Source organism: Gouania willdenowi, chromosome 3 (assembly GCF_900634775.1).
Source record: "Gouania willdenowi chromosome 3, fGouWil2.1, whole genome shotgun sequence".
Lineage (NCBI taxonomy): Eukaryota > Metazoa > Chordata > Actinopteri > Blenniiformes > Gobiesocidae > Gouania > Gouania willdenowi.
Window position 1 is genome coordinate 28,470,505 of NC_041046.1, and position 542,392 is coordinate 29,012,896.

At 37.4% G+C, this 542,392-nt stretch overlaps 18 protein-coding genes, 2 long non-coding RNA genes and 3 other non-coding genes across 43 annotated transcripts; 14 read left to right on the forward strand and 9 right to left on the reverse strand.

The window, feature by feature from the left end:
- The first annotated feature begins 63,869 nt into the window (after window positions 1–63,869).
- Window positions 63,870–64,478, forward strand: LOC114458519 (uncharacterized). Its single transcript, XR_003673046.1, has 3 exons — window positions 63,870–63,930; window positions 64,010–64,110; window positions 64,342–64,478. It is a non-coding gene; the product is annotated as an uncharacterized LOC114458519 (long non-coding RNA).
- Window positions 64,479–66,998: 2,520 nt separating this feature from the next.
- btbd10b (BTB (POZ) domain containing 10b) lies at window positions 66,999–76,813 on the forward strand. 4 transcript variants are annotated; one of them, XM_028440898.1, is made up of 9 exons: window positions 66,999–67,127; window positions 67,518–67,665; window positions 70,499–70,692; window positions 72,722–73,037; window positions 73,129–73,231; window positions 73,624–73,744; window positions 74,261–74,458; window positions 74,542–74,652; window positions 75,819–76,813. In XM_028440898.1, exons 2-9 carry the CDS (start codon window positions 67,565–67,567, stop codon window positions 76,148–76,150), a joined length of 1,476 nt encoding a protein of 491 aa, XP_028296699.1. In that variant the 5' UTR covers window positions 66,999–67,127; window positions 67,518–67,564; the 3' UTR covers window positions 76,151–76,813. The 4 variants fall into 4 exon arrangements, with proteins under 4 accessions (XP_028296699.1, XP_028296718.1, XP_028296690.1 ...); XM_028440889.1 differs by having other exon boundaries at window positions 67,022–67,127; window positions 67,443–67,665; XM_028440908.1 differs by having other exon boundaries at window positions 67,036–67,127; window positions 67,446–67,665.
- A 14,372-nt stretch (window positions 76,814–91,185) lies between these two features.
- On the reverse strand, window positions 91,186–92,453 carry rassf10b (Ras association domain family member 10b). The gene has a single exon (XM_028442231.1). The coding sequence runs from the start codon at window positions 92,389–92,391 to the stop codon at window positions 91,222–91,224; it is 1,170 nt and encodes a 389-aa protein (XP_028298032.1). The 5' UTR covers window positions 92,392–92,453; the 3' UTR covers window positions 91,186–91,221.
- A 3,560-nt stretch (window positions 92,454–96,013) lies between these two features.
- On the reverse strand, window positions 96,014–157,386 carry tead1b (TEA domain family member 1b). Of its 7 annotated transcripts, none has more exons than XR_003676302.1 (14): window positions 156,416–156,521; window positions 136,907–137,159; window positions 117,114–117,178; window positions 110,111–110,326; window positions 107,001–107,012; window positions 105,438–105,569; window positions 105,117–105,163; window positions 104,969–105,027; window positions 103,790–103,914; window positions 101,603–101,776; window positions 98,973–99,113; window positions 98,734–98,886; window positions 96,826–97,033; window positions 96,014–96,157 (listed from the first exon to the last, which is right to left on the reverse strand). XR_003676302.1 is itself a non-coding variant. In XM_028477190.1 (14 exons), the coding sequence occupies exons 3-14, from the start codon at window positions 137,106–137,108 to the stop codon at window positions 96,920–96,922; spliced, it is 1,440 nt and encodes a 479-aa protein (XP_028332991.1). In that variant the 5' UTR covers window positions 137,109–137,159; window positions 156,416–156,515; window positions 156,938–157,386; the 3' UTR covers window positions 96,014–96,919. The 7 variants fall into 7 exon arrangements, 6 of the variants coding, with proteins under 6 accessions (XP_028332991.1, XP_028333000.1, XP_028333008.1 ...); XM_028477190.1 differs by adding an exon at window positions 156,938–157,386 and having other exon boundaries at window positions 96,014–97,033; window positions 156,416–156,515; XM_028477199.1 differs by having other exon boundaries at window positions 96,014–97,033; window positions 110,111–110,173; window positions 110,264–110,326.
- A 20,039-nt stretch (window positions 157,387–177,425) lies between these two features.
- Window positions 177,426–215,156, reverse strand: mical2a (microtubule associated monooxygenase, calponin and LIM domain containing 2a). The gene is given in 24 exon segments (XM_028477178.1): window positions 177,426–178,025; window positions 178,925–178,985; window positions 180,397–180,487; window positions 181,418–181,494; window positions 182,149–182,329; window positions 184,244–184,351; window positions 185,399–185,665; window positions 187,181–187,291; window positions 187,536–187,670; window positions 187,757–187,825; window positions 187,936–188,039; window positions 188,894–189,093; window positions 191,058–191,205; window positions 191,807–191,897; window positions 191,973–192,099; window positions 192,200–192,315; window positions 193,208–193,465; window positions 193,795–193,895; window positions 194,316–194,471; window positions 195,430–195,531; window positions 197,081–197,197; window positions 197,429–197,639; window positions 203,231–203,603; window positions 214,919–215,156. Coding segments are annotated over 22 exon segments (3,090 nt in total). The 5' UTR covers window positions 203,492–203,603; window positions 214,919–215,156; the 3' UTR covers window positions 177,426–178,025; window positions 178,925–178,926.
- Window positions 207,087–225,487, forward strand: dkk3a (dickkopf WNT signaling pathway inhibitor 3a). The gene is made up of 9 exons (XM_028477246.1): window positions 207,087–207,279; window positions 207,521–207,701; window positions 219,543–219,797; window positions 219,945–220,046; window positions 220,128–220,184; window positions 221,546–221,638; window positions 223,418–223,562; window positions 223,642–223,798; window positions 224,419–225,487. Exons 2-9 carry the CDS (start codon window positions 207,687–207,689, stop codon window positions 224,504–224,506), a joined length of 912 nt encoding a protein of 303 aa, XP_028333047.1. The 5' UTR covers window positions 207,087–207,279; window positions 207,521–207,686; the 3' UTR covers window positions 224,507–225,487.
- On the reverse strand, window positions 225,413–255,860 carry usp47 (ubiquitin specific peptidase 47). 3 transcript variants are annotated; one of them, XM_028477156.1, is made up of 29 exons: window positions 255,557–255,860; window positions 247,540–247,584; window positions 242,783–242,977; window positions 241,842–241,958; window positions 241,612–241,765; window positions 240,598–240,694; window positions 240,366–240,511; window positions 240,155–240,234; window positions 239,157–239,306; window positions 238,903–238,998; window positions 238,667–238,819; window positions 236,107–236,262; window positions 234,646–234,777; window positions 234,447–234,523; window positions 234,307–234,362; window positions 233,835–233,947; window positions 233,634–233,735; window positions 233,254–233,461; window positions 232,992–233,107; window positions 232,763–232,882; window positions 231,900–232,683; window positions 230,899–231,074; window positions 230,716–230,796; window positions 230,486–230,601; window positions 230,289–230,407; window positions 229,846–229,976; window positions 229,247–229,294; window positions 229,040–229,170; window positions 225,413–227,229 (listed from the first exon to the last, which is right to left on the reverse strand). In XM_028477156.1, exons 1-29 carry the CDS (start codon window positions 255,599–255,601, stop codon window positions 227,055–227,057), a joined length of 4,119 nt encoding a protein of 1,372 aa, XP_028332957.1. In that variant the 5' UTR covers window positions 255,602–255,860; the 3' UTR covers window positions 225,413–227,054. The 3 variants fall into 3 exon arrangements, with proteins under 3 accessions (XP_028332957.1, XP_028332948.1, XP_028332967.1); XM_028477147.1 differs by having other exon boundaries at window positions 236,107–236,265; XM_028477166.1 differs by lacking the exon at window positions 247,540–247,584 and having other exon boundaries at window positions 227,055–227,229; window positions 236,107–236,265.
- Window positions 255,861–258,767: 2,907 nt separating this feature from the next.
- Window positions 258,768–261,389, reverse strand: clec3a (C-type lectin domain family 3, member A). The gene is made up of 3 exons (XM_028477256.1): window positions 261,226–261,389; window positions 261,062–261,148; window positions 258,768–259,295 (listed from the first exon to the last, which is right to left on the reverse strand). The coding sequence occupies exons 1-3, from the start codon at window positions 261,335–261,337 to the stop codon at window positions 258,898–258,900; spliced, it is 597 nt and encodes a 198-aa protein (XP_028333057.1). The 5' UTR covers window positions 261,338–261,389; the 3' UTR covers window positions 258,768–258,897.
- A 4,100-nt stretch (window positions 261,390–265,489) lies between these two features.
- On the reverse strand, window positions 265,490–280,515 carry vat1l (vesicle amine transport 1-like). The gene is given in 10 exon segments (XM_028439710.1): window positions 265,490–266,388; window positions 268,810–268,893; window positions 273,362–273,534; window positions 273,537–273,555; window positions 273,678–273,736; window positions 274,965–275,068; window positions 277,839–277,981; window positions 278,790–279,005; window positions 279,440–279,569; window positions 280,042–280,515. Coding segments are annotated over 10 exon segments (1,389 nt in total). The 5' UTR covers window positions 280,404–280,515; the 3' UTR covers window positions 265,490–266,289.
- A 2,906-nt stretch (window positions 280,516–283,421) lies between these two features.
- On the reverse strand, window positions 283,422–288,337 carry bola3 (bolA family member 3). The gene is made up of 4 exons (XM_028476610.1): window positions 288,208–288,337; window positions 287,982–288,126; window positions 284,243–284,331; window positions 283,422–284,104 (listed from the first exon to the last, which is right to left on the reverse strand). Exons 1-4 carry the CDS (start codon window positions 288,274–288,276, stop codon window positions 284,039–284,041), a joined length of 369 nt encoding a protein of 122 aa, XP_028332411.1. The 5' UTR covers window positions 288,277–288,337; the 3' UTR covers window positions 283,422–284,038.
- A 1,953-nt stretch (window positions 288,338–290,290) lies between these two features.
- On the forward strand, window positions 290,291–310,332 carry LOC114480101 (polycystic kidney disease protein 1-like 2). The gene is made up of 41 exons (XM_028473936.1): window positions 290,291–290,612; window positions 291,940–292,098; window positions 292,194–292,382; window positions 294,431–294,541; window positions 294,885–295,032; window positions 295,121–295,350; window positions 295,424–295,834; window positions 295,917–296,033; window positions 296,801–296,944; window positions 297,177–297,378; window positions 297,845–297,956; window positions 298,028–298,169; window positions 298,246–298,449; window positions 298,658–298,800; window positions 298,875–299,054; window positions 299,167–299,304; window positions 300,284–300,445; window positions 300,533–300,657; window positions 300,740–300,854; window positions 301,190–301,318; window positions 301,395–301,620; window positions 302,052–302,242; window positions 302,323–302,553; window positions 302,780–302,881; window positions 303,271–303,449; window positions 303,539–303,685; window positions 303,930–304,129; window positions 304,686–304,912; window positions 304,991–305,207; window positions 305,294–305,766; window positions 306,516–306,612; window positions 306,700–306,840; window positions 306,923–307,108; window positions 307,834–308,164; window positions 308,357–308,490; window positions 308,585–308,712; window positions 308,795–308,955; window positions 309,162–309,372; window positions 309,445–309,546; window positions 309,631–309,762; window positions 309,917–310,332. The coding sequence occupies exons 1-41, from the start codon at window positions 290,291–290,293 to the stop codon at window positions 310,073–310,075; spliced, it is 7,458 nt and encodes a 2,485-aa protein (XP_028329737.1). The 3' UTR covers window positions 310,076–310,332.
- Window positions 310,333–311,563: 1,231 nt separating this feature from the next.
- Window positions 311,564–352,489, forward strand: nfat5b (nuclear factor of activated T cells 5b). Of its 3 annotated transcripts, none has more exons than XM_028476582.1 (13): window positions 311,564–311,831; window positions 333,688–333,813; window positions 337,751–338,378; window positions 339,176–339,362; window positions 340,113–340,303; window positions 340,522–340,694; window positions 342,179–342,313; window positions 342,391–342,443; window positions 343,848–343,980; window positions 344,890–344,964; window positions 345,054–345,157; window positions 346,643–348,461; window positions 350,269–352,489. In XM_028476582.1, exons 1-13 carry the CDS (start codon window positions 311,759–311,761, stop codon window positions 350,505–350,507), a joined length of 3,936 nt encoding a protein of 1,311 aa, XP_028332383.1. In that variant the 5' UTR covers window positions 311,564–311,758; the 3' UTR covers window positions 350,508–352,489. The 3 variants fall into 3 exon arrangements, with proteins under 3 accessions (XP_028332383.1, XP_028332391.1, XP_028332399.1); XM_028476590.1 differs by lacking the exon at window positions 311,564–311,831 and adding an exon at window positions 337,287–337,349 and having other exon boundaries at window positions 333,697–333,813; XM_028476598.1 differs by lacking the exons at window positions 311,564–311,831; window positions 333,688–333,813 and having other exon boundaries at window positions 338,199–338,378; window positions 339,181–339,362.
- A 6,382-nt stretch (window positions 352,490–358,871) lies between these two features.
- kars1 (lysyl-tRNA synthetase 1) lies at window positions 358,872–366,822 on the forward strand. Of its 3 annotated transcripts, XM_028436250.1 has the most exons (15): window positions 358,872–359,025; window positions 360,597–360,763; window positions 360,996–361,137; window positions 361,256–361,421; window positions 361,515–361,608; window positions 361,707–361,893; window positions 362,251–362,376; window positions 362,557–362,676; window positions 362,826–362,988; window positions 363,336–363,509; window positions 363,707–363,792; window positions 363,879–363,964; window positions 364,052–364,178; window positions 366,021–366,164; window positions 366,273–366,347. In XM_028436250.1, the coding sequence occupies exons 2-15, from the start codon at window positions 360,624–360,626 to the stop codon at window positions 366,345–366,347; spliced, it is 1,830 nt and encodes a 609-aa protein (XP_028292051.1). In that variant the 5' UTR covers window positions 358,872–359,025; window positions 360,597–360,623. The 3 variants fall into 3 exon arrangements, with proteins under 3 accessions (XP_028292051.1, XP_028292060.1, XP_028292043.1); XM_028436259.1 differs by lacking the exon at window positions 360,597–360,763 and having other exon boundaries at window positions 358,875–359,025; XM_028436242.1 differs by lacking the exon at window positions 358,872–359,025 and having other exon boundaries at window positions 360,624–360,763; window positions 366,273–366,822.
- A 1,164-nt stretch (window positions 366,823–367,986) lies between these two features.
- gcshb (glycine cleavage system protein H (aminomethyl carrier), b) lies at window positions 367,987–377,344 on the forward strand. The gene is made up of 5 exons (XM_028436270.1): window positions 367,987–368,218; window positions 369,794–369,873; window positions 374,425–374,488; window positions 376,669–376,800; window positions 376,931–377,344. The coding sequence occupies exons 1-5, from the start codon at window positions 368,068–368,070 to the stop codon at window positions 377,023–377,025; spliced, it is 522 nt and encodes a 173-aa protein (XP_028292071.1). The 5' UTR covers window positions 367,987–368,067; the 3' UTR covers window positions 377,026–377,344.
- Window positions 377,345–381,013: 3,669 nt separating this feature from the next.
- Window positions 381,014–385,662, forward strand: rpl13 (ribosomal protein L13). The gene is made up of 6 exons (XM_028437505.1): window positions 381,014–381,106; window positions 381,529–381,646; window positions 384,138–384,279; window positions 384,667–384,840; window positions 385,113–385,169; window positions 385,458–385,662. Exons 2-6 carry the CDS (start codon window positions 381,543–381,545, stop codon window positions 385,614–385,616), a joined length of 636 nt encoding a protein of 211 aa, XP_028293306.1. The 5' UTR covers window positions 381,014–381,106; window positions 381,529–381,542; the 3' UTR covers window positions 385,617–385,662.
- Window positions 384,517–384,598, forward strand: LOC114461350 (small nucleolar RNA MBII-202). The gene has a single exon (XR_003673831.1). It is a non-coding gene; the product is annotated as a small nucleolar RNA MBII-202 (small nucleolar RNA).
- Window positions 385,281–385,359, forward strand: LOC114461349 (small nucleolar RNA MBII-202). Its single transcript, XR_003673830.1, has one exon. It is a non-coding gene; the product is annotated as a small nucleolar RNA MBII-202 (small nucleolar RNA).
- Window positions 385,663–394,037: 8,375 nt separating the features above from the next.
- On the forward strand, window positions 394,038–433,245 carry cpne7 (copine VII). The gene is made up of 17 exons (XM_028438883.1): window positions 394,038–394,149; window positions 395,808–395,873; window positions 395,964–396,240; window positions 403,665–403,847; window positions 404,070–404,144; window positions 407,827–407,901; window positions 412,552–412,635; window positions 412,720–412,809; window positions 412,970–413,068; window positions 413,209–413,295; window positions 413,530–413,589; window positions 414,156–414,289; window positions 420,437–420,491; window positions 423,966–424,017; window positions 425,408–425,541; window positions 426,950–427,186; window positions 430,365–433,245. Exons 3-17 carry the CDS (start codon window positions 396,067–396,069, stop codon window positions 430,512–430,514), a joined length of 1,689 nt encoding a protein of 562 aa, XP_028294684.1. The 5' UTR covers window positions 394,038–394,149; window positions 395,808–395,873; window positions 395,964–396,066; the 3' UTR covers window positions 430,515–433,245.
- LOC114456862 (uncharacterized) lies at window positions 404,631–427,465 on the reverse strand. Its single transcript, XR_003672894.1, has 3 exons — window positions 427,452–427,465; window positions 407,530–407,535; window positions 404,631–404,738 (listed from the first exon to the last, which is right to left on the reverse strand). It is a non-coding gene; the product is annotated as an uncharacterized LOC114456862 (long non-coding RNA).
- Window positions 433,246–480,838: 47,593 nt separating the features above from the next.
- Window positions 480,839–484,702, forward strand: LOC114461094 (probable G-protein coupled receptor 21). The gene is made up of 2 exons (XM_028442934.1): window positions 480,839–481,672; window positions 483,640–484,702. Exons 1-2 carry the CDS (start codon window positions 480,871–480,873, stop codon window positions 483,933–483,935), a joined length of 1,098 nt encoding a protein of 365 aa, XP_028298735.1. The 5' UTR covers window positions 480,839–480,870; the 3' UTR covers window positions 483,936–484,702.
- Window positions 484,703–488,609: 3,907 nt separating this feature from the next.
- Window positions 488,610–488,681, reverse strand: trnaa-ugc (transfer RNA alanine (anticodon UGC)). Its single transcript has one exon. It is a non-coding gene; the product is annotated as a tRNA-Ala (tRNA).
- Window positions 488,682–489,093: 412 nt separating this feature from the next.
- cyb5b (cytochrome b5 type B) lies at window positions 489,094–493,010 on the forward strand. 3 transcript variants are annotated; one of them, XM_028437997.1, is made up of 5 exons: window positions 489,094–489,554; window positions 490,281–490,409; window positions 491,341–491,367; window positions 491,468–491,499; window positions 491,689–493,010. In XM_028437997.1, the coding sequence occupies exons 1-5, from the start codon at window positions 489,354–489,356 to the stop codon at window positions 491,780–491,782; spliced, it is 483 nt and encodes a 160-aa protein (XP_028293798.1). In that variant the 5' UTR covers window positions 489,094–489,353; the 3' UTR covers window positions 491,783–493,010. The 3 variants fall into 3 exon arrangements, with proteins under 3 accessions (XP_028293798.1, XP_028293809.1, XP_028293792.1); XM_028438008.1 differs by having other exon boundaries at window positions 491,692–493,010; XM_028437991.1 differs by lacking the exons at window positions 491,341–491,367; window positions 491,468–491,499.
- A 1,037-nt stretch (window positions 493,011–494,047) lies between these two features.
- dhx38 (DEAH (Asp-Glu-Ala-His) box polypeptide 38) lies at window positions 494,048–520,669 on the forward strand. Of its 4 annotated transcripts, none has more exons than XM_028435124.1 (27): window positions 494,048–494,153; window positions 496,781–497,112; window positions 497,686–497,873; window positions 498,072–498,191; window positions 498,370–498,532; window positions 499,383–499,501; window positions 499,588–499,661; window positions 499,757–499,912; window positions 500,013–500,174; window positions 500,270–500,377; window positions 501,264–501,388; window positions 501,489–501,626; window positions 501,705–501,891; window positions 503,591–503,776; window positions 504,047–504,187; window positions 507,078–507,188; window positions 507,393–507,509; window positions 507,622–507,729; window positions 507,846–507,958; window positions 510,683–510,891; window positions 513,470–513,624; window positions 514,084–514,239; window positions 514,665–514,799; window positions 515,170–515,295; window positions 515,387–515,482; window positions 516,242–516,363; window positions 519,096–519,177. In XM_028435124.1, exons 2-27 carry the CDS (start codon window positions 496,784–496,786, stop codon window positions 519,175–519,177), a joined length of 3,726 nt encoding a protein of 1,241 aa, XP_028290925.1. In that variant the 5' UTR covers window positions 494,048–494,153; window positions 496,781–496,783. The 4 variants fall into 4 exon arrangements, with proteins under 4 accessions (XP_028290925.1, XP_028290902.1, XP_028290917.1 ...); XM_028435101.1 differs by lacking the exon at window positions 494,048–494,153 and adding an exon at window positions 495,531–495,858; XM_028435116.1 differs by lacking the exon at window positions 494,048–494,153 and adding an exon at window positions 495,575–495,695.
- Window positions 520,670–542,392: the final 21,723 nt, after the last annotated feature.

The following is a 542,392-nucleotide window of genomic DNA, read 5'->3' on the forward strand; positions in this document are numbered from 1 at the left end:
AGTAGGTCACAGGGTGGCTAATTTTTTCTCCTACCGTCTTTTTATTCTTTAAAGGGCAGCTTATTTTATCATGCAATTGCATGCTAAGCTAGCACATTGGTAAGCACCGGGTTGGGCAAATTTAAGATTAAATGTTACAGGTAAGAATGTTTACCGTTGCCTGTGTGAATGTCACACCACAAAGACCAGTCTGTGAACACATGCAGAAATGTTTAAAGTCAGCCGATAAAAGAAATGCTTTGAGGTTTGTCTCAAGGACTTGATCTTTCCAGTAAATAATGCAGGCAGTGAAGCAATTGTCACATTTAGATGGAGCAAAGGAGCTGCTCTTGTCTAAATAATTACTGTGAGCAAAAGGTTATCTAGTAATCCTCCCTGGGAAGTCTCAGAAACAGACACACTTAACAGTGCAAAGACATCAGCTATAGATCAACAAAGCAAGAATGCAAAAGACAAGACGTGACAATTAGGAATTAACAGCACCAAATAGAAAAAGATCCTGTTCAAGTTTAAACCAGGATTTGTTGATTAGAAGACATGTTTCAAATAAATTCAAACTGAATTATAATAGAATGAGCCATAAAGTGACATCCTCAATTTAATTACCATGCTTTTATTATTATTTAACTTTTCATGTTATTGCACGCCAATAAAGTTAGATTTGATCACATGCATCTAAATATCTGTTTGGATTTTCATTTTTGCAGAAACAAAAACATGAAAAAAAACCAACTCAAAATGGCATCTTTTCTAAGAAACTGTCTGATCTCAGAAAAAGGAACCTATCCCAGTTTACTTTTAGAAGGCAATCAAAGACAAATACCTCGACTTTTCATGTTCACATTTTCAATAGTTTTATACTGTGATGAAATTTTTCAGACTTAAGCAGGTGAAAGTTGCTGGAGCATGTCCCATATTACAGTGAGCACAAGTTGGGGTACACCCTGGAGAAATCATCAGTTCATTAGAAGGCTACAGGTGGTAGCAAGGATGGAAAAAATTACCGGTACGTCAACAGTGTCTGGGAAAACAGTGAATACTTTGTGCAGACGAGCTTTGGGCAGGAATCAGAAATTAAAAACAGATTGCAGATTAACCACCATCAGTCCACAGCAGGGCCAGCCCTAGACATCTTGGGGCCCTAAGCAGTATACCTTTTGGGGGCCCCACACTGCCAATTATGGACAGTCAAGGAACACAAAAGCAGATACTGTATTATATTATGAACCAAATCAATTATATTTTTCCATCTATGATGATGTTCCTGAGTGTCAAACTTTTTAAATGTCCTTAACGCTGATGAAACACTTTAACCTTGAGGGTAAAATCAATTGTATGTAAAGCAGCTCTAATGGAAAATAAATAAAACAAAAGGCTAAAGCCTGGTTAAAAAAAAAAAAGAGATAATTTTCAAAGGGCAAATAATAATGTATTTGCATAAGGGATTCCTTCAAATACACTCTGAACTATTCTTCTTAGCAGAAACACAATGCACAAGGTAATAACAAATATGAATAGTATTTCTAAAGTGGTAAATGTAATTGTTTAAAAAAAAGAGCCTCAAAAGAAATGTTGAAAAAGTCCAAACATCCAAATGAAAAATTTAATCCCAATATTGTTTAGAACTTAAATGAAAAAACGTTACAGCTTATCTCCAATCACTTTTTTTTTTTTAATTTTCTTTCTTCTTGCTAATGACTATATGTTTGTTTTTCTGTTTTTTTGTGAAGCAAAGTCTTTTATAACATCATCATTGGAAATCTGCCTTCCAGCCTCATGCTTGATACTGATAGTGACGTTGACAGTGTTTTTTGAAGGATGGGGGGGGGGGGGGGGGGGGGTGTTAAAAATTAGGTATCAGTTCGCTGTAAATAACAGCTTAAAGAGGTGTGACAGACAGCCATCGTGTGGGGAGCCCCTGGTGGCCCCCAGCACCAAGCAGCCAATGGCCCCTAAGCAGCCGCTTAATCCGCCTAGTGTTGGGGCCGGCTCTGGTCCACAGCACCAAGCAGCCAATGATGCAGTGCCGGCCTTAGCTTATTTGGCGTCCTAGGCGAGATTTTCTTTTGGCGCCCAAATATATGCCATTTTTATACCAAGTAATTGATACTGACCACTGAGAATTCCAGGTGCCACAGTGGGGGACAGGGTTTCATATGTATAAAATAACACAAACAAGTAAATAAAAGCCAATTTAAATATACATCTTAGTAACAGGTTCAAAATACAAAATGATTAATATTAGAGTAAGGCATTGCACAAAAAAAAAAAAACGTAGCGGTACAAACCAAATAATTGAACTTAAATAGAATATCTGAAGCTTGAAGATGGGAGTAAAACTTTTTTTATTGTCATTGAAGGAAATTATTAATAATAATATCAAGTCTAGGATGCCAATGCTATCAGCGCTTTGGTTGTTACATCTTTTTTTTTTACTTAGCCAATTTAGCTTCCCCTGGCTTAATGGTGCCTTTAGCTTTTGCCTATTTTGCCTTTAATAACAGCCCAGCTCTGCAATGATTGCACATACTAAAAAAATAGATTGTAGATATGGCACATTACATGTTATTTAAGCTTTTTTTTAATTTTATTTTTTACCTCAGAATGTCCCCCTGAACATGTGTATTTTTAAACAGGCTTACAAATGGTTCTGATTTTACTTATGAAATGTGGGAAACAAAGTTTGGCTTGAGAGTCACATTAAGTTTAAGCTCATTTAATTATAGAGGTCCTCATAATAAAGTGTATCTCAGAAGACTCGAAAGAGGAAAAAGCACCAACCAATCCTGATTCGCCTCATTAAAGTCTTGCAAGGCTCACAATTAAGTGCTGTAATACATGATGAAACAAGTGAAATTTAAGGCCAAAAAAACCATCATGCTAAGAATGGATTCCAACATATTGTATAAGTAATGCACAAGAGGAATATGGAATATTACAAATACCTATGTAGTGAATGCAGATGAATCAAAACCAGAATAAGTGGAAAAATATACTTTAGATTCTCATTTGATCTGCTTTGGTAAGCAGTTTAGATATTGTAAATAGATGATGTTTTTGTTTTACAGCATTTTGAATTTCGATCTCATGCAAACAATTGGAGTCAATACCAAAAGCTTAGTTTTTTTCCTTATGGGTATTTTTTTTGTATCCATAAAGAAAAAACAAAAAAATAACAAAAATAAAAAATTATTGTTAAAACAAATAACCAACATTTCCATGCTTTCAAGATGCTATGTGGATTTTCAGATTTCTGTCTTAACTGTAATTTTTGAATCTTGAAATCTGCTTTTACATGCTAACAGCTGCTGTCTCGTTTTGCCTTTATATCCTTGACCCCGCCATTGCTGCACATCAACTTTAATTTACATTGGATTTTTTTTATGTGTCAAGTATAAGTGTAGGTAGGAGAGCCACGTTATCATTTTGATGCAGCAAGTCTATAGAGCACTCTGAGAGCACAGACCTCCACCAAGTAGCTCATTTCCACCCATATTGTGACACATGTTGTATACAGCGTACATTTCCCTGCCACTACTACATTACCCATAAGCCACCGTGCGTAAAGGAGCAGGCACATCCACCCATGGTGATTTCCACCAGTGGTATTTTCTCATTTTTGGTTATCCAGAACATCACCAAAATTTTGTCACCTGGTCCTTGTTCCATTATCAACATTTCCTGAAGATTTCATCCAAATCCATTCATAACTTTTCAAGTTATCTTGCAGTGTAAAACATAACTTTTCACTCTGCGCTTTGCGCTTGGCGGAGAATAAGTAATAAATGATATATGTAATTGGAGTCTTGTTTACCTGACACCATTAGTCATTAGAGACAACCAGATTGCTTGGATTATTTTTCCTACACTGTAGTAGTCTTAAAGAGCTGTACAATATCAGCTCATTCACCAAAGGGACTGAGCTGTCATGCAAGGCGCTCGTCGACCACTGGGAGCAACTTAGGGGTCAGTGTCTTGCCCAAAGACATTTCGACACATACACTGGTATAGACTGGGATCGCACCCCCAACCTCTTGATCAGAAGACAACCCCTCTACCACCTGAGCCTCGGTCGCCCAGTATGAGAATGATTGGTTTTAGCTGTTAAAAAACACAGAAATATGCCCTAAGTACGTAATTAAGTAACATTTATTTCTATAGCACCTTTCACAAACCTTTTGAAGGGGTCAATAGAGAGTCAATAGAGAGGGGAAGCTCGTTCCAAAGCCTAGGAGCAACAGCCTGGAAGGATCGGTCTCCTCTGGTCCGAAAACGAGTGCGAGGAACCATCAGCGGATTCTGATCCACAGACCTCAGAGCCCAAGCAGGGGTGTAAGGCTGGATCTAATCACTAATGTACGGTAAGAAGGAGCCTGACCCTGCAAGGCTCTGAAGGCTACAACAAGAATTTTAAAATGTATCCTAAAAGACACTGGCAGCCAATTAAGTTCTTTTAGAATAGGGGATATATAAGTCCTCCGGGTCAGAATTCTCACTGCAGAGTTTTGCACTAATTGCAGTCGAGACAGCTCCTTCTTGGTCAACATGAAAACAAACTATTACAACGTGAAGACACAAAAGCATGAATGATGACTTCCAAATCATTCTGTGAAACCATTTTTCTGAGTTTAGGTATTTAGTTGGAAGAAGCTGTTCCTCATCAGCTGCTTACAGTGGTGCACTAATGACATGTCTTTGTCAAAGATAACTCCCAAGTTTCTCTGGCTTGATTTAGCTGACTGGCCTAGGTCACCCAAGTACTATTTAATCCCTGTAATTGAGTCAATAGGGACAATAATAAGTATAATTCTTCCCTAAACAGTCTCCTTCTCTAAATCCGCCCCTTGGTTCACCCCAGAATTCCATCTCGAAAGGAAAGGCAAACAACTTGAAAGACTACAAAACAAAACTGTTCTCACTGTCCACACCAAAGCCTACAAACACCACCTCCACCTCCACCAACACTGCTCTCAACATTGTCCGTACCAATTACTACTCCCAAGTCATATATTCCAATTCTACAAACCCCCGCAACCTGTTCTCTCTTGCTTGGCTCACAAACCCATGAACAATATCTCTTCCACATTTCAACAGACAAGTGCAATAACTACTTGTCATTTTTCCATTCCAAAATCCAAACCATACACACTACACTTAACCCCTCTCACTCCTCCCCCAATCCCCACCTTCTCCACCCCTGAAAATCTGCATCTCTACATCCCCACTCATCAATAACATCATGAACACCTCCCTCAGCTCTGGAACTTCCCCTTTCACTCTCAAACTAGCCATAATTACACTCCTTTTGAAAAAAAACTGTCCTAGGCCCTGATAACCTGGACATCTTCTGTTACCCCCTCCTCTTCTGTGCGCAACCTTGGTTTCATTATGGACTCCACCCTCTCATTCAAAACTCACATAAGCCACACCTCCAAAATATCAATCCATCTCAGTAACATCGCCCGTGTCCGTCCCTCTCCCCCAATCACTTGCTGAAGATCTCATACATGCATTCATGACCTCCAGACTCAACTACTGCACCTGTTTCACCTGTTCCAGAGAACACATCACCCCTGTCCTTAAACAACTCCACTGGATCCAAGGACAATACCGCATACAATACAAGGTCCTCCTCATCACCTACAAGTCCTTCCATAATTACCTGGCCCCACCTTACCTCACAGATCTCTTTCAGCACTGCCTCACGCAGCGCTTTATATCAGGCCACACCAACCTCCTCATTCCCTACCAGGACAAAGCACCAAACCTTGGGGGACCGAGCCTTTGCTGCAGCCGCCCCCACACTCTGGAACTCAATTTCACAAAACATCAGGAACTCAGACTTAATACAGAACTTGAAATCACTACTTAAAACACAACTGTTGAAACTAGCATTTTCCTGAGCCTCTTTTGTTCTTTTGGGTGTCCAAAAAAGCACTATGTATGTATCTATGTATTGTTATTTTCAATATTTCTGATTCATTATCCTTATATAATCTCAGTGTGGTGTCTTTCCTCACAACAATGCCTGCATGTCCTCCCTCACTTCATCCATCACTGACCTTCCTCTTCACCTTTTGCCTGGCTACCCCATCATTAGCATATTTTTCCTACGTAGTTTTTTACATACAGACTAAACCATCTCAGTCTTGTCTCTCTGATGTACTCCTTCCAAATGCTCTCCATTTTGTAATTTCCTGTGAAAACATGTCTTCAGTTCGGCCTCCTCAATCAGTCTCCTGTCCTCTGGTCAGTGCCATCATCTCTTAATCACACAGCTTGGCTGCTCTGGATTTGAAACGTAAGACCCAAAAATCTAACATGATAACATGCTGCAACACAAACCAAGAAAATCTTTTAAATTCTCAATTTATGTTGTAACAAAAATGAATGATTTGAACCGTATTTGTGTGTGCAACAAAAAACAAAAACTGCAAGAAAAATGTCATGCAGATAATGATGCTACAGCAGGGAAATGCCTTTAACTGCTGTTAATTATTAAATATAAACTGCCTTTAGGTACACAATGTAGGCAGCAGTTTGAGAATAATTAATAATTAAAAATGACTATCAATAGGTTTGTAATTTGTAAAGTTATGAAAGCTCTTCTTTGAAAGCATTATTTCGGTTAACTATTTTTCAGTTCTGTATATCATCAGGTTGCTAGGAACCACCTTAATAATAAAAGCACAATATCATTTTGCTGTTAGGGGGCCAGGAGGAAATCTTGCTACCCAGGGAAAAGGAGTCTGCAACCAATTTTAGGGTCCCTACCCAGTAGTAACCTTTGCTGTAGACCTTCGCCTTAGTTTGACATTGTCGCGTTCAATCCTATTCGTTTCCTTCTTGTTAAAACTTGTTTGTCCTCTCCATCTTCATGTTACCTTGGGGGGCTTACAAATATAATCCTTAATTCATGATCTTTTCTATCTATCACAAATCCCTTTGTTTAATCCATACCAGGAGAGATTTGCATGTCTTAATTTGACCAGACATTTTAAGCATCATCTTGGTTTCTTGTTTAATCGTGTCATTTTCAAAACCCATTTTTTTTTTAATTTCTGTGTATGGGAGGCAGCATGTTCTTGGGAGGTTAGAGATAAGTGAAGTTAGGTTAAGAGTAAGCTAAAAGTTAACCCAAGGCATTTTGTGTAGTGCATCTGGCTATAGTTATTTAATTAATAGTCGTCATGTTAAAGCAGAACTTTACTTTTTTTTTTACTTTTTCACCTTAATAAATCCTTCTCATAGTCCCTGTGAGGGTAATATAAGTGTTTATGGGGTGATTGGGGGGTCTTTCATTTCTCCCTGCTGTCTCTGGCCAGAAAACAGCACTTGTAACTTTCCTGCCTCTGACCCGGTGGCAAGACGTACTGCTTTACACAGCCCAATACAAACTAATGCTATATTATGACCAGCCCCGTGGCTGCACACGGTTGTCTGCAAATTAACTTTTCTCAAACTTATATCATGGTGGAGCCAGCAAAAAAAAGGCAGAGAAGACCTTTGTTTGAGGAACGGAGCAACTCCATGCAGTACAGCTCAGTAGCAATCACACAGACTATTGTCGCACGCACACACAGTGCTCCATTAGGCAGCACACACACAAATATCTATCCATCCATCCATCCATCCATCCATTTTCAGAGCTGCTTTGTCAGCACACAAACAAACACATCACACACATTTCCACACTCCCTTCCATATTACTCCCACATCATTCATTTATTTTACTTGTCTCTCTTCCTCATACTGTTCACATAGTCACATGGGACTATATGTGTGAAAGCACCCTTAGAGTCACTGTTGTATTAGGATTTTTCAGTGATCGGTTGCTACCATCTTGGGACAGTGAAGTATGTAGCTGTGGGGTGGGGCAGTTTTTACGACAGTGACATAACCAAAAGGGACCTTTAGGGGGAGCGCTAAACTCAAGTTACTTAAGTCTGCTTTGAATTCTGCTTAAAGGTCCTGTGTCATGCTATTTTTCACCCATCTCCATTTGTTCTAAGAACCCCCAAAACATAGTATTTGAGGTTAATTTTCCCAAACTCGCCTGTTTTCCAGAGTTTTAGCCTCTGAAAAGTCACTTTCTGAGCAACTCTACACAAACGGGCTGATTTGAGTAAGTAGGCGCGTCTATAGACGGGACACTGACTTCCTCCTCCCCGCACAATGACGTAGGGCCAGAGGATGGCCCGCCCAGCTCCCACCCACTCCGTTGCCGAGCTCATGCTGCTTTATAAACACGAGACAGAGCGTGGGGGCGGAACATACATAGACTATATAAAATACATACATAGCACTGCTCAAAGGACGCTGACATGCTCACCTTTGTGGGCGTGTCTGTTTACATGTCAACCATGGCAGAGAGCTTCCTGGAGGCGCGGCTTCTCCAGCTCAGTGCCACGTCAAATTTGTCATCAAAGTGGGAATGCGTCATCAAATTGGAGCGAGGTGTTTGAGCTCTCACTGCAGTAAGAAAGGAGCAAATCACCCTCTAACTAATGATTGAGGGAATCAATGAAAAAAACACTTTGGGCATGTGTATGAAGCCCAAATAGCACTTTTATCATGTTTAAAGCACAGAAAAGTCAATTTAGCTTAACATGGGCCCTTTAAGACATGTGTGAGTTGGAGATTACTGCTCAGTGGTAATAGCACACCACTCATATTACAAACTGGGCTGAAATAATGCAAAATACTAGTAGTATATTTAACAGACAGGGTTAAACCAGAAATATCTGTGGTGGCCTTTGTTTGTGACATAAACGTGAGATGTGTGTCTGCCGTCCTAGTGGAAAATATGTTATTGTCCTATATATGACCATTTCTGTGATTAGTTACTGTATATGCTGAAAATTGTGTTCCTTTCTATGCGTGTGCAGAGATCCAGGGAGAAATGTTGCACATTAGCACAAGCTACAAACACTATTTTACCTGCATGGGACTGTAGTCTACAATCTATGTATTAGTATCTGCCCCTATAAAAAATAAGCAGTAGAGTTAATAACTGGCATACATTGAATGCCTTTTGACAGCTGGTTAAGTAAATCCAGAGGTCAATCTGATAGATAAAAGTATAGATACATTGTTGTGCCACAGGTGATTTTGATCCCAATTTGCATGAACATCTCAGAGTGGGTGATATTGACAAAATAATGTACAGTATGTAGGAGAAGAATGAGGTATAATGTCATTTTGAGTCTCTGGTTTCTGCATGTTCAAATTCTTTCTTGTCCTTTAGGTATCATCTGTCTGTATGCTTCAAAGACAATATTGATTCATCATTATTGACTAACCATTGATACCACTGTGTGAAATATTGCAATGGTGTTTCTGTTGTAATGGGAAGAGTTCCATATATATTTAGTCAATTTACTGTGAAGCTGATTTATTACCTTGACTCCTTGAAAATTGATCCACTGGATAAGGCCTCAATGACCTACAAATGTAGTGTAAAAGATACTTACAGCTGGTTACACCCTGTGTGCCCTCAGTGCTGCAAAACGGTCTCTGGTGTACTGTCTGCACGCTATGTTCAAGGATCAGTGAAATCTGATTTACACTTCAATGTAACTCAACAAGGGCTTGGGAGAGAAATAGCGAGAGAGGGAGGAAAAGGAAGAGAAATAGGTGATGATTGAGTGGCCCATGGCTCAGTTTTCATTTGATTTTCATTAAGGAAAAGAACATAAAAGTAAAATCAATTAAAGTTTGAAACTTTGTTCCCTGTGGCTTCTGCAAGTTATAGTGTCTCCACGATCATGATATAGGACTGGCTGTTCACATGATTCAGCCTGGTGGGAAGTTACAGATCCAAGCAAAGCTTTGATTACAGCCTTTTTCTCCAGCGTCTCAATCATGCTGCTCCTTATGTTTCCTGTGGTGCTCGGCCAGAGCACAAGCAAGGAGCCTTCTCGTTATGTGAAAAAGCTCTGAAGTCTGAACTGGCAGTAGCGACATTAACAATACATACTAACATTGCAATGAGAAGTAGCTGCCTTAGAGCACAGTAGGTGTGACCTATTTCTTACAGGAGGCTGCCATGATCAAACACGCTTGTCTCTGTGAATTATTTTTCTTAGCATGAATTGTATAATGAATTATTTTTTTTCATTTACACTGATAAAAAGACTAAATATAGGTAGGCTATAATAAGGATAAAATGAAAATAGATTTGAAATAATTATTTTTTTTATTATTCTTAAAAAAAGTTCAGCGCTTTTATAAGTATAGACACACAAAACATAGCAAGCAAATGAATACACTTTATTTTGTGTCCTTACAAAGACTTTTGCAAAATGTCTTTTTTTTTTTTTTTTTTTTAATAACCAAAACATCACTGAGACAACAACAAGCAATTAGTATCCAAGAACAGTTGATACTCTGTAATTAACTCCTGTAATTACAGTCTTTGCTCAGTTTTGAATGAATTAGTGTTACAATACACTAGAAAGACCACTAAAAAAAAAAAAAAAAACAGATTTCGCTCATCATTTGTCCCAATTATTTGGTGAGTTGAGACAGAAAGAAAATATAACAATCTTGCAGAGACATTTAATTTGGTGACCTTTTGGATACAATGTGCACTAATAGGAGTGGGCTTACAGTTCAAGGCTTTACAAATAATCATTGTAGCTTGCCACCACAGTTTTTAAAATCCTTTCTCCAGAACAAAATACTTTTTGTGTTTTTTTTTTTCATACACATATTAGAGCTATATAAAAAGAGAACCTAAGAAGAATATGTCTGGTACTGTTGTATGGCTGTACATGTGTTTTCTGTGTTCTGTCTTCCGAAGGATGTGGCCTCTGGCCTATTTCATTCATCTTCTGACTCACTTATTCCTCTTCAGGGTCACAGGGTCTGCTCGTACCGATATCTCCTGCTCCCATCAGTTGCTAGATGTGGATACACCAGAGACGGGCTCCCAGTTTAACAAAGGGCAAATACAAACAGACAAACAACCACTCAATTCAGTCCTACAGTCAATCTAGAGCAGGGCTTTCAAACGCACCACTTTGTACTCAATAGTGACAAAAACAACAAATTTCGGCATAAATGTGTCCTAGTTTGCGCTTTCACTGACACATATAATACGTAAGTAATGTGAGATCTTTTATTTCTGTATTTTTCAATGTTAGTCTCTTGTAGGCTCTGACACTCTGAACTATGTTGCTTTGGCTACATGCTGGTTTTGAACAGACACACATTGTTCACTTTTCACATAACCCCAAAGTCATGATGCAGTAGGCTGGACTGGATCATGGTGACGAATCAGCCAAAACACTTTTGCGCCAGCCTTCCCAATGTACGGGGCCCACCCAGCTCAAGAAGATAAATGTTAAAATCCCAATTCTCGCAACACACACTTGCTTCTGGTTCACACCTGCGACTGTGTGTGAGCTGTTTGCAGGAGCAGCAGGCCTGCTTGATTTTACTTGTGACAGTGTGACTAATTAGAATATACATAACTGAGAAATATTACTCTTGTCATCTGTTCTCAGAGCTGTTCAATTAAAATATCCGGAAGAAGGTAGGGAAAAACTTACAGCACCGTAAATATCCAAGCAATAGGTGACAGATATCAGTCCCAGGAGGATCTTCACTTAAATTCCCATGAATATTTAATTTGGGAAAATGTTGTGGAATGATTTAAGGAAAATGGCAGGATTTTGGGGACATTGGGAGTTCTTTCAACACTTTGAGATTTTAATATAACAAAACGTAAACCGAATAACACCAAACTTGTATGTTTTCTCACTCCTCATTGGTATTGCCACAAGATAGAAGAATATCTATATATGTACTTTACCAGATGAATATATGACTGATTGACACCTTTTCATAAAACAAGGCCCTATTGTGTAATACTTATTTATAATTTCATACTCAATGAACCCTGGTAAAAAAAAAAAAAAACGATTTAATTGGATTCCCATGTGTTCATACTCTGATCGCTCCATATGGAATGGCTGTTTTGTCTCCATTCCAGAGTGGGTTTTATTTTTCAACAGCTCTTTGTTTCTATACTACATTAGGTAGCGTGGTTATTGCATGATTGGTGATACTATCAAGGTCCCTTTCAACAATTGAAATGTATCGCATGAATCCAAACACCATCAAGCATGCGATTCTAACAGTGTTTGGGAACTTAGACTCAATACTACTTTCAGACTCTCAGGGCTCAGAATATAAAGCATGTCTAATCTGTTGTACTTAAATAAAGACTTGATAAACCGCAATGCAGACAAACTCTGATTTGTCATTCGGTTTGCTAACTTTGTTGGAGCCAAGATCTTCCTCAATCTAGCCACCCACAAACACCATGTTTTCTCAACAGACAGTTTGGCGTGTCACTAGAAACACAGATGAAGCATTAAGGAGAGCTGAGATTGAAATTGACAAGACAAACTGACAATAAGATCACTTTAGTAAACTGGATAAAAGTAAAGAGTTAATTGTATGCCACTTTATGCAAACAATTTTGTCCTGACACGTTATGTATTAAAAAAAATCATCTGAGTGTGCCTTAGAATTTTGTCCAAAAAGAGGTATGCAACATTCAATGGAGGCAATTCTACTTTTTACTCTGTGTTTTGTGCCCACAATTCTGGTGTGAATCAAGCAGGTGTTGGTGATAGAAGAATGTTAAAGGTCACATGTCATGCTATTTTTCACCCATCTCCATTTGTTCTAAGAACCCCAAAAACATAGTATTTGAGGTTTATTTTCCCAAACTCGGCTGTTTTCCAGAGTTTTAGCCTCTGAAAAGTTACTTCATGAGCAACTCTACACAAACGGGCGGATTTGTGGCCTACTTATGCATATTCATGAGTGTCTATAGACGGGACAATGACTTCCTCCTCCCCGCACGGTGACGTAGGGCCAGAGGACGGCCCACCCTCCTCCCACCCACTCCGTAGCCGAGCTCATGCTTCTTTATAAACACGAGACAGAGCGTGGGGGGGGCAGTCACCGGTGCATACATAGACTGTAGAAAATACATAACACTGCGTGAAGGACGCTGAAATGTTCACCTTCGTGGGCGTGTCTGTTTACATGTCAATCACAATAGAGAGCTTCCTGGAGACGCGGCTTCTCCAGCTCAGTGCCGCATCAAATTTATCATCAAAGTGGGAACGCGTCATCAAATTGGAGCGAGGTGTTTGGGCTCACCCTGTAGTAAGAAAGGAGAAAATCACCCTCTAATGATTGAGGGAATCAATAAAAAAAACACTTTGGGCATGTGTATGAAGCCCTAATAACACTTTTATCATGTTTATGATGAAAAGTCGATTTCATTTTAATTTTCAAAGTCCTTTACGATTTCATGCAGAATTATTTTGCTACCATTGGGTCTTACATTTAGTATTAAACAGTCCGTCCAGAACAGCTAAAATAGCTACTTGTGTCACCAAAATGTGAAGTCTCCTTTTATTCCTCCTATTGTGTGAAAAAGACACATAAACAAACAAGGATGCTGCAAACTTCAAACATGTTTCCAGGGAAATGTGAAACTGGTGCCTACACCTGCAAGATTCTCAGCTCTGAGATGTGAAGAAGAAACATCAGAAGTACTAAAAAAAAAAAAAAAGAACACCATAAATGCCAGTAGAACACATGACTGCAAACACATTTAATCAGATGCACACTAATCGCATGCACGGCTGATGATGCACAGAGAACTTTAAAATACAGTTTGTTTCTGAAAATCCCTTCTTTCATATGATTTTTTTTCTCCTTTAGATTAGAGTAAGTGGACAACATTTCTTTGTTTGTTGAGCTAACATAGAAAATACGGTATGAAAACACATGACAATATAAAACGAGAGGTGGGGAGCATCACAAAGGCATTCATAGACTGATGGTGTCCTTGAGGAATGATACGCAATAAAAATAAATTGTCTCCCTTTCCACTGCTTCAAATCCAATGCTAGTGTAAGCAAATGGAACGTAAAGTATGACTGCATGATGTAGATGCTGAGCTGGCTAAATAGCTTCCCCCCTCTGAGCTTCCTGCTGGGTCACCACGGGTGTTTCACACTGTGTGAGCACCATCAGTGCAGCCACGACGCCATAGGCCAGCTCGGTTTAACAGCCTCGTCCACGCTAAAGTCTGCTCATCCTGACTTCCCTGTGATCTTAGAGTTAATAGCCTCTGCGGGGAAAAATCTGAGGTCCTTTGCTGAGCAAAGTGGAAGTTTTAGAGTTTCTTTTGACCAATAAATAAAAGTTGAACTACCCCTTGCTTTTCTGTTTAGACAAGGGAACTGTTTGGTGACAGTAGAAGCCAATTCCTTCGAGGCCAAATCAAACCTTTTTTTCTGGTTACAAAGAAGGAGGTGTAGTGGGAATTGTAGCAATATGTGGCAACACTGCTTTAGAAGAGTATCCTGTCTTTGTGTTTTTCAACAGAAGCCTAAAGCAATACTCAACGAAACACATGGATGTACTGTACTATACATGATTGGCCTAATGGTGAATAATAAAACAGTTACTAATTTGACGCACGCACGGTTGCTTAGTGGTTCGCACTTCTGCCTCACAGCAAGAAGGTCCATGGGTCGAGCCCTGGTGTGGACACTTTCTGTGTGGAGTTTGCATGTTCTCCCGTGCTGCGCTGGTATCCTCCGGGTATTCCGGCTTCCTCCCGCAATCCAAAAACATGACTCTCAGGTTGATTGGAGTCTCTCAATTGCCAGTACGAGTGAGTGTGAGTGGTTGTTTGTCTGTCTGTGTGTCGCCCTACAATGAACTGGCGCCCTGTCCAGGGTGTACCCCCACCTAGCGCCCGGTGTGAGTCAGAGATGGGCATGTTCAGAACCCCATGACACTGAAATATCACAATGGATGGATGGATTACTAATTTGTGTTAGTCATGGAGTCATGCATATTAAATGTTTGCCTTCACACACCATTTATATTTAGGAATGACCATTTTGCAGTCCTCAGCCAATCAAGGTTCACATATCATGTTTACGTCACGTCAGGATTACTCCGACCCATTGAAAGTCGAAGTTTTAACGCTTGATTATGTGTCATTTAGTTCTTTGGACGTTATGACGTTATTACCAAGAAGACCAGGAAGATCATGGTTGACGTGCAGCGTTTGGATGCCACTATCAACCATCTCACTACAGATGCACACATGCAAGGAAGACTCCTTAAAACAGGTATGTCTAACCTAACCTAAATAATATTTTGGAGCTACATGAATGGAGCACTTCCTTGAGTAATCCATATGTCACATCAACCATGTTGTGTTTTATGCAGCTTCTAAATCACCTCTTATTCTTACTAGTAATGTTTATATAGCGCAAAGACATAATAGCCACTGATCTCCCACTGTTCTAGGTATAGCACAACATCTATTTAGCATGTTTGACTTTCATGAATAAGTAATCTGGATGTCTCTGCTATAATAACATATAAAACAATGGGAGGAAGAGCTGCAAATAGATTCATTTAGGACACGCAATGTGATTTACCAAACCTAACTGTCACAACTTTAATCTACAGATGTCTGCAGTTATTGGTGAAGGAGGAGACATAGACAGAATGAAGGGCAACAGAGAGAAAAGTCTTTGCTGCACGAGCCAAAATTTCTGGAAAGAATTCAACAAAAATATCTGAAACATTTCTTAGAAGTTAGTTTTTTCTTTGATATTTGTCTTGTGATATTACATATTGATATAATATTGATATTAGTCATACAATAGAGGTAAGTGGAGCTCACCTACAGTGAGCACTGCAGATCAATGCTATTTCTAGAACGTCACCTTGTTGAGAGCATCTTTTCAAATGTATTATTTAATTTATGTTCCACAAATCAGCTTGTCACTGTCATTAAGGTCGACAGATGCAGAGGGTAGCAAAAAGTCAATTATTTACATGTGTAACTGCTGATACAAAACTCTCTTATGTTGTTGGGGGTGGTAGGACATGGAGCCCTGAATAAAAAAAAAAAAAGTAGCTACTTAATCATAAATTGATACCACCACCTTAAATCCAACACTAAGCAAATCAAATGATAAAAAGTAAGTGAAGTAGTTAATGCTCTTTCATATTACACGTCCTTATTGTACTGTATATGATTGGTTAAATTGCATTGAGCTGCACTTAAAGTTCTGCAGTCATTTTATTATCTCCAATATATTACAGAAAATGTGCATTGCATTCAATAGTATCACTACTTAACATTAATGTCAATAAAGAAAAGGAATGATATGCGATAAAGGGCTTATTTCAGCAGAGGGTTTACTGGTTAATGCATCATTGATGAGACCAAAGCAATACATTAATAAATTTCATTATGTAAAAACACTATGTTAAAATAGATGAATGTAATAAGCTTTATAATCAGCTTTAGAAATGAGTTGCTGAGTATTTATTCCTTTTTAACAGCAGGAAAATAGTAGTCTCAAGTTTGCTGAAATATTGGCCGTCGTCTTTGAACCGAACGCTCCAAATCAGCGATTATGCCACACCCCATTACCATTAGAAGGAAAACAGACACAGCACAAACACAGGCCTCACAGGACCGTCACAATATCAGTAATTGGTGAAAACAATTATGAGGACAATAAAACAGAGAAAGAGCATGTGTAATTCTTTAGGTTTACTATTAAAGCATTATATGTTCAGCTAACTTCAATATTAGACAGGATATAGACTCATGCTATGACTAAGGCAGACTGCACTAATGCTCTTTCAAGCTGATAGTGCAGGATTTTACTGCTCAAAGTCTTACCCCACACACACACACACACACACGCACACACGCACACGCACACGCACACGCACACACACACACACACACACACACGCTTAGTTTGGGAGCCCAGAATGTGATTCCTGAGATGAAATGTTGTAAAACATTTTGTTGATGCCATCCACATGAATATAACAAATGGCTGTTTACACATTAGGTGTTATCACGTATCGGACTGAGGTTAAGTGATAACCTCTGGCTGCAGAAATGTGTAGCGTGTTGCTATTATATCTAATTGCAATGGAATGAATCTTGAATGCTACAGATTATTTCTTTGATCTCCTGCACCATCTCATTACTTTGTCGTTTCTGATGAACCTACATTTGTCCCCTGGATAAGCGCACATAAACATCCAAGAAAATATTTGTATAGAATCAAATCTTTGTGTAGAAAGATACGATTGGAGACGTCATTTTGTGCTTTGACCTTCTGTTTTTAACACGTGTTATCAAAGTGTATTCAATACTTACTTAAAAAAGAAAGCTTTCATTATACCACAAATGGAAAAATGTTCATGTTATGACATTTGCGAGTGAATCTCATTTCAAAACAACTGCAGCTATTGACATTACTGATCCTTAGCAACGATTACTTCTGCTGCAACACCATAAATAGCAACAATACAATGTTTTTCTAGAGAATCAGGATAAATCTAGCTACACCTTGACTAATGATAATAAAAAATTCACTTGTACCTTGAAATGTGAGTTTAATGGCAGAACGAGCCTCAAATTGCTAATCAACAAGCCGATGTGGTGTTTTTTGGTAAGTTTCAACAGACAAACTTGTAAATCTTTTAGCTTCATAAGTATTGTTGTCATGTTTATCAAAGCTAAATCTATGGGTGAATAGCAATAAATTACAAAACATTTATTCCTTTATTACCTATTCCATACATTCTCCTTCTGCACACTGCTGTTTCTTAAACTGGGAGTTCTTGTCCAAAGTGTCTTTTGTGGACTAATTTTCTTTGGGTCAGTTTTTTTTTATAATTAAAAATGTTCCAATTTCTAAAATGTGTGCTTTATGATAATATAGCATTATTTAAAATATGGCAAAAACATTTCACTCATAAGGAGTAAGAAATGAATCTTAAACAAGGGCATTCAGAGAGCGCAAACCTCTGCTCGCCAAACCTTAGCCAAATATTCACAGTTATCTGGATCAGTGGAACCATGATCATTCACGCTATCCCCATTAATAACAATACAGTATGGTTCAAATGTATGGGCACCCCCCCATTTTTTGAAAAATCTGATTGATCCAGATGAACCGTGGTGGGGTAAATCAGTAGCCAACCAGAGATAAATGAGTAAAATTTCAGTAAGATGGGTCAATTAATAACAGAGATACGCATTTTTTAAATTACAACGATAATGAGAGATAGGGATTTTTCAGTTTAATGATCTGGATCCGCAACATATTTAATGGAATATTCCATGGTGTAAGCTTAGGTTAATATTTTGTTAGAATTTGTTGAGTACTTTTGTACTGATCCTGCTAAACAGACAAACATATGTCGGGGCAAAAATTGTTAGTTATGTTTATTAACATATTTACTCATAGACCTTATTCTTTTTAAGGCTTTAAGTTGAGACCTCATGTTTTCTGCTCTCTTCTCGAGGTCAGCTTCCCAAAACACATCTTATCACTCAGACACGGAGGCATCACACACTCATATGCCTACACACACTCACATAGTCACACATACACACCCAATACACATCCATTCATACACACAAACACCATATACGCACACACCTCTAACACTCACGACAATCAGGAGATACCAGAGAACTGGTTGTTTTGACCCAAAGAAGAAACTGTCTCTTTTCACCCTCCTCTATCACCTCCACCCTGTCCTCTTTGTCTCCTGGGGGGAGGAGGGAGGGGGACTGAGGGGGAATATACGTGATGAGTTAGAACTGTGGGCCACTGGATCATCGGACGTCCGCCCGGGCGGTCACTAATTTTGTCCATCTTTGTACTCTTTTTTACTTAGTTTTATAATAAACCTTTTTTATAAAATCATCAATGCCTCGCCTGGACTCCATCACTCAACCAGAGCAATAAATCATGTCTCCAAACGAGGTCAACCGCAAATTTGCCATGACACATACAAATAAATAAACGTTAAATTATTACCTCCTTGGTGGAGGTAAAAAGCCTGGGTTGTGTTCCTTATCAGTAGTTTATAATAATAGTGACGTAATGTTTGGTTAATATGGTTCCTGTTCTGCTTGAGCTGACATTGGCTACAAAGTCAAGGACCAATCAACTGCAGAGCTTCATCTGTGTTCACTCGTGAGACGTCTAATCCCACTTTGACCATTAAAGGGTCCATTCAACCATATTCAAGGCAGTGCACACCCCAGACACACTGTTCATTACAGATCCAATACATAACAGGCGCTTAAAGGTTCATCCACTAGGACTCAAATGAAATCATTTAATGCATTCTCTGCACCAACAAACACACATCCCCCATGATAGATATCTGCGTTAATGCTCAGTCTGGATCTGTCAAATATCACAGAGCATTTCATACAGCAGCAAATAAATAATGCAGCAACATTTATTGCAGCCACAAAACAAGGTCAGCAAAGTTTATTTGGTCATGGACTGCAATAACATCTCACACATGCATCTCTATGCTAACTTACATTAATCTGTTGCAAAGCAATAAACGTAGAAGTGGATGATGCAGCGTGTATTGTATTAAACGTGAAAATGCAGCAGACACATCGAGGGAAAGCATCTTGGTATCTGTACAGATTATTTTTTGTTTGTTGTCATTTTTTTTTCTATAATACGACACCAAAACATACAAACGTTGGCATTAAGAAGTAATGTTACTGTACTTTGTAGAGGTAACAACTTAGAAGGGATAAAACTATTAGAGTCATAAAATAGTCAACTCACGATACGATTTGAAATACAATATAAGGCTCACGATAACACATACCCACAATACGATATAAAAATTGACAAAAATTCCCAATGAAGAGTATGTGTAACAAATATTTGTTGAAATTTGACAGTGTGGGAGTGTTTTGCTTCACAAATAAAGAATGAGAACAAATTTACCAATCTAACTTTTATATATTATTATTTCTCTTTTATGTAACATAAGAGTTTTAAAAGCTTTTATCTCAGGGCCTTTAAACTTTGGACTTTCTGTTCATTAGCTGCCTCTTTCAGTACTTGTTTTCACCGTGGTCCATCTCAATCAAGGGTGGACTGGCGTACAGGGACACCGGGGATTTCTCCGGTGGGCCGGCCGCCGGTGGGCCGCTGGGACGATCCATGAGACAGAGAAAAAGAAAGTGGGAATAAACTTTCCTGTCGAGTATCCCCTTTTGGGCGGGAAACTCCTGTATTTTACCGCTCTTTCCCGCCATCTTAGTATTTTCCTGTAAATATCCCATATTTTAATGTGATAATAATTAAAATATAAATTAAAAAAAAAGAAAAAAGAACACATTCCTCTGCCTCTCTAAACTGAATGCTGTCACTAATCTCGCGAGAACTGCCACTTGAAATGGCCTGAGTGGCAGTTCTCGCGAGAGTAGTGCTGACAGCGGCAACAAACCCGGGAAGAGATGGATGGATGTTAGAAGACGTTCCGGCCAAAAAAAAGAAAACAAAGAACTCATGTAAATACCTTGTAAAATGTGACAGAGAGTTTAGGTTCCTAAAGGATGGGGGATAGTTACACGTTATGTAAGATTAATAACTGAGATTTTAACGTCTCCCACGGGGGAAGGAACCACGTAAGTCACCATGAAAAATCAGCCACCAGCACCACAAATATATACTGCTTTCAAAAAATGTAACAAATGTGTTTAATAAGTCATTAGTGAAGCAACAGTGACAACAGTGAGCCTGAGAAATTAAAAGAAAATATGTAATAAAATAAAATGTACATGTATAACTTAAAGATAAGCAATGTGAAATTAACAGTAAATAAGCAATGTGTTGAACTGTAAGTATATTAAATAAACACATGTGCTTCATATACCCATTTATGTTTTCATTTAGGCTGTTTTATAATTTAGGAATTAGGGCTGGGCAATATATTGAGATTCAAGATGTATCAAGTTTCCTATAATGGCGATATAGAAAACTATAATATCGCATATATCGATATACAGTATATTGTATTTTGTATAAAAATACTTGTTTTTAGGAGTCGCTGCTTTTATTTCTCAGAACAACGTGTAAAGCTCAGTTTAATGGATTCCTGAGTGCAACCTAACACAGACCTTCCCCATAACAAGCCACACTACAGAACTCACTCACACATGCTGTCCCTTGCAGGAGAAAAAGCCAAAAGTGGCGCATATTGTGCAGCTGCTTGTTAATAAATGTGTCTGTGTGGCATTTTATCAGCAAATTTAACCCAGAATTGTCTTTCTGGTCAGACATCAGTTGAAATATCACCATTTTGAAAAAATATATTGAGATATGACTTTTGGTCCATATTGCCCAGCTCTAGTAGGAATGTTGACAGTATTTCATTATCAACAAAGGTAGGCCTACCAGATTCTAATCACCTTATTGTATTTAGTAAGTGGTTGACAAGTGTCAATTTTAGATTTCCTGTACACTTGCCTTCAAATATAAAGAATACTGGAGCTTGGTTGGTGGGTCAGCCACATTTTATTGTATCAATGATCTGTTTGCATTAAAATCACTACATGCTGTAAAATCACTATACTGCTGGTTCAAGTTAATGATTGTCATATGATTATGGTCCAAAGCAACATCAAATGCAGTTTTTTTCATCAAGGGACATGAAACTTGTGTTGTTGGCTGTCTGGCTCCCCACACCGCGCATGAAGTGGCAATTTGATCTCAAGTGGGCCACAGATTTTATGCAGGAAAATGAGTAATTTCAACATTATTGTACCATAAAAATTTACGTAGAGTATCATAAATAATAACACTGCTTAATTTGAGCAACTTTACGCTTCCCTTCTTTAAGTTACAGTTTTTTTTTTTGTTTTTTTTTTGGCGCAACGCTGCACACAACCGACTTATGAGTTGACGGAGCATCCGCCGAGGGTCTAATGTCATAGCGCTGCTATGTTCTTTTGAAACTTTTTTACTTGATTTTATTTTGTGAACCTTTGAGTTTCATATCGCCTTGGTTTTATTTCGCAAAATTTCGTGCCGCGAAATGTCATTATATATATTCATCTTATTCTTAAAAACGATACAAACAACCTTGTTAAAAGTTCACGCAGGGTTTGGAAACATTGTAGAGTCAAATGATGATCCAATTCCATCCAGCATCTGTCGTTCTCCGACTGACTAATTTTGTGAAAATGTGAGATCTAATGTTTGGCATGCTTCTGTTGTACAACTGACATTAATCAGTTTGTACATCTGCTTCTCTGCTTGAAATGTGCTGTCTGCCAGATACAGCGGAAAGAGAGGGAATTAATGACGGTGACAGCAAAGAATGAAAATCCGTCAAACATAACAAGTTATTTCAAAGTTATGCAGCAAGTTTTTTCTTCTGTGTATTTAATCATTTATATTACCAAAAAAAAAAAAAAAAAAATGTGCCTTTGGCTAATGAAAAGAGTCAATCAAGGTTTTAACACTTCATAACTTACAGGTGTTGTTTTCAGTCTTGCAGCATTCAGCAGGTTGACAAATGGGCGTTATTAATGACCAGTAACTTTGAAAATGTTTCTTCTAAGTAGAGAGATAGTTACCATCATTGACTCACTGGTAAAAGATTGGCTTGTTTACGGGGATCAGAGCTTGTTGTATTGCTATACTTGCATTTTGCATTTGAGCTAGAGCTCCATGCAAAGGATAATAGATGACCTGTTATTAGTAATTAAGAAGGGTGATGGCCTGCTGGCTTCTAGAACACTATACATTTTAGTTTTTGTTGACTATACTTCTTTTCAGTGACAATGATTATACTGTAATGAATTTTAAACATACATCTGAACAAAAACGAAATCAAAATATATTGATATTTTAGCACTTTTGGAACGTGGAAGACAGTAATAGTCATAAGTTATTACTATTCCATATTAGATTGATAAATCATAATTGAAGCTTTAGAAGAAAAAAAAAACTCTAGCGCTTTATATTTTAGTTGACATAAAATCTTAAAATCATTTAGTTGACAAAAACTAGACTATAACTGAAATATTCCCGATGGCTAGAATTTGAATAAAACTATGTTGCATTTTAGTCTAAAACTAAATTGATATGTTCAGTCAAAATCAACAAAATTTAATTCTAGACCAATATCTATCAATAACAAAATAATAGAATAGAATATACTTGTCACTGATGTTGTCACATATGTACAGGTACATACTCATCATTAAGAAGCCAAAAATAAATCAGGTTGCACACATACTCTACTCTATGATTTCTGGAAAAATACTCTTTAATATTTGCTAAGAGCATGTTTGAAAGTTGTATGTTTTTTTCTGCACACTTAAAGCAGTCTGTACGATTACATTGAACTGATATTCTCATTGAGAAGCCACACTCACCTGTGACTCTGCATATTCCTCATTTTTACAGGTCATATCTTCTTAGATTAGTTCAATATATGTATGGAAATGGTTTGCACTTCAATATGAAAATCAATAGTTCACGAGCAGATTTATCAGAGACGTGAATGGCACAGAGGTCGAGATATGCTTGCATTCATGTGGAACACATTGTAAAATCAATTTCTTTCAAAGAGCCCCTGCTGCCGTGAGAGAAAAATATAGTTCCATTGAATGACGAAGGTGTTCCTATGCACATTGAATTCATGGAATGCTATATTCTGAAGCTCTCCTTCATGCTCGGACACCAGGAGCTCCCAGCACAAGGGAATGAAAGGCTTTACTTTATCTGCACAGCAAAATTCTTTCTCCTGGCATGAATGAGAGAATCTACTGAGGCAGGACTTTTTTTTTGGGGGGGGACAAAAGACGCTCTAATTCTCCTTTTTAATTGCATTTAATAGTTCTATTCAATTTTAATCATGCCAGTCCTTTATTCCTAAACCATTTCCTGCCTCCCTGTGGCTCTTGAGCAGCCACCATGCAGTGCTTTAGGGTGAGCAACTCACCTCATTAAGGAGAATATTCTTGATTAAACAAAGAGAAAAGAAAAGGAGCAACAATAGCAGTGAACTGGACAATACCATCTTTTTAACTTTGATAACTAAACTCTAAAGTTTTGAGTGATCCAGCCAGGAAGGCCTAAATAACATACTGTAAATAACATGCAGCTTGGGCAGTTAAACAAAACATTCAGAACTAATACATTCGTAGATTGTCTGTGAAATGAAAAAAATTGGATAATTAAAGATTAATGGGGGTGATTAAGATTCAATGCAGTGATTTCTTGGTGTTTGTCCCCATGTAGATTCATTCTAATAAAGAGAACAATCTTATGCTACACAGGAATTTAAACGATTATAATTTGAAATGTCCAACCCATGTGAGTTTTCAGGCGCTGACAGCGAGCACAGTTGCGTTTCAGTTGCGTGGATGGTACATTTCTGGTGGGATATGTAAATCCACACATAACAGATTGACGCTCCAGTGCATGACTGATAAGATGCGAGCCCCCATGACAAGTTCAAGACTCCCACACATGAGATTAATAACAACTGTGACAATCTCATCACTGTAGCACCTTCAAAAGAGCCATGGTTGATATCTAACCCGATCTCACTAAATTCTATGACATTGTGAGATCGGGTTTTGATATCACAGTGACAGCTTTGTCATCTCAGACAGCAAAATCCATATTGGGACTTTGGGAGAGATTAAAAATGAAGAGTGTTTGCAGTTGATGTTTGGGTACATTGACACAGCTAAAGAAAGTCTCGCTTGCAGTGATGTAAAAAAAAAAAAATGGTCCCAAGCCTTTTTTTTGTAATGCGGTGCAATGAAGCTTTATTTTTGTTCATTAAAATTTAATAACTCAGTTAATTTGTGCAGTTGATGAGAGAGCGTGCCTAAATTGTTATTGAAAACTTCTGGTGTACTGGTGGAAATGGTGCCTTTTTTATCTGCAGCAGAAATTCAAATTGTTTGTTTGTAGAACAGCAGGTGTTTTTATGAATTTATTCCTTACATTGAAGTATTTTCCTTTTTTTTAATGAACTATCTTTAATTAGAATCAGTGAATAAATGTAAAATCCTGCACGCATATATGTAGAATCCTGCACGCATGCATATGAAAAGCTCTCACAAACACTACTGAAATTTTAGTGTAAACGGAAGGTATTTCAGTGTAACAGGAAGGTATTTTATTGTGACAAGATGGTATGTAAGCCCATGCTTTGACGTCTTTGTTGACATAGTATGAAATGAATACTATCCTATCCTACGTGAAGATTCAGCTGAACAACTCTACCCGTCTTCATCGGAGTCACAGGTTTGGAACACAGGTAATTATCAAAGACGTTTTGTTTCTTAACAATGACCGTGTTAGTGTTAGCCTTTGCTAAGCTACTTAGCTTCGACGAAGCCTGCATAAGTACAGCAAATAAAGGCAACAAGTTGATTTTGATGTGTTTGTTTATCATTATAGATGCTCTTAAGGCTGACTGTCTCTGCACGTCATGCTGCTGGTTGGACTCAATACGACCAGAATATCAGGGCAAGTTTTTGTCAATGTTACGTGTGTCCTGATGTCATTCCATTCATCTACATTTGGACCGAGGACCTGTTGAATCTAAATAAACATGTTTGTGTGTCCTCTTCATCATGCTGTTCAACTTGTGTTGGTGTCGTTATTAATGATCAAGGACACATTACACCTCATTGACTCCAACATTTGTTTTATACCCACTGCTGTTTGATTGGTTTTAATGAAGTGTTTTTGAATGAATGTGTTTAACCTGTGTGTCTGTGTGCGGTGGGCAGGGTTTGTATGGGGAAGATGTTTACTTTATTTTTACGTTTAACTTTGTAAAAGTGCTTTGAGCTGCATTTTATTGTATAAATAGCACTTTTTATAAATAAATAAATGATTGAAGGAAATCTCAATTGCATTATACTATTTAAATGTTCTACTCCTTAATTTTTTAATTACTTTGTTAATCCCTGAAGGGAAATTATGTTACACTCTGTTATTTTTAGGGACATGTTTCTCACACACAGGCCCGAATCACACACATGCACAAACAGGACCTGTGAGCATGCATCAATGGAGAGATGTCAGAGTGGGGCTGCTTCCACAATGAAGGGAGCGCACCAGAGCAGTGTTGGGGTTTGATGCCTTGATCAAGGGCACCTGGACAGCTACCAGAACAACTTCTGTATTTTGGTCCACATTGGGACTTGAACCTGCCACCCTCCGGTTTCCAACCCATGTCTCTGCGGACTCAGCTACTGCCGCCCAAGTATTAAGGAAGTATTGCATGGATTTTACGTTCCCATAAATATCAAAATAAAAAATACAAACCCAATAGTAACAAACACAATATCTCTAATGGACTGCAATGGGTGACGTCCAGTCAGACAAGGTTGTGCTTCTGAACCTCATTGTATACCCATCACACTGCTCACACTGCTTACACACCATTTACACTGATGTCCGCCCCATACTCATTCTCATTCCACTCGCACATAGTTTAGCACCAGCTGTTTCCATGCAGGTAGACCTTTTAATACTCTATCATGTTTTTTCTGTAGTCTGTACCTTCTCCTCACCCTTCTCTCTCTTTTATGTTTCAAGTGTCTTGAAGCTGGAGTTGACAGTTCCTGATGGCAGCGAGGGAGTAAGTAGATGATAAAAAGCAGGTGCCCCAGGACAGAGCCCTGGGGAACATCTGTAGTGACTGGCAGTGGGTGGGATGTAAATTATTTTAGTTGAATGCAATGAGTGCGGCCTGAACGGTAAGATTTAAACCAGTTTAGGGTGGTGTGTGTGACGAGAGAAGTCTGTCGAGGTGGATGGTGTGTGAAATGGTATCAAAGGCCGCACTGAGATCAAGCAGGATGAGGATGGAGAGGAGAACAGAATCTGCAGCCAGGAGGAGATTGCAGGAGAGGTGAGTATGAAGCTGAGGCAACATTTTTTTACAGAGGAATGGCAGGTTGGATATAGGTCGTAGGTTATTAAGATTATTTAGGGCCCTATAAAAACCGCGTTAATGGAATCACAGAAGCGACCAATAAAAACATTTAAACGCGGAAATGGACAAAACCGGCATGAAACGCCGTCACCGTGGTGCACAGAACGTTTTTTTTATGAGGGAATGTTTCCTTGGACCGCTTTTTAGGTGCACCGCGCTCGCCCCTCATGTCCTGGCTGCATTAAACTCATCTTAAATCACCACAAACACCCTCTAAAACAACACAAATCATCACCTCTAGAGCCCGTTAACTTTGCTGTGCCTGTGAAGTTCTGTCCGTGTTTTGTGTAGCACAGCGATGCTCTGTGAGAACGTGATCAGCTTTAATCATCTTCACCTGCTCAATGTTCGAACTGTGATGCCTGGCTAACTAAGAATAACTCAGTCCGTGCTGTCCTTTAATTCTTTTAATTCCAGCCTTTTGTCTGTGCCTCGTAAGTACACATTCACAGTCAGCAAGCAGCAAGCTACCTCAAGTGCAACCATTTCAGTGGGAACTTCTGGTTTACAAAATAAAAGTCCATTCTAACATCTCATCAGAGCCACAGTAAAATGCATGTTGAAATAATGCATTGATAAAAAAAAAAAAAAGTAATAAAACACAATAATGAAAACAATCAAAGTTTATACGTAATTGATTTTTTTTCATTTTTATTAAGCAATGAAAAATGTAATATTTATATTCATATATATATATATATATATATATATATATATATATATATATATATATTTAGAGAGTGCATGGCTTATTAGCCAGAACATTGTTTTGTTTTGTTGTTTTCCTAAAAAAGATGTTTTGTTTTCTTTTGTTTTTTAACTTCAGTGTATTGCATGGTGTTCCTTTCGTCCTGACTATGGGGACAAAAGTAACAAAGTGCAACATCTAGTCAACATCAAATTCCACTTTACACAAGATAGGATCATTTAAATGAGGTTAATTTAAACTAAGTTGATCAGAACCTAATCAATAAACCTACTCAGATTCAGTAAACCATTGATCCCTGAGAGGAAATCAGGTGACATTAATGCTGTTCTAATACATCTTTATATGACATATAAATAATTAAAAAGGAGGAGTCAGAATAATACATGACACTACAACTTATATCTACCTTTTAATTGTGTGTACTTTATTTTTGACACATTTTTGTTTAATTATGAGTTTTTTTTTTAATTATTTATTTTGTTTCCTCACAAACTAATGTTTTCTTTAAAAAGTAATAAATGTTTCTAAAAAAAAAACGGAATTTGGAAAAAAAAAATAAAACAGATTTTCTAGGGCCCTAATTATTGGGATCTGAACTGGGTTTTTTGAGAATCGGTGTGACAGCAGCTGTTTTTAGTGAGGAGAGGACAGTTCCAGTGGTGAGTGAGGAATGTATAATGTGTGTAATGAGGGGAGCCAGAGTGGACACAGAGGCTTTAACGAGAATAGTTGGAAGGGGGTCTAACTGGCAGGTTGAGATTTTTGGATTTAGCAATGAGTTCAGTTATGTCGCAGACAGAAAGTAAAGTGAAAACAGGGAGTGGTTGGGGGGGGGGGGGGGGGGGTGTTGGTTGAGGACAAGGTTTCGTGAGCTGGGTTTGGAAAGAGCTGTTGATTGATATTATTGATTTTGGTGGTAAAAAATGATATGAGGGTATTGCAGAACGTGGTGGAGTACATGTGCGAGGGAAAAGTATGAGGGCCCGGGGGGCTGAATGACGTGTCTGAGTACAGAGAACAGGGCTTTTGAATTGCCTGTATGGGAATGAATTAAACAAGAGTAGTGGGAGGATTTAGCCTGCTGGATACAGTCCTTGTAGTGAGAGATATGGTTGAGATACAGTTCCTTGTGAACAGTGAGCCCAGTGTGTTTATACAAGCGTTCCAGTTGATGACCTTTTGCTTTGAGTTGCCTGAGAGTGGAAGTGAACCAGGAGCAAGGTTATTAAGAAGATTATGAAGGCTGTCATTGTAATGATTGAGCAGGTCGTCAGGGGTGGAGTGGCTGATGGGATGAGGAAAACCATGACTACAAGATGTGGAAGTATCCAGATTGATATTCCGAAAAGAAATGGTACGTGGGAGGATGGTTTTGTATGGTGGCAGGTTAACATTAAATGAGAAAAGCTTGTGGTGAGAGATCAGGAGATCATCAGCCCTGCAACTGACAGGAGAGACACCAAAGTAGCAGAGCATGGATGTCCTTTAGTGTGAGTTGGAAAGTTAATATATTGCTGAAAACCAAGACTTTCCAGGCAAGAAGTAAAATCCAGAGTCAGAGAATGATTTGGATTGTCCATGTGGATATTAAAATCACCCATAATAATTATGTTATATGACGGTGGGTTAAAAAGGCAGCAAAGTTATTGATAAAATCTTTATTTGGCTTGGGTGGATGATAAACAGTAGCAACACTGTTTGTGTAGGACTGATGACAGCTCTCTATAATACATTGGAACATTGGAATATTAGAACATTAGAAGATTGGAACATAGTGATGACATCATCACTGTGGAGGTCGGACTGGTGGCATCACTGTAGAGGTAGGGACCAATGTTCCATTGTTCTTATGTTATAACTGATGACTTCATCACTGTAGAGCTAGGACTGATGACATCATCACTGAAGATTGGAACATAGGGATGACATTACCACTGTTGAGTACGAGGATTGATGAAATTATCGCTGAGTCCGTCCACTCAGGGGGTGGGGCATCCAAAAAAAATTCGATGTTGCACACCCTTGAAACAAGCAACAGCCATGTTGAAAGTCTCAGCTTTGTCTGTCCCTGAACCGCAGAGATATTTGAGCCACAGTCACACACACAGACAGATTCCTTGCTTTTACAGAGATTATCATTATTATTAGTAGTATATAGCATTTTAAGTTTCTTCCTTGATCCGCTTCCCACTTCTTAACCCACCTACATTCAAGCATTCAGCAGACTGTGTGTGTTTATATTAAAGTTTAGATTGATTCAAGTATCTTCACTGTTGAATCATCTCCATCTTGCATGATACTGTTGGTCTAATAATGTTTTAAAAAAAATCTCTTTTTTTCCTGTGTTACTTGTGGTGAGAGCGCAGCCTTTTCTTGTCAAGCTGAGGGGAATCCGCGGTGCCAATCTCATTTAAATATGATTTGTATATGTAAATGGGGGCATGAACATATGTGCGGTCACATTCACATTGATTTAGATGTTCAAAGGATAGGTTCGTAGATCCAGTCCTACGCACAGATTCAAACCTACGCCATTTTTCACGCTAGTCTTTGTTCATGAGGCCCCAGGTCTTTGAGTGTGGTTGACTCCATCTTATTTTTTGTTTGTTATGGTTTTTTTTATTGGGTTATTGGGGTATTTTTGGTATTTTGGTTTTCTTTTGTGCTTTTGAGTGTTTACTGCATCCACCTTCATCATGCTCTGCAGCCACATTTATTTTTGCAATATTTGTTGAGCATTTTTTGTGCATTTATGAAAGAATGGCAAAACCGGTGCAAGATATACTGTATCTACATTTATCTTGATTGTCTTTATTTGTTTCATATTTATAGCCCAAACTCATATTTCCTAAATGTTTTTTGTTTCATAGCTAAAGTTAACTGCCTCCTCTGAAATTATTTTACAGTAAACTCTGAATTATAATCTGCCTCGTCTTTTTTAAAACTTTCAAAAGTTATTTCTTATTGTGTATTGCAGAGCAACTTTCCCTTAATGTCTAAAATGCACATTATTGCTTTGCCATGGGAACTGGAGAAATAGCAAAAACACGTTTTAAATATATTACACAAAAACATATTTACAATTAAAACCACTGCTTGTGTTCTTGATTCTGGTAAATATAATTATCTTGCATAACATTTTCTTTTTCATGGACAATAATACCTTAAAACAATTGAAAGTATTGATTTTTTTTTTTTTATTCAAGAGCTTTATTGTGAGACTGCCTTACAGCAGAAACCCAGAGGTATCCACAGCCTAGCTTTGTTTTGCACTGTAAGCATAAAATAATCTTTTACACACATTACGAGGCTTAAAGGGGTGAGCTGCGGTGAGAAAAATACTTGTCCTGGAATGGATTTGAAATAAACTCTCTGTAGATATATGAATGTTTTTTGCTTCAAACAGTTATTTATTCATGAGAGAGAAGAACAGTTTATTATTAATAATCTGTTTAATCACCACCTGTTGTATGACTCTTCTGTCCTCCTGTGATGAGACAAAGCTTTTTGTAATTTGGAATTTTTACGAGACTCGAAAAATCTGTGAGCGTTCAAACATGATGATAGCACGGGACATTAATACCCACAAATTATGTAACACATTTTTAAAAACCAAAAGGGATAGAATGGGATTCACAGCTGAGGTGTTAATATTTTGTGACCATCACTTTTGTTTCTAATAGTGGGATTTTCTTTACCATTAGTCATTGCACAATGTGTAATGTTAACCTTAGTACTTTTGTATTAAATTATCTTTTCACAAGACAATTAATCACCTTTCTTATAGCCAATGAGCTGGACATTACCAGTGTTATATCTACAGATATTCAAAATCAGCTTTTTGCAGATATTTGATATGCCGATATTGACCAACACATTTTTGGTATTAAAGACCCCATCTTACGCTAAATCAACTTTTCTGTGCTTTAAACATCATTAAAGTGTTATTAGGGCTTCATACACATGCCCAAAGTGTTTTTTTTTCATTGAATCCCTCAATCATTAGTAAGAGGGTGATTTGCTCCTTTCTTACTGCAGGGTGAGCCCAAACACCTCACTCCAATTTGATGACGCGTTCCCACTTTGATGACGAATTTGACGTGGCACTGAGCTGGAGAAGCCGCGCCTCCAGGAAGCTCTCTGCCGTGATTGACATGTAAACAGACGCCCACGAAGGTGAGCATTTCAGCGTCCTTCGCGCAGTGTTATGTATGTATTTTCTACAGTCTCTGTATAAACCGGTGAACGCCCCGCCCCCACGCTCTGTCTCGTGTTTATAAAACAGCATGAGCTCGGCTAAGGAGTGGGTGGGAGGGGGGCGGGCCGTCTTCTGGCCCTACGTCACCGTGCGGGGAGGAGGAAGTCAGTGTCCCGTCTATAGACACGCCCACTCATGAATATGCATAAGTGGGACGCAAATCAGTACGTTTGTGTAAAGTTGCTCAGAAAGTGACTTTTCTGAGGCAAAAACTCTGGAAAAAAGGTGAGTTTGGGAAAATTAACCTCAAATACTATGTTTTTGGGGATCTTAGAACAAATGGAGATAGCTGAAAAATAGCATGATATGGGACCTTTTACTACAACCGATATATACATAGACCACTTTCTCCCAAACTTAATTTTAAGTCACATTATATACTGTATATCACCATGGATGGGCATATTAGCGCTACTTTTAATATGATGTCCCATTGGCATATGATATAGTCCACCTGAAACTCCATCTGTGCAACATAAGAAAACTAATTACACTTAAGTAATGGAAAAACTGCCATTTTTTTTTTTTTTTTAAATATTTCAAATAACACTCATCTGTTTGTCAATATCAGTGGAAAATCAAATCTGATGTCATCCGGTATCACATCTAATGGCAAATATCGACCCAGTTAACATCGTCCATCATCAAATGTAATGATTTTCACTCTGAATCTAATATTATCAACCCTTTCATGTAAGTGAGTTCCAGTTATTACTGATTCCTGAATTGCAAAACTTAACGTGCAATCATGGTGTGCAAATGCTGCACAATAAACTGGATTCCTGTGACACCTGCAAGATAATGGAGAAGGTGAACTATAACTTTCCTGTACACTGCTTTAGAAAATGCAGTGACATCATAGGGATTCAGAGACAAAATTCTTCTACCGGGCATCTGTCTCATAAGCTTGGCCATCATGGAACTGTCAAAGCTGTCAGGACTGTCCATGCTCATTATTGCCACAATGCCATGCATCGATATGTTATGACAAACTTAAGCTTCAGTTACACAATTAGAAGAAGGCCTGCACAGTCAGTTATCGGGTAGAGGGAGAGCAGATTGACAGCTGAGAAAAGACAAGGCCGCATTTAAAGATCAGCTCTGTCATGGAGACAGGGACACCGCTCTGTCTCCATCCAAAGCATTTATTCCTTGCCTCTCATTTCCAGGTCAGCATAGGATTGAGACGGGTAACCAAAGTCGCTAAAGAGCCCCAACTTAAGAAAACAAGTTCTGTCCTGTCTTATCCTGGGCTCGGGGTGGGGATAAGAGCATCTGGGATTTGAGCACAAGCTCTCACTGATGCACCAGAGGGAGGGGAAACTAGCAAATCCCACAAGTATGATATAAAAGAGGAAGTATTGTCTTGAAGAGTTAGTAGGGAAACATCTACAGCATTTTCTCAGAAATTATGAAGACTTTACTTTTATAATGCCTTCATCAATGTGAGAGGAACACAACAAACAATGCTCATGCTTAAAATAGGTTTTTATATGAAACAGTTAACTCCAGCACATTATGTAGTAAGGTTGTATCATGTAATTACATTATGCGTGTGTTGAGAGAAGCTTTCAAGATCATCTGTTTTATTTTAAAATGACATCATAATGAGATGTGTGTTTGTTTGTTTTAGAGAATGTAATATTCTACAAGGAACTTGGAGCTTCTCTCAGACAAGACAAGCATGTGAAAACACGCTAAAGACAACAAAATCAAAGAAAATCACAAACATTTTTAAATCTGTTCAACTATGATTGTTTCTTCTTCAAGTCCAACCTCAATAAAATGCTGAATGAAAGATAAGCCAGATAATGACGCAATGATGATTTAGTCCTTTCTGATATTGAAATTTGCGCATGCCCAAGTTTTTGCTGACGAACACTGTTAAACAACCCTCAGCCCTATTTCCCATTGAGCTAGACATGCTTTTTAGTGTTTAAAGAAGCATAGGGCAGCATCATGATATGACTCCATAATGACAAGATGGCCGACTGGGGTAACTCCAGCCATCAACCAAGCTGGTGGCGGGAGCTCTCGTGAACTCTTTACAACAGCACAGCTGATGCTGTGACAGTTATTTATCTTATTTACTAGCCGTTCATGTGACTGTTTACTGCAAGACCCTTCGCAAGCCTCCGTAGAACCAAAAAGTAGTTTGGTCCACCACTCTTGACTTCCTCCAGTCTCCAAGCTGTCGAGAACACTCATTCAGCATCATTTGATGTCACGTCCGTATGACACACACAGCCTGTTCAAGGCAATAGGGAGATATGTGTGTGGGCTCATTCTTTTTGGTTATGAAAGCTTCATTACCTATTAGCTGTAAAAGACTTGACCCTGTGGTACGCATGCAAACTACCACAGCTCAGCTTAGAGCTGTGCAAACTACAGCCATGTTACCCGGTCAGCAGTCTGGTTAGAGAATTGTGTTGCATTCTCTACAGTTAAATCCTCTTTGGTGTTAATATACCAGTAAATACTGTACACTGGAGACAAATGCAGCTCTGATCCTTTTAGGCTGTTTAAAACCATCAAGTTTTATTTTTAGCAGCTTTCAGTGGCATCTGTTTTGATTTGAAAGAACATTCGGCCACTTTTGGTCTACGGCTGTACATCAAAGTTCTACGGTTCATCATTTCCCTTGCCAATAAATGTCAACCCTGATTCTTTGCAATATTCTGTCAACTGCAGTCCTCTAATGATTAAAATAATCAATAGTCCAAATATTCCTGGTCTCTGCCACTGTAAAATGCTCGAGGAGGGTTGTTGTGAATCTCACAATCCAGCGCTCAGCTGAGATGTTGGAAAGGTCTATTGGCAGGGCAAATTAGCCCCTTTTGATCAGTGTTAAAATGAACCACTTTTAAATGTCTTGTACAGTTTGCTTTGTTAAAGCAGTTGTAAATAAACAAAAAGGACATAATTACATTTCTTTGAAAATGGGGTAGTAATTTGTTTACAATTCAGGTGTGGGGGAATAAATTAGGCTGGAAATAACATTTTAATCCATGTTAGACCAGTTTTCTTTTTCTCAAATTCTATGCTTAAGATTCTCTTTTAGTTAAATCTTCCTTGGATTTTGGCAACACTTAAAATTCTGTCTTGTAAGACTTACGGAACAGCAAAAGCTAACGTTAAATGCAGGAAGTGAGAAGTCAGTCACTTAGACCTTGGCTTTTTCCAAAATAAACTCATCTGAAGAAGTTGTGATGAAGAGATTCCTTCAAAAATGGATTCAAATATTTTATAACTATTCTGTGTTGAATAAGGATGCCCAAGATACGAAAATAAGACAAATCCGATCACCTTTGTGCAGAACAGGTGCATATCATGTGTCGAAGGCATTTCGGTATGTTAATGAGGGCAGAGCTTTGTGGAAACTGATAAAGAAACAGAGAAGACTTTGTGTAGAAAAAGTTGTGTCTCAGGTCAGTGGGTTAGTACCTTGGAGAGCCATTGTTTATTGTGACCGCTTCAGCTGCTTTTTCCGTATCAGAGGGAAGGAAAAACACATGAGATCCAGATTTAACTAAAATATAAAGATGTGATAATAGTTTGGAATGGTAAAACTGCACATATGCAGAGTAGGATTAATAGATAACTGATATTTAGGTTTTGGAATAGTCATTACTTTCATTTGTCTGAGCAAATGTCTATACTTTCTGCTTTTGCATCAAACTTCCGCTATACAAAAACTGACTAGCTTCATCTGTTTAGAAAGACTATAGCATGTGTTGCTGAAGGTAAGTGAAAAATACTTTTTCAGCCTTTAGGAAACATAACAAATTTTACAGAAGAACAAATGTAAAAACTGGTGCTTGAATATGGATGTGAACTCTAATGGTACGTTCACACCAAACACATTTTGGGCATCAAAATTGTGCTTCACTCGCATAGTTGGATGCTTGTGCTCATTGAATGCAGACCCTTGTCACCAACGTCAAAGATGCTCTTGATGCGCGTCGAGGGGAGGGGCTTCTCTGTTGCCGGTGGTGTTCATACAATGGATGATATGGTGATCAGTTACGTTCATAATTCGCCCAGTGACTGTTAAGTGGTGGGGAACATTGTGTTGAGAAGGCTGTGTTTCCGGTCGGATGTATTTTGGTGTGACTCAGTGTGTGCACTGTGATGTTAAAGGGCTATAGAGAAGTTTGGTTGAATGGAGAATAAAGTTTGGAGTTCCTTGCTGAACACGCCGCCTCTCATTCATCGGCTCTACATTATCGAGGGAGTGGCTTGGCTTTATTAGCGCCTCGGCGTTGTTTCTGGATTCACCAGAGCTGCGCTCGAACGAGAGTCTCATTCAGTGCTACTTCCGTCTTTCCCGTGCCAAGTTTGATGACCTGCTGACCGGCATCGGCGCTCGCATCTCCTACCAGGACACCAACTACAGGCGCTCTATTCCAGAAGAGAGTCTGTCCATCTGTTTCCGCCTCCGGTTTGTGTTTTTTTCTTCTTCTCATTATTCTGAATATGTCACGGTTGGGGAACGCTATCGATTGGTCGATGCGCCACGATATGCCCCAAAAGTTCAACAATCCCAACTCCAGCGTCAGCTGCGTTGGACGCACGTCAAAAGCGTTTGTCGAGTGAAATGCATCAAAACGCGCCGCACAGGAGCCGCGGGACTTTCAGCGGGACATCCGACGGTCAATAGAAGCGCGTCCACCATATATTGTGAATGTACACCTGCCGCTTTTGGCGCCATAAGGACACACGTTGGACCTACAGCCAATTAAGAGACAAATGGAGTAATGCATTTGTACCTTTATATTTATCCATACTTTGAATCAGTGTTAGTTAAAATGCAGAATTGGTCCATGTGAAACGATAGAGAAATCATTGTTTTTCACCTTCAATAACACCCTTGACTAATTATTGAAACAAGTCTAATTACCTTTCTCCTCTAATTGTGCGTTTGCTCTATTCCCCTGGGCTTAACCATCAGAAGAGAGAACCATCAACCATTACCTCACTTCCTCCATCAGTTAACAGGGTTGTTCACTTCCAGCATATTCCGTGCCTTTTACATCCCCAGTGAGATGCACTTATTTGCAGCCAGCCTCTCCACCCCGAGGCATTACTTGTTTGTTTCCACTATGAGATCCCTACTGTGAATCTGCACGTCACTTTACTGTTCATCCAGAGTTATGCTTATGAAATACTTCCCTGTCCTCGTCACAGTGCTTTCATTCTGCACTGCAGTCTTGTTGCAGTGCCCTCCTCCTCAGGTAGCAATGCCAATTATAAGAGGCCTGTGAGGCACACTTTTATCTCTGTGTATTTTACTTTAATAAAATTGGGATTTGTTTACTGTAGTGCTGGATTTGATAATGCAACAAATGCAATGTAGAAAAAAAAGCACTGTGACCTGGGTAAGTTTAAAGCATCCATGACAAATCTAGTTATCATCAGTGCCTCAGCTCTGACAACACAAAGTCATCACTAGCTGGGTTTCCATTACAGATTTTTGTGAAATAAAAATGATATTTCTAAATGTCGACAAAGTATAGTTGCGCTTTGAATGTATGTTCATTGACATTGACAGGTTGTTTTGGGCAGGAGCCCCGTAACTTAGACTTTGCTGCAAGAAGATGAACGTTCAGAACCTCCTTATAACACTCTGTATTCCTTTGTTGTTTGCTGTCTAATGTGGCACTAATAAAGCTAAGAAATGTCTGGGTCTCCTCCTCTGTCCACACGTACCATGCCATGTTTACTCAGAGAGAAGTGATCAGGTCACGTCATGTGACCATGTACGTCACTTTCTGTGGCGTGTATTTGCGGAAGTGTTTCCTAAGCACTTTTGCGCCACATTTCAGTATTGAAATTACTTTTTTGCGATATTTGTGCATTTCCAAGGGTAATGGAAACACAGCTACTGGTGTGGACTGGAGTGCCTTGGCCAGTATGGTTTAGGCAATGGGTGAACTAGAAAATATATTGTTCTTAAGTTTGTTAATTCACTTGTTCTTCAGGGCATGACCGAGCACTCCTCTTCACAACACAAACTCTGTTCCAAGAACATTGTCAGAAGCTATTTGGTGGTGTTTGTGTGTGAGTCTTAGTTTAATTCTGCAGGTCTTATTTTAAGTTTAGTCAACTCTTGTCTTTTTGAGCTTCCTAGGTCTTTGTCTTTGTGGCTCCACCTCCCAGTGACGTCAGTGTGTATTGGTTGTGAGTGATTAGCGCCCTCATGTTTTCTGTTCACTATTTATCTGAGTGTTTGGACACAGAATTATTGCTGGTTTATTTTCAATTTTACCCTCTTCAAGTGCTGCAGCGCTTTTGTCCCCTGCTCCCAGTTTTCTTTGTGTCTCCTTGGGCTTCCTTAGGATTTAGTTTTTTTGTTAGTATTGCAATTAAACATGAACTGGTCTTAAGAACGCAACGCCTGCCTGCTGCCAGCATCTCTTTCTGCACTTCGGTCCTCCATAAGACAGGTAAAAACTCATTTGTTTATCGAGAAACTACTCTTGATAACCGAACACAGACGAGTTAATTAAAGCTCACAGATGTTAATAAAGAAAGGGTAGCAATTCATGATACTTTTCTTCTTTTAGTCCCAATGGGTATAAATGTTCTCTACAATAGTTAAATGAGAAATACTTTAGTGCAACAAATTTAAGTGTAACTTTAATTTACCTTGTGATCAGTAATCAGTGATTATCAGCTGGTACTGCCTTTCACTGACTGGTAGTAAGGGATCAGCCCAAAAAACCCAATTATGCCCTATTTGCACGAGATTAGTTTTACCTAGGGACCACATCATTTTGGAGACTGTCTGTGATGTTAATCCCGTGCAAATCGGCCAGGTCAGTAATTTGTAAAATGAAAATTCCCCTGTGATAATACTAATCCAATGCGAATAGGCATCTCTGTGATTTGGACAGAAATGGGTGGGATCTGATGTGTGATTACGCATTGTTTTGTTTCCGGTGTCACATTCTGTGTTTAACTTGTACTGAGATTGATTATGAGCATATATGTGCGCATGCAACCATAACCTTAAAGGGCCCATGTTTTGCTAAATCAACTTTTCTGTGCTTTAAACATGATAAAAGTGCAATCTGGGCTTCATACACATGCCAAAGTGTTTTTTTCATTGATTCCCTCAATCATTAGTTAGAGGGTGATTTGCTCCTTTCTTACTACAGGGTGAGCCCAAACACCTCGCTCCAATTTGATGACGCGCTTCCACTTTGATGAGGAATTTGACACGGCACTGAGCTGGAGAAGCCGCGCCTCCAGGAAGCTCGCCGTGATTGACATGTAAACAGACACGCCTACGAAGGTGAGCATTCCAGCGTCCTTTGAGCAGTGCTATGTATGTATTTTCTACAGTCTATGTATGTACCGGCGAACGCCCCGCCCCCACGCTCTGTCTTGTGTTTATGAAGCAGCATGAGCTCGGCTACAAAGTGGGTGGGAGGAGGGCGGGCCGTCCTCTGACCCTATGTCACCATGCAGGGAGGAGAAGGTCAGTGTCCCATCTATAGACACGCCCAATCATGAATATGCATAAGTAGGCTGCAAATCAGCCTGTTTGTGTAGAGTTGCTCAGAAAGTGACTTTTAAGAGGGCTAAAACTTTGGAAAACAGGCGAGTTTGGGAAAATTAACCTTAAATACTATGTTTTTGGGTTTCTTAGAACAAATGGAGATGGGTAAAAAATAGCATGACATGGGACTTTTAATTTAAAAACAAAAATAAAGAAAACTGAATTATTTTTTTTAGCAAATTCATTTTCCGTTAGTGCGCAAATATGCTCATAATCAATCTCAGTATGAGGTAAACACAGACCGTGACACCGGGACGCACGTTTATTTACTTTTGGCAAAGAATGGAGGCTGCATTGGAGTGTTTAGGACATTTTTTGGATCCCGGGCCAGCAAAACCTTATCGGCCCACAACGTATGGCAACAAAGAGAAGGCTGAAGAGATGGAGCAATATGAGAAGCAAATTGTAGATCACGTACTGCTTTGCACTGTGCGGTAAGAATTGTATTTGTTTTTCTGTTTGTACCCTTCTATTTAATACAGCTGGCTAGCAGTCACACAGCACCGAGCTGTGGTCAAAAGCCTGCGAAGTAGTTTTAACATCAATTCACTCACTGTTTCACGTTTTCAGATGTCCGTAAATTTCAGCAAAATCTCAGGCTTCGGTTATCCCGTGCGAATGCGCCACATAAAAAAGCAGGCGTTGGGGGGGTCATTTATCTATTACATGTTTCTTAAGTAAAACTAATATCGTGCGAATAGGGCTTAGAGTGATCTTAACACCTATCTCAATTTTTTTATTTGTCTTGTGGTCATCAGGGCTTCAGAGCCATGTAAGAGAATTAACCAGTTTTTTGCTAGCAATGCTTCGGACTTAAACTTTTTATTTTATTTTATTTATTTATTTTAGTTTTTTCAATGCAAGGTGGCTTTTACAATTTGTGCTGGCTCATCTTTACAACAATTGACTACATTCACAATAAAATGTTAAAGAATGAAATGTGATTTAGATCAAGAAGCAGTACAACATCTTACATTTAGACAGCTCAACAAAGAAGGTTAAAACGGTTAGGGTCTACCATGTCCCAGAGCTCTCTACAGTGATATACAAGACTTTTTTTTTCTTCCGTACATACTCCAGCAGCCACACATTATAGACAAGCAGCAAATAAGGAAAGATTCAGGAAAAGGATATAATGGAATTTGCATTTATTAAATTTAGATTACAGTGCTGTATGAATGTGCTGATTGCTCAGTGTTACAGCCTGCTGCTGATTAGGTAATGTCACACACCTGGGCCCAGTGTACTGAGGTTACTTAAGCTCCCAGAATCCTTCACTCACTTTCTCCTCTGGCTCCCACACAGGTACACACCACACCTTGGTTAGATTTTAGCTTTGTGTACACCATACAACACTCACATTACCTTCACTCATGCACATTTCACACTACTAACTCTACTGGTATACACACTCCATGATGTAAATATCTAATTTGGTTGAATGTTATCATGACCGGCTCAAAGAGGTGACAGGAGACGAGGCATTTGAAGGCATCAAGGTGATCAGACGCTGTTTATTTACAAAACTGTGCAGCAATAATGAGTCCAACGAGGTGGCTTCTCAGGAGATGGAATGACGCAGAGCAGGCGGCACACACGTGTCTCCACTCTCCTTAAATGCCAGCCTGATGAGGAGCCAATCAGAGGCAGAGCAACTGGCACCCAATGGAGAACCTGCACAGAGGAAAAGGGAGGAGCAACTGTGGAGACAGACTGAGCCCCACCCACAGGCTTCTAGGCTACATAGCTGAGGCTGTGACAATGTGAATTACTTTGATTTACTATGATTGAATATAATTTGATTTGATTTATTCAGCTTGAATGTTTGATTTATGTTTAAACAATAAAGGTTATTTTAAATGTTTGCCATGGTCTAGTCTCCCTTCCTTGTTGTTGTGAGATTTTCAAGCCATGTATTGTATTAAAGCAGTGACGTGCAGTCAAGGTAGGCAGTGCCTACCCAAGGGTGAATTGATATTTTGATTATTTGTTTTAATTATAAATGATTAATTTTTCAATTTCTAATAGCCTGCAGTATCTATAAGTTTGAAAGTGTCAGAATTTTGAGTTTCATAAACCAAATTACGTAACTGCTATTTCCTGGTACAGCTGCACAGTCTCACTCCGCTGTAAAGCAGGAGGAGGCCACACCCTTTTCCAAAAGCACATTACTGCTCTGCCTCTGGCCCCATAGTCTGTGTTTTTACGTGTTTGAGCATGCGCAGTCAGTTCCCCAAGATGAAAACCATTTACGTAAAAAGGCAGCTCTCTATGCTGAAAATGACCGCTTTTAAAAGATAGGAGACCAACACCTGAGCCGCCAGACCTTCAGCAAAGGAAAGGCCAGAAAATGTTTCATACTTTTCACAGTGAATGGTACAAAAGGAAGGATTGGCTTTGAGAATGTTCCTCACTGAGGCTGTTCTGAGTTGTCATTTTCTCCGTGTTTCTGTGTTTCCAACACAAACAACGGATGTGCTGCCGTGTTATGAGATATATCTTGTTGGGAGAGTATGGAGGCTATATTAAATAATTGTTTCTTTAATGGTGTTTTACGATGTTTTTGTTTGATTAACACTTGCCAGCAGAAACTTATGGAATTGTCATTGGTGGTCTTGATTTGCAACGTGCCTACCCAACCTTAGTGGTCACAGCACATCACTGTATTAAAGTCATGTAGTTTGTCTAAATGTTTATTTCTTTTTAACCAATAAAAGTAGGTTAAAGAATAAGTTAAACCGTTTCATTATATGCACAAATAACATTTAAAAACATTAGCCTGCATGGCTTCCTACCTGTATGAGCCTAGTTATCTCCAAAGACGAGGTGCATGCCATTAATTAACCAAATGGTTTGAACCTGCAGCCCAGAACTGTTGTCTTCCTTTAGTGATGATTATATAACCATACCTGTCAAGTATCCCGTTTTGGCCGGGAAACTCACATTTTACCCCTCTTTCCTGCCATCTTCCCGTATTAATATTTTCACGTAAATATGCCTTATTTTAATGTAATAATAATTCAAAGATGCCATACTAAACTGAACCCCGTCACTAGCCTCGCGAGAACTGAAACCTGAAATGGCCTGAGTGGCACTTCTCACGAGATTAGTGCAGACCGGCAACAAACCTGGAAACAACTCAGAAGAGAGATGAAGACGTTCTGGTGAAAAAAAACAAAGAACTCGTGTAAATATGTTGTAAAATGTGACAGAGTTTACCTTCCTAAAGAGCAGCAGGATGGGACACAGTTGCACGTTCTGTAAGATTAATAACTGAGATTTTAGCGTCTACCACAGTGGAAGGTAGACGCTTCCGCTGTGGTAAAATCAGCCAATCACAAGCACCACAAATATACACTGCTTTCAAAAAGTGTTAAAGAATGCAAAGTCTGCAATAAATGTCTAATAAGTCATTAGTGAATACCAGAGAACCACATGACTGAGCATGAGAAATTAAAAGAAAATATATTATGAAAATAAAATGTTAATGTCTAACTTAAAGACAAGCAATGTGAAATTAACAGTAAATATTCAACGTATTGACTCGTATATGAACTGTAAGTTCATTAAATAAACAAATGTGCTTCATATACACATTTCTGTTTTAATTTAGGCTGTTTCATAATTTAGGAATTAGGGCTGGGTGATATTGAGATTCAAGATGGATCGAGTTTTCAATTTTTGAGATAAAGAAAACTATATTTAATATATATATATATATATATATTAGCTTGTTTTGAATCAAAATATTAGTTTTAGGAGTCGCTGCTTTTACTTCTCAGAACAACATGTAAAGCTCAGTTAGATGGATTTCTGAGTGCACATATTGATCAGCTGTTTTGTAATAAATGAGCCTGTGTGGCATTTTGCATCAGCAAATTTAACCCAGAATTGTCTTTCTGGTCAGACTTTATTTGATAAAATTATCTAGATTTATATCTTATATCACCATTTGAGAAAATATATTGAGCTATGAGTTTTAATCCATATCACCCAGCCCAAGTAGGAATGATCACAGCATTTCAATGTTAATAAAGGTCAGCCTACCAGATTATAATCACATATTTGAATTTAGTAAGTGGTTGATAAGTGGGTATTTTAGATTTCTTGTACACTTATCTTAAAATATAAGGGATACTGGAGCTTGGTTGGGACGGGTAGTAGTGGGCGCCAGAAAATTTTCACTTATTTTCAAATCCAAAACTTGACAGGTATGATATAAACCCATTTGACATGCTAATGCCAAGGGGTTTGCCAGAGGTTGTGGTGATGTTTCTGCTGACAAAACTGTTGAGTCTATTTTTTTTTTTTTTTTTTAGCAATACGATGGATCACTTTTCTCAACAACAAAAAATTCAATTCAACTTTATTTATATAGTGCTAATCTCAAAGTGCTATCAAAATATGAAATTCATAACAAAAAGAAAAAAAAAAAACAAATCCACATAAACAATCATAAGCGACAGTGGGAATACAGGAGCTTGATCATGTAGAGCATTGTATGTTAAGAGTAGGATTTTAAACTCTATTATAGATTTTACAGTAATCCAATGAAGGGAAGCCAATACTGGAGATATATGCTCACTCCTGTTAGTATTCTGGCTGTAGCATTCTGAATTACCTGGAGACTTTTTTGTGAGTTATTGGGACATCCTGACAGTAGAGAGTTACAATAGTCTAGCCTTGATGTAACAAATGCATGGATTAGTTTTTCAGCATCACTCTTGACCAAGCTATTCCTGATTTTAAACAATCAAATTTTATTTTTAGAGCACTTTTCATATATACAATATCATTCAAAGTGCTTTACCTCATTAAAACCTTATATACAATAAAAAGTACCCAACGCAAACCGTCAACAGGAAACCCCACAATAACATGCAGCTCAAAGTGCTCTCACAGAGACAACAACAAACAGAACATCCACCCTGTACAAACCCTGTCCACCGCACACAGACACACAAGTTAAAATAAGGACAATGGCACATGGCAGGGTACAGAGGATCTAGGTAAGGACGCATCACAAGGAGCCGTCCGCCCCTGGTGCAGGACACAGACCGTGGCCACAGGGTGACAAGACAGAGCCCAAAGCACAGCAAAATAGCAAAAGCTATTCACCACCATGAGGGCCACAAGCCAGATGCACCACTGCAGCCGCGGCCCATCACAGCCCCCAGTGCAGAGGGCCCCCTCCGAGGAAACACTGGGACAGTAATCCTAAAAGATAAACCTAAAACTATAAGAACAACATAAAAGACCAATCCAAAAAACAAAAACAAAAAAAACATGAAATGCGTCTATTTTTGGGATCGGGCCAAGTCTCTGCTAAATCATGTTGTGCATCTTGTAGTATACATGGGGTCATGAGAAGCGATTAACCGCATGACAAGCTCCCAATCAGCAATCATATGGTCGTAAGGAAATTAAACATGTTTGAAATCCAGTCGCTCCTTGTGAGGGCATTGTACTGTTGAAGCAGTGCCAAGGACGAGAGGTTAGATTGGGCCCAAAAAAATCCAGCCCGACCTGACCCGTGACCGTGGGCATAAAGCTCGACCCAACCCGATTTTGATTCATTAACATAAATTGTAGGCCCGAGCCGGAGCTTTGTCAGACAGTGATCTACTATAGTGTACTCTTCTCTCAGAGTTTGAGCAAGCTGATATTCTGAATTCAAAGGATAACAAAAAATTATCTGAAAGAATAGGATTTTGAGGATATATTGTCAGGTGATCAATATCTAAGCCACATGTTAGAAGAAGGTCCAGGGCATGAAGATAATGAGTTGGTTTGTTTCCATTTTGTGTAAAGCCGATTGAATCTAGTAGTGAGGTAAATAATTTATTTAGACTGTTGTTTTCATCATCAACAGGAATCTTAAAGTCACCCATTATAATAGCTTTATCAGTGCTCAGCACCAGATCAGTGAGAAAGTCAGAGAATTCGGAGAGAAACTCTGAATATGGATCAGGAGGACGGTAAACTATAACCAGTAAGATGGGTTTTTCTATTTTATTTTTTGGATTACAAATTCCAAGAGAGAGGCTTTCAAATTAATTGTGGTTGAGTTTGGTTTTTGGGGTGACTGATAAGGTAGAGTGAAAAACTGCTGCCACTCTCCCTTACCGACCACTCTCACGGAGAATATTGTGATTATCTTAACTGAGGGCTGGCTTCATTAAGAGCAACAAAATCAGAGAATGAGAAACAAAAAATGAGAATTATAAAGATGTCATTGGCCTATTCCTACTATTTTTATTGGTGTTGAAAGCAAACATGGTCAGCAACAGTTTCCATGTAGCCTAATGGGTGTCAAGTTCTGAATCAGTGATCTGGATATTTGCTTCCTTTTTCGCTACATTCCCTGCCTCATCCTGCGCTCACAGCTTTAATGCTGTTTTTCCGTAGTTCTCCATCAGTAGTTGCAAATGATAGAAAAAAAAGTCAATTAGCAGTGAATGTCTTTTCCTTAGACTGTGACACTTCAATTCACTACAAACTCAGTGGTGCAAGTCAGAGACTAAGACTCAGACTCTCTGAGCAAGACTCCACACATAATCATCAATAACAACACTGCCCCTAGGATAAAATAGCATTGGCATTCATAATATTAGAGTGGATAAAATGAGCATTATTTAATTGCTTTATAAGCTATCTATATCAAGTCTAATCTTGTTAATTTGAAGCTGGTTGCAGCAGCTACACTGTATTAAAAAGTTATTTCCAATCACAGGCAGTTAACATTTGTGGTTTCTGATTACTCAGCTGAAATCTTAGCTGTAGTAATAGTTTTGTAGTAACAGGGGCTCTTGAAATTATATTTTAGGTTTGAATTAATGTTATCATTTCTGGATTTCCATGGCTAAGGGGTAAAAGGGAAGCAGATTTACTATGAATCATTTATTGTTCAATTCAGTTAAATAGTCTACAAGTATAGATCAGTTCATTCAATTAGTGTAACGCAGTGGTTCCAAACTTTTTTCTGCTGTGCCCATCTTTGATTAATGAATAAATTATGTTGTATAATCTAACGTCAACATAGGTATTGGTTTTTCCCACCGTAATTGAAAAAATTATATGTGATGTTTTTTGAGACAAACTAATTCATAGCGAATATGGCACTTTTTCATTATAAGTTGAATAACTATTTTTATTTTGCACGGATGACGTATATTTGTGAAATACATGCAACCCTTGGGGAATCACATTAACTTATTCGCTGCCATTGACGTAAATATGTCATTTCAAATCCAAACGCTTGATGCCAATGATGTCAATTGTGTTTTTTAACGGGGGTTGCTAGGAGACAGTGTGACAGAGCTCTTCCAAAAAAGTGACATATAAATCTAAGCCATTATTATTATAGCTGATAGAAATCCAACTGTTTGAACTGTGTATTTGTTTATCCTCTTTTGTGCTTACTTTTTACACACTCAAGCATTCTGCTCATAGTTGTGTTTAGAGACTGCTGGCAAGAATTAAAGGTTTATTGTGTCTCATGCTCGCGCATGCAAAAACAGCCTTTAAGACAATCTTCCTGCCACTAACCTGCATGGCACAGCAGGGAAGTGTGCTCAACCACTCAACTTGTCGTTTTACAATACATCACAACAACATACAATAAGCAAGACACCGAAAGAGGAAATATGGCACGTTCGACAAAAGTATGTGCTTTGGTGCAATGGGGACAGAATATAAAGTGCCGGCATTCAGGGTTTATGCCTACATTACAACTCTGAGTGTCTCCTAGTGTGTTTATCTCCTTTCTCTCCATCTGCTGACTAAATATCACCTGCTGTAGGGGAGATTTAGTCATTAGTTTCCCTGTGATCTCACTCAACTGCAGCCACTCTGTCTTAAAAACGCTGTTTATGTGGTGATAAAGAGATAATAAAGTTCAAGGTTGGGGTCTCCTTCCCAGCATTATTCCAGTTGGATAACAGGCAACTGTAAGAGTTTATTCTGACTCAATTTAAGACTGACTAAGGCAAAAACAGGATGAATCAGTAGGATAACATTCCATCTGGTGCTGTCAGACAGAACATTAAATTAACCCTCCCCCGGGAACCCTTCGACATAAAAATGAAACAACAGAGGTATAAGATGCAAAACAATGTCATATGGCACTGCCTCATTTATCAAGGCTTGTTTTGGAAAGCAGTCTTATTTAAAGAAATTGACAGGTATGAAACTGCTGACAAATGCACTTCCATGTGAATACAACGCACTAATGTGTTCATGTAATTGTACTCACACCGGCTGAAAAGAGCTGTTGGAGGGATTTTGTCATTAGAAATGTAATAATGTTACAGACATTTGTCTCAATTATTTATGTCCATAACGATAAGAAAGGGTCTGATTTCAAATGTCATTGAAATTAAAAACCTGGTGACTAAATATTTTTATATCAATAGAGACAAGAACTTAATTAATTTGTTTCATGGTTTTGCTTTTGTTACGATAAAGACAAAAACCTCATCAACGGTAATTATTTGGAATAAACAATCTTTAGGTATACGACCAGCAACATATTATTTACTCACAAACAATATTTGGTCAACCATCTACACTTGTCATCAGCAATAATCCATGCACAACACACTGCGATGATAAAAACTAATCTATAGAAATATGATGCTACATTCTCGAGGCTACATTCCAGATAAATTCAAACAAAACAGAAACTCTGATCATTGCTCCTGATAAAAACATCCCTCCAATTAAAAACTCTCTTGGTGATCTGGGCTCATCTGTTAAAACCAGCCTCAGAAACCTTGGGGTGGTTTTTGATCAGTCCATGTCTTTGGAGGGACATTGTCGTCAATTGACTAAAAACTGTTTTTACGACCTGAGAAATATCTCTTTTATCAAAATCAGATCTGGAACTGGTCATACACGCATATATATCATCTCGTATTGAATACTGTAAATCTGTTTTTACTTGTTTTAATAAGTCGACCCTAAACAGACTCCAGATCGTTCAGAACGCTGCTGCCAGACTTTTAACTGGTGCTTCTAGAACATCCCACATCACCCCCATTCTTGCTACTCTGCACTGGCTTCCAGTTAAGTTTCGCATAGAATATAAAATATTAGTTCTCACATTCCGAGCATTACATGGTCAGGCCCCTAAATATATCTCGGACTTGTTGTGCCCCTACTCATCAGGGCGATGCCTTCGGTCTTCAGGTCAGGGTCTCATAAAGACCCCAAAAACTAAATTTAAAACCAGAGGAGACCTGGCGTTCCAGGCTGTAGCTCCCAGACTCTGGAATAACCTGCACCAGTCTCTCAGGGAGCTCAACTGTGTGGACACTTTTAAAAAACTGCTGAAGACTACACTTTATAGTAAAGCTTTTAGTTAACTGGATTTTAATTTTATTTATCCTTTAATGTTGCTGTTCTTATGATATTTATGCACTCTTGTTTTATTATTCTATTGTGTTGCACTTGTACTTTTACCACAACTCTGTACAGCACTTTGTGATTTTATCTGCAAAAAGCGCTTTATAAATAAACTACTTACTTACTTACTTACTATATTATTACATTCAGACAAGACTGGAAAAATTCACGAGATTTGCCAATTGTTTGTTGCTTTTTGGAAATAAAGTTACTAGGGGTATCTGAAAAGTCATCAGGTTGGTAACACTGGATAGGAAACCAGAGTTTGTGTTGTTTCCTGGGATCCTGCCCTGCCCACAACTTTTTATCTTCTTTGTAAAAATAGGAGCACGACTCCGCTGCCCACGCCGCTCCACTAAGTTAACATGGAGTTGACATGGAGTATATGCTAGTCCTAAACGCATTCCTCATTTAAGAGGCTACTCAAAACATTGTTAAACGACAATCCGACCTGTAGCCACTACTGGTCTACAGCCATTCATTTATATTAATGCACTTTACATTAGCTGCTAATGTATTATTTTGTTGTAGGTATTTTACATTACTTGCCGCTGCTTCCATAAGCACTTTACATTATGCTGCTAATTCATTTACATTAATGCTGCTATGTTGTCAGCACTTTGCGCTATATGCCTCATCTAATGCTGCTATATGCAGCTTTCTGTGTATTTAATTTCATTGATTGTTTTTATTGTACTCTATTGTAACCCTATACATGGGGTGTGTATTGCCTGGCATCTGGCGATATGATTTGTATCCCGATACATAGGTCACGATACGATACAATACGATATATCTCGATATTAAAGTATAAGGCGATTAGAGATTTTATTTCTTTTATACATGACTTAAGAAACAACAGTAAACTTGTACACCTTCATGAGAAGATTATGTATGAAATATATTTTATTGGCATATTTTACACAATCTGCCTGTGGCTTTTAAACCAACTTTGACTTTAGTGCAACATGACTTTAGTGCAACTTAAAGGACATATCATGCTAAATCCACTTTTTTAGCCCTGCATTTTGTTGTATATTTAGAGTGTTTAGAAGTACAGAAAAGTTCAAATTAGTCTCTTCAGGTGCTCCGTTGATATCTTTATATAATGTTTTGGTCATATTTTTCAATTTGTTTCCATTTTTCGATTCTCTATTACGTTTTTTGAACAATGACGTCACAGTATTTGCAGCGGAACTGCCAAATTAGGACATCGACTCCAGGCCCAACACTTCGAGCAATCCGCCATTTTTATTTCTCGCTGCGATTTTGTAGTCCAAGCTCAAGGATGCCGAAGTTACGAGAGGATAAGTCAAAATGTTGGGTTGTTGGATGTAGTAAACCACACGCTTCATTACACCGTCTCCCAGCATCAGAACCTTTTCGAAGTGCCTGGTTGAGTTTTATTTTTTATGGAAATGTACCCAAATCTGTGGGTAAGGTCATTTTTGTGTGCGCGAAGCACTTCAATGATGAATGCTAAAGAAGGATTTGCCGAAAGACTTCGTCTGATTGAGGGTTCAATCAGACTTCGGTAAGCTGTAAATAACGCTAAAAAGTGTGATGATAAGACGTCTCTGTCATTGTTTTGTTAGCATTAGCAGCTGCACCGTCTTCATATGTTAGCGCTGTGTGCTCGTTTTAGATCCTTGATGATATGGCCTACGTGATTTAATTTAAGTCTAAAGTTTTCATTAGTCATTTCATTTTGCTGTTTTTGTCTCCGAAAAGACTATTAAAATGCATTTCGCGACGTTAGCTTGGCGCTAGCGTTAGCTTGGTGCTTGTGTTAGCTCACTTGTTAGGGTTCTGCAGGTTCATCATCTTCATTTTCATCTCGCTCCGCCGGGTCCGACTCTGGCTCGAACATGTAAGGCTGGATGGACAAGTCTTCTGTTGTTGACATTTTGTAAATAACCTCTGAATAAACATTTTCTGCACCGCTACATAGCCTTATCTCTTCTATCAAACTACAAAAATGGCCGAGCAGGATGGAGTTGAACCGAGTGTCACCTCTGTAACCTGAAGAGGGGGCGGGGTATGGAGTGTCTCATTTGCATTTAAAGAGACCGCACCAAAATGAGTTGCTCTCAGAAGCACATCAGAGAAGGGGTAGAAAAGGGGCCTGTGGAGCTATAATAATGAGGAATTCAGACCCAAGCATTGCAGTTCCGCTTTATATCGACCACAACTGTATGATTTATATGTAAAAAGGAAGGATTTAAAACCATGATATGTCCCCTTTAAGGTAAAGCAAGGCTAGGTAAGAGTAAAATATTGTCATCCTACAAGAACTTGAACAGAAAATGCATACTGCGGAGGATGGCTGACCCAACCTGCGGGAGCAACTACCACAAAGATTTGATCAATAAAAAATATTTTACTTCCCATGAGGACCTGCTTTAAACATTTGTACATGTGTGTGCGTATTTATGCTGAGCTCTGTGAGTATCTTTCAAATTTACTTCAACACCAATATAAGCCTGATAGATGACTGGGCACAGACGCACTTCTTAGCATTTTTTTGTAGGAGTGTTCCTCTGCCATAGATCAATATCTGTCATTGCTGTGCATTATTACCTACTCTGAGGGAAAAGGTAATGATTTTTATGATGAAAGACTGGACCTAAAGTACCTGAGATGCTGTAATTCAGTAAACTGTAGTTAAGATATAAAAAGTGTGGTTATTGTGTTCTTGCATACACCAAACAGAAATAATGACTAATCTCACACCCATTCTGCATAATTTGTGATTACTGTTTACAACACACTCTTCTTCCTTTGTTGAGTGTGGGCGAGGACAAATGTTGTTTGCTTTAGAGCCAATACCTGTGAGAACAAAGGTTCTCACTAATAGTACTGTGTGTGTCAGTGTGCAGCTAATAGGTGTACACAGGCTTTAAATATTTTTTTCTTGCAGCGCAGTGGAAAGCCAAAAATTAAACACCAGACTCTGCTCCAAAGAAAATTATTCACCTAAACTGTTAAAATATTCAAGAAGTGTAAAGACATGCATAATAAATAGCATTTTATAGTCCAAGGATGTGTTTCAGGGTCAGTGACAAAGGGACTCTTAGCGGGGAGCTCAGTGGGCCAAGCCGTGGCTTCATTAACGGAGGTTCATATGTTATTTGTCCTGCATTAGCACTTAGTCCAGATCTCTGTGTAAAGGCTGTTTGGGCCGTCTCACTTTGTGGTTTAAAGATTCCTGTAACAAAACAACAGAAATCCGATGTTTACTTTAAACACTGGTAATGTATTTTAGCAAACTAAAAACATGGCACATGTAGAAGTGGGTCTACATGAGAATCAGTCTGACTTTGTCAACTTACAGAAATCCTGGAGATGTCGAGGGTTTACGTTCTCAAACAGCAGTACCGTTAAGTTTCATTTTTGCATCATTACGACCAGTTATTAAACATTCTGTGCTTGTGTACCACTGGAATGGTTAAAGAATTTACCATCCTTTAAAGATTGTGAATACCTCAGACTGTGATTCTCATTCTGCTCCCAGGTCTGCTCTCAAATGTTTGGCCTTTGTGCATCACATGTAAAATGTGATTTTATTTTGCACAATGAGGAACTTAAGATACGAACAAAAATTTAAACGCACGAACCAAAAATGCTGAGTTAAATTGATCTATAGTGATATAAGCTCAATATATATATATATATTAATCATTTTTAGCTTTTATTATCAATAATAAAATTTAGATAATTTTTAAATCCTCATTTACCCATAGAGTGTTCATTTTCACCAAAGGACAATACATGCGCACACAAACGCATCCTATCACAGAGTTGGTCAAGCAGCGTGACCAACTCTCAGACACTTATTAGAGCTCAATTAATAAAAGTTCACCCTGAAATGTGCACTTTTGTCACAAGTCATGAGGGAGTGTGCCATTGGCATGATGGAAGCTGGGATATCTGAGATCTGAGCGAGTTTAAAAGGGCCGCCTCCTAACCAAACCCTACTGGTGCACTAACACTGTTGTTCTTTGCTGTCATCGTGGTTTTGAATACATTATATTTGTTCAAGATCATAAGCTGTTCCTCCATTGTAAAAAAAAAAAAAAAAAAAGAAAAAAGGTCGCTCTGCCAGGTTTCTCAATTGTAGTGATTGGTCAGACGCTGCAATCTCCACCCCTTCTATAGAAGCACGCACGTAGCCAGACTGAATTCACTTGGCTTTAATTTGCATGTTATTATCGAACTTCATAGGACGGCTTCTCTCTGACAGGGAATGTTTGGTTAGGTGAAGCCCGCTAACGGAAAGATATCTCGGATCGTCACCCTGTTAAAATAATCACCTAACTCAATTTTTCAAGTTTTTCAGGAAACACAAAAAACTGCACCAAAAGTGTAACACACTTAACATAGGCCATTATCTTAAAGCGGTAAAATCACATGATCTGATCAACTGAGGACGTAGGCAATTTTACCATAGGTTGACGGCGTCATGAGATGATTTAGGCAAAAAAACAATTTTGACATAAAATAACTTAGGCGAATATTTTAACTTTGTGACGATATACTAATCTAGCTTTGTCATATAGGCCCTTTATGCACAACACACATATAAAGACAAAAATATGAACTTATTTAATTAAGTTTGGAAGATTTTAGTTCCCATCCAACATGTAATTGGAATATTTAAACTGCCCATAGTAGTGAGTGTGAGTGGTCGTCTATGTTTGACAGCGTGAGATAAGCTAAAAATTAAAAAAATAAACTAAAAGTGATTTTTGTGTAGGATGTTCTAACAAACCAATACCAGGTAAATAATGAAAACAAAGTAAAGTAACTAATTTAGCCAACTACATCTTCTACATATTATATATTATTTTTAATTTAGTTAACTAATAATTCAACAAAACAAAAAAAATATTTTAAAGACTAAAAGGAAATAAACAGAAAAAACGTCAAAAGACTAACACAAAAACAAAATTGTAATTTTTGGTTAAAACGGACATTGGTTTGCATGTGGCAATCCTGTTTGTGTAACTTCATTTTCAGAAACAATGATTACATTATGAAGGCGACATAATTTTTCTGATACAATATCAACATCATTTAGCAAAAGGTAGCTACAGCACTGCTGCATTAAGAGGGAAAGGTCATACAAAATCATTCTCAATGCAGAGAGAAAATAAGAGTGGCACATATGTGTGACCTTTAATCTAAATGAAGAGGTCCTGCTTTGCACATGTTAAGTGATGAGTACCGTACTTAACGCTCAAATGATACACGCACAGAAATATATCAACAACTCAGTACTCAGAATGTTCATTTAAAAAAGAAAAGTTGTTCTCATCCTGACTGTTGTGGATGAGAGTGACTGAATACTGAACCTATGAGAGGGTATTACAATTTTCACCTGAGCAGTATATGCAAAACTGTTGGTTTCCATCTTGCAATTTATTAAATCAGACAAAGCACATTTATAATGTGCAGATGAAAATGATAACTCTGGAGCTTACTGCTTAGATGGATGCTTCCATAACTCTTTAACCTCATCCTCCATTGACGCCCTCAGGCAGTGCTTGTCTCTCTCCATCAACCAAAGTAGTCACTGCTTTGCCTTGAAACGCACACTGGAATGAATAAGTCCTCCCTTTTTCTCTGGCTACATATTGATAGTTGAGTTGGAATGAGTGCCCTTTTGAACCCTCCCATTTTTATCACAATAAATTCCATTGTTGTGTTTAATTTTAGATTATTGTATTAAATTCATCCATCCATCCATCCATTTTCTGCGCCGCTTGTTCCTGTTTTTCAGTGTCACAGGGCATTACATTCAGTATTTATTTATTTTATTTTTATACCAACGCTAACTTTAAAGTTAAAGCACTTAATTAACTTTTCAAAGGACCACTAACCTCCGCACAGCTTTTAAATGATCATCCACAACTGTTTAAATTTTAATATATCTTTGGTAAGCTGTCTGGAGGTGAAAGTCATCAGTGTCACGCCATTAAATGTCTTACATTTAATGGCGTACCGTAGTCACTCATGTTTTACCATTAACCTTGAACTTGTCTCATTAGCCTGAGAGTGTCATTGGTGCTACAAAATGAATGGATGTATAAGGATTGAAGTGCTCAGTGCTGTAGCATGAGCTAATGTTACATGCGAAAGTAAAAAGCTAAAAACATTTTTCACATTGATTGAGAGACACTTTTGATGAGAGCACAATTTTTACAAAATGTCAAAGTTACTGCTGCAAAACTAAAAAAATGTTTTTTTCTCTAATCTTAAGGTTGAAACCATATAAATCTTTGTGATTCAGAGGTTTAGTCACACTGCAGGTGATAAAAGATTTATTATGAGTAAACACTAGGATTACAAGCATTTTAAGTAGTTAAATTTCTGTCTGCATTGAAATACAGTAGGTGTTAATTCACACAAACATTTTATAGTCTGTTGGCTCGGCACCAATAGTACTAATTATTCAATGTGTGACATACTGTAAATGTTTGCAAACTAAATAGCCCAAAAGCTATTTTGTTGCGGTCCCTTAAGGTTAACAGCACATATGCATGTGTAAATATCATAAGATGGTTTAGTTATGAGTGTATATATATATATATATATATATATATATATATATATATATAAATATGAGTGTATGCTGTTAGTGCTAACTGTTTTCTCACTCGTTTCTGTCTGTGTAACGCAGGCATCAGCAACCTTCCAGCTGACAGCAGCAGAAAAGTTGCTGGAATTTAGAGCAACTGCACGTTTACAGAGCATTATAAATATGTCCACTAAAATGAAATGTAACCCATGATTGGGCAACGAGTGTATTTCTCTATTTTAAGCAGTAAACACGTCAGTTCAGTACGTCAGCAAAAGAGAGCAGCAGCATCAGTGAAAAGAATAGTTTCATGTTTTCCCCCTTTCTTCAATCCTATGCAAAAGTAAAGTATTTTGCCATCAAATAACAGTTTTATATGATGTAACTAATCCAACAAGTAAAAAAACAAATATATTTTAGTCTAATATTTACTGTGTGTTGTCGGGAGTACTCGAAAATCTTGGACTCAATTGGATTTCCGAGATACCTTGTCACAGGCCTCTTTATGGTCTATTATCTTAAATACCTGAGAGTTTCTCTCTGCAACTGTCCTGAGTTTTTATGTGTGCAGTTCTCGATGTGACAATCCTCCAAACTACAGATGATATTAGCGGTGGGATAATATCTAAAGTTCACTGGACTAGACCAGTGGTTTTCAACCTTTTTAGCCCGCGACCCCCAAAATAAAGGTGCTAGAGACCGGGGACCCCCACTGTACCTGTAGATATAGATATTAGATTTTGACAACTTTATTCATCCCAAAGGGCAATTCAGTTTATGCAGTCCACCAGGCCATATATACATTCAAAACAGCAGACAAGACAACAATAAAAGTCAGTACATTGGCAGAGATGCTCATTTCACATCAGTTTCTATCCATCATGTTGTTCAGCATCTATAGGTTAAAATAAATAATACAAATCTATCAGTCCATGAGATGCCTATTCAGGATTGAGGGGAATCAGGAGTGCACCGTCACTGCGCTTCCCAATGCGTCCTCAATCCATTTAGCGCGTTTCGCCCTAATGAATATGCATCGTAGGCAGATCTCCCAGGGGGAAGAAAAATATGGGAGAAGGAAATGCAAATACATTTGTCCAGGGGGAGCAATGCGATTCATTAAATCTGAAACTGTTTGCGGTGATAATTTTAGTACTAGAAAGTAGTACGACAGACAAGCAGGTGCAAACACACACGCAGAGATCATCGCTGCAGTAAATGTGGACAGAAAACACATCCGTCACTCACAGTCACATTCACGCACATTTCTCCACTGCAAGATGAATAAAGAATATCTATCTATCTGTAATTCATCCATCTTTTTTAAATTTGTTTCCTCTACTAACACCTCCTATTCTGCTGCTTCACATTTTTATTTTTACTTCCGAGCACTCATGTTCACCCTCCATGTTCAACACAACATGTACAAAACACTCATTTAAATAAGGGGGGTCTGCACCAGTTCTACACATGCACTAATCATTGCTGCAATCTTAGTGAATTCCGCGCAGCAGGTGAGGAAACTGTGTCACTAAAGGATTAAGGGAAGCAACTAGTTTACCACCCTTTATTTGAGATCTTAGTGAGTCCGCCCCTCAATGTATTGTACAAAGTAGGAATTAGTTTAAACTGGCAAATAATGAGCATGACAAATCATGAATGTGGTTAAATTAGCAAAAAATAAGCATGAATCATGATGAAAATAGGATAAAAGTAACAATAATGGGTCAACATATGGGACATTAGGTGCATGTGGAAAGTGGTGGAAAGGGTTTTAAAAGTGCCAAAAATGTCTTGAAAATGCAAAAAATGTACTGAAAAGACATTGAAATTTGATAGAAAAGTGGCAGAAATGGAAGTAATGTATAGCAAAATGCATTAAAAGGAGCAAATATGGCAAGAAAAATTGGTTAAAATATGATAAATTTGGTTAAGTTGCAGAAAAAGGGTAAAAATAAGCAAGAATTGGCTCAAAATGTTCAAAAAAATATTTCAAATTTATTTATTGGAGGATATGCCCCTTGAGATGGAACATCTCATTTTCGAGGGGGTCCTCAACTTACATAAAATGACAGATACAGCAGAGCAGACAATATAAAAATTCAATATTTCAAACATAATAAATACAACAAAATATAAATAGACACACACATACACACCCACACACACACAGTATACATTTAACAGTTGCTCAAAACAGTAAATATTTTATACAAAAATAAATAAGTAATAATAGTGATATCATTAATAGTAGCTATCTAATGATAGTAAAAACTTTCATTAGATTAAATGAATAAAAAAGGTTTAGGTTACATAGCCTATAATCAAAAACACTGACAGATATTCTGGAGATGGAGGATAAGAGCATTTTTAAACAGAGTTTGAAGGCATCTGGTGACCCCCTTCCAGTATCGCACGACCCAAATGGGGTCCTGAGCGCAAGGTTTAGAACTCCTGGACTACACAATATAGGATACTGGGCTCACGATAACGATACAGGACGATAATTTGGGAAAGTAAAAATAAGACCTCACAAAAAAATTGCAGTTTGAAAAATGTTACTTGACCAATTCTGGACATACCTATGTATATTATGGGTATGACCCTTTTTTTTTTTTTTTTTAACTCAATAGGAATATAAAAATAGAATAAACAATAACATAAATAACAGCATTTTTTGCTATTTTAAGTGCAGAAAATGCCACTTTGTAAATAGAAAACCAAAACGGAGACTGACAATTTATGGCAATCTCAAAATTAAAACCAAAATGATGTCATTACCATGACATTCTTCGAAGAAAAAAGCAACCTTCAAAATATCTCAATACCACTTGTACAAACGACGATATGTGTTTTATGTGTGGGGACGTAATGGTTAAGGAAGCGGGCTTGTAATCAGAAGGTCAGCGGTGCGAATCCAACCTCGTCCATCACTGTGGGATGAAGTCACACAGTGATAAGTGATCAACTGCACATGTTGTACGTCGCTTTTGGAAAAAAGCATCTGCTAAATATCGCAATATCTTGTCGCACAATATGCTGTATTCGTCCGATGGATTGATGTGAAGGTATCGATCTTTATAAATTCAACTAAATAATGTGAAGTAGATTGTATTTAAATTGTGACTGAACGGCAATAAATAATGGACACGTTTTATATTATATAGTACGAACAGCTTAGGACTACTTATAAAAACGGGTTAAGAACTGAAAAAAACGTGAGAAACGTCTCAGTAAAAATTTTTGAGTAAAGTTCAGTGTATTATGAAATTCACAATTCATCTGTAATGGTAAAACATGTAAGTTGCAATGATGCTTAAGAATTGGTAGTGTATACAGGAAAATAGATAAATTAATTCATTTGTTTGTTTAATTAACAGTTTTAAGATTTGTCCGCAGGAAAATGGCCTCAGAATCTATGTTTAAATGTACTATTGTGGCTGAATTTGCAATCCTGCTTTTAAAGCTGTGTGTTGAACATTTCATACGTGACTGAAGGGTTGGGTTATGGGGACCTCGTGTGGATAGCATTAGTTATTGCAACATCAATCATCTTTAGTAACCACTTAAACTGTATGGTCCCAGGGGATCTGCTGTCATTGAGTCTAAATACACCCTGGAGAGTCAAATATTAAACATTATGATGGTCAATATTTTTTTTTTTTTTTTTTAGTTATTAACAGGTTTGAAATGCTCAGACTGTAAGCGACGGGGTAAAACTTATAGATGGTAGTATATTTCTGGTCCAGTGTTATTTAGGTGTTTGTGGTGCCTGAACTTTGACCACACCTTCTATTCACTGTCTCTTTTCTGCACTTTACTTAGTTGATAAGTTCCTTTTATTTATTACTACTTTGCTACTTTAGTCTATTACTTCCTCTCTCTTTATATGTGGATTAATTTTACTGATAAGGTGTACACTTTCCTATGGAAGCTTAATTGTTTTTTTTATTGCATTCACTGAAGAAAAAAACTTTCGGTTTTTCTGAATTGGGATGAGATAAAAGTAAGTAAATAAACAAAAATTGGCCCCCTTTTTTCTGTTTTTATAGGAAATATCTTTCAATTTTTCTGAGTTGATGTGATAAAAATAAGTAGAAAGTGTCTCTTTGTACGGTTGTCGTACGGACAACCCCCGCTACTATTGGTACGATTACCGAAGTACAAGACATAGCATTTTAAGGGTTAGGTTTAGAGTCAGGGTCAGGGTTAGGGTTAGGGTTAGGATTAGGATTAGGATTAGGATTAGGGTTAGGGTTACGGTAAGGGTTAGGTTATGATCCAATATCGCAACAAATTTTAGGGTTAGGTGTTTGGTTTAGGTATAGGGTTAGGATTTGGTTTCAAATTTATTTATTGGAGGATATGCCCCTTGAGATGGAACATCTCGTTCTCGAGGGGGTCCTCAACTTACATAAAATGACAGATACAGCAGAGCAGACAATACAAGAATTCAATATTTCAAAAATAATAAATACAACAAAATATAGATAGACACACACATACACACCCACACACACACAGTATACATTTAACAGTTGATCAAAACAGTAAATATTTTATACAAAAATAAATAAGTAATAATAGTGATATCATTAATAGTAGCTATCTAATGACAGTAAAAACTTTCATTAGATTAAATGAATAAAAAAAGGTTTAGGTTACATAGCCTATAGTCAAAAACACTGACAGATATTCTGGAGATGGAGGACAAGAGCATTTTTAAACAGAGACAGAGAGGTTAGAGAGCGGATCGATAATAGAAGAATGTTCCAGTCAAATGGAGCTTTATATTTGAATGAAAATTTACCGACTACTTTTTTGACTCTGAGGACTACAAGATATGGTTGGTATGGTTTAGGGTTAGGGTTAGGGTTAGGTTAGGTTATGACCCAATATCGCAACAATTTTTAGGTTTAGGGTAAGGTTTAGTCTTAGTCACTTAACCTAAACTGGCCAAATAGGGCGCTGCGTACAGATAGAATGTCGGTATATTGATACAGCAACCATACGGATAGCCACTGCCAAAAAAGTTAATAAAAAATTAGCTCTGTTTTTATAACAAATATCTTTCGGTTTTTCTGAGTTGATGAGATTTTAACAGGAAATTCAGAAAAACCAAAAAACATTTCCAATAAAAACAAAAAACTGGGGCAATTTTTTTTTCAATTTGTTTAATTTTTATTTCAACTTCGAAAAACCCCAACTTTTTTTTCTTCAGTGAATGCAATAATCTTCTGTATTTTCCCGCATTTTTAGACATTAGAATTACCCCAAAATACAAAGCCCTGTTATTGGGAGAATCAAAATAGATACATGGAAAACGGTTACACCCTGTTTATGTCTGGGCTCTTTCATTTGACTAATGCTGACTTAAAGCTTTAGGGGAGATGATTCTGCCCAACAAACATGACACCAGCACCTGTGCCTCAGAATCAGATGGACATTAAAAACATGGCAATAGTTATTATCTGTGACATGGCTGCCAAGACTGACTGTCAGACCCCTGTAAACTTATCTCATGGAGGGATTTGTTTAGTCAAATAAACTGTGGACTATCTCCAAAACTACTTGGTTCAACCCATATCTAAGGCAGTTATCAATGGACTCCAACAGTTTTAAAGGCAATGATTCTTCGCCTTACCACTATATGGTTTAGATATGTATCCTCTGTATTTGTGTAGTTTCACATGCTAAGGTGGGATGATGCCACCCTGCTAAATATAACCTGTTTCGTTACATGATACTGTCAAGTGAGGTGACCTCATTTCATGAAAAAAAAAAATTAGCTCCATTTATAGATTTCTGGGAAAGCATGATGTGGCCCGCTTGCCCTTCCATACCTTAATAACCTACAGCGCCTAACGGACAGGTCATTTTTATTCTCTTGGACTCAATGATTAAACACAACAAATTGAAAACTATCCATTAATGATATTTTCATTGCCACTTTCCACAATTACTGCACATTGCTATTAAAAAATGTATTAAATAATAAATAAATGTATAACAAAAACAAATATTTGGAATACATATTTGTTATTATTATTTTCTAAATCATATTTAGGGTGTTTGTAGCTCTAAAAGTTGCACAAGTTGCCTATTTACAGTCTGTGAGCTTAAATATAGTTCAAAGAGATGAGTCATTTTATGTGAGGGGACATAAGGGTGACACAAGTTAATGATTTATGTGCAGCTCTTCCCATCAATCCCAGACAAGCCGCCTTGCACACCAGCAGCATACCATAGCATAGATGGTTCACATCATGCCCCCATGAGGTAATGAGAGCTACCCAGTTGAGTACACTACACGTGTGCAAAAAAATCCAGCTATTGAAACCACAGGTGGTGATGAGTCCTGTTTGTATGGATGGCTGAGAAAAACTATTCAACTCCACGAGAATTGTCATTTAGTTTCTCTGTGAGGAGCATCCCATGTCATAAACCTAGATATAGCAGAATGAGCTCTTTAGCAGATTTGTGATGTCACAATCTTTTACACTTGTGAACAAACTTTGTCCCAAACGCCGTAAAAGTATGGGGCACAGATTGTAAAGTTGCACGTGCTAAAATAAACAGGAACTTTTTGCGACATTTAGCAACAAACCACATTTAAAAAACGTTTGTGAAATTTTCTGTTACTTTTGACAAGATTTAGTGCAGTATTTGTGAAACTTGTGATAGTTACTTTTCTCTTAAAATATAATGTCAATGTTAAATATAAATGTTAAATATTAAATCTAAACCTAAATATTAAATCTATATGTCACAGGTGAAGCTAAATATTTTGCTATTTTGTAAATTTACCGGAAGTATCAAAGTAAAAGCTCACTCATGACATTTAACATTTAGATTTAGATGTAACATTTAGATGTAATATTTAGATTTAGATTTAGATTTAACATTTAAGATTTACATATAACATTTAGATATAAAATGTAGCTATTAGATTTAGATTAAATATTTAACATTAAATTTAGATTTTTCACTGACATTATTTTTACAAGAAAAATAAATATCACAAATTTCACAAACATTGCTGTAAATCTGGTCAAAAGTAACATTACAAAAATTCAAGTTTGTTGCTAAATGTTGCAAAAAGTTGCTTTTTTATTTTAGCATGTGCAAGATGCACATGTCGGCACTGCATAGAAAAGGAATTACGTCAAGGATTAGTGGAGTATCACCTAATTAATTCCCTTATTATTAATGACTTTTTGCCTTGTGACAAAAGGATCAGATTAGTTGAATAATGAGTAATAATGTAAAAAGCACTGTACACCACAGCTCTGTACACCACATAAGATGAAGGTGAAGGTATGGATTATGACACGTAAATGACAAAAAAAATATAGATCTTCCTATGGCACTCATTCCCTCAGTCATAACACGGTCATTTCTGTTCCACATTTAGAAAATGTCGTTCACGGTTACCTAATGCTCCATTTGACACTGTGACAAAGTGATGTACTGCTTTTACAGTAAGAAATTGAGATGTTACAGATTATTTAAGAAATCTAACTGCGTTACCTTCAGGTACCTAGAATAATCAAGATCTCTAATGAACTAAAATATGAGATCACTGTGGCACTCCTGTTGCAGCTTCTTACAGCTGTTATGTTTTAAATGACAGATTGCATGGTTTTTTAAAGCTTTTAAGATTATTTTGCCAAAATAACAACAGATGATCAAAAATGACAGAAATGTAATGAATTGGGTTGTTCTGTGATCAAATCTATATTACATAGTCTCATGGAGGATTCTGAATATATAACTTGCACTGAATTTGGCACGAAACAACAAAAAAATTCTATTTTATTTGACTGTTTTGGTTTCAGTTCAATAATTGACATCATTTTACTGGTTTCTCTGGTTAAGGTCATGGCCTTGACCAGAGGCCAACAAGCAAAACGTTGACTGTCCATTGGGCCCATCCTCCTGCATCTCTTTGTGACCTTTGCGTGCTTACACATGATGAACCAATAACTATAAAATACGATATGTTATATGATAATACGATAAATAAATTGCGTTGCTAGTAATACAGCCATGACAGCAGTCACCATTTTAAAGAGTATATTTGTTTTCACTGGAGTCAGTGTGAACCATTTCCAATTAAACGATCATGAATCATATAATGATTTTTCATTTTTCAAACCCAAAGTGCATCACATTCTCAACTGTCGTATCATGACAAAAGCCTAAATATTCAGCTCAAAAGGTGAAAAATGGACCAAGATCCAAAACAGTGTGTGACCGTAGGGGTCTTTTGCAGAGGTGTTGAAAGATGAGTTAGTGGTGAATTGTGGTGAAGGTGGTGTCATGCAGATGCCTGCTCCCATTGATGCATTGGGAAAGTGACAGCAACATCAACAGTGAAAATTGTTCATTGATGACCATGGGGAGGGCCACCCTGTATATAAAGGAGAGAGCGATCCTCACACGAAAGACTGTTCAACACATTTGACTTCTATCTGACTCATACATTCACCTGGAAATAAGGACACAAACCGGTAGGAATGCCCGAACTGTGATGACTTCTTTTATATTAAAGTATCCTTAACCAATAACGTATTTTTTTTTGTGTTTTAGTTTTAGCGATACAACATGATTTTATTGAGACACTTGGAAATGCTGGCACTCCTGATCCTGCTTGTCAGTTTTCAAACAGAAGCCAGACCACTAAGGAAAAGGTAAATTCAAGAACGATTTGAATTGAGTTCGTCAATTTTCATTCAACTCAACTTGAGAAAAAATTGTTTTTAAATTAACGACAACTCCTGTTAGTTTGATGAATTTGATCAGTATAGAATATGTCGTCGTACATCTTCAAAAATGATCTTATGCTGTTCAAAAATATGTATTTGTGATTCAAATAAGGAATTTGAATAATTGGACTGAATATTTTTTTGTTGTGATTGCAGGAAGCGAACCATCAGCGAGGTTCAGCTTATGCACAACGTGCGCGAGCATAAACAAGTAGGAGAAAGACAGGAATGGCTCCAAAAAAAGTTAAAGGATATCATTGTGACCAACTCTAAATCACAAAATGGACAATCGGAAAATGACAAGTATTTATTCCCAAATGAAGTGTTTGGAGCAAACACACCCAAAGGATAAATACAACGTTGCTATTAGTATTAATGTAAAACAAGAATCCCTAAATTATTTTTTTTTAACTGCTGTTATTTTATAAGTGCTTATTTATTTTCACCTTAAGAAATTATTTTCAGTTGTATTTATTTATTTCCAAAGATGTTTTATTTTTTATTTCTGTAAATTAACATTTTTTTTTTATAATGAGTTCCTAAACTAAAAGTGAATGCGTGTGGAGGATAAAGCCTGTGTGTGTGTTAAGCTTTGAGAGTCCACGAAGCGTTTCACCTCGTGACCTTGAGTAAGCTGATATTGGCTGTGGGATCGTAAACGGTCAAGGCGTAGATGGAAGATGGATGGATTGATGGGAATGTAGCTTATACCAGCAGTGGTTTTACAGTTGTTGGGAATGTGAGTAAACTTTTATTTGCTACATTTATTTTGATCATGCAAAAAGGGACCAAAATAGTAGCAAGTCTTATGTCATATTTGTACTGTTTTACTTGCACATTGTCTTTGTATGCCATTATTTGTTTTATTATTGTATTGTTGAGTGGTGCATGTAATAATTCTGTTTTGTCCAAGCATTGCCACATTGTAAATTCACCCCTTGCTCTGTTTTCACACAGAACACCGTCTAGGATTAATTATTGAATAAGATATAAATAAAACTGCTGTTTTTTTTGTTTTTTTTAAAACCATATATATTAGTCATTTGTTTTAACCACACAAACACCCATTTAAGGGGAGTAAAACATATTTTATTTCCCAAGGTAGTCCCCAGAGAAAGAATGAGAATATTACTTGTCAGCATTTTATTTTCCTTAACCCATAAATAAGAGTTAATAGAGCAGTAAGGAGCCACGATCCAGCATCCGGAGAGGATTCCTGAGGCAACAGCAACAGCCGTGGGGAATAATTAGTATGTGATGCCATGCACTACAAGCTATAAAACTATATATTGCATTGAATTGAGGTTATGTTTACATTGACTCAGACAGGGTTGAAGTAGTGGTGGTTTGGGGACACGAAACCACCACAAATTACAGTAAGGAGCGAGGTGGGGGTGGGGGTGATATCATATGGTTAAAACCCCCTAAAATGCTGTGCCGAGTGCAAGATAATCACCTATTTACCTGATGGATCTTAAACTAATTATGTTGTCTGTATTACCAAACATAATTTAACGGTCAAGTTGTTACATATTTTTCATTAATTTAAAAAGAAAAACAATGGGGGAAAAAATGGTTTCCTGCATAACACTACCTGTGGCTTCTGCTAAAGACTATAATATTATTTATTAATCTTTTGAGGTAGCCAGCACATCAGTGGGTGTTGTGCTACTGCGTGTGTATAAAACAAATAGGCCGACATGAGTTTGTTACTAGATATTATCATTTGTATTACAAAAACATATTAAAAGATTAAACTTAAGTAATCAAATTCAAATCAAAGTCAAATCAGCCCAAAAAACAACAAACAAACATTTTGAAATACAAAATGCCCATTCAACCTAATTTACACATTGTTTTCTAACCTGCTCAACTGCTTTTGAACAGGTTACCATCGTCACATGTAATAACGTCTTAATTTTATATACAGTTTTTATTATTATAAGTGTATTATTAAGCTTCTTAAATAAAATACTTTTTATTTAAGAATGAGCTACATCAGTTTAACTTCAAATAATCAGAATCAGAATAAACTTTATTGGCCATGTAATGTATGTTATACACACGAGGAATTTGACTTATAGTAATAATAATAACAATAAGATAACAGTGCAGTATTGCAGTGATGAGTAGTGCAGGTGAACATTTAAATTAAATCCTATATGTAATTCAAACATCTGTATTTTCTAACAGGATCCAAATGTTAAACAGATTTTAAATGAGTAAATAAATAAAATACTGATGTGCTCTGAGCATTGTTTTATTGTTTCACATTTTGTTCAAGCTAACAAATGTTTTCAGATCAGGTGGTTGTGGTGGAAAGTGGAAAACACATTGTGTGCATGATTTTACATCAATGAAGAAACGTTTAGAAAGACAGTGTATTATATGTTTCACAACAAGCGCACTGATAAATGCAGATATGAAAAATGTTTATGAATTGATGTTACATTTGTCCTCTCTTGATGCTATTTTCCCAATATTATTATTGATGTTAATGTATTTAAAGAGGGACAATACACAAGTGCAAAAAGTTAAGTGTGTTTAACAAGGGCCTAGTTCAGGATTGCTCAGCGTGTTTGGTATGGGATATCGACTTTGTCTCAAACTATCGCGAGATTTGCGACATTCTCTCAACGTTTTCTTTTTTTGAAATAAAAATTTGTTTAAAAAAAATGAAAATAAATAATAATAATAATAATAATAATAATAAATAATTATTTAAAATGTAGACTAACAATGTGTATGAATTCGAAATCATCTCTACATTTTAATCACAATAATAAAATAAATCTATCCTGCCTGACGGGTTTGTTTGCGTCAACACGTAGAAAAATGTTACGTTCGTCACGTCGTGCGTCACCTGGCCGAGTGTTTTGAACGGGTATGGCTGGTTAGCTGAGCTGCTGGATTACATTACTACGGAAAACCAAACCAGCCAGGTACGTACACCCATATTTTGTGTTAATATTTTTGAATACCAACATACGGTTCATAATACCACTCATGTCACTTCATGAAGCACTCCAATATCTTGGATTATATGTTAATATTGTTGTAAAAAGTAGGCAGGCACTTTTCGTTAGCTAGCCGATATGCTCACAGTTTAATACAGTGATTCATATTAACAGAATGAAAGAGACGGGTTTAAGAAACACACGTATTGTTTGTTTAGGCCAGACTCACAAACCTTGAGCTGTGTTTTCATCCCTGTGGGACTCGTAGATGAATCCACTGTCTCTTCGTTACATTGTTAGCAGCAGCAGCAGCAGCTAGCCCGAGTGGGGGATCAGGCTGACTTGTTGATTTCGCCATTGATCGTTGTTGGGCAGATTATGAACGGTGAAGGATCCATACCGGACTCTCCCGTGTACGGGTGATGGCAGGACGTCTGCAGTCATATGACAGTAACTCCAGTGACACCGAAAACTGGGAACGGAAAGCAACGAGCAGACATCGCAAACTCTGCAAGCTCTCGAGGTGAGCGAGCGTCAATCGTTGAGTCACTGAAGGCCCGAATAGATGCTGCTGTTCCTCAGTGCTTATTGATCTGATATCTTTACTAGTTTTTTGGCTTGGCTTTTCTAAAAGACTACTCCGAGGTATTTTAAATCTAACGTCTCAGTCATACAACATTTACCCTTTTTCTTTTGTGCACCTTGCTTATCCTTGTTATTACATATTAGATCAATCTTTATCATATTCGCCTACGTTTTGGTTTTAAGGGAGATACTAAAACCCGGAAACATAGGCTACCGGAAATTCTACCCCGTACTGCATGCACAGGCTGTAATATCACCAAGCTAATCATTGTACCGTTTGTTAGAGCTACTATCTTTACCAGGGAGCAACCATTTAGGACCATATCCATAGACTTCCACTCTATGCATACGCAGCGCCCCTCATTGGCCAGTTTATGTCACGCGATAGGTGCACCACGTGACTTAAAGTTCCGTCAGTTTTATTTTAGCTCATATTTATTTTTTAGTTACCCCTCTAACCCTTATTTCAGCCCTAACCCAGAAAATATCCAAAAAATGTTTATTTTTTCCTATATGTATTTTTAAAGATGGAATTTGTTGTGTTAAATATGTTCAAATTCTCTCTCTCTCTCTCTCTCTATATATATATATATATATATATATATATCAAAAGTGGGATTTGAACCGACGGCAGCGGAAGGAAGAATCCTTGAGTCAGGTGCCTTAAACCACTCGGCCATCCTGGCACAGTGAAAACACAGGCACATTACGCTTACGTTGAAAAGGTCCGGCAACGTACCTATAGTCCCGGGGGCTATGGCTATGTTTAACTTATTTCTAGACACTTTCAATATTTATGGCAGTGGCTATTCGTACGGTTGTCGTATCAATATTCCAATATTCTATCTAAGACTAAACCTAACCATAAAAATTGTTGCGATATAGTGTTAAAACCTAACCCTAAGACGTTACGTACGTGTACTTTGGTTGTTTTCCGGTGTTTGATTGGGCTTTATTTACAGGTGAGTAATTCCTACTGCATATTTACAAGTTAAAAAGTATTTTTTTATTATTGTGCATATGTTCCTCATATGAACATATACGTAGGCTACATCTGAATGAGGTAACCTTTTAAATGATAATAATAAAAAATATAACTGGTTTCCATGTGTTTTCGAGCAGTAGGAAGTAATCACTAGTAAATAAAGCCCAATAAAGCTTTGGACAACAATAACCAGGAATACATATTTGCTCCCTGGTAAAGATAATAGCTCTAACAACTGGTGCAATGATAAACTTTGTGATATTACAGCCAGTACGGGGCAGAATTCTGTCTCCAAAATGTTTGCGGGCGTTTGTATCACCCTGGTTTTAAGCTTCCCTTTGCTCCCCTTCTTTATGTGTATGGATTAATACTATTTTTTTTTTTTATTACACTCTGTTTAATGCCCAGTAATCTGTTTTGTCCCATGGTACCAAAATATGTCTAAGATGGTAATTGGAGTTACTAAATTGCCTATGCATGAATGGGTGTGTGAATCTGATTGTTGGTCCTGAAATAAACGGTCACTGTGAAAGAGTGTTGCGTTAAAAAACATTCATTTCAATCTATTTTCCCTTGAATGCCCCGATTTTGACTGATAAAATCCAAAAGTCGATCATTGAATATGTTTTTTCTAATGTGTAATGGAGTGTTTTAGAATCAATTCTTTAATGTAAACTGAATATTTTAATACTGCACAAAGTTAGTTACTTTCTACTATTTACAGTATTAGATCTCTGAGAATCTCTTTTATATTCAAGTAAAATTAGTACTGTGCCTGAAATGTTCTTTAACCAAATAGATAATTTAATTGTATTGTGAAACAAATAGAATTGATTTGGGAACTTTGAATCGTACTTTACCATCTGCAGCCCAATGTGAGCATAGGTTTCACCACACTGTACAAAAGAAATTGGACACAGAAGATGAATTATTGATTAAACATATGTATTTTAGTTGTAGTCCACACTTGCGTTGTTTATTTATTGTTTGTTAAGGACCTTTACACCCCCTTTCACCACCTCTTGTATATGTACATATTTATCCTTTATCCTCTATCTCTCCTTTATTTATTCCTTATGCTTGATACTTAACATTATTGTTCTTATTAATATTGTTTCTGTTTTGTTTTTTTCTTCTTTGCACCAACTACCAAGTCAAGCTGTACTTGGCAAATAAAACCGCTCTGATTTTGATTAATTTTTAATCAACCCTCTTTTCTCCTTCATCTGCGTGGCAATTCCCAATGCCTCGAACATAGTTTTAAAATCGAAGTCAGTGAATCAGTTTCTGCTGATGTCACTGTTTTACCACCATCAGTCATGTTTGATTATCTGTTGTCATTATTTCTTTGTCATACACAAGTTTGAAAGACATCTCAACATCTGCTCATTTGTACATCGAACGTCATTGACAAACCAATGATTTGTTGTCATAAGTTGATGTGTTCATTGAGATATAAAAGCTTTGTAAACTGACAGATCTGTCACTGTGTGTCAAGTTGTTGGAAGAATGTGGTCAGTCTCGTTAGTTAAAGCACTGAAGTTTGTGGAAATTACACAATGGATGCATTGTTTAATAATGAAAAAGAATAGATCAGTATGAACCAAATAAAGAAAAAAAGAAAGATCTATAATCTTTGTGAAGGGAAAATTAACGAGTTTCTAAGTCTCTAGTAAGTTTGCTAGTAAAATCAAGATATTTATAGGAGTGAATACATTTCACTGTATTGTCTAGACTTGGGGAGGCAAGAGGAGTATCACATTTCCCTTTTTGTCTTGGAAAGCAGCAGTCAGGTCCGAGCGTGTCGAGTGAAGGCAGAACAGAGGAAGATGAGTATGCATGGTGCCAGTGGTGGCTGTGACCGCTCACGAGATCGGCGCCGCTCCAGTGATCGCTCCAGGGACTCGTCACACGAGAGAGAAGGCCAGCTCACGCCATGCATTCGCAACGTAACTTCACCCACGCGCCAGCATAACGGTGGTAAGTGTGAGATCTACAGGTTGTGGTGGTGGGTTTGGTTTATGTTACATTTGATTGTTTGGATATGAAGGTAATGCTTATGTCAGGGTTGCTGTCAATTACAATTGTAATCGCATAATTGATAATTACAATTATGATATAATTTTAATTGAAAAATTGTAAATGAGTTTTGATAATTTACTTTTTAATTGTAATTGGAAATAAAAAATTCTATAAAAACTGTCAATTACAAATGAATTAAACACAAAACCATGTTACAGTTCAATGGCTTATACATACATAGTTAACTTTCCAAAAAATATGTTTCATATTAGAGCTGGGGAAAAAAAAAATTCGATTTAATCAATTTATAGAATTTGTAGATAAAAACAATGTTTTTTGGAAATTCGAGTTTTAAAAAAAAATAATTAATATATATATATATATATATATATATATATATATATAGTTACTCTTGCACTTTTGCTTAAACCTGGGTTTAATTGTTGAATGACAGAGCCTCATTTACTTTGAACTCTTGAGGACAATCACAGCAATAAAGTTGCACTTTTGACAATATATCTGATGTCTGCAGTCATTTTTATGTGCATTGAAAAAACAAAAGAAATCTAATCGAAATGCAAATTTTTCTTTAAAAAATCTGAAATATATTTTTTAGGCAAAATTGCCCAGGCCTATTTCATGTTAAGTCTACCTGTCAGTTCTCTTGAGGATCATTTTACCATTTAAAAAATAAATAAAAATGAAATCGATGGGTGTACAGATAGAAAAAAGGCCCACACAGAACATATTAATATTTTCATTGATTAGGAAGCCTAACAATGTAACCAAGATACGAGAAACAAATTAGATAGATTACATTTTTAAGTGTATTTTACAGCTGATTTAAAACATAGGTTAAAACCGACCCGTTATCATAAGAGATGCTAACAGAAGAGAAATGATATGTTTAATGGGATTATTTATTAAAGGCTCAGTAAAAGTGATTAATTGAATTAGAACTTTAGTAATTGAAAACATAATTGTTATTGACTTTCAGTGATAAAATAGCAAATTTTATGGGAATTGGAAAAAATGTTGGTCACCGTAATCGTAATTGAACATGGATAATTGAAGACGTAATTAGAGCTGCAGGATTATGGCCAAAATAATAATCACGATTATTTTTTATCAATATTGTAATCACAATTATTTATCATGTTAGGGGAAAAATCTGTTTATATTACACTACTTTTAAACAAGAATATATGCACAGTTTACAATGCAAAATGAAGCTTTAAATAAGAATTATACAAAAAAAATTTTTTATAGAGATTAATCCAAGAATTTAAGATGTACCAAAGGCTAATGAAATAAATACGTTATTGCAGAGCCCATACTTTAAATGTAAATATTGCAGACAATCACAATTTTCATTGCAACAATTAACTAGATCTGATTAAGATTAATTGTGTAGCCCTAGACGTAATTGTAATTGACCCCAACCCTGGCTTAAGTTTAGGGATGTCCCGATACAACTTTTTCACTTCTGATACGATGCCGATATTGCAGCCTTGCGTATTGGCCCATACCGATACGATATATCGGCACCAAACATTCATACTTTTAGTACTTATTTAGTGATATTACCCAAACAGTGAACAGTAGTCAGCTACATTAGGTATGAGGAAAAAGTGACCCATTTATTATTAACCAATTTGTTACATGAAGGTAACTTTCAATATAATATCTACAGTATTCTACAATTGAATAAATATAATATGATATATTCTAGATTTTAGGTGCAGTCCGATAAAAAATGATATTCGTTTTCTGGCTGATATCGGACCGATATCTGATATCAATATCGGATTGGCACACCCCTACTTTAGTTCCTATTTGTTTCTCAGAGTAAGACTATGTACATAGAGTAGTTCAACACTAATCAGTAAACAGTAAAAATCTGATGGAGTATTTGTGCTGCAGAGTGCCCTAATTATAATGGAAACTGTTTTTTTGTAATGAATTATTTTTACTGTCCTGCAAATAGACCGTGATCGAGATGGTGGCTCATCATCCCGGCCCAGCAGTCCACGTCCTCAAAGAGTGTCGCCCAGTGGGTCCAGCAGCAGTGGGGTGGTGAGCAGTCGGAACAGCAGCTTGTCAAGTACTGAAGGCACCTTCAAAAGCTTAGGAGTTGGAGAGATGGTGTTTGTCTACGAAAACTCAAAGGAAAGCGGGGCAAGTGCAACTGTTGGAAGCCGCAACACGAGGACGTCAGAGAGAGTCACTCTGATTGTTGACAACACACGCTTTGTAGTCGACCCTTCCATCTTCACTGCACAGCCTAATACAATGTTGGGCAGGTATTGGTCACTGTAATTTGCGAGTCATTTGCATTCATATGTAATTGTTGGTTTGATGAATTTAAGAAAACTCACTTGATGTTTTTTACAGAATGTTTGGCTCTGGAAGAGAACATAATTTCACCCGTCCCAACGAGAAGGGGGAGTTTGAGGTGGCGGAGGGTATTAGCTCAACAGTTTTCCGAGCCATTCTGGTCAGTTCCTTTCCAGTCTATTTCCATGTGTATATGACGCATGTCGAAACATTTATCAAAAAGCATACTTAATGATTAGATGAGCAGCACTAATTCCTACATGTAGTTGGTGTCCCATCATCTGCAAAACTAGTTTTATTGCCTGACATTAAAATACACCATCATGTAATGTTATTTTGTTAGACTACATACTGTATTACATTTGCACTACCTGCTAGTGAATTAGGTTTCTCTTTTAATGTTGTAGTAAATATAAAGTCATTCTTAAATAGGTTGTACTAGCCTAGAAGTATTATTTTGTTCACATGGTTGTAGATGTAGGGCTCTGTGTTTAAATGTGTGTATTACCAAACATTAACCAAATGCACCATTTTTGATTTTCTAATTGGCAGGATTACTACAAATCTGGGATGATCCGCTGCCCTGATGGAATCTCTATCCCAGAGTTGAGGGAGGCCTGTGACTATCTATGCATCTCCTTTGACTACAGCACCATCAAATGCAGAGACCTTAGTGAGTATTTTAAGCAAAGCTCCACCTTTACGCTGGAGGTTGCTTCCATTTCTTATTTTTGTTACTATATCTATAATATAATTTGTCTTATTTGTTTATGTCTGCTATGGACCTTGTATATGTCTGAAATAAAGTTTTGATGACGATGAATAATGAATAACAACTGTGATGCCAGGTGGTTTTTGTATAAGAATAATGGGTAACACTTTACTTTAAGTTTCTTACATAAGGCCGACATTACGCTGTTATTGTTTGTCAATAGCATGGATAAGATGTCATGAAGGCTGTCAATTAAGTGTTGTTCGCTAAATTATGACACCTTTGGAGCTATGTTGGCATTTTTTGGGTTGGGTGGATTGATCTAGTAGGGTTAGGGTAATGATTTATGTATAAATTAAAACTTCAAGTATAGTGTGACCGAATAATGTGGATTGAATCTGTTCTTATATCTCTGTTTCTCTTCATCTATAAACATCTGTATGCATTTCAATGTGCTGTTATTTTTTTTAATCACAGGTGCACTGATGCATGAGCTGTCCAATGATGGAGCTCGGCGCCAATTTGAATTTTACCTTGAGGAAATGGTCCTGCCTTTAATGGTGACCAGTGCTCAGAGTGGAGAGAGGGAGTGTCACATCGTCGTCCTCACTGATGATGATGTGGTGGACTGGGATGAAGAATATCCTCCACAAATGGGAGAAGAGTACTCGCAGAGTATGTAATGCCTTAAAGAAACACAGGACTTACGTAAAAAAAGCACGAGCATGTGATGATTATGTTTTGGTTTTTTTTTGCAGTTATTTACAGCACAAAATTGTATAGGTTTTTCAAGTACATCGAGAACCGCGATGTTGCCAAATCAGTTTTAAAGGAGCGAGGATTAAAGAAGATACGCCTGGGCATCGAAGGTCTGTCTTCTAATATTGTTGTTTTGTTTTTTTTCTTTCCTGTGCAGTGAGCTATTGGTTCTATGTGTTTCAGGACATGCTCTTAAAGGCAACTGTAAAAATTATCAAAACAAAGCCAAGATTGAGCAGTAGTAGATGAACAGTAAATGATCACAATGATTATTAGAGGAAGGCCTTAGTGACGGGTTTGTGGGAAACATCCAGAGGTGCTTGAGAAAATAAGTTTAAAATTGTGATTCAGTGTTTGTAGATTTTAATTTGAGTATTCAAAAACATTAAAAAAAAAAATGGATTTCACTGGATGCCAAAAAACCTTTTAACTCACGTTACTGTAATTGAGTTGCTTTTATAGGTACTTCATAGGTATTACTTGTACTTAAGTATGTTTTAAAATAAGTAAAGTAATTCATTACATTTCTACACTCAACATTATTAAGTAAATTATAATTTTTGGTTTTAAAATGATCAACAGACATTGTGAAACTACAAAAAATGAAATGGCCAGACAACAATCAAATGTATTACATCATAGCCGAACAACCAGATTAAATACAGTATCATGCACAGCACCAAAGCAGCATTGTATGGAGGTCATTTTATCAGTTTTAGAGTACACACATTTAGCTATACTTGGAGCTTGAGATTTTTTTTTTTAATTTTCAATTCAATTTATTGGTGTTACTTTATTTTTAAAAAGAATTGTACATTTTGACAAACCTTTTATTTTATACAGATGCCTTTGTAGAAAACAAGTTAAGTTCCAATTGTGCAAGAGTTGTTTTTTTCCTTTTTGAATTTATACATGAGATGTTTACTGTATGCAAGGGAAATGTTTATTAGCAAAAATAAATGTGGGGGTGAAAGTAAGTAGTAACTTTTATTTTGAGTACTATTTAATTGAGCTACTTTTTCCTTGTACTTTAGTATTTTTTGTATGACTTACTGGTACTCGAGTACAATTTCAATCAAGTAACAGTACTTCTACTAGACGATAATATATCAGTACTCTTTACACCTCTGGTATTTAAACACATGGTTTGAACTTTTCTTCTGAAGTAACTGTGTTTTAACTGGTTGTATTCAGTCATAATCGTAGTTCAACTGTGCTTTTTGAAAGTGGAGATTATTATGTATTGTGCAACTCATGTTATTTTCTCTGCTGACAGGTTACCCAACATATAAGGAGAAGGTGAAGAAACGCCCAGGGGGGCGGCCGGAGGTCATTTATAACTACGTTCAGAGGCCCTTCATCAGAATGTCGTGGGAGAAGGAAGAGGGCAAAAGCAGGCACGTTGACTTCCAATGTGTTAAGTCCAAGTCCATCACCAACCTGGCAGCAGCAGCTGCAGACATCCCACAAGACCAGCTGGTGGTGATGCACCCAGGCCCCCAAGTGGATGAACTTGACATCCTGCCTAATCACCCACCGAGTGGGAATCACTACAGCAACAACTACAGCAACGAGCCTGATCCTGATGCACCTTCACCTGCAGTTTAAGGACCTCCAGTCTCTCAATGCCTCCGCCCTCTCCTCCTCTTTCGTCCTTCTCCCAGCATGCTGCAGCATGGAGCGCCAGGGGCATCATTACCATATTGCCTTGACACCTCCTTTGCAGCCTTAGAGCCTCAAGAACCTGAATGACTAGAAAAAGAGACAAGGAACACAAGACTGGTGAAGGAAAGTTCACTATTCTTTTTTTTATTATTATTTTTGTACTTGACCAAAGGAATTAATTTTTATTTGGGGAAACGGTAAAATATAAAGTGTTACCATTATTACGTACATTGAATGGATGGGTTTATACTCTTCACAAGTTTTATTTCATTCAGTTTGGTTTTTGATTGTCTTTCGTGGCCTAACTCTTAAATATGCGTTGGTGGAAAGATTAGACTTGTGGAGTAAAAACAAAGCTTTCTGGTCATTGAGTAAAACCAGTCACATCAGTGTCATGATCTTGAGTTGAGCTCCTCTCAGATGTCTTTGAAACTTGTTGTAATGGGACACGTAGTTATTGGCTGCATCTGATATGTGATGTTATGCTCCTTCCGCAGCCAAGATCTGAAGCAGCACACAGGCTGTTGTGGTCAAAAATCTTTTTGTGCAAAGCTTGAAATTGTTGTTTAAAAATAAACAAAACATCAAATAAAGATTGAATAAGTGCTTGGTCTGTGTTTGATTCAATATTTTTAACTGAATAAAGGGAGATAGGATGACACACCTCCATTATATCTGGTCATATTGTTATGGCTTGTATTCGTATCTGCCAGTCACACATGACATGGATAGAGCTCTTCTCAGCAGAGACGGTTTATAACCACAGGCTGGCAGCAGAGATCAGACAAACATTAGTGACCTCATCCATCAATTAGCTCCCTGTTTATTATGCTTAGGTGCACTGAATACAATAGATGACATATCTAGCCTATAAACCTTATTTTAAAATGTCTTTATTGTCATTGACAAACTTTAGACATGAATAATGATATCAAAAATAATTTCTGCTTTCCAAACCAATAGCCTACACACAGTAGAAATATTTGAGCTACAAAACTACAAAAACCCAGATTAGTAAAAAAAAATCCTTTGTCAGTATTTGTAAAAGCTTTATATCTGTTTTTCTGTCTAACATCTGTTGACATGCTTGAGGGTCTTCTAATCTAATAAAAATTCAACAGAAAGATGCTAACTTAATTTAGCTACAGCCATCTGCTCTTGAGTAGAAACTTGAAACGTTCCATTCACCCAACCATCTTTTACAGTCACTTCTTATCCAATTTTAAAAGAGGGGGTCATGAACCATACCCTGACCAGGATGCAAGGAAATGATTCATCCTAGAGAAGCTAAACCATCCAGTATGTACTGTATGTGTCTGAACAGATAAAGTATCAACCAGTATGTCTGAGAAGAGCCTATTGGAGAAGACCAATAAAGGCATGGTCAACTTAGCTTCCTGTTTGTAATCAAAACATGGTAATTGTGCTTCTGTGAGGAAGACGAAGGAAAGAACCCCCCCTTCCCCCCCCATGTGAAACCAGAGGAGAAAAGAAAGCACAAAAGGTGTTTAAGTCAAACAAAAGTAACTGGAGCTATAATGTGTTAATGGCAGCTTTGTGTCTGTTGACTCCCATAAACATAAAGGCTGCACCGTGAATGAAACAGTAAAAATGTCCTGCTTAACACAACAGTTTTAGTTACATAAAGCTGAAAAAGGAACCAGAAGGTCACATGTGAAAATGAAACCGACACATTATAGATTCATGATTCAACTTTCCCAGCAACGCACTGGATCTTAATGTTTGGATAATAGTAAACGTTTTGGAAATTTTTGACAATTGATGTCTGAAGGGTTACCATAACAACAGCAAGGTGTTTTACTCTTATCACCAAAAAAAGAGTTTTGTTTAGAGAACAAATAGACCCTTTCGGAGCAAATGTCACGCCTCATATCCCATCTGACAAGCACTAAACATAGTACGTAAGCAGAAGTTGTGTTAAATTCTTTAATTAATGACATTTTGTGGCTTTACATTTGTACGTTTAGAGTTGATGATAAATCTGAGTATGCTACACTACTGTGGAGAGGACCCACATGTGAAAGTTGCAGTCTGCAATGTTGAAAACTAGCTTGATTTGAGCTAGCAAAACCTCTTCTGCTATGCCCCACCCCCTCCTCTTCCTCTAGTGTGCTTCTGTCCAAATCCTATCATATTACATATGTAAGAACATCTTTCCTGGAAGTCGTATGGATGTCATTATTTTACATCCAAAAAATGTTTGGGGGGGGGGGGGGTCCAAATGAAGAATGGACAATTTAGATTGTTTATTGTTTATGACTTATAGCTTAACCTCCATTTTGAGGCGTTTGAAAAAATATTTGCCCGTTTTTATGCCTTAATTTACTTCCTTTTTAAGGCGTTTTAATTTTTTTTCCCTCCTTTTTTTGTCTTACTAGCCTTACCTCCGTTTTGAGGCATTTGAAATATTTTCGCCCGTTTTTATGCCTTACTATAGCTTTACCTCCGTTTTAAAGTGTTTGAAATATTTTTGCCCGTTTTTTTGCCTAACTATAGACTTACCTCCGTTTTGAGGCGTTTGAAATATTTTTGTTTGTTTTTTGCCTTACTACAGCCTTACCTCCGTTTTGAGGCATTTTAAATATTTTCACCCGTTTTTATGCCTTACTATAGCGTTAACTCCATTTTCGGATGTTTGAAATATTTTTACAGGTCTTTATGCTTTACTAAAGCCTTTCCTTCGTTTTGAGGCATTTGAAATATTTGTGTTCGTTTTTTTGCCTTACTTTAGCCTTACCTTTGTTTTTAAATCTTCCAAATCTTTTCTCCCGTTTTTATGTCTTACAATAGACTTACCTCCGTTTTAAAGTGTTTTAAATATTTTTACAGGTTTTTATGCCTTACTATAGCCTTACCTTGGTTTGAGATGTTTGAAATATGTTTGTGCGTTTTGATGCCTTGCTATAGCTTTACCTCCGTTTTGAGGCATTTGAAATATTTTCGCCCGTTTTTATGCCTTACTATAGCTTTACCTCCGTTTTAAAGTGTTTGAAATATTTTTACAGGTTTTTAATCCTTACTATAGCCTTAACTCCATTTTCAGATGTTTGAAATGTTTTTACAGGTCTTTATGCTTTACTATAGCCTTATCTTCGTTTTGAGATTTTTGAAATATTTTCGCCCCTTTTTGTGCCTTACTATAGCCTTAAAGTGTTTGAAATATTTTTACAGGTTTTTATGCCTTAGAATTTTTTTTTAACCTGTTTTCATTTAAGGATTTAACTAACTTTATGGCAAATAAAAATATGCGACTCTCTATGCCTTACAATTGCTTATTGGCATATGTTAATAACATCTTTCTTTTTAGACTTGGAGACGCCAGGAATTGAACCTGGATCTTCATACATGCTAAGCAAGCGGCCTTCCACTGAGCTACATTCCCTTGAATGACTGAATTATTTTCGGCCATTTTTTGCCATAATATAGCCTTACCTCCGTTTTGAGTTTTTTTGAAATATTTGTGTTCGTTTTTTGCCTTACTTTAGCCTTACCTTTGTTTTGAGATGTTTGAAATATTTTCGCCCCTTTTTATGCCTTACTATAGCTTTACCTTGGTTTGAGATGTTTGAAAAAGTTTTGTGCGTTTTGATGCCTTGCTATAGCCTTACCTCCGTTTTATAATGTTTGAAATATTTTTACAGGTTTTTATGCCTTAGAAAAATTTTTTTCGCCTGTTTTCATTTGAGGATTTAACTAACCTTTTGGCAAATAAAAAGTTCTGACTTCATCTATGCCTTACAATTGCTTATTGGCATATGTCAATAACATTTTTCTTTTTAGACTTGGAGATGCCAGGAATTGAACCTGAAGCCTCATACATGCTAAGCAAGCACCCTTCCACTGAGCTACATTCCCTTGAATGGCTGAATTATTTTCGGCCATTTTTTGCCTTGATATAGCTGAAATATTTGTGTTCGTTTTTTTGCCTTACTTTTGAGATGTTCGAAATGTTTTTGCCCCTTTTTATGCCTTACTATAGCCTTACCTCCGTTTTAAAGTGTTTGAAATATTCTTACAGGTTTTTATGCCTTACTATAGCCTTAACACCGTTTTAAAGTGTTTGAAATATTTTTACAGGTTTCTATGCCTTACTATAGCCTTACCAAAAATTTGGCCAAAATCCAAATTAAGGCTATAGCAAGGCATATTTTTTCAAAAATTTCAAAAGAAAAAAAATTCAGTTAGGACCATCATTAGACCCTAAAACCTACTGTAAATATAATGCACATACTTAAACAGGGCTAAGAAAGCAGTAAGGCACAAAAAATGACAAAAAACTAAAATCACCCAAAATCCAAATAAAGGCTATATAGCAAGGCATATTTTTTCAAAAATTTCAAAAAAAAAAAAAAATTGAGTTAGGACCATCATTAGACCCTAAAAACTACTGCAAATATAATGCATATACTTAAACAGGGCTAAGAAAGCAGTAAGGCACAAAAAATGACAAAAAACTGAATTCACCCAAAATCAAAAGTAAGGCTATAGCAAGGCATATTTTTTCAAAAATTAAAAAAAAAAAAAAAATGAGTTGGGATCATCATAAGACCCTAAAAACTACTGCAAGTATAATGCATATACTTAAACAGGGCTAAGAAAGCAGTAAGGCAAAAAAATGAGAAAAAAATGAATTCACCCAAAATCAAAATTAAGGCTATAGCAAGGCATATTTTTTCAAAAATCTCAAAAGAAAAAAAATTGAGTTAGGACCATCATTAGACCCTAAAAACTACTGCAAATAAAATGCACATACTTAAACTGGGCTAAGAAAGCAGTAAGGCACAAAAAAAGACAAAAAACTAAAATCACCCAAAATCCAAAGTAAGGCTATAGCAAGGCATATTTTTTCAAAAATTTCAAAAAAAAAAAAATTGAATTAGGATCATCATTAGACCCTAAAAACTACTGCAAATATAATGCACATACTTAAACTGGGCTAAGAAAGCAGTAAGGCACAAAAAATGACAAAAAAATGAATTCACCCAAAATCAAAATTAAGGCTATAGCAAGGCATATTTTTTCAAAAATCTCAAAAGAAAAAAAATTGAGTTAGGACCATCATTAGACCCTAAAAATTACTGCAAATAAAATGCACATACTTAAACTGGGCTAAGAAAGCAGTAAGGCACAAAAAATGACAAAAAAAATGAATTCACCCAAAATCAAAATTAAGGCTATAGCAAGGCATATTTTTTCAAAAATCTCAAAAGAAAAAAAATTGAGTTAGGACCATCATTAGACCCTAAAAACTACTGCAAATAAAATGCACATACTTAAACTGGGCTAAGAAAGCAGTAAGGCACAAAAAATGACAAAAAAATGAATTCACCCAAAATCAAAAGTGAGGCTTTAGCGAGGCATATTTTTTCAAAAATTTCAAAAAAAAAAAATTGAGTTAGGATTATCATTAGACCCTAAAAACTACTGCAAATATAATGCACATACTTAAACTGGGCTAAGAAAGCAGTAAGGCACAAAAAAAGACAAAAAACTAAAATCACCCAAAATCCAAAGTAAGGCTATAGCAAGGCATATTTTTTCAAAAATTTCAAAAAAAAAAAAAATTGAGTTAGGATTATCATTAGACCCTAAAAACTACTGCAAATATAATGCATATACTTAACCAGGGCTAAGAAAGCAGTAAGGCACAAAAAATGACAAAAAAAATGATTTCACCCAAAATCAAAAGTAAGGCATATTTTTTCAAAAATTTCAAAAAAAAAAAATTGAGTTAGGATCATCATTAGACCCTAAAAACTACTGCAAATATAATGCACATACTTAAACAGGGCTAAGAAAGCAGTAAGGCAAAAAAATGACAAAAAAATGAATTCACCCAAAATCAAAATTAAGGCTATAGCAAGGCATATTTTTTCAAAAATCTCAAAAGAAAAAAAATTGAGTTAGGATCATCATTAGACCCTAAAAACAACTGCAAATAAAATGCACATACTTAAACTGGGCTAAGAAAGTAGTAAGGCACAAAAAATGACAAAAAAATGAATTCACCCAAAATCAAAAGTAAGGCTATTAGCAAGGCATATTTTTTCAAAAATCTCAAAAGAAAAAAAATTGAGTTAGGACCATCATTAGACCCTAAAAACTACTGCAAATAAAATGCACATACTTAAACTGGGCTAAGAAAGCAGTAAGGCACAAAAAATGACAAAAAAATGAATTCACCCAAAATCAAAAGTAAGGCTTTAGCGAGGCATATTTTTTCAAAAATTTCAAAAAAAAAAAATTGAGTTAGGATTATCATTAGACCCTAAAAACTACTGCAAATATAATGCACATACTTAAACTGGGCTAAGAAAGCAGTAAGGCACAAAAAAAGACAAAAAACTAAAATCACCCAAAATCCAAAGTAAGGCTATAGCAAGGCATATTTTTTCAAAAATTTCAAAAAAAAAAAAAATGAGTTTGGATCATCATTAGACCCTAAAAACTACTGCAAGTATAATGCATATACTTAAACAGGGCAAAGAAAGCAGTAAGGCACAAAAAATGACAAAAAAATGAATTCACCCAAAATCAAAATTAAGGCTATAGCAAGGCATATTTTTTCAAAAATCTCAAAAGAAAAAAAATTGAGTTAGGACCATCATTAGACCCTAAAAATTACTGCAAATAAAATGCACATACTTAAACTGGGCTAAGAAAGCAGTAAGGCACAAAAAATGACAAAAAAAATGAATTCACCCAAAATCAAAATTAAGGCTATAGCAAGGCATATTTTTTCAAAAATCTCAAAAGAAAAAAAATTGAGTTAGGACCATCATTAGACCCTAAAAACTACTGCAAATAAAATGCACATACTTAAACTGGGCTAAGAAAGCAGTAAGGCACAAAAAATGACAAAAAAATGAATTCACCCAAAATCAAAAGTAAGGCTTTAGCGAGGCATATTTTTTCAAAAATTTCAAAAAAAAAAATTGAGTTAGGATTATCATTAGACCCTAAAAACTACTGCAAATATAATGCACATACTTAAACTGGGCTAAGAAAGCAGTAAGGCACAAAAAAAGACAAAAAACTAAAATCACCCAAAATCCAAAGTAAGGCTATAGCCTTAACTCTGTTTTAAAGTGTTTGAAATGTTTTTACAGGTTTTTATGCCTTACTATAGCTTTACCTTGGTTTGAAATGTTTGAAATATTTTTACAGGTTTTTATGCTTTACTATAGCATTAACTCCATTTTCAGATGTTTGAAATATTTTTACAGGTTTTTATGCTTTACTATAGCCTTACCTTCATTTTGAGGCATTTGAAATTTTTGTGTTCGTTTTTTTGCCTTACTTTAGCCTTGCCTTTGTTTTGAAATCTTCCAAATCTTTTCTCCCGTTTTTATGCCTTACTATAGACTTACCTCCGTTTTAAAGTGTTTTGATTTTTTTTCCAGGTTTTTATGCCTTACCATAGCCTTACCTTGGTTTGAGATGTTTGAAATATGTTTGTGCGCTTTGATGCCTTGCTATAGCCTTACCTCCGTTTTAAAGTGTTTGAAATATTTTTACAGGTTTTTATGCCTTAGAAATTTTTTTTAACCTGTAACCTTTTGGCAAATAAAAGCATACGACTATCTATGCCTTACAATTGCTTATTGGCATATGTCAATAACATTTTGCTTTTTAGACTTGGAGATGCCAGGAATTGAACCTTAAGCCTCATACATGCTAAACAAGCACCCTGCCACTGAGCTACAATCCCTTGAATGACTCAGTCATATTCGGCCATTTTTTCCCTTAATATAGCCTTACCTCCATTTTGAGTTTTTTGAAATATTTGTGTCCATTTTTTTGTGTTTTTTTTGGCTTACTTTTGTGTTCGATTCTTTACCCTACTATAGCCTTACCTTTGTTATGAGATGTTTGAAATATTTTTGTCCATTTTTTTGCCTTACTATAGCCTTACCTTTTTTCGCCTATTTTCATTTAAGGATTAAATCCTTAAATGAAAATAGGTGAAAATTTTTTTTGGCAAATAATGACTTCATCTGTGCTTTACAACTGCTTTTTGGCATTTGCTATTAACATTTTTCTTATAACACTTGGAAATGCCAGGGATTGAACCTGGTGCCTCATACATGCTCAGCATGCACCTGGTCACTGAACTAGATTCCCTTGAATCAGTTCAATGTTTTCACCCATTTTTCACCTTACTATAGCCTTACATTTGTTTTGAGATTTTCGAAATATTTTTGCCCGTTTTTATGCCTTACTATAGCCTTACCTCCATTTTAAGGTGTTTGAAATATTTTTGCCTGGTTTTATACCATACTTCAGCCTTTCCTTTGTTTTGAGATGTTTGAAATATTTTCGGCCGTTTCTTTGCTTTACTATAGCTGTACCTTCGTTTTGAGTCGTTTAAAATATTTTCGCTCGTTTTTATGCCGTACTTTAGCCTGACTTCCGTTTTGAGTCGTTTGAATTTTTTTTGCCCGTTTTGATGCCTTAATGTTTTTTCGTTCATTTTTATGCCTCACTATATAGCCTCACCTCCGTTGCGAGGCATTTGAATTATTTTCGCTCGTTTTGATACCTTACTTCCTTTTTCAGGTGTTACACATTTTTGTCTTACTATAGCCTTACCTCCGTTTTGAATTGTTTAAAATATTTTTGTCCGTTTTTATGCATTACTATTGCCTTACCTCCATTCTGAGTTGTTTGAAAAATTTTTCGCCCGTTTTGAGGAATTATTGTCTTTTTCCCTTTTTATGCCTGACTATAGCCTTACCTCCTTTCTGAGTTGTTCCAATTTTTTTTCCCCCTTTTTTATGCCTTACTGATTTTTCGCTTGTTTTTATGCCTTATTATCTGGTCTTTCCTCCATTGTGTTTGAAATATTTTACTTTTTATACTTTACTAAAGCCTAAAATTTTTTTGTCAGTTTTCATGCCTTACTCTAACCTGACCTCCGTTCCGAGTTGTTTGAATTTTTTTCGTCCGATTTGATGCCTTACTGTTTTTTTCGCACGTTTTTATGTTTTACTATACTCCGTTTTGAGGCGTTTGAAATGTTTTTGTCAATTTTTTTGACTTACTATAGCCTTACCTCTCTTTTGAGTTGTCTGAAATATTTTCACTCGTTTTAATGCCTTATTGTTTTTTTGCCCGTTTTTATGTTTTACTATAGCCTTACCTCTCTTTTAAAGTGTTTGAAATATTTTTACACTTTTTTATGCCTCACTATATAGCCTTACCTCTACTGTGAGGCGTTTGAATTTTTTTTGCCCATTTTCATGCCTTACTGTTTTTTAGCTCGTTTTTGTGCATTGCTATAGCCTTACCTCCATTTTGAGTCGTTTGAAATATTTCGCCCGATTTGATCCCTCACTGTTTTTTATGCTTTACTATACTCCATTTTGAGGCGTTTGAAATTTTCTACCCATGTTTTTATTGCCTTATAGCCTCACCTCCATTTTGAGGTGTTTGAAATATCTTTGCCTCTTTTTATGCCTTACATCTGTTTATTAGCATTTGAAATCTATATTGTTATTATAACACTTTGCGATGCCGAGGATTGAACCTGGAGCCTCATACATTCGCTACATCCCTTTATCGTTAAATGTTTTAATGCCTTACTGTCTTTTTTTCCCGTTTTTATGCCTTACTATAGCGTTACCTCCGTTTTGAGTTTTTTGAAATATTTTCGCCCATTTTTAAGCCATTTTTTGAGTTGTACGAAATATTTTTGTTCGTTTTTATGCTATACTATAGCTTTACCTCTGTTTTGAGATGAATTAAATATTTTTGTCCGTTTTTATGCCTTACCTCCATTTTGAGGTATTTGAAATAAATTACATCAGGGGATTAAACTTGGGGTCTCATACGTACAAACTTGGTCATCAAGTTGTCTCGATTCCATTAATATTACTTATTTAATGGAGTTATAAAACGTATTCATGTTCCCTGTTTCCCTTTGTCATCTTTGCTTATGGACTGTTTATGGTCCCTTCTGAGAATGTTATTATCAAGACACCATTATTGATTATATTACCTATTTCATAAAACTAATAAACACAACTCTGATGTTTCTCTGTATTGTTTGAATTCTTCTCCCTGAATTTGACCCTGATTTAAAAAAAAAATACTACACCTTCGTGAGCATTGCATTGTGAGATTTTTGTCTCCCTATACTGTCTTTGAGAAGAAATGGTGTGTAGCACAACAGAAGTGCAACACAATCCATTTGTGTTGTAACTTTCCCAGTGAGCGATGAAAGACACATTGTAGTAATTGTTCTGATGGAAAGATCTCGTGATTTTTTGCCTGGAGCTGAAGCCATTCATTTTTTATTAAAAAAAAAAAAAAAAGAAGATAATTGTGTTTGGGCGGGAAAAAAATATACAAAACTCCACACTGATATGAAATGTACACCAAGGGAAGCCTTTGGTGTGATGATAAAAGCTAGAGTAAGGAATCATTAGGAGGAGAGCTCATTGGTTAGTCTGGGCTTTGTCGGTAATGTAGGAGGCTGGAAACTCTCTTGAGGATCTTAGAAGTGGTTGTACAGTATCTCAGGGCTGAAGTTTTGGGGTCACCAACCAACCTAACAGGATTAAAACACCTGGCAGCAGGACAATGAGTGCACACGGGTGGCCCCACTGGCCCCGGTCTGGGGCCAAAGACTCACACTCCAGTGCAGTTATTGAAGTCTTCCCACTCCAGTCAATACCTTCATTAGTGACTTTGTGGCAGATCTCTTGGTGAGAAAAGGACAAAGGCTGCCAGGAACACAAAGTGACACATTCCTGGGATTAGGGAGCATCGGCATGAGTTTTTTCTGTGTCATTCCTCAACAGGAATGTCAGGAATGTGCATTGACTCAGAAAATCATTGCACATTTCAACATAATTAATCTCCCTCCATTTACACAGCAGTAAAAATTAGGTCAGATCTGAGATATTTTACAATGTTGGTTAATGAAATATACAGTGTACGTGCACAAATATTGTTCTGTTTATGCAAAACCGCATGGAAGATATGCAGAGTTTTCTTTGTTTTTACAGGATATAGAGGTGTTATGCTTAATGCTTGCTGTTCAAATGTGGGAAAACTATCTGTTAAAAAATGGTCTATGCAACAGCTTTAAAACCAGATATGATACAGTAGCATGTTAATGTGTGGCTCTGACGTGAGGGCACGAACATCACTGATGAGAACATCTGTTTACTCAGCAGCCAAGACATTTTGCTCTATGATGTAAGATAATTATCATGAGAATAATTCATATTATTTGAGAAATAGCTTTGTGATCTCACTCCTATGTTATTAAGTCATGTGCAGCCCTGCATATAAATACATAAATATATACAATCAATTGTTTTATTGTCAAAGACGCAACAATTTAAGAGAGAATAAAAGCTTTTCAGCAACAGGTCATCAATTCAGCTCTGAGAGGAATGTGCATCTTTGTTGATCAATATAAGACACAGACGTGCATTCATTTGGAATAATAATAATCACTCGTGGACAACTATAAAAGATTGGACCGCTGAATTCATTTAATTCATTCATTCGTTCATTCATTTGTTGTTTTCGAACAGGGACAACAACGAAAAACAAAAAGGAACAAAAAATAAACCTTTCATGTACAAGGAAACTCCAAAAGAGAAATACATACAAAATAATACATACAATCCATGTACATTTATAATTGCAATAATATGTTTGCTCGAATAGGGGTGGAAAAACGAAATACTTATTCAATTCAACCCACATTTCCCAATTTTAGAAATACCAGCAAGTGCTAAACATATTAGGAAAAAAACTGACTAACTAATAATCAGTGAATAGAATTCTAGAATACAATGCAAAAATGTGTGCTTTATATTTCATTTGGAGAGGATTTTGTTCAGTGTGTAGCTTTAAAAGAAGTACCTGTCATATATTGTGTAGTTGAAGGTTTATTTATTTTTTATTTTAACCTGTAAATATTTAGGGATTATGCTGTGCATATAGATCTATAGCAATCTTTATGAAGATGTGGGGTGGAGGAGGCTGAACATGATCATCTTTGCTTCCTTAAACCCCTTTTCAAACTTGCACTGTGTCTTATCTTTTACCTTTTGCTTTTGTTTTTGGTGTTTGTGCTTGTTTGAGATCATTTGATTAAAAGAAAATTAATAGATTTTGTGTTTTCTAAATCATAATTTTGTGTGATACTTGGAGCAGCTGCGTAATAAAGTGTTTTTCTAAGAGACATTCCTCCTGACCTTTTCTAAACAGTTCCACCAAAAGCTCAAGAGCCACACTTAAAATTCCTGAACTTCTTCCCAAACAACTCAAACCAATTCTAAAGACACTCCACATAATCCAAACTTGACATTTTAGCTCCATTCAGCGATGTGGGAAATACTCTACTCCAAACAAAGACAGCAAATGTGCTCCTGTTTTTCTTTGATATTGCCGAAGGTCTTATTTTTACACCCTCTTTTGTGAGATACAGTGTCAGAATATTTTATGCTCTCATCATAGTACCTTGGATAACAATGTGAGAGCCACGTGAGAGTTTTTGGCTCAAAGAAGACGGTTGATGTGTGTGTGAAGAGGCTGGATCACCTCTGTCATTCACTGAGCTTGTAATACAGTATACTTCTATTTGTTTGACAACGATGTTGGCCTAGATTGTAAGGGAATGGACACGTAAGACTGCAGTGTGTGTGTGTGTGTGTGTGCGTGTGTTTTCCCCCAAAATTATCTCCCAGTTTCCCACAACCTCAGTGTTTGTTTTATCTTTGTTCTCGCTACAATCAGCCTATAAAGTGAGAAACACCAGGGTTGATCTTTCACTTCATGTTTGGGAGTGTAGGTGCATGCCTGTGTTAAATCAACATATATTTCGGGGCGGTGTTTAGCTCAGTGGGTTGAGCGCCCGCCCCATGTACAGAGGCTATAGTTCCTCACCTGCAGCGGGTCCAGGTTTGATTCCCGGCCTGGGACCCTTTCCTGCGTGTCATTCCCTGCTCTCTCTGACCCCTTTCCTGTCAAGCAACTGTCATATAAAGGCCACTAGAGCCAAAAAAAAAAAAAAATCAACATATATTTTGGACACAGAGAATAAAAATCTGAATGAGAACAAACCGACATTATGTGCTATAGCTGATGTTGGAAATTGGCGGCCCTCAGTCTGTGGCCCCCAAGGCAGACGCACAAAAAGACTTAAAAACACACAGAAGGACAACAAAAATGAATCCAAAAACACACAAAATGACAGCAAAAATACACATAATGACTCCAAAATCACACAATATGACAACAAATTACACATAGTGACATAAAACTACAACAAACACACACAAATGGGAAAAACAAATACAAAACAACAATAAAAATATGCAAAATGAAGGAAAGAAAACACAAAAAATGTAACAAAAAAATCATGAAATGAATCGAAAATAGTGAACAACTGTTTCACTGTCATATTGGGTCAGTTTGTAGGTTTGGGGTCACTACTATACCGGTACTTTTATGAACTTTACAGAACCTGAAGAGATCTGGTTACCACTTAATCAAAATGCTGTTGTCAAAAAAAGACCTAACATGTTTTTATCTGGCCTCGGAGTGACTCAGAATCAACAAGAATGAACTGCACAAGTTGTCAGGTGTCGTGGACTCAGATGATTGTGGATTTTTTTGGAACAGATAAACTCTTAAAAACTCCAGTCTTTACACTGCACAGGCAGAAATGGTTCCATTGTCCCTTTACAATCCTTAAAGATAAGCCATAAAACAATAGTTTTCATTCACTCGTCATTTTTTATGTTAATATTGTAATGTTGCATGATAACTGGAAGATGTCCTCTGTGAAAGTTTGGGAGATTTTATTTACATTTTTTGAAATGAATAGTTAAACTTGATTTATTTCCGTATATAGCAATAGTCAAATGTTGTCATACTTTAACTCTAGTCCCAGTGTTTAAAGGTGGTAACTGGACTGTGTATAAGGTTTAGTGGGTGTGATGTCACTTGTTGTTGAGGCTTTTATCATGAGTAAAAGGAAAAGTCAGTGAGTCCTCAGGATGCAGACAACCTTGAGCTTTAACTTTGACACATTAACTCACACAATACTATGAATATATATTGTTTTCTTTTATTATATGTGTCACAGTGACTACTCAAGGTACGCTGTGCACAATCGACAGAAACAAACCCAAACATCACTGTGTTTTGGCCTCGTGTGCAGTGATGAGTCACGTTTTATCTGATAATGACGCCTCGTAGCGTCCCAACATCTGGACTGTCTGCAGTCAAAGGAAGGATTTTTTTCCTCATTGTAAATCTGCAACTCTTTGTGAGTTTACTGAAAAAATCTGTCGCTATTTCTTGGGGATTTTGCTGAGTAGAAGAATTCCTTCAGAAATATGTGGACGAAGGCTATGTTTTTGTGGACAAATATTGATTATAGTGTTATTATTCTATTAATTTACTGATTTTGTTAAACTACACACTTTATCAAAGTTATATATATAGTAATAGCTGCACTCGCACTAAAGTTTTGCACAAATAATTATTCAAATGTTTGCATCTTAAGGCAGAGGTTCCCAATCTTTTAGGGGTCGTGATCACATCACAAAATTCTGGAGACCCGAGATTTTTTTTTCTTCTTCTTCTTCTGGAATTAGTTTTGGATCATGTTTGTTATAGCGTTATAAACAAAGAGTAGCCAGGATTAGTGCACAAAGTGACAACATATCAATATAAGGCAATATTGTCATTTTCTATATCGCCAAATAGAAAAGACGATATATTTGGAATCTGGATATATCGTCCAGCCCTAGTCTTAAGGTGAAAGTAACACACGCACTCTGAACAAATGATGCTGTATTTATTGTGTTCATTTGCAGAAAAAAAAGAAAAGAAAAGAAAAACCAACAAATTCTGGTTTTGAACTGGATTTTAACACCCCTGAGATTGTAGAGGATTATATTTCTGATTAAAAAATGGTGATCAGTGTCAAAGCTGCAGTGGTTTTGGTGTAGCCCTAAACCCTAAACCCTGGATTCCCACACAGGGAGGAGGCTGTCTGAGTCCTGGCTGTGCAGAGAGCTCAGGCCAGTGTCTGAGTCGTCATCATTCACCAAAGTGTCCATCTCTCCTCTGCTGATACCACACACCACCATGCTGTTCACTTTCTCCACCAAATCCCTCATCTCCTTCTCCCTGGCCCCGTAAAGCTGCTGGCTCAGCTCTAAATCGCTCCTAATAGCCTCTAAATCCGCGTTGAGACGCAGACCGATGTACAAACTGGCCTCAAGCTGCGTTTTCATCCTCTCGGTGTCCAGGAGGAGCAGCTGGTTCTCGGGGGCCGCTGAGCCCTCCGTGGCCCTGCGCTCCATCCAGCGGTGATTTAGCTCCTCCTGGATCTGCACTGAGATGCTTTCAATCAGGTCCTCCTGCTCCAGCAGTTCCTCCTGCAGACGCACCAGTTCCTCACACTGACGGACCAACACCTCCAAGCTGTGCGCGGAGCTCTGCGCCCGCGCGTCTCCTTCATCGTCCACCAAATAGGTGTTCTGCACATAATCCACCCCGTGTCTTTTAATCCTGTCGCTGTGCATCTTTGACTCGATCCCCTCGATCTCTGCGTCCAGCTCGGTGACCCTGTGCACCTGCTGTCTGATGGTGTGGTCCTGGGAGACCACCAGGTGGATCAGCGTCTCCATCCTCTCTGCGCGCGGTGCGTCCTGGTGCGCAGCGCGCGCTTTCCTCCCATTGATCCTCTCCAACTTTCTGAAAGCTCTCCGCACGACCCTGCGATGTTTCTCAGGTGAGACGACCCCCATGGGGGACCATGAGGGGCACTGTTTGGTGACACCGGGGTTGTGTTTGCTGAGCACCACCCGGGCCTCTGCGCTCCGGGCTCCGTGGCTCTCCAAAGACGCATCGCTTTTCACCAGGACGAACTTCACGTTCTTCTGCTGCTCGGCCCACGCCAGCCACAGGCGGAAGATCTTCGTTTGATTCGGCAAAATCCTCTCAAAGCCTCTCCACTTCTCCACGATGCAGTAGGACTGAGACACGGAGAGGCCGTGCTCAGAGTTCTGGTCCTCCAGGAGAACTTGGACCACATCAGCGCAGGTCGTGCGTTTGGACAAGCCGAGGACCAGCTTCTCCTCCCGGCAGACCCACACGGATATTTTCCTCTCCTCGGACTCCATCCAGACTTGTTTTAGTTCTTAGTGCTGCTGTACCTGCAGGTTCCTCTGAGGCTTTACATCAGTCCCACACAAAGACTGCCTCTGCATGTGGGTCACATGACCTCTCCAACATGTCACTGTGTCTGGAGTGAAATATTCTAGTGATGACTTTTCCCCCTCCTTCACCTTTACCACTGACTTATTTTAAAAGCTTTTACTGATGATTTTAATGTTCTTAGTGATTTTTAAACTGTTAAATGTTTGATCATGTAAAGCACATTTAATTGCCTTGTGTATGAAATGTGTTGTACAAATACATTTGCCTCGATAACTTTGAAACTATAGATTTTGGGCTCTTTGTCGTGTAAAAATCAAGACACAACAACAGCAAAACTCTGTATATTTATCCATTGAATACATAGAATCACTGAGACAATGTTTTTTTTCCTTCTCAATGATGGTGACACTCAAACTGAGGTACATGAACCTTATATATATATATATATATAAGTGTTTATATCTCCTCCATTGGTTTTAATCCTAACATGTAATTAAAAAATAATACTAATAATTGTCTATGTCATTGTTCTGCATGCACACTGACACTGAGTGTTTCTACTGAAGGGTTTGGATGATTAAGGACGTTTTGAAGTTGCAGATTTAGTTTACACAACTCTAAGAATGGAGATCAGTGTCAAACTTAAGGCTCAGGGGCCAAATCTGGCCATTTTGAGCATCTGATTTGTCCCAGGAGAAAATGCAAATTACCAACTAATTCAGTTGTGGATATCTCAGTCTCTCCAAATACACAAATTCAGTGAAACTCCACAATATTTACAGGGTCACAGTTTTCTGCTTATATCACATGATGTCTGTCATTGTTTTTTTTTTTTTCTCAAATTGCTGAAAGAAATCTTGACTTTTTTTTTTTTTTTTTTTCAAACTCCTGCAATTTTCTTCAAATTATTCCACAAAATACGTAAAAATTGGTCACAAAATCATGCACTTTTAAAGTGGATATCCTACATGGACTGATATGTGCCACTTATTGCTTGCACCTATACTTTATATATCATTTATATGTGAAAAGTCTAAAATCTGTGGCCTACGTGAGGTCAAACTGCTCCGTATTTGGCCTCTGAACTGAAATGAGTTTGACAACCCTGATGAAATATAAGGTAAGTAATACATTAGTGAGTTTGTCAATCTTTACATAGACTTACAGTCACTCTCTATGCCACACATGTGGGATTAAGTCCTGTATTAAGTAACAGCCTTTAGGTCATTAGTTGTACAGAAGCTGTAAAATAATATATTCTTTTTAATTCTCTCATGTACAGTTTAAGTGCTTAGTTCTTGCTGAATATATCTTTAGCTTCTCTAAGATTTATTTTCCCATCCTAACTTCTTGTTTTGAGAAATGTCTCCTCCTAGTGATGAGTCCTGCTACTACACAAGTTTACATTCTTCTCATATTTAGTTCCTTGTGAGGTAAAGATTCCTGTCACAGCGCCCCCCACTGTTTATTAAAGTACTCTGCACTAAAGAATTGTTGAGCAGATGCAGCCACACTAGAAATAAAAAAAGTGGACCCATTATTTATAATTTATTTACTTATTTATTACTGCAATATTGCATACATACAAAGTATCAAGAAAGCTACAAAATATCTACTATTGTCGAGAAGGCATCATAATGTTACAGAGCAAAGACAATGACCACAAAATAAACATAGCAGAGCTTCTTTTCTCTCCGTGAGCTCCCCCAGAAAATGAAATATGTCACGTTTTGTACCAGGAAAAGTCAATATATCATTTTCTTTTTAAACAAAGCACCCTTTTCTTTTACAAATAAAAGTAAAAATATTCACACAAAACCCAAAATGAGTGTATGACAGCTATGGGAGGTACTGTACATGTACCAACTCTTTTAAAAAAATACAAGCAAGAGTCTGCTTTTAGTAGGTGCTGATCACGCGTACGAAATATGGTTTCCCAATTCAACGATCAACTGAAAAGTCGTGCCATCAAAGGCGACGGTCTAATCTTTTTTAAAAAATTGTGTTAAAACATCCAATAGTTCCAGTAGTGCAGCATTAACACGGTCGCCATCTTTCCTGGGCTGAACACATACAAACATCTCCATCACAAAAACAAGTACGACTGTTATACAAGAACAGTAAGAAACATGAACAGTTCACTACGTATTGAAGAAAAGTCAACATACACACAGAGAAAACATGAGGAAATGACTGTGGAGGAAATACTGAATGATTTCACATCGATCTGTCTCTACCAAAGATCATTGTCTGCAAATATTTAGAGCTTTTTCTGATAAAAACGAGGAAATTATGTAAGAAATAGTGTTTTACTAGAATTAGCTTCAAAATCTTAAAAAAACAGCAATCTTTTTTTTTTTTAGCATCTTTAATTATTTAATACATGTTTCCTCTTCAGACTGAAGTTATTGAGACATTTGCTTCTGTACAGATTCCTTCTTACTGTGTGTGAGGACCAGGCAATATTCCTGTTTCCATCACTTTTTATTGAACAAACACTTGAACCTGCAAGTGTGCGAGAAGCCGTGTTTTTAGTGAAACATTCGGTCAGCAGATGTGAGAGGCCACAAAATGTCTTTCAGACACTTTTTGACGCGTGTCGTGACCTCAATAGAAAATAAATGAATCTATCTCAGTAACCATCCTCTATTACTGTCATAAATGTCCTTTCAAAGGCAATGTGGTGAACGGTCTCACGCTGTGATTTAGCCAGTGTTCATTTTGACCACACATTTTGATTAGGTCAAAATTTAGTCATCAGGACTATTTTAGTTCTAGTTTTAGTCAACTAAATGACATTCATATTTTCCTATCCATCCGTTTTCCGACCCGCTTGCTTATTTTATTATAATCGACTAAAATATAAAGCATGAGAGTTTTTACTTTCAAAAACGATGACATTATCATTCATTAATCCGATATTGGACGATATGAATGTTTGTAAATGTGCACAGACAGAACTGATGTGATCAATGTGTAAGAACACATTTATATGAGTTCTGATCGGATTTTATCCCATGTGACAAAATTATGGTTTTGTGTTCATTAGTAGACAAAAATATATTTAATTAGTCAGTCTATTAATTTAAACTTAAAAAATGTCGTCAACGAAAAATATGACAACATTTTTTTAGTCCACACAATAACACTGGATTTAACAATATCAAATCTTTAAAATCCAGCCTGAACGTTTGAAAACTGGATTGACTAAACCCAAGGCACTTCCTTGCTACCATGCAGGAATAAAAAGGATTGAATCTCTGTGTTTTTGGTCTTAATGAACAAGGCAAGCAGTCTGTGTTAAGTGTACACGTGCAGTAAAAGGCAGATGTTTCCGAAAACACAACAGCGATAAAAAAACAAAAAAAAAAAACGTAATTTTATCCAAACAAGGGTTTTAAGGAGTGGACCAATTATAGTGAAGTTACGGCATTTGTCAATTTTGACTGGTTCTTAGACAAAACTGGTTTGAACTGGTAAAAAAAAAAAAAAAAGGTAATGTTAGCGTTTATCATAAGGCACTGAACACATGCTTTGGCAGGTTGTCTCGTGCTTTTTTCGTACACAATGCAACAACATGACGAGTTTTCCCATGTGGAGATCACAGTTTTAGTGGCATGCTTTGGAGCGCACACAGCTTGTGAGTTTTAAGGCTGGGGATCAGTGTAGGCCATGGTAAACTTGTGAATTCATCTCAGGACGAGCCCTCAGAGAAAAGACATTCCCAGTCTGTGTAAGGGGGAGAAAAGCATGCTGTCGAGTCACCATTGATTTCTGGTTTTTTTTTTTTCTCTCAATCCACAGAGGAAAAAAAAAAGAATCTATGAGTCAAGCACACGATGAAAAACAAAGTGCTGTGTCAGTCCATTTAGAGTCACGATGGTGGACAGACTCTTTACACTTCCTATTGTATTCCACGATGGAAAAACTGCTGTGGGTGTCTCAAACATGGAGTGTCAACACTAAATGTTGAGGTTTTTTTGAAAGAAAGTATTGTTGCGCAATCCACATCTACCTCCATGCTGTGTGTATGGTGTAAGTTAGTGTTGCTTCTTTGGAAAATCTATTGGCTGGGAGTCTGTATATTAACAAATGATGATGAAGTACATACAAAGTAACACACTCACATTACACACGGAATAGATCAGACCAGGCCCCTGATAGCAGGAACCTGCATATCGCTTTTTTTTTTTTAGCCTACGCCACTGAATAAGACAACAGATAGTTCCATTTTAAAGGGACTCATAAAACCTAAGAACAGCCACATTATTTTTTTTTTTTAACTTAAACAATTTAAAGTAATAATTATCATAATTCCACTTTAAACCACTGCAATTTACAGCTGCAGTCCATGAAACAAACACATATCAAAACTAATACATAGCAGATGACTTCACCTGAAAAGACTTAAACGTAGAGGCACTGCCACTTTGATTTTGTTTGTTGTCTCTGAGAAAGGAGGAGTGTGAGTTTGAGGGACCACGGAGCCCATCATTCCTTTACTAGTCTGTAGATGTGATGCTGGGCGCCGTGCTCACTGTTAGACACTTCAAACACACACGCCATACATAGCAACGTCTCCTGGGTGTCCCTGTTCGTCACCACCTGCAGGAGAGAACAGGCACTTTGTCATTAGAAAGCACGTTACCGAGAATAGTTTGAGTGAATTAAAAAAATAAATAAAAAAAATCCTTTATTTTGTAGTTCTATAATAATACCACTAGAGAGCAGTATGATGTGGCCTTTACAGACATCAGAAGAGACGATTACTTGCACTGTTGAGAAAAATCTTTGTCACAACTGATTCCAAGTAGATCAATCGATCAACAGCAGAGTTTAACACACTGTTATATATATATATACAGATATTAAGATGCCTAATCATCTTAATATATTTATGCATACATGCTCACATACAGCTATGTATGCATATTTTGTGCAATATTACAGTTTTTAAAAAAATATGTTTTTTGTCTCTCTCTCTCTCCCGGTGCAATAATAATATGCATAAACATCTATTAATGCTAAACATGTGCATTAGCGCTATGTGCAATAACATTAGCACCCAGGCTAGGGGCAAGGTGCAATTTATTATTTAAAACAAAATATTAGCACATTTGCACTTCAGCACTAAATTGTCTGCCTTATACACTTTATGGCCTTATGGTCACTTTATTTCTGATCTGTCTTGAGCAAAATGTTGTTATATTTGAGTCTTTGCATTTTATTGTACTGTCCATGATGTCTGATTTTGGTGTCGTCTGTTTATATATTTATTTATTATTTTAATGTCATTTTTGGTGCACACAACATTAACCTGCCGGGTGCTACAGAAAAAATGAAAACAAATAAATGATGAAGCCATGATGAGGCGTGCTGGGACAAGCACCGACTTGGTTCTTTGTGCAACTCATCTGGTTGTCACACTTTTCGTTACAAAACACGTTGAAATCTGGAAAGCCTTTTGATACGTGCTTTCTTTTTCTTTTTAAAAACAAATACATGTGTAATAACTATATTACGATCAGCATGTGGTGACAACACTTTGTAGGTGAAATAAATACGTACTCATATTTTTCCTTTTTTTCCCCCCAAGTATTTCGAATATTTGAAAACTCCTGAGAAAAGAAAACGAGTATGACTCCTTTTCTTATTCTCATGGTCACGCCTTTAGTACATGTGTCCCTTTTTTCTGTTCATATCACTTCCATTGGTCCATGTGTGAGTATGTTTTCATCACTGATAAGAGAAATCAGAAGTTTTAGTGTTGTTTTTTCTTTACTCCTCATATAAGTGGTGAAATAAAGGTGTATCTTTAGGAAACGTACATTTAAAAACCTGCTAAAGTGGTCAAACATAGTGTGGTGCCTAAAGTCTTCATCTCTGATTGTACTAAGAGTACATTTATTCATTTAAAAAGACACTCAAACCGGTTTATAGTTCATTTAATTTAGAACTAATCTTAGTAGCAGAAGCTTGTTTGCGGTTTTGTAGAGCAAATCTCCACCTGTGTCTGTATTCATTGTGTTGCTTTTCTCAGTCATGATGAATGAGACTTTACGACCCCATGTGATGACTAATAACAGGAGTTCCTGCCCTCTCTTATCCTCCCTTTCCCAGCAGATAATGAGGCCGCTCTGCACTGCCTTTCATCCGCTGTGGTATGACAGGAATGTGAGATCAGGGAGAGGAACCCATCTCAAAGCTGGAAACCAGCAACAACACACACCCCGACAGCCATGAGGAGAAGAATGAGCGGCCTGCAGAGGGAGGTTGTCCTCTCAGGTCAGAGAGGTGATCATTACCAATAAGATTGTGAAGTTCTCCAGCACGCTGTTCATCATATATTTCTCCGGCAGATGTTTTAGCTTGTGGATGAAGTTGATCATGTATTCACACATGGGCGACCGACTTATCCTGTAGACAAAACGTCCGTTCTCGAACCGTGCGTATTCCGTCTGAGGAGAGAGACGTTCCACATCAGACACATCAGGGGAGGAATCTAAAGTCAATCTTCTGTTGTCATTACAGTTTCAGTTCATACCTCCACTTTCTCCACCACCTGTTTGCCGAAGGAACAAACTTTTGTCGAACACGTGATTGTCATGTTTTCTGAGCTCTCGTACTGACTTGTGACTCCATAAAAAGATCCTGTCTCATCCTGAATGTTGCAGTTCAAGTCGGCCTGAGGGAGAGGACCAACACAGCATGATTAAAAAAACTGAGATACCTTAAAGCAGAACTAAGTCACTTTTTCACCTTAATAAATCCTCCTCGTAGTCCCTGACACGTGTTTATGGGGTGATTGGGGGGTCTTTCATCCCCCCTGCTGTCTCTGGTCAGAAAACTTTCCCTGCCTCCGACCCGGTACCAGTCTCGCAGCTCTGTTCTCGTTCTCATGACAACACGTACTGCTTTACGACAGCCCAATACACACTAAAGGTGTGTTCACACCGAATGTGACTGTAGCAACTGCAGTCGCTTGAACACAGTGGTGCTTTTTGGTCACTCCAGTGACGTCATTACCAGGGAATAATTGTGTGTGTGTGTGTGTGTGTGTGTGTGTGTGTACGCAGCAGGGTGACTGGGAGACATCTGGCTGATCACTTCCCGTATCATAAACAGCGCCGCTTCTACGGTATAAATGGTCAACTTATAAAATGCATAAATGGCTTATCTTTGACTCCTTGTAAATACATATGTAGAAGCAGGTGTGTTGCTGCAGTAAACCGCTACGCAGCGTGTAGCATCACATGAAGCTGCTTGTCATGTTTATAGTTGAATGCAGATCGAGTGGCTAGTAAATAAAGTTGAGTTATTAAAGGAACTTGCCTAAGATCATTCTACATGTGCACTAATGAATTCATTAGTGTCGGCAGCAATAGGTTCAGGATTAAAGAGAGATCCGCTTTATTTAGGCTCAGGCCATATGCTAACGGCTACGGGTCGGGTCTAACTTCGTCCAACTTTAAAGGTCTGATTAATACTACTTGTGTTCAGAGGAAGTGTCTCATTTTGGGTGATTGCAAAACTACAGCGCCATCTATTGGCCTGGCATGTATACTGCATTGTTTTTTTTAGCTTCCGCGGATTGTTTTGAAAACGTTGCCGTTTGAATGCGGAACTTTGTGGAAACAAAAACAGAAACAGAAGCAAAACGTTGTCCTGTAAACAGGGCCTTAGTGTGCAGTAAACGGTCTTTAATCAACTCTGTCAGATTATGTGTCTGACAGAGTTAAAAACTCACCAATAACCTCTTAATGTGCTAATATATTATTTGTGATACAGAGGAGGATAAAAAGACAACACTGCTAATGTCACAAACAATGATTCATTAACACAATCATTTCAGACATTGTTTTTTGAGAGAAGCAGACGTTTAAAATGTTCCTTTGAATTTTCTGCTGCACATTGACAACGTTTTAACTAAAACAGCTTCATGTGGGCCTACTCAGTACAACGTTAACGTTTTCAGGATACAGTGAAATTGCAAATTAAGATTAAATATTGTATTTGAATAAATGTTACAAAATACTATTACTGCTGAAACTTTAGGTGTGTTTGACAGAAATGAGACAAATCAGTTTTAAGAACAAAAATGTTTTATTGACGTTTGTATTAGGCCCGGGCAATATATCGAGAGTCAAGATATATCAAGTTTTCTGTTTTGGCGATATAGAAAATTACAATCGCCTATATCAATACATTTATTTTTTTATAGCTCCTTTTGTCTTAAAATACTTGTTTTAGGAAAAGCCAAAAGCGGCACGTATTGTGCAGCTTTTTGTTAATAAATCAGTCTGTGTGGCATTTTGCATCAGCACAGTTTACCCAGAATGGCTTTTCTGGTCTGACTTTATGTGAATTAAAAAATATCGAGATTTATATCGTATATCGTCATTTTGAGAAAAAATATTGAGACATTCGTTTTGGTCCATATCGCATAGTCCTACATTCGCTTTTATTCAGCACCTGTTCTTTATTAATGTAATGGAACAGGTATGTTAATGAACATGTGTTAAACATAAATCTCAAAAGTATCTAATAAACATTAAATAAATAAATACATACATATATTATGTTATGGTAAAAACAAAGAATGGGTTTCTGAGGTTGAATCAGTCTGTTCGGGGAGGGTAGCCTCTCCATGCCCCCAACATCCTGTTCATTATGGTCACAATAAGAGACAGTGGTCTCCGACAACATTCTCCTCCTTCATTAAGTAAAGCAGTTATTCGGTCATTATTGTGCAGATTCTTTCATTTGAAATTTAGATTCGTCGGTGACTTCAAAAGGAATTTGAGAGGATTTGGTCCCTGTGCATATGTTTGTACTTTGTTGACTGCCTCTAGTTAGCATTTTGCAATGGGGGGGAAATGCACACAATTGTGAACAGCCATTATGAGCGCTACCAGGTCACGCCATTGTTTGGAGATAATAAAGCAAATTAGAATGTGCTTTGATCAAACGCTCTCCAGCAATGCATATCTAAACATATCAGAGTGCATTTAGGAGACACGATTACATCCAGTCTCTCAATACAAACCTGAACGACATCCAGCCACAAAACTGTACAATATACACAACCCAACATGGGTACGACACAAGGCTGAATTATCTTTCAAATTTCATTTGGTGCATACATTTCAACAAAAGCAGATTATATAAACTCACCCAGAATTTGATGAGAAAAAATGAATTTTGCTGTCCTTTTCCATAAAGCTCCTTCAGTCCTCCTTTCTTTTCAGGAAATTTATCATAAATCTGACGAATGTCCACAGATTCCAGCAAAGCATCGTTGTAAGAGTAATTTGTCTGCCCGATGTGAACAAACAGGTGCTTATTGTACTGAAAGTAAAGGTGAAAACAGATAATCACATTCTCAATGCATTGCTTGAAAAGTCGAAAAAAAGGCAATTACATACAATTTATGCAGAATGGTAGTTAATAAGGGAGGGAAGTGATTACAGCAAAATATACTGAAGAAAAGACCACGTTACACACATTACATAGTTTGTGAGATTGAGTTAAAATAATAATAAAAAAGAGGCTCTGGTTGCTAAGTAAAAATGTACATAAAGTTACTGTCAACGATTTTGGATATTTTCTGGAGATACTTATTATTGTAAGAATTCTGATCCCATATTGATATCAGTCCGATATCAGCAACAACAACAAAAAAGTATCGGATCATATTGGCCTGGATGTAAAATCTCTGATCCAATATATATTGTTTTTAGTGTATTTATTGTTCTGGGTCCTCAAATTTATTTTTTTAAATTGTCTTTATTCATTTTTGGAATATTCTAATATTTAGGGTTAATTAATGGGTCAGTTTTTCTCGTACCTACTGTTGCTGACTCTAGTTCGGAGTAATTTCACTTGATCAATCATGTATTATCCATGCTGATATTGTATCGGATCAATATCGGTATCGATAAACACTCAAAGATGCAATATCAGTATCATATTGGGAGTGAAGACGTTGTATCAGGACACCCCTAGCTACTACTATTATACTATCTCTAATCCAGTGGTCCCCAACCACTGGTCCGTAGATCAGTGTTTCCCAAATAAGGGTACGTGTACCCCTAGGGGTAGGAAAGGGCACTACAGTGGGTACTTGAGAGAGAGAGAGTGGAAAATTAACAAATAAAGGGTCAGTCTTGGTCCCACCCCAGGCGTGAGATGACCAGAAATTATAGAAACTATTGGAATAAATCTATTCAGAACTCACTAAATCAGTGTTTTTCAACCTTGGAGTTGGAACCCCATGTGGGGTCGCCTGAAATTTCCGAAAAATTAAAATAGATTTTAAAAATAAATTTTGTAATAATTATTCTTTTTTGTTTTTTTAATGAACAACACACAATGTTAAACAACTGCATTCCTATGCTTTCACTTTGTGAAAGATACACCTAGTTATATATATATATATATATATATATATATATGTAATGTCTTGGGGGTCGCCCGAAACATTTCTTGATATTGGGGTCACGATCCAAAAAAAGGTTGGTAAATACTGACTGCACTAAATACTGTTTCTTTCCACTTATTTACAAAGTGAGATTCTTTAAAATGTGTGTTATCACGAGTTCATTCCATCTTTATGCTCTATTTTTGTAATCTTTATTGTTTTTAAATAGTTTTCTAAGCAAAATGTTGTAGTCAGACAAAGGGGTACTATTCAGAAATAATTGAAAGGGGGACTTGAGGCAAAAAAGTTTGAAAACCACTGCCGTAGACCATTTGGTACCAGGCTGCAAAGGAATAATGAAGTTTTGTAAAATGTAAACAGAAAACAGTATTGTATTTTGATTAGTATTTTATTTTTTTAAATTGAGAAAGCTGTATGAATTCTTTAAAAAAAAAAAATTAAAAAAAAACCTTTAATCCATTAAACAGGAGCACCCTGAAAGAGTAGAGCCAGAATAGAGCCATCCATCCAAAAGGGTAGAGTGACTTACTCTGAAACCTTGAAACTAAACTGGCCTTTAGATGACCTTACTTTCTTTCATTCTAAAACCAATATTATGAGTCGGGAGAACATACAAAAATAAAAACTGAGTCATCATGCCTGTGATTTATGACTATTTTCTTTTAATACTATTGTTTGTCTACATAAAAAGGTAGACAAACAATGCCATTAAAAGCATGGCTTCCAAGCAGCTGATTAATCATTCTTTCTGAAGAGTTTTGAGCTCTTTGTTGTAGTTTTAAGCTGGACCTCGCCTCTCTAAGCTTGTTTTGGCCTCCTGTCTGCTGCCTGGGAATGTGTCCCAGTGAATTCATGGAGAAAACACTGATAAGAAGTGGGAACGAACACCCTGGGATAGTAAAATTTCATGCTTTGCTCACCGAGTCTGGATCTCTCTGCTGCTCCAGGAAGGCGGAGAACTCCACCAGTCGGAGTTTGGATGTGCCAATAGAGCGGCCATGCCATGCTGGTGCGGTGGGGGTTGGAACTGATGTCGGCTCATAACCTGTCATAAAAAGAAGCACAAATGTATCCTTCTGCTGTAGTCATTACAGTGTCAGAAATTAGCGAGGGCCACGGGCCATTTTGCCCTCAATTTAGCCAAGAATTCCCCCCAAAACCTTGTTTCACTGGCCAAAATTGCCTCCAAATTTTTTGTCAACAACTTAGTATTCATGAGACATAATGTATATATAAATTTCTTTAGAAAGTGTAGGTCTCTTAAACTTACATTATACTTCTATTGGTTTTTAAGGTTATCTTTTGTGTAATATTTACAGGCTGTTAAGAGCTAAATAAACCCATCCTTTCCCTACATCTGTCTTCTTCTTTCTGTAATAGCTACCGTACTACGGTACGTACAAACCTATCTGAATAAGAAAGGGTGAGATTTTCTATTATTTGCATTGTGCAGTTTAATCTATAATAATATCATAGCGTAAAGTATGTTTTTTCCATGGCCCCCGATCATTTTCAAAACGGGAGCATTTTTTAGACCACGGGGGCCAAATTACCCCCATAATATTTTCTATTTTTCATAACCTGAGTCTTTATACGTGAATTACATTGATCTTACAGTGGAGGGGGTGGGGGTTCTCATCGGGACTGTCCTACAACAATATTTTAGGGGAAACACTGATTTCCATTAGACTATGATGTCATCTCTCCTGTCTAAATGGAACATGTAATTCCTCAAAATCTATCTGTTTCTTAAGCCTTCCTCACTTTGGATTCTTTATTTATTTTAGGACAGTTGACAGCTACACTTCCAAACAAACCTTAGGACCACACGGCTTTGTTTCAAACGTACAGCCCCTCAACCCCACTCAAAAACGAAACAAAATGACATGAAAAGCAATATAATTTCACTTAAACAACCTACATAACAATGTTTTACTGCTGTGCTAATGCGTATCTGTTTTTCAAAGCACAATGTGTGCCGTGGCATTAAAAAGCCTAAATAAGTCTGTACAACACTGTGCCAGCTTCTTCAGTCTAAGAACCACTTGTACAGCTTGTGATTTTCTTTACGAGCTATAGAAGAGTTTGTAAATTCTCACTTGAAATGGTTGTGACTGCTGGTTGGATGGGATAGGGTTGCTGGGAGAAAGGCTTGATGCTGCAGGAAGAAAATAGTAATTAACGCACAACAAAAATACTGTATTTTTATAATGGAATTGTTGTTTTGTATAATTTGCCTAAACTTACTCATGTGAAGATCCTGGCTGACCAGTAGATATCATCCCCTGCCATAGCTAGAGAAATAGAATGGAAACGATCGACACAAATCAGCCAATTTTGAGCAGCTGTGAGCAACAAGATCAGAATTGCTTCCAGCTCAATGTTCAGTGGATGTTGTTATCTGGACTATGGATCCTTTTGATCATGTGCTTATCTGATAGCAGCAATTGTGCAAAGCCATGGTGTGTAATGTGATTTGTCCAGAGCGATAGTGTGTTTGGCCCGATTGTGTCTCTTATTGTAGCTGGACGGGGTGGATCAATAGCTGGGTGGCAGGACAGCTCTTACCCCTGCTCCAGGAAAGGCTGGTCGAGGGATGCCTGGCAGGCCCAGCTTGTTGTGAATAGCCGTGGCAGAAACAATCTGAGCTGAGGACATGGAGGCCATGCTCTGGAGGGCTTTGTCCTTTACGGCTTGGTCCTTCAACAACAGTCACAAAAAAGGCTTAGCATTCACAGAGGGAGAGGAGGGGGGCATGTAGCCCAGGTCTCAACAACAACAGGCTGAAAACATCACCAAGATCAGCAACAACAGCAAACAAACAAGCGGGTTAAAAGAAGCAGCGTCAGCGATGCTATGCTAAGGCTCTTTTCAAAAGGTATGTGCTCAACAACGCCAGCCAAGTTCCAATGTATGGTAGCAGTGGTATGCAGTAAGAGGAGTCATTGTTGACTAATCCCACAATGCATCACTTTTTTAGAAACGTGTTCAGGAGCATTTTTTTTTTTTATCAAGGACGATATGGTCTTTACATCAAACGTGAAAAAAATGCATTTTCCACAGTCAAAGCATTTTTGTTGCTTTATGTTTGATGTAAAGACTACGAAGGACAGAAACTTATTAAGTGTTGAAACACTGCTTAGTTCATTTTCCTTATTATTATATATTCCTTATACAAATCTATACACAGAATTATGATTTCAGTGGTTCATTATAAAACGTCTGCTCTATATTTTGCTGTGTGGAATTCTCTCTCTTGAAAACATTTGTTATTTCTACTCAATTCCTAAAATATTTTTGCAGCCGACACAAATCAGAGATGAAAGTAACAGGTTACAAGTACTCACGCTACTGTAACTGAGTTGCTTTTATGGGTACTAGTACTTTTTTTTGAGTATATTTCTAAATCAGTCATTTTACTTGTACTTAAGTATGTTTTAAAAGAAGTAAAGTACTTCATTACATTTCTACACTCGACAGTTACTGAGTAAATAAATGTAATGCACGGCGCCAAAACAGCATTGAATGTTATTTTTTTTCCTCCGTTTTAGTTTATAAATGTATCTGTACTTAGAGCCTATGATTTATTTTTTTTTTAATATATATTCTGAATTAAATTCATTGGTGTTATTTCATTTAAAAAAAGAATTGTAAAAACATTTTATTTTATACAGATGCTTTTTTAAATTAAGTTCCAATTGTGCAAGATTTGGTCTCTTCCTTTTTAAATTTATACATGAGATGTTTACTGTATGCAAGGAAACCGTGGCAAGATTTATTACCAAAAATAAAAAGTAAGGAATGAAAGTAACTAGTAACTTTTACTTTGAGTACTATTTCATTCAGCTACTTTTTACTTGTACTTGAGTATTTTATGTGGGACTTACTTGTACTTGAGTACAATTTCATGAATGAAGCGACAGTATTTCTACTTGAGTAGAATACATCAGTACTCTTCACACCTCTGATAGTAAAAAAAAAACAAACTCATGCAGGTTCACTGGAGACAGAAGCTACAGCTAAGCATGCTGGCAGTGGCAGTGGTGATGTCTGTGAAGCTACAGCATGCTAACACACACAACATCAATATATAAAGCAGAAAGCACATCATAAAGGGAAGTTTGAACTTACCATACTTGTAACCTGAAAGCATAAAAACAGAGATTTACCGTGTTACATATAAGCTATGCATGAGAACATTAGCTTTGCACTTTCAGCCACCAGATAAATACATAGATGTGTCAACCAGGAAATATTAAAACCTATATTTTCATTGATTAGGAAGCCTAACAAGGAAACCAATAGATAGGAAAGAAATTAGATGATAGATATTTGTTTTTAGTGTATTTTAATCCAATGATTTATGAGTCAAATAGTGCAGCTACAACCTTCAATGCATTAGCATTTCTGCTAATGCATTTAAATTTTTCAAATTTTCCCTTGAAAATTAAAACTGAAATGTAATTTCTTTTGTCATTTCAATTAAATTGCACAATGAGCAACCTTGAAGAAAATAAAAATGCAGTTTGGTTTATTCATTATTCATTTTATTTACGAGTTAAAAAATGCAGCTATATTCTGAAAATAAAAAAGCATTTCTGTTGATCCATTTCAAATTGAATGATGGTAAAGATATGCATCCATAGGTGTCAACACAAAAAAACTAAATTATCTCTGCGGCAAAAGTCATGTTTATTAAAAGTTTTCACTGACTGATCAGTAGTCAACCCTAGACACAAAACAACAGAGCAGCATTGCAAGGACTAATGACTGTAATTTCAGTAAAATGCCACCAATAGCAGGCAGAGATGCCTCCTAAAAAGAAGGGCACACTTGTATTCCTCTTTACCATTGAGCTCTAATTTGATTTAAAGGAGATGAAACAGGGGATTCATACAAAGGATGAATGGTCCTTATTTTGTGCTGAATACTGGAAGCAGAGCAAGGCATACATACAGTATATGAACATACAAGAAAAAAAAAATGGTACACACGAGTGGAGTGTCCTAAGCATTTCATTGTCGAACATTAAATTACAGGTCAGTATTATTCAAGATTAGTTCTTCCACAATGCTCCGCTCCAAATTTAATACGTTGCCCTGAAAAGATTTCTCCTGTGGTTTTTAGCAGATTTCACTATTTCTGAAATAAGTGCCAGGTCTGCGCTGAAATGACGACATCTGAACGGAGAAAAAGAAAAACGACTGACAGCCAGGGCATTGTGAAAGGCTTGAGTTATCAACAGATTGATGGAAAGAACAAGAAAGCAGAGGGCATTTCAGAAACAGCCAGCTTTACAGCCTTTCTCTGCTCTGAATGTGCACCACTGAGCCTTTGACAGCAGGGGACCGTAGGGTTACAGTGTCAAAGGAAGTGGAATCTCCTCTTCATTTCTTAAACACAGACCCTTGCTTTGCCATGCCGCCTTAAAATAAAAAAAAAAAAAAAATCAAATCTGCCTTGTAAAGAAATATACGCAGAGAAGCACCACTCACCAACAGCCAATGCCAGCATGCTTTTTGATGTGTGCAGAATTCAATTTGAGGTTTACAGTGAAAAATAAAACATTAAAGAGAGTATAAGCAGATAAAACAGCAAGTGATACAAAGACAAAGCACAGGTCAGAAGAAGACAACAACAAGAAGCTCAGCCTCTGCAAAGGTAAAAACAACCCAAAGCAACTGTTATATTTTTAAATCCATGAATATTTTCACTGGATTTTAATTATTTTTCTGTTGGCAGGATTACGTCAAAAACACTTTAACCAAAAAGTTAATAAACTGATTGTGGATCAGTTTCAAAAATCTAAAAATCCCTCTCTCTCATCATAGGCAAAATTAAAAAAAAAAAACAACTTGTATCTTGGTTCATCATGACTGACTGATCTTTATGTTATTTGACTCAGTTATGTTGGGTTGGTTCCTCAGAGCGTAGACTGAGTCATCTAAACATGTCATATCACACAAGCTCCAAAAAAATCACCTGCACGGACACATGAGAGCAGTCCCTCCATCAGTGACACTGACTGAACCTTTTGTATTTTATCATTTTTAATGGCAATACTTTGACGTTAATTATACAAATAAAACCTTACAAATAATAAATACTTATAATAATTAGTTCTACTTTTTAAAAATAGTACATACAATCAAACAGATTTTTCAGTTATAATTAATAGTAACTGTTTTAAGAGCTCAAAAAGCTCTTAGAATACTTGGTTCTTGCTGTTGAAGAAGCAGATATTTGTACCTCTGTGTATTTTACTAATCAAACACAACCAGGGTAAATATTCATAATTAACACTTGGTCACCAATGACCGGCTAAACCTCTCTGTGTGTTTCAAACATTTGACACATCAGGCCACATTGAAGGTGTCATATGTGACTGTATAGACTAATATGTGTCTTTCTTATGAGCCATAATGGCCTTTGTCAGCGACTTTGATTAATAGGTCTGTGCTTTGGATCTGCACTATAATTCATTTCTTGGTAGGTTCAAGGTAAAAACAGCTTCTCTTTTTTGCCATGGTAAATACTTCACATTTCTGCAATTTGTGATTTTATTAGCATACATGTGGCTTTGCATGGGGTTGATCAATCAATTGTTAAAGCCTATTATTAAGCTTGAATCAATTCATTTAATTGATTAGAGAAATCCCGCTGTTACAGGTTTTTAAGGTACTAGGTTATTGTTGCTATAAAAGGTTACAGAACCTGCTCAGAATCAATGCCAATAAATGTTTTACCAGCAAACTGACAGACATGGAGGCATGTCTTTTAAATGAAGGAGTGTAAAGTTAGAATATTTTGCACTTTCCAAGTGTCAAAGACATTTTTGACATGCTTTATGCATGTAATTGTAAAAACTATCAGGTAGAATGTAGAATTTAAGTTTTTAACTCTTGAATTCCTGCAATGCAATTTTTCAAATGTTATCTCTGACACTTTTGTAGTATCTCGCTGATGAAAAAGGTGTTGTTACTGATTTAGGGTTCATACAGGTTGCAAATGGCTGCAGATTGGAACAAAGTGGAGCGGAGAGGAACAGCATCTCAGAGCATGGGTTTTAGAAGACTGCGAGAGCAGTGAGAGGTTAGGAAACATGATCAGTGGGAAAAAAACTAATTGACGGAGAATGAATCCGAGCACCAGACATTCACTCTGTCACCACAGGAAACAGGAAGTAAAGACGCACAGCAACCAACAAGCAAAACAAAAAAAAAAAGCAGAAAAGCGCATACCTTTAGCTTGGAATGAAACTCACGAGATTTCCTTCTGGCAAGAACCTGAATGTGACTAGACACCTGCGGGGTAGGGGAGAAGGGGAAAACAAAGGAAGAGCCTGTAACCATGGCAATGAAAAGCCCCCTGCAACTGGGCCAAGCCAGACGTACCTTAATGGCAGCTTGGATTTCTCGAACTTTCTTTCTTGCTAAGACCTGCATGTGACTAGACACCTCCATTAAAACAGAGAAAAAGGAAAATAAAAAACAAGAAAAAAAAAATGGTACAATGTGGATTTATTTGTTTAAACATGATCCAGGAAGTGAAACAAAGGCACCTCCAATCCACAAAGCAAGCTAACAGCCAATGATTTCATCAGCTAAGTGAACTGATTAAAGAGGACACAGGCCTCCTTAGCACACATTAAAAGCATGCAGATGTTAATCTGGTGTGCTGGAAAATGTCCTGCTGATACTGCAGCTATATGTTGGGGGCAAAACGGGCAGTTATTTTACATGTCACAAAAAATGTATTAGCATTACCTTTATTAACCATAGAAACCATAACCAAATTGGTTAGGTTAGAGACTCAAACCAATGTCCCAGGGGACCTAACTTACCTTCATCCGGATGACTGCTTAGTTAATGAATAATCTTTTAAATATACCTGAATCTGTTTTTTTCTTTGTTATTATGAATTTTATATTTTGATAAGCACATTGAGATGACTTTGTTGTAATTTGCTCTATACAATAAAAGTTAAATTGAATTGAATCCAAGCTATTCATCATAAGTATTACCAATCCTACATTGGTAACTGAAGAACATTAATTAAGTTCCACATACTTTTGTAAAAAAAACACTAGATTTTTGTTGATACAATCTATCAAATCCACCCCCCACACGTCCACTCATCCACACACACAAGCAGGTAATTTCCTGCTTTAGGTGACAATCAGTCAGCCTTTGGGAAGCACACTGGCAAAATGACAATGGATAAATCAAACACACAGGAATCTTAGAAGCAACACACTGTTTTTACATCAGCGAGCTGGCTCTTCAAACTTGTTAACACTGTACACATAGGCCTGTACTATGAAGCTGGATTTCCTCTATTCTGTGTGCTATACTATGACGCTGGTTAACTTGTCACTGAGGTAAAACACCATGGTAACTTAGGCTGGTCGGGAGTAGGTTAAGTTGTGGATAACAGATCAGTGAGTATAGAAGCACCGTCTCCTGACCAATCAGTTCTCTTGGAAAATGACCTGTGCATTCTTAGCAGATCCTGGTTGGTGCAAATCTGACAGCAGTGCTTAGGAAAGAACCCCATGACATCCTATAGGAAAGATGTAGATTTTCATCTGATAGACTGACCAACAATTTTCAGCTGATGCGGTCATACATTGCAAATGTACTGCATTGCAGTCGGGCGCTCACGTACTGCAGACTGAATGCATGACCCTGAGGTTTTTATCCACAGGTAGATTAATCAATCAATCAATCAATCAAACACATTATAATAATAATTAATGTCGGTACTTTTCTCATAAATATGCTTATGGTGTCTTATAATCCCATGTGGGATGGGTCGTAAGACATGACATGAAATGTATTCATTCATTCATAGGTACTTCTATGCACGCTGTTTGCGGCGCTGAGAACCAAATTCCCTGCCCACTTGTCCATACATTCAATCAGAAAGGGGTTTTATGTAATAGACAGCAGGTGAGATAATACAGGCTGTAAAATAAAAACTATGTCCACCTTATGATGTCAGCATACAGCGTTAGATACTGAACCCAAAATGAGGCGGATACGTGAATTGAAAAATGTATGTGCCTCCTTAGAGTGTGTCTATTCATATGATCTAATGAATTAATATTGTATAATTTCACAAATGTACACATTAACAGTCTACAATTATCTGCTAGCATCCCTTCCTTCCTGCTTCTGCTGCAGCAACTGTGTAGTTTTTGGCCTGAATTATGGATTTTAATTATTCATAATTTATCAAAATTATTCGAAATTGTGATGTATATATTTCTCTGCACGGTGCCTCTGTGTTTGTGATTGGTCAGACGCAGCAAAGTCCGCCCCTTCTATGTGAGCGCGCACGCATCCAGGCTGAAAACACATTGTTTAAAGCTGCTATACGGAGTTTCTGAGAAACGTCTTGATGTCCCGCCCTAAATGGCCTCATTTCCTCCCACTGCCTCTGCCAATCTACCAGAAGCCACGCCTCTACTTTTCTCCATGCGCATCGCGGGACATAACTTAGCATCGGGTCGCATCGATATACTGTAGTTCTATGGGTTGGGTAAGAGCCAAAATCATATTTACATGTTTGCTGTTGTGACGCGTGGCCTTGTTTCCATGCACAGTCTCAAAAACAGGAAGTCAAAGCTTATTGGCTGGGTGGACTCGGCGATCATTTCCATTTGTATAGGACAAAGGAGGGACTTATCTACATTAATGTATATGAATGACCACAGGCAGTACACCATAGTTAAAGACTCGTTGGGTATTTTTTCACATTTCAAAAGAATGATACATATACTCAGAAACTCCGGATATCAGCTTTAAGTCAACGTGTTGATAGCCCGTTTCGTAGCATAGCTGCTCTGGGATTGTGAATGTTTGGTTAGATGAAGCCCACTAACGGAGAAATATCCTGTATATATTTATCCAGCTTCGTAGTACAGGCCCATGTAGTGTTTAAAATAAATAAACAGCATCGTGTTCTGATGAGAAGTTCTGTTGAAATAATGTGTGAAAATTCTTTTGAAAAGCCAGTCGATTATGTCTTTTGTTTCAACTCATTGGAAAAACCTAAAAGATACCAGTTTGAAACATACAATACAAATATTATATATAATTATATCACAGCACATATTTACAAATAAAAAAAAATGATATGTAAACTCTACTGCACCAAGATTTGAAAGCAAAATCAAGATTTTACATTATATACAACACATGATATACAGTAATCACTACAAATAAAGGGTCACTTAGTGATTGGAACTCACTATTACTATAACTAACAGTATCCTGGTTTATCTACATATGAACTTGAATGCAAAGTCTCAAAAGCCCAAAAAGCTAATGTAAATAATAAAAACACTGAATGTGAACAGAAGTTGCCAATTGCATATCAATATGAGTTTAATCATGCAGTTATAGTCAGTAGGCAATTTGAGGGGGGGATGTGTGTATAAGTGGATAACAAGATGCATCCCCCTTGTTAAAAAAATAAATACAAATTGTCTACTGGTTATACTTATATAATATATCGGTGTTGGCAGAAAGATTCTTTAAATTTGTTATTAAAATTTTGATTCACTTTCCTGTAAAATAACAATCACAGCCCTCATTTTATGTTCACACTTGGGTCCTGTTGTAGAGCTGAGCAGTTTGAGCAGTTACCAGTTTATGAGCCGTAGTGGTTGAGGATCCCTCAACGCTAACACCGTTAGTCATAAAGCTCATTTAGTTTAATATATTTTTAGTTCTTAACAGTTCCCATCGAGCAGTGGCACATGTTTTGCTGTGCCAACTGAACAACAGAGGCTAAATCTCTCATTTAATTATTGGTAAAGAAATTAGATTATTTATATTATTTATGTAAAGTAATAATATATTCTTATAAATCATATTACAGTTCATTAATTTAATTATATTTCATATATAATATAATTAATTATATATATTCACTATATATTAGTACATCATATAATAAATTGATTTCATATTTATATTATATTTTATATCTACATAACTATTTATTTGATTATTTGAGAAAAAAATGCCACACGTGTGACTTTGGCATTATTTTGATAATCTACATTTTTGGCAAGAAAGTCGGAAGAATGTGTCTGAAGAACTTAAAGGGTACCTGTGCTAGTCGTGTATAGTAAATTATGTTAAATGTATTGCCAATAAACAAAATATGTATGTATTTATTCAAAAGAATCACATTTGAATGTGATTTTAAACCTTAAACTACAATCCATGGAGGGCCGCTATGTTCGGTGTGACGTGGTCGTAGTTTCCATTGCAGTGTTTACATCGGCTTCGTCCTCATTTCTCTGATTTTTCCTTTCTATTTAGGTTTTTGTAGTGCTTTACTTACATTTTTACCTGCACTAAGCAGTGTTAATCTTGACAGGAAATTTCGATTTAGTTTCACTCAAATGCAACTTAGTTTTAGTCAAAATTTAGTCATCAAGACTATTTCAGCTATAGTCTAGTTTTAACTAAAACATTAAGATTTGGGTCGACTCAATCTGTTGACAGATATAGTCAACTAAAATACACAGGACAGGTGTTTCTTTTAAAAGAGTCACAGACAGATTGATCACTGTGTAAGAACACGTTTACACGAGTTCTGATTGGATGTCACAAAATTATAGTTGTTTTTAAATAAATAAATAAATAAATATATTTTTAGTTAACATGATTAGTCAGTTTAGTTATTGCCACTTCAATAAATGTAGTCGACAAACTATGACAAACTTTTTTGTCAACAAAATTAACACTGCCACCAAAGAGGTTATTATTTCACCGCCGTTGATTCATTAGTTGATTCGTTTACTTGTTTGTTTTGTGTTAGCAGGATTACATCAGTGCATCGGCGTCGGCCGATGCAAGCTGCAGCGTCCGCCGATCCGTATTATTGACAGAGAGCAGAAATATTTTTTACTTGTTCTTGTTCTACATCACCTGTTTTTAATATTTGTTAAATGTATTTTTACTTGTTTTTGTTCTACATCACCTGTTTTTAATATTTGTTAAATGTATTTTTACTTGTTTTTGTTCTACATCACCTGTTTTTAATATTTGTTAAATGTATTTTTTACTTGTTCTTGTTCTACATCAACTGTTTTTAATATTTGTTAAATATCTTTTTACTTGTTTTTGTTCTACATCAACTGTTTTTAATATTTGTTAAATGTATTTTTTACTTGTTCTTGTTCTACATCAACTGTTTTTAATATTTGTTAAATATCTTTTTACTTGTTTTTGTTCTACATCACCTGTTTTTAATATTTGTTAAATATCTTTTTACTTGTTTTTGTTCTACACCAACTGTTTTTAATATTTGTTAAATGTATTTTTACTTGTTTTTGTTCTACATCACCTGTTTTTAATATTTGTTAAATGTATTTTTACTTGTTTTTGTTCTACATCACCTGTTTTTAATATTTGTTAAATTTATTTTTTACTTGTTCTTGTTCTACATCAACTGTTTTTAATATTTGTTAAATGTATTTTTTACTTGTTCTTGTTCTACATCAACTGTTTTTAATATTTGTTAAATATCTTTTTACTTGTTTTTGTTCTACATCAACTGTTTTTAATATTTGTTAAATGTATTTTTTACTTGTTCTTGTTCTACATCAACTGTTTTTAATATTTGTTAAATATCTTTTTACTTGTTTTTGTTCTACATCACCTGTTTTTAATATTTGTTAAATATCTTTTTACTTGTTTTTGTTCTACACCAACTGTTTTTAATATTTGTTAAATGTATTTTTACTTGTTTTTGTTCTACATCACCTGTTTTTAATATTTGTTAAATGTATTTTTACTTGTTTTTGTTCTACATCACCTGTTTTTAATATTTGTTAAATTTATTTTTTACTTGTTCTTGTTCTACATCAACTGTTTTTAATATTTGTTAAATATCTTTTTACTTGTTTTTGTTCTACATCAACTGTTTTTAATATTTGTTAAATATCTTTTTACTTGTTCTTGTTCTACATCAACTGTTTTTAATATTTGTTAAATATCTTTTTACTTGTCGTCCTTCCTCACCTTTGTTAATTTCAATAAATGTTCCTTTTTTAAAAATTGAGACTCGTACCATTTCTTATCATCATTGTGTAATTTTTATGACGTAAATTGAAGGAGCAAAAGTTGCATCGGCTCCAAATATCAGCTCAAAACAATCGGCAGTCCGTATTGGTCATCGGCTACGGCTGATGGAAAAAAAATCGGCATCAGTCCTAAAAAATCCATATTGGTTGATCCCTAGTCAGAAGTAATTAACTGATTTTTTCCAAATGTTACCCAAAGATGGACCTTACGCCGTGGAAGATTTCGTTACAATTTGAAGGGGATCAATATGCTGATTCTGGATCAGTGACCAATCTTTAACATATTTGAATAGTTATGTCTGGTTGGTTCCTCAGATTCAAACCAGGAACACTCCAATTACAAGCCTGCTTCCTTAACCATTAGACCACCACACAAATGGGGGTGTCAATACATTTGAACTTACTATATAGTTATTAAAGAGATTAGACATTTCTTCCAAGCCTTTAACGTGTGATTGATCATGGTGCCATGATCACGATCACTGATCCAAATATCTGGCAAAGAGGAGATTTGGTGCTTGGCGGAGGTTTGCGCTCTCTTAGTGCTCTTATGTTCAATATCTTTTTGTTCATCATTTACTTCTGACATGTTTGGAATTGTTATTGTGAGCTCTTGTTCCGTATTGGAGCAGCCACAGTCGAATGCACTCTTTATATAAAAAATGTGACAGAAATAGTGCAGCGCGACATGAGTGAGTAGGAGAGAGAGGACGACAGTGGAAGGACGTTGATGCGATTTAAGAAAGAAAAATCCACTAGAGTGGTGCACGTTGGCAGAGCCAACAGTATCGCTAAAGCAACGGTGTGACGTCACTACAAGCATCTGAGGTGAGCAAAATGGCAGCAACAGTGTCTCCATGGAGACCAGGTATTTCCTACTCTTGGCTGCTCTATGAGGACTTTGAGAGGACTTTACCTAATTAAACGTCTCGTATTATATTGTATATAATATTTTGATAAAGCTTGCAATTGAAATTAGCCTCAGGTACCCTTTGAATAAAACAGGAAATGTCCTGTCGTTCTCCGCAGCAGTTTAGCTTTGTGGTGAACTCCGACTTGCTTTGTTTCTCAGTTGGGATGGTGCTATTTTCCACCCCCTGAGCAAAAATGCAACATTAACATCTCTTCTTTTGACTTACCTGCTTCCGGGTCCTCGTTTTTCCGGTCCGAAGCTTGATGTATCTGGCTATAAGCTCATTTCGACCTATGGAGAAAAGGAAATTAACACAAAATGTGTCAATGGAGGGAAGAGATGTCTTCAGTAAATATTCACCCTTGATTAGGGCTGGGTAATATAAACCAAAATACATATCTCAATATTTTCTTATGAAAATGGCAATATATGATATAAATCGGAGTTAAATGTGCTGATGTAAAATGCCACACAGGCACATTTAGTAACAAACAGCTGCACAAGGACAGCACGTGTGAGTGAGTTCTTGTTTAGGGGCAGGTCTGGGTGAGGACGCACTCAGCAATCAATCAAATTTTGCTTTTTAATGCTTTTTTCAAAAGTAGAGAAAGCAGCGACATCTAAAACAAGTGTTTTAAAAATAAAATAAGCAATAAAAAAACACATCAATATACGCAATATTGTAATTTCGCCAAAATAGAAAACTCAATATATCTTGAACCTTGATATATCGCTCAGCCCTATCCTTGATACAATAATTATTCATTCTAGCCATACCCTGCTCTCCTGGAAAGGAAAATGAGGCGGATCTGTGGTTTATTCAAATTAAAATTCAATCCATTATTATTAACATTAAAGAGGGAAAATTATGATAAAAAAATAAACATGTTTGTTTTTCTAGAATTATAAGATCACAGTGTTAAGTTCATTGATTTAAATTGACAGAGCATGACTTCAGATCATCTTAAATAAGAATTAAGTTATTATTACTATAAGAAATATGTACCTTATTTGATTAAATGCATATATGTCACATTGTATTTTGCACATAAATATATATATTTGTATGTCCTGCGAGCGCATGCAAATCAGGTAGGTATGTACATCTCCTTAACAAACCGGATCCAGCTTGTCATGTGACAACACTGAGTCATATTAGCATGAAAAGAAAGGCGCACAACAGCAAGCCAGTCTTTAAAATTAATCTAATTCAATCTTGTTCTCTTCAAAGCCCAACGCTTTGAAAGAAAACCAACCTGGCTGTTCATAATAAGATGAAAAAATAATGACAGCTGAATATATTGGGCTTAAAACAGTGCGGCTCTGACTAAATTATAATTATTAGGGCATAGTTTGTAGCGATTTCCAATTAACCATGGCCACACACACACATTCTTCTGGTCTCAGCTCTGCACTAATTGCTGCAGAAATGCACACGACCTCTTCTTAGCTCTTTCATATGGTAATAACAGGCCGCCAACCAAAACTATTACTAAATTATATGTAAGGAGGCACTCTAATTATGTGTCCAGTTGTAGTCAACCAATACCGCACATCTGCTTCCCTCCTATTAAAGGCCTTACTTATGTTTTGCATTGTAAACATAGCAGACTAATAACTTAGGAAGAAAAAAGCATGGAGACCAATCAGAGTGTAGAGAATCTAAAGGGGTTAATACTGCGGTATAGAAAAGTCACAAAAGCAACATTTCTAGCCTGGAGATCCTTACAAAAAATTTTCTCTCTTCGTCTGCATAATGGAAACAAAAGAGTATGTTCTTCTATAAAGGCAATGGTCGAGTGAATTACATCAAAAATGTCATTGTTCAAGCTCCACTTGTTTTTAAAATGTGGCCTCAGTATATGATTACACTGTAAATGTATTGAATAAATAAATAAAATTTCTAATATATAAAACTAAATATTATAAAGAAAATATTAGCACCTAATTTTCCATTGTAATTTTTGCCAAATAATATTATTATTATAAATGAATTCAAATTATGATTAAAACATTTCTACAAAGTTGTTGATTACTCCAGTTCAGTGTTTTCAATGATTAATTATTTTAAACTTCACTAGGCATTGTGCCACACTTACATATACGAAAGCAGGGTTTCTCAAACAGGGATACGTGTACCCCTAGGGGTACGCAATGGCACTACAGGGGGTGCTTGAGAGAAGGAGAGTGGAATAATAACAAATAAAGGGTCAGTCTTGGTCCCACCCAAGGCGGGAGATGACCGGAAATGATTCAGGAGCCACTAAATCAGTGTTTTTAAATCTTGGGGTCGGGACCCCTTGTGGGGTCACCTGGAGATTAAATGGGGTCGCATGAAATTTTTGAAAAATGAAAATACATTTTTGAAATGTTTTAATCATTGTTCTTTTTAAAATTAAAACACACAATCTTAAACAACTGTATTTCTATACTTTCACTTTGTGAAACGTAAATGTAGTCCAACTAAAATGCAGCGAAAAGCTCAAACAATCAAAAAGGACTGTTCAGAACAACCTAAGAATGTTTGACCAGAGAGACATGTAAACCCATATGAATTTTTGATGTACAAAACAGGGGACGGGACCTAGATAAGCAAACTGCTTCTCTCGTCTCCTTTTTCGGCAAGTACAAAAAAATGTAAAAAAAGTGAATGTAGCAATGTCGGAAATAAACTGAATAAATAAATACATAAATAAAATAAATAGATAAAAAAATGTCTTGGGGTCGCCAGAAAGGGGTTACGATCCAAAAAAAGGTTAAAAACCACTGTACTAAATACTGTTTCATTCCACTTATTTACAGAATGACATTCTTTAAAATGTGTGTTATCACTTACTCCTTCCATCATTATGCTCTATTGTTGTTTTCTAAGCAAAATGTTGCAGTCAGACAAAGGGGGTACTTGGACTCAGAAATAAGAGAAAAGGGGGTACATGAGCCAAAAAAAGTTTGAGAACCACTGTACTAGAGGTACAGAGTGCAGCAGTTGGTTTGTGTGTATTCTACCCATGTTGTTGGTTGACCTGAAAGCTCTTTTATACTCTGAACATTTATGGAGGCCCAGCATAAGGGAAACCTGTCACATGACCCGACTTGAAACAAACAACACCTGGGAATTTACAAATCCTGCATGCCTGTCCAGTGTTCCTGCAACGTCAACCTTTATCAGGTGAAGCGGAGACCTGGAGTTTTTTCAGCATTTCACACACCGTGGAAACACAACATGACAATACAGGCATTCATGCAAACTCTTGATACGTGGATCAAAGCACACAAATGGCCAGCTGAAAGCGTGCTTACTGTTGAATTATTCATTCTTTTCACCAGGCTGCAGAGAAAAAGCTCTGTGGGTTCTGTGTCGCCTGCAATCTTTTTTTTTTTTTCTCCTCCTTGTGTTTTTGCAATAAAACAACTATTGAAAAACAAAAAACAAAAAAAACTTGATAGTTTCCATTAGAACAAAAAGCATTTGGAATACATCTCTGCTCAAGTCCCAGGGAATTTTTCCAGGAAAATAAGGAAGCATCTCACACAACAAAAGAAAATGTGTATCCAGCAGCATGTGAGAAACTTTCTCGTTCAAGTTCATGCTTGGATATTTAATCCATTTTGGTGATATTATAGCACTTTGTATTTGTTTTATGTTTAAATCTACCGGTATTACTTAAATTTAGTTAAAACTCACTCTTTCTATATTAATTACATTCGGAATGACTTTACACAAACCATGTTAACCTGTAAAACCTCACTGTTATACTGCTTTTCTCTTGGAAAGCACATTATTCTGACAAAATAACAATTGTAACTAAATAAAAACAGCCTTTTACATTTTTATGTGAATATTTGCACAAAATTATGATTTATATCGAGATAAATTTTTTTTTTAAAAAAAACATTTACTGAAGAGTAAGTCAGCATTTTTAATGTTTCTTTGGTGCTTTTTTTTTTTTTTTTTTTTTTTTTTTTTAAAAAAAAAAAAACAGTTTCTCTGATCAAATATGTCCTTGTTAGTGCTGAGCATCTGTCCCTGACGCTTAACTCAATCTGATTAGAAAAGTACGGAGAGGTTTGAGAAAATTAACTCTTTGTGGTCTAGCTCTGTCACTCAAAACCACAGGAAGAGGATTAAATATTTATAGTGTTAGCCCTGAGCAGAGTGGATGTGTTCAGCAGCTGGAGGAGTCCTCCACCTGACCAGAGCCAGCTTGCTCTCTGAATCTCAATGACTCTGGAGGATCCGGGACATATGAATGGCACTCCAGCGGCAGCCCCACAAAGAGACGGCGGTTCAACTTTCTCAAGACGGTCTCCAAGTAGCTGATTACTTATTCAGTCAGAAATCCAATTTGGCTCTCAGCATCCTTTCTCCCAAAAAAAATCTAGGACTGGCTCCCTCTGGTGTGAATAACAATGGGGTGTGGTGTGGCACTCCTCCATGGACCAACCTCAGAGACCCCAGACTCCATATATATATATATATATATATACTTAGGTTATAATATTAAATCTAAATAAAGTTAAAAAAAATGACACAAAAAGAGCTGCAAGTTCAAACATGCAATAACACCGCAATGTAATTCTAACCAGAGGTTTAACTTTAGTTCTCAGTCAGTCAGTAACTAAAAGTATTTCTAATTAAAGAAACTATTTCCAGAGTTTATTAGAGCTCAGAAACTCCAAATTACGTGTTGAGAACGCAAAGTTCCAGCAAAAACGTAAAAAGTCTGCAGTATGAACGTACTACATACGTTATTCCTAAACTACTTTCTTACCAGTTTGAGACCAGTTGAAAAAAAACTACTTTATATGTATTTTTAATTAACTAAATCAAGGTTAAGTACTTTTTGACTTAGAAAATAACAAAAAACATTTATTTTCAGACAATATTCCTGAAAAAAAGGAAAGCAGAGAAATAGCTTAACTTCTGAATCAGAATTCAATTAACTTTGCCAACACAAAGTCTTAAAAGTATATTTCATGAAAAATATTGAGAAAAAAAAAAAAGAGGTCATATAGGGCAACATTGATGGGTCCATTTGTATTCCAGTTTTTTGCAAAAGAAAACACAAAGTTGATATTTTGGTCTGGTCATTAATTATAATAAGTGGTTTAATTAACCTTTATACCACAAATATACCAACTAAATGAACCAAAAGCATTGCATAAAACTACTGCCTTGTTTATGTCTTTAGAGAAGCATAAACAATAGCTTCCTGTCCTGATTTATTGTTTTTAAGTCTATTCCTTTTTTTCTTTTTTACAAGCATCCATTTCCTGTAAATGCACTTTTTTTTTTTCTGTGCTGCTAATGCAGGCTCAACCACAGCGACATCTGGCACAGTTCTCTGCAATGAGACAGCACAGAGGCCAGCCTGGCTATCAGCCCAGCAAACTGCCTGTATGTGTTGGGTTTCCACCCACCAACTGTGTTTGCAGGTAACAAGCAGGCACGGCAAATTACCAAATGTGGCAGCATCAACCGTGGACAGCGATCTGTTGCTTATTCAAATCCTTGTTCTTCACTGAAAGTCAAAATACATCAAGACACGTGGTGGGTTTGAGCTGAAATCTCAGCATTTTCTTTGCACTACATCTTCCTTTCAGATTACAGCTACTGTTTCTATTACCATCATGGATAAAAAATAACTAGTGAATTAAACTACACTCACTGTAGTATTTAAAGACTTGCATTAATTAATCTTAATGACATAGATTTTTAAAAATGTTGTTACGTTTCTTATCCCAGGATGAGAAAACAGTATTTTGCTTAAATTGTTGACATGATTAAGTGACATCCCCTTAATCTCCCGGAGAAAAGATGTGCCCAGGTGATTTACAAAATAATCTAAAAAGTGACATGGGTTCGATTAATAAATAAAATTTAAAAAGGTATTTCATCTTGTTCATCAAATTACTAGTTTAAGCTCCCCAAAAGCTGCAAACTGCAGGCCAGGTCAAGTTGGTTCTCTTTTGTTGTTAATTTCAAATTTAGTTATGCGAGTTAATGCTCGCCGATCCAAATGTATGTCCATCTTTGCGTGAGATTTATTTTGTTTTTAAAGACTTTTCCCCTTGTTGTGGATATGTTTCTGTGTGACTATATGTGTTTTTTAAAGGACCAGCACAATACTCTGTCATCTGTGATAAATTACTAAAGGGTCTCAGGCCGACATTACCATCACAAAACATTAAACCAACAACATAAAGGCGCTCATTCTGGGTTTCGGGAATAGAAGACTGGAGCAGGAAGCCTTTTACCTGAAATGCAAATGGGAAACCACAGCTTGCCAAATGAAAGAGGAAGCTGTGACATGTTCCATTAAATAAAAATTACAGTGGCCTCTTTCAAGGGAAGCAGCATGCAATCACTTTGGCATTAAGTTGGCTTTGGCTGAGAGGTCACACACCGTGTTACTATAGTGTGTAGCAACTAATCTCGGGATAGAGCCAACACAACTGACCGAGAGGGAACAAAATGTGTCTGTTATGTAATGTTGGCCAAACACAGTTGAAGACAAAGCAAGCCAAAGTCTGAGGGCGTTTCAAGAGGAAGCTGTGTCAGTCGGCACAGATTTTACACAAAACAAACTTTGTTAAACATTTGAACATCTTCATCAGACTCTGTTTTTGCATCACGTGAACAGGGATGTTCCACCCACAGGAAAGAATCCACTCCACTCCGTGTTCAGACAGGAACAACAGGGACATAAAACACGAGAGCCTGCAATTAAACGTGGCTTTTATTTAACTTTAGTCTGAGATTTTCTTCTCGGGAGGAAAATAAAAGCCAAACACAAGTATGTTTTCCACAGCGTTTCCAGCTGTTTGCCAATCAATCCAGGATGAGGGCTGCTCGATTATAGAAAAAATAAAAATCATGATTATTTTAGTCATAATTGAAATCACAATTATTTGTCAACCAAAAAAGCATCAAATATATTCTTTAAACATAAATAAAACCCTTCAAACACTTAAATCAAGTATGTTCACTTTTGCACGAAACAAAACACTTCTTGCACGTGATGTGTCTTTGCTCTAGATCTTCATCGTCAAACCCAAAGTGTTCCCATGTAATGAGAAGAGAATTTAACTTGTCACTTGTTTACCAAGTGTTTTTACTGCGTTTCTCCTGCCATGTTTCAACACCACTAGCAACAAATTTCCTCGTGTTGGCCTGTAGGCTCGCTTTGGCTTTGAGAGGGGCGGGGCGGAGGGGAGGAGCTTGCATGTACATGGATTAAACAACTCAAAGTTAGTATTAATAACATGTGTGTGCCAAGCTTTGTTATTTGTAGATGTCCGAAATAGTGGGTTTGTTTTATTTAGCAAATAAAATTTTTATTTTTTTTTTTTTAAATAATCTTTTTTTTCTCGATTATGTTTTTTTTGTAATCGTTGGGTGAAATAATCAAAATCGTAATCGAATTTCGATTAATTGAGCAGCAATATCCAGGATTATGGGGTGCTGAAGCTTTTCCCAGCTAGCTCAGTGCATAAGGAAGTATCCAACAATCAAATACACACACACACACACAGAATGCATAAATGTATGAACAAGCATCTCACTTAATTTCATTTAAATCCGTTCAGAAACTTTTGAGATATCCTGCTAACAAACTTCCACATTAACAGACGGACCGACAAACGCTGGTGGAAACACTACGTCCATGGAGGAGGTAATGAATGAAGACGATAGAAGAAAATAGTTTAGTTTAATAAAATTCTTGAGCTCAAACGACAAGGCAACTGCTAGCAAACAGTGCACTACAGCCAGCTTTTGGTATCTGCTGGGCCCTGGATGGAAAACTGTGGTATGTGGTACCTGGAACCAGGCCTCAGGGTAGGGCTATTCAACTGGCGGCTCGTGGGCCAAAATCATCCCACTCTTCAAACTCAACCAGCCCGTGGCCCATCTATCCATAGTGAGTGAATAAATTGTTTAATGTCCGCTAAAAACTGTACACACACGGCTGCATATTTACAAGTTTATACATATCATTTTATGATTCTACATAGTTCCTGTTATGAACATATACATAGGCTACATCTGAATGAGGTAACCTTTTAAAAATTAATAATGTAAAAAATAAAAAATTAATAAAAAAAAATACAACTGGGTTCCATGTGTTTCAGAGCAACAGGAACTAGTCGCCAGTAAATAAATCCCAATAAAACTCTGGAAAATCATAACCAGGAATAAATATTTGCTCCCTAGTAAATATAGTAGCTCTAACAACTGGTACAAACTTGGTGATGTTACAGCCTGTGCATGTAGTAGTAGTAGTACGGGGCAGAATTCACTCCGTTTCCGGTATGTCTCGGAGTTTTAGTATCTCCCTACAAAAAGCAAACTAGTGCTGTTACTGTTATTTAAACTGGATGCTGGTCATGTTTTTCAGTTGTTTTTATTATTATTATTATTATTATTATTTCTTGCATAGAAAGTGAGCAGGTTTTTTTTTTGTGACTGTGCCCTAAAAATGAAAGCTGAAGCTTATGTTTTTTTTTTTTTTTTTTTTTTATAAATGTCTTGCACAAAATCCAACAGGTGTGTGCCTTTGTGACCATGCTTTTTTTTCCTTTTTTTTTAAAAGTTAAACCTGAAGCTAGTTATGTTGTTATTATTGTTGTTGTTTTTTCAATTTCTTGCACAAAAAGCTAGAAGGTGCTGTTATTGTTATGTAATGAAAACCGGAATTGGTTATGTTTTTCAGTTTATTTATTTCTTGCACTTTTTAACCCACAGGTGCTGTGATTATTATTTAATTAAACTTGAAGCTGCTTGTATTTTTTATTACTTGTACAAAAATCCAACCGGTTCTGTTTATAGAATTTAAACAGTTCAATAAATATATTGAAAATGTGATGGTGCTTTGTGTCAGAGTCACTACGAGAGCAACTGTACCAGGAATGTTTGGCCCACAAACCATAGCCTTCAGACAATATGGCCCACAGCAAAGTGTAGTTGAATAGCCCTGCCTTAGGGCCTACAGGCAGCAAAACGTGCAAACGCTGCAACGAAAGATGAGAGCTTACTAATGCCACAAAACGGCCCATTGGTGTTCTATATCTGAGGCCAGACTGAAACAAGTATCTTGGTGACAGAGGATGACTAAAGTCAACAATAATTAACTGTGTTTCCAAAAAACTCTCAACTCGTCGTGTTAATAAAGGTCATTAATTGTTATACGTGCCTGGAAAGAAACAAAGGCTGTACTGGTCAAAGTTAGGGCTGGGCGATATGCCTGGAAAATGTATCACGATATAAGTGTTTCATATTAGTCGATATCGATAATTATTAATTCGTTTTTTTAAGGACCAGATGAAGAATAGCCATAAACATAATATTCGACATTCAAAAAGAGGTCAACACGACTATGGAAAGAATAGAAAAACCTCAATTAAATAAACAAACTGGTCAATGTGCAAATATAAACTTTAAATAAATGCTTAATCAAACAAATTTATCGCAGATATTTTCTATTGATATTGATCGCACATCTATTGTGATGCATATTGTTGTCATTTTTATCGCTCAGGCCTGGTCAAAGTCCCATGTTTGCTTTTAATTCTCCACACTTGGGATAATTTAATTAAAATTAATGAAGTATCTATTAATTAAATAGTAAAATCTGGTATTAATGTTTTCATGATTGGGATTGTTTTATTTCTGCTTTCAAGCACAGTTTCTGCCAACAGGACTTAACATAAAAAGTAAGATCCTCTAGGATTAATAATAAATAAATAAATAAAAAATCTACCTCACTATAAAGCGTAGTGTACGGCTGTAATTAACAGCATTTTAAAGATCCATTTTCCTCTGGACACCAAAAGAAATCAATACTTAACTTTGGCTGACCTTATTGAGCTAGATAAAAGGCTTTATTGCAGGGGCTGGGTCAGTAGCGATTGAGCTAATGTGTTAGCTGAGCAGCGGGGGATTAAAGGTGAGGTGTTCTTTCAAAGTCTTACAAGACATCACAAAGCACAGGTCACCAACCTGAGCCTTCCTGGAGACACTGAGGGGATTACAGCAACCAACCTCTGCTGAACTGTGCCTGTATTCAGACATAAAGACAGCCTCTTTATCACTCAGCGGGTCCAGTCCAGTCTCGTTCCTCTCTCCCGGCTTTACACCTCTCAAATAAGGCCAGAGCTGAAACCTACTAGTTCCAACTCTGTGCAATATACACACAGGGGATCAATTTGCACAGCCAGCCCTCGTCTGAATCACTCTATCAATTAAGGGACACTGTGTTTATCATCACATACATTACTGTAGAGGCTGGCCTGGTCATTGTGTTGAGTTCCACCTCTCGGGAGAGGAAGAGGATGAAATAAATGGCCAGGGAGTGAAGCCGCAGTTGGACAGGCTGCTGTACTAATCTGAAAGGACGGCTGTAATTATGAGTCTCCTGAGGAACCGGCTGTGTGGCGCGTCCAATGTGTGAACATGGTGCTAACAGTCAGGATGCCTCCCTTTCTCCACAGCAGAGTAAGCCACTGAGTCAAATCAATATTTTCAATCTCTCGGGATCAATTCGGCATCCGAGCACAAAGGAGGACATCTTCGCTGTGACCAATATGAATAAATGAAAAGTCAAACTTTGTGGCTACAGCGGGCTATTAGGTCTCTCCTTTTTTTTGTAATTATTAACACAAGCTGGGAGCGCCTTGACCAAAAAGTTTTCATTTAATGAATTGAAGTTTTAAAAAACAAACAAAGGGTATAATTTTAGCCCATAGTACATTTTAGGGTACATTTTACAGTATTTACCATTATTCTTGTTTAAAGCTTTTCTTTTTGCACTCTAAACTGTTCATATATTGTTTGTTAAAAAGTAGTTAAATAAAAATGCAGATGTTTTTCCTAACATGATGAATAATCGTGATTATCATTTTGGCCATAATCGTGCAGCCTTATTTGACAGTCACAACAAAATAAACCATCACTTACTTAGGTAAATCTAATTTTTTTCAACACTAAAGGTACTTCTGTTTTTGTATTAATCAGTGCTGTTGGGCACTGAGCGACATTTCACCAAATAACAGCAGAAAAGGAAAAGACGTCTGTTATAGTGATGCAGTGTAGTCGCTGGGCTTCCAAAGAGAGCATAACAGTGCATGACATTCATATGTGGATTACACAAAATGGTCCCATCAGAGGAAGATGATCTCATGTGAATAACAGCGTTTCATCTACAGTATATGATATAATCAGCACAAAACAGATGGGATTTTTTTTTTTTTTTCTTGAAGACTGAACAAATGGTGACACTGCATCTTTAAGGAGCGCAGAATCTCTGTGTGTTTTAGTCAAAGAAAAGCAGCCAATTGGAGACGTGCAACCTGAAACCAGCTGTGTGGCTCAGAGGGCCTCACACACAGACCCCAGAGCAGAGACACACCCCTGTGTACCGATTCAGGCATGCAGACAACCACAGAAATATCAGCCATAATAGTGAGTAAACTTGCAATGAAAAACTTGAATTAAATAGCCATGAATCTTCTGTTAATATAGACTTCCATATACCAGTAAACTAATATAATCTGAGACTGACTTCATGATTTTGAGCAGTAATTGTTTCCTGCATGACTAAAATACATTTTCCACAATAAACCCTTAACCTCGCAATGTTTTTTCACTGCATCAGTAGCGTTCTCACACATGAGCCATGAACTCCCTGACAGCTCAGAACATCGAGCTATGGACTGGAATCCAACACGGTTTACATGTTATGTTTAACACGTAAAATACGGACATGAGTTCAAGCTACAATCTGTCCTCCGGAACACACTGCCACGAAATTACACACATTTACAAATTAATTTGGTGCGCAGCAACTGGGAAACATCGACACAGCTCCAGTTTGGCCTCGACTCTCATTAGCCTCAGAGGCACAAAAAAAAAAAGTGGACCATGTGCAAAAAAACAAAAAAAAACCCTACAGGAAATCAAAACGTTTACAATCTGGACATGTGCGCAGCTAAAAAAAAAATGAATGTGCAAAAAAGCTATATCAGCAAAGGACTGGAAAATATTAGTTGAAGAGACAAATTGACATAAAGGACCGACTTTCACATCTCGTGTGAAACATTTTCTTCTCTTAGGTTTCATAAACATTGCTGGTTCGTCACATGACATGACTTTTTAACTAGCAGATTTCTGAGCTTTGCTACAGCAATGGTTAGACTAGGAAAAAATAATGATTGTCAGCAAATGTGTCAAAAGTAATGACCCTGGTCTATTTCTATTACCTGCAATACTTGTATATATGTAGTGTATGAATCATCCTTTATATATATACTACTACGATTATTGCTATTATTCTTATTATTTTTCTGGTTGGTTTTTTGTTTTGTTTTTTTTGCACCATCGACCAAGTCACATTCCTTGTATTGTTTTTAACTGTATTGTAGGCCAATAACACTTTTCTGATTCTAATTAAAAATAACTAATCAAAAATATCTCTGTAGAACCAAAGGTACTGCTAAGACAGAAGAAGCAGACACATGCTTATTGTTGCAGAGGTGCAAGTTTGCCTCCTGTCATCAGAAAGCTAAAAGAAGCACAAAGCTCTGTATGATTCTTGATGAAAAGATCACCAGTTCATCATAACCTAACCATAAAAGCTTAAATCTCCCTGCAGCATAATTGTATCAGTGCTATTTACACCTTCAAAAGTTACTTCCTTTGAGGAAGACATAAAATAATTGGCCTTTTCTCACTACCATGTATGTGACAACACGGTGCTTATGCTCTGACAATGGGGAACGAATGAGGGGATTATGGTATTCTGAAGGTGTGTGATGCCTCTCTTGCAATGAAGTTCCTCACACTCCATTATGAGTGAATGCAGGTGACTCAGGGAGCCTGAGCTGATCCCAGAATTCCTCATTATCTGCACAGCAGGGAGGATCAGGTCCGCTCGCTGTCTCTGCAAGCGTGCTCGCCCCGATGAGACGAGACCCAGAGGAGCACAGTGCTGGGCCATCGGGGGCAAGCCAGGGCTGCTCATTACATCTAACTCATCCTTGGCATCTCTGCAAACCAAGTGCCACTTAGTTCCCTCAGGAGGGGTCTAGGCTGGATTGCTGACAAGATGGCAGAGCAAACAGTAGAATAGTAAATCAGAAAAGCTTTACATCAAATGACAATGTGTAGATAGAGAGAGTCTCTAATGGAAACCTAAAAGCATATCAAACACCAGCCCATTGTCAACCCTATGTGTTTTTTGTTGTATCTGTAGACCAGAGGTGCACAATATACATCGATTGTGATCTACCGGTCGATCGTAGAGGTATTTTGTGTGGATCGCACACGTGTGCCGCAAGACGTCATAAATGAATGAGAACGGCACAGTCACGTTTACCTGAAATTAAACCTAACAATTCAGATTTTGACCACAGTTTGAGGGGGCGCTAGCGCACCAACCTGTTCATTTACATTACAACCTCTAATAATCAGTAGAAGAAGACCCTCCTCCAGCCGAAAGACGCTCACACTGACCCAATCATTTATTATCAGCAGACACCTACGTGTGTGAAAGCTATTGAAGTTCTTCTAAAGCAGGGGTTCCCAAACCTGTCAGCCCTCGACTCCCAAAATAACAGTGACAGAGACAACTGACCGCCACTATCCCGCCGAGCCACCAGGGTTATGTTCACAGCGGTATTGCTACTGGCTGGCTCCACTAAATGTGCTTTTTATTGTTGGTCTTTGATGAGCAGCTGTGCTTAATGCTTTGCATTTTGAAAATATTTTTCTTGACTGTAATTTTTGTGTATATATTTATTTATATATATTAATCAAACTTTTGTATATATATATATTTATATATATTAATCAAACTTGTGCACGCGTATAGCGGAACATAACAACGTTTAACACACCAACACACGTGTAGTATTGTTTTTCACTTGTAAAACACTTATGGTAGTTTGATTAAAACATGTTTATTACTTGTCCATGAAAAATGTCACCAAATCAGGGTCCGTTCTGAATCCTTTTAAAAGCCGCAAGTCCCTCCACCTTTGAAAAGCAGCTCTGAGATAAATTCTGTCACGAAGACGTTTATCTGCAAGCTTTGTACCCGGACTTTTCTTATGTTTTTTAGTAGAAGCTTCATACGTTGGCAATCGTGGAATGGGTAACTGGAGTTTCAGAGCGCTCCTCCATGATGCTATGCTGCTCAGAGTGATACCTGTTTGCTGTTGAGACGCGCTGCCTTGTTTTCGTGCATTCACTTTGATTGACAGACTCTGCTAGAGGAAGTTGAAGTCTATTGGCTGGGCGATCGCGGTGCAATTTTCTATTTGTATAGGGGTCTATAGGACAAAGGCGGGACTTACATACATTGACGTATATGAATGACCACTGGCAGTATACCATAGTAAAAGACTAGTTGGGCATTTTTTCGCATTTCAAAAGAATGATACATAAACATAGGTTTCTCAGAAACTCCGGATATCAGCTTTGATGTTATACAATTATTAAACAATTGTAATAGTAATAATAATAATAATGTAATCATTTATAAATACAACCATAACCACAGAGCTGAACACACACTGACTCACATATTAACACTGAACAATTGTGCAACATAAATAAAAGCAACAGGGTATCAATGAGTGCAGCTCATCAGTACTCTGACTGCATCTGAAGTTGCCAGCAACTAGCCACGCTAACTTTTGGGAAAGATATTAACATTATTAATTAGTATTTTGTGGCCACAAAGTAGTATTTTATGGCCATGAATTTGTATTTCATGGCCATAAATTATTTATTTTTACCATGTCTGGTCTGGGGCATTTTGGATTGAGCAACATGTTTGTGTAATACATGCAATAAGTTGAAAATGTATTAATATTTACTTGGTAAAAAATACGCTTTATTTTTCTTCTTTAGAGGTAAATGAAAAAAACAAAAAATCAGCCATGTCATTTAGCTGGGTGGCTAGTGCAAATACTTAACTCAATGAATAAAGATAGAATTTGAGTGAGGCGTGTTGTTTCATTTATCAACCCATTTCTGGGATAAATGAATGCAGCCTAGCACAGCAGGTGGAGGCCTCTGGCTCATGGCCAGCGCTCCCTGTTTCCTTTTACTTTCTATAATATTCTCCTAAGTATTGACCACGATGCATGCCACAAAGATGTTGTGTCTTCTTCTGCAGCCACAACCAAAAAAAAAAAAAATCAGAGAATGGGCACATTGGACAGCCAACACTGGTCCTGGCACATCCCAAACACTTTAGGTAAACACCACAATAAGGTAAGAAGCAGAAATTAGAAAGTGTTTTGTACTGCACCACAGTTGCTATAGAGACTGTTGCTAATTAACTGCACTCTAGTCCAGGATAACAAAGGGCTTTAAGGGCACTCAGGGCAGCTCCTTTTGTGATGAGCTCTGTGTATGGAACAGTACGCCATCCCCAGGGTCTCTCAACTACAAAATACCTGTCTTCTTCTAGTCGGCTTTCATCTCGGATGCCATGAGAGGTTTTATGTAGTGTCTGGCTGTGTCTAGTAAAAACCTTGTGGGTTGGTTAAAGTACCACATCAGCCTCACTATGACTGGCACAACCCTTCCTCTTGCCTCTGTTAAAAAACAAATTACCAGGTGCTTCAGGACAAACCAATACATTGTAGCAGAGAGGACCTCACCATTGGTAACTAATTGTCTCTGATGGCATTTGAAAGAGCTGTATAATTAGGAAGGGCCACTACACCAATGAAAGTCAAAGACAAAATAAATCACACAGCCTTAATACAGAGAAAGCAAGCGAGGTTTGGGTTTCATGCTTACATTTGCCAGCAGATTGGTTTTGGATTGATGGTCTCAAGCTGAAGTAGGATATTAGTTTGATCTGTTTTCTGTTTTAGCCTATTGTTATCTAATCTGTTTGTCTTGGTTGTACTCTCTTTCTTTCTTTCTTGTTCTATGCTTCGTTCCGTTGCTTCAATATTTGGTATGTCTGTTCAGTTTGTTTGATGTAATTTGTGCAAAACAAATAGATTTGCCCTCCCATGCAATGCACATATACAAAAGAAAACATGTAAAAGACACAGATAAAAAGTGTGAACTGTACTGAGTTTCAGTCTTGTTTTTAAAACAATAGGGGGCATGTCAACAAGCTCCTGAAACCCACAGACTAAAATATTGATATAACCAATCAATTCATTATCTATACCCCCTACCCTTTTTTTGTTTAAAGCTGATATCCGGAGTTTCTGAGAGGACGTCTCGATGTCCCGCCCTCAACAACCTCTAGGGTTGTCCCGATCCAATATATCGATATCGGATATTGGTTCGATATTAGCCTGAAAACAAATATTGGATTTGAATTTGGGGCATCCCTAACAGCCTCACTTCCTCCCCTGCCTCTCCCAGTCTACCAGAAACCACACCTCTACTTTTCTGCATGCGCATCGTGGAACATAACAAGGTTGCATCGGGTCACATTGATATAGGTCTATGAGTCAGGTACCTGTTTGCTGTTGTGACGCGCTCCCTTGTTTCCGTGTACAGTTCCGCATTCACTTTGATTGACAGTCTCAAAAACAGGAAGTCAAAGCCTATTGGCTGGGTTCAGTCGGCGATCGTTTCCATTTGTATAGGGGTCTAGCAGTAGACCATAGTAAAAGACTAGTTCGGTATTTTTTTTGCATTTCAAAAGAATGATACATAAACATAGATTTCTCAGAAACTCCGAATATCAGCTTTAAGGTAGCAGCAGGCTCCTTTCGCTTATCTATCTTATACAGGGGACAAAGGAGGGTACACCTCCATCACATATTGCTAACACACAACATGACAGGAGCAAGATTAGTGTACAGGTTATGCTCACATTTCTGATTATATGAGATTAACAAACACAGACAATGTTTGCGTCTTTTGCTACATTGTAGTCAGACGTTGTTGCACAACTTCAACCAAGAGGTGGTCTAAATATATATTATAAAAGACAATGAGGATAGATGACTATGAATTAATTCATAATTAATTAAAAACAAATTTAAAGAGTAAGTAAACCCTGAGGTTTTGGCTGATGTGCGTCTAGGCTGGAAATTAAAAAAAATTAAAAAAAATGCCTCGATTATAGGCGGGGCTCATGGTGCAGTTAAGACACGCCCAGTCTATACTGTAAAATCTTCAAAGAACAATCTATGCTATGCTAACTACCTACTCAATACTCACTATACTTTTCTATTCACAATTCGCTCAATCCAACCTCCTCGCCACAGGTTAGAGTCTACAGGTGCTAGTTTTTAGGGGGGTGGAGCCAAAAGGGTTAGTTATTGACATAATAATTTTGATTGTAATAGCTGATTTTTAACCCACAGAGGACAGTCACTAACTTTTTCCAACAAAATCCATTAAATTGAAATACTTTGACCAAAATGTCAAGAGTTGGACTGGGATCAATTAACAGCACTACTTCATACACAAGTACATTTGTTTTTTTGGGGTTTAGTTACAAAGGGGCAGAAATAGTAAAATCCTTTTGGCCAAAGATTATTATGACTTTACAATGGCAATGCAACAAAAACATGTTGTGGTGTGTAAACATGGGTTAAGAGGATAGCATTGTAGCTTTTGATCAGTCAAACAGCTCTAATGTGTTTCCAAAAACAACATCTGAACATGAAGTATTTCAAATTCAACAGGGCAAAGTTCTCTTATGTGCGCTTCATTTTGGCAATGTTAATAAACTCTTTACAAAATAGCTTTCACTTGTACATTTAGGATGTAACATGCTATGAATAGTGTCCTTGACTTTGCACAAATATGTAAAAACATAAAACATAATGTTTTCTACACTGTGTAGAATATTTTACCTCTAAGCTTATAAAAAATACCAGAAAAATCTATGTATATCAATATTGCTCTCATTAATCAACATTAATTTTTATAGCAGTGGCGTCCAACCTTTTGTGTGGCACCACCAATGTATCATACCAGACAAAGTTTGAAGTTTGAGTCTAATCAAATGCTGTGAAATAAAGGAGACGTGAACGCGAAGACGTAAATGACAATTTGTCAAACAAGATTAAATTACCGAAACATGCATAAAAGAGGATTTTTTGAATTTATTTTTTGCAGTCTGGTACCAAAAATGGTCCACAGACCCAGGTGTTGGGGACCCCTGATTTAAAGAGCTGAGCAAGCTGTAAATGTAAAGCTCATAAGATACACAACGCTGAGTATATAGTGGTTTTTCTGACAGTGAGATAATTACTGGGCACACCCCACAGTCACAAACCCATTGGCTGTGTCTCCTGTGATATCACTATTAAACATTTGTAGCTTCTATGTTAATGCAGGCATCATCCATCTGCTGATAGACTGACCCATAGCGTCAAGTATTTACTGTTATTGCAGCAAGAATTCACACTCTTTTTTTTTTTTTTTAAATGATACAAGTGTGAAGACACAAATATTTACAAAACTGTATAAATAAGACTACATTCCAAAACTGCCTCCATCTATTCAAATTAAATTAAACTTTCCTGCTTTGTCTCTCCTAACACTGACAAGACTTTCTTCATTTTGGGACATAGTTTCCTCTATATTACCGTAATAAAAATATCAAGATATCCGTGGTTGTTGCTGTTTTTTTTAAAAAACAAACACTCTTATTTAGTTGTGGATTTCTTCTCTGCTCCTAATTATTTCCTCTCTAATGTAGCACAAGGATTCAGTTGACTGTGAGACATCTGCAACTAGATCCACAGCACATCTGGCAGGAAGAACTTCTCTTCAACCCAACAGTTTTCTGTCTCTTCAGCAGAGTTATAGGATCGATTCGGCACCAAAAAACAAAACCCCTGGATTAGAAGACCAAGAATAACGATTTAATTAACATTTAATCATTAATCATCCATGACATTGAGGCCTTTTAATAATCTTTATCGCAAAGTTTACTAGAAAATGTGGTTACTTATAAAGGTAGAATATGTTCAGGAGAAGAGAAGCAGGACTTCCAAAACTGCTTATTTTTATTAGTTTTTGGAAAAACAAATGTACATTTTTGCAGCAGAGAAGCAGTTTCTCTGGCATTCTCCCGCTAAGGGGAAATGAGAGAATTGTTGGAAGAGGCAGCGGGGAGGGTCTTAATGTCTGAGCCTACGTTCTTGTAGTAGCACCTCCGGGGTTTTGCTGTAGCTCAGGGATTTACATCACTTCCAGCCAGAGGAGGTCACGTGACACTGACGGTCCATGACATCACGCAGCCAGAATAGTGGGGAAGGTGGACGGAGACAGTGGCACAGCTGGTGGTAACCGAGTCGCCATCTGCTACTGACTAATGCTTCATGCTGCTTCACTTCACTTTTGTTAACCAGAGTAGTAGCAGCATAGTTACCACCACCACCACCACAATCACATTAATAGTTTATTTTAGATTTAGGTGGGCAAAAAGTGAAAAGTGAAACTGTTGATTTTCTTATGAATATAATTTAGGAGCCAATTCTGTACAGCAGACCCCTCAACTTTATTGTTCATCACATATATGTTTTAATTTGTGTTTCCTCTGTTTTCACTTTTAACAAATCACCCAGTGGAAGACCTAAAATTGTCTTTTATGGAAAGGAACTATTAAGTTTACAACTAAAACGTTTCCTAATCCAAACACTAAAAGTTCATCTATAAAAAAGAAAGCAAAATTAAGAGTGTGACGCTTCTTGTCTTTTTAAGTTTTGAATTGAGTTTCAAGAGCTACGATCGCATCTTTCACGTCTGCTGACCAACAACACCATGAGGTAGATGAAACAAAATAAACATTGTCTAAGCCCAACACCTTTAATGTGCTATATTTTTTACTTCAATTGAAAACTTTTTTTTCCTTAGGCAGTTCTTTCTGTGGACTTCCCAGGTAATATAATGGTACATTCTCCCTGCTTTACTTAAAATGTTCAACCGTGCCTTGAGGCTTTCTGAGCATTCAGGGGGAAATCAAAACCAAAGCTAAAGGTTCCAAATCACATAATACAAACACACCCATCTGCACTTACCATACATCTTTCCCTCATCAGAGAGGATGATCTTCCTGCGCCCACATGGAGGATAGATGGCCAGAGCCTCCTGGAAGCTCTGTTCAATGTCAGGACTCCACACCCCTTCGGCATCATTATCTACAGGCTTGTCTGCAGAGTCGCTTATCCTCTCCATGTCCTCGGCAGGACTCTCGCTGCCGCTCCAGCTGCTGGGATCCATGGTGGCGGTTGGGCTCTCCAAGCTAAAGCCTGGAGCAAACTGGGGAGAGACCTAGAGATCCCAAAAGAATAAACAACACAAACGTCACAAAACTGAAAAGCAAAGACATTGTTTGAAAATACAAATCAATTCTTTTGGAAGCAAATTTGGGATGACACAAAGCAGAACAGGCTTAAATATAACCAAGAATAAAAGCGACATTTTATATAGGATAGCCAATGCCATAATTAAACCCAATACTATTCAAATCGGTACAAGCTCTATATACATATTTTAAATAATGTATTAATATTCCAGAGGCCAGCCTTAAATTCACCTCTTCAGCTTCCTTTTTGCATCTTTCTTGCGTTAATTGAAATGCATCCCCTGACCGATGATTTGCCGCGCAGCACCAGAGCTTGAGTAAAATATAGAAATGAAGACCGAGCCCGGCCCAGCAAGTAGATAGCAAATGCAGCTTTAAAATGGCTCTCAATCCTAATAGTAAAGTTAATAGATTATAGTCTATCAGTTGCGCTGCCTGTCATTTGGGTTAAGTATCCCTTTAACAGATATGGCGATGCCACAAGTTTTAATAACCTAAAATGATCTTTAAGTGAATTATTATCCAGTACCATACAATTTTAGAAGATTTAACAATATCTATATCTATCTATCTATAATGCAAGAATGGTCAACGTGCGTGCGTGTGTGTGTGTGTGTTTGTGGAGCAAATATCTCCCCGACGCGGCATCTGTTCGACCTGAACCTTTGTCAACGGCTTCCAAATACCCCAAGTGTGTGCATCCGTTATTTTGGAATAATTTGCTCATTTCAAAACATTTATTTTAAAAATTAGTTAAAAAACAACAAATACATTCATCATGCGCAAGTCCCATAGAATTAAACCAGGGAAATCGCACATGCTATTTTACTTTGCACCCGAAAATAAACCACTTCATACCACTACAGAGTACAGAGTATGGAAATCTCTTTGTACATCCAACCTTCAAACATATACTCATTTGGCCATACTTGACAACTCTATTTAAGCTCCCACTATACGAATAAGTCTGCAAGGCCAAAATTTCCAAATGGTCCACAGAATCTTCTAATCGAACATACAGGAGTATTCTTTATAGGTGGAAAGATACAGTATAATCTTGCACTCTCTTGAAATTGGAATAACCCAGTGCACACTGCTTTCTGTACAGTTTAAAGTCTGATTTAATTCGCTCATTGTGTCTTGTTTTTAATACAACTTTAACTAGGAAGCTTATTTATTGTAAAATAGCAGGACTGGGTGTAATTTGCAGATTACCAATCAGATTGGTTTTTAGACGCATTACACCGTGTGCAGGCAATATGAGCGCAATTTAGCATTTTAACTGCATTCGCCCATGTTTTGGACCTTCAGAAAATCATCTCAATAGAGAAGTTGAGCTGCTCAGCACAGAGATAGCAAGTTACTCACCAAGATGGAGAACGTTTCAGATAAGCAGTAGTAAATGATGTGTTCAAGCTTCTCCTAGTTAATATGCAGCTTCCAGACATGATTATGTTTTAGAAACAGTCTGTTAGTCTGGGCAGTCGTATCCCCCCACCAATTGTCTACCAACTGTTTCAGAATGAAAATGTACACTGATGAAGTCATTGCACACTGTGAGGTTTTCATGAATGGAAAACATTTGACACACTGCATTGGTCAGACTGGCATTTGTAGCTCGAGTCTGAGAAAATACTTTGTAATGGTTCAACGATGTCCTTAGGTTTCTGGTGAAGGAATTTCCTTTTGGGGATTATTTAAGTATCTATCTGTCCGTCTCTACATCTGTCATTTTTCTGATGTGACAAAACATGTTTTTGAGGAATTTTAACGCATTTTAAAGGTAACGGCTCTCATGACACATTTACACTTTGAAGTAAATAATTGCTTAATGTCCATGCCTTTTAAAATGAAGAGATGTATTACATGTGGTCTGTACTTGTTTTTTTATTGTGGATAAAGAGAAGGATAAAACACAAGCTTTAGGATAATCACAGACCTTCAGGGCCGTCCAGATGTAATAATTGTAAGAGTTTAAAGAAAAACTCCAATAAAAGTAAAAGTACTTAGACACAGGGACAGACGCCGCCACAAGTTAAACCACCAACCTCCAAACTATAGCTTCATCCCCTCAGTCGGAATGACACTTGTCGAATATGGAGGAAACAAAATGAGGCAGAGTGTCAACAGCATTACGAAGACAGACACAGCCCGTTAGGTCAAAATCGTTCAAATGTATCAGCTGTATGATCAGCTACTCCTTGAGGCGAGTACTGACTCTAACAAGTGTAAGAAATCGATTTCTTCGTACTGTTGGTACTGTCGGTAGAGAGGAAATACTCAGACAGGTTCTAAAAAACAGCAGCATTTTTCAAAATCAATGCAGCTGTCGACTCTGAGAGCTTCCACATCAGTCACATGAAGCAAACAGAAATGTAGCACGGACCTCATGCTTATTTTCTCCTCTTCATCAGGCTAAAGAGATGGTTTTACATTAGGCTGTGAGCTCCGAAGAGGGTTAATATGTAGATTGTAGCCCAATGGTTGGACCAGTCTCACTTCAATTTCTAGACATTTTCAAATCCAGCATTGAGCTGAAAATCCCAATAAAAATCCCAATAAAAAATATTTTGGACTCACGCAAAAGAAAAAGTCACAGGTATTATTTAAAACATTCATACAGATACATATAGAATGAAGAAGATAACTTTAGTGTCACATAGGGCTGCGTGATAAAGACCAAAACTATTATCTCAATATTTTTTCTCAAAATGACGATATACGATACAAATCTGAATAATTTTAATTCAAATGAAGTCTGACCAGAAAGACAATTCTGGGTTAAATTTGCTGGTGCAAAATGCCACACAGGCACATTTATTACCAAACAGCTGCACAATATGTGCCACTTTTGGCTTTTTCTCCTGTAAGGGACAGCACGTGTGAGTGAGTTCTGTAGTGTGGCTTGCTTAGGGCAAGACCTGGGTTAGGATGCATTCAGAAATCCATCTAACTGTGCTTTTCATGCTTTTCTGAGAGTGAAGCAAAAGCAGAAACTCTTAAAACAAGTTTTTTGATAAAAAATAAACTATAGAAAAAAAAATTATATATATATATATATATATATATAAATAAAGGCAATATTGGAATTTTCTATATCACCAAAATAGAAAACTCAATACATCTTGAAAATCAATATATCACCAGCCCTACTGTCACATATACAATATGTCACAAATACATATTTTTCCTGAATTTAACCATCCATGAATAGCAGTTTAACAACAAGAGTGAACCAACATTCCATTATTTTCACAAAGAAATAAAAAAATTGAGAAAGAAGTGTGGAGTGAACACCAAGTACAACACCTCCTCCTGAAATCTAATCAAAGTCAGAAATAGGTCCACTCTGCTTATAAGTAATTATTCATGCTTGAAATCAAAGACTTTTTCGATGATCTTCATTTGGAGAGGGCTCGTCATGTCGTGAAAATTGAGTCTAACCTATTCCAATAGATTGGAATAGGTTACAAAAAAAAAGAAAACTATAGAAATAAATCTATTCAGGAGCCACTAAATCAGAATTTTTCAACCTTGGGGTCGGGACCCTGTGCGGGAGTGAAAAAAACAAAAAAATCTGAGCTCAAACATAATAAAAAAATAATTCTAGAAAAAAAAAGTATTTGGGGCGGCCAGAAATTATTGATATCAAAATGGGGTCACAATCAAAATGTTGTCATCTGACAAAGGGGGTAGTTGGATTCAGAAATAAAAGAAAGCAGGGGTACCTGAGCCAAAAAAAAAAAAAAACCTTTGAGAACCACTGGTTTAAAGGAAGAAACCCAATTCAAACTGTCCTGACATAATTAACACAAAGACAGTTTTGCATTCCACACAAGCTGCCTTTATAATCACTCTACACAGGCACACCAAGAGATACATAAACAGAAATCTGAGTCTATGTTTTCAGCCTGGCTGCTAACTCTTTATTTTACTTTTAAAAAATACTTCTCCAATAGTTCACAGAGTTTCCCTATAATCCCTGTCATCTGTCCAGACAACTGCTTCCTTTCTGAGCAGGATCCTATTCAAGAAACACAAGCTGTCAGGAAGTGGGAATAGTAGCATATGTTTCTTCCAGCATGTCAGTTCATGACGGGGGGGGGGAAGCTTTTGGAGGAGGGAACGAGAAAAAAAAAAAGCCTCCCAGAAAGCACAGACAGCTTTTACTGACTGACTTTTTTGTGTGCTTACTGCTGACGCTGCAGAACTGACTCACAAACTGATGAGGGAGGGGAAACATTCCCATTCCCATTCCAACCACTACATCACTGGGTCTTTTTATAGGCACTGTTCGTTCGCAAAAACTACATTTATAAAGAACAAAAAAAAAAAAATGTCTAAATCCTAAAAATAGAAATGTAACAAAACCTAATCACTGAACTTGAAGTATTTGCTAAACGTTCCCTTGTTAAAATCAAAGCTTACACAAGTTAGGCTGTAACAATCGCTGCTGAATACAAGACAATAAAGATACTGTAACGACCTTATTGAGAGCAATGAAAAGTTAGAGCCTTTTAAAGTATTATTTCATCGTTGTCCACCTGCCTTTTAAACAATTATTCTAATGAGGTGCAACAAAAAACTAAAGTAAGTTCACTTCTAATAATGTGTTTATACAGAGACATTAAAACAGTGTTTACAGAAAACAGGAAATTAACTTAGCGCAGCAAAAGTAATCAGCTCTAAATCAAAATGTACAGACTAAACATGAGTTAAAAACTGAAGCAGAAATCAGCGAATGTCAGTCAACTTGGACTCATTTTGTGACCAGTTTCAGGGGTGAGTATTGGCAAGGATGTTGCGATACGATATCATCGCGATACGATTCGTATCACGATACGATATCGTCGCGATATATCTCGATATTCTATCCAGTTAATATCAAAATTAAACGTAGAGATGAAAAATGAAGTTGCTGTATATGAATCAGAATATATTGATCATTCAGAAAACTATTTGCTTCAAAACATCCTTTTTATTATTTATTATTAGCGTTTTTGCACATTTTCATTGAAAAAAGAAAATGCAGCGTTACAAACTGCCATCATAAAATAAAGTGCAACAAGTTTCTTTTCACTGAAACTACTGTGTAGAAGTCTCAAAGTAACCATGGTAACATAATGACTGCTTTGTAACAACTGTAAGTGAGAACATTAAGGATAAATTCAATTAAAATCGGGGCTTTTGCTTTTATTGGTCATATATGTTATTACGTATATGAAATTTGTCTTCTGCATTTAACCCATCCCTGAGGAGCAGTGGGCAGCCATATTGTGGTGCCAGGGGAGCAGTTAGGGATAAAGAGATCTGCTCAACATCCCACAGCAATGACTGACCCAGGTGAGATTCGAACCGGCAACCCTCCCAGCGTCCTTAACCACTAGGCCACCACTCAAATCTGTGTTCAGTCTGAGCCTTCAAGCATAATATACAAACTAATAGGGGTGTCCCAATATCCAATATAATACATATTGGTTTTTTAGATTTATTTTTTCACTATCTTCTTTTTTTTTTGTTCAAAGGTTAATTATATGTAATCCATTGGTTTAAAATAAATGTTTCAGTTTTTTTTTTTTTTTTAAATAATCAAGTCTTTTGTAAGATTCCACACTGCAAAATAAGTAATAAAAGAATGTATGATTCGTGCTGATATCGCATCGGATCGATATCGGTATCAGCCAATGCTCAAGGCTGCAATATCGGTATCGTATCGGAAGTGAAAAAGTCATATCGGGACATCCCTACAAACTAACATATTCATAACATTAACACATGAAAAAAAAAAAGCCTGAGAGCACCAAATATGTTGTGAATTAAACTAACAAAATACAGTAGTTGATCTGCTTTTTCCTTTTTATCACTTGCTAAAAGGATTTATTAGGCTTTGAATTATTAGAAAATGTTACATTTGAATAAGTAGTCGCACAGGTTAACAGTAGATGAGCAAAAAAAAAAAAAAAAAAGGTTGAGAAAAAGACAGATATCAGTAGAACAATGGCATATAATGGCACATATTAAATTTGAATACAGAAATTTTAAATAAATATCTAAGACTTGTTTTTTTACAACTTCTTTTATAACATTTAATGAAATTAATAAAACACAGAGAAGGATAACGCAACATTTTAATAACCATTAAAAAGATGGATGAAAGCTGTGAATAATAAAAATAAATAAAGACGAGTATTATTTAAATGTTTTTAAATACCAATTAAATGGAAGAGAGAAAAAATAGAATTAACCATCAATTAATAAGGGTATTCTTTCATATTTTAAAGAGGACGATGTATATATATATATATATATATATATATATATATATATATATATATTAGGAAAGTTTTAATCTGCTTTGTAAATAGTGAAATAATAAAGACGAAAGATTGTAGCCTCCCTGTCATGTGAATATGCTGTCAACATATTGGTCCCTTGAGATCTGCAGGCCAATTACTTTTGTGAAAAGCAGGTATTAATGTCACCCAGTGAAACACTTGTGGCACAAAGATAATTGCATACTTCTGCCTTTGTACGGTGTGCACCATAGAAATGGTTCTTCGTTAAAGAGACTCGCTCGCAGTCCGTCAACCTTCTGTGGTAGCTAAGCAGCGTAGTAGGTGTGACACGGAATTATGGGAAATTACACTTACCTGGAGATTATATATATATATATATATAAAAAAAATTTAAAAAAAGATTCTGGGAGCTGGAATCCAGCTCTTTAAATTAAGAGAAGCCATTTCATCCATCAGTCAGAGCGAGGTAATGAAATAGCAGATGAGAGGTCTCAAATGTAATTTTCTGCATGGAGTTCTTTTGTGCTGTTATCTCAGACGGAGCAATAATGATTCTGTGAATGACTTTTGTGCACCCCATAATGGCCCACAGTGGCTAAGGCCACAGTGTGTAAAACTATAATTACCATGTGATTTCAAAACTCAACATTTTAAACATGCTGTAAAAGACGGATCCTCGTGGCCTTTGCATAATTACTGTCGCAGATGTCAAAATCACTCAATTTCAAGCAACACATAACTAACCATGAACATTTAGCTTGGCGTGAATGGAAATTCCACTTTTTCTTTTTTTTTTTTTTATTAATAACTATTTAATTACTCCAGGAAAAAAGTATGCAATGGATTTTTTGACAGCTTATTTGATAGCCTTGAGATGCTGAATACAAAAAAATAATAATAATACTAAAGGAATCTTTACAAAGTCAGGATATGTGGACAAGTAAAAGCACAGAATAAAACAATGACAAAAGTTGTCTTTGATCAAAAACATCAAAATGAGCTCAGACGGGGACAAAAAGCTAAATTCAGAGAAAAAAAAAAAAACACAAAGGGTTACTTTTGTTCTGCCTGCAATAAAAATATAAGCAAACAAACATGAATTAGCTTAAACTCAAGATATTAAAATGCATACTGTACTATTAACGTAATCGATTAGGGAAACAAATGAAATAATAGCAGACGTGAAAACTAAAATTCTGTACGGCACGTACAGAATTTTACAATAAAGGCAAAACCTGGCTTTAGAGCAACCAAATCAGCCGGCAGGGAAAAGTAAAAATGACAGAAATCATGAATCATTGTCTAAATTATAGAATAATTCATATAGAGATATCTCAGTTACTTCCATTTTAAAAATTCTAACTCCACAATATTTGCAGGGCCTTGCTCTTTTACCTTGCCTTAATCATACGTCTGCACGACTTTGGGAAAATATTCTCATTGCCATTTTTTTCCTCAATATTGCGATTTAATATGCGATTATTTTTTCAAGGGCCTCTTGTCATGTATTGTTCAATGAACACAAGCGATAAATCAATCTGTTTCATAATAAACAATTCCAGATTTATGTAAACTTTAAATGAACATAAAATATACATTTTTAAGCACAGATTACAATAACAAAGCAAACAAATCTGTGGCTTTACCTCTTCAACATATCTAACTAACTTCAGGTTTCATGAAACATGTAACGTGTGGACTGCACTTCTTAAACACTCTGAACTTAACAGGATAGGACAGGACAAGAAAAAAAATAAATAAATAAAAATTGCAGCCTTTGCAATTAGAAAATCGCAAAAGCATATAATCGTTCGGCCCTACCTTATTCACACGGCTGCAGTCATAATCTAAACAATTGTCAAATTCCTCTAGACTTTGAAAATACACTTTTTTTTTCTTACAATCACATAAAACTGCCCTAAATTACAAAAAAATTGTCAAAAAATGAAGACATTTTGAAGACCAGATCCAGCACTGATATCTGTCATTTATTGCATGTAGATTTCTTATCATGTATATCTCTATAAAAGCAAGGAATCTCTGTCTGTCTGTGTGTGTGTGTGTCCCTCAAATATCTCTGCAGATCAGGTTCAGACTGACCTGAGAGTTTCAACATGGCTGCTGCTTGGTTCAAGGGTGTGCAACGTCAGATATGTTTGGACGCCTCACCCCCATGCCCCACCTCCTGAGTCTACGGACTCATTGATGATGTCATCAGCCCCACCTCTACAGTGACTGTTGCTTGCAGAACGTGCGCATGGCTGCTGCTTGGTTCAAGGGTGTGCGACGTTGGATTTGTTTGGACTGCAATGATACCGTGAATAAATTATCTCTAAAGCAATTTCATAAATGCTTTACAAATTCCATATGCATCTAAACTGACTGTTGTGGATTAATGACCCTAAACGAGTCCGGACCGAGTCTGTTCCGGTCTGAGGAGATCCAGATCCGCGAGGACAACAAACTGCAATCGGAATAGATGGGGTTCAACTCCCTAGTGTCCTTGCTAAAAGCCAAAATATATGAAAATGTCCCTGACATCCCACGTTCAAACAACCTCATTTAGCCATCCATGAAAAAGCTACTTAACCTCCCACTTTTCTATAGCAATACATACTTCCTATGGGCACTGCACTAGTATACATAATCATAGTGTAAACTAAGAACAACATTTAAATTACTCTTTTATCACCTTAAATTGTTTTTTCTTGCTTTCATCTGCTGTCTTGTGTCTTTGAATAACTTAAAAAAGCTATACAAAATAAATGTATTAATTGTTATTAGTATTATTAATAAAATTTGCGGCCCACTTCAGAGCATTAGGCTCCATATTTGGCCCTTATGTGAAAATGAGTTACATACCCCTGCTGTACGATGCCTGTCAAATATACTGACGCCTAAACTAACACAGTGGTTCTCAAACTTTTTTGGCTCAAGTACCCCCATTCTCTTATTTCTGAATCCAAGTACCACCATTATCCGACTACAACATTAGAACATTCTAATCAAGATCATTTCTATCATCATTGTGTGTTTTTTTGTGTCATTTTATGTATTTTGTGTGTGTGTGTGTGTTTTGGTGTCGTTTGGTTGTTTCTTATGTCGTTTTGTATGTTTCTCTGTGTCTTTGTGCATTATGTAGTGATCTTGTGTATTATTCTCTCATTTACTGTATTTTAGTGTCATTTTGTGTATTTTGTTGTTGTTTCTCCTATTTTGTGAGTTTTTGTGGTCATTTTGTGAGTTCCTGGTAATATTTAGTATGATTATCACTTTTAACTAAAAAATAAACCCCATACTTTTAATGATTTAATTTGTTAATTTCCCCCTCTCTCTCTTAAGTGCCCCCTGTAGTGACATCACGTACCCACATTTGAGAAACTTTGCTCTAACGTGCTCCGGGGTACCCAATGGACTTCTAGGGGGTATGCTACAAATCTAGATTACCTCTTATCGCGCTAACTTCCAGGATTTAATGCGTGTGTGCTGGACTACAAAGCTCGCTGAAGCTAAATCACTATGACAACTTGTCTTTCACAGCTAACCTGGTCCCGACCAAGTTTTTCTCTGGCTTAATTGTTAGCTAGTGCTAAGTCCCGTCTGCTGACCAATCAGATCTCTTAGAAAACAAGCTGTCCAATGAAAGGTCATGTGTGAACACGTCAAAAAAAGACGCTGACAGGAAAGAGATGCAATCTCTGATGAACGGATAAAATAAAATAAATAAAATAAGTCGGCTGATAACACCTGCGTGCAACGGGCACTTTCACACCGATAAATTAATCAATTCATGTAATGCTGAGAGCCTCAGTCCTATAGATAATATAAAATATAAATATATTCCACCTTATGATACAGGCTGATCTGTATGAACGCAGGATCACAGCCACAGTAGACACGTTAAAAAGAAAAGAGAAAGTGAAATGTATCAGTATGTCCATTTATAATCTCACAAATGTAAACATTAACAATCATCTATTCCTGCATTAATAACTTTCAGCTTTTACTGCAGCGCCAGTGGTGTTTTTGGTCTGAATTATGAATTTTAATCTTAAGCAACACGTATAGTGAGTATAAAAGCTCCGCCTCCTGCACTACTGTTGCTCTTCCCTGTCATCATGGATTTATATTCATTATATTTAAGATCATAAGACACTCTGCCAGTGTTCTCCATTGATTGGTCAGACGCTGCAATCTCCACCTCTTTCACGTGGGCGCGCACGTATGAGGGTGAAATCCCTTGGCTTAAATGAGCGTGTTTTGATTGACGTTCCTAGTCCAGCACATATCTGGAAAGGAATGTTTGGTTAGTTCAATCCAGCTAACGGAGCTTAAGCCAATCTAGATTCGTAGTAGGGGTGGGAACCTCTGGGCACCTCGCGATACGATATGCGATACAACGCTCACGATAACGATTATCTCACGATATGACGATACTGCGATTATCGATATACAGTATATTGGTCAGAAATCAATCTACGATAATGGTAAATGGACTTGATTTTATATAGCGCTTTATCGCCACACTGAAGCAGGCTCAAAGCGCTTTACATATTAGCTCATTCACCCATTCACTCTCACATTCACACACCAGTGGGACAGGACTGCCATGCAAGGCGCTAGTCGACCACTGGGAGCAACTTAGGGTTCAGTGTCTTGCCCAAGGACACTTCGACACATAGACAGGTACTGGGATCGAACCCCCAACCTCTCGATCAGAAGACGACCCACTACCACCTGAGCCACGGTCGCCCTAATCTATGACATAACAAGAAAAAAAAAGATTAAGTGAAAAAATACAATTTTTATTTTATATCTCTGAAAGAAAATAAATTGAAAAAGTGTCCAATGAACAGTGACACTATTTTAGTGCAACATTTCTGTAAATAAGTGTCAACATACCAATGTAAATGAATAAGTATCTCTAATAGTGCTTTCTGTAAACAAAAAATATTATAAAGTGCAATATTCCAGTAAACAATATATTGGTTCCTTCAACAAACAGTGAAAACATTTCTGTGAAGACGTACCTGCACATGTTAGTGAAAAAGCAGAAAAGGTTTTGAAAAAATAAATAAATAAAAAAAATAATAATAATTTTAAAAGTCGATACTTAGCGCGAGCATATGGATAATCGATCGTGCGAAAAAATATTGCGATATATTGCCAAATCGTCACACTCCTAATTTGTAGTATACCCTCCTAGAGAAGACATCTCCACAAACAATAATGGCTGTGAATCAGAGTGCAAAAAAATTACAACTATGAATTGGAGGTTCTCTTAAAAACACATCTTAGAAATGAAATCCAGTGGTGGAGGTTTGTTGTACGTCCTAAATTGTTTGCTAGTCAGTGACTGGGCTGAGACAGATGATCTCTTTTAAACATTCCACTGAAGCAACTAAATAACAAACAAGTAGCTTACTTCTTTTTTTCTGCGAGGCAGCGATATATACGTCTACCGAGTGCCCCCAATTCTAAACCAGACTGCTATAATTGATTGAAGAGGACTTCGATCTTTGGAGCTTTTAAGTACAAATAAAATACATTATTCAAGCCAGAATTAGTCTTTCTGTTGTTGGCTTCAGCTGATTTAATGCCTGTTGGAACCAGCAGGCTTTAGTTCAGAGAATCTGCCTGATATTATTGCTCCCAAATCTAAGACTGACATCCCACTAACCAGCAACCATCAGGCCCCTGAGGGATCAATCTTTGTTCCAGAGTGATTTACAGGTTCTGTAAATTCACCCTTCTTTACCTGTCTCAGACGGACAAACCTGTACCAACAACAACATGATCTGGATATCAGACATGTTAGAAGACTCAAAGACTGTTATAGCTTAAGGTCTGAAGAACAGAATCAGTCTGACAGTAAATCTATCCCTCTGATCACATAGCTCTGTTCGACCACAGGGACTAAAATACATTTGAAAAAAAAAAAAAAAAGAAGAATTCAAACATGAAATCTAATGAAAGCTGAGAGGATATTTGCCTATCAAAAATGTGCAGTGCATTCCTGACAGCACACGCCCATCACAATGGTGTGATGTGTGAGCGGAGCACATAAAGCTCAGGAAATTAAAGCTGTAAATAAAGGTCCGTCAGATAAAGGATCTCCTGACAGTTATGAGAGACGAGGGCTGGCGGCAGACTGCTTGTGCCGCGGACGGGCAGCAAAATACAAATCATACCGATGAGCAATATTGCCACCTTTTTGCATTTGGAACTGTCAAGTCACACCAACTTCATGTCGATGTTGTTTAATTTTAACCTCCATCTTGTTTATTTTTCCAACATCATTTCCTTTAAAATTCTGTTTATTTTAGAAATGATCTTGAAACACTTTTGAATTATTACCAACAGGATAAAACAGGCACAGCGGAGAAAAAAAAGTACATTTTTAAATTACATTCCTTATACTTATTTTGCAAAACACTGAACACGACTTTGAGCATATCATACACGTACTCAAAGTTAAAGAAAACATGCAATAATAATTCAGTAGAAATATGAACTATTCTTAATTAAAGGGTTCCTACAGCTTCAGTCGAATTCAAATCATTCGAAATTAAATGTAAGACCAACTTCACAGTAAACACACTTGGGGGGGATGCAGTTACATAGGGCTAGGGTACATTTTTTTCCAGAGTCTAGTGCAGACATGCTAGTGGAACCCAAAGTAAACACACAAAAACACACGACTACAAAAATAGCCACAAATCTATGAAACAACAAATGAAAACCGTTAAGAAAATCTTAATTAAAAAAATAACGAATCTTACCATTTATTATTTATTTTGAAATGCGAGACTAATTACAATCATAAGTTCATACTTACTATGTGTTCAAATTTAAGACCTTTGAAACATTGATTTAAGACATTTTAATGACAATTAAGGCCTTATTTTTAGATTCATTAATTTAATGCCTATTAAGACTTTTTAAAAATCCGCGGGAACCCTGTAATTAAAGCTGAATTAAAACAGTTAACGCACAGACATCCATCAGCCGTGAAACAAATGAAAAGATACAAGCTAAAGTTCAAGCAACAAACATTGACTTTATTTATTCATACCAGCATGGGTATTTGTGTTAGAAAATTCAAAAAGGGGAAACTTGAAGTCTGTGTCTTTGATTTAATTCAAAATATCTGGTAAAAAAATTACGGTATTATGATATTAGGAATACATAACTGATTCACAATATCACATTAAACATCCTTTTAGAGAGCTTTGACATATTTTTACAGCCAGATGTTCTGCCACAATAGAAAAGACAAAGTTCATTTTAAAAAAAACACGAGAAATTGTGTTTCCTAATTGAGCTTATTCGATACTTTTCATGCTTAAAGGATCAACTAATAAAACCTCCTTTGTGCTCATATGACAAAATAAAAGAAGCAACTGTTTACCGACAAAAGATTGAACTCCTTGTTTTTACTGTAATTAAAAAGCAACGGCTCCTTGTTAGAGAAAGACCCTCGGGGACTATTCAACTGGTGAACAGAAAAGGGGGAGGAAGAGTTTTCCACTGCAGTGTTCTGGCTCGGGCTCCAAACTAATTTACTGAGCACAGCCTGCATATTAATGTGGTGGTGGGTGGGGGGGGGGGTTACCCTTTCCTATGGTGAACCCAGGCCTCCCACAGGGCTCACTGTTGGCCTGATCCGTGCCAACCGTGATAACGCAGCGACTGGTGATGGAGCGTCTTATGGATGCTGACCACATGCAGTGACAGTGTAATGGCAGAAAATCAAATATAAGCTGTACATTAGAGGGATTTTCAGATGAGTGCATGAGGAAATCACTGACATCAAACAGACAACATGGTCTGTACTGGGAGAGGCAGTTTTAATGCTTTAATTGTGGTCAAAATTCAAAACTGTACATAGTGGTTTAATAGCCTCTCATCAAATGATTCGGTATTGATGATGGCAAAAAGAAGACAGATATTATATTTTATCTTTGTTGGGTTTTTGTCCTGATGTCTGAATGGCTTCTGAAGATTAAGAAAAAAAAACATTGATGATAGTCTTTATCTTTGTCTAGGCTAGTGGTTTCCAAGCTGGGGTACAAGTACCCCTAGGGGTACTTGAACATCTCTCTGGAGGTACACAAATACATGTGTCAGTTCGTTTTTTAATATTATAGAGATGTTGCTTTTTTTTTTTACATTCACACAGACTTTGTTCTCGTCCATCAATAATAATGTGGCTTAACTCTCTAAAATACACCAAAAGGTGAATTTCAAATTCTAAAATGGGTAAAACATCAGAAATAAATGAATAAAAAGGCCTAAATTTAAGGTTAATGTTGGACGAGATACAAGGAAGAGTTTAGACGAGCCTGCAGACAGAAGTAAATAATGTACAACTGCACTGTTGATAAGAAATAATGGCTAAGGGGTACATGGGGCAATAAAGTTCAGGAAACACTGTTCTAGGCTAACTGAATATGGCTGCTGTATGACGAGCATTCACATTTGTAAAATATGTATTTATTTTTGAACAAATGAATAAAATTGATGAAAATGAAAATATATCTGAAATTAAAAAAAAGTACATTTCAATATAATACATTTGATTTGTTTGACAAGGGATAGGAAGAAGCCTATGCTCGTCAACACCTACCCCCATTTTTCACCATTAACAAATGCAAAATCCAATGAAATAAACTTAATTGATAATACAAATGAAAATTCCAATCGAGCTATTAAGAAAAACAGAACAAAAACAACATACACAGGTGTGCGAACATCTGAGATTTACATTACTCTATTTCTGTACTTTTCAAAGATAGATATTTAGTAAAAAAAAACAAAAAACGTTGAACTGCTTTATTAATCATACTTAGTTTAATTGTTTCATCAAGAAACAAAGGTCTAAAGTCAGATATTTTCTATGATATTTAAGGAGGTAATAATGTAAACAGCCTGTTTTTATTTGTTTGTTTGTTAACAAGGTTACCCCAAAGGTACTAAACAGATTTTAACCAAATTCTGACTTAATGTAGACCGTCGGCTTTAAGATCCCATTACATTTTACAGAATCCATATATTGATTGTGGATCAGTTTCATCATTGGCAAAAATTAATATCTCTGTTCATAATTGATCGATTTTTATGAACTTTTACTGAGTTATTTTGAGTTGATTCCTCAATTATGACACCAAGTTTCATCTGGGTGGGATTGAGCATTTCTAGTTTTCAAAAAAAATAAAAAATGTGAGTGCTTACTCATTTGAACCTAATGACTCATTAAAAATGGGGATGTAAATTTCTTCCAAGCCTTAAAGTCTAAAGTGTAAATAAGGATGTGACCATGATCAGGGTGTGTGATCCAGATCACTGCCAATATGTGGCAAAGAGCAGATTTAGTTGGAGGTTTGCGCTTTTGTTTGATCATATGTTTAAAGTTAATCCATTTTTCTCTTTTTTTCCCATGTTTACAGTAGTTCAAAACATTATTTAATGGTTTACGCTTTTCTGAATTAAAGTGGCGAGACTTCAAATTATTCATTGAGCTTTTTTTTTTTTTTTTTTTGATTCATTTAAAACTAAATGAGCTCAAATGATGACTTGACTAAGAGTGAACAAGCAAACGCCTGCTTCTACTCCAGTGAAACAGGAGAGCGACGTGAATAGGGAGAGGGATAAAGAAAACAGTGTTGAACTAACTAAGGTGGTTGACGGGGCCAAAGTGCATTCAGTAGCTGGCAGTCATTTTATGGCTGCACTGCTGGAGCAGATTTACTTAGATGACGTCAGTGGCTTTGAGCCAGCTCTTCCTTTTTGGTGGCACTCAGTGGGCTCTGCTCAAACTGCTGAGCAGCACACACTCTAAAATTCCCTTTCTAGACCAGGGTTTACCTCAGGGGGCACGCACGCACACGTACACACACAGCCTGCAGTAGTGCCGTCTTTTTAAAGGGAACACTCATGTTTGCTGTGATTGAAGCCCTCCTACACATCACTACCAATTACACAATTAGTGAGTTTAATTATAGATCACAGGGAATTTTACAGCCCAGCGTTTTAACAACACAAAATATTGGCCCTTGGTTTTAATTAAAAATGTGGGAGTCAGAATTAGTTTACACTCGCATGAGGAAATGCACCAAGCCCATCATCAGACTGAGGGATGCATCGTTGCTAGGGCTGGCAAATTTTGCCTAAATAAAAAAAAAAAAAAAATCTCTGATTTTTTTTAAAGAACAATTCGAGTTTCGATTCAATTTTTTTTTTCCAATGCACTTAAAAATGTCTGCAGACATCAGATATATTGTCAAAAGTGCAACTTTATTGCTGTGATTGTCCTCAAGAGTTAAAATGCAAAGAACAATCCCAAAATAAAAAGTAAACGAGGCTGTCATTCAACAATTTCAAGCTTTAACCCAGGTTTAAGCAAAAGTGCTACAGCAACTTCACAGTAGCTTCAATTTTCTGATTAAGAAATCAGATAACTACATATTTTATAACATTACAATTGAAAAAAATACAAATAGCCTACTGAAAGGGTAAACAAATGTAAACAAAGAGGGGGCTGGCTCACATCGCGCTACGGTAACCCACAAGGACGGAACGCAAAAAAGTCCGAACAATTGGTGGTGGAAAAAAAATTATATATATATGTTTTTTTTTGTTTTTTCTTAAACAAAGCAAAATAAAAATCGTTTTCTTATCTACAAAATTGATAAATCAATTAAATAAATAATTTGCCCAGCCCTAATCGTTACATTTGTGCATTACGACTTAGTGCTTAGCGCTTAGTACTAACTTAACAGGACCAAACAACATAGTTTAACCTCGGAATTTATATTCAATATGACATACTACATTGTCTAATAAAGCGGTTCTCAACTGGTAGGTCGGGACCCAAAAGTGTGTTATGGACAGCTGGTCAAAAATAAGTAAATACTTAATGTACCTCATGTTGGACTTGTCTTTTACTTTGAAAGAAACTTTTCTTTTGACAGGCATGCTGTGATGTTGCAAAAGAAAATATATAGATTTATGTTTTACAAAAGATTATATGTGTATTTTTTTTTAAAAAAAAATCTAAATTTGTTAATTGAATTCTAAAAAAAAAAAAAAGTGGGTCACGGTTGAATGACCGTGGCAGTTAAGAACCTTTTGTCTAATCTGACAAATATCAAACTATTTACCTTCTTTTTTTTAATAATAGCTAAAGATTTGTCACGTTTAGGCACGGCTATTCTTGATCATCATTTTTTTTTGCTATTTCTTCTTGCATCAAAGCCATATTCACATGTAACCTGAAGCTTTTCCTTTGCAATTGTCCACTCGCAGGTAGAAAGGAGATAAAGAGTTTCACTCTGTTCCAAGAGGTAATGCAATCCACTCTGTGCTTCACAAACGCCCATTATTCTGTCCATACTTTGCAACAGTTAGACCACACTCTGTGTAGCCCTCCACCGTGACCCCGCACAGAGACAACCCTAAACAAACAACGTAATAACACATCCTAAAAAGCCTGAACTTTTATAAATACACCCTTTTTTTTGACCAAGCTTTACTTTGTCCTACATATGTTCCTAATATCTGCCTAAATATGATACATTTAGCCTAAGATCAGACCTAATTTTCCTTTATTATCACAAAATCCTCAAATGACAAAATAAAAATAGCTTAATTAATACTTTAACAAGACAGATTTGAAATAATATGCAAGAATTAAAACATTAGTGGGGAAAAAAAATATTTTCTTCACGGTGCTGTTAATGGAGGCCACTAGACAAATAAAAGAAATCCAAGAAGTCCATATTCATGTTTTAAAAAAAAAAATATGGAAAAATATTAAGTCATAAAAGACTATATTGATAGATTCAAATAAAAATGTTTAAATGATGATCTTGGCCCATTGATAAATTCATACAATCACAGCTATGAATGTGTCCTTCTGTTAGAAACTGTAACTTAATTTCCTTTAAAGCAGAGAATGATTGAAAACAGTTCACTAACTCACATTCAGACGAACAAAGACAACGTCCAATTCTTTCTACAAATGTTATGCAGGCTTGTGTCCAACAGGTTCACTGGTTGCATAAGCAGAAAACAAAGCATCTATTTCCAACACTGGCGTTGTTTTTGTTTTCTTCCTAGTGAGCAGATTTACACCAGGGCATGCCTTAGGTTAGGCACGCATGCCATTTGTAGCTAAATAATCTCATCATAAACTACATTTATCTTCTTTACATTTGAATTTAATGCTGTGCTTCCTCAAAGTTAACAGTGCTTAATTGATTTTTGTGTTATACATGATGAAACCTGTAGAAAAAGTGCAACAAATTGCCTTTAACACTGTGATTGACCATAATTCTGTAGCTGATACTGTTTTCAAGCTCTCCACCAGTCACAGCTCAAGATTTATTAATGATAAGCTTGAACAAATAAACTTTTTTTTTTTTTTTTTTTTTACTGAATGTAAATTATTGTGTCCCTACTTTACCAAAAAAAAAAAAAAAAGAGGAAAAAAAAAAAAGAACAAAGACAGCCTAGCCTGAAGCTGAGGTGAGGGATTCAGCTTTTAGCTGAGCTTGCTATTCCCAAAGTTAGAGGAAGGAAAGGAAAAACAATTAAGCAAATCCCAAAACAAGCTTTAAATCTGTGTAACTGTACAACTCAGGCCTATAAACTGTAGCAATGGCTAGTTTCCATTATATAGCATCGTATCAGGAAACTTTGGTGGTCCTTGTAACTTTTAGAATGCATTAAAAAATGGGGGGGGGGAAAAAAAAAAAAGTGTGTTTTATGCGAGTTTGTAACAGCCTACATGGAGACAATAACAGTTTGCTGCAGTCCAATCTTTCCCCTCCACTTTAATCTAGATGCACTAACAACACTGGAAGCTTTAAACACGCTACATGAAGCAATCACACACATAAAGAAACACACAAACTGGTACTTACTTAAAACTTGGAGGCAACAAAGTGGCGAAAGCGGCGCTGAAGCAACAAGTCTCCCCGCTGCTGTTTTCTCCGAGCTGCTCCCAAACCGCTCCACAGCCGACTGTAGGGAGGAAAACAAACGCTTTCTCTATCGTCATCGTGTCCAAAAGCAACTGTTTATTCGAGCTGTTTATTGCTTTAGTTCGCGCCGATTCCCACATCACGTCCCCGCTAACGCGAAACAGGACCAACCGCCATCTGAGGCTTTTTATAGGAGCGCACCGCTAGGCTTCGGTGCAAAATATGCGAAAAATGTCAAAGATTTTCGCCGCCGCGTCAAAGCCAGGCGGCTGTGCCTGTGAGTGGCTCAAAGTCAGCAGCGAGCACACGTTTCCACGGAGGACTCACACAGCCTAACCCTGGTCCTCGTTGTAGGCCACATAATGTCAAAATATATATATATAAAAAAGGCAACATTTCATTTTCTTACAGCAAAGAAGTCTACAGCCAGTTTGAATGCCTGCAACTACCAGTGAAACTTACCTCGTTACTGATAGCTCATTTAAAAAATGCCCCTTTTTGGTTGGTAGTGTGCTGTGAGTGACTATTTTAAATACTGTGTCAAGTTATTCTGGTGTTTCTGGGCCAAGCCAAACGAAGTGTAGGTGAATGGCTTCGCGCACTGACAGAGATGCGAAGAATGCGCGGAATGAGAGCAGGAATGAAATGAACGCACGGAGCGAGTGTGTGAGCCGGGGCGGAGCCAGAGGTGGCGTCATCCCGGACCGAGCAGGCAGCAGGCGGCCCGGCAGAGAGGAGAGGAGAGGAGAGGCGGTGGGGGGGCTGGAGGTGCAGCCCCGGAGCCGCGACGCCTTCAGGGACACAGGCAGACTCAGACTTTTCAGCTCCGATGGAGCTTATTCATCATTTAACCATAAAGTTTCCTTTTTTTAAACATAGAATGAACTCAAATCAAAGGACAGATATGGAAGTTCATTCCCACCAGTTAAAAAATAAGTAAAAGTAAAATAATAATAGTTAAAAAAAAAAAAAAAAAAAATCTAAGTCATAATTATGAGATGCTAAGTCATAATTATTTATGAGGTAGTCGTAATTATGACATAGATTTTTATGAATATTATTTTACTTTTCCTAGTTCTTTTACTGGCGGAATTGGGCTTCCATAGACAGATGCTTAAAATCCACATACAACGATTATGAGATACTTAGTCACAGTTATGTCTTAGTATCACATAATTGAAAGGTTAAATAATAATTAAAAACAATCCAAGTCATAATTATTAGATGCTAGGTCATAATTATGAGATGCTAAGTCATATTTATGACTTAGATTTGTTATTATTATTTTACTTTTCCTATTTATTTATTTTTTTTACTGGGGAAATGGGCTTCCATAGACAGATGCCTATACAAAAAATATTAGATACAATGACATAATTATAAATAGTCATAAGTATGACTTAGTATCTCATAATTGAAAAGTAAATTAATAATATATTTTTGAAAATCGAAGTCATCTTGGTGAGATACTAAGTCATAATTATTTATGAGATAGTCAAAATTATGACATAGGTTTGTTATGATAATTAATTTACTTTTCCTAGTTTTCTTTTTTTACAGGTGGGAATGGGCTTCCATAGACAGATGCTTAAAATCCACATACGATTATAAGATACTAAGTCATAATTATGTGTATCTCATAATTGAAAAGTAAAATAATAATAATGAAACAAAATCTAAGTCAAAATTATGAGATGCTAGGTCATAATTATGAGATGCTAAGTCATATTTATGACTTAGATTTGTCATTATTATTATACTTTTCCTATTTTTGTTTTCATGGGGAAATAGGCTTCCATAGACAGACGCTTAAAATCCACATATACAAAAAAAACAAACATTTGAAATACCAAGGGTAGCACACAGTTGCTAAGAATAAAAAGTAAAAAAAAAAAAAAAAATGAAAGCGATACATCAAAAACCCCACTGAGAATTAGGAGAATTTATAAACTATACATACTTTCATCCAGGCACTGTTGTGGGCACAACTTCCTGTGAGATAGAACTAGCTGTCATAGCTAGCAAGTGACAATAAAAAAAATAATGACAGCAGTTCCTTCAGAAGTAATTCCGTTTTGGGTTATGCTTTTGTTTTGTAACAAGCCATTCTATAACATTAGAACAAGAGATTTAAAGAAGAATAGTCCATTTATTTATTTATTTTTTTGTGATGGGAGCCCTGGGGGTGTTTACATTCTTCAAAGGGGGCAGAGCAAAAACAGTTTGAGAACCACTGATATAGTTGATTAAAAGGATATCCAGGGCTCTTACTGTAAAAGGCATTAAGAGGAAGCTGGCATTTTGTGTACGGGAAATGTAACTGTGTGGGTGACAATATAGAATTTTAAGTCTGCGGTTTAACCTACAGTATAACACAGACTAACTCATCATTTATGTTTTATTTATCTAGCACACAGGAAGTAGTGTCAATGGGGAATAAGATGGACAGAGAATAATGTACATGTCAGGGCCACAATCACAATTTTATAGGCAAAAAATAACTAAGCTCATCACAACCGCAATTACCGGCAAAGATCTTTAGTTATATTGTGTATCAAGAAAGCAGCTATGGCTGAGTCAGAGATGCTAATTCACTGAAATGTTCCAAATATGATTTAAAATGACTAAATAGGATTTTGATCAGCTGTAAAAGTAAATGTATGTAGGTGTTGTTTTCTAACTTTCAGTCTTACTTTTAACCTGTAATTTCATAAACATGGAGTGAAAACACTTATAGCGCATGGTCAGATATTTCACAACCTGCCCCTAAATTTCATACAGCATCGTAAAAGTGAAAACTAGTAACAGCTGATTTTAGATGGGATTCCTACAATTAAAAAAAAGCCTTCATTTACATCTAAATAATTCTTAGTCGTAATAAATCTAAACATAAAATGTCAAAAAAACAAAACAAAACATGGAATCAAAATGAACAGCAATATACAATGTGTTCCACCGTATCTACTATATGCATTACACTTGAAAAAAATACACACACATTTTTTAACACATTTTGAAAAAGGTGGAGGTGGTCTGATTTCCATGTGTGACTTTACACCTTTGTAGACATAAAACACGACTGTTTCTGCCTGAACACGTCCTCCATTAGGAACCACATTTTGACACTAATCCCTCAAAGAAAGGCTCTATGAAGACAGACAGCAGCTCCTTTGAGGGCATCCATCAACACCCTCCAACAGCACGTTCAGCTGAAAGAGAAATAAATGAATGTTTTCAGTGCATTCTTTCACTGCATGTGTTTTAATGTTACACTTTGCTCATCTTTCTTGGATTATTCCTCAAAGAAACCGTAAATGCACCACCTCCAACAAACTCTGGCTCTGTATAGATCAGGGGTCTGCAACCTGTGGCTCTGGAACCTTATGTGGCTCTTTGACTCTTTTGCAATGGCTTCCTATAGTTTAAAAAAATATTGAAACAAAAAATTGTTATTTTCTTACAGAGGGTATTCATGATTTATGACACTGACACCAAATAAAACCATGATATAACAATTTGTCAACCTAAAATTAAATCACTAATTAAATCATCAATAGCCTACTTCACCTCTTGCAAAATCTACAGATCATCAACTTGGTTAACCCTAAGTTTTAAAACCCTGGTAAGATAACATGAACTAAAAGACTATTCTGAAAGAAAATAGAGATTTTAATTACATGGGGCCGGATTCATTTAACTGCCAACGTGCCAGGTAAATATGCATGCTTGATTTGTGGCAAGAAATTAGCAATTAGCGTGCCCTTCAAATACATTAACTCAAAAAAATTATCTTCTTTAAATAGCATTTCGTTCATATAAACTGAGTTGGGTAAGAATTTGAAGATGCAAGATACTGTTTTGTTGTTATTCCTTTCATGTTAATTTACTTTCATTTTCTTTTAAACAGTTTTTAAAGGAGACATATCATGCTTTTAAATCCTTCCTTTTTACATATAAATCATACTGCAGATGGAAACTGCAGGGACTGCAGATGGAAACTAGCTATTCAGCTATAATCTGGTGCAGAACATATCTGTCTTTGAGCTTAATGTCTCTGTGCACTGTCCCTTCAATAAATACTACTACTACATACAGTTGTGGTCTATATAAAGCGGAACTGCAATGCTTGGGTCTGAATTCCTCATTATTATAGCTCCACAGGCCCCTTTTCTACCCCTTTTCTGATGTGCTTCTGAGAGCAACTCGTTTTGGTGCTGTCTCTTTAAATGCAAATGAGACACTCCATACCCCGCCCCCTCTTCAGGTTACAGAGGTGACACTCGGTTCAACTCCACCCTGTTCGGCCATTTTTGTAGTTTGATAGAAGAGATAAGGCTATGTAGCGGTGCAGAAAATGTTTATTCAGAGGTTATTTACACAATGTTAACAACAGAAGACTTGTCCATCCAGCCTTACATGTTCGAGCCAGAGTCGGACCCGGCGGAGCGAGATGAAAATGAAGATGATGAACCTGCAGAACCCTAACAAGTGAGCTAACACAAGCACCAAGCTAACGCTAGCGCCAAGCTAATTTCACGAAATGCATTTTAATACAGTCTTTTCAAAGACAAAAACAGCAAAATGAAATGACTAATGAAAACTTTAGACTTAAATTCAATCACGTAGGCCATATCATCAAGGATCTAAAACGAGCACACAGCGTTAACATATGAAGACGGTGCAGCTGCTAATGCTAACAAAACAATGACAGAGACGTCTTATCATCACACTTTTTAGCGTTATTTACAGCTTACCGAAGTGCTCTGTTCGTCGTCTCCAAAGATAGAAGGAATTGAACCCTCAATCAGACAAAGTCTTTCGGCAAATCCTTCTTTATACTGGTGGAGGTTGCTGAAGCAGTCATCATTGAAGTGTTTCGTGCACACAATAATAACCTTACCCACAGATGTGGGTACATTTCTGTGAAAAATAAAACTCAACCAGGCACTTTGAAAAGGTTCTGATGCTGGGAGACGGTGTAATGAAGCGTGTGGTTTACTACATCCAACAACCCAACATTTTGACTTATCCTCTCATAACTTTGGCATCCTTGAGCTTGGACTACAAAATAAAAGCGAGAAATAAAAATGGCGGATTGCTCAAAGTGTTGGACCTGGAGTCGATGTCCTAATTTGGCAGTTCCGCTGCAAATACTGTGATGTAATAGTTCAAAAAACGTAATAGAGAATCGAAAAATCGAAACAGATTGAAAAATATGACCAAAACAGAATATAAAGATATAAATGGAGCACCTGAAGAGAGTAATTTGAACTTTTCTGTACTTCTAAACAATCTAAATATACAACAAAATGCATTTAAGGGCTAAAAAAGTGGATTTAGCATGATATGTCCCCTTTAAGTTGTCATTTACATGATTGAAATAAATAACTAAATCAAATTAAATCAAATCAAACATTATTCTATATAATTTTAGAATTTTATACACTGTGTTGTCTTCATTGAGAAGGTTTTAAGGACTTTATTCCAGATGAGATGAAGCAAAACGGCTCATTTGAGAATAAAGGTTGCAGACCGCTGGTATAGATCATCTAAAAGCTGCTGTCCTCAGGGTGTATTTAGTTAAAAAAAAAAAAAAAAACTCAACCAAATGCAGATCCTTGTTACTCCATGAGGCCAATAATGTTTTACATTCTATAAATTGATCACATGTCACCCTGAGAAACCTTATTACATGTATTACCTTTCAGTAAACATCCTCGTGTATGAGGTCTCTGCTATTTGTTTACTCCCAAAGAACAGGCTCATGGATTATGGTGTTCTCACACACCCACAGGTCAAGTTGTGTGAGGTGTGGCTACATGAGCAGGCTGTACAGGTGACGAAGGAAAAATGAGCTATAAATGTGTCAAAAAAAGAAACAAGTTCATGGTTTTATTGTGTCATTTGGTAGGAAGAAAGGTTTACATCATATGAGCTGAGATGTTATTGTGGCTGATAAAGAAATCCCGTAGAAAACTAAACATAGGTCTTGACCAAAGAAAAAAAAGGGGGGAAAGAGAAGTGTGGAAATAACCTGCATGGGTTAAACTTTCTAATGTTTTTTAAATGTAGTCTGTGGCTTAAAAAAAACAGGATCACATAAGCTTTTTTTTCTTTATTATTTGTCTCAAACTTCACGACAGACGCAACATCAAAACAATAAAAACAAAATATTGAATACAAGAAACAGATTTAACACAAATTGTTCATATTCATCTTTCAGTTTGAGAAGGGACAGGATTAAACAAAAGCTTATCTAGTCACAAAGAATAATAAGATAGTGAACTCCTCACTTGGTATAAACGTATGAATCAATTAGAATTGTTAGTATTGTTTTTTAAATATCACTGAGTTTTTACAAGACTTTAATTATAATCAAGTTTATTCCATCATTTTTTACCATAACTAACATATAACTTATATCCTACTAATCAGTGATGTGCAGTCAGGGTAGGCAAGGTAGGCAGTGCCTACCCAAGGGTGAATTAAAATTTTGATTATTTGTTTTAATTATAATATACATATAAATTATTTATTTTTCAATTTCTGATAGCCTACACTACCTATAAGTTTGAAGGTGTCAGCATTTTGTACTTTTCATTGCCCAAATCGCTAAACATCGCTATTTCCTATCCGCTGTAAGGCAGGAGGAGGCCACACCCCTTCTCAAAGGAAAGTTGCTGCTCTGCCTCTGTTCCCATAGCGTGTTTTCATGTGTTAGCGCAGTCAGTTCCCCAAGATGACAACCATTTACGTCCAAAGCAGCATAGAGAGCTATGCTAAATGATATACGTAAGTTCACAGTGCATTAGTGAATTGATGTCACGTGACCGCTGCTGCTACGTTCTCTAGCTAAAAGTGGGATAACACTACAGTCAGGATGACAGCGCTAGAGAAGATAAAAAAACCTTTTTTTGAGGAAAATCGACAGCTTTTAAAAGATGGGAGTCAAACACCTGAGCTACCAGACCTTCAGCAAAGGAAAGGTCAGAAAATTGTTTGTATTTTCGACAGTGAAAAGAAGGATTGACTTTGTGGATGCGTCTCACTGAGGCTGTTCTGAGTTGTTGTCATTTTCTCCGTGTTTCTGTGTTTCCAACACAAACAATGAATGCGCTGCCGTGTCATGAGATATATATTGTTGGGAGAGAATGGAAGCTATATTAAATAATCATTTATGTTTCTTTACTGGTGTTTTACGATGTAGATTTTGTTAGATGGCTAAATACTTGTTCATGTGGATTTTGTTGGGTTTTTTCTTTCTTATTATGAATTTTATATTTTGAAAGGTGCATTGAGATGACTTTGTTGTAAATTGCGCTATACAAATAAAGTTGAATTGAATTGAATTAACACTTGCCAGCAGAAACATGAAATTGTCATTGGTGTTGACATTAGTGTTCTCGATTTGGAACGCCCTGCCTACCCTACCCTAGTGCTCACAGCACGTCACTGCTACTAATATACTGGATATATGGATATATGGTTGCAAAAAGAAATCACCACTTCGCTCTGAATCTATCCATGTTTCAGATATAGCTATAATGTTAAATACTTTTACGAATTTCCCAAGAAAGTCTTTGATGTTCTGAAAATGTGGATATAGACTTATAGATAGGCCTTGCTCATACTGGATTATTGAGTTAAACTGTTTGTCCATAAAATAAACACATGATGACATAAGATCATTGAGAAAGTTTTGGTCTGGATCAATCTCTTGTTCAAACCCTATGACTATAAAGCAAAACAAACATATATATACTGTATATATTCTGTATATTATGTATGTACAATTAGACATAGCTTATGTGCCCTACAGGTCTCAACTCAAGTTTTGAGCAGAATAAGAAAAGAAACAACTCACCAAAAATCTCAAACTTTACCAATGTGAAAAACTTTTCCAACAATGTCAATAACAGTGTTTACAGTGGAGTCCAAAACAACTTCCAACCTTTTTTTTTCTTCCGATCTGTAAAGGTTACATTATGTCTTTATCTGATGAAAAAATATCATCTCCACTCCAGCAGCTTTAAATTTCCTTTAGGTTTAGTGGGAGATTTTTTTGTCGTCGTTAAAAGCTGACTTGATTTTAAATGAACCCATCGGTGGGCCAGACTGAGCTCACACAACGGCTAAAAATGGCAAACGTCATCTCCTGCTCTGTCATCCTCACTCAAGACTCCCAGGTTTGATAAGGTTGGTGTTTGCCATGGCATTGCTTTGATTTGAACCTGTTCTCCATCTTCAGGAGCCCACAGGTTCAATAGAATTACCCTGGTTTAGCTCATTTTCCACCTGATCTGCCCTGCCGCTGTGGCTGCTTTTCTTGGCCTGGTTTGGCCTGGCCTGCAACCTCCTCTAATCAGATAGTCATGTAAGGCCAGGTGGTTTCCTGGCCCTGGGCTTTGACTGCTCAGCCAGATACACTGATTCACTTCATTTAGAGATAAGGGGGGGACTAGAGAGGGCCACTTACTAGTTAAATGGAGAGAAGTGCATGCAGCCCATCTTTCAAATAGCAAAGCCTTCTTTTATTTTGTACAACATGTATTTTAGTGCGTCTGCTTTTCCTGGTTGTTTGCTTTAATATGTGATTAATAGAGCTAGAGTGCATCCCATAGTAATTGCATATTTCTTGTCAGTGCAGGACAAGCAACAATTTGGGTGAAGTCTATGGGAGAAGTCTTTTTTTAATCAGCAATTCAATCAAAAAATATTCAAGAATTTAATGTTGTTTTTCCATCAGTTATTATTATTATGTGCATTGTTTTCAATCTGTTTTTCATTTCACCCCTGACATGAATAATTTTTGCTTACAATCCAAAAACATAAACACATTTCCCCTCCTAATTGTTACATCCTGTCAGTTAGATCAACATTCCATCCCTACGTGTCACTTCACTTCTAAAATAATTGATCTTTAATTGTGATTTATAGGGAAATAGTTTTTGTTGTTGTTGACTGTTGTCTTCTTTTCATCACAAAGGATGAAACTCTAACTTTACAATTATTTGAATATTATATATATATATGTCATGTTCAGTGGTGTATTGTCAGTAAGATGGTTTCCATAGTGACACAACATTGACTCACTCTTTTCATGTTAAGGTCCCTTTTCATTGCCTTGAGGACTAATCTCAACTACCTACAGTATAGTACATGCATGTTCAGACTCTTTTGATGTGAAAGCAATAACCCAATGAGATATCATGAATGGAGACGACAACAATATATTCTTTCTTCTTCAGACACGCAAACAGTCCATCTTGGTAAACTGATATACCTTCTATTCCTTCAGAGTAAAGTAAATGAATACTGCAATAGGTCAAATAAGCCATATTTAAATTAGATTATTTGCGTCAGGAAGCAGCAGTTGAGTAAGAAAAAAAGATGAATTATCAGAGTGAGTCCAAGGTTTTTTGGATCTGGATTTGATTGTATTATATTTCTGTTGCACATACTCTGAGGAGCAGTTGTAGTGCTTAATGGCTGATTAGCTCATTTGGCTAATCTGGGTAAAATGTAGCAGAATTGTGGACTACTTGTTCTAAATTGATTAATATCCTTTCCCTGCATAACCTTGCTAAACATAATGATATAAATTTGATTTTTTTTTTTTAATTTAAGAGTTCAGCAAGAACACAGATACTATGGTTTCAATTTATGTTGTATATTTTGCTACTGAATAAACTTTCTCCATTCAGACTTATTAGTGGGAATCTTTTTTTTGTAGAAATGTTCAGTCACACCTCACATAAATACAAAATTCAATCGCCATTTAAAGTTACAATTTAGATCAGTTGTTCTCAATCTTTTTTGATCCAAGTACCCCCTTTGTCCGACGCCCACATTTTGCTCAGAATTCTGGATTCCATAATGATGGAATGAATGAGTGATAACACACATTTTAAAGAATGTCATTTGATAATTAAGTTGAATGATGTTGGTATTATTTCAGTTATTCTCTCAGTGCATGTGTTTTTGGTGTTGTTTGGTAGATTCTTATGTCGTTTTATGTGTTCCTTTGTTATTTTTGTGTATCTTGTCGAGAACTTGTGTGTTTTTCTCTCATTTAGTGTGTCTCTGTTGTCGTTTTGTGTATTGCTGTTAATAGTCAGTATTTTTCTCTCTTAGTGTGTGTGCTTGTGGTGTCATTTTGTGTATTTTGTTGTTTGTACTTTTTAATATTCAGTATATTTTTCTCTTATTTTGTGTGTTTTTGTCGTTTAGTGAGTTGCTGCTAATATTTAGTGCGATTATCATTTTTAACAAAAACATTGTAAAACCTTATGTTTTTTAATGCTTTCTTTTGTTAATTTTCCTCTCTCTCTCTCTACATCCTGTACATCCTGTAGTGTCATTGCGTACCCCTAGGGATATATGTACCCCCATTTGAGAAACACTGATTAAGACAACTCCAATCAAAAACCGTTTTAAATTGCTTTTCTGTGTTTGTCTGAAGTTGACAGCCCTGCAGGGGAAAGAGAAGAGCACTGACACCTGTGTATGTATGTGTCTACAGAGTAAATATAATAAACGACATTAAACTATTCAATGTTATAAATAAAAGCACAAGCCTTTTCCAGGAGAATATACACATGCTTAATGCATGTATTTGTTATTATAAAATGGACGATGACATTAAAAGTGGGGATAAAGGGTTCAGCAATTAATCTACAGTAGTTTACCTTGTTTTATGGTAAAACACAAGCCTCGCCCCCACCATAACAAAAGCTCCACACAGTAAGTTTAGTAAGTTTGCAGTTTTTTGTTTTTTTTTACACAATCAACAATAATTGCATGAGTGCTCAAAAAACACATGACAGTATGTGGATGACAGAAACGTTTCAGAAATGTGTTCCTCGATGGAATTAAGTTATCTCAATATCCTCACTAACGCCGTTTCAATGGAGATCTGCTGCTGCTGCAGCTGTTTGGCTCTCCTTTTTTTTTTTTTTTCTATTATTATCACTGTTAAACAGTTTGCATACCGGCTTGTTTCCTATAAATCTCTTTATCACCACAGCAGCTCACTTCATTGGTCCTGCCAGCAGGACACAGACATTAAAGACAGATTGTTGCATAACCAATGTTTAAAATGTGATTATGAGCAGATGTGCACTCAGATTGAATCTGATGAAGAGGATTTGTGATATCACACAGTGGCATGTTTTCATGCCTGTCCAAAGCAATCCATACATTGACACGTCTAAAATAAACCCGAGGTAATATCAGTAGTAGTAATAGTAGTAGTAGTAGTGTAAAACCCTAAAATACAGTTTGCACCTTTGTTCTTTCACTCAAGAATTTTCCACAAACTACTTTAAATGCACACAGAATAGCACAAGTAGTGAAGAGCAGTGATCCCAGTTGATAGATTCTCTGAGTCTGAAGATGAATCAATAACAAACCTGAGTTCTCCAACGTCTAATAGACATAAACTACTCAGCCTTACTGTCAGCCCAGCCAAGCACACCTTCCTCAGGGTGTTTTTCTTAACCGTTGTTGGTAATAGACATACGGGGTGATCTTACTGTGTGCAGAGAGGCTTATTTGATATGAATACAGTGGTATATAAAGGCAGACACAGGACAGTAATTACACATAATGGCTGGAAATGCTCGCGTTCAAGATGTCTTGCCTTATAAAGCTTGATTATGGGGTGATCATTTTCTGCCTTTTTGGTGAAAAATAAATAAATAAAAAAAAAAAAAAACCACAGCATCCAGGTTCAAAGCTTCACCGATGACTGTGATTCAGAACAATGGGCAATTGAGAAGCATTATTACCATCCCAGCCTGAATGTCAGAGGATTTAGGACAAGACATCCAGGAGTCAAATTAGGCCAGCATCTCCAACTGAAACCAAAAACATCTGACATAATGCAATGGAACCATTAACAATTTCCCAAAGACACACACAACACATATTTGCAGCTCTGAACCCACATAATACCGACATAGAGATTAGATAAAAATTACCCACATTATATCACATGATACCTGCAGCACACCCTGTCAAAAACTATACTTATATTACATTATATTTACTTAGGCTGCTCCTGCTGTAGACATTAGAGCTCAGGTTTACAAAAAATAGAAATATATTTTGGTTGTGCTCCAAACTACAAACCAACACAATATTCACTGAGTGTAAATAAAAAAGAATGCCTTGATTATGGGCGGGGCTTTTGGAGCCGTTAAGACACGCTCAGTCTATACTATATGATCTCAAAAGAACAATCTATGCTATGCTAACAAGCTACCTAATACTCAATAGGCCTATGCCTCTCTATTTACTCTTCTCTAACCTACTCACCACAGATTGTAGAGTCCACAGTTTCTTAGGCCAGGCTACCAGACTCAAAACGCCCCTCAATTTGTTGTTGTTGTTGTTTACACTATTTAAAATCGCTACTCCTCTGTTAATCATGAACGGATCAGGCTGAAATTTGGTAAGTATAATCTATGGACGTGTACGCATTGACAATCGGAGCCCGATTTTCAATTTGGGGCCCAGGGTGGCCCCAAGAGGCCTCCAAAATATATATATATTTTTTTTTCAAATGACTACTCCTCCGTTAGTTCTTGTTAGATCAGAATGCAGATTGGTATGAATACTCTATGAATGAATATGATGAGATGCTCTGAGCATCTCATCATATTGGGGCCCAGGAGCCAAGCCCTGATTTCTGTTCATTTCCAGATTTATTGGAACATAGTCGTGTGGCATATTGTTTCAAAGGTAATTCAACTTAGATTACGATTATGTCTCGCACAATTTGATTAGGGGCCCGAGGGGCTCTTTTTTTTAGGCAATTTCTATTAAAGTAGTTTTCTCATTTATTTGTGAGTCAAATATTGCGACAGTTGGTGGTACTGAAACATTGGCACATACCAATATATGAATGGGGCCCATTACTCCGTATGTGCTACGGGGGCGGCAGGGAGCTCCAGGGGTTCCTGTTCTTCAAATGACTACTCCTCTGTTAAAGCTTGTTGAGTCGGGCTGTAATTTGACATGGACATTCTGTGAGACATTTTTGAAAGGGGGGGGGACTGGGGCCCAGCCTCTTTTGCGGTAATTTCTAAATTTATCGAAACATAGTCATGTGATATATTGTTTAAAAGGCAATTCAATGTAGATTACAATTTTACGTCACACAAATGAGTTTGTTTTACTCGGTGGAACCAAATCATTGGACTGAATTCTCGGGAAGGTGGTACATGCTGTTCGGTGCGGAGACGTTCCGCGGGCCTGGTCGTAGTTCATCAGAACTTGTTATAAAAGAGGCGGGGCTAACAATGCTTGCTTGTTATGCACAATGGTCCAATGACATCACAGAATCTCCTTTTCAGCCAATAGCAAATTTAAATTGTAATTGTTGCGTTTAGACCCATAGAGGCAGTCACTCTGACATTTTACAACAAAATATGTCAAATTGAAATATTTTGGTTAAAATGTTGAATGTTTTCAGCAGAGTTCAGGTACTCTTGTAATCGAAGGGTCACTGGTTCACATCCAACCTGGGTCAACTGTGGAATGTTGAGTCTCTTAACCCTAACTGCTTGTGTTGTACATCACTTTGGATAAAAGTGTCTGCTGAATGAAATTGTAATCTTTGTAATTGTAAAACTAACATTCACTAAATTTGAAAGTCATGTGATGCCTTTAGCAGACGTAAGGATATGAGCTTCATCTCACTCCAGATGCAAGGCACATCCTCCTTATGCTGGAATTTAGTATAGTAGCTGCTTATTTTGGTATCTTTGATTTACAGTAATTACTTTGTTTTTCTGTACATCTTTTGATTTTGTTTACAAGATAAATACTAATGTAATGTGTTTCATATTTATGTTACTAAAGCAGCAAAAGAGGATTAGTTATTTCCAGCAGATTTCAGGGAAATTTGGACCCCAAATTCCTATTGATTCCTTGGCTTTTTTTATTCACTCTCCAATCTTCAAACAATATGAACTACCTGAATACAGGTGTTTTTGCATTTACAGATTTAAGTGTGCAGTTACCCGTGGGTCATACATGATCTTGTAACAGCTGACTTTGGCCTGTGTGCTGTAATGGTAATAATAGTTGGAAAATAACTTGTTTGACATATGGAAGGTGGAATAAGAGAAAGCTGCTGTAGGAGTCTGTAAAAGGATTTCTCCTTTGAATATGCACCAGTTGTTAGGAACTTGATCAGATGTTGGAGGGCCTTGTTATTTGACAAGGCCAAACAACTGCCAGCTGAGAGCCAACAGAAAACAGAGGAGGCCCGATTAGAGAAGTGAATGCTGGAGAGCACCTGATGTGTGTAGCTGTGGACTGGTGAACACTGGCTGCTGTGGGAAACTAGCAGGAGGCTGATGAGTGTTGGCAGTGGTCCGAGGCAGAATAGCATACTGGTCCATGGATAACTAGCAGCTGATGGCATTACAGCAGAAAATCACAGGTTAATATCTAGGTAACATGGGCCACCAAAAAGAAATGTGGAGATTAGAAAATGATCGAGTTAGGTACTGGGATTTGGGGTTGGAGTCTGCTTCAGGTTAGTTACGGTATCTAATGGGTCCATCAACGTTCTAAACAATGACTGTAGAACTCAATATTATAGAGCTTCAACAAAACCTTCTGTAAAATCATCACCACCAGAGTTTTACTTTTGTACACATCCTGTTAAGTAACTGTACATGACTCAGCTCTGTTAACTATATTTATCTGGGAATTCACCCCTGGGTTGAATCACTTAGACAGAGATGGGCAACTTTCATCACAGCAGGGGCCACAAAAATGTGATTGTCTGATCCGACGGACGCATGATATATGATATGATTCATGTCAGGATTTAGAATAATGAGCAATCTGAACATTAATACAGAAAAGAACAAAGAAGGGTGTGTTGTGTTTCTCTCACCTTGTGTGCATTTGTTATGTATTTTTGGATTAATTTGGCAAAATTTTGATTGTCATTTTGTATATTTTTTGTTACCTTGTGTATTTTCGTTGTCAACATTTTTCTCTCATTCTGTTATCTCATACAGTCATAAGGTGTGTGTGTGTTTTTTTGTCCTTTTGTATTTCTGTTATTTTGCATACTTTTGTTGTCATTTTCTGTTTTTGGAGTCTTTTTGCATGTTTTTGTTGTAGTGAGTGTTTATGGATACATTTTTGTGTATTTTATTGGTTATAGTTTTTATGCTTATTTATTGTATTTGTATAATTGTGTTGGCACTATATGGCACTCTTAAATCTCGTACCTGTTGCAATGACGATAAAGCTATATTCTATTATTTAGTCATTTTCATGTTCTTGTTTTAGACATTTTGTGTGTTTGTAGTCATTTTTGGGGTTTTTTAAGTCATTTTTTGCATGGACTTTGTAGGCTGCACTAAATTAGACTGAGGGCCACCAGTTGCTCATGTCTAACTTAGACATACTGGACGTCACTAAACTCTTAAAGGTTCACAGGGAGTCTCCTAATTGGAGAGTCAAAACCTAAAATTGTGGAAACAACCAATCAGGCATTGGGAAGACAAATAAATAACCACCACTGTTGGACTGACCTCTTCACATGGAAAAGCCTGTTTATTGCACGGATGTACAGATACAGAATGATAAGGAACATTTCTGAGGTGATTAAAGGTGTTTTACACAATACAGTCACATTCCTTCACTCACACAAAAAAGGGGGTGAAGCTGCTTGCATTGTGTCCTGCTCAAGGATGCAGCGAAAGCCAGGAATCGCACTGCAAACCTTCATTTAGGAGAAACTAACAAACTTGTAAACCTGCAGGCTTTTACCAGCTGGAGCATGTTTGGCACAAAAAAAAAAAAAAAAAAAAAAAAAAAAAATATATATATATATATATACAGGTAAAAGCCAGTAAATTAGAATATTTAGAAAAACTTGATTTATTTCAGTAATTGCATTCAAAAGGTGTAACTTGTACATTATATTTATTCATTGCACACAGACTGATGCATTCAAATGTTTATTTCATTTAATTTTGATGATTTGAAGTGGCAACAAATGAAAATCCAAAATTCCGTGTGTCACAAAATTAGAATATTACTTAAGGCTGATACAAAAAAGGGATTTTTAGAAATGTTGGCCAACTGAAAAGTATGAAAATGAAAAATATGAGCATGTACAATACTCAATACTTGGTTGGAGCTCCTTTTGCCTCAATTACTGCGTTAATGCGGCGTGGCATGGAGTCCATGAGTTTCTGGCACTGCTCGGGTGTTATGAGAGCCCAGGTTGCCCTGATAGTGGCCTTCAACTCTTCTGCGTTTTTGGGTCTGGCATTCTGCATCTTCCTTTTCACAATACCCCACAGATTTTCTATGGGGCTAAGGTCAGGGGAGTTGGCTGGCCAATTTAGAACAGAAATACCATGGTCCGTAAACCAGGCACGGGTAGATTTTGCGCTGTGTGCAGGCGCCAAGTCCTGTTGGAACTTGAAATCTCCATCTCCATAGAGCAGGTCAGCAGCAGGAAGCATGAAGTGCTCTAAAACTTGCTGGTATACGGCTGCGTTGACCCTGGATCTCAGGAAACAGAGTGGACCGACACCAGTAGATGACATGGCACCCCAAACCATCACTGATGGTGGAAACTTTACACTAGACTTCAGGCAACGTGGATCCTGTGCCTCTCCTGTCCTCCTCCAGACTCTGGGACCTCGATTTCCAAAGGAAATGCAAAATTTGCTTTCGTCAGAAAACATGACTTTGGACCACTCAGCAGCAGTCCAGCTCTTTTTGTCCTTAGCCCAGGTGAGACGCTTTTCGCGCTGTTTCTTGGTCAACAGTGGCTTGACACGAGGTATGCGGCAGTTGAAACCCATGTCTTTCAAGCGTCTCTTGGTGGTGGATCTTGAAGCACTGACTCCAGCAGCTGTCCACTCCTTGTGAATCTCCCCCACATTCTTGAATGGGTTTTTTTTCACAATCCTGACCAGGGCGCGGTGATCCCTATTGCTTGTACACTTTTTCTGACCACAGTTGTTCCTTCCCTTTGCCTCTCCATTAATGTGTTTGGACACAGAGCTCTGAGAACAGCCAGCCTCTTCAGCAATAACCTTTTGTGTCTTTCCCTCCTTGTGCAATGTGTCGATGGTCGCCTTTTGGACAGCTGTCAAATCTGAAGTCTTCCCCATGTTTGTGTAGGCTTCAGAACTGGACTGAGAGACCATTTAAAGCCCTTTGCAGGTGTTTTGAGTTAATCAGCTGATTAGTTTGTGGCACCAGGTATCTTCAAAATTTAACCCTAACACAATATTCTAATTTTGTGACACACGGAATTTTGGATTTTCATTTGTTGCCACTTCAAATCATCAAGATTAAATGAAATAAACATTTGAATGCATCAGTCTGTGTGCAATGAATAAATATAATGTACAAGTTACACCTTTTGAATGCAATTACTGAAATAAATCAAGTTTTTCTAAATATTCTAATTTACTGGCTTTTACCTGTATATATATAACAGAGGAATATGGAATGAGAACCATTATCGACCAACATTCACACCACTAACAAAAAACGATTTCCCTGCAGCACCTGACACAGGCCATTTTATTGTCAACACACCTTGTAACCTGTATATTTGACAAACTCCTCTGAAAAGGTTGTCCTGATTAATTTCTTATTTAGTTTGGAAAAAAGTCATCATAAAAGTCAGTTTCTGTTCAATTCCGGCGATTCATTCAAGGCTTCCCAACCACATTCATTTTTTTTCCTTCCGTTTATTACATTATGTTATTAAAAAATTCACTTGGTTGATTTGAGAAGCAGACATTTAATACTTTGCTTTGATGCAAAGGAGGTCATTCATAATGCAGCCATTTGAAAACAAATAATAAAAATGATTTCTAAAGTGCTACTCATCTCTGGAGCAACAAGTGTAAAAATATTTGCCAAATGACAAAAGGAAATGTAAAAATATATATTATTTGAGCTCTGCTCTTCATAAACAGTTGAAGTCTTTATTTTATTGTTTTCAAGCGTTGTTCTCCTCTTCACCCCAACAATATACCATCGTTGTTTAATTTTTGATGAAATTGTATTTCAATAATTGCTCTTAACCCTAGAAGAACACCATGTCAGGTAAAATACTAATATTGGGATTGAAAGTGTTTTACACGTTAGACCATTTAACTTTCTTCAGGTGTTTACAATGCTGAGATTCTTTGTTTTCATTTCTATGTTTAATAAAGTGCTAACGGCTTATTTTTACTAAATTGTTGTCCTCGCAGGAAATTATGTTACAGATGGTTTATTCACCTGTGCGGCTACGCTATTAGAAAAATTGTCTTTAACCGTCTGGCAAATAGTGAACTGCTTAAATAAGTGGTTTCCTCTTTGTTCTCATCAACTTTTCTGTAAATTCATTGTAATTTCCGTTTTGATTGCTTGGCCAAACATATTCTCAAAGTGGTTGCTATTTTGTTCTTTATTTTATTTTGTTATTATTATTATTATTATTATTATTATTATCATTATTAATAACAAAAGGGAAAACAGTGACAATGCAGAGTCAACTGGAAAAAACAAAAAAAAAAAAAAAATGAAAGGAGGACATCACATGCAAACCCTGTAATCTTTTCTGCACCCAAAGACAAAATAACGATTGGGGACATGTGTGTGAAATGAGGTTTTAAAGGCTGTAGACTTCTGGACTAAATATGCTCCAATTTTTATTTTATGCAATGCATGTTTTGCTATTGCAATAAAACAAATGAATTCATTTTATTGCATAATTGTGACCATCACCAGCCCTCCATAAGGCAGGATAAGAAACACTTTATTAAAGGGAGAAAATAAAAAGAGAGGGCAGTGTTACACCTGGGTGAGGGGGAAGGGAACAGGGAGGAGAGACTCAAGGTAGGAAATGGAAAGGATGGGGAAGAGTTGATTATTTTAAAGTGAGAGTGAGATGTGAAGTTGTAGTTGTGCATATTGTGCTTATTGTGTTGTGTAATCAAGCCAGTCTGGTGACTGGCTTGATGAAGTGTGAAGCTTAGGTATAATGGTGGTGGCTGTGGACAGAGGGAAGGAATGAGTGGTAATACCTAGAACAGGTACAGTATTTGGGATCAACGTGTCTAAGGTTCAGCCCAGTATGAGTTTTATCCCACAGCCCAAGGCGTGCAGTGCATCGTAGACCAATGTATGTGTAAGAACTGCTACTGCAAACCCAAGCACCGCCCCGGGACCGAAGATGCAACCAGGCCAGCAGAAAGAGCAGGGGCCGGGGAACACCAGGCCACCCCCGCCACAGTCAAGCAGCCCCCCAGATCCCAAGCTGAGAGGTAGCTACCGCCCCCCTCATACACACCCGAGAAGCCCCCATGGAGCCGAGGACCCAGCTCACCCCGCCACCTGCCCCAACCCCAAGGCCCCTGCCAACATCTAACCTACCCCACCCCACCCCCACCCACAACCCTGCATCCAACCCCCCAAGGTGAGGGCCCAGAGAGCTCCCCGCCCGAGACCCCAGCAGAGGAGCCAAGGCCCATGCCCAGCAGACGGCCAGAGCCGCGCCGAACGGGAAGCCGGTGTGGGTGACGCCGGTGGACCCAGAGCCAGCAGAGACTGTCCCGTCTGAGGGACTGAGCCCGGCCCGTCCATATGGCGGACCACCGGAGAGGGTAGATGGCGCAGACGGGCACCGGGGTGCCCAATTATGCTCCAATTTAACTTCTAAATGAAAAATGAAAGCACCAACTTTACTGATATACTGTATAAGTCGCCGCAGACTTATACAGTATATTATAAGATTATAAGACGACAGCAATAGATCAAAACCACCTTTTCCTGTCTAGAATTTGCATGGTGTTCAATGCAAACCAGCTGTAATGTAACTGATTCCCTGCAGGAGTGTTACTGTTCAACATTTAGGTTCACTGGAGTATCAAAACATTACCTGTGTGTCCCTGTTAATCAACTTTGGTAGTAGGCGTCGCTGCATTGAGCTCTGCTAGGTTATAATGAGGCAGTGTTTAACCGCATGCATTGTTTTTCTTCTTTTAATATTTAATTCCAATTACTGCTATTCAGAATAACTGCAAGTCCAAATTGGTGCTTTATTAGTTATTCTACCCTTTGGTATTTGAAATCTTGAATGTTTGATTAACAAACCAAGGTGACGACTTTTACTCAGTGTGAACATTCTTTCAGTCAAGGATTTTCTTTTTAAGCTCACATATTCACTTACTGCAAAAGTATTTCCTTTTAAACCAAGGAGTTTTCTTTTTTTATGTCGAAGATGCTCAAGCTTTGTGTGCATTTATGAGCAAATTCCACTACAACATAGAAAACATTTATTAGACTCTAGAGGAGACGAAGGAATTCCACCATCTTGTGCAGGTTGTAATTCCACTTGTACAAGCAGGAACAGAGAGTGGTTCAATGGTTAAACCTGAGAGAGCTACAGCACAACCATATACGCACTTATTAAAGGCACAATCATTCATCTTTAACAGAAAAGGTTACAGGTCATTCATCGATACTGCCTGAGCTAGGCACAGCTTACTGTTAATGTTCTTTTCTGTTAAAAATAGGTTTTCTTTAGTCAGTTTTCCGTCATTGTGAGTTCAAATAAATAAAACAATATTAGAATTATCAAATGTTTAAATAATTGTTAGAACATGAAACCAAGATGTTCAAGAACACAAAAGCTCCAATAATTGAGGACATTTCTACTATCAAATCACAGCTTTTAAAAACTCAAAGGTCCGACATTTAAAGCAGTTCTACGTTTTAAGCAGGACAAACAAAAAAAAGGGGGGGAAAAAAAAAAAATCAGTTCTACATTTAATATCCTTTCTGCTCCTACAGTTTTAACACCATATTTGTGTTACTATGTTTCTGCCAATGGAAGGTAATGTGTGGTAAAAGTATTGCACGTAAAGCAGATTCCTAAAAAAAATCCTGTCTTGAATAATTAAAGTTATAATCATCATCAGTCTTTTATTGCAGACTTAGTCCAGCATTCTAAAAAAGAAAAGAAAAAGGAAACGCACCACTGTTTACAACAAACAGCTGTACCAAGGTCTCCACAGTTCAGACTGGTACTGGTAAATAAACAGCCATGAATCCCAATTAACCCAATCATCCTTAATTCATTTCCAAAGTGAAAATCAGTTTTTTTTGTTTGTTTTTATTAAAGCTTGATCTTTTTTAAACAGAGGGAACAATTTATTTAAGTTTTTATAGAAATACAAATTATTTAATGCATTTATTTTACAAAATTGAGCTTTTCTCATTGTTCCTTCATCAATGTATCCATCAGGCTTTGTCAAGTCAATGTTTGTGACATCCAGGTAAAGAACACTACAAAAATTTCAATTTTACCAGAAAAAATAACAAAATTACATAATTGAACAAAAGTAGCTTCTGTTACCCATCATGCAACTGTGCCATATATTGCATATTTACATACATAGCGTATTTGGCAGTTGAGGCCTGCTGCAGAGATGACGCTGATCCCATCAGTGAAGCAAGATCCTCTGTTGCAGAAGTGGAAAAAAAAAATCCCTTTCACCTTGAAACAGGATTTTGAAGTACACGAGTTAAGCTTGTAATAAGTTCAATCACAAGTGAGTCAGTATCAAGAGAACTTTAAAACATCAGCACTGCAGGTTTGTCTCAAAGAATTACACAAACAAGGTGCTCATCAACCATCATTGTTGCAAGTCAGGTTTAAAGGTTTTCAATATCGCCGTTTTGTTTTAAAAAATTAAAGTTAGAAAGATTTTGTTAAAATGTGGCTTTATCTGAAAAACACAAAGGTTTTTTTTTTTTAATTACTGAAAAACCTTTGTGTTTTCACTTTAGCAACTAGGATTCCTAATGCAGCATTATATATATATATATTTATACACATATATATATATATATATCACAAATGGATGGTGAGCATATCCCCATGAAAAAGTACTTTTCCTCTGTATATTTTTTTCGTAGTTGTTGGGTTCATAGGTGATTCTTTCATCTTAACATTAATCATTTTATTTGAAGTACAGTAATATTCTGTTTTAAGCTTAGTGTAAAGTATAGGGAAGGATTTTAAGCTGAACACAGCATTAGCTGCAGATTGTTCTCATGAAGTAAATGTGTTTTAAAAAAATCCAAACATGAAATAACAGAGGTAATATTTGTATTTCACCGCAGCAATGTCTCTTTCACATTTCTGTTAACCAAAAAAGCAGATTTAGAATCTAGTTCTCAAACAAACTGTTAGTACTAAGTCATTCCCAAAACATGTCAAATTAGCCTAAAACCTAGTTTAGCCAGAATTAATGTAACATCCAAAAAGAAAAAAACGAGAAGCATTTTTTGTGCGAGTGCTGTTCAAACACATCAGACACGTTTATTATAAACATCTGCAGGCACAGACATCACTACTGCCACAAACTACCATGTGACCATGCAGGTGATCACCTTTAAAACGTCATTCGTCCTAACCATCCGTCGGGTTCACACACCTCATAACAGGCATCAGCTGAACACAGGAAGAAACACAGGACCAAAAAACAGACATTTTAAAACAAATGTGCAAATGTAGAAACATTTTTACACAACAAATCACTGTTGTGTGATCCTGGCAACAGTTACACGTTGTCACTTTGTTTTGTTTTGTCAGGTGTCTCACGGGAATATTATAAAATGAGTTCTTTGGTATTTTTTTTTTAAGCAGTAGAATTTTCCTTCTGCACTGAACTGTAAAAAAAAGACATGCAGCTAATGCTAATGCTGCATGCAGTCAGTTGGCATATTTAAAAAAAAAAAAAAAAAAACTCATAATAAAAAGCTGTCGGCAAATATTATTTTATGAGAACTGAAAATAAGTATAATGTATCTGACGGGAAGCAGAAGTGGCTTCTGGTCAAAGAGGTCTGCAGATGTTCTCCAAACATCAAGAAGGCTACACACAATGAAACAGTATTTGTCTACAGTAAATATGAACCTCTGTAAAGTCCTCACACACTGTTCAAAGAGGCTGAGCTGTTCATGGATCAACAGTAGATGGCAGCAAAGTAGAATGAAACACCCTGCAGTTCATAGATTAGACAATGTAAATCCTTTGGTGTTTCCCATTTAAAAAACAAATATCTAAAATATAAAGTGTGCGCTGGTTTTGATGAAACCCTGATGAAGACAAACGTACAATCACTGCTGCTACAGTGACACATTCCTCACAGATAAAGTGCATCAGATTAGTCAGTCGGAGCCTAAGTTACAAACTCTCAGCTGGATAAACTGTCTAAGGCACTTTGGTAAACTCCACAGCGATCACATGCTCACTGTGGCACGTTGGGTTCCCATTTATGCAACATTTTTGTTAATTCAAACAAATACTGAACATCTTTCACAGCAAAATCACATCAAATTCCTTTGGTTGCAGCTTTTCTTTCCTGATAATAAGTCAAACTAAAAGTAAAAAACAAACAGAACCATAAATATGTTTCCCTACAGTGTGATCCTAAGAGTACGTAAACATTGACAAGGTGTTTGTCCACTTTTGACATCATAGGAATACTCTGGCTACTTGACCTACAGAGCAAAGTGTTCTGGGTTTTTTTTGGTGTTTTTTTTGTCTTGAGTCTACATGAGGTGGTGACCAATGTTCTCCTGCAGCCACTGCAGTAGAGGCTGCAAAGAGCTGGGACCATCAGGGACTGGCTCTGTGTACATCTGCAGCAGCACTTCTTGTAAAACAAACAGCAGGGGCAGGCCCATGCTCAGCAGCTCATACAGAGACGTGTAGTCGTGGGCGTTGTCCCTTAGGTGGCCGGTGAGTGCCTGTGCTGCAGCGTGCACGCGGCGGGACAAATAACAGGGGATATTACACACAGCTAGAGCCACACTGAGAGGCCGGCTCAGCTGCTTCCTCACAAACGAGCTGAAGGTACCTGCTGCAGGGCTACTCTGCTGCTGTGTCGTACTGCTGGACAGGGAGATGTCCTCTTTAGCGACATGCTGCTCCTCAGCTTCAGGCTGCTTCTACCAGGAACAAACAGACAGAATTAGACTCATTTTATTTCAGGGGCCAAACACAGAGCAGTTTGATCTAAAAAAGGAGCCGATTAGTCATTTTAACACTGACGTGCCCTAGTTTGCACTTCCAGGTATAGTGACATGTAAAGTATGTAAGGCATCGACATTATTCAAGCATTAAGTGGTAGATATCTGTTCCCGCACAAGATACATTTAAATGTCCTTGTTTTGTGACCAATTTTTACTTAATTTGGCAAAATCTGGAGGAAAATTGCAGGATTTTGGAAAAGATGAGGTTTCTTTCAACAATTTGCATTCAGAAATGACTTCCATCATATGATATAAGCATTGGAAAACTGTGAGCAATGCAAATTGAGTATTTTGGTCATTTTGTCTGTAATTTCTACTTTCTCTAGCGGCCCGAATTGGATGCTCGAAAGCATGTCAGACTCATTTTAGTTAAAGGGCCACATTTGGGCCAGGTCGATCTTAAGTGGGTCAAACGAGAGAAATCCAAGCATTTGTTCAGTAATAAATGTGGAATTTTCAATTTTAACACTTTCATGTGTAAATGATTATAAGTAACAACAAGCTATAGTTCTTATTTTCCCTGCAATTATTAGTTCAAACTAAATCGACGCTAGGATTGTTTGGTGGGCCGGATTGGGGGAAGCAAGCCTTGGGTTTGACACCCAAATATTTAATGTGGGTGGGTTGATTTCAGATCTGCAGGTAGTTTTTTTTCCTGAATGTTTTATTTCAGGGCTGTCAAACTTGTTTTATTAATTTCCAAATTTAAAAATGAATGCACTTTCTGTTTAAAACTCAATGTGCAAGCATTTATTAAAGAACATACAGAATGAAAAGCAAAAACATTTCACTGAAATCTTGAGTTTGACACGTGCTTTACACTAATCATTGGAGAAAAGTACTCACTAAGCGTTGAGAAAAACTCCTCCGCAGGTTTGTCACATTATTTTGCTGATCAAAGTGAAGTTTGCAGAACAATGTTCCTGTAAAAAAAAAAAAAGAACGAATGAGCAAAAATAAGAAAGATTTTTGACAGGAAATTATTTTTACATCTTTGAATTGTCAGAGCCCAAAGGAAATATACTTATGGACAAGCATCCATCCATCCATCCATCCATCCAACCATCGCCCAACACACAGAGCCTTATTACGGCTGAGTTTCAATCCACAAATCACATTTAAATGTTTACAACAGCAACATACAAAGACTTCCTTACAATGGTTTCATTGCTTAGCTTTGTTTGCCTGATTTAGGTTTATCGCAAGCAAACAAATTACAAATAATCCAGGATTTATCTTCTTTAGTCCACATCATAGATGATACATTCACCTCTCATCAAACAAAACACTTTATCAGAGGAAATGGATGCTGGTCTATAGGTCAGCCCTGTATCTGTGGTAGAAGCATACACTCTTGGTGTCCTGTTTCCTATGAACTCAAACTTTGTTAAAACATGAAAAATACATTCAACAATAAAAACTTAGGGAAGTTTTATACACACAAGTGTAGATTATTGTCTGTCTTTTAAACCAGTCTATAAATAACCAGGAACCTGCACACCTGTGACGGAGAACCACCACCATGATTATACACGTTGGCCCTGAAGGAAGCAGCGGTGCCATGAATAGAAACACACCTTTCTCAGAGTGAAAGGCGTGAGCTCCCTGTCGCAGAGCACAGCCGCAGGTCGAACAGCGAAAACACTCCCTGTGGAAATAGAGCCCCTCGGCACAGACCCTCTCCACCATGTAAACACGCTTCTCGCATGAGTGACACTTGTCGCCCGAGTGAGAAAACGTCCGTCGAGTGGAGCCAGCCTGGAAAACAGGAAAGAAAAGCTGTGAAATAATAACAGCAGATAAGAAGATCAGCACTGCATTGTAAAAGTTATCCACTCAGCAATAATCTGAACACACAAAAGTACATGTTTGTATTTCTATTTTCTAATATTATTGTTCTATAGGCTTTAGAAATTACCCATTTCTTTTTAGGTTTGATTTTCAATGCATTATTATAATACTTTTTTCCTCTAATACACTGGTTTGTTTAAATATTCATAAACGTTTCTACGGTGTGTCAAAGTAAACAACCACAAATGTAAAGACATTCTATTAAGGTTTAATATGATAAACTTACACAACAACAAATATTTGTAGAAAGTGTAGAATAATGGTGTTCAGCATTTTTTTTTAAATTTTAAACCAAAAAGTGTGAGGTGCAAAAGTATTCAGCCCTCTTTACTCTGATGGATACCCCAAAATAAAATCTAGTCCACGTGCCTTCAGAAGTCATCTAATTAGTAAATAAACTCCACATGTGTGCAACGTAACCTCAGTATAAATACAGCTGTTCTGTGAAGGTCTAGAGAACATTTGTGAACAAACATTATGAAAACATTATAAAAACTAACAAACACAGCAGACAGATCAGCGACTAAGTTATGGAGAAGTTAAAGCAGGGTTAAGTTATTTAAAAAATCTCAAACTTTAAACATCTGTACCAAAGCAAACCTACCAAGACATGAGGTCTAAACTGACGGGAGAGCATTGGTCAGAGAAGCAGCCAGGAGGCCCACAGTAATACTGCAGACACCCAACGATCAGTCATACACTCGACTAATCTGACCTTTATGGGTGTGGCAAGAAGAAAGCCATCGTTAAAAAGCCTTGTTTTCAGTTTGACACTGTGTCTCAATTTTGAGGAAAAACCAAACAAGAAAAATAATACCAAAAATTAACTTTTTAAAGTAAATCTAAAATGCCATGTGTAGCGGAGGGCTAACATTTCACATTAACATAAGAACATTATTCCCATCATGTGATATGGTGGTGGCAGCATCATGCAATGGGGATGTTTCTGTTCAGCAGTGACAGGGAGGCGGGTCAGATGAGTAAATAGGATGATGGGTGGAGCCAAATACAGGCAGTGATAAGACTTTCAGCATGACAACAACACTCAACACACAATCAGAGCTACAATGTAATGGTTTGGCTCAGTGTTTTTCAACCTTGAGATTGTGGCCCCCATGTGGCCCAAAATTGTATTTTTAAATGTTTAAAATTATCTCTCTTTTTCACATTACCATATCACACACAATATATCAAAAATATCAAATATTTTCTCAAATATAAATCCTGTTAGAAAAAAATTGTGTTGTTGCTACTCTGTATTTGTGTCGCATTTTAATAAACACGATCATAAACTACTTCTAATTCTGTCAAAATGGGTTCACGACCCAAAAAAGGTTGGGAACCACTAATGTTATAATGGCCCAGTCCACTGGAAAGTCTTCCAACCACTAAGGAAGTAAATGTAAATACTTATTCCCAAAATGCCTTTAGATGTGTTTCTTTAGGTTACACTTGTGTGAATGTTTTTGTCACATCTGGTTGTTGACTTGTAGCAGATTGTTTGTGAGGGTGGAGCTGCAAAAACCCACAAACACACACTTCTCCCACTCCTCAACAGCACAAGGAAACAAAGCAATTGAAACCAATCTAGCAAACAAAGCACAAGGCTTTTACAAAGTATATGTCTTCTCAGCAGAGCGGTAAGTCATAACCGTCTAGCAGTAGGTTTAATGTGCTGTGCAAATATAATGTTGAAATTGATACACAGTGCTGTTTTAGTAATCCACACATGCTAAACAGGATGTGTTTTTTTCAAGCAAATGGTTTTGATGATGCAAACCATGCCACAGAGTGACCATAACACAGACTGGATGGAGTCACCTTGAGTGCAGCTGAGTTGTCGCCTGAGAACAACCCACTAAGGTGAACACCTTTTTCCTTTATGCTCTTTGTATGAAACTCCCTAACGTGCTGAGTTTGAGCTTTTTTCTGCAAGAACACAGGAACAAAAAGAAGTTATATCCACCGCCTCAGCACAGAGACACACACACACACACAATAGTGCAGTTGTCTGAGGGCAGACATAACCAGAAAAACTAACCTCCATGTAATAAGCAGTGCAATGTTAATGACGGAAGATCTTTATGTAGGACTTTCTCAAGAGAACACAGGATTGAACAGCTGAGTGTTTATTGTTCGGAGCGGGACAATAACGCCGCTGTGAGGAATGAAAGCTGCCTTATTATTACTCACACGCCCCACTTGATGTGTTAAGTCATACAGAACAGAGAACCACACAGATCTGACAAAACTGTATGAATTAACTTTATTTCTCCATCTAAAAAAAAAAACTGTAGGAAATTTAGATAACTTATAAAACAATATGTTCTGATATACAAACTGATTATCAATTTAAACCTGTATTAGAGAAAATCCCTTTTTTCCTATATTATCTAATTGTATATAATGAATTGATAAATGGGCCTAAATAAAAAAAAAAAACATGTCCTAATTTTCTTGAAAGGGTAAATAAGTGATGACTAATTGTAATTTAAAACACGTGTTGCTGTGGTACATGTAATTGAATTGTAATCGAGTCCAGATAATTTACTTTGGAATTGTAATTGAAATCCTTTGAAAACTGTCATTTACAATTGAATGCTAAACTTAAAATATGTTTTATATTTAGTTTTCAGGCTACCTGTCTGTTCTCTTGAGGATCCTTTTACAATTTTTTTTCTAAATTGAAATCAAAGGGTTGGCCAGTATGTCCCACAATGACTCAAAGCAGCCAGTAATCTGACTGTTTGTCCGTCTCAGCTCGTGCCAACTCTACAGGCCTGTTCTTACCATTTTTGTGGAGCTGAATAAATAGGAGGATGACCTCACCATCTGAATACACACTACACAAAGCTAAATGTATAATCAGGACAAAAATATACAATCAAGCATTCACTCAGGTCATAGCATGCAGCACAAAGGAAAGACAAAGGAAGAGGAAAACAGACACGTGACTATAAGGAGGAAAGAGTTCACCTCAAAGACGTGTTCGTCCACCTCCCTGAGGCGGTGGAGGACTCTTGACATGAAATTGATAGCGGAGTTGAAGGAGGGAGGGGAAGGAGGGAGGTCGGAATTCTCGGGCTGAGACTCGGGCTTGGTCTCTGTGGGTGTTTGATCAACATGTCTGAGCTTCACGAGAGAAAAGGGATGCTGGGAAAGAGGCTGCAGCTCTGATTGGGTCAGAGTCTTTGGAGGAAGGTGGACTAAGTGCTCTGCTGCTTTTCTGATACTGACTTCAAACTGAAAGGGATCATACAAACAGGCTTTATAATGCTTTAACAAACACTCGTCTATTCAAAGAATGACAATCATTTAAACAAACAAAGGCAGCATGGATTCTACAGTGCTGCCAGCCATTTAAAGTATAACCCTTCCCTGTCATAGACATTACTAGCATAACATAGAAGTCTAAATGCATAGGTAATAAATTACAGGGTCAGTGTGTGTTTGTGAGTGTGTGTGTGCCTATCCAAAGTTACACGATCCTGTCATGTTTTTGGATTGCTTAACAAAGTAGTTGTTTTTTTATTGTGAAGATATGAAGAGGAGCAGCAGTGTGACATGTGAGAGCTGTACTTCAACAGCCTACAGCCGAATCAGAATAAAACTAACTTTAGGTGATTCTTTACACTTTGTGTTTGACTTCAACAATAAAAAACAAGCTTTTACTTAAAGCTGATATCCGGAGTTTCTGAGAAATTTATGTTTATGTATCATTCTTTTGAAAAGCAAAAAAATACCTAACTAGTCTTTTACTATGGTCTACTGCTGGTGGTCATTCATATACATTAATGTATAAAAGTCCCTCCTTCGTCATATAGTCCCCTGTACAAATGGAAACAATCGCCGACTGCACCCAGCCAATAGGCTTTGACTTCCTGTTTTTGCGACTGTCAATCCAAGTGAATGCGGAACTGTGCACGGAAACAAGGTCACAACAACAAACAGGGAAATATGAGTTTGGTTGTTACCTAAGCCATAGACCTATATCAATGCGACCCGAAGTGACCTTGTTATGCTCCGCGATGCTCGTGCGGAAAAGTAGAGGCGTGGCTTCTGGTAGATTGGGAGAGGCAGTGGGAGGAAGTGAGGTTGTTTAGGGCGGGACATCGAGACGTTTCTCAGAAACTCCGGATATCAGCTTTAATCTGTAGAGTTAGTAATGTGTCTGTATAATTCTTTAGGTTAAATCAGTAAACTGTTTACATTGTTAACTAGATCGAGTTAAATACTAGCTTGCTGCTTTGAGATGCTTGACTGAATATAAAATACTGAATTGTCAGTCTTGAAATAACTTCAAAACACACTAATGCGCGATTTTGGAGGAATTTTGATTGTTTCTTTAAAAGAAAACAATTACAAGTTTGAATGTTTAAAATACACTTTAAATTGGTGAAATTAGAGAAATTACAGTTTTTGAACTAACTAGGTAATAATATATTTATACAGTGTACCATTTAAGATATACAATCCTGTAAAAAGGTCATGTATCCATTCTTGACAATGCAAATCTGTGTTCTGCAGTGAAATTATGTGTTCAAACCATTCAGGAGTGAAAACAGAAATACTAATATTTCACTGCCCTCTAATGGGAAACTGCTACTTTATGTTTACACAAAATACAGTGTTCAAGGTTAATGGGACAGGTTAGAATCCCAGTAATTTGCCTGAGCAGGGAACATACTGGTAAGATTTAGGGTTTCTTTTCTAGGGTTTTTCACACAGATTTGCACAGTTGACAGCGCTGCAGACTACCTGTGTCACAGGCCGAGGTTTGGGTAGGACTGGAGGTCCTACTTTAACAGGTTTGCTCTCAGTCAGGCTGAATGTATGAAGCAGAAAGGACTCCTCACAGTCTGATTGAGACTTTACAGAGAGGTTTGAAAGAGGGTTGGAAGAAAAAAAACAGGAATAGAAAAGTTGGGTGAAAATATAAACGGTAAAGATGAACATATAGAGAATGAGCAGGTAATTATTAAGTACATGAAGAAACAATATTAGAATGACAGAACAAATAGTGGCAGGCTATAGCGGTGAGTGCAAACAAGTCACGATTTGTAAATAAAGACTGTTTTCACGAAACAAAGAAGGTAAAATATCTATTGTTTACCGATGTTCTGTGAAGGGCATTCGTTGGCTTGTTTTCAAACTTGGCAAGCAGCTGTGAAGCCATTGAGCGCACTTTGTTCTCTTTGGGTTCTGACGCGTCTCGTACCAGGGAGCCATTGCTGGACAGATTAGTGGCCTAAAAACAGAAAGACAACATTCAGAAATAATGAAAACACTAGACAAATATATGGCCTTGACACTCTAAACTGAATAATCACAAACCTCCTCAAGATAACAAAACTTTCGCCTCCGTTTGTAAATGGGGTCCAAACCATCTGATTTCTTCTCGTCCTGTGTTCATAAAAAATATATTCTAATTAAAAATTAACTGAAGAAAAGATAAACATGGAGACATTTGTAGCAGTAATACATTGCATTCAGTCATTTCAAAATGAAGTTACCTTTGGAACTCGTTTCCTAGGCAGTGCAAAACTGGGTACATTGTTATTATTTCTCAAGTCTTTAGATGGATAATCTTCATTGTTTTCATCCACCTCTCTGGAACCTGCAGCATAATACAGGAGCACATTTATTAAAGCCATCACATTGCTTTTCTGTAAAATAGACCTCTTTTAAAGGGATCCTCCACTGTTTTTACAAATATGGCCTAAAATCTTTGAAATGTTCTTATTATTATTTTGCACCAAATCCGTTTTAATAACTTTTAAAAATGGGACTACTTTACCTTTTTTGAGTTGTCATTTTAACTGAAAAAACTACTAAATGATCCTGAACGTTTCACTCCTATAGAACTCAATGGACGAAAAGGGCGTTTCGCATCATCGAAGACGTCATTTAAACATGGCGGCCTACAGGGTAAAGTAGTCCCAGTTTTAAAAGTTAAATAAAAACAAATATGGTGCAAAAGAATATGTTTTGTTAGGCATAGATCTTCTAATGAGGACATTTCAAAGGTTTTACGCCACATTTGTAAAAACAGTGGAGGATCCTTTTAATGTTTGTATTTTGCAAAATGCTGGACCAACACAAACACAACATAATACAAAACACTGATAAAACAGTGAAAACCAAAACAAAATTAAGAGAAGAATATATACACAAATAAAAAACTGTGAAAATAAAAGAAATAGAGAAAATGGCAAGAAGATTTAAGATGATTTATTTTTCCCTGAGGGAAAATAAATAAATAGGTGAATAATAATTATTTTTTTTTTTTTTTTAAAGACTGCATTTTAACTAGCCACCCCAGCACGAGAGCCAGGCCAGCACCAAACAGATGAACAGGGGCCCCCAAGTGATTGTGAAAATTCTACCATGGTTGACCAATACTCCATATTTTGGGTTGGCTGCCAAAAAAGCTGTTAAAAGTTAGCTAAGATAAAGTAAAAAGAAGAGTACCTGATGCAGGTAAAGGTGTTCCTCTAAACAGCTCATAGAACTTGGACAGGTAGGTGACCATCTTGCTCTTATCTGGCTCCTCGTCTGCGCTCAGCTCCTTCGCAGAGGTAAACGATTGGATCCCAAATTCACGCTCACCAATGTCGAAAGCCAGCTGGAGGTTTGCAATGTGATCCTCTTCATTTAATGACTCAAAATCTCTGTTAAAGGAAATACATACGGTTTAAGAAACGTGCAAAACAAGAGCGCTCGGAGCAAAACCTCTGCCAATAATGTATACCAAATATCACTTTGACAGATATTGGCAGCTATCTAGATCAATGGTACCATGATCATTTACACTTTAAAGGCCTTTAAGAAATGTCTACCCCCAATAATAATGACACAGTAGATCCGAATGGCTGGGCACCCTATTTTTTTAAAACATCGCAGTGAAATCCACAATCCAAATCTGATCTGAATTAATCTTGCTGTGGTAATTGAAGAACTATAACTCGACATAACTGAGTCAAACTTTAGAAACATCAGTCAATTACGAATCAAAATATACATTTTTAAACTTCGGCTATGATGAGAGATAGGAATTAGAAGAGAAAAAATATGATCAAGAATCAGTATATTGATCAGGATCCCCTCCAAGAGGTAATGGAATATTCCATGGCATAAGGTCTATCTTTGGTAAAGATTTGGTCAAAATCCATTAAGTGCTTTTGTCATAACCTTGTAAACAGATAAACAAATACTGAATATGCCTCTTTGACAGAGTTAATAAATGTGTAAAACTTTAAATAAGTGTGATGTACATGTGTATGGTTCAACTTCTTCAAAATAAAATAATTCAATATCTTTGATTTAAAAAATGAAGTTGGACTGAAACAACCAAAAGTTTAAGGTCTATGTTAATATTGGTCTATTTTAGTGAATCAAGCTCGAACTCATAATAAAGAAGACAGTGTAAAAGTCAGATGGAGTTGTTAAATGGAGGTAACATCAGGTTTTTAGTGCTGCCTCCCAATTAAAGGTTGGGGGTTCAAATCCACTTCTTTTTAAGTGGTGCAGAGTGTTTTTACTCTTAAAGAATGAATACTGGTTGCAGAAAGTTTGGAAAGTAGCTTAGAGTTTTCTCCACTGGACTTTGTGTGATTCTTTCCAGAAAACCCATTTACCTCACTTTTAACTATGGCAAGAGTCTCTGCTAATGAGAAACTAAAAGGTCATGTTCACACTGATGTGAGCATTTTAATCCCTTTAGATGTATTTTCACCCTGTGCAGCAGAGTAAGGCCTCAACAAACCACAAAGGCTGCATAGAAAGACCCGCTTTGACGTCTCTATCTTCATTGATAGTGTTCAGGGTCCTTTTGAAGCAATGTATAGTAAAGATTAGTAGCCTAGCAGCAGCACACACACAAACTGCTGTTATTTATAAAGTGCTGGGGCTCACGCTCTGCACAGTCTCTCTGCAACAGCTGTCTACGTGCACGCGCAGGGTCTGAGGAAAAATGCCAGTGGTTCCTGGAAATTTACAAGACCACACAAAACTGCAGCGGCATCTGCTGAGGCATGAGGGCAATAATTAGAGGGTGAGATGATATAATTAGATTTGTAAAAGTCCTGATCCACATTTCCCGTGAAAACACACAAACTGCAGGAAAAAAGTCAGAGTGAGTGCAAAAACTGGAGAGAGCAAATCCACAAAGAGAGGAAAACACTTTTTGCCTCTTATGTTGGACTTTTATCTTGAAAGAAACTTCTCTTTTCAGAGACATGCTGTGAAATGCATGTTGCACATGAAAATATGTAGATTTAGGTTTTAATTTTTTGAAAAACTAAATTTGGTTGGTTGAATTCTTAAAAAAAAAAAAAAGTGGGTCTTGATTTAATGACTGTGGCAAAATGTGAGATTGTGAGTCTAGTTGAAGAGCCCTGGATTAAACATCATTCTGCAGTATTTCAGATGTAACTGCCAAAACCACACACCATACAGAGGGGTGACTAACTGTCAGGCAAAATCATGAACCATATCACGAATTTCCTCAAAAGTATAGTGGTTACAAAGTGAGCATGAAGATAATTTTACAATGGTCTCATGTTGAGTCGCGTTTCCTGCGAAATGTAAAGAGCTGAAGAGGCAGGAGATAATGTGATCTGATATGTTTACGTACATAAGCAGTGGTTTGAACCTGTGGATGAGAGCACACAGGGCGGTGCCACTTTTCCACGAAGACGTCAGGTCTGTGATCGACACATTTCTGTAGCCCTCCGTCTGTTTCTGGCACCAGGTAAGAAGCCGGGTCGGTCTGATTTCAGACTCTATAAAAAGAACATACAAAAACAGATTTATGAAAGCATAACGGTCTAGCTTTATCAACAATCCATCCTATTGTAAGAAAACAACATTCTTCCAGTGTTTTCTGGAGGAGATAACATTTCACAGCCATACAATAGATAACAATGTTTTTAGATTTGCGTCATGACAGAAAATGTGGGAGTGGGTGCTGAGGTATGTACACATTTTTGTCTGAACATGTAGCTACTTGTGGTTCTTGGTGAATGAAAGAGTAGGACGACTTTCCAAACACAGATAGAAGTTTCTTTAAAACACAAACTCGATCACAGACAGGAAAAAATGTTCATTTATAACACATATAATGAATCTTTCCAAGGGACACGCAGTGGGATTTAGTGTTTTTCCTTGTTCATCTTGGAGGGAGGAATGTGTATTTGTGATTGTTTTCACTTCAGGATTCACTATGAACAACCATTAAAACAAGACTAATCATAGAGTGTAAAAAAGGCTTAACAGTGGAAGCAACAATCTTCACAGTATTCATGTTTTTACAGCCTTAGTCAATGAACTATGAATGGGTCAACAGGGTTCATTTGAAGTTGGCCAGATCCAGTAACGCCTTACCCCGCCGGCTAAGATTGACAGGCCGTCGTATAGTAGCAGCACGTTCCAGAGAACAGGAACGAAGCTCCCCGCTGATAAACAGGTGACGCACCTGAAACAGTGAAGCAACGCTGGAGAAAAACTACAGACATTTTCCACTGGAACGTCAGTTTTCACATCCTCCTACCTGATGAGACCTGACGCAGGAGCAGTTGAGGTTAGGGTATCGGGTTCCTGGGTCTACAGTGTACTGCTCAAAGTTTTTTGCAATGTTTTCAGGTGTTGTCTGGGGCAGCAGTCGATATATACTCTCTCTGAAAAAAACAGCAAGGCAAAGGAACACCAAAAATACCCATTATTTACATTGAATCAAGCATGAGCAACAGTGGAATCACTTAAAACATGTGTGAATACCTTTCAGCAAGCACGTCCAGAACTGGTCGCCCCTGAGCCCAACTCTTCACCATCCAGGCTGTGTCGAAGGCAGCCAGGAAGCCTCTGGCACAGCCCGTTCCCATTGGCCAGAAGGGCTGCACATGACCACAGAAGAAGACTTATTATAGCAGTAAACAGCAGCTGATGTGTTATAAGACACATGGTAGGATGGTTTTGAAAAGTTGACTTACAATGTGGCAGCATTAACCACTAACACAATTAGGATTGATAAGGTTTAGTTACTTTTATACGAATAGACCAGACATGGCGGCCCTCGGTCTAATTTTGTGTGGCCCCCAAAACAAATCCCCAAAATTTGTATTTCAAGAAGTTGGAAGGAATAGAACACAGAACACATTACAAAATAGCTCCAAGACACACAAACTGTCAACAAAATTGCACAAAAATGAAAGGAAAATACAAAAAACAACAAAAATGCAGAAAATGACAGAAAAATACAGAATTACAACAAGAACACAAAAACAAAAACACACATAATGACTCCAAAAACAAAACCCATTCCCCCCCGTATTAATGCTCTGATTTGTCATTATTCAAATGCTGGCATGAATGTTGATAATGTGGCCCTCAGATCATATTCAATGGCATTTTTGTAGCCCCTACTGTGATAGAGTTGCCCATCCCTGGTATAGACAGTTGCTTTGTAAAAGTGTTCATATGGTTTCATTTATTTTACAGCGTGGGGGTGGGGTTGACCAATGATAGCAACAAACTTTTGCCAGAAGGCTAAACTGTACACCCATTTCTGCTAATACTTCAAATTACGCTGAGTTAATGTAATCTCTGTGGTTTACGGAAAAATCCTTGTAATACAAAAATCCCTGAAGGTATAGAACGTGATAAGATTGATTAAACTTGAGACAAAAGATCCCCGTTTGGTCACTCTACGTCACCTATAAGGTTTGAACAATAATGAGCATCAGCTCTAGTAACAGCTTCTTTTCCCTGAATGGATTTTGTTCTCACCTCTAATAAACTGTCACCAACCAGTGCCACCAGCAGCTGGTGTCCGAAACGTTCCCTGACCAGAGCAGCGTTTTCCGAGGCGTACATGTTAGTGAAGTCAAACATTGCTACATCTGGCTGCCCGCAGTGGTTCATAGCAAAATCCAGCGTAGGAAGTTGGTAGTTGGTGCCAAAGTCAGCTGCCTCCCGGGCGTAGCCAAGAAGGGCTTCCTGATCGACATTCTCACTGCTCAGCAGCGTCTGGGTGTCTATATAGTCCTGTTCAAGAAAGAAAAGTGAAAAACTGCTTTTTAAGAAACCACAGGTAAGATAAGTACCCTGCAGTAGGAGACAAAGTCCAGATAAATTGGTTATGACTGCACTATATAGAATTATTAGATTATTAGTAGAGAAAATAGTGTCTGTACTAAAAATCCCCTTTATTCTATTCAAATGATCACATTGAAGTGTTGAATACACAGTGAAGTCTTACTGTTTAAGCCTCAGTGGTATGCAATAGATGGTTAGTATAAAATAAAATAAACTAAACAAAAATAAACACCAATAAAATTAAAGAGACATGTTTAAAATACAGATCATCTGCTTACATTCATGACAACTCCTTTGTCCAGCAGGCTTTGTTTCTTGGCTGTCATCACAAAGTAATGAGTGTTGTCCTTGTAGTACACAATGTTCTCCAGATCAATACCTGCGGGACATGAAAAGGCTTTGATGTGGCTACACTTAAAGGGGAAAAACAAAGCAAAATCCAAGTGTTATCGACTGAGGGAACTTAAGGGACTTTAGTTGTGTGTGAGGAAATAGTTGAAGCTGAAAAGTTGCACTACATTATAAAAGATAAAAGGGACAATAGATTTATTGTCACTCAAGATATACCTCAAAGAAAAAAGCAAGTGGATTGGCTTTTAATAAACTGATGTGTGCTAAAATCAAATGGAAATGTCTTTGTTTAAAATAATATTAGAGAAAAAGATCATATGCCTTCCAAAAACGGTAAAGGGAAGCTCTTTATTTTTAAGACATCATTATGCAATGAGCGCACAATTTACTGTACTATTTATTGTCAAACAATTGCATTGTGCATTTTTTAATTGTGTTTTTGTCTTACCAGTCTCCTCTTTGAGATCAAGAAAGAATTTTTGGTTAAAAATGAAGGCCACTCCGCTGATCTCTTCCACTTTGGCCTCTGCAGTCGTGTTCCTGTTGATGAAGTTTGCAGTAATGGCAATGGCCAGTTTACCTCTAAACTCCTTCCTTTTAAAACCTGGACATGAAAGAGGACAATGAAAAGTAGGGGATGTATTTTTCCCAAAACACCTGCCCTGTCCACTCATTTTGTATTTCTAGTTCAGAACAATGAGAGCTGTATCAAACCTTGGCCACAACTGAATTCAATAAAATATGTCTACACAGAAAAAGAGCAAAAAAAACAACAAAAAAAGAAAAAAACATAGTAAAATTTTAATTAAAAATACTTAAAAGTTAAAGCCTTATTTGGGCATTTATAAAGACTGAGAAGGAAGAGCTTTTAAATAATGAATGACAAAAACTTGAAAAACAATATATTGAGTTGATAGCATGACAGATTTAAAACGTGTGCTGCAAACTGCTCCACATCTTCAGTCAAATCTCAGAGGAATTCATCCCTCCCCGGTGCAGCAACAATCAACAACAAGCTGAACTATTTTTCTGCTGCGTTTCTATAGAAGCATTAAACAAAACAAAACAAATAACAGTGTGACTGCAGAGAAAAAACAGACTTCTTCCTCATCGTGAAATGAGATAAACTTCTTGTTCAAACCTAAAATGCCCTTATTTGGTAAGAGCATGAGCATTGAATTGATGGTTAGATGACTTCAACCATGTAGGATCACTTTTTAAAAAAGATGGAGATGGAGAATATCCAGCAGCCTTCAGTCTGAACTCTTCTCTGTTTAGAAATGGCACACATATGAGCAGCTTTTCCCAAAGGAATGAATCAATGGCTTCATTCAAGATTAGTAAACAATGGGTTTTGTTTCCATTTTGGTTTGCATGAACATTTTCAGAGGAAGAGCATCAGTTTCTCTTCTTTTCATGTGGGCCAGGTAAACCATAGCTCTTTTAATAGCTGCCTATTAACAACTAACTAGGAGTGGCAGCCGGTTCTTACGTGAGTCAGTCATTTATTGTAAAGCCTTGTTGGCACACACATCAGTCCGGTCTCTTGTGTGTCGTCTCACCTTCCAGAGTATTTCTGCGTCCGTCAGCCCCCACCACAACGTCAAACTCAAAGTTAGCCACAGGGTGATCTGCAGGTCGGATTGCAGCTCTCCACCCAAGTCCTGAGAGAGAAAGAAATGGACACGTATCTATGAAACCCATGGATTATCTGCTTTTGTGTAGAATCTCCTCAATGAAACAATTAGGTTACATGTTAAGTCCTGCAGCGTCCCTACATACTGTATACAGTTTTCATCAAAGTCTCTGCAATTCCAATTTTTTGCAGGGGATGGAAAAAGCTCACTTTAACCTTTATTAATAATTTATTATTGTGTCTTAGTTGTGCTGTAAAATTCCCATATGGCAATAAAATAATATATTGTCATTCCATGTCATTTCATATGGCCCAGCACTTGAGTCCAAAAAAATGGTGGAACTTTTTTACCCAATGTGTTCTGTATTATTCAGTTATTTGCACAGTTTAAGTACAGAGCTCAAAGCTGATCAAATTACAAGCAGATGAGGCCGTGTGCAAAGTTTTTTACTGAAGGCCCAAACATGTTCGAGCCCGAATCTCCAACAAACTTTTTCCAATTTTGAGGGGCTGACATGTCCACCAGATATGATGTATAGCATATCTTTGTATATTCTCAGAGAGTAGGAGGAGCTGTATTACTATACTAAATTTCAGTTTCCTATGTGGTATAGTTACTAAGATATTTGAAGATAAAAATGGAATAAAAATAAAGATGCTCAAAAATCGGCACATACCCACCTCACTAAATTGTCCATATCTCAAAAAGTCTTCATCCGATCAAACCAAAAATGTACTGTGTGCCTATTCAATTATTAAGGAACAATTTGTAAAAAAAAAAAAAAACTGAATTTTTTGAGACCGAAGTGCATGGGATGACCGCAAAATGTGTTGAAATGACACGGAATGACCCATATGTAAATCTGGTTCGTGATATGTGTAAAATTCAATACAATCTTCAGAGAAAGAATGTGATAAAGAAATGTTTTACTGAGATCTTCAATAAGTTAAGGGCTCGTGCGAGGCCACAGCAGGAACTGCTTGGCATATTATTGAAACATCACTATGTAAAAAATGTACTCCATGATGTCAAGGACATAGTTAACTTAGTCACAGCCGACCTGAAGTCTAAGTCTGGCTAAATTTAAATGAGGCCCTTGTTGTTATCAGCATATTGATATTACAGAGGAGGTCACAACACCACAGAGAGAGAGTTATTTATTCTTCAGCTGAGGTGTCAGCTCTGTGCACACATGAACTGTGGTACAAGATCAAATTCAATCTTAAAACCTGACCTTTGTTAATTTTGTTGTATGATTACAATCACTGACAATGTTTAGGATGTGTTTTTTGGCAGCTGTTAAGGAAAAATAAATACCTGCACTGTCAGGAATTACCGGTAAGTTATTTGAAGCCAAACCAGCTCCGAGGCAAGGCTGTGACTCTGAGAGAGCAGGATGAATTTAAATACTTTAGGGAATTACTCTGCAAGACTCCCACAAACTTTTGCCTGCATTAAGTTCTAAACAGTGTTAGTATGTCCAGTTCACCCAACTGATACTGTATTAGGGTGCCATTACATTTGAACTTTAACTGTGTAAATAAACAGGTGATGAATAGCAGATGTGAATGAATACCTTCAGTTCCTTGATCTTCTGGAGGCTCCAACAATTTCACAAACTCCACACTGATGTGAAACTCCACTGCAACAATCAGGGCAACTTTCAGTAGGATCAGCTGCAGCCGCTGAATGCCTGTTGGACACAAACACACATCTATTTAACACTTTATGCACAGCATTGTCAAGTCAAATTGTCTTGACATTTACAAACTTATTGACGATGCCCACATATAAAGGGATATTACATGTATTTCAAGGGTAAAAGTTGACATAAATGACTCCAAAGATATTTGTGACACAAAAGTGTATTCATGTGATGGGTTGGATGGCTTTAAATAAATGGTAAACCTTAAATTTGACTCACTGATGTGGTCGATGGCCCCCGCACAGAACTTTCCATAGAACTTTTTGGCACCAAGTCCCCGCAGGTCATGGATGGTGTAGGGCCAAAGATGGAGCACGTTGTTCCTGGCAAATGAGTCCCTCTTCTCAATCACCACCACTTTAGCACCCATCAAGGCAAGCTCAATGGCAGTCCTCAGGGCCGCAGGGCCCTCCTCCAATAATCAGAGGCACTAAACAAGAGCAAATGACATAGTGATGGAACACTCGGGTGGACTGATCATTGGTTCACGGCTCAACTTGTCTGGGACACTCGGATGGACTATCCTTCTATCCTATTCTGTTTGCCCCTCTGTCCAATAACCCAACCAGTCAAAGCGGATGGTTGCCACCTCTGGACCAGGTTCCGCTGGAGATTTACTGTCACTAAATGCTTGTTCATGTGGATCTTGTTGGGTTCGCTCTCTTTTTTCTTACTATGGACCATATTATTTGATGAGCTCATTAGAAACAACAGCAAAAACACTGAAAAAAGTGTTTTTGATAATGTAACGATGCAGCTCTTTTCTAAGACGAAAAGTGGTTTGTTAATTTTTTAACAGACCAGCATCTTTAAAATAACATCAATTATCAGTGAGAGCGCTGCAGTATGCAGAATAATTCAGAGGCTGAGTATAAATCTAGATTTAAGTGGATTAATCTCCAAGATTGTGTTTGAACAGGTTTTGTGTATTTAAACCATTACTACACACTTAAAACTTCAATGAGGTGGAGACGTCATACAGACACCGGCTGCAACCAAACATGAATGACAGCAGTTGGCTGTGGTTTAGAGTCTCAGACTGTGTGACTCAAAGATGACTTCATTCTCTTGAATGTTAGATAAAAGACACAATTCATCATGTGACCTCATAAGGAGAGGTTTTCTCAGAGATAAGGTTGGTTTTGTGTGCAATTCAGCTTTTTATAGAACATTGTCGATTTAGGCGTTATGTAAAAAAAAAAATCAAAAAACAAAAAAAAAAAACCTGTATACAAAGCGTGCATGAAACAAAATATGATTGCTTGTAAGACAATTAGATAGTAAACTGGTAAAATGATAAGATAAAACTACATTTCAAGGTTTTAGTCACCCCACCCATCAGGTATTCCTGAATCCAGAGCAGTGGTTCTTAATGTCATAAGTACCCTCTCCATAATTGCATATGCTTTTTCATTTGTGGAACATCACACTCTCCTAAACCCTTAACTATGTCTCAAACATTGGTTCTCTGAGGCTTAATCTACACATTTAAAACAATAAATGTAATTTAAAGTGAATTTTTTTTTTTTTTCAAGTCCCCACACAATTTTTATGTGATTACTTTAGGCAAATAGCTAATTATTGTCTCGTATTGTCAGAAACGTTAAACAATTCCAAGAAAATACAGTATTTCATTTAGCAATAATTTAATTGTTAGTTTGTTGTGAATTTGTTCAAAAAATTGCCTAAAACAGAACTCGGAATATTTCACTATTGTTTTAAATTAATTCTTAAATCTTTTTGAGTACCCTGAGGAAACATCTACCCATGTTTGGGAACCACTGATCAGGGGCTTTAGACCTGAGGTGCCTCCCTAGGAGTGAAGTTAAAGAGATACACAGAATTTCACCAGGAATGGCTTGAAGTTATCGGGATGAGGAAGTCTCAGGTGTGTAGTGCACAAAGGTGATGGAGTGTTCTTCCAGTTCCAGTGTTCTTTCCAATAGAAGGAAGGGTTGGAAAAGATTGAGAGGTGACAAAAAGGAAAGCACACATTCAACAGATGGTGAAGCATGCAGATTCACTTTAGTTTACTCAGATGTGTTTGCACCTACATCTGCTCTCACTATGCAGGACTGTCCTGTTTGCTCAGGGCCTTTCCATCCACTGATACAGATATTGGGTTTCCCTCAAGTCCTGATCTACATCAGTTAAGTCAGAAGACACACTTCCTTCCAACTTCCCATATATGATGTCATTTTCCTGTCAGATACACTTTCACTTATCTTCAGCCTTCCTTCAGCCTGTCAGCTGGTGTGTAGACGTACTGAGACCACAGCCAGTCCTTCAGAGCTTTCCATCTGAAAATCCAGACACTTTTCTTTGGAGGATTACAAATATGTTTCCCTAATATTTAAGCTCTGGAAACTATTTAATAAACTATATTGTCATCAAAAATGAACATTTCTGTGTTATTTATCTCTACTACTCTGGTCTTACAGCTTCTATCTTAATTTATTGTTTTAATCCTTCATTCAGCTCTTGGATCGTTGAGCTGGGTTGGATAGTTTAACAAGCCACCTAACCCACCACTAAATATCCTCTTTCCCACATATTTGCAGTTATCTGCATCCTTACCCATTCATACTTCAGAGACTGTAAGAAATTTCCATCCCAATTGCCATAATAACAATATGGTCAAAATGTATATGTCCAACACTACTTTTTCCCCAAAAATTGTGATGAAATACCGATCCAGATGAAACTTGATGTGGTAATTGAGGAACTAGCCAACATTACCAAGTCAAATTCAATAAAGATTGGTCAATCATGAACAGAGATATGCATTTTTGAAATTTAGCCATTTTAGAATCAGTATATTGATCTGGATTCCTTCCAAAATACAATGGAATCTTTCATGACATAAGGTCTATCTTTGGTTAAAATTTTGTCAAAACCTTTTACGTACTTTTGACGTAATCCTGTCAACAGACAAACAAATAAACGCCGGAGAAAATATTAGCTCATTGTTCGGAGGTAACAATTGGGAGCATTAGCCGTGTTAAACCTTTGTGAGACGTGTATGTTTCAACCTATTAATGATACTTGTGCACATAGTGATGTCAACAAAGTGAGTGTACTGAGAATGGCCTTTAATACTTTTTCCCAAAATAAAGCAAAACTGTTTTTAATCCTCGTACACAGTAAAACTTTATAAGAACACTCACAGCCAACTGCTTTGAGCTGTAAAACTCAGATGACATCACATCCTTGTAGAGGTTAAAGCTGACTACTTTCCCATCTGTGAATGTGAAACAGTTGTCATAAAAATGAGTTGACACTACGTCATTTCCCAACCAGAGGTGACTTAACAAAATAAGAAATTTAAATGCACTGTGAGGTCATGGAAACACACAGAGAGGTAGAACGGTAAATCAATGTTTACTGTTACAATCAAAGGATCAAATGAGGGAAAAAGTTAATTTCACAAACTCACGAGGACTCAAACTCTATAATTGTGCATGAAGTTTACAGCCTTTACTGCAAAGTCTCACTTGTGTTTTACAACACTGGCTTGTGGACTGCCAAGATGACACAACTGGGCCTGAGAATTTTGGCTGTGACTATTAAGAGTGTTAAAGTTGTTGGAAATGTTTTACCATCCAATAACTGATTTTTGCAGAGGTTTGAATCAGATTCAGATAGAACCTTTGACGCCAAGCACATGCAGAGAAACATTTCAAATATTTTAATCATAAGCTGAACGTCTCCAGCCTTTAAGACTAGGTCTATAAAGAGAAAAACACCCATTCAGTGCACTGGGGCCACATAATAACAGCTGTATAGTGCTGAGTGATGCTGTCTGTCTGTTTCTCTGGACAATAAAACCCAGACTGAGGGAAGCATCATAATCACACTTTCTCTCATTTTTATTGCACGAGCACATCAATGATGACCAACGTGTGAATGACTGCACATTTTCAAAACAGCTCTTTGTTACATTTCCTCTTCTTCACTGAAAGCTATCATAGTGCCAAAGAAGCAGTGAGCAGCTATCTCATATCCTCCTTGACTCCAGCTGCTGGTGGGAACATACTTCACATGGTGGGGGGGAAGGTGGGGGCATGCTCTTCTTTTACTCAACTGGGAAGCTACATGTTCTTACCATCATCTATTTAACTTTGTTTTATCTCAACCAAGGGAGTAATATTTCCACATGTTTATTTGCTTGTTTGTCTGGATTATATCAAGTTCAACAGATTTTGACAAAATTTTAACCAAAGATGAACCTTATGTCATGGAAGATTCTATTAGATTTTGAAAGGGATCCAGATTATTATACCAATTCTAGATCAGTTTCAATATCTCATCATTGACAAAATGTTTTAAAAAATAAATAAAAAATGTGTATCTCTGTAAGTAACAAATCTTTATGAAATTTATTTAGTTATGTTGGGTTGGTTTCTCAATTACAAATCTCAATTATACAGTTTAATTCTGATTGGATCACGTTTGCGCGTTTCATCGCCATTTTTCAAAAAAAAAAAAATACCCATACATTTGGATGTACTTTATTGTTCTTAATGGGGATAGACATTTCTTACAAGCCTATAAAATATGAATGATCATGGCACCATGATCAGGATCACTGATCTGGATAATTTCAATTCAACTTTATTTACATAGCGCCAATTACAACAAATGTCATCTCAAAGCACTTTCAAAATATAAAATTCTTAAAAAGGAGAAAAAACCACAAATCCACATGAAGAAGCATAAGCGACAATGGGAATAAAAAACCAGGTTCAGAGGTGGCAGCCATCTGCCTCGACTGGTTGGGGTTAGTGGACAGGAGGAAGAAGGGAACAGGATAGAGCCATAGACCATCAGAGTGTCCCAGACTAGTTGAGCCGTGAACCACAGATCAGGAACTGTCAACTCCAGCTTCATGATTTTTTCAAGAATTTTAAACAAAAGGGAGATTGGATATTGGCTTATACAGTAACTCACAAAAGTGGGTACATCCCTCCCATTTTTGCAAATATTTAATACAACACTGAATAAATTACACTTTGATACAATGTAAATTAGTCAGTGTACAGCTTATAACAGTGTAAATTTACTGACCCCTCACAATAACTCAACACACAGCCATTAATGTTTAAACCGCTAGCAACAAAAGTGAGTACACCCCAAAGTGAAAATGTCCACAATGGATCCAATTAGCCATTTTCCCTCCCTGGTGTCATGTGACTCGTTAGTGTTACAAGGTCTCAGGTGTGAATGGGGAGCAGGTGTGTTAAAATTGGACAGTAAATTTACACTGTTATACAAGCTGTACACTGACTAATTTGCATTGTATCAAAGTCTAATTTATTCAGTGTTGTCCCATGAAAAGATATAATTAAATATTTGCATAAATGGGACAAGTCACTTGGATCAGGGGTAGGTTTTTTAAGGAGAGGTTTGATTTCAGCGGTTTTAAAGGCCCGGTGCACATAACCTGTTACTAGAGATATGTATTAATCCAGTTCACCATATTAGTGCTAGTTAGTGGAAAAACATCTTTAAACAGTGGAGTGGGGATTGGATTCAAAAGACAAGTTGTTGGTTTAGAAGCACTAACTATTGAGGTTTGTATGTAAAAATTATTAGATTTTTCTAAAAAGGGAGTAGGAAAGATTTTTGTCAGTACTATAACAAGAATAACAAAGAAAATAGTTGTTTTTTAAAGTACTTATTTAATAACAACCTTGGATAAACTCTCTTTGTAATGCCAAAAATGGTAAAAAAATAACTTTCATTCTTTCAGGTTTCTGTTGCTAGGAATAACATTCTTCTTTGAAAGCAGATTTTCTGCATTTCTGTCTTTATTAGGTAAGGGTAGTAGTGAAATACACAGGAAATTGTTTCCTTCTTCAATAAAAGAAAGGAAAAATTAATTACAGCTAAGGCCCAGCATAAAGTTACGACACTAAAGCAAAAATTAAAAAAAAAAAAAAACATACAGAAAGATATGAATCCCAATGATCTAATCAATACAGCTTTGAACTCCAAATCAGTATCTTTGTTGGTTCCTACCTTTGTTCCTGCACAGGCCTGGCCTTTGTTGTACTCCTTATGCGACACCCTCTTGTCCAGCTTGCTCCAAAGTGCTTTGGCCTTCCAGTAGGTGACCTTTGCTTTCAGATTGCTGTAGAAGGTGCCGTGATCTGCAGGGTTCAGGTCCAGGCGCCTGCACAGGACATTGAAGGTCTGTAGAGCTCCTTTGCAGGTGGACGCCTGGATGAAGTTCTCAAACAACTTCCCAGCATTGTCTCTTTCCTCCTCCGTCTCTCCCATTGTAACCGCTGCACGAGTTAAAGTCTGCTGTACTGAGGTTGCTGTGTGCTCCGGCGCACTCGCTGCCAGATGTGGTTACACCCGCCGCTTGGCTCGCACTGTCATGCCCAGTCTGAGAAGGCAAGACACATAAGAGCATGATGTCATCTTTTGGAAAACTGTCTTACAGATGGATTTCAGCATCTAATGTTTAACTTTCCCCCCCCCTAAAAAAATCTTCTATTTTTAACCTGGACATTGATGTAATCTTTAAAACATTTAAAAACATTCAAGTAAACGTGGTTGGTTGATATAAAGGTGATATTTAATACGTGTAAAAAAATTTAAATAAAATTAGAGGCTCACTAGAGTGCCAGTGAGCACTTAGCAAGCACATCAAAACAACTCCATATCAATGAGATAACATTTCAAGTGGAGGCACATCTGTATTGGACACTCCAGAAGGAAAATAAAGTTGCTAAAGTCTAACCAGCCTGTCTTTCACTATCCCAGCAGCTGAGCATGTGTCCTACTTGTGCTGAAATGAGGGTCACAGTCATAAGAGTCTGTAAATGGAGCCGTTTGTTGTTCTATTTTATAGTGTGTGCGGACAACTTCCTCGTTCAAAGATCTCAAACAGCTTAAATAAGTCACACCAAATAAGCAACAGGAACGAAGACAATGAGGTTTATATAAAGCTATAACTTTAAAGTAGAAATATGAAATTCTATTTTCCCAAATGTTAAAAAAACACAAGCACATGCCACATTTTTTTAAATCATATCAGTAGTATACAGGTGGAAACAACTGACATTCTTATCATTGAATATACATCCTATTCACTAGGTTGCCAGAGAGGATCATGACCGAAATGCAGACCAAAAACAGTTATTTTTTGCACATAAGCACTGTGTTCAGTACACACTTTTATTACACTGATACTGCACTATTTTAGTATTTTATTATTGCATGTGTTACTAACCTGTTTTCATTGTTTATTGTTTTTCCTAACCTGCCTTTTGAATACTGAATACTTTTAATTTACCTCTGGATTAATAAAGTATTGATCTATTTATCTATCTATCTATCTATGACCAAGTATAAGGGCGTTTTCCATCCCTGTGAACCCACACTATCCTTTCCTTCCCACTGTGCAGCATCGACACTGGAAGAGTGGACAGGAAAATAACGTGGCATTTTTCATTCCAGCTAAAAGCCAGACAATGGCTTCATCAGCGAAAAAAAAAAGGGCTTTTGAAACTTATTGTAAACCCAGACTGACTAGAGCTGTATAAGAGCTTAGTGAGCTTTCTCGCATACGTCAGAAAGAATGAGACACACTGTCACTTTCTCATTTTTCCAATCAACCATCAAACGTTTTTGGAAATCTTGCCTGGAATTCTGTGCCTAAGTCAACATCAAAGCAAAAAGTGGACACCTACCACAGCATTGAAAGTGTGCGTGTGGTGCTAACTTAGGTAGGGACCCCGATTTCTGTGAATTATGAGGGAAGTCAGCCTTTGATATTTGAGCGTCCTGGGGAGTGGGAGAGTCACAGATAGGGAGCAGAGGTCAGCTCAACCCCCGACAGAAATCAACTAACACCGTCACACCTAGAGCTGCCAATGAGACGAGACCAATGCAACACCTGCATACGCACATTTTTAAATGATTGTTGTAGCCCAGATATAGGATTCTGTTCTGAACTGAAAGGCACAATACATTTAGCATGGTTTTTGTCTCTTTGTCCCGTCAGAAGATCCACTGGACTAACGAGCTCTTTCAAACCATACATTCAGCGAGCTGACATTCCTCTGCCACCAGGAAAGAATGATATTGCTTCATCAGCAGGTGTTGAAACCTCACACAGAGAGCTCTACCAACCTGGTCATAACAGAACAGGATCACGTTAACACCCACTCATTTGGTGGGACTTCCCTGATGTGAAAAGCAGACTGTGATGAGAAAATGTTTTCATAAGTATTTTTGGAAGGCAAATTATTTCTGTATCCGTTTTATCTTCCAAAGCCAGTAAAGATCACTCTTTGCAACATGGACCGATTGCAGTATATTATAGGCTTCAGATGATCAACAAAATTGTGATGGTTGTGCTGAAATCACATGAGCTTACATTGGGCCCGATTTTTAAATAAAGAGAGAAAGAAGAAAGAAAACGGTCAGATTTTCAAATTATATTGATTCTTGTTTTTTCTTCAATCGCGGAAAATCTGAGGTCATATTTGTCGCCAGTAAAATTGGATAATTGTATTTGTCAATAGGTGGCAATAGGTAAACCAATGATGCTGCGACGAAATGTAAAACAATGCATGGTAAGCATTAAGCAGAGGTTTGCAGAAGGCAGAAACAGACAATAAAGACTCTTTATGTTTTTGGTAGACATATTTCAGAAAATCTTTCTTTTTTAGTTCGAGGAAAAATGAGCAGAATGTGCTCCTCTACTTCCACAAAGAACTTAAACAGACAATCACAAAAAATGACTTCACCATTTCAGCCTGACAGAATGGAAAGTCACTTGTGGGCAGACAGAGAGAACCCACAGTCGCTGTAAAATAAAACTAATGATGGGTGATGCAGGAAGAATACGTGAAGGCACTTGCACAATGCACATTACTGCACTGTGTGCCTTCAAGCAGCGATTTTTAAACATAATTCAGGATGCTAGAAATTTTCATAGTGAAATCTAGGTACTCCTCCATGTCAATCGGTGGCAGTAGGCAACGAAAAGGATGCAATGTGCAACAAATCATTTGTTTTGTTTGTTATAGAAGTTATATAAGCAGTTTTAACTTCCTTGCCTGTTTCAACAAAAGAAGAAATAAGACGAAAGGCAGTTGCTTGTGCGGTGAAGATTCAAAGCATTGGGTTCAAATACACTGCCTGTAAAAAAGGGTACTAATATGTGCTGGTGAGACATAGCTGGCTATCACTTTTCAGATTGATAAAGAAAAAATGTTAGGAATGTAGAAAATGCACCTGTTACACCTGAGCGGCAAACATTAAAAGCACATGTACACGTTTGTGAGTGACCTTCACAGTGATGAGAATGGTCTATACATTCAGGAAATGTCACATCTTTTTCAACACTGTTGTTAACGTTTCTATGAAACGTGTGGCTGTGTGCTGCTATGAGGCTGGAAAAGAGTCATGAATCTTGGGTTAGGCTTAGTTTGGTAGAAATATCTTAAATATTGAGTGATAATCAATCACCTGAAGGAATGTGAAGATAAAAAGACATGTTTGGGTTCGGTTACACTAGCAAAACTACTGAAAACTCTTTGTTTGCGCTGTATTATCACTGGAATTGTTTTTCCTTTAAATCTAACATTGCTTTTGATAAGTAACGTAGTTACAGCACAGAGTACATTTTGTACAATCTGGCAATGGAAAAAAACCACTAGTGTCATACCAGTGAGGCAGTGTTCATCTGCACATAGCTTTAGGCAATCTGAATACAATAGGAAGCTGACGAAACAAGAAAAACATTGGCAGGGGTGCAAAAATTCACATACAGCAATAAAGCAAGCCAGTAAACAGCAAGCACACAGTGAATTGAAGAAAACCAGGAAGGAACGCTCTGCTGGCCCGATAAGTGAGGAGTGAGCTTCAAAAAAACATTAAGCTCATGTGGACTTCAGCCCTGCAACAGGCCCCACTACACCACGCCACCGCACTAACACTGGTCTCTGAAATCTGAAAAAACAGTTCTGACACAGGAAGGGAGAAAAACTGTGGTCGAGCTGTGTAACTGTCAGCCAATGGGAGAGAGAACGCTGCAGAATTTGAAGCAGGTTTGTGAGGTTTTCATGCTGCTATCTGTAAACCTGCCAGAGTGTTCTCAGCACGGGACACCTTTAACCCTAACCTTTGAGTAGATTCTACACCATAAGCCTCCCTCATTATCAAATCACAATTTCAGTATTCTGTCAACCAAAATAGACTATAAGGCTTCAAACGTTTAAATGTCAAGACTGTATCATACTTTTTACGCTGTCGGTGATTTCCTTTTTCTCTTCTCTCTTTCATTTTCAGGTTTCCTGGAGTTGGAGCTGACAGTTCCTGGTCTGTGGTTCATGCTTCAACCTGTTTGTGATACTGCTTTCAGTTCTCTTATATCTTCCTGTGTCTGCTAAGCCCAGCCCGTCCAGCAGATGGCTGCCATGTCTGGAGGTTTCTTCCTGTCTCTTCTTCATCTCTGATGCTTGGTCATGTGGTAATATTATTGTTTTTTTTTTTTATGATGTAACTCTTTATTCTGTGATAAGAGCCATGAGATGACTTGTATTTGGTGCTATACAGATAAAGTTTAATTGAATTGTATAAGGTGTGGAAAAAAAAGCACAACCAGAAAGTATAGGTATAAATCCACCAACATGCCCTTTTCTTCTTTTTTTTAACCCTTCTATTGTCCTTGGGGTCAATTTGACCCCATTCAATGTTCATCATTCAAAAAATAGTTGACTTTTTTTGCTTCATATTTCATGACTTTTCTTAATTTGACGGGTACAATTAAGCATAAAGTTATCATGATGATAATTTTTTGATGTGCTGAACACATTTTACATGCGCTGGTGCAAAAAGGAGATAAAAATAAGTAAATATATACATTCATGAGAGGAAAGCATGAGTCACCAACATCAATCAATCTGGTTAATTATGTGAGAGTCATGAATGTGCACCCTGAAGTAGAAAAAGGTTTGACCTGATGGTGGCGCTGCACAGAAGGTCATATCATCACCACAACCATTAGGATTCATACTCTTGTGGTCATTAATGTTGTCAGTAAATTTGAGAAGATTTGCACGAAAACTATTCACGATAGATTCATTCTAATTTAAGTGTTTGGCCTGATGGTGGCGATGTGTTCAACTAATAAGCAAAGTGCCCGACACAAAAACTTGGTAAAAAAATTCCTGAAAATCCCTGGGGTCAGATTGACCCCAAGAGTAGAATGTGTTAGTAATATTTGAGGATAATAGGAGGGTTATATCTCAAATTTTACAAGCCTTCACAAAATCTAGATGTGATTTCCCCATTAATTTAAAATCAAGATAAGTTGAGTGCAATCTGACTGACATTATTAGATATTTGTCCAGAAGAGCAGAGCGAAAGTTTAGACAGCAGTAATGCTGCCTGGCAAAAATAGCAGATTCTGTAAGCTCACAATCAGTAAAGCCAGGCTCAAAATAGAAAAAGTGTCATGTTGCAGAAGAAAAACAGCAGCACATGACCATGGAAACACATCAACAGGGCAACAACACGTCAACAGAGAAATCTGAACCAATCTGAAGAACTACGTCAATAAAAAACACATCGAAGTACAAAGTTCAGGTCAACAACAGTCATGAGCTCCAAGATTATCTACAGTGAACTGTGGCAGATACAGCCTGAGGCGATGCAGCACAGCCACAGTGTGTATGAGCCCCCTGAAACACCTCATATCCAGACTCCTCCTGTGGAGTTAAGTCTGCTTCCCTTTGCACATCAAAGCATAGAGGAGACCTGAAGTTCCACCTTTGTGACTGAAAGCATGACACAGATATGTTTAAACCCTTTTTAGTGTCCTGTAGTGCTTGTTAACAATATCCTGGGGGAGAGTCTACTACATACAGGTGTCCTTTGAAGCTCCTTGAGGTTGGCTCCATCACTATATGTTCCAATGATAAACAGTGACAGTTTTACCTTTATTTCTACACAATAACAAACTAACTGAGGTAGTGATTGGTAAAGGTGTCCTGATTAGCGCTGGGCGATATGGACCAAAACTCATATCTTGATATTTTTCTCAAAATGGTTAGAAACAATATAAATCTCGATCATTTTATTTCAAAAGAAGTCTGGCCAGAAAGACAATCCAGGCACATTTATTAACAAACAGTTGCGCAATATGTTCCACTTTTGGATTTTTCTCCTCTTCTTTAGTGAGGCTTGTTTAGGGGAAGGTCTGGGTTAGGACGCATTCAGTAATCCATCTGCTTTTCATGCTGTTCTGAGAAGTAGCAAAAGCAGCAACTCCTAAAACAAGCATTTTTTTTCTCAATTATGTTATTTTGTAATCGTTGAGTGTAATAATCAAAATCGTAATCGAATATCGATTAATTGCACAGCCTTAATATATAATGATATAGGCGATATTGTAAATTTTGCTAAATAGAAAACTCATATCTTGAATCTTGATAAATCACCCAGCCCTAATCCTGATCATATAATGGTATCAGATATTGGTCTGATATAAAAAAGAAAAACAAAAAAATAAATAAATTGGACTATGTCCACTTGCATCTAAAATCTCCAATATACATTGATTTTATTAAGGATATTTTTCTTATAATGTATTCATTTTATTGAATGGTAGACTATTCTTATGTTTAAGGTTAAAATGTAAGAAACCCTTTGGTTAATAATAAATGGGTTGGTACTGATAATGATTATTGGTTTTGGTTTGACTATTATCACTTGATCAAGCTTTTTACAACATTTCATACTACAAAATAAGTAATAAAGGTATGCATTTTTCATGCTGATATCGTATCGGTATCGGCAAACACAGAAGGCTGTAAATCGGTATTGTATCGGGACACCCCTACATGATTGGTTACTGGGAAAAGCTTCCATTTTGCTCATTTATTACATAACATTTTAACAGGTGGTTCAGAATAATAACATATCACATGGAACAACATGCCCCACCTTTCTACAGCTGTGCCCAATGCTTTTGTACAGCCATTGCCTGGATGTGTGTGTCCGTTATGTAAAGTGGAACAAGGAAGGAAACAGTGCAGAGAGGAAAAGGGAAAGTTCACGCCTGTGGCAATATTGAGTGCAGGCTTCCTCTCGTTTACGACTGCATCAAACTCATCTTTGTTTTAAACATACAAAATGGTTCAGTGATTAAGCAATGTATGTATCTTGTATCTATTATTGTTTAAAAGGGGTTACAACTGCCGTTTGAATGTTGATCTTATATATATATATATATATATATATATATATATATATATATATATATATATATATATTACAAGCTAAGGCAATACTATAGCAGTGTTCATCAAGTATTTCACCAAAGGCAACTCTTAAATGCAGTTAATCTGAGCTCACAGGCATTTATTGAGACATTATGTGAAAGACAACTCTGATTAGGAGATCAAAAACAATTCAGTTTGTTCTGTTCTTCATAGTAGAACCTTAGCTAACTAAAGGACTGGCATAAGGTTTCACATGATGATGGGTAGCTGAAGTTGTGCTCATCTTATTTTGGTTATTTCACAGATTAAAAAGGTGGATATTTCCGTGTCACTAACCTAAAATTACTGTTACAGTACAGTTTTCATCTCTTACTTAATATTTGTGTGTTTTGTCCACACTTCATGACTCAGACTTTAAAAGGAAAAGGCCTTCATCAGTTAAATGTGCAAAAACAGAGCAGAACACGTTCCTTCTAATAACAGGGATTTCAGCTAAAATTGCATTTTTGACTGGATTTTCTTCTACATTTTCTATATACTGGAGTAATTCCAGTTGTAGTTACAGCCTAATGTTGCTTCAGACTGTGATGATGAATCTTTTTCAGAATGAATAGCAGTCTAGGTCTGGATTGTGGTTGGATCAGAGAGCCAATGCTGAGTTTGTGAGCACTGACTGGATGGTAGCATTGAACCTGGTTAATACAGCTTGATTCATACAGTTAGGAAAGAGCATGCGGTATCTGCAACAGACGTAAAACAAACAGGAAATGATTGCTCATATGGCAGTGGGAAAGAGAAGTGCTGCCTGCATGACTCCTAAATAGGTCTGAACAAGTCATACGTTACATATGAATCATGGCAGACAGAGATTAGACTTCAAACATGAAGCAATTTCATTTTAGGTCATTTCCTCTCATTTGCACATAGTAGCTAAAACAAGCTTATGTTGCTTCTAAAAGTAAAACCAAATATAACTTGAGTGTAAATGTAAAATAAAACCCATTGTGTCATTACAGAAAACTGTGACAGATGTAGAAACAATCTTAATTTTGACAAAAATCTGCTTAGAAAATAGTATTTTAGCGTTAATCCAAATTGTTTATTCCTGCTACATTAGGAAGTGTTTATCAAAATGATCTCAGATGGTGGTGCGTGGACCCCTGGGAGTGCGTAAAGGAGAAGCAATCCAGGACAGGAAATTTAGTTTCTTTTTAAAAAAAAATATATGGTTTAATGTGACAATCCTCTACATTTTGCGTTCAATAAATCATATTTATTTAAAATAAGTGTTTTCGCTTAGTAACCAAATAGAACAAACTGTATGCTTTTTCATTATTCTAACTCAGTTGTGTCAAACTCAGGGCCCGGGGGCCAAATCCGGCCTTTAAAGCTGCACGACTTGAACCATGACAGAGGGGCATGGCTGAATTCGAACAGTAAATCCCGCCCCCCACTCTGATAATCCCTCCCAATCTCCTCCTTTCTGGAAGTGCACAAAAATCAAGAGAGCTGAACGTCCACTACCGGTAAAACACGTCGCCACGCATAAAGATGTACACAAAATATAGGAAAATGGAACATAAGATTACGAGCCACCACAGCCACTTGCGCGTCCAAAGTTAGTCCAAGACTGAAAACATGTTTGCACCTTGCACGCGCTTCACCATATATTGCGGCAGCCAATGAGAAGGCTCCTTTGTGGGCTCTGCTCACCTCTCCTAAATCCTGTGATTGGAGCTGGAGGGGTGACCACCAAGATTTTGTAAATGTAAAAACTAATTCAATTGTAAATATCTCAGCCTCTTCAAATAATAAAAATAAAAAATCAATTAAAATCCACAATATTTGCAGAGCTCAGTTTTTCAGTTCTTATATTACATGACAGCAGTCGTTTTTTTATCTCAAATTGTTGAAAGAACTCCAATTTTTTCCAAAATCTGGCAAAATTTCCTCAAATTATTCCACAAAATTTCCACAAATCAGGGAAATTGAAGTGAAAATCTCGCAGGGACTGTTATACTTACATACTTTATCATTCATACATCATTTATATTGGGAGTGCAAAAGTGGGATTATTATTGTTGAATTTGCTCTTTTCAAAACTAAAATCTGTGGGGCACTAAAACTCAAACTGCTCCAAAGTTGGCCCCTGAACAAAATATGACTTTGACACCCCTGGAATCTAAATGTACGACCAACACTTCCAGACATTGTTGTGACCTGGATATTGAATACTTCCTTTAAATCTAAAACTTCTTTATTGTTCAGTAAGACGCCAACAGGCTGATGATTATCTTCATCACTAGGTTGATGTTGTCAATAAATCACTTTAATCCACGCTGTCAGATAATTAAACAATAGATAAAAATGATGAGCAGAAATTACGTTTCAGCAACATATCACCTACTTATCCTTTTAGCCCACAAACACACACGCAGAGAATTCAAAAACACTGTGTGTGTGTGTGTGTGTGTGTGTGTGTGTGACCTTTGCTGTGCTTCATTTAGTAACCTGACAGCACTCCATGTCAACGCCACACCTCTCTGAACTCTCGTCTGTCCAACAGACTGACAGACTACCAGAGGTGTAAAGAGTACTGATTTATCCTACTCAAGAACAAGTACTGTTACTTGATTGAAACTGTACTCAAGTACAACTAAGTCATACATAAAATTCTCAAGGACAAGTAAAAAAAGGTAGCTCAATGAAATAATTCTCAAAGTAAAAGTCACTAGTTACTTTCCCCTCACATGTTTATTTTTGGTAATAAATCTTGCCATGGTTCCCTTGCATACAGTAAACATCTCATGAATAAACTTAAACAGGAAGAGACCAAATCTTGCAAAACTGGAACTTAATTAATTTCCCACAAAGACATCTGTATAAAATAAAATTATTTAAAAAAACGAAAAGAATATAACACCAATTAATATAATTCCAAACAATTGAATTTTTCAGTTACAATTACAGTTTCAATTACAATTCAATTATGATTACAGTGACCAGCATTTTTGCAAATTACAATTAAATCACAATTATTCTTAATCCTCAGAAAGTCAAGTACAATTACGTTCTCTATTACATTTAATCACAATTACTGAGCCTGAAATAAATAACCTAGGAAAAGTTAACCTTCCTCTTGTGTTAGCTTTCTGTTAGCATCTCTTATAAAATTGGGTCCTGAATCAGCTGTAAAATACACTAAAAACAAATATCTACTTAGATAATTTATCCCTACCACTGTACAATAAAACAGTCTAGGGCATCTCTCCTTGTACTGTCTAAAATTATGTAAATATCTCTCCTTGCCCCCGCCTGTAAATATGAATATATCTGTATTCTTTATATTATTTCTTCTATTTATATATATATCCTCTATTATTATAATGCTCATTTTCTCTTCATTGCACTATTTTTCAGATGTTTTCTGTGTGTTGTCTTTTTTATTGCACTTTGAGCTGTCATGACAGTAAATTTCCCCCACTGTGGGATCAATAAAGATACTCTACTACTGTACTCTAATTTATTTTTCATTTTAGTTACTTTGATAGGCTTCCTACTTCATGAAAATATAGGTCTTAATACTTTTAAAGCTTGATGTGAAACACATTTTAACAATTATTAACTACATATGTGTAGAACTGTACATAGAACAATGTTCCCCTGTTTATACAAAATAATAATAATGATTGACAAATACAATTACAAAGTCAATGATCTGAACTCAATTACAATTGATTACGATTAAGAGATTTTTCAAATTACAGTTACGCCATAATAGTAATGAATTATCAATTATGCGATTACATTTGTAATTGACCCTAACCCTGCTTGTAATCAGTTACTTTCACCTCTGCAGAATACACAAAAGCTGATTTCACAGAGTGACGTAAGCACAGAGAGGATGACCAGATTTACCTGTAGCTGCAGTTCTTCTTTCTTTTAACGTGTGTGTGTGTGTGTGGAGCAGTTGTTATTCTAGTTCTGCTTTTCCCTGCAGGGCTTGTTTGAACAGCAGTGAGAGGTGATGTATATTCTACTAGTGGTGCAGAGTGATGTGGGACAGTCAACAGGAGGATAGATAACACCTCTGCTATCACAGGGAGGAGGAGCCACCATGTCTGTCTCCTCTTTAATCAGGAGGGACACGATAACACCTGAGACTGGACACGTGCTCACACAGACCTCAATCATCATCATCATCATCATCATCATCATACTATAATAATCACAGGCTAATGTTAGCATTATCAGCTCAGGATTCAAAACACTGTCCAGACTGTAACCTTTGAACTCAAAGGTGGATTTTAACCTTCATGGTTTTAGGTCCACAAAAAAACAAAACAAAAAAAAAAACAAAAAAAACACTGGAATAGGTTTTTGTGTCAAATGATTCCAACACACACTAATACATAAACACACTAAAAAAAAAAATAATAATGATAATAATCAAAGCTCTCACCTCCTGTGTCAGTCCCTGCTGTGCTTCTTTCCAGGGTCTTCTTTCTAACGAGGAGTGTGTGTGTGTGTGTGTGTGTGTGTGTGTCCAGTCTGTCTGACAGGCTGCTGTTCCAGTGGAGGGAGGGCGGTGCTCCAAACTAGGACACATCCCACAAACTGTTACCGTGGCTGCTGTTTAATCCACTGGATCCAATGATCCACTCACCCGGTCACCACTTCCCTCACTACTGACTGACTGACTTTGACTGACTTATTTACTTACTGACTGACTGACTCAGTGACTGACTGACTCAGTAACTGACTCACTGACTTCTTAAAACATACTTTTATCGGCTATGATCATGAAACTGTATATATTTTATTTTCTCATGTACAGCTGCCTTTAAAAAAGCACTTTGTAACATGTGTTTTGTAAAGTGCTATAAAAATAAAGTTTATTATTATTATTAGGCAGTGGCTATCCGTACGGTTGTCGTATCAATATATCGACATTCTATTTGCCCCTATTTGGCCAATTTAGGTCACGTGACTAAGACGCATTCTAACCCTAACCATAAAAATTGTTGATAACCTGAACCTAAGACACTACGTACGTGTACTTTGGGAAACAGACCAATAGCAACGGGGGTTGTCCGTACATCACCCGTACAAATAGACACTTTTCTTCTTCTTCTTCTTCTTCTTCTTCTTCTTCTTCTTCTTCTTCTTCTTCTTCTTCTTCTTCTTCTTCTTCTTCTTATTATTATTATTATTATTATTATGACACACACATCACTAAAGGCATCAATAATTAATTAAAGACATAAAATAACAATGACACATCTTGACTCGATCCTTATGGTCTAATAAAATGTGGTGTTGGTCATATCTCATATATCTCATATATCTCATATATCTCATATATCTCGCACACAATGTCAACAGTGAATAGTAATGTACTCTATCTACACATGGACAAACCCACTGAACAAACTTTCAGAAAGTGACGGACACAGGACTCACATTATTTTAGACAAACTGCGACATCTACTGGAGACTTTGCAAAAACGCAGTTATCATTGACAAAGGCTGACATTGGGATTAGTTTAACCCTCCTTTTATCCTTGGGGTCAATTTGACCCCATTCAATGTTTATTAATAAAAAAAATAGTACTAGACTTTTTTTTTTTTCCTTTTGCTTCATTATTCATGACTTTTCCTAATTTGCTGATTACAATTGATTAAGAATAACATTATCACATTATTTGAGGATAATAGGAGGGTTTACTAAACTACTAAAAACAACAAACATTGCACAATATATATGTTTAAATTTTATTCATTCAAATAACTTTTTATCAGGAAATGTACTTTAAATTTCCTGGGAAAAAAGTTGTCTGATTAAATATTAACATATTATTCAAAAAGAAGATAAAATGAACTTGCTGGAATTATTGTGTGGAAGTCAAGAAAACATCAAAGGTGATGACGTTGCGCCTGTGATGTAAATGCACCCATGTTTTATTATTCTGTTATGATGTTGCACCTGTTTTATTAATTTCTCCACTGCTCTGTACAGCACTTTGTGATTTTATCTGCAAAAAGCGCTTTATAAATAAATTCCTAACTTACAAAGCAATCAGCAGACACCTCTGAAGACGACTGGCAGTTGACAGTCAAAACATGTCAGGAGATCAAAGTACATTTCCTCAAAAGGTTGTCTGAACAGATGACATCTTAACACATTATTTCAAAAAGAAGACACAAATTATTTGCTGCAATTATTGCACGATAGAGATTGAATTGAGATTTTTAACATTTTATGGTTTAGATGTTGATGTCTGCTTTCAGTGTGTGTTTGTGTGCATGCGTTGTGTGTGATCTACTTTATGTGGATCATTTTTAAGTACATGTTGAGCTTTTATTCTGAATTTCTATATTTGTATATTTTTAATTTGCCAGTCATTGTTGAGATGACTTCTTTCTGACTGTGACGCACATTGTGTAGCCTCGTGCATGAAATGTGCTGCATAAATAAAGTTGGATTTGATTTGATTTGGAAAAAAAGAAATCATGTGATGTGTGAAATCGGTTTAAAATGGGGAACAAAAAATCAAAGCTACCCACTGACAAATGTTAAGAGCATTATGAGTATGACTTCCTGTGAGGTATTCTTGTGTAATGTAATGTGTATAAATGTAAGGCCTATTATTAGATAACATGTTGTCAAAGGCTGGTTAGCCTGCATTCTTGAAAGAAAATCAAGATTGTTCTCCATTCATTCACACACCACCATCTGAGGTCATTTATGCCTTACCCAACATATTAACTTTAGATAGCCAGTAAGAAATCAATAACAATGGTAGATCTCTCTAAATTTATATATTTACATTGGATTATAGAATTATAGACACTTGTAAACTACAGAAAAGTGTTATGATGGTTAAAGGAAGTTTAAAGGTCATCTGTATGTTCTTCTATATCCTAGGCCCGTGTTAAAGGTTAGAAACAGAGCCTTATGTCTGTTCTGTGTGGCAATAAAGACATTTGATTTTAAGATAATGAGAATATTTCATTTAGTTAATTTGTTTCTCAAACAGAAAATTGTAGATATAATCTCCTGCCCAGGAATAAGGTGAATAGAAAACTCAACATTGCTGTCTGTTCTGGGATCAGATTTTTAAACTCTGTGCTACGTTTATAGTAGACAAAATACAAAAAAAGGAAGCAATAACAGTCGTGATTTTTATTTTTCACATTTAAAGACTAAATACAACCATGTAAATATAGCGGGATGATGTGATGTAAATTGAGCAAAAAAAAAACATTTTGAAGAGTAGATGCAATTATTAAATTTAAGCCGCGAGCGGCGTCGTAGGGTCCGAACACAAGGTAACCCTTGTGTATCAAATATGAGACTGTTTGAACTTTGTACGTATATGAGCGTTATCACGGTATTTCTATTATGGCGTGCAAAATGGCGCCAGTCGAAAACACCCAGTATGTAAGGGAAAACCAGTAAAAAATCACTTTTACTGAATTTGATGCAAATCCATTGAAAAATAGCCAAGATACAGCGTTTAGAAAGGGATGGCGAAGGATTTTCCAGTGACAATACAGGCCCCTCCCACTGATCACAGAATGTTTTTTCTCCATCGGCGACCTGCTCCCATCTTACAAGATTCATCCAACACTATTTCAAAGTCAACACGACATATTGTCTTTCTGCTAGAGCTATTAGCGTCGGACGCCACTATAAGTGGTGCACTCTGAGAACGCAAGGCATGATGGGTAATTTCGTCATTGATTCTTGTTTAGGGATGAACAGTCAACATGTGTATTAAATATGAAGCAGTTTGAAGTTTGTATACTAGAGTTATATGCATTTTTCTATTATGGCGTGCCATCGTTGCCTACAGTGAACATGACCCTAAATGGAGCCAGTCGAAAACGCAAGGTATGATGGGAAATGTTTCAAGACAGTCATTAATAGGCTTGAGCAAATGTCATTTGTGTGAAATTTGAGGCTGATTGAACTTTTTGTGTCAGAGTTTATGGGTTTTTTTGAAACTGTGGCAAGCTTCAAAAATTAGCATTGCAACTTTGAGGCGACGCCACGACCAAACCGTTAGAATATGCAAATTAATTTGACAATTTTTAATCTTCAGTGAGTCCTAAGTGTTCTGGCCCAGTTTGAAGCGAATCGGATGAAGCCCTTCAGACTAATTCGCGCAAATGCGTTTTGCCATTTTTGACCTTTGACTCAAGATGGCTGACTTCCTGTTTGGTTTTGGGGGTGGGTCATGGGTACATTTGTGTTCATCTTGGGGGTCAAGAATACATGTAGCCAATTTCTTATGAATCAGACCAACCTGCTGGTCGTGCGGGTCCATCGCATTTTTGGCGTCTATAATGCGCGCCGCCCATGCATTTTTTTAGCGATTTTTTTCATTGCGCCAAAATATCTATTTGTTCAGCAGGCCTGAGGTGTGTGCAAAGTTTGGTGAGACTTTGGGCATTCTAAGGGGCAAAACCGAAAAGGAATAATAATACCCAAGAAGAGCAAAAACAATGGTTCCTACGGCCAGTATGGCCTTCGGGCCCTAATTACACAATTCAAAATCAGAAAGAGACATTATATGTTTTAGTTATTTAAAATAAAATCTGAAAAAAACTACATACAAATGTCACACTTCTTTTTTAAAAAAAAATAAAAAAACGCTATTAAATTAGAGATAATGGAAAGGAAGGTTTCAAACTGTACTCACAGTCTACCAACCTATTTCTGCAAGTTGAAAAAAATATCTAGGAAAATTAAATAATATTCAAAAAAAAAATCTAAGTCATAATTATGAGATACCATCTCATATTTGAGATGATGATAGTATCTCATAATTATGAGACACTAAGTCACAATTATGTGATCTCATGATTATGAAACATATCTGATAATTCTGACTTAAGATTTGTTATTATTATTATTATTTTACTTTTCCCATTTATTTTGTAATTTTTTTTTACTGGTGGGAATGGGCTTCTTTACAGTATAATGAGGTTGATAATACATTAAAAAATTGTGTCTGAGAAGTGTTTATTTTTCCTAACCTGTGACACAAGGATGTGGGAGTAACCAATCATGTGTCTAGCCTTTTAGCCACGCCTCCTCAGTCAAAGGGATGTCAGGCAGCAGCATGAGCAGCATCAGCAGCATCAGCAGCAGCATGATCCGAGCCGCCCTGCTCTCCCTGGCTCTGGCTGCAGTCTGCCATGCCATCCTCCCGGAGATCGTGAACTCAGGGATTAGTCACATCCTGGAGGAGAGCTTGGCTCGGGCCCAGTCTGAGCAGGACAACGTGTTAGTGGAGGTGGAGCCAAAGCCAAGCCTGGAATCTTCTCACCAAGTAAGCATCCAGCTTCATTTCTCATTCAGCATCAGGAGATTTGCATGACACAGCATTTTACACAGGCCTTGGCTTAGACTAGTGCAGTGCTGTCATAGTGTTGTGCAGTTGTGTTCATTGTGTTTTCTTGATACTTTTTTATTTTAGACACATAATCTGAGTGCCAATGACCTTCCTTCAAGTGATCACAACCAATCAGCAACTAATGACATAAACCACATTGAGCCTATCACCAACAGAACACCCCAGGTAAGTAAACACACAGTCATGCAATGCTGTGAATCTGTGTTTTATGAATGACTGTTAAGCTCCGCCCCGACCTTCACACAGGAAACCAGCATCAGCACTGCAGTGCAGCCTGAAGACCTGGGAAACTATATTGATCGTGTAAGTTTGTGGCAGTCTAAATAAAATGGGAATTTATGGAGCATCTCCTAGTTTTACTCTTGATACCTACAATGCATATCTGTTGTCAGTGCTACGCAGTGTATGGTAAAACTTCCTAATATGTACCTTTTAAATCCTGGTTGTTTATTATCCCCTGCCACAAAATGTGGAAGGGTGATATAGGTTTGAGCTCCGTCCATCTGTCCATCTGTGCGTCCGTCCGGTTAAAGGGGACAGATTTTCTTAGAAACTGTTTGATAGGATAACCAAATTCGGTGTGTGGCTTCAGGGTATCAATACCTTGATGGAGTTTGAAAATGAGAAGTGCGCAATTATTTTTTCCGGAGTTATTACCCTTGTTCCGTTTTCTTTACTCTGTTTGAGGTATCTTCAAAGAGGACAGCTTTTCTTAGAAAACGTTTAAGATAGTTCGTAATTTTATATTTTCATGTGATATTTTATTATGTACATCTACGTTCTTAGATTAAGGACATTTAGGAAAAGGTTGTGAGTTATAATGAGAACCAATCTGGCGGGGGATGTTGATGACTATGTGTTCTTGTTAAATATACAGCTTAATGATCCGTCATGTTGTCATGAATTGGAGCAGTATCTGTTTGGCCCTTTTTTGGGGTTTTTTGTTAGTTTTTCTTATCCATTGCAAAAAACAAACCTAAGCTAGAACCTAAATCCATGTGGTTTAAACCCTTGTTGGTATCATGTTGATAATTTGTTTTTATACTATTTTGTGGTTCGTGAATACATTCCGCTCACAATTATTCTCTTATTGTCTGTTTCTGATCATTATTTCCTCATCTTTACGAGTTTTTAACTTACACAGGTGTTTCAAACTCATTTTAGTTCAGGGACCAAATACGGACCAGTTTGATCTCTACTGGTCCGCAGATTTTAGGTGGGAGAAAAAAAAAGAACAATTTTAACATCATTGTGCCTTAGTTTTCAATATCAGTTCAATTCACTTCAAAAGTGATTGATTTTGTGTAATATAGAGAAATTTTTGTGGAATTCTTTGTGAGAAATTGCAAGATCTGTGAAAAAATTCAGAGTTCTTTCTATAATTTGCAATTAAATATGACTAAAGTAATTGTAGAGTAAAAGTTTCATTAAATTGGTGAATTTGAGATATCTACAACTGGATTATTTGGTAATTTACACAATAATTCATGTTTTGTCTGTCATTTTTGCTTTCTTCTGTGGGCTGAATTGGATGCTCTAAAGGGCCAGATTTTGACACGTTACTTAGATTATTCACTATTTGGTGTTTGGTACCCGACATCAATCCTCACTGATACAAGTAGTGAGAGGAAATCCTAATGTTGTTATTTCTTTCATGTATTCAGGGCTGCAGCTCTCATGATGACTGTGGGAAAGGAAAGTATTGTCTTAATCAAACAGTGAACTCCAAGTGTCTGTCATGTAAAACCACTGATATGGTAAGAACGTTCGGCATATATCCACACACACACACACATATATATATATATATACACATAATACACATAATACTTCATGGCCTTGGAGTATTACACAGCACTAACTGCATTGCAGTGGCTTCACAAGTGTAATTGGAGTGTGTTGTTTGTATGATGGAAGGACAACATGGGCCAAGGTTAAATGAGCTCTTTATCATATTATTGAGAATCTACTACAGGGGAGTTGTAGTCATAGACAAAATTATGTTATTAGGGCTGTACCAAAAACTTATTAGCATAAGTACCAATTATTATTGCCTACAAATCATATAATTACATAATAAAACAACATAAATGTATTATTTTAGAAGCACTTGTTTGAGCAATGATAAACTGTTTTATTGATGAAACCCAGATAAACTGCATAATTATTCACACTTTATTTTGTCATTTAATCAGCTTCCATTTAAGTCTGAATCTGTCGCCCCTCTTCAGTGGGTGAGTATAGAACTGACGCTCCAGGCAAAAAAAAAAAAAAAAAGCACTATTCAGTGATAAAGCTACTACCGAACAAGGATCATAGATACTGTACATCAGAGGGCAGAACCTGTGTCCCATCAAAGTCTACTGACGGAAGATCTAACCATGAATAAAAGCAGAACGCTGCTTCTCGTGTCATATCTGAGTAGGATACACAAAGGTTCTCTCACTATGGACACCAATGGTTCCACTTGTAGTGACCGGATACATTTTTTGTCGTCCCTTATTTTTCCCTCCTTTCTCACTAAAGACGCTTTTTTATTTTTGTAAAACTTTTAGAACTTCAGAACAACTAAAACTTTAAAAATTTAGAATTTTTACTTCAGAACTTTAAAATTTTAGAATTTTAACTTCAGAACTATTAATTTTTGGAACTTTAACATTAGAACTTTAAAGTTTTGAGACTTTAGCTTCATAACGTTAACTTTAACTTCAGAACGTTAAAGCTTTCAAATTTTAACTTTAGAAACTTAAAATCAGAACTTTAACTTTAGAACTAGAACTTTAACATTAGAACTGTAATTTGAACTTTAGAAATTTACAATCTTAGAACTTTAACTTTAGAACGCTAACTTCAAAACTGTAACATTTAAACTTTAGAACTTTTACCGTTAGATCTTTAGGGCCCTTATTTTGGTGACTTAAAGTAGGTGTGCCGTGCAGGCTGAGCTGCACACTCAAAATACATAGGGACCTAAAACTTTAAATTTAGAACTTCAGAACTTTTATTTTCAGTTTATCTTTCAAACTTCAAAATGTTAACTTTCAAACTTTAAAAAAGTCAAGGGTGTCAAACTTATTTTAGTTGAGGGGCCAACTCCAGACCACTGTGACCTCAACTGGGTTGCAGATTTTAGGCAAGAAAATGAGTAATTTCAGCATTATTGTGCCCTAGTTTGCCATTGCACAACTAATAATATATAACATATCAGGCACTGATAATATCAGGCAATAAGTGAAAATATTAGTCCCTGTGGATCTTGACTTAAATATTCTTGATTTTGTAACCTTTTTCGATTTGTTTTTGGGAAATGGCAAATATTTGTTTCATTAAATCTGTGGGCAGTAATATCTATGACTAAAGTGGTTGTAATCTATACAATGACTTTTTTTCTCTGCCATATTTACTTTCTTTTGCTGGCAGAATTGGATGCTCAAAAGGGCCAGATTTGGCCCACAGGCCTCAAGTTTGACACATGTACTTTAGATATTAAACTTTTCCCCAAAGTGTGAATAAAAGGCCATGTGTATCTTCTGTAGCTGTGTGTGAAGGATGAGGAGTGCTGTGACGAACAGCTGTGTGTGTGGGGTCAGTGCACACAGAATGCAACCAAAGGAGAGGCAGGCAACACCTGTCACCTACAGACTGACTGCAATCCTGAACTCTGCTGTGCTTTGCATCCAGGTACAGCTCACACACACACACCTGTCTGTCACTGCATCCCATCACCATACGTGTTCTTTTGTCTCCTCTTCACACTCAGCCCTGCGTTTCCCAGTCTGCTCAGCCAAGCCAATAGAGCGTGAGCACTGCTTTGGGGGCTCCAATCACCTGATGGCATTGTTGTACTCAGACACCAAAAATGAGGGGCCAAGGAAACATTGTCCTTGTGCAGGAAATCTCCGCTGTAAGCACCTGGGGTGAGTTCACCTGGTTTGAGAGGATAATCGAGTAGGGTGTCCCGATCCAACGTTAAAGCTTCCGATACGATACCAATATTGCAGCCTTGTGTATCGGCAAATACCGATATTACTCTGATCCAATATCAGCAGGAATTATACTTATTTTACTTTGTAGTGTTGCATGTTTAGGTGATGTTAGTTAAACAGAAAGCAATAGTCTGCTACAGGTATGAGGAAAAACTGACCCATGGGTTACATTCATTTTAACATTAAAATAATAGAACTTATTAAATATGAATTGTTTTGTTTTTTTTAAATAGAAGACTGATAAAATAGTCTCAAAAACTCAATAAAATCAAATCATATTTTTAAAGTGCTAAATAACAATTCAAGTTGACTTCAATTTTATTTTTTTACTGTCAGTATTTAGTTCTGTCAGCTGCTGGAGCCAAGTCTGTAAAGAACTGCTTATATTAGAGATTTTAGATGCAGGTCAATATAATTAGATCCAATTTTTTTTTTTGCCAATATCGGATCGAGACACCCTAATAATTATGTCAATCCCTCTGTTTAAATATATTATAGTTTATAAAGTTTTGCACAAATGTGAGATCATCCCACTATATCATTTTCACCAGACGGGGGTCCATGTGCCTCAAAGGAGAGGACTCGAGTGAAGAGCAGCTGGCGGACACTCTATACTCAGAGATAGACTACATCATCTAGATCACGTGTCAAACTCATGGCCCAGGGGCCAAATCCGGCCCTTTGGAGCATCTAATTCTGCCTGCAGGAGAAAATAAAAATGACAGAGAAAACATGAATCATTGTGTGAAGGAAACTCAGCAATATTTGCAGGTGCTCGCATTTCCCGGTGTTTTAATCGTATGATTGCAGTAATTTTTCAAATGGTAATAATTGAAAAAAAAATTCAAATTCTTACAAGTTATTACATAATATTTCCCTTAATTAAATAGAAATTGATCAGAAAATCGAGGAAATTCAAAGTGAAGATCTTGTAGGGACTGATATCTATGAATTATTGTTGGATATGGTCAGTTTCTTACATATGTTGTATTTTACGTATACATAGAAGTGCAAACTTGTTACTTGTTTTCCCGCGAAAAATCTGTGGCCCACTAGAGATCAAACTGCTTCGTATTTGGCCCCCAAACTAAAATGAGTTTGACACCCCCGCTCTAGATTGAAGGAACTGATGTGCTTCACTTTGCCTTGAACAGAACGGGACAAGCGTGTTCACAAAAGCCTGAGCTTATTTGCAAAGTTCATGTCATTTTTGTTAGCCCGCTTCAATGCAAAAAGCTAATACAAAACAATTTCACTCAATCCATGTGAATGAAATAATGGATGCACGCAGCTTTAAATAAAAAAATAGTTTACAAAATATAAAACGACATCTAAAGTTATTTTGCAGCATTTATGCTTTATGAGTCCAGCCATGCAATCTTTATGAAAGTGTTCATAACAAGGTGGGCTACTCGCGTGGGAATGCATTAAACCACTTCCTGTTGCAGCACTGATTTCACTTGGTAAAGGAAGAACCAACGTGAACTTGAGCCATCCAGTATGTGTACTGCACTCTCTGTTATTGCATTTAGTACAAGTTATGAATAAACAGAAAAGGCAATGCTTTATTATTCTGAGAAGAGAAACAAATCTGTATATTATCTACACTGTGTAATAAAAATATACAAGTAATCCAGAATCTTATCATTGTACTTCTTTATGGAGATGGATTTGAAAACTTTTGAGTCACGGGCAGGAAAAAGATCAATAATGCACATCTGGAGCAAAGGCAAGAGTCAATTCTCTACAGATGTACGTTCATTCAGCCTGTGCTGTAGTTGTAATGAGCACAGCTAATGTACATTAAATCATTATTTATCAGACCTTTCCATTATAACCATGGCCATTTGCACATCTTAACATATTCTTATACTTCATCTCGAGCCACTTTAATCAGATTTTTGATTGAATCAATTCTTCCTTATTAATCAATTTAAAAATTTCTGGATAGAAAAAGTTTGAAGCTGTATGATATGCAGTAGAGGCCCTGTCCATTTGCAGACATGCATGGCAAAAACAAATTTAAAAATCCAACTCAAATGTTCACCAGCTATGATTATCAGCGACAGAGAACTGCAATAATGAGAAAAAAAAAAAAAAAACACTTTAATTTGTTTCTAAAATCATTTTTAACTAAGTTCACACAGGATCTGAAATAAATCAACCAAAAGCGGAAAAAAATTTAAAAAAAATCAGACATTGGCATTTCTACAGTATTTAGCTGGTGGCAGCATTAGAAGCCCAAAAGAAGGGGATGTGGGTGGGGGGGATTCTGCACCACTCTCTGGTGTCTGTCAAATAACATCAGCAGGTAGACACGCTGGGAACAACCTAAGGCTCTGGGCCATAAACACAAAGTGTGCTCCCTCTGCACAGTACGACACCACGCACACATGCGTATGACATTTACACCCAGTTCTTATTGTGCACCATCATAAATGATCCATAAATTAAAGGTACACCCAGCAAAGGCGTGTTTGGTGCTTTATGAGACCTGTTGTGTGATCAAAACTGAAACAAAATGATATGACATAAAAACAAAAAATCAATGCGTTATATGAAATATATGTGGGCGTGTTTCTGTGTTCATTTCCTGCAACCAAACTCCAATAAAGTACAAAGTACTGCCAGGAGCATTCCCAACGCTGCATTGTTGTACATGAGTATGCACTGAACCATATTCAATTAAAACAACGCAGATGAATGTGCTCAATAGTATTTGCATATGGACTCAAAAGAAGTCGACAGATGCCTGAGAGTTATGAAAAGAAGGAAAACCGGACGACTTCCATTCCTTACCGTGGAGGCACGTGGACAGAGGAAGAGGCAAAACTAAGAGCGAGGGACTGAGACAACATGGATGTCTTCCTACATCTCTGATAATATGCTCAACTGAATAGTCTTTGATGTCATTTATTCTTTTCCTACGTGAATAGCCTTTGTACGGTACTTCCCTTTAAACTTTACAGTACAACACACTATAGTGCACAACAGAGTTTCTGAGCCTGCAGCTCAGAGTGGAGGAAGAGAGCGTGTCTGCTTCTCATTGCAGCGTAGTTTCAAGTCAATAATCGGGCACTGACGTCAGAGTCCCATAGTCTGGTTGCTCCGCAGCAAAACCACCCAGACCATCATCATCGTCATCATCATCAATCCTTATTACAACCCCCGAGTGGTTCCCTGACTCTCAGTCATGCCCTGAATCCTTGGCAGGGCCACCATCCAGGTAGATCTTGAGTGCTTTTTCTTTGCGGGGCGAGTAGCTGACACGATGTCCGGTCTTCAGCAGTCGGCTGCTCTCCTTTTTCATCAGCTCATTGCGCTCGTCTTCTGACAGCTCCAGAGGCTCCTCTGTGCTGTCCCTGCACACGCACACACAGAGTCCATCAAGGTCAAACATATCAAATACAAGCGACATGGCCTCTGTGCTTTTCAATACATTATTAAACACACACAAACATTTTAAGAGAAATGTTTCTTTGAAATATTAAATATAGGTCAATGGTTCCCAAACTTTTCACAGTCATGTACCCCTTCAGACATTTAACCTGAAGCCATGTACCCCCACTCCTGCACACTTGATTAATTAGCTTACTGGCATTTTCAGTAATAAACTAATGTTTTGTTTGAAAATCTACCAAACATTTGTTAATTGAATATATTCCAGTAATAGTCAATCATCCTGAAACTGTGAAATACAGCTCACTACAACTTTAATGAGAAGGGTGATGTTGAAAAGATGCACAAAAGTCTTGCTGAATTTCATATTTATGAGAGTGTTTCCGTGTATGAGGCTGCATGAGGGGGCTCTGCACGTGTAATTTGGGGCAATGCATGGAGGCTCCTGACTGCAGGTCGATTTAAATTCTAGTTTCTAATGTTGCGTTTTTAATTTCCATTCACATTGGGGGTAAACATACCCCACTTTGGGAACCTTGGATATAGGTGTTTTTACCTAAAGCAATATACGCTGCTAATAGTTAGCAATCTGAGGATAATGGTTAGATTTTATCAGCAGTTTATGAAGACCTATCTGCCACGATTTGATGTCAAATTGGTTTGTTTGTAAATTAAGAAATGTATTCAAGATTGAAAATGATTAATTGAGCTTAAAGGCCCCATGTTACGCTAAATCAACTTTTCTGTGCTTTAAACATCATAAAAGTGTTATTTGGGCTTCATACACATGCCCAAAGTGTTTTTTTCATTGATTCCCTCAATCATTAGTTAGAGGGTGATTTGCTCCTTTCTTACTGCAGGGTGAGACTAAACACCTCGCTCCAATTTGATGACGCGTTCCCACTTTGATGATGAATTTGTCGCGGCACTGAGCTGGAGAAGCCGCGCCTCCAGGAAGCTCTCTGCCGTGATTGACATGTAAACGGACACGCCCACGAAGGTGAGCATTTCAGCGTGCTTCGCGCAGTGTTATGTATGTATTTTCTACAGTCTATGTATGCACCGGTGAACGCCCCGCCCCCAAGCTCTGTATCCTGTTTATAAAGCAGCATGAGCTCGGCTATGGAGTGGGTGGGAGGAGGGCGGGCTGTCCTTTGGCCCTACGTCACCGTGCGGGGAGGAGGAAGTCAGTGTCCCGTCTATAGACACGCCCACTCATGAATAAGTGGGACGCAAATCAGCCTGTTTGAGTAGAATTGCTCAGAAAGTAACTTTTCAGAGGCTAAAACTCTAGAAAACCGGCGAGTTTGGGAAAATAAACCTCAAATAATATGTTTATGAAAAATAATATGATATGGGACCTTTAACACATTTGTCGCTATACATAAGGAATTCACCCATGTTATTTGTGAACTATCTATCCCTACAGTATTAATACTCATTATGAAAAACACTATTTAATAATACACAGCGGTGCTTTCATGACCCAGTGGGAATTTATATAACTATCACACAAACAGGTTGATATGAGGCTGTATATTTGTGCTGTCATATAATGATTAGCCATAAAAAAAAATTTTATAGCTGTAATCGTTAAAGTAGCTTCTTTTTTACTGTTTAAAATAAATCGTTCTCTTGTGACAATAATGTTGGAATTAAAGCTGAACATTATTGAAGGTGTAACAATAACAACCCATCACTGTGAAACAGATGCAGACCTAGTTATAGCAGATAATTATTACATCTGGCTTGATTAACCATATTAAGCTTTACCTGTATAAGACCACGGCTCCATCATCACAGATGTAGAGGGGCCACACATTGAGGGTGGACACCTTGGGGTTCCAGTCCAAGTCCTGATGGATCTCCAGCACAGAAATGTCACAGGGAAACGTTCCTCTGCCCTGCAGGAAGTAGACAGGAAGCTCACAGGCAAACAAACATGACTGAAAAGTAACAAAAGCAAATAAAAATACAAACCTTTGCAAAGTCCAGGTTGTCCAGAGGAATACCACTGATTTCACTGAGCTTTAGGGACACAGGAGAAACAATGTAAGTTAGTTAGAACAATGTCCAATAACAAACAAAGGAATACACAGCATTGTGAAAGACAATCTTTAACAGTATATCGTGCTGAAATACTAAAAATAACCAAGCTTAACTGACAATCCAAATTCACAGAGAATGTTCATATTAAAGAAAAAGAACACATAATAAAACTGACTCTAAAGAATAAAAGCAAAGCAATGAACAAGCAATGTATTCTTTTAAAGTAAAAAGGAATTGGCTTTTACAGTAGTCCAGCTAATCTTTTGATTATTTTAAAATTTTCGAAAAAAAAAAAAAAAGAAAAAAGAAAAAAAAGAAAAACCTAACTAAAAACTGAAGGGAATTAAAATGTGTAGGTTTTTTCCCTGAGCACTGATATAGACATTGATTAATTAGAAATAAATTAGTGTTCTAGAAAGGCACATTTAACCCTAACTAAAAGAGAGGATTAAAAACATAATAGTGTAAGAAAAGCCAGCAGAGGCACAGATACACAGCATTTTCTTAGTTTTTAAATATGAAAGACGTACTTTCTCTTTCAGCTCTTCAACACCGCTGCTTTCCAGAATCACTTCCTGGAAAGGTCCGAGCTTCATTGTTGCTGGGTTCCATCTCCGAGTCAGCACAGCCAGCTGTGACATGGACTTCATCTTCTCGGGTTCTAAAAAGCAAACAATGTTATTTCAACCCACTATATTTTATCCAAAAGACCAGCAGGTAACCAGAACTGAAAATGTTTAGTTTTTTATTGTTTTTTACACGTGTCCCACATTTTTTACACGTCTTTATTATGTAACAATTTCAATAAAAAAAAAAACTTGGAACAGTTTTGCAATTGGAAACTTAAAAAACTTTAAGCAACAAAGTTAAAGACAAAGTTACTAAATTTCTTTTTTTCTTTCCATTCTTGTGAACTACAAACATAATGCTGAAGTTCTTAAAATGCTTCAGGAAAAAACAAAGTGTATATTACCATCAAGGACTTCAAGGAAGACTTCCCAATTGGAGGAAATGCTGATGTCTTCCTCATAGACGTGATAATCTAGAAACACAGTGCCGGGATTCTTCCAAGTTTTCTTCCTGAGACGAACCCTAATCAAACAAACATGTTTACATGTCCACTGCACATATAGATACGCAATGTCATCCAAGTTGTTCTGTTCATCTCACCGGTCAATGCTGAGGTCAAGTTTGGTCTGTTCTTTTAACTGAGGAAGCAGCTCCTCTTTGGACTGTCTGACAGTCATGCCTTTGGCAAACACCGTGTCCACAAGGAACTTGCAAGGCTGGAAAAAAAACAACACGTGACGGGATCTATTAAGTGTATCGACCATCATAGTTGTGTAAATCCACAATGAATCCACTGTGATGATGGCAAGATTTTCTTTTTTTTTTTTTACCTCTGGTTCATTCACAAGTAGCTGATACACTTTGACTCTGTATTCTCCCTTTTTCAGAGCCCTTCCAAGTCGAATGGTTATCTGATAAAAATAACGTCAACGTTTGTGTTGGGAAATACAATGATTTAAGAGTCCACACACAAACACAACATCAGAAACATGGTGCTTTAAATAGCTGCTAACCTTGTTATCATCTGAGAAAGAAGACAGTGTTTCGTTTAGCCGTACGCTCTCAAACTCCTGGTTGTTGGCGTAGACACGGAAAACCTTGAATTGAGTGGAGGCGACTCCTACGTAGGGCTCCAGGTTCTGCTTAAATGCTGCTAATGTTATTCTCTTGTCCACATGAATCACTAAACCTTTAAATACAAGAAAAACATGTTGTCAAATTGTTGTAAGTAATAAAATACTTAACATTGCTCAATGTTTTTATCAATGTTTTTTTTCTCTTCTGGCAAATTATGCAGCGCAAGAAAAGTTTAATTTGTAAACATTTTAAAAAATATTTAAAGCGTAACTAAACCCCTGCTTTCTCCTGACCTGCTACTAGGAGGTAAATTTTTAAAAAAATGCCTCGATTAGGGGCGGGGCTCCTGGAGACACGCCCAGTCTACACTATAAAATCTCCAATGTTCTATACAATGTTAACTTGCTACTCATTACTTAATATACAATACCTCGTTATTCACTCTTAACTCAATCCAACCTACTCACCATAGATTAAAAGGGGTGGGGCTAACAGTGCTTGTTTGTGACTCAAGATGGTCTCAAAATGTCACATGACCTTGTTTTCAGCCAATAGCAAAAATTTGTTGTAATAGCCGCGTTTCAACCCACAGAGGGCAGTCACTTTGACATTTTACATCTAAATACGCCAAATTGAAATACTTTGACTGAAATGTTGAGAGTTGGACCAGGATCAATCAACACCACTACTTCATACACAAATACATGGTTTTGGGGTTTAATTACTCTTTAAGTAACAAATTAAAGCAGAACTAAGTAACTTTTTCACCTTAATAAATCTTTCTCGTAGTTCCTGTGAGGGTAATACAAGTGTTTATGGGTGGAGGGGAGTGTTTACGACAGTGACATAACCAAAAGGGACCCTAAGGGGGAGCGCTAAATGCAAGTTACTTAGTTCTGCTTTAAAAGGATTTTTTTTTAAAGTTCAAAGGTTTTACATTTTTGCGTGTCCAATGAGACGTCATCCTGAGAGCAAGGCTCTGCTCTGAAGTAGAGGTACTGAGCTTCTGCTTTGCTTTTTCCATTGTCGTCGTACTCGCTGTCGGTTCCTGAATCCTCCTCGGCGGTGTCCCACGTCTCTTTTTTGCCCTCGTGAGCTTTGGAGCGTCTGCTACTGGTGATGCTGTGAGAGTCCAGGCCGTTGGCCAGCTGGATGGGACCGCTGTCTGCGTTACACAGTGTGTCGCTACTGTGGCTGGAGCTAAGGATGTCGCTGTCCACCGAGCTGGTGCTGCGGTCATTGTTCACCTCAGAGTCCGAGCGCTCCTCACAGGTAAAGTGGTTGTCGGGGTCAGAGGAGTTCCCGGCCCCGCTCCCTGCCGGAGTCCTGATTCGGTTCTCCAGCTCTCTGCTGTCTGCAGCCACATGCAGTGAAGAGTTTGAATCCACATCGTGGTTTGGTGATTCGATATGTTCAAAGTCACTGGTGTCGGAGCTTTTCTGGCTGTCGCTGGTGCTGGAGCTCTGCTGCTGCTGTAGCGACAGACTCTTTAATTTCTCTGTGCTCTTCTCAAGAATTGCCTCCACACACTTCCTGTCTCCTTCCTGTCCGTCTGAGTCACCTCCTACTTTTTGGCAAAGAGTCCTGTTGGTACCAGGAGACTGTTCAGGCAACAAAACCAACAGTCGGATTGTGTTCCCATGACGATCCAAAAGTTTCCACAAGAGCGAATCAGCAAAAGCAACCTCATGATCTGTTAACTCTGAGCTCTCCACAAACACCTGAAAGTAAAAGAACATTTAAAAAAAGGTAAAATCATACAATAAAGGAAGCCAAAATGACAAAAGAATCATACTAAACCTTGTTACTCCTAAAGAAGCCTTCAGCTTTTAGGGTCTTGTTGGGAACATAGAGGAGTCTCAGGTCATTGTAGCATCGCTCCAGCACAACTCGCATCGTTTCTGCACACAGCCCGGTCGCCTGGGAGGTAACGGGGATGCAACCATGGATCACACAAAGGCTTATTGACATCTTTACGCATTCAATTCATGAAAAAAGTTTGATCAAGAGAATGTAAGAAGTGATTAACCTGTGCGATGAGCTGTTTAAACTCTGTGATCGTCTGATTTAAGTAGGCCCGAACACTGATAGGAGAGGCTATCGTCTCAGTCTTCAGGTCAACAACATGGACTTTTACCATCACCTCTATAAAAAAAATGAATAAAATACACTCACAAATGACCTGTACCCACAAAATCAATTATGCTTTTCCTTCTCAGGCACAAGACAAAGACAACAACAACAACAACAACAACACAGAAGGTAATTTCCACAAAAAATAAATGACGAACCTCCAGGTTTGTAAGGCTGAAACACTTGTTCTGGCCTGCGAGTCTCAAGCAGCAAATCAAACATGTACGAGGACTTGACTCCTCCCAGCAGGAGGCCCATTGGTGTGTCCTCCTCTCCTTCGTAGGAACGCTCCAGGTACTCGTGGAACTCGTCGTACTTCACCAAGCGGCAACAGTCCAGAGAAACGACTCCCTCCATCTCCATCAGCTGAGTGAAATAACATTTCAGGCTTAAAAAAAACTCAATCAAACTTTGTGTTTCTCCTTTACAATCACCCTTTTAGTTAACATCACTGTTCTGTAAACACAAACATTTGAAGTGCAATCAAAAATGCAATTAAAAAAACAAATAGATCATGACATAGGCAGTGATGACAAACCTTGTAGGCCATCTCTGTTGCTTCTCTTAGAGTTTTGTCCTTGTGAACTTCCAATTTGCTTTCCATCATCATCTTCACAGGATGCACGCAAAAAAGCTTAATCTGAAAACAAGGAACAAAAGAATAAAGCCATTTAACAACTTTTGCAACAGCAAAAACAACAATTACTGTAACATTTAACCAAATAAATGTTTTAGTTGCCTTGCACGTGTTGCGTTCAATTTCCCTCTGTCGTTTCTCTTGCTCCTCGGACTGTTTCTCCTTTAGAACCAAAGTCTTGATGTGCTCTGGGAGGTCATCCACTGCCAGATATTCTGCAATAAGAACCCACATTTAGGTACAATATGAAAGGAGGATTCTTTTTAGTAGTGACTGTTGACCCTTAAGAATTAAGGTTCAAGGTTTTTTATTGTCATTTTCATGTTTCCATAAAAAATTAAATTAAATTTGTTTATCAGGGCCAGCAGCGTACAACAAAATAAATATGAACAGAACATAAACATTAATGATAAAAAAAGATATAAAAGGTTTGGTGGTGTTTATAACATTTAGGATTTAAATATATTTCACACTGAACTCATCCAACTTTACATTTAGATATTATTTAATTATGGTTCATTGTACAACAACTGTAAAACTAAAAGGTATTGCTTTAAATGGCTAATTAACTTACTTGCATTTCTTGAGGGATCTTTCAATCTATAAATCAGCATATATGCATTTGTAGAACTGTTGAGGACAAAGAAGGTGGTTATATTGTTAACAGGATGTTCCTTAAACAGTGATCACATCTTGGGGGAAAAAACAACTGACCTTGCAAAGGCACTGGAGTAGTAGCCTCTGCTCCCTGAGGATCCCCCATAGGTTTTTCTGATATCATCCTGGGTGATCTGTTCAAAAGAATTGTGTAAAACTGATTGTAACAGTGGTAAAAGCCATAGTAAAAGAACTTACAAGCTGTTGCATTGCATTTTGAAATATTTTGAACATATTTAAATCACTGGAGGCTCACCTTGCTCACATGCTGATCATTGAAACTGCACCACTGGCCATCACTGAAGGATTTGATGCAGGCATAGTAGTGGCCACCAGCAGCACTTCCCGAATGGACCATGACAGAGAACAACTCAAAGGTCAGCAGATTCTGAAAGTAGAAATAGAGGTACACAGTTTAGACACCATCTAAAGAATTGCTAGTTAATATATATTCTGTTTAAATATCCTGCAGCATAGGGGTTAATGAATGACAAACATAAAGGATGTCTTAAAAAAAAAAAAAAAGACGCTATATTTAACAACAGGGAAATACAATATCATTCTTCAGGTTTAACTTAATGAAGAATTATATCACTACAGAAAAGGCCCACACAAAGAATAAGTCCAGTAGGAAACCAACATAAAAACTAGGACTTGGACTTTAACGCATTAATTGTGATTAATTAATTACAGAAAAATAGCGCACACAGAAAAAACGAAAAACTGGATGGACGGTTAATTGATGGACTGTTGCCCTGTCCAGGGTGTATCCCCGCCTAGCGCCAGTGTGAGCCAGAAATAGACAACGGCGGACCCCGCGACCCTGAAAACAGGACAAAGCGGGTTTGAAAATGGATGGACGGATGGATGGATGGATGGATGGATGGATGGATGGATGGATGGATGGATGACGGATGGATGGATGTTTTGCAATGTTCAGTTTCTACTTCTCTGGAATGTTCTGTCCTCAGTGCTTTTTTTTTTAAAGACAAAAACATATTTTCGTTTTAGAAAGTTTACAAAAACCCAGAAGTGTATGAATATAGCTTACTTAAATTTAGGTTTGTGCTTTGTGAATAACACAATCATAATATTCTTTATTCATATTGCACATTATGTTAGTACTCAGTGATGAAATTATTAAACACCATTTTGTTGTTATTCTATTGTTTTCATTGATTCAGTCATATACCAAAATCAATTTAAATTGGAAAAGCGTTACATCTCAAGTCAAATATTGTTACACGATTAATTTAGGTTAATCAAAATAAATTATTTATGAAGTTTCTAATTAGATTACTTTTTTAAATCTAGTCCCACCACTGATAAAAACCTATACATTCTTGAAAAATCTGAACATTTTTTCTCCTCCCATATTTCTATTTCTGTGGAATTGTATAAATATTTATCCTCAAATATCTGAAAAACTTGCAGCCCAAGGTAGCTTAGACCTAAAACCAAACACATCTGACAGTGTAAAGCAGTTTTTCTGTTGCGCCCTTTTTGAAATGATGAAATGTGCAATCACTTCCTGAGGAAAAGTAACAAAGTTCTTTGAGTGTAAAGAAAAAAAATAGTGAAAAGTTTGGACTACTATAGTGGAATATCATGGCAGTACATCTAAAAATGTTGCTTCTTTGCCTTTTTGTGGCTTTGACACTTGTCATTTTAGCTAGTAAGTGTGAAAGCAACCAATAGAAATGTTATCAGTTGTTACCTTTGGCTTCAACACCCTCTCTGTGCTGCTGGTGCTGTCTAAGCAGATCCCCTCATCCACACAGTCATCAGTGGAAAAGTCATTGCTCATCTGGTCACTGTGACAACTTCCTTCGTTCTCTGCTCCACTGTCAGTGCAACTTTCTGTCTGAGGTGACTTCTAGCAAGAAGAAAAAAAGGTTAAAGTTTGAAAGACTGCTGCATTCAACAAATATTTACTTATCAAAGGACGAGCTAAGGTTTGAAAATATACAAAAATAATACAATTCGTAAAAAAAAAAAAAAAACTACCTTAAATGTGATAAAAGACACACCTTTAAGAAACATTGTAACCATATCCATATTGTACATTCCCTGGCAAAAATTATGGAATCACCAGTTTTGGAGGATGTTCATTCAGTCGTTTCATGTTTTTTAGAAAAATAATAGATCACAGACATTGCCACAAAACTGATGTTACTTAAAATGTCAACTTTCTGGCTTTAAGAAACACTAATAGAAATCAAGAAAATAAATTGTGGTAGTCACTAACAATTGTTTTCTTAGATCAAGCAGAGGGAAAAAATTAAGGAATCACTCAATTTTGAGGAAAAAAATTATGAAATCATGAAAAAAAAACAAAAAAAAAACCCACTAGTACTTTGTTGCACCACCACTTGCAGTCTCTGAGGAATGGACTTAATGAGCGACAAACAGAACTATTCATCAATTCGACTCCAACTTTCTCTGATTGATCGAGCCTTATGTCATGGACCATTTCCTTCAAATTCCACCAAAGATTTTCAATTGAGATCCGGACTATTTGCAGGCCATGACATTGTACCTATGTGTCCGTCTTCAAAGGAACGTTTTCAATTTTTGCTCTATGGCAAGATGCATTATCATCTTGATAAATGATGTCATCATCCCCAAACATCCTTTCAATTAAGGGAATAAAAAGTGTCCAAAATGTCAACATAAACTTGTGATTTATTAAAGATGTAATGAGTGCCTTAACCTGACATGTAGCCCCATATCATCAATGACTGTGGAAACGTACATGTTTTCTTCAGACAGTCATCTTCATAAATCTCATTGGAACGGCACCAAACAAAAGTTCCAGCATCATCACTTTGCCCAATGCAGATTCCCGATTCATCACTGAATATGACTTTCATCCAGTCATTCACGGTCCACGACTGCTTTTCCTTCGCCCACTGTAACCTTGTTTTCTTCTGTTTAGGTGTTAATGATGGCTTTTGTTTTGTGACTCCCATTCCCTTTAGGCGGTTTTTCTTACAGTTCGGTCACAGACATTGACTCCAGCTCCGCCCATTTGTTCCTCATTTGTTTTGCTGTGCATTTTCTTTTTTCCAAGACATGTCAATCTGCTTGTGCAACAGCTCTCCAAGGTGTGAGCACTCCTTTTTAACTGCAGACTAATGAGCACATTTAATCTGATGCAGGTGTTAGTTTTAGAAATGGAAACCTACAGGTTGATTCCATAAGTTTTTCCTCAGAACTGAGTGATTCCATATTTTTTTCCCTCTGCTTGATCTAAGAAAGCAATTGTTATTGACAACCACAATTTTTTTTCTTTCTTTTAGTGTTTCTTAAAGCCAGAACGTTGCCATTTTGAATGACTTTAATTTTGTGGCATGTCTGTGATGTACTTATTTTCTACAAAATGAAACAACTGAATGATCATCACCCAAGATTTTTGCCAGGGATTGTATACTTTACAGCAAGAGGCATTTTTTCCAAGTTAATGAATGCCTTCTAATGGTGCACAGATAACTCTACATTTAAACAATGTTGTAAAGAAATACTGTTCTGAAAATGTAAAATATGTGTGTGAGCAGGTGAGTCAGGTCAGGCTCTTGATTTAAAACGGACTCTAAATGACATGTGTGGGAGCCCGCTGTGAGGGATTGGTCAAGTGAAAGGACTAAAGCCTGTCACAGTGTTTGCCTCACTGTCTTGTGTATTATGGAGTAAGCCTATTATGTATACACATTTATAATTGGTTAGGGTTAATAATGGTAAGCAGGGGCTGTCAGTGCATCTCTGTGTCACTGTTTCTTTGCTGTGTGCTGCTGTAACTCAACTCTCCATTGAAGTCAACCCACTAAAAATAAAGAAGTGCAACTGAATGAGAGTAGCAGCTGCTCTGTTTTAGGAAACCTGTGGCTTTATTCCATATCTTTATTTATGATAATACAGTTTGAGCCCAACATCCAAGACTAAGACTGTGTGATCAGAAATGCTGAACATTTTGAAGAAAAGTTCTAAATCAGCAAAAATGGTTTAACTAGAGATACATTGCATTTTTTTCGAACACGAAATTGTGTTATTAGGTAAAGTGCACACCATTAGTTTATGTTGAATAATTTTACCGGGGCGGGAGAATTACTACTCATTGTAGTATTTTTGTTTCAAGTATTGTGAACATTACAAATGTTGTTCATATAAAGTAATTTAGGAAATGGTACCATGCACAGCATTGACTTTCAAAAGGATCCCAACTCAAAAAACTACTAACTTCATTCCCAAAAAGTGACACTACAACAGTTGATCCTCACCTCATCTTCCACATCAATGAACGGACTCATATCAAGCTCCTCTGGGAAGGTCATGCGGTCATTCAGTTTGATGCGATGCATAGTAGTGTAGTCAAAATCAAACCTTTTCAACTGCAGTGTCAGCAGGTAAGGAAAGTGCAGGAATCTTAGACCCTATGGAAAGCCCCAGCACATTAGGTTAATGGCAGAGAAGTGTATTTCCTCAACTTAACATGCTGTGTTTTCAGTGTCCTCACCTTGCGAGCATCACATTTCTTTTTGCATCGTTCACAGAAGTATTGATTGGGCCCATCCAGAGTTTCAGGCTGGACAAAAGCCTGCAGTGCCTCTTCCTATAGCAATTAAGGCCAGGTTTTGATTTTGATTTATGAGAGAATGTATGCAAAGAAAGCGCAAAAATCATTAAATCTGCTGCCAAATCTTAATTAAGCATTAACATAATATTAAATGTTTGAAAAGAGTAAAAGAAAAAAAAAAAAAGAAAACAAACCACGCTGCCATAGGCTTGGCTTGCTCCAAACGGCCTGATCACAAGTGGGATGTCCAGGTAAGTGTCAATCCTCCAGCTCTCATAACCACACTCTAAACAACGGACATAATCCTTCAGCTTCCCCTGGTACAGTTGGTTTATCAGGTCAGCCTGAGGACAAAAGAAAACAATAAGTAGGACCATTCAACCACAGGTCACTTAATCTCTTAACTATGGATCACTCAGCCTTTACTGTTGCATGAGACCAGCATCCATTTAAAACTATCACGTCATCTTTTAGATTTTTTCGTTCAAAACACTCATGTCTGGCTTTTTCTGTATGATTGCAATGTTACGCCAACTCATGATGCACTTTATAAAAATAAGCTCTCTTTCTCTCAGCTGTCAATACGGTGTTAACCCAATAGACTCCACATTCATTTCTATATCAATGCTTTAAATGTGGTTTGAGATAAAGAATACCTTTTAGACGTTTTTTTTTTTTTTTAAATCAATACTCATTTACAAAACTTTCTGTAAACTTAAACTGTTAAAAGAGATTTGCACAGTTGAGTTGTGATGAATGACTTATATAAACACTAGGGGTGGGACGATACACTTGAGATACGATAGACGATAATGGGGGCGCAATACCACCATTTTTTTTGGAAAGAAAAAGGAAATATGGATTTTTTTTCATTTATTTATAACCCTCTTGCCATACCAGTCATACTCTCGACGATACATCTTGTGGAGTTTTAATATTACAATATCTAGTGGCATGATATACCGTCCCACCTGTAATAAAAACACAACCAGATAAAAGACATTAATGGCTTACAATACTTGGAAATGATGTACTGCAGATTCAACTCTAAGGATAAGAAAATGTTAACCCTGGACGTACTGACCCCATTACACTTATAGCACAGTGAGTCTTTTGTTTCCGTTAGCATTGAGATCTCACTGCTGAGTTTTTGTTGTTATACGCCTGAAAACACTATCTTATTTTCTCTCACCTGCTCGGTTTGCTTCCACTTCTGCTCCAGGGCATCAAACATGACTCTGCATAGCTCCTGGATATCATGCTGCTGCCAAGCTGAGAACAAACACACCACACACATTTATATTGAGGGTACAGTTATGGTAGGCACATGGTCCTCATTTCATCAACACAGAAAAGACATGTGATGTTTGGTCATGGGGGGGAGAGTAAGTAAGGATGTTTACCCTCACTGCTGTCCCAGCCAAAGCTTCGCGTCACATCGGTGGTCTCAATGGCTCGTTTCTTACTTGTTTGCAGCAGAACAAACAGCCTCTGGAGCTGGTAGGGAATACTGGTGACCGGATCCTCCTCAGACTCCTCAAACTCCCAACTGAAGTCATATAGTTTTAAGAAGATTTGAAAAAAATGCATCAAGCAGAACTCCACAAATCTACATGAATGAGAAACGTGTCTTACTTGTAGAGTGCATTTCTAAACTCTGGCGTCATGAACAACGTTTGCAGAAGACTGTTCAAATAGCAGGTCATGGCTTGGTTGACTAAGCCCACGTAACCTGCAGTGGGTGCATGGGAGAACAAGTTAAATACCGTAAGAGTACAGGCTGTAGAAAGTAGCGATGCACCTAAATTCCGGCCACCAAAAAAAGCCAACCGAAACGGGGTGTTGTGAAGATGCGAGCAAACATTAAGCACGCTTGTCTGGAAATGGAGCAACTCGCCGTGGACTCGTGGAACGACTGTATTTCAATACATCTGAGCACTAAAGCATTTTCTGAGCAGAGTTTACAGAGCACGTAAATGTGATTTATATTTCTGTCACGCCAACATTTTAGATACGTGTGGCCCTCTGGTCAACACGAACACTGCAGCCTGACGCACAGCCTTGCATCAGAAGCATGAATCTGGTTTCAGTCAGTCAGCTCACGTTTCACAGAGATGCTCTTTACTACATCACAACAGTACCTTGTCTGAGTTATAAAGGTCATTACTTGGATGGGATCAAACCAGTGCGCACAAGAAATGATACGCTCCACAATCAAAGCACACGGAGACGCACACGCTCTGTGACTTCAATGCAATTTGTGTTTTATTGAGAGAACACATTTAATTTGACTCTCTTCCAACAGTCCAGTCAGTTATAGGTCTGTAAACCATTAATGTATGAGTGGGAACAAGTTAAACTTTTTTTTTTTTATTGCATATTGTTGGAATGTCAGTGCTAAATAAATATTTTCATTTTTTGACTTGATTAATTCTTTGAAGCATTAATATTAATGTACACAATTGCAATGTTTTAATTTTAGTGAAGTTAGTACACACATACCCATAATCGCAATGGGACTAATAATTTGTATAACAATTTACTTCTGTGTTTCGGCTTTCGGCTTTGGCCAAGAATTTTCATTTGGGTGCATCCCTAGTAGAAAGAATGTGTAGTGTCATGAATTGGACTGCCTCCTTCAATTCTCACCCGTCTCAGATTTGTTGAGGATGGAGGAGTAGGAGTAAGATGAACTGCTGTAGTCACCACTACAGCCCACGGTGCCATCTCTGGGTAAAGGTCCTATTAATCGCTCTTGGGAACTGTCGTCCATTCCACTGCTATCTGCTGTACATGACTCATCCTACAAACCAAAATAAAGGAGCTCAAGTTTACATATAAACTCATCCTAATGCTTTTTCAAAATGTGTTTCACTTACAGATGCTATTTGGGGCTGCTCTCCATCTTTGTCCGTTAGCTGGAGGAAATTTTTCTTTCCCCCAGGCTCAAAGCCTGAGTTTAAGAGGGACAACTCACCACTGTGATCAAGTGGTGCCTGAAAAGAAAAAAAAAAAGCCACCTGAGCAAACAAGATGCATGGGGCAGGGGGGAGGCATGAAAATGACAAAGCAATCAGCAAACATTCAGACCACCAGATAAAAGAGAAACTTGTGAAACTTAGGATTGGGACTGAAATCCTTGTTATTAAATTCACCAGCACTTTTAAGTGAAATTGAGAAAGATGTAGCACAGCTGTCTTTCCCTTAAATCAAACAGACAATGAGCTAGTGATGTGTTCCTTTGGAAACATGCTGCAGCCTAATCCACTGACCTACTCAGTGAGATAAGAGACAACACCTGGCCTTGGCCTGGGTCAGGAGCAAGATTAGCCTGGGCTCATTAACCAAAACAGAATATTATGTATACAAGGGACAACAGAATGAACTCAACACTGGCTGACTGAGCGCATCATCACTGCATTCGATCTAAAACTAGTATATAGAGAATTTTTGTATACTCTTTTTTCACACACTATTCTCTATTTTGAAGCTGATCATGATGCAGCCAATCAGGGTGAATGTAAATACAAGGTATAAGTTATTAAAACACACACCAGTTTACCAAAAATAATCAACTAAACCAAAATCAAATGTTGTCCTGCCACTATGAAAGGTCAATTGACTTTGGCATTATAGAATAAACCCATATTTTTGCACCATTATGTTGACATTTTTTCAAATTTTCGCCTCAGTTTAAGTTTTGATGCCAGACATGCAAAGAAAATAACAATTAATTCAATGTGTTAAAACAATAAAGCTGAATTCACAATTAACCAAACAGCAAGGCAGATGTATGGGATTAAAGAGAACCATGTCTGACCATGTCTTGTGTATTTCCCCATGCAAGGTCAAAGGAGCCATTCACATATCCGGCTTTGTGAGCAACATCTTCATAAAGTTTGGACAGAGCAGTGGAAGCTGGGAGGTTAAAGGTGAGCCTCTCGTTCACCGTCTTTGCACTGGTGATGTCCTGAATGATACACAGCACTCTGGGCTCCTCAGCTGCATTGTGGATCTGCTCAACAGTAACAAAGACAAGAACAAACCTTATTATGACAATGCGTTTGGATTTCTTGAATTGTCTTCAAATTATAATTGATACATGATTGTATTTTGTTAATGAATTTTTGTAGACTTGATTTAAGGGCACCTTATGTGCTAAAAAGGTACCTTCAAATTCGGGATGTCCCGATACAACTTTTTCATTTCCGATACGATATCAATATTGCAGCCTTGCATATCGGCCGATGCCGATACTGATCCGATATCAGCATGAATCATACATGCTTTTTTTTTCTTCTTTTATAAAAAAAATTATAATTACTTATTTTCTCAGAGAACAATAGTCAGCAACAGTAGGTATGAGAAAAAGTGACCCATTTATTATTAGCCAATTGGTTACATGAAATTTAACGTTCAACATAATATCTACAATATTCTACAATTGAATAAAATAAAAAAAAAATTTTGGGGGGTAAAAAAATAAAAAATCGGAAAATACAGAATTTTGAATTTGATATTTGTTTTCAGGCTACTATTGGACCGATAAAAAGGGAAAAGGCTGCGACTGCTACTTGAAAGTCTGTTTTAATTTCTACCTTAAACAATCCGTTTGTGCATTGCATTGTGGGATTTGGAGTCCCGTAAACTGATCCATACAAGTATCTATTTAGTTCATTCTTTCCGTGATTTCTTGTTTTTTTTCGCCAGACAAGGAAGGCAGTAAGTTCGTTCCCGGTATTCTCCGTGATATCCAAATGAAGTAAAAATACATCTATGCACCCATCTCCGTGACTCCATATCCCACAATGCAGTATGCAAATATTTCAACATATGGACTGTTTATGGATGAGACAAAAACAAACTTTCAAGCATCAATTTCTACCCATTTCCTTTCTTTTTAAATATATGATCAACAAACAAGACCATTGTTCCTCCACTGTGGCTCATCACTGTTTGATATAGATTTGGTCATTTCACACTGGTTTCAAGAGGTCAGTCACTTATCTTATTTGCACGAGACATTTAGTCAATTTACCAAGAAACAAGCCTGCATGTGTTTGAACAGGTTCCATGCACTGGTAGTCTACAGAAAAACATGAACAGATTTTTACAAATTATCCAGATTTACCCACAATCTGTCTCAAAACACAGGCCAAGAAACTGCTGACTCATGAGTTACTGTACATGCATACTTCCAGTAGAACACAAGCTTTTCAAGTTCAACAGGAGTTTCAAGAGGCAACAAAGTCACCGTCATTGTAAACACACCCAGTAGTTCATCATCAGATGTGTGGCCTCATGCACACCGACACTTGAAAACCCTAGGCCTGACATTTGAAACCAAGCTAAGCACTTCAGTGAGTTTATAGTTGGGAACGGTTCATCTATTACATTAATAATACTAGTAGCGGAGAATAAAACATTAAATATGATTACGCGGCTGTTTATGCATATAATTTTATTACAGAGTAGTTTCTGTGACAAACACAAAGATAAAAAATGTTGCCACTAATCAAGAGCCCTGAGTGAACGTCACCTTACAGCAAGGTATCAATCACCTCTTTATCTTCTTTAAAATCAGTCCACGACAAAAGTTTTTCTCAAAATCCTCAAAAACGCTGTTTTTTTTTCACCAAAAATTGTCCGAATGGAGGATTTTCTTCATTACCTAAAATCCCCTTATTAGTACCAATTTTTTGATGCATGAATTGTTGCTGGGTTATGAATTCAGATTTAAACCTACATAAAATAAAAGGTATCAATGGTCCACCTCCTTTCCTTTTTTAAAACCAGTCCGCAACAAAGTTTTTTTTCAAAATCATCAAAAACGCTGTTTTTTTTATTACCTGGAATCCCATTAGTACGGCCAGGACAACGATTGACGTAATCGATGACGCCAATGCAAAATATGCACGCCGATGTGTTGTCCGACCAAAACAAAGATGGGGCGCCGGAAATTAACGCGAGTGGCTTCTCCAAGTTTCAAAAGTGCAAGACAGTTAAGACATGCACTCGTTTGTCGAAGGTAGCTGTTCCCCGTAACCCTCGTCCTTTATCCCGGGTGTGACCGGACGGTAACGCGTTGACGGGACAAGGAGCAAACACCCGCCGTGACATCAAGCACGCGAGCGTACACGCACATACACGCATGCGCACACACAGAGTTTAAGAAAAATGTGAGGCAGAGTATATTACTTGAAGTTGTTGTTATTTTCATGTCAATGAAAAATTAAAAGATGCACTTTTTTCAGTAAGCCAACCTATATGTTTTCAACATAAATCTTAAATTCTGTTGGATCAGGAAGCAGGAAGGACACCATGACAGGCTGCCGGCTCCCACTGCTTTTTTATTTTTTATTGAAGGCTACCTTTGACTCTGAATACATTATTTTGTACTTTTATATTCTTACTTGAACTTTATTTTGGAATTTTGAGTTGAAGAGCAATAAACATATTGAAATGTTAAGGAATTCATGTTTTTTTTTTTTTAATTTTTGATATGTAAATAAACGTATAAATTACATTTGGTCAGTTAATGGGGAGATAATCAATAATCGAATTGAACTGGAAAAATGAATAGTTAGATTAATCAATGTATCGGAAAAAATAATTGCTAGATTAATCGTTTAAAAAATAATCGTTTATCCCAGCCCTACCCATTAATACCAATATTTTGGTGTGAGAATGGTTGGTGGGTATTGCATTAAAAGACCTACACCACTTTACACACACAGACCGACAGACGGACGGACAGACAACAAACTGATGATAATACCCTTCAGCCGAAGTTAGCCAAGGGTAAAAATGGAAAGTAGTAAAGATAGTGTGGCTGTGACACAAGTAGCAATATATATATATATATATATATATATATATATATACATACACACACACACACACACACATATATATACAGTACCGTATATATAAAAAAGTAAATGCTAGTGTTTTGGGGAGAGCTAATTGGACTAGTTTTATTATGTTGTAACTGCCAGGGGGCATCAGTAAGAATGCAACGTGGAGATGATTCAGAGTTTGTCTTCTTTATTAAATATTTACAAGGGTTGTCCTATTGTGTGTGGTTGGTTTATCATTTACGCACACGGACACAACCACAAGGTCCATTCCACACCCGATAACTCAAGAGAAACTAAAGACGCTCTGCAGATGTAGTGCTTACAACCAAACTTGTTACAGCCTAACTTGTGATTGGCTACATGAACTATCAATCAAACTATTAAAGACACACATACATTGAGTTCTTTGTCACAGGTCATAATTACTTTAGAGTAGGAGTATATTCTAGGAGCGTGACGATATCTCGATACGGCGATATATCGCAAATTTTTTTGCACGATCAATTTTTTTTTCTTTTCAAAACCTTTTCTGCTTTTTCACTTAAATGTGCAGGTAGGTCTTCACAGAAATTTTGTCACTGTTTGTTGAAGGAACCAATAAGAAAGACCCTATTTTTTGTTTACAGAAAGCACTATTGGAGATACTTATTCATTTACATTGGTATGTTGACACTTATTTACAGAAATGTTGCACTAAAATAGTGTCACTTTCAATTTATTGTCTTTCAGAGATATAAAATAAAACTTATTTTTTCACTTAATCTTTTTTTTTTTATCATAGATTATCGTATATTTATTTCTGACCAATATATCGATAATCGCAGTATCGTCATATCGTGAGATAATCGTTATTGTGAGCTTTGTACCGCGTATCGTATCGTGGGGTACCCAGATGTCCCCACCCCTAGTATATTCTTTCCATTATATTCCCCATTAATGAAGGATGACACATTATTTGTTTACATTTTTCATTGAGAAAATCAGACCATTTAATGTAATGTGCTATGTAGTGATAAATTGTTAAAGGAATACTTTTACGATGATTTTAAGCTTCACTCACACTTTACAATGTGCATCGCTGCTGTAAAGGCTCTTACAGCCCAGGCATTTTATGACAGCATGTACCGGTATGTATGGTTTGTGGTACTGAAAATGAGCACCAGCTCATCTGACAGGCTGACCAAAGATAAGGCATCTTATATTGTTGAACAGTGTGGTAAAGGTTAAAGAAGTGAAGGAATTAATGAGGCCATTCAGTACAATTTTACACAAAATTGAGCCTGGTCTGATTATTCAGAAGTATTTTCAATGCCCGGCGCCAGCTAATGGTCAACTCTACGGTCAAGATTTTTGCATCAGGGACTTTGGACACTTCGGTACTGGGCTGTGGGAAAAGACTGCTCAATTTTTACAATCAGCTTGAAATCACTCGTCTTGTGAATGTTAGCATTGTGTAGCTTATGCAGGAAATGTGTATCTCGGTTTTGGAGGAGTGACTGTATGTAAACTGCCACTTCTTTCCATTGGGTAATGATATCTGTGAGTAACATTTAACTCAGGTGTGAATTAAACTTTATGGGTGACTTTAAGTAAAACACGTACTTATTCCCACACAATTTCAATTCTCAACAAGCTACTTCATGCTTTCATTTCAAACCATGCTTTATCATCAGCACTCTCTTGCAGTCCACACACACACACACACACACACACACACCTGTGAAATCCTCTTCATCTCATCAAAAATACTCCAGAATGTCCCCTAAAATTAAGTAAAGATGGCCGTCATGAATGATGTATATCACAAATATACTTAAATAAGAAAAAAAATCAGACAACAATGAAAACAAATAAAAGAAAAACAGGGTTGGGGATTGAACTGAAACCTGCAGGCAAAAACTAATTTGGAAGGTATATTGATGTGTATCCCTCTTCAATTTCATTGCCAAGTCCACATCTGATTATTGGATTAACCAATGAGAGGATTGCTCCAGTCAGTTTCACATTATATTGATTAAGATGTACCTTTATTAATGCAATCAAAGAAATACAGAAATTAATGTTTCAGTACAAAATCAATAGCAAATGATTTACTCAACTTTTGAGGTGAATTCACATGTTGAAGAGTGCGTGATTGTTAAAATAAGATGTGGTACATAAAAATGTAGAAATGATGTAATACTGGGTTTATTCTGGTTTGTGATCTTGGTAAGGTGTGGCAGAAGCTGTATAAAGCAGCTGCAGCTGACAACACGCAGGTGTATTATGAGATGAAAGGGTTTTTTTAACAAGGACAAAAACAAGTTATCGAAAGAAAACCATGTGCAATGCAATACAGCAAGTAGATATATTGGTTAAAAACCATTGCTAAAATGAACTTGTTTTAAGTAAGTTTTTGTACTATGGGCTTATTAAATAAAACAAGTTCAGGGACATACTGTGTTTAGGTGATGATTGGGTGACCATATCCAAGTTAGCAAGTAGCTTGAATAAACTGCTGAATCATTCAAGGAACTGTTTGGAGACTAAATAGATCAGCCATTAACTTTATACACAGTAATTCAGTTAGAGTACGCCTCATAAATGATTTAATTACACAAATACTAGTTGGTAGAGCTGGGCGGTGTGACCAAAAATGTATATCACGGTCTCTTTCAAAATTCTAACAATTTCACTGTATATGACGACATTCTTTTTTTCATGCATAATCAGGTGTTCTCAACATTTTCTACTGGTTGAGAGAGGAATTACTGCAGAAGATTGACTTAGGATGGTCTATTTTACTGTCATGATGGGTGAATATTGTAGAATAATTCCACATTAGTAGTAATACAAGTTTGCATGGCCTCAGAAAATGATGCTGTTTACAAAAAAGAGCCACTTATGATTCTAATGAAGTGAGGAAATCAGAATGCAAAGACTATTGCAGTCAAAACAGCACTTTTACTGTGCAAATTTCACAAACATCTTTTATAAAACCAATACAAAACGTAGTGCAACTTGCAATTACTATAATTTTGCTTCAAGTTCAAGCCCAGGAACATTACACAGTATTCAAGTAAATCTAAAATTTGCATTAATATGGGTTTTGAGGTATATTCACATTCAAATCAATAAAATGGTTAAACAAAATTATGTAACTTGCATTAGTTATTACTTCCTTCAAAATTATTTCTTCGAAAACCATCTCAGGCTCCTCTTTTTGGCACCAGTTCTGTGTCATCATGATCTACTAGTTCTGCAGCTTCAGAGCTTTCAATGTCTTTCTTATCCATTTACACCGTAACTAACACCAGTGCACTACTGTTTACCTTCCCCCCGCCTCGCAGTCGCACCATTCCTATTTAGAAGTGTGACCATGAAAAGGGCCCAGTCTGAAACGCGGTGCAATGTAGCGTTCCGAACATTGCGTAATTAAATACACCAGTACGGCGGTATATTAAAAATGTACATCATAACTCGGGCTGAACGATTTTGGAAAATAATCTAATTTGGGATTTTTTTTCCTCAATATTGCGATTGCGAATATGCAATTATTTTTTCAAGGGCCTCTTGTCATGTATTTTACAATGAACACAAGCAATAAAACAATCTGTTTAATAATAAACAATTTCAGATTTATTTAAACATTAAATAAATATAAAATATACATTTCAAAGCACAGAATACAACAATAAAGCAAACAAATCTGTGGCTTTATCTCTTCAACATATCTAACTTCACATTTCATGAAACATGTAAACTGCACTTCTTAAACACTCTAAACAGGACAGTACAAGACAGGATAAAAAAGAAATAGTATGTAAATCAACACAAATTACTTTTAGTCAATTAATGGGGAGATAATCAAACTGGAAAAATGAATTGTTACATTAATCAATACATCGAAAAAATAATCGCTAGATTAATCGTTTCAAAAATAAATCGTTTATCCCAGCCCTATTTCAACTTATGAGTTACCTTGACTCCATGTCAACATTGAACTGTTCTGCAAAGCTGCATTTAGGACAATTTCATGAAATAATTTATGAACGGTATTATTGCAGTCCAAACAAATCTGACGTTGCACACCCTTGAACCAAGCAGCAGCCATGTTGAAAGTCTCAGGTCAATCTCAGCCTGATTCGCAGAGATATTTGAGGAACACACACAGACAGTCACACAGACAGTCACACAGACAGTCACACAGACAGACACACAGACAGACACACAGACACAGAGAAAGACAGACAGACACACAGACAGACAGACAGACACACAGACAGACAGACACACAGACAGATTCCTTGCTTTATAGATAGATGTATAAAACAGTAGCTGTTTTATACAGAATTATTTAAAAATACAAACAGGTTTAAAATATTTTTGACAACAATAATTAACACTTTTAGACTTGAACAGTGGCTTTAGAATGAACAGTTAAGATGTCTTATGAAAATAGGCGTTCAGTTATGATCATTAAATGTACATTCAAATGTATTTTTGTTTAAGGTATGACGAGATATTCTAAATGTACCATACTCTTTGGGAAGCAAACAATCAAATAATTGGTAAATTTCTAAATAGTTTCATGGCCAGGTGTGTGTTATTTCCTCATTATCCAAGACAAGAAGCAGATAAATCATTCCACCATGTCTGGAATTTGTGTTTCTCAATGTGAAGAGCTGTCATTATCACTATGGCCAACTTTAATTAGACTGAAAAACCAAAACAAACCCAACAGGGAGTTAAAAAAAAAACTTTTAGGTGTGGTCCAGAATCTACTGTTTGCTACATTTTCCTAAAAAGAAAACAACTGGTTTGCTGGACAGACTTGTCAGGAAATGTTTTTTGATTATTGCTGCCTTGGTGGTCTTGCACATTATGCAGATACCTGCGAGAGGTCATCCCCTACAGCACTATATATTCCCTTTGTGGTAAGTATTGTTAAGTGTAAGGATCCATCTCGCATAACTATAATATTGAAAAATTAAGTTTAAAAGATGAATAAAAATAAAATACAAATTTCCAAAGGCGGTTACAGACAAAATGATAGGTAATTCATAATCTAAATAGGTGAGTGGAACGAAAGTTTTTAAAAACTTAAGTGATCATTTATTTAATTTTTCTTTTTTTTTTTTAAAGCTGATATCCATGTGATGGTGAGAGGTAGGGATGTCCCAATACAACTTTTTCATTTCCAATACGACACCGATAATGCAGCCTTGCGTATCGGCCGATACCGATATTGATCCGATATTAGCATGAATAAAAAAATAATGACTTATTTTGTAGTGTGCAATGTTAGAAAAGGCTTGATCAAGTGATGTTACTCAAACAGACAACAATAGTCAGCAACAGTAGGTGAGAAAAACTGACCCATTTATGATCAACCAATTGGTTACATACATTTGAACCTTCAACGAAATATCTACAGTATTCTACAATTGAATAAATTAAATAAAAAAATCAATTTAAAAAAAAAAAAAAAAAAGGAAATTTCAATCAGATATTTATTTTCAGGCTGATATCGGACCGATATCGGATTGGGACACCCCTAATGAGAGGGAGAAGATTTTTGGCTACATAAACTCTGTTCTCAATATTTTCACCAGTATTTCAACAAAATACTATGCTCAACCACAATGACTACTAGATATGATACAAACAATATTAGTGAACACCACCCGTGAAAGGAAATGTTGTAATATGTTTTGTTAGAAGATAACGTAACTAATAATAATAATTGTAATTTTTAAATAGAATATATGTAATACAAATATAATACAAATATTTTATTTCATTTCATTTCTTTCATACTACTATCATTCCTATGCATGCTTTTTTCCTAACCGTTATTCCTGTACTCTCCAGTACTAATCTACATAGTTCTGGTGTCCGACCCACTTGCTCTCTCCTCACACTACATGAGACAAAACCATCTGTAAATATCAGCATCTATGGAGATGCTTCAAAGAATCTCATATCAATCAGTAGGACACCATGATGTTTAAAATGAGACTAGATATGACCCCAGTACATTTTATCACAACCCTGGACCTGCCTGCACTTTGACTACACACTGGACCAGCATTTGATTTAGCATTAAAGGTTGAACTAAATAACATATATAACACTAACTAAGAATGGATACCTGAACTTTCCTAGGGGCGGAGTTAGTCCGGTATGACACACTGCTCGATGAAAATTAGAGGGTACTAATAATACACTGAAAATTCAGCTAAACAGAAAACTTTTTTCACAAACAACCGGCCGAAAAATATGGTTTATTGATGAGAGAATAAAACACCGCTTCCAGCACTCTGTGTCATTGCGGACCCCTACACCGTAGCCTGACAAGCGTCTATGAAACTAACTACAATTTGTGCTTCTATGAGAGAACATACAGTATTCATTTTTACTATCTTTTAGCAGCCCAGTCAGTTATAGGCCTGTGCAATATTATTTAATGAACACATGAGGAGTCAAGATAAACCTCACTGCCATTAGGGACCAAGATGAGATCCTCAAAGCCATTGTAGACCATATGCTGGTGCAGTGGGTAGGGCTGGGCAATATGGACCAAAACTCATATCTCAATATTTTTTTCTCAAAATGGCAATATATCATATAAATATTAACAGAGAGACAACTCTGGGCTAAATGTGCTAATGCAGTGTGTCTTGTAGTGCTTGTTAACAATATCCTGGAGAAAATGTACTATAAACAGGTGTCCTTTGAAGCTCCTTCAGGTTGGCTCTATCACTATATGTTCTAACATGCACATTAGTAATAGCTTTACCTTAGGCTGGGATAAGCGATAATTTTTTAAATGATTAATCTAGTGATTATTTTTCTGATGCATCGATTATTTTAACAATACATTTTTCCAGTTCGATTATCAATTATCTCCCCAGTAATTGACTAAAAGTAATTCATACATGCTGATTTACATATCTAAAATGAAAACAAAAAAAACATGAATTCCTTAACATTGTAATATATGTTTATTGCTCTTCAACTTAAATTTCCAAAATAAAGTTCAAATAAGAATATAAAAGTACAAAATAATGCATTCAGAGTCAGAGGTAGCATTGAAATAAACTTTCCTTTTACCTTAAGAATTGTGTGTTTTTGTGTGTGTGTTGTCCTTTAGGAAGTTTAAGGGTAAAATAAAAGGTCAGACTGCAAAGGAAAAACTCCAATAGATGCCTATGTGAACAGCAAACATACATTGTCTTTAATTTACAAATCAGGAGTCACTACTAGGGTATCACAGTGGTATGTAAATGTGTTCTTCATTGCGTGTGTGCGGCTGCTGCCGCTGATGTTACAGCGGGTGTTTCCTCCTTGTCGCGTTGACGCGCTGCCGTCCAGTCGCACCTGGGATAAAGCGCATGTCTTCACTGCCTTGCACTTCTGAAACTCGGAGAAGCCACTCGCGTTAGTTATTTTCCGACGCCGCCATCTTTGTTATGGTCGGACAATGCATCGGCGCGCACATTTTGCGTCAACGTATTTGTTGCGTCGAAGTCATTGATTACGTTGACACGTTATCCTGGCCCTAGTTTTACCTTTATTCCTACACAATGACAAAATAACTGAGGTAGTGATTGGTAACGGTGACCTGATTAGGGCTGGGTAATATGGATATAAATATCTCAAAATGGCGATATAAAATCTAAATCTCGATCATTTAATTCAAATTAAGTCTTAACAGAGAGACAATACTGGGTTAAATTCGCTGATGGAAAATGTCACACAAGCTCATTTATTAACAAACAGTTGCACAAAATGTGTCACTTTTGGCTTTTTCTCCTAGAAGGGACAGCACATGTGAGTGAGTTCTTTCGTGTGGATGTTTAGCAGAAGGTCTGGGTTAGGACGCACTCAGAAATCCATCTAACTGTGCTTTTTTTGGTGTTCTGAGAAGTAGTGAAAGCAGCGACTCGTAAAACAAGTATTTCAAAACAAAATAAGCTAAAAAAAAAAATAAAAATATTGATATCGCCAAAATAGAAAACTCGATATACTGTATCTTGAATCTCAATATATCGCTCAGCCCTAGAAGTGGGCCCTGGGTTCTTTCTGACGCATGACAATGCCTTGCCTTATGTGGCAGGAGTGTATCAGCAGTTGCTACGAGATGGAGACATTGACACTATGTATGGGCCTATTGGTTCCTCAGACCTGGATCCAATCGAGCACATCTGGGCCATCATGTGTCATTCTATCCACCAACACCACGTCACTTACATCACAAACTGTCAAGGAGATGTCTGATGCTTTGATCCTAGTCTGGGAGAAGATCTGTCATCTCATCAGGAGCATGTGCAGGTGTTGCAGTGAGTGCATCGCGCGCGCGCGCGCACACACACACACACACACACACACACACACACACACACACACACACACACACACACACACACACACACACACACACACACAATATGGAATTTCCACAGGATTTTTTCCCCTTAATGTTGAGTACGATTCTGCATCCATTCTAGACCTGGGCAATATATATAGATGTTTTCTACTTTGACAATATATAAAATTACGAAATTGCCTATATCAATATATTTTCATGTTAATTCTTATTTTGTGATAAAATATTCTTTACAGGAGTCACTGCTTTCACTACTGCTCAGAAGACCATGAAAAGAACCGTTAGATGATCACTGAGTGCATCCTAACCCACAACTTCCCCTAAACAAGCCACAATACAGAACTCACTCACACATGTCTCACATATTGTGCAGCTGTTTGATAATAAATGTGTCTGTGTGGCCTTTTGCATAACCAAGTTTAACCCAGAATTGTCTTGCAGGTAAGAAATTATTGTGTAAGAAATGTCAAGATATGAGTTTTGGTCGATATCGCTCAGCCCTAATCCATTCCTCCATAGGATAAAGATTTAGATTTCAATTCTTATGTTATTTTGTTTTCAACTCATTCCACTATGGAATTAATAAAGACTGGAATATTTCATCCATGAGATCTAGGCTGTGTTGTTTTTAGCAGTGTATAACAAATGGATAATATGTTGGTCACAAAGCTAAGTTACATCTCACAGAAACTTAAAATAGACAGTTTCCAAAAGGTTATAATTGATTATTGTAGCGTTGGGCGTAACAGTTAACAGTCCGCATTTGACAGCAGGACTGGTTCAGGAAACGGATCTTTATGCACAATACTAACTTAACAAAAGTACTTCCTTGCAACACACCAGGTAAAGATGTGAGTATCTATGTTACACAGTACAGCTTCAAACACACTTCGATAAGCTCTGGATATCGCTGTACAGATTTAAAAGGCTAACGAAAGTAGCTAGCCAAATCCTGCTAGCTGGTGTTGTGTAGGTTAGCTTAGTGTTGTTGACAAACGCCGTCTTCCCGTGCTAGAAAAACACTGTGTCAGTTATTGAATATGGGTAACTTGGACGTGTTAAAACCAACTTGGAAGGCCGTGTTTGTGCAAAACAATCCTACAAAACATTTTTGTCGCTAAACCGAGTCACTCCGTCTTCAAAACTAGCTGATAACTGTTAGCTCTTCCGTTTAGCCAAGGCCGTTCACTTCGAGCTTAGCTATTAGCCGTGTAGAGTTAGCATCCAAATGCTACGCCAGATTTAGCAACTCCAAAAGTACGGTGAAAGTTATTTGTCATTGTTTCAAGTGTGTGATCCACAAGTGAAATAGATGACACTCAGACAGGCTTTCAAACCAGGACTGGACCCGTATTTAGCTCACCTCTCTGTGTACGAACTGGTTCTCTTCACTCGGCACCGTTTCCATTTGTGCGACAGTTTAGACAGGCATCTATCCGGAGCAGGATGTCAGCGGAGAAACTGTGCAGCCTTCAACACAAACATGGTTTGTGCTTGGTTTGTTTTAAGTTTTTGTGCTCGGACAACAAAGGTAAAGTTGGTAAAAGTTTTTTGGGCTTGTGGATCGCGACACTCGGTGACAGCAGCAAGCACAAAGTGTCCTGCTGTGAGAGCAGAAAAATGGCCGGTGTCTCGCTCCTGTAGCTCTGACGTCACGCTCCGTGCACACTTTGACGCGTAAAAGCACAGTGACGTTGGTGACTGCGTTTTTATTATTCAACGTTTATGGAAACAATATCGTTTGGGATTCCCCCCCGAATTTTTGTGAATCCTTCAGAAAATGAGTTACACACACATAGACTGGCACATAGACATGTACAATCAATCACAGAGACTTGATCTCTGAAACCTGAACTAATGGAGAACATGTAATTTACACAATTATTTGCATTTCTTATTGTCTTTCATTTGGCTTTGTTCGAAACCTCTTTCTTAAACATTAGTAAATACAAAATATATATATTTTTTTACCTTTTACTAATATTTTTTATTTTATTTTAATTTTTTTTTCCATTTATTTTGTGACTAAAATAGCTATATTATTTAATCAAATTAAAATACTTGATCTTAATCTGATCACACTTCCACAGTCTGATTAGCAATAGTTGCCTTTTAAAAGTACATGTTAGAGGGAAGAGGGTCAGTGTTAAAATTAATCAAACTGCATGATTATGGTACATTTAATATTGAAGTTTTTTTTTTTCTTTATTTTTTTAAAAATAAATTTATAATAAGTATACTATATAATAATATAAGTAATATTTTATAAATATGATAAACATTTTTACATTATTTTCTTAAAGCTTTAGACTTATATATTGCATAGCATTAAATTAACAGATGGATTTAAAAAAAAAAAAAAAAACAATATTTGTGTCATACTCCAATTTGGATATTGCGACACTCAATTATTTGTTATATATTTAAAAATTATTATTTTGTCATTGTTTTTAGTTAGTATAAGTATAAAGAGTTACTGAACAAATCTCTAACATCCAAAGGGGCTCTGTAGGGCTCCAAAGCTCAGTGTTTGAAGAATTTATTAACAGTAAGTATAAAATCTATTATTACATTAATATTGATCTGTTCTGTGAGTCCTTAGTTCCAATTTGTATTTCTAGTGGGCAATATTTTTGATATTGTTTCAACGATTCAGAGATTTGAAGTACATTTTGAGATTTGCCAAGGACATATTATTTTATGCTTAATAAAGGTGGATGATTTGAGTTGTTTTTTTTTTATTCTTTTCTTCAAGTCTTTGTTATAAAAAGAAAGTGTTTTGTTTGAAAAATACATTTTCAAGGGTGAACTGTCCTCTCCTTTTGAAATAAAAAAAAAAAAAAACATGGACACTCTACTCTTCTACTGGAGCACTTTACAGGGGTACTCGAAAACATTTATTAATTTATTTCCAATATGACACAGTACATGTTCATCAGACAGTTTAACCACCGGTTGTAAGTAAATCACATCAATGGAAAAAGCAAAACTACATGTAAAAGGCATTCAAAGTCAAAGTCATACATGTCAACCCAAAACAGTGTTCATACGTACCCCAACCAAAGAAAATCCATATTTTTATGTTCAGAAACCCCACCAGCATATTTTGAAGATTACCAAACTTATCACTGAATAATTAAGAGATTATTGACTTATATCTGTATTACACTTGGAAAGAGTTCTTTACTTAGTTTAACTAGCAATCACTAGTTGTATCTCTGAGGAGAATTTATATTTAGTTGTAAAATATCAGAAATTATGCACAACATGTAAGTAAAAAGGAGGTGCCAATAGAGTGATGAGGGGGTACTCGTACATTGAAAATAGGTTCATGGGTTACACGAGTCAAAAATTGTTAAGGGAATCACTGGCTTAGAGGAGAAAAAAAAGTCATTTTAAATTATAGTTTAATTTCATTTAGACAAAACTCACACTCATGATTGTAAGCTTTAGCCTTATTTTAGAATGTTTAACCTTTACAAGTTTGAAATGAATGTTATCAGAGTGACACCCAAAGCATGTGACAAGTGATCTCTCTAGGGGTGTCCCAATCCAATATTGATATTGGATATCGGTCCGACATCAGCCAGGAAACGAATAACAAATTTTATCTGGCTGCATCTAAAATCTCCGATATAAGCTCACCGATAAGTTTTCGTTGTTTATTCCCCGCCCTCAGTTGTTCCCACCATAAAATAACTGAAGCGAACTTGAATTGTTCTCTGTTTGAGTAACATCACTTGATCAAGCGTTTTCTAATATTCCACACTACAAAATAAGTAAGTATTGATATTTTATCGGCCAATACTCAAGGCTGCAATATTGGTATCGTATCGGAAGCAAAAAGGTTGTATCGGGACATCCCTAGTTCTCTCTGACAATATTAACAGAGAGAGAAAAAAGAAAATGACAAAGTAACAGTAAGTAACTTTGGTCTGTTTTCTTTTGTTTCTTTATATCTATGTGTTAACCTCAGACTTTATGAACATGAATGCTTCGACATCTCACAGCAAAAAAATCCTATAATGTGTTTGGATTATTAAGTTATTTGAGTTAGTGCTGGGCGATATATCGAGATTCAAGATATATTGAGTTTTCTATTTTGGCGATATGGAAAATTACAATATCGCCTATATCGATATATACGGTATATTTTTGATAGCTTATTTTGTTTTAAAACACTTGTTTTAGGAGTCGCTGCTTTCACCACTTCTCAGAACAGCATACAAAGCACAGTTAGATGAATTGAATGCGTCCTAACCCAGACCTTCCCCTAGACAAGTTTAGAACTCACTCACACGTGCTGTCCTTTACAGGAAAAAAAAAAGCCAAAAGTGGAATATATTGTGCAGATGTTTGCTAATAAATGTGCCTGTGTGTGGCATTTTGCATCAGCAAATTTAACCCAGAATTTGGTCAGACTTCATTTGAATTAAAATTATCAAGATTTGTATCACATATCACCATTTTGACAAAAAATATTGAGATATAAGTTTTGGTCTGTATCGCCCAGCCCTAATTTGAGTTTTTTGTAAGATGTACCAGCTTTAAAAAGAAAAAAAGAACCGAGTTCATGAAAAGTGAGATGCAGCCTCAGAACACAATTAGTAATGAGTAGTTGTATCATCATTAAAAAAAAAAAAAAAAAAAAATCTTGTGCACTCATTCACTGAATTAAACTTGTGTTTGTTTGTTGGATGGTCTTCAGGGAATGATGTATTCACAGATGTACTTCTTCAGACTGCGACACACCTCATCGTGCCACTTTCCCTGTGCAGCCACAGACAGAGCCACACAGCTCTCTCTCTTGGTTCCAGTGGGCTGCTTCTTAGAGCGATCCCAGTTGAAGAAGGTGACAGGCAGGCTGTTGACATCCACATACTGGCCTTCTTTGATTATGTCCGCCACACCGATCCAGAAGTCCTTGGATCCTGGAGAACTCCTCTTTGCGTAGTCCTTTAAGTCACTGTTTTCCATGATGTCCCGTGGAGTTGCAAGCGTTCCTCCCTGTGCAATGCAGTCCTCGTTTGCTTCATGGTAGTGTTTGGGTTCTTCAATTGTAAGATAGCACTTCCTGTGAGCTTTGATGCCTCTGAGACAGACTGGAAATGAACGGATATCAGTTCAATGGTGTATACCTGATTATGAAGATCTGAGGTGAAAGTAATTGATGACATGTACTCATTACTGTAATTGACTTACTTTTATGGGTACTTTTTAAAGTATTTTCTGAATCAGTGATTGTACTTGTACCTAAGTACATTTTAAAAGAAGTAAAGCCATTCATTATATTTCTGAACCCAACCATTACTGAGTAAATTATTAATTTATTTAAAATATTTTTTTTATTTCCATTTCATGGCACATTGAACATAATCCACATGTTCTTCATCATGTCATTTCTGATCAATGACCATGCAGCCACTTTCAACAGATCAGGTTGGGGTTCAATTCTACCTATCATGTTGTTACCCACATAACACATTTGGCATGGCATTGTTTTAGAATTTAATAAATGTATATTGGAGCCTGAGATTTATTTTTGAATTTTGAATTTTGAATTGAATGTATTGGTATTATTATTATTATTATTTTTTTAAATGTACATTTTGATGTTTTTGTGGAAAATAAATGAACTTCCAATTGTGAGCAGCATTTTGTCTCTTTCTTTCTAAATGTATACATGAGATGTTACTGTATGCAAAGGAACCATAGATTTATTACCAACAGTAAATGTGGGGTAGAGTAACTAGTAGCTTTTACTTTAAGTACTATTTAATTGAGCTACTTTTTAATTGTACTTGAGTATTTTCTGTATGACTTCAATCATCAAGTAGCAGTACTTCTGCTTAAGTAGGATATATCAGTAATCTTTACATCTCTGCTAAAGATACCTTAGCCATATAAACATTTTCCAAAAAAAAAAAAAAAAAAAAATGAAAACAAGCTTTCTGCATAAAGATATTTTTTCCTCTAAATGTAATTATTTCAGTTTTACAATTTCTTAGTTTGATAAAAGCCAGAATAAGTGTTGCTGCCCTCTATTGGTGAGTCAACACTCCTGGCAGCCAAACATCATCTTAGTCATAATCAATATCTTTCTTTAATGACATTTCAGTGGTCAATAAATCAACACCATTGGCAACTAAACAAATTGATTGTTTTTTTAACAAGCCTAAAAAGTACATTATCATCTGTTGTCAGAGGTGTGAAAAGAGTATTGATTTAACAGCACTAAAAGCAAAAAGTTACTAGTTAATTCCCCCCTCCCCTCATATTTAATTTTGGTAATAAATCTTGCCACCTTGCTGCAGTAAACATCTCATACATAAACTTAAAAAGGTAGAAATTAAATCTTGTAAAGTTGGAACTTAATTTATTTTCACAAAGGCATCTGTATAAAATAAAAAGGTGTGTTAAAATGTAATTCCTTTTTAAATAAATAACACCAATGAATTCAATTAAAAAAAAAAAAAAAAAAAGTAAGCTCTAAAACTGAGAAAATAACCTCCATTCGATGCTGTTTTGGTGCCGTGCATTACGTTTAATCTGATTGGTTGCCTATGATGTTATGCATGTGATTGTTGTCTGGTTATTTTTTGTAGTTTCACAATGTCCGTTGATCAAAAATAATAATTTACTCAGTATTGGTTGGGTGTAGAAATGTAATTAATTACTTTACTTCTTTTAAAACATACTTAAGTACAAACTACTGATTTAGAAATACACTCAAAAAAGCACAAGTACCCATAAAAGTTACTTAATTACAGTAACGTGAATACTTGAAATCCGTTACTTTCGCTTCTGTCTATAATTGCCTCAACATTCATGTCTCTTTTGGTCTTTCTGTACATAATGAGGATGGTACCTGTCTGTAAGGCCTGCATCTCCTTCAGTGAGTTCACCTCCTGCCACAACCTCTCAAGCTGTGACTTCACATCCTCCTCCCCTGCAGCTGCACCTCAAACAAGGATAAAATACATAAGAACCCATCAGGTCTGGTAAAAGAAATACAGGGATGTGTACCATTACCTCCAGATTGACGTGGTGAAACAGCTTTCCTGGTGCGAGATGGAAGGCTGCAGCAGAAGTGGAATAAAGAGAAGCAGAAAACGTAGAGGACGGGGAAGGCCAGGCGTGCCATGTCTGAGGCTGGTGTGTCTCACAGTGCAGACACCACAGAAGCTCACCTTGTGCTGCTTGTGAAAGACGCCCAAGAACCTGACAGCAGCTTAAAATATATATACAGGCCCTCTGTGTGCCTTTTCAGGCTCTCTCTCTCTCCTTGCATTGGTCTGTTCTTGTCCAAACATCAGGAAGAGGTGAAGGAGTAAAAAAAAGGAAATAATGCAGCCCTTGTCTGTAGTTTTATTTATATTAAAAAAAAATCTTCAGGATAAGGTGCCTTCAGCAATGTTGCCTCAAACTTAACTTAATATATCTTTGATTGTTTCGTCTCTGTCCAGTTCTCTCTTTGTGACACGTCAGTTTTAGACCTGGAACAAATTATACAACAAACCTTGTCCTTTTTGGTTTAAACTTTCATTTCCAAACTATCAAAACACTCCAAAAACCACATCAGCCTGAATTAAAGAAGCCTTCTAATAAATCAAAAGTAGCAATTAGTTTCATTTGTATTCTCGTGTGACATCCAAACATTTTTAGCTATAAGTCTATTTAAGCGTTCACACTCGTCCAGTTATGTAACATTTGAAAAAGAAGCTGCTGTTAAACGCAGAAGGAGGTCCAAGTCTGGGGCATATTTTTAGAATGAAACGTTGTACACAGAGGGCAGGGGGAGGTAAATATAAAACAACATACTTTGAGCATTTTTCCTGAAAATAACCTTACCTAGCAGTTCAAGCACTCTTTGAAGAAGTCTTGGTAACACTTTATTTGAAGTTTTATACATAAAGCTTACATTAGTGTGAAATGAATAAGGGGTCATGAAGGCTGTCATTCGCTGTCGTCCGTTACCCAAACCCATAACCCTAACCTTAACCCAAAAAAAAAAATGCCAACATAGCTCCATAGATGTCATAACTTAGCAAACAACACTTAATGACAGACTTCATGATACCTTATTCATGTTAATGACAGCGTAATGTCAGCCTTATTACCGCAGTCTTTGAATTTTCGTAATGCAATTTTTAACCTCTAATCCTAATATATGTTCCAATCTTTATTTCATTTGGCCTTTCATTTCAACTGTAACCTGCTAACACTTTTAAATTACGTTAACCCATCACACGTAACAAGGTGCAAACTCCAAACTCCCACTGCTCTACTGAGCTTAGATGCTTTACTGTTTTTGTTGATTTTAACAATCATTTGCAACAAAACATATTTTTTGTGGATGAGTAAGTGTGTGTAATGACGATATCAATGAAGTCACTTTATGAATGAAAGATGAACACAGCATTGAGTCATTCTGAACTTGACAACAAGAGTAAAACTCTTCATGACCACATAGTTGATTTATTTTTTTTGTTTTTTAGATTATTTTAATGGCACATTTGAGCAAATGATGAGAAATATTTAGTTGCATTAAAACAATAGACGCTGTTACGCGGTAAAAGGGTTGTGACATGGCAGTAGCTGCTCAAATGACTCCCATCATCCTGACGTGCTGCAGAGGTTCGAGGCCTTCCTAAGGAGCCATTTTGTTTTTTCTCTTCAGCCTTCACTTCCTGCTTAGTTTTATGGACCAGAAGCTCCGCCTCCTCAATCTCTGCCTCTCGTTCTTTAATCAAAACCGAAAAATTTACAATTACAATAAGGCAAGAATTTCACAAATTATATAAACCACAACCTTGTCTCAATTGTTTGACTTCCACCTGCACAAGAAAAATACTACCACTGGCTTTAACACGTCCAAGTTACCCATATTCAATATCTGACACAGTGTTTCTCTAGCACAGGAAGACGGCGTTTGTCACCAGCGCTAAGCTAACCTACACAACAACAGCTAGCAGGATTTGGCTAGCTACTTTCGTTAGCCTTTTAAATCTGTACAGTTTTTGCTGCAGTACCATACATAAACTGCTGGCCGTAATGTCGCTTCACCATTTACATTGTGAAGAAGAAATTGTGTAGCCTTGAAAGGAAGACTATGGTCGGATGAATCGAGTGCCAAAAAATAACTTGTATTTTTTCAAAGAACAACAAATGAATTCATATATATTTTGTACAGTCACTGTGTTTTATGGTACTTGTATATTATGTAGATTATATTAAGAATTGTATGTTTCCGAATGCATTTGGGAAAACTGTAACAAAAACTTTTGACCACTGGGGGCAAAGGGGGTGGGGGTAGGGGGGTGGGGGGGGGGCTATGCTCCTCCTGCCCCCCTGCAAATTTTGCACATGCCTCAACGTTAATTGGAAATTAGTGACAGAAGCAAGAGACGACAAACCGGCAGCAGGTTGGAGACGCTGCCAAAGCTCCGTGATACAGATGGCAAGAACAGGATCCCGCAGATGGGCTACTGTGAAGAAATGCTGAGGAGTTCATCCTCATTCCAATAAAAGGGGTTAGAAAATACAAAGTGTGCTGCAGTTTGTTATTCATTTGCTGCATTGCCACAAACCCAACAAGATGCTTCTGCCATTATTTTGATGGTGGTTATTGTGCTGTGGATAATAGTTGCACATATCTAAGGCTATGTAGATAAAATTTGAATATTGTCTGGAAATACAAAACCATCTGGTATAACTGAGTTGTTTATGTTTCTGCAAAGAGCATTAGTGAAGTTGATGGGGTTTTTTTTTGTCATGCTGATATATCTGAGGCATTTATACTGTTTGTTAAATTGCATCTAAACATTTTAGAATAAATCATCAAAAACAATCATGAATGCTTTGCACATACAGTAACTTTATTTAAGCTGGTAAAGTTGAAATCAGAGAAAGTACACAAAAACAAATATGACAAAAAAAAAAAAACACAAGCAAACTAGTTAATAAGAACACACACTAATATTGTTCTAGTACACGTGACTTTTTTGTTTCATTTTTTTTTTTTTTTTTTTTACAATACAATAGACATTAACATACACACACTCTTAAATATACATTCTCTCTTGCACATGCATGCGCGCACATATATTTAAGTTTATAACCCTAATGTGTGCTGTGTTTACTCCTTGTTTTACTGCTGCTACGTTAATTTCCTAGAATAACATACCGGTAATTGAAAAATATTTTAATCTAGTTTTTGTAGCTGGAAAAATATCTCTTTATCTTCTCTCTGGGAAGTTGAAAATAATACAGTATAAGCACAACTGAGTCATTCAGATAACTTTAGTTTTTTTGAAGGACTCAAATGAGTTATTTCAATATCTGTATGTATGTACAGATATAAATAAAAACACTTGACTGTGAACAGTTGAGTGCATCCCATTAGAATCTCGCTGATATGCAGTTACAGTTAATACACAGTGCAGCTCTTTTTCCCTGTTTGTTAAAACCAGCTCAGTGTAACAAAACAAAAAAAAAAAAAGTTTCATTTTCTGGCACTTTAGTTGAGAGGCACAGATAAAACGACCTTGGTCAGCCACGATAAGTGGAGACCAGACCTTTCACTTCTGCGTGACATTTTTGTGTCAAGGTAACCACAGTTTATGAATTTATTACATTTCACATCACTTATTTTTATAAATATTTTACAAGATTTTTTGTTCTCCATTTTTTTTTTTCTAGATTTAACAAACTGTATTATTTGTCAAACCATAAATATAATACATGTGTCCTTGTTTAAATGTTTTATTTGTACTATTACTGTAGTTTAAGGTGTTTGTTGTTTGGTTCCGGTCACAAATATGGAACTAGTCCTGGTTATCAGAGTAGTTATATTTTATAACCAGTAGTTTATTTTACTTTAGGGAAGAAGAAAATACATAATATTATTTTAAGACGTCTTGTTCCTATGTTTTTCTATTTGGACAGCACATCGCAAAAAGCCCTCACATAAAGTGAAGCGGTCCCATATATACCAGGACACAAAAAATGACGTTAGCAGCAGGGTTGGGGTCAATTACATTTTGAAATTACAATTATGTCTTCAATAATCCATGTTCAATTACAATTCAATTACAGTGACCAGATTTTTTTTTCAATTACGATTTAAATTACAAATATCATTTTCCACTGACAGTCAATTACAATTACATTCTCAATTACGAAAGATCACTTAAAATTATTGAACCTGAAATAAATAACCCCATAAAACTGATCCTCCTCTTGTTTTAGCTTTCAGTTGGTATCTCTAATAACCCTGACCCATGTCTTAAATCAACTGTAAAATACAATAATATTGCTATTACTGTTTACGTTGTGGGCGTTTTACACCTTTTTTCTGCCAGTATAGTATACCCCTCGATTATTCTTTTTTTTAGAAATAAAATGAAACTATAAGCTAGCATAATCACAGGTAGCGGGGAAACTTGATACGAAACACATTGTATTGATTGTTAACTATGTATGTGTAAGCCATAGAACTCTAACACAGTAACCCAGTTTTGCGTTTATATAAATTGTAGTTTCCATCTCCTCCTCCAACCACCCTATACTAATGCCATCTGTAAACTGGTGCTCCACCAAACATGAAACTAACCAACTGACCAAATATGACAGCTGATCAGATGTGGTGTGTGAATGTGAGAGTGATTGGGTGAATGAGCTGATATGTAAAGCGCTTTGGGACTGCTTCAGTGTGGGTGATAAAGCGCTATATAAATCAAGTCCATTTACCATTTACCATTCCCTGTAAACATTTTGAAGTACAAAATATGCTGCCAATTTAGTGTCTAATGTATTATTTCTGATTGACTTGCAAATTTTCAATGTATTACAGAGAAAATATATATCAGTTAAAAAAAAAAAAAAGGGCTCATGCAGCCATTGCCTTTGTGGCAACACTGACTGTGTTCATATACTGTGCATTGCCTGAATGTCAATAGACAAACAGCACAGCAGAGGCAATAACACATACTGTACATGGATCATAAATACACACTTGTGGTTGTGTTCCGCAGTGGTGAATAAGTGCAGTGGCCTCTACAGTTTCCTGGTGTGTTTGGGTGTTGGCAATCTGGTCTAATGGATAAAAGGCATTCGCTCCTTGCTGTCATTGTCTCCCTCAGGCTCCTCTTCCTCCTCCCCTGCTTCACTGGTTTCCGTGCTGTCACCAGCCATCTATGTTGAGAGAATGTTCCAGCAGTCAATAGCCGTCTACAGAGCATGTCATTCAGAAAATGGAGGTGAACAACAAAGTGGTCTGACATATAGTGATGCAATCATTACACTCTCGGTTGATGCACGGTCACATCTAGGGACTGTATCTACATTTATTATTATTTATTTTATTTTATTAGTTTATTTGACAGCAATAATGAACAAAACACATTGATCTTACAAAAAGATGCTTTGTACCAGATTTAGCTCATGCTAATTTCCCTCTGCAGTCCTCGGGCAGGTGTGCACACCGTATTAAAACATTACAGTACAAATAACTGTCAGTAGCACAAACAAATACATGCAATATTACCAGAACGGTAATCCTTTAAAATGAATCAGATGGTTTATTTTCAAGAAACCATCACAGCCTAAAATCTATACAACATAGTAAAAAATGTTTGCTACAATATTACATATGTCAAATGTAAGTGTGCTGCTGACACAGCTGGTTATTGAGGATGTATTTGATCTATATTTTCTACAACAGATCTATTCTAGAGGTCACTATAGCTCTTTGCTTTGACCCTGGATGTACAGGATAAGTGGTGGGATGCGGTGGATGTGACACCCGCACTTTCCTAAAAACAAAAAAATCATCTCCCTCACTTTTCACAGAGGGATTCATTGTTGAAAACATTTTGATTCAGTAAGATTGACTGAATGGTGATCAAGCCAATCACAGCCAGCCATTCGACGAGGCCGCCGTTCCGAGAAGGTAAACAAAGGGTTAACAGCGCTGAGTAAATTGTAAGTATAGTGACAAAAAAAAATTGTAACAGGTGGCAAAAAATTGTCCAAAAGCGGCAGAAAAAAACAAAAAACGAAACATTTATACAAAAAGTACACAAAACGACAACAGAAATGCACAAAAATGTACAAAAAAGGCCTCCAAAAACACACAAAATGACTCCAAAAAACATTTAATACAGAAAATACACCAAAACGACAACAAAATATGAAAGTGACTCAAAATACACAAAACTAAATATTTATACAATAATACACAAAATGACAACAGAATCACACTACAATGGCAACAAAAAAAAAAACAATAGTTATACAAAAAATGCACAAAAACACAAAGAAAGATACAAAAATACACATAATGACTCCAAAAAACATACATTACAGAAAATAAACACATTTATCATGCGCATGTCCCATAGAATTACAGTAAACCAGGGAAATCGCACACGCTATTTTACTTTGCGCCTGCAAATATATATTTTTAAAACACTACAGAGCACAGAGTATGTACACCTCTTTGTACATCCAACCTTCAAACACATACTCATTTGGCCATAATTGACAACTCTACTTAAGCTCCCACTATATGAAGACATACTTCCGATGGGCACTGTACTAGTTAGATAAAAGTATCAAAAAAAGAACTTGCAAAAATAGACAAAAATGAGAAAAACTGATTATTATTATTATTATTGGCAAAAGGATGCTAAAATCTGAAAAAACAAAAAAACATTTAATTTTTTTGAAAAAGGGGAAAAAATGGGACAAAGGAAGTTCCAAAGAAAAAGGTAAAAAAAAAAAAAAAAAGGGTTAAAAAGTTTCTCCTTTTAAGGTTTTCTGGGGGAATAATATTTAAAATGAAGACATAAAGAGCCAAATGTTGAGTATCACTGACTTAATAACAGCTTTATCATTGTTTTAGTAAATCATTTTAATAAACTAAATTGGGAGTCGACGGTTGCCCTAACCTTAGAACACCCTCACTTTTAAAATTGCTTTTACACCCCTGAATGTACTCACTTATCCCACACAGAGTCCCTGGGTTTGCTGAAGCTATTTCCAGCTGAGGGGGAAGGAGTGTAAACATCCCTGGATGGGCATTCAGTTGTTATTGTGTTCCTTCATTAACAAAAAAAGTTAATCATCCTCTTCTAACCACTTACTATATTAAAAACTGCCACTTTTATTAGCTGAGTTCATATTAAAACGTAAATAAGGTTTTTTTTTTCACAACGTTTCTCACATAATGCTAAATTATTGATTAGAAATGTCATGGTGTATCACATACACACGCACCCCAGGATTAAGCAGAATACAAAATAACAATAAATCATCAAAAAATTTAGATTTTTTTTTTGTTCATTAGCTAGTTTTTATATATCTAGATTTTTGGATTAAGCTTTTCTGATAGGATAAAGCAACTGTAATCCCTTGTTTGTTGAGTTATGACATCAAATACAACTAAATAGAAAGTTGCAGTATTGTCAACTCATCTGCCACATATATGAAACAAATGTATGTAAAAAAATAAATGCTCAGAAATAGTGAATATACCAGCTCTTTGTATTGTTGTAAGTATGAAATGTCCTTAAAATAAAATATTCATGATATAATAATAATCAGTCAACTTACCAGTGGAGTGGGAGATTTTTCAATATCCAGGATGAGTTTCCCTATGTTGCCTCTGTCATGAATCCTCTGCATGGCTTCTTTCACCTAAGATTAAAACATGGACATATTTTATTCCCCATGCAATATTTTAGCAGAATGTTTTAAATCACGATGCAGGAAAATCTTTTCAGGTTATTTTAGTTACTGCTGCTAGAATGTTTTCCCAGAGCAATTCTAATTTCTGTCAGTCTGAGAAACTTAAACAGCCCTAATGCTAATTCAATTATGTTAATCCACTCAGTGGGGAGATGTTCGAAATCATAATTAGTACGTCAATGCCAGCGGATACCAACACAGCAATATTATGACTCGCACAACGCTCCATTCCCTACAAGTTGTGAGTCAGGAAAGACCTCAATATGCGCTTTAATAAATTAATTAGTGAAGCTTTTGGCAGGTTCACAATGCATAAACCCAAAGTTTCAAACTAGTTTAATGGTTTCATATCCTGCAAAAAAAAAAAAAAATCACCTTCTTTATTCATCATTAACTATTAATTTACACTGCACGTTATATCGGATAAATCACTGCAGCAGTGGTTCTTAAAACTGTCAACAAAGTGTCTCTGTTTGACAATTAATGTTTTGTTTTGGCTGAAAATATAATTCACTCTATATTACACTATACTGTATATATAATATACGCAACAAGAAGACATAGTCATCAACATCCCCCGCCAGATTGGTTGTCATTATAACTCAACAACCTTTCCTAAATCTAAGAATTTCGATGTATACATAAGAAAACATCCGAATATAAAATGACTAACTATCTTAAAAGGTTTCTAAGATAAGCTGTCCCTTTTGAGGATACCTTGAAACAGTGTAAAGAAAAACAGCCACAGGGCAATAACTCGGGGCAAAATAATAAGGCATTTCTCATTTCAAACTCCATCAAAGTATTGGCACCCTGAAGCCACACACCAAAATTTGGTTATCGTATCTGAAGAAAACTGTCCACTTTGAAGATGCATCGAACAGATTAAAAAAAAAAAAAAAAAAAACGAAAAAGGGACAATAAATCGAGAAAAAAAAAATGCTCGCTTCTCATTTTCGAACTCCATCAAGGTATTGATACCCTGAAGTCACACACCAAATTTGATTATCGTATGTTAAATGGTTTCTGAGAAAAGCTGTCCCCTTTAACTCGGACGAACGGACAAATGGAGCTCAAACCTATATCCCCCTTCACACTTTGTGGCAGTGGATAATAAACATGTATATTACCACAAGGGAGGTTCAATATTAGATTTTCACCAATATCCAATATTGTCCAACACTAAATTTTTGGTTTCTGATATTTACAGACACAGATACAGTATATACACAGATTCCCTCCCCACCAACCTAATTTTAGCTCACATTATATATTTCTTAAGGCAACTTTTAATGTAATGCCCCACTAGACGTATTCCACAAATAAACATTACGGTGCAAAATAAGAAATACTAGTTGAAGTTTGGTCATTTGGAAACAAGTACCATATTATTCATTTTAGGCAGTTGTCTCAAAAAACATCAAATATCGTTTTTTCAATATTGGTGGAAAAATCTAGAAAAAAGAAAAGAAAAAGTGACATTTTATCACTAATATTGACCGATAATATCGGTGAGCCGACATCACCCATGACTAATATTCATTATTAAATCAATAAAACATTTATAGTCACTGCACTGCTGCAGTAATTACTGGGCGTGACTGAATGTACTTTTACTAGCATTTATATATAGAGGCCCAAAAAGTATTTTCTGTTATAGTTCATTTGATGTTGTTATGAATGAGTCTTGTATTGTTCACTAACCCCATGAGGTTACAATTTTGGTTGCTCCACATCGCCCTCTACTGGGCCAAAAAAAGGGGGTTTTAGCTTACATCTCATAAGCTTGTAGCTTTTTATGATATAATATTCACTTAAACATGGTTTTGTCTCCTAACGTGTCATTTTAAATACACGTGTACATGTAGCAAACTCCCAGTATTTCATTTAGTTGCTTTTCATTACAGCCCACAGACATGAGTGAATTACCTCTTTGTCTAAAGTCTAACGTGTCGCCAGGACTCAACTTGTAAACAATAGCTAGACAATAGACAATAGTCCAGCACTTTGCTGCGGAGTAAAAACTTTTCCGAGGAGAGGAAATAAATTACTCATATTTTGGAATATTTGGTAAATGTTGACGTTTTCTTACAATCCCATTATCTACAAGGAGATATTGAATGTACTTGCATTTGTGGAAGCCCAAAAAAGTCTTTACCTGAACACAATGAAAGGTTAAGAGGAAAGACCCTGACTTCTTTCTCTTAATGGCAGTTTTGTCTAAAATAGTTCATGAAATGAAAGAATGTCGTTATGGTCTGCAGGGTAAACTTAAGGCATGATTTGTTTTTCAAGCAAATACACAAGGGAGGCAAGCTTTGTCCTGACACCACCATCCCACGCTATCCTCCCCTCTAATGAGATTTTTCATGGGCAGTGATTACAATGAATAGTGTGTGCAATCTACCAAGGTTTTTCAACAACAGAATACAGGAAGTTTCCCATGAGAATTAAAAATGTAAGACCAAAAATCATGTCATCAGCCCCTTTCCCGGGGTAGCTTGAGACGAATTGTATCAGATTCATGTTCGCTTAATAAACTGAACTACGTCTTTTTTTTTTTTTTTTTTAATTAAAAGTCTAAAGCCTTTTTGAGGGAGAAGAAATATTGAAAGAAAATCATTCAGTGGATGGAGACAGGCACAGAGAATGATTATGTGGAAACCATCCCAGATTCCACATCCATTCTGGCTCTTTATTTCACTTCTTGGTCTGAAGTTTCCCTTTAAATAAATCAACATCACAGAAAAAGATTTGTTTTTTGAAGAGCTTTTTGAGCACAAAACATATTTTTAAAAAATCCCTCATCACAACCAAACAAAAACCCCAACATCATGTCATAACAGACTTATAGAAAGTCACTAGAGTGACTGGTGCATGTTTGAATAAGTATTTTCTTTGAGTATGAATAATTATTGAGTATATACATTCAACCTACCCACCATCTGTGGAAGACGCCCCAGAACAGCTGATCGTGTCCACAGCAGAAACATATAACAGATTGTCCACACTCTAATTCTGCTACATTACTTTCAATTTGTTTAGTTGGATATTTTGTTGTTTGCATTGATAGATTGACTTCTCTACCACAGTAATTCTCAACCTTTTAGGCCCACGACCCCCAAAATAAAGGTGCCAGAGACTGGGGACCCCCACCGTACCTGAAGGTGGTTGAACACAGACATGAACATTGAAGAACAGACATGTAGAGACAGGGTCATCTACAAAGGGGAGAGATTTTTGGGGCCCATCCATAAAGTCAGCAAATGATGGTCCATTGTTCTATGAATCTGTGATAACCACATTTATTTATTAATCTGAATAATATCTACTGTTATCCAGGAAGTTTATTATTATTTGTGCCATAGTATATAATATAGCACAATCAAAAAAACATGCACATCCCTTTTAGAGGCAGTGTGCTGGATCAAAAAACATCCAAATATGCAATGAAAAAAAGGTCAGCACAACTGCGTGGTTAGCTCCCAATTTTAATTTACACCAAAAAAAAAGGGACGTTTCGGGCTAAACGCCCTTCATCAGATTAGTTGTCCAATGAAGGGCGTTTGTGCGGAATTTTTTTTCATTACATAGTAAATAATATAGTCATCTTAAAGATGTAAATCCTTGTTTTAATCAGAAAAAAAAATACGCGGAAAAATGGGGTTTTATAAAACCACAAAAATTGGTTAAAGGTTGCAAATTAGAGTGGCCAATAATGGACAAAGGGTTCAAAGAGTCAATATTTGCTTAAAAGTGGCAGAAGTGAGGGGAAAAGTAGGAACAATTAGTTTAAACTGGTAAAAAAAGGGGCTTGAAAAATCGTGAATGTGGTTAAACTGGCAAAAATAAGCATTGAATATGGTCAAAAGAGGTAGATAATGGGTCAACATATCTGACGTTAGGTGGGAAAAATTGTGGAAATGGGTTATAAGTGCTAAAAATGTTTTGAAAGTGGAAAAATGTTTGGAAAAGGCATTGAAATTTAATCTATAAAAGTTCAACTTTTTGAATGGAATTATGGAAATTAAACAACTTTTCCATGATATTGTAATTTTTTGGAAAGGGTCTGTATGGTCAAAAGAAGCTTAAAAAGCGACAATATGGGTCAACATAAGAGAAAGGGCGAACATATGCGACATTAGGTGGAAAAAAGTCTTGAAAGTAGAAAAAAATGATAAAGAAGTGGCAGAAATGGGAGTAATGTAGCAAAAATGCATTAAAAGGAGAAAAAATATGGCAGGAAAAAGTGGTGATACTTGGTTAAAATATGGCTAGTTTGGTAAAGTTGCAGAAAAATAAGCAAAAATGAGCTCAAATTGTTAAAAAATAAAAAAGGCATCTGGCGACCCCTTCCCAGTGTCTTGCGACCCCAAGTTGAGAACCCTGCTCCATCAGGCAGCCTTTCGACTCTTACCTCCTCCAAGGCCCACAGGGAGTCCACTACAGGCTTGATCTTCTTCTGCTCATAGAGACACAAGAGTTTGTCCATCACTGATTTCACAAGATTGCATCTTCCTTGTTTGAAGAGGAGGCTGAGGAGTGAAAACCCAGCTATGACTTTGTTTTCCTCATAGAGTTTTATTGGGTCACTTTCTCCACTTGCCACCACTGAAAAAAAAAAAAACCAAAACAACACAAGTGACTCATTTTGGTTTCATTTGCCATAAATTGGAATTCCCTGGGTCATTACACTGCATTTAAACTTATGGTTGACAGGCTGGTGCTCTGACTCACAGATTTGCAAAGCTGAAGAAGCTCTTTGTTTCCCCAGTGACCATGTTGACGGCGCCTGAAAAAGCAGAAATACAATGGTTTCATGAAGCCACGAAACAATCAAGGCTGATTTGGGTAAGCAGGAAGGAGTGCAGCAGGCACCTTTAGACCTTTGGATCGTGCAAACATGTCCATGCACTAATTCAGTATGTGTACAACTAATATTAGTTCTAATGATAGAATTAGATTTATGATGACAGGACAGAAGGAAACAACAGGAACCTGCTATGAATGGAAAACGCAGTTCATAAGACCTCGGAGCAGCCCTCTATTGGACAAGATGAATTAGGTACAGAAATAAAGAAGAAGTAAGTTGAAAAGAGAACGGAAACATTTTTTTTTACATTCAAAAGTAGAAAAAATGATAAACGGCTGACAGTATTTTATTTAATTTTTTCAAACCACACAAAAAGCCAGATGACCAAAACCTTTTTTTTAATTTTTTTTTGATATAGAATGGATTTTTCATTTAAAAAATAAAAAAATAAATACAGCGAATAAAATTAAACGTCAGTATTGATTATGCTGTGCTCAAAAGTCCTACACTGTTTAACACCTAGGTTCCCAAAGTGGGGTACGGGTACCCCCAGGGGTACGTGAATTGTCATCGACGGTACGTGAATATAATTTAAAAAAACAGTGCCAACAACATTGGAAACTAGAATATAAATCAACCAGAAGTCATGTATTACTATTTCCACATATTACACATGCAGAGCCCCCTCAGGCAGCCTCAGAAAGAGAAACAATCTCATACAAAAAAGGCCAAATATGAAATTCAGTCAAACATTGCAGAGTTATGTGCATCCTCTCAACCTCACCCGTCTCATTAAAGTTTTAGCAAGTTGTATTTCACAGTTTCAGGGAGATTTATATTGTTGTATTACTGCTAAATGTTCAATCACTAAATGTTTGGTAGATTTATTTTACAAGAAAAAAATGATTAAAGCTAACAAGTTACTAATTCTAAAGATGTTTTCTTGTGTGCTTATACAGATAAATTATTATTTTTTTTTTTTTTAACATTTATTCCTCAACAGAATATGTAAAATTCAGGGACAAATTTCACTGTAGAGCTACATTGTATCTGACATTACATTATTATGTTTTTTTAAGTGTGCACAAGTAGGGGGTACATGGCTTCAGGTTAAATGTCTGAGAGGGTACAGAACTGTGAAAGGTTTGGGAACCATTGGTCGAACAAACTCTATATTCACACTACAAAGGCTTCTGTGTGTCCTCACCATAAAGGATGTAGGTTCCCAGTGGTTTCAGCAGACTGAGACCCTTTCCTGTGTTCTCTCCACTGAGGCAGTCCAGTACTATGTCAACACCCTCTGGAGAAATCCTAACACATCAAAGAAATGCAATTAGTTCATAATTACTGGACGGATACAAACATTTTGTTGTGGTACATATTTGACCTTTGCAGGCTCCGGTTTTTTTTGTATTTGTGTATCATTGAAAATGATGGCCGCTACCCAGTGCAATATGTTTTCCCTGTTGCACAGACTGATGAGTTCATTGTTTTAAGTGAATTTAATGTGTTGTAAATCAATCAGAGACACTCATACAATTTCACAGACAAAAGCTCTCTAGTGGCTCAGAAGCAGATCCTCATAGAATCAGGGAAGTGAAATATAATGCGACTATAAAAACCCACCAAAACCTCTTGACGTGACGCAGGTGTTACAGTAAGAAAGCAATCTCACTTCATGTACAAGTGGTCAGTCACACAACGCCACAGTCATCAATAATTAAATAACGTAGTATACTTCGGCACCACAACTTGAGAACAAATAGGCATTTTAAAAACAGTTGATCAAAAATGAATCATCAGTTGTCTTAAAGCATTAAAAAAATAACTATTCGGCTGAGAGAATGCACGAAAAACAATGTTTTAAACTGTTTCATAAATAATCACAAGATTTAACATTTGTGTTAATACCAGAGCTGGATAATTGGGATCACTGTGGATTTTTTGTTGCAGTTTAGTTAATGAGGGATTACAGAAGTATGTACATGACAATGGAGAATTCAAAAATGTATAGCTAGAGTTATTATTAATATTAGGGATGTCCCGATACAACTTTTTCACTTTCGTAATGATACCGATATTGCAGCCTGGCGTATCGGCCGATAACGATATTATATTGATCCGATACGACATCAGCACGAATCATACATACTTTCGTTACTTAATTTGTAGTGTGGAATGTTAGAAAAGGTTTGATCATGTGATGTTACTCAAACAGAGAACAATAGTCAGCAACAGTAGGTTACTTTGTTGTAGTATGAGCCACAGTCACCTATGGATAGAAGTGCTGGTGCGGAACATTTTTATCGGAAATTTTAGATGCAGTCCGATAAAATCCAATATTCGTTTTCTGGTTGATATCAGACCAATAAGCTCTATTTAATATATCTGCATTGTGACTAGCAGGCACTGAGAAGAAGATCAAATCCCAAAAACATAGTATTTGAGGTTTATTTTCCCAAACTCACCTGTTTTCCAGAGTTTTAGCCCCTGAAAAGTCACTTTCTGAGCAATTCTACACAAACGGGCTGATTTGCGTCCCACTTATGCATATTCATGAGGGGGCGTGTCTGTAAAAGGGACACTAACTTCCTCCTCTGCACTGCGCGAAGGACGCTGAAATGTTCACCTTCGTGGGCGTGTCTGTTTACATGTCAATCACGGCAGTGAGCTTCCTGGAGGCGCGGCTTCTCCAGCTCAGTGCCTTGTCAAATTCGTCATCAAAGTGGGAACGCGTCATCAAATTGTAGCGAGGTGTTTGAGCTCACCCTGTAGTAAGAAAGGAGCAAATCACCCTCTAACTAATGATTGAGGGAATCAATAAAAAAACACTTTGGGCATGTGTATGAAGCCCTAATAGCACTTTTATCATGTTTAAAGCACAGAAAAGTTAATTTAGCGTAACATAGGGTTTTTAAATAGAGTGTTAAAAGCTGTATTTTGGAAAGTTTGGTGAAGAAGTACAAACTAATGGACCTAAAATACCCCTCTGATGAAACTCTACAAAAACTGAATTCCTGAAATACCTGCTGGTCAGTTCTCTGGTTATCTTTTCAAGTGCTTGAGGCCTTATTATATTAAAGATATTTGATTTAAAAAAATAAAATAAAAAAAAAGCAGCAGAAATTGACTATAACTTAATATCGGCACATTTGCATTCAGCCAACCGTTATTCATGAACTGAAGAAGATTCAGCATAAGATTTTTTTTACCTCAGCAGTGTTAATCTGATAATATGAAAGATAAATTAAGTGGTATAAATCTTGTTTAATCACGGTTTTAATAAGGTTTAACTTATTAATGATGTTTATTTTGAACAGAGAAACCCCAACATAAATGGTTTGCTCTTATGAGAAGTCCAGAATGTGAAGGAATGAATGGCACGCCACCATATTTTTTTTTTCTTTTTAAAAAAAAAAAAAAAAAAAAAAGCTACTTTAATTGTGCTTTGTACTTGATCCTGGGAAGAATGTGTGGGTCGGTGAGATGAAGGACAAAATAATCCACTGCCACTATTGATACACATGGTGGAAAGCATGAAACATCTCCTAGAAACAGCTCTTTGAAACTAAATGTATTCACGTTCTTTTGAGTGAAGGAAACGCAAACACACACACACACACACACACACACACACACACACACACACACACACACACACACACACACACACACACAGCATCATCTGATAGAAGCAGTGTTTGGTAGCATGAACTGTGTGACCGTGTTGTCAGCGGATGGAGGCTTTACTGCTGCCCGACCCTAATTGGCTCAGTCATTCTGCGTTGCTGGTGCAGACCTCCACCACCCTACACATGACTGCTGCTCACTCAAAGGAGCTAAAGGGTTGCCATGGGGACAGCTGCCATGCAATACCAAATGAGGTAAGCAGTGGTAGCATCTGCATCCTCCCACAGACCTTCGCCTTCAGCAAAGGCCACGTCATCACATCAGTCGACTTGATTGATCGGCAACCCCATGGTGCCCTCCCAATAGATTACCAAACAAATGAAGTGGACTGACAAAAACAAGTCATATTAACTTTTTTTGTTGCTAAAATAGGACACAGTTGCTTTCTTACTTTCTGACTTCTTGTACGTAGTCGATGTTTCTGTCGAAAAGGTGAGTCACAGAGTCTCTGATGGCTGCGTGCTTGAAACTTGAGGCGATTCCAAATACGGTGATGTTGGGAACAGTGGAGCACAGCTGAGCCACGGCTTGACCCTGAAAGCAACAATAACAACACAGATATCAACTGAAAGCACATAATATATATATATATATATATATATGTATATTATTGACACAAAAGGAATGGGCATCCACTACAACAATTAAAATAATTAATTTAGTCAGAACTAGGGGTGTGCATTGCCATGAATATGACAATCATGATTTGCAAGCCGGGATACAATATATCCCAATATTAAATAACACAATATGCATTTCAATATATACAATAATTAAAACATTCACCTTTACAACTACAAAATGGTATGAAATACAACTAATTTCTTCTTCTTTTTTTTTTAATTTGCGAGAACAAGTAAATGGTAACTAATTGTAATTCAAGTACCAATATCAAAAACAAGTGGTATGTTATCAAATGTTTTTTTCAAAACAGTTTAACAACAGATTCTGATTCTGTTAAGTTCTCAATTTTTTATTTTTTTTTTAAGTTACCACATACATCTATAAAGTGCCCAGTATGTTTTATGGAAATAAAACCAATCAGCTTCCAAGCTACTGATATAGTTTAACAAGGTCTGATGTGGTTCACGGACACCCAGTGACCGGGGGTTTACGTGCTATGCATATGTTAGCGTAATTAAATAGCTTTTTTGTTGTTGTTGAAAAAACATGACTAAAGAAATCAATTTGGACATTTTTTTGGATCAATACGATAATCGTGCAGTGAAATATCGCGATATATCGCCGTATAAATTATTATTATTATTATTTTTTACACCCTTAGTCAGAACAACTATATATTTTAAGAGTGACTTACAAAAAGGTATAAAATAAGACTTACTACACCACCTCCAGCAGAGTGAACCAACACTGACATTCCATCTCGCAGATTGGCCACTTCAAACAGCATCATATAGGCAGCTACAAAGTTGAGGGAAAATGCCGCGGCCTCGGCAAACGTCATCTCATCGGGCATCTTGAAGACGAAATCCACTGGTGCACACACCACCTCTGCCCAGGCATTGTAATTTACAAAGGCCATAACTCTGTCACCTATCTGAGAGAGACATTTCATCATACAACCTGTCTGAACTTGAAGTTTCCTCCAAACTTCATTAACCTGGAGAAAATGCAATTGTAAAAATATGCAAAAGCTATACTAGCATAGGCTGGGAGACAGAGTCAACCCTAGTCTTTGAGCTATAATGTTCTTATAGATTTTAAGCTGTTGAATGTTTTCTGTTGCACTTTTTGATCATGTAAAGCACATTGAGTTGCCTTGTGTATGAAATGCGCTATACAAATACATTTGCCTTGCCTTGCCTACAGAGAGCATGTAAAGTAACCCCACCAAGCAGCTGGAGCACACAATGCACTTACCAACAATGCAATTATTAATTAGAGGATGGTTAATGTAAAATGGGCTCTGATGCATTGTTACACGTCATGGCATCTGATAATTAGGGGGGAAACAGCCTTAATTCTACTAACCTCAAATCCCTTTGCGTTCACACCCACTGACTCCACTATTCCTGAGCATTCAAATCCAGGGACGATGGGCGGTTTGGGAGGATTATCAATAGTCCCCTGACGAACCACCAGATCCAGGAAATTCAAGCCACTGCAGCACAGAACAAGAATAACCACCATGGGATTTTAAAGTTGACATTAAAATCTTCAGGAACCCTTTTTTCCCCCAAAGTCCAAACTGTCTGATCACTTAGGTTTATTGATCATCAAATATTCAGTTTGAGCTGTTATAGGCTATACCTCAGGCTTATTTCATTATGATCAACAATATTCCACAGTGGATATAAAGCCAGATTCAACAGATTGTCTCTGTAAAACAAGTGAAGTAGTATAGTATATAGATCATTGATCAGGTAAAATGAAATAAAGTGTTTGGAGGGTAAAAAGTTGAAGTAAAAAGGTTTAGAAAAAAAAAAATCAGGTTGTTAAAAAGCCAACCTGTGGCTTCAACAGGGGGAATTTTTTTCATCCAGATGTTAAATGACTGTAGGGTAAGGAAGGTGAAATATTTAGGTAAAAACACTAAAATGTGGTTGGATACAGGTAGGTGTTGTCATATTTACCACGTTTTGACACGGATCTTCACTTCTCCATCCTGAGGCTCGGGCATTGTCTTTTTGGCCACCCTGAGTTTGTTCAGACCTCCGAAACCGCTCAGAATCACCGCTCGCATTTCTTTCACAGCACTCCCAGGTGAGCGCACGTCCTCCGCCTCTGTCCGCGGGTTTGTGTCGATCATACACTCGGTCTCCTCCGTCATCTGCGCCCCTTCTTTAGCCATGTCGGACTCCTCCAGCTCCAGCTCCAGCTCCAGCTCCTGCACGGCTCCGCTCCTTCTCCGTAGTGAAGCTGGAGCAGCAGCAGCAGAGGCGGAGAGGCGCTGCATCACCGCTCCTTCTACACCATCATCCATCCTACACACCATCCCAGCCCCCGTTTCTCATTTGAAACCTCGGAGATGCACTGCACATCACACAGCAGCCAAAGTCCACTATTTCTTCCACAAGTTGAAAAGAAAATCCACCTTCTGTGACATCTTTGCGTTAACCACAGAGTGTAAAGAGCACCATCTGGTGGTGGAAACTTCACATAACGACCTACTGCGGCTTTACGTTTACTGTAGATCAGCTTTCATTTTGTCGAGTGAAGATTTTCCTAATTGTTTTCATCATTTTTTTTTTTTTAAAGTCACAATAAATCAACTAGGGGTTCTCAACCCTGGGGTCAGGACCCATTTGGGGTCCGAGCGGGACACTGGACGTGGCCGCCACGTGCCTTTCAGAATTTTTTTTTTTTTTTTTTTACAATTTGAGAGCCCATTTTTTTGCTCATGTTTACCCTTTTTCTTGTCAACTACACACCAAACTTGCATATTTTGACCACTTTTCATCACTTGTTCTCGCTCCTTTTAATGCATTTTTGCAACATTACTTCCATTTCTGCCACTTCTCCATCGTTTTTTTTTTTCTACTTTCAAGACTTTTTCAGCACTTACAAACTCTTTCCACCACTTTCTTTTCCACTTAATGTTGCACAGGTTCACCCTTTTGCTTAATGTTGGCCCAATATTGGCAACTTTTAGCCAGCTTTTGACCATATTTCATGCTTATTTTTTGCCAATTTAACCACATTCATGATTTTTCATTGCCAGTTTAAACTAATTGTTCCAATATTGACACTGAACATTTCAACCACTTTTTCTGTCCGTTTTTGGCCACTCTAGTTTGCAACTTTCAATCAATTTGTGTGGTCACTTTGAACCCATTTCATTTCTGATTAAAATTAGGATCTGTAAGATGACTATATACTATGGCGCAAATAATCACAAACATCCTGGATAACAGTGGATATTATTCAGATAATAAATAAATGTGTTTATCACAGATTCATAGAACAATGGACCATCATTTTGCTGATTTTATGGATGGGCCCCAAAAATCTCTCCTCTTTAGTCGTCCTTATACAGTAGATGTTCTTAAATGTTCATGTATGTGTTCAACTTTCAGGTACAGTGGGGTTCCCTTGTCTCTGGCACCTTTATTTATGGGGTCACTGGCTGAAAAGGTTGAGAACCAATTAATTAGACCAGTGATTCTCAATGGGTGGGTCAGGACCCAAAAGGGGGTCGTGGACCTGTGCTGAGTGGGTCGTGGACAGCCGGTCAAAAATAAATGTCTCTCATGTTGGACTTGTCTTTTATTTTGAAAGAAACTTTTCTTTTGACAAGCATGTTGTGAAATGCATGTTGCACAGGAAAATATGTAATTTATGTTTTAAAAAAAGAGTATATCTATATGTGTGTGTTTTCAACAGCTATTTTTGAAGAACTAAATGTGTGGGGTTGAATCCCAAAAAAAGTGGGTCGCGATTTAATGACCGTGGCAAAATGTGGGTAGGGTGGGACCAGTTGAGAACCCCTGAACTAGACTACATGACTAAAACAGACTTTATCAAAAAATATTTTTATTTTCATCAACTAATAAACCGAAACTCTCATTTCTAAACTCATGTGATCTTACGCATTGATCACATCAAATCTGTTAGTGTGTATTTACAAACATTAATACCATCCCATATCTGTCGTTGGTGTGCATCAAATGGCTGAGAAACACTATTTTGTTTTTTTGTATGAAAGTATACTGAAATAACAAATAAAGAACCTTGAATGTTGATGATTTGGAACTGAACCTTTAAAAAATGCATCAGCTCTTATCCTGTATATTTTAGTCCTGTAACAGATTTTGTCAACAATAATCTTACTGTAATGCAGTTGACTTAAACTAGACTACAACTGAAATAGTCCTGATGACTACATTTGAACAAAAACTACAATTGTATTTTAATCAAAAGACTATGACTAAAACTAAATCAAGGTTTGCTTTAAAAAATAAAACTGCTGTATGTAATTTTTCCCAGGGTTAGCATTTATCGTTTCCATGGGTGCCAACCAGTGTTAATTTGTGACAACTGTCAGTTTTGGAAGGTATCCAATGAAAAATACTTTTGTTACGTGGAAGGCGGGACAGGCTTTAATACAATCCCATATCAGGTTAATCAATAATAATTCAAGCTTTATGAAAATGCATAAACTCGTACTTTATATTTCAGTCTTAGTATATCTGTAATATATTATGTAGTTGCCTAAAACTACATTTTGACTGAAACTAAGTTGCATTTTAGTCAAAAGACTGACTTAAACTCAATCAAAATTTACACTAAACCAAAGAGTTTCAAACATAGGGGTGGTGAAAAAAAAAAAAAATCAAACGATTAATTGCAATTTTATTGACAATTATTAATCCATTCTTAAAATCCCAAAGATCTATTATTTCTATTTTTCAAATTGTAATACAAAGTAGGTGAGTCCTCCTAATTTGGATATTTTGATTATGCCATACCATGTTGAAGGTGCTGTGAGATGTTACTCAAAAGAGTCAAATAATTCAGCAGCAGACTGATGTTAAATGGAAGATCAATAATCAGCAACAATAAAAAATCTAAATAATAATTGGAAATAATCGAAAATCGGTTCGTAATGAAATCGAGGCATCAGTGATAGGAATTAGGGCGGATTAGCCACCTCTATTTTGGAAGTTTTAATTAGAAATTTTGTAATTCCTGAAACTGATTGAATATTTTCTTAATCAACTACATATATATACTTACAGTATATACCGGTATATATAAACCTGACTTAACTGAGTTAAATTTCATGAAAATCTGTTAATTCTGCACTGAGATATGAATTTTTGAAATTTTCACAATAATGAAACTGATCTGGATGCCCTTTCAAAACTTAGAATCTTCCATTGCGTAAGGACTATCTTTGGTTAAAATGTTCATCAAAATCTGTTCAGTACTTTTTGGTGTAATTCTGCAAGCAGACAAACAAATGAACGCCTGTAAAATATTACCTCCTTGGCGGATGTAAACATAGTAAAAATCAACGAAAAACAAAGATTTAATGTTTCAAACTTTACTTTGGTATGCAAAGAGTTTCATTTAGTTTATGCAACATGCACACTGAGAACTTCACAGCAAATATAATATCACTGAAACAGATGAAAATAACATCATCAATGCCTTCTGTGTCAGTTATCAAAGTCATTTCACCGTCTTTGGAAAGTAATGCCATTTACACTGATGACTAATGTCCATTCAATCCAACATTTCTAGAGTTTAAAGCAGCTGTGTGATGGTCGTCGTTATACCTTATGTCTTTGTAGAGCCTCTCATTACACTTGCATTGTTATCAACACCAAATGTCTGCCTGACTGGAAGAAACCAACCAAAAACTGACCTACATTAACAGTCATATTGTGCGTATAAAAGCGGTTACCGGTCTTATGAGCTAGATCTGAATGGTAAATATCTCACATGCTTGAAACAGCATGAAGTTGTCACATGTTCTGAGATACTGTCCCACTCTTATCGTCACCGACCCATTAACAACTTAAATAAGTTCATTTATCACAAAATATAATACATTTCAACACTGTACATTTAAAATAGACCAGCAATGACGGGGTGAGGTTTTCAGTAACACCAGAAGGAAGCCTTCTACTGTTTGGGCACATCGGTGAATATTCGCAGTCCATGCATTGCTTGAATCTCGTCCTTCAGTGCCTGTGGATCAACACATGGAACAACCCGTTTAGAAATGTTTGAGGAACAATATAGTGCAATCATTTTAAATTCTAAATTCATCCTCCTCAATCAGCCATACTGCTTATCCACACATGTCATAGTAAGTTGGTGATTTACCTGATTAACTAGCTGATGTTGCTGGATGGTCCTTTTGCCTATGAACTCACTGGACTCTATGTGGATCTCATACATTGCCCCACAGCCTCCTGAACACAGAAAAGACACTCAGTGAAAAACACTTTCTGCTTCTAAAGGTATGTTACAACTCATCTGGTTTCTGCATACTTTCATCATATCTTCACACAAAGATTTTCATGTATAAATGCAACAGGGTTATTATTCATTGACTATGGAATATAAATACTGGTAGACATATTGGACCTCATTTATCAACCATTCGTATGTTCAGATTTGAGCGTACAGGACCTCATTCATGCTTTTAATTGTAAAGTATACCTTAAACTTTTACAAATGCACTGCAGTAAATGGTAATGTGATTAATTATAGCGGAAAATGGCTGAATTCGGCATAATAAACACAAAAAAGGGACAACATTTAGTCATTTTTAAGGATTTTTTAAAGCGTTTTGATTCTTAATTTCTTGTGATATTTATTGCCTCAAGCGTGCGGACTGAGGCTGATATAACCGTCATATTTATGTGTCTCTCCAGGAGTTGTTCACAGCGCACACAGGGGGGCAGACGTCACCTGCTCGGTAACTAATCCTCTTCGTTTAATGCACTACTTTAAGTCCAGTTTTCACACTGTCAAAAAGAACATCTTTGTTTTGCTCCACCTCAGCTGTGAGGATGCCAATTTTCATCTTGGAAGAGTTTGTTTTCTTTTTTGACCTCAGTGGGCGGGGCCTTCGAAACAGGAGGATGTAACATGTTAATGACGATCGAATTCAGTCGACGTGTTTATCAACACCCGATCATTTGTACGCTGGGATTGGACAGATAAAAATGTGCACTCAAATTTGAACTCGTTTTCATGCCAGGTTTCATGTCTGCTTATATTTATTTATCTAAATTTGATATGCAATTTTTTTGTGTATTTAACCACTGTACCCCTACCTTAGTTTATGGGTTCCAATACCTCCCTATAAAAGTTTGTTCTATTTCATAATATTTGGTGAGATGTCTCACTATGGGATGCATCCTCCAAAAACGTGTCCGTCCGCTTCTCTGTTCTCTCTGGGAGAGGTAGGCATTGTTTCTCATGATGTAGTTTTATTGTTGTTAAAATATGCATTCTATGTTATTTTATTTTATTGAATGCCCTTTTCTATGATCTCTGTGAAAGAGGAGGGAGAGGAAAGGAGAATGGAGAATAAATAAGATGTTTCTCCAAAGATGTGAGTGATTTTATTAAAAACAAATCCACGCAGAATGTGCTGCTGTCCACTGTTACATAAATACAATAAAATAGTGTCAGACTGATTAATCAGCAAGAAAGATCACTAATTAGTCAGGCAATAATTGGGCTACAATATTTAACTGATTTATTTACTTTTTTGCTGCGTAGAAATTCTGTGGCTCTGTGCTGAGGTTTCCGCATGTAAAGCTGCCACTTTTAACTAATTGATAATCTTTATTTTTGAATATTTTTTTTACATTGTATTCTGGAAATACATTTGCACAAGTATAGCTTTACAATCCTTATGTTGACAGTGTTACTAATTAAAGTTCCTTATTCCTTATATATCAATGTTCCTATTTCATACAGTATATCGGCTAATATATTGGATATCTGCCGATAAATCAGATATGGCATCTTAAGAAAAACTTTAATATGAGTAACTCCTATCACCTATCAACTATCATTTGGTAGATGTGGTGAATGGTTAGCAGGGTAGAGAGTAAAGAATGTGGGTCAGGGAGGGACTCTAGCTGATTCATCACAGGTGTGTTATATCTCCCCAGGAAGTGGAAGGAGGGACACACAACGGCTGCGTCCAAATAGTCCCTCCTATCTCCTTTCCAAACCACTTTTCCTTAACCCCGTGGGTGACATCACGGGGTTAAGGAAAGGTGTTAGGAGAGGAGTTAGAGAAAGGCGATCATGTTTGTTCAGACAATCAGACACACCTCCACTAGCTAACATAATAATCCGACGGCCGCGAAGGTTAGTGACGTCTGCCATGGTGAAAAAACTACAAATTTATTTCCAAAAATGGACAAAAAGCACATTTATAACACTTTACGCTGATATAATCTTTAAAATCACAAGGTTTAAATGTAAATCAAAGTAAAAGAGGCTACGCGGAACAAAAGTGAAACTAAAAGAATGGTTGCTCACACCTGCCTTCCACTCATTAATATGAAATATGTTGAATAAAATGTGGCTAAAAATGTCCCTCTTTCTTGAACGACAGTGTCTGTTTTATGTCAGTCATAATCTGGTTTACATATCATAAACTTGTTCAAGGAATATTATTGCATAGGTAATTTACATGATCTCATCCCTGGTCGGTCATCGTGAGTTTCCATAAGTGCTCGGGGGTGCGTTTCCCTTTAAATGTTGTCGCCGCAATGAATTGTGGGTCATCATTATGTGGTCTCCTTTGGTAAAGGATGCACCAGTATTTCCTAGGCTAAAGGAAGTTTAAAAAAAAAAGCATTGAGCCTCCTTTCCTCAGCATTAAGTGAACTCGAACGCTCTTTATCATGGCCACCCCCTAAACCCTCCCAGGGATTAAGGAAAAGTGGATAGGAAAGGAGCTGAGAGGGAATATTCAGACGCAGCCGCCATCTCAGTGCTGTGCCTACGAACCCTTACCCTGGATGTTAAAGCAAGGCAAATGTATTTATATAGTGCATTTCATACACAGGGCAATTCAATGTGCTTTCCATGATTATAAAGTGCAACAACTAGAAAACATTACACAGAGTTTAAAGCTACGTGTATGTTTTGGAAAATTGTATAAAAAAAATTTCTTGCTGTGTGTAATGAGATATTCTATTGTAACTGTAAACATGAAGTCACAAGTACTCCATTGACGACTTAAAGGGGCAGTTATGTGAAAAAATAACCTTATATTGGTTTTGCTAAAGTGATATACATCCCTTTAGCCTCATTCAGAGGACCAAAGTGGAAAAAGTTCAGTTTCCTCCCTTGTTATTCCACATTTTGTAAAAATTCAGCTGGATTTTTCTTGCCATGTGACATAAAACCAAACAGGAAAGTAGACATTTCCTTTTTGTTATTGTTCCCTTGCGACATTTGCACTAAACCTGTAGGTGTTGTATTGTATTATGGTGCATTATTCTAAATTCTAAAATGGGTTGTATTTTTTTGTCAAATGGTTTGTTGTGTTGCAGAATTGCATTGTTTTGTCTTGATATTTAAAATTAAAAAATAAAGTGCACACAATGTGTATAAACTTGGAACAAAAAAACAAATATCTATGGAGGGAGTCAAAGTCCACTCTTGCCTAGGGCACGGAATGACCTAAACCAGGCCCTGATCTCTGGAACAACATTACAACCGCAGTGAAGTTCGAAACATTAACAGACCAACCGAGCTTGTTTACGTTTATAACCCTCTCGACCTATGACCCCCATAGTCGCGCATGCCCAGTTCCAGAGTGTGAAAGGGCCTATTTTTTTGTCTATTTGCAAAGTTGTTTGCATGTTTAACTACAACAGTATAGTTAAAGTATTTTTTTTTAATGCTATCAAACTTAGTTTTTACTTTTAACGCACAATCGAGATGACTTATTGTTGTAATCAGCGCTGTATAAATAATGTTGAAATTGTTACTGGGTCGGTTTGTGGTTGTAGATTTGACCTCTGATAACATCCTGTACCGTTGTGTCCAGTAGCCCTATGAGAGGTGTGTTGTACGTCTTTACCTGATATGTCCACAACTTTAAGTGAAGAGGCTAAAGGGAACTTCTCCTGTAGGATCTTTGTGATGCGCACCTCTCCGTCTGATTGGGTGGACATGTATCTGTGACCCCGTCCACAAACACCCGTAGCACTAGCAGCAGCAGCAGCCTGCAAACACAGTCAAACTTCACTAAACGATGTTTGCATCTTTCACACAGCAGCGTAAGAGCTCTTTAAAACGATATTTACAGGATTACTGCGAAGTGACCGGATAGCCGAGATTATTCCGGTACCAAAGGTGCGTGTATATCCCAACATAGTGCTTTTATAACTTCAGGACAACACCGTTCAGCACCGGCGACTTAAGATGACGTCAAACATCCGGGGACTGAGTGAAGCTGCGTTTAGGGCTCAAAAAAACAAAACAAAACAAAACTACATGTTTGTGATTGTTAAAATAACTACAGATATATACATAAAGTCTACTCTATATTGTAATGCTTCTTTATTAATTATGTTAATTTATGTTTTGGAAATCTACAATACAAATTCACTGTAGCTTTGGCCAATTTTTGTTTAATTTTTCTGTCCATGCTTTTTGCGGAAATTTAGAAATGAGTATGTATTTGACAAAATATATATATATATATTAAATGAAGAATTTTAAAAATATATATCATTTCTATTTGCTAACACATAGAACTACTGTTGTCTCATTGTTGGTTAAATATTGCAATGCTGCTTCTTAGCAAAGATTGTGGTGTGTTTAAAAAAATAAAATAAAAAATTGCCTGGTAATAAGAGACCTAGCTATTTGGTGCCCTGCCTTGCACCTTGAGCAAACTGACATCCCTTGCAAAATATATGGTGTTAGGAATAGAAAGGCTCTTAAATTGCTACTTTGTATCACATTATTGTTCATTTTTTAAATAGGCAACTGTAATAAAAAAAAAATTCATATTCTATAATTAAAAATAATACTTGACTGCTCTTTTGTCACCGAAATCCCTTTTTTGAAAGCACAACAAAGCAATTTTCTCAAATAAATATTTTGTACATAATAGATATCGATGTGTTTTCTTCCTCCAGCTACACCATGAAAGGGAAACCAGTTTTATTAAAGTCATATTTAATTCGACATGTTTATTATTACAAACAAATTGATTGATTTGGAATGTGGGAAGACTCCACAGTATGGGGACAAATCACACACACTGTGAAATGTGAAATTCACGAGTGGTTTTTTTGTCACTGACTCCTTGGGTAAATTAATGTTATTTTTTTTTCAAATTAAAGCTTCATACTTTGTCAGATTACATGTTGCCCTGGATACATGATTAAGGAGAGTTAGACTCAAAGGGATTCTTGAAGTGTCTAACACTGTCTAAGCAGAAGGTCTTTCATTTAGTTTTAAAGTAGCTTTGGGTTTCAAATTACAGGAATTATTCAGTTAGTGTTAACATTAAACAGATATTTGACTGACAGGTCTAGCCCAGCGTTTTTCAACCTTGGGGTCGTGACCTCATGTGGCGTTGCCTGGAAATGAAATGGGGTCGCCTGAAATTTCTACTAATTGGTAAAAATAAAAATAAAACTTATTTTAATTATTAGAATTTTTCAAACACACATCATACACAATGAATATCAAATAACTGTTTCCTATACTTAAATGTTTTAAAATATAAATCTAGTTCAAATAAAATGCAGGATAAAACTATCTCAGGTGGCGCACAACTTGTCAATAAATGAATAACCATCATCAAAAACGAATTCTAGAAAAAAAATATATATATATCTGGGTCGCAGCCCAAAAAAGGTTGGGAACCTCTGCTGTAGCCCATGGCATTGATCTGCAATAATATTCTGAAATATGAATATTTGACTTTGTCTAAACAGTTAACGTAGACTGAATTCATAACGAATCATGACTAACGAACTCTGTGTTTTTGTTGATATGTTTAGTTTTTTGTGTAATATTGCTATTTTTCAGGTTTGTAAAGTGTAATGTTGTAGGTTTTTTCCTTAAGGACAGTTTGCTGCTTCACTTTAAAGCGGACATGCACATTGTGTTGAAGGACTGGCTCTGAATGATAAACTTATCTCTTTCTGCAGGTTGTCCTCTCATGGAGGCAGAGTAGTAATCATGGGCTCTTGACAATGGGCTCCTGACTCTTTTCAGCACAAACTGGAGCTTTGTTTGTGCTCTAGAGTTATGGGCTCATCACAAAGCTGGCCAGCCATCAGAGAAGATATCCCTGACAGATGACTCTCTGACGTCAATACTCTTTAAAGACATGATGCTACAGCAGAGACTAGACAGTGTGGTTCAGGTATGGACGGACCCACTTTCTCTGCTCTCGCCTTGATGGTCATCCTCCTCGGCTGGAGTTGTAAGGCTGAGGAGGAAGCAGAAGCTTTGTTCTGTCCGGAAAACCAAAAAGCATTTGACGACTCTTGCTACCAGTTTGTAGGCCTGCAGCGATCCTTTCTCAATGCACAGGCATGGTGTGAACGTGGTGGAGGGCATCTGGCTTTCATCCTGAATGAAGAGACACAGCAGTTTCTTCAGAAGCACTTGGAGGTGGGAAAGGATTGGTGGCTTGGTCTGGCCCCTGCAGCTCCAAACCTTACCCTGGACATTGCAGGCAAAGAGAGTAAGAGCCCATGTGGGCACTGCATGACTTCCAACTTTTGTGTCACATTTACCTTTTAGTATACATGTGTTTCATTGCTTTAAAAGTCAAACAGTAAAAAAAAAAAAGGCAGGAAAGTGCAATAAAAGCCTTGGATAGAAGCTTTTTCCTGATCTTAAGAAATAGCCCCATTGATGAATGAAAACACAATCACCTATACCTGAACGCCTCCCTAGTGAGGCGTTCAGGGCACGTCCCTCCGGAAGGAGGCCCCGGGGAAGACCCAGGACACGCTGGAGAGACTATGTCTCTCGGCTGGCCTGGGAACGTCTCGGGGGCCCCCCGGAAGAGCTGGAGGAAGTGGCCGGGGAGAGGGAAGTCTGGGCCTCCCTACTGAGGATGCTGCCTCAGCGACCCGGAAACGGCTAAGCGGGAGAAGATGGATGGATGGATGTTATCTATTTAGACAGCTTGTTTGTGCAAAGAAAGGACTGTAATGTGTTTGATTACTGAGATTTATAGACACACATGCAGGGGTGAAAGTAATGGATTACAAGTACTCACATTACTGTAAATGAGTTGCTTTTACGGGTACTTGTACTTTTTTGAGTTTATTTCTAAATCAGTAATTTTACTTGTACTTAAGTACGTTTTAAAAGAAGTAAAGTCATTTGTTACATTTCTACACCCAACCAATACTGAGTAGTTTTTGTTTTGAAATGATCGACAGACATTGTGAAACGACAAAAAATGAAATGACCAGACAATAATCAAATGCATCACATCATAGCCGGCCAACCAGATTAAACGTAATGCACCGCGCTAAACAGCAATGATTATTTTCTCATTTTTAGAGTTCATAAATGTAGCTATACTCAGAGTCTAAAATGTTTGTATTTTCAATTGAATTCATTGGTGTTATTTGATTTAAAAAATAATTGTACATTTTGACAGACCTTTTATTTTATACAGATGCGTTTTTGGAAAAAAAATAAATTCCAATTGTGCAATCTCTCTTCAATTTTAAGTTTATACATGAGATGTTTACTGTATACAAGGGAACTGGAGTAAGATTTATGACCAAAATTAAATATGGGGGGTGAAAGTAACTTGTAACTTTTACTTTACTTTGAGTACTATTTAATTGAGCTACTTTTTACTTGTACTTGAGTATTTATCTATGACTTACTTGTACTTGTACCTGTACTTGAGTACAATTTCAATCAAGTACCAGTACTTCTACTCATTTTTTATTTATTTTTTCTGTATATTATAATTTCTGTAATATCTAGCAGAAATTGGAGCCAATTTCAAAATACAATCTTCTTTTGTGGATTTTTCCCCCCAGGTTCCCTTGCCTGGTTGGATGGCTCAGATGTCAGCTACAGTAACTGGGAGAGAACATTTGATATACAAGCAGCCTGTGGACATATTCAGAGAAACACAGAATTTCAGTGGAAAGCCACTTTAAACTGTACCCAGGAGTTTGACTTCATTTGCCAGTTTGGTACACACCCCTCCATGTAACACTGTCAATAATAATCTGATGTTTGGTTTCTGGTGTCTTATAAGCACTATTTGTTTTTTTTCTTTTTGTCATAGAGTTTGGAAAGTCTTTAGCATGTGAAGGGCACAATGCTACGCTGCAGTGTGGTTCAGGGCAGGTTATAGAGATCAACGAAAGCTTCTATGGTAGAAAATCCATCCACTTCTGCCAGTCTACATTTACCACCCCTCCAACACCCACCCAGGAGGAGTGCAGCTGGATAGGAGTGGCACCATCAGTCAGAGGTACACTAGTTTACAAGAAACAAGTTTTGCCATATAATAATAGCTAAAAATTAAAGTCTTCACGCCTTTTTTTAATTAGCTACAAGTAAAGTATTTATAAAACTTGATCAGGCAGCCTCATGGGTGGAGCTTTCTTGCATTTCTTTTTTTTTTAACTAAATTTGTTAAGGTAAACACTAAAGGGGATATATTGTGCAACAAGATAGTGTGATAGTACAACTAGGTGTGCACGGATACATTTATGTACCAATGTATATGCGTACTTGTCGATTTCAAGTCCCAATACCAATACTTATGCCACACACAGACACAAAGACAAAAAAGGTATAGGCATATGGCAAAATGCAATGATTTGGAAGACAGATTCCTGTTTCTTCTCTGCTTGTGACATCAAATGTTGATATAGATTTCTTTTAAAATTACTATAAAGCTGTAATTTCAAGTAAAAATTATTTTTGTGAAATAAGGTTAAAAAAATACAACAGAAATGGCAGGAAACCATTAATTGTATAGACATTGATTACAAAGGACCTTTGTGCCATTTTTCTCCAGTGACTATGGCCCAGTATTGGTTTTTTTTTTTGGAAAACTCTCTCTCTCTCTCTCTCTCTCTCTCTCTCCCTATATATATATATATATATATATATATATATATATATATATATATATATAACATATTGAGTTTGTGTCATCTATCGCCTATTTGTTACATGCGTATTTGAGGTCTTGAAAAAATTCACATACTACCATTCATGATTTCAGCGGTTTTAAATAGTTAAATTTGTTGTTATTTTTCAATAATTTTTCAAACCATCAGATGAAGTTTAGTATTTTTTTCATGATCTCGGTTGAAATATATCGGTGTTTATATATGCAGTCTATTGTGTTCCAATACATGTGCAGGTTTGTTCATAACTCAACTCAACTCAACTTTATTTATATAACGCAAATTACAACAAAGTCATCTCAGCGCGCCTAACAAAATATATGGTCCATAGTAAGAAAGAAAGAAAGAACCCAACGAGACCCACATGAAAAAGCATTTAGCGACAAAACTCCCTCTTTTTATGGGAAGAAATCTCCAGTGGAACCAGGTTCAGGGGTGGCAGCCATGCGCTTCGACTGATTGGGCTAGTGAACAGAAGGGCATTCAAAGGTCCCAGACTAGTAGAGCCATGAACCATTGATCACGAACCATCAGCTCCAGCATCAAGACACCTGAAACAGACCAAAGAGCGGAGGGCGAGGAGAAGGCACAGATAGCAGGAAAAACATGATACACTCGTTCCTAGTGGTTAGGTTAATATTAATATTAATATTAAACGTCTAGCGGCCATCCACCAATCTCTGAGTATGTGACCATTACAGACGAGATTTTGCTTGTAATGGGTGAACGTAGTGATCTCAGCGTTAACCAAAAGCCAAGAGGCCACTTACCGTGATTTTCAATCAACGTCTCAATCAACGTAATTGTTTCCTGCTTTGTGTCAATCATATCAGCCACACTTCACGCTCTGTACTTACAGACAAACAATTGCAATGTCCAGAAAAGACATCAGTAAACCCCCATAATCAGAGCTGAATAAATAAACACTCTATTCTTTACCAATCACGGACCATTATGCTAAGATATTTTATATTCTTACTGAGCAAAACAGCTAGCACTTTATCATCCTCATTTGCATATACAAGTTGTTTGATATTTTAATTATAACTATTAGTTTAACAACCTTATTCTTGAGGGTACTGCTGTAGATATAGTTGAGGCAAAGCCTTCACAGAAGCAGAAGAGCTTGCAGTATGTGGCAAATGAATATTGAAGGCAATGTAACTTGTGTTAATATGCAATTTTTTAAAAAAATGAGCCACTTGTTATACTAAAAAAGGATGTTTGATATTTGTGTATAAATGTATGGTATGTAAAACTGTACAATCATAAACAGAAAGTGACAGTCCCAGGAAGAAGAAGGAAACCTTTCCAAAGATTTATTTTTAGAATATTTCTCAGAAATTGTACTGTTCTACTCTGGAATTGGATGTTATTGCAGAACAATGCCATGGGCTACAGGCTTGCCAGGCTGCAGTAAACCTGAGCTCCATAAGTGAACCATGTCCTGTCCGGGGAAGTTACCTGTCTGTGGACTACCGCTGCAAAGAAGGTTAGTTTTCATATTTTACAACACATACAAGATATTCTAGCTGCAGCATTCTGAATTAACTGGATATCCAGTATCATAAATCTTAGCGGGCGATATATGAAAATTTGTTTTTGACAGTTTAAAGAAAATAAATAATTTAGGGTGACAATCATGACTGAAATTAGAAGGGGAATTCTTCAATACCAGAATATGGCCAATCTGTTGTTGGGTCCCTCCTCTTTTTTCAGTCATTATCACACACCTATTTTTCCCAACATGTACTCTAGTGGTGGATTCAGACTTAATAAGTAGGATTAACATTTTTTGTGATTTTAGGAAATTATGAGCATTTATTATCTCCCAGGTCTTCACTTGTTGCTGAATAAACTGGCAACCGTCTTTGATAATGTCAACATCACTATAAAGTGGCTCCTTCATCCATATCTGGGGAATTTAACTTGTATACTGAATACTGGAGACGGACACATTATTGATCCCTACATCCCCAAAGAGTGAGCCACACGCCCTTCTTCAATAGTTGCTTTTATAATGCGTAGAGATGTAATGAGGTAACAAAGTTTTATCTGTGGTCATTCACAGGAACGAGAGCACCGTTATGCACAAATTCAACCAGTCTGGTGTTTTCACTGTCACAGTAGAGTGTACTACCAGTGAATGGCATGTCACAGCTCAGAAAACAGTAACAATTCAGGAGCCTGTTGGAGAGTTTGGTGCCATCAAGTGCTACAGCACAAATATCTCCACAGAAATCAGTAATTGCAGCGCACTTTATGGTGGGCCTGTTCAAATTGAGCTTGTGGCTGTTGCGGGTAAGTCAAAGTTCCAATACAGATGTATTTCTCAGTTTAGACCAAATAAATCATTCTCATTCTCTTTAAACAGGGACAGATGTTTCCTACACTGTACATCACAACGAACAGTTGCTTGCAAACTCTTCCGTCGTCTCTGGTATAACACCCGTTAACGTGACCCTGAATGCAAGCACTGCAGAGATCCTTGGTCAAGGCTGCCACAACGTAACTCTGGCTGCAACAAACGCTGTCACAGTTCACACAGTGTCCATTGTGATGCAGCTTTGCTTACTTGAGGCGGTTGAAGGACTGCAGGCTACAGCGGTGTCGGAGGACGGCGTGTGCCCAGACTCCTCTGATCTCATCATTAATGTATCGTTAGAGCATGGAGCACCTGCAAAGCTTCGCTTCACTTTCACTGGAACCACTGACACATGGTCTGAGAGCAGAGACATTTTAAACAACAGTCTACAGCCATACACCTTTTCCAACCCGATTCAAGGTACTTAAGGTTCAATCTGTACTGATAATGAGATTAAAAGAAGTACTTAATCATTTTTTTTTAATTCTCTTCTTTGGTGAAGGATCTTTCCAGGCAGAAGTACAAGTTGTCAATGCGTTTTCTTCTGCTGATGTTGGTGTTGACATGCAGAAGATACTTGAAGCTTGTCAAAAACGCTCAGACTTTGGAAACAAAGTAAGTCCAACATATTCTCTAACATGCTACAAAAGTAGTCTTTATAGGGAGTGGTGGGCCAAGTGGTTAAGGAAGCGGGCTTGTAATTGGAGGGTCATCAGTTTAAATCTCACCTGGGCCATCACTGCGGGATGTTGAGCAAGTCCCAGAGAAGAATTTCACTATGGTGATGAATAAAGGTCAAATTATACACAAATAAAATGTGCTTATCTTTGAGTTTAGGTTTATCAATAACTAGAAAGCACTCAGAGAGGCGCAAACCTCCGCCAAGAACCAATTATCCACCAATATATTGGCAGTTATAACTAGAGCATGTAATGTGCAAAGTCACCAGCAGGATGTGTTGTAGAAGCAGCTCAACAGGCTGAACACAGGGATTGGGATTCATCGATTTAAAACATAACCTCCTTGGCAGAGGTTATAATAGAACAAAGTTCAAACAGGTTGGTATGGCCACTGTTTTAGTGTCACAAAATAATATCAGGACAGAGTCAGTGCGACAATAGATAAACCTGAATTATGAACTTGTAATATATGTAAAGAGATAGATACATAACCGTCCTGTGGTTTTAATAGAAAATAATGAATAACTATTTATAGATTATCCATAAACATTACACAATAACATGTAAAATGATACATCATACAAACTTGTTGCATGTTTCCGATTATAGTGCAGTGAGATAGTTAGTTTCACTTAGAGATGTGTTTACCTAGTTTATAAATGTATTCACAGTTTTCATGATTTACACTGTTTCTACCCACAGACAGGCAACAACAACATTGTCAACTCCTCTGACTTGGTTATCATAGCAAATCCTGACTCTTTGTTGGATAACGCTCAGCATGTAACACTAACACTAAATGGATCAGAAGGATCATTTAGCAAAGGACTTGCATTTGAGTGGAAATGTGGTAAGTATATGCCCTCTGAAACCTACTACACAAGAAACGCAGAAAAGTCCTTGAAACTCTTATTGTTGTCAATTTGTTGTCTCCTTTTCTGACATTATTGTTTTCTTTCCACAGCATCAATAACGTTCATTTTATCTCCAATAATTCTTTCTGAGTCTACACAATGACAATTTAGTAATGTTTTCTTCCGTGGTGCTGTTTAACTAATAATCCTCTGCCTGGGTCCTTACAGAGGGAGATTGCAAATGCAAACATAAAACAGTGAAAGAAGCTCATGTAGTAGAGAAAACCTGCCTTCCCAGTCCTTTTGAGATGATCAGGTACACGTTGACCTTGAGGAGAAAGACCTGGTTCAGGAAATGGGCTGAAGTTGCCTCAATCTCTAAATGCATCAGTGTTACTCCATCAAACCAGATCACAAATGTCAACATCAGGTATGAAAATTGAATTGTGGAGAAAAAAATTGTAAAAATAATGTTTCTTCTTTGCTTAGGTGGTGTGGTACCTAAAAATCTGAATTCATCCTACATTGTTGATATCTCAAAGAGTGACAGTTTACTCTTTAATGAACCTTTATTTAGTCAGGAAAACTACATAAGGAGAACAGATTATTAATCTATTTCACAAGTGTGTCCTGGCAGCAGTACACAAAACAAGTTTACAGTGTCAAAATAAAACTGAAATGTTTAAATAAATAGCACAGAAGACAAGTGCATTAAAAACAAATTAAAAAAGTACAGTCACAGAGCATAAGAGCTTATGAAAGACTATAAAAGCCACCAAACAGTTACAAATAAATCAGCTAAAACAAGAAAGAGGTAAAGTTTTTGTTTCCAGGTGCTGTAAAAGGGCCCTAAACTTTCCCAGTGAGACCAACTCTGTGAGTTTTTATTTCTGCAGGTGTGACAACTGCACTTCAATAAATGCAAGCAGTCCTGTAAAGCTGAGACTAAGCTGTGATGCTACCTGCCCAGATGTAGTTTGGTTTATTGAAGACCCCAAGACGTTACCTGTAAGCCAGAATTTTACACAAAAGACAATATTATAGTTTGAGTTTAATGCATAGTGTCTCTCTCTGCACAGGATAACTTCACAGGCTGTTATTCCAAAGCTGGAAGAAAGCCTCCAGTTGAGAAGCAGGATGGAAGCACTGAATATGTTGTCGACAGCAAACATCTGAAAGATTCAAGAGACACGCAGCACAACATCAGCGTCTTTGCATATAGTATGTCTCGTTCTTTTTATTCAGGCTGGTTTTAGACTTTCTCTCTTCAGTTATGATCTTTTTCTCCCCATTGCAGCCAAGCATGAACCTGGTTTTGTCAAGTACACACTTCCTATACCAGGTCCTGATCTTCCTGAGCCTCCAGTAAACTCAGACCCATCAGCATTCTCCTGCAGCATCTCACCACCATCTGGGACTGTGCTTGATGCCTTTAACATTACCTGTGATGAGATTTCCTTTTGCATCTCAAACTGTCTTTATTGCTTTAAGACCAACACAGGTGACAATTTTAAGTTTTCAACTAAATGTATTACTTCTGCCTAAAACAGTTTCAGGCTTTTTTTTTAATTCTTTTTTACTCTGTCATTATGAAAATAAAGAAAAGTTGGCATTGTTTTAAGAATGTGACAATATGAAGTTTTAGATAATAAATCATTTAATGAAAGTATGTAGAGATTAAACCATCACATGGTTCCTGTGTCTTACAGGTGATCATCTGAGATGCACCGATAGTAATGAAGCAAAATCTGTCTTTTTGCCACTCGGAGATGAAAACAATAATTACACCTTGTCTGTTTTGGTGACTGTAAAAAATGAAAACAACAATGCTTCCACAACCATCTCCACACAGGTTAGTTTTTTTAGTTTTCTATAAAAGAAAGACAAACATGATGTATAAATAAATGACGTGTTTGTTCTTCTGAGGTGTGGAAAACTGAATCCAGTGGCTCCATAGATACTCTCCAGTCTGAAGTGCTGAACACCGTGAGCCAGTTAGAGCAACAGGGGTTGCTCTCCAGTGAGGCACTTGGACAAATATTTACTTCAGTTTCTGATATACTGAATACAGATGAAAACCAAGAGCACAAGCATGAAAGGTCAAAGGTAGAAGAACACAGAGGATCTTGTAACAGCAGAAACTTACATGATGCTTTAGTAATAGTTAGTCCTGTTACTCAGTGAAAGAAATAACAATGAGGATGTTCTTGTCTTTCAGCTAAGAGAGCAAATGTTGTCCAAAATGAATTCTGTGCTGCTCGACACTCCCAGTAACTCGACTCATGAGGTGCAACTGACAGCGAGAGCTGTCGCTGGACTCACTCAGCGCTCAGATGAGCTCAGCCCTGCAGCACAAGTACAGCGTCTTACATCAGTTCAACACCACAAACTAAAATCTGCTAAAAAAGTTTTACAATATTTATTTAAAATACTTAATATTATTAATAAATAAAAATGGTATTAGACAAATGTAAATACATAGTTCATGAGAGTACTTTCTGTATAGGAATGCTAAGCATCCGGAACTCAACATTTGTTTCAAAAGAATCAGACAACAAAATGAACAAACAGCATGTCAGAAAATACAAACCAAAATGTTTTTACTCACTCATTCAACACACATCGCCAGTTTAGCTGCATTGCCTCATCAACAGATTGACCCAAAATGCTTTATAACTTGAATTTGGGTTAAAGCTGCGGTATGTAATTGTTTTGGCATCATTTGGTCAAAAATTCTTCTCTTGGCTCTGTATTCATGCTTTAGAAAACAATGAGTGACGCTTTTTTACAGCCAAATTAGAGTTCTTTTAACAAACAAAGTTCTCCATGAGCTGTTTTGGCCGTTACTAATGAACTGCTCGACAAGTTGATACACGTTCACAGGCTTTTGGTAGTGAAAGTGTAATGACAGGCGTTTTGGCAGGAAAAGTCCTCACCATGGCATTAGGCACAATGGCTCACATTGCAAAGCAAATCAATAAAAGTGACAGTCTAAAGTCCAAAACATACTCAGGCGGAACAGACTCCACGAAAGCCCTCAAAGTGGATGTCCACCACTGCGATTTGTTCATAGTTGCTTTTGAGAAAAAATTAGCTAAGAGGAGTTGGAAAGTCACCAGATTTAACAACAAAGTCGTGCGTGTTCACGAGGATGCCGCTGGATTGGGCATGGTTGTTGCCATTCCAGTCTCACGATTCTACATACTGCAGCTTTAAGACAAAATCAATATCTAGTGTTGATCTTTAACTTTTCGAGGACTGAGTTGTTCTGACACCTAAACATTTAATCATTCTGTAATATCAGTTTTCATCAGTTTGTTCCATTGCCTTTCTAGGAAGAAGCTGGATCATTGTTGGTTGACCTCAGCTCGACGCTAAATACCATCAGTGTCACTCAGCAGAGCAGTGATGAAGAAGAAGCCTTTCCACACCTGATTGCAGAAGCAGCGACTCCACTGGTTGAAGCAGCCAGTAATATTCTCAATGTTTCATTAAATGTAAGGACCAAACTTTCAAGATGTTGATGTTTACCATGTTGTTGTCTTAATGCTTACTAAACCAGTCCGGTTGTGTTTTTCCTCCAGAAAAAAGTGTCAGATTTTCTTCTGACTGGGATGAACAATGTTCAGAGTGCCCTGCTGAATAATAAAATACCAAATGGTGAACCTGCCATCATTGACTCTGGTCAGATCAGTGTGTATGTCAACAGGTAGGAGAAGACTGGAGACATTCAAGCTTTCTGTTGTACACATTTTGGCTTAGTGAAATAATTTTGGCTCCTCTTCTTTCAGAGTATCTTCAGGAGGAATGCAGGACATAAATGTCCAGAAAAGCAGCTCCCCGAGGTTCTCCTTCCCCACACTGCCTGATAATATTGTTTCTGCAGACGAGCCAGTGGACGTCAGAGTGAGCTTGTACCCAATAGTCTCTCCATTCATCCATCCATCTATTGCAGTTTGTGAGATATACTGTACAAATCCCACATGAAAAAGACTGCAACTTGAAACTATGAGCTTCTAGCTGAGAATGCTAGCCAGAAATTTAGGACTTTGCTATTTGGGAGTTATTGTAGTTAAAGTATGTTTGATTGTAAGTAATGTCAGCAGTAAATATTTAAGCATGTGCAGAAAGCAACACAAAAAACCCACTCAGATTATGATTAGCCTTGGATGTTAAGCATATACAGTATATATTTGTAATTACTTGATAGCTTACTAAAAACATGCATGTCCCTGAAATAGATGATGAGCTTTGAGAAGAATCCATATTCTTGGAAGGAGGACAACATCACAGGAGCTGTAGGCTCCGTTTCCCTGACCAGATCAAATGGCACCGTCATCCCTGTGGAGAACCTACCAGAGGAGATCGAGGTAACATTTCATGCACTTACATCGTAGTTGCTTTGGATGACATTTTGGATGACATCATGCTTTGTATGGTTTTCAGATTCTCTTACCAAGGCTGGACGATAAAGAGCAGAGCAGCACAGTTCTGGATCTCGCCAATTTTAGCACAATAATTATCGACATTATCTCTCCAGACGTTACACTTGTGGTGAAAATGGAGCCATCTGAGAATATTTCCTTCATGCTGTACTTGGGATATAAAGACTATCCTAACGATAACACTTATGTAGCCAAGACACGGATCCCTCAAGAGAATGCAAAAGAAGGTCAACACTTTTTTATTTACCTTTCCCTAATCTCAGTGAGAATCAATGACAAAATGATTTATGAATGTGACTGAAATTCAGCTAAATTTCTGAAAGGAAAAAAGGAACATTGTGTTGAACCAGCAGAATACATTAGCATTAGAAACATTATTTCCAAAAAAATTCTAAATCTCATCAACAACCTCCAACAGATTTGGATAAGCAGAAATAAGTAATTTAATTGGAATTTTAAATAGAAGTAGGTATTAGACTTTATACAGGCATGCCTACACCTTGATAATCATCATCATTATCACAACAATGTTAGGAATCTGTTTAAATATTGTGTAACTATAAATAATGGTGAGTATGAACAATTATGATAGTAAGAGCCTGAATTACATTGACAGTCTTTATTGTGGTTTTTGATTCTATGTATTACTTTACAACAGAGGAAATGTTCACCTGGCTGTTGAGTCCCCGAGACAGAACAGGAGATGTCGGAGTTCATTATCTTGTTATGAAACCTATTGTGGAGCCCGGTATCAAATCCGTCAATGCCTCCGTGTCTGTTGTTACCATTGCTGCTCAGTGCAAATACTGGAGTGAGGAAGAATCATCTTGGAGTGAGAAAGGCTGCAGAGTGAGTTAAAAACATACATCCTTAGCTTTTGGTTGAAGGGCTGTGTAATGGTTTTCTCTCTTTCTTTATTCTTCTTACAGGTGGGACCGCTCACCACGCCTTTGGTCACCCAGTGCCTCTGCAATCATTTGACTTTCTTTGGCAGCTCTTTCTTTGTCATGCCCAACTTGGTGGATGTGTCACGCACCGCTGAGCTTTTTGCTACATTTACCAATAATCCTGTGGTAGTTTGTTTTGTGGGAGCAATTTTTGTTGCCTACTTGCTGGTGGTCGTGTGGGCACGTAGGAAGGACATTCAGGACACAGCCAAGGTCATTGTCAGTAAAGACTTTCTACAGTGTTGGGTTTGAGTGTTGTAATCTATAAGAACATTTAAATGTAAAACCTGTTCATACCTCAGCAGATTAATTATTAGATACCTTATCTAATATGTCTTGTACTAGCTCAAGTGTGTCCTTGTACTAGACGTCTCAAACTGAATTTTTGTCAGTTGAATTATTAACCAAAAATACCACAGTTGATTCAAATCTTTTACAGGTTAAAATAACCTTCCTTGAGGACAATGATGCTTTGGCTGAATATCGCTACATGCTCAATATAAGCACAGGGCATCGACATGGGGCGTCAACCTCTGCTCAGGTGATTTGGTGACACTTGACTTGAAGATTTATACATAAGGCTGACATTACGCTGTCATTATTATGACATGACCCCTGTTATTAGCATGAATAAGGAGTCATGAAGGCTGTCATTAAGCATTGTTCATTACCCTAACAGTAATCCTTCATTACCCTAACCCCTAACCCTACATAACCACACTAGATCCCTCCACCTAACACAAAAAATGGCAACATAGCTCCAGAGATGTCATAATTTAGCAAAAGGTGTCATAATTTAGCGAACAGCACTTAATGACAGCCTTCATGACACCACATAATGACAGTGTAAGGTCAGCCTTATGTATAAAACTGTAATAAAGCAATGTTGTTGATGTGTCTTTATTTATTATGTGATCATTTTGGTTTTAGGTGACCATAACACTACAGGGCACTGAGGGGGAAAGTGAGCCCCACCACCTGACGGACTCTGAGAAGCCTGTGTTTGAGACGGGTGGGGTGGACATGTTTTTGCTGACCACACACTTCTCACTAGGAGATCTGCTGAGCATCAGACTGTGGCACGACAACTCAGGAGACCATCCTTCATGGTGTGAGCTAGAAGGCAAAGGACAAGGGTGTCATCTTTAATATTTCTCTTTTTATGAGAACTGTGCATAACTATATCTGCATTGTGTAGGTATGTCAACAAGGTAATGGTGCAGGATTTGGAGACTGGTCAGAAGTGGCACTTTCTCTGTAACTCTTGGTTGGCAGTGGATGTAGCTGAGTGCACGCTGGATAAAGTCTTCCCTGTAGCAACAGAGATGGATTTAAAAAGATTTAGGTGAGACTGTTTAATATGGTAGTGTTCATATTACCATATGGGGTCCCAGACATGCAGGCCTGGGACCCCTTCCTGCATGTCATTCCCTGCTCTCCCTTACCCCCTTCCTGTCAAGCAACTGTCATATAAAGGCCACTAGAGCCAAAAAAATCCTTTAAAAAAAATAAATAAATAAATAATAATAATAATATGGTAGTGTTATTGTTCCGTTACTAACTGGCACCAATCTCTATTGTTTTTTTAGTAATCTGTTCTTCATGAAGACGGCCAAAGATTTCCGCGATGGCCACATTTGGTTTTCCGTCATCAGCCGACCTCCCAGTAGTACTTTCACTCGAGTGCAGCGAATTTCCTGCTGTTTTTCCCTGCTGCTCTGCACCATGCTCACCAGCATTATGTTTTGGGGCATCCCCACAGATCCTTCGGAACAGACCATGGATCTGGGTCAGTTGATAAAATTAATAATCTGAAGTTACCACATTACAATTTTGATTATATTGTTAGAATGCTAAAATCTGTTTTGCTAATGCAACCATGTCTTAAGTTTTCTTTCTTTCTTAAGTGAAATTAAGGCAAAAAAGATGTACTTTCTGTGTTAATTTTGTTATCTTAAGCTTAAGTAAAAAAAAAATGTTGTGATGATATTTTGCTACCATCTATTACACTATAACAAAACCGTCAAATTACCTAAAAAAACACTAAAATCAGACTAAAAATAAAAATAATTTCCACAGACTATATTTGTAACCCAAAACTGAATTAAAAGACTAAAATGTGACTTTAACTAAATTGGTAAGTGACTTAAACTAAAATTAAATTAAAAATTCCTTGTCAAAATGAACACTGGTAGTACTTGTAGTATCTTGAAGTATTACCGTTAGTTGAGTTTTCATCACTCCTTCACCCAGTTTTAGGCCCTCACCTGTGCACAAAACTCAATAGTTATATCACTCATGAAGAATAATTCAAGCTTCACTTACAGAGAGACTTCCATCTACAGGTCACATTGAGTTCACCTGGCAGCAGGTCATGATCGGAGTTCAAAGTTCAATCATCATGTTCCCCATTAATCTCCTCATCGTGAGTATCTTCAGAAACACCCGACCTCGAGAGAAATCCTCCAAGAGAGAATCGTCAAGACAGGGCAAGACGGTTCGAGTTTCTCCCTCACAGACCTCATCTCCTCAGAAGGAGCTGAAGGACATCACACCTGACACGGTGATCAAGGTAAAATCATAGACAATTCTACTATAGCTTCGTTGACTTTACTCTCCCAGGCTGATTATGTTGGTGTTTTTAAATCAGGATATAAAGAGAATTGCTCAGTCATTCTCAAAGGCCATGAAGAGTCCTCTGCCACATTTAGATCTTCGTCCTGGCCAGCAGGCAGATATCAACACCCTGTTGTCCCTGGTGGAGGACATCATCAGACAACAGAATAGAGCAGCTGGAAACTTCTACACTGAAACCTCCAAAAAAGACCGCTCTGTGATTCTAAGTTTAGGGTCAGTCAACCTACAAGGTAAAGTTTCTCATTACACTTCACCAATTCCTTCATATTTCTTTTTGGAATGTTGTTCTTATTAATTTGGTTATTTTCATCAATAGAAAACAATGTTTGGGGGGGCAGTGAGAAGACCTCAGATGAAGCTCAAAAGAAGACCAATAACAGCCGGTGCCTGTACCGGCAGCTGCTTCTGGTTGAGAAGGAGCTTGGTTTTTTAGGACCTTCTCGTTTCTTAAAATCAGACAGTTACAACCGAGCTGTACAGCAGGTTCAGGGGATGAAGGGTCTCCTGGAGTATCATGTGCCTTCATCCAACCTGGATGGAGAACAAGTAGCTCGCAGTCCCAGCCCAGAGGAGGGCTTGGATGAAAAACCCAATAAAAAGTCTACTCAAGGAGGGCTGCCATGGTGGTTTGTGTTTGTTGGCTGGATACTAGTGATAGTCACCAGCGGGGTATCAGGATACTTTACCATGATGTATGGGTTGACGTATGGCAAAGACCGCTCTATAAGTTGGCTAATCTCCATGGTGGTCTCTTTCTTTGAGAGTCTCTTCATCACCCAACCGCTAAAGGTAAGACATTTGTTCAATAAGACTAGTTGTTGTAATCTAGTTAAATCCATATATAATTAATCTTGAATCCATGAAGAGCTTTTCATGAGGGGTGTCCCAATCCGATATTGATATCGGAAATCGGTCAGATATCAGCAGAAAGAATTGGATCACATAATATCGGCCTGCATCTAAAATCTTCAATACAAGCAGTCCATTCCAGACTCTGCTCCAGCATTTCTATCTGGCAGCTGACAGAACTAAATACTGATATTAAAAAAATTATTGTTTGGAACTTGAATTGTTATTTTGCACTTCAAAAAGATAATTTGGATTTATTGTTTAGATTATTTTTTAGGGTCTTCTAATTTATTCTTTACTTATTTTACTCAATTTGATCAGTTTTTCTCATTGTTGATGACTATTGTTCTCTGTTTGAGTAATATTACTTGATCAAGCCTTATCTACCGATCCACACTACAAAACAAGTAAAAGAAGTATTTATGATTTGTGCTGATATCGAATCAAACTGATATCATTATCGGCTATAACTAATGAGCGCAATATCGGTATCATATTTGAAGTCAAAAAGTTTGTTCGGGGAAATCCTACTTTTTATTACTGCACTTGAATCTGCTGATATTTCTGTCCTTTTTTGTCTTTGAAAAATGCTGATTACTGATCTTGCTAGATTTGTCTGGATCATATGTTGGTAATTTTATTTAGTTGATGCCTCACAGTGATTTCTGTTGTGCAATCTTCCATGACAGGTGCTTGGGTTTGCTGCTTTTTTTGCTCTGGTTCTGAAGAAAGTGGACCAGGAAGAGTACGGAGAGCCTCAGATAGATGACAGTCTCAGAAGCCCAGGCACTTTCTTGTCTCATCTTACTTCTTTGCATTTTCCGCTTTTGAAAAGGAAACAAAACCCTAAACCAATACAATCTTTTCCTGCAGATGATCCAAATGCAATGCGGGCAGCAAGAAGAGACAGTACCTGCAGTTTCTATCAACCACCACCTCCAACTGACCTTGAAAAAATTCGCAGCAACATGATTAAAGAGCAGAAAGTCTTTGCTCTCATCAGAGAGATTCTTGGTAGAAATCCCTAAAAATTAAGGAAATGCAATGCAGTTCAACACCCCAATGGTAATACATAATATTTATTACTGTGTTCCAGCATACATGGGATTTATGTGGATGCTGCTCCTGGTGGCATACGGTCAAAGAGATCCAAACGCTTACTTCCTAACCCAACACATTCGTCAGAGCTTCAGCAAAGGGATCTCAGACACCATGAGTATTCAAGACGTGTTCACTTGGACAAACACAACCCTGCTGAGCAATTTGTTTGGAGAGTATCCAGGTCAGTGATTGGTTAGTTTTAGTATCATCCTACTAACACAATCACAAATCAATTTATGGATGGCGTATCGCAGGTTTAAGTACACACAATAATTTCTTCAAACATCTACATTTCAGCTGCCTGCACAGCAGCTGATCAGCATTTACAACTATCATTACACTTTATAATGAATTTAGTGCAAATTGAAACAGTCCAACTATTAATTTTTGGCATAGAACACATTAACTTAGTTATGGTGATCACATTACCTTGAGAACAGTTTGTGGCAATGGAAACCCCATGAACAATCCACCAATCCGCATTAGTGCTCTGCAATGAAATACCATCATTGTTTTTTGTGTTCATGACACTCTTTTGGCAATGAGTTTGTGAAATCCCAGGCAGTTGTTTTTAATGTTAATTAATGTAATCTTAATATTGCTCATTGTTGCAGACTTTGAAATCGCAAACAAAAACTTATTTTTAGTAATTCCATTTTGTTTTTGGGAAGGTTTTGGACTTTTTTTTGTTCAAGATGAGGTTCAACAGTGACTTCTATTATATTAATATTTTGCTGAACAGGATTGTGCTTCATTCATCATTTGAAATATGTTTTGCATTTAAGTGGCTGTTTTTACATGTATTTTTCATTGAGTCTCAACAAAACCCAAAAAAACAAAAGACCCTGCAGTTTGTGATATTATATACAAATGATTTTTATTGGTTTTATTGTAATTATTCCACAGGGTTTGTCACCGATGGCAACTCGAAGCTTGTTGGAAATGCACGCATCCGTCAGGTGAGGGTGCAGAAAAACTCCTGCCGCCTTGCTCGCTCCATGCACCACTCTGTGAAGGACTGCCACGCTCCATACTCATGGGATGTGGAGGAAAGGGGCTCCTACGGCCCGGGCTGGAGTCGATCGGTGGACAATAACACTGTGGTAGACCCTCACAGTCCCTGGTCGTACAAATCACAGGGTAAACTAAGGTCCTCTCCTGTCTGGGGGAGCCTGATGCTCTACAGAGGAGGAGGCTTTGTGGTGGATCTGGGTCCAGATTTACAAAACTCCAGCAGGTAAATGTTCAATGAATAAAGGGATAATCTGTTGCAGATTTTTCTCATATTGAATACAAAATACTATCCTTGTCAAAGATTGTCAATTTTCAGTTTGGCACTTTTTCAAATAAATCATCCTTGGACAGGGATTTTGCCCTGTCATCTTTTTTTTTTTTTTTTAAATCCTATTAAATATTAATTTCTCTGCAGAGCCCTTCAAGACCTTTATGACAACATCTGGGTTGACACGTACACCCGAGCTATTTTTGTAGAGTTCACCGTTTACAATGCCAACGTCAACTTGTTTTGCATTGTCACTTTCATGCTCGAGACCTCAGCCATAGGTAAGTGGTCCAAGTAAAGCTACTGCAACAGGAAATTAATTTAAGTTTTTGATTATAAGTGAATGTAACTCATGCTATGACTGTGTTTTTTCAGGAGCTTTCCAGTTCCGCAGTGAGCTTCAGAATGTGCGTCTGTATCAGTCCACTGGTGGCCTTCACATCTTTGTGATGGCCTCTGAAGCCATCTACTTCCTCTTTATCATTTATTACATGACTGTTCAGGTGCATAAACACAAACCTTACTAGAATATCATCAAAAGTCGTATAAACCATAGTGATGTGATCTCTGCTTGAAAATTGATAGGGCAAGCTGATGAGGAAACAGAAGTGGGCTTATTTCAGGAGTAAGTGGAATTTACTGGAGCTGGCTATCATCATTCTCAGCTGGAGTGCACTGTCTGTATTCATCAAGAGGACTTTACTAGGAGAGCGGGACATGACCTTCTACCAGAACAACAAACACCAGTGAGCAATAGGAATAAAAACCCAAGATAAAACCCTAAAAAAAGTTTTCAGTATGCAATTTTATCTGCAAAAAGACTTTGTTTATCATGTATAATATAACCTAAATATATTTCATAATAAGCAGTATATAGTGGAGGGTCAATACATCAATAGTCTGTTTTCTGGCTGCTGTCTAAATATTTTAATTTGTTATTCTCTGTGTGCAGATACGCCAGTTTTCATGAGACTGCTAAGGCCGATGCAGTGCTCGGGTATCTGATTGCTTTCCTGGTACTGTTGGCTACCGTCAAACTGTGGCACCTGCTGAGGTTGAATCCCAAACTGCACATGATCACAGCAACACTGCAGAGAGCCTGGACTGATATTTCAGGCTTCCTATTGGTCATGGCAATCATGTTCCTGGCTTATTCCATAGCTGTAAGAAGTTTACCCACACTATCAATCACATGCATTTCTTCAGATTCAATAATACAAACTTGACCTTTTCAGTCTAACTTGATGTATGGATGGAAGCTGTACTCTTACCATACTCTATTCAACGCTGTTCAAACAATTGTGAGCTTACAGCTTGGCATTTTTAACTACGATGAGGTTGGTGTTACTACTTATGTAGAGCAACAGAATAAGATGAGACTCTTCTAGAGTGGACAATAGTTATTCCCTCTCTTTTTTCAGGTTCTGAACTACAATCCTGTGATTGGAGCTTTCCTTGTTGGTTCCTGCATCATTTTTATGACCTTCATGGTGCTGAATCTCTTTATCTCAGTCATTCTGGTGGCATTCAGTCAAGAGCAAATACATCACAAGGTAACTCACCCAAAACATGGTCTAAAGACTCTCAACGTTGTGGTAGATCGTGACATTTGTCATTCCTTCCAGCTCTGACTTCTGTATGAATATATCTAGGAGGAGATATATAATCATTCTTGAGTTTCATATATATCTGTTTTTGTTCATTCAGCCTTCAGACGAAGATGAGATCGTTGACCTGATGCTCATGAAACTCTGCAGCTTGTTTGGACTCAAGTATAAGAAATTAAGTGAAGACCTCACTGAGGGACTTACTCCTCCATCTGATCCAGGAACCAGTCTGTCCACAATTAGTCTGAAGAATATTTAGGAGGGATGATCTGTTGGTCTGCAGGCAAATTGGAGTTAATCATAATAAGCTTCACAGCGTACTTTGCTTCAGATGTTATAGTTACTCGCCTTAACCAGCTCGACTTTGTAGCCATGTTGTAACTTTGTCAATGAATACTAATCCTCCAAAATTAATGTGTTAGTTTCAGTCGCTCCACTGCTGCTTGGCTATGTCTAATGTGCAAGGGCTTGTAAAACCAACTGAAGATAATGCAAATGTTATTTATTGTGCAATTTAATTTAGGAAGCTATGTAATATGTTAAAACAATAAATGTGAGAAACATATTGGGTCTCATACAGCAATATTCTCTTCAATGTATCTTATATTTTCACTGCGGTGTAGCGGTTAGCTTTGCAGGTCCACCTCATAGCAAGAGGACCTGAGTTGAAGCCCTGAGGTGGACACTTGGGTCCTTTCTGTGTGGAGTTTGCAGGTTCTCAATGTGCTTGCGTGGGTTTTCTCCAGGCACTCCGACTTCCTCCCACAATCCAAAAACAGGACTGTTAGGTTGAGTGGATTTTCTAGATTGACTGTTGGAGTGAATGAGAGTGTGAGTGATGGTCTGTCTATGTGGTTGTTGCCCTGCGATGGACTGGACCGCAGCCAAGCGCCTGAAGAAAGATGGAGATAGGCACCAACAAACCTCTGCGACCCTGAAAAGGATTTTAGGATTCACTATTAAATCTATTGCTACCCAGATGTGCTGAATGTTGAATCCCACTTGATGGCACACAGCTGATTAGCATTTGTGATGCAAGTTGAGCGATGCCACCTAAAACAGGAAGTAGGAAAAAAAAAAGAACTTGTGAAATTGAAAGTAGCAGTGAAATTGAAACACCCTTACCAACATTTAGCAACAATCCACGTTTTAAAAATATGTGACTTTATGTTACTTTTGACCAGATTTACAGCAATTATTGTGAAATTTACTTTTCTCTTAAAAACATAATGTCATTGTTAAATCTAAATGTTAATTCTAAATCTAAATGTTATATCTAAATGGTACATTGAAGTATAAACGTTAAATCTAAATTAGCTTTTATTTTGGTACTTCAGGTGAATTTGCATATTAGCTAAATGCTTTGTTTCACCCGTGACATTAAGATTTAACATTTGAAATTTAGATATAACATTCAGATTTGCCATATAACATTTAGATTTAACATTTAACATTCAGATTTAACATTTATATTTAAACATAACATTTAACATTTACTTTATATTTTACGAGGAAAAAAAAAATCACAAAATGTTTTTTAAATGTGGTTTGTTGCAAAAAGTTGTTGTTTATTTTAGCATGCTCAGCTTTACTATCGGCACCCCAATATATATGCTGTACTCATTGATTATTATTTATTTATTTATTGTACTCTATGATTATGACCGTGTCGTGTCTTGTACGTGTTGCGTCACCGGTGTGTGGGCGTGTCAGCCGCGTGCTACTCGCCGTAGGGCTCTATCACTGAGTCAGTGAACACATCACAGCAGTCGTAGTTCAGCTCACCGTGGGATCCCAGCAGGCAGCTGACAGTCACAGCGGAGCTGGAACCAGGGACTAGAGGAGTTCCAGTGGGACACACACAAGTCAAAGAACCGTTTCTTAGCGACGTGGCGGCGTGTGTGACTGACGGTGTCCCGTTTCCTCAGCTTGAGGGATTGCAATGCCCTCAGATTTTATCTCCCTTTTCAGCGGGGACCTCGACCTGAACTCTCCTAGATCCTTGTACTCCAAAGGTAAGACTTATTCTGTCTTGATTTCAGTTTGGTTGGTGGCTTAGTTAGTGTTTTCCACTTGTAGACAAACTCCTGTTTTTTTTATCTGCTAATGATACGTTTATTTTGATGAACTAGTCCTCTATAGAAGCCTTTAGCTGTGTCCTGGTCCAAAGTGAAGCACTGCGTTGTTTTACTGTGTGTAGGTCACAGCAGCAAAGCGGTCAGACCAGTTTTTTTATCCTATATGTACCTCAATGTTGACTGACAGCACTCAGTGTGTGTCTATGGAATTCCCCCCCCCACACACACACACACATCTCACCCCGCCCCCTTTAGGCTCCTCACGTGTAATACAGCGTCCCCTGATAATCAACATGTGGGACCATCAAGACGTGCCATTATTCAGGGACCCTGAAGATCAGAAGTTCACTTTGTGTCTTAGATAAAAAGGGTAAAACAGTTTCCCCAAATTCTCCTTTGATGTAGTGACATTCATTTATTTATTATCTCTTACTCAGTCTTTGATGTCAGGAGCAACTTTAGACCATTATACACACACACACACACACATATATATATATAGAGAAAACTTCACAATAATGGAATGAAAACAGATGTACCAATCTAACAGTTTTATTATTATCATTTCTGCAACATAAGTTTTCAAAGCTGTATTATGGACCTGCCAAAATAAATCCGAAATGCAGCTTGAAATGTTCAGCCCCCACTGTAACTTAAAGCTGATATCCAGAGTTTCTGAGAAATCTATGTTTATTGGGGATGTAACGATTAATCGCGATTAATCGTAAGGCAGTTAAAAATTGATTCATAGTGTAACAGTCACTTTTGAATGTATAACGCCCCAAGGTGGCGCCTCTTTTATTTTGGTATGTTTATTAGGTCAATCTTCTTCGTTTACTTCCTCTTTTTACTTTTAATGTCGTGGACATCGGCCGCGTGTACTCAGACCGATGTGCAATGTGACGAGTGGTGAAGCCCTCATATTTCTTTAGAATAAACAAGACCGTGTGGAAATCAAGAAGTCTTGCTCATTTTGCTATCCAGCAGCACACGTCCACGGCAAGATACATCACCACGCGTTACAATAGGTATCACGATTGACATCGATACTTTGAAAATTTAATCGCAGTACTTTTTTTAAACAGCAGAGGGCGCTATATATTTATCCCTTCTCTTGTCCAGCAGTGTACCGGCGGGCGGAATCTGCTACTATTTTCATTCTGGCCGCCTTCTACTTTCACATGTTAATGTTACATGTTAATAAATGATTCCTTACCGCTTTAGCACCGAAAGAATATTTCTAATATTACGTGAATATCTGTAAAAGTCAAGTTTTTCTATTCGCTGTGTCTGCTAGCGTAGCATCTCTTCTTCACTGCTAGATTAGCTGCATGCCAACTGACCACTGGGTTACCAGCGCCCTCTGCTAGTCCAAACAAATATCTGACGTAAATCAGTGCAATGACGTTTTTTTTTTTTTTTAAAGTCCAATTGTTCAGGCATAAAATACATTTTCAGTTGCACTTTTAAAAAGAAAAAGAACTATTATGCAGTTTTGCATTGTTTACTATAGAACCAGAATTTAAATTAATAAACTTCTTCTTCATTTGTATTATTCCTTTATTTATTTTATTCAAGATTTATTTTTATATAGACCCCTATACAAATGGAAATGATCGCCGAGTCCACCCAGCCAATAGGCTTTGACTTCCTGTTTTTGAGCCTGTCAATCAAAGTGAATGCGGAACTGTGCACTGAAACAAGGCTGCGCGTCACAACAGCAAACGGGTAAATATGATTGTGGATCTTACCTGACCCATAGACCTATATCAATGCAACCTGATGTGACCTTGTTATGTTCCGTGATACGTTTGCACAAAAGTAGAGGCGTGGCTTCTGGTAGATTGGTAGAGGCAGGGGGAGAAAGTGGAGCTGTTGAGGGCCGGACATTGAGACGTTTCTCTCAGAAACTCCGGATATCAGTTTCAAAGAAGGAGAGAGTAAAGTTGCTCAAAATAAGCAGTGTTATTATTTATTATGTTCTACATGATATATCATACAACACTTGATGCAGGTACACTTTTACATGAAGGGAGAGACTTGCTGGCAGTTGTAAATCACTAAGTTAAACACAGGTAGGAGAGAATAAAATGATTAATATAGATTAAAAGCATTTAAACATCCAACATAATTTATGGCATTAAAAGTCTCTAACAACGTTACTCCGCAGTTCGCATTCGCTGATTGTCTATGTGTTTCCACGGCCGGTGGACGCCGATTTTGTCGCGGGGTAAGGCGGGCGAGTAGATTATCACAACTTCGCTCAATCCACCGCTTTATATCTAGACACTGAGCGTAGGGATTGCTCGTTCTCTGTTCCAGCCCGCTTGTTTGCTCAGTGGATCACTACAAACAACAGACTAGTGAGTCTATGGAGCACCCGGGGTGTCCTCCATGTACTCAGCTGCTACGGGAAGCAGGAGGGTCAAATGTCATCGGCTGCTGGTCCTTTTAAACTTTTTTACTTGGTTTTATTTTGTGAACCTTTGAATTTTTTATCGCCATTTTTATTATTTCCTAGTCACTGTTTTTTGGCACTTAAAATATGTGTATATTGTGTAAGTTATATAAAAAAAATGGGAAAACTGTAATGAAAACCTTTGACCACTGGGGGAGGGGTCAATGCCCCCCGCAAACTCTGCATATGGGATGCACAATTAATCGAATTTTAATCTTGATCGCGATTTTGGTTGCCACGATTAAAAAAACAACCTGATCGTTGGCAATATTTACATTTAAAATACGGGCTCTGCACTCTGTAATATTGTATTTATTCAGATTGCCTTTGGTACATTTTACAATTTTGGGTTAATTTTGTTTTATTATAATTCAATTGTAAAGCTTAATTTTGCTCTGTACACTGTACACATTGTTTGTTTAAACGTAGTGCAATAAAAACACAAATTTTTCCCTAATGTGGTAAATGACTGTGATTACATTCGTGAATACAATACTGATCAAAACAATTGTGATGATCATATTTGCCATAATCGTGCAGTCCTAAACGTGACCCACTTTTTTTTTTTTTTTTAGAATTCAACCAACCAAATTTAGTTTTTCAAAAATAGCTGTTGAAAACATGCATATATAATTTTTTTCTAAACATAATTCTATATATTTTCTTGTCCAACATACATTGCACAGCATGCCTGTCAAAAAAAAATGTCTTTCAAAATAAAAGACATGTCCAACATTGGAAACATTAAGTATTTATTAATTTTTGACCAGCTGTCCGCGACCCACCAAGTACAGGTCCGTGACCCACTTTTGGTTCCCGACCCACCAGTTGAGAATCGCTGCTTTAGATATTTCAAGGTTTCACTGTTGGTTTGTAAAGTGACCTATTACAGTCACTTCTTTCTAATACTATATTATTTATTTGTTTGCACGACATAAACGTACTTCTTTGACACAAAATGATTAGGGATTTTACATTTTCACTAAATGTTATCACAAAAATATATGCATAATGATTTGCTTATTGTTGTTTTCATTATATATCACTATAGGCATAATACAATTTTAGAATGTATAATACTTTCATGATTGATTTTTGTGGTATTATATTTATACAAACATAGTAATCAGACATTGTTATAGTCCTTTTCTTATTATATTTTCTTGCAATTTATTATTTATTTTAACAAAGACTTGTGTTTACATAACTTAGTATCACTTTTTTTTACAAAACACATGCCTTTCCTAATTTTGCTCTAAAAATACAAAATGGTAATATATATATATATATACACACATATGTAATATTAATTAAATGAAATAAATTATTTTTTTTACAATGAATTCCAGAAATACAGTTTGCACAAGTTTGTCGTCTCTTATTTGTCAGTGGCAGTGTTACAACTTAGAGTTTCTTATTTTAATTTAGTAGTGTTTTGCTTCCTTGTCTTGAATTGCATTTTGGGTATTATAAGTAAGTATGTTATGTACATTGTACAGTATATATCTTGTTCTCATATATCGACGGATGCATTATATTGCATATCGTCTTTTTAAAACCCCACTATTGGTACTGACTCTAAATATTCAATATTGGTCTGGCTCTAGAAAAATGGTCAGTGAATCGCAAGATAATGTCCAAAATTGGACAGGGAACATGATAAACAAAGCAGGACAAAAACGGCTCTGGCAGTAAAAATTACAATAAAACATGACTTTGTAAATCCTCATATATGTTATAGGTATCACACTTACTCCAAATTCACAAATTCAATAAACTCAATCCAAATACAATGGGGCTTGCAGTATTATTGAATCACATTTTTCTGTCTTAAAACCTGGAAAATTCTCTCTAATTCTCCCACAGAATTGCTAAATTTAGTTGGAAAATTAAGGAATTTTGATCAATTCCTTAACATTCATACATTGTGACAGAATATTTCCTACATGCGAAAAGTGCAAACTGCTGATTCTGAACCATAATATCGAATTGGTGCTTTTTTCCTCCCAAAAACATGGATTTTGTGGACTTGTGGAGTCGTATGTGGCCCTGAGTTTGATACCCCTGTTCTACAGAATTCCAAATCCCACAATGCAATCACGAAACCTTTTCGAAGTTCAAGTCACATGACCATTTGTCAACAACCGGTTTGTCTGTGGGTGGAGTCAAAAGCAAACTTTCGAGCGGCAATTTCTACCTTTCTGCCTTTGTTTGTGAGTGAATCCCTTTCAGAGGGTTTATGAGAACAACTTTTGGATGACATACAGGTACAGTTTTAAATATGTGAGTTATGCTTTACATTTAAAAAAAATTACATTTTAACACTCAAACAGTCGGCCATAAACAGTAGATGGACTTGATTTATGTAACGCTTTATGACCACCGATATATTCTCAAAGCGCTTTACAATATCGGCTCTTTCATCCATTCACACACCAATGGGACAGAGCTGCCATGCAAGGGGCTAATGATGACTCATATAATTTATGCAAATAAATTTTGATGGTATACAGTTAGACTTTTTGTAAATGTGAGTTAAGCAGCTTTAAACCTGAACAGTCAGATGTCGCAACTATTTATCTTTAATATACTGATATATTACCAATTTATTAGAACTTAAAAATTACGTCAATGCTCCTCAGAAATAGAAACTGTTTTCACTGAATGGTTTGCAAGTGGAACTAGCATATTCTTATGACCTTAGACCTCTGTTTAATTTGCACTTAGAACTGTAAGGTTGGTGTTGTGCTATATAATAACACCTATAGTTTCAAAGAGATTATAAAAAACGGTAAAAACAATAGCACTCAGAGAGCGCAAACCTCTGTCAAGTTTAGAGGTACTATATCTACAGCACGTTCCGGATCATCTCCAAAATCAACCTCGTTCTTCCTTTTTACGTTGTCTATAAGCTCACCAAATTTCATTTAAAGGTCCAGTACGATGCTTTTTTCCCACCCATTTCCATTTGTTCTAAGAACCCCAACAACATAGTATTTGAGGCTTGTTTTCCCATTTTTTTGGAGTTTTAGCCCTCTGAAAAGTCACTTTCAGGGCAATTCTCAAAAGGGGCTGATTCGTAGCCTACTTATCCATATTCATGAATAGGCGTGTCTGGAGACTCTGAACACACACACAACAGCGATCACCAGTGATTGTTTTTTACCATGCACACACTCTTGTTATTGTTTTTAGCTAAAAAAAACTGCACATTACAGTAAAACACATGGCTATTTACTAGGGATGTAAAGATGAATCATGAGGCAGTTAAACATGGATTCAAAGGTGTCACGGTTCACATCGATACTCTGAAATTAAAGCGCAGTACTAAAAAAATAAAATAAAATAATAAAAATAAAAATAATATATATATATATATATTATTTTCACAGAGAGGAAAGGGAGAAACAGGAGAGAGAATGAAAGTCATAGTTTGTTTATTTATATTATTTCTTTGATATGGGATTTGTTTTAAAGTCCAATTGTTAAGGCACAAAATACATTTTCAGTTGCACTTTTACAAAGAAAAGGAACTATTATGCAGTTTTTCATAGTTTACCGTAGAGACAGAATTTAAATGAATAGGCTTCTTCTTTATTTTTTCCATTCAGGATTTATTTTTAAATTAAATTCCATTGTTTTGCATAGTTTATCAAGGAATTCTTTTGGCAATAAAAGATAAAAGAAAATAGTATAGTAAGAAAAAAAAAATATTTTTCAGTCATTTGTCTGCAGCCTCATTTTGTAAAATAAATCGTAAGAGAATTGTATTGTGTATCGTATGGGGAGTTGAGTGAATCATTACATCCCTTCTATGTAAGCAGCTATTGTGATTTTTGAGTCAGAAAAGTGTGCGCGCATTGCTGCAGAACCATAGCAGCAGGAGACTCTCTCCTTTACACTTATCGCTCTCCGTCGTCCGTCACCACTTAAAAGTTGGAAGCAATTCCACAACCGAGTCTGTTACCGCTGTGAGCCACAAATCCCCATCGTTTCCTCCTCAGTTCACAAGCGATGTCGGGTCTCGCTCCATAGGCTGGTGTAGCATTAGCATAGAGTGCTAACAGCTGATGTGTGTGAACAATGGCCGTGGCTCCAAGCAGTGACTCCCAAGACGATCGGCAGCAGAAAAAGTAGTGCAGTTTGCATTTACATAGAGTATATGGCAATAAAGTATAATATATATTCTATATTAAACCGCAGTGTTTGTTTTAGCTGTTAGGTAGTTGGAGAGGGTGGAGCTCACATTCTAGAAGGTGTGTATTATGTCCATGTAAGGAGGAGAGAGGATTGTCAGTAGGAGGAGTTTTAGCGTGTGACGTGAACTGCCGGGCAAAATCGAACTCGCCCGTTTTGAGCTGTCTTTTTACAAAATGTGGAATAACAAGTAAGGGAGGAAATGCAACTTTTTCCGACTTTGGCCCTCTGAATGAGGCTAAAGGGATGTACAGTATATCACTGTAGCAAAACCATTAGAAAGTGATTTTTTCATCATACCTCCTCTTTGAATCCTTTCAGAACTTTTTCCTGCTAACAAATATCCTAACAAACAATGGTGAAAAATAATACTAATCACTGAGTTTAGTGCAGCATTTACATCATGGTTTTTCCCCCCGTTTCCAATCAACCAAATATCCAAACAAAAATGAAAGAAAGCATGCCGGCTCCCTTTCATGATTATTGACGAGATGCTGCCTGTTTCTGGTGTTTTTGTGGGAAAATGAAACCAAAAGGCTAAGAACTATTTACACTTCTCAGCTCAGTTGTCATTTTTATTCCTTGCAGTATTTGCTAATGCTGTCACTCTTTGTATTTGCCTTTTCTGACAGTCCTATTTTGCCGCAGACTTTAAGTTTCTGTTTTGACGTCAGCTGCTCTGTGATCTGCACAAATCTTGACTGCCTTGTTTGATTACTAATCATACTATTGTGTATCTATGTCAACACAGTTCAGTTGGACGTGTGCGAAAGGAGGAGTTCATTTTTCATCTCACCGCCGAGGCCAACTCTCCTTGTTTGTGTATAGATTTACTCTTTTATTTGAACAAAGTCCTCAGTGAGAACATGTTTTATTACATTCATATCGGAAAAAGTTTTTTTGGAGTTTTTTTTTTTTTTTTTTTTTGTGGAAAATGTCTTTTAAACATTTTAATAAGGTAATTTTTACCTGATGTGAGAAATCATACAAAACACAATCCCTGTGATGATAGCACTCAAGATAGGTATGCTATCCATTACGCTCTCTCTTTGGTCGGTAATAGATGTGATAAAAGTCTTACTGCCAGTTTCACATTAAAGGTGAAGAATGTCATGGCTCTCTCATAACTTCTTTCAGGCTTGGTTAACAATTATAAGATGTCTGATCCTCAAACAGTTTTGTGCTTTCTGTTATTTTATTGTCTCCCACCAAAGGCTGGTCGATCATTAACTCTCTGGCTGCTCTGTGTATAAACCAAGGCTTAAATAACACTCTATTAATATTGACTCTGCCCTGTTAAGTAAACTTCGCGGCATGCGCTTAAAAATACTTGACTGCCTTAAAAGCTTGCAGATGACGAAAAAAATACTGTTGATCAACAACTGACAGTAAAGGTGTACCACATTTTTAACAACACTTGTGACCTATAGGGTGCCGACTGTAAAAACACTTTTTTATAGCCAACATATTTTGAACATTTAGCTCATTTTTCTTTTATTTGAGACAGAAATTTGTGTAAAACAGCCTGTTCTATATCATTGTTAAAAATTTGTTAACATGAAAGATAAATTTAGAAACTATGACTCGGTCGACCAATGTAAAGCTAAATGTCTAGAAATTGCTGATTCGGTCGACCAATGTAAAGCTAAATGTCTAGAAATTGCTGATTCGGTCGACCAATGTAAAGCTAAAAGTTCAGAAATTGCTGATTCGGTCGACCAATGTAAAGCTAAAAGTTCAGAAATGACTGATTTAGTCGACCAATGTAAAGCTAAATGTTTAGAAATTACTGATTCGGTCGACAAGTGTAAAGCTAAATGTTTAGAAATGACTGATTTAACATTTAGATTTAATTTTGACATTTTTCATGTTTACGCATTTTAACAATGATATAGAACATGCTGTTTTACATGAATTTGTCTAAAATGAAAGAAAAATTTGCTAAATGTAAGGAACAGGTACAGGACTTAATGCTAGACTGTGTGAACCACTCCTTTACTTGAGAGGAAATCATTTTTCTTATGCATTATAATCTCTTCGATCAACCCCACTGAGATATCTAATGAACATCAGGTCATAAAATCACCTACTGTGGTATTTACTGCACTCGTCACTTTTTTTGCTTATGTTTATATTTTCTGTTAATGGTGAATGGTAAATTCTATGTCTCTTTCTATAATTTATGAATAAATGTTTTTTTTTAAGTATTTTCTCATTTCCAAATACTCCTGTGATCTGGGTTAGCATGCTAGTCGACTAGTACATACAGGAAAAGCAGGTTTTGCCTTATCAGATAGTTGTGATATTTGTGCGTTGTGTTGTTCACAGTTTTCTCTAAGCTGAAGGGTACTGATTCAGTGTGAAGTTTCTATTTGTTGCCGTGTCTCCAAGTAGGAAATACATTGATTGTATTCCATTTATTCTTGACTAATTGGCCTCTTCTAAAGCTTCCGAGGCTGCTTTCTCTGCCAGTTCCTTTCGGCCACACGTGTCCTGTGGAGTATTTCTTACACTGTTTTGTGAAAAACCCAAAGCGCCTGTGAGATCTCACAAACAGCCCCTGTGTTTCTCTACAGTGCAAGGTGATTCTGAACTAAGACATTAACTATTAAGTGTGCTGAATCTTGGCTGCCCTGCACCTTTCCATTGGCAGGGTGAGATGCAGCCATTAAGGTGTCAGTAGGTCATAATCAGGCCTCATAAAGTGTAAAAGGTTTATAGGCAGGTTAACCTGATGAAAACTTTAATCGTCTTTATACATAACTTCTAACAGTCTAATTCTGTCAAGTAAATTTGACTAAGACTAAAATACATGTACATTTATAAACAGAAATCTGAGAGTATGCAATATTAAGGACAAAATTGATTATTACAGGCTTGATCCAACATTTATTTATTCCTGATTTACAGAGATATTAGATTTCCTATGCAACTAGTGTATCTAGTGTTTGTAGACTCTGGCCAATGAGCTGTTTTTTTTTTTTTTTTTTTGCATCAGCAGCTTTCACAGGTGGTTTGGTCTCTTTGAACTGTAAGTGCTGTGGCCTTTAACGCCAGTATTTTCACTCTGCTTTCTCATTATGACCTTTCCAGCACAGCAGCTAATAGTAAACTTGGAGTGGTTTTTCCTGTTGCTATTTCAATTGGCACTGATGGATTTAGTGAAGTAGTGCATTGAAGATATCATCAATATATTATTAATACAGAACAAATACAGAACAAGAGGGTTTGGTGATAATAGTGATTTTTATATTCTTGTTGGAACCTTTAGATAAGATTCTACTAGATCAGTGCTTCTCAATTGGGGGTATGTGATGGCACTACAGGGGGTACTTAAGAGAGAGAGAGAGGAAAATTAACAAATACCGTGTCAGTCTTAATCCCATCCCAGGCGCGAGATGACAGGAAATGATAAAAACTATAGAAATAGTAAATCTATTCAGGAGCCACTAAATCAGTTTGAAATTTCTGAAAAATTAAAAAAAAAATATATATATATTTTATTAAAACAACACACAATCTTAAACATACTATATTTTCAATTTGTGAATCTAGTTCAACTAAAATGCAGTAAAAAAAAAAAAAAAAATATATATATATATATATACACTTATATCTGAGCTCAAACATGATCAAAAACTAATTCTAGAAAAATATGTCTTTGAGGTCGCCAGAAATTCTTGTTATCAAAATAGGGTCACAATCCGAGAAAGGTTGGGAACCACTGCACTAAATACTGTTTCTTTACACTTATTTACAAAATGAGATTCTTTAATTGTGTGTTGTCACTTATTCATTCCATCATTATGCTCTATAGGTGTTTTTAAATAGTTTTTGAAGCAAAATGTTGTAGTCGGACAAAGGGGGTACTTGGATTTAGAAATAAGAAAAAGGGGAGTACTTGAGCCAAAAAACTTTGAGAAACATTGATGTTACATTCTCTGGATTTCGGTTGTACTTTGCCGACACATTTTTTTGCATCAGTGATTTTTCGGTAATATTGTTAATGCATATGTGACGGACCCTACTCTCTCAGAATTCATGACCCCCTCCTGAAATGAATGTTTGAGGTGTATCATTTCTATAATGTAATCAATGACCACATACTGCAGCCTCAGTTATCTCTGCTATCCCATTGTTTTCATTTCTCCTGTCTGAGTCATCTGTGACAGTGGCTTCCTTAGCAGACTGACAGGGTTTTAATAAATGTTACTACTAGTCTGTTTGAAGTCTCGCGCATCCTGTCATTGTTTGTACTGCTTTTTTTAAATACTCTTGGAAATATAAAAATTACCCTTGTCTATTTATTATGACTTTGGTTTCCTTGCCTCATTTTTACAAGGTATTGTTTTCACTCATTAAATTAAATTAAAACTACCAGTATTTTGGTCAGGTGAGAAAAAAATCCTATGAAGGGCATTGTATGATTCTGTAAAATATTAACAAGAAGAAGATATTTAAGAAAAAATGTTTGCTGCAGTGCACACTGAAAAAGCCTCTCATGATATTGAAACCGTATCTGCTGCTTCTTGATTTAAAGAAATAAAACTAATTCCTACATGGTAACTTACTGTCATCAGAAAGCTGTCTGTTTTATGTTATGATCCCTGCTTTAAATTCTTATGTACAGTATGTTGTTCGTTTTACCATAACTGACCTCAGCATTGAATGACCTACTACCCTAGCTATTCAATCAGTTGAGTTTTCTACAGAATTGTTAAACAAAACTCGACTTATGATTCTGCATTTCTTAATACAGGAATATAAACAGATATATTAAGCAACAAGAAATATACAAACAGCTAACCTTAGTTTTAATTTAAAGCCAAAGGTCACATAACATTTGCTTTCACCCCCACGAAGTGGAACCATTTTCCTCTGGGTAAGTCGAGATAAGGTGAATTAGGGCCTAAGTTAGTTTACACCTCATGTCATTTGTGGTCAACTTAAAGTCTTAGAAAATCTAAATGAATGTTTAATGTTTTAAACATACTGAAATTGTTTGCTGTTAGTATATCCACCAAATATTTACCAAGGTCATGTAAAATAAGACTTTACGTGTGGGAATGAGACTGTCCACCATCTCAACAAGCACCAACTTGCTCATAAAATTAACAACAGAAATTCAAGTAGAATGTTTGGTTTTCCTGTTTCAGCATGTGAGGCATTATTGTGAAGATGTCTCAATAATTGCTCGTGGTTGTGTATCCCTTAGAAATGACCATAATTTACTTTAGCGTCAATAAAATGATCGTGTGTTATAGAAAGTGAAAGATAACCTGGAAAGATATTTTTTTTTATACGAGGAATATGACTTACACCAGGACAAATTTGTACTGGTATTTTTTCCTATGTGGTGCTAAATACTGTCTCTGTTTAAAGTAGGCTTTTATTTTTTTCCTAGTATTGTTTTTAGCATACAAAACAATACAAAACATACAATTTCTCATTTTTTGCTGTTTTGCTGGTTATGTTTCTGTTTGGGAACATATTTAAATCTTAAAAAGAAATACCCGTAGCAATGGAGTGCTGAAAGACTTTATAGTGCGGATAAGCTTTATGGGGGCAATTGAAGGTGTGCACAGCCTGAAGCAGTGATTGTTTCGCAATAGCTTCTCAGTTTGCAAAGTTTTGGCATTAGATTTCTCAACCTATTTGTCTCCTGAAAATTTCTGAGTGCCTGAAAACTTAAATAGACAATTATATTGTTCCAGCATGCACTGAAACCTGTCTCATTGTTTGATGTTTTAAAGATACAAATTCTCACTTTTCATTTGACCAGGTCCACACTTTTCCTTCAAAAGGTTGTTTCAATGGTATCCAAAACTAGTTTTCCTGCTATCAAAGGAGGTTCCTAGGAAGACCAGGGACTTATTCTTGGTTTACTAAGACCCATCACAGCTGCATCTATATATTTTATGTTCTGATTGCATTTATTATGAATATGCAAGGTCATATCTCAGAAGCCCAAACTCATTACGCCAATCTTGATTGGCTGGTGAAATGTATTCATCCGTTGCAGGTAGTCCCCCCTACTATAAGTAGCGGGGGCGGAGAATATCACGCCATTCAAAAACCTCTTCTCACTCAGAGCTATCTTGCGTTGCAGCAGCTTAACCGTCCACAGGTGGACTGTGTTTTGAATTCCATCTCCGGACGCTGCTGTTTGATGCCTTTTCTGGTGTTTTCCCTTCTCTCCACGCTCAGTATTACGGTGCTTCAAAACTTTAAAAATACCGTAACAAGACTGATAAGGATGTAAAAAAAAAAAAAAAAAAAAAAATTGCAGCCTTTGCGATTAGAAAATCGTGTTTTATGATATTGCGATAATATCGCAAATGCAATTAATCGTTCAGTCTTAATAGCGAGGCATCTCACTCATTTTATTTAGAGAACTGGGGTTGTGTAAATAACCTATAGATTTCTAATCTCCCACATTAGAAACATGAGCAGTTATTAGAACATTATTTGATTCGGACATTCTTCTGTACCAGTTTTATCTTGTATGTGATCTTGGGGATGGGGATCTAATACTGTCCACCCTAGCTCACATCAAGGTGTGGAGTACATCCTGGACAGGATGCCAGTCAGTTACAAGGCCTATAAACAAACTAAATTAAAGACCCTAGAAATGAAGCTTGTAGCTAGCTAGATGAGGTCACAGCCTTGCAAAGTTTTTGTAGAATTGCTCAAGTTCCTGTTTCACCTCTATTTCTCTCACTCACTTGTTCAATGTGTGTGTGCGCATCTATGTTATGATACCGTACTGGAAAACACAAAAAGGTTACTTCAGAGGTTTTTTGTCATCCTCAGTGTTGTGTAAAAATCGTTTGTCATTCTTGGCCTTTTTTTCTTTTGCTGGTGAGAATTTGCTACTGCACGTGTGTTTTCCTCTGTAAAAACTTTGGATTCCCCTGCTTTTTGAAGCCTTGCTTTCATGTAGAATTCAATGTCTCTTTATTTTTTTGGTCTACAGGCTTGCCTTTTACTTTAGGTGGTGTTGATTTCTCCTTCTCGTTGTTTTAACCCATGTGATCAACTTGTAAAATACCCCTCACAGATAGCGAGTCCTTTCCGCTGCTGTAAGAATATCAGTTAGGCTCACTTAATATTTAGTAGAGACTCATAACTGAATGGTTTGGTCCTCACATCAGGCCCTGTAACGTTGTGGATACTCGTTGAAAGCCTAACATTATTGGTGGTTATTGCTGGCTGTTACACAGCATCTCAAATCTGCTGTTTGAAAAAATTGTCTACAATGTTGCAGGAGCTTTCACTCATTGTTTTTACAGTTTTGTGGGGAATCTCTTTAGTTTCCTAATATAAGCAATCACAGAAACACAAGCACATTCAGTATTTACTGTGTGGTTGAATTAGGGCAAGGATCTAAACTAATATTTCCATATCAATGTGCTACCTGCTGTAAAGTAACTACCCAATGAAATGTTTTAACACATTAATTTAGGTTATCTCAGACTTTGTGATGATGACCTTGTTATATGGGAACAACTGCTATCGTATTGTTAGGCAATACTAAATTCATGCAGTTGCCAATACATCTTGGAATGACGCTTCCACATACTTAAGGAAATGATGACAGTTGGGTGGAGTCTTGCATTGACTAACTTAATGATGACTAATACAGTGCTAGTTTTTTGATTATATATAATACAAACCTACAAGAAAGGAATATGATTTTCTGTGTGCTAGTGTTACATCATAAACAGTCATGAGAACTTGCATGAAACCAGTGTTGAAACAACTGGAATAAAATTACATTTTTTGTTTTTACAGAAAAAGAACTGCTGATGTTTATGTAGACAAGTTTTTGTGTTTTGCCCTTTTTCCATTACCATTTACCAAGTCCCCCCACAAAGGTGGTCAGTGGCCACCCCACACTCACTCGCTGGGCTGCCTGGGCCACCCCAGTCAACTTGACCTGGAAACGCCACTGACTGAAACTTAAGCACTTAGCTGACCTTTACATAACATTCCATGACTTACATGGTTATTCAGATGTCAAAGTTACGTTAGTCAATCATGTTGTAGTGCACTAACAATGTTACATTTACTGTTAGTGCAGTGTTTTCCAGACCGTTTTTATTTTTTAGTCAGGGATACAATAAGAAGCACTGTATGTCAAAGTAATTCATTGTAAGACGGCAACAAGACACAAGGTGGTTCTACTGTATCAGCAATGTCTCTCTTAGACAAATACCTAAAAATTGATTGGGCTCATAAAACAAAAACAAAAAAAACAGTGTTCAGTATAATAGGTTGGCCAGGGAAACTTATGGGTGCATTTTTAAAACTACCACAGATGGTATTATTTTTCTCAAAGCTAGAAGTTGGTACAGTATGTCTGTGTATATGATTACTTGCATAGTTAATGAATGAGACAGAGTCCAGCTTTAGGGTTGCTGGTCAGATGCGGACACAGGGTGTATTATGTCAAAGAGTTTTGGCACAGAAAGACCGGTCTGGGATTCGGAGGCCAACCACCTGGACAAATGTGTCTCTGCGAATCTGCCACTATTCTATTTATGTATGTTGCTGTTAATGTTAGTCAAAACATGGCTCCTCAGGCAATACATTGGTGTGTGCTATCAGTGTGCTATGGTATCTGGCTTGCTTAGGGCAGTCTGACCAGAGCCGAGCAGGAGAGAGAGTACTGTAATTACCATATCAGGATTATTAGTGCCCAAAGTCTTTAATACTACCAGTAGATAACTACCAACGGCGGGACAATACACTGAGTTACTGATACAATACAGGCTGTCATGCGTTAACGATACAATATTATTTTTGCAAGGGAAAAAAAGACCCCAAAAATTTGTAGTTGGAAAAATAACCATGCTTTTATTTAACGTTACGTCTGAATTATTTACTCTCAACTCAATAGTAATATATAAAAAAAGAATTAACCATGACAATCTGGTGGGTAGTAGATCGTGTGGATTGATTTTTAAATGACCCAACACTCCGCCATCAAAAGTAAGACGACTACCTCGATCACACTGTGGATGTCATTAAGCTTTGCCCACAGATTATTTATGGTTAGTTCTGGGAGATGTTTGCAGAAACTTGTTGTTATAACATTGTAAGTGTTGATGCAAACTAAAGTTCTCCTTTAGAGTTTGCATGATATTTTCTTACTTGCAATTTGTTGGCCCCCAAAGAGAATCAAACGCTCTAAAGACTTTTCCTCTGCTCTGTGTTGCTATGGAGTCCCCGGCAGCCTTCGTGTAGGCTTGGCTGTAAACATTTCAGGGTTGTTGTACATGCTTTGCTACAGGTGCCAGCCCCTCCAGTTTTTTTTTATTCATTGCTTGGAATAACCCAAAAATGCACTGACAAGGTGAGCCTAGCATATCGTTTTTCTGTGGGATCCTAAACCATAGCCCCCTCATTTCAGTTATTGCACATTGGTACCGTTTTTAGGTTGCAAGCTTTACTGCACCTCTGTTTCTGCTTGACAGGATTCCATGTGACTATACGACCAACCAGTTGGGCAGGATGTAGTGCAGAAATGGGTCTGGAGTCCAGTAAACAAGACAGGGAGAGGGGTAGGTGGAGGGGAGCAAGGGACAGAGGGGAGTTAAATCAGTCATTCAGCCAAAAAAAAACCACAGTGCCACGCCCCAGGTGCCAGGGCTAGTAAGAGCAAGCAGCAGGAATGTGGGAGAAATGAATGGGAGTGTAAGTCCTGCAATTCACATGGTGAGTGCTGTCTTTTTTACCCCCCACATTCAAGCATTATGAGGGAAAAGATATCTATGGTATTTGTCTCTAGCTCTTAAACAATATTATACATTTCTATATGATCAAAGGGATAAGTGAACTCTGTGCTGTTTATTGGGTACCCGTCAATAAGTGGAAAAAAAATCGGTAATGCTTCTCATGTCCTCCTTCAGCTTAGTGCATATCGGTCAATGTGTAACATTAACACAAGCAGACCTTCTCAACGCTAACCACATGGTGCCATGATGAATAGGTTAGTCAAGAATAATCTGTGCTCGTCACTACAAATTGGCAAATAATGAAAGTTTTTACTGTGTGGTCAGTGATCTGTGTGACGCGGCTCTTGCCTGGAGGTAAAACCAAAACATCACGTGCTGCATGAGTCACTATGGTGTATTTTCCAGTCAGAAAAGTCTGACCGTTTTCAATTAATAAATCTCTTTCTTTGTGAAAAAGAAAGTGTTTGTCACATTTTTATCAAGAGCCGCTCTCCATATGCTCACATTGAAACAGGATTATGTGGCAAAATAACATTATTTCATCAAGAAGTGTCAAAAGTACTGTGGAAACACTTGAAACAGGCCAGTTAGTGATTCAGTACCCCTGCTCCATGAGAAGAGTACTTATTTTCTGTCTGTGTGGTTGACTGTTTACTGGAAGGACTGCTCATTTCCTGGGGCACATGTTGCTGCATGTGCAGCCAGCCAATGAGCCCCAAGATGACTGCAAGGTTTGAGGGTAAACGCAGGGCTAGAAAACGTGTTTTTGTGACCCTGGCATGTGTGTATGTGTGTGCGTGTGTGTGAATAATTTTGTTTGGAGAACTTAGCAAATAAGCAGCAAAGCCACACTAGAGTCCTGTTTGGATGTGAGAGTTATGATTTTGCTGAGTCCAGTTTTAAGCTCCCTTTCTGGGAACCATCTAACCCTGCTATTCTAAAGAGAGCCGTAAGAGACTGCAGGGCTTTGGAAATGATGAGGCATGGGTAGGTTTCACCATGTCCCAGGTTTTTCTATTGTACACAGTGAGTAGTAACAATGGGAGGGTTAAGTATCTGATATACACACCAGCCCCCGGGACTCAGCTGCAAGTAATTAAAGCTGGCAGCTGGCAGAGTAGAAAGTCAGGGATGTGTTGTGATGGGCACAAGTTCATCATGCCATATCAATAAAGTGTTGTTGTTGTACCATCACATTTCTGTACTCCTAATGTCCTGTTAGCTCAGACGGAGAAATACCTTTTCGCCTCCCTGTGGTCTGTTTTACGTTGGTGTTTTTTTTTGGTAGGCCACGGCCTTGACTCTACCGTAACTGTCTCAATTTGTATTTGTTTTCATCTGGTTTGGTTGATATTTTTTTGAAATAATCACCTGTTTATTATTGATGCTTCTGGGTTACATTTCTATCATTTTCAGTTAATTTATCCTTTAATTGCATTCTGATAAATGTTCAACATCATTATTGTGTCCTAAAAGAAAAAGTTAATTGTTTCCCCAATAGGTTTTCTTTTGTTTCATTTCAGTTCTACAAAATCAAATTTGATATACCGGTGTCACGGTCAGAGTTTATCTCCGTGCTGAAATTATAACCCTAACCCTAACCAATAAACAAATAATCTGTTCACTTTGAAAACAAAAATTAATTTATTTTTTTTAGTAAAAATTAGTAATTTTTTCGGTAGTGCGCATGTGCGTGCATGCGCATATACAATTTCAGTACAATGTGAACTCAGACCATGACACCGGTAGTTCATTATAGATATTTTAGAACTGCTTATGTAAACCTACAGGGGAAACACAGATTATATAAAGCACAGCCTACTCTTTCTTTGCTCCTGTACTCATCGTGTGTTAAGTTGAGGTTTTGTTTATTCAGACAAGGTTTTTCTGGAAATGTTTATCTCCTGACATGTTTTGACTGCAAACGGCCAGTCTTTGTCAGAGGAGTTGAAAGTCTTGGCATAAAGTGTCTCTAAAGCAGCCAATAAATGTAATCCCTCCATTATGTCCTGAGCCGGCCCCGAGGCAACTTCCTGAAACAACAGGCCTCATCACTCCTCTGTGGCATCTTGGAAGAACTTGCATCAGATGTTTGAAGCATCTGACATGGAGGAGCTGAGCAATGACATACAGTAGAGGTGTCCCGAATCCGATATTAATATCAGATATCGGTTCGATATCAGCCAGAAAACGAATATTGGATTTTATCGGACTGCATCTAAAATCACCGATATAAACTCTCCGATAAAATTTTCCACTCCAGCACTTCTATCCATAGGTGACTATGGTTCACACTCCAGCAAAGTAACCTAGCGTTACGGATAGGGATGTAACGATTCACTCAACTCCTGATACGATTCGATTCACGATACTGGGTTCACGATACGATTCTCTCACAGTTAGACTGTAGAAAAATGATGACTGAAATATATATATATATTTATTTTTTGTACTGTTTTTTTATCTTTCATTGTCAAAAGAATCCCTTGATAAACTATGCAAAACATTGCAATTTAATTGAAAAATATATCCTGAATCAAATAAATAAAGAAATAGTACAAATGCAGAAGAAGCCTATTCATTTAAATTCTGTCTCTACGGTAAACTATGCAAAACTGCATAATAGTTACTTTTCTTTTTAAAAGTGAACTGAAAATGTATATATATGAATAAACAAACTATGGCTTTCATTCTCTCTCTTGTTTCTCCCTTTCCTCTCTGTGTCCCTCTGACCTTGGATTTCACATGTTTCTTTCTTTCTCGCCTCTTTCATTTTGTCTTGGAGAAGCCAAAATGCTTCCACGCTTCTGATTTAAAACACGGTGGTGCGTCCTGAATTTCAAGTTCTAAATAGATAGTGCCCTTTGCTGTAAAAAAATAAATAAAGTACTGCGATTCAATTTCAGAGTATCGATGTGAACCGTGACACCTTTGAATCGATTTTTAACTGCCTCACGAATAATCTTAACATCCTTAGTTGCTGACTATTGTTCACTGTTTGAGTAACATAACTTGATCAATTCTTTTCTAACGTTTCACACTACAAAATAAGTAATAAAAGTATGTATGATTTGTGCTGATATTGTATTGGATCAATATCGGTATCGGTCGATACGCAAGGCTGCAATATCGGTATCATATCAGGACATCTCTAATATACAGTAAGTAGGGATGTTCTCATCCAATCTCTAAGCAGAGAAAACCATTCTTGGCCACTTGTAACACCCACTGGTTTTTTATATTTAATAGATAAAAAAAATAAATGGGAAACTCCGGTTTTTCCACATTTCATTATGCATGTTATTATCCTGAGATTCCGCCAAATAACCGCAATAACGCTGGCAGGCAGATGTTATTTGAACAAAGAGTTGGGCACAGACTGTTTTTGATGTACGCTTGTCGAGTCACCTGCATCGTTCCTTACCAGCAACGCGGTCATAATTGAAAGCATGGCTCAGCAGAACGCAAGAGGACACCAGCTACAGACAGCCAATCAGCTTGCTCTGTGTTTTTGGATGCCTTACCCATGATGACTAATAACGGAGTTGAAGATGGTACAATGGTTGGCAGATCACCAATAGTGACAGTACACCCACACTCTCCTACAACACTTTTAATGTTCCAGCCCAGGCATGTGCTGAAACTGTTAAAAGTTTGCAAATAACCTCATTCCTTACCTGTAGCATGTTTGATGACTGAGTGCAACCACACTTTTAAGTCTGTGTGTCTATACCTCCTTAAAAGTCATAAAATTGGACAGTAAGTTAATCTGGACTTTATTTCAAAGTTAAATACATGCATGCTCGACTATGTTGTTGGGCACAGTTTCAGTATTGCAAAAAAAATGGTTGAGAGGTTGAAAAAGTGACTGTTAACATCTTATAATAACAGGATGCATGAGCACTTTTTGTGGCAAAGAAAAGTGAGTAATCTCCCTGTTTAAAATGTCATTGTTTCTGGTTTTTCCCACCCCTGAATTAAAACGGTTTAATTTTCCTTTTTCGCACCTCTGAAAAATACCCATGTTATAAATTAGCGACTATAGAATTTGCAACTTTTATAACTAACTGGGTTAACTGGCTTGTTGAGGTCTGCAAGACTTCATAGTGGACCTGCTTTTTGATCCATGGATGTCGGCTTTTCCTATCATTGAAGTAGAATTCACCAAGAGTTATTTAGTTCACGGACTAAGGGGCACGTAAGCTTTGCTGAGAAATGTTACCGTTACCCAACAGATAATTAGTTTTTTGATAGTAATCCTAAGAATAAATATAATTTATAGTACTAATTGATTGCATTTGTGTGTTTGTGTAATTTGCAGCTATTATGCAAAAGCGTATTTATGTATTAAGATAAATATAGAAATGAATTAATTAATGTAATGGCTCGTAGCTGTGTCTGGTATTAATAGCCACCCAGAAGTTTATATTTCCTTTTTCTGATTAATTTACAGTGGAGAATATAATGTTCCTACTTTAAAGAGACACTTGACCAGTATAGTCCAGAGTATGTTTGTGTTGTGGTTTACATATAATTAACAAAGAGAAACACTGATAACTACACAAAGCGTGACGGTGATGAATAAATTCCACCTAAGAATTGTGCTAAACAGGAAACTAGAAGAAATTTTTAGAATCCAGTAAATAAACTCCATATTTTTGGCTCTCAAACCTATTTATCAACCTGAGGTCTAAGCACTTGTGGGGTTCCATGATCGATAAGTTGAGTGATAAATACCTTTAGTATTTATAGTTGTATTAACTGTTTTAGGTATTGTTGTATTCCAGTTATAAACAAAAGTTAATTCTTGTTTTTTGTCTGTTTATTATGAGGAGTCCTGGATAAATTTTTCATGCTTCAATGTAAACCTTGGCCTTTAAAAGTTTGAGAAACTGCTCTCTGATAATGAAATGAACATTTGTTTAGACTTGACCTAATGATTTGCCCATAATCCATTTAAATCTTGTCAGATGAACTATTCCTTCTTTTTCATTGCTGTACAGGAGACGACAAATGAAATGTGATGATTTCAAGGCATTCTTTGACAGCGGTTTGGCTACTTAAACACATAATATGTTTGGTATGTCAAGCATCACAAGAATGCTCATGCTCTGTTTATGTTGACAGAGCTCCACACATTTGAGTTTATTCATGTCTTTGTGTCCGCAATCATTGCCAACCAAGGTTATATTTCTTTGAAGGTTTGTCGTGTGTCTAATTTAAAATGTACACACACTGCAATAAATGCAGCTCTACCAGATTTTGTTCGCAAGTTGGTTATGATCAACCTGGACCATGAATCATTACTCGTATTTGATCAACAAAAGCAGTTTAGTTTCTGTTAATCTATCACCTAATTTCTGTTTTTATTGCCCCCCCTCCTCTGAATCTACAACAGAGTCGGTGTATGACCTTCTTCCCAGAGAGCTGCAGTTACCTTCGGCCACGCAGCACAACCTAAAAGCCATGAGTCAAAAGAGCGGTGGAGAGGCGGGGACTCTCCTTTCAGCTTCTCTAGCATCAGGTAGGATCCTGCTTCTCTTGTCGTCCCTTTCCCAACGTAACTGATTGTCCCCTAATGAAGCTAATACAGATAATGTAACAGAGTAAATCTGTAGACTAAAATATTTGGAAACCTAAGGAAAATACATTCAGACTACGAAGCAGCTGACTTAAGAGATAAAACTCGAGAAATACATAAACTGATATGGATCAAATCGGCTAAACTGGTCTGCTGCTTATAGTGATCTACTATCGGTTCTTTACATTCGAAGGTTTCATTTATTCAGGCAACTTTTAATGGGAAATTTACTTACTTACATGTTTCGACTGTCAACTGCCAGTCTTCCTCAGAGGTGTCTGCTGATTGTTTTAAAAATAGCTTTTTTCACACAAAAATGTATTGGAAATATCTGTTTAATGTCAAAACCAAAACAGGCTTCTACAAAGTAATGTCAATTAAACAACAACATTTAAAGAAAAAATAACCTTGATTTATTTATTAAAGCAATAAAAGGGGGTGAATACTTATGATAGGCACTGTATATATGTATATATAATTATATATAATTATAATAATATATAATGAATATTAAATACTGGATAGATAGACAGTAGGGCTGAACAATTTTGGAAAATAATCTAATTTGCGATCATTTTCCCTTAATATTGCGATTGCGTTTTAATATGCAATTATTTTTTCAAGGGCCTCTTGTCATGTATTTTTCAACAAACACAAGCAATGAATCAATCTGTTTCATAATAAACAATTTCAGATTGATTTAAACTTTAAATAAATATAAAATATACATTTTAAAGCACAGATTACAACAATAACATATCTAATAACAATAATAACAAATCTATGGCTTTTCCTCTTCAACATATCTAATTAACTTCACGTTTCATAAAACATGTAAACATGTGGTCTGCACTCCTTAACAGGACAGCACAAGACGGGACAAGAAAAAAAAAAAAAATCCAGCCGTTGCGATTAGAAAATCGCGTTTTATGATATCGTGATAATATCGCAAATGCAATTAATCATTGAGCCTTAATAGAGCGATGCATACACATGAATGAATGAATATTAGAAACTCCACCTGTAACGTGTTTACATAATGATCAAAAAAAAGCAGGGAAACAAAACTTGTAACATTTGATATGCTACTTACACTACAGGTGCCCTTTAACGTTTTGAGTGTGCACTTTACAATTTTGAAAATCATGTTATCAAATTGGAAGGTTGATAAAAAAAATATATATATACAGTATATACAGTATATATTTTCTGTGTAATAAACCAGGAATTATCCGACTACATAATAACAAAAAATAGTTTGTTCTTTTAATCAGCCACAGAATTACAATTCATTACAACAGGCTATTATTATTGCCCATGTGTTTTAACTCACACAGGCAGCTGTCTGGTTTATTGCTTTCACTGAACATGATCCACTAACCAAAACAAGATGATGAAAATGTGTTGTTGTTGTTGCTTTGTAATTGTTTTTGTGTGTACTTTGCATCCACAATATCAAAAACAGATGTTTATCAAAAATGTACTTTTTTTTTATATACTGTATATACAAACTGCAACACACATTAATGTTTGTTTTTGGAGTGTTAGTAATAAAAGCTAGTAAATTAAAGGCTTGGGATACAACTTGTATCAGTCACAGGAGAACATAGTTGGTCTAATGATCAATTCAGGGTCATATTAAAGGGTTCCTCCACTGTTTTTACTCGGGATGTGACGATACCCTCAGCTCACGAGACGAGACATGATATTTTAAGAAAACTACTATGACAAAATATGTGACTGGCCCAACAGACATTTATTTAACCGAGTTGCACATGCATTTTGAAATGTTTTATTAGAACTCTACATTTATGATGTAAGCATGGGCTTTGCTTCCACATATTGAAACTAAAATTTACAAAAGTTAAAATGAAATAAATACAATTATATATTTCTTTCTTTTTTTCAAGTGCAAACAAGTTCCACTCTGTCAATACACAGTGCAAATAGTGCAAACAGAGCCTGACCAAGTACAGTATGTCATTAACAACATGCTACACAGCCATGTTCTTTTTACTGTTAATAAACTTCTTCCTCCACAAATTGAACTAAAATTGACTCCTCCTCCTCTTCTTTTCCTTCTCCTGCTATAGGTTCTGGCAGGCTAGACGTAGCAAAGGCGCATGACTGCCCCCACAGGTCACAAATAGAAGTTTGGATAGCTCACACAAAAAAAATAATAATAATAATATCCCATGAGACAGATTTTTAGCGTGACGAGAAATCTCGTGGCACAAGATCTCGTCACGCCCCTAGTTTTTACAAATGTGACCTAAAACCTTTGACATGTCCTTATTAGAAGATCCATGCCTAACAAAACACATTATTTTTTTTTAAAAAAAAATGGGACAAGTTTACTGTTTGATGTTGAAATGACGTCATTGATGACGCGAGTTCTACAGGAGTGAAACATTCAGGATCATTCAACTCAGCTTTTTCAGTCAAAATTACAACTTCTTCATGCCGTCTACGAAACAGCAGAGTTGGAACTGTCGCCCCCCGCTGTCAGTTTTTTTCCGGTCAAGGATTTTGTTTATCAACTACTTTTTTTTTTTTTTTTTTTACTTTTACTGATTTTTAGAGCAAACCAAAGCAGCACAAGTTGTCATTTTGACTGAAAAAGCTGCTAAATGATCCTGAATGCTTCACCACTTATAGAACTCATTGGACTAAAAGGGGCAATTTGCATCATCAATGATGTCATTTCAACATGGCGGCGCACAGGCTCTCAAACGGTAAACTAGTCCCATTTTTTAAAAGTTAATAAAACAAATGTGGTGTAAAATAATGTGTTTTGTTAGGCATGGATATTCTAATAGGGACATTTCAAAGGTTTTTGGCCACATTTGTAAAAACAGTGGAGGATCCTTTTAACAAACTTTTATATCCGTTTTTGAAACCAGTGCACCACATAATAATCAAACACAAAGATGTTTAAACGACATAACAATATTATGACAATTATGTTAATAATAATAATGATAATAATATTAGCTACATTTTTTTTTTTTTTTTTTTAATTTAGATAAAATATCCGACAGGAAGTTGCTGAAGACTGATTTGACAGAATCTTCAAAAGAGAATAGACCTTTATTAGGGTTCAATACAATTTTGTGTATTATGTTTTTTATACTGCGCGCATGAGTTTTATGCTTCTTCTTCTTTCTAACTCTGTTTTCAGTCACCAAACAATTCACAACATCCAAAGCAGTCGAACTCTTCCTGACAATCTTAACCAACCTTTTCTCCACTTTTTTTGTTTAATATCTACAGTAGTTCATTGTAACTATTAAATGGCAACAAATTGTTTTTCAGCATGCTGGAGCAACAAGATTTTTTTTCATTTTTTGAATTTGAATACATTTTTGCTGTTTAGCTTTTTATTGTTCATTTGCTGTCTCATTTTTATATTCCAGGAAGTTCCCTCTGAAGCAGGGAGTGTCTGCATATAAAATGGTCTGCAGTTCTCTGCTTCATAGGTCAGAAGCTTGTTTATTTTGTCTCTGTGGCTACGCTCAGTCCCAAAAATGACCTTTTCAAGAACTAAAAAAAGGGGGAAAAAAGAAAAGAAAAAGAAGCTCCAGTAATTGGCATGCCTTATATTGTACATTTAATTGTTCCATTTTCCCTTCCAATTTCTTAGTTTGAATAATATTGAACATGAACAAATGATTAGCCATTATGACTCATGTATTGAGTCACCAATTATTTACCTATTTAGTCTCTTCTGAGCCACACATTTGCAGATATCTGCAATACAGATTTACATGTAAAATGTATTAAAATGGAGGAAAGAAGGAAATACCCGTGGCTTTAAAGGGACTGCTAGCCAACCCTGGTTGGGAATGCTCTATTAACTGTTTATCTATTTGCACTGTAGATGCCATGCCCACTTCTCTCACCATGGAAGGCCCCCGCAGTGCTTTTTCCACCTCTTCCAGCTCCACCGTTCATTCCAGTCCATCAACGGGGGACCAGAAACCAGTTCTCTGCAGCAATGCTGAACCAGGGGACACCAGATGTGTCAAAGGAGCATCGGAGGCTGTCGCAGCAGAAGGTGGAAACGCCCCCAGCAGCGGTGGAGGGAACGGTGTGGGCGCTGAGGTCGGAGGAGGCCGAGTTGTGACGCCCCAAGAGGTACCATCGCATCACCAGATGACCCCGTCTAAGCGTCGCACCATATTAAACATCTCACCACCTCCACAAGACCTGCTCGACGACAGTCGCATGTCGTGCCAGGACGAGGTCTCCCTCGACTCAGAGCACAGCAACAGCATCTGGATTGATGAATCTCTCTCCAACTTCAGTCTCACCAGCAGCGTCTCATACAATGACAACACAGAGGTGCCTCGAAAATCTCGTAAACGCACCCCTCGCCAGAGACCTGGTCCAAAGGCCGCCCGCGCCACAGAATCCAGCATGGACATGTTTGATGCAGACAGTGCAAAAGGGCCACACTTTGTGCTGTTCCAGCTCGGCTCTGACAACAAGACTGGGTCCAAAGGAAGGTTTGTATCTAAACAGAGAACAAAAAGGCACCAGCCTCAGTCAAACAACTGATTTTTCTTTTGTTTTTTGCATAGCCATATATAGACACATAAAAGGGAGCCTTTATAGTCCTTGCATATATATATATTTAGGCTTTTTACTTACTATGTTCACAAGCAGTGCCTTCAAAAAATATCAGGAAAATGTATGCATAGTAGGTTTATGAAGGGTGAATTGATAAAAAAAAAATATTTATGTTGTGGTGAATTGGACCTATTTTGCTGTTCTCAAGGGTTTTTTGTTTTGTTTTCATTTTTTTTTTTTTTTTTTGCCGTGCTTTAAAAGCGAGCAGTCATGTCCATAGAAAGGCTGGGTCTGGATACTGAAATGCAAACAATGGTTGGTCACAATGATTCACTGAGCTACTCTTAGATCAAGGATAAGCACTGAAGATTAAACAAACTGATAACTCTGAACACTTTAAGAGCACCTAAGATAAAGTATTCTTGGGTGAGGGATGGCCTCTTAACTCTGCATTTCTTAGACTACTATGGAAACTCCTGAGCACTTTTACTTTTGTGGCTGGAGCACGCAATTACTAATGCAACCTTTTGCTGGATATTTAGTATTGATGAACAATTTAGCTTCGTCTTGCACTTACCTTTAGTTTTACAAATACTTTTGTTTCACGTGAGGTATTGGTGTTCATATTATTTGAATAAAATAAAGAGCATGATTTGTAAGATAGTGAGGTCCAACCTGCAATGATCAAATTGCCAACAATTAGTTCATTGGAGATATTGGTGTCATTTTGCAGCTCAGATGACTCTCAGACAACTCGTCAAAAAGGAGGAGCTCTTTCCATGCAATTCCCACAAAAAAGTGAAGGAAAGGAGCTGAAGATTCTCGTCCAGCCTGAAACTCAGCATCGAGCTCGCTATCTGACTGAAGGCAGCAGAGGATCAGTGAAGGACCGCACCCAGCAAGGGTTTCCTACCGTGAAGGTAACTGCAGCTCTGATGGTGTTTTCTCCATGATGTGCAAGAGTTGGATGTCAAATCTGGAGCAACAGAGTTTTAGATAATTTAAAAAAAAAAAGTTTTACATGTCAAAGGTCTTTTATGAGCATTTTACCAATGGACCAATTTGATGGAAGGGTGTAGACAGGCATGGGCAACTGGCCGCCCCAAAGTAAAAAATTACTCCAAAAACACAAAACATGAGACAACAGCAAATATACACAAACAGAAAAAAATCAATAAAACCACAACAAAACTGACTCAGAATAAATACAAAATGAGGGAAATACAATGAACGACTCGTACAAAAACACACAAAATGGGAGAAAAAATGTACAAAATGACTCCAAAAACTCAACACATCAAAAATAAACCAAAATGACAAATATATAAAATGACAACAAAAATACACAAAGCGTCTATTATTTCCTGTATAAATGCTCAGATTGGTCATCATTCTAAATGCTGTCATGAATGTTGATAATGTGACCCTCAGATCTGATACTCTCACATTTTTGTGGCCCCCCACTTTGATAAAAGTTGCCCATCTCTGGGTGAAGGTTTGGGAGTGGCCTAATGCAAATATGTTGAAGCGAACTCATAAAGTCATCTGGTCAGATAGTGAAATGTAACTTGAAAGTTGTGGTTTTGCATAAAATGTGGTTAAATTTCAGGCAAGATGGATCAAAAACGAGTGACAAAAATATAATTTCTCATTGGGTTTCCTCCTCGCAGTTGGAGGGCGTGAATGAGCCAGTGGTTCTGCAAGTGTTTGTGGGCAACGACGCTGGACGTGTAAAGCCTCACGGATTTTACCAAGCCTGCAGAGTGACGGGGCGCAACACCACAGTCTGCAAGGAGGTCGACATTGATGGTACAACTGTCATTGAGGTGCCCCTCGATCCCAGCACCAACATGATGCTAGCGTACGTAGTTATTCGCAATACATATATCAAATAAATTAAACAGAGAACCACAAACTTCCTTTTGTGTGTTCATTTTTCAATTTTGGATATTTCAAGACTTCTGTAAATAAGTAATTACATGTACTTTATAAACCCTTGAGAGACAATACTTAATTGTTTTTTGAGGTTGATAGCTTTGTAAAAGAAAGCTTTTTTTCTGTACATTTTGGTGTTTACAGAGTGGACTGCGTTGGGATTTTGAAGCTTCGTAACGCTGATGTTGAAGCCCGTATTGGTGTTGCTGGGTCCAAAAGGAAGAGCACTCGAGCTCGACTGGTGTTTCGAGTCAACATCCCCCGCTCAGATGGATCAGTGCTGACACTGCAGACACCCTCGTCAGCAATTCTGTGCAGTAAGTTTCTCTCCTTCTGCATTAAAGCCATTATGTCACAAGGGTGTTAAAGTTAGTGATATTAAAATGTAATTATTGTCATAATTAATTAGATGAATCTTACTCTAATCTTTGTTGCTTCACAGGATATTTTTTAATTGTTGTATACCTGGAAAACTATAATACAACCCGGGGTTATACAGAGAACTGAAGCCTAATGTACATAGTTAATAATTAGGTTGTAAACTAAGCTTTTCTCCTGTGAGAGAGGTCTCACTTCTATGGGTCAATGTTCTATATTTGTTATGATCCCCTCAGGTTCAGTTATTCATTATTGCTGTGAAGGTTTCTGTACTGTCAGGAAAAATTATTTGAGGGGCACAAGGTAGACAAGCATGAAAGAGTAATAATAATAATAATAATGATAATAATAATAATAATAATGATAATAAGAATTCACACAGAGCTGGCAGTAGTTCCAAAGAACTACCGGTACTGTTTCTTGAGTTTCCTCAAGACAATGGCTTTTGTTTCTACAGTGTGAACTACTGTACTTAAACTTGTTGTTGCTTAACATTAATGAGAAGCAAACAGTCAACCTATATTTTATTTTGTGTAATAAATAATGTGGTAAATGGAGTTTTAGATTTAAGCCAAAGAATACCTAAAAGATCAATAATTAGAAAATGTGAAAATGTTTTTTAAATATTAAATACTTGAGTCTACTTTATGTTCTTTGTCATGTTTTGGATGATGGCAGTCTGTTTTTGTCTGTAATAATTCACATCAACCACATGCTAGGGCAAACCATGTCACATTCAGTCTACACCCTAGTATCCTTACAATCTCATTTACCACAAAAGCAAAATGGTTTCCGAGTGCACTTCCTGGGTGTGAACTACTACACAAAAGTTCTGCCTCATTTGAATTGCTCTATTTAGCATAACTGAGGATTCAAAATGTGTCAAAACTCGATCCAAGAGGGCTGCGGTTCTGTGATTGTCATCCTGTAGCTTAGTCCAAAGGCCTGATAATGAAGGACTCTTTAAAATCAGGTGTATTAGAGGGAAACATCTTAAAAATGCAGGACTACGACCCTCCAGGATGAGTTTGGACAGTCCTGATTTTGAAGATTGATGGGGCTCCACCGCTAACCATTGTTGATGTCGTGACTAGCAAACATTGGCCTGACAGAAAGACGGTTTCCATCTTCAGTTTCTTTCAACAATCCAAAAACATGTATATTAGAAACTACAACTGGTTGCTTTCTGTGTTTTTTTTTCCACCCAAGAGTAGTTTGTTGATATTTTTATATTCTAAAGATGTAAACAAAGCGAATTGTGCCAAATGAAAAATTAAGAAAACGAAAATACTTGTCAGCATGGTAAAAGAAATGTTTAATGATTAATGTCTACCTTTCGTTTGAATGTTTTCTCATTTGATCCAATGATGATTTAGGTGTTTAACTTTTGAAAATGTGCTGTTTTTGTCTGCTCTGTTTGCAGCCCAGCCTGCTGGAGTGCCTGAAATACTAAAGAAATCATTGCACAGCTGTTCAGCGAGAGGTGGAGAAGAGCTTTTCATCATTGGTAAAAACTTTCTCAAGGATGCCAAAGTCATATTTGACGAGAATACCTCTGGTAAGAAATGAGCTACCTCAAGCATTGACTTTTAAAGGTAATGCGGTTTTTAAAAAAGAAAATTGTGTCTTTTGCAGATGAGAATTCATGGAAAGCTGAGGCTGAAATTGACATAGAGCTATTCCACCAGGTCAGAATTCCTCCTTTGAAGTTTTGATGAAATATTTGCATATTTATATATATTTGTTAGAATTGCCTGCTAACAAGCTTAGTAGATGGTCACAGTCATTTCAGATTTGCTTGAGGCTCGAGATGTAATCACGGTAAACAGCTGCTGGTTCAAAGATTTAAGTAGTTTCATTGTGTGCTGACCTAATTACAAGCCGTCTCTGAGGCTGGGCTGAGTGTGTCTCAACCTTCCTGTTAAACCTTTAACCCCTGAATAGACAGCAACCCATGATTTTGCAGAAAAGAGTTTTGACCTTTACTTTTATCAGAGAATGAAGTGTTTCTGTTTACCTGTGAGTCATTGGGACACACTCTGCTAAAGTTGATCATTTCTACATTGTTAAACCATGTTGCCTGTTTGAACACAGAGAGGAAAAAGTTTGAAACCGTGCAGTATAATATTAAATTAGCATTAGCAAAATAATCTCCCCCCCCATAACTCATCAATTTTAGTTCCAACATTGCAAACCTGCTGGTACGGTGACATATTTTAGACCAGGGGATGTCAAACTTATTTTTATCCTCAGGGGGCCACAAACAGTGCAATTTCATCTTAAGCAAGCTGGACACGTAAAATATTGATCTATGAATCAATGGAACTATAAATATGTCTTTTTTTCAAGTGCAAATAAGTATGTTAAGATTTTGACATGACATTAAACTATTATATTACATTACGTTATTTTAAAAAAAACTACTGTACCAACTAAAACTTTAATTGAATAACTGGAATTTCAACAATGTTATGCTGTAGTTTATTTACACGTGTTTTCGAATTAACCAAATAATGACAGAATCTCATTTACAACAAAAACATTGTGTTGATGGATGCACTGCTCTCACAGAAACAGTGCATCCATGTGGTCAAATAAAACATTGCAATTGCATTTTCTTCTCGTCATTAATCCTCTGATGGGCCGGTTCTAGCCCGTGGGCCGCATGTTTGACACCCCTGTTTTAGACAGAGACACTAAGCGGCTTTGATTGTATGTAATATTTTACCAGTTTTTTTATTTATTATTTATTTTTTGTTTATTTATTTATTTCGAACAAACAAATAAAATAAATCTCAACAGAAATCTCTATAAAAGTTTTCAAAAGTCCATTTCAATATAATACATTCGATTAGTTTGACAAGGGAGAGGAAGAAGCCTATGCTTGCCAAGTCTTCCACATTGTTCTTTACCACTAACAACTGCAAAATCCAATGAAATAAACTAAAGTGACAATACAAATAAATACTGGAATCAAGATAAATTAAACCGTTTCATCAAGATCATTCCGCAACGTATCTGTTGTCTTATTTACGTTGAATGCTGTTTATATTCTTGCTTGCTGACTTGTCTTCTGTGTAATCATTCCCAAGAATCACTTGATTGTAAAGGTTCCTCCATACCAGAACCAAACCATCACATCTGCAGTGAGTGTGGGAATCTATGTGGTTACCAATGCTGGGAGATCACATGACATTCAACCTTTTACCTACACTCCAGATACAGGTGTGTTACAGTCAATCGTGTTACAGTTACCAGTGAGATAGATTGCCTTATAAAAGCAATTAAAGATATCATAAAAGGAGTCTTTTTTTTTTTTTTTTTAATTGTTTTTCAGATGTCTGCCTATTACATTTCTGAACAGATAGCTACAGCCTCCACGTGTCATCATATTTACATCAAACTTTCATCTTTAATAGTATATTTAGTTAAGAAATTATTTCTGATGTGTTCAACTTAATCTAATATTATTTTGTATTAAAGAAGAGATGATAATTGGCTCTGTGCAGAGTTAAAAATGATGCACCAGTAGAATTTAAATATCACTGTAGGCACTCATCATGGGTTTTACTCGTGTTCAATAGCGATACTAACTGCAGTGTATGTCAGAATTACTTGAGAATAACTGTGTAAATAACTTTATGGAGGTTCTCGCACCTTTACTTAACATCATGACTCACTGCCAATAAGGGGGTGGGGCCTCACTGTTGCTAAAAGACAGGATGTGCCAAAGATCATGTGTTATTGCTAGTTGAACACTCCTACTACTTACATCTTTGACAGAGTGCAAAGATGTTGCACATGTGTTAAATAATTTTAATGAGCAACACTTGCACATTTGCACCACAGCTTTGCTGAAGTAGATGAGAAAATGTGTTTTTCATTCAAATTTAGTTGGTATAACATCTCTTACAGCTCTACTAAAGGAAAGCTGGTACGCTCAGGGTATTCATTACAAGCTGTCCTTCCTTTATCACAGTTGTTGTTTTTACTTTTGTAATTCTTCTAATGTTTTTAGTATACTGAATTACAATCAGTCATTTCCACCTACTCACGAGACAAGGGTTTTACTCTCAGAGCATGACTCCTAACTTGAAAGTTACACTTTTATTGACTTTTCCTTATTTCTTATAGCAAAAACTGATGTTTCCATAAAGGAAGAGATGCCTTCTCCTGTGAAGGCTTGTTCTTTTGATGAGCAATTTAAAGGTTTTTATAGTTTTTACATGATTTTTTAACAATAAAACAAAGAATACAATAACATTTTTTTATTTTTTTTTATTTTAATACCTTTCTAGCTTTAGATAGTGCTTTGATGCCTTCAGTGCTGCCTTCAATAAAAAGAGAAGATGTCACCCCCATGGATGTGACGAGCAACATACAATCTTCCGGGGTGTTTAAGGTAACATCGAATTGTTTTAATTGCTGTGGTTTTGTTGCAGTTAAATTGTTCTATCATATTTGAGGTGAATAAATGCACATACCAGGATTCCTGCGGATCCTTAAGAAGTCTTAAAAAGAATTAAATTCATGAATCTAAAAATAAGGCCTTAATTGTCATTAAAGGTGCAGTCTGGAACTCTCAGATCCCTCTCTCTCCCCCTCCTTCCACGCTGCTCTCTTGCCCTGCCTCCAAACTTTCCAAAGTCCCTTCCTCAGAGGAGCTAACAAGCTAACGTTCGCCAGACAGCAACATCACAGTATTATAACATGCTCTGTTAAAAGCATTTTACTGCAGCGCTTCTCTCTCTCAATGTGCACACAGCTTAGCAGCAGCAACAACAACAACACGTGTCACTTACAGCAGCTCACACGGAGGCTGCTGCGCGCACATGAACAACACATGCACTACAGATTTCTAGTGTAACAATTACAAAACAAACATAATGTAAATCAAGCAGCAGTAATTACCATTCAAGCAGAAAAGTCACCAATTCCATCTTCTACTCCTCCAGACCATACATACACTGTTAAAAAAGATGGCGCTCCAGCCCGGGAAAGGGGCGGGACCTGTGAGCAACAGCTGTCAGACAGTCCATCAAACACAATCTTGGCTCTGATTGTTTCTTTTTGCTCGGTCGCGGTGCATTCTGGCAATCTGCCAAAGGCTGCAGGAGCAGCAGGATGAGGGGCTCAATAAGCCTGTTTTTTCACACAAACTACTAGTTTGATGTAAAGCTGTTCTTACATAGTGACAGCTTTAGCAAATATGACAAAAAGTCAAAGAGTTGCGGACTGCATCTTTAAAATGTCTTAAATCAATGTTTCAAATGTCTTACATTTAAACAAATAAGTAAAATTTTATGATTGTGACTGGTCTCAATTTTCGAAATAAATGGTAGCATTCTTTTTTAATTTTTAAAAAATAATTTACTGTAACATTGTGCAATCATGACAGCTGAACCAATTACAAAACAGTGACGTGGTTGCAGGTCAACAACATGGGGATTGGGGAAATGTAAATTTAGCATTAATTGCCTGTCCAATAATGATTTTTCTTCATGGTTTTTATTTTTTGCATTTTTTATGTTGTTTTATAGATTTCTGGCTTTTTGTAGTCATTTTGTGTGTTTTTAGAGTGATTTTGATCATTTTAGCCAGTTGTATTTGTGTATTTTACTGCCTTTTTCTGTATTTTTGTGTGTTTACATTGGGGGGCTGCCAGTGGCACGTCTGCACTAGACACTGGGTAAAATGTACCCTATCACTATGTAATGAATGTGGTGTTTTTCCCCCCCAATTGTGTTCACTGTGAAGTTGGTCTTAATTGGAATTTCTAATGGCAATAAGTCAGAAGTCTTGAATTTAATTTGACTGAAGCTGTAGGAACCCTGACATACAATAATGATCCACATATGACTGTCTTCTATATGTGTGTTTCTGGCAGACTGATGACTTATGTCCCACCCAGCAGCAACACTCCAACATGACAGGACACCAAAATAAAAGCAGAGCGTTTCCCAACAGCATGTCTCAGCCTGCAGGCGATCCTGACCAAGACATTGCTCCAGGTTTTACTGACAATGAGCCTTTAAGCACCATTCAGAAGCAAGACATTGCAGTCAGCAGCTCCTTCTCTGTGCCAGACGAACCTCTGCTGCAGCAAAACCAGCAGTCGTTCCTTGTGGAGTCCAGCAGAGATTGTCTCAGACAGGAGAGGCCGGGGCCGGGTAGCGCTTCTGGAAGTGTAGGCCGACTGTGCAGTGAGCCTGCAACACAACAGCAACAGCTGCCAATGTTTCCACCTGATGAAGTGGCCCAGCTGGAGGAGGCAGTGAGGCAGCTTAAAGCAAGAGGGTACTGCAGTCTGTCACTCCAGTCTGACAACGCCATTAGCAAACAGCAGCAGCAGCAGCAGCAGCGCATCCAGCACCAACAACACATCCAAAAACAGCAGATTCAGCAGCAGCAGCTTCAACATCAACATCAGCAGCAGCAGCAGCAGCAGCAGCGAGCTTTGGAGACTTTGCAGCATCAGTTGTTTCAGTCTCAGATTCAGATACAGTGTGGCATGTTTCAGGAGGCCCCTCAGAGCAAGAACACTGAGCATCAGGGCTCCCCTCAGCAGGTCGTACCCAACCAGGCCTCGCTATTCCAAGCAACCCAGCAACAACAGCAGCAGCAACAACAGCAGCAAGCAGCTTTATTTCAGCAGACAAATGACCTTTTGTCCATACAGACCAACTTCCTCCAACAAACACCCTCTCACCCCTCTCCTCCGCTTTTTCACAACCCCAGCTCTTTGGCCGAAACACAAAATCCACAGGGGTCCCTGTTTCAGAAAGCTTCCCAGGACCAGGTGCAGGCCTCTCTCTTTCAGAACACAATGACAGTGCTACAGTCTCCAGAGCAACAACCCTCAAATGCTGGACTTTTTCTCTCTACTCAGCTCTCAACCAGCAGCCCTCAACAACAACAACAGCAGCAGCAGCAGCAGCAAGAAGGGCAGCAGCAGCAGCAATTGGCATTCCTTAATGCTCTCCAGTCCGCTTCTCCTGAACCCCAGTCTGTTTTCCAGGCTCAGGCCCAGATCTCTCCGATCCAACAGAGGAATCCCATGGAGCAGCAGCAGCAGCCACCAGCACAGCCGCCCCAACAGGCTGCCATGTTTCAGAGCCTCTCCTCACACTCCTCAGCAAACACACTGTCTCCAGGCCAGCAGCAGCAGCAACAGCAACAAGGTGGCCTGTTATTCTGCAACAACGCCCTGCCCACACCCGATCAGGCCTCCAGCCTCCTGTTTGGCACACAGGGACAGATGCCTCCTCTGACCAGCAACAGTCTCGTTTCTCAAGAGCCCCAAAACCCTCCCATGCTTTTTTCCCAAGCCAACATGGTAACAGTAAACCAGCAGGATCGCTCTGAGCCCATGGCCTTGGGGAACCCCACTGAGCCCATGCAGCAAGATCTGTTTCAAGAACAGCAGCCTATGCAGCTTGGCAGTGGAACCAGTAACAGGCAGGAGCAGCCAGTGGGTCTCTTCATGCCTCAGTCCAACATGGCTTCTCTGCAGGGGGGCCTCGCAGCTCGGGAGCTGTCTCAGACCCCCATGTTTGCCTCTCAGAATGGGGTGGCCAACCTTCAGACCACCTCTTCCTCACCTGATCAACAGCCACAGTCTCTGTTTCAAACAGCTGTGAGTGGGAGCATCAACGCCCCCAGCCAGCCCCAACAACCCGGCCTGTTCATGTACGGCATGCAGAATGGTTAGTGCTTATTTTGCCTCTCACACCATCTTTGGAAAGTGGATGCAGGGCCGGCTTTAGCTCATTCAGTGCCCTAGGCAGGAGTCGACTTCCCTGTACACAGTGTACACATTATTATTTATTTCAAATATCAAGACAAAACAATGCAATTCTGCGACATAACAAACCATTGAAAAAATTTTTTTTAATAAATTAGAATAATACACTATATTACAATATAACACCTACAGGTATAGTTCAAATGTCCCAATGGAACAACAACAACAACAATGGTGCTAAATCCAATCCGAAGGCATCTATGGTTTCATTAAATGATTTATACAGTGTTAAGGGTCTCTTTCACTTTTATTTTACATTTTTAAATATGACTCCCCTCCAGCAGATGACGTCCTTGGCGGCCACCTGGGTTGCCTAGCAGCAATGCCGGCCCTGACTGGATGGATGATTAACCTTCAGTTGTCTTCCAATAGGGACCATTCCTTGAGTTGATTCAAATAATTTGTTTGTTTTGCCTTTGCAAGAATTTTCACACTTAGGAAAAACTAAAGCGCCATGTATTTTATAACCTACTGTCAAACATGTTACAGCATTTTGCAACTTACTGTACATGCCAGAGACTCAGGAAAGAGTGACAAGTTCAATAGAAAATAGAGGATTTTAAACTTGAGTTACTTTTGTAAAGGGGTAGTTTAATAACTATGGAGATAGATGTGTGTCTTTATTACTCAATCAAAAAATAAATATTTTCAATTAAAGAAAGAAAAAGTGTTCAAATGCAAAATAATATTTGAGACCCAAATAATTGCATTTGATCATTTCTTTTTTCTTTAAAGTAAACTTTTGTTTGATTGAAAAGGTTTTTTTATTGGAGTCATTTTTTTTTTTGTATTTGGACCATATTATGGGTATTACATTTTTGTCTTTATTATTCAGTCAAAAAATAAAACATTTCAATCAAAGGAAAAAACTAATTTTAATTAAAGAAAAAACAACTTTTCAATCCAAATGCAATTATTTGGGTCTCAAATATTATTTTGCGTTTAAACTTTTTTTTGATTGAAAAGTGTTTTTTTAATAGAAGTTATTTTTGTTTTGATTGAAAATGTTTTTTTATTGAATAATAAAGACACAAATCTACCTGCATAATTAATAAATACATTAAAATGCACAAACTTGTTTGCAAACACAAAAAATTAGAACAGAAATATACAAATTGACTCCAAAAACACAAAATTGCACAAAATGATTGAAATATATACAAAACGACTATAGACAAAAAGACTTCCAAAATGCAATATGCAACAGAAAGTCTCAAAACGCACACAGAATTAGAACAAAAATGCATGAAATTTGTGGGGTGGTTAGATTTCCTTTGTCTCTAGCATTGAGGTTAGTTCTGAGGTTGTTCTGTAAACTTACGGTTACATTTTCCATATTCAACACTTCTTTCATTCTGTCCCACTATTGCTTAGCACAGGGAGGTTGTGGTTCAAGCCAGCTAACTGTAATCATTTCATCAAGATAAGAAAAATTATTAAAATGTTAATTGCAATAGCAAAAAAAAAATAGACAGCATTTTAACACCAAGTGGTTGACTTTTATTGTGGCTGCTGCCCCCAAGTGGTTAAAACCAGCACTTACTTTTCATTTGAAACAAGAGTTTTTCATGTTGATGCATCATTTTCTAATTCTGCTATTTTAATTTAAATTATTGAATAAACGTTCTTAGTATTACCCCTGTGAGCTAATTGCAAGTGTATATTTAATTGTATTTTGTAACTCCTGATCTTCATCCTCTTCCTTGCAGAGTGTGGCCAGTTGATGAACACTCCTGGAAACACATTGTCAGATCAGATCATAGCGATCAGCCAGTCTGGTCAGAACCAAAGAGAAAGTGATGCTCACATCCAGTCACTGCTCAGCCAAACGCTCTCCCAGCCTGGACCTGTGCAGAGCAGCATGTCTGCCTCCCAGAACATGGAGAAGATAGACGACCTGCTGGTCAGCCTGCAGGAGTCCGGCAGCAACTTAACTCGTTCCTACTAACCAATATACTGATTTTTTTTTTTGATTTTTTTTTTTATCCGTACATACAAAAACCATTTTTAATGTTGAATGTATTGTTATGTTAAGAATGATTTGTGTGTGTGTGTGTGTTTGGGAATAGTATTTTTATGTGGTCACAAAATGTTCTCTCTTATAGTGAAAAGGTGTTTTTATTCTATTTAATAGTCGAGCAATTATCTAAGGAGCATTGATATGATTAGTGAAGATTCATTTTTTACTTCTTGCAATCATTCTGGGCCAGTTTCCATCTTTTTTTTTTTTTTTTTAAAAAAAAAAACAACAGAAACACAAACAGTTGCATGAATGATTGTCGTCATCAACTCTGCCTGGACCCAATCAAATTATCAAAGTAAATGGACACTTAACTTAAACATGCTAGCAAACATCTCCTGCTAACTTATTTACTGACTCCCTACTGGTAAAAACCTGAACAATGTGAGATTTAGATGTGAAAACAAGTAGATCTTGGCCCTTTTTTTGTTGTTGTTGTGAAGTTGTGTTTTTATCTGTTTGAAGACGATTGATGATGATGTCGAAGTGTTTTTTTTTAAAGTCTGGAGAGGCTTCAGTCAATAGTGTTCTCTTTAAAACCACGTTGTTTTTTTTTTTTGGTCAGGTCTCGTTAGATGGAGGGAAAGGTTTGGAAGCTTGAGCTGAACTCAGAGAAAGTTGAAAGGAAGCTGCAGGTGACATGGGTTTAAAATGGTTTGACCTGACTCAGCAGAAAGCGTGTGGATAAGCTATTACCGTTGTCATCAGCTAGTATCTACCAGGGGTTCTGGGTGAAGCTGTAGCACCCACAAAAAATGTGTTTTGTGACTCTAATGATGTCATCTAAACGTTTAGATGCTCAGTAGTTTCATTCTGCAAAAACTTGGATATGATATGTGAGTATAATGTAGATAACTAGGTCTTTATTGATATAATGTATTTTCAGTCAATACAAAACGTATAATATTAAGAAGAAGAGTGTACAATAGGTATATATTTTTGTCATTTATTGGTATTCAGCGTCAGGCACGCATGAACTAGGGTACTATGTCCGACCAATAGGAAAGGTGCCTTTTCACAGCTTTTATAAATGTGACTTAGTGAATGTGGGAAGAGGTTTAAACCCATCCTCTTTTCTAGCTGCAAATCTCATCCAAACACACATCTCATCAACCATGTGCAGGATTAAACTAACCCACGCTAACTGTGTGCTCGTCTACAGTCGGCTCGTGGCCTCGGGACCAAAGTTTGAATGTGCTTTTTGTGAATCCTGGTGACAGGCCAGTTTTATGGCTCTGTTTACAGGTTAAGACCAACATATACATGGAGTCTGCCTTCCCTCGTCTGTATAAACAGAGTTTGTGTTCTACTGTAGACGGAGCGTGTTGTGTTTTTAGAAAATTAAGACCCGTTTGTTTCAAGTGAGATGTGACTGTAAGTGCATGCACGAACAAGAGGCAGGCCTTCACCATGACGGTCGTGCCTTTTTCACTCGTCTTTTTTTCTTTTTTTTTAATTTTATGTACAGTTTGTTTTGAATATGTTAAAGTCGTTACATTTTGTACTCGTTCAAATTAGCTACTAGTGACCTCCACTAATGCTGTTTAGTGTGAGGTCAAACTAACTGTCTGTGTGGTGTGTAAAGGGATCGTACTGGTGAAGGAATGCTGAGAACAGAGCTGTTTGAGGTTGAAACAGAAGAAGCAATAATTCCAGTGTTGGTATTTATGATTGTATTATTTGCCTTAGTTTATAGAAAGACCTTTTTTTTTTTTTTTTAAATCTGTATTTCCTGTGCCTCTGGGCGGAGAGCACTGTCTAATTTATTCATCTTTTACTTGTTCGCACTTTTTATTTCCTGTAATCCAAGTGCTGTTTCTTACACCTGTTAATTCTTTTAACTTGCATCCCCTAAATAAACTTTCAATCACACATACTTTTGTAAAAAAAAAAAAAAAAAAAAAAAAAAATGTAGATTCCTGTGCATGGTTAACTTTTCACAAGATGTCGAATCTGATTTATAATCAGATCGTATGCCCAGAAGAACTTTTTCAACAAAAGGCTAAGTATTGGACCAACGACTTTCAGTATTTCTACAGTGAAAATAATACAACTTGTTAATATACATTATGACTGTATTTGTGTCACTCTATTACACAAAGTTGGAGGATACATGGCAATAAAATGTGTCCTTTTTATGTTAAGATTTTAAACCTTTTTTTTTAATTATTATTATTCCTCCATCAAAAAGAACAGACGGACAACAACAAAATACACAAAATGACACCGAAAACACACAGTCATGAGAGAAAAATGCTTAATTTCAGCAATAACACACTAAATGAGAGAAAAAACACAAAATCACTGCAAAATATTAGAGAAACAACATAAGAAACAACCGAACAACAACAAAAGCACACACACACACACACACAGAATCATTTTAAAAAACGACACAAAACACACTACAATAGAGCAACCAGATCTGTGTGAAAGATTTAAGCATTAATCAGTGTTTGATCCCATCATTGCATTTATAGATTAATTGTTGACTATGGTATATATTTTATATATATATATATAGCTTATTGTCAAATTTCGTATAATATAAACACCAGTAGATGCTAGTTCTGTCATTTGTGCAGCTTTAATCGATATGTAGATCTCCTAATGTCGCCTGAAATCACTTCTCTTTTTCTCATGGGGAAGACGTCAAAGGTTTAAAAGCACAAAAGTTCCCAGTCTTGCAGACTTCTCCCAGGGCTGCTGAGAATTCTGGGTGAATTGTCCTTTTGTGCAGCAAGAAAGAGCAGAGAATCAAGAAACTGCATCACCCACAGTACGTCAAAATGTCATTACAGCAATCATTGTTTTAACACACTATAGGGCTATCATTGTGCAAAACATATATTTTTAAATTAAACTAATATTACTGTTTATACAATACACATTCAATATATATTCTATGTAAAATGTTATATATACAGTTTATACATGCATATCAAACATAAATATGTACACACGTACATGTATACACACATACATACACATGATTCTACATAATATTAATAATATATCTACGACACAAAATTCATCGATGAAATTTAAAATACAAAATAGTGTGGCAATATTTAAATGAATGATTCTCTGTGACAATATACCTTTTTTTTATGTATTTTATACCATTATATACATATTGTACATTATCGTTGGTGTCCTTTGTAAAATTGTTTATCTTCCTTATACTTATCAATCAATCAATCAATCTTTATTTGTATAGTGCCAAATCATAACCAATGGTATCTCAAGGCACTTTACAGTAGAGCAGTCTTAAGGATGGACTCTTCATTTTATGGATACACACATATGCATATATACGTATATACACATACATATGTATCCCACACCCAACATGAATTCATCATGGCGGCAAGGAAAACCTTCTGTTAAGCAGCAGGAACCTTGTGTGGATCCCATTCCTATGATGAACAGCCATCCACGTTATGCTGTGTTGGGTGTGTGCAGAGAAAAGGGTGGAGACAGAGCCGCTGAGTCTCTGTAACTCCACACTGAGGATCCCACGGACCTGCAAGACAAAAGCCAGAAGGAGTACAGGAGCAAACACACAAGGGAAGAAGCAGACATAGAGGGAGTGTTTGAGAGAGGAATGGGACCCTCTCCGGTCCCTCTCTAACCTAAATGACCTCTCTCTTAACGCCCTCTCCAACCTCTCTCCAACCGAGCATGCCAGACCCCCCCCCCCGGCAGTCTATGCCTATTGCATCTTAATTATGAGCTATGAGCTGGTTCCTAACTAAAAGCTTTATCAAAGAGGAATGTTTTGAGCCTAACCTTAAAGGTAGAGAGGGTGTCTGCCCCCCGAACCGTGGTTGGTAGATGGTTCCAGAGAAGTGGGGCCTGATAACTGAAAGCTCTTCCTCCTATACTACTTTTAGAGATGAATGGAACAACGAGTAGTCCAGCATTTTGAGAGTGTAGTGCTCTGGGGGGATTGTATGGCACTACAAGCTCCTTGAGATAGACTGGTGCCTGTCCATTTAGGGCTTTATAAGTGAGAAGAAGAATCTTGAATTCTATTCTATATTTTATGGGAAGCCAATGCAGAGAGGCTAATACAGGAGTAATGTGATCTCTTCTCCTAGTTTTAGTCAGTACACGTGCTGCAGCATTTTGAACCAGCTGAAGTGTCTTAAGCGACTTGCTCGGGCAGCCTGCTAAAAGAGAATTACAATAATCCAGTCTAGAGGTAACAAAAGCATGGACTAGTTTTTCGGCGTCGCCCTGAGACAGGATAGATCTGATTTTAGCAATGTTACGGAGATGAAAGAAGGCAGTTCTTGAAGTTTGTTTTATGTGAGAGTTGAAGGATAAGTCCTGATCAAATAGAACCCCAAGGTTTCTAACAGTTGTGCTTTGTGCCAGAGTAATGCCATCTAGGGCAGTTAGGCTAGCATAGGTTTCTCTAAGGTGTCGCGGGCCCAGTACAATGACCTCAGTCTTGTCTGAGTTGAGAAGAAGAAAATTTTGGTCCATCCAGGCCCTAATGTCCTTTAGACAGGCCTCAAGTTTAGATAGCTGATTTGTCTCACCTGACTTCATTGATACATACAGTTGGGTATCATCAGCATAGCAGTGGAAATTAACAGAGTATTTTCTCATAACATTACCAAGGGGGATCATATAGATACAGAAGAGGATTGGACCTAGCACAGAGCCCTGAGGAACCCCGTAGCTTACTTTAGTGTACACAGAAGACTTATTATTCACGTGTACAAACTGGTACCTATCAGATAGGTAGGACTTAAACCAGTTTAGGGCAGTCCCTGTGATTCCAAGTAATTCCTCTAATCTCTCTAGTAGAATATAGTGATCTATAGTGTCAAAAGCTGCACTAAGATCTAATAAAACCAGCACTGAGTCGTCCTTCATCTGAAGCCCAGAGTAGATCATTAGTTACTTTAACTAAAGCAGTCTCTGTGCTGTGTTGAGCTCTAAAACCTGACTGGAAGTCCTCGAACAGGCTGTTGTTTTGAAGAAATTCACAGAGCTGAGCTGCCACAACTTTCTCAAGAATCTTTGAAATAAAAGGAAGATTAGATATAGGCCTGTAGTTTGCTAAAGTGCTGGAATCAAGAGTAGGTTTTTTGAGAAGGGGTTTGATTACAGCTACTTTAAAGGACTGTGGCACGTAGCCTATTGATAGGGATATATTTATTGTCTCCAACAAAGATGGGCAGACTAGGGGAACAACTTCTTTAAACAGCTTAGTTGGGATCGGATCTGAAAGGCAGGTCGATGGTTTGGAGGATGAAATAATAGAGTTAAGTTCCTGAAGTCCTATATGTGTGAAACAGTTTAGGTTAGGCCTATTTACATTTAATGGTACAGCAGGCCCAGGTGAAGGCAGGGAGTGGCTAATTTTATCTCTAATCTTGTGAATTTTATCGTTAAAAAATGTCATAAAGTCCTCACAGCTGAGGGCTAGAGGAATCATGGGCTCAATAGAGCTCTGACTTTGTGTTAGCCTGGCTACAGTGCTGAAAAGGTACCTCGGATTATTTTTATTTTCTTCAATTAGTGAGGAGTAGTATGTAGATCGACTATGTCGTAAGGCTGTCATGTATTTACTATGGCTTTCTTGCCAAAGTATTTGTGACTCCTCTGTTTTATTGGAGCGCCACATTCTCTCTAATTTACGGGTTGTTTGTTTGAGTGTGTGAGTTTCAGAGCTAAACCACGGAGCTTTCCTCTGACGTTTAATAGTTTTTTCCCTCAATGGGGCAATTGAGTCCAAGGTGGATTTTAGTAGACTAGCAGAGCTATCGACAAGCAGATCCAGTTGAGAGGGGTTATAATTAATGTCATAGTTATTTATTGGATGGTGCACTGAGTTTAAGGCAGCAGGAATGGCCTCTTTAAATTTAGCCACAGCACTGTTGGATAGATTTCTACTTGTAACTATTTTATTGCACAGTGCGAGATCCTCTAGGATAATGTTAAAAGATATTAAAAAGTGATCTGATAGCAGAGGATTTTCAGGGTAGACTTTTAGTTCATTAATATCAAGGCCATATGTTAGAACAAGATCAAGAGTATGATTTAAACGATGAGTAGCTTCATTAATAGTTTGAAAAAAGCCAACTGAGTCTATTAGGGACATAAAGGCTGAGCTCAGGCTATCACTATCTTTGTCCACATGGATATTAAAATCTCCTACTATCAGTATTTTATCAGAACTGAGGACTAAGTTTGATATAAACTCAGAGAATTCTGATAGAAATTCAGAATAAGGGCCTGGAGGACGGTAAATTATCGCAAATAAGACTGGCTGGCAGGTTTTTGATTTGGTATGAGATAAATTTAGAACCAGGCTTTCAAAGGAAGTGTAATTGGCCTTTGGTTTAGGATAGATTAGGAGAGAGGAATGATAAATAGCTGCTACACCACCTCCACGGCCTATGTCTCGTGGCATATGAGTATTTAAATGACTGGGAGGAGTGGCTTCATTTAAACTAACATATTCATCTTGATACAGCCATGTTTCAGTTAAACAGAATAAATCAAAGTTATTTTCTGAGATAAGGTCATTTACTAGTAGAGATTTGGATCTCAGTGATCTAATATTTAATAGAGCACATCTAATGCTTTTATGTTTTGGTGTTTCTAGATTTGAGATTTTAATTTTTTTCAGATTTTTATAATTGATAGCTCTTTTATTTGATTTTATGTTAAAATCATTGTGAAATATGGGTCGGGGGACTGACACCGTCTCCATAAAATAATATTCATCACCATCACAACAGTTGTCATGGCGATGAACACAGCTATCCTGATAGCAATGGGAGGGAAACTGTCCTAAGGCAAGCGCAGAGGGGCGTGGAGGACTCCCCCTCTGTAACATGGTCTCATTCATGAGATGTCATAAATGTGCCATGTTTTCTGATAGTAGAGATGCTCCCTCCAAAGTAGGATGGATTCCATCTCTTCCTATCAGGTTCGGTTTCCCCAGAAGGATCTCCAATTATCAATGAAGCCCACCTCGTTTTCTGGACACCACCTCGATAGCCAGCGGTTAAATGATGACATGCGGCTATACATGTCATCACTGGTCAGATTTGGCAAAGGACCAGAGAAAATTACGGAGTCCGACATTGTTTTAGCATAAGCACAAACTGATTCAATGTTCACTTTGGTTGCTTCCGACTGGCGACGTCGGGAGTCATTAGTGCCGACATGGAGGACTATTCTATCAAACTTACGATTACTCTTTGCCAGCAACTTTAGATTTGATTTTATGTCGCCCGCTCTGGCCCCTGGGATGCACCTCACGATGCCCGCTGACTTCGCTAGCTTCACGTTTCTCACTATGGAGTCGCCAATTATCAGAGTTTGTTCCCCGGTGAGTGTGTTGTCCTCACGGAGGGGGGAGAACCTGTTTGAGACGTGAACATGGTGGTGTCCCGAGCGGCTTTTTGACCTTCGACTATGCTTACCACGGACAGTAACCCACTCATTGCTGGCCGGGGGGGAGGCTAAGCTAGAGCTAGCACGGTCCGCACCGGCTAGGTCCTGCTTGCTAGCTTCGGTTTTGGTATCAGGGGTGCGGAACCGCTTCTCCAGATTGTTGATCCTCGCCTCCATATCTAACAGTACGCTACACTTTATGCAACTACCATTGTCCCTAAAGGAGGACGAGGAGTAACTAAACATCTGACACACCGGGCAGGAGAGCGGAGGGGAGGAGAGAGAAGCTATAGGTGCTAAATTTAAGCTAAGCTAAGGACAAAAGGAAGTTTAAAGGAGATTGTACTGCCTATAAGAGGCGAGATTGCTTTTTACTTAACCTTCGTACGTTTAACTGTACGGTAAAACAAGTGTTTTCAAGGCTAAAATATCAATGACAACAAGTTTGATTAGCGTTAGCAGAACACAGTAGTAGAGCGCTGCAAGCAGCGGTAGAGCGTAAACAGGAAATGATCGATACGTCACCACGATACGTCACCACGTCAGCACGTCACCAGCACAACTCAGTGTACTTACAATATATGACTCAGAAAGCATTTTAAACTGGTTCATGTTGGTGCTTTGTTTAATTTAATCCTTTGGGCAGTTCCATAAGTTAACCCCTGCTATTGTTATACTCATCATTTTCTCTGTTGTTCTGGCATATTGCACCTTGAAATGTAGTTTTACTCTTAAATTATATTCCCCTTTTATCTCTAAAAATAGTTTTCTGCAATTTATATATATATATGGTTGACTGTGTAAGTATATAAGAAGATATATTTCACCGAGAAACCAGTGGAGGGCAGTAATACCCCTTGTAACGTCTACACTGCCGGAAATAAAGAAAAATCAAGAAGAAGAAAAGCACAATTCTGTTCACGCGCTTTTGCCGTGCGTGCGCGCTCCCTGGTCTTTCCTTACGTCGCATCAAGAACATGGCCGACGTGACAGTGGTGGACGGAGACAAACTCAGCAAAAAGTGAGCTCATTCTGCTCTTCTTTCTCTCTCACTCTGCTCTGGGCTCCTCATACACTCATTGTTCCACAACATGTTCACTCTAGGACCATTTCAGATATTTTATCTGTCCCAGTAAAGCATCAGGTTAGCGATATCATTGCCAAGCGATTGTCCCATATGGAAGGATATATGCAAGCCTTCAACTCCCAGAATTCAGTTCGCTTTCCAGCTGGTAGTTGTAGTTCCAAATCTAATCGACACGTTTGATGTAGTGCATTTATTTGCCCAATAAAACTACAACTCCCTAAAGACATTAGCTTTATTACATATTTCGATCATGCAATATTTCGCTTTCTCTTGTTCGTGACAAAAGTCACTGAGTTTTGTTATGGAATTGCTCTATATTCCATGGGAATTGTATTCAATTAAGTATGTTTAGAATGTAATTGCTGCTTTATTAAGCATTTAGTTTGTTGATCCTGATACTTATAATTTCTGAGGTTGTTCTATTATCAAACTGCTGACCTTGACGTGATTTTGTGTTTATGGGCAAGCTTTATGTGACTGCAAAACACTTTAAAAGCATGATAAACCTGATAGTCAAGTAACAAAACAAATTTCCCTCAAACATTGTTGTGTGGATTTATTCCCAATTAAACAAAAGGCTAAAATATAATGATACTAGTTCTACTGTTCTTGGGGAATCAGCAAAGTGAAATAATATAGTAAGTCTTGACTTGTATGTAATCATTTACTTTTTCTTTCACAGTTAACATAATAGTAAATGAAGTGTGAGCCATATTACATTAAGTATATTTGTTTCAATTTTAGTAAAGATTTTTGTTTATTGTTTTTCTTATGTTATGTGGAGTTAAATTGTTCTTTCCAAAATTCTATCTCGGATGCATGCAGGAGAGAAAGTGAAAGTACAATACAATATTCACTACATTCACTAAGTACTTACCACTGTTGTGTAACACAGTATTGCAGGCTTAATTTATGTTACTTCTTTTAGACTCTAAAGAATTTGTTTTTATGATTTTTAAAATGTTTTACTTTGTTGGGCCAATAAAGACAATTCTATTCAGAATAATCATAGCTTTAATCACACAAACATTAATGCCTTTATTGGAATTTCTCTGAATTCTCAACTGAGAAAAGCAGAGTTCAAATTTGCGTCAGTGACTAATTGGCCCACCCAGATCAAAATCCTTGCGCTGCCAATCGCCCACACACACACGGTCACACCCAGTGTTTGATTGAAAAGTTTCACATAGTTTTAAAAGCACCATTTGGTTCTTGCGCTTTTGCCGTGCTTGATCTTTCCGAGCGTCGCATCGAGAACATGGCCGACTTTGCAGCGGTAGACGGAGATGATCTCTCCAAAAAGTGAGCTTGTTCTCCCCATCTATCTCTCTCACTTTGCTCTGGGCTCCTTATATAATCATTTTCCCAAAATATTAGTCTTTTTTTCTGGCCCAGTAAAGGTGAGAGATATATCGGCCGACCTCTTGATGACGGTCACACCTGGCAGACAGAAGCAGGAGTTCTTGGATGTTCTGTGCTATGTCTCAATGTGTCTATTTTCCCAGGTCTGTCCTCTGACTATACTAGTCACTATGCTGCATCTGGTCAGGGCAGCCAGGCACCAGCTGTGCCAAGCCTTTGGTGTGAGGGGACAGTGGTTAAAATATGCTTCCCCATGTAACGCCACAGTCCCGACTCACATTTATGGGAACCGATGGAGAGGTGACAAAAGGTTGGTGGCTTTTCCATTCCAGTGTGAAAAACAACCAACCTTTTGTCATCCTGCCCCCCTACCTTTTCATGTTTTGCATGCCTTTTGATAGTGCTTTGTGTGTTGTGTATTTGTTTCAAATAATTTTTCCATCTGGGATAAATGTGAGCTTGTTTTTGTGACAATTTTAATTCATGTCACCTTGTGGAAACGATTTCAGCCATTATCTAAGCAGGTCTTTATTTCTCATCAGTGAGCTGAAGAGGCGGATGAAAGCTGAGAAAAAGGCAGCAGAGAAAGATGCCAAGACTAAAGAGCAGGAGCCACAAAAGGAGTCCAATGACCAGGCAGCACAAAAGGCCTTTGGGATGGACGAGGAGACACTTGATCCAAACGTAAGGTTTGATGCTGGTAATAAAGTGGCAGTAGATGTTTAATACTTGAAATATCAACATACAACAGACTTGTATTAGATAAAGGTAAATATATTTTTTTTCTCCTCTTGTCACGTAGCAATACTTCAAGATCCGCACTCAGGCCATCCAAGAGCTGAAGGGCACAGCGGAGGATCCGTACCCACACAAGTACCATGTGGACGTGTCTCTCACAGAGTTCATTGAGAAGTACAATCATCTACAGGCTGGAGAGCAGCTCACTGATATTGTTCTCAATGTGTCAGGTACCAGAGATCCTTCACGGCTTTTTACTAATTCATATTTAAAGCACTGTAGTTTGTGAGTAGATCTTTTATTGAACTTTCTACGTTTGACAGGCCGCGTCCATGCCAAGAGGGCGTCTGGGGCCAAGCTGATTTTCTACGACTTGCGAGGGGAAGGTGTAAAGCTGCAAGTTATGGCCAACTCAAGGTGCAGTGTCCAAACTGTGGCCGATTCTTTTTTCTTTTACTACATACTATGTTAAATATTAGCACACAGTACCTAGCGTTAACTTTGCTTATTTACAGAAGCTACAAGTCTGAGGAGGCCTTTGTTGCAATTAATAACAAACTTCGGCGTGGCGACATCATCGGTGTCCGTGGAAACCCAGGGAAGACCAAAAAAGGGGAGCTGAGCATCATTCCCATTGAGATGACTTTACTGTCACCCTGTTTGCACATGATGCCCCATCTCCACTTTGGCCTCAAAGACAAGGTAAAGCTCATTATGCTTTGACAATGGAATACACCTTAAAGAAAAGGGCACAAATTAAGTTTTAGTTAATTGTGTAATTTTTGTAAAAAAAAAAAGACTAATTGTCTTACAGTTGATTTTCAACACTCACCACACCTAGGAACATATCATTTTCAAGCCAAAACTTACTCGGCGCTTTGCCCCTGTGCGACATCCCCGTTGTTTCCTTTTTAGTTCACAGGGGATGTCGGGTCATAGGCTAGCGTAGCATTAGGACAGAGTGCTAACAGCTGATTGGGCTGTAAACTGGCTTGGAACAAAGGACTAATGCCTACTGTCACATTTGGTACCAAATCATTTGAAATATTTCTCTCAAAGGAAACCCGATACCGCCAACGCTACCTGGATCTAATCCTCAACGACAATGTGAGACAGAAATTCATCACTCGCTCCAAAATCATCACCTATCTGCGCAGCTTCCTGGACCAGCTGGGCTTTTTAGAGGTGAGAAAGGAGCACAGGAGTGCAATCACAGTCACAACCAACTCTATGTGCAAGAAGCTTCTTAACAGTAAATGGTTTAACCCTAAACAATGAGGAAAAACCTGTTTCAATCTCTTTTTAACTTGTTCTCGTTATGTAAGCCAGAATTAATGTGTTGAGCAATGGATGTTGTTGCTTTAGATTGAGACGCCAATGATGAACATTATTCCTGGAGGTGCTGTGGCCCGTCCTTTTGTGACCTACCACAATGAGCTGGATATGAAACTGTATATGAGAATTGCTCCTGAGCTCTACCACAAGGTAATGTTTTTTTAAGATGTATACTGTTGCGATATAAATGTATTTAATTACACATTAAGCAGTTTTCAATATTCATGTGCAGACCAACATTTATTTTATTTTATTTTTTACTTGAATGTCAAATTGCTGTCCTTGTGTCTTTCTCTCAGATGCTTGTGGTTGGTGGAATGGACAGAGTCTATGAGATCGGGCGTCAGTTCAGAAATGAAGGCATTGACCTCACTCACAATCCAGAATTCACCACCTGTGAATTCTATATGGCTTACGCCGATTACCACGACTTGATGGACATCACAGAGAAGCTGCTCTCAGGTAGCAACAACATTGTCTTTGTGATAAAACAGCAGCTTGTCATCATTAGGGTCCTGTGAAGCTGGATAAGTATATCCGGGATATATCTCCGTTAGTGGGCTTCACCTAACCAAACATTCTATGTTAAAGAGCCCCTGTACTATGAAACAGGATATAAACACGTTCACTTAAGCGGGGTGACAGGGGTGGAGATTGCAGCATCAGACCAATGACAGAGAAACTGTGAAGCATTCCCACTTTGCAGATCCACTGTTTTTTGTATTTTTCCTTTCATATTTTGGCGTGCTACTACTCTGCCAAAGTGTGTATATGAATGCCCTCCTGAATTGAGCACCTTCTCTTCTCAGGGATGGTGAAGCACATCACTGGAGGGTACAAGGTGACCTATCACCCCAATGGTCCCGATGGAGAGGCCCATGAGATTGACTTCACTCCACCATTCAGAAGAGTGAGCATGACACACGACCTGGAGAAGATTATGGGAGTCAAATTCCCGCCAACTGACAGCTACGACACTGAAGGTAAGAAATGTGGAGATGGTCTTTAAGATGGACTTTAACAACATGAAATCAGAAAAGGGAACCAGTAGTAGGAGGATTAACCTTGTTTCATTAAAGTAGCCAAAATAAATGTGTCCAACATAGAAAGCCTGCATTTCTTTGAGTTAGTGAGTAGTTAGTTGAGGTTTTTTTTAATTGTTTTTTTATTGTGCCTTCAGAGACGCGTAAATTCTTTGACGATCTGTGTGCTCAGAAGGGAGTTGACTGTTCTCCACCCAGAACAACCGCCCGCCTGCTGGACAAGGTGCTTCAGTCTTTTCTTTGTAACAGTAACCATTTATAAATTTATGGTGGATTATTCATTAAACATTTGCTTTTCTCTAATCACAGTTGGTTGGAGATTTCTTAGAAGTCACGTGTATCAACCCAACATTTATCTGTGAACACCCACAAATCATGAGTCCACTTGCAAAATGGTGAGGAAAGAGTTGTTTTGTGCTCATATTTACGCAGGAATCCAGCTCATCGTCTCACACAGTTTGTTGTTGTTGTTGTTGTTTCAGGCACAGATCTGAGAAAGGCCTGACGGAGCGCTTTGAGCTCTTTGTGATGAAGAAGGAAATCTGCAATGCTTACACAGAGTTGAATGATCCAATCAGACAGAGGGAGCTGTTTCAGCAGCAGGCGAAGGTGCGTAGAAAAGTCTGCAATATTTCTTTGTTTCTTTACCTTAGAGATCAGGCTTTGTAGTGGTTTCAGGGTCCCCACAGTCATGAAATTCCTGGAAAAGTTATGAAATTTGAAAAAATGATTTTCCAGTTTTGGAAAGTCATGGAATAATTTAACTGGTTTGGAAATATTGTCCATTTCATTTTAATGTTTAAAATCCAACTTTCGCTATTACTATGGGACATTAAGCAAGTCCCTTAACACCTTGTGTTGTACATCGCTTGATAAATGTGTCTGCAAATTCCAATTGTAATCTTATAATTAAACATATCAACACTTAGTTAGTTTATTATTGCAAAATGGGTGTCAAAGGCAATTGCGTCATAGTACGATGCTATATGATGGATAAGTGATGGACCTGCATTCCCTCCTGTGCCACATTTTTGCTACTAACCGTGGCACACTGTCAGAGCTCTGTTACACTAGTACACTGGAAAGGCCCGCTCATTTTTGCGAATAGATCGTTACGGTTCAGAACTAAGTCGGGGACACTTGGTAAATCAATTTTGGAAAAGTTTTGAAAAATCATTGTGCAAAAAGTGTGGGAACCCTGTGGTTTAGTGCATGTTAACTTATTCGGTGCCATTGACGTAATATTACGTAATTTCAAATCCATGCGCTCAGTGCCATTGACATAATATTAGGTTATTTACATTTTTTTCACAGAGATTACTAGAAAACGCCCTGGCGGAGGTCCCTCATCAATATCTAAGATGTAGTGTGATGTAGTAACCAACTGTGCCCTGAAGCGCACCTTTAGATGATAGATTATCCACTGATGTTACCATTAGCTAAGGAGGAAGAAGCAGGACGGGGGAGATTATGGTGCTATGGAGTAATATTGTGACGTATCTAGCAGCTCACAGCTCCACATACTAACACAGAACATGTGTGGACCTGAGTGGATTATTGATAATGCTGCGATCATGAGATAAAACCATCAATTAACTGGGCCAAACGGGTCATTTCTGCGTGTCAAGAGGAAGAGGAAGTTACGTCTGTGTAATTGACGGGGGGAGGCAGTCAGCAAAACATTCAACTGTAAGCCAGGTAGCAGCAAACCTTTGGATGAGAGATCATCCGTGATGGACAGAGTTTAGAGGCAGAGAAAATTTGTTTACGAGACATAAAATGGCGCTACGAGAGTTCATGCTGAAGTTCCCAGCAGCTCACACTTGACCAGAGCATGTGCGGAACTCAGTCGAGTATTGGAGAGTAAGGCAATGGTGAGAGAAAACGATCAAAAAAATGGGGCGAGCGTTGACTCTTGGCATGTCCGGAAGAAGAAGGAAGTTGCTTGTGTGCAGACTGACTGGAGGAGAAACTTGGAGGAATGCCAAAATACAGTAAGAAATCCATTCAACTCTGACTCAGATAACAAAATAATAATAATTTTACCATCAAAAGCCCGGTCTCGGTGTTGTTTTTGTAGTTTTATAGAAGGAAATAGTGTTGAGGTGTCCCTAAAGCTAAAAAAAAAAAAGTCACTAATAGGATTTTTCAGAAAAAGCCGTTTTTCTCAGATTTTTGTCACAAACTGGCGATTTATGTGAAACTTGCCTCTATTCACCTGCTGAGTACAGAAGAACAAAACAAGCTAGAAACAAATTTCTTTTTTCTGAAAAAAAGTAGAGACTAATCTTTCTGAATCAGATTTTTATAGGACAAAATATTCTGTGGGTTTTTAAAAATCAGTCAAAATGCTCAAAAATGGCTGGCACTGAGGGGATAGAAATTCTGAAAATGGCTGGCACTGAATGAGTTGAAGAAAAATAGTTTTTTTTTTTTTTTAATCCTTTACAGGCCAAAGATGAAGGTGACGATGAAGCCATGGTCATTGATGAGACCTTCTGCACTGCACTGGAATACGGTCTGCCACCTACTGCCGGCTGGGGGATGGGTATCGATCGTGTCGCCATGTTTCTGACAGACTCCAACAACATTAAGGTTAGCGTCTGCTCTGAACTTTGATTGCATTATATGCATTATAGGTAATCCATAACTAACTTCTAAATTGAGATTTTCTGCATTTTTTGGCCTTTTTTTTTTTTTTAGGAAGTGCTGCTGTTCCCTGCCATGAAGCCTGACGATAATAAAACATCAGCCCCCGCAGATGGCTCATCCATCTAAAGAAATTACTATTGCTCATTTCACTTGTCTGCAGCTTCTCTTTGGCTATTAGGGGCCCTGGGGGGTTAGTTGGTTTACTGTCTCTAAGGGAAAATGTCTGGAACTGGTCATGAAACACGTGCTACTGGTGAAGGTTGTTTTGTTTGTGTTTCACACTTCATACGTCCTTGTTCACTGAAAAACTTTTTTAATATTGTCCTCCAAACAAAGAAAATGGTATCAAAACCAGTCCCAATATAGTACACAGAAGTGGATAAACTACCTGTTAACACTTACATTTGGTTTAATGTGAATGTACCCCAGATAAAGACAAAACTCAAGAACCTCAACTGTTTGAAACTATTTTAAATGCCAGGTTTTTTTTACCATCTCTGCTCTTTATCGCTGTTTGACATGATTGAAGAAATGATGGTTCATTATCTACCGGCCAAAGACTAATCATGGGTCTTGATAAATAAAATCAAAATAAAATATCTATGATCAACCATATCCAATCCTTTGTTCTTATGACATCTGTGACTAACTTAGAGAAGATTCAATGACACTAAAACACTAAAGTGCTAGAATGTGGTCACTACTAACTTTAAGTTAATGTTCTGTTGAATTCAGTTTTTTATGAGGTTGTTATACACTTGTCTTTATGGACAGTGTATTTAAGCCAACTGCTTTAATGTGTGTGAAAAAATCAAGTAGGCTTAATGTTAGTGTAGCAAACAGCTGCAACATTTTTCTTTAAATAGAGAATTTAAATAATGAAGAATCTACTAGAATTTATAACCTCTCTAAAATGTACAAATTTAACCTCAGTTTTACAGATCTAGGGATTATATTTGCTTTTGATGTCATGATTTTCCAAAACCCCTTTACCAAGAGAACATGAAAATCTTTGCGGTATTACAAAACACCTTTATACACATACATACAACCCATTATGGTTACCACGCATCATTTTGTGATGTAAGTTAAAAATTCATTACCTGATAAGATATAATCGAATGACAATTTATAGAAGAAACTGACTGAAAATATCGCCAAAGGTTTAAAAGAGCAATTGGATTATTGTTTGGTTTTTTAATTTGAAAAATAATAAACATTATCTCTTTGAGCTTTCCGCACTGTATGTCTATTTTTGTAATATTAAGTATTGTTTTTTAATTGTGCAAAAATAGACAAAAAGTAGATTAAAACAATTTAAAAATGGAAAAAAGCATTATCTTAATTTATTTTATTTTATTATTAAACATTTCAGGAGACCCCATTTTATTTCTAAATGACCCCACATGGGGTCATGACACGAAGGTTGAAAAACACTATTACAGAGAATAAAATAAGCTAAAATAAAAAGGTATTACAGTAGGACTTGGTCAAACTGTATGGGCAGCAACACAAACTTTATTTTCTATATTGAAACAGTGAAAAAACACGAGAAAAAGTAGTAACGACTTGAGGGCAAAATGTATAATTTGGCTTTCAAATGTTGAAGAATAATAAGTAACTCCAAAAATAAAACAGAAATAATCCAAATTAGTACATGAGTCAGTTTGTTACAGCGAAAATGATGTATGATCGCAGTTTTGAACTTGTGTCACGTCGCCTTTTCCCGCCACACGCACACGCATAATTACGCTTGACGCGTGCGCGCTGTCGGTGTTGATGGTGCGCGGCCCCGCGGCTCCTCCATGAGCCCCGGGTTAAAGCAGCGGCTGCACTCGGAGCGAAGATGGCGATGAGAGCGGCTCTACGGCGTCTCTCTGTCAACTTTCACCCGGCTCTGCCTCAGCTGTCGCCCGTCCCCCAGCTCTCTGCCGCCCGGCTGCTATGGAGGAGCAGCTCTGTGCGGGCAGTGAGCAGCAGCCCGGCCCTCTGCTCAGGTAAAACACAATAATAACTCACTAGTAGTTCATCCAACAGGGCTGGGCACTGAAGCCTGCTTACATGTGGCTTTCCCACGGTATCGGCTGTGTCACTTTCCCACATCTCTGAGCTTCGCAGGGGCTGCACTGAAGTTTGCCTTTGAGCTGCAGGTGGTTTATGGAGCTCAGTTACAGCAAAGGACAAAAACTGGGCAAAAACATGGCTTTACTTCCACTCTAACAGACAAACCAGCAGCTGGACGCTCCAGTCCAAATTATTATTATTACATTATTTAAATATCTAAATGGTCCACTGCATGGTGGCAATGCTGCTATCTAATTTGTAAAGTGCCATTTTATTTAATTTTTTTTACTCAGCCACACTTTTACCACCAAAATGTTGTCCACAAATCAATGTACTTTGTTGTTGCACTCTGACAAAAAAAAAAAACAAAAACATTATTTCTTTTTTTAATTTACCTTGTTTGTCATGCTGCATACAAGTCTTAACTGATTTACACCATTCAAAGGTCAAAATGTTCTGCTTATTAGTGACGATGAGGATATCTCAGTTGTAAAATGCTAACTCTTACCTTTAATGTAATCTAAGGTTTTATGTAATTTAGGCTGCTTTTGCAAGATCTCGATCACGTCTGCTCGAGTGAGACAGCTGCTGCTCATGTGCTACTGTTAAAGCTTTATTCCTGCAGCTACGGCCACAATTTGTACCTTAAAATGTTCCTCTTTCTTGTAATTCTACTTTTAGTGGGAATGATTTGCACTCATCCCTTACTTTGCACAAGTAGGACTTTTACCCTGAGTCTATGGACAGTTTTACCTTCTTTTTTACGTTCCCACTTGCATTGTCATGGCAATGCTAATTTTTCCAGTTAAACAAGTGTCTGCTTCACCGGAGTGTCATTTATTAACACAGGATGGTTTCCATGAATGGGAATCATTTAGACTTTTTCCCACAGTTTCCATCAATACCATTATTAGTTGTAAATAATAAAACGCAGCACAATAACTTCAGTCGGATAAAGCAGGCGTCTCTAAAGCTCCAAGAAGAGCTTATTTAGCGTTTCACAGCAGTGACTTTCAGTTCCCACCAGTGTGAGAGCAATAGTCATACATCAGCATCTGCACAGACTTTCTGTGATCGGGTTCAAACTTGTACTTTTCTGGATGGTCTGATGCCAACACTGAACTTCTTGAGACACCCTTGGGTGTCTCCTTTAAAAAAAAAATTGACAGCAGGAGCCAAAAAAAAAAAAAAGCTTCCAATGTTTGTGCTTATATGAAACGGAGCAGCTTTATTTACCTCAAAAGAGCAAATCATTTGCAGGTCAATAGTCCATATGAGACAACTGTTTGACTGGTGCAGCACATTCAGAAAACTGGAGTAGGTATTGAACATTAGTGTTCAAACTTCATGTTTTTTCAATTAAAAATAACAGAATGATCCTTATCTGGCCCACTTTAGGATAATCTGAAATGTTTTACAACCAAGAACTTAAATTAGTTTGACCCCCATTTGCTTTAATGGATCAAACTAACAAATAGTTTCTTTTTTTTCTCTCTCTCTCTCTCTAGCCCTAAAGTTCACTGATAAACATGAGTGGGTGCGGGTGGACGGGGGAGTCGGCACTGTAGGTATCAGCAGTTACGCTCAGGTAGGTTGTACGTGTCATGTTCCCGTGACCAGTGTGAGGTTCACTGACGGTATTTTCAAAAATGGCAATATGCTGATCACACTTGCCTTGGACGTTGCCCCCAGCAGCCATACAGTAAAAGGCTAATTTATGGCTTTATGGTTGATATGTGATTACAGAATCTTTCTTGGTGAGTTTTGGTCAAACTTCCCTAAGCAGGCCAGATACTGTCGTACTGATAACATTTACCAAGGTATCTTCTTAGAGGCTTCGCCGTTGTTATCAGCAGCATACAAGAACCCTGAGAGCACGGAACAGATAGAGATTCATTGGGCACACACACTGAAACCTTTGAATTCCAGACTGGTCTGCCCCAAAAAACCCTTTGACCAAATAAACCCTGTGTCTGCATTTGACTTGTAACCTCCAACTTGACTCTGTCTCATTTCATTCAAAACCGCCACAACAATGGTCATTGTTGGAGACAAACGGTAATCGCTTTAGAGATTTTCCAGGGCAGACACTTGCTCACGTGCACACATGTAGCCAATGACGATAGAGCTGTTTTTTTTTTTTTCTTTCTTTTTTTTTTTCTTTTCTTATATTTGCAGATTAATGGCAGGTTCCTTTGAAGCTTTTATTGCAATAATAGTTCCCAGGCTGAATCTGCCAAAAATGTTTGCAATGTCAAATGTTCACATTCCAAGTCATTCTTTTGACTCAATAAATTATAATATACCTTGTGATCATTAGTAATTAAGATATAAACTGCATTAGATGTATTGATGGGCTGTTAGTCTGCGTTAACCTTTTAACTTCAATTTCTAAGTTACTAGAGATAAATTTTTTACTATTGACTGAAAGTCTTGGATATGATGGACCACAGTCAGAGTTTAGACACCCCTCTTTCTATGCGTTGTGATTTTATTGGATGTCTCACCTCAGCACTACAGAGAGCCTTTAAAAAGCCACTCGTTCTATTCGTAGGGGTGGATTAGAGAAGGAAGTGAGAGCAGAGGAGTCTTTAGAGAGGCAGTGCACATCACTCTCAAAGACGTTCTGTGGTACAACATTAAAATATTTAACAGGGTGTGATTTTAAGGGTGTACTCATTTCCACGTCATGTTACAAGTCTGTTTTCTTTCCGTTTCTTCATCGTTCCCTCTTTAGATGACTTTACTAGCTATTAAATGTCCCGAAATTGTAGCAAACATGCTAAATATAATTAATAGTGTCAACTTCTTGTTAATTTAACATTTTATATGCTTCAGATGATTTACGCCAATGGGATGGTTACACACTGAAATAAAGCAAGATTACATCACAAGTGAGACTTTAGCCACAAGACCTTTAGACACTCGTTTAACGTGAAAAATGCTTGACGTTATCCTTTAAAAACCTTTTATCACCCACCAGTGAATCACCCTCAGGTTTTGCATAAAATCCCCCATGGCCAAGTGAGGTGGTTTAGTAATGCTTCTGCCGTGCTGTCATCAAGGCAAGGCAAGGCAAATTTATTTGTATATCGCATTTCATACTCAAGGCAACTCAATGTGCTTTACATGATAAAACATTCAATTGTTTAAAATCAATAAGAACATTTAAAATCATCAGTAAAATCATCATGACATCAACAACATGACCAAAAATCTCTCTCAATCATATGCAGTAGAGAAAAAAAGTGCCTTTAACTTTGATTTTAAAAATGTTCACATTGGATGCTGACTTCAGCTCTGCTGGCAGTTTGTTCCACTTCTTTGCAGCATAACAACTAAAAGCAGCATCACCATGTTTACTGTGAGCTCTGTGCTCCACTATCTGACCTGTGTCCATAGATCTGAGAGACCTGCTGGGTTCATACCTGACTAACATGTCACTGATGTATTCTGGACCAAACCCATTCACAGATTTATACACCAGCAGCAGAACTTTAAAGTCTATTCTGAGGCTGACTGGGAGCCATTGTAAAGACTTTAAAACTGGACTAATGTGCTCTGACCTCTTTGTTCTGGTTAAGACCTGAGCTGCAGCGTTCTGAACCAACTGTAGCTGTTTGATGCTCTTTTGGGGGATTCCTGTCAGAAGACCATTACAATAGTCCAGTTTGCTGGAGATAAAAGCATGGACCAGTTTCTCCTGATCTTTCTGAGCCATTAAACCTTTCACTCTGGAGATGTTCTTTAGGTGGTAGAAGGCTGTTTTTGTGATAGATTTGATCTGACTGCTGAATGTAAGATCTGAGTCAATCAGAACACCAAGGTTTTTGACTTGGTCTTTAGCTTTTAAAGATCGAGACTCAAGATAATTGCTGACAGCAGTCCTCTTTTCCTTGTTACCAAAGACAATCACCTCCATCTTGTCATGGTTTAGTTGAAGGAAGTTTTCACTCATCCAGCAGTTTACTTTTTCTAAACAGTCACACAACACCGCAATGGGACCATGGTCATCTGGGTTCAGTGATAGATATAGTTGTGTGTCATCTGCATAGCTCTGATAATCAACCTTACAGTTCTGTAAAATTTGTCCTAAAGGACGCATACTATATATAGGCTAAACAGAAGGGGTCCAAGAACAGATCCCTGAGGAACCCCACAGGACATTGGTAATCTGTCAGATTCAAAGTTTCCAATGCTTACAAAATAGCTTCGCTCCTCCAAGTAGGACTTAAACCATTGCATTACTTTTCAATTTAGTCCAACCCATGTTTGCAATTCGTGCAACAAAATTGTATGATCTACAGTGTCAAATGCAGCACTTAGATCCAATAGAATGAGAACAGATACTTTTCCTGAATCAGTGTTCAACTTTATGACATTGATCACTTTGATCAGAGCAGTTTCAGTGCTGTGATGAGAATGAAAACCTGACTGAAATCTATCAAATATTTTGTTGAATGTTAAGAATTGACTCGGTTGGTTGAAGACCACCTTCTCAATGATCTTGGCCATGAATGGAAGGTTGCTGATTGGTCTATAGTTAGCCAGTATAGAGGCATCCAGTGTTCTCTTTTTTAACAGAGGTTTCACAGCAGCTACTTTCAGGGATTTTGGTACAGTGCCTGATTGGAATGAGCAGTTAATTATCTGACACAAATCAGTGACAATTGATTTTACAACAGTTTTAAAGAAGTTTGAGGGTATTGTGTCAAGGCAACACGTTGATGGATTCAGCTGCTGAACAGTCTCCTCTATTGTTTTTGGGTTCACTGTAATAAACTCTAACATTGTAACATCAAGCAAACTCCTCCTATTTTGTTTTCAAAGTGAACAGACATGTTTTATTAGTTTATTGGATTAGATTAGATTAGAGTTAGGGTTGCATGCATGCATATATGCTCATGATCGATCTCAGTACGAGGTAAACACAGACCGTGACACCGGAAACAAAACGCGTAATCAAATCCTGCCTATTTCTGTCTAAATCACAGAGATGCCTATTCACATTGGATTAGTTTTATCACAGGACCTCGGAGTTCAGCAAACTATAGTAGGTCATTTGCGGGGGAATTTTTTACTTTACAAATTACTGACATGGCCGATTCGTATGGGATTAACATCAGACATTCTCTGCAATTATTACAAATAGCATGTAGTCCTTAGGTAAAACTAATCCCGTGCGAATAGGGCTTTAGTCTACATCTGTCTTTGGGAGACTGGCAGTACGGCTCATAATGAAACTAACATAAAAGTCACAATAAAGCATGATTTAGGAAAGAGCCCAAAGAAGGAAGAGGGTTGACATAAATGCTCCTTTAAGTCATTTACTCACACATTTACTCATTTTATTTACAAACTTGGTTTTTGGACTGTGAAAGGAAACCCCCCAAGAAGAAGATTAAAACTTTTTAGAAGCTGTTCTCTCTTTGATCACAAGACTTACAAAAAAAAAAAAGTTTTGTTCATTTTTTTTAAGCTTCACTCATCATGACATGGCAGCAAATGTCAAAATGGACCGAGAAAATACCGATGGTTTATCCAATTCAAACTACTCTACAAAAACCATCAAGTTAAACGGAAACAATAATGGTATAAATGATTATTAAGCTTTAATGATGGCCTGTTGGCTGCCTTGGTGTATTTACTGTGGAAAAGGTAACTTAAAGTGTTAGCATGTACACGCACATGAACACGACACCTCTAGCGTACTTGACACCAAGTTCCCCAATCTATTTTGCTTCACTTGCTTTTCTCCAGGTTGAGTACAAAGCCAAGTCGACTTGTTTCTTAAACGTACATTAAATTCTTTCATTTTATTCTCCTAAAAAAAAAACAAATTTACTCTGGCAGTGCTTGTGTCAGATGCTGACACTATTAACTTGTAACAAAGTTAACCCACAGCTTTAAAAAAAAAAAAAGCAATTGTAAATCAATTTAAAAGGATGACTGACTTACTCTGCATGAAGGAAGTCATTATAGGCATCAATCACAGATTCTACAAAAATAAATCTTTGAAATACATATTTTCGGTACTTTAACATGAGACTATGACAATATGTGAACTTTTACTGCCCTGTTTTGTTTATTTCTCAGGAATGTTTTTGTATGCACAGAACTGTCTGTCCTATCATTGCAGGAAGCCCTAGGTGATGTGGTTTACTGTGGGCTCCCAGAAATTGGCCAAAGACTTGAACAAAACGGTAAGTTATTCTCTGTATGGTACATGCGTTGGCCCTCATTTATCAACTGTTCAGATTTGATTAATGAAAGCTTCGGTATTTTATCAATTCTGACGTGAGCGTCAGGTCTGACCTCGTGTACGCAAATCTGATTGTGTGGAATTGTGGTTCAGCAAAGCTAAATCTGACAGACTGGAAAATAAAGTATTAAACAAGCCTCAGCTGTCATTTAAGCATAAGCAGACACACAATGGATTATTTAAACAAATTAAACAAAATAAATTACATTTTAAACAAGTTCGGATGAACTACGGCCGGGCCCGCAGAACGTCTCTGCGCCGAATAGCACGTACCACGTTTCCCAGAATTCAGTCAAACGACTCGTTTCCACCGAATCAAAAAGGTCTTCGAGAGGCTCTTCACATCCGCTCATAGAATATCCATGTCAAATTACAGCCCGATTCAACGAGCATTAACAAAGGAGTAGTCATTTAAAAAATGAAAAATCACTTTAATGGAAATTGCCAAAAAGGGGGGTGGGCCCCCCGGGCTCCTAATCGAATTGTGAGAGGCATAATTGCAATCTATGTTGAATTACTGTTTGAAACGATTTGTCACTCGACTATGTTCCCATAAATTTGGAAATTTCTGGAAATGGGGGCTGGGGCTCAATTCAAATAGGGCTCCGAGCATCTCATCATTCATTCATACCAAACCGCATTCCGATCTAACGATAACGAACGGAGGAGTAGTCATTTGTAAAAGGGGACCCCCTGGCGCCCCTCTAACATGTACGAGATAATGGCCCCCATGTTTATATTGGTATGTGCCAATGATTTGGTACCATCAACCATCGTAATATTTAACTGGCAAATAAATAAGAAATCGACTTAGGTTTTTTTTTTTTTGGGGGGGGGGGGGCCCTTAGGGCGCACGCACACACACGGGACGCAGTGCTGCTGTGCTCTGGCTTGAAGATGAGGTCCTGTTTCCTCTGTACACCACGTCACTGGAAGCTGTATGGAGGAAACAAGACCTAATTAATGCTTTTTAATGTAAATAACTCCTTAAACTTAAAAATGCGCCGCAGTAATCGTTAATGTGATGAATTATAGGTCAAAGCATAATAATAAACATACAAGGGACAACAAGTGAACAAGTGTTTCGATAGATAATATATTTCAATGTGATATTTATTGCCTAAAGCGTGCAGATTGTATCCGTGTGTGTCTCCAGGATCTCTGCTGTGAAGTTGTTCACAACGCACACAGGGGGGCAGACATCGTCTGCTCAGGAGCAGATCCTCTTCCACAGATCGTTTAAATGCGCTTCTTTAACTCCAATTTTCACACTGTCAAAAAGCACTTTTTTTTTTTTTTTGCTCCACCTCTGTGAGGATGGCAATTTTCATTTTGGAAAGGTTTCTTTTCTTGGTTGACCTCAGTGGGCGGGGCCTCCGAAACAGGAGGGCGTAACATGTTGACGATTGAATTCAACCGCCGCATTTGTCAACACCTGATCATTTGTACACTGGGATCGGTCTGATACAAATGTTTACCACCAAATGTGAACTAACCTGTTTTCACGCAAGGTTCATAAATGAGTAGGGGTGTGAAAAAAAAAAAAGTCGATCTCAAGATGTATCGCGATTTATTTTTTTTATTTTTGGGTTCTATTTTTTTTTTTTTTTTTTTCAAAATTTTATCAATGTTTTTGTGTATTTGTGAAATATTTCAGTGGTGGTTACAATGCTTTTAATGTGTTCAGATCAGTGCTTAAACTGATACAATAGGATAAATTATTTTTTTCTTATTTTTATGCATTATCAGTAACTCTGGGTGCTTTATCCTTAATGTTGTTACAATGCCGTCATTATGTTGTAATGGTTACTTTGAGACTTCTACACAGTAGTTTCAGTGAAAAGAAACTTGTTGCCCTTTATTTTACGATGGCAGTTTGTAACGCTGCATTTTCTTTTTTTCAGTGAAAATGTGCAAAAACACTAATAATAAATAGGACGTTTTGAAGCAAATAGTTTTGATTCAATGTGTCCTCTGAATGATCAATATCTTCTAAAGATCTGTTTAATTTTGATATTAACTGTGTAGAATATCGTGGTATCGTATTGCAACATCCTTGCCAATACTCACCCCTCTAAATGAGAGCCATTGTGATCATATGTCTGCGTGTGTGCGTTGCAGAGGAGTTTGGTGCTTTGGAGAGCGTGAAGGCTGCCAGCGAGCTGTACTCACCGCTCACAGGAGAGGTGACTGAAATCAACACAGAGCTGGCAGACACCCCGGGACTGGTAAACAAAGCCTGCTATGGGGACGGTTAGTACTTTTTAATTACAAGAGTTGCTTCATCGTCATCACTCCATGTGGATGATGAGTGAACTGGAAATACCAGTCAGCGTCTTGTTGGAATGCACTTGCTTGTAAAATGAGGTTTTTATTTTTTCAGGTTGGCTAATCAAGATGATCATTGAAAAGCCAGAAGAAGTCGACGACCTCATGGATCAAGCTGCTTACGATAAATTTCTTAAATCACTTGAATGAGCCGGAGTCACTGTGCTTCATTAATGTGTAATTAGTAGGCATGGCTACTAACATCCAATGTGACACAAGTCTTCATCATGACTTCATGGTGTCGTGGTATTTATTTTGATACAGGAAGTGTGCTATCAGAACCATTAGAAATATTCTGTCACAACTTGTGTTAAGATGGTTTAACCACTAGCCAATGTAACAGGCTTTTACTGTGTCAAGAAGATTGGTTTTTGTGTCCACTGCTTCACTCCATATTTCTACACAAATGTGGTAAAAGGCTGATAAAAATCTGTCACATTCACTCAATAAAATATGCTATTTGTTTGAATTTTGACTCTATTTTTTTCTTCCTCCAACAGTAAAAGATAAACTATCTTTGTAATAACGTAAACTGATGCAGTTCCATCTAATCTACAACAGTATAGCTTTAGGGTTAAAAGGCAGGTTTTCTTATGATGCACTCTACACAAGCATGTCTATTTCATGTCAGTGCACATTGGCAGACAAAGTCTGCTGCTACTATGTAGATCCACGCACCTTGACCTTTGGCCTCAGGTGAAGATAGGCCGAGATTGCAGAAAGCCGATCAATCATTAATGAGTGTGGGTTTAAAATCTGTGAGGGAACAAAAAACTGCTCTCAGGCTGATAATGGAGGAAACTTTGTAAATGTGCAACTTCTGACAAAAGTGTTCAATGCTTTAATCATTCACCTTTACTTTTATTTATTAGGATAGGGACAGTGCACATTAACATTTATGCACACAGCAATAGATGCAAAAATTCTGAATTATCGCAAAAATGCTCATGTGTTGTTGCAGTCCCAGGGCAGGCAACAAGAAACGTCAATCAGACAACGCAGAGGGCAATAAACCACAATAGACGCCTTACAAAACAATGCTTACAGAATAGGTTGTGTGTTAAGAGTCTGTATTTGTCATCATGTATTACATAATAGATTTGTTTGACTTGATATCCACCAACATAAAAGGCAATGCTACTAAAAGGCATGTGTATGCTGCTAACCAACCATTCTGCCAGGTTCTACAAAAGATGTTAGATTTTATGTTGATTAGGTCACGAAATATATCTTGATGGCTAAAGCTACTTTTATAGTTTTTGACCCCCCCCCTCATGGATTTATTCCACAAATATCAGCGCACAATAAGAATATATATTCAGTTTTGGTAATAGAAAAAGTTTAATATTAGTTTTCAATGTTTCCTTGAACAGCACAATGGTTTTCTAATATCGGTGGGGACAGAAACAATGGGTATTTTTTTAATTTATTCATAATTTCCCGTCATCTCCTGCCTTATGTGGGACCAAGACGTGTCAGTTCATGTTCGAATTAAGATCATTTCCATCATTATGATTATAATTTTTAACTTAAACAACACAAACCCTACATTCTTAAGGCAGTGGGTATCCGTACGGTTGCCGTATCAATATACCAACATTCTATTCGTATGCAGCGGCCCTCATTGGCCAGTTTAGGTCACGTGATTGGTCAGTCATTGGCCAGTTTAGGTTGCGTGACTAAGACTAAACCTAACTGTAAACCTAACCCTAAAAATTGTTGCGATATAGGGTTATAACTAAACCTAACCCAAGACGCTACGTACGTGTACTTCGGTAAACGTACCAATAGCACTGTGGGTTTTCCGTACGATAACCGTAAGAATAGACACTTTATATTTTTAATGCTGTCATTTGTTAATTTTCCACTCTCTCTCTTAAGTACCCCCTGTAGTGCCTTTGCGTACCCCGAGGGGTACATGTACCCCCATTTGAGAAACACTGATATAACATAGAAGCTTTATTGTCATTGCACTGATAAGACAATCCAACAAAATCTCATTGGCAGCAGCCCATCAATCAAACAGCAGAAAGATTAAAATACTTTAACAAATATGTAGTCATAAATATATTTATTTTTTGGAAAAATAATTGAAAACAATTTGGGAGTTAAAAGTTAAAACAAGTAGATGCTAAAATGCACAATCATGTTAAAACCTGACATGGAGAATATGAAAACACTGCTTTGTGAAAGCTAAATTGCATACCTGTTAAAGAAAAAAAAGTAAAATATCTGGGTCTGATTATAAGCAAAAACATGGAGCGTGAAAATGTGAATATCACTCCTCGATTGAATATTGTACAGAAAGTGTTCAACCACTGGCTAACTCGTGATTTGTCTATTATGGGTCATATCTTGTTATCCAAAACCGAAGGCCTCTAAAGACTCATTTATCCCTGTTATTCACTTTTAACCCCCAAAGACAATTAAATCAGCTAATTCAACTATTTTTAAATTTATCTGGAAGACCAAAACACCATTATATTTTAAGGGCACAACTAGTTAAAGACTATGAATATGGAGGTATAAAAGCCTTGCATTTTGGATCTATCATTTCAGCTTTTAGAGTTAAATGGCTAAAAGGTTGCATTACCCAACAGCAATCTATATGGTATATACTGTACTGAATAAATTATTTATCAAGAATGGGGGACTCAAATTTCATTATTATTATTATTATTATTTTAATTATTATTATTATTATTATTATTATTATTATTATTATTATTATTATTATTATTATTATTATTATTATTATATCTATGGCGCCATCTGTTGGAGTGGAGGTGCGGAAGTGGCACAATTTTCAAGGTTTTTATGTAGAAACAGGAGCTGGTAAACATGCCCAGTAGTTAGGCTGCTCCGCTGAGAAGTGACAATGTCTCCAGCTGTAAAAAACACACGTCTACAAAAATTGTGAAAAATTCAGTAAGCAAAAATATTGATTATATATCAGAAAAAAATAAATAATGTAATTGTTTTTTTTTTATTATTGAAAAAAAAAATAATAAAAAATTTAAAATCGCGATACATCGTGAAATCAATTTTTTGCAACCCCCGGTGCCAGTGGTACGTCTACTGAAGTACACGTATGTAGCGTCTTAGGGGTTAGGGTTTGATTTAGGGTTAGGTTATAACAATATATAGCAACAATTTTTAGGGTTAAGTTTACGGTTCGGTTTAGTCTTAGTCACGTGACCTAAACTGGCCAAAGAGGGGCACTGCGTACGGACATAATGCCGGTATATTGATACGGCAACCGTACGGGTAGCCACTACCTTTATCATATGAGGCTTTCATGAACAAGTACCGTGTACAAATTTCTTGTAATGGTTACAACAAGGTCTGTAATGCAATTCCCATTGCTTTTCTCAGACTCATTCAGAACATCATGCTTGCCTACTTTAACTAGTGATCAAGTTCATCTTGTTGATAAAAAGTACAACAACAAAATTGTTACCCAAGCTTTCAATAAACAAATGTTTTGGAATTTTAATTAAAAAAAATACTAAACATGACCTAGAAAGCTCATTTAAACACAAACCTTTTTCTTTTCACTTATCTTACCCAATTGCACCAAACGTCAAAGAAACACATTTTAAGATTATTTCTGGCATAGACCCTGTTGGTTATTTTGTACATAAAGGATTCCATTTTGACCCCATTTTGAACAATTGAATTTTTATTTTTTTAGTTGAATAAATACAAATGTTGTTATTTGAATGGGTGAATATTTTATTTATACTTGTAAATGGAAAGACTTCAGTCATTTGTGTAATGTGTTTATTTTTTGTCTCACTAACTACTTCAAGTCTCTTAAATTGATCAAACAACATACCAAAAAAGCCACCAAAATGTATAAAGAAATCAGAATGTCCTTACTTTTTTAAGTTGTCACTGCCTTGTTTAAGCCTTTTTCAGTTCTGTTTATGTGTGTGTACATTTTCCTTTTTCTCTATTGTTTATTCTTTGTTTACTTCTCCAGCAAGTGCCAGAATGTATTATTGTGCATTTGTGCCCTGATTTAAAATGTACATGTATTGTTACTGAAAAATGTAAAATAAAATTTAAAAATTAAAAATTTAAATAAAAGAGCTAAATTCCAGTAGGTGGCGGTAGTGTAATTATAATGTGTTCAATCTGCCGGAAATGATTGTCCGGTGAGCAGATATCCCACAATCCACCGCGTCTCTCCTTCCTTTTTCCTATCGGCCATTTTCCCCCCTCGTAGGTATGAACGATCATTCCACTTACTTTTTAGAATAATCTGCTTCAATCCTCTGTAAACCTAAGATGCACGTTTAAACCAAGTATTTAAAAATGTAGCCCTGTAAGTCATTTCACAGACAATATGTATATTGGGTCGGATAACTTCACAGAATATTACTAAAATCATGCTTTTGGCTTGAAGCTTATATTGTGTGACTTAACATTGCATGCACTCACACATACATTTTATTTTTTCATGTCACAGGCGTCCAGTCAAGTTTAATAAGAAATATATAGTCGCCACAGCAGGGAACTGTCTTTGCATTTAGCTTAATTCATAATATATTTTGTGTTGTGCTTGCTGGGATCGCTAGCTAGCATGTTAGCATGTCAGTGTACCGGCATGACAGTCTGCTGATGTGTCCTGTCCACGCTGTGTTTCAGGGAAATAGGCAGCCATGGCCCCCAGCCGGAATGGAATGATTCTGAACCCTCACTTCCACAAGGACTGGCAGAAGAGAGTCCGGACGTGGTTTAACCAGCCCGCTAGGAAGCTCCGCAGGTGAGGACTGCTGGTCTACGAACCGAAGCTAATGCTAACATGCGTTAACACTTAATGACTAACATTAGTAGGTTCTCAGGTACCCAGGTCATGTTTACTGTTGTAGCTTAGCAAAAGCGATTGGACTGTTATTATACAGTACATCAAGGGTTTATAAATGCTACCTTATAATACCTGGTTTTCCCACAAGCAAATATAGGAACTGAAAGGTTAAACATCTTGAAGTAAACACGGCTAGTCCAGTTTATCACGTTACAGTCATGTTGGCTTTTTACTTATACTTCCCATTGTAGATATTCTGTATGCCATATTTCATTTTGGAAACAGCAAAGGTTTAACTTGAAGGTATTATGCAGACTAAGTTTTCTTAATACAACATTTAATGGAGTAATGGTAGTTATTAATGTTGTATTGTCATTGTGTAATTTGTGGACCCCAGCAAGAATAGCTGATAGTCTGCTTAAGATAATGGGGATCCTAATAAACAGGATTGTTTACTCTGGTAAAACTGTTTTTGGAAACGGCTGCTTTGCAAATGTATGTATGTAACAAATTGTAAGGAAAGTATAAATAAACATGTTGGTACACTTTGTCATCATCAGTCATAATTTTGCTTTTAACATACCTAAAAACTGCTTCAGTGGCTTTAGTTTTTATAATATTCCTTTGTGTTTCGTGTTTTGAATGACATTAAAGGGGACATATGCTAAATCCACTTTTTTAGCCCTTAAATGCATTTTGTATGTTTAGAGTGCTTAGAAGTACAGAAAAAATCAAATTAGTCTCTTCAGGTGCTCCGTAGATATCTTTATATTCTGTTTTGCTCATATTTTTAAATCTGTTTCGATTTTTCTATTCTCTATTACGTTTTTTTTAACTATTACATCGCAGTATTTGCAGCGGAACTGCCAAATTAGTACATCAACTCCAGGTCCAACACTTCGAGCAATCCGCCATTTTTATTTCTCGCTTTTATTTTGTAGTCCAAGCTCAAGGATGCCGAAGTTACGAGAGGATAAGTCAAAATGTTCGGTTGTTGGATGTAGTAACCCACACGCTTCATTACACCGTCTCCCAGCATCAGAACCTTTTCAAAGTGCCTGGTTGAGTTTTATTTTTCACAGAAATGTACCCACATCTGTGGGTAAGGTCATTTTTGTGTGCGCGAAGCACTTCAATGATGACTGCTTCTGCAACCTCCGCCAGTATAAAGAAGGATTTGCCGAAAGACTTTGTCTGATTGAGGGTTCAATTCCTTCTATCTTTAGAGACGACAAACAGAGCACTTCGGTAAGCTGTAAATAACGCTAAAAAGTGTGATAAGACGTCCATGTCATTGTTTTGTTAGCATTAGCAGTTGCACCGTCTTCAGACTTCATATGTTAGCGCTGTGTGCTCGTTTTAGATCCTTGATGATATGGCCTACGTGATTTAATTTAAGTCTAAAGTTTTCATTAGTCATTTCATTTTGCCGTTTTTGTCTTTGAAAAGACTGTATTAAAATGCATTTCATGACGTTAGCTTGGCGCTGGCGTTAGCTCGGTGCTTGTGTTTGCTCACTTGTTAGGGTTCTGCAGGTTCATCATCTTCATTTTCATCTCGCTCCGCTGGGTCCGACTCTGGCTCGAACATGTAAGGCTGGATGGACAAGTCTTCCGTTGTTGACATTTTGTAAATAACCTCTGAATAAAAAGTTTATGCGCCGCTACATAGCCGTATCTCTTCTATCAAACTACAAAAATGGCCGAGCAGGGTGGAGTTGAACCGAGTGTCACCTGAAGAGGGGGCAGGGTATGGAGTGTCTCATTTGCATTTAAAGAGACCGCACCAAAACGAGTTGCTCTTAGAAGCACATCAGAAAAGGAGTAGAAAAGGAGCCTGTGGAGCTATAATAATGAGGAATTCAGATCCAAGCAGTGCAGTTCTGCTTTATATAGACCACAACTGTATGATTTATATCTAAAAAGGAAGGATTTAAAACCATGATATGTCCCCTTTAAGTTCGTGTTCTAAATATAAAAAATTTCTACCTTTCATTTACACAAGATTGTCTAGTCATCTACTGAGTCCTTGATTTTAATGAACGTTTCCTTTTGGACAGTGAAATGTGTTTTAATTTGAGGTATTGGTTGAATTTGGCCTTAAATCCCAGTCAGCAGTGGTCAGGAATTCCTCTCTTCCTTAAGCGTTAATCTGTGCACAACAGTGTAAGGGTCCACCTTAATTATCTATCAATAAACTGGCTACTTCAATACATTGGTGTTGTTTAAGAGGCTGTAGGCAAAGTTACTAGAATGTAAATGACGTTTTGAATCAAACTGTTTTAAATCTTTTTCCAGAGACAATTTAATGGGATTGTTGAATTTCTTTGTCAATTGTTCCATTTGTGTGTTAGTCAAACCCGTAAAGAATAATAAGATTGTAACGCTGTAAAGATCAAGGGCTGACTTTTTTTGTGGTGGAAATTTGACTACTGTACTTATTTCCTCAGACGAAAGGCTCGTCAGGCCAAAGCTCGTCGCATTGCACCCCGTCCTGTTGCTGGACCACTGAGGCCACAGGTCAGGTGTCCTACAATCAGGTACCACACCAAGGTTCGCTCTGGGCGTGGCTTCACTCTGGAAGAGCTGAAGGTAAGATGATTGGTGCCAATTATGAAGAATTGTCAATGTGAAGTCAGTGAAACATCGATAAATTACCCAGGACTACTCTATTTATGTTTTATGTGCCTAAGAATGCACAAAATTAGTATGAGGGCTGTTATAAATCTCAAATGTTTTTAAGTTTTCTTCTTTTGCAAGTAACTCTCTAATGACCTAAAGTAAAAAAGTGAAATTGTCAGCAAAGAGTAGTTTATCAACGCAGTCAGACGATGATAAATCTCCGGAATCTCTGTATCTACTTGATGAAAACGATGAACCCCTTTTCTGATGACTGCTTTATAGAGTTTTTTTTAATTATTTTTAATGATTACATACTGGTCACTACACTGATACATTTGCATTATTCTCATCCTGCAGGCGGCTGGCATTCACAAAAAGACGGCCCGCACCATTGGCATTGCAGTTGACCCACGTCGTCGCAACAGATCCACAGAGTCTCTTCAGGCCAACGTGCAGCGTTTAAAGGAGTACCGATCTAAGCTCATCCTGTTCCCCAGGAAGGCTTCTGCTCCTAAGAAGGGCGACAGCACCGTAAGTTCACATCTTATTTGGAGCATCAACATGAAGGGACAATGTTTGCTGTCATGGATTAAACAAGTGCTTGCTGATGATACTCTTTGAGTTTAGTAGTAAGTAAAGTTTACTATGTAATGATCCCTGTAACAGTAACGTCTGCTCTTTGGCATGCCAAAATTATTTTTTACAATGTTTCGCTCATAAATTCAGGCTGAGGCCGAATGTTTGTGAACCTTGCTTTTTTGGTTACCTGTTCAGCAAAGTGAAAGTTTTTGTTCTTGTTTCAGGAGGAAGAGCTGAAGATGGCCACCCAGCTCGCTGGTCCAGTCATGCCCATCAGAAATGTAAGTCTTCTGACATTAGAAGAACTTATTACTGTAATTCTGCATTTACTAAATTAGACCGAGTCAAAGCTAATAAAGTGGATATTAAATTACTTTTATAGTCGGTCAAATGATGACAAATCTCCGGAATCGCTGTAAAACTTTGATGAAAACCTCGAACCCTTTGTCTGATGACAGCTGACTGAGTCATAGACTAACCTTTTCTCTCATGCTTAGACATTTTTATATAAAAAATGTATTATTCAACCTTAAAACTTGCCTTGACATAACTTTATTCTGCTTCAACAGGGACACAAGAAAGAGAAGGCCCGCGTCATCTCAGAGGATGAGAAGAACTTCAAGGCTTTCGCCAGCCTTCGTATGGCTCGCGCCAATGCTCGTCTTTTCGGCATTCGTGCCAAGAGAGCCAAAGAGGCAGCTGAGCAGGATGTGGAAAAGAAAAAGTGAAAATAGTCACTATGGAACTTTGCAAAATAAAATGTTTAAAACGTTTTATTGAGAATGTCCTTATTTTAATTGTAGGTTTTTGGCCAGTCACCGTCTAGATTAAACATTCTGTACAACTCAATTCAACAAATAAAACCAGTGTCAAAGTAGTTTCTTTTGTAGGAACTTCTGACATTTTGTCAAGACAGAAATTGAAAGCTGAACATAGATGCTGAAAAGATGGATTACAGCCAGGTGTTAAATCAGTATCTGCACACAGCGGTTTAGTTTTGCTCCTCTTGTGGAGACGTGTTAATTTTCTTGGACATAAATTGGCAATTGTAAAAATAAAGGCTCGTCTGTGGAGCCAATGCAGGGACAATTTAGGATCATACCACTATTATCGGTGGTTTGACCGTGACCCCCACTTTGATATCACTAATTTCTAGCTGCCCCAAAATCTTTTTTATTTTCTATAATTAGTCTTAAATCGTGTTTGCTGTGATGTGTAACAAATATGGTCTAGCTAAGATTAGTGCACTAAGTGATGACAAATTTTTTCACTTAAAGCAGCATTTTTTTTCATTTGATTTATATTTGAGAAAGTGAAAGTATAGATTAATTATTTAAGTTTGTGTTTACATTTGGATAATAATTTGTTTAATGTTTTTATCAGTATTTTTTTTTTTTTTTTTTTTTTAAAATAAACTACACCTAGACACTTGAGATGACCCATGGTTGAGACACTTCACTATATAAGCTACACAGCTGTTAGCTGAGCAGCAATTTTGGCTATTTACTACACATTTTCCTCTTTATCTGAGGCAATGACATTTGTATAGTTCCTGATCATAAAAAAAAAGTAATGGTGTAGAAAAGTAACTCCAGCCTATTTAAACACAAAGGATGAGTTCACATTAATATGGCCCATGATAACACAACTACAGCAAATATCAAATTCCTTGTATGTGTGAACTGAACCATGGGAATAAAAACTGATTCTGTTTGGATTAAAAAAACAGAATGATGTACAGTAATTTAGATACCAGTGGTTGGTCATCATGAACACTTACCCTCCGTCCATTAACATTTAAGTGTGCAAAATAACCGACTTGACATGTCGCATTTTAACAGAACGTTTTGTTGCTGCCTCGTACTGATGTACAATAACCTTCTTTCACCACTATTGCAGATAGATGGCAGCAGAGGCATAACTGTAACTAGTAGGACTAAAATCATCATCATACCTAAAGCAGCATCTCTGGAGGAACACGATTAAATATGATCTTTTAATTTGTCACGTGTTTACTTCAGTGTTGATATGCCTAAAGTGTTGAACGTATCAAGCAGAGTCTAAATAAGAGCCAAAGCATGTATAGAAGAACCCAGAAGTATCTGCTGCATGCTAATACACAGCAGGTAGAGAGTGAGGGCAACAATAATCCCAGAGGGTGGGTCAAAAAAAAAAAAACAAGCTGGCAGCTTTGCACCTGGCCACTACTTAAAGACAGCTTTGACTTTTAATTTCCACTCTGAAGGTTGTGTGGTCTCTCACCCAGCACTATATCAGACTGCAAATGAGCCTTTCACTGTGAACTTTGTCAGTATTTACTCAGTCTGCACATGTTGGACCCACTGCTCTCCTGTGATAAGGTGAGATCATCTGATAAAACATCAGAGGCGCAGAGATCCACCTTGGAGGGGGAGGAAGAGCAATTTTTTATGCATTTCACAGTTTAGCACAGGAAAATAGTCAACCTCATTGAGGATCAAAGTTCAAAAAGGAAAAAAAGAAGCACAAGGGTGAGATTTTGTCCTTGTGTGTGTGTGTGTGTGTCTCCATAGAGTTCAGTGATTCTCAGCATTCCAGCAGTCTAAAAGGTCTATCAATAATTCAGGTAATGAGTGCAATAGAAAGTTGTGTTTTAGGTTGAGATTTGATTGATGTGGCTGAAACAGGCACTCATGAGAAATGGTAGTCTAATAATAATTCACACTTAGGAGAAGCTATTAGCCCACAGAGATACCAGTGTGACTGGTCACAATGGTAGTATAGGATCGATCATTTAGAGGTAAAACTATGTAGGATTACATTGTTCTGCGTGTGTTTGTAATAATTACACACATTGGTTTTATTACATTTCATCAGTCACATGCTTAACTGTCTGAATTTTGAAGGATGTGTTGAGTGAGCATTCAGACAGAGGAGATAGTGACCTTCATCTGTGACGTTTACCCCACCACTCCATCTCTATCACTGGTACAAAGGATTCAAACTGGAAACATTCCCATCACACACGCACATGTATCAGTTAGAACAGGTTGAATGTTCTCAGTGTCATTTGTTCAAAAACATGTTTCGTTATTAAATGACTGTAATGAACTATAAGTAAAGGTTTGTTTTGTTATGATATACATCAGTGACCTGTCCACAGAATCACAATTCCTTCATTAATCCCAGGGGGAAATTGCTTACGTTACAGCCACTTCAGAAAAATCACAAATAAAGTAATAAAACGTTTAACAAAGATGAAAGAAAGAATAAACATTAAATAAGTGTATAATTAAGTAAAAGACTATTAAAAATGGATTTTTGACTGGTTTCCACGAAAAACCAACTAATGCAATGCTTCAGTCTAATCATATGTTTTGAAAGATTTTACCGAGGTTGCTTGAACGAGCCATTTTATTTCTGTGATCATTTCTAAACTCTGCTTCGTTCTCTGCACTGAACAAAATGTCGCAGACGTGCTATTTGTAAAAGTTCCCTGCTATGCAAATGCAACCCGTGTTGTTCTTTCAAATGAGACTCGGTGTGTTATGTTTACTCTGGGAGAAGTGGAGAGCTCTGCATCTCTGTTAATTGCAGGCCAGGGATATGGTGATGGTGATGTCTTTAGAGATATTTAAGGTTCAGGCTCCACAAACACCAACTCTGTGATTGGTTGTCATTCACAGAAATGTATAGGATAGACTATCGCATCATTAATGAATGTGAACGTTTCCGACAACTTGCCAACGCACAGAAATACCCTCAGTCGGTGATTTTACTTAAAAGAAGGCGAAACATAAATGCAGAAAGGTGGTTGTACACAGTGTATTTCAGAGAAAGAAGAACAATGACTATAAAATCAAATTGTAATGTTGACATTTGTGCTTAAGTGTGAATTTAGCTTCATACAAAACCCCAAATGTTTTGTGATTATTCATTTTGTCAGTTGGTGACAATGATGAACAATGATAGCAGTGTTGTTGTTACTGCTTTATTTTGAGGTTTTGGGTCGACTCTCCATATTTACTGACAGTTCTTATGGTTTCATGTGATATGTTTTTATTTGGTTTCACATTGAGCTTCCACGGTTTGTTTTGGTGTGTTTGTGTGTGTGTTTATGTTGCTTTTATATGTAATAATAAGTCAGGAGCTAATAGGGCTCTCAATAAAATGAAATGAGATTAAAAAAAAAAGTCACTTATTAAGAGGTAGTAGAAGAGACGCAGAGCTGGGAGCCTTGAATAGATAATCCATGCGTAAAGTCAGGGAATGTCCTGTGAGGTGTTGAATCGACACTGCAGCAGGAGCAGATGGCTTATGTTGGGAGCTGTGGCATAAACAGGGCTCAGGTGTGTGTGTGTGTGTGTGTGTGAACGCTGGGGTTTGGGGAATAACAAGATGTCAGGAAGGCGCTGAATTCCACGTGTTCAAAATCTGTTGTTAAAAAAAGAATGTTTTTCTCTCCTTCCAGTGCATCATTCATCCGTTCATCTAAAGCAGGAGGAAGAAGAAAGTAAAGTTATTTTCATGCCACGAACAATGTGTGTGTTAGAAGGACTACTGAGGACGTTTTTAAGTGTTAATGTGAAACATCATTCATTAATTGTCTGTTTTTGACATACTATAATTATGTATCCTTGTACCTCAAACCGGTGAGGTCACTTTTTCTGGAACAAGGACAAAAAAGTTTCAAAACATCTGATTCTGACCCTATCTAGCAAAACGCGAAAGACAGTTTCAAATCTAAAATTCTAAGAAATATGAACAAATAAGAAGTCTACCTTCTCTCCTAATACTTATATTTACCACATGAAACAAATAAATCATAATGAATAAACAGTGCACACACCTTAGACCTCTCAATGATAAATAATAACTGATCAATCAATAATCTTGTAGGTAATTTGTATAAATAAAATGTGTGTATGATTATCTCTTGTTTTGACTCTGATCATCAGAAATGTCTTACGTACCATCACAAAAGGAGACACATGGCTGAAGCCATGCTCCAGACAACAACTACTGGTTAAAATGCTGAGTCCACCAACCCTGGGGCCTAGGCTCAGTGCTACAATGAATGCTTATGAATTGTGTATGAATGTTGGTGGTGGTCAAAGGGCGCGAAATGACCCCCATGCTTATGTCAGTATGCCCCAGGGCATCTGTGGCTACATTGTAGCTTCCCACCACTGGTATGACTGATTTGATTGAGTGGTGTAAGTGAATACTGGTTTCTGGGCACGCTTTGAGTCTCCTCAAAAAAATGCTATATACTGTAACTCTAAGTCATTATTATTATTGCTAGTACAGTGCCCGTCGGAAGTATGTATTCATGTTAGGGGTGTGTATTGCCTGGCATCCCTATACATAGTTCACAGGTCCTGTGTCCTGTATATATATAACTATGTTTTATTGGCATATTTTACACTCAAAACATTGGCTTTTACATGCCATGTGCCAACAACTTAAAATAAAAAAATAACATACAATCTGCCTGTGGCTTTTAAACCAACTTTGACTTAAGTGCAACATGACTTTAGTGCAACTTAACTGAGGTATTTGACTAGAACAACAAATAAATGCAGAAAGTTAGTACTTTCTTTTTAGATTTTATATAAAAACCACAAACATGCTTAGGTTTCAGCACTTTTTTGTGCAGTTACAATGTCTCCTGCAGTGGAAAATACTTTCCTGGTTAAATAAAGGTAAAGAAAAAGGAAAAAAAATTGATATGGATGCGTTTAGAATCGATTCGAGAATCGTTATATTGCCAAATCAATTTTTTTTAACACCCCTAATTCATATATTGAGGACTTAGGTCAATTATGACCAAATGTGTATGTGTTTGAAGGTTGGATGTACAAAGAGGTGGACATACTCTGTACTCTTATAAAAACATATATTTGCATGTGCAAAGTACAATAGTGTGGGTGATTTTCTTAATTCTATGGAACATGGGCATGATAAATATGTTTGTTTTTTTCATTTGGTGTATTTTTCTGTAATGTATGTTTTTTGGAGTCATTATGTGTATTTTTCTGTTGTGTTTTTGTATAATTATTGTTTTTTGTTGCCATTCTAGTGTGATTCTGGAGTCATTTTGTGTATTTTTGTATCTTTTGTGGCATAGTTTTGTGCATTTCTGTTGTCATTTTGTGTATTTTTGTATAAATATTTAGTTTTGTGTATTTTGAGTCATTTTCATATTTTTGTTGTCGCTTGGTGTTTTTCTCTGTAATGTATGTTTTTTTGGAGTCATTTTGTGTGTTTTTGGAGCCTTTTTGTATAATCTTGTGCATTTCTGTTGTTGTTTTGTGTACTTTTTGTATAGATGTTGCTTAGTTTTTTTGTTTCATTTGACTCATTTAGTATATTTTTATTATAAATACTGTATTTGTGGTCAGGGCGTGTTTTGAGATGTGTTGGACGAGTGCTTGTTTTCCTAATGACATGATATTCTTCTTGATTCGTGCTCAATAAACGAGTGGTTGATTCTAGCTTGAGCAAAACCTTTGTCTGTGTCTCTCTGATCCATCTCAGGTTTGAAAAGGTAAAGTACCTTGATTCGAACAAGAGGCAGCAACTCTAAAAAAACATTTAAATGTTGCTTTTTTTTCCTGAAGGACATTTCAGAAAGATGAGATTTGAAAACCTTTAGAATAAAAAAGCAGCCCAGCCGACACATTTTCATCAGAGAATGCAGTGTAAGAAAAAAAAAACTCCAACCACACTGAGTGCTTTTATACTACCACATACTGTAGCTTTACCTTCTCATTCTGTGTTAATAAAAAAAAAAACATTCTCACGTAGTTCTGTGTATTATATTTCCTTTGATGCTTTCTCCAGCTGTCTCACAAAAACCAAGATAAGCTGCAGTTTTGTTGGTGCATCTATAAATGTTACGCAATGTCTGGAAATACATTCATGGAAATAATACATACGTGAGTGGGCTGTGAAATGGTTCAAGCAAAAATGCTGTGTTTAAAACAATGCGTTATGTAACATACTGTCGAATGGATGAAAAGAAAAAAAAAAAATGCTGTAATTCAGGTCATGTTTATCAGTGACATCACACCTGGTTATAGTGTGTGCACGCATGTGTGCTTTTATGCAACACATACAAGGCCGCTTTATTGTGACCTTATTCATCCCTCAGTAAACTGGTACCGCTGGGGGAAAATGTGTGCACACACAATTTCTCATACACACAGAAGTTACAAAAAAAAAAAAAAAAAAAAAGTTGGTGAGAATAACAAATTGTTTTTTTTTTTTGTCACATTTAATTGAACCTAAATTACAGTGTGTAATATATGGTGTTGTGCAATTTATTTCTAAGAAAATAAACATTATACAGTACACAATTAGAACTTTTGAAGAAGAAAATTCAACCAGTCAAATGCCTACAAATCAAATGACAAAAAAATATAAAAAATGCAAACAGGGCCCGACTTTTATTTATTTCCTCATTTTAAATATTTAATTTATAAAACAAAACATGTTAAAAACTATTTAACTGTAAGAAAAATGATCAAATCATTATAAAACAATTCTATTCTGAGTGCCCCCAACCTCCTCTTCTAACTGGTTGGTCAATTCCTGCTCTGTAAAAAAATAATAAATAAATAAAAAAAAATATATATATATATATACAAAAGTAAACGTCCAGTAAAGAAAACATAAAGCAATTTACCTCAATGCTGGAAAATCCAAGTTTAACTAAATACACACCCTCCATTTACCTTTACCTTCCATAAAACCTAACCCGGGTAGTAAAAGTGAAAAATTCAAGCTTTATTGTTTTTCCAATAAAGTTTTATCTATAAACTACATGACTTGCACTTCAGTGGTAGTGGGTTCTGGGAGGAATGGTACCAGCACGTGTTCTGTGTTGGACTGGTTGGTAGAAAAAGGACATGATCCCATGGGCATCACATGGAAACTTTCCAGGCGCCTGATATTCTACAGCCAGCTCTGGTGGAGACGTTTCACCTCCGTTCAGCACTGTTTGTTCTCAGATGTCATTTAGTAGAGTTATAGAAGAGAACCAGACCTTAGAGGAAAAAGAATTACCGACGCTATTTCTTTTCAATACATTAGGCGTGAGGCAGGAGTAGTAGAGAGAGTGCAATATCAATTAGATTCAAATTTCTTGTTAGAAATAAAAAAAAAAATAAAAAAAAAACGAATGCCAAAGATATTTACTGCAGAGCAGTTTGAACTTGACATTAATACAAATATCAAACAGTGGAAACATTTTTTTAATGTTTGCTGCATAACCAAAGATCTGACAGGTTATGATGCAAGAGAGGGAAACACTTCCATTTAATTCAATTATTTGTAACTTATTTTATTAAAAAACTCATCTGAAATTTCTCCACAAAATCACCAATAAGAAAAGCACTCAGAGAGCGCAGACCTCCACCAAGAGCCAAATATCCTCTAGATATCGACAGATACCTGAGAATTTCCCCTCCCTATTAATAACGATACACTCCTGTTTCACAATAATAATAAAATCACAATAAAATGTGCAATCTCTGTGAAACTTGGCCGGATTATTGAGGAACCAACTGGACATTAGAGAGTCAAATTTCACAAAAATCAGTCAATTACAAGCCTTCATATTGATCCAGATGGCCTCCAATTTTGATTGGAATCTTCCATAATGTAAAGTCTATCTTTGGTTAAAATTTTGTCAAAATCGGTTGCTTGGAAGTAACTTCAGACTGTCAAGCTATGCGTGTGCACGTTCAGCGTTCGTGCGCCACTTTGTGCACTCAGAGGAGGAAACTGGGAGGGATTATCAGAGTAGGGGGCGGGATTTACGGTTCGAACTCAGCCCCTAAAATCACTGAATTTTTCCTCTTTTTTGGCCAAGAAAATGCCTGGGGCCCACTGATAATATTTCCACGACCTAATTTTGGGTTGAGACCCACTTGTTGAGAAGGGATGCCCACAGCAAACCCAAGCATGCACACATGTAGAAGATAAATGACTAAATAGTGAGGAAAGATACGCTTTGTTCTGAAAAATCAAATCTCCATGGTTTATTGGTTAATTTATCATGATTATTATTTTCTCAAAACCAAATTAAACCACGTGGCCTAATGCATTTACCTCTTGTTTGTCTGTGAATGGTGACGTCCGGGGTGCTCCGCCCACTCTGCTGACGTCACTACGTGCTGAGCATCTCCTGCTCCTCGGGCTCACAGTGAGTTTGAGCTGATACTAGTGATGGGAGAGGATTAAACAAGTGGGACCTGGAGTGGAGAACAAACACAGGTAGGATATACTCAGATATACATAGTGTCAGCGCACTGTAGCCCACTGTGTGCGCGCGCATGTGGCTGAAATCAGTCAATTAACAAACAGCTGGTTTTATACTTGTGGAAAATATGGAAAAGTGATGCTTTTCTTTAAATAACACGTGTATATTTGTGGCTGAGTTGACGGGTCTTGAATGAAGATGATGAATTATTAAGTAAGCACATGTGAGCACTTCTTGTTTTAATTAAGTTTTTGGACTGGCGTTATATCTGTAAGATATTTATGTCACAAAAACTTAGGCTTTGAGTGTGTGTGTGTGTGTGTGTGCGTGTGTGTGTGCGTGTGTGTGTGTGTGTGTGTGTGTGTGTGTGTCAGGGCGCTGTCCCTGGTGCTTGGCGCCAAACAAACCGGTTCAGAGCCCACACGAGGTTGTTGAAGAAAGGCAGGCATTTCTCTGCAGCCTTGCTCAAGGACACCCAATTCTCGTCAGCATTGATTTTTTTTGTTTTTTTTATTTTTTATTTTTTATTTATTAGTCATAATGACACCAAGAAAGACTTGAAGACAGCTGTTTTACAGTATACCCTCTCAGACAGGGAGAATACACTGCAATAAAAATCCAAGAGTAGCGACTCCTTATTGATTATTATTAAGATGATCATAAAGGACATGTACACTCAGGCTGGATCTGATGGGAAGCTGTTGATAAGTCATAATCTTGGTCCATCAAGGCTACTGTTCCCGCTTTAGGGATTGTCTTTCTTCTTCTTCCAGTGTTTAATGTTGTTTTGTCAATATACAAGATCAATTTCCAAAGGAACCAAAATGCATCAAAGTCCGATTTGCGCATCATTTGCATGGATTGCTTATAACTAAGGGTGTGCCGATACGATATTGATATTGGATATTGGTCCGATATCAGCAAAAAGGAAAAATGAAAAATGGTTCGGATTATATTAGCCTGCATCTGAATTTTTAAATATATATTTTTATGTTATTTTTTCAGAGTTTTCTATTTTTTTTTGTTTGTGTTCTATTCAAATGTAGTATATTCTGGTGTATAAGTTAAACTAGTGGTTATTTTGCACTTTAAATTGAATATGGCTTTTTCAGGGTCTTCTAATTTATTTTCTATTCAATTGCAGAATATTCTTATATTTATGGTTACAGTGTGTGTGACCCATTAGTTAATGATCCATTGATCAATTATTCTCAAACCTACCTATCCATACTCAAGGCTGCGATGTTGGTATTGTATCGGAAGTGAAATAATTGGATCGGGACACCCCTGGTTTTAATGTACTTTTGTCAAATAACAAGTTTAGAAAACAACAAAAATGCATCGAATTCTACACAGATTGCTTGTTATTTTTGTTGTTCATAAGCCGGAGACTTTGCCGCATTTCATGGTTCCTGTGTTGCTTTTATTGCTCTGGGTTATTGCGTGGAAGTCTACCACATCTAGTCTTTTTTCCTTCTTTTTTAAACATTTTTTTCTTCTTCTCCTGAATCACTTAGTTGCATTTACCAGGAAAGTGCACAGTGAAACTGTGTGATAGATTAGTTTTTTTGTTGTACAGGACTATCATTTCACTTGATACAGGAATTATTTGAAAGCTCCAAAACCCTCTGCATCACTTTTCATTCTGAATCAACTGCTTGGATCTTTGCAGAGATCAGATCCGACTCCCGAAGTAAAGGTCACCGCTGTCCTCCCCCTGCCTGTCCTCCTCAGTGAGGTGAGATGGTCAACCTCACCAAGTTGTACATCCAATGGGTTTGATGTCTTCGTTTCTCAACGCATCTTTTTGTGTGGCATTAACACCCAGTGATAAGGACCCACGACCCAACAGTGCATTTTGACATCTTTTGGAGGAATTCAACCATTGCACCATTTTCCTGGTTGGCTGCTGTTTTTAACCTTGAGTCAGGATGAATGATGTTTTGGAGGCTACCTCCCCTGCGACCAATCTAAGTGGTCCGGTTACCTGTGTCACCAAAGTGGAGCTGCGCGTGTCATGCAAAGCTCTGTTGGACCGAGACACTCTGAACAAATCGGACCCCTGTGTTTTACTCATGGTGCAGACTAATGGACAATGGATGGAGGTGAGAATCTTTTTTTAAATACTAAGTGTGACATTTTTTATTGACTTTGATGTAGCAAAGTTTATATTTAATATTCCCTGTAGCAGTACTACACCTGGCTTGTTGCTTTAAAAATTATCCAATCTTTTCTTCATTGCCTTTGTCTTAGTCATAACTGCATTGATTCTTGGGGAAAAAAAAACCCTGCCCCGACTCACACAGTCTATATTATTCAGGTACAGCAAGTGAAGATAGTGAGAACAACAGGTTTTGTAAAAGGTTTAACAACTGTACGACAGGAGAGTTTTACAGTGTTAGTTTATTTAATCATTACTGTTGATTTAATGTGAGTGATATGTCTATTGTCTTATAATCTGATTTTGTTCCATCCATCCATCCATCCATCCATCCATCCATCCATCCATCCATCCATCCATCCATCCATCATCATTACTCTTGATTTAATGTGAGTGTTCGTGTCTATTGTCTTATAATCTGTTTTTGTTCCATCCATCCATCCATTCATCCATCCATCCATCCATCCATCCATCCATCCATCCATCCATCCATCCATCCATCCCATCCATTCATTGTACAAGGTAAGCATACACAGCTGATTACATGATCAGATCTTTCACTGACTTCCTTAACATTGTAATATGTCTCCAATCAGATTGTTTATTCAAGCACGAGAATCCGACCAGATTGTTTCCCTCGGCTGCCACGAGCTTATATCAGTGTCATCATGATAATAGCCCAATGAAAAGAAACAGGGATATGGTTCATTTTGGTTTCACAGTTTTCCAGTTATGGGTCACAGAGAACAGAGAAAGGCAGATGCTTACAGGTGGGAGGCGTTTTGTTGTTTTGGGTCTCCTCCGAGAGGCTTCAGTGCAGATAAATAGTGACTCATCACCACAAACCTAAAAAGATAGACTTATATCCCGTTGTGAGTGGTACAAGGAACTTTGGCAAAGATTGTGAGGAGGTTTAAATATAGTGTGAAAATCAAATTTTGTTCTATAATTCTTTTCACTCTAAGTAATGTGTTTTTTGAGTTATTTAGAAATGATCATGAACTGTGACTTTTACAGAAATATTTCAAAGAAGTCTTTGTATTCAAAAAATGAAGTATGATTCATTAGTGCTGAATAGGAGCACTGAAAGATAAGATCCCTAATTATGTTTTTTCAAAACATTCATTCAAGCTGAGTATCACAGCTTAGTGCACACATAGAAGTAATTCACTATTTATTGTGCTCCACCTTACACTGTAGTGTACATTCAGCAATGTTAAAGTGATTTGATTCATGGGCCTTTGATTGATTTAAGACAATGTTATATACCCATCCATTTACATTTCATCTAAAGATTGTAAATGACCATGCCATTTTTACTGCTAAAACAGTTCATACATTTAAATGGAAATCATTATTTTTAACAAGAAGACAAAGGACCTGTGCTATGTGTTTCACTGACGATTTTGATAAATAGTTTCCATCGATTTGATTGGATCGTAGCTTAACCAGTTGATATATTGATCCAGATCAAAGGATCATTACACCCTTAAGTATTAATATGGAGGTTAATAAATCATTCATTAAAGTTTGAGTTTGTTCTTCACTTTAAGAATAAAAGCGTAAATCATCATAAAAAACATTCCCATAGACAAAAGTTGGAAAACTTTAGGTTATGTATATAACCCTGGTTCTATGAGTAATGTGGGTGAGATGTCTCACTATGGGATGCAACCTTTGTCTGCATTCCTCAGAAGCATTATTTCAATCTGCCAATCCTGATTTCATTCAAAATAAGCACCTCTTCTCCTTGTTCGAGCAAGAAGGGCAGTCTGGTGAGATATCTCAGAACTGGGGTTATATACATAACCTAAAGTTTTATTTCATAATATTTTGTGAGATGTCTCACTATGGGATATGGAAACGTAATGCAGACATTCTTATCGAGCGGTACCAGCCCCCAGGGCAGAATTCTGATCACATCAAGATAGTAAAACCACCCGTACAACGCACAAGGCAGAACGTCCAGCATGTAAAAGCAGACATACTTGAGGGGCGAGGTCCAACTTGCTGCCACACAGATGTCCTGAACAGACACTCCCCTGAACAAAGCCCAGGATGTGGCAAGACCCCGAGTTGAGTGGCATGCAGTTTCGTGCCAGCAACCGACATGAGCACAGCCCACTCTGATTTTTGATGTATGCCACTGGTGTTGTCCATTCCCACCAGGACATGATGCCCCCTGAGAAATGGAAGGAAGTGGATCAGCGAGAGGAAAACCGCTGACAGTTCCAAGTAATTTGTGTGGGCGCGCTGGAGGATCGCTTCCCAGTGACCCCTCACAGACCTGCCTTTGTTGATCCCTCCCAGCCTGTCAGGCTGGCGTTCGTGGAGAACACCTTCCTGGATGTAACGATGCCCAAAGGCACACCCTCCCTCAGAAAGCCCGAGGCACGCGCTTCATCGGCCAATCAGGATTGGCAGATTGAACTAAATGCTTCTGAGGAATGCAGACAGAGTTTGCATCCCATAGTGAGACATCTCGTAAAATATTATGAAATAGAACCTTCAGGTTTTGAATATATACTGTATAGTGATGAAAACGGAAACCAAAACCTTTCATTTTATAAAAAAAAGCAAAAATCCACTTAATCTACTATACATCAGATTGTTATGGTTTTCATTTTTCAATACTCCTATAACGTGGAGAAGGTCATACCCAGAGTAAGTAAGTATGTCTAGTTACGGTAAAATAAAAGCAGGATCATTTTTCCAACACAACTTTTTTGGTCTTTCTTCCTTTCCAAAAATATTGTATCGTTATTGCAAGCCCATTCGCATCCATCATATCGTGTAGTGTATAGTCTCACCTCTAGTCATTATTGTCTAATGTCAAAAGAAAATGAGAGATGTAAATCAATTAAAAAATGTACCTAATAATTTCAAATTTGATCATAATTAATCATGATTAATAAAAATGTTTCATTTAATTTGTAAACGACACACTGAATCATCACGGTATTGTTTATTCTAAAAAGGTGAAATATGTAATTAAAATTGCGTTTAAAATAATCAATTATTGTTAACTTCATTAGAAATAGCTTGAAAATCATATTCATTATATTAGCACTATTTAATGGGCTGTAACCCTGTACTGGTATCCACCAACAGTAAACAGTAAAATGGAATTACTACCATTAAATCTTCATCTAATTCTTTCACTGCATTGGAGCTTTGTTATATTTGGCAATTCACTTGAACTATCATCAAATATTTTTTTTGAATAATGATGTGCATCCATCAAGTAGATTTTAAAAGACTTATTAAGGAAGATGAAAAGATGAAAGCTAATAGGCACATGTTGATGCTTTATGTTATATATGATGTGTATTTGTCTTGTAACGGCAGAAGAAAAATAATTTTAAGAGATTGTTCCTCTGTATATACCTGAGGCTCTGGAGCCTAATGTAGCTCACTACAAAATTCAGGGTACCAAGTGGATACACAAAAAAAAAACAATAATGCATTGCATACACATTTAGTCACTCGTCTTGTACATCCAGTTGACAGCTAAACTGAATTCACTCTCACCAGGTTACTATGAACCTGGAGAAAATCAATAAATGCTTATTGATGACTTGCAAAATCACCACAAATAAGACCAGTTATTTTACTTGGACTCAGTTTTGTGTACTCACCAATATCGAGTACCGTTACTAATAACCAATTGATGCAAATGCAGATGCTAGGGTTCTCTGTTTATACATTTTTGTTCAACATCTTTGTCTCTGGTCATAAAGCTTTGGTAACGCTATCAACTCTGAATGTCAATATTTGGGTCTGTCAGAGATTAATCTGACTACATTGTTTTTCTTCCACAAACCACGTTACACCGTATATGAAAATGTGAAGAGAGCAAAACGGCGGCTGAACTGTTGCCTTAGTGTTTAAAGCAGCCTTCCTCATTGGCTGATATCGATTCCCTGTGAAAGATTTATATGTAACATATTAAACTCCACATACTATTGATATAATAATGTGTTTAAAGACTATACCGAAGTGAAAGCAATACGGCATCAATGAGGGCAACCTATTACATTGGAGCATTACCCAACTTGTTATGCTAATTGAATTAAAACCTTGTTCCAGCATTGCAAAAATTAGTCTGAACCCCATATTTTTCAGTGGCATACAATGACTGCTCATTTGGAGCTGTATCTGTGTTAGAACCTTTACGTAACCACCTGTGGATTGTTGCTCCAGTGCTGCTCCCGTTTCAAACCGTTCGCCAACATTGCTCTTAATATATTTATTAGCTGCCTTATGTATTTATAAGCTGCTGACAGTGATTTCTCATGAAGAAACTGCCTCATTACTTAACAACATGCAATTGGTCGAGGCTACAATTACATGTGTGGTATCGGACTAGGCAATCAGGGCATTTTTTACTACAGTACACTTAGGTATCCCTAAATCTGACTAATGTGTAAAATGTGATGTACGTATTTTGGATATCCACACAGTCTTAAGAGTTAATTATACACTTTCCAGTTGTGAAAAGCTGTTTTTTGGGTAAATGTGGTTTTGGCATCTCTACAAAGTTTTATTTGTGGCTTTTATATCTTTAAGGGCACTGATTCAGAATCTTAATGATGCTGGCTTGGCACCCTTGGGCATTTTGTGTAATATGCAAATTTGTTTTATGGTCATAACTTTATTATTTAGCAAGATACAAGACCATTTTTTCTGTCTACCCCTAGGTTTTAAGGGTTTCTGATTCAGATACAGACATTGTTAACACAATTTGACCATTGCATTAATTTGGCGAATTCGTTGTTCAATTGTTGAAATTGTACATTCATTTTTAGTTAGTTTCTGTTTTCATGTTTTCCGTTTTTAAAAACAATGTTTCAGGTTTTTAGGAATCACTAAAGGCAAATATTTATTATATTTATTATTAGCATGAGCTTGCTCCCATTCCCACAGCAACGTTCAAAGATTATGGCAAAACCAAGTCTGACCTTAAGAAAAAGCTGCAAGTTGGTGTCTCATCTTGCATAATAGGCAAAGTAGATGCCACGAATATTGATAGGTGCGCATTTCTGTGGTCTTTGCATTGGCCAGAGAAAGGTATGGTTAAGGACTATGTTGACAATTTCTTTGGGTATGTCATAAGAAAGGCTGCACACTCAGATGTTTACCTAATTTTTGACAGGTACTCCAACTATTTAATCAAGTGCATGACTCGTGGAGCTAGGGAAGGCAAGCATACAAATCATCAACATCATCTGAATCAATCGAGACCCTTGCCCTCTCAAAAGCTTGTGCTGACAGTCAATGAGAACAAGATACAGCTGATACAGTAGATATAATCTGTAAGCCAGTAAAGAACCCATCCAACACAAGATTGTTGCATCTGGTTGTGAACCAATGCCAATCAAACTGTTCAATGTCATCGCAAGGACCTTCGGACAACCCATGAGGAAGCTGATGTCACGATGGTATATCAGATACTGTACATTTCCCAGAACCAGGATGGTGTGCAGACCATCAAAGTCCTTTGTAATGATACTGATTTCTTTATTTTGTTGATGCATTTTTGCAACCACCAGTAGATGAAGTGTTCCCTGATCATGGAATTATCATTTCGGAGAGAGGGTTTCAGTAGACATACAAGCCTCAGTGAAATAGAGTTAAGATGTTGTGCCACATCTATTGGCAGCCCATCGACTACTGTCTGTGACACGGTTGCCAAGCTTCATGGAATTAGAACTGAAATTAGAACAGAATTAGAACAAACTGAAACAAGGAAACACATTCAAACATTTGGGGATCTCCACTCGTCATTTGATTATGTCTTTGTAGAAGCCACAAAGTTAATTGGCGCTTGCTACCGTGGCAAAGAAAGAGATGACTTGTCCCAAATCCGAGTAGACCACTGGTCAAAAAAGATGCGATACCAACAAAGAGGGAGGCATTCAGAAAAAATGTCTTATGAGCACATGTTCAAATTGCAATATGGAAGTCCGACCCTCAGCTGGATTCCCCATCCTTTGACCCTACTGAGTATGGATGGTCTCATGATTAATCCACTAAAACTCCAAAAACGCTCCCGCCAACTGTGACCCTTGCACCTCCAGATGTATTGGAGTATTGGTGCTTTGATGCAGATGTTCCACCAATGTACCATGTAGTAAACAGAGATGTGGTTGTCATACAGGACACTTGCAATGTACTTTCTTTTGTGCCTGTCGTGGAGAATCATACTGTCAAAAACCCTACAACAAGGACAAAGAAATGGAGGTAGACAATTAAAATGAAGTTTTTAAGCGATGAAATAGAAAATGACTTGAAGAAGTAACAAGGATACTGACTATGGATAGGTCCTATAGGTCAGGACCAGTATATAAGACAATATTTAAGACAACTATGCATTTGCAAATGACTTGCTCACTCTTGTGTTGGTTTAACCAGAATCAGAGACCCGTAAAACCTAGGGGTTGACAGAAATTTAAAAAGTGTCTTGTCAAGGAAGCAAGTTATGGTCAAAAACAAAATTTCTGTAATGGCCACCTTAATTTGCATATTATGAATATGCAAATGGGCAAATCATGTTAGGCATGGTATAACTAAAATCAGAGACCCTTAAAACCTAGGGGTGCACACAAACTTATCTTGTATCTCACCAAATATGCAAGTTGGTAAAAAAACAAAATTTCTGTAATGGCAGCCTTGATTATGTAAAATGCCCAAGGGTGACAAGCTGGCGTCATCCAGATTCTGAATCAGCACCCCTCAAAGATATACAATCCGTGAAAAAACTTTGTTGGGATGCAAAAACCACATTGAGTGCAATGATGCTGGACTAACTGGATAGTATCATCATCCAGATAATCTCTAAAAATTGGTTTCTTCCCCTCGGTTTTTTTAACAACTCTGAAGGCACAGTAGGTACATCATGGTAGACGGGAATTCTGTCATTGCTGCACACAATGTGATGAAGCTTTAAAAACTTTTGATGATAATATGTCTATATAGATTAGAAACAAGTAAAGCTGCATGGAGAAGTATGTGGAGTTAAATTTGTAGTTGGGAGAGGATCCAGACTTCAATATAACAGCTGTGTCAGGAAGTCAAAAACAAGTTTTTATCATTGCAGATTTTAAATGCCAGAGCTCTCCTATCTTAGCCAGAACTATACCCTGATGGATCATGATAACATTTAAACCCTGTGGTTGTTTGAATAAGTAAAATGTCTGTGATAGTTTCCTGACATACAAGTTATAGTGACTATTGATAAATGCTGGAAAGTCGACATTTGTTGACACAAGTTATTTTTGCTTTTACAATTTTACACAGCGTTTTGAGTAAAAGTGCCACATCTTGTCGTGTAGTTCTGAAATTCTCAGTACGTGTCTTTTCTCTTAGTTGGACAGGACGGAAGTGATCAAGAGTAACCTGCACCCAGTCTTTGCCAAAGTTTTCTCTCTGGATTATTACTTCGAGGAGGTTCAGAAGCTACGATTTGAAGTCTATGACATTCACGGCACTCACAGCATCGGAACCCGTGATGATGACTTTCTGGGAGGGGTGGAGTGCACTCTTGGTCAGGTAGGCGACTACAGCAGGCTATTATAATTATTATTTGTTTTAACCAACATCCATTTTCTGTCTCATTCTAGTCATTTCCCAAAAAACATGGATCCTGATATGCTTTTTTGATCACAGAGATACACAACATGCAATGGCTATGATAACGTCACATAATGTCTATAGATAGATATGTCTTGACCATAATCAATGCCTACATCTTGTTTCACATTCTCTGTTTAGATTGTTGCCCAGAAGCGAATGGTTAAACCCTTGTTGCTGAAGTACGGAAAATATGCCGGCAAATCCACCATCACAGTACGTGTGTTTGTCATTCTTCTTATAATCTCCCGTCGTGCGTGAATGGAAATGTTCAGGTCTGCGGGACAACAAGACAGCAGTGCAGCTGAGAGAAATAATGGAAGGCAAATTGATGAGTCGTAGCATCAGGGTTTCTCTGATGCACCTCTGCCTGAGGCCCCACAACAGGCTGACAGTTTGCTTTTGTTATACTCTACATATTGGAACTTTTGTCTTGCATTTATAATTTTAGTAATAGTAATTCAAATGTTCTGAAAGGGAAAATAGCCTACCTTCAGTGGATGCTCCACAATATTCTGTTTAGGTTTTAATGTTTGTTAAAAGCACACATTTTATACATGTCACTTAGGCATGGGCAAAACATCGAAAGTCAACCTATGTCTAGCTTTCTATTGTGGTGAGATGGAAAATTACAATATCGCCAATACAGTACAACAATATTCTTCTCAGAACAGCATGAAAAGCACATTTAGATGGATTAGACTTACCCTTAATAAGCCACGCTACAGAACTCATTCACACATGTTGTCCCTTACAGGAGAAAAAGCCAAAAGTGGCACATATTGTGTAGCTGTTTGTTAATAAATGTGCCTGTGTGGCATTTTGTATCAGCAAATGTAACCCTGATTTGTCTTTCTAGTAAGACTTTACTGAGTTAAAAATATTGAGATTTATATTCTATATCACTATTTTGAGAAAAAATATCGAGCTATGAATTTTGGTCCATATCACCCAGCCCTAATGTGACTTCATTAATTCTATTTCAGCAAGCATTAAGTTAGAAACACAGGAATAAATCAGAATGAAACATTGTGTTTTATTAGGCAAGGCAAGGGGAATTTATTTGTATACAGCATTTCATACACAAGGCAATTTAAAGTGCTTTACATGATGAACACAGCCTTACTGTTCAAAAGCCAGAGGTGCTATCATAATCAAAACCTGACAAGTCTCATTATAAAGAGCTCCTCTCTGGTTTGTGGTATAACTGCTCAGCCTGGTTTCATCGTCACCTAATGAGATGATGGCTCACAATATGCTCCAAAGCTCATTTTCTGTCATCACCGTTATCTGCAATATGAAGGTGTCTCATGCATACCAGACTACTTCGTTTATGGTAATGACCAATGTGGTGTCAGTGGGAGTACTGGTACTCGTTTCTACTTGAGTGGATTCAGCCTCATTTACATACACGAGCAAGAAACCGGCTTTGCAAATTAGTTTGAACCTTGAACCTGTGATCTCTATTGTGGGAGGAGAGGTGAAGACAAATGTGTCATTTTAACATTATTCTAACAAATCAATTTGAAGAGGTGAACTTGCACGTCAAGTGATCTGCATTATTAACATGAATATACCAATATTTTCCAACTGATTCGAAATACAAGTTTTGTACATTCTTGTGCATCAAAATGACGTTAAACCTATAACACTAAACACACTGTTGTTGCTAAGATAGGATTTAATAAATGTTTTTTAAATATACATTTGTAAGTTTTTGAAAAGAAGTTAGAAATGACACAAATAAAAGCTCACCATGTGTTCCTACAATTGTGTTTCCTTTACATGAACACAGTAAGACTCAAATTCATCATTTTGTGATTCTTGTTAATGATTTAAAGAGTTTTCTGACTATATGAGTTGTGCCAAATTGTTTGCAATTATTATTTAGGCGCTCCTGCTTGTCACAAGTTGATGAAAGTGTTGATAACTCGCTACACGATTCCTGCTTTTAAAAAAAGAACTGAGATGATTTGGAAATTCATTCAAATTAAAGGAAAATCTTGATCATGCATTGCACTGGGAATAATTATGAAAGCCTAAAATAAACACTGGGTGATTTTAAATGTTTTAATATGTGTAATTTGGACAGAATTTATACGATTAGTATCCTGCCTGTGAGTCATACACTGTAAGATCATTACTCAGAGAAGAGAAGCATATTTCTTAGAAAACTGGCACAGGCTCACCTTAAAGAGTAACTAAATCCAAAACCTGTTTGATGAAAACAAATGTATTTAGGTATGAAATAGTGTTGTTGATTGATCCTTGTCCAACTTTTGTCATTTTAGTCAAGGTATTTCAATTTGGTATATTTTGTTGTAAAAATGTAAGAGTGACTGCCCTCTATGGGTTGAAACCTGGCTGTTACAATCAAATTTTACTCTTAGCTGAGAATGATTATTTTTGATGTTTTGGTGTCTTGTTATGTCACAATCCACCACTGTTGGCCCCGCCCCTCATTTAAAAGGTTGGATTGAGAGAATTATGAGCATAGCATAGCATAGCATAGCATAGCATAGCATAGCATAGCATAGCATAGCATAGCATAGCATAGCATAGTTCTTGTAGTATAGATTCTGCGTATCTTAACTGCTCCAGGAGCCTCGCCGGTGCCCATGTTTAAGGCTTTTTTGGAAATTCCAGCCTAGATGCACATCAGCCAAAAGCTCAGGGTTGAGTCATTCTTAAACGACATCCTTTTTACCTGAGATAACATTGTTCCTCTGGATTAGGTCCGGGGAGGGTTAAATTATGTCGTGAAAACATATTTTCAACATTTCTTCCGACAACATTTTTTCATTCTAACACGATTTAGATAACACTATAATGGGCAAAAATGTTCCTGCTCTCAGTGCTTTCAAGGTTAGAAACACGCGCGCACGCACGCACGCACACACACACACACACACACACACACACACCATTAGGAAAGATTTTCCACCTGCTTCTGGTATATGTCTGGACAAAATGTGAGGCTTGTGCTGTAGCCTTGGTTTTGAAAGTTTGATGGTTGTGAAGTTTGAAAACACAGATAGAAAAACACAAATCTATGTTGTGTAAGTTGGACAGACAGCTTGAAGGAAGCAGCACAAAATGCCAGAAGTTTTTCTTTTTCACAAACTCACAACTCTAAAGACATAGCAGCTGCCATTTGAAAAAGCCAAGAGTTACAGAAATGCATTTGTAGAATAAACAGTATTTTAGAGACAAACAGGGAAGGTAAAAAAAAAGTCACATAACTGCTTTTTATGCGTATAATTCAACGGTTATGAGAAAAGTGCACTAAAATGCCTATAATAAACCATGAAGAATCCTTCAAATATAAAGAGTATATTGTTTTCCCTTTTTAAATGCATCTTAAGAACCTCATCTCTGCCATTTTTAAAGTAGGAATGTGAAATTATATTAAGCCTGCATGTCTTTCTAGCCTTTATGAGTTTTTACTGCAGCAGCTCCACCCTGTGTGTACAAACAGTTGCTTACAGCAGGGGTTCTCAACTGGTCTCACCCTGGGACCCACATTTTTCCACTGCCATTTAATCGTGACCCACGTTTTTCAAAAATAGCTGTTGAAAACACATATTCTCTTTTTTAAAACTTAAATCTATGTATTTTCCTGTGCAACATGCATTTCACAGCATGTCTGTCAAAAGAAAAGTTTCTTTCAAAATAAAAGACAAGTCCAACGTGAGAGAATAAGTATTTATTTATTTATTTTTGACCAGCTGTTCGTGACCCACTCAGTACAGGTCCGCGACCCACTGTTGGGCCCCGACCCACCAGTTGAGAACCACTGGTTTACAGTATGTGTTTATCCAGAATCACATCACTGTTAGAAAATGGCTTTCTCAGAAAAATCCTAGCATTATCGTAACTAGATCTCGTTTTATTACAGGTGCATGCCGAGGAAATCTCTGGCAACAATGGATATGTGGAGCTTTCCTTTCGTGCAAAGAAACTTGATGACAAAGTGAGTGTAGCACACATTTGGAACGTGTCAACACTTGTGCTATCTTTAGATATTTAGGGGTGCTATCAATGTAGACCCATACAGACAAACTGTGGGTCATTGGAGGCAATCTAAAGTTTGCTAATCTTTTCCTCTACAGGGTTTTGGAATCTGGCCTCATCTTAACTGTTATCTGTCTTTTATCCTATTTAATATAATCATAGCACTTCAAACATTTACACTGAAATATTCAGTACAATGCACGAAAGCGACTTCATAGTGGCCACTTTATTTGTCTTCATTGTTGGTGATCAAATACAAAACTAAAGTTTGGAGGTGTTTGCATCATTACGTTTTCTGTGCAATTAGCAGCTGAGGAATGCAATTTTACGTGTACGTTTTAAAACAAGTAAAGTAATTAATTACATTTCTGCACCAAAACGTTAATGAGTAAATTATTATCTTTTTGTTTTAAAATGATCAACGGACATGGTGAAACTACAAAAAATGTAATGACTAGACAACAATCAAATGTATTACATCATAGCCGACCAATCAGATTAAACGTAGCTGTACTTTAGAGCCTGAAAATGTATTTATTTTACACTGAATTCATTGGTGTTATTTTACATTTTTATTTTTTTTTAAAGAATTGAACATTTAGACAAACCTTTTATCTTATACAGATGCCTTTGTGGAAAATGAATTAGGTTCCAATTGTGCAAGATTCATTACCAAAAATAAACGTGGTGGAGGGGGGGGGGGGGGGGGGAGTAACTGTAGTAACTTTTGCTTTGAGTACTCTTTAATTAAGCTACTTTTTACTTTTACGTGAGTATTTTACGTAATCCTTACTTGTACTTGTACTTGAGTACAATTTAATTCAAGTAACAGTACTTCTACTTGAGTATAATATATCATCACACTTTACACCTCAGACGCAGCCTGTTTTAAAAGTTAGCATCTAAAAAGAGCTTTAATTTGTTGTCACCATCAATATGTGTCAACACAAAAACAATACTGTCCACGCTAGGGGTTGAACAGACGAGTCGACTAGTCGACTTTCGTGTTGTCTCGCGACTGTCCACGTGACGTGGACTAGTCGCAGTACCTGACTTTTGCCCAAGATGGCGGTGCAACACAGCAAGCAAGGGTCCTAGTACCCCTGCACGGCGAGGCAGCACAACATCAAGTGTTTCTCGCTCCTTTCTGGTTTGTGCTCAAACTGCAGCTGGTAGGCAGATATTACGGCTAATATACATGCTAACTGTAGTTAGCTGTAGTGGTAACATGTCTGTGTATTAAGCAGATCTGGGAAACATCAGCAGCGCAGGGCGGAGGCTCTGTTAGCGGAAGGCCGCTGTTGTGCCAAAATCTGTGACCTGAAAAAATTTGTGACCGGAGGTGGCGACAGTTCCAACCCCTGCTGCTTCTCGGCGGACATTTACTCACCCTTAAACACGTTTGTAATTCTTCTCTAGTTTGCATTTATTTTGTCCACCGGAACATCATGTTTAAGGGGGAGTAAATATCTCTAATAGCTACGAAGAGGTTTACACAGTTGACGTAGCACTCTTCTTCTTTACCGCCGAGAAGCCGCAATGGTCACAGATTTTTTTTTGGGTCTCAGACTTTGGCACAACACCAGCTTCTGTGAAGGAAGTGGAAGCTACTATAAAAACAGCCCAAACAAAGTTTAAACGACCAGCTCTGAGGAAGCCTCGGGGCTTTGCCGTAGACTCACGGGAGGCAAAGCAGCAGTGCTCCTGGGCTTACTTAGCTTCTATAGCATGTCCCGTGTCCCAGGTGCTGGTGGTGTTGTGCCAAAGTCTGTGACCTGAAAAGGTCTGTGACCCGAAAAAATCGTCACAGAGAAGCTGCGGCTTCTCGGTGGTAGAGAAGAAGAGTGCTAAACCGCTACGTAGCTATTAAGGAGCTATTTACTCCCCCTTAAACATGATGCTGCGGTGGGTGAAGTAAATGCAGACTGGAGAAGAATTAAAAATGTGTTTAAGGGTGAGTAAATGTCCACCGAGAAGCCGCAGGGGATGGAACTATCGCCACCTGCGGTCACAGATTTTTTTGGGTCACAGATTTTGGCACAACAGCGGTACTCGGCTGCCACTTGGCTCGGCTTCGGCTCTTGGTGACGTCATTGACTAGTCGACGTCGACTCCAGTAGTATGCACATTAAGTCGACATTTAAAATTATGTAGTTGTTCAACCCCTAGTCCATGCACATTTGGGAAAAAAAATTGATTAATTGTAGTGAGGTGAGGAAGTCTGTGTTTCTCATTGATCAGATGTATTTTTAATGTTGGTTTAAAAAAACAAAACAACAAAAACAAGATTCATTATCTGTGACACACTTCAAGCTGAGAGCAGTTTATCTTCCAAGGACAAGAGCTCAAGACAGGAGCTGCTAATAGTTTGTAATTAGTTGCGTGTCATCCGTACTGTCACTTCAACCTTGTGTAAACATTAAAAAGGTCACAATGTAGCGTTCGTTAAGCAGGAGTATTCACTCTCAGGCACGATTAGCAGCAGCAAACTGTTATAGTTAACATAATCATCTTTCTCAGGCTGCCACTCACTTTTGATCTCTGTGTGGATATGTGTCTATCTAACCTGTCGGGGTGCTGATGCTACTGGCTAGTAGTTGCCGTGGCAACAAAAGGAGGATGTTGATACTTTATTTTACTTATCTAGCTAATGTGGCAGGAAATGCATTCCTAACTGTCTCTTTGCGAACACAAACGGCCCCTTCTCAACCTAGTCCGTCCGTCACACACCGAGTAATTATTTGTTTTCCTCCCTGCAAAATCAATTGACCTAAATAATTCGTATTGCCTCCTCTCCCAGACAGCTGTACTTCAGACTCAAGGGGGGAATTTAGAGCTGCAACAAATTACAATAATACAGGGGAAAAAAACATGTATTTCAGCGATGCTGCTATTTGAAGTATTCACAAAAAGAATGATGCTTGTGGGCAAATACACACAATCTATTTGTGATCCTAAGGTCCAAGCCTTTGCTGTTATAAACGAAGTCTACCATTATAATTCTGCTGAATTGAAATAAAACTTTGAAGTCTCCAGTGGATAACTTCAATCGTTGCTTTGAAAAGCCTATGTCGATGTCACAAAGTAAAAATGGATATAGAATGCTATTTGCTTTTGAATAAAAATCAGTGAAAGATTGACTAAGTTGAAGCAGCTGGATGAGTGAGAGGTTTGTGAAATATGCTCAGATCCTGCACTAATGACCATTCTTACAAAAAAATTAAAAAAATGACACCCTGCTGTGTTGTAAATTTTGTGCCCTTGTTTCTCTGACCGTGAATCACAGAGGAAATGACCTCCTCAAGCAATCAGTGATAAATCAGCACCAACAGCCATTATGGCCAACCTGAGCTTCCCCTCCTATATGAGTCATCAGGACAGTCTTTACATAAAGAGGCAGTGGTGGTCTACTTGTCAGAGAAGTGGATTTATTTTTTTCCTTTACTATTATGAATTTTATATTTTGATAGCGCTATGAGATGACCTTTTTGTAATTTGCGCTATATAAATAAAGATTGATTGATTGATTGATTTCATTGTGTACATGTGTCAAGTATAAATGTGTCAAATACATGATCATTGTTATTAACTGACCCAGGGGTCGGCAACCGTTAGCACCATGAGAGCCACTTAAGTCTCGCCCACCAAACAAACAAACAGGAGGCTGAAAGCCACACATCAATCACTATTAATAAATGTAGTGTTTCTCAAACTGGGGTAGAGGTACACGATGGCACGACAGGTGGTACTTCAGAAAGAGAGAGGAAAATTAACAAATGAAATCATTAAAAATATGGGGTTTTATAATGTTTATTTTGAGTTAAAAATTATAATCACACCGAATATTACCAGCAACTCACAAAATGACGAAAACAAAACAAAAACACACAAAATAAGAGAAAAATATACTGAATAATAAAAAGAACAGACAAACAACAACAAGATACACAAAATGACACCAAAAACACACAGACTAAGAGAGACAAATACTTAACATCACCAGCAACACACGAAACGACAACAAAGACACACTGAATGAGAGAAAAATACACAATATCACTACAAAATACACAAAAATAACAGAGAAGCGTACACAACATAAGATTTCCGATATCACTATCGGACCATACACCACTCACTGAAACATCCTCCACACCAGCTCTGGTGGATACTCTGTCCAGCATGTTCTCCCCTTGCTTGCATAGGTTTTCTCTGGGTACTGCAGTTGCTAAAATTGTCCATAAGTGTGAATGGTTGCTATTCAGTATGTTTTGGCCCTGTACAGACGGGCGTCCTGTACGTTGTGTTTTTGCCTTATGCTTGATGTGAGCTGAAGACAGGCACCAGCAGACCCCAGTAACCCAGAGTGCAGAAACAGAAAATTCATGTATAGACTGTATTATTCAGTTAAATTAAATAATAATTGAAATTATTATTCAAGAAACTCTTACATACTGTATATAAATTGATTGAAACGTTGAATTAAATAATTTACAGGATTCAGCCATCACAGATTATTGAAAATATGTAGCTTGACTTTCCTGAAGATTGTTTGCTTCAGCATTTATAGTTAAATTCTAAATAGTTCATCTTTTTTTCTGTTTTTCAGGATCTCTTTAGTAAGTCAGACCCATTTTTGGAAATTTATCGAATCAATGATGATGAAACAGAACAGCTTGTGCACAGAACTGAGGTAACTTCACCACCTTACATTTCCACCTTTATCATTGAAAATGGGGTGAAGCATTCTAGCATAAATGTGTTCTCCCTCTGACAGGTGATTAAAAACAACCTGAATCCTGTATGGGAACCATTCAAAGTGTCACTCATATCACTGTGCAGCTGTGATGAAGACCGAAAACTTAAGGTGTGAGAATTTCACCTTCTGAATTATAATTGAAATAGGTCAAAACAAACAGTCTAACTGATTTGTTCATGGATGAATAATATCATATTATTATCTTTTGAAAAATTAATGAGGAATGAAATTGCACAGTCATTGCTGGGGATGTCTTTGTGTGCCACAGTGCCTAGTTTGGGATTACGATTCCAGAGGAAAACACGACTTCATTGGTGAATTTTATGCCACTTTCAGGGAAATGCAGGCAATTTCCAGTGGAAACAAGGTCAGTCAATTACACGATGAAGCACAGCTGTAAAGATTCCAATATTTCCTTTTTCTTTCATTCAGCTTAAACAAGACACTGATCCAACACGCATTTCACGATCATGATTAGTTCTTGCTCTATGTTTTTTCTTGTTCAAGGTCTCGTGGGATTGCGTAAATCCGAAGTACAAACAGAAAAAGAGAAACTATAAAAATTCTGGGGTGGTGATTCTCACCGATATAAAGGTAAGGCTCGATCACAAACACAAGTCAAGATGATTTCCAGAAGGCAACATAACTATTCACAGACCTGTAAATCAGCATGAGCTACATACATAGTGGATTGGAACAATGTATATTTTGGTCATATCTGTGGAAGATCTTTGGGATGTTTCTTCTTATGGTATTAAAATATTTTGCAGATTTTCCTACACTAACAGAGGTATAAAACTTTATGTCTGAAAACATTTTATCTTGCAGCTCCACAAAGTGTATTCCTTCTTAGATTACATAATGGGAGGGTGCCAGATTCACTTTACGGTAAGTAGTTCACAACCAGTTCAATCAAGGCATTCATTTAAATTTTCCATTGCCATTGCTAAGTTGCTAGCTAACATCAGGTTGGTCCTTGAGTACTGCAGTTCTCAGAATGTTAAATGTGGTATTTGTGTTGAAATATGTTAATCACAACACAACAGCATATAAATAGGAATTGTGTTGAAGGAAGCTCTGCGGAATATTTGCAAACCTTCATCTCTTGCCCTTTGGTGTGCCCTCGCCTGTCCTCATTCTCACACTTTGCCTTGATAACTGAAGCCATGAATAGTAATCAGCAGAGCTGCTGTGATGGATGCAGTGCTTACTTGTTTAAATAAACAGCTGCTTAGATCTACTGGTTAAGGGAGCTGTGGTTGCCACAGCTTATGTGGGTGTGAAACAGCAAAACAAACTCTTACCTTCAATGATACAGTTCAAGTTGACATTATTACAGTTTTTATTGCTCACATTGCCCTCAAATGCACTGTAATGAGAAGTTACACAACAAATGAAAATACATGTTGCCAGATGCTGATACACTGTTTTCATGTTTGACTATTTTCCTCCAGGTTGCCATTGACTTCACTGCCTCGAATGGAGACCCCAGGAACAGCTGCTCATTGCACTACATCAACCCGTACCAGCCCAACGAATACCTGAAGGCTCTAATAGCTGTGGGAGAGATCTGCCAGGACTATGATAGGTTTGTCAATTTTCTGCTGTTTTAAAAATCAATCTCGCTGAATTATTTGCTTTTGACGTGTGAAGCATGGGAGCAGTGTTGTAGGCTACTTTTGAGTGCCATTTCAGAAGTCACACACAGTTAGATTGGAAATATAGTAGAAAGTCTGAACTGTTGAATATCAGTTCTGGTTAAAAGCCCAGAAAATGTTTTTTTTTTTAAAGCACTTTAATTTTGTGTTAAACTGCTCACTGGTTAATGATGAAAAAAAGGACTGTTCTTTAGAAAATTTGGGAACAAAATCTGGCTGTTTATCTAGTGGTATTATTGCATGAGGCTGATCTGGGGCTGATGAGAGCAGACAAGGACGCTGGACCCACCTCTTTATGTGTTTTTTTGCCAGTCCTTGTATCCATCAATAGCCATTTCTCTATCGCTCTGTCAGAAAAATGCCACTTTTTGTCAGCCTTCAGTATTGAATTCTTGGGCGGACATCAGCTGCTGACAGCCTTTTGGCAGAGATTTTCGAGCGAGATGATAAATTATTTCTGACCTTGGGCCATATTGAAAAATACTGGATTTTTTTCTCATTTTGTATGCATTACATTACAAAATTAACAAAGGTTTGTCAAAACATTGGTAGGAACCCAAATGTGCGTTACAGATTCATTTTCTGCATACTGATTTTGTATCATTTTCTTTAACACCATCACCTTCCTATCTTATCATTAAACCCTTTTCTACTTGCTGTATCCTCATATTTGGCAATACAAACCTTCTTAATTTGGGTTACAGCTCGTTATTAAGAAAGATTACTTTAGTGCCACATGCAAAGAAGCGGAGCAGCAAAGATATTCAGATCAGTTGACACATGCATTTGGATTAAGTTTGTGTTGTTTCATAATACAATTCAATAATGACCATGTATTTCAAACACAAGAAAGTAATGTTTCCTCTTCTTTGGAGCTTGTAGAGGGGCAGCACCACAGCACCCCTGCTCTTCATTTATTTGTCTTCTGAGCCACTTGCGCCATTTCAGGGTAGGGCTCTGCTGGTGCTTATGACCGGTGTTCCCCCACTACTCCTCCTACAATCAACATATTAATTTCACTTACATTTTCATGCCACCCAGTCACATAATATCATTATTTTTTAAATATAGAATGTCATGGTCACATTTCCTTTGACAGAAATCCGATTACAAGCTTGTGCAGATTTTCTTTTGTGGGTGTCGGTGAGTTCTAAGGATTTAAAGAAAAGGCTTTCAAGCAGGTTTCAAAGAATGACGATTATACATCTAAATCACAGACTTTCTAGTTTTCATCTATAAAGTGTTCAGAAAAGATGGGAACACACATCAGACATGAGAAGTATAGTTTTGGAAGAAAAGGATGAAAACATTTCACCTTCTTTTGTAAAACCTAATGTAGCATAAAATTATGGAATAAAATAGTCTCTGGTGAACTTCACACAGAATAAAGGTATCTAATAGTAATAAGTTTTCTTGTATCTTCCTTTGGAGTCATCTCCAAGTCCAAAGAAGGTATGACTTGATGATCCTGTTCTCACTTGTCCTCTGCTGCAGCGATTGGTCCGCACTCGTAGCTTTCATATGCTCATTACCCTGAACTTTACTGCTAAACACATGCAGAGCACAGGGCTGACACTGGGATAGAAAGCGCATCAAGTAGAAGTGGGAGGCTGAATGCCTGGAGAAAAAAAACTGCATGGTGTGGAGACAGATGTGAACACAGAGGAGGTGCGGAATGAAATCTGTTATATTACATAATTGTCAATAGGAAACCCCATGTACTGTAAATACTGGCTGATATACAGCCGTTTGGATGATGTATGTAATGTATGCAAGAAAAATGCTATGCAATGTGGTCATACGGAAAACCAATTTGTATGTATTTATTGGAAAAAAAACCTCAAAACATTTAGGTTATAATTTTTGAAAACAACCTAATTTACACTCTGACTTTACATTCATGTATATCCTCCTGATGAAACCCTTATGCAGTAATTCCATACTTTTAATAATAGCAGCCAGAGGAGACTAAAAAACTAAAAAAGGAGCGACTCTTTCGTTTTGTACGTTTGTGTTAATGTTTACAATGACACTCAAGTGTGCATCATATATGGAAACTCAGCCCCAGAGGAACAATGGATGCTACTCCATAGTGTGCGATGGCAGCTTCCCTCTATCATGCTGGCTATTAGTTAGTGAGGAATAACGCGTATGCAAGCGAAACCCTTTAGCCTTCAGTGAACATTGGTGATGTGGGATTTTAGAGTCCTTGCAGAGGAGTGCATTACTGACAAGCTTATATCTGTGTGGGAAGTGGCTCTTTTACCTTGCTAAGAGGGCTTTTATAATGGGCACATCTCCCTGTGGCGCACCAAGAGTGCTGACAAAGTGAGAACATGAGGGCCACCGTGATCCTAACAGAGAAAGAAAAATCATAGAGTAAAATTTACCATGTTGGTTGGTGTCTCTGCTTTGCTGCCCTTTTTCTAAAATCACTGCCATGCAATATCACAATGCATTTGTTTTTTGAAAGACTTTCTCAAAGGTTACATTTAATATTTTTTTCTTAACCCTCCTATTATACTTGGGGTCAATTTGACCCCATTGAATGTTTATCATTAAAAAAATAATAGTTAAACCTTTTTTTTGCTTCATATTTCACAACTTTTCCTGATTTGATGGGAAAAATGATAATTTAAGCATAAATTATCATGATGATAGTTTTTCAATGTGTGTGTGTGTGTGTATGTGTGCCCTACAACTCACACCTGCCAAAGTAGAACCTGATATTTCCTGCGCTGTGGAAGGTATTCTCACAATGACTTTGGTAGTTCATGCAAACTAAGGGAGGAACAAACATAAAAGCTCACATGGCAGCCCTTTACCCAAATTTGGCGATATGCACTTATTCAAGTTGGTTGCGACACGCTATAGTCCTAATCCAAGAACTTTATCCAAATCATTCCTCATTGTGCTCTGTGTATTGCAATCTGCACGCTCTCTTGAAAATGTCCTCTAGGAAAAGATTTACTCTCAATGAGGTTTTGGAACAGCTCTTTCACAGTGAAAGTGACATAGAGGAATATGTGTCTGGGACAGAGGATTTTATAGTGAATAACCCCAAATATGTTACAAAAAGGAGATAAAAATGAGTAAATAAATGTTACGTGTCACCAATATCAATCAATGTGGTTCATTCCGTGAGTCATGAATGTGCACACAAGTTTGACCTGATGTTGGCGCTGCGGGAAAGGTAATATCATAAACACAACTAATAGGGTTCATACTCTTCAATTCAATTCAATTCAGCTTTATTTATATAGCACTAATTACAACAAAAGTCTTCTCAAAGCGTTTTCAAAATATAAAATTTGTAATAAAAAGGAAAAAAGTCTAAAGCCCAACAAATCCACATAAACAGGCATAAGCGACAGTGTGAAGAAAAAATTCCCTTCTAATAGTTTTTCTTTGAACAGGAAGAAATCTCCAGCAGAACCAGGTTCAGAGGTGGCAGCCATCTGCCTCGACTGGTTGGGGTTAGTGGACAAGAGGAAGAATGGAACAGGATAGAGAGATTGAACATCAGAGTGTCCCAGACTAGTTGAGCCGTGAACCATTGATCAGGAACTCCCAGCTCCAGCTTCAAGCCACCTGAAACAGAAAAGAGAGAGAGGGCGAGACTGCAGAAAAACATGATACAGTATTAGCAGGTCTGCCTGCATGGAAACACCTGGTGATAAACTATGTGTGAGTGGAATGATGATGAGTATGGGGTGGACATCGGTGTAAATGGTGTGTGAGCAGTGTGATGGGTATACAATGAGGTTCTGAAGTGGGGGTTTGGCTGCAACCTGACACAACCTTGTCTGACTGGACTTCACCCATTGCAACCCATTAGAGCTATGTGTAGATGGTGGATTGTGTTTGAATATAGTGTTGGTGTTCTACTATATAATCTTAGTTTTTTGTTCCTGTTTTTTTAGGTTTAGGGCTTTGTTCCTAGTGATTAGGTTAACGCTATTATATGGATTACGGTTTAGCAAATAGGTAGGTTTTGAGTTGAATCTGAAAGGTGGTGAGAGTAGCAGCCTCCCGTACTAAGACTGGGAGCTGATTCCAAAGGAGAGGAGCCTGGTAGCCAAATACTCTGCCTCCTGTATTACTTCTAGACACGTTTGGAACTTCCAGTAGAACAGCAAACTGAGAGCAGAGAGTTCTGCCTGGATGATAGGGCACTAACTGGTCTTTAAGATATACAGGATCTTGATCATGTAGAGCTTTGTATGCTAACAGGAGGATTTTAAACTCTGTTCTAGATTTTACAGGAAGCCAATACAGGAGAAATATGCTCTCTCAGTACATTTCAAAGAAGTTTTTGATGAAAACTATTTAACATGTGTTCATTCAAATTTAAAAGTTTGGCCTGATGGTGGCGCTAGAGAACAGGTCAATGTTTCATTATCAATGGGTTGTTTATGTATTCAACAAATAAACAAAGTGTCTGACACAAAAACTTGGTCAACAATTTTCTGGAGGTAAATATCTGTGGGGTCAGATTGACCCCAAGGGTAAAATGTGTTAGTAATATTTGAGGATAATAGGAGGGTGAAATGGACCCTACTTTGTTGCTCACTTGCATTGTACAGGTTTTCTATTTTGTGTAAACCAAAGAGCTTTTTAGCAGCTCGCATTCACAATACACTCCCACAACTAATGTACTAACATGTCAATATGTTCCAGCCTGTTGGTTATTATTGTGTCGTGAATGCATTAAGGTCACCAAATATGCTCATAAAAAAATCTAGACAAAACAAGAACACATTCTCTTGACAAAATACATTCTAGCAATGCTGTGACTAAATGGATGCACCTTTTGTTGTAGTGACTATTTTAAAAATCCTGCTCTTTTTAAAACCGCGTACAAACTCTATTCTCAGTTAATCAAACACTGCTGACAGCATTAAAAGTCTGGCTCACAGCCTCATCAATCAGATTAAATGGACAAACAGTTGTCCAACACATATCAACACAGCTCACACACCTTTCCCGGTCTCATCAGGATGGAAACAGATTTTTAAAATGTTTTATTTTTTTAAATTTTATTTATTCAGTTTATTTCCGACATGGTTGCATTCACAGAAGTTTTGTTATTTCTTTTTTTTTGTTTTGTACATGTCAAAAAAGGAGACGAGAGAAGCAGTTTGCTTATCTCGGTCCCGTCCCCTGTTTAAAACACAGAAAATTTACATCAAAGCTTGTCTCTCTGGTCAAACAGTCTTTGGTTCTTCTTAAAAATGTATTAAAATTGGATAATAAAGAGTTGGCAGTTCTTTTGATTTCACCAACTTGGTGAATTTGAGGTTGTTTTATTTGTCTTAAATGCATAGAGATTATTGTCAAAATTAAACAATTTTTATTGCGATAAATGTACTTTACCTATACAGTGTACATACTTTTACACTCACTATATTCATGGTTTTATTGGAAAATTCCACCACTCTGATTGACACTAGCTGTCAAAGTGAAAACGAGTAAATATGGTGCATATATTATAGAACATACAGTATATTGGGGATTGGGACAAGGATCTTGTGCGACAAGATCCACAGAATTGTTTTTTAATGTATAAATGTTTCATGCTTTCTACATTATTCTTTGTTAAATATGACATTTCCACACCTGGAAAGTGACTCCTTCATTCTTAATGGACCCACATATGTAATGACACTCAAATGGTAGAAAATGGAAAGAGTGCATCAACTGGCAAATTATATAGCTTTGTCTCTGTTACATAAAACAAAACTGTGCTCTCTGGCCTTTGCCTGGGCGCACGCATTTAAGCCGAGCAGTGAGTGTGTGAGAGTAATATCAGCTCATCAACATGTCAGGGAATGGTGAGATTGGACATTGTGTGAAGCTCTGTGAACAGGTGCAACCGTTTTCTTCAGAGACCCTGGGACGGGTTTTTAACTGTAATTCAGGCTTTTAGCTCTTGATGAAATACTAACAAATTGGCAGCACGCCAATTTAAGATATGAACAGATGGAAAATGCAATAATATTTTGCCTGCAGATGTCACATTAGATCAAACTGCTGCACCTCTAATGAAAGTCTCCACATTTTGCTTATTGTTTCAGTGACAAACGGTTTTCAGCTTTGGGGTTTGGTGCCAGAATCCCTCCTAACTATGAGGTAAGACTTAATCTCTCCTGTACCTTTGCATTTCTTCCCACCTAAATCCCTTTTTCTGATTTTCAGCACTCTACTCACACCCTTGTTTCATACAAATGATAAATTGCATTGATTACATTCATGTAAAGCCTGGTATTTTCCTCCACTTTGGGATGATTACATTAGCCAAGTTGATTTCCTTGGCCCTTTTTTATGACACAATTTGTCAGCCTGACAAAATCTCACATTTAAATCTAATTATTGTGTGTATTTTTATTCATAAGCCCCCTGACTCGAAATATCAAGTTGTCTCGAGAAAATATCATGGTCTGATGGCATTAAAGTCCCAGTGCATTGATGTCTGATTTACATACGAATATGTGAGTGTGAGAGCATTTGTTTAAGCAAATTGGACTCTGAGTTCCAGCAGCATCAAAAGAGCCTTGGGGAGATGACTGACATGTTACGATTGTGTGCACAAGGGTACACGCACAGCCCCACACGGCGTTGAAAAACTACACTTGGATAAATGATCAGAATGTGTAAAGCATCTTTGTAATTAGCTTTTAGGTGTTTTTTTTTTTTTTTTTAATCATGCAACAGTTTGAAGGACAGTACATTTTTACTATTAATTTCTGAATCCATGACAGTGATCACCCCACAAAAATCTGATTTATTTGACTAAGTGCTGTTTCCACACTGTGGCTGGTGATGCAGGTGAATGTTAATGATGTCATTAGAGTAATGTTGAGATGAATGCGTAAAACTCCACAGGATATATGCTCCATTTCACTGAACATCTTAGTTTGATAGACCTATGGGCTATGCATGTTCTTTAGTACTTACTTATGCATTAGAGCTATGAAGTGTCATCAAAAAATAGTTGTGAAAGAGAAATTAGGTCTATTTTCCACCTAAAGAGACATCGTCTAAACTGTAAATGTAAAAAACCTTCTAATATTTGTGTTTTTATGCTTTAATTTAGCTCTTTGATTTTGGGATTTTTATTAAAAAAAAAAACCTTAAAGAACAACTACTTATCAATTATTGGTGAGAATTGCTTTATGATGTTTATTTTGCATCATATTCAATATACTCTGGGAGTTGCTCCATAGATGTGATTTATCAGCTATCGATTCATGTTAACTGTGTGTAAGTAAGGTCTAGTGTAAGTTATTGCATGTGCAGTACTGTGACTGCGTGTACAGCAATAAAGCTGTAACCTGTTTAACCCAGCAAGCAGGAAAATGGTGGATGCATGGAATACATCCCAAATGTAAGGTTATGGGTTTTAAAGTGATTAAATGTTGAATTCATTAGTATTTTTGCCTGAAGGTGTTGCTACTGGCTTTTTGATCCCAGAGTCGTCACGACAGCTATTGAAATTCTTGCGAGGTATCTAAGTTAAACATACTTTTGGGTCTAACACGGAGTTGGACCCAAAAGCGAGATGGAGACTGAGGAGTGAGATTGACAGAATGACCGGTTTATTGTAGAAGAGCACAGATGAAGATCCCAGGTGATAAAAATTCTTGGGAAGCTGGAGCTGAGGTGCAGGGGCTGGCAGTGAGGCGCAGGAGTAGGAGAATCACTGGAGGCTCTGGGAGGAAAAAGAAAGATATTTTGGTTAGGGTGAGTTGAGCACTGACAATGGTTCCCAAAAATATGCTCGAGAGCAAGAGAGAGAGAGACAGCGGGAAATACCAGTCAGGTAGACAAATGAACTGGTACTGATGAGGAGTCACAGCAGGGCTTAAAGTTTTCTTTTAAACTTGAATAACCTGTAAATGTAGATTTCTACTTCTTCAAGTGAGACATTTCTTAATTACTTAAGCACTTTTTATTTATTACAAATCAAATGGACTGCTATGTAGCTTTGCCTTTGTCAGATCTTTTACAAATCAAACACAGAGCAAAGCAAAAGCAAGAACGAAATGTGAACAAGATAAAGGCTGCGAAACAATTCAATTCAACTTTTTTTGTATAGCGCCAATTACAGCAGTCATCTCAATGCGCTTATCAAAATATAAAATTCATGATAAGAAAGAAAAAACCCAACAAGATCTACATGAACAAGCATTTAGCGACAGTGGGGAGAAAACAACTTCCTTTTAACAGGAAGAAATCTCCAGCAGAACCAGTTTCAGAGGTGGCAGCCATCTGCCTGGACTGTAATGTGACCGTTTATAGACAAGCCCATGTCCGCTCTAGCGGTTAGGTTATGTTATGATTCAGTCCTGTTTTGGCAGACTGTAAATCGTAACCAGCTACATCAGAATTTGAATTTGCAACTCAATGTGCTTTACATGATAAAACATTCAATAGCTTAAAATCAATTTAAAATCAATAAAAACATCAACAAACACATTACATCAACAACATGACCAAAAATCTCTCTCAATCATACGCAGTAAAGAAAAAAGTGCCTTTAACTTTGATTTAAAAATGTTCACATGTGATGCTGACTTCAGCTCTGCTGGCAGTTTGTTCCACTTCTTTGCAGCATAACAACTAAAAGCAGCATCACCATGTTTACTGTGAGCTCTGGGCTCCACTATCTGACCTGTGTCCATAGATCTGAGAGACCTGCTGGGTTCATACCTGACTAACATGTCACTGATGTATTCTGGACCAAACCCATTCACAGATTTATACACCAGCAGCAGAACTTTAAAGTCTATTCTGAGGCTGACTGGGAGCCAGTGTAAAGACTTTAAAACTGGACTAATGCGTTCTGACCTCTTTGTTCTGGTTAAGACCCGAGCTGCAGCGTTCTGAACCAGCTGTAGCTGTTTGATGCTCTTTTGGGGGATTCCTGTCAGAAGACCATTGCAATAGTCCAGTTTGCTGGAGATAAAAGCATGGACCAGTTTCTCCTGAGTGTATTTCATTACTAGTCTATATAGAGTGTTTGGATTAAGGTCATCTTTCCTCTAAAAAGACATAACATGTTTTTAGCTGGCTCTTAAGATCAAATAGCCAGCTGGAGAGGAAAAGGTTGTCACTGGTAGTTGGGACTTATTAAAAACAACTTTCTTGGGAGAGGACAAATCAGACTGGGGGTGGGTGGGTTGGGTATCCAGTTTTGAGAAAAACAACATCTAGCTGATATATAGATGTCATTAACAAAGGACATAAAAACAAAAGAAGGCGCACAGCTCCTTATGTAAACCAGATATCAGATCTATAGGAAAATATAGGAAATAGTCTTGAATAGTTCCAGGAGGCAGGTTCTAATCTTAGTATTTGTAAACACTTCTCTAATATCACTAACAGTATTTGTGAGTGTAGGTGGTGGTTGGAGGGTCCGATGTCACAGCATGGCAGCCTCGTCTCCATCAATCTACCCCAGGGTTGCTGTGGCTACAATAGTAGCTTACCACCACTGTGTGTGAAGTGAAGGAATAATGCAATATAAAGCGCTTTGTGTTTGTTAAGAAAAAATTTAATTGTTCAACTGTTTCAACAGTTTTTTTTTTATTTCACTGTGCACAGGTTTCTCATGACTTTGCTATTAATTTCAACCCTGAGGACGATGAATGTGAAGGTAGGAAACATTAAACTAAGATTAATTCCTATGTTGGTGATGTTACTACCCATACATTGTCATTGGAACAGCCTTTGATAGATGGATGTAGACCTGACTTCTACAACACAGAGACATGGAAATATGTCTCTGTCAATCTGCCTTAAATTACATGTATATCTGCAATCTCTACCTTGTTTTATTTATACCTTATACCCAGTGATTAATTTGTAAATCATCAGGTCCCGGAACAAACACTGAGTGTTGTTCCAGCAGTAAGAGGGAGACAAAAATGTCAGGGAATAAATTATTTAAAACGGGAACTAACCTTTTGCTAACTAAATGGGCCAATAATATCACGTGAACACAAAACACCAATTAACCTAAATGTTTAATAAAAGAATGACGAATCAGCATTAAAGAAGCACGGACAATCGCTCATTACGGAGCATTCGTCTCTCTCTCTGAGAGATGGCTGTCAAATCTGCCATGTTTCAGCACCAAGGACAGCGCAAAATCAGTGCTAATTTAGCCACAAAGGACACTAAACTTTCAGAACACAAAAACCCACATATACAAAATATTTACAATCTTACTCCAATAAGGACATAACTCCTTTAATAAATCAGCAGCACAGCAGAAAAAGAAAATAAAACATGTACAAAACACCTTTCATTTGTCAGAACAGCCAAAAAAACAGCCATTTAGCCCTTTGTATCCTATTTGCATATCACCAGTTCTATGAATAATATGAGTGAGATGTCTCACTATGGGAAATACGCACCTTGCGTCATATCCAGAAGACCGCCAATCTGATTGGCTGATGAAAGATGTATTCATCCGCCGCCGCTCGTCCCACCTACTATAAGGGACACAAACTTCTGGATATGATGCAGGGTGTGTATATCCTATAGTGAGACATCAAAATGAATGTTATGAAATAGAACTTTGACCGTCGTCTCCTTCTCTTCTCTCTGTTCCTGAGTCCTCCTCATGTCCCTTTGATAGTTCTCCTCCTGTGTCCTTCACTTATTCGCTTAAAAAATCTCTTTAAATCCAAGTCCCTTTTTTTAGCCATTTTCTATTTCTATATTTCTATACTAACTACTTTGTGCAAAATCACACTTTAGACATATCTTCGGGGCGTGGCTTGACTTTCCCCCCTCTTCCTCACACATGCTCAGTTTTTACATTACATTGTATGTGTACAAGGATATTTCCAGTGATTTCAGCTCATTAAAAGACAGCTGTTCAAATATAAATGAGGCGCTGAATTTAATCAAATAAGTGTCGGTCAAAATTTGGGAGGTACCGGATCTTGCTCGGCCCAAATTAAGCTCTGATTATAACTCAATGACAATAGTGCATTACTGTATTTAGGTTTTTGTCTTTGTGCTTTCACTCTGATCAGAAATACAAGGAGTAGTGGAAGCATACCAGAACTGCCTCCCTAAGATCCAACTGTACGGCCCAACCAACGTCTCACCCATCATTAACAGGATAGCCAAGTTGGCAGCAGGTGACGGCAACATTAAAGATGCCTCTGTAAGTGCTCCTTAACGCTCTTTTAGAAACATATGGATGTAATTGAGACGCTGTTGTGTTGTCTCTTATTGAATTCCATCAGTGTGCAGCCTCTGGTTCACCTTACTGTTTACAGTAATCATACCCTGCAGCCAGCTTTGCAATATAATTGTGAAACACCCTCGGAAAACTTTTTTTTTCTTCCCTTCACCCCTTTTTCATCCTACAAACAATCACCCACTCACGGACTCACATTTGCACAGAAACGCACACAACTGCTACACACAACTGTCGCCCAACTCCCATCCAGCCAACAAGCCTCAGATCAACAACAGCTTAAATACACAGCCGGAGCAGAACGGCACCGTTACATAATCACCCCTTTTCCTCTAAATTACACAGTGTCTCGCTATTATCCATATGAACCACACACAAAATGCACCAAACATGATACTTGTGTCCCTTATCTAGCTTTATATCAAGACCATTATATGGATGTAAATGAGCACTGGTAACACTGTTTTATTTTCAGTACGTGGTTATGTACAACAAAACTGTTACTGCAGTAATATTACAAGTCCTGTTTGTGCCATGAAAGTAACAGTAAATTTGAAGCTCAATATTACAGAAACAGATCACATACAGTAATCATGTCAATGCTAAATGGATATAAACTATAAAAGAAGGACAAGGGAGATGAACAACAAATAGCCTTTTGTAAGGGTCTTTGTTTAGATAATAGATAGATAGATAGATAGATAGATAGATAGATAGATAGATAGATAGATAGATAGATAGATAGATAGATAGATAGATAGATAGATAGATAGATAGATAGATAGATAGATATTTGATTAAAATATAGCAATAAAATGACAACCCCTATTATAACCTTCTCGTATTGCTCCCATTACAGGGACCGGTGGATCACTGTGTAATGTTGTACTTTTGAACACATGTGAAGAGATTCTTTACTATGAATTTAGCACATCTTCTTACTCTCACTCTTGCTAAAGTTCCCCTGTCTGATATTGCACATTTTTCAACAAAGTTCTTCGAAAAAACTCACTGTTCGGTAACATTTCATTCATGATACATTAACGCAAAAAGTTATTGCGATAATATCCACATGCCTGAAAATCAATCAATCAGTCAATTTTTATTTATAAGAAAGTGCCTTTCATGAAACAAGTGTAAACTCAAAGCACTTTTACACAATTAAAAATATACCCAACCTGCACAAACCCCGTGCCCCGCACACAGACACACAGGTTAAAATAAGGACAAGGCACAGAGGATCTAGTTAAGGAGACATCACAAGGAACCGTCTGCACCAGAAGCAGGACACAGACCGTGGGCACCGAGACAGAGCCCCCAGTTCATGCTGCTATAAGAGCATAAAACCCTGAGCGCTCTCTTCTTTCTACAGCGATACCACATCCTGCTCATCCTCACCGACGGTGTGGTGACAGACATGGCAGACACACGTGAAGCCATCGTCCGGGCCTCTTATCAGCCCCTCTCTATTATCATCGTTGGCGTTGGCAACGCAGATTTCACTGACATGCAGATTTTGGATGGTGACGACGGAGTCCTACGCTCACCAAAGGGCGAGCCAGTCCTCAGGGACATTGTTCAGTTCGTGCCCTTCAGAGACTTCAAAACGGTCAGTTTCTTCTTTTCAATCTGTTAGTTTTTACCTATGAAAAAGATTAGTTTCTCCCTTAAACCAAGCACATACTGATTTGTTGAACATTTTTACTGAACAGAGTAGACAGCTATTACTGGTTATGTATGGGCTGCAGATGGGCACGACAAAACTGGAAAGCATTCAGAAATCTGTTCATCCAAACAGATTTTTTAATGTTGCAACATGCAAACAGTCATGCAATCTGGTTTGGATGAGGACCTTCATTTTCAAGCCTTATTACATCAATAATTATATACGGATACATGAGAATTGGCAAATGGAATCATAAAGGATGCTTTATTTATTGCCTCCACCAAGCGCAAAGCGTGAAGCGCAGAGCAGTAAGGTTATGTAATCAAGATAAGACCGTTCGCAAGATAACTTGAAAAGTTAAGAACGGATTTGGATTCAATTTTAGATAAATGGGACAAAAAACAGGTGATAACATTTTGTTGATGTTCTGGACACCAAAAGAAAATACATATATATATCCCATTCATTTTCCCATCCACACTGTGGAACTTGTTGATGATGTCATAGTTTTTCTCAGTACACTGCTGATGTCATCAACAGTGATGCCATCTGTGGATGTTCGAACATAGAACTTTGGGCGGTAATGCCCCTTGCCTTGGTTGCCAACCGTAAAACTTTGGACTAGCATAAGCAAGACCACAACACTGTTAAGATGACCAAGTTTACTTTTGAAATAAAAAAGAACAAGAATAACAAAAATATAACTGACTCTCACAGATCATGATTTGTATAAAGGTTGCAATATTTTAATAACTATTTAATAATATCGTTATTTCAAATGCTAAAGGTATGTTTTGATTATCAATGAATCTAATAGTGTATATAAAGTCAATGCAGGGCTACAACATAAGAATGAATGGAAATGAGCAGCTTGGCGGAGGTCTGCCCTCTCCGAGTGCTTTTCTAGTTTCTATTGCAAGGAGTTACTCGATGAATTTCGTACCAAGTGCTTCAGACTTTTAGTTATTAGAAAATATCAAATGGGCATAAAATGCCAGAAGCATAGCATGCATAGCTTTTTAGTGCACCTATTAAACATAGATTAAACACAGAATTATGACCACCTGCCTCTCTAGATAACCTCGATAACCTCAGTGCTTCTAAAACAGCTGGGGCACTTTAAATCATGCGCTACCCATTCACGGAGCCTCCATGAATCGACTTGATTTGTCTAGCCCATCCAACTGCTTCTTAATTGGACTGAGATGTGGAGTGTTTAGAGGCCAAGGTCGAAGAGAAACTGCTTGTTGTGCTGCTTGAAATCATTCAGCCTTATCTGGTTCAAAGAGGCCTCTGCCATTAGGGAGTTAGTGTTTCCATGAATGGCTCTGCAACAATACTGAGGTGAGGGGTACGTGTCAAAGTAAAACCTATGACAGGGCTCAAGCTTTCCCTGCAGGTTCCAGGTCATTAGTGTTGCATTTGTTCGTAGTTAAATATGATTATACAACAATTAGTTCCGACCAAGTGATTTGATTGGACCGCAGACATTCCAAGAGATGTGTCTCACATACTGTTTTTTATGGTTGAATCTATTTTTATTTATTTATTGCCACTATTGCACTTTATCGCAATGTCGTGACTGCTGTAGCTACTTCATGGCTGTCTGTTTTTCTCCTGCACAGTGACTGACTGACAAGTTGAAATGTGGATGTGTGTGTAATGTTGTCATTTGCCACAACCCAACCCACTACTGCAAACTGAATTGCCCCTCGGGGATAGATAAAGTTTTCTGAATCTGAATCTGAAGAGTGCTGATATAGGCCAACAACACACTGGGACTTCTTCCGAATCATATCACTCCACTGTACAGCTGATCTAAATAGCGTTGATTACCGTTACATCATGGGCTACACACCATAGTACACTGTCACTACGTCCACACTGCAGGTCTTAACGCACAATTTGGCTTTTTTTCCAAAACTACGATTTTGTGTGTGATCGTTCATTTTACATATTAAATATGTCTTAAATCAATTTGGAGTATGAACGGAATGCGATCCTAAAGTGACAGTCCTAAGGTGACCCATGACCCTGCAGGCACATACGGTGTTTACTGAAGTAAACATGGAGGCGTCCAGTGTAGGACTGTGTGTTGCGCTGACAAATGTTCTTTCCAAAAATAAGTCAGCACTAGATAGCTTTAAGGAGAGTGAAAAAGAAGAGAGCCAAGTTTATTGTTAGCCATTTGCCTTGATGGCTGCTACATCTTTATAACAGACTGTTTGGATTCGGAGTCAACAGTGGTGAGATAGACATGTCAGTGTCTTCAATGATGCAGACTTAATTAAATTCGGAATTGTGCTGTTCACACTGTCTTTAACAGATTGGATACAGGTCGCATATGTGCAAAACGATCAGATTTTGGTCGCATTTGCCTGCAGTGTGAACGTAGCCTGTGCTGTGTGCTCTTTGGTGCAGCCAAATGATTGAATAAACAAACGAATCATAATCTTTTGTCACTTATTACCGTTAACTAATAAAATGCACTTGGACAACTGTTGTATAAAAGCAACATCACACTCGAGGTTGTGCTGTTGTGTGAAATATCAGCACTGGTGTGATTATCTACCGCAATCAGCCTCGTGCCTACAATAATAATACAGAATTTTTATATAGCGCTTTTTTGGACACTCAAAGTCGCTTCACAGAATTAAGGCATTATTCTTTATCTCCACACTTAGTGGCGTTAAGCTACTATTGTACGCCATCAATCATCTCACTCACACGCTACATTCATACTAGGCAATGTCGGTGAAGTGCCCTGCCCAAGGACACAATGACAGATACCACTAGGGTGACTGTTCCCCACTGTGGCACCATCTACTAACCAGGCCCAGACCTGCTTAGCTTCAGACATCTAACAAGATCGAATCACACCGGTGCTGATATTTCATCACAACAGCACTCCCTCTTGTGTGATATTGCTGAAACATGTTTCACTTCTGCTCTTCATCCTTTTGATGATTTTTGCCTACTGCAGACCAGTATTAAACCCATGGTTAATTGTAAAAATGCAATTAAGGAATTGAGTTTTATCATTGTCAAGCTGACTTGAATTGAACTTTCTCCTAAAACAATTCAATTTTATTGGGAACCTTTCTCTGTGTTTCTGTTGCAGGCCTCCCCTGCAGCTCTGGCCAAGTGTGTGCTTGCAGAGGTGCCCAAGCAAGTAGTGGAGTACTACAGCCACAAGGCCATCTCACCCTTTTGTCCCATTACAGACTTACCGACCCCCATCCTCAGTCCAGTCGCCACCCCCACAGAATAACCCTGTACCATGTTTCTGTGACCAAGCATTTGACCACAGCAATCCTGTAGAAAAGGGAGAAGGGATGAGGACGCATGTCTCAATCATTTGGACAAGAACAGAAGAGAAATCCAATGTGTTATTACTTGTTTAACTGTGTTTTCACTCCAAAGTGTGTACACAAAGGGACGATTGTGGGAGATACCTTTACCTGGATCTTCAGTGTGGCCGTTCATTTTGCCAAGTTGTATCTCTTTCTGCGTTGTGAGTCTCGGACGATGGTTTCTATCCCCTTTCATTCATTATAATGCATGCAGGTCATTCCCTCTGTGCTGATGTGGTGATCCAACGCAGCCTCATTATCCCCGATTGCCCATGAAGCTCCACACAGCAGCTCTGTCAAATATAGCTTCTCCACTTATGTCTGACATTAGGATCATCTGGAAGAGCCTCTGGAGAAAAACGCAATCATGAAAAAGACTGTTGAACAGAAGTCATTGACAGTATGTGTTAAATATACTTAAGGTGAATTATTTAAAAGAGTTTAATTTTCATGGAGCTTTCTTTTTCTTTTTTGCTTAATTCATGACCAGTATATAGTGTTCTTTATTTATAATGAGCAGCTGCAAAGCAGGGAAGAAGCTGAACCTGCGAAGAAGCAACAAAAAGTTATAAATGGCAAAGTTTTCTTGAAAGTAAACTGAAAAACACACAAAATAAGTTTTTTTTTTTTTCCTCCAAGTGAGGAATCAGTGTTTGTGTCCAATTGTTTGTTGGCTTTGGTGTAACAGGTGTAAAATAAGGTTTGACTCTTTACCGTCTAAAACGACAGGTACTGTTGTCCAAACATGAGTTTATGCATGGTTTTCTACTGCAGTAAATTTCAATTTCACGTGTCATTTAATGTTTGTTTTTTGTTTTTTTAAATCAAGTAAGTCTGTTTCAACTTTTTACGAGAAATTAAAACTATAAAAGGCTTAACTCAGTAAAAGCACAAAACCTGTGACACGTGACTTTAATGCAGTTATGGACCCTTATCATTATTAAAGGTTTCAAGGTTTCTCTCGTACAAGGTGTTTGGTGAAGCTTTTCATTATATTGAAACTTGCTCTTCGTGGGTCATTAACTACATGAAAAAATGTACTGACACTGGCTGCGTTTTTTCAGTATTAGAGAACTTTCACCAATTGTAATAAACGCAAACTGTGAGTGAGGTTCAAATGCCTGTAAAAGAGTTTAAGAAGACCACACAGAGCACATGATCTGCCAATGTAACAGTTCAGTATTTAGTTGCTTAGTTTTTTTGTTCATTTGTCGTTCATTCGAATAAAAAATTGCTATATATTTCATCTCAGAAGTAGATGAGTGACTGTTTTACTTTGTATTTTCCTTGACTAATAATTTTTTTCATTTACATTTTTGAAAGGTTTATTGTAAAAATAGATTTTTTTGGATTTAAAACAGTGTTTTGGTTTAACAATAATCATTGACAAGCAGCTAGTCTTACTAAAAAAGCATAAATAATAGTTTCTAGACATAACTACACTGTATGACATACACCAACAGTTGATCACTTCAGTCCATCATATTCATTAATTGTGTCTCTAGTTGTCTCTAATCAGCTTTTTAAAATATCATTTTTCACAAGTATTCATGCACTAAAAACCAGTGTTGTTCTCTGTACAGTTTTTTACTCTAAACATAGTCAGAGCCTTCCCCAGAAATGCTACAAATCTGACTCTTTGATTTATCCTCTGGAGCCTAAGATATTGACTTCTAACGACTGCTGTCAGCTACTTTCTGAAGCTCTTTGAGGATCAGCCATTGAGGATTCTCCATCACTACGTATCACAGGATGAGGCGTATTGATTCACCTTGCTTACATCGGAGCCATACACTTTTCTTCCAATGTAAATAATCCCGGAGGGATTTTGTATCACAGATGAACTTTCATACAGCTGGTGAACAACAGAATTGGATGAAAGCAATGGAAACATAATAGTGTAATAGGTGAGAAATGTGGTTGTTTTTTATTTGTGTCATAATACAGTCTCTTATTTGTGCAGTTCTATTTTTTTTCTTTCATTCCATAGAAATAGTTAAACTCTGTAGTCATTTTCTTTCAGAACTGAAACGATTCTGCTGGCCTGTTGCATTCATCTTTCATAGTGTCTAAGCTGGTGGTGGTTTTCCTAAAAGGCCAATCATTAAATAATCTTTATTACAATATTATCAAATGTCAAATTGTGTATTTGAACGTAAATGTTTGAACTTCTCAGGCGTAGCTTGATTTTTATAATCGTCCAGGGGGTCTGCATTATAATGACAGATACGAGAATTTTAAAGAAAATGGTTTTCTTTCCTAATTTCGTTGAAAGATTATGAAATGTTTGTGCGGCACCCATGTGCACAAGCATGCTGCGTATCTATGCAGCTTTCTGCATCCACATTGGAAACCTGATCTTTGTACCACAGCGGTGAAAACCACTGCAGGCTGAAGCAGGTTTTAAAAAGTGAAGGAAAATCCGCCACCGCTGCTCGTGCCTTCTTATCTGATCAAGCTCCATTGTGTCAGCTCCATGAACACAGCTTCAATTTGACACTGAAATGATGAATATTATGAATAGTCTGATGCACACACAGCACAGAGGGACCCCACGGAGGGTGTTTTAGTGTTTACAAGCACCTGGAATACAGCTGCAGGCCATGTGGACTATAAGCAACCTGGGAATCATGAGTAAATGTTTAAAATGGGAAGAAATTAATTTGTTGCATGCTTGTACTATTATTGTTGAACTGAGTTGTGCAGTCATTCTTTTGGGTGATGACACGAGATGCTAATATGCTAACATGCATTTTCACAGACCTCTGCACTTGTGTAGTTTATGCTGTCGGTCTTGTTGTTAAGTGAATAAATCTCTTTATTTAATTGGCAATGTCTCTGTGACTCATATGTATTCAAACATTTATCACGTGTCGCTAAGATATACGATATACGTCTATCATTTGCATGACCTATAGCGGGGGATGAAAAAAGAAGAACGGTAACGGTTTATATAGTCTTCATGAGCACGAGGCCATGCTCGTCATTTCCTGACACTATGTTTGCATTGAATGAAGGACCGAGCCTGCTATTGAATTCCATCAGAAAAAAAGAATCTTTTCATTAAACGGGTATTGTTGTTCCCACTGAGTAGCAGTTGTTACCATGGCGACAGAGTCTTACGGGGATACTACAGAGCTTTGTGTTTTTAGATTCCGGGACAAAGATCCAGGATGTGGTGACGACTGAGGGATGAAGTCACCTGAACGTTTCTATTATATCACAGGCTTTGATTGATGAGAGTATCTGATAACAAGGCTGCATCAGCATCAGTCTGCGTTTCATTTGGATAGTTCCTTCTCTTTAGGGCTCTTTATCTACCACAACCTGTTTTTTTTTTTGTTTTTTTTGCCTGGATGAAGGATTTATGGACGCAATTAAAGAGCACTCACCACCGTTTAACATATACTGCAATAAAATCAGCAGCTTCCACCCTGGGATAACGTGTGTGTCGGGGTTTGAATGAACCTTGTGTTATTTAATTACCTTAATACCTCAAACTAACTGAGTTTTACCAATACACAAAGGGCGAGAGTACAGTGAAAACTGGAGTTTGGAGAGCTCATTGGTTTCCTCATTATGGGCACTTCCCTAATGGCTGTGATGCCTGTATTGAGGAAATGCCTAATAAGAGATGGAGAATGGGAACTCTCACCAGTAATTAGTTATCTCCTCCTCCCCGAGGGGACAGTACACACCTTTGAAATGCTTCCAGCAAGCTTCTCTGATGTTCTCTGTGCACACACTAAGCATCACATACATTTATATTCATAAGCATTCACACACAATTTATAGAACAGCCGTCGAGTGGAAATTGTGGTTAATAACAATGTTAATGCAAGTCTTTAAACAGAGTCTTAAATAGAAATCCAGTTTCATTAAGTTTCTGATCAGTAGCTGGGTTTCCATTACAGATTTTTGCAAAATAAAAGCAATATTTCTAAATGTTGACAAAGTGTAATTGCGCTTTGAACGTATTTCCATTGAAGGTTGTTTTGGGAAGGAGCCTCGTAACTCCCGTGAAATCTCATCCTGTGAAACTTCGCTGCAGGAAGACGGACGCTCCAAAACTCTGTGTTCTTTTGTTGTTTCATGTCCAATGTAGCACTAATCATTTTAAAGTACAATGCTAAGAAATGTCCCGGTCTCCTCTTCCATGTTTTCTCGGAGAGAAGTGGTCATGTGATCGGGTCCGTCATGTCATTTGACATGTATTTGTGAACAAAGTGTTTCCATGGTGCTTCTGAGATACAGACCCTTTCCAAAAAAAATAGAATATCATGGAAAAATTGTTTAATTTCCATAATTTCATTCAAAAAGTTAAACTTTCATAAATTATAGGTTCAGGGCCCAGAATTTAAACAATTTCAATTATTTATTTGTTTATTTTTACATAATTTGGGCTTCCAGCTCATAAAACCCACGAAAATAAGAATTTAAAAAATTTGAATACTGTGAAGAAACCACCATTTTGAAGAAAAAAAAGAGGAGAAGAAGGACAGGACTGTTGGCCAGTGGTCCATGGTCCTCTTTTCTGATGAAAGTAAAGTGTGCCTTTCATTCAGGAATCAAGGTCCAAGGGTTTGGAGGAAGACGGGTGAGGAACAGAACACAACGTTGCACCTCAAATCATGACTGACTGACTGTGGATATTTCACACTGGACCTCAAGCAGCTTGAGTTCTGTTCCTCACCCGACTTTTTCAATGAAATTATGGAAATCAAACAACTTTTCCATGATATTCTAATTTTTTGGAAAGGGCCTGGACATTTTAATATCCAAACGTCTAGAATTCCTCCTCATGAAAGCCATATTTGAGTGTTATTTTTTATTTTTTTAAATTCAGGTGTTTCCATGACCAGTTTTTATTGCGCTATTTAAATTGGAAACCCAGCTTGTGACAAATTTCTCTGTGTGACCCGACGTAGTGTCTATATGCAAACCCCAAGGCTGAAATAGGCTTTGATTACCCAACTGTGGACACAAAGACCAGAGCCGAGCATTCAGTTAGAACAAAATCACGGGTGGAGATGAGAAGAGACCTCAGTGGCCAAAAGACATCAAAAGATACAAAGAGCCCACTGAGGTGCCACTGTTTGTAAAATAAATAAAAAACCTGTTAAATAGGACTGGTTCTCACTGCAGAGACATTCTATCCAATGGTCCCATTACCACCCAGTGTACACTCCGTGGTGCCTACACCAATAAAATCATGGTACCACAGTTGGTTGCACACCCACTCCATGTGAAGACGCTTCATGTCACTCAGCATGCGTCAATAGGATGAAAACCTCCATTGCTCCTCGCAAGATAAACACACACTCAGTTGGCTCAGGGGATAATGTACAATGCAAAAATAAGACATCAAACAAGGCAGCTGTCAGGACACCACCGTAAGTTTAAACATCCACGGAGGCAGATATAGGTTGTGATAAAAGAACGGTGCCGACTCTAACAGTGACATAGCTGCTCTAGTTGTCAAACAGCCAGATAATCAGAATCAGAAAGGATTTTACAGCTTAGAAACACTACAAAGAATTGAACTCGGTAGTTGAAGCAAAAGACACACATCAACACACCAGGGCACCATTTGCAGCGCCCACATATTTAGATGAAAAGGTGGGACAAAAACATGAGGAGAGGTGACGGGAAAAAGGCAAGTTTGAAACTGATTAAGAGTATAGACAGTGTTAAACTAGGAAAAAAAACACCTTGGCAACATTTACTTTAGCAAAAACACAGTCAGAACACAAGACATGGCACGTAGGTATGGTGGGACGGGTGGTTGGCTGGGGGAGGGGTCAGGGCGGGAGTCCAGCCGTTTGGAGGCGCGGGAATGCAGCCTCGGGCGCTTCAATTCAAATTAAGTCTAATATTAAGTCCAATAAAGCAACACTTGATCTTTCTCCCCAATGGTGATCTGCAATGGAGGCAACCTGCTCTACTGTGACATGAAGAGAAACATCAAGAAGCCCTTTCCACCAAAGGGAAAACATTTATGAATAAAATAACGAAGGGAAGAGCCTATATTTGTTCCTCAGGGGCAACAAAGCCTTCACCGATTTTTTTTTATCTTTTATTTTTTACCACCACCAAGAATATTCTATTTTGGCCGGCTTTTATTTATTTGTTTGTTTGTCGTGTGGTATGATTACGTCAAAAGTATGTAACGGATTTTGATTTTTTTTCTTAACCAAAGATAGACTTTACGCCATTGAAGATTCAATCTGGATCATTCTGGGTCATTTTCAAAAATCAATAATTGGCCGACCTTTATGAAATCTGACTGAGTTATGGTTGGGTTAGTCAATCACTCCATCCATCGCATTTTTTTTTTTTTTTAATGGTGGATGTTTGGTGTGATGGTGATGGAGGACCAGGTGCAGAGAGAGATAGAGGCAGGAGTATCTTGAATTATAATGATAATAATAAGTCCATGATTTATTGTGAGCCCAAATACTCAGCTAAACAGTGAGGGAGACTTGATTGGGAACGAGCAACACCTGAGTGCCAAACAGGAGGGCGCTAATCACTCACGACCCAAACACTCACATCATAGGGAGGTGGAAACGCGAGCAGGACGACCTGGAAACAAAAAGACACAAGAGGTAAAACATGAATGAAACATGAAGAACTAGAAGCTTAAGCTACACATAAATAATTCAACTATGACTTAGTGAAGAGGGTTAACTTTATAATAGACACAAGAGCTACAAACAAGCATAACATTACAGATTCTGTCAATGGGGATTGAAATGGTTTTTTGAAGTTTTGTGTTTTTTAATTCATTTTGTCTATTTTCTTGGCAATATGGCAAATTTATTGCCATTTGTGTGTGTTTTTTTTTTTTTTTCAAGTCATTGTGTGTTTTTATGTGTTATTGTCTTAAAAAGTCTCTTTCTGTCATTTTGTGCATTTTTTTTTGTCATTTTGTTCAATTTTGTTGGCATTTTGTTTATTTGAAGTCTTTTTGTATATATTGATGTTTATGTAGTCAGTTTGTGGTTGTTTAGTGTGTATTTGTTATTTTGTGTACTTTTGTTGATATTTTGTGCGTTTCGCTGTTGTTTTCTGTGTTTCTGGAGTTTTGTGTGTTATGTTGCGCTGCTTCATTTAACTTCATGAATTACAATTTTGTTTTCTGGGGCGGCAAAAAATTAGACTAAAGTGACCCCCGGGCCGTCAGTTGCATTTGTCTGCTTTAAAATGTGAATTATCATGGTACCATGATCAGGATCATTGATCCAGATAACTGCCAATATCCAGCAAAGATGAGCTTGGTGGAGGTTTGCACTTGTTCTTGCTCTTGTTTATTCTACTTTTTTATTTTAATATGCATTACTATTTCAATATTACGGAAGAGTATTAGGGCCAGAGGTAAAAAAAAAAATTTAGTGGCTAAATTTAAAAAAAAAAAAAAAAAAAAAAAAAAAAAAACCTCTCATACACTTTAGGAAAAAAGTCGAAAATCAAAGTTGAGATTTTTTTTCCGGAGGTAAAATAATAATAATAAAAAAAAAAAACGAAAATCAATGTCGAGATTTTAGGGCCACTTAAGGAAAAAAAAAATGCTGACTGTACAAAATGCCTGTTTGAGGAACTGGTTCTATACTTACCATTATCCTATCCATTAAAGATTTTGTAAACCAGGACACAATTGAACATCCTAAATCTTCTCCATTTTTATAGAGTCGCCATTTCGCAAATTTTTAAATTGCATTTACAAAAATCTAATTAACACGGCAGACTGAATCAGACTATAACACTGTTGGTTCTCAGAAAGGTAATCCAAGGCACAGGACAAATATTGATGTAATCTCTCCATCAGGGAACGCTGGTCTCCCAAGTGCCAAGCGGGGATACTGACCATCATACTAACTAGGAATCTGTAATTATTCTAAAGTAACCAATTCCTCAAACTGCCTGGCAGGCATTTTGTCCAAACAGACAGCATTTTTTATATTTCTTCAGTGGCCCTAAAAAATGATTTTTAACTTTTTTTGCGGCCCCAGAAAACAAAATTGTAATTCTTTTTTTTTTTTTTTTAACTTCCAAAAACAAAAATCTTGACTTTGATTTTCGACTTTTTTGTGACGTGCATGACGCTTTTTTCTTAGCCTCCAAATAGTTTTATGTTTTGTGGCCTTAATACTCTTGCTGATGGCCCTGAGGCACACATTTTGTTTTGCGTGTCAATGCAAAATGACACGAAAACCTTTAAATCAATATAATGATAATGACAATAATATATATATATATAATAATATGATTCAACATTGATAAAGGAAATCATTGATTATTATGTTGTCTAAAATATTGCATGTAACACCAAATACTTGCTTTCACTCTCCTGCTGCATACCTTCCCTTCTCATTGCAGTTTTATCGATTTTTCTATCATTTAAATGTCACTAACACTGCCAGCATTGTGTATGAATAATCGAGCTAATAATCTAGCTAATAATCATGCTAAATTCTTCCTCTTGCTACAATCGTGTGAGGCAATGTGTTTGAGATTTTTTTTTTTTTAATGGTTGCCAGCACGGTTGCAATAACATTCCTCCATGACTTCAGTGTATCTGGTTCTAATGAGACCAACAAAGGTTCCAAAAAATTAGAAATTAAAAAGTCAACCCAAAAAAATGGCTGTTTAAATAAAAATAAAAACTGTTTGGATTTAATCTTCATCCAGTCCATCCATAACTACATGACTTCATTTGTGATACTCTCTGATTTCTCATTTCCTTCACGTTCATTAAAACCCACTTTATTGATTTTATTAAGAAACTACGGACACTCCTGCTGAGATCAGTGTTATTAGAACAGGAACCCACACCAATAGGCAGGGAGGATTTGGTGTGCTGTCATCATGAATCATATCCTGTCGTCCTATCACTATAGGAATGAAACAACACAACCGACAGCGATAAAATGTTTGACTTTCTGGGAATTTCTTTCTGTGCTTGGCTGAGTTTTGTTCGATGTAACTTCAATGTTAAGAGAGAAGAGATGATTTTATTAAATCATTAGTATTTATCAATTATTAATGGATAATATATCTTACTTGCAGTAATTAACTAAAAACAAAAGAAGAAAAAAAAACCTAACTTACATGTTTTACCAGTTTAAAAAATCACCAACTGCTTTTTAGCATTATATATATATATATATGTATATTTGTTTTTGCCTTGTCTGCACATGCTGTCGAAGGTCAACCCTAGTGCAATCTTTTTGTGACAGCAAAGCATGTTTTATTATTGCAATTAAAGAAATTAATTTATATTTTATTGCATAATCTTGACTGTCGCCAGCCCTCCCTAAGGAAGGGTAAGAAACACTTTATTAAAGGGAGAATATAAAGAGAGAGGGCAGGTGTTGCGCCTAGGTGAGGGGGAAGGGAACAGGGAAGAGGGAGTCAGGGTGGGACAATGGAAGGAGTGCGGAAGAGTCCACTATTTAAAGGTGGGAGTGCAATTTGATGTTATATAAGCATATTGTGCTTTTTGTGTTGTGTAATCACTTCAGCCAGTCTGGTAACAAGTATGGAGAAATTAAAGTGAGGAATACAGCACCCAGCTTAAGTATAATGGTAGTGGTCGTGAACAGAGGGAAGGCGTGCGTGGTTATACCTAAAACTGATCTTTGGGATCAACGTATCGAAGGTTAAGCCCAGTACGATTTTATCCAATAAGCCAAGGTACGTGTGTAGCATTATAGAACCCAGATGAATTAATCTGTAAAGCAGATCTTTTAAAAGTTGGTCTGTTTCTTCCTACCATGCTGCAATATGATACTAGACTCATTAACGCGGAATGAATCAAACGACCCGCTGCAGCGTTAGTGCGTTAATTTCCTGTGTAACTGGGAACTGCTGCCTGGAGGAAAGTAGACGAGGCAACTAATGTGAAGTGAAAGGCAACAATGAGACTTTAGAGTCAATGCCCATTTTCTGCTCCGTCATGATGATTTGTAATTACGCTCTAACCAGGTTAAACAGGCTTGTGTGTACATATGCTGGAGCTAATCATGGGCGTCAGCAGTGAAACCGCTCATGTATTCATATTTTCACCTTGTGGAGAATTAATGACACGGAACCACAAGTTATTCCAGATGAATGATTATATGCCAATTAAAAATGTAGACTTTTATTATGTGTAATTGTATTTATTATACAAGTGAATAAGGCCATTGAAAACAGAATTCTTATAAAATACATTCTAATAATAATTAATTAGTCAGAAGATGAATAAATTGATGAATGTATATCTATAAAGTAAAAAGGAGGTAAAGCAAAGGCTTTGATTAGTTATTAATAGTTTTTAAAAAAATATAAAATGTAGTATACTTTCAGCTTTATAAAGTATAGCCTTTACTCCTCACAGTTACCGGATATGGTGACCACTGATTTCACAAACAGTCCATTAGTGGCAGTAAATAACACAAAGAAACTATTGCTATTGATAAATTTGGAGCTCTCCACCAGTTTCATGCTGAAGTATGTGATTGGTGTTGCCTTTAAAGGCCGTATTGATTCACAGATTTCTTTGCAAATCAAGACCTTACACTCTTATTGATCTCTGGGTGTATTTATGAAAGTGAAGTGGCTTTACTCCCAGGGTAAATTCCGGTTGTGGTTGAAATGTCTCCATACTTTGATATTGATTTCTGATGCCATCTATTATATAAAAAGGCCTGTTATTTTCTGATGATGCCTTCTCTTGATTTAATTATTTTGAGTTTAGTAATCCATACACGAAAGTTGATAGTCTTGTGAGTCTGGTGGTCATGGATTACCTTTGATCTATAATACTTTAAAAGAGACTGATTCTTCACTGGTTTTGTATCAGCAAATGAGGTGGCTTGAGTTGGTCAAGTATTGATTGTCCTGTTTTGTGATTTAAATTGCTATCCTTTGCTCGTAATCTGGGGTTTGCACTCACACTCCCTGAATCTATTTAGATAAAGCACCTTCTACCTGATGGCTTTCCATTGGTCTGTTATGACCTCATCTTTTGTAATAGTGGAAGTTTGGTGTTTATGTTATAAAGTTCAGTTTAAGTTCTGAGAATATACATTCCTGTTAAAGGTCTAGGACCCAGGTATTGACTCAACGACTGGATCATGCAGGTGTGGTAGGTCAAAGGGAGAACAGACCCGTCTCAACAACGAGTCAACATTTTGTAGAAAAGTGAAAGGTGAAAAGCTGTCTTTGTGTGGTCGTAGTATTAGGCACTCAATATGAATTTTGTTAGTTAGTTAGTTAATGAATTGTGTTATATTTTACCTTTTCAAAATATAATATCTAATTGTGGGGACCGTTGTAGTCAACTTGTACCAGGATCAGTTTTATAATTGTAGTTTCTCTGTGGGCTGTTATGTTTGAAGGTGTTATAATACCTTTTCTTCTTAATTTCTTTTGGGCGAATTTGGTCCAAATTGACCAGAATAAAAAGGTTAAAATTGTTGAGCTACTTACCCCAAATGAGAAGTCCTATTTCCAATGATTTTTGGGCCACACTTGGACCAAATGTGCTAAATCTGGAACAAGTTGGACGATCCAATAACAACCCAATTTCAAAAACTATATTGTGAACCTAGTTGGAAATCTGAATACATCGACACTAGACATGTTTAAAAAGCTACAATAAATGCTGACTCAAACAGCACATGAGCTGATATTTTATGGAATATATTTGTGCATGTAGATCACTATTAGTGTTATTGTATGTAATTCATTTATTTCCTCACTTGAAATAAAATTATTCAAAAAAAAAAAAAAAAAAGCACATTATAAGCACAAATAACTTCAATAGTGTTTTTACTGCTGATGAAATATAATTAATAAATATTGCGTTTCACAAATTGGGATGAATGAATAGTGACATTAGTTATTATGTTAATATTTATTTCACACAACGTGTGACATGTTTAGCTTTTATCCTTAAATACAAGTGTTAAATCTGACCATAAACAAATTGGTGGCTTTATGACAATAAGACGTGTTCTTTTTACTTGGTCTATTATTATTATATGGAGTGGTTAGCATTAGCTCTTAGCTCAGTGTGTCGGTGTGTTAGCTTAGCATAGTTGGCTCTAGTTGAGTTTCCAGTTCATAATCGTTGCTACATGTTCATCTCTGTCCCCGTGTTTGTGGTACTTTGGGTGGATCTGACGGAGGAACTTGAATCGGTTCACTTTGTTGGATGGTTGTCTGGTTTTCACCAAGTAGCGATCCGTGTCGTATCGCAGCATTGTAGCTTCTGGTAGCCGTGACGAGCACACACACAGGCGGTGCACACCGTGCAGAGCTTCCGTAAACAACGTTCCGCTCCAGAGAATATGCTGTTGACAACAAACGGGGCAGTTTTGGCCCGTGGAACGCGTTTTTTTTGGGGCATTCTTGGCTAAATTGGGGGACAAATGGTTTATATCGTGGGATGACAAATTCTTACCGGTGAGAATGTTTTTGACGATAAATCATAAACGATAAAATATCGCACATTCCTACCTCCCACCCACTCCGTAGCCGAGCACATGCTGCTTTATAAACAGGAGACAGAGCGTGGGGGCGGGGCATTCACCAGTACATACATAGACTATAGAAAATACATACAGTACATTGCACTGCGTGAAGGACGATGACATGCTCACCTTTGTGGGCGTGTCTGTTTACATGTCAATCACGGCAGAAAGCTTCCTGGAGGCGTGGCTTCTCCAGCTCAGTGCCGCGACAAATTTGTCATCAAAGTGGGAACGTGTCATCAAATTGTAGCGAGGTGTTTGGGCTCACCCTGTAGTAAGAAAGGAGAAAATCACCCTCTAACTAATGATTGAGGGAATCAATGAAAAAAACACTTTGGGCATGTGTATGAAGCCCAAATAACACTTTACTGATGTTTAAAGTACAGAAAAGGTGATTTAGCGTAACATGGGCCCTTTAAGGTCACTAACTCAATCATGTATAGCATGTTTGCTAGTTTATGATGTTTGAACATGATGGAAAATTTAACAGCTAACTGATTCTCTCCATTTTATCTTTCCCTTTGAACTGATGAGATGTAAATTATAATACAGAGGATACTAAAGTATTTATCTGTGCTGTAGAGTAAATAAACATGATACAGTAGGCAATGGTTCACTTTCACTGTATGATATTATTGAACAATAATCCAGTGCTCTGGTTTCACCACTCAACACAGAGACCACACATAGGCTTTGAGTCATCAAAAATACTTCTGCTTATAAACCTTTTTTTTTTCTTCATAATTCTGATCATTTTGATTACTGTTATCCAAACCCTTCTGATAAAGCAGAAAGGCAAGGCAAGGCAAATGTATTTGTATAGCGTATTTCATACACAAGGCAATTCAATGTGCTTTACATTATTAAAAAGTGCAACAGAAAACATTTAACAGTTTAAAAACCAATTAGAAATCAGCAGTAAAAACATTTTTAATCTCCCTCTTAGTCATACGCATGCTGATTTCAGCTCTACTCAGTTTGTTCTTTGCAGCATAACAACTAAAAGCAGTGTCACCATGTTTACTGTGAACTCTGGGCTCTACTATCTGACCCGTGTCCATAGATCTGAGAGACCTGGTGGGTTCATACCTGACTGACATCTCCCTGATGGATTCTGGACCAAACCCATTCACAGATTTATACACCAGCAGCAGAACTTTAAAGTGGGCCAGTGTAAAGACTTAAAAAAAAACATGAAACATGCATTTCTTGTATTTGTGGATGTTTTTAAAATTTCCATTAAAAAAAAATACATGAGGATTAAAGGTGCAGTCCGCAACTCTCAGATCCCTCTCTCCCCCTCCCTCCCCGCTGCTCTCTTGCCCTGCCTCCAAACTTTCCAAAGTTCCTCCCTCAGCGGAGCTAACAAGCTAACGTTGGTCAGACAGCAACATCACAGTAATGTAACATGCACTGTTAAAAGCATATTACTGCAGCTCTCTCATTGTGCACACACCTCAGCAGCAGCAACAACAACACGTGTCACTTACAGCAGCCCACATGGAGGCTGCTGCGCGCACATGAACAACAAATGATCTACAGAGTTCTAGTGTAACAATTACAAATCAAACATAATGTAAATCAAGCAGCAGTAATTACCTTTCAAGCAGAAAAGTCACCAATTCTATCTTCTACTCCTCCAGACCATACACTGTAAAAAAGATGGTGCTCTAGCTCCGGGAAAGGGGCGGGGCCTGTGAGCAACAGCTGTCAGACCGCCCATCAAACACAATCCAGGAGCAGCAGGGTGGACTCAATGAGTCTGTTGTTTTTTACACAAACTACTAGTTTGAAGTAAAGCTGTCCTCACATAGTGATAGCTTTAGCAAATATGACAAAAAACAGTCACTTTTATAAGAGTTGCAGACTGCACCTTTAATAAATACCATTTTACTTCATATGAATGGTTGATTTGAGGTTGTAGCACTTGAACTTAGAAGTGACTGTAAGAGAAGTGAAGAAGAAGTTTGACTGCAGTGCAGTTTAATACACATTATTTAGGCAAGGTTATGTTTGATAGATGTTTATCATTCATCTTTTATCATCTCTCACACACACACACACACACACACACACACACACACACACACACACACACACACACACACACACATGCACTCACGTACGTGTTAAAAGCTGTCTGTCATGGAGCATTACTGTTTTAACAGGGTGTAAGCCTTTCACCCACTACTGCAGTCTTTATTCTCTGCTCTACTGGCCTTTATTTTCCACGTGCCAGACTTTTTTCATTAATACAATTTTTGTGGTTCAATCTTTTCCTTGGCGTTTATCATTCCTGTCCGCCTACAAATCACACAGCCTGCGCTTCGGGGCCTTTATTTCCTTCAGCGTCCCCTCAGAATCTGAAACTGTCTAGCTTGATATCACTGGGTGGTTTTATGCTCATTTAAGGGAATATGGAAATAACATCCTTTCATACATAATCCTGTTACTGTTTTTGCTCAGTATTTTTTTCCTTTAAAATGTATCAGTAATCCATTGATCATTATGATTTCCTGTATCTTTATGCATTTGTATGTGTGCTTAAAAAGGTTTATCTTCTAAATGAAATGCTAATCTCAGTGAGATAATGTGGGTACAGTTTTGTTTGTTTTATGAATGATTTTTAAATCCTACAATGAATTAAAAACAACAACCAGCATACAATCTTGGTAGATTATGGGAGAAATAATGAGTATCTGGAGATAATCCATTCCTGTTCCATTGAGATTGCAAACATAGGAGAGACAAGGTCTCAAGTTTATGTAAATATTAACATTAAATATTAATGCAAACTTTTAAAATACAGTAGTTTTTTCACTCATATACCTCTGCAACAATTGTGGTTGTGTATCTTCTGCAGCATAAATTATGCACTGCAAAATGCTTGCATCATGTATTAATTTATTGTTATTAATGAACTGTAATTAGAATCAGAAAGACAGCCATGATTTCAGATGTTTCACTTTCACTGTCAAATATCAAGGAAACATAACTGTAAATAGAAATTGTCTGATCTGCAACACTTCTTTTTAGCAATACTGTAAAACGTAACTGGACATTAGGTTTTATTGGCTGTTAGTCCTGTACGTAATTTAACTAAGAAAGTGGTTTAATACTTTTCCCTTTTAGCTTATAGTTTCTTTTCTATTTATGCAATTCTTTTTTGCTGAGAAAGACGCTAATATTGCTGTAGAATGTTAATAAAAAGATTGGAAATTTGTGAAGTCATATGCTTGAATAATGCTCCCATTACAGTAACTCAAAGGTTAATTGGATGTATTGATGTGTATAGAAGTGGTTTTGTTTGTTTGTTTATGTTATTCATTTGATCCTATACAAAAAAATGAATCCACCTCTACCTCTTACTGTATGTTAGAGCTTTTTAGATGAATCTAATGGAGGAGAAAAAAAGCTTGGAGTCTGACCTGTGCGTGTAGTGCAGAGCACCGGTGACTAAACCAGCTAGTAAAAGGGTCTGCATCGATTGACATTGAAGTGATAACTTTTAGTGAAAGTAAAGCGAGCAGCTTTTACATTAAATGTCAGGAAAGGGTTCGTGTCAAGACCACGGGGGAGAGGGAAGCCACCCGTTGTCTGTAATTACACTTTTACAGACTTCAGAGATATCTAGAGATGTGGCTATATGACTTTAACACAATATACCGCTGTAATATTCACTGAATTCAGCAAAAATCCTATAGTTATAACATATTTTCCCTACTATCACAGAATCTATAGGCGTCACATCAGTTAGTCAATAAGGTGAACCAGGGGTGGACTGGGATAAAAATTCAACCCAGGCATTTTCTGTCCAAACTACATTATCAGTGGACACCATGTGGAAGCCATTATTAAGTCAGTAATGCTCAACATGTGGCTCTTTGTCTTTATTTTAATTGTTATTCCCTCAGAAAAACTTAAAATGGGAAACTTGTTAACCCCTTTTTATTTATTTTTTCATATTTTTTTGTCCATTTTTGCAAGTTCTTTTTGACACTTTTATCCAATTTTTGTCCCTTCTTTGATTTTTTTTTTTTTTTTGGCCACTTGTCATCCATATTAGTGACCTTTTGCCCAATAAATACCACTTGTTTCCTTTTCCCCTACATTTTGCTACTTTTTGTTCCACATTTTTGCCCTTTTACACTACGGTTTGTCACATTTTGCCCTTTTGTTTTACTATTGTTTGCCACAGTTTGCCCTTTTAAGCTACCCTTTGCCATTACATACCATCTGGTTCCTCTTCATTTGCTTATTTTTTGGCCACTCTTGACTGTTTTTGGCCCATTGTAGTCACTTTTCACTCTTTTTTGCCACGTTTTTGCCACTTTTAGACCATTTTTGGCCACCGGTTACCATGTCTGCCTCCACTCGCTTGTCAAATAAAAGCTAGAGGACTGGGTCCGCCCACTTTGGGTCGACATCCGGTATGTCTGATGGCCAGTCCACCACTGAGCAGAACAGATTTCTGCATAACATATAATTTCAAGGATTTGTATACAGATTTTTAAAGAAGATTACTCTTAATTATAATAAGTACATGTGTTGTTGATCAGTTCCAGGTAAAGTCGGCGTTTTAAAACATAATGTGAAATTAAAGCGAGCGATGGCTTTGGGCTTTTTGCAGCCCCCTACTGCTGTTCTACTGTTAGTTTGATTGATTCATGAAAATGGAAAAGTTGTCACGCGAGCTCTGTTGTGACAAAACAAATAGACCAACAGTGATAGAGAAGCATGTCTCTCCCCTGTTCCCAGATGAATTGTAGCCCAGTGTGTTTGAAGTGTATATGAAGCACACACAAAAGGCACAGCACAGAGCAGGACAGGATGTGACCGGCATTAGAAGGAGCTCACACAATGCAGCAGACTGTTCATCACTGGCATTGTAACTTTCCCACACATTCATATTGATGAGTTCTTATACCACATTCGTCCTCATTGGTGGTTTGCATGTTCTCCCTGGTTGATTTTCCCTGAGTACTTTGGTTCCTTCCAACATTCTCAAACCAAAGGCTATGCTGGGTTCATTAGACCACACAAGAGAGTATGTGTGAGTCCCTGCATTATCCTCGGTGCAACGCACTGGTAACCTGTCACACTTTACCCTGCCTTACTCCAGAAGTACACTTGGAGAGGAAAAGGAGGAATAGGAAAAATACTTTGTCTTACACACAATCCTTCATGAAATGTATTTCTTTGCTTTTATTTCAGTTCAGGTCAGTTTATTTTCAGTTCAGTTTATTTGTTTGTTTCACTCTAACAAAATATTCAAACATAAATCACAATTTAGAAATATATACTACAAGACTGAAACAGGCAGAAGCAAAATGCTTTTATGCTCAACATACCTGTACTTTCTATACATTGCATATTTTAAAATGGCCTTTTTATTTATTTTATTCTGTATTAGATGAAAGCCAACCACTGTAGAAGTTACGTTCCCAGGTTGGGTTTCGGGCGTTTGGGGGTATTTGTGTGATATTTTTCTTATTCTGATTATCTTACTCTCTGCTCTTATGTTGTGTTGCTGCTAATGTGAATTTCTCCTCTGGGGATCAATGAAGGTCTATTCTATTCTATTCTATTCTATTCTATTCTATTCTACGTCAACTCTTTAATAATTATTATGCTGCCCACTTATGGTAAAATCACCTACATATTCAGTTTAACAGATCATGGGATATTTCACCTGTAGTATAATGACCTATGTCAAGAGTGTGACTTAAGTTGTTTAATTTTGCCTGAGTTAAAAAAGACAATGTGACTTAAGACCTACAAAAAAAAAAAAAAAAACCTACACTGAAGTTATTTATTTAGTGATAATGTCTACTATAACACAGACTAAGCTATAAATATAACAAAGTTATTTAGCATTTTTTGGCAGCAAAATAGCAAGCGAAGCAAAGTGAAGCCACCAAAGGCTAAATAAATGCTGCATAAACTAAGCAATATTTCTGAGCCATTTTGGACCAAGAATGAAAAGTGGAAATCTATTTTATGTCAGATTTTTTTTCTCCACAGTATAAGATCTAATTATTCTCTATAACGTTTCTATTTAATCAGAATGCCACTTTAACATATTAGTAATCATACAACCATTCAAACAATTTTCTGTGCAAAAACATGTCTTGTTAAAAAATTCCTTCCACTCCCACTTTGGTTTGATATATTTGCAGCAATTTCTGCAGATGACAAGCTTTGTTTTGGCATTTCAAAAATGATTTCAAAGTTCCAAAGACATTTCAACTTTAGTTTTTCTATTTAACAACAAAAATCAAATAAGCACTAGTTTTTTTGTTTTTCGATTTCCTTTTCTGAATGGAAAATGTAATGACCAAAACATACACTGACCCCTATCCTATCCTGTGATGAGTCCTCTGCCCTTGAAAATCTGGATGTTGATTTAAATATAATAGAAAAGAAACAAAGCATTAGTCTGGACACGTGGAAGCAAAATGAATCCTGCAACTTTGAAGTCTCAACTTGACACTGCAATACCTTTACAGAACAGCAGCGCCAGTGGATTTGGGCAATGAACATCTGGGAGGAACGTCCTCATTTTGGTCACAAAGGCCAACATAAAGCAAAAGAAAGAATGTTGCTGAGGTTTCCTGACGCAGTCATCGTCCTACCAAATGAAGCAGAACAAATCTGACTTGCTCTTTTTTTTAGCAGCGAAGGCTAAATCGTTTCAAGCTGTCCTTAGATGACCATGTGGGAGGCACTGCCACAGAGGCTACGGGTCCCATGACCCCATGATGGGGTCATGGATAAAAATGTTCACAAATACTCTGCCAATCCCAGTCAAGAAATGTTCCAGGACCTCCAGTCAATGAAACACGTCATGCCTGTCGAGTACCATCACTTCTTTGACAATTTGTCACATTAATAGGCATCTGTCAAGAACTCAGCAAAGTAGAGCTGGAGGGAGAAGTGAGGAGATGCACAAGTTAATGCATTTGTTTTGCTTTATTGATGAAAGAACTGAAGGTGCAAAATTGCTTAAATGACAAAAGCATTAGCAGACATTGTTATTAGTATGTTAATAGAAATCTGTAACGAATTGTTGAAAAAATATTCAAACCTATGGCTCAGTTGTTCGTGTTTTCTGAAAAACTTGCATTACATCACATAAACAAAGATTATGTGATGGGTAACAATCACATAAATGTGTTGACATCATCAGAACATGAGTTAATAAGTGTTATGATTCATACAAAGTGCTGGACGATGCAGCCACTCTTTGCACACCGTCACCATCAACCAGAGGAGCCTGTTCAGTCACAGACTGTTCCTTCCAAAGTGCAGGACTAACAGACTGAAGCTCTCCTTTGCCCCTCAGGCCATCAAACTATATAACTCCTCCAGATAGACAGAGGAGAAGTAGTTGTAGTCTGTAGCACCAACCTTGTTTTTTTATTCATTATTTCTGTACATTCTGATTTATTCTATCATATTCTGTATTTCTGGATTTATATATCATTTCAACTCTGTCTGCTGCTATTCCTTTCTGTAATGCTGCTGGAAATATAATTTCCCTGACGGAGCCTTCCCAAGAGATTAATAAAGTGTATCTAATCTAATCAAACCAAATCTAATCTTGTTTTTTACTTTTCTCCTGAAGTACTTTGTACTCACTGTTTAATTTCGTTTTTTAAAAACTTTTAAACTGTTTAAAATTAATGGATACATTTATCCTACGTATGTGACAAGGATTTATTATTAACAATATCTTTAAGTACCACGTAGACTATTTTCCACGACAAGTAAGCCGAATCCAACCTGCACTTTGTGCCATGGTGGCGCTGTTGGGACCTACTTCCACATGGTCTGGGAGTGCCTAGGGCAGGGGTGTCCAAACTTTTTGAAAAGAGGGTCAGATTTAGGGAGGTGAAAATGTGTGGGGGCCAACCATTCACCCTGAAATTTTTTCAACCATTAACATCAAATGCAACTAAATTATTTTATGAATTTTGTATTGCAAATGGAACACTTCTCATTTATTCATATGGAACACAAATAAATCTAAAGTTTATATTCAAATCACTGCTTTTTTAATGTGAAGATCACAAAATGAAGAACTTTCTGGAATATTAAACATTTCTAGGTTCATATGCAACATTACATATTATTCACTAATATGTAAATTCAAAACATGTAAACACTAACAATTTATTTCTTTTTAAACTGTGGTCAATGGTGCTGGCGGGCAACATATTATTGATTTCATGACAGAGGCTGCGGGCCAGTGGAAATTTGAACACGGGCCGCAATTAGCCCCCGGGCCGGACTTTGGACATGCCTGGCCTAGGGGTTGCTCGGTTTTGGGAGATGGTGGCCGGTGATCTATCTGTCCTCCCGCCGTGCCTGGTTCCCTGCTCTCCCCTGGTCCCCTGCTCTCCCCTGGTTCCCTGCTCTCCCCTGGTCCTTCTTCTGAATGACTTTTCTCGGCTCCAACTGAATAGGGCGAAACTTACGGCTGCCAAAAAGATGGTCGCCACAAGGTGGAAGCCCCCTCACTCACTGTTTCACCGACAGTGGGTCATGATATTTATTGACATTGCTCACCTTGAGTGCAGATTGTGTGTTTCATCATGTAGTGGTTTCGTTGCCCTGGACTTGTTTATGTTCATGTTCGTGTGTGTATTTTGTTGTTTGAAAATTAATTTAAAAAATTGATAACAAAAAAACAATATCTTTGCGTTGCACTGGGTTTACGGATAAAAAATAGTCTTAATGATGTTAACTTTTCCAAATATTAAAGCTTTTTCTTGAGTTTGCAGATAGCCTGGTAGGAATATGGAGATATGGAAAGCGACTGACGTGCATGCAGTTTTTTTTTTCTTTTTTTTTAAAAAAATGTGTTGGGTTACATTGTAGGGAGAATAGATTTGACTGCAGAGAGTATCATGTGATATTATTGACTGAAACTTTAGAGCCCACGCTTTTCAGGCTTTAATGTAGAAAGTGTGGCTTTTGTCCTTTCGATTTCTTGAAGGAGATCACTGGAATGCAGGAAGTAGCTGAACAGACCCCAACCTGCAACTGTTATGTATACATGCACATATTGATGATGTGAATTATTCTCTAATTAATGTTTCTGACCAAACTTTTTTTTTTCCCCAGTTGCTTTTGAAAACATACACAGAACAGTAGAGTAACTAAGCAATGGCTCTTTATTCACTTTAAACTTTAAACCGTCTGATTGTAGCCAGAGCGCTGCAAACTGTCGGGGGAGGATGTGAATGAGTCACAGAGAAGACGTTTTCAGTCCATTAAGAGCTTAATAATATTTTAGTTGGTTCATTAAGTGTGTAAGTGTGTGTGTGTGTGTGTGTGTGTGTGTGTGTGTGTGTGTGTGTGTGTGTGTGTGTGTGTGTGTGTGTGTGTGTGTGTGTGTGTGTGTGTGTGTGTGTGTGTGTGTGTGTGTGTGTGTGTGTGTGTGTGTGTGTGTGAAAAATCTCAATGCTTCATCTGGGGCCAGTGTTGTGTTGTGATTTAACGCCACTGTTCCTCACGTCGTCACACATTAGCCCTCATTTCCCACAGTCTACTAACTGCAGGGCGGCTTGATAAGCAGAAAGGTCCTTGTTGGACGGATCGTGGTAATTATAGATTAATCCAGAGGCCGAGAGAAGAGAGCAAAAATGTTTTTCCCGTCAACAAAAACAACTGAATTTCCTTCTATATATGACTTGTTGTGTGCTGTTAATCAAACTGCTATGACAACACAAACGTACGTAATACACAATTCATTGTTGACAATATAAAACGTTGTATTTGCCTGAAAAGAGAGAGATCAAGGGGTCTAACTGGTGTTGTCGGCGACAGTAAATCCCAGCAAATCTGTACACCTGGCAGCAGCAGATACTGGTGGAGCACTTCATTGGGGTGGGGGATTCATTCAGAATCCCTGAGAGATTACTGCGTACCAGTTCTTCTGCACACTGTGTATACTTAGCTCAAGTTCTCCAGCTGCTGTGCTTCATACGTGCCAACAAACATAATTAAACAAAAATGATCTCAAAGAAGTTGGCATGAGCAGCACACTAAAGTCTCAGCATTGCTCAGAAAAGGACTGAATTCATTTTAAAAGATTCCTATATGCCGCATGTGTCAAACTCATGGCCAGGGGGCCAAATCTGGCCCTTTGGAGCATCCAAGTAAAAATGACAGAGAAAACATGAATCATTGAGTAAATGAAACTCCGCAATGTTTGCGGTTGCTCAGTTTTCCATGTGTTTATATTGCATGATTGCAGTCATTTATATTATTAAACTGTTGAAAAAACTCAAAGTTCTTACAAAATCCTTAATTTTTTCTTAGTTGAAAAGAAATTGGTCAAAAAATCTAAGTAAGCTGGGACTGATATCTGTCACATGTTCTCGCCAGCGCTGCTGAGTAGGGGTCCCCCAACATTGTAATTTTGCTCCCCTATGGAGCGATGATGCCCCCTACGCTCCGGGGATTTTGTTGTTTTTTGCCTTTTTTAATTGGTACCGTCGTAATAACTGTTGCACACTTGGACACAAAAGGGACTTCCAGGTGTGCATGGGTTGTTTAAACTCTTTTATAATCTGCATAACCGAGAAACACATACATCAGCTGCACCGTGTCTGCATCATCCGCATAATAGACCTTTTTCACGACAACCGGAAGTAGCGGCTCCTGGTGCCGAGCAACTTCTTGTTATTGCGGGTCTAAGGGAAATGGCTCGTGGTTTTTCATCAGCGTTGCTCAACTTGACAACTTTTTCATTCGCTGATCCGTAGGCAACCACTGCGGCGAATACCCGAACAAATAAACTTGATAAGGGGTACAAGTTCTTCCATGAAGAATATATCCACAGCTATCAAGATAAGATAAGAAGTAGCTTCATGAACTAACTGCTACAACATATGAAGTATAAACACTGTAATAAAGAAACCTAATATAGTCTGCTAAAATATATTCGGAATGTTTAAAGAGAGGCATGTTATAGACTTTTAAATTATGTTTTAACATTCTGATACATTCTTATTTACCTGTGGGTGGATGTGCCGTAGGAGAACAAGCTGCCGTTAATGAGCCCTCTCAAAGGCAGACTCCCTCTTCGGTGGTGCAATAAAATTGTTCCAGGGAAAGAGAGATGGAACAGCTCCACTTTTAAGGTGGCTGATGGTGACTGGATCCGCTGACAAAATCCTCCTGAGTGAAGTGCCGTTATAGTGTAGAATACAGATTATGGACCCTCACCCCCCCTAACTGCTTAGATCCACCGCGTCCTTTAGTCTGGGTCCGTCAGAAAATCGTGGTTAGACGGGTACAGCTGTTTTCTTGCCCCACAAGAGCAACAAGGAATAGAACAAGAGCAACCACGCCATTTTTGTCACTATCTAATGCTAAAGCTAAAGCCACAGGAAGTTGTTGCACACCACTTCCGGTTTTAAATGTGGAAGTGTGAAAAAGGTCTATTACCGTCCAAAATAAACAGTGCTTCAACTAGATGTAGCGTGTAGCGCACGTGAAGCTGCGCTTCATGTTTATCATTCTACGTGCGCGCGCACGTATGTGAATACCGTCTGGTTGAAACATGTTCTGGCTTAAAGAGACATCGGCTTCATTCCGGTTGGACGGGTTCGGGCGGTGTTCTTTCGGTATAAGATCTTCTTTTTTTTGGCCCAATTAAAGCTCTACTGTGTGCATCCTCCGCACGCACGTGCGCCCGTCCTCCGTGTATGTGGGTGCGTTCTCAGCATGTGTGTTTGTTCCAATATTACTGCAGGTCCCACATAATACCTCATTTACATTTGAAAAGCGCGTCTTGGAATCAGTCTTTCGAATAAAATGTTATTTATTGTCTATACAGTGTCTGTGAGTGTTTGTTAGTAGAGGACTAATACCAAGCATCAATAACTCTCTAATTACATTCATCACGACCCTTCACCAATTCAACAAATAACTTTTAGCTTTAAATTAAGGCTGGAAAAAAGATAAAAACAACAACAAAAAAGTACTTTAGCTTCACTTCACTGAATTTCAACATTTTCTGCGCCATTGGCACAGAACTCTGTTATTGATTAGATATTGTCGGCTTCTTACATATTTTTCTATTGTACGTATACATAGAAGTGCAAACTAGACCACAATAATGTTGAAATTACTCGTTTTCCTGCATAAAATCTGTGGCTCACTTGAAATCAAACTGCTTCCCTTTTGGCCCCTGAACTAAAATGAGTTTGATACCCCTGCTCTAGGCCTATACCTGTATGTCTATAATTCACTCCAGAGTCATTGACAGGAAACAATAAAAATGTCCTGTTAGTCCCTCTTGTTACACCACTTCATCCATTTTGAGCCTTCTATCATTGAACGGTGAGCTGCTGCTTTCAGTCACTTTGTGCTGCTACACACACAAATCAACATTTTGTGGAGCAGATGGGGGGGATTTTTTCTTATCTCATTGAGCTCAGAGATGAATGAGAAGCAGAAAGTCAGTTGAGAGGACTGCTGAGAGAAAAGGTGTGAGATTTGTTAAGCAGGGTTTTTCTTCTGGACTAGCTGAATGAGGAATTATCATAGCTTAGTTTGTGTTTGTAATTCTGTTCATGCATCTATCCATCCATTCATTCATCTGTCCAAAATTACAACGACTTACTACAGCAAATACTGCTCGAGCAATGCCTTCCTGTATATTGCAGACAAAAGCTGCAGTGGCTCAAAATCTCAAATGCAAATGAGCAAATCAGTCAGAAGAACCTATAGGTTCTACTATCAGCACCACCCACTGTGTTGTATCTGTGAGCAAATGTTAAACACACCAAAAAGAAGTCCATTTGGAAAGCTCAGATAAGAATAGACAATCTCCATAGCCATAAACACTATTCCTTTCATAAGGAACATGTGCAAAGGGAAAAGCAACACAAATTCATCCAGTTGAAGCTGCAGGATAGCAGGTTTAAAGTAGTCATTAGTCATGTTTATATAATGGAAAACTATAATGGTAAAAGAACATATGGTGTGAAAGAAGTTGGAAGGTCATCGTGTCATACTATATACTTCCATACTTGCAAAAATTTGCACAGTAATGGATGAGATCTGTGCTGCATACATGACAAATGGCCACTATGTGAGGATAATCCTCCATGGTGTTTACACTGTTTATTTCCTGCTGCTGCTCACAGAGCCATTATACTGTACATTTCAGCTCTTTGCTGCTCTAAACCCAGTTTAGAGGGTGGGAATGACTTCTTTCCAATACTAGCTTTTGTCATTCATCAGGGTGAACATTTCCTCATTTTCAGTATACTGTATAGTTAGAAAGCCAGGGAGTATGATGTCATCTGCTTTGAAAGCTGTGTCATAGTGTGATGGCTTCATGCTCTGCAGACATAATTCATGATTTAAAATTTTAAATGATTCAGAAATGAACCTTTGCTTAAAATGATAAATATTTTAACACAATGCAAACACAATGCAAATTTGCAAGCTTGAATAATGCACAATTTGATTGCCATGTGATTTTTTTTTAATTCTGACAAGTAAACAAGCTCTATGAGATGCTGAGGACGTACTCCTTAGTTTACTCCTTGAACAAACTCCGCAGAGAGCGGCTACTCTTCGTTACCCCAGGCTAACGTCCACCCTCTCACCCTCCTGTCCATTCCCTCAGCATAACACAAAAAACAAATATCAGCACTGACAGATGAATGATCGTCATGCTGTACACCAGTATTTCTCAAATGGGGGTACGGAGCAGCGGCTGGTGACAAATATTCTTGGGGGGGCTAAGCATGTGATGATACATTTTTCTCCCTTGTCCAGTATAATAATTCATCAACAGTCAGACAATTATAATTCAACAGTACGGATTCTCGGGTGTGTAGGTGGCTGCCTCTCTGCTTGAGATCTTGGGGGCATCTTTGGGGCTGCTTGGTCGTGGGTGGGTTTTTCTGCTGGCCTGGTTGCATCTTTGGGCTCGCGACGGTGCTTGGGTTTGCAGTAGCGGTTCTTGCACATACATTGGTCTACGATGCACTGGCATGCCTTGGGCTGTGGGATAAAACTCGTACTGGGCTTTAGGCACTTTGATTCCAAATACCTGTTTTAGGTATTACCATTCACCCCTTCCCTTTGTCCACAGCCACCACCATTATACAGTACCTAAGCTTCACACTTGTCACCACACTGGCTTGATTACACAACACAATATGCACAACTACAACTTTATATCTCACTTTAAAATAATCAACTCTTCTCCATCCTATCTATTTCCCACCTTGAGCCTCTCCTCCCAGTCCCCCTCCCCCGAGGTGTAACAGTACTGCCCTCTCTTTTTATTTCCTCCCTATAATAAAGTGTTTCTTACCCTTCCTTAGGGAGGGCTGGTGACGGTCACAGTTATGCAATAAAATTAATGTATTTATTTAAATTGCAATAACAAAACATGCACTGCTGTCTTAAAAAGATTGCACTTCTTTTAGTGTCGACCTTTGACTGCATGTGCAGACAAAGAAAAAAAAAAACCACCAATGATTTAATCTCCTTCTCAAAAATCACCAGTTCCACAGATAAATAAATGAACAATTTTCAGTTGCATAAGGCTCCATGCGTGCTTCATGTCAGAGCTCCATTTCCCCAATGTTTTGTTTTCCTCAGGCAAATTCACAAAACATGTCTTGTTCCCACAGAGATTCTCTCAGCACCAGGCTATCCCATAACAAAGCTCATGCAGGTGTCTCTGTTCCCCTCTGTTCTATGATTACCCAATGGCAGCCTTTCTCCCCAGTTTTCCTTTTTCTACTCTATAAGAAATCTGTGCTGTTACTGTGGGATTGCCACTTTTCCTTTTAGCTCCACAAGACCTCTTCATCTGTACCTTTTTCAATGCCAGAGCTCTGGAACAAATTCCACAAAATATACTTTGGTCTTTTTTTTACTTTATTTCATCAGACATATAGTGTATGCCCAAAGATTTCCTTAACGATGTGCATAATTATTTACTAATGCCAAATAAAATGTGACAAAGACAACTACATCATGAAATATGTACTGTATTAATGAAATATCCTCCCCCCCCAATAGTTATAGAGTTTGCCTCTGTATTATGAAATCAGTGTATACAAAGTAGTAAATTAAAAAATAATTATTTTTTCCCCCCAATTTCGTGTTTTCCACATTATTTTTTAAAATTCAGTTTTTTTTAGAAATATTAATGTCTTATTTTTTTCAGAAAATATCAATAAATACTAATATATAAAAAAACCCCATAATTAAACAAAAATGTATGTGAAAAATAAAACGGTAGATATAAGTTGTAGTGACATGGATTATTCTGACTTCTCCTTATTTACATGTCATATAAATGGTAAATGGTACATTTTTATATGAATGAATAAATGTATACGTCATATAAAGATGTATGAGAACAGCATTAATGCCACCCAAATTCCCCTCAGGGATCAATGGTTTACTGAATCTGAGCAGGTTTATTGATTAAGTTTTGATCAACTTAATTTAAATGAACCTAATTCAAATGATCCAGATGACATCATCCCAGATGTTGTTCAAACACTCTGAGAAGGTAAAGCTGATGAAAGCTGACTCACGTTTTCACGAAGCGCCGCTGCTCTTCACGAGAAACGGACAAAGTTTCACAGGCACTGCAAAGTTAAGCAGGCACTGGTCGGCTCTGATTTTAGGAGTCAGTGATGATTTGAGTAGTTTTTTGGCAGTTTAGGCAGTAATTGATGCGGCCAGGATTTTTGAATTTGAATTTTTCATATTGCTTTTGTTTAAATTAGCTCAACACACAATCTTAAACAACAGTATTTCTATACTTTTTCTTTGTGATTAATAAATCTAGTTAAACTAAAACGCCGTAGAAAAAAATATCTGAGCTCAAACATCATCAAAAACTAATTCTAGAAAAACAACATCTTTGGGGTCGCCAGAAAGTCTTGATATCAAAATGGGGTCACAACCCAAAAAAAGGCACTAAATACTGTTTATTTCCACTTATTTACAAAATGAGATTCTTTAAAATGTGTGTTATTACTAGTTATTATGCTCTATAGTTGCTTTTAAATAGTTTTCTAGACAAAATGTTGTTGTCTGCAAAGGGGGTACTTGGATTCAGAAGCAAGAGAAAGGGGGTGCTTGAGCCAGAAAAGTTTGAGAACCACTGCTGTACACAATGATGACGCTTTCAATACAGTAGGAAATCACTCAATTCAGTCCCTGCAACTTCACAACAAAACCAAACGTGGAAACGTAAAAATCAGAGCGTAGAACTCGGTTTATTACAATATGTTAAGCTTTTTGTTTGTTATTTGTTCTAGCAGTGAGACATAGTCCATCAAGCTAACTGAACAAACTCCTAGAAGGCTGACATTGTCTCACAGCTTCTGTTATTGTTTACTCTCCAGAAGAGGCTGTGAGATGGTCACGGTGTAAATGCAGAGCAGTCACTGTCAGCCTCTTTGTCCATTTTTATTTAAAGTTCAGGTGTTTAATCAAGATTTAGTGGATTTTTGTTCTGGCAAACAGTTCAATACAAACACCAAGAACAAACATGTATATCAGACAGTCTGTTTGGACAGAACTGAACAATTCTGAACAATCTGTTCATAAAAAGTGAGACCTAATCTGTCAAGCTGTCAGTTATGTTAGAAAAAACAAAGACTTAAGTTTTAAAAATTTAATTAAACGTCCCTTGAGTGATATTCACAAGCTATGCCAACTGTACTGTATATTGTCCGGGCAACCGGACTCAAAACTTTTTCTTTATCGACACTCGAAGCACGATTTTTGAGGGACCCCAAAATAAATAGAAAACGAAAGTCAATTTCTCATTTATTTGCGAGTCAAATATTACAATGGTCAGTGGAACCAAATTATTGGCACATACCAAAATATAAATGGGGCCCATTACTCCGAACGTAATCACGGGGGCGCCAGGGGGACTCCGAGGGCCCCATTTTTCAAATTACTACTCCTCCATTAGTTCTTGTTAGATCGTAATGCAGTTTGGTTAGAACACTCTATGAATGAATATGATGAGATGCTCGGAGCCCTCTTTTGAAATGGGATAGGGGGCCCGGGGGCCCACCCCCCCATTTCCGGTAATTTGCAAATTTATAGGAACATAGTCATGAGATATATCGTTTCAAAGGTAATTCAAAGTAGATTATGATTATGCCTCACACAATTTGATTAGCGGCCCCCTTTTTTAGGCAATTTCTATTAAAGTTGTTTTCTCATTTATTTTTGAGTGAATTATTGCGACAGTTGGTGGTACCAAATCATTGACACATACCAATATATGAATGGGGCCCATTACTCCATATGTGCCACAGGGGCGCCAGGGGGCCCTACTTTTCAAATGACTACTCCTGCATTAATGCTTGTTGAATCGGGCTGTAATTTAACATGGATATTCAGTTAAGAGCCTCTTTGAGACCTTTTTGAAAAGGGGGGGTGGGGATTGTGGCCACTCCCTTTTCCAGTAATTTCTTAAACATTGTCTTGTGATATATCCTTTCAAAGGCAATTCAACGTAGGTGACGATTTTATGTGGCACAATTTCATTTGTTTTACTCTGTGGAACCGAATCATTTCATTGAATTCTCGGCAACGTGGTACATGCTATTCGGCGTGGAGATATTCCGAGGACCCGGTCGTAGTTCATCAGAACTTGTTACGCAGCTTTGCACTGCATACCATAAAGTCTAGAACTGGAAAGAAAAATGAGGGGAAACAAAAATTATACAGGACAGCCCTGCTAAACCACCAAATGATGTTCTGCTCTTACTTTAACAGAAAAGGTGAACGTGCTTTCACACACACACTTTTTAATGGGAGCAGAAATACTCACATATTCACTGAGAACATGCAAATTCCACACAACAGTGATGAGGTTTAAACCTATACCTTACAACAATGCTCACGTGTGGTGAGCCAATGACCCTACATACCGATCTACATGACCAGTGTGTCTATAAAAAGCAGCAAAAACACAGCTGAAGGGAGGGCTGAGACCGAGGAGAGAGGCGGGTACGTATCTACTTGTTCCACTGCAAACATGGAACAGTCTTCAGCCTGAGGGCATCATTAGTTTCTGAAGACCCTCGGGGACACTGGCATTTTACTGAACAGGAACAGGAAGTGTTCAGAAAGTGTGGACATCTCCAAGCTGACAGCCTTTTCCGTCTGACTGCACCTTAGTGACTTTGCTAGCACAAAGCTCTCATTTTACAGGAACACCTCACTCGGAGCTCAGCAACTTCAGTCGTAATTAAATAGAGATTTATATCCAGATAAGAAAATATTTTTGTACTTTTTCCTCCTATTTGTCAGTTTTTCTACATCATTTCAAAAAGCTCAAAAATATGGACCAAATGAAGCCAGTGAAAAGTTTGGTAACATGATACAGAACTTTAAACCTTCATGTTGTCTCTTTTATTTAGATATACAATTTTTTTTTCTTGATACCAATTAATTTAAATTTGCTTGTGGTTGTAACGGTTAAGGAAGCGGTTTTGTAAACGGAGGGTCACAGGTTCAAATCCAACCGTTGCCATCATAGTGGGATGTTGAGCAAATTTCCTTAACCCTAACTGCTGATGTTGTACGTCGCTTTGGATAAAGGCTTGTAATTGTAAAATTCATAATCCACTGAGACTGATCTGCCCCTAGTGGATATGTTGCATAACATTCATGCACACCAGTGTTCATTTGAACAGCAAATTTTGACATAAATGTTGATACTTTGATTATTCTTATTTTAAAATGCAACTTAGTACTGGTCAAAATGTAGTCATCAGGACTAGTTTTAGTCAACTGATCGACATGGCTTTTAGTTGATTAAATCTTTTACAGACATAGTCGACTAAAATATAAAGCGTCAAAGTTTATGCATTTTTTTACGTTTCAATGTGTAAAAGCACAGGAGCCATCTTTGCAAACGTAATCGGCTCATTAATACATTTGCAAATTGGAGAACGTACCTACTTGTCCTGCCTTTTTTTTCTAAATTGGCCATAGTTTAGTAATTATTACTTTAAAATGAAAATGCAGTTGACAAAAACTATGAATTTTTAGTCAACAAAGTTAACACTGATGCACACCTAGACACACGATTACAAGGAGGCTTGTTACGGGACTTTTTGCAGAGTTTTAAACTGAAGCTTTCATCAGATTTGAGGTTTTCTACATTTGACTTTTTGACGTTAGTGAGACAAAAAGAGCAATATTTGTAAAGCGATCATCCTAACACTTTAACAGTACAATTAGCTACACAATATTACTCAATGAGTCGTAATGCTATTGTGTAGCTTCAGTTAAAATTTGGAGACATATTTTCATTTTTTCAATGTCAAAATGATTATAGGTTAAAATACATAGTTTTAGATTATCTAAAGTGTTCAAAGATCATCTTACTGTCTATATATATACTTGGTATTTATTGCATCTCACATATCTGTACGTGCGCCTTTTTTTCTTTTTTTTTTACACCGTGTCTGCACATACTGTCAAATGTCAACACTACAAGAAGTGCATTTTTTTTTAAGACAGCATTGCATGTTTTGTTATTGCAATTAAATAAATGAATTTATTTTATTGCATAATTGTGACCATCACCAGCCATCTCCAAGGAAGGATTAGTAACACTTTATTAAAGGGAGGATGTAAAAAGAGTGTTGCACCTAGGTGAGGAGGGTGGGGGGAGGGGGAAGGGAACAGGGAGGAGAATCTCGAGGTGGGAAATGGATAGGATGGGGTAGAGTTGAATATTTTAAAGTGAGAGTGAGATGTGAAGTTGTAGTTGTGCATCTTGTGCTTATTGTGTTGTGTAATCAAGCCAGTCTGGTGACAAGTGTGAGGCTTAGGTATAATGGTGGTGGCTGTGGACAGAGGGAAGGAATGAGTGGTAATACCTAGAACAGGTGGGATCAACGTGTCTAAGGTTCAGCCCAGTATGAATTTTATCCCACAGCCCAAGGCGTGCAGTGCATCGTAGACCAATGTATGTGCAAAAACCGCTACTGCTAACCCAAGCACTGCCCCGGAACCGAAGATGCAACCAGGCCAGCAGAAAGAGCGGGGGCCAAGGAGCCCCAGGCCATCACCCCACGGCCCCAAGATCCCAAGCCGAGAGGCAGCCACCGATCCCCATATACACATCCAAGAAAGCCCCAAAGAGCCGAGGACCCAGCACATCCCGCCACCGACCCAACCCCCAACCCCATGGCCCCCCACCAACATCCACACCCAGAAAGCCCCCCGGCCGAGACCCTAGCGGAGGAGCCAAGGCCCATGCCCAGCAGACGGCGAGAGCCGCGCTAAACGGGCAGTTGGTGGATGCCCGCCTGCGGGCCGAGAGCCAGCAGGGACCGGACCCCAGGCCAGAAGGATCCGGAATAGAAGCAGCACCGGGAGCAGCCCGCCCAGGAACTACGACCACATCTCCAGCCGCCTAGGGCACCAAGTGGACACTACGAGTCGCCACGCCGCCCCCAGAGTGCCCCAGATCAGCCTTGTGTCTTTTTTTTAATAATATGTGACCCATGTACACAAAAATAAATTTCATCAGATACTGACAATGACAATTTTAATTTATTACTAATAATCACAACTCAATTGTTATTCAAACCTTAAAAAGAACAAAACCCAATAGTTGGACCAGGTTTTGTTGTGGATAATTAGAATAATAGCAGAAAAAAAGAAGTAGAATAAATGAAGCAACAGCTGCTGCGATTTGTCGACAATGATGGCATGGAAATAACAGGGATTCTGTATCAATATTGTGCTTGTGTTATTAAGTGTTTACAAAGTAGTAATTGGGGGTGAAGTTGATCATTTCAGATGACAATTAGTGAGTCGCTCCAGCAATATGAAAGAAAGAATGAAATATGATAAATAGTGGGAAGAAATAAGACAAATAAATACTAACTGACCACACTGTGCTGCTATTAAAGATGGGTGAATAAACAAACACTGAGCCAAAAAAAACAAAAACAAAACAAACATTTGACCCTAACATTTATGCCTCCAGCAACATCCTGTGTGTAACCTAAGTGATGGTGAGACATGGCACCTTCTCCCTCGTCAATAGAAACACAGAAATGCACTCGTCTTGACCTGAGAACACCCACTCATCATTTTCAGAGGCTGTGAGACCGAAGGCTGCTTCACCACAATACAATCGTATATACTCTATGTAATGATTCTATGATTCCAAGCACAGGAGGACATTGCATTATAGTGCTTTGAAAACTGGAGAACACTGACTTTCTCAATTCAATTCAATTCAAAACAGCTTTATTGGCATGGGAAACAAGTTTGCATTTCCAAAGCAAGTGTGACATACAATGTACGCACAAAAATAATAAACATTAAAATTAGCAACATTTGTGTTGTGCAAAACAACAAAAACAATAAGAATAGAGTTTCACTATATATATTGAAATGTACAATTATATTATAAGTGTTATAAAAGGGGAAAAGGTTATGCACAAGGTTTTACATGTCTCCATATACACACACATATGCATCCGGGTATACAAGTACATACATATATACTGTACTTACATATGTATGCATACATGAATGGACAGACTGTTTATATCAACATACTGTAAATGTAGTGATACTACAGGGATTATGGGAGCTGGAGGTCATTGAACTTTCTTTATTGCTACAACTGCGTCTTACGTGTGAGCGTTCAGCAGCCACACACAGTAGCCTATTCTTTAGCTTTTCTCGAAAGCATTGGGGTCTTTAAAACTCTCTTTTTAAATTTTGCTGCTATTATATTATTGTGAGGCAGAGTTTTGCTAATGACCTCTATTAAAAGGAAATAATTAAAAAAAAAAAAACACTCCCCGCTCCCTAAATGTTCACCTCGCAGTCCAAAGATATGTGATTAAGGTTAATTGTTGGATTCTAAGTATAGTATGTAAGGATCTGAATAATAAGTGTCCATATAGCTGGATTTCTCATAACCTGTAACTCATGAATGCATCATCATGAAGCTACACAGAAGACATGACAATAAGCCAATCAAGTATGTACTGTATGCTGGAAGTCTAATCTAAACCATGCTCCTACAGGATCACAGCCAGCCAGAGTCAATTCAGAAACCTTGTGATTTTCTCCATGTTGTAGTTTTGTGATTGTGAAGCCTGGTTTCCTGTTAATAAAAGCTTTACATTGTAAATTGAAAGTTTGTTGATGTTTCAAAGTGAGAGAAAGCGTAGCTTCGCAAATCAGAAAATACTTTTTTTTTTCTTAAAAAAAAAAAGGGCTATTCTGTTTTGTTGATAGGTGTTGTTTAATCTTTTATTCTTTTTCACTGCCCTCGCTTTGATAACTCACGGGGGCTGAATCAACAATAAATGAGGGAGGTGGGGGGACGGATGAAAGAGTTGTCACGTTTGTCATCGCGCACGATATGCTGTCACAGCAACAAACAAAACAACAGTTCTTCCTCTCTGTGTGCACTGTGGTTGCCCAGCTGCCTCCATGTGACAGCAGAGCCGCTTCCAGCATCCATATTCAACACTTCCACCTCATGACACTTCAGAAGAGAACTGTTTGGAAGGACAACACACACAAACTTTTATTTGATGACAGCATAAACTTTTTAACAACAAAATAACTATAATCATTGGTTACACCAGTAGTTTCTTCTCTAATACTAAATTAGAAATGACAGAGGTGAAAGTAATGGATAACGAGTACTCAATTTACTGTACATGTATTTCATTTGCTTTTATGGGTACTTGTACTTTTTTTTTTTTTTTTAGTATATTTCTAAATCAGTTATTTTACTTGTACTTAAGTGTGTTTTAAAAGAAGTAAAGTAATTAGTTACATTATTATTATTATTATTATTATTATTATTTTTTAAAATGATCAACAGACATTGTGAAACTACAAAAAAAAAATTAAATGATCAGACACCAATCAAATGCATCGATCGTAGCCAATCAATCAGATTAAACGTAATGCACGGTGCCAATACAGCATTCAGTGCTAGTTATTTTCTCTTTTACATTTAATAAATGTAGCCATACTTAGAGCCTGAGGATTTCTTTATTTTGAATTGAATTCATTGGTGTTATTGAATTTTTTTTTTATTTTTATTTTTTTAAGAATTGTACATTTTGACAAACCTTTTATTTTATTGTGCAAGATTTGGTCTCTTTCTTTTTAAGTTTATACATGAGATGTTAACTGTATGCAAGGGAACCGTGGCAAGATTTATTACCAAAAATAAACGTAGGCTGTGAAAATAGTATTACTACTAACTTTTACTTTGAGTACTATTTAATTGAGCTTTTTTTTTTTACTTGCACTTGAGTATTTCATGTATGACTTACTTGTGCTTGTACTTGAGTACAATTTCAATGAAGTAACAGTACTTCTACTTAAGAAGGATATATCAGTAGTCTTTCCATCTCTGAATATTGGTTATACCAGTAGTTTCTTCTCTAATAATATATGAATATATATATATATATATATATATATCCAATGTTAGCTCTAATACAATCACTCTAAGAAATGTGGAACACAATTCATCAAGGGCTGGAATGTTTACCTGCTATTAAGGTTGCATTAGCTAGATTATGGCAACATTTGTGACAGTGGTTATAGTTTTCCTTCTTGATGATAAGTGAACATGAGCATCGTCTCATTTTTACCTCATATCCCTCTTCTGCAGGTTATATGTTCATATATAAGATGTGTTTACTCTTGACCAAAAGCCCAAATTCCAGAACCATTGTCCTGCTGGTGTCCTCACTGTTCTTTAAGGCTTTCAGCACATCAAAAACCTTTTACCTCATTCATTCTTTTCACCTATAGCAATAGCCATACAGCACCCACTGCCCAAGAGGTGTAAATATTTATCCAGGAAAATGCATTTACTGCAGACACTTTTTGTATTAAACAACAGAACTCACTGACTTAATTAACCTTTACTGAATGACTCAAAACCAATTAATTCTGATCTAAAAGATAAAATGTGTTTAGTTTATAATTAAAAAATGAAGACCACAATATTTCCACAAGTGGTAGGGTTTTATTAAAGATTTACCTTCACAAATTCCATTTATATTCACTTCAGTCCAAAACATGTTCATTAGCAAGTTAAATCATTCGATAAATGCCAGGGTCAATGGAGGCGATGAAATATAATCCCTTCGGTCCGTTCTGATACAGTCAGATGACGTGTGACTACCATTCATAGTGTGTGTTTTGGCTGTTATACCCAGAGTGCTAAAAGTGGTGTGTGTACATGACAAGTACACTCAATGGAGTATTCTGTTCATTGCATATATTGACAGCAAAGAACTGACTGTTACTGTCACTGCTTGGGTTGGTCAAAGTGTTGCATTTAACAGCAATAATGACTCACAATAACTTCACATCATCTTACAGGTACGTATTGTTGCATCACAAACATTACTGTGCCAATAAGATGCCTGACACTGAAAGTACAGTCTTTTCACATGCAGTTTCTCATGGTCCTTTGATCCTTTTTTTTTAATAGTTCTCGTAAAAATTGCAGTTCCTGTTGTGCATTTTCAATTCATCAGCACTTGCATTTATGTCTGATTTTTGTGGGATTGATGCAGGTCCCAATGAGTGGACAAATGCATGCCTATGGGGCACCCTCAGGCACAGCCGGTGATGAAGACCTGGGACCCGCTGCCCATGTAGCAGACCTGTCATATTTTCTGAACCCTTTTCACCCTCAGCAACAGAAAGGACCAACACAAGCAGTATTAAGTCCATCACCCAGAGGCAACTCACAAGCCACAATGGCCCCGGACATTAAAAAACCCAAGAAACATGTCAAAAGACTCCAGGAACCCCAAAGCCCTATGAATAAAGTGGGAAAAAGAGAAGTTGCTGAAGGCAATGAAGGATATATTAGTGATTTCTCATTATTATGCCAGGGAAGTCTGCTCATAAGATAGGACAAAGACTTTTTCCTTTCCATTGAGGACCAGTAGAAGATGATCAGCTTGCACCTTGTCAAACTCAAAGCATCAAGAAAAGACATTTCAAACTTCCTTTTTAGGATACTGTATCATTTCTTATTCACCTGACAAAAGCACAAGATAACACAAGTATAACTGCAAGCTTACAAATTCCTCAGGCCCCAGCTCCAAATGTCTTTTTGCTCTCTTTTGTCTATTTGACAGTATGTAATGCAATGGTTTTGCCAGCCTTTGTTTGTTAGCCCTAAAAATATTTAGTAATTTTTTTGTTTATATGGGGAAAAATCTATCTTTTAGTCTTTTTTCAAATTACTCACACAGAGATTGTAGAGAAGGCAACCGATGTGTGAATTGTAAACAAGTTTTAAATGAGGCTGTCAGAGCTGTTTAACCTCAACTTCACTCCTTCAACTTTCCCACTTTCACTCATGGGCAGGATAGAAACAATAAAAATGACAATATTCTCTAAAAGAAACTTCACAATGATCCCCAAATAACCCACTCTCAACTGATTTAAATCCCTGGACTCTATAATAATGACCAAATTTTGGTCAAAGTGTTGCATTTAACAGCAATAATGACTCACATTAACTTCACATCATCTTACAGGTATGTGTTGTTGCATTACTCTAATGGACCCATCCAAATGAGGCAGACAAATCATGGTTTGACATGGAACAAACATACAGTATATGTAGATATACATTTACTTATTTCAGATTTATCATTTATTAATAAGTCAGTGAAACACCATCCATGTTTTAAGACTGTAACAATAGCAGAAACTCTGACAGCCTGGTGGAAATACCACAAAATCACAAACTCCACCTTAGGACCGTGTAGATTCACTCCCATCTGGAACAACACAAATGTTCAGATCAGAAAAAAAAAACCTCTCAACTTCCACACATGGGCAGAAAAAGACACACCTCACGCACCTCAAGCATATTTTTCACAACAGCACACTGGTTTCATTCCCCGACTTGGTCCAGGAGTACAGCATCGGGAGTGATCAGTTCTTGAGATATCTACAACTTCTATCATGCATACAGTCCAAACTAAGAAATACGACCATTAACCTCAATCTTCCTACTGGATACAATTAATTACTAGTATACCAGTCACAAAAAAGAAATCACTCTCCAAAATATACCAACTAACATCCAAGGCAGATCAAACCACCTCCATATCATCAATGAAATGGCAAACAGACTTATCGATCACTCCTGATGCTAATTTCTGGCCCCATATATGTAAAACATAGATTTCATGATTAGAAATTCAAACCTACAATTATTTCTATATAAAATCCTCCACATGTGTCATTACACGGGTTCACAAAATGTTCAGGATGGGATTTGCACCAGAAAAATGTCCCCACTGCACACAAAACTGACCAAACATCTACATTCACACCACTTGGAGCTGCACACCCATCCAAGAGGGCAAAAGTCACACAATCACTCTCCACCTTTTTTGGCTGCAACATCCCTGTATCCCCTTCCCTCGCCGATTGATCTAATTCACCATCGTGTAGCTAAACTATTAACTGTCGGGTTTGTTATTGCTATGATGCAGCAAAGGACATTTTGATTTGCGAAGAAATTTCAAAATTAACTGAATTTGGTAGGAAGATAAAAAGTGACTGATCAAATTATTGTGTGAGTTGCTGATGGCTAAATGTAATATTAAATTAGTAAAACCACAAAAATAATGAATGTGATAAGCAAACAGTCACTTAAATCTGCTACTCATAATGATTAAAAAGTTGAGTGTACGCCTCATAGATCAATGAATCAAACAATTTACAAATGGTTAAAATTGCCACTGGAAAGTTTGTTTTTATTTCCACCATAAACATTCCATTTGTTGACATTTTCACGCATTGCATTGTGGGACTGTTATGTGAGAGTCTGGATCCAGATGCAGAAACAGAGTCAGCTTTAGAGTTCAACAGTGTAATCCATGTATATCCACATAGAAAGTGGCCTGGGTCGGATTTGAAAAAAATCAGAATTGTACTGTTCACATTGACATGAAAAAGGTCTCTATAACTACTGATACAGTGAAGGCTGAAATGCTCACTAGCAGAAAAGGCTTAAACCAGGAAACTAGTAGACATGCTATTACACTATGTTAACTTTTTCTGCCCTTACTAGTAAACTATGTGGACCCAACATGTTTAGTGAAATAGTTAAAGTAAGATATCTACTATTAAAGCCATTTTCAGCAGCACCAGTGAACTAGTGACGGTAAAAGTATGTACTAACTTACTAGTGTAGAGAAAAATAAGAACTCATTAACTAGTTACAGAATCAAAAAAAGTGTGCACTGGCCGAGGCTTCCTATTGGCTGCTCCAGTCCATAATGAAACATGACAACCAATGAAAACTCAGGATTTAGATCTTATCCTCCCCTGCTTCATTTGCTCTATAGTTTTCTGTAAAAGGCACACTTGCATGTTTAGTTTTATTTCTGACGCAGATTTATTTTTGTTATTTCAGCTTGAGGTTATTTCTATTCAATGTTTATTTATTTATTTAGTGATAATTTAATGTTTTTTTTTTCCCTCCATAGAGCCAAACTACAGTATCTATAGTTACAGTACATTATTTAATACCAATAAGGGTTGTCAAGTTAAATGCATGTTGTTAAACAACCATTTTGTACCGATGATACATTAAGGAGGGAGTAAGTTGGGGGGCCGTGGATCCAAACTTGCTTAGGGCCCTAAATTTGGTCTGATCACCCCAATACATTTCTTACATGAAATATTTAAACATGATTTTGTGTTATTAAGCTTTAGACCTATCATTTGAATTGCATTCATGTGATGAATTTGGTATCGCTTGAACCCACTGCACAAAAAATCATTACCAGGAGCAACGCACAAATCACCATCTTTGGCAACACATTTTTTTTTTTCATTCACCTTCCAAGGTTAAACTGAAATCGCTTCTGTAAAAGATTGACTGCAGCGACAGGTAAATTGAACTCAGAGGTAAATTATCTGGAAAACCGTTTGACGAAAGTCAGTTAAATGGAAAAGGAAACAGCTCGTAGGTGAAGCTTAAACTCAAGCTTCAGTGTTGGTTTTTCTTGTACGAGGAAGAAAATCAGAGGCGCTTGGAGAGACAAACATTGTGCAACAAGGTCAATATATGCTGTTTACATTACCATACATTAGTTGACTTTTTTTTTCTTTTTTCATTTTGTAAGGATGTGGAATACATTCACTCCTAGCGTTAAGGTACGCAGCATACCTCCGTGGCCAGCTTGTTTTCATTGATAAAAGCTAATCAATAAAGCCACCCACTGCTATCTTGTTGCTCCCTCTCACCTCTGGCTTGTCTCCTTTCAAAGTGTCTCAAAAAACACAAAAGGAAACTCCATGTTGAGTCCATGTGTACAGTAACTATTCATATCCTGTTGATGTCATTTTTGTATTGCGGTGCAAAAAAATGGAAATTGTGTAGAAATATTCAACATGAGTTTTCTACTCTCTCCTTTCTTTGAAATGCAGTGCTAGGTATGAGTTACACCACATATAGAGCTCTCTCTCTCTCTCTACCATTTCTGCACTTATCTCTGCACACAGCATGGGCTGCTCTTTCTTCCAGAGTACACGCTGCTCTGTAAGATATATGTGAGACATCTTTTTAATAGCTTTCAACAATCCAGCTTGTCTTTGTCTCCGCTGACATGGCCAAGTTATAAGTCAGACTGTGAAGAGAGACATCGACTTCCGCACAATTCGCCTGTCAAACCCTCACTGCTAAACTATCTATGCCTAACATCACGCACCGACCCTCGCTGGTGGAATTAGATCATGTTATGCCCACACAAACACTCACACGCACAGATGGATGAAATATATGGCTGCCTTCCTCCACATCAGGAAGTGCTGTACAGTGGATGGCCAGAGGAGGAGTTCACCCACTCACAGGATGTTCAATTGTTAGAATGAACAAATTCATCTTACCTCTATATCATGCCTGTCTTCAAGGGAGGGATCAACTGCATTTACAGTATGCTCATTACCCAATTGGTGCTAGTATTTGTATTGTGCACCCACACACGGAGATCCAACATAGACACTTAAACACAAATACTCAGAGGTGTAAACAGTACTGATATACTCTACTCAAGTAGAAGTACTCCCAGATAGCAAAAGATGTTAATTCAATGTTGAATTATGGTCAAAAAAGTTGATTTTTGATTAAGGTCGACGATTGATTGATGGTGGATCAACCATCAAACAATCATCCAATTCTAGCGCATGAGTGTCAGAGCTGTTGCTGTGTTTTAACCCTGGAACTAAACTGTCACTGTGAATGTACATACAGTATATGTATATTATTTAATTTAAATGTTCATCTAGGCTCACTCTAAATTGTAAATACTGAAAAAGAACTAACTCATGTTTAATTCATCATCCTTTTGCACTACTCACCACTGCGCCATTATCCTTATGTATTATCCTATTTAGTATTGTATATATTTGTCCTTAATTTTTGTTTATATTATTAGTTGATATATTGTTTTTATTTCATGTTTACATTGTTCAAAGAGAGCACAGTTTATCAAAGTGAAATTCCTTGTGTGTTAAACATCCATGGCCAATAAAGTGGATTCTGATTCTAAAAATAATGCCTTGTTGTTTTTGGAAATATGGTAATGTAAGATAATTTTCAACGGCCTAATACTAATCGTCTGCCAACATATTGTGGGATTAATACCAGTATTAAATGAAGAAACGTGTAATGGTATGTTATGATGTAGACCAGGGGTTCTCAACTTTGATACCCACATTTTGCCATTGTCAATAAATCGTGACCCAATTTTTTTTAGAATTCAACTAACCAAATTTAGTTTTTCAAAAATAGCTGTTGAAGATGCAAATATATAATATTTTTAATAACATAAATCTATATATTTTCCTGTGCAACATGCATTTCACAGCATGCCCGTCAAAAGAAACGTTTCTTTAAAAATAAAAGGCATATTAAGTATTTATTTATTTTTGACTAGCTGTCCACGATCCACCCAGGACAGGTCCACGACCCACTTTTGGGTCTCAACCCACCACTTGAGAATTGCTGATGTAGACCTATCAGCAGAAACTCATTGGTGAAAAACCAAACTTTTCTAATGGGCTTCACATAGTAAATGGCTTTAGAAAAGTTGAATATTTTAAATGTACATGAATCAATTTTGATTCCTTAACTTTGATTAAATATCAAATCAATCCAAATGTACATGTAGCTTAGCATTTAGATGATGGTTGAATCAACATTGATATAGTATCAGTTTTGGTTGAACACCTAACGCTGATTCAACATATAAGTCACCGACCACTTTTTGTATACTGTAATTTAAATGTCAGGCTTCAACATAGATTCAATATTTCTGCCTAACCATACAGTATTTTCACGTTGAGTCAGTCATATTTTGCTATCTGGGCTGTTACTTGATTAAAATTGTACTCAAGTACAAGTACAACTAAGTCATACATAAATTACTCAAGTACAAGTAAAAAGTAGCTGAATGAAATAGTACTCAAAGTAAAAGTTACTAGTTACTTTCACCCCCCACGTTTATTTTCAGTCATAAATCCTGCCACGTTTCCCTTGCATACAGTAAACATCTCATGTATAAACTTATAAAGGAAGAGACCAAATCTTGCACAATTGGAACATATTTTATTTATTTTCCACAAAGGCACCTGTACAAAATAAAAAGTTTGTCAAAATGTACAAATTTTTATTTAAATAAAATAACACCATTGAAATCAAATCAAAATAAACAAAAAAAAAAAACTATTTCAGGTTCTGAGTATAGCTGAATGTATGAACTCTAAGGAGTTAATAACCAGCGTTCAATGATGTTTTGGCACTGTACATTATGTTTTTTTCTGGTTGGTCAGCTATGATGTGCATTTTATTGTTGTCTGGTCAGTTCTTTTTTTTTTTTTGTAGTTTCACAATATCCGTTTATCATGTTAAAACAAAAAATAATATTGTACTCAATAACGGTTGGGTGCAGAAATGTAACAGATTATTTCTTTTAAAACATACTGAAGTACAAGTAATAATACTGATTTAGAAATATACTCCAAAAAAGTTCAAGTACCCATAAAAGCAACTTAGTTACAGTAACGTGAGTACTTGTAATCAGTTACTTTCACCTCTGCAAATACTTGCACACCACAAACGCAAAACACACACACACACAAAACAAAATATAAGACACACATAATACCAAGTATAGCTTTTATAAATATAATAGGCTATGGGTTTGAACCAGGGATTTTTCCCCTTCTCACATGTGCCTCCAGTTTCCCCAATAAAGACTTTATTATCCTGTGAAGACATGTAATAAATAACTTATTGCTGATGGAGCGAAACACATTTAATAGAATTGTAAATCTGTCTATAGTGACACGCCTAATATTGACAAACTACATAGAGCCGCTGCTCCTCGGTGGTATAGGATGGATAGCTTTGCAATTGAAGATCATGGTTGTTACTTTTACAGCCTTCTATTGGGGTGTTTTTATCAGGGCTTCAATATTAATAAAGTATAACTTTTCTCTGAACAGGAATAGCTAGCATGTCACCATATAACGACACTGGAAAACAGCACTGGTCTGTGTGTACGCTGTTATGGCCATATCTAACGCAGTCAAGATTGTTACAGAGACAAAAAAAACATTTTTATTTAATTCAACATGAAAACATATAGAAGCCAATAATTTAGTTGAGCACAATCAGCAGAACAAAATATTTTTATGGAAATTAAAACATTCATACTTAGTAGATTTGTTCATTATGGAAGCCTGTTTTCAGAAAAAGAATAAATGAAATAAATGAACTAAAAAGTTAAATAATAATTAAATATATATATACTGTATATATATATATATATATATATATATATATATATATATATATATATATATATATAAAGTTATAATTGTTATTGTTCATTATTATGACTTAGTATATCATAGTTTAGTTTAGTTTAGCTTATTTGAGCTGTTTACATTCATTTACTTACAATAGTCAGATCACTACATAGTAATAGAAGCTCAAAATGAGTAGGCTGAAGCAAGAAAGCTTAAATTACGAGTTAGTATCTCATTATTATGACTTAGTAGCAGGGTTGAGGTCAATTATAATTACAATTATGGCGTTATTATAATTGTAATTTGAAAGATCTGTTGCTGTCACAATCGTAACTAAATTGTAATTGAGTTCAGATGATTGACTTTGTAATTGTAATTGCCATGACAATTTTATAAAAATGGTCAATTATTATTTACGCACAATTGTGGAGCCATGTTACAGTTCTACACATATGTAGTTAACAATTATAAAATATGTTTCATGTGAAGATTTCCCACATTACCATTTTGCAAGAAAATTAAATCTAGGTATATTGACAGAAAAAAGACTCAGATACCCAGACCAAAAATATCAAAATGTATATTTTCATTGATTAGGAAGCCTAACAAGGTCAACAACAGATAAGAAAGAAATGAGATGATTTTTATTAGTTTTTAGTGTATTTTACAGCTGATTTAGGATCCATTATCACGGTGCTAACAGAAAGCTAATACAAAAGGAAGGTGATATTTTATTAGGTTATTTATTTCAGGCTCAGTAATGGTGATTAATTGTAATTGAACTGTAGTAGTTGAGAACGTAATTGTAATTGACTTTGAGGATAAAACATACTTGTAATTTCATTGCAATTAGAAAAAAAATACTGGTCACTGTGATCATGATTGGATTGTAATTGAACATGGGTAATTGAAAATGTAATTGTAACTTAAACATTTAGTTGACCCCAACCCTGCTTAGTAGGTCATAATTAGTATCTGATAAATATGATTTATTATCATAATGATGACATACCAAGTCACAAAAACTCATAATTATAACTTAAGATTTTTTCTTTATTATTGTTATTATTTAACTTTTCCTAGTTTTATTTTATTTTATTATTTTACTGGTGGAAATGGGCTTCCATAATTCACTGACGTGCAATTATTAGAATTTTAGAAGGTTGTCTTTTTATGTCTCTCTGTATTTCTCCATCACAGCATCCTTTAAGATAAAATTCAGACTTGCGTCACATGCAGAGTTCTGTGTTTCACGTGTCTGTCTGTTCTACACCTTCTTTTTCGATGAGACATGAAGAGGGCAGGGGGCATGTAATTGAGTGTGCAGTGAACATGAAGCACTAAAAGTGAGGGTGGGGAGGAGGGAGTGGAACCAAGCTACAGTCCACTTCCTCCTTTAGGTCTCATGTTAGATGTTGCTGAGAGAAATGGGCTCATTAGGAGCGTGAGAAACACATTTATCAAACACAGATAGCTGTCAGTTTTCCTTCGGGAAGTTCAGCCGGAGCAGCTGAACAGAAAAACCTTATGCCTCTGGCTCATGTATCATATTTAAATCTCCAGTGCTTTACACATTTATTGTGGTATCTGTCTGAAAAAAAAAAAAAAAAAAAAAAGAAAGAAAGAAAGAAACATTCATTACATTTTTGAACAATAAAAATGAGACATATTGCTTTTTGTTTAACAAAAATGGACTGAATTCTGTTTCATTCATTTTAATTTTTTATAATTTCATTTCACTGGGTACTGAGAACTACATAACATAATTTGAGATGTTATTTACCATTTACCAGTATGCTGTCCTATATTTATTGTTTTTGTGAAGCAGCGCATCAGCAAACTAATGCATAAGACTAATTATTAAAGGATACAGCAGCAATAAAAAAGAAATTGTTTTAAGACGTAACACTGCTAAACTCTGTTTTATATAATATAGCTTTCATTCTAAAAATGATGCTGATGCAGATGATTTCATTATAAAACCGTGTTTGTTCTTCAGACTACACCAGGGACGCGGGAAGTGGGGGTGCTGCAGCACCCCCTAGTGGCGAGAAGGAGATTCTTTTTTTTAAATGCCTTTTTTTTTTTTTTTTTAAAGCTAGTATGTTTTATTATACAACATGAACTACTGCACATAAATTATACTGCATGTACTGCTGATTAATCAATAATTCTTTATTTTCCTTTCTAGAGACAATTACAGAAAAAATGCCAGAGACAATATTCACAAATCATATACATTATAATACTCTGTGTGTGTGTGTGTGTGTGTGTGCATGTGCGTGCGTGTGTGTACATATACATACAAAGAAGAGAGTGAAAAAGAAGAACAAAAAAGACAATTAAATGAAAATAAATAAATAATTAGAATGAGTAAAAAAAATGTAGCCAATTTAAAATATTTTGCACAATTTATAAATTCCTAATGAATATCTTGGGAAATTATTTTGACACACATAGGCTATTATCTGTATTTTTGACTTTAACTTCATTCTCTTCTGCTAATTGACGAAGGCGGTCACATTTTTAAACTGTACCTGGCAAATAAAATCCTTTCTGATTTCTGATTATTTTTAGGCCTAATCAACACAGGTTCACGCTCACGGAAGTTATTTGTCAACGTAAAGAACGGAGTAAAGAGGTTTCCCGCTCACTCCATGCAGCAGCATACAGCCATGGCAGCAGCAGACTAGTACATTTTCAGTCTAATGACAGGAACAAAGAGGAAATATGGCACAGAAATATGTCATTGATCCAAGACGAGGGAGCCGACTCATATGGATCTGCTCCACCAGTAAAGCGTAAGTTTTCCTGTGGACCAAGTCCTTCCTTGTATGCCTTTGCATCTCTAATGCATTTTGAGGGCTTTTCTGTGGTTTATCCATAGCAGTGTTTACCTCCGTTTGCCGCCAACATGGCCACGCATCCAGGTTACTGCCAAGAACGTGACGTCAGTGAAAACCTTCTATAGAGTCGCGTGGCATAAACGTAGATGGTGCAGTGACTCAGGTTCATGTCAGTTGACCAAATCATTGTTATAGCGTTATTGTGAAGTTCAACTAATAGCACATACTGTATATTCATCTGAGAACTGATGATGTATGTGTGTTACAGATCCTGGCTGTGTACACTGAGGTGTATATGACAATGAAGTAGTGAATCTCAATCAATGTATTTATTTATTTTTAAAATGTATTTTAAATAGGCCTATAATTGCATCGGTTTTTTGTCCAAAAAAAAAAAAAAAAAAAACGACCAATTTTTTCTCAGCACCCCCTGTTCTAAATTGCTTCCAGCAGCCCTGGACTACACATGGTCATGTTGTCATTGTCAACACAAGCCATTTTTCATGGATGATTAAGCTGTGATTTCAAAGATTTGATAATGGGAGACACTGAAATGTAGGAGAGTCTAATGCATCATAGTTGGGATTCGAGTCCCCGGGATGCAGACAGCTGATGGAGTGTGCTCATATGGGCTGTTTAATGAATGGGAGCGTCACACTGAGCCACAGCTTCTGAACAGAGAAACACTCAAGCTAGAAACCAGGAAATGGCAGGCATGGTGTGGTTGAGGAAATTGGGTTCAGGCTGGTTATAAGATGTCATGCTGACAGTGTCCATCTTCTAGGCGACCCTTCTGTTTGTAATAAATTGTTCTCAGATTCCATGCTGCCGACGAAAGCTGCCACGATGTGCTGGCCAACACACTTGATGGAATAGGTTGCTGTATATTTGGTCACAAGTGGCAGTTAATGTTTGCTTTTACCTCCATTTGCCACTGTCAAAAAGCTCAGTAGAATATCAAGAAGTGCCCTGAAAACGATTCCTTGCGTTACAAGATACATTCCACTATATGGTTTCTGCTGCATGAATTATTCATAGTAGCTACATTGCTTCCATTAATTCTTTTTAGATGCATTAGTGCAACAGATACACTTGACTTTCGACATACCTTTATTATTTCCAATTTATTAGAGAACTGCATGAAACCGGATGCAGTAAATCCAGCTGGGTGAAACACAATTTAAATAATTAGAGCTAAAGAGGCCACAGCGTACAAGTTCATCATCTGTGGTTAATTGGTCAACCATGACATATATGTATACTGGAGGCAAAATGTCTTCACAAATGAGTTATCCTCTGCCTACTTCTCTACAACACATGGAAGATCATAGCAAATACTCAAAAACAAAGTAAGACGTAGGGAAATGCATTACTTTGTCTGCCCCTTTGATATATAAATATATGTATGTATATAAACACACACACACACACACACACACACACACACACACACACACACACACACACACACACACACACACACACACACACACACACACACACACACACACACACACAGGCCTAAACATGGCAGAGGCTATCAAAAATACCACATGGAGGTTACATCTGTGGAATAATTTTCATTTATTTGCAGCTGTATCAATAAAATACATCTAATTCCCACTGCTTGAATGAACAGATTTTTTTTAAAAAAAAGGAGAACACATAAACTTATTGATGACGTTTATTCGCCCTTGACACAAACATAGTAAACCTGGTAACTGTTGCCTGATACAGGCAATAGCAGTCTTCGTCTTCTTCTGAGGAAATCCTACTCCCCATGCGCGAACAATCACTACATTTTGCACAAAGGCCCAGTCTCGTGCCATATTTCCTAAGATGCAAAAACAACCAAATGGTCCTAAAGGTGGCGCTACAGCAACCTTTTAAAGTTCAACATTTCAATGGTTAACAACAAATCAACCACATGTGCTACAGATGTGCAATTGTCATCCAAATTGTAGCCCAATACTGAATAAAGCAAACTATTCACACAAATGTAGTCAGAACCTGAGTAAAGTTACATACTGCTGCAGATGACAAGTTCTTAGTATTAAATCAACCATCTTTAAATGTTTGTTATCAGTGAAACATTGAACTGTTGCAGATTTGGTGTATGGATTCTGATAAGATATGTTAAAAAAAATAAAAAATAAACACAAAACGGTTTAAAATAGGAACATGACAAAATCTATGAAATGTAACAAATTTATACATTTTAAATGAAATTAAATAAAACGTATTTATTAACAGAACAGAAGCAATGGTTAGAAAACAGGATGCTGCAAATTATATTATTTGTTTACTGTAATGTAGGAAAAAGGGTGGGACTAATAATAATAATAATACATAAGTCTTATATAGTGTTTTTCAAGGAACTCAAAATTTGAAACAGAAAAACAAAGATAAGAATGCTATTGTTGTTTGTGGGTGAGCTGAAACAAGTATAATACGTTTATACTTCCACCCACTCCCTTTTGAACACAAAAAGTTTGTGTATGCTATGCAGTAATATATGTAATGATTGTTTATTTCTTTTTTATCTGGAGGGAAGCCATCTGCCTCAAATATTTCATTTCTTGTATTATTGCATTTGCAATTAGTTCGAAATAAAACAGTACATTTTAAGAAAAATATAGTGTTGCATGCTCAAAGCTAAACATACCTTCTTTAATTACTGGTAGACTTCCTTCATTATATTTACCTCTAATTAAAATTAAAATTGTACAGTTCAATCTTTTACTTTGAAGGAAATTGGGATGAGTTCCCCTGTTGCCATGGTGAAAGGCTTTGGATGGCTGTGATGTTCCCGCCCATCACTGATTAGTTCAGGTGTGAAATAGATGGTCAGTGTAGTGACACCTGCAGCAGCAAGTTTTTAAAAGCCCACATGAATGGTGGTGACTTTGTTTATGGTTTTTACGTCTTTAACTGTCCTTCGTCGCCATGTGTGTGCTCCACTGATGACAGGTTTATTAGCATCAATGCCGCCTTATTAAAGCACAATGTTACCAAGCCTGAACCTGTCATCTGCTGACGCCTCTAACGGGTCAGGCCTGGACCCTCAGAGGCTGCTGGAGCTGAGCCACCGCCCGGTCAAAGTGGGTATCATTGTGCTTTTGGGCGCCATTATCACCCTGGGGAACGTTGCGGTTCTCCTGGTCATCAGCTCGTCGGTGGCTGGCTGGTCGAAAAACTCCCGGTACTTCCTGCTGTCCCTCACGGTGGCGGACTCGGCCTTTGGACTGCTGGTGATGCCACTGAACCTGTGTGTGAGCCTGCTGAAGGACTACACCGAGGGCCCTGACGCCCTCTGCCATGTAGTGGCCTTCTGTAACTCCACCGTCTACTCCACCTGTATGTACACGCTGGCCTCCATCAGCCTGGAAAGGTACATGGCGGTGTTCTACCCGCTGCAGTACTCGTCTCTAATGACCAGGAGAAGGACTCTGCTCCTTATCGCTTTCTCCTGGTGCTTCCCTCCCTTTCTGCTCCTGCCAATCTCATTCCCAGGTGGAATAATTGACGTCCATTTTTCTCCCGCATCCCTGGTCTGCAACCCATCCTACTCCACCAACGTAGGATACACCCTGAGCTTGATGTGTTTTATATTTTTCCCGTGCTCTATCGTCATGACCTACGCTAACCTGAGCGTGTGGTGCGCTGCCAGGAGGCAGAGACTCAAACTGCGCAGATACCAGTGTTCCCATCGCAGCAGACCCAACGTGGCCTCCAGAGTACTGGTCCCAGTGATGGCAGCCTACTACACCTGCTGGACGCCCTGCATGGCAGCCATGATCTACAATGGTAAGTCAACACAACCACAGGTTTAAACAGTACTGATATATCCTATCCAAGTAGAAGTACTGTGATATGTTCTATCCAAGTAGAAGTACTGTGATATGTTCTATCCAAGTAGAAGTACTGGGATATGTTCTATCCAAGTAGGAGTACTGGGATATGTTCTATCCAAGTAGGAGTACTGTGATATGTTCTATCCAAGTAGAAGTACTGGGATATGTTCTATCCAAGTAGAAGTACTGGGATATGTTCTATCCAAGTAGGAGTACTGTGATATGTTCTATCCAAGTAGGAGTACTGTGATATGTTCTATCCAAGTAGGAGTACTGTTACATGATTGAAATTGTACATGAGTACAAGTAAGTCATACATAAAATACTCGAGTACAAGTCAAAAGTAGCTCAATTACATACTTCTCAAAGTAGGGCTGCACAGTTAATCGAATTTTAGTCGCGATCACGATTTTGTTTGCCACGATTAAACCAACCTAATCGTCGGTACTATTTATATTTAAAATGTGTGCTGCTGCATAATAAATCAGGCACTTTCTCAACCATTAGTCAGTGACAGCTTTGAGTCATTTGGTGGATTGATGTGAGCTGTAATTGTTTCCAATTAGTTGTCATTTGTGCTAGCACCCTGTATAATATATTTATTAGGGATGTCCCGATACAACTTTTTCACTTCCGATACGGTACCTATATTGCGGCCTTAAGTATTAACCGATATCGATACGATACAATATCAGCACGAATCATTCATACTTTTATTACTTATTTTGTAGTGTGGAATGTTAGAAATGGCTTGATCAAGTAATGTTACTCAAACAGAGAACAATAGTCAGCAACAGTAGGTATGAGAAAAACTGAACCATTTATTATTAACCAATTTGAATATCTACAGTATTCTACAATTGAATAAATATAATGTAATATATATATATATTTTAGATGCAGTCTGCTAAAATCCGATATTCGTTTTCTGGCTGGATCAGGACAGCCCTAATATTTATTCAGTTAACCCTTGGTACATTTTAAATTCTTGGGTTACTTTCTTATTTTTTTGGAGGTATAATTTTTTATTTAAAGCTTCATTTTGCACTGTAAGCTGTTCATATATAGTTAAAAAAAACAAAAGTGGTGCAAAAGAAAAACATATTTTAAACTCAAAGTAAAGGTTACATGTTTATTTTTGGTAATAAATCTTGCCACGGTTCCCTTGCATACAGTAAACATCTCATGTACAGTATAAACTTAAAGGAAGAGACAAAATTTTGCACAATAGGACATTAATTTTCCACAAAGGCTTCTGTAAAAAAAAAAAAAAAAATATATATATATATATATATAAAATGTACAATTTTATTTATTTTTAAATGAAATGACACCAATTAGTTTAATTCAAAATAAGAAAAAAATTGTCTGGCTTTAAGTATAGCTACATTTATGAACTCTAAAACTGAGAAAATAACAAGCATTCAATTCTGTTTTGGCGTTGTGCATTACCTTTAATCTGATTGGTCGGCGATGATGCGATACATTTGATTGATGTCTAGTAATTTTATTTTTTGTAGTTTCACAATGTCCATCAGTCATTTTTAAACAAAAATTATAATTTACTCAGTAACGGTTGGGTGTATAAATGTAACTACTGGTAAGTAATCAAGATGGAAGTAGATTCAGAGCTGAATTGTTGAAGTAAAGATCGTCAATAAGGGCAGTGATTGATATCTAATTGGAGATACGGGCACAATTTGAGACAGTTGAAACGTGTACAATTTTATTTCTATGTTTTAATATTTGTAATAATTATTTTAGCCTTTGTAGTCTTTGTCATATCTATTAGATTAGATTATAGTCTACCTGGATTTAGAATTTCTCAAGTTCTTCATCTAATGACTGCACTTTATTGTATTAACTCTGTGGTAACATTGGTACAGAAAGCTAGCATGACTCATGCTTTCTGCTCCACAGCAGTGTCAGGCAGCACCGTGCCAGAGTGGATTGAGTTTGTTGTGGTGTGGCTGCCTACCTGCAACGGTTTCCTCAACTGCATCTTCTATTTCTGGATAAACCGAAGCTTCCGCAGAAAGTTCCACCATGTGGTCCACAGGTTTTCTATGGCTCTCTGTCCTAAACTGGCCAACGCCCTTGGATACGGCAGCACTTCAAAGACTCAGTTTGTGTCGGGTATTCTGGACAATAACAATGGGGTCCATGAGCGTTCTTCTAGTGTTTCCTCCACTTGTACTTTACTGAGCTTGGCTTAGGTCTGTTGATGGTATGGTGATGAACATGTATGTCTGGCTGGCTGGACAACAAAAAACATGTTGATGTATTCTCAAGCAAAATATTACAGCTAAAGCACACCTTCGTAGGATGATTCATAATCAGACAGATGGCTATGATGGCAAGTATTATCAAGCTATATAATAATCTCTCTTCTATTATTACATACTTTTATCAACTGTGTTCAGTTGACTGACACAAGGGCTCCTCCAGAGTGTTTTGTTTTATTCAGTCGCTGCCGATATTTGATTTACAGTCTCTTAATCCACCTTTTTATTTATTTTAAAGGTGTTAATCAGTCTTGTTCGTGCCCTGAAAATAATAGGCCACATTCCACTTTACATGTGGCCTTTAGTGTTAGCTGTTGCCTGTTTGAGCCTGTTGCAAACATAAACAAAAATTTAGACCTTTTGTGCGTCGTGTTCCAAATCAGCTAAAGATGGTATTTGAGCTTCATCACGCACTGAAAGTTTATAAAAATCACTGTCTGATTGCAAAGCACTTTGAGGAACTGAGGCCATTTTCCTCGTCGTCTTTTTAAATCGTTCATCAAAGGCTTTGGCTTATAACGGTTGGGACAAGGTAACCTTTAAGTCGCAGCATTTCCAAGAAATGCAAGAAGAAAAGTAATTAAGCAGCGCCTGTGCAGAAAGGTCACCACGTTTGTGCTGTCATGAGATAAGTCGAGTAACTTTTGAAGCGATGGCTATTTTGTATTAAGTCTTTAACATCTTCTCAACATGTTCACCTTCACCATAGATTCACAGTAGGGCTGAATGCTGTCATTTCACATTCAATGTCGGATTTCAAAGTAAGCATGTATGTACTTTTTAATCAAGAAATGGTTAAATAATGAACTTCTGTAAATTGTGTGTTTCTAAACTTTAAATATAAAAATGGAATTGGTCATTATTGATTATTGTATTTAATAAAGCTCAATGTGTAAGAATTGTATGTGTCTTCTGTTGGAGTGGCTTTGTATTATTTAGGGATGTCCCGATACAACTTTTTTCATTTCCGATATGATAGCGATATTGCAACCTTGCGTATCGGTCGACTCCGATATTGATTCGATACCAGCATTAATCATAAATCATTATTATTATTGGGTTTCTTAATAATTTATTTAATAAAAAAACAATAATAATTACTTATTTTGTAGTGCGGAATGTTGGAAAAGGCTTGATCAAGTGATGTTAGAGAACAATAGTCAGCAACAGGAGGTATGAGAGAAACTGACTCATTTATTATTAACCAATTGGTTACATAAATTGCAACCTTCAACATAATATCTACAATATTCTACAATTGAATAAAATAAACAAAACATTGTAAAATCCAGAAATTTGAATCCAATATCTGATATTTGTTTTCAGGCTAATATCGGACCGATATCCGATAACGGATCGGGACAACCCTAGAATTATTGTGGAAAAGCTTATTTAGAAGAACACGTAGGAGAGCGATTGATCAATTCTCCTATTGTGCACTTTTTTACCAGAGAAGAAAAATAAATCCTGTATGGTAAAGTAATGATGCACATCAGACTAAAACATTCTTTGAACTAAAGTCTTAAAGGGTTTACACTTCTGTCTGCATTGACTTGCTGATCAAATTTAGCTTTGTTCATTTTTAGTGGATCAGTATTTATGTATGTCTCCCTAATACAAGAGGCACAAAAATTAATACAAATATCAAAAGCTACTTTTTTTTTAAAAATGTTTTCAAAAGGGATGTGTGGGAGCGGCTCACAACAGTTTGTGCACCAAATCTCCTCTTTGCCAGATATTGGCAGTTATTTGAATCAGTGAACCTGATCATGGTACCATGGACATTCACAATTTAAAGACTTGGAAGAAAGTTCTATCCCCATTAATTACAGTGCAGTAGGTCCAACTGAATGAGCCATCCCAATTTTCTTTTTAAAGAAAAATCTGGAATGTGCAATCCGGATTTGGTCTAGATGAAACTCTGTGGAGGAATAAAGGAAGCAACCCATCATAACTGAGTCAAATTCTAAATCTTTTCATCTTTGGTTAAAATTTTGTCAAAATCTTTTAAGTACTTTTGATCTAATCCAGACAAACGGCGATGGAAATAATGTAAAAAAAAATTAGAGGTTGACCACTATGGGATTTTCAAAGGCTGATGCAGATACTGATTTAAAAAAATAAATAAATGATTCAGCCTATGACCGATATCTAAAGCCGATATTTGAGGCCGATATACTTTTTTTCTTTTTTTTATGAGTGTTTCAATTGAAACACTCGTAAGATATAAATGTGGGGTCCTTCTGTCAGTCAAGCGGTGGCTGCAGCTGCCCACACAGGTGCCTTATCAAATATCTTTATCCTATTAAGGATATAATAGGTAAAAGGATATTATATCCTTATCCTATTTTTATTTGTAAGCCTATTGACTTCTACCTCTCCCATGCTATTTTTATTATTACTTTTTTTGTTTGTATATTCTTACATCCTATTGAATGTTTTTATGTTCTTCATTTTTCCCTTTAATGGCTACTCTAAAGTGCTAAATAAAAAAAAAAATATTGAAAAAAGTCCATATATTGGCTCGATATATATCAGTCGACCTCTATAAAAAACAATAAACTGCTATAAGTGGTGATACAAATAGGTTTGCCAAATATGCTGTCAAGTAGACGAGGTAATTAATGTCAAGATTTGGAACAGGAATAAAACAAATTAAGATTAAATTACTTTGATTTCTGCATGATAATAAAATTCCAACTAGTTTTAATTGCTACTATTAAAACATCTCAAGATGTGTCAATGTTGCGTATGGTATCGGCTTGGATCGTTCTCTTGAGCCCAGTATCATATATCATCTAGTGAACTTTGTCCCACCCCTAGTACTTATCCTTTATGTTTTGTACAGCACTTTGTGATTTTTATTTGAGTGTGTGCAGAAACTACAGAGACATAAAGAAAACCATAATAGTACAAGAAACCTAAGAATGGTTATAAAATAACGCAACAAAACTCACATGAAGTGTAACGTTTTAGGGTCACTGAGGACTTTGGATTTTTCCTCAACTATTTACTTTAACTGTAGACAAGAAAAAGCCCTTTATTCATTCAGTGCAGTTGTGTATTTTCAGTGTGAAAAGGTGATAATAGTTGTACTCAAAGGCAACATTTTTTATTAACATTTAAAAACCACAAAACACACTCAAATAATTACATACAGTATCTATTTAATCTACTGTAGTTACGAATAGACATTATATAATATGTCAGTGCACTTTTTAGAATATAAAGTATTTTAGCCTTTAAGCACAAGTAATGTATGACCTTAAGGGCAAACTGTAACATGTCATATGAGATGTTTTTGCAGCTGTTCCCAGTTATTGCCTCTGGACACTATAATGTTGTGCATCAGCTGTAGCATCTTATCTTACTGCTGATATATTCTCTCATTGGGAATCCTATTTATCGGTGCTCAATTAAATTCAATCAAATGTTTTGGTTTATTTATCTGCTACAATGCCAAAGCAGTTTTGGTTATTGTTATTTGCGCAATTGTATATGAAACAAGTATTAGCAAAAAGAACATTTGACATAAAATTGAAATAACGATTAAAAATGATCTAATCAGTTTCACAGTTACTTTTTACGCGCACTGCTATCTCACTGGTGAACCGAATATTTAATTATTTGAATAAAACAACAAACAAGTATACAGATTCAGTGATAACATTGAGTGGTGTCTGTATCTTTCAGCCTCAAATCACAGAAGTCTGAGTGAGTGCACAAGTCCAATTTAACATTTCAGTACTTATGTTACTATATGTTTATTGCAGAAAAAAGTAATACTACTTTGGTTACTGGGATTCTACCGCCATCGTGTGTCTATTGTACGTATTACATATATATCGCTGCAAAATCATCTTAATCAGTGGTTCTCAAACTTTTTTTTTTTTTTGGCTCAAATACCCCATTTCTCTTATTTCTGAATCCAAGTACCCCTTTGTCCGACTATAACATTTTTTTTCCAGAATTCTATAAAAAAAAAACAACTATAGAGCATAATGATGGAATTAATGTGATGACACACATTTTAAAGAATCTCATTTTGTAAATAAGTGGAAAGAAACAGTCTTTAGTGCAGTCAGTGGTTCCAAACCTTTTTTGGATCGTGACCCCATTATGATATCAAGAATTTCTGCCGACCCCAAATAAATGTTTTCGATCATGTTTCAGCTCTTTTTTTTTTTTTTTACTGTATTTCAGTTGAACTAGATTTATATTTCACAAAGTGAAAGTACAGAAATACAGTTGTTTAAGATTGTGTTTTAAAAAAAAATAATAATATTGAAAAAAAAGGACGGTTAAAAAAAAATTAAAAAATCTTTCATTTTTCTGAAATATCAGGTGACCCCATTTAAACTCCATGTGATCCCACATGGGGTCTCTCTCAAGTACGCCCTATTGTGACCTCACGTACCCCCATTTGAGTAACACTGCTCGAAAGGACACAACTGTTTTTTAAGCTCTCTGTCCGGTCTCCAACTGTCTCTGTTAGTCCCTCCAAACTGTTTAGAGATGATTGCTGAAGTTGTTAATAATAAGATGTTTACTGACGATTCTCGAACCTTCCCTGAGAAGCAGAAGCACGTAACTCAAAAAACCAAGTGGAGATGCCGGGGATTGAACCCGGGGCCTCATACATGCAAAGCATGCGCTCTACCACTGAGCTACATCCCCTCACTTACTGGATCAGTTTTGTTTTACAAATTTGAAGAAACTCAACAGACCGACCACATTCAGATCAGACACTCTATGAACCATTACAATTACTATTCCGCATGACACACCCTGAAACTTACGTCATCACTAGAACGTCATGAATAATCCCATATTATCAGTGTATCTAAGAAACCTGTAACTGACTTTCTTTGTTTGCACAGGAAGATCAATGTGATTAAAAACAACTAGTATACTTAATTATCAATCAATTACTTTTATACGCGTTTAGAGCGCACATTTGACATGTGTTGCATGTAACAGTCTCGTGATAACTAGGCTGAGGTTGCCATTGGCCGTTGCTTTGTTCCTCGTTATTTGATTGGTCAGTTGGCCATTCGCGTTTCGTTTTACATTTATCCGTACGCCCATTGGCTGCACATGACTGCTGATGGGTTCCGGGCTCTGGGTTTTGTAAGGCTACGCTAGCGTGGCCACAGCCTGAGAGTCCGGTGTTTACGACTTATCTTCATCTTTAAATACTGTTATACATTACACTCTTAGCATTACCTGCTGTAGTCAGGGTGAGGGGATTTGGAAACAATCTACATTGAGTAGCGTTGTGCCTGTTCTCGGCTAGCTGAAGGTAGCATCTGTTAGCTGGTGTTTCTGTGCGGGTTATTTAACGTCAGGATGGGCGAAGAAGTCACCGAAAAACCTGTGAGCGCAGACAGTGGACCTACTGACTGCTCCAAAGCAGAGGTAAACGGAGAAAAGGCCGATGGAGGTGTCAAATATTACTCCCTAGAGGACGTCAAAGAGCATAATCTGAGTAACGACACATGGCTCATCATCCACGATAAAGTATACGACATAACAAGTTTTCTTGAAGAGGTAAGAGACATTAGTGGTAATAATTGTCTTCAGTAAATCCTGGAGTTTATTTTTTTTAAGCTAAAGATTGCTTTCTCAAACTACAACTATGGTTGTTTGACCAATTTCTAATAGAATTACAACTCTGTTTAACCTATGGGTCATTTTTGGCTCGTTCACAGTGGTACATGCTTACAAATATACCATTACAAACTGTGGACATTCTAAATACATTTTTTATAACTTGACTTTAAATCTGAAGACATGTTTTACTTACTAAAGCTAAGGTCTACTGCTGTTTCATAATGTCTTCTGAAGAAACAGCTGACTCATACTTGTAGCTATGACAGAAGTTGAGAAACTAGAGCAAGCTACACACAATGGCCAACTCTACATGATTAAGTCCCAGTGTGTCACAGACTATTATTACAGTTAAAATAAGGGTCATTTATTTGACAATTGTTTAACAAATGATATCCTTTGAAGTTTGCAAACCCAATAACAGTTACCAAAAAAGTTCTTTCACAAAAACAGATATTTAAGTTCAGCGCTGCCTTTCGCTTGATCATATTTGGCATATTATTTTGACTACTAAGTAAGCACTGTCTTGGAAGTAAAAATAGAATAAGCTACACACACCCCTCATTATGTGGCGTTTAAAAATGCAGCAGAGGTCGTGTTAATCGGGTTATGTTAGTCAGTAAACTTGTCAAACCTTTTTTTGTTTTTGTTTTTTTTTTAATATAGCATCCTGGAGGGGAGGAGGTTCTCCTGGAGCAAGCTGGTGCAGATGCCACAGAGAGTTTTGAGGACGTGGGTCACTCTAAGGATGCCAGGGAGATGCTGGAGAGTTACTACGTCGGAGAGCTTCACATGGTGAGGAAACATGACCTATTATTATTTAATAGGCCGTGGCTATGGATACGGCTATGGATTACACGTATCCATAGCCTGCCACTCTATGCATACGCAGCACCCCTCATTGGCCAGTTTAGGTCATGTGATAGATGCACCACGTGACTTAAAATTCCATTCCGTCAGTTGTATTTTAGCTCATATTTATTTTTAGCTACCCAGCTAACCTTTGTATTTTATCCCTATCCTATCCCAGGAAATACCCTAAAATGTTTATTTTTGACGGATATGTATTTTGAAAGGTGGAATTTGCCATGTAAAATATGTTAAAATGAAAAATATATATGTGAAAAGTGGGATTTGAACCCCCGTTAGCGATAGGAAGAATCTTTGAATGCAGCACCTTAGACCACACAGGCACATTACGCTTATGTGGAAAAGGTCCGGAAACAGACACTTTTATTATTGAATGTTCTTACTTGGATCATACCATCATTTGTTCAAAGGTGTTAATTCTCAGGACCACAGAAAGTTGTTGCACTCATTGACTTTTTAAACACAGGAAGCCAAAGTTTTTTGTTTCATCTATTTAAAAAAATAAAAAATACTTTGTTCAGTATATAGATAATGATTCTCTCATGATTTATTGTAGTTTTTTCCAAGCCACTCTGTAAACTCTATCTTGGACTAAGAAGATTAGATTGTTATAGAAGTCCTTGGAGTTTAATGCTAGTTTCTAAGATAAGCCTCACGTGGCTCCTGGTTTTCTTTATCATGTTTTCTCTGGAGGTGAGTGAATGACAACATTTGTGCAAAGTATTTTATGGGCTAAAATGAGGCTTTGTCTTATCTAAAAATCAGAGTGGGATTTTTTTTTTATGATAATGTTTCTGTTTTGTTTGCTAAATTTCAACCACATAACTTTTTTAATATTTATATATTTTCTTTGTAGAGTGACAGAAAACAGGAAACCACAAAGGTACGTTTTGTGTCTTAATTAGTCCTGAAACAATGGGGAAAAAAAATCCTTATCCATTTTCTGTTAATGTGTGTTTTTTAAAAAAAATGTATTTGTACAGGATAACCAAGATACAAAGTCCGAAGAGTCGAGGTGAGCTAATTTGTTTCTGTGGGCAGTGTCTCATGGACAAAGCATTTAAACAAGATGTTTATCGCAGACAAATGCTTTAGGAAACATGAACATGATAAAAGGGGAAGTATTTAATTGATGCTCTGTTTGTTTTGATTACTGTAAATGTGTTGGAATTCATTTGTGTATTGTTTTTTTTTTCTTTCTCAGCAGTTCATGGACCCTATGGTTGATACCTGCAGTGGTGGCAGCTATCGTCGGCGTCATGTATCGCTGTTATTTCTTCGAACACAAGTCCTCCTGAGAGATTTCACACTGTTACAGGCTCATTTGGGAGCCTTGGAAATGTTTGACCAAACCTTCTGCAAGCTGAACACACACAGTTAGGAGTGTCTGTGTCATTTGCAGAAAGAAGATAGGAGGACAGTTTGAGAAAGTACTTTATTCCATGTTCATCTATACAGAGTGCACTAAATGCTAAACAGACTTAATTCATTGGTCTGCCTTCACTTTCTTCTTTGTCACTATGCCTGTTGTCAATATAGTTCAATGTTTTGTTACCCTAAACTCTAGTATGCATTTACCTGAATATGTTAAAAAGAGAACGCTATCTCATCGAGGCACCCATTGTATAGACTGAAAGAGATGTATAGAGTAATGATGGTATAGTTTGGAGCACTGTTCTACCTTTGTACTGGACACACATTTTTCCCCAATAAGATTAAATATACAGTATATACATATTTTAACTCAATTACTTAGGATGAGACATTTAATTAGGGATCAACATTCAATTAGTTGTTTTAGTAATTATTTAAGATGAAAGTGAGTCAAGTTCTACTGTTATCACTTCAGTCTACTTATAAGCCAATTAATTAGTTAAAATCTCATTTCATTGCATAAACAAATGAAAGGCAGTAGATGACAAAGAGAGGAAAAAAGTCAAAATTACTGGCTACTGACTTTTTGTTTATGTTTGTGTTCCTCTAAATAATATGTTATTTAACAGTTTTTCTTTTATCTTTTTGGCTCGTGTTTCTGCTTGGGGTGGATTGTCCTGGCAACAGTCTGTGCAGTCTGAATGGTATTTGGTGTTGCTTTTTCATAAGTTGCAGGATTTGTCTGTTATGCCATTGGTTGGGTGTCTCCTGGTCCACAGCTTGTTGCAGTAACGTGTTTAAGGCTTTTTATGTACAGAAGTTTTTTCAAATGTAAGGGTTTTGCTTGTTTAAATCCATTTTTATTCAAGTGCTGATGCAAAATTCAAATAAATTTGAGATGTATGCAGAATTGGGCATTATTTCAGAGAAATGTATACAAATATTTTCATGTTACAGTAAATTTCATGACATGCAAGTCTATGTTTAACTTATAACCTGCTGCTAGTTTTGCTTTGTGTTAACTAGCAGATGCAAAAATTGAACTTGATGAATTCAAGGGTACGTGTTTGCTATTTCTTTGACTTTTAACAGCCATACAGTCTTTGGTCCATGAATGCGTTTTTAAATAAATAAACCTTGAATGACTGATAATGTGCTCATTAATATCAATGTTAGGATGCTGGTGTGTGACAAATGTTACTTATTTTATGTACTTTCAGAGTATTTGGATGTTGATCAAGGGCAGAATAAATTTTAATTTATTTTTTTTATTTAAACCTCTATAGTTTTCTTAATTCCTTGCACAACATATTGTCAATGTTTACCAGAATTAAACTAATAGCGTTAGTTTAGGCAACTGGAGCCAACATACATTGACTGTCTGACATGTTTTATTGAATTGCTCACATACTGTACATCAACAAAGCTCAATACGCTCTGTTATCACACCTACAGCATCAAAACTTTGCTTTTGTTGAATATTTAAGACATTTTTTTTTTTTACAGATAATTTTAAATGAGAATTAATGCTATCCTAATTTTATTTATTTTTTTACTGTATACTTACAATGGAAATTACTCAAACTAGTGCATTCAAATCTTTATTATCTTTAATTAATGCAAACAAAATATATAAACCAGTCAGGCAAATATTAGATATTGCAATGTTTAACATGAACAGACTCTTTCAAGAATGCAAACAGACAACATAAGCATAGAAAACACATCTCAATAACACTAAGAAAAATACATAAACATAAAATATAGCTGTTTCATTAATTGTATCATTTTGGAGTAAATAATAGAGGTCTCTGGTGAGTTTTGCTTCCATACGTTTTAGAAATTTAATGTAAAAATGAAATTTGGCTTTATGAATAAAGAATGTGGCTAAGAATAGTAGAACATTTACCATTAAGTCTAATTATCTTTCTTTTAATATGATACTGTCGGTTATACTAATGTAATCTAAGCAAAATCTTAAAAAAAAAATCACTAGAAAGATCATTCATTAGTTTGTAGTGTATTTCTTTTTGTTTTTGGTAAAACTGGGTATTTAAATAATTTTACTCTTAATTTAGATATTGTAAGTTGGTCAACGACAGAGCTGTATATAGAAGGCGAGAGAGTTGCGTCATATCCGTTCATTCCAATGATTCGTTTTTTTTTTTTGTTGTTTTTTTTTTACAGCAATGGCGGCTCAAAGAGCCTCACAATAGTTCCCTGAAGTGCTCAGCTTACTATTGTAGCCAATGGAGAAAGAGCTGATTAGACGGTTTGTGATGCACATGTTGAACGGTAAGACGTTATTATAAATATTATCATCGTATCTAAACCCATTAATGTGTGCATTAAGGCATGTTAGTGGATTATCCCCCGCTAAACTAGTAATGTTTATTTTCATTTTTTGTATTTTAATTTATTATTATTATTATTATTATTATTATTATTATTATTATTATTATTATTATTATTATTATTATTATTATTATTATTATTATTATTATTATTTTGTTTTTCATTGTGAGATACACTGCTGTTGATTTCATGTTAAAAACAAAATCTAATTTCTTCTTAGAAAATTAAGGGATCGTTAGCAGATACACAGCGTTTACGTCACAGTTTTATCTACCCACATAGGCTACATATGTTCTTTTTTTTTTTTAAATCAAACAATAAGCTTTTCGATTGAGTTATTTGTGGAAAAAGCGCAAATGAAGTGTTTGAATATGATCGCCTCACAATTTTTTTTTTTATTGTTATAATCCTGATTTTTATTTATTTATTTTGATCGCTCCTGCTGACTTTGGCTAATCATTTTTTTTTCTCCTCTATGGTTCGGTTGGGAAGCCAAACATTTTTCACTCCATTTTCGGAGCGAGTGGAGCATCCCCAAACAGCACAGCAAACTGCATGACAAGTTATTAATGTTTCTGACTTTGTTAGACATTTATTTAATGAATTTATATTGGTACATAAGTGCATAGTAAAAAAATCTAATGTCTATATTTATATATGTATGAACATAATAAATATGTTTTCAATGTGTCCTGTCTGGATGTGGTGTTTTTTAATAACCGCCCCCTTTTTTTTAATTTTTTTTTTAGGAAAATTAAAAAAAAAAAACATTCAAAGCAATACATCCTGTATACAATACACATCAACATATTTTTTAACCAAATTATTGTTGGCTTTAACTATGTCAAAAAACCAGGTAAGCTGTTTACACCAACTATTAATACGAATTTACGTTAGAAAAAAAAATATTTATGGAACTACATAAACATGTATTGTATATACACATACATATGACAGTGTACTGTATAAATATTGCCAATCAATGCAGTTATCGATGACACATTACCGAAAATCCCAGTTTTTCAATAGGAATCAATGGATTCGAATGGCCCGCCACTAACTTCCGGGAACAAATGACGGTCAAGCATTTTGGACTTCCGTTGTTACAACTCTCTCTCTCTATACGGCTCTGGTCAACTGTAGTCTTTATCTTTATTATTATTACCCAATTTAGTAGGATATAATAAATAATTTGTTAAAATTGATCTCGTAAATTTGTCACATTAAAATCTACAGTGAAGACTCCAAAAACGTGGAGTGATTGTCGGGTGATTTCTGTGGAAAAGCAATAAATAAAAATAAATAAAATAAATATCACCACTCCAGCCCTATCACTGGCACTAAGGAGCCACGCGCTGGTCCAGCAAACACCATTTAATTCCAACGAAGAAGAAAGTGATGCATTGTGGGATACCATCGGCTTCTTCTGGACTGTAAACATTCGCGTTGTCTCTACGAAATTCTCAATATAAGTATTACCAGGTGCGTAACAGGGACGTGTTCTAACGCCTACATATGTCCTATATAGAATATTATTTTTTCAACGACAAAGTGAAAGGAATTTGTTGTATTAAAACGAAAGAAAACACGGGAAATTGTTGCAGTTTGCTGTTCTTTGTAGAAACGGCTAACGACTCACGTTGAGGTAAGCATGTATTCCGACTGCAATTTTTGTGAGCATTGTTAATATCTTTAATTTAACAATAGCAACCATTGCTTTTAGAGTCACTAAAAAGGCTGCGAATAACGTCATTCATTATTGTAGTTGGAAAAACCCGAAGCTAACCAACGATGTCGATATTTGTAGAATATGACAGTTTTTACTAACCAGACTTGCTTAATTACCTGACATGTTGAATTATTGCTAAAGAGAGTTTTAGAAACCATAGTGATATTTAACCTGAGCCTGAAAAAGGCAAAGTTTCTGTCGATCTTACTAAATAGTAAATATTATATATAAAATGTATGTTTATATACTACACAGTCTCAAACTCAAGGCCTGGGGGCCAAATCTGGCCCTCTAGAGCATCCAATTTGGCCCCTGGACTAAAATGAGTTTGATACCCCTAATATAGGAGAATTAAATCATATTTTGCTACTGTCTCAGTTATTGTTTTTCAGGCTTCCGTTAAACATTCAAAAATGTTCAAACTAGGGGTGTCCCAATCCGATATTGATATCAGATATTGGTTCGATATCAGCCTGAAAACAAATATTGGATTTCAGATTCAAATTTTTTCTTCTTCTTATTATTATTATTTTTCCCAATTCATTTATTTTATTCAATTGTAGAATACTGTAGATATTATGTTGAAGGTTAAAATGTATGTAACCAATTGGTTAATAATAAATGGGTCAGTTTTTCCTCATACCTGCTGTTGCTGACTATTGTTTGAGTGAGTTTTATTAAGAAAAAAAGAAAGATTAAAAGTATGTATGATTCATGCTGATATTGGTATCATATTGGAAATGAAAAAGTAGTATCGGGACATCCCGAGTTCAAACTATTGTAGATCAAAGTTATCACCCACAACAAACTAATTTCCTATGATATATTTTTCCCACAGGTCATGGATGATGATGACGTGTCCATGCATAGGCTGGAAGGCAGTGATCCATTTGCTCAAACAGGCGGACTGATTCTAAAGAAAAAGAGTGCGACTGCAGAGCCTCATGTCTTTCGGGCGCCAACCCCACGCACCTCTTTATTGGGTCTGGATTTGCTGGCTGCCCAGAAGAGGAAGGAACGTGAAATGAAAGAGTTGGAAGATTCTCTCAGTGAAAACAAAAGCAAAAAGAAGTCAAAGGTCTCCTCTTACAAGGACTGGGAGGAAGGTAAAAGTGACTCTGGGTCTGATGAAGAGGATGATGATACGGAGCAAGATACAAAAAAAGAGAGGTAATTTAGAGACTCACAAAAAGTTATGTTTTTGCAATGTTTTCAATAACTGTATTGATTATATTCTTAATCATATGTTTTTAATTTGAATAATCATAATGAAAACTTTAAAGTTAATGTTGTACTGATATTGCTTTGTTGTTTCTTTACTTCATACGATGTTTTTCTTAAATCAGATAATGGCGCAGTATAGGCCTCATAGATCAATGAGTCAAAGATCATTGGCTCAAAAAAGGATTGCAAAAGGTTTAAATTGCTGCTCGAAAGTTTGTTTTCATTTCCACTCCACTTTCATTTCCATTTCCACTTTGGCAGAGTTTTTGGGGCAAACACACAAAATTAAAATCTTTATCTCCAGCAGATTTAAAAATATGCAAACACACTATTGTAATGGTTTGAAATATAAAAATAGTGGCTTCATTACCAAACCAGTGGTTATTCCTCTGTAACAAATAGCAGCCTACAGTTATAACTATTAAGCCTATCAATAGTTTGATCTCAATAAGGAATTTTTCCTCTGTACTTCTTTGCATGAATAATTGTGCAGTGAATGTTTTCCTTGTGTTTTGACAGTCGAAAGTATCGAGTGACCGGTTCAGAGACTCCCTCAAACCCTGGAGGTGTCAGTGAAGAGTTCAAGCAGCGGCACCAGCAGAGAGAGAAAGATAGACGTGAGCATGGAGTCTATGCCTCCTCTAAAGAGGACAAGAACAGAGACAGAGAACGAGAGAGAAGAGAAAAAGGCAGACGGAGTGAAAGAGGTGGGATACTTGGTCTCCAAAGTATCTTATGATTGATTTCTACATTTTTATAGGGGTTTCTTATTTGACATGTTATACTTAAAGGGCAGATTTTGCACACATTTTGAAAATAGGTAAAAAGACATAAGGGTTAAACAAACTGACAATGATAGCTTCCATAATGCGATTATAATTTAAATAAGTTCCCGCATCTTTTAGAAGATCGAGAGAGCAGCCGTGGCATCAGGAGTGAGCGCTCCCAGAGAGAAGGAGGTTCTGATCGTCTCAGTCGTGGGAGTAAGAGAAATGAACCACAGTCACCACAGCAGCGGCCAAGAGGTTTGAATTATTTTAACTGTAAAATGCTGCTCTACGCACAAAGGATCATAGTGTAGCTATTTTATGTTTGTCTTATGTAAAGCGACTTTGAGTCCCAAAAAAGCCCTATATAAAATTGATGCATTATTATTATTATTATTATTACTAGTAAACTAAACTGTGTTTTTTTTTTTTTTAGATTCTTTCACTCCATCACGCTCCAACTGGGATGAAGATGACAGTGGTTATGCCAGTTCAAGGCGTTCCCAGTGGGAGTCTCCCTCCCCTGCCCCCTCTAACAAAGAGTCGGACCGCTCAGAACGAAGCCAAGTGTCTGGACGAGAGAGTGAGAGAAGAGACAGGTCAGCAGGGGATTGGAACCTCTTCTTGAAAAATCACAAACTAATTTCACAGTTTTAACTAGTTGTAAAAACAGCATTCAGTTAGTTTTACCCTACCGATGATGTGTTGTTGCAATAGTAATCCTGCAAAGTAAAAGTATAGCTTTTACTTTGAAAATCTTTAAGCAAAAGATAGATTTTTCTCTTATAAGGTACCGGATGGTGAACACAGTGAGAAGCTGTTTGTTTAAGTGATTACTTTATACATCTATTGGTAAAGAGTGTAAGGACTTGCTCAACATCCCACAGTGATGATGACCGAGGTTGGATTTGAACCAGTGACCCTTTGATTACAAGCTCGTTTCTCAACCTTTTATTTTTCACATCCAGGCTGAAATGCTTCCAGTCTTTAGAGACACATTTTGTTTCCATATGACAGAGAAAAAAATAATGGCAGTACATCAGCTACTCAATTTGTTGTCGACTATATCCACTAATCATTGCACCCCTATAGTAGTTGCTAATGAAAATTTTTATTATAGGAGGGGCGGGGTCAACAGTAAAAGTTGATGACGCAGGGGAATCCAAGGAATCCGTCTCAGCCAATAGCAAAAATCAACCCTTAGGGGCCAGTAACGCTGAAACTTTACAACTAAATACGCAAAATTAAAATACTTTTACTAAAATTTGAAGAGTGGGATTCAGATTAATAATCAGCACTACTTAATACCCAAATACATATGTATTCAGCAGAAAAAAGAGAGTTTGGGCTTTAGTTACTCTTTAAATGATATTCCATTCATTAAAATATGTCTAAAAGTCTCTGTCATGTTGCTTTATTTTTACAAATCATCTTGTATTGTGTGTGTAGGTCGGTCAGAGGTCGTTATTCTGATGACACACCTCTGCCCACCCCGTCCTACAAGTACAATGAGTGGGCCAATGACCGAAAACACTTGGGTTCTACACCTCGTCTATCACAAGGAAAAGGTGTGGTTAGGAAACACGTTTTATTCACTAGTTCTAGATTTGAACATCTGTGTGAAGGTATTTCTGACTCAGTCTTGTTTTTAAAGGTAGGAAAGAAGGCGAGAAGGGAATTATGTTTGATAATGAGGATGAGAAAGAAATGTGGGAGGAAGACCAGAAGGTCAGTACTGTACATCAAGCTGCTCCTAAAAGAACTGTTCAATACACCTTGCTGAGAAAATATGCAATCTTTTGTACTGATTCTCTGGTGTGCAGCAAGCTGACAGGGACTGGTATATGATGGATGAAGGCTACGATGAGTTCCACAACCCTTTCACTTCCACCTCTGAGGAATATATAAAGAAGAGAGAGCAGATCATACAGAAGCAGACACAAAAAAGAATTTCTGCTCAGAAAAGGCAGATCAATGAGGTACACCATTGTTGCCCGATGTTATTCAATTAAAGACAATTGGTTTTTTCTACACTGCTTATGCATGTTTTCTAAAGAAGCTGTCCTTTATTTTCCTCAGGATAATGAACGATGGGAAACCAACCGTATGCTGACCAGTGGAGTTGTACAAAGACTAGAGGTGGACGAAGACTTTGAGGAGGACAATGCTGCCAAGGTTCACCTGCTGGTTCATAACTTGGTCCCTCCCTTCCTTGATGGAAGAATTGTTTTCACAAAACAGGTAAAATCCCACTTTTCTGATCCTAAAAAAAAAAATCACAACGATTGCTTTGTACAATATAAAATGTGTGTATGGGTGTTGTTTCACTTCTGCAGCCAGAGCCTGTCATCCCAGTAAAAGATGCCACATCGGACATGGCCATCATTTCTCGTAAAGGCAGCCAGCTTGTTCGTAAACATCGTGAGCAGAAAGAACGGAAGAAGGTAGGCTGCATTCACCGCTGCCATTCAACCGATCAACAGGAAATTGGTTCAGTTTTCAGTTTGGAGTTTCTTCGAAGGGTTTAACATAGTTTTTCTAACACACAAAGCTTTCAATTCTTTAAACATTTTAATAATGCACTAGTACTAATCACAGATTAACAATGACAATGGAAGTGTTAAAAAAATTAGCAAAGCAATAAAAATAAACTTTATAGGTATTTGTAGTGATTGCGTATGATGTGTTGTTCCTCTACTGCCTGTATGATCAAACTAACTGCCTCAAATTACCTTTAGATTTAATGCAATATAGTAAATTACTACTAGCATAGTGTAATAACTATGTTTTTTATTTATTTATTTGTGGCAAGAGATAATGCACATTAATGGACATATAAATGTACACAGGCTAGTTTCCATCTGTAGTCCCTGGCAGGTTGATGTTGTGTATAACAGAATTTAAATAACAAAAAAGACAACTCCAAAATCAGACAACATGGACAGTTCATTAAAATACAAAGACTCAAATGTAATGACATTTAGTTGAGAAGCACAGACCAGAAATAAAGCGACAATTGCAGTTTAAGTGCATGAGGCAGATAAAGTGCTTTAGTGTTCAAGTGCAAATGTGCTAATATTTTGTGTTGAACAACAAATTACACCTCGCCCTTAGCACTTAGTTAAAGTGCTAATATTAATGCACATGGCCCTATTGTACATGGTTAGCATTAATAGATGTGTTTATAGTTAGTGTTAATATTATTGCACATAGAACGATTGCATCGGGTTCACATTAATGGATGATTGTGGCACCAGATGCTTAGTCACTCTTGTGTCTTTACAAAGGAGAATTTATAATCTGGTTGTCTGCTTTGTTTTCCACAATCAGGCACAACACAAACACTGGGAACTTGCTGGCACCAAGCTTGGTGATATTATGGGCATCAAGAAGAAAGAGGAGGAGGACATGCCCGGGGGAAAGGCTGTGGGGGAGGATGGCAAAGTCGACTACAGGTGGCTGAATATTTCACCTTTTCCTATTAACTGGGACAGTAATGTAATTTCCTGTTTAGTTTAAGGAATAATAATGTTACATTATTTATTTATTTTTTAGGGCTGAGCAAAAATTTGCTGAACACATGAAAGAGAAGTCTGAGGCGAGCAGTGAGTTTGCAAAAAAGAAGAGTATTCTGGAACAGAGACAGTACCTGCCCATCTTTGCCGTCAGGCAGCAGCTTCTTAACATCATAAGGTAGTGAAAGAAAATTGATGTAAGCACTACAGTTTATAAAAGGAAACCATGTAAAACCCATGTGGATGCACTTTACAGGGACAACAGCATAGTGATTGTTGTTGGTGAGACCGGCAGTGGAAAGACCACTCAGCTGACCCAGTACCTGCATGAGGACGGTTACACCAGCTATGGCATGGTGGGCTGCACTCAGCCCCGCAGAGTGGCAGCTATGAGTGTCGCCAAGAGAGTCAGCGAGGAGATCGGCTCCAACCTTGGAGAAGAGGTGAGACAGATGACTGGAGAACATTTTCAGCTATCTTATAATTACTATCAGTGACGTGCTGTGAGCACTAGGGTAGGGTAGGGTAGGCAGGGCGTTCCAAATCGAGAACACTAATGTCAACACCAATGACTATTTCATATGTTTCTGCTGGCAAGTGTTAATTCAATTCAATTCAACTTTATTTGTATAGCGCAATTTACAACAAAGTCATCGCAATGCGCTTATCAAAATATAAAATTCATAATAAGAAAGAAAAAACCCACATGAACAAGTATTTAGCCATCTAACAAAATAAACATTGAAAAACACCATTAAAGAAACAAATGATTATTTAATATAGCTTCCATACTCTCCCAACAAGATATGTCTCATGACACGGCAGCGCATCCGTTGTTTGTGTTGGAAACAGAAACACAGAGAAAATGACTCAGAACAGCCTCAGTAAGGCGCATCCACAAAGTCAATCCTTCCTTTCACTGTAGAAAATATGAACAATTTTCAGACCTTACCTTTGCTGAAGGTCTGGTAGCTCAGGTGTTGGTCTCCCATCTTTTAAAAGCTGTTGTTTTTCCTCAAAAGAAAGTTCCTTTATCGTCTCTAGTGCTGTCATCCTGACTGTAGTGTTATCCCGCCCACTCGCTAGAGAACGTAGCAGCAGCGGTCACGTGATATCAATTCACTAATGCACTGTGAACTTAGGTATAGCATTTAGCATAGCACGGTTACGTCTAAAGGCAGCTTAGAGAGCTGCCTTTTTGCCTAAATGGTTGTCATCTTGGGGAACTGACTGCGCATGCGCTAACATAAAAACACGCTATGGGAACAGAAGCAGAGCAGCAACGTGCCTTTGAGAAGGGGTGTGGCCTCCTCCTGCCTTACAGCGGTTAGGAAATAGCAATGTTTAGTGATTTGGGCTATGAATAGCACAACATGCTGACACTTTTAAACTTATAGGTATTGTAGGCTATCAGAAATTGAAAAATAAATAATTTATAATTATATTATAAATAAAACAAATAATCAAAATATCAATTCACTGCCTACCTTGCCTACTCTGATTGCACTTCACTTATTACTATGCTCTGTGTGATAAACACCTGCTAATCTACTGTAGTTCCTAAATCTCGATTTTGCTTCAATCATTTGCTTTATTGTTTAAGTGTTTTTATTTATTTTCGACGAAGTGATCAAGCACCACTGGTGCTCATTTTTTTGTCAATTATCATGTTTTCACATACTGCCATGTACTTTAGTGTGAAAATTAAAGACTAGCCTAACTATTGTTTTTAGAATAGATGATATCAGTAGCGAGTGGATGTAGTTACTTTAGTTCATGCTTTTTTGCCAGTTTTTAATCCACTCTTATAAAGCACTGCTTTACAAACTCAAGGCCTGTTTCATACAACTTATTTATAAGTTACTATAACAACTAATGTCAATAATAGTTGCCCAATCTGTCATTTTTATTATCACTGCCATCTAGTGGACTAAATATGTAGGACATGTTTATGGGCAGTACCAGTATCACTTCAATTTTTAATTTTTTTTCCAAGTTATTCAAAAATGACTTTATTCCACCTTTTGATAAATACTAAAAATACCATAGTATTTGGTGTACCAACATATAATATTTGACAATTATTGCACTTTGTTTTAACCCTTTTTTTTCTATATCTTTTTTATTGACCATTTTGTGCAGGTGGGCTATGCAATCCGCTTCGAGGACTGTACATCTGAGAAAACTCTAATTAAGTACATGACGGATGGGATCCTGCTTAGAGAGTCACTGAGGGAGTCGGACCTGGACCACTACAGTGCTGTTATAATGGACGAGGCTCACGAGCGTTCCCTGAATACTGACGTGCTGTTTGGCCTGCTGCGTGAGGTCAGTGAGCAACTGATTGTATGAGTCAATGCACCTATATTCCATTTATTGTAGGGATTGGTTTCACTGGTAGCCTCTAATCTTGTCCATCAATTTGTTAGATTGTAATATACTGGTGATCTATCCAAGGGGCGGGTGTACAATGTACCCTGGTTTGCCCCCTAAATCAGCTGGGATAGACTTGAACAACCTGTGTAACTCTGGAGGATAAGCAAGTACAAATCTTGGGATGACAAATTGATTGTTTTTTGTTTTGTTTTTTTACCCCAGGTTGTATCACGACGCACTGATCTGAAACTCATTGTAACTTCAGCAACTATGGACTCTGACAAGTTTGCGTCTTTTTTCGGAAATGTACCCATTTTCAATATTCCAGGAAGAACTTTTCCAGTCGACATCCTGTTTAGTAAGGTAGGCTGTTTTTGTATTTCATTATGTCACAACAAAACTGTTTTTTTTTGTTGCACATTACAAGTGTAAAAAAGATGATAGGACAGACACAACCACTATAGAAAAACAAGGTGCGACATGAGTCAGTCGTTATATTCTTTTCTCAACCTACAGCCTTTAATTTGTACATTTTACAAAAAATGTAACAAATGCACATGGGTAATCATATATAGACATCTAGTAACTAACTAACTAACTAACATCTAATTTCTTTTCACATTATAGTGTTTATGTTATGGCATAATCTGTTCTATCACAGCAATACTTTATAGTTGGTCTCCAATAACAATTTTTCCAAGTTTACTTAGACCAGTACTTCCCAATGTTTTTTGTCCCCTGCACCCCCTTGGCATTTTTGTCAAATAATATGTACCCCCTCTTCATATCATAAGTACCTTCTATATAATTTAATCATATTTAATTATTTTACATGTGTGTGTATATATATATACAGGTAAAAGCCAGTGAATTAGAATATTTAGAAAAACTTGATTTATTTCAGTAATTGCATTCAAAAGGTGTAACTTGTACATTATATTTATTCATTGCACACAGACTGATGCATTCAAATGTTTATTTCATTTAATTTTGATGATTTGAAGTGGCAACAAATGAAAATCCAAAATTCCGTGTGTCACAAAATTAGAATATTACTTAAGGCTGATACAAAAAAGGGATTTTTAGAAATGTTGGCCAACTGAAAAGTATGAAAATGAAAAATATGAGCATGTACAATACTCAATACTTGGTTGGAGCTCCTTTTGCCTCAATTACTGCGTTAATGCGGCATGGCATGGAGTCCATGAGTTTCTGGCACTGTTCGGGTGTTATGAGAGCCCAGGTTGCCCTGATAGTGGCCTTCAACTCCTCTGCGTTTTTGGGTCTGGCATTCTGCATCTTCCTTTTCACAATACCCCACAGATTTTCTATGGGGCTAAGGTCAGGGGAGTTGGCTGGCCAATTTAGAACAGAAATACCATGGTCCGTAAACCAGGCACGGGTAGATTTTGCGCTGTGTGCAGGCGCCAAGTCCTGTTGGAACTTGAAATCTCCATCTCCATAGAGCAGGTCAGCAGCAGGAAGCATGAAGTGCTCTAAAACTTGCTGGTATACGGCTGCGTTGACCCTGGATCTCAGGAAACAGAGTGGGCCGACACCAGCAGATGACATGGCACCCCAAACCATCACTGATGGTGGAAACTTTACACTAGACTTCAGGCAACGTGGATCCTGTGCCTCTCCTGTCCTCCTCCAGACTCTGGGACCTCGATTTCCAAAGGAAATGCAAAATTTGCTTTCGTCAGAAAACATGACTTTGGACCACTCAGCAGCAGTCCAGCTCTTTTTTTCCTTAGCCCAGGTGAGACGCTTTTCGCGCTGTTTCTTGGTCAACAGTGGCTTGACACGAGGTATGCGGCAGTTGAAACCCATGTCTTTCAAGCGTCTCTTGGTGGTGGATCTTGAAGCACTGACTCCAGCAGCTGTCCACTCCTTGTGAATCTCCCCCACATTCTTGAATGGGTTTTTTTTCACAATCCTGACCAGGGCGCGGTGATCCCTATTGCTTGTACACTTTTTCTGACCACAGTTGTTCCTTCCCTTTGCCTCTCCATTAATGTGTTTGGACACAGAGCTCTGAGAACAGCCAGCCTCTTCAGCAATAACTTTTTGTGTCTTTCCCTCCTTGTGCAATGTGTCAATGGTCGCCTTTTGGACAGCTGAGTATTGTACATGCTCATATTTTTCATTTTCATACTTTTCAGTTGGCCAACATTTCTAAAAATCCCTTTTTTGTATCAGCCTTAAGTAATATTCTAATTTTGTGACACACGGAATTTTGGATTTTCATTTGTTGCCACTTCAAATCATCAAAATTAAATGAAATAAACATTTGAATGCATCAGTCTGTGTGCAATGAATAAATATAATGTACAAGTTACACCTTTTGAATGCAATTACTGAAATAAATCAAGTTTTTCTAAATATTCTAATTCACTGGCTTTTACCTGTATATATACTGTATATACACTGATGCCACGCCACATTGATGCAGTAACTCATGCAAACGAGGCCCAACCAAGTATTGAGTGCATAGAAATGAACATACTTTTTAGAAGCCATACATTTTTGTTTAAAATACTATTGTTATTGATCTTATGTAAAATTCAAATTTTCTGAGACACAGAATTTTGGGTTTTCATTATCATCATTAGAAATAAAAGCTTGAAATAGTTCACTCTGTGTCATGAGCGTAAATCATATATGGGTTTGAATTTGAACGTGTTAAACTTGTTCATGATATTCAAATTTTTTGAGGTGTGTGTGTGTATATACTGTGTGTGTTCCATTTTGTTTTTTTTTTCATTTTTGTTAGTTCTCATTTAATCACATTTCATTTGTGGAACAGTGGACTCTCCTAAATCCCAAACTATGTCTTGAACGTTGGTTCCCTAAGGCTTAATCTAAAAATTCCATTTAATTTTATTTAAAGTGAAATTTATTTTAAGTAAAACATCAATGCAAATGTGATTACTTCATTAGTAAGTAGATTGTAAAATGTTGCTAATTATGGCCTCTACAGCATAAAATTACCCTGTTTCAATAAATTACAAGAAAATAAAGTTTTTTTATTGAGCAATTGTACTGTCAGTTTGTGGTGAATTTGTAGGGAAAAAAAAGTCTAAAAAGAAACTGGAAACATGTCTCGATTATTTTTGAATTAATTGTTAAATCTTTCCGAGTACCCCCTGCAATGTGCTCCTGTACCCCTGTTTGGGAACCACTGACTCAGACGATAAGTTTTTCGTTATCTGTTGTATGAATAGAAAGGGTCTTGTGTTGTTGTACGTAGACACCTCAGGAGGACTATGTGGAGGCGGCTGTGAAGCAAGCCCTACAGATACATCTCAGTGGGATGATGGGGGACATCCTCATCTTTATGCCTGGACAGGAGGACATTGAGGTGAGGAACATATGTTTATAATCCTATTTTTCGAAATGAAAGAGTGCAAGATTATATATTATGTCATTTGTTTTTGATCCAAATGATCCATTCGTAGAATAACCCATTTATCAATGGTTTTTAGTCACATCTTGGACTTTTCCATTCTTGTTTTAATATGATATATTTAATAGATAAACTCTTAACATTATTTTGTTCATCTAGGTAACGTCTGATCAGATTGTAGAGCGTTTGGAAGACTTGGAGAATGCTCCTCCCTTGGCTGTACTTCCTATTTACTCTCAGCTTCCATCTGATCTGCAAGCAAAGATCTTCCAGAAGGTAGTCACACTAATATCTTTTTTTAGATTTAGAATTTACAGGAAAATGTGTTCTTCATTTCTTAATTATTTTACAACCTTCTGCTTTTTGACTTTATTTTATTGTTTTCAAGGCACCAGATGGTGTGAGGAAATGTATCGTTGCTACTAACATTGCTGAGACCTCCCTCACTGTGGATGGAATCATGTTTGTAGTAGATGCTGGCTATTGCAAACTCAAGGTTCCTCCAACTTCTCTATAACCTTTACATTTAGCATTTTACACAGTCAACACATCTGCTCTTTTATATTTATAATACCACTGATGTTTTTTTATAATAAACTTCTTTGTGAGTAGGTTTTTAACCCTCGCATCGGAATGGATGCTCTGCAAGTTTATCCAATCAGCCAGGCTAACGCCAACCAGCGCTCTGGCCGCGCAGGACGTACAGGCCCAGGGCAATGTTACAGGTGAGATTTTTTGTTTGTTTTTTATGCAGACACGACTCATTTCTATGTTTGGTTAATATTGTTCTTTACCTCATAGTTCCAACTTTCAACAATTTCAGAATTACAGTATCTATAGAGTTGAACTCACTCAGTGCCATTGAGGAGATAATTCGTCATTTCAAATCCAAACGCTCACTGCCATTGACGAGAAAACTCGTTATTTACGTTTTTTTCACGGAGATTACTAAAAGACAGCCTGGCGGTGGTCCCTCATCAATATCTAAGCTGTAATGTGATGTAGTAACCAACCGGTGCCCTGCGACGGCGTGATTGACAAAATACAGTAAGTAAAACATTAAACTATGAGCCAGATAGCAAAATAATAATAATTTTGCCATCCAAAGCTTTGTCTCAGTGTTGTTGTTATTTTTTTTTAGAAGGAAACCAGTGTTCAGAGGTTATAGTTTTCAATAAAGCAAAAAAAATGCTTCAAAGTCACTGACTGTTTTTTTTTTTTTTTTTTTTTAAAGCCAGTTTCCTCAGCTTTTTGCTCTGAAACTGGTGATTTGTGTAAAACTTTAGCTCTATTCAACGGCTGATTACAGGAGAACGAAAAAAGCCAGAAACAAATGTAAGTAGAGGCTTCAATCTTTCAGAATCTGGTGTCAGATTTCAGATAGTCATAGTACAAAATATTCTGTGGATCTTTAAAAATCAGTCAAAATGCTCAAAAACAGCTGGCACTCAGGGGGGTAGAAATTCTGAAAATGGCTGGCACTGAATGAGTTAATAAGTACAGGCAGGTGATTTTGTAACACAAACATTCCAATTGCTTGTATTTGGTTGGAGCTGCTATTGAATCTGTATGCTTGACCTGTTCTTTAGTTTCCTGTTCGCTGTTATCCTGGTTTATATTCTGACTGAAACCTCCCAATGTGGAGGCTTTCACTGTTGTCAGTGTTGCTTTGGCTGTCGGAGATGAGCTCAGTGTTTAAAATGTGTGGCACTGTCTCGCTTTCAACACATTAAGATTCAAGATTAGATTCAGGCTCAGATTCAGCTTTATTATCATTCCAATTGGGAAGTGTAATTTGCAGCCGGGTATAGGATTAAAATAAAAGATATTTTGACAACATAAAAAGATTCACAATACTCGAGCAAAATAGAAAGCAGAAGGAATCAATTAAAATGAAATAGGGACCTTGGTGCAAAGTTATTGCAAATCCAGCTAACTTTTCCAGATGCAGACTTGTTGCAAATTGAATTAAAGCATTCAATGTGACATTAAGACTTGGATTCTAACCATATAACCTCTACCTGATAAGAAGAAAAGAACAAAAACCAGGTCATTAAGTTCACTTTCAAGTGATTGAGTCTCTTAGCTGAGTCTAGAGGCTGAATTGTGTTGAAAGCAGAACAAAAATCTAAAAAAGCAAAAGACAAAAAGGATTAAGGTGTGTGCTCCTGGATGCTCTGCTTTTCAATAATTATTGCAACTCTATCATCTTCAACTCCCCTTAAAATAACTTTTGTGAGCTATGGATCTGAAGTCTATTCAATTTGTAAAATTATCTTAATAATTCATAGTAGGGTCCAAACAATTGACCTAAGGTGCCATTTAGACCTGGACTCTGTTTTTTATGGGTTCTCTTTCAAATGTGTTTTACTTCCTGCAAAACAAACCTTGTTTTTTTCCAAATTAGAACATCACCTAGTTTGACTTTATAATTCCTAAAGTTCTTTAGAAAACTCATGAATAATAATTTGTGCATCAAAATGTGCATCATTAGTGCTTTAGCTAAGTCCCTGCAGCTTTCATATTTCAGGCTATAAATTTCACTGTCTTGTTTTTTAAGTAGTTAATGAACTATTTTGATTCCTTGTGGAATAAAGATTGTTACTACACAGATTAACCTCAACAAATCACGATTTCTACCCTGACGATCTCCTTCTTCTTTAATCACCTGGGAATAACATTTATGTTGTGTTAAGTCATTTATATTGATTTGGTGACTAATTGTATTTTTTTTTTTTTTTTTTTTTGAGTAAACTTTCATAAGCTTAGTAAGAATACAAGCTTCCAATAAATCCGAGTTAAAGTGATGATCTCAGTCAAACTTGATGCAGCTATAACCTGTAATTCAGACACAGCTTTTTTTACTTACTCCAGATATTCAGCAACAGCATCTTCATCTTCAGTGTTTGCTCAGATTGTATTGTGGAAAAAAGTTCTCAATTCTGCAATAAGTGATTATAACCCACTTGCACAACGGCTTTGCACCTTATTGCCAATGAGCTCAAACATGTGTTAAAGATTTGATACTTCCTGACCTGCACTCATATGAAGGAGTACAAGGGACTTATGAAGAATCAGTTTGAATACACCTTCTCTCTGAGAACACATTCAAGGTGTTTGAATAGCTATGGATGGGTGAATGGTTTAGAGAGCTCTCAGACTGCATAGCGCTGCTACAGAGCAAAGAGCGTTTCAGCTGTGACTGCCACATACAGACTCAAAAAAACCACATTCATTAGATTTACTATGTATTCCAGACAACAAAATATGATGCAGCGGCTGAAAAAAAAGCCAGTCAGGTTATTTCACTCACAAAAGGCTATGTGTAATTCTTCAATTTTACTAGATCTGTGTGCTCCGCTCTTCAACATGTTGTAACACACACATTTGATTCCAGGTGATTGTAAATACTGTGGAATGACGTCACAATCTGAACTCCGTCTGCCCAGGTTGTACACGCAGAGTGCCTACAAGAATGAGATGCTGACCACCACCATACCAGAAATCCAGAGGACAAACCTGGCCAATGTAGTTCTGCTGCTGAAGTCCCTGGGGGTTCAGGACTTGCTCCTCTTCCACTTCATGGACCCACCACCTGAAGACAACATGCTCAACTCTATGTACCAGCTCTGGATCCTGGGCTCTTTGGACAACACAGGTAGGTAGTAAGTAGGAGGAGGCAGATGATGATGTTATCAAAATCAATAGCTGCTATAGTTCACAAAAACAGTTGTCAGTGTTTCCCACAGGACCAGAGTTTATACTTTCGCACGTGCAATAAACAAATTAAAATAAACTAGTACAGTGCCCGTTGGAAGTATGTATTCATATAGTAGGAGCTTAAGTAGAGTTGTCAATTATGACCAAATGAGTATGTGTTTGAAGGTTCGATGTACAAAGAGGTGTACATACCTTCTTCATCAAATGTACTCTTCCTCTTACATGATCATCGTCATCATCACTGTGATCCGCTTTAATCTGACTTTAACTACGCGACAGCTGTCACTCACATACAGGTAACCTACCGGATGGCCCTGTGATGTCACAGTGGTTGTGAGCGGCTCCGTCTAATTCCTGCACTGTTATGAAAAGCAGCGGAGGTGGGGCCGCTTCGTCAAACCCTTTCGCTCTCAAACTAAACGCTCACACACACACACAATCTGGGACCAGTCCCACTCACCGGGAGGGTCGGCCCGGAGGATCCTGCGGCTCAGTTCAGTCTGACGGACGTTTTTCTTCCTCCCAGTAATCTGCAGCCATGTTGCTGCTAAGCTCCGCCCCCCCAATGCGTACCGACGGCAGCGTTCAGCGCACCGTAGTATCAGTGTGTGTGTGGCTCAGACTCCCCTCCCACCTCAAATGTCCCGGTCTAACCTGTGTTGATTTCAAAATAAAATAAAAATTAATGTCTCAAAATGTAATCACCAAAAAAGTCAAAAATGCACAAGCTGTGTACCACATTTCATGTCGATCAGACACTGCGTCAGGGAGATATGCGCTTCATGCACGCACGCACACACACACTCACACACACACAGACCTTCCTTGTATTTATAGATTATTCAAATAACAAAAAAAAATAAATTAAATATACTTAAATTAAAAAAAAACTTAAATTAAGTACTGGTAACAACACTGTTGAATAAAAAAATTGTGTAACAATGACCCAACCGGCAGCAGCAGCTCAACACGCATGAAGTGGTTAGCTTGTTGGCTAGCACGACAAACAGTGTGATTTAATGTTTGTGATTCATGTTGAGTTTCCAGCTACATTCATATAGACACAGGTTACCAAAATATAATATAAGTTTGAGCTGTTTAAGCTTTTGGACTTGTTTTCCTGCATATTTGTGCTGAGAGGTCTTTATGATAACTAGGGATCCACCCAAATGAAAATTCGTGGCAGAAACCGAAAATGAAAAAGCCAAGGCCGAAAACCGAAAGATATGATACTGCCATTTATTAGTACCCCACTAAAATTAAAGCATTACAATTGCATAAATTAATTTTAATGCTTAAAAATAAATCAATTAAGAAAATGTTTATTTAGCAGTGACATGCCAACAATGTATAATATAATATAAAGTAAAATACCAAATATGTTTAACTTCACCTATTAATTTCAACATTAAATAATAATGTACAGGCTTATACTGTAACTGACTGGGCTCCTGAAAGAGTCAAATTAAATCAGTCGTGATGAAGTCCAGAGGATCTCTGTGAAATGTGCTCTGACTGTTAAACTGAATTCATGCTGCTGATGATCAGTCAGGAGTTTTTGGAACTATGCGTCAGGCGTCAACGTGACAGAAAAATAAATGGCACTTGAGAGATTTTTTTATTATTTTCACAAAGTCTCAACCTACTTCCACTCCACAGACACAGTGGCACGTTTCCAGACACGCGCGCCCTGACCGCGGTGTTTGGTCGTGTCATCACAACATCCTGTTTCCGCTGCGTTGTTTCGGTGGTAAAAGTGTTTGGATCAAAAAACGGAAATGCGGTTTCGGGCCTCGTCTTCCTCTTCTTCTTCTTCTCTGGCGAACTAAGTACCTTAAGAAGCGTTTCTTCTATTTGGGTTTCATTAGCGGAGGTGATGCATACCACCACCCAATGTACAGGAGTTCTAATGACATGCAAATAAATGAATGTATGGGAAACACTGGTTTTGGTTGTGTCATTGATGTTGATGATGTAGAGACTGGGAGTAAGCCCAGAGGAGGTCCTAGCAAGGTTGATTTAGCCAGTGCAGTAATTGGCTGTGAACTGAACTCATGTTGGATGTGACTGCTCAGGTCTCATCTCGGTCTCATCCATAGCCAGATTCTACGGATTTAGGGAATTGGGGATATGGGAGGACTTTAGATGATTCCCTGTACGCTGTGTTAACAGCAGATTATCTCTGATTAAGCCTTACCTGTTACTAACTGGCTGCTCCGCTCCTCTGCATTTCTGCCGTTATAAGCTTCTTAGACTCCTTCGTCTAATCTGTTAGATCAGAAACCGCAAAGTTTTTGATCTCCTCTTCTTTCCCTATAAGGATTCCCATCCGTCAGCAGTCCATTCCTTAATCTTGCAGTGACGAATAAATAAGTGTCACCGTCACATAATGGCAGTTCCTCCAAAGGCAGCAGGCTTTTGTTTAAAATAACCTTTTATTCTCTTCTTTCCCACATTCTTTATACTTTGTTTTATGTCACATGGTTGTGTAAATGTGTATCATCTGCTCCTTTTAGGGGCTCTGACACCAACTGGCCGTCTGATGGTGGAGTTTCCTCTCGATCCCGCGCTTTCAAAGATGCTGATTGTGTCCTGTGACATGGCGTGCAGTGCTGACATCCTCATCATTGTCTCTATGTTGTCTGTGCCAGCAATTTTCTACAGACCTAAGGTTTGTGTTTTTATTTCTGTGTAAAAACAGACAAATGTTTCGAGGGAGAAAGTAGAGCGCGACTTCACCAAATGTCTTTTACTGAAAATGAAATTGAAGATTGGTCTATTTTCTACTATGGGGAATGTAAGATGCATAATAGTTGAGTAACATGAATCAGCTTGAAACACTAGTTTACGATTTGTATCTTTTTAGGTTGACAAAAAAATATGGTTATCTTTGTCAAAAATATAAAATCCAAACCAAACTGGCCTTGAATACTTAATTAAAATCAGTAAATAATTTGGAGTAGAGACAGGTCATTGTGAAAGAGCAGGAACACAAAAAGAATGAAGAGAAGCTTTTAAACGTTTTTAAAGGTCCAGACCTTCATCAGATCAGACCCAAATCTAAAAATCTTTGAACACCAGTAATTGTTTTCATGACCTTTTTTAGTAAACCAACATGTGTGCGTCACAGGGTCGTGAGGAGGAAAGTGACCAGGTCAGAGAGAAGTTCTCCGTTCCAGAGAGCGACCACCTCACCTATCTTAATGTCTACATGCAGTGGAAGAACAACAACTACTCCAGTATCTGGTGCAACGAGCACTTTATTCACACCAAGGCCATGAGAAAGGTCAGACACACACAACTCTTTAGCACATTGCTTTCTGGCTCCAAACAAAAAGCTGTTCAAATGATGCTTGTTGAACCTTTTTTAAATCATTTTGTTTCTGAAAGTATGAAGTTTGGAATCTATTATGTTTTATTGTCTTGAGTTTGATATAAAAATGAAATGCAACATATAAGTTTGACCCAGAAAGTGTTATGCACTAAAGTAACAAGTCTGCTCCACGTATGTTTGGATAATTCAAATGAAAGATTTTTGTTTAATTCTCATGTTCTTGCACCAAGTGTTTAGTAAGACATCTGTGTAATGAATAGAAATATATTTTGGAAAAGTGTGTAAATAAGAGAAAAGAAGGTAGAGTAAATATGTAAAAAAAAATCTAATAAAAAATATCAGCATAGTAGTTTGCTCATCCTCTTGGCCTTGTGCAGGTGCGTGAGGTGCGCTCCCAGCTAAAGGACATTATGGTGCAGCAGAAGATGAACCTGGTTTCCTGTGGGTCAGACTGGGACATCATCCGGAAATGCATCTGTGCTGCGTACTTCCACCAGGCAGCCAAGCTCAAGGTAATCTCTGGGTTCTCCTCTGTTAATGTGCTGTGCCGTGTGGCAGCTGATCCTGGCAGATTTATGGCAGCATAATTACAGAGGGCTGAAATATCCCCTCTGGCCTCACATTATTACGGCGCTAAAATCTGAAAGGGAATTTGGAATCACGACTCCATAATCAAGGTTCTCAGTTTGACTTACGAGTAGCCGGCTAACCCAAGCAATCATAGCACAGTTGAATATACTTTAGATTTATTTTCCTACGGTCTGAGCCAAGTTGAGGCACAAATTAGCTCACACGACCTGCTTTGCTTTAGCACCAGGGTTACTGCACTCCTGAGTCGCGTATGTACTGTAGTTGGTTATTTATGCATGTGTTTGCTCCCAGGGCATTGGTGAATATGTGAACGTGAGGACAGGCATGCCCTGTCACCTCCACCCTACCAGCTCACTGTTTGGCATGGGCTACACCCCCGACTACATCATCTATCACGAGCTAGTCATGACAACAAAGGTAAACAGTCTGATGGCTGCATTAGTTGGTCACTTTAAAACAATCATTATTATTATTGCTGTTGATGTTGAATGCATGTTTTATGTTTCAGGAGTACATGCAGTGTGTGACAGCAGTGGATGGGGAGTGGCTGGCTGAACTGGGGCCCATGTTTTACAGCGTCAAACAAGCTGGGAAAAGTCGACAGGTCAGCAAAAATGATTTAGATCATCTTAATTCACCAAAGAGATCCAATATAGGGGTGCAATGATTAGTCTAGTGGATAGGGGTAGAAAACCTATGGCTACAGAGTGACCAGTCACTGTCTGGCTCTGATCATCAACAACGTCAAATAGTAACAGTATAACAAAACTGTCAAATTTTTTAAGAAATTATTAAAATAAGACTAAAACTGTTTTCCATGGATGATATTTTAACTAAAACAAAACTAAAAAATGTAATGTGACTTTAACTAAATCCAGTCTTAGCTCAGTGACTGAGACTAAAATTAAATTACATTAAATTACTAATTGTTGTCAAAATGAACACTGCTCACAATACAATATTTTGGAAAGGGGAAAAAACATACAACATACTGTACATAAAAAGATATGTGTGACAAAGAATTTGTTATTTAATTGGCTCTCAGCTTCCTGTATGTTTGGTGGGTGGGGCTTGAGTGGCTCATATACCGGTAAATCAAAGGTTCTGGTCTAGGAAGGAACATTTAGTATAAAGTTGTGCGCTATAAGCTGAAATGTTTTGTTAGTTTGGCACTAAAACTAAACATTGCTGCTTATTTCACTTATTTCTTCTCCAGCTTCAGACTCATTGTATTCTATTCAATAGATCTTGTGTGATCCATGTCATAGTATAACACTGTTTTACTATGCAAAGGCTTTTTGACAAATCTCCTTTCATCTCAAACTCTGTTTAAATGTATGATTGAATCGTGCGTCTTCTTCAGGAGAACCGTCGTCGTGCAAAGGAGGAGATCACCAACATGGAGGAGGAGATGACCCTGGCCGAAAGACAGCTGCGTTCCCGTCGAGAGGAGCAAGAGAAGAAGAGCAACAGCGGCAGCATTAGGTAAGTCAGCAGCAGCATCTCCACCCCGTGGTTCATCACACCAGCCCCAGCCGACAATAGCTCCCAGCGGCCCCTCATTCTCCACACGCCGTCAAGATTAGAAACGTTTAATTTACCTACCCCGCTGCCAATCCATATCTACAGCCTCCCTGCCTGCTCCTCTCTCCCACTCTCTCCACTCCACCTTTCTCACTCTTCATGATGAGCTTTTCTCACCTCTGGTCCCTCCAGACGAGACAAAAAGAAATAATATTGACTCCTGGCTGACCCCCATTACTGCAGCAATTTAAATTGTGCCACAGCAGAAGAGAAGAAAAAAGAGAACGTTCATTTTCAAATTTGACCCAAAAATTAATTTCACACCCATTTGCAAGCTTCACAGAGAGAAATTAGGTTTATGAAGACATTTAAAAAAAAAAAAAAGAACTTTTAATGGTAATTAATGAGATGGTTTGCCTGCCTCCGGTTTAGTGAGATTACATCTGTGACAGATATGTTGAAAATAATCACATTGTGGTATATATAGGATTAAGAATTAGATTGAAGCCAAGCAAGTTGAATGTGTGATAATGGAGTGAAGGCTCTCCTGGGCTCAGTGCTTTGTCTGTCTTCTCTGGGTTCAGGACCATTTTCATGTGTTGCTCATTCTCACCTGTCTCCCTGCTCAGCAGCTGTGAATGAGGAAGGCCTGTGCTGTGTTCACTCATCAGCCTCCATCAGTGTAGTCTCACATGGAACAGCATAAGAATAGAGCTGTTAACTGCATTTCCCTTTATATACACAATTCAGCCTCAACATTATGACCCCTGACAAGTGAGGTGAACAGCACTGACTACATTTTATCATGACACCTCTTAGTGGGTGGGACGCAGTTACAGGAAATAATTTTAATGAAAACACAAAGGCATTTAGACCAGATAGTCTACAGAACGGTAACTCTTTAGGCACGAACGTCATTTAAAAATGCCTGAAGAACAATCATTTTATTAATCATTCATCTTCTGCAGCCGTTTCTTTATGTACAGCATCATTTTCATGCTTGGAGACAGAGTTGATAAACACCTGTGAGCTTTTTCTTCAGTGTAAATGTCAGCAGTTTTGTCACATATTCAACCTGAGCGAATGAGACACATTTTATATCAAAATGATTCACTTTCTATCAGTCGCTACACGTGTCATCATGGGACTAATTTTGTCCTAGTAAAACCTGGGGTAGTAGACGGACTTAGATCTGAGTCTGTCTTGTGTTTGCGTGGTCCATTATTAATTCATATATTTATTGTATAAAATGTGTTTTCATGTTTATACTACTAATATTAAAGATATACCACCAGGGCAGCTATTATTCTTCTTCGCCTTAGTCTCACCTTTATTAAAAGGCTAAATGTCTGTTCATTGTCTTTATTCTTAAAAGATAAAATGCAGGATTTTTAACTGTCAACACAATAGTAGCTGCACTTTCTAGATCACTGTCACCGATGGATCCAAATGAGTTGGACTTTTCTTACCTGGGTGTTCTGGATGGATATTCTTTACAGTCTGTGGTTAAAGCTTGTCTAAATGTTTTGTGCAAATAGATTTTCTTGACTTTTAAAGACAAACTCGGTCTTCCCAGACATCTTTTTCTTTTCGTTGCATCCCCATTAACTTTATGTGACCAGTTAAAGCCCAACTGGAACACTTGAAATAATGTTCCTTTGAACATAACACAATATTAGTTGTATATTTAACTGTTTATAGTGAAGCTTTTGCTGGTTTGGGAACCTTGAACATCAGGGGTGTTGAAACCCAGTCTTGGAGGGCTGCAATCCTACAGGTTTTTATTTAACCTCTTGTTTTCTTTCAACGTACCTAAATCTGACCAGTGTCATCATCATGTTGTGCACAAAGCCAGCTAATGGGTCTCTCTGTGCATCAGTTGTTTGAGCAAAGATAATCTGCTTAACACTTTTGCTATTAAAAGTGTTTTATTTGGGGCGACCGTGGCTCAGGTGGTAAAGGGGCTCGTCCTCTAATCAAGAGGTTGGGGTTCGATCCCTGTCTATGTGTCGAAGTGTCCTTGGGCAAGACACTGAATCCTAAGTTGCTACCTGTGGTTTACCAGCACCTTGCATGACAGCTCTGTCCCATTGGTGAATGGGTGAATGAGCTGATATTGTAAAGTGCTTTGACACTACTTCAGTCTAGGGATAAAGCTCTGTATAAATCAAGTCAATTTACCATTTATTTTGAGTTTTGGTCTCCTTTTTTATAAAGACCAAATAATTATCAATGTTTGTCTTTTAGGGGTTAGAGGTGGGTCAATGTTTAGTGTAATGATACCCACTGTGTTTGAAGTTTTGAATCTGGTTTTTAACTGTACTTGGATGCAATACTGCTCACAAATAAATCAAATGCCTGCACAGCATTTAATTCTCTAACACAAAGACACCTGGAAAATCTCAGAAATGCTTTTATTCTTCAGGAATGGAGCCAGTAAACCTATGTGCATGCATGCGTGTGTGTGTAATAGGGAATGAGAAATGTAAGATGGAAGTGTGGACTGTGTCACGCTGCTGTAATTAAAGATGACAGATTGGGTTGTGTGCGACCTCCTGTTCACATTCAGCCGCACAGAGCAGTTCACTTCTCCTTTTGTCTGATTTCACGTCACAGCTGCTTATCTACGTGGGTTTAGTGTGAGAAAGCAACTCAGTGGTGTAAAACTTGCCTGCATCTCTTTCTATATTCAGATTGGTGAAAATCTGCACACCAGGAAGAAGGGAAGAGACCCCAATGACACCCAGACGCACCCCCGCCCGCTTTGGACTTTAAAACCTCTCCTGAAAGGGGGAAAGACTGCAAACCATGATGGATTCCTTGGAAGTGTCTGAACACACCTCACAGAGCAAAATCCAGCTGCAGTTCATCCACAGACCACTAGAGTGAGAACTTGTATAAGGCACAAGACGAAGAGCGGCGCCTGTCTTCAGCTTCATGGTGCATGTTGGACAGTGTGGCCGTGTGCAGGTTTTAATAAGCGTTCACCCTGATGTGATGGGGTTTTCTTTTACACATTGTCTCAATAGGTTCATATTAGTTTGAAATTAAAGCATTGCCCTGGCTGGTGTCAGAGGGCAGCTGATGAATGGTGATCAGGTTTCAGACCGACTTGTTTTTGTGTCCTTGACGTACCTGTAGTGTTGTGGTTTAAACATGTGTGCCACCTTGAAGAGTGATCCTCTCCAGACTGGAGTACTATTCAAACTGTACTCAGAGCACAAGTGTCTGCTGTCTGCTGACTGTAGGGCTGAGTAGGAACATCACACACACACACACTCACACACAGAATTACCTTAAGCAATTGACCTTTGTCTACTTTGGTTCACCTTGTTTCTTCAAGGTAATTTACAACTTTGGTGATTCATAACTTCATTAAAATGCATCGATTCCTGTCACAGCGGCTGTTTTAGAAGACACTCGACTTAAGGATTCTTCTCATGTTTGTCTTTCTGAAGAGGTCCTTTTGTTGATGTCTGCCTCCTGCTGTCCTCGCAGCTCACCAGAATATAACACAAACTGCTCCCCCTGTTATAAAAATACTAAATAAATTGTGCTGTAAAAAATAAAAAGGATTTGGATGATCACACTAACTCTGTTTCCAAAAGCTTTTGTAAATAAATTAAAAAAAAACAAAAAAAAAACAATGTTAACTGTCGTAAAAAACATGTTCATGATGGTTTTGATTAGTTTGTTTTGTTTTATTTTCCTTTTATAGATTATTCCTTAAGCAAAATCAACTAAATACCAGTAAACATCAATATCTAATAAGCAATTGTAAAATAAAAATTGAATGTGAAGGATTCATTAAGGGCTTTTAAAAATGCATACATTAATTACATCATTTGAACAATCCTTCATAAGTTTAATTAAAACTAACAAATTATTGTAATGATCATGTGTTCGGCTTGTTGCATAGATATCAACTGTGTAACCTGTTGTTAAACCAGATGATCTATTTTGACACCTTGTTGAAAAGAAAACACAATGGTCGTTATTATTGATCTATAGTGACTTATGTGGTGATAACCATGCCATGCCCCCCTTTCACCTCTTGTGTCCGATTCTATATAAGTTTTAATCAGGTCCAAAGTCAGAGGACAGTACGTCCCATTACTTAAATGTAAAAAATGTCACAATTATCAAGTTCTAAATCACATTGTTGGATGATCATCATATACCCGCAGGTTCAAAGTCTACTTAGTGAGCTACAAAGGCAGAGGTGATCTGTAAAAAAAAAAAAAAAAAAAAAAAATGCAATGCAGGAAGTATCAACCTAGACACTGTGTTAACAGAAGAGAAATACGTGTTAGTTGTCAGGGCACATTTTTAGAAATTGTAAGAGTATATTTGTTTTACTGTATTCATATCCATATTATTGTTATAAAACAGAAAGTCATCAGTTTTAAGGATTTAATTTTTGATTGTTGTTCATAATTCTTTTTGTAATCAAGTACAAAACAAAAGGGAATAAAGATTTAAATTGCTACAATTCAGTCATTAGTTTGTCAGTTCATTTCATGACTAATCTGTCCTACAATCGTCTCTGGCAACAAATATGTCACCTTGCCCAACGACTGTATCCTCAATGCACAACTTTCTGAAAACTTGACCTTGTGAGATCTTGTATCTGCAACATGAATAGTTGAAAGTAACTGATTACAAGTACTCGCATTACTGTAAATGAGTTGCTTTTATGGGTGTTTGTACTCTGATGAGTATATTTCTAAATCAGTAATTGTACTTGTGCTTAAGTACGTTTTTACTGAGTAAATTATTATTTTTGGTTTTAAAATGACATCGTGAAACTACAAAAAATGAAACAATCAGACAACAATCAAATGGTAGCCGACCAATCAGATTAAACGCATTGCATGGCATCAAAACAGCAGTAAATGTTCATAAGTGTAGTTATACTTAGAGCCTAAGAATTTTTTTTTATTATGAGTTGAATTAATTGGTGTCATTTTATTAAAAAAAAAAAAAAAAGGATTGTAAAAATGTTGACAAACCTTTTATTTCATATAGATGCCTTTATGGAAAATAAATTAAGTTCCAATTGTGCAAGATCTGGTCTGAGATGTTTACTGTATGCAAGGGAAGGCAAGATTTATTACCAAAAATAAACATCAGGGGTGAAAGTAACTTTTATTTTTAGTACTATTTAATTGAGCTACTTTTTACTTGTACTGGAGTGTTTTATTTATGACACCCTTGTACTTGAGTACAATTTCAATCAAGTAACATTACTTCTACTTGAGTCTAGTATCTCTGGCAACATGTTAACACAGAATAGAAGAAGTGACCCAGAATCCTCTGCTGCAGGGATCATAATGAGATTCCTAACAGTTGTTTCCAGTGTCTGATTTAGAATCCTCAGCGAAGGTATAAGTGAAGTGATCAGAGAGAGACAAAAAGCATGGATCTGTTCCTCCTTCCTCAGACGCTCACATCTACATGTGCCGCACATCTTCATGTGTGATCCCAGGGCTTTGAAAGCCCTTAGCTAGTGAAGACATTGATATGCTTTAGATAAAGAGTCTGGCTGTGTGCGGGGACGCTTGGCTCTATTTGAGCTGTATGTAAATCTTCAGGTCGCGAGACTGTTAAACAAAAGCCTGGCTTGGTGCCTTCATCGCTGTCACGCTGACGTTTCTTGATGTCTCTAAAGCTGAAGGCTCTCACACAAGCTGGCATCAATTTGAAGGGAAAGACCGAAGGAAGCGTGCAGTTCTTCAAATGTGGCGCACAATAACAGAGAATGTGTTTTTTTTTTCTCTTAGTGCTGCTCTCGTTTCTTGTTGGTCAGTCATCTCCTGCCTATCTGTAACCCTCGTTCAAATCAGCATATGATGAGCGTGCCTACATCTTGTTCAGCTTCCTCGCTGTGATTGTGGGTGGCAGCTAGAGGAGGGGACGGCATAATGGACTCCAGCAACTTTAATTAGACAAATCTCTGCTATGGGGCTGACATTTTGAAATAGTCCTTGTGAATGACAGTGTCAGCAGTCACCTTTACTGAGGCTGTAATGATGGAAGGAATTAAAATGGCCTTGAAGGTGCAGCAGATCGGAGCCATAGGATTAGGGTGCCAGGCCACGCCTCTTAAAATGGGCTCCTCAGCCACACCCCGAGTACAGAAGCGGCTTTTTCACAAGTACATCTGTCCTCTGCAGACTGGCTATGGTCGCCCTGAGGTTTGATGAAGGATTATGGCGAGCGTTGGCAGTTGACCACTGCAATCCACCCCCACCTCCACCCCGCTAGTTGGTTGAGTATGTGGTGGCTGACAGGGACGAGCTCTGCTGTCATTACAAACTTAATAAGAGCAGAAGTGAGATCGATGAGAGAAAACACAAGCATCAACTGCTCTTTTAATTAACTCCTGTCCCATAATGGTGCCAGGACAAAGGCACTGAGCGAAGAATGAGACAATTTCTTTCTCCTTCCAAACCCTTTTCTGTTTTGTTGCCTCGCTCACTCGCAATAATGAACAGCCTTCTGGGACCCAATTACATCCAAGGCTGCATTAGGAGCACAGCAGGCCCAGTGGAAACTTCAGCTGAGTTTTCCCTCATCTTTCTCCCGCCTCCACACGCTGTTTCCCTGCTGGAGACGGCCTTCACTTGATTGAATTTTGAATGTTCCACACCCCACCTCACCCCTCGTTTTCTTGCACTGCCTTACCTTCGGTGCTTTTGAACCCATGTGAGCTTTATGATGGAAACGGGAGGCGACATATGCTTGTTGTTAGCTGTCCTTCACTTTGTAACCGCTCGCACTGATAGAACGGCTCTGTGAACAATGAGTAATGGGCAGCGACCAGTTGGTGTTCTAAGCACTGCATGTTTTAATACAACATACAGCATCGTGTAAACCTGCATGAAAAAACCAATAAAGAACCACAGAGCAGAGGACAATGCTGACATCGCCATCAAAACAACATGTGATATGGTTTTCTTTCAACAAGTGAAGAGTTCAACATGTTCAAAGCCCACAAATTGATCGTTTAGATCAGTGTTTTTCAAATGGGGGTACATGTACATCTAGGGATACGCAATAACACTACAAGGGGGTACTTAAGAGGGAGAAAGTGGAAAACTTACAAATGACAGCATTAAAAATATGGGGTTTTATAATGTTTATTTTTAGTAAAAATGAAAATCATGGTAAATGGACTTCTTTTATATAGCGCTTTATCTCTACACTAAAGTAATCTTTAAGCGCTTTACAATATCAACTCATTCACCCATTCACACACCAGTGGGACTGAGCTGCCATGCAAGGTGCTGGTCAACTACTGGGAGCCACTTCGGGTTCAGTGTCTTGTCCAAGGACAATTTGACACATAGACAGGAATAGACTGGGATCAAAACCAAGGTGCTCGGAGCCCTTTTTTTGAAATGGGGCCCGGCTGCCCACTCCCCATTTCCAGTAATTTCCAAATTTATGGGAACATAGTTGTGATATATCGTTTCAAAGGTAGTTCAACGTAGATTACGATTATGCCTCGCACAATTCGATTAGTGGCCTTTTTGTAATTTCCATTAGTCATTTTCTCATTTATTTGTGAGTCAAATATTACGACAGTTGGTGGTACCGATTCATTGACACATACCAATATATGAATGGGGCTCATTACTCCGTATGTGTCACGGGGGCGCCAGGGGGCCCCATTTTTCAAATGACTACTCCTCGTTGAATCGGGCTGTAATTTGACATAATATATAAGAGCCTCTCAGAGACCTTTTTTTACTCGGTGGAATTGAGTCATTTGACTGAATTCTCGGTTACGTGGTACGTGCTATTTACTGCATTTTAGTTGAACTAGATTTATATTCTACAAAGTGGAAGTATAGAAATAGTTATTTAAGATTGTGTGTTGTTTTAATAAAAGAAGAAGAATTAAAAAAATTTAAAAATCTATTTGAATTTTTCTGAAATTTCAGGCGGCCCCATTTCAATTTCAGGGGACCCCACATGGGATCTCGACCCCAAGGTTGAAAAACGCTGAGTTAGTGGCTCCTGAATTGATTTTGTTTCTGTAGTTTTAATCATTCCCGTTCATCTCACGCCTGGGTTAACTGACATTTTATTTGTTAATTTTCCACTCTCTCTCGCTCAAGTACCCCCCGTATTGGTAAACGTACCCCCATTTGAGAAACATTGCTCTTCATGATGAAGTGGGAATCTTTTTAAAAAATGCCTAAAGACAACGACATTTCTGTGGTCTAAAGGTTGTCATAATACTACAGTACTGTAATACTACTATTGTTATTTGGATTACAAATACACAGGAGATACATCCAGTATTACATGGTGATGCATTTGTCCTTGCTTGCAGTCATCAATCATGTGGAGCACAAAGTAGAAGTCCTGCTCCTCCACATCAGGAGCTGGTGGAGGTGGTTCACTCCTCCTGTTAGAATCCCACTGGATGTCTTCTTTGGAGGTTCACTGGGTACTGCAAACTGGGATGGAGTCCAGGGTCAACCCAGAATATTCAAGAATAGATTACCTGAAAGCGTCTTGGCTACTCTCGAGATGACTCGGCGTTATTTACCAAACCGGTCGACGGAAGTGCATAACCACATTCTAGCGTTATAGAGACACACACCACGGATGGCAAACAAATCAATCACAGCTAATTAGAGAGAACGTGAATATCTTTTCACCTTGTGTTCTGATCAAATTTGGCCTAATTAAAAAAACACAAAAATTCTCAAAAAACTATAGTTAATATTCAAATCCAGATTGATGACGTCAAATCATGTTTTGCACAGTTTCTGAATGAGTCCATTGTTGTGAACATGTCTAACTTGGAAGGGAAACAGATTGTCAAAGACAAATGGAAAGAGATAACCCTCCAAGCTTCCACTGGTCTTTTGATTTTGGCTGGTGTGTATAGATCTAGAAATTAATCTAACAGCAATTTGTGAATGATTGTATTTGTTGAATTCCCTTGACAGACAAATAAAATCTGTCCGGTCGCTTTCAATCGGAAACACAAAAGGTCTTCCTTTTTGTGATTGTGTAAAAAAATTAAATGATTTTAAAATCCAGAAAATATGTTTTGTGAAACTCAAGCTTCAAGCTGTTCAGGCTCAGATCAATGAGGTTCAGAGCTATAAATAACAAATACAAATTTGAAATTTGTGATGTTCATAATACAATCTTAAGCTAAAAACAGTGGTAATGAATGTGTTATATTAGTTAAAAGAGGAGTTTTAATGGACCGGACATGATTTACCAGGAACACATTGAGGTTTAACAAACAGCGATCACGATTTACGAGTTGTTGAATGTTGTCATTGTGAACACAGACAGTTATGGAAGAGGATTAGGGCCAATTTTGATAGAGAAAATAATTTTGATAAAGTCGGTCGCGTATCAATAAATGCGTGAAACTCTACTTCAAAGTTGGGTTTAATTACAAAAGAAATCCTTTCTCTTTTGGCCCACAAACACGGCGTTGTAATCTATTTAAGGACTTTGAAGACTGTCGTTTTAACAGCGGTACCGCAGCTGCTTGGTGCAGAACAAGGCCCTATTTTCTCTGGCCCAGCATAGATGGGTCAAAAAAAAATTGCTTTTAAAAAGTAAACACAGCTTTGAAAAGTTGAGAACTTTTTACTTCACAGAATGAGACAAACAGTAGGTACAATGCTCCCAAAGGCTCCACTATGTACTTTAATTTTTGAGTGTGTAGTTGTGTCGGCAGGATGGCCCAACATAAGGACTTTTCAGTTTGGTTCATTGAGGGTGTTAACATCATTTACAGAGGCTGTAGTGGCGGAGCAATGAGAGCTTTGTGAAACGCGTACGCTGCGTTACAGCTCAACGTCTCTTAGATACAGGCTGCCTTTCAGCACACTGCTTAGGGAAATCCAGGGCATTAATACCAATTATTGGGATTCTTTAGTTTTCTCAGACACCTTAAGTGTTGCGTATTGACTGCTATGCCGGAAAGACTGTTGCCTATTGATTCGGCCAAGGCAGGAACTGATGGTGTCCTCTCGGTGTAAGATTGAAATTAATCCAGAAATGGCCTAAGTCATGAGTAACTCACACTGAATCCCTGCATAAATGGACAACAACATAAATAAAATATCACAATGCTGCAAGTAAATAAAATAACAGCTACTACTTCTTCTTTTTTAACAGTTCATTTTTATTTGTCGTGGTCAGTAGTGAAAAATGGTTTCATTCAAGTGGGTTTTTTTGTAAACTTGAGCAGAACAATACCAAACAATGATGATTTTCTGGCCTATTTCAGCATCCAATTGTGTTTTTACTGCTCCATTGTCTTATCCCTAACCAGCACTTTGTGTACAGTGAACAAGCCATGCTTGGTCCACCTCCCCGCGGACCACATGGTTGCTAACAGCTCATCCACTATAGCTTAGGGGTCTTATTTTGTTCTAGAAGAAAGGCTTTATACTGTCAAACTCAGACATCCCATGTGATTGAAGGCCGATGGGCATGGAACTCTCAGAGCTGCCCTCAAAACTGCAGCAACGCCTGCCTGTGGTGGGTGGAGGGGAAGAACAAAGGCAAACTTGTTAAGGTTTAGATGCCTTCATTATTCTTTTATTTGGCTGCAATTTCTTGTCTATCTGACCGTGTTCATTAAAGGTTTCGCTCATTGGATGCTTCGTCTTACACAAACAATCAACTCTTGGTAGGAAGCAGTATACATGCTGATACACATGGATCAATTCTCAGTCATGTTCTCACTTTATTTAACCTTCATGCAACAAACCGAAACAAAAACAAACAAACTGTTAAACAGGGCATCTAGTTAACACAATATACTGTAACCCTGAGAAAAAAGTTATTTTAAACATTAGTTGTGAAAGGTGAATTTCATATATCATCTGAATTCAACATCCCGTGCAATGGTAAGGTCTGACTTTGTAAAAGATGTCGACACAAAACTGCATCAGGAATCATGGCAAGGGTTCATTTTTTATTTGATTTTTTTTCTGTACACATTCTTAATGTCAGATCAGAGGAACATGTGTATCTTGTCATAATATCAAAGGCAACACGAAACCAATCATATCCTGCTGACTTTGCTAAAACTACCAGTTGTTGAACTTTAGAGTATTAATTGCCAAGAGCAATAAATAAAAAAAAAAAAAAAGAAAAAAGGGAAAAAACTCCAAAGGGGGGTAAAATTCAAAACTAAATACAAACTTGTACTGATGCTTGTTTGAAACTTAACCAAAACCCCATCATGTACTCTTCAAGGTACGTGCTCTGACATTTACAAAGTAAACAGATCAGATTAGAATATGCTTAAATTCCCTTGTTATAGTAACAAAAAGATTTAAAAAAAAAAAGAAAATACACAATGTACTCTATGCAGAAAGGAATACACAATATCAATTAACTATATAAAATGTATAAAAATAAAATAATATATTAACAAATCAATGAGTGAGGCACATGATATCGAAATGAATATGGTGGATTATAAATTGTTTTAAGTAATATTAAGCAGTAAAAATGAATAAATAATACAGCACGTGATAACAACAGGGTGTGAAGAACAGATATACATATAAAATACCATCATGAAGTAATGTGCTTGTTCTCATTTATTTTCTTGTTTATTTTGAGTTGGTTGAATGTTCATTAGTTCTATTTATTAGTCCAATGTTCCATTAGTTTGTTTTGGTTCTGATTTGATTTTGAGTTGCAGGTGTTGGAGTGTGTACGAGAGTCGTGTCATCACTTAGGTTCTTTATTCTTACACTCTGAACACGGTCACTCGGCTGCCACAACAGCTCGAGGTGACGTTCAATATCACAACTGTAAAACAATACACCACAGGCACCACCTGTGATCACTTGCTCTAATGAGCCTGTAGGTTATAAAGCCATGCTGTTGGTCAGTCAGTAAAGGACACAGAGCTGAGTGGAGAGGAGCCTAAGGCAGACGCAAATGCACTCCATCTTTTAGAAAGAATTGACTATAAATTGTTGTATCAACACCTTCTTCCTCTGATACAGAGGTTTTTTTCTCTCCCCTATTCATTCCCTGTGTTTTTGGACTGAGGTGTTAAAAATGCATACATGGTAAGTGGAGATAATGTGTGAAATGTCATATAATATTGCATATAATAAGGACAGTTTGTTTGTGAAGAAGAAGAAAAAATGACTGCAAGTAGATAAATAGTGTGAGTGGGGAGACAGAAAATAAGGTTGTGCTGGTGTTATATAAATATACATATATAACTATGTAATATACACACATGTATGTTATTATCTGTGATACATCATGCATATATCATCAATGGGAGAATCAAATTGGAGACCTGCCAGAGTGGAAGGTCTGTTTAAAGTGGTGTTAGACTTGCTTCCTCTTCCTGTGGTGGGGTGGTCAGGGTGGTGGTGTGCTGTGCAGTCCTGGGGCATCATTTATAAAGCAGTGTACGTACAAAAGAGAGAGCACGCCACTTATAAGCAAAGTTTGGGACTTATAACAAAAAAATTAAAAAAAAAACCTGGCGAGATATTGTGTGCGGGAGGTGTTTCCTCACGTGCAACAACTTTCGAATTGATTGTGATTTAAAATGGAAACAGGCGTAGGACGAGTGTGCGCCCTCGTTTATGTCTTAGTTTTTTTGCGTATTCACTTCCTGGTTTTTAGCGTATGCCAGCTGAAGTGTGCTTTAGACACACTTTTATAAATAAGGCCCCTGGTGTGGGTGTTTGTGCACTTCCCCTCCCGTAGTTGTGCGTGTGTCACTTTCTTTTGATTTGATTTCTTTGTACCCCTCCTCCACTGGTGGCCCCCTCATCGAAGGTAAGCCTAGTTGCTGCAGAAGGGATCTGAACTCTTTTGTATCCAAATAGTTTTATATTGTGTTAAAGAAAGTAAAGCATGAACTAATTTAACCTGAAAACAAGTTTCTGTTCTTCTTGTACAAACTCACCTGTGTGCTTTCTTTTGACCCCTTGAATTGAGCATCTTAATTCCTGGGGTTGGCTTTGTCATATTTAATAACGGGTCATAGCTCCTTAAAATGCCACTGTTCATAGTCATAGTATTGTTGGAGTACAAACACTTAAAATTTCAATATATATTACAGAGATTTCCATGGGATCTATCCTGACTATGCATCTTGTGGGGGAGGGACTGATGACAATTTAGCCAATCATGTTCAAGGACAACTAAAAAATTGAAAACAGAAGACATAAGGAAACCTCTTTAGGGTTGACAAAAACCTTTTGGCAGACTAGTAATAATCACTTTTATAAAATAATGAAGGTATTGTAATGAATTGATTGTAAATGGTGCAGAACGCAAAATTATTCATCCAGCAATGCTGTTAATGTATAGCTATAGGTTATACCCTATATTCTCTGGCCAATAACAAAGTGAAAATATGAGACACAAACATATTTGTGTATTCAGTTTTTGCACATCAGTGAATATGTAAAAACCCAGGTCTCCTCAGAGGACACAAACAAAAAACTCCTCACAGAAGGACTGGTGTAAAACCAACAGCCCGTGACCCATGACCTTTAAGCTTTTAAGTAATCTGCAAAAAGTCCAGATGATGTAACCAGATGAAGCCACTTCATGCTTGAGTTAGAATGAGTCTCTGCTGCTTAACTTTGTGAGCTGTCAGCCTGATTAAAGACCCTATCCAGTGTAATTAAGTGCTCCCTAATCCAAAGAAGACAAAGTTCCCAGATCTGTTAATGAGCAACAGAGATGAACTTCATCCACCTGTAACCATTCACAAGTTTACTAACTTTCTGTATTGGCACATTTTTTTCCTCTATTGAACAACCCTCTTATAGCCAAACATCCGTCAGTCAAACCTTTTTCAGCCATGTTAATGTCTCAGCCACTCTGAATTGACCCAGCGCTGCTCTGAGCAGGTCTCCACACTGTCACTAAAGCCTGGTCGATTCTCTGTAGCTGGAGGGAAAATACATTGACTGTCAGCTGTTGAAATTACAAGAGTTCCAATTCTGCGCTAACAATGCTGTGTAAATCCCCAATCAACAACCCGCTGCTTGTTAGGCTCCTTTTTGTGTCAAAACACTGCGTCATTACATGATTGGACAAAGAAATGGATGGCATTTTCATTTGTAAAACAGGTCTCCAACCGCATGTAAATTTAAACAGTGCACATTCGCTCTGCTTAGACTGACTGAGTTCCGACAGCGTCCCAATCCCTCTTAAGCTTCTTGTTGACCGCGTCTGCCAGCGCTGTGTACACAAATGGTTTCTCAGCTATTCCAGCTGCATCATTAATGTCTGCCCTTTTGTGCTGCTCAATTGCAGCGGAATAAACAGAATCACATGTGCAAAATTATTCTTTCGCACAAATAATTAGCTCAGGAAACTATCCAACTATGAATAGTAATGTGTTTTGGCAACGATATAACTTTTAAGCATGAGAAAAGGAGAGGTTTGAATGCCAAGGGAAATGAGAGAATCAAATAAAGCTTGAAATGTGCAGTGAATGAAATGAGTCCATCATTTTAATGTGAGAAGGGGGCCCCGAGGAGAATAAATAAGCAATCGTCACATCATGCAGGGAGAACAAATGAGCATGGTATACAATTAGGCAGGGTCACATTCTGCTAGAGCTGTGAGCAGGGATGGGCTAATGAGCTGTGTGTGGGGAAATGTGTGCATGTGTGTTTATACGAGTGTGTGCAGGCAAAGAAAGAGGATGTGGGAGATGAAAAAGCTGATCCCTAGACCTCAAAAATTTTGATGTACAGACTAAGACAGCCAGACATACAAACAGCAAGTCAGGCGAGGGAGAAAGATAAAAGTAAGAAGGTTTGGTGGTGGGGAAGAGGTGGGCTACCAGTCGACTTGGCATCAGGGGCAAGTAGACATGCTGACAGACACGGAAATGAGCAGGTACAGCAGGTAAACAGACAAAAAATAAAAGACAAGAAGTGCCTTAGAAGGACCAAGGCACCAAACTTTCAAAGGCACCTCATGGTTATTAACTATTCAGTCACATAAAGGAGAGCTGAAGGCGTGAAAGGTTGCAGACCGACGAGCTTTTGCTTCAGTGCATTAAGAGCCTGGTCCAGAGAAATAGATTGCCTCCCTGGAAGATGACTGCTCAAAGGAGTTGGCTTTTTCTTCTTAATAACAGCAATCTGCTGTGAAAACCTAATTCCGTCTATTTACACTGAATTCAGAGAACTTGTGCTCGAAAAAGCGCACAAAATGAATTTTTCATCCCCTGATATACAAATCAACAGAACAAGCCCAGTCATCAATCAGGAGACGTTCTCAAAGTAAGCCAACTGGAAGCGTAAATTGCTAATGAATACTGTGCTGCTAGAAATGCACATTTTGAAATTGCATTGTGAGTGGATTGTGTTGGGAATAATGAAAGATACAATTCTTCACCAGATGCATCTGATCCCTTAGAACTGAGTGCACATGGAGCAGATACCATAGACAAAAAGAAGCTGAAGTAGAATTCTTCCAACATTGGCACTCTGACATTGATGCAACAATAAACCAAGCATGTGCACTGCCCTTCAATTGAAGTAATAGGTCTGTCTTTGCCATTAAAGTCAGATACGAATGTGCCCTTTAGCCCCCCTCCCCTCCTTCTCACTGGCCTAATTCCCAATCCTCACTGGAGGATAAGAAGGATCAGAAATACATCCATATGCATGGCCAACTATCAGTGGAGGGGATGTCAGGTCTCAGCCCTGGCCAGCTTTCTAAAAGTACTGGTAATGACACTAAATGAAAGCTGGAGAGCCAGACTGCGAGAGGGGGAAAAAAAGCCTGAGCATGTTTTCCCAGCCCCCACACAGCATTTAGACAAGGCCTTGAAATGCCATAAACAAACATACAGTACATGCTGGGGGAGAAAAGATCTGCTTTTTTCCTCTGTCATTCCATTCTTTATTTGCCCATGAAATATAATTCCCTGGATATCTGGTTTGCTTTTAATCCTGACCCCCTTAAGGCTTTTAGAATGCACAAAAACATTAGCTGGACTTTGCTATAGTAACCCTGCACCATTTAATAGGGCTGGATTTGCGCTCAAATACTCTCACTCACTACACTGTACATATATGAAGGTGTGTCAGGCCACTCAAAGTAGGACATTTTTCATGCAGCGTTCATTTAGCGTCAAAGACTGGGAAAAAAAAGAACAATATATATTGTGTGGCATCTTTTCGTATTCACTGTTTAACTTGATACAAATTCACTGCTTGCAAAAATTAGTTGACAAACTGGGGACATTATGGGACTGTACAATAATAACTCCAATATTTGTATTTCCTGAAGAAAATGTGAAAATGCAGGTGCTGGCCCACGTCATAATGCACTTAGCATTAGCTAGCATTATCATTAACTAGCATTAGCTTGCATTAATATTAGTTCGCATTAGCATTTATAAACAATAACTACCATTAGCATTAATATTAGCTATTATTAGCATTAGCTAGTATTAGCATTAACTTTAATATAAATTAGCATTAAATTTGACGTAAAAATACGTTATGGTCTTCTCACTCTCTCCTGCACAGTTATGTTCTTTTAACCAGTGTATACATTTTGTCTTGTTATTTGTGCAAATAAAATGAAATGAAATTAAATATTTCAAATCCAAACGCTCGCTGTCATTGATGTAAAAATATGTCACTTGTGCTTTTCAACGGGGGTTGCGAGGAGACAGACGGAGGTCTCTCATGAATATCAGGCTTGTACTGTGATGTAGTGACCAACTGGTACCATGTAGGTAGCAGCAGCGCACCTTTGGATGAGAGATTAACCATGATTATCACCATCGCTGGGGAGGGAGAAGCCAGGGACGAGGCAGAAAATGGCGAGGGAAGATAAGCAGCTCACACTCAAGCAGAGCATGCTTGGACCTAAGTGGATTATTGAGAGTGTCACAATCGTGAGAGAAGACGATCAACAAACCTGGGAAGGCAGTGAGACTCGGCATGTCCGGGAGGGGGAGGAAGTTGCGTGTGTGGGAACTGACGGGGGAAGAGACTTGGAGGAAGGCCAAAATACAGTAAGAAATCCATTCAACTCTGACCCAGATAGCATGATAATAATAATAATTTTGCCATCAAAAACCGGTCTCAGTGTTGTTTTTGTTGTTTTAAGGAAACAAATGTTGAGGTGTCACTAAAGCAAAAAAAAAAAAAATACCTCAAAGTCACTGGTTTTTTCAGAAAAAGCCTTTTTTCTCAGCTTTTTTGTTAGAAACTGGCAATTTCTGTGAAACTTGTCTCTATTCAACTGCTGATTACGGAAGAACGTAGAGTCTAATCTTTCAGACTCTCTATTTCAGATTGTCATAGTACAAAATATTCTGTGGGTCTTTAAATATAAGTCAAAATGCTCTAAAATGGCTGGCAGTCAGGGGGGTAGATGTTCTGAAAATGGCTGGCAGTGAATGAGCTAACTAGCATGCATTAGCTAGCATTAGCATTAGCACTTACCCTAGCATTGACTCAGCAATAGCATTAACCTAGCATTTGCACTAACCTAGCATTACCTAAGCTTTAACATATCAATATTAGCAATAAAGTTGAAATGGGTTGAAAGAATTTGCTGAATATGTTAAAGGTTGAATGGTTAGTAAAAAAAAAAAAAATGGAGCAGCGCTACTCTAGCTTAACGAGCTGCCCACTCTAAAAATGGGACCGGAGCTGAAAAGTGAAAGCAGTTTCACAAAAAATGTAATATCTCAAAAAGTTAAAAAATTACAAACGCAGACGCAGGGGCGGAGCTACAGGTGGGGCTGGGAGGGCGCCACGCCCCCGGCCGGCGTCTGGATAGGAGGTAGGACTTAAGGGAACCAAGCCTCTACCACAGCTCAGGGGAGTTGAAGAAGGCGGGTCCTCCGCATGACTTGTGCCCAGAGTATGGGCAGTCACCCATCATGCAGATTTATACAGGGGTTTTATATAGACCCATTTTGTGTGACGTATACATGCTAAATTAGGTGCATGCGCACGCAGGCTTGGTGCAAAACAACCGGAGGACTGCCGAGGAGATGGTGCATGGGAGTGGACAGAGCGCTAGCTCAGTCTGGAATCTGGATCCAGTAAAAAGTGACCATAAAAAGCTCTAAATGGACTGATATGCAGACGTGGGACAGTGAGGAGGAGACTTAATGTAGAGATGGAAACTCATCCGTTGAAAATACACGGAAACCTTTGTTAACAGGAGTACAGCAGCCGCCCGACCTGCCCGTTCATAACAGTTAAAGCATCTAGAGACTTAATGTTTTATGTTTTCTTTTGTTTTTACACTGGGTTTTTCTATCAGATATGTATAAATATCTTGCCATTGAACATTGGGCCAGGAGCGCACATCTGATGACCACTCCTTTTCAGGAACGCTGCGTGGGTCCCGCAATTGTTCACCTGTACTTAAAGTGAGTTTCCTTAAATAAGCTTCCGCGTCCTCAGGTGACAAGCTACTACAAATTATTTACGAGCCTTAACAGCAGTTCATTCATTGCCATTTTTCAATTTTTCAAGCGTCACATTATGTAAACAACATGGTTGTGCAAAAAGTATGCACGCGCACGTCAGTCCCGCGTCCCGCTCATTCTCCGAGTTAAAACTCATTAAAAACCAGTTGCGGAGCACAGTGGGACAGAAGAGGCTGAGTGGACTTGCCATGTTGTCCATAGAGAATGAGAGAGCAAAGGAAATGGACATACAGAGCATCGTGGATGAGTTTGAGAAGCACAAGGCTCGTTGTATGCCCTTCAAATAGTGGTGAGTAGTCTTATAGCACTTCATATTGAAATAGTGTTTGTGAACATGTGGGCCGCTGTGCCAGTTTTACTAAACTTCATAGGTACTGATACGGGCTCTGAGTTGAAATGGTTAAAGTGGGTGTCAAAATAAAGCGGTCGCTATCCATGGTGCTGAGATGGTTTGAATTTGTCTTGGTGACCATCCTAATGTTTTTGTTGTTCTCTTGTTTTGTTATACTTCATGTCCATTTGATGGACTTCAAAATGACATAGTCACTCTCCGTGGTGTCGAAGCTTGTAAGCCCCGCTGTTGCAGGCATGTGTATGTTGTAAAATTATTATATCATGAGCTTTATTATTTGGGTTTAAAGGGCCCGATCATTTGCCCCGCCCCCGGTCCGGCTCTGATTTGATCCGCTACTATAAAGATGATAGCACAAATCTCAGGAACCTTTTGAGTTTTTGATTGGTTAATTGTCAAAATCAGAAAAAAACAGTGTAGGAGGAAAGTACATGGAAGACAGCAGTGAGGATGCTGTACATCCATGATGAATTTACTTGGACTAAACCAAAGCAAACATTGCTAATATGTCACACAGCTCATCTAATTCATCTATTTCTCTTCCAAGCAAACTTCATCCTCTTCTAATTTGATTCAATTACTACACTAAAGTTCTTTCAGCCTCAGACTTGTTGTCTTTTTAAATCTGACTCAAGATATAATTGTAAACAAAAGAAGTGCCTCTGCCCTCTGTGATGCAGGTGATATGGGAGATGTAGAAAACAACAGAAAGAGGCCTCTGGTTGCAGTGATTTCTGTGCTGAGAAGGAATGTGAAGTTCAAAGCAAACAGAGGGAATGAGGGGATTGAAAGGCTCTTCTTAGCACAAGCCCCTAATCAGAACAGTCAACACATGGCAGATTGGGTTCACATCCTCCAACCTTGGTTTTCACGCCACTTCTGTCCTTCCATCACCAAAAACCTATCCCTTCAATCAGTCCCAATTTCCCTGTTTTCAATTTGAGAGGATGTCAGATGAGAAGGTGTGCATGGCAGGTAAATGCCAGGTAGCGTAAACCTGGCTTACTTTGAGGCTGTGGGATATTGGCTGAAAAAAAATGAGATGGCTTTTTCTGAGGGACACCAATCCATCGCCCAATAAGCTCATTTTAAGTGACACTGGAAAAAAAAAAAAATCCAATTTCAGTTAGAAAACGTTTGATGCTTTCATGTAGAGGCCAGAATCACATGCTTGCTTAAAGTATCCTGTGGGACACTAATGGTGACCCCTTTGGCTGCGTGAAAAGTTTACTCACTGTACCAGACAGGGTAACCTCTGCTTCAACTTCCTTTTCACAGTCTTTGATCACTTTCTTTGCTTGTCATAAGACTTCTCCTCAAAATGCATAAATGTGTCTTTAGTGTTAACAAGCTTTAGCCATTACTTGAGACTGGACAACACGGGTGAGGTTTACATGTTGGCCAATGGTGAAGTGGAGGAAAGGATATGTATGGATGGAAATAGAGAGTTTTTGCTCTTTAGATGAAGAGGGAAATGGGCCTTGTCTGTTATAAAAACAGTATCCAGAGGCACATCTCAGGAGGGACAGCATGTAAGATTTCAAACACTGTTCAGGGCTCTCAGGCCACAGAGGCCATTAGCCCCCAAAACACACTGAGGCCTATGCTAATCCCAGAACAAGGAAAAATCAACAAGACGGCCAATAAAATCCTTGGATTTAGTCCCCCTCTTTGTTTCTCAGTGTCTGTGATGTGCAGCTGAGTGATTTTATTGACCCGTGTTTCAGATGAGCCACTCCACAAACGCTCATGCTCAGAAAGAAGTATTGCCTCTTTGTCACTGACACTGTCTCATGAGTCGTGCAGAATGTGTTGACTCCAAGAAGGGATCACATGGAATTTGTGGTTTTAAAGAAGGGACTGGAACCAAAAAATATGATAGTTACCAAAATCAAAGACAATATCAGGGTTCAGTCAGCAATATCTCACTTGTCAACATTAACAACAAATGCAGGGAAGAAAAAAAGAGAATCACAGTTTTGCCTTAATGGACTGAGGACATTAAGGGATAGTGATAAGCTTTACAGTTCTTATTTTTTTGATTTCAGAAAATATTTTAAAAAAAAATCATAAATACATTACCTTAGAAACAATAAACTCACTCCTTTGTAGTTTGTAGCTTCACATATGATTTTAGTTACTGTAGATATGCTTAGCTGAAGTCGGTCAGTACGACTTTTCACCATGTGTTACTACATCAGGCTGTTGACAACTAGTGATTGATAAGGTTCATGCATGGTGGTTATGCGATAATATTTCATTATTACCTCCGCCAAGGAGTTAATATTTTGTTTTTTTGTTGGTTAACAGAGCTAAGTCAAAAGTCGGTACTAAACAGATTTCGACCAAACCTAATGCCATGGAAGATTCCATTCCATTTTGGAGGAAATCTGGATCAATGCAGTGATTCAGTCTCACAAATCAAAAAATGCCTATCTCTCATCATTGGCAAGATTTGTCAATTACCAATCTTTATGAAGTTGGAATGATTTATGTCCGGTTGGTTTCTAAATCGTCCCACTGTTTCGTATGGATCACATCTGGATTGTACATTTCATCAAGATTAAAAAAAAAAAAAAAAGGTCTGCCCATACATTTGGACAAAACAGGAAGTCACAACTCACTCAACAGGATCCTGACCTTGCTTGTAGCCATCCAAATAAAATAATACAACATGAATGAATGTTCTTTGAACATATTTAACATGACAAAATCCCAAACACAAGGCCTTCTGAAAACACATTCCAACAGTGCACTTTGGTGATGTTTTTGGTTGGTTTGCTCATCAGATGATTGAAGATTGAAGCATGAAAGTGAACCTGAACATGAGCATGCTGTGAAAGAATATACCTGGATCTTCCTTTCAGTCACCTTATTACACTCAGCTGTGAGTCATCCGACCTCCATTATTGAGCTGCTGAATCTGGAATAGTGTGTGTTCGGTATTAGAAGCACTGAGTATGGCACTGGAGAGAAAGAAGCACATAAAACTTAACTGTCCTCTGTCCATCCTTTGTGAATGCTTTCCTATTTTCTGTGCCAGTTTTTCATTTGTCTGCCCGCAGCGATGTTAGGCTATGATAAAATGTGCGTTAGCTAGTGCTGGGATGAAAAGCAATTATTGTGCGAGTGTAGAAAGATCTCAGTCGTATAGAAGCCTTACGTTCACAAATCAAATGGGTGTCAATGAAAAGACTCAAAAAGAAAGACAAAAATGTAGATAATCCTCATTTTATATTGGGAAGAGGTTGAATTAGAGATACACATTTGGATCATTGCTTGAAAAATCCTGGCAGCAGATTCAAATTTAAAGCCAGGGGTGACACCCAATGATAATGTTAGATATGGAGGGACTGTGTGTGGAGATCATATGAGTGACCTTTGCAGCAAGAGAGTCTCTGTGTGATAATTGCATTACTTTTTATTAAAAACACACACCTCTCAGCACTGCCAGAAGAACCTCCACAGGTCCTATAGTGAGTGTAGATCGTTGTCTGTCTGTAGAACAAGTCAAATCAAAATATCATTTGTAGTGAAAATAATCCAACAGAAAAGATAATCTCATAGTTTCGACAAGAAACCATTAATAAATACTATTATATATTAATAAAATAATGTTATACAAATAAAAAGGACAATACAGTGGTAAAATAAATTGGCACTTGAGTAAGACACACAAAGCTTTCACCAACATAAGAATGTTGTACAGGGTAACAGGGAATGTAAAAAAAGCCCACCCATGTCTCATCTGAGAGATGCTATCTTTCAATGTCTTGTGTTTTTTGCTAATTTTGCCTTAACCTGCCTGTTTCTCAATTTATAGAATTATTATTATTACTATACTATTTATTCAGTCTGGCCTTTATGTAGTGCTTTATTATTTTTTACATTTATAATTTTTAGGGTTCTTCATTTTTTTTAATGCTAATTTTATTGTTTTATATTTTAAAACTTGTTCCTTTCTCTGCCTTATTTTTATTTCTGACTCTTATGTTATCATTTTTTTGAATTACTTCTGTATGCATTAGTCTGGTTTCAAGCACGCAGGGTTTACTCTGGAGCCTGACCAATATGGGATTTTTAGGGCCTGGAGATTCATAGTTTCACCAAATGTGATTTCATTATAAATCTTCTGGTCTCGCAGATTTAAGAGTCTAAATTTGCTGAGAACAGAAACCAAAACATGTTGAAGTAACGATATGAATAGACTTTAAGTTATTGTTATCAGGTGTCCTGTAGTTACTGGTGCAGGTCTGTGCTCAGTTCTTTAAGGTCACTCTGACTGAACCAGGCGGCCAGCACTGTGAGCACAAATTACAACTTGGTAGTTGGTTTGAAGAACAAAAAAGAACAAAAACAGGACTTCTGGAATGATAATTTAATGGAAGTGTTTGTTGATGCGTAAACGTATCAATAGCCTCCGGGACTATGGCTACATTTTCTGGACCTTTTTTACATGAGCGTAATGTGCCTGTGTTTTCACTGTGTCAGGATGGCCGAGTGGTTTAAGGTAAAGAATTCTTCCTTCCGCTGCCATGGGTTCGAAATCCACTTTTGTTATATACATTTTTTTTTTCTTCATTTTAACATATTTAACAGGGCAAATTCCACCTTTAAAAATACGTATACGAAAAAAATAATTTTTTTGGGGTATTTTCTGGGCTAACGCTAGGGATAGGGTTATTGATAGGGCTAAAATAAAAGGGTTTGCGGGGTAGCTAAAAATAAATATGAGCTAAAATAAAACTGACTTGGTGCACCTATCACGTCACCTAAACTGGCCAGTGAGGGGCGCTGCATATGAATAGAATGTTTATGGATACATTTTGGTATCAATAGCCATGGCCTAATTTAATTCATTAGGCATCACCTTTCTGTAAATCCCTCAGTAGCACATGCAATGTGCATACTAAGAAAACAAAAACTCCACCCACCCACATCCTATAGAACTTAAACTCATTTATGTAAATAACAATGCGTGGCATTTAAAAAATATTAAGCTGTCGTTTTAAAATCATGATGAGTAGTATTTGTCATGACAGTCTAAGTCCAGCTCAGCAGCTACGCTACCATGTCACCCTTTTCTGCCTGCTTCAGCCTGACAGTCATTTCCTACAAGTCAGAGAGACGGTGGCTGCGAGCACACCACCACCATCGCAATGACCTTTCCACAAGCCCAGGGAGCACGCAATGCAGAGGAGAGGCAATAAAAGTAATGAAAGAAGCAAAGGCAATTAAAGTGGTGTGTGTGAGGGGAGCGTAGCGGAGATGAGCCTAACCGGAGGCGGCCCTGGATTGCACTACAGCTCCATATCCCCCATAATCCATATGTGATCGCACAGCTACCCTGGTGTGCTCCCAGTCCCATCATCCTATTGCTGCGTTCACCAGCTAATCCGTGAAAAAGGACAGCTGTGCATATACAGTACACACACACACACACCCACACACACACGTCTGTATAGATATATTCCAACACCCACACACTGCCAGTAATTATTAAGGGTGGCACACAATATGTACTGCACAACAAAGTGCAGAAACTTCTGAAATAAATTGCTGAACACATTTAAGCACAAAGCCTCGCCAACACTTATTCAGCAGTAGAAAATTAGTTGTTCTCTCTCCCTCCCTCCAAGGCGTTGTGCTTCCTCGCGGCCGGTGAGAATCATTAATGTTCTTTCCTCTGATGCAGCCACATAACCAACAGCAATTATTTCTAAAAGCAAAGAGTGCAAACAGCAAACACACAAATATACACAGCACATAATCATTATTATTTTTTTTTTTTGTTAGTCGGCCTGTGTGGAGGTTGAAGAGGTGGCAAAATCTTGGACTTCATTTTCTCGCATGGATGTAAAAAAAAAAAAAAAAAAAGAAAGAAAAAATTGACAAGGATTCTTTTTTCTAAACCAATTAAGAAGCTGCAGTGCTGCTGTTTCCATGTGACATTGACAGCGCTTAAAGAGGCTGATGTTGGTCTGACAGACACACACACATGCCAACACACAAACACAAAAATTTGCCTTTAATCTTTAAAAACCTTTAGGTTCTTCTCAGCAAAAAAGCTTAATTTTCTAAAATGTCCTAAGTCTCCAGAAATTGTGAATATTCAAAATTCTTAGGGAGTCTCCTTTGGCCCTTTACAGGTAAAAACTAGTGGTAAACAGTAAAAAACAACAACAATTAAATGTATTTATTCATACAGGAGTTTAAACAGTAAACCACTTGTTCCTTTTTTCAGGGTTGCGGGCATCTGCTGGTGCCTATCTCCAGCTCTCATTGGGTGCTAGGCTGGGGTACACCCTGGACAGCGAGCCAGTCCATCGCAGGGCAATACACAGACTAACAACCACACACATTCACTCCTACGGCCTGTTTAGAGACTCCAATCACCTCGACAGTCATGTTTTTGGATTGAGGGAGGAAGCCGGTAGCCTAGCAATTAGCCACACTCACTTCCTTCATTTTTGTAAGATAGTGGGTCTTGTAATGACACCGTTTCTGCTCACATTCTCGGCTCTTAAAAAACAGAGCCAATCAGAGCCGTTCAGACAGAATGTCATATCTCCTGCACCAAACAGTGTCAAAACAAGAAGCTGCTGTTGCTCTGCTCTGTTTTAAAAGACCTGGATCTATTGTTGAAACTACAACAAGAAAAGGCTTTAAAACTATATGTCTGTACGCTTGTTGCGCTATCGTCATCAGGTCTGCGCATCATTTGATTGGTCACTCTGCACGTGTTTGTCCGGTCCCCAGAAATCAAGCGTCCTGTGAGCTCTTCCAGACTAATCACCTGTATTAAACGCTGAATAATACAAAGAGTTTAGGATGGATTCCAGGCTAGGAATCTGGAGTAAACCCACACAAGCATGGGGAGAACATGTAAACTCCACACAGAAAGGACCCAAGTTTCCACCCCAGTATAATCTTGCTGTGAGGTGGATGTGCTAACCACTAAGCCACAATGCGCCCCTCATTATGCAATCCATTCATAAAAACACAGCAGAACCAATGCCACCAGTTACCTCTTCTCTTGTGACCAGATCTCACTGCTGTCTACCAGTGTAGGCTGGGTTAGCATCAGGGAACTCTGTCAACTCTGAATATCTCAAATCAACACCGCTGTTCTGTTCAGAAAGGATCAAGATGAAGCTTTTTTTTTT

Bases quoted from the DNA above. Each gene is read 5' to 3' on its own strand.
- btbd10b (XM_028440898.1), top strand. From the start codon at position 67,565: ATGGCAGGACGTCTGCAGTCATATGACAGTAACTCCAGTGACACCGAA. The intron at 67,666-70,498 runs GTGAGCGAGCGT...CTTGGAAAGCAG, and splicing joins AAACTCTGCAAGCTCTCGAG to CAGTCAGGTCCGAGCGTGTC. The intron at 74,459-74,541 runs GTATGTAATGCC...TTTTTTTTGCAG, and splicing joins GGGAGAAGAGTACTCGCAGA to TTATTTACAGCACAAAATTG.
- LOC114480101 (XM_028473936.1), top strand. From the start codon at position 290,291: ATGGACGGACCCACTTTCTCTGCTCTCGCCTTGATGGTCATCCTCCTC. The intron at 299,055-299,166 runs GTAGAAGAACAC...CTTGTCTTTCAG, and splicing joins ACAAGCATGAAAGGTCAAAG to CTAAGAGAGCAAATGTTGTC. The intron at 305,767-306,515 runs GTAAGACATTTG...CTTCCATGACAG, and splicing joins TCATCACCCAACCGCTAAAG to GTGCTTGGGTTTGCTGCTTT.
- nfat5b (XM_028476582.1), top strand. From the start codon at position 311,759: ATGCCCTCAGATTTTATCTCCCTTTTCAGCGGGGACCTCGACCTGAAC. The intron at 342,314-342,390 runs GTAAGAAATGAG...TGTCTTTTGCAG, and splicing joins ATTTGACGAGAATACCTCTG to ATGAGAATTCATGGAAAGCT. The intron at 345,158-346,642 runs GTAACATCGAAT...TGTTTCTGGCAG, and splicing joins AATCTTCCGGGGTGTTTAAG to ACTGATGACTTATGTCCCAC.
- usp47 (XM_028477147.1), bottom strand. From the start codon at position 255,601: ATGGAAACGGTGCCGAGTGAAGAGAACCAGTTCGTACACAGAGAG. The intron at 234,778-236,106 runs GTAACAACTGAT...TTCTACTTTCAG, and splicing joins AGAGGGTGTTGAAGCCAAAG to AATCTGCTGACCTTTGAGTT. The intron at 229,295-229,845 runs GTACGTCTTTCA...GTGTCCCTAAAG, and splicing joins TTGAAGAGCTGAAAGAGAAA to CTCAGTGAAATCAGTGGTAT.
- rassf10b (XM_028442231.1), bottom strand. From the start codon at position 92,391: ATGGAGTCCGAGGAGAGGAAAATATCCGTGTGGGTCTGCCGGGAGGAG.
- dkk3a (XM_028477246.1), top strand. The intron at 220,047-220,127 runs GTAAGTAAACAC...ACCTTCACACAG, and splicing joins TCACCAACAGAACACCCCAG to GAAACCAGCATCAGCACTGC. The intron at 223,563-223,641 runs GTACAGCTCACA...CTTCACACTCAG, and splicing joins CTGCTGTGCTTTGCATCCAG to CCCTGCGTTTCCCAGTCTGC.
- cyb5b (XM_028437991.1), top strand. From the start codon at position 489,354: ATGGGCGAAGAAGTCACCGAAAAACCTGTGAGCGCAGACAGTGGACCT. The intron at 489,555-490,280 runs GTAAGAGACATT...TTTTTAATATAG, and splicing joins TAACAAGTTTTCTTGAAGAG to CATCCTGGAGGGGAGGAGGT. The intron at 490,410-491,688 runs GTGAGGAAACAT...TTTCTTTCTCAG, and splicing joins ACGTCGGAGAGCTTCACATG to CAGTTCATGGACCCTATGGT.
- gcshb (XM_028436270.1), top strand. From the start codon at position 368,068: ATGGCGATGAGAGCGGCTCTACGGCGTCTCTCTGTCAACTTTCACCCG. The intron at 369,874-374,424 runs GTAGGTTGTACG...CTATCATTGCAG, and splicing joins GTATCAGCAGTTACGCTCAG to GAAGCCCTAGGTGATGTGGT. The intron at 374,489-376,668 runs GTAAGTTATTCT...TGTGCGTTGCAG, and splicing joins CCAAAGACTTGAACAAAACG to AGGAGTTTGGTGCTTTGGAG.
- bola3 (XM_028476610.1), bottom strand. From the start codon at position 288,276: ATGTTGGGATATACACGCACCTTTGGTACCGGAATAATCTCGGCTATC. The intron at 284,332-287,981 runs GTAAAGACGTAC...TTCTGTGTTCAG, and splicing joins TAAAGTTGTGGACATATCAG to GAGGCTGTGGGGCAATGTAT. The intron at 284,105-284,242 runs GTAAATCACCAA...GTTGATCCACAG, and splicing joins AACATCAGCTAGTTAATCAG to GCACTGAAGGACGAGATTCA.
- LOC114461094 (XM_028442934.1), top strand. From the start codon at position 480,871: ATGTTACCAAGCCTGAACCTGTCATCTGCTGACGCCTCTAACGGGTCA. The intron at 481,673-483,639 runs GTAAGTCAACAC...TCTGCTCCACAG, and splicing joins GGCAGCCATGATCTACAATG to CAGTGTCAGGCAGCACCGTG.
- kars1 (XM_028436250.1), top strand. From the start codon at position 360,624: ATGCTGCATCTGGTCAGGGCAGCCAGGCACCAGCTGTGCCAAGCCTTT. The intron at 362,989-363,335 runs GTAGCAACAACA...TTCTCTTCTCAG, and splicing joins CACAGAGAAGCTGCTCTCAG to GGATGGTGAAGCACATCACT. The intron at 366,165-366,272 runs GTTAGCGTCTGC...TTTTTTTTTTAG, and splicing joins CAGACTCCAACAACATTAAG to GAAGTGCTGCTGTTCCCTGC.
- rpl13 (XM_028437505.1), top strand. From the start codon at position 381,543: ATGGCCCCCAGCCGGAATGGAATGATTCTGAACCCTCACTTCCACAAG. The intron at 381,647-384,137 runs GTGAGGACTGCT...TTATTTCCTCAG, and splicing joins CCCGCTAGGAAGCTCCGCAG to ACGAAAGGCTCGTCAGGCCA. The intron at 384,841-385,112 runs GTAAGTTCACAT...TTCTTGTTTCAG, and splicing joins CTAAGAAGGGCGACAGCACC to GAGGAAGAGCTGAAGATGGC.
- cpne7 (XM_028438883.1), top strand. From the start codon at position 396,067: ATGAATGATGTTTTGGAGGCTACCTCCCCTGCGACCAATCTAAGTGGT. The intron at 403,848-404,069 runs GTAGGCGACTAC...TTCTCTGTTTAG, and splicing joins TGGAGTGCACTCTTGGTCAG to ATTGTTGCCCAGAAGCGAAT. The intron at 413,296-413,529 runs GTAAGGCTCGAT...TTTATCTTGCAG, and splicing joins TGATTCTCACCGATATAAAG to CTCCACAAAGTGTATTCCTT.
- tead1b (XM_028477190.1), bottom strand. From the start codon at position 137,108: ATGGATCCCAGCAGCTGGAGCGGCAGCGAGAGTCCTGCCGAGGACATG. The intron at 105,164-105,437 runs GTAAGAGCTGTC...CTATTTCTCTAG, and splicing joins CAGCCTTTCCTGGAGCAGGG to CTATGGCAGGGGATGATATC. The intron at 98,887-98,972 runs GTATGAACTGAA...CTCTCTCCTCAG, and splicing joins AGGTGGTGGAGAAAGTGGAG to ACGGAATACGCACGGTTCGA.
- clec3a (XM_028477256.1), bottom strand. From the start codon at position 261,337: ATGGCACGCCTGGCCTTCCCCGTCCTCTACGTTTTCTGCTTCTCTTTA. The intron at 261,149-261,225 runs GTAATGGTACAC...TTTGAGGTGCAG, and splicing joins TTCACCACGTCAATCTGGAG to CTGCAGGGGAGGAGGATGTG. The intron at 259,296-261,061 runs GTACCATCCTCA...GTTCATTTCCAG, and splicing joins GATGCAGGCCTTACAGACAG to TCTGTCTCAGAGGCATCAAA.
- dhx38 (XM_028435124.1), top strand. From the start codon at position 496,784: ATGGATGATGATGACGTGTCCATGCATAGGCTGGAAGGCAGTGATCCA. The intron at 514,240-514,664 runs GTCAGACACACA...GGCCTTGTGCAG, and splicing joins ACACCAAGGCCATGAGAAAG to GTGCGTGAGGTGCGCTCCCA. The intron at 515,296-515,386 runs GTAAACAGTCTG...TTTATGTTTCAG, and splicing joins AGCTAGTCATGACAACAAAG to GAGTACATGCAGTGTGTGAC.